This window comes from Pseudorca crassidens, chromosome 1 (genome assembly GCF_039906515.1).
Source record: "Pseudorca crassidens isolate mPseCra1 chromosome 1, mPseCra1.hap1, whole genome shotgun sequence".
Classification (NCBI taxonomy): Eukaryota; Metazoa; Chordata; class Mammalia; order Artiodactyla; family Delphinidae; genus Pseudorca; species Pseudorca crassidens.
This window is the reverse complement of record NC_090296.1, coordinates 78197011-78748173: the sequence shown is the minus strand read 5'-3', so window position 1 is coordinate 78748173 and position 551163 is coordinate 78197011. Positions and strand designations below refer to the sequence as shown.

Below are 551163 nucleotides of genomic sequence, written 5' to 3'. Positions count from 1 at the left end.
TATTCAGCAAACATTGTTTCTACCATGTGCCAGGCACAGGGCTGGGCTCTGGCGGGGGGCACACTGGGGACTCACACGGACACCAGCCAGGTCCTCAGGCAGTAAAGCATCCAATCCATGAGCTCTGAGTAGGTCAGTCAGCTCCATGCTGCTTTCAAAGCTCGGAAGGGCAGATGCAGACGTGCTCTCCTGCATGCTTCTGAAGAGGCAGGCAATTTTCTTTCAGCCGAGTCCTCCCGAGTCAGAAAAATCAGTGAAAGGCTGGCAGGAATCGGTTCACTGGTGAGATTATTCTCGTGCTCTTTATACCTCCTCACTGTAAAAGAGGTGATGGTTTCAGGCTTTGATATCATTGGCCTCAATTTCGTTGTCTGTAAGAGGGAGACAGCAGTGAGAAAGGACTCAGGGAAGAAAGATCATTCTTGATTTTAATTTTAATAACTGCATATTAAATCCAAATGTCAGTGACTTGTCTAATAGAAATAGCTTGTCCATGTTTAGTTAGCATGTGAGTCTGTTATTACTTATACAAATCAAGAAAGGTATTGGCCCCTGTTTTACGGCAGGAGGCATGTTTCCTAGAGGGCTTCACCAGGCAATTTCTCCACAACCCGTAGTGTCATTTCAGAAGCATCATTATCACCTGATTTTAAGAGAGAGTTCCCTCACGTCCTAGAGACGTATAGAGCTGGGAGGGTCTCCTTTATGGATTCTGTGTTTTGTAGGCATTTTAATGACATTTTATACCAGTTCCAGTCCTCTTAGAGGAAGGACAAAGGACATCTCTTTCTCCAAGATTGGACAGAAGGAAGGAAAATGGCTAAAGACATGCTTTGAGGTCATGAGGAAAGAAGTAGAAGTGAAGCAGGAGAAGGGGAGGTCATTGTGCCTGGGTTAGGCTTGTTCGCCATCCAATGCCTTTTCTGCCCTCCCCTGTTTCACAGGCTGCCTTGTCAGCTGACTTCTGGCTGGGTTTAATGTGAGGTCCCTGAGGGCGGAGTAGAAGGTGAGAAAATGGGAGAAAACAAGGTAATTCATTTTTGCTCCTGGTAGCTGCATCTTCTCTGAGGCTCCATCTCCTGCCAGGTAAGCCTGGCCCCTGGGCCCCAGTCATGTCACCTCTTCCACTGGTCCCTGCAGCCTAAGGAGGCCATGGCTTCTGTCATATTGTTCATTTCTGGGTTATCTCACCAACTCCTGTTTGGCTTCCTGGCCTTTCTATCACCTGTATAAGCCATTTTCTACATTGAATTATTTCTGTTTGAAATCTTTAGAGTGTTTTCTGTTTTCCTGGTTGGTCCCTGACTGATGCAGTCATCCATAGGGGAAATCAGGAATAAGTTGAAGTATTCTGAGAAGAATTTAGAACAAGCGTTGTGGAGAACAAAGAGGACAGTGATCCTCAATCATTAATGTAATAGGATTCACATGGGGGTATTGTTAAACATGCACGCTCTGATGCAGTAGTTCCAGGAAGGGCCTTAGATTTTGCATTTCTTATAAGTACATAGGTGATGCTGGTGATGCTGGTCCGTGGGCAACATCTTTTTTTTTTTTTTTTTTTTTTTGCGGTACGCAGGCCTCTCACTGTTGTGGCCTCTCCCGTTGCGGAGCACAGGCTCCGGACGCGCAGGCTCAGCGGCCACGGCTCACGGGCCCAGCCGCTCCGCAGCATGTGGGATCCTCCCGGACCGGGGCACGAACCCGTGTCCCCTGCATCAGCAGACAGACTCTCAACCACCGCGCCACCAGGGAAGCCCATGGGCAACATCTTGAGTTGCAGAGAAATAGGGAATTAGGAGAGGATGAATGAAAGTGCATGAACTGCTCTGAGAGCCCAGTTAATAACTTAGTCTGAATTCGTAAGGACCCTGCCAACATTGTTGAGTAACCTTCTCCAGCCACTGTCAGCATCTTGGGAGGAAGGGCAGATAGGGCAGATGTGAGAGTGGGCCCCACAGATTGGCACATGGTAGAACACCAAGGAGTCAAGATTCTAAAACATGAGGGAAAGCAACCCTGAGATGCCCCATTATAGACATGAGGCTCTGTAATGGGTCGGGTTGGATCAATGATCTGAGAAAGGTCAAAAGATTAGCGGAAATAATGTGGCTTGAAATAAGCTTCAATAGGTACAAAAGAAAACAAGAGGGAAAGGTAAAGCGTTGGTTACCTGAGGGCAGCTGAGTCTGGATTCTCGGCAAAGGAAAAATTTCGAGCGACAATGAATGACATCTCCTTTGTGACAATTACAGGAAATAGAGTTGAGTGGAGCTGAAGATCAATGGGCTTGAGGAAGCAGAAAAATTGTAAAGTCAGAGAACAAAAGACAGGATCACTTAAATGCGAGAGGTAAAGTCTTCGAGTTAGAGGGGGAGCTCAGGGGAGTAAGATTACCTATGAGGTCAAAGCTGCCCACAAGCTTGTAGAGTGCAGGCGAATCTGAGGTCCAAGAGCCTCTGACACTGGCATTCTGTGTGCCTATGCATACCCATGCATACCTAGTGGGGTTTTTTTTCTTTAGAAGTTCAAGATTCTTAAAGGGATCTGTGACCTTACAAAAGTTTAGAAATCACTGCTGAGAGCAGTCGTGTGAGCCACGTTGGTCATCACTGAGGAACAGCAAAGTTTGTCGTGAGGGACCCTTGAGAAAGAAAGAAGAGGGTAGAGTAACTTCTCTTATGTGGATTTCAAAAGAAAATTGTCGTGGCCAATAATCGTCAATGGCTTCTAACCACCAGGTGAAAGACCAAAGAGTTAATTGCTAATAGATCAACCAGGCCAGCAGCACCTGAACCCACTAGGCAATCAGATCAAACAAGAGACAAATATTATGTGCCTCCTGGTATGATTAATATGAAGCACTGTCAATGAAATACTCTTGCCCAAACAATCTTACCTGAACCACTGGGTTTAACTCCCTGCTAATAGAAACAGGTTAAACACACCACTAGGAAGTAATCACCAAAATCCAGAACCGGAGAGACTCTACAGGACCAGCGACCCAGCATTTTTCAACAAATAAATGGCAGGAATAAAAACATAGATGGGGAACTACTATTATAGATTTAGAAAGACTTAAGAGACATACAATCCAAATACAGTGTGTGAGTCTTAACTGTACCCTGACTCAAATGAAAAAGACACTGATCAGACAACTGGGGAAATTTGAGTAATGACTGGATATTTGGTGGTATTTAGGTGCTATGAGATATTATGAGATTTTAATTTTTTATTATTTATTTTATTGAAGTACAGTTGAGTTACAATGTTGTGTTACTTTCTGGTATACAGCAGAGTGATTTGGTTATACATATATATATTCTTTTTCAGATTCTTTTCCATTATAAGTTATTCCAAGGTATTGAATATAGTTCCCTGGGCTATACAGTAGGAACTTGTCGTTTATTTTATATATAATAGTGTGTATCTGTTAATCCCAAACTCCTAATTTATCCCTCTCATTATCCCTAATTTTTATTATCTCTCATTATCCCTAAAATTATCCCTAATTTTCCCACTTTGGAAACCATGTTTGTTTTCTATGTTTGTGAGTCTGTTTCTGTTTTGCAAATAAGTTCACGTGTATCATTTTTTTTAGTTTCCACATATAAGTGAAATCATATGACATTTGTCTTTCTCTGTCTGACTTACTTCACTTAGTATGACAATCTCTAGGTCCATTCATGTTGCTGCAAATGACATTACTGCATTCTTTTTTATGGCTGAATAATATTCCATTGTATATATGTGCCACATCTTCTTTATCCATTTGTCTGTCGATGGACATTTAGGTTGCTTCCATGTCTTGGCTATTGTATAATAAGTAGTTCTGCAATGAACACTGGGGTGCATATATCCTTTCGAAGTATGGTTTTCTCTGGATATATGCCCAATAGTGGAATTGCTGGATCACATGATAGCTCTATTTTTAGTTTTTTAAAGAACGTCCATATTGTTCTCCACAGTGGCTGTACAAATTTACATTCCCACCAACAGTGTAGGAGGGTTCCCTTTTCTCCACACCCTGTCCAGCATTTATTGTTTGTAGATTTTTTAAATTAATTAATTAATTAATTTTTATTTTTGGCTGTGTTAGGTCATCGTTTCTGTGCGAGGGCTTTCTCTAGTTGCAGCGAGGGCGGGCCACTCTTCATTGCGGTGCGTGGGCCTCCCACTGTTGTGGCCTCTCTTGTTGAGGAGCACAAGCTCCAGACGCGCAGGCTCAGTAGTTGTGGCTCACGGGCCCAGTTGCTCCGCGGCATGTGGGATCTTCCCAGACCAGGGCTTAAACCCGTGTCCCCTGCATTGGCAGGCAGATTCTTAACCACTGCGCTACCAGGGAAGCCCAGTTTGTAGATTTTTTGATGATAGCCCTTCTGACTAGTGTGAGGTGATACCATACTTCATTGTAGTTTTGATTTGCATTTCTCATATAATTAGCAACGTTGAGCATTTTTTCATGTGCCTGTTGGCCATCTGTATGTCTCCTTTGGTGAAATGTCTGTTTAGGCCTTTTGCCCATTTTTTGATTGGGTTGTTTGTTTTTTTGATATTGAGCTGTATGAGCTGTTTGTATATTTGGGAAATTAAGCCCTTGTCGGTCACATCATTTGCAAATATTTTCTCCCATTTTGTAGGTTGTCTTTTCATTTTGTTTATGGTTTCCTTTGCTGTAAAAAAGCTTTTAAGTTTGATTAGGTCCCATTAATTTATTTTTGCTTTTATTTCTTTTGCCTTGGGAGACTGACCTAAGAAAACATTACTACGATTTACGTCATAGAATGTTTTGCCTGAGTTCTCTTCTAGAAGTTTTATGGTATCATGTCATATCTTTAAGCCACTTTGAGTTTATTTTTGTGTATAGTGAGAAGGAGTTCATTAATTTACATGTGACTGTCCAGTTTTTCCAACACCACTTGCTAGAGAGGCTGTCTTTTCTCCATTGTATATTCTTGCCACCTTTGTCATAGATTAATTGACTGTAGGTGTGTGGGTTTTTTTCTAGGCTCTCTACTCTGTTCCATTGCACCATGTGTCTGCTTCTGTATATGGCTATATTTTTTTAAAACAATTCTCTTAGGGATAAATATTGAATTATTTACAGATAAAATGATAAGATATCTTGGAGTTGCTTTAAAATAATCCAATGATAGTGGTAGTGAAGGAGGGAATTGGGGGTATAGATAAATCAAGATTGGCCATAAATTGATAATTGTTGAAGCTGGGTCATGGGCACATGGCGGTTCATTGAACTTCTGTCTCTACATTTGGGTATATTTGAAATTTTCCACAATAAAACCACAATTAATGGTGAAATAGCAATGTCAGACAAGGTATAAAGCTTTACTGGGTAAGGCTGTGGAAAATGTGGTGAAGCAAAAACAGAGACTGATGTTTCCCTGGGGTGCTGGGGAAGGAAGTAGCAGGGGGTTTCCTAGGAGACAGAATCTGGTGGTGGCGGTGAGCTGGATGGTGAGGGCTCAGAGTCCCTGGGAGGAGAAGAGGTCCTCCTGGAAAGAGGATGACAACTTGAGGCAGGAAAGGAAGGGACCCTCCATCAGAAAGACAGACTCAGAAAGGCCATTTCCTTCTGGTGGAGTTTGGGCTGCATCTACAGCAGAAATACTAAATTTTCTGGGTGCTGGAAGGGTCTTTACCTCACCTCTGGGGTCTATCAATTTTTCCACAATGCTTCAACCAAGGATCTTAATAAAAAGGAAGATGGTTGTAGATCCCCACTCTCTCCCCCAACACACTCACAAGATACCTACTACTTCGCAGGCGGGCATGCACAGAAGAAAGAGTGAGAAAACGTAGGAGTGGGTGTGGGTTGAAAAAGATTGAGAAGCCCTGTTTCTGGGGGTTCTCCATTAAATGACTTACAGAAAATACCGATCTAGGTATAACGTGTGTGGGGCGGAGAGGAACACTACTAAAAGATGGGAAGGTAGCAGCAGTAAAACTAAAGCAATAAAGCCAATGCAGAGTGCAAAGGCATGGTTTGCCAATGCAAAGGTTCAGACAAGCCCACACCCACCTATTGGGGTGACATTGCAGAGTCAAGTGGAATAGTGAATAAAGATGATGGAGTCTTGGAGCTGAGCTGGGGCTGGGGGTGGAGTGGGGAGATTGGGCAGGATGTTGTAGCAGCTGCAGTTCAGAGCCTAGTTTATTCCATATCTGCAAAAGCCCTCACTTCTAGACTCTAGTAATCTCATGATTCCCACAAAATTAAAGCAAATCAAAAGAAAATAGATACTGCGCTTCCTCTGACACCTAAGAACTCTAAGTTTAGCTATATCCTGTTTAGCCAGACCTCACCTGGAGCCCTTTGGGAGTCAGTGAACACCTATTTCAGAGGGAAAGATGCTCCATCAGAGCATCAGAACTGCAAGGGGCACCTGGTGGGCTACTGGGAAAGGAAGCCAGAAGGTCACACCCGAGCTGAGTCTCAAAAGAGTTCTTCAAACCAGGAAGGAGATGGAAGGCAGAATATTTCAGGCAAGGGAGCGCATGTTCAAAACTCCAGAGGAGAGAGAGGCAATAGCGTGTGGAGGGAGCCCAGTCTGCTGATAGTTTTAAGGGTAACATGGAGGGGAAATCTAAGAGAGGAGTCTGGTGAGGAGGAAGAGCCAGTCATGAAGAGCCATATGGGCCACACTAAAGAGTATGGATTTCATCCCGAAGGATGAAAAGTCCCAGGAGGATTTCATAAGCGGTAGGGACATTACCAAGTTCATGTTTTAGAAAGATCGCTGGTGATAGTGTATGGACCAGGCCAAAGGCTGTTCAAGTTTATAATCTAGACAAGAAAAAACAGGAGAAGGGGGTAAGGGAACTAGAAATACTGAAATGTCAGGGCAAATAGAAATCCCAGGTCTTGTGATGCCTGGGAGCTATTTGTAACGCTAAGCGGACTCCGGGCTGGGCTAGTGTACCATCTCCACCTCACTGTGTCAGAATAGTTAAGGCTCATTCTAAGAGGATATGAACTCCAACATACTGGGTAGCTATTCTTCCCAGCAACTTTCACCTGGAAATACAGTCAGGTCAGAGGTCACTCTTCCCCCCCAACATCAAGTAGTATTGACCCTTTTATAACCCTTTGTGTTCCTAGGAGACCCCACACATACTTCCACTCAGTCCCTATAACAGGGCATAATAATGATAAGAGTTACTATATATGTAGAGCAGTTTATATATACATGGTTCATTTAATTCTTCTGCTTTACATTTTCTAGATGAAGCAATTGAGGCAGAGAGGTTACATCACTTAGCCAAAGCTCTACAACTAGTAAGTGGCAGAGTTGGAAATTGAATTTTAGTCTCTTCATCTCTGCAGTTAACACTCTTTTCCTTGTACCACACGGCTACCCAATACTTGTCTGCTTATTATGTGTCTGCCTCACTCTACAGGGTTATAAACTCCTTGAGGCCACGGACTATGTCTTATTTTTCATTCTATCATGGTACTTACCCAGGTGTTGACAAATGCAATAACTGCTGAATGAAGGATATTATGGGATGTTTTTAAAATTCATATAAGGTTGAATATCTCAGACTATGTATAAAGAAGGAAAGGTGGGGGAATTCCCTGGTGGTCCAGTCATTGGGACTCGGCGCTTTTACTGCTGGGGCCCGGGTTCAATCCCTGGTCGGGGAACTAAAATCCTGCAAGCTGCTCAGTACAGCCAAAAAAAAAAAAAAAGAAGGAAAGGTATTACTGGCGTTACCTCTTACTTTGCATTGGTTGACAGATTGACAATAAGCTGTGTATACGATTGTCAGGTCCTTTTAAAAATCATCTGATATGACTGCTCCCTACTTCCCTGAGTCACCGCCCAAATGTTGACAGCTGGGGAGTGTCAGGCACCTTTATTTGCTGTCCTCAAACGATGGCTGTGCATGACTTAATCATCAGGGAGATAGACCAGACCAGTGTAGTGGTCCTGCTTACCCCAAGGGCAGGTCTCTGGGCAGCCTCAGCATCAGGTTGTGCCATGGCCTTTCAACTGCCAGGGCTCCTCTGACCAGGGGAAGATCCAGTAGCCATGTGGACAGCACACAGAGCATATGTCAGCCTTTAACTATATCAAGTGCTACGGTAACTGCTTTTGGAATTAGAACAGTGAGACCTTGGGAAACATTGGCCAATCCATGGAAGCTTGCTTAGCACACAGAGGAGCCCCAAGGTGAAGTCAGGAGGGTGGGTCAGTTCCATCACCCCTCAAAAGCAACTCCCAAGACATTCATCACAAAAAATAATGAAAGCCAGCCCTACTTAAAGAGGAATCTATTTTGAGAAAGTATTCCCTGAAGCCTCCCGAAACCTTGGTTTTACCAACAGCCTGAGCCTAGTAGGAGTGCTCGCTCTTCACATCCATAACTTCCTGTTTCTAAAGGAAAAAAGAGACTCTACCAGGACTTTGTGGCTGTCAGGCTGCTCTCCCCAGTTTGGTGACTGAGTTGTAGATGAATCAGAAAGAGATGGATCAAATTTCCTCCTACAATACACATGGGTTTGGCAATGAAAAGAAAATGTATAGAAGATAGCAGATCTGGGAGCTCTCAGCCCTAAAAGAAGGCAGAAAATTATCATAACTAGTGAAAGAAAACTGTATTGCTAATGGGCACAGAGGAAACACTGGAGAAAACTAGCAAGAGATTTGTGGATGTCACCCTTTGGCTTCGGAAGCAAAGGCAAGGTGTTTGCAAAGGTTCTAGTAGAAACAGCTCCTTGAAAAGAGGTTTTTTAGGAAAGAACTGCTACAAGATGGGGTGAGATAAATAGACCTGGAAGTCCATCCTAACAGACTGAATGTTCTATTGTTTGATGCCTTTGATGAGGCAGGAGAGCTTGTCGATTAGCTATCCCTCCCAACAGAAACTAAAAATATACACACAGGAAAGAGAAAAATATTTGTAATAGCTCTTAGGAGAGGCAATTGAACACATGAGGAGTGAGAAACATCTTAATAAAACCAGTCTGACAATTTAATAAAACCACAAGCAGGCCATCATATGAATGTCATCTTTTAGTATCACTTTCCTTGGTAGTATTCATCACAATACCGTTCATTTATTAATTCATTTATTCTTTCAGCAGTAACTTATCAAGGAACTATTCTAGGTGCCAAATACTGAGCCATACTCTGGGATTTGGGAGTCTTCTTATACAAAGATGTATAAGATGTAGACTCTTCCCTCACGTACTTTGTAGCAAAATAAACAAATAATAAAAAATCTTCAGCTATTTGTACACTATTATTATGTATTTGACCCTGTACCATCAGAGTTCATCAGAGTAGTTAGGCACAAAAATTTTGTAATTAAATTTACATTTGACCTTGGGTTCTGCTACTTCCATATTGAGTGACCTTGACCAAGTTATTTATTTTTTGAATTTTATTTTATTTACTTTTCTATACAGCAGGTTCTTATTAGTCATCCATTTTATACACATCAGTGTATACATGTCACTCCCAATCTCCCAATTCATCACACCACCCCCACCCCCCGCCACTTTCCCCCCTTGGTGTCCATATGTTTGTTCTCTACATCTGTGTCTCTATTTCTGACCTGCAAACTGGTTCATCTGTACCATTTTGCTAGGTTCCACATATATGCGTAAATATACGATATTTGTTTTACTCTTTCTGACTTAGTTCACTCTGTATGACAGTCTCTAGATCCATCCACGACTCTACAAATGACCCAATTTCATTCCTTTTTATGGCTGAGTAATATTCCATTGTATATATGTACCACATCTTCTTTATCCATTCATCTGTTGATGGGCATTTATGTTGCTTCCATGACCTGGCTATTGTAAATAGTGCTGCAATGAACATTGGGGTACATGACTCTTTTTGAATTATGGTTTTCTCTGGGTATATGCTCAGTAGTGGGATTGCTGAGTCATATGGTAATTCTATTTTTAGTTTTTTAAGGAGCTTCCATACTGTTCTCCATAGTGGCTGTATCAATTTACATTCCCACCAACAGTGTAGGAGGGTTCCCTTTTCTCCACACCCTCTCCAGCATTTGTTGTTTGTAGATTTTCTGATGATGCCCATTCTGACTGGTGTGAGGTGATACCTCATTGTAGTTTTGATTTGCATTTCTCTAATAATTAGTGATGTTGAGCAGGTTTTCATATGCTTCCTGGCCATCTGTATGTCTTCTTTGGAGAAATGTCTATTTAGGTTTTCTGCCCATTTTTGGATTGGGTTGTTTGTTTTTTGGATATTGAGCTGCATGAGCTCTTTATATATCTTGGAGATTAATCCTTTGTCCATTGATTTGTTTGCAAATATTTTCTCCCATTCTGAGGGTTGTCTTTTGTCTTGTTTGTAGTTTCCTTTGCTTTGCAAAAGCTTTTAAGTTTCATTAGGTCCCATTTGTTTATTTTTTACACTAGAGGTAGATCAAAAAAGATCTTGCTGTGATTTATGTCAAAGAGTGTTCTGCCTGTGTTTCCTCTAAGAGTTTTATAGTGTCCAGTCTTACATTTAGGTCTCTAATCCATTTTGAGTTTATTTTTGTGTATGGTGTTATGGAGTGTTCTAATTTCATTCTTTTACATGTAGCTATACAGTTTTCCCAGCACCACCTATTGAAGAGACTGTCTTTCTCCATTATATATCCTTGCCTCCTTTGTCATAGATTAGTTGACCAAAGGTGCATGGGTTTATCTCTGGGCTTTCTATCCTGTTCCATTGATCTATGTTTTTGTTTTTGTGCCAGTACCATACTGTCTTGATTACTGTAGCTTTGTAGTATAGTCTGAAGTCAGGGAGTCTGATTCCTACAGCTCTGTTTTTTTCCCTCAAGACTGCTTTGGCTATTCAGGGGTTTTTGTGTCACCATACAAATTTTAAGATTTTTTGTCTAGTTCTGTAAAAAATGCTGTTGGTAATTTGATAGGGATTGCATTGAATCTGTAGATTGCTTTGGGCAGTATAGTCATTTTCACAATATTGATTCTTCCAATCCAAGAACATGGTATATCTCTCCATCTGTTTGTATCATCTTTAATTTCTTTCATCAGCCTCTTATAGTTTTCTGCATACAGATCTTTGGTCTCCTTAAGTTGGTTTATTCCTAGGTATTTTATTCTTTTTGTTGCAGTGGTAAATGGGAGTGTTTCCTTAATTTCTCTTTCAGATTTTTCATCATTAGTGTATAGGAATGCAAGAGATTTCTGTGCATTAATTTTGTATTCTGCAACTTTACCAGATTCATTGATTAGCTCTACAAGTTTTCTGGTTGCATCTTTAGGATTCTCTATGTAGAGTATCATGTCATCTGCAAACAGTGACCGTTTTACTTCTTCTTTTCCAATTTGTATTCCTTTTATTCCTTTTTCTTCTCTGATTGCCATGGCTAGGACTTCCAAAACTATGTTGAATAATAGTGGACATCCTTGTCTTGTTCCTGACCTTAGAGGAAATGCTTTCAGTTTTTCCACCATTGAGAACGATGTTTGCTGTGGGTTTGTCATATATGGCATTTATTATGTTGAGGTAGGTTCCCTCTGTGCCCACTTTCCCAAGAGTTTTTATCATAAATCAGTGTTAAATGTTGTCAGAAGCTTTTTCTGCATCTATTAAGATACTCATATGGTTTTTATTCTTCAATTTTTTAATATGGTGTATCTCACTGATTGATTTGTGTATACTGAAGAATCCTTGCATCCCTGGGATAAATCCCACTTGATCATGGTGTATGATCCTTTTAATGTGTCGTTGGATTCTGTTTGCTAGTATTTTGTTGAGGATTTTTGCATCTATGTTCATCAGTGATATTGGCCTGTAGTTTTCTTTTTTTGTGGCATCTTTGTGTGGTTTTTTTTATCAGGGTGATGGTGGTCTTGTAGAATGAGTTTGGGAGTGTTCCTCCCTCTGCTATATTTTGGAAGAGTTTGAGAAGGATAGGTGTTAGCTCTTCTCCAAATGTTTGATAGAATTCGCCTGTGAAGGCAGCTGGTCCTGGGCTTTTGCTTGTTGGAAGATTTTTTTTTTTTGCGGTACACGGGCCTCTCACTGTTGTGGCCTCTCCCGTTGTGGAGCACAGGCTCCAGACGCACAGGCCCAGGGGCTGTGGATCACGGGCCCAGCTGCTCTGCGGCATGTGGGATCTTCCCGGACCAGGGCACGAACCCGTATCCCCTGCATCTGCAGGTGGACTCTCAGCCACTGCACCACCAGGGAAGCCCTGTTGGAAGATTTTTAATCGCAGTCTCAATTTCAGTGCTTGTGATTGGTCTGTTTATATTTTCTATTTCTTCCTGGTTCAGTCTTGGAAGGTTGTGCTTTTCTAAGAATTTGTCCATTTCTTCCAGATTGTCCATTTTATTGGCATAGAGTTGCTTGTAGTAATCCCTCATGATCGTTTGTATTTCTGCAGTGTCCGTTGTTACTTCTCCTTTTTCATTTCTAATTCTATTGATTTGAGTCTTGACCCTTTTTTTCTTGATGAGTCTGGTTAATGGTTTATCAATTTTGTTTATCTTCTCAAAGAACCAGCTTTTAGTTTTATGGATCTTCGCTATTGTTTTCTTTGTTTCTATTTCATTTATTTCTGCTCTGATCTTTATTACTTCTTTCCTTCTGCTAACTTTGGGTTTTGTTTGTTCTTCTTTCTCTAATTCCTTTAGGTGTAAGCTTAGATTGTTTATTTGAGATTTTTCTTGTTTCTTGAGGTAGGCTTGTATTGCTATAAACTACCCTCTTAGAACTCCTTTTGCTGCATCCCATAGGTTTTGGATCGTCGTGTTTTCACTGTCATTTGTCTCTAGGTATTTTTTTATTTCCCCTTTGATTTCTTCAGTGATCTCTTGGTTATTTAGTAACGTATTGCTTAGCCTCCATGTGTTTGTGTTTCTTACGTTTTTTTCCCTCTAATTGATTTCTAACCTCATAGCGTTGTGGTCAGAAAAGATGCTTGATATGATTTCAATTTTCTTAAATTTACTGAGGCTTGATTTGTGACCCAGGATGTGACCTATCCTGGAGAACGTTCCATGCGCACTTGGGGAGAAAGTGTAATCTGCTGTTTTTGGATGTAATGTCCTATAAATATCAATTAAATCTATCTGGTCTATTGTGTCATTTAAAGCTTCTGTTTCCTTATTAATTTTCTCTCTGGATGATTTGTCCATTGGTGTAAGTGAGATGTTAAAATCCCCCACTATTATTGTGTTACTGTCAATTTCTTCTTTTATAGCTGTTAGCAGTTGCCTTATGTATTGCGGTGCTCCTATGTTGGGTACATATATATTTACAATTTTTCTATCTTCTCCTTGGATTGATCCCTTGATCATTATGTAGTTTCCTTCCTTGTCTCTTGTAAAATTCTTTTAAAGTCTATTTTATCTGATATGAGTATTGCTACTCCAGCTTTCTTTTGATTTCCATTTGCATGGAATATCTCTTTCCATCCCCTCACTTTCAGTCTGAATGTGTCCCTAGGTCTGATGTGGGTCTCTTGTAGACAGCATATATATGGGTCCTGTTTTTGTATCCATTCAACGAGCCTGTGTCTTTTGGCTGGAGCATTTAATGCTTTCACGTTTAAGGTAATTATCAATATGTATGTTCCTATTACCATTTTCTTAATTGTTATGGGTTTGTTTTTGTAGGTCCTTTTCTTCTCTTGTGTTTCCTGCCTAGAGAAATTCCTTTAGCATTTGTTGTAGAGCTGGTTTGGTGGTGTTGAATTCTCTTAGCTTTTGCTTGTCTGTAAAGCTTTTGATTTCTCTGTTGAATCTGAATGAGATCCTTGCCAGGTAGAGTAACCTTGATTGTAGGTTCTTCCCTTTCATCACTTTAAATATGTCCTGCCACAACTTTCTGGCTTGCAGAGTTTCTGCTGAGAAATCAGCTATTAACATTATGGGAGTTCTCTTGTATGTTGTCATTTTTCCCTTGTTGCTTTCAATAATTTTTGCTTGTCTTTAATTTTTGTCAATTTGATTACTATGTGTCTTGCCATGTTTCTCCTTGGGTGTATCCTGCCTGGGACTCTCTGCACTTCCTGAACTTGGGTGGCTCTTTCCTTTCCCATGTTAGGGAAGTTTTCAACTATAATCTCTTCAAATATTTTCTTGGGTCCTTTCTCTCTCTCTTCTCCTTCTGGGACCCCTATAATGCAAATGTTGTTGCGTTTAATGTTATCCCAGTGGTCTCTTATGCTGTCTTCATTTCTTTTCATTCTTTTTTCTTAATTCTGTTCGGTGGCAGTGAATTCCACCATTCTGTCTTCCAGGTCACTTATCCATTCTTCTGCCTCAGTTATTCTGCTATTGATTCCTTCTAGTGTAGTTTTCATTTCAGTTAGTGTATTGTTCATCTCTGTTTGCTGTTCTTTAATTCTTCTAGGTATTTGTCTTTCATTCTTCTAGGTCTTTGCTAAACATTTCTTGCATCTTCTCAATCTTTGCCTCCATTCTTTTTCCAAGGTCCTGGATCATCTTCACTATCATTATTATGAATTCTCTTTCTGGAAGGTTGCCTATCTCCATATCATTTAGTTGTTTTTCTGGGGTTTTATCTTGTTTCTTCATCTGGTACATAGCCCTCTGCCTTTTCATCTTATCTGTCTTTCTGTGAATGTGGTTTTTGTTCCACAGGCTGCAGGATTGTAGTTCTTCTGCTGTCTGCCCTCTGGTGGATGAGGCCACCTAAGAGATTTGTGCAAGCTTCCTGATAGGAGGGTCTGGTGGTGGGTAGAGCTGGCTGTTGCTCTGGTGGGCAGAGCTCAGCAAAACTTTAATCCGCTTGTCTGCTGATGGGTGGGGCTGGGTTCCCTCCCTGTTGGTTGTTTGGCCTGAGGTGACCCAACACTGGAGCCTACCCAGGCTCTTTGGTGGGGCTAATGGCAGACTCTGGGAGGGCTCACGCCAAGGAGTACTTCCCAGAACTTCTGCTGCCAGTGTCCTTGTCCCCATGGTGAGCCACAGCCCCCGCCCCCACCTCTGCAGGAGACCCTCTGACACTAGCAGGTAGGTCTGGTTCAGTCTCCTATGGGGTCACTGCTCCTTCCCCTGGGTCCCGATGCACACACTACATTGTGTGTGCCCTCTAAGAGTGGAGTCTCTGTTTCCCCCAGTCCTGTCAAAGTCCTGCAATCAAATCCCTCTAGCCTTCAAAGTCTGATTCTCTAGGAATTCCTCCTCCTGTTGCCAGACCCCCAGGTGGGGCTCAGAACCTTCACTTCCCTCCCGTGGGTGGACTTCTGTGATGTAAATGTTCTCCATTTTGTGAGTCACCCACCCAGCAGTTATGAAATTTGATTTTACTGTGATTGTGCCCATCCTACCGTCTCATTGTGGCTTCTCCTTTGTCTTTGGATGTGGGGTATATTTTTTTCGTGAGTTCCAGTGTCTTCCTGTCGATGATTTTTCAGCAGTTAGCTGTGATTCTGGTGCTCATACAAGAGGGAGTGAGAGCACATCCTTCTACTCCGCCATCTTGAACCAATCTTGACCAAGTTATTTTATCTCACCGAATTTTAATTCTTTCATCTGTCAAATGGGAAATATAATACTTAGATCATTAAACTGATGTGAGGATAAATTCCTTGTGATACCACACCTGTATTAAACCTTGATTTGGGTGCCAAATTCAGAATTAGTGAGATTTTAAAGTATGAGAAACAAAGAATTTACTCTGGATGTTTCCATTTTTTTAATTTTCTTTTTTTTTTTAATTTTTGGCCATGCCATGCAGCTTGTGGGATCTTTGTTCCCTGACCAGGGATTAAACCCAGGCCCTCAGCAGTGAGAGCATGGAGTCCTAATCACTGGACCACCAGGGAATTCCTTACTCTGGCTATCTCCAGATGAAAGCAATTTAATGAAAAGAATTAGGTGCTTACAAAATTATTTGAAGATATGGAGGAGCAGGCAGGAGCCCATGGCTGGGCTTAGCCAGTTCAAGGTTAACAGCATAACCTGGATCCAGAGGTCAGGAATGGTGACTGTTGTAACTGCCGACACCACCCTGCTATGACCCCCCCAAAGCAATTGTCTTGACACAGGTGTGCCGAGTTTGCCTTCAGCTACTGTCTCTCATAGTAGAATAGCAGCAGAAAAATAGTTGTTCTCTCTTGTCTTCCAAAACTTGTGGGAGTGCATCTACCTGGTGTTCTGTTTTGCTTCCAGAATTCTCACTGCCGACAAGTTAGCAAATGCAGTTTTGAGTTTTCCAGTGCCTGCTATACAAGAAGGCGCATGGAAGGTGATGGGACTAAATACCGTGTGCCAGTGGACCACATCCAATGTTTCAACTACTTAGCACAGTGTTGACATAAGAGATCTTAAATGTTAATCATCATGATTAATAGATATACAAATTTAGGCCAGCATTCATAAGCTATTATTCTTAGAAGTGAAGGTCGTCCACATCACACTTCCTTGCTCCACTCTGTCAAGTAAATCATCAGGAAATCTATATTGTCCATCTAGGAGTGGCTGAAGCAAAGGTCTGTTGAATGCTCTGTCAAAGGTCCAAGTAGAGCCCGTTGATCTGATCTCAGTTTAGCCATCAGTTCATCATTTTATAATAGCTCCATAGGAGAAAGTCTGGCCAAATAGTAGACTGTGGAATTTTCTTTCTTTCTTTTTTTTTTTGGCGGTATGCGGGCCTTTCACTGTTGTGGCCTCTCTCGTTGTGGAGCACAGGCTCCGGACGCGCAGGCTCAGCGGCCATGGCTCACGGGCCCAGCCGCTCCGCGGCATGAGGGATCTTCCCGGACCGGGGCACGAACCCGTGTCCCCTGAATCGGCAGGCGGACTCTCAACCACTGCGCCACCAGTGAAGCCCACTTTGTCCTTTTTTTTGATTGAGGTTTGGATTGGGCTGTTACCTTATTTGTCCTCCACAGCTTTGGGAAGCTTTCAAATTGGATGATGTTATTTTAGAGTGCCTGATGGGGAATCATCGTCATATCCAGGTGACACCCATTATCCAAAATGGTCAGATTACTTTTCCATTAGTCAATCATACCCCCAGAAAACTCTGAGTTTAGCATCGGAGGGAGTTATTTTTATTGTAACAGCGGATGAACTTACAGAGTGAAAGGGGCCAATGGAAAAGCCAGAAAGAGTGTGGAGAGATGCCCCCATGTCCTACCCATCCCCCCATAACCCAGAAGAAATTTTCCAAATCACTTTTTACATATGCCTTGACTGTTGATTCATCAAAGCTGTCTTCAATAGATTCACAACTCAAACCACATTGCAGTTTTTTTTTAATAAAGAGGAGAATTGAAAATGTGAATAGAGTATTGCTTTTATTTTTACAAATGGGTGTGTTCAATACAAAACACTGTCAGCAGCTAATACTATGCTTGTTAATATGCTCAGATCAAGTGCGTACACGTTGCCAAATGAAGTATGTATGATCAGATGCTCTCACATGCAGTTTGTCTTCTTCCCTCACATCATTAGAGGAAAGGGCTTTTTTTTTTTTTGATACATTTTGTCAATACTAAACAGTGTAACAGCTTTTTTCAAGAGGCTAGAGTGTTTTCCTCCTGATTCATTGTGAATGTCTACCAGAGTATTTCCTTTTAAGTTAAAGCATTTTACAAATTCTTTCTCCTGAATCAATTTACATACTTTTCTTGTCACTATTTTTAACACATAACATTTCTTACTGAAACTTCATTTCATTTTGTCCCAACCTTTTTGTGATGTTTGGAAGGAAAGAAACAGAGTTCATTTAAAACACTCTTGTTTATGATGGAGGAAACCACACTTTTTGTGATGTTAACCCACTCACGGACAGAGAGTCTGAACTTCAGAATATTTTGTGTTTGGAGAGAATGCACACCAAGGAGAATGGGCTCATTTCAATTCAATATATTATAGGAAGGAAAAGATCAAGGAAGAGCTGGTCTTAAAACTGTCAAAATATGAGAATTTGACGGGAAGAAAGAAGGAAAACAGAGCAGTTGGAAATGCAAAGATAAAAGAGTTGGATCCAGACATGTCTATGTAATTTCCCAGAAATGGAAACTGTAGTGGCAATTTGGAAAGAGATAGCGAGAAGCAATATGCATTAAATGTTGAGCATTTCTTGCATCAATGAAATTGGAAGGCTCTTAGAACACATGGCGTAATGGTCTTATGATTCATCTACATATGGCCTTATTCTTGGTGACTGACAAAGGGAGAAATGAAGTTCCATAAGGAATTAAACACAGAAGAGGAAGCTAAACACTATTTCAAAAAAAGATTCTGGGAAGACTCTAGGTCACCAGCAGAGTATTAACTAACTTGGCCTATTAAATACCCATGAGGATTGATCCCGTCTGTAATTTCCTTTAATTCTGTGCATCCTGGTTATGTAGGTGTCATTTCTTCTGTTTTCCTGATAGTCCTAGAGGTGACTTGTCTGAAGTTGGTCAGGCAGTTGGTGGTTGGGTTTAGGGGCAAATAGAATTCTTACCGCCACACCAGTGATTTCCAACCCAAGTTACTTGTCAGAATCATTGAAGAGTGTTGTAAAAATACAGATTCTTGGGCCTTAGCCCAGGAAATTTTGATTCAATAGTCTAGAGCAAGCTCTGAGAATCAAAAAAAAAAAAAAAAAAGTAAGTCCCTCCAATGACTCTGCTGCATGTTCCATTTGGGGAAACAATGCCCACAATTATGACCAGAGATAGTGTGAGAATGGTTGAAGATAAGAGACCAGGAGAGGAGGGGGTGGAATATAGGCACTCCACCGCTGTGTGAGCAGTGAGCAAAACTACACCCAACCACAGTCAGTCTCACAAAATTCTACCAGATCTGAAAAGTATGCCTTAGCATCACCTGAATTTATTTCTGAGACCCCAGGCCTTTCTAACTAGCCCACTTCCTTCCAAATGGCAATTGGATACTCCTGTGGTTTGGAATTGTGCTTTCAGAAGCCACAGAAACCATGATAAAATGCTGTCACTATATCCTGTCTCCTCAAAATGAATTAGGGGGCTTCCCTGGTGGTGCAGTGGTTAAGAATCCGCCTGCCAGTGCAGGGGACACGGGTTCAAGCCCTGGTCCAGGAAGATCCCATGTGCCGCGGAGCAACTAAGCCCATGCGCCACAACTACTGAGCCACTGAGTATTTTGCCACAAATACTGAGCCCACACGCCACAACGACTGAAGCCCACGCGACCTAGGGCCCGTGCTCTGCAACAAGAGTAGCCACCGGAATGAGAAGCCCGCGTACCACAACGAAGAGCAGGCCCCGCTCTCCACAACTAAAGGAAGCCCACGTGCAGCAACAAAGACCCAATGCAGCCAAAAAAAAAGAGTAAAGGAAGAGGCATTTGGAAATATGGATGCCCTGAAAGTGCACTTACTAGACCGAGCTTCAAAAAAAAGAGTAAAATATAAAATCAGTGGCAAAATGTGCATCATTCCTGGCCACATACACAAATGTTCCTTCTCTCATTCAATATCGCTTTCTTCTTTTGTGCCCTATTTCATCAGGCTAAGAAAACAAAAGTATCTGCCTACGGCAAATCTTTAAGGCCTCCCCCAAACACAAGAGGGACAGTGTATTATTAATTTCTCACAAAACTTTACCATGATATTTTTAGTGGAGTGGATGCTATCCTATCTGGCAGGCAATGAAACTTCCTCACTTCTCTGGGGTCTTGGAATGTTGTCTCATGATTGGTTTTACAAGGGATGTTGGGACACAGTTGAAGTTCCCAGAATGAGTCTGTGCCATCATTGCTGGCTGGTTCTCAATGGGTGGGGCACACACAGAGCACAGGGATGTGCTCTCTGATTCCACAACAAAACTAAAAACTGAGGTTCCACTGGAAGGCTTAGATCCAGAGCCATACCACGCTCATTTGTCCAGTGAGATCCAGGCAAAGTGCGGAAACCAGGAAAACGCGAGGTAGCACAAGGTTTCTAAAGTGAAGGAGAATGATAATAACTCTGCGCTTTTTATCTATTCATTCAACAAATGTCTGCGAGCATCTACTATATTCCAAGCACCATGCTAGGGCCCAGGCAGACAGGGAACCAGAGATGGTTCTTGCCTCACACAGCTTGTGGAGGAGACGGACAAAAACGAGGCAAGTTAACAAAGTGAATAATTTATAAGTTCAGTAAGAGCTAGAAAGAAAGCTTTTAGGCTGGGGAATGACATGATCTGGTATGTGATTTAAGAAGTTGACTCCAACAGTTCTGTGTCAGCGTTGGTGGAAGTGAGGAGAGGAGTCAGTAAAGAAGACACTGCATCTGTCCAGAAGAGAAATGTCCGCGACCTGGACTGGGGTGCTGGCAGCAAAGAGATGGGGTGGACCCAAACTCAGCACCTTAACGGCCACCACCAGCAACTAGCTGGTGGATGAACGCTAGTGCTTAGTACTTCTGACAAGAGTTCCCACAGGTGATGAGATAAAACAGAAGACTGAAACAATAGGGAGATTTGGGGCACTTTTGTTACGATTCAACTCAGCCTCCTTTAAGTGAAATCCTGGCTTCCAGTTCAATGAACATCTACTGAGTGAGCAACTTCTTTGCTCAGCACACAGCCCTAGGCCCACAGCGAACTCAAGGATGAAGAAAGAAATGATGCCAGACCTCAAGGAGTCTGTGTTCCATGGACAAAATATGTCAAATAAACATGCAACTAAAACAAAGTAGAAATGTGACTAGAATCACAGAAAATGCTAAAGCGTCTGGAAAGGAGCCTTGAAGTAGAAGTAGGAATTTAAAAGAACGATGTGATCAGATGAATGGATAAAGAAGATGTGGCACATATATACAATGGAATATTACTCAGCCATAAAAAGAAACGAAATTGAGCTATTTGTAATGAGGTGGATAGACCTAGAGTCTGTCATACAGAGTGAAGTAAGTCAGAAAGAAAAAGACAAATACCGTATGCTAACACATATATATGGAATTTAAGAAAAAAAAAATGTCATGAAGAACCTAGGGGTAAGACAGGAATAAAGACGCAGACCTACTGGAGAACGGACTTGAGGATATGGGGAGGGGGAAGGGTGAGCTGTGACAGGGCGAGAGAGAGGCATGGACATATACACACTAACAAACGTAGTAAGGTAGATAGCTAGTGGGAAGCAGCCGCATGGCACAGGGATATTGGCTGGGTGCTTTGTGACAGCCTGGAGGGGTGGCATAGGGAGGGTGGGAGGGAGGGAGACGCAAGAGGGAAGACATATGGGAACATATGTATATGTATAACTGATTCACTTTGTTATACAGCAGAAACTAACACACCATTGTAAAGCAATTATACCCCAATAAAGATGTTAAAAATAAATAAAGAAAGAACGATGTGAGGGTGGGAAATTCTAAGTGGAAGGTGCAGCAGGAGCAAAAGCCTGGAAGTGGGGATCTGGGTATGTATTCGGGGACCAGCCCTTGGTCCAGTTTGGCTCAAGGGTTGGATTTGCAGAAAGTGAGACTGAGAGCATCCCAGGGGCAGCAGCAGACACTGGCAGCTCCTTTCTCATCCTCCTCTGCTGTATTTGTGCAACTTTGTATCAAATGTTTGTATCAAAAGCAAACTCTAGGGCTTCCTTGGTGGCGCAGTGGTTGGGAGTCCGCCTGCCGATGCAGGGGACACGGGTTCGTGCCCCGGTCCGGGAAGATCCCACACGCTGCGGAGCGGCTGGGCTCGTGAGCCATGGCCGCTGAGCCTGCGCGTCCGGAACCTGTGCTCCGCAACTGGAGAGGCCACAGCAGTGAGAGGCCCACGTACCGCAAAAAACCCCCCAAAAAACAAACTCTAACTCTGAAATTCCTCTTCCTAGGGCAAGATTCTTTTCCCTAGATTGACAGCACAGAGCTCACATAGCAATCACTGCCATTAATATAGACACTTAGAATGACAGAGCCAAAGTTAGGTACCAATTAAGGGAAGCTGTTGTTTTCTGAAATAGTTTGTCTTTCTTATTTAAAAGGTGTGATCCCTTCCCTCCTTCTCTCCTTCCCTCTCACCCTTCCATCCTTTCAAGAATATAGGCAACCTAACAAGGGCTCAGGCTAGTGTCCTGAGGTCTGGGCTAGGCAGGCTTTTTGAGGCTGCTGGTGCTGAGAGGTGGCCACAGAGATGTGTCGAGGGAAAGTACATCCTAATCTGTCCACAGACTCATGGATCTCTCTGGCTAGCAGAGTAGCTGCAGCAGGAATCATGGTTTATTTTCAGGAAGTTTTTCTTTTTTAGCTCTATGCAACAGTGACTAAGAACCATGCTTGACAGTATTTTTTATTGAAGTATAGTTGCTGTACATTATTATATGTTACAAGTGTAGAATATAGTGATTCATAAGTTTTAAAGGTTATCCTCCATTTATAGTTATTATAAAATACTGGCTATATTCCCTGTGTTGTACAATACATCCTTGTATCTTATTTTATACCTAATAGTTTGTACCTCTTGCTCCCCTATCGCTATATTGTCCCTCCCCCTTTCCCTCTCCCCACTGGTAACCACTACTTTATTCTCTATATCTGTGAGGCTGCTTCTTTTTTGTTATATTCACTACTTTGTTTTGTCCATGCTTTATAATCTTTAAGAGCCTGTGCTCAGCCCTGCACTTCCCTACAACATGGTGGGCCTGGGCAGGTAGACACATGCCCCTGGGAGATCCTGAGATCCCCTCACCACTCAGGCTGATGGGGTATCCAGTCACCAGGAAACCTCTGGGAGATCATCTGAAAACCAGTATCTGGGGACACACTGCCATGTGGTCCAGTCCAAAGTGTGTCCTCTGTATTTTTCTCTTTCTTGTCACACAGACAAGTAACATGGTATCTAGAAACCAACATTACAGGCCAGGCTGCCTAGTCTCCTTGGAAGTTTCCTCCTCCCGCCATGGCCTCCAATATAGGGGGAAATGCAGTTTGATGCTCATCTTGGAGATGTCCTTTCACATTCTGGATGTGAGGATAAAGGACTTTCTCTTCCCATTGGTTTCTTCCTTCTCTGATCCTCTTTCCAGAGGCACTACATTTCTCTAGAGAGTGTGTCCCAAATACCTTATGTCTACGAAGCTTTACAAACATTAATAGACAAATGGTTAGTTTATATAAAGCACACATGTATTACTCTGACATAAGCAGCGAGGGGCCCACAGTTTACATTTTTTGTCTTTCTTTTAAAAAGGAATGAGAAATCATATTCCAGGTGATCCAACCTTTTAAGCTAGGGAGGGAAGGAGTGAAGAAGTTACCATGACTTAAAAGAGATTTAAATTTGAACGCTTTGTAAGCCAAGTGCAAACTGACATATGAGCTTCTACTGATCTTTAGATGGGAAAAGTCGGGCTTGAATTTACTTTCCCACCTCCAGCTTGGCGCTTCTCTGCCCTGAGCAGACCCCCAAACGCTGAGCTTATTGATGAGCTCCTAATTTTAAAAACAGACTGATACTGTCTGGCACTAATAACAATTGTCATCGCAGAAAAGCAGTTTTCATACAAAACCCCAAGAAGACAGGGCATATCTGAGTTTTCAATGACCACGTGTTCAGAATTTTTTATAAGTCAAGTCATGTAGAATCTAACTCGTATTTCTCATATATATGTTCATATCTTACATAACCAATGTCTTGACAATACCAGCTATTGAATTATTTAAATCGCTTGGCATTTAGGGTGCTGGTTTGTGGAGTGACCATGGTGTTTGAATACCAGCTCTGACACAGTATGCAGTGTAGACTCTTAACTACACAGAGTATGGTGTGGAAGGTAAGCGGAGGGGGCCTAGGTATCAGCCGGCTGTGAATATTTCCTCTGCCTCATACAGCTGTGTGCCCTTGAGACAGTTACACAACCTCTCTGGACATCGGTTTCCTCACCTTCAAAGAGAGCAAATCATAGAAGCAACTTCATAGGACTGTTATAAAGATTAAATTAGATAATGTATGTGAAGCCTAGTGTTCGGTACATGTTAAGTAGTTAATAAAAGTCAACTTTAAGATATACATACACACACTTTATATCACTGGAATTAAATCCATATATGTATATATGGATTGTGTCTGTGTGTGTGTTGTATATGTATAAACAGTGGTTTGGGGGAGGTTGTGAGCTTATGGAAAATTTCTTTGTATTTTCTCTATTTTCCAAGTTTTCTAGGATGAGTTTATCATATACTTGTAATGTTATAAAGTCTTTTTTTTTTTCAATGTAATGAACCAGAACAAGTGACTTATTAGGACAGTTATAGCAAAAGCAAAGTCAGGTATATGTTTCAATGACTTAAAGATAAATCTTAAAACATAGTTCCTAGTAAATAGCAGAGATCTTGAGGGAACAAAGGTTGCAAGTGAATTAAACGAGCCAAACGTAAAAGAAGGAACAGGGCAGTCCAAGACAATGAGGTAAAACCCAGAGAACTTCAGTTTAATAAGCACCTTCAGTAGATCTTCTCCAAGGCGCCAGCATTTAGAATTTGCAGTAGAATGAGCTTTTCTTGGGAAGTGTACCCCAAAAAAGATTTAGAAAATGAAGACCCACAGCAGTTCAAACACTAAGGGAAAACAGGAAATCAATAACTGATTAAAATCCCATCCAATGTTTTCCAAGAGGGAGGTCACATCAAAGAGCTCAAAGCAAATAGAAACTTTTCAGACTTAACAAGTCACCTAGTCTGCACACAAAGATGGGAGCCTAATTTTCAGCAGGTCCCGTTATAGTCTGGCACCGGGGATGTGAATTCTTGCTGAGATACATTTCTGTCTCTGCCTTTGTCTCGTTTCACTCCCATGTCTCTGCCGGCAGACCTCGGCTGGGGAGCTTCAGCCTGTCTTGTTACACGTTCAGGCATCTTCTGGTCTCTTTTTCTCAAGTTCTGTCACTGCAGTGAAAACAGCCTGAGGATTGTAAGTTTGGGTTTAAAGTGATTCTTATGACGCAGGCAGAAGAGTGCCAGAAGGGTTTTCTGTTCTGCTTGAGCCCCTCTGTGGGGTATTTATACCATTCACTGGTTTTACCAAAAACAGAAGTTGCTGTGCCATTTACTGGAATGGGATTGCTTCTTTTCATTTCTTTTTCTTTTCTTTCCCTTTCTTTTCTTTCTCCCCCTCCTCTCCTCCCTTCCTTCCTCTGTTTCTTTCTCCCTTTCTCCATTCCTCCCTCCTTCCCTCTCTCCCTCCCTCCCTTTCTTCCTTTCCCCTCTGCAAGTACTCATTTAGTAGCTTTATCAACCACCTACCATGTGGCATCCATTGTGTTATGCACTGTGAAATTAAGATTCATAAGACACGACCCATACTATTATACTTTCATTGTCTTGGTTGAGCTCCCAATTGAACTCTAACATCCATACAGACACGTTTATTACGTGTCTGTTACATGTCTGGCACTTTCATGGAGCTTATTTTACTTAGTTCCATCATCCACCCAGAGGTAGGTATTATTCCCATTCTTGTAACACAGATGATTGAATTTAGGTAGAGGGTTTCAATATCTAACCCAGGGGCACTCGGTTCCTATGAGGAGGAGTCAGGACATTCTGATTTTTCTGATTCCCAGTTCAGTGTGTTTTCCACCGTGCCTGCATGTTGGCTGGGAAGGACTTTTATGCTTTCGTCTTTTATGTACTGCACTGCACATGTAATGTGCACAATAAATACTTGTGTAGAATTAGATCCAAACTGTATTGAAATTTGCATATGCTTCAGCCTTTTCATATGCTTGCATTTGGCAGCATTGTTCAGAACTTTCAAACGCATTTTTTTATATACAGACAACGGGTAAACGTTCTACTGCTTATGTGTAAAGAGCAAGGTGACTAGTCAGGAGTTGACCCTTAGACAGATCTGCAGACCTACAGACCCCAGTAAGGGCTTGTATGTGTTCTGAAAGCCTGCCTACCTTGTTTAGAGCTGGTTACAGAGGACACGCAGGAAGGAAAAATCCTCAGCGCCCAAATGAGCATCAAAGTCGCTCTTGAAATCATGATAGAAAGATCAGATCCTTTTTTCTTTTAACTTCGAGAAAATTTTAAAAATAACCAAAATGTAAAGAGAATAATCTAACAGATATCCACATACCCCCACCCAGAGATGAAAGTTGTCAACATTTTGTCATATTAGTTTCGAGATTTTTTAAGAAATAAAATTTTCAAAAACATTATAAAATTACAATCTCTTTTGTCTTCTATCCCCAGTCCAACCCCATCCCCTACTCGATTCTGGTGGGCACCGTCAAGGGTCTGGTTTCCAATCCACTATTTATATGTTTATATGAACACATATGTTTCCATAAACAATTTATACTATTGTTTTATATGTTTATTATAAAATATACATAATGGTGTCATACTGCTTGTATCATTTTACAACTTGCTTTTAGTTTTGCAAATATCACTAAGGTTTTGAGCTGTGTGTTGAAACAGAAGACTCTAGTCCATTCCTGTTAGTAACTGTATAGCATTTTATTATATAAATAAAATGATTTCTGATGCCTTCTCCTACTCCTGTTAATTGGAACTAAGATTGTTATAAACAAACCACAGTAGAAGTGCTCACACAAGTTTCTATCCTTCATACACGTGCTCAGATTCTTCTAAGGTGTTTTGCCTAGAAGTGGAATGGCTGGATGGTATACTAGGTACATGTTTAATTTTATCACATTTTGAAAAATTACTCTCTGAAATGGTTGTACCAGTCTACAGTCTCATTGTCAATGCATTTAATTACCTGCTTCTCCATACTCTTTTCAATGCTAGATACGGACAGACTTAAATCTTTGCTCCTCTGCTTGATAAGCAAGCGTGCCTTCTTATTTCTTTTGCATTTCACTATTTACTAATATAATCTAGCACCTTTTCACGTTCATTGGCTATTCAGGTTTCTTCTTTTGTGAAATGCGTGGTCATGTGCTTTGCCAACTCCTACAGTTATTTGTGGAGTTTTTTTCTTGTTAATTTAAAAGACAGATCCATTTTGGATACGAATCATTTAACTGTTATTTGACCATTGCAAATATCTTTTTTTTTAATCATTGTCAAGTTCATTATCACTTTTTTTTTTTTAAAGAGGGCCATACAAGATCAGTTCCAAATGGGTAAAGATCTTTATTCTTTTTTTAGGTCAATGCAAGACGGCATACACGGTCTCTGCAATTGAGGGAATGGGCATAAATAGCTTTTGCAGATCTAAGCGAAAACTTCCCTACAAAGGCCTTCAAATTTCTTCTCCAGATCTTTAGAGTAGCCCCCTTTTAGCATCTTGTGAGTTAGATGGAGAGAAACACTTTTTATATTTAGATAGGAGAGCAAAACAAGAGAAATGGACTTTCCTTTTACAAGCCAGTAGCATCAACGCTTCTCACAAGAGCCTCAAATTAATTTGAAAGTGGTTTCTGTAAGTGAAATTTATCATTTAATGATTACTGCTTAGGCATCTCAGATTTCAGATTTTAAGTTTGCCTACATGGAGTCATTCTACTTCTTCCCTCTTACTAAGAGCAGGTTTCAATTATGTAATTATGGTTAAAGAGGTCTGAAGAGTTTTTACTCTTATGCCTTCATCCTGAGTGGATAATGGTTTGCAATGACTGGTTGACAGCTGTGGAAACACAAATGTGAGGCAGAAAACTTGATAAATATTTACCAACATACTAGACTATAAACGGCGAGATGAGGGCCTGTCTTTACCATCTGCATGATGGTTATATCCTCAACATTGGCTCCGCTGATAATCTTACTGAGTGAGCACGTGCTGAATATTCCCAATCTACAGCTGGTTATTGAATCCCAATTCTGTGTTAGATACTTCTGTATTCTATACACTCGTGTAATCAAAGTGACCAACATTGACAAAGTGCCCACCCTCATGAAGCTTACATTCTAGTGGCAGGGAGAGATAAGTGACAATGAAGAAAAAAGATGCAGTGAAATGGGGCAGAGAGCTGTGGGCTGGTGGAATGGGGGTCGGGATGTTTCTACTGTAGGGAGTGTGGTCTGAGAAGCCTCCTGAGGAGGGATCCTAAAGATGAACAACATTTACTAGATAGAGATGGTGAGAAAAAGATGGGATATATAAAACCACAGGCTCGGAGCTCTTAAACAATTACTTCCTATATAGGAGGTAAGCGCTTGTCTCTTTGTATTTTTATTTGGAGCAGTTCATATGAGTTTTGGAAAAAAACATGACTAAAGCATTGATTTTAGATTAGAAGAAGTTAACGAATTTGTAAAATATGCTTCCTTTTCTTTGGCGGAATAGTTTACACAGGGAGAGAACAGCTGGCTCCTAGGACTTGGTGGTGCACTTTGGCTGGGCTGTTAATTGCGTAAGTATTTTGTGTATTTCTGACTGTGTATCTCTCCTGCAGCCCACTTGACCAAGATAAGTCTTTTGAGCCCTACTGAATGTTTGCATCTCGCAGGCAACTACAAACTATGGCTCACGGGATGATTTAACAAAAAATTATCGAAAACATTTAAAGTGCAGCACTGAGTTCATGGATAGAAACTGCTGTTTGCACAAACAAAACATTCAGATGATGAAGATTCTCTAGATATTGATTTAATGCAGACTTCCTTCTTGTTTGATTTATTTGGAAAAATTGATTTCAAGTTCCTAGCAGTATCTAGTAGAAGTTCAATATTTCTTGCCCCCTCCCCCTAATGCCTGCCTAGAGAGAAAAACAAAAACAAAACAAAAAACCACACTGTTTGGGGGTTTTGTTTTGTTTTCTTAAGCCAAATACTTAAATCACGAATGTCTCATAAGTGCCTTTGGATGGCTTTCATTGCCTTGTTTATTTTGCTGTAGTCAGTACAAACACCTTCAAATCTCCTTCTGTAACAGATGATTTTCAAAGTCATCATCTGACCTCGCTGATGGAGCTGGTCTGCAGACCTTGCAGCCGAGTTGATTTTTGCACGGACTTTAACTTCCACACACAAAACTTTACAGCCTCTTTGAGGAACCAATTTCCAAGCTAAGAGAACAAATGAAAAGTGTTCGCTCATCTCTCAAAAATATTTCTGCGCTTGGTATGTTCCCACTCTTATCGGGTTCTCAGGAATGAACACAGAATGTGACATGGGTTTTTCACATACGTAAGTTTTTGTCTTCCATTTCTGGGAAGTTATTTCCTCGTCTGAGGTTTTATTTTCTTGATTTATTAAACTTTAACATGCTACGGAAAACCTCTTCTCTCCTAGCGACTGTTCTCTCCCTTTTAAAAATGGCTCAGGAATGGAAAGCTTGATTTTCCATCTTAGATTTTTTAGGGTCCTTTTAGGTTTATTCTGCCCCTCGTTACTCCCTCCTGTACACTCACACCCGAGGCCGCCGGCATCTGGGCTGAAAGAACCCGTGGCGGGCGAGGAGAGGAGGGTGTCATATTGGCGACAGGCTCCTGCTGGCGGCCGGCGAGACCGCCGGGGTTAACGGGGGCGCAGGGGTCAGCGCCCTCGAAGTTGGGGGCCTCGGGCGGAGCCGCACCAGAGCCGTGGCGACCGCTCAACCAGAGCGCCTTGCAGTCCCGCTCCGTCCACGGGGAAAGGATCGCCTAATTGGTCGCGATCCCACGGAGGTCTTGCTCTTCCCGGGGCAGTCTCCGGGACCGAGAGCGTCGCGGGGCCGACGCAGGCGGAGCGGAGCCGGCGAGAGGAAAAGCCCAGGCCTGGGGCAGAGGAGGAATGAGGGGCCGGGAGCCGGGGGGATTTCCTCCCGCGCTTCCCCCTCCAACGGGAGCGGAAAATGTGATTTGCTGTGCATTCCAGGCGCGGTTCCCTGGGGTGACCTCTCCCAGCCGGCCTGGGCGGGGGGAGCAGACAAAGAGGCGAGGCAGGCGGAGAGGGGACCCCGCGGGGAGGCAGGAGGGGTGCGGGGGGCGGGGGCAGTACCGGGAAAGGGGGCGGATAGCGGGTCCCGCGGCGGCGGCGGCGCCTGGCCAATGGAGAGGCGCGGCCCCGGGCGCCGCGCTCCGCCGCCGGCATTTAAACGGGAGACGGCGCGATGCCCCGCACTCGGTGCGCCCTCCGCGGATCGGGCGACCTAGTGTGCAGCAAGAGCGGTGCTCTCTGTCCCGCTGACCCCGCGCCGAGCCCGGGCGGCTCGTGCCGCGGCCGCACACCGCGCCACGCGTCGAGAGCGCAGGCCCCGAAGGCCCGCAGCACTGACAGGTGAGCGCGGAGGCGCGGGCGTGTGTGTGTGTGTGTGTGTGTGTGTGTGTGTGTGTGTGTGTGTGTGTGTGTGTGTGTGTGTGTGTGTGTGTGTGTGTGTGTGTGTGTGTGTGTGTGTGTGTGTGTGTGTGTGTAGGGGTCGGCAAACGACTGCCGCGTCTCGCTCCGTGCAGACTTGCCGTAGCCCTTCGTGAGCGCAGGCCGAGGCCCCGCGATCCCTGGGTGAACCCTGAAGAACCATCGCGGGGTCTTTCGTGCCAAGGTCTTGGCTGCCATGACCTCATCTTGCGCGGTCTGCAGGGCAAGACTGGGAAAGAGGATGTCAAGAGCAAGAGCCCCGCATCCCAGTTCCACCTCCCGGAGCTCCGCTAATAACGCTCCTGGTGTGTTTGGCAGCCGCGCTTGCCAGTCGCGTCCGCTGGGTGAGGGCGCAGAGTCCGTGAGTCCAGAGCGCAGGAGCAGAGGGATAATGAGCGAGCGGGAGCAGTGAGGCGCTGCGGGGACCTTCAGCTCGACCGCAAACACCGGGGCAGGTTGCAATGAGAGGGTCCCATTTGTTTGAGGCGGGGCGCTGGGTCTGGGGACTTTCGGGGCGCGCACGTCGGAGGGCCGTGAGTGATCCTGCCCTGAGGTGGTGGATCCTGAGAATCAGCGATGCATTTGCCTCTCCCCAAGATGGAGACTCATGCAACAGCGGAGCTGCGGAGTTCCGCCGTGGCGGAAACCCAAGGGTCAGGTAACTGGACAGCTGAAGTGAGGTGCGCGGTCCCGGACGCCTAGTCCCGCGAGCCCGCGGTGCTCACATAGCAAACACCGCACACACTGCGCGCTTGTGCGCGCTGTTTCCTCTTCTAGGCTTCTCCCTGCCCCATGCGCTTCTCGGCTGAACTGCGGACGTCCGGGCAATGGGCAGTGACAACTCGCCGGGTCCCACTTGTGCGGGTACCCTTTAATTTGTGTCCGAGAGGCCCCTGCCTCACCTCGCCGCGCCTTCCTAGAGACGGACTAGGCGGGACTGGCGGCGGGAGGCTGGTCCCCGGGCTTGGACGCCCAGGTCATCCCTCGTCCTCCCCCGCCACTTTGCTGACCCCTCTGCAGCTCACGGAGCAAGGCAGGCGGGCGGTGGGGTGTCGGGGCCGTCACCTTGACGGCCGGAGTTACTCGTAGATTTCTGGCTTAGGAAGAACAGACGCGCCACCGCTCTGGCTTGGCATTGTCTTCGGATCCCAGCTCTGCCTTGGGGGCGCCCCAGCCTGGCGTTTCCCCGCGCAGGGCTCTGGTGATGGCCCCCCGGGCGAGGCAGGGGGCAGACAGGAGCCTCTCCAGTGAAGCCCTTCCAGCGCGCCCAGAGCTGGCTCCCCAGTCAAATCTGGGTGCGCTTTCTCCTCTTTTAGACAGAAATATAGCCTCGAAGTTAGGGGTTAAAAATCTCTTCTTAAATGTTACAAGGGCAGAGAGGCGACCATCGGTAGGTAATTGGATCTCCCGCTGGAAAGAGCAGATCCAAGCGGTGTGCGCGTCTGTTTATGTTCCCCTTCGAGATGGTGCCAGGACACGAGTTGATTAAAACAATCTACTGTGTTAAGTGGGTCACCAGGGACTTAAGCTGTCCCAGGGACCCCAGAGTAGTGGCTTCCTTTTGGCTGTACATACAAGTTAAATAAATAGCGGAGAAGAGGTTAAGATAACCCTGAACTCAGGGTGAGGAGTCTTCTTTCACCCAGGGCTTTCCACTTTCCAGCACCCTCTTTTTCTTTTTCTTTCTTTCTTTCCTTCTTTTTCTTTCTTTCTTTCTTTCTTTTTTTTTCTTTCTTTCTTTCTTTCTTTCTTTCTTTCTTTCTTCCCTCCCTTCTCTCTCTCTCTCTCTCTCTCTCTCTCTCTCTGTCTCTCTCTCTCTCTGTCTCTCTCTCTGTCTCTCTCTGTCTCTCTTTCTGGGATGCAGGACTTAAAAGGATGGACTTTTCAAAGCAAGGAGGGAAAGAAGAATATTAAACAAAATTACAGATTCTCATCTCCTCCCGGGCACACTGCAGCCTACAGTGGTAGGCGATTTGATTACCATCACTGGATAAATTGCACACTCCAAATTGTTAGTATTAACTAATTATTTAAGGGCTCTTTAGAACTTAGTTGCTGTGTGTAGGGCTGTGTGTGTGTGTTTAACCCCCAGGTCATTGTAGGAATTAAAGTGTTTTGTAAACTTTGTAATTTCACAGGTTTCCTATTTTCTTAAAAGTTCGTTTTGAGTGAAATGTTTTGGTAACCCATGCACGATCTATGGGAAATCCAAGTTGGCTAACATAGACTTGTGTGAATGGTTACACAGGGGAGAACAGAAACCTATTACATCCTCACCTCTCTGAATGAGAGCTGCCTGCCTTGTCTTCTAAACTGAAGCCCTAATCTTAAGGTTTAAGTGTTAAAAGTGATACAATGCCACGAAATTTTATGCCACAAACCCAGCTCCCAAGAAATGCTTGTCAGCAGCAAAGCTGTGAAGCAGCAAAGCTGTGCAGAATAGAGAGTGTAGGACAGACGGGAAAACCTAAACCTTTTATGTAAAAGGAGTGGGGGAGGTAGGGGAGGTGACTGTAGCATCCAACTGAAAGCACAAATCAGGCCAGTGTTATCAGCCTATGTCTTACATCTGCAAGGAATTGTCTTTAGTTTTAACATATGCTCTTAGAAATGCAAAGTACAACAATAATTCCTGGGACCAGAAAGGTTTTTTTCTTTACATGTGAACAAAATAGAGAATTATTTGAGTCACAATATTGTTCAAATTTGATTGCATTAGAAACAAGTCCATGTGTCCCTTATTAAATACCGTGCTGAGTGTCCATAGAATAGTGGTTAAGGACATGTGTTTGGGGGCTAGGGAGAATGGGGCTCAAACCCTGTCTTTCCCATGAGGGGCTGTGCGACCTTGGACAAATTCCTAACTTTTCAGAGTCTGAATTCCCTGATCCGTAAAAGGAAGATGATATTGTCTACCTCATATTTTGTTGTGAAAAATCAATTATAAAATTCAGTCAGAATTGAGCATAATGCCTGGCATAGGATTTAAAAAATAGAGGTGGCTCTTAGTGGTGGTATTGGGAGAGGCAGTAACATTATAGGACGTCAGCGTGTACCACAAGGTGGTTCTGAAATGAAATCACAAATCCCACTCACACAGGGACCAACACACATCTTTCACTACAATATAGAACCTATGGCTTGACTGACTCTCAATAGTGCCGCTCAGTGAACATTTAACATTTATTACTTTCTAACTTGTCTCCTGTTGACCACAAGAATTGTATACCATCATTAACTTCACCAAAAAATCTTCGGATGAGCCTCGAGAGCTCCTGAGATACTTAACTACTAGGTGGTCTCCTCCCTGCCCTATATGATGTTGGGCCCAAGCCTGACTTAGCCTGAATGGTCTTCAGAATAGGGAGGTTGCAGTTAGGGTACTTGCAATACATACAGGATGAGACTTTATCCTCTACTAGTTTGCCTTTGGTGCAAATTGTCTGAAAGCAAAAAAATAAATGCAGTATATTCTTTTATTTTTTTAATTTATTTATTTGTTTATTTATTTATGGCTGTGTTGAGTCTTCGTTTCTGTGCGAGGGCTTTCTCTAGTTGCGGCAAGCGGCGGCCACTCTTCATCGCGGTGTGCGGGCCTCTCACTGTCGCGGCCTCTCCCGTTGCAGAGCACAGGCTCCAGACGTGCAGGCTCAGTAGTTGTAGCTCACGGGCTTCGTTGCTCCGTGGCATGTGGGATCTTCCCAGACCAGGGCTCGAACCCGTGTCCCCTGCATTGGCAGGCAGATTCCCAGCCACTGCGCCACCAGGGAAGCCCAATGCAGTATATTCTTAAGAGCTTCTCTGCTCAATTTCTAAAAGTTGACTGCCTTTTTAAAAATTAAAGATCCAATTTAAAAACAACCTTTGCCCTTCTCAAAGATTTAGTTCTGAGAAATAGGAATAGGGTCTTCTAAAACCTGGCCTGCACTTAGAGCCTGTGCTGTCACTTCCATTATTTTTTTAATACTGGGGAATAATTTGATGGCATGCCTGTTGAATAGCTTTCTAAAATTCAATTCATCAAGAGGAATTGATCAGCCCCAGACATTTGGCTTGCTGGTCATTGTCTCCCCACTGTTTATCCCACTCAGCACTCCATTTAACTGAATACAAGCAGGTTGCTTAGCGAAAATGAGAAATACGGCAAGAAGAGTGCTGAAAGGAGCTGGCCTAAACTTTTCCAAAGACATCGAGAATATTGGAAACAGGTTACATGTAACACTTTTATTTCTGATTCCCCAGAATTCCATGATTGTGTTCTCACAGCCTGGCGAAGATTGGAATAAATCACCATGACCTGCACAGGACAGAGGGTGGCTGATAGGGCGTATTTTTGTGCAGATGTTCGCTGTTGATAACTTGGGGCAACCTGAAGGAAAGCATCAGATAGAGGAGACATGCTCTGAGAGTATCTACGTCCTCTGGGACAAATGGATTAGAGGGGAGAACAGTGGTAAAGGAAGAAAAAAGATAGGGGTGGGTGGGTCTTGCTGGTGGGAAACAGTTGCAGAGAAACTCATCATGAAAATTTGATCACATTAGTTGGAGAAGCAGAAATACATTAAGGGGAAGCTGAGGTAGCATCTGAAAAGAATATTGTCCGCAAAGGAGAATAAAGGGAGGTCTTTGTGGGTGTCTGATGCGCTCTGGGTCCATGAGATGCAGCTTTCATTTAATAATGTGAGTGGGTCATTTCATGAATGCAAATTACCAGAACTGTTTTCAGCTCTCGTTTGGATAATGGATGATAATTCGTAAGACCTAAATCTGGATTAGCCTTTGGATTCATTTTTGATAACGAGGCACTTTGCTAGGTGTTGATGGGAAAAAGAATTATACCTAAGGAACTTACATTTTCTTGGTTTCCTCCATGTCTGTGATATTTACAGAGTGAAAATTATTTGGTGGCAATACAATTGGGATTTCAAGAACACAACAGCCCTATTTCCTTTAATGAGTAATCAAGATCATTTTGGTGTGGAGGAGGTTGGGTGACTGACCACAGTGACTTGACAGAGCCCTGGTTCTAGAACCGGTTCTAGTTCTCATCCCCCTCCCTCTTACTTGTGTGGGATATGCAGAGTCCTTCAGAGCACTGCTGTTCTCTAAGAAGCTGAGGTCTCTGTTGATTGAGATTCCTAACGTTTTTTTTTTTTTTTTTTTTGCGGTACGCGGGCCTCTCCCTGTTGTGGCCTCTCCCGTTGGGGAGCACAGGCTCCGGACGCGCAGGCTCAGCGGCCATGGCTCATGGGCCCAGCCGCTCCGCGGCATGTGGAATCCTCCCGGACCGGGGCGCAAACCCGTGTCCCCTGCATCGGCAGACGGACTCCCAACCACTGCGCCACCAGGGAAGCCCCCTGAAGTGGTTTTTTTCCTCTCTCCAAATAACTAGTTATAAGATTTAAGAACTCAAAAGCTGAAGATATTTAAAGAGTAGGCTTTTTGAAAATGAAAAGCCATTTCATAATATTTTTCACACCTAATAAATTTTGAGAAAAATTTACTTTTCTTTAAAAGTCTGTCACTCTAAAAAAAAGAAAAAGTCTGTCACTCTAGACCCCTTTTTCTCATGGGATTTGCACACTCCCATAGGAACAGGAAGTCAGTCCAAATTAAAACAGAAAACCAGTTGACTAATTTTGAATTTACTGCTTTATTGTTGGTTTCTTCCAGAGTGAATACAATGGCTTTTTTTTTTAACATCTTTATTGGAGTATAATTGCTTTACAATGGTGTGTTAGTTTCTGCTGTATAACAAAGTGACCACTATACATATACATATATCCCCATATCCCCTCCCTCTTGCGTCTCCCTCCCACCCTCCCTAGGTGGTCACAAAGCACCGAGCTGATCTCCCTGTGCGATGTGGCTGCTTCCCACTAGCTATCTATTTTACATTTGGTAGTGTATATATGTCCATGCCACTGTCTCTCTCTCTAAAAAAAAAATGGTTCTGAAGAACCTAGGGACAGGACTGGAAAAAAGATGCAGACGTAGAGAATGGACCTGAGGACACGGGGAGGGGGAAGTGTAAGCTGGGACAAAGTGAGAGAATACAATGGCTTTAATTGGAAATATAAACCCTATAGTGTTCTCCATGGGACCACGTAAAAAGAAGTAGGTATTTGGAGTTTTCTTGGAAAAAGGAAGAGAAGCATTAAGAAGCTCCCTATAGGCTAGACTCTGCTGATCTTCAGCATGTGTGAAGACATTTTAAATGCAAAGAACAGAAACTCTGTCGGTCAGTGTGGTCCATGACAATCATTCATTGAACAAAAGAGCATCTACTCTGCCAGGCATGGAGGAAGAGGTGATGAAAAAGCCCTCATGACTCTCAGACTTGATATTTATTTAATGACAGATGGGAAATGCCAGATAGGGAAAGCTGAGTATAAAGGAGGTCCTTAAGTGGTGTAGAGAAAGAAAATTGCTTTTTTTTGGATAGATGTTTGTGGGTATGGCTGGCCCCATGACTTGAATCTCTCCCATGCAGTCAATATACCTTCCCAGTCAAGTCTCAGATTGGCCTCTGTGATGTTGGCTCTGAAATCTTGGATTGTTCTGGAGGCCATTTTTAGGAGGGATGGGGAAGATGGTGGGTGGTGGCCTAGGGCTGTCTTATGTGTTCCTCTTGGAAATGGGCAGAGAGTGAATTTTAATTTAGATCGTGGCCTGGAATTGAATAAAAACAGAAACTTGTGAAAGCTTCTTGAATTCACAAGATATTTGCCCAGGAGACTGGTCCGTCATGGCTCAAGTTGTCCTACTCTCTGGAGAAAATCAGCACTGTTTTATAAGTGGTGTTTTAAAGACAAAACAAGGAAATTAATTTGTTGCTGTTGTTGAGGCAAAAAATGCTCTGTTTAAAGAACAAAAATGCTGTAACATAAACTGACCAAAGCCAGGGAGTCAGAGCAGGAGCTAAATGTCACATTATCAGCTCCAAACTTGAACTTGCCCAAAAGTACTAGGTTAATGTCTAAAAGATGGTGCCATTTAAGAATAGTTTGAATTTAATATTTAATTATCTTAATTGGACATTATCCTTAGGGTTGCATGGTATTTACTTACAGGGGCTGCCCTTTAGAGAATGCAGATTCCACCCTGCCTTTGTCTTTGAAAAGTAACTGCTCCAGCTACTAATACCAACTTGGATAGCTCCTTGGGGGCCACGGTGAGGTGACTGTTAAATTGCATTTAGTGGTTATCATGTGTCACACTGGTGGACAGAAGAGAGCAGGGACGTGGGTACTTCACAGCTGTGTCCTCGGGTTCAGAACTGTGGTGGACGTGGAAGACAGGGGAAACCTCTGGATTCAGGTCAGACTTGGTGTGATGGCCTGAGGAGGGAGGCTGGGAATTTGAAACTGTGCTCATGGAGAAGAAAATCCCTCCACATTTTCACAGCTCCCTCTGTGCCCCACGGCTGCAGGTGCCACAGGTGTTGCAGCTCAAAGCTTATTAGAAAGGCAGACCTACCGAATGATATCTGCATTTTAACAATATCCCCAGGTGATTACACACTCAGGTTTGAGAACCACTGTCCCAGGAGAATCTTAAGACTCTGATGCTTCTCTCTTGCACCCTCTTTTTTTTTTTTTTTTTTTTTTTGCTGTACGCGGGCCTCTCACTGTTGTGGCCTCTCCCGTTGCGGAGCACAGGCTCCGGACGCGCAGGCTTAGCGGCCATGGCTCACGGGCCTAGCCGCTCCACGGCATGTGGGATCTTCCCGGATCAGGGCACGAACCCATGTTCCCTGCATCGGCAGGCGGACTCTCAACCACTGCGCCACCAGGGAAGCCCCAACTTTCCGAGTTTTTTGTCAGTTTTCCCTTTGCCTCCACTCCCCTTATTTCATTTTTTTTTGCCATTGTTCATATGCCATTGCTCCTACTGACCCATATCTAACTCCAGACCCATCCACAATAATTCATTATCATTAACTTATTCAACATGTCTGTGGCACTTACTAATGTAAATATTTGCACATACCTGTTCTCTTGTGTCCATTTTCTACCTTCTAAATTCTATATACACACACACACATATGTGAAGGACGTACTTCATTATTTTAAAAGTAGATGGGCTTCCCTGGTGGCGCAGTGGTTGAGAGTCCGCCTGCCGATGCAGGGGACACGGGTTCGTGCCCCGGTCTGGGAAGTTCCCACATGCCGTGGAGCGGCTGGGCCCGTGAGCCACAACGACTGAGCCTGCGCGTCTGGAGCCTGTGCTCCGCAACGGGAGAGGCCGTGATAGTGAGAGGCCCGCGCACTGCGATGAAGAGTGGCCCCCGATCGCCGCAACTGGAGAAAGCCCTCGCACAGAAACAAAGATCCAACACAGCCAAAAATAAATAAATAAATTAATTAAAATAAATAAATAAAAGTAGAACAATGTGTATCGTGGTATTAAGAATGATATAATGAATATCTGTGCCCAGTTTAAAAATGAGAATGAGTGATCCAGGAATCTTATGAATTACGTGATCTTTCTGGTAAAGTAATTTGTTCTGTCTGCAGTACCACCATATTTAGTTAGTTTTCTAATTGCTTTCAGTTTTACATCAATTTTGATCTGAACAACATATCTGGGGATATGAGGTGTTTGTATCTTTGCTTAAATAAAGTCATTTATTAAAAGGTAAAGTGAAATTTTCTCTAGGTCAGAAAGCAAGCTGTTATCCTAGGACTTCGACTAGAAGCTGAGTCTTGACTTTTCGTCTAGTGCTCTTCCTGTGAAGGATTCTTCCTCTTTCTGGCCTCCACACATCTCCTTCCGATGCCTGATAACACTGAACATCTCATAAGCATCCAACGAAGCGAACTCAGGAAGGGCTCAGGCCAGTCAGGGAGAAATAGTGAGACCCTTTCCTGTCAGATGAGCCCTCTGGCTGGCGAGGCTAATTCATCTGTTTACGTAGCAGGAACTTAACCAAATATTGTCAAGTGCAAGAATGAATAACTATATATAAAATAAACAACAAGGACCCTAACTGTATTCAGTATCTTGTAATAACCTATAATGGAAAAGAATCTGAAAAAGAATAAATATATATATGTATAACTGTATCACTGTGCTGTACACCTGAAATTAACACATTATAAATCAACTATCCTTCAATTAAAAGAAAAAAAGAATGAATACAGTTAAGGGACCATAATACAAAGTCAAACGTAGTTGGTGTCAGAAGCCAGGAAGCAATTCCCCTGGGAGGACAAGTGACAGAGCTCACATCTTGGCTTATTCGCTGGCTGACCCTGGGCAAGCTACTTCATGGCTTAATGGCCCAGAGGGTCACGAGAATAACAGTACCTAATGCACGGAGATACCGTGAGAGGCAATGAAATCGTTTACGTCGAGTGTTTAGCAAGTGCCTGACAAAACATTAGCTGTTTTATGAATGTTTTCATTAATTATCTTTTCCATTTTTCATGTCTCTCCTCTCTGTGTCTCCCCCCTTTAGCATGAGCCGTACGGCCTACACTGTGGGAGCCCTGCTTCTCCTCTTGGGGACCCTGCTGCCGGCTGCTGAAGGGAAAAAGAAGGGGTCCCAAGGGGCCATCCCCCCGCCAGACAAGGCCCAGCACAATGACTCGGAGCAGACTCAGTCTCCCCAGCAGCCTGGCTCCAGGAACCGGGGGCGGGGCCAGGGGCGGGGCACTACCGTGCCCGGGGAGGAAGTGCTGGAGTCCAGCCAGGAGGCCCTGCATGTGACGGAGCGCAAATACCTGAAGCGAGACTGGTGCAAAACCCAGCCGCTGAAGCAGACCATCCACGAGGAGGGCTGCAACAGCCGCACCATCATCAACCGTTTCTGCTACGGCCAGTGCAACTCCTTCTATATCCCCAGGCACATCCGGAAGGAGGAGGGCTCTTTTCAGTCTTGTTCCTTCTGCAAGCCCAAGAAGTTCACCACCATGATGGTCACGCTCAACTGCCCCGAACTACAGCCACCCACCAAGAAGAAGAGGGTCACTCGTGTCAAGCAGTGTCGTTGCATATCCATCGATTTGGATTAAGCCGGGCCTACCCAGCCTGTCCTTGGGGTGCAAGCCCCCAGGCGGGCCCAGAACCAGACCTAAATCAACCTGATTCTTACTTGGCTTAAATCTAGAGGCAAGAAGAACCACCAGCTGCCTTCTGCCAGGAGCCTGCTAGTGTGTAGTTTGTGTGCATGAGTGTGCATGGGTCCCTGTGGGTGTTTGCAGACACCAGAGGAAACACAGTCTCTGCTAGAGGGTACTTCCTATTATGTAAACGTATCTGCTTCCATGCGGGATGGTACGGAAAGCCCACACCACCTGAGGCACATTTGGAGGGGCAGGGTTCTGCCTTGGTCTTCCATGTGCCCTCCTGGGGACCAGAACCTCCCTTCAGAATGAATGTTAATGGAAGAGGCTACTCTGAGGGCAAGAGATCTGTTTTAGTGCTGCCTTGGCCTTAGGATATTTCAACCTGTGCTTGCTTTCCCCCTTCCTCTTCCCTGTCACAGTCCATCCCTTCTTAGGATCTCAGTGACTATTTCCGTCTAATCCCCTACCTGCCAGAGGCTCTAAAGTAACTCACTTGACCACAGATGCAAATGTTCCCTATTTGGGGAAGACCTTTCAGACTCTGGGGGAGGCTGGTAGGGCAGGAAGGTTAGAGGATTGAGAGAAGGGAGAGATCGCAGGTGAGGACCAGTTGGCCCAGCAAAATTCAGGAGGGAGGTGTGCAGAGCCTGGAAAGGCCAACCCCCAAACATGGTGAGACCCATGCTTTAGCAAGTTTTTTCCTGGTATTTAAAGAACCCAAGGAAACAGAGGAGAAATGAAATTGCCCCCCCAAGATCATTAACTTTGTGAGTCACTGTGACTGTGGAAATTAGCTGTAACCCAATACCAAACTTAAAACATAAATATTGACCACTCCTATTTTCAGAACCAAGTGAGTGAGCAAAACCAAAACATCCCCTCCTGCTTGGCCCCTCAGATGGACAAAAGATGTAGTTCAGAAACCCCCCCCCCCACAGGAATAGGAAAAAGACAAAAACCTTATAAGCAGAAGGTCTTATTATCTTTCCTTTAGGCTGGGGTATAATCACCTCTTTCCCAATTCCTTATTCCTGTGTCATGTTTCTGAGAGCCACAACCCTGTATTGTAAAGATTCTGCCTCTGCCGAATGTACCTGACAGTGAAGGACCAGGCTAAGATAAGAGCGTTTAGGCCTGCTCCTTTCTAGAAAGAAGTATATTTGGGGTCTTTTTGTTTTAGCCATCTATAAGAGATTGAGCTGGAGAGCAGAGGAGAGTAAGGAAAGGAAGGAGATTGCCTCTGGCTAAGGAGTAGTCAAAAGTCAGGGAGGACATGTAAGGGATACACCAGCCCTTCTTCCTTTGCCCTTGAAGGGTCTAATGGGAACCCCCAGTTAAGAAATGAGAGTGTTTGTGTGCATTAGCTGTCCTACAGCTGGTAGGATTTATGTAACATTGTAACCATTTGGAAACTACTGTTCCCTGATTAAACTTAGGTTATTTGCAATGCGTATTTAGTATTTATCTGATGGCCAAAGCACAGGGTGGGTGAACCTTCCTGCATTTTGGATTTGGACAACTTGCTCTCTTCAAGCCTGAGGTTTTATATGTAAACCCCCCCACCCCCGATACGATTCTTGCCTTGCATCCTCTCAGTCTCACCAGCCAAGTCATGTGTAACATGGGAAACAAACACCATAGACTTGTGTTTCAGTTGCCCATGAAGGCTCCAGCATTCAAAGAACCAATGCAACTAAAGAGGCTGTTTTTATTTTATTTTTGTTTTGGTCCAGTGCTTTCCCTACTAACAAATAAATAGGAACCATACTTTGAGGCAGAAGTCATCTTGAACACCCGAAATATTGGGTCTAATTTTAAAACTTTGAAATTCACTACTGATGATTCTACACTAGGCGAATTTGTGCAAACACATCGTCTGTGCATGTCACATACACCGTATGCCCCTGCCCTAAATCCTTGTATCGTCCACGTCCTCCCAACAATAAAACGCAGAATGGATTTAATTAAGCATGCAAATGCTAAGCTAGAATTTTGAGGGTGGGGGAGAGGAAAAGAAAGGGGAAGGAGCTGAAAATATAAAACCACACTAGAGAGGAGGAAGGACGCTCAGAACCAGCAGACACCGAATCTCTCTTGTTCTGACTCTGCCACGAGCATGCAGTTTTGTTAAAAAGAGATGACTTCAGTTGGCAGCAGGAATCTTCTTTTAGTAGCTTGTACCACAGTCTTTTTTTACTTTTTTTTTTTGCGGTACGCGGGCCTCTCACTGTTGCGGCCTCTCCCGTTGCGGAGCACAGGCTCCGCACGCGCAGGCTCAGCGGCCATGGCTCACGGGCCCAGCCGCTCCGCGGCATGTGGGATCTTCCCGGACCGGAGCACGAACCCGCGTCCCCTGCATCGGCAGGCGGACTCTCAGCCACTGCGCCACCAGGGAAGCCCTGTACCACAGTCTTGCATGTAAGTTGGATTTGGCTTAAGTAAAGAGAATTTCCTCAAAATGAGCTTCACTGGGGTAATCAGCAGCATAACTGCCCTAAAAGCACAGCACTAGCCAAAGAGGGAAATGTCTGCTTTTCTTATTGTGTCTACATTAAGACTAGCCCAAGTCCCGCGTGTCTTCCAACATTTATTGAACGTGCCGTATCTGTCACATATTGTATTGGAGTCACCGATGATGTAATGATATGTTTTTTTCATTACTATAGTAGAATTTTTTATGGCAAGATATTTGTGATCTAGATCTTTCCTATTAAAATAATGCCAAACACCAAATATGAATTTTATGATGTACACTTTGTGCTTGGCATTAAAAGAGAAAAACACATCCTGCAAGTCTGTAAGTTGTTTTTTGTTATTGTAGTTCTGCAAAGTTAAAAATGTAAGTGAAAAATCTGGAGGAAAGGATAATTTCCACTGTGTGGAATGTGAATAGTTAATCAAAAAGTTATGGTTATTTAATGTAATTATTAACTCAAATCCTTTGGTCACTGTGATTTCAAGCATGTTTTTTTTCTCCTTTATATGACTTCCTCTGAGTTGAGCAAAAGAAGAGGCTGGCGCATTGTATATTGTTGGAGGCTTTTATCAGAGGGAAACAAAATCTTGACACATCTGAACGTGTGTTACAGAGTCAAGACCTGAGCTTTTATTTTTTTAATTGAATGTTCCTTAAAGGTTAACATTTCTGAGGCAATTTAAGAAAGATCTTAAATGTTATTTTGGAAGAATTAAAATGTGTGTATACAAACAAATAGCAGATAATAATGAACAGTTCACAAGTTCCTTTAAGGAGAAAATCTGAAATAAAAAATGTATGTACAGAACATTTATAAATGACCAGTTAATGCTGAAGAGTGAAAGTAGTTCTACTGATTTGTCATTCTCAATGTATTTAATATCAACTGCATTATGTATTATGTCTGCTTTAATCATTTAAAACAACAAATTTATGAAGACAATGACTGGGGTCCTCTGCTGTCTCTGAGGATGATAGGGGATTTGATAGTCTCATAAAAGCTAATTGGGTTGAAAGCAACGTTTTATGAATCTGTAACTAGAATTTAATTCCACCACAATAATGTTCTATATAACCTTTCCCAAAGAGCAATCAATAAATTGAACCTCTTCTCTGTTTGCGTGTGTGTGTGTGTGTGTGTGTGTGTGTGTATTTCATTGGTAATGTTCACAGGGCAGGGCTGGGGCAGGGATTCACTTGTCATGGGAAGGGAGGTAGAAAACAGATCATGAGATCTCTTGTGATCTGAAAGGAAATTTATTTTCTCCACTCAGACCTTCCAGGTCCCACTTGATTTCAGGAGGACACCTCAGGCCATGGCAATTAGAGGCAGGGGAGATCTGGTGAGCAGTGGAAAGTACCAACCTCTTCCCCAGAGCTAGAAAGAAGTTAGAATGCTTCTGAGAAGCCTTCAGATAGTGGAAGAATTGTCACACTGAAAAGATAATAGCTTTATTTTGAGGTGTTCAGGGGAAAAGGGGGAGAAAGATTTGGGGCTCAGTAGAAGAAAGAGCTTTCTAACGACGAGAGTGATGCGGCAATGCAATGAGTTGCCTTTGAGATGGTCAACTCCCTGTCCTTGGAAATATTAAAACGTATGCTAGATATCATTTGATAGGGATTTGCAGCATTGTGAGGTATTGTCCTGGATATGCAATTGAATGAGTGGATTTCTGAGGTCCCTTTCTACTCAGATGTACAATACAGGATTTATACTAGGTATTGGTACTCTGCCAGTGATAATGAAAGTGCCAGAAACTATATATGGAGTGCTTATGCCAGACACTGTCAAGGATTTTGTTTTCCACTTAATTTTCATAGTGACTCAACAATATGAATACCATTATCATCACTGCTAGGAGGCAGTGAACTCATAAGTCTTAACTGCAGTAGCTGTGCGCTTAAACACTATGGAAAATTGTGAGATTTTCAACTTATCAGTTTGTTCTTTTAAGGATAGAATGCAGCAGTCTAAAAATAGATCCAACTCTTGCTTATTTCATCTAATGATGAAGGCCACCCTGAGTTTGTAGATGGCGTCATCAGGAGCCCCAGCTCCGAAACATTCGAAGCCTCTTTGCCACCTCTCTTTCTGTCGCGGCCTCCTTGGACTTGGAGCGGAAAGAAGGCAGCAAGTACCAAGGAGACAGTGTCCTCAGAAAAGCCACACTCACACCTAGGAGGTAATGGCTGGACAGGGTTTGAAAAGGTAGTGGGATTGGAAACAAATGCATTCTAGGTTTCAAAAAAAGTATGTAACAAGACATCATCAAAAATGTTGGAGTGAGGAGTTTTGAAAATTTTTTCCTCCATAAAAGCAATGAGAAACTGGCAAAAATGTTTAGAACTCTGGAAATTAACCTAAGGCTTGCCGCAGTCTGAGGAACGTTTATTGAAGAGAAAAGCTGAATCTCTGTAACAACAGTGAGCACTGTGATATTGTAACTTGCCCTATTCTCATCTCCCTCTCCAGCTCCATAGAAGACTTGAAAACCGACAGCTGGCAACTATAGTGAATACCAGCAGTCTGGCAGCCACTGGAAGAGGTAGAATGAGACTGGAGTTGTTTCAAAGCCAAATACCCAGAGAACTGTAATTATTTGACCTGTCAGGCCCTGAAGGCCCCCCTTGCAAAGGTATCTTTACTTGACCTAATTGGAAACTGCCAAGTGTGAAAAGCCCCGTTGAAAGCAGAGGCAACTGATTATTTTTGTGGCTGCATGAGGCAGTAGAGCAGTTGGGGCAAGCAATAGCCTAAACAAAAAGCTTAAAAGGATGGGGCTTCCCTGGTGGCGCAGTGGTTGAGAGTCCGCCTGCCGATGTAGGGGACGCCGGTTCGTTCCCCGATCCGGGAAGATCCCGCATGCCGCGGGGTGGCTGGGCCCGTGAGCCATGGCCGCTGAGCCTGCGCATCCGGAGCCTGTGCTCTGCAACGGGAGAGGCCACAACATTGAGAGGCCCGCGTACCGCAAAAAAAAAAAAGGGAAAAGTACTATGAAACTTACAAAAATAAAAAGGACTATAAGAATACCATAAACAATTGTATGCCAACAAATTAGAAACTTTGATAAAATGGACAAATTCCTAGTCTTTTAAGCCTTACTCCTCTCTCTTCCCCTCTGTCCCACATCTGAGCAAGCTGAGAAGAAAGCCCAGGTTCTTTCATTTACCACTGATGAGATGATTGAACTATACAAGGGCCCCTCTCCCCCAGGTGGGAACCCTCATCCCAGCATCATTTGTTAACCATCATAAAAACTGCAAGTCAGTTTCCTTTCCCTGCTCTCTTAAGCCATTTTCAGACCAGGTTGGGAGGCCTGCCCTGCTCTCCACAGAAAGCCTCATTATGTGAGTAATAAATCTTTTCATATACTCTTGGGGTGTTTGTGGTGTCACCGGTCTGAACCAAACTTTGGGTAAGGGTCTACTCTGTTTATACAGGTGTTCACAACACCTAGAAACACACAAACTCCTGAAACTAACTCAAGAGGAAACAGATATTTGAATAGAACTATCAGAAATAAAGAGATTGAATTCATATTCAAAAAACTTTGCACAAAGAAAACCCTAAGACCATATGGCTTCACTGGTGAATTTTACCAAATATTTAAAGAATTAATACCAATTCTTTATAACCTCTTCTAAGAAAATAGAAACACTTTCTACCTCATCCCATGAGACCAGTATTACCATGAAAACCAAAACCAGACAAAACATCATAAAAGAAAACTATAGACAAATATCACTTATAAACATAGATGCAAAAATCCTCAGCAAAATACTAAGTAAGTGAATCCAGCAACATATACAAAGGATTATACACCATGCTTAAGTGAGATTTGCCCAGGAATGTTAGGTTAGTTTAATCATAAATCAATGCAATATGACATATTAATAGAATATAGGAAAAAAAACACAATCATATGGAAAAATCACTTGACAAAATCCAACACCCTTTCATGATACAATCACTCAACACACTAGGAATAAAAGGGCATTTCCACAACCTGAAAAGGGCATGTATGAAAAACCAACAACTAACATTACTTAAAGGTGAAAGAAAGGCTGAAAATTTCTGCATTAAAATATCTTTACCGCTTCTCTTCAGTATTGTACTGGAGGCTCTAGCAGGGTAATTAGGCAAGTAAGGGAAAATAAAGTCATCCAGACTAAAAAGGAAGAAGTAAAACTATTTCTATTTTCAGATGACATGATCTTATATGTAGAAATCCTAAGGAATTGACAAAAAAAGTATTAGTGCTGTCTTAGTCTATTCAGGCTACTATAACAAAATACCACAGATTAGGTAGCTTATGAACATCAGACGTAACTTCTCACAGTTTGGGAGGCTGGGAACCCAAGATCAGGGTGCTACATTGGTCAGCTGAGGGCTTGCTTTCAGGTCCCGGACTTCTTGTTGTGTCCTCACATGGTGAAAGGTGTTAGGGATATTTCTGGATCCCCTTTTATAAGGCACTAATCTCATTCATGAGGGTCCCACCCTCATGAATTAAGCACCTCCCAAAGACCCCACCTACTAATTCCATTATCTTTGGTGAGGTTAGGATTTCAACGTATGAATTTGGGGGGACACAAACATTCAGACCATAGCAAAAGCTAATATCAAAGTTGCAGGATACAAGATCAATATTCAAAAATTAATTGTACTCTATACACTAGCAGTGAAAACTCTGAAACAAAATTAAAAAATAATTCCATTTGCAATAGCATCAAAAGAACAAAATACATAGGAATAAATTTAACAAAGGAAGTGTAATAAAACTATAAAACACCGTTTAAAGAATTTATGGAACACCTAAATAAACAGAAAGACACCTTGTGTTCATGAATTAGAAGAATTAATATTGCTCTACAGATTTCACACAATCTCTATCAAAATCCTTAACTGGCTTCTTTGCAGAAATTAACAAGCTAATCCTAAAATTTATATGAAAATGCAAGGGACCCAGAATAGCCAAAATATTCTTGAAAAAGGACAAAGTTTAAGGACTCACACTTCCTGATTTCAAAATTTACAATAAAGAATTGCTATAAGGCAAACACTCTTTTAACGGCCATTAGGTTAAGAAATATAATTTTTCCAGTCTCTGCAGAAGCTCTTCTATGCCCCAGCTCAATTTTACCATTTTTTCACACCATAATAATAATCACTCTCCTAACTTTTACAGTAATTTCTTTGCATATCTTTAGTTTTATCGCCAAACTGTGAATCCCTAAACTCTACAGTTTAGTCTGGTTGCAAACGTTTAAGTGGGAAAAGATAAAAGCCTAAATTACAGCAGTGCTAAACACCTTCCTATGGTCTTAATGGTGATTACCAAGTAGAGGATTACCAGTGTTCACTTCCTGTTGCACCAACAAGTTTACTGGGAAAAAAGGTTAAAATAATTGTATGTATCAAGGTATTTAAAATAATTATTCTCCCAGAAAAATGATACAGATGAACTTTGCAGTGCAGAAATAGAGACACAGATGTAGAGAACAAACATATGGATACCAAGGGGTAATGGGGGGTGGGATGAATTGGGAGATTGGGGTTGACATACATATACTACTATGTATAAAACATAATGAGAACCTACTGTAGCACAGGGAACTCTACTCAATGCTCTGTGGTGACCTAAATGGTACGGAAATCCAAAGAAGAGGGGATATATGTATACATATAGCTGATTCACTTTGCCGTACAGCAGAAACTAACACAACATTGTAAAGCAACTATACTCCAATAAAAATTAATAAAAAGACAAAAGCAAACAAAAGATAATAAAATAATTATTCTCACTGTTCCCTATCATCATATAAACAAGGCATAGATTCTAATGCTCACAAAAGGACTCTACTGTCTTCAATGCTTATGATCAAAACCACCTTCTCTATCCTATTTATCACTAAAGCACGTAGCATGAGTCCATTGGAAATGAGCTTCACTGCCATCCAGACAACCCATTACAAAACTGTCAATACTGATCCCTTGAATGTAGAAGTTTATACTATGCACAATGACAGCAGAAGTTTAAATATGGGAATAGCTTTTCAGTAGATACCTATTGTTTGTTACTTCTTTCATCTCTTTTCCTTAATTTTTTTTAGAACTATCCTTCCCTCATTCCATGTGGTACCATCCAGGCTTCTTATCACTGTATCTTTTTTCCCTGATCCCTCTCTAGGCATAGGGGTGACATAAGGCCACAGCAGAAAATCAGAATACTCATTCCACTCGGCCACCATGACTGGCTTTAGAAATGGGCTTGAAACTCAAGCTGGGTCCGCAGAATCTTCCTATATGATGGCTGGGAGATCTATTTCCTCTTCTAGGATCACAAGTCATAATAAGCCTGTAGAACAAAATCTGTTGACAGCCATCTTTCCCAAGTGTATGGATAAAACTTTCTGAAGAATGAAGCTTCTACACAGAAAACTAGAGCCAAAAGATGAACTAAATATCTTGATGACAGATTTTCTTTCCCCTGGATCAAGCTATGCTGGAAGTTAGGCCAACCTCTGAGTCATTTCATATTAGTTATACATTGCTCTGTAACAAATTATGCCAAAACTTAGTAACTTAAAACAACAAACATTTACTATCTCACGCATGTTCAGATAGGGATCTGGGAGTGACTAAGCTGGGTGTATCTGGCTCAAAATCTTTCATGAGTTTGCAGTCACGGTGTCAGCAGGGGCTACAATCATCTAAAGGCTGATCGGTGCTGGAGAATCCACATCCAATATGGCTCACCCTCATGGCTGTTGGCTGGAGGCCTCAGCTCCTCACAATGTGGACTTCTCTTCACGACGTGGGAGCTGGCTTCCTTCAGCAAAATAATCTAAGAGAAAGCAACGGGGAAGCCACCATACCTTTCACGACATAGCCTCCAAAGTCACATACCTTTACTTTTATTTTATTCTATTAGTCAGAAACAAGTCACTAAGTTTGTCCACATTCAAGAGGAGGGTTTTTAGGCTTCAACTTTTCAAGGGAGAAGTATCAAAGAGTTTAAAAACTAGCATACTTGCAGTTCCATAAATAAATAAATTCCTCTTTTGGGCTTGGTTTGTATTGGACATATGTCACTTAAAACCCAAAGAGTCCTGACCAACATCTATATCTGCATCACTAAGAAAGTTTTAGATTTTATAATCTGTTGCTTTTACTCTAGTGAATTGGTCTCTCATGATCTCTTGCAATCAGAGCAGTGTTACGTTCGCCATCTTACATATGTATCATCAGTAGCAACAAAACTAGTCTACAGAAGGTGAGACCTTAACATATATCAGAGGTAACTTACTTTCTAGCAGGCCCAGAGCATGGCCTTCTTGATAGGATCCAATATTTAGTACCATGGAGCGACCTGTTACACTGCCTTTCAATTCCTCTTCAAATCTCAAACTCAGGCATCCTCTTCGTAGATCAAAATTTTGGCATCAGTTTTAATTTGGAAGAAGAAAAGGCCTAATTAACACTTGTTCACCTTGAAGTTTTCAATTTAAGGGCCCAGAAAGAGAATATTAATGTTGAAGATTCTAAATATTACATTTTTGAAAATTTATGCCAGTAGAACGAAGTAAAGGATGCTTTGAACTGAAGAGACTGTAAACCATGGAAAAGAAATTGTACCTTGAATTACATTTATAAACTAGTTGACTAGAAAAATTATTATGAATTTTAAAAATTAATTCTTGTTTTTATTAAATATATCAGTGAGTGTTCTTGGTTATAAACAACAGAATCCAGTCTAGGTAGTTTAATCAGAAAAAAAGTATATTAAAAGTTATGAAATAGCTCACAGAACCTCTTGAGAGGGGGCAAGAATCTTGTTTGGATGTTACATAAGAATATAAAATCCAGAAATGAGCTAGCCATGGACAATGTCCAACACACCATGGGGCTATTGTAGGAAAACCCCACTGGTTTGCCTACTATTCACGTTTTATGTCACTAGGGACACATGTAGAAACTGCAACCCAGCTGCCCAAGAACCCAAGGACTCCCTCTCTGTGCTTGACAGAAATTGAGTCTCTATGAATGGTTGCTGACTCAGGTTGGTTACTTCTGCCTACAAGTCTAGTGTAGTGTGTCTGTTCATTAGGACCTAGGGCAAATTATTAACTTCATGGGAGTCTGGGAAATACAAGTGTTTAGCTTTCTATGCTCTATAGTACAGTAGGCAATCTAAAAGGATACAGGAATAGGTGTCAAAGTAATTCATAAACACAGGGGTGGAAAAAAACCCAGATTTTAAAGGCTTCTAATGAAAGACATCAGTCTCTTGTTCCATCTCTCCTACCTGACTCTCCTCAGTCTCATCCTCAGGATCAACTGTTTTCAATTCTTTTTGTCTGTTTCTTCTGCCATTGCATCCATTTTTCCCATTTCTTATTTTATTTTTACGTATTGTCTGTCAGCAAAGTGTTGTGGGAAAGAATCCTTAGCTCATTCGTTGTCCACTTTGCTCACTCTATCCTATCAATACAATTATATCACAAATTTTGCTTACATCAATAATCAGAGTTTGCATTGTTATGACAATTATTATTTACTGCTGAATTACTTTTCTTTGTTCAACTTTTTGATCCTAGAATTATTTGATCATTTTTCATTCACTAGGTATTCATATAAATATGTGTATATATCCTTATCCTTATTTTTATATTCTCCATTAGTTTTTTATATGTCTATAATACTGATTTTTAGGTGTTCAAATATTTCAAAGAGGGACTTCCCTGGTGGTGCAGTGGTAAAGAATCTGCCTGCCAGTGCAGGGGACACGAGTTCGAGCCCTGGTACGGGAAGATCCCACATGCCACAGAGCAACTAAGCCCGTGCGCCACAACTACTGAGCCCACGTGCCACAACTACTGAAGCTCGCGTGCCTAGAGCCCGTGCTCTGCATCAAGAGAAGCCACCACAATGAGAGGCCCGTGCACTGCAACGAAGAGTAGCCCCCGCTTGCTGCAACTAGAGAAAGCCCATGTGCAGCAATGAAGACCCAACGCACCCAGAAAGGAAGAAAGAAAGAAAGGAAGAAAATAAAAATATTCCATAGAATATATTAGTTACATTTTGTTCACTGAAGAACTCCCTTTCAGGACTCTCTACTTAACCTGCTTAAGTGTGGACTGGTTATTCTTTATTTGAGAGTTCTCTGAGTCCTTGTACATTTTAAAATGTCTCTGATTTTTCCTCCTTTGATTTATAGAGTTAATGAGCATAAAATTTTAAGGCCCTCAGAATTTTTAAGGCATTCCTCCATTGTGTTCTATGTTCTGCCATGCTTTTAAGAACCTCAAAGGAATTCTAATTTTTCTCTCTGGAAACTATTAGGGATTTCATCTCTTGTGTTCTAAAAATTCACAATGATGTGCTTTGATGTTGAGTTTCTTCTTAATTTTTTTTTAATTTTATTTATTTATTTTTGGCTTTGTTGCTGCACGCAGGCTTTCTCTAGTTGCGGCACACAGGCTTTCTCTAGTTGCGGCGAGCGTGGGCTACTCTTTGTTGCGGTGCATGGGCTTCTCATTGCGGTGGCTTCTTTTGTTGTGGATCATGGGCTCTAGGCATGAGGGCTTCAGTAGTTGCAGCACGGGCTCTAGAGCGCAGGCTCAGTTGTTGTGGCACACGGGCTTAGTTGCTCCACAGCATGTGGGATCTTCCCGGACCAGGGATCAAACCCATGTCCCCTGCGTTGGCAGGCAGATTCTTAACCACTGCACTGCCAGGGAAATCCCTCTTCTTAATTTTGATAGACACTCCATAAATCCTTTTAATCTACAGAATCATGTCCTTCAGTTTTGGGACATTTTCCTGTATTATTTCTTTGTAAATTTCTCCATGTTTTTTCTCTGGTCTCTCTTTCTAGAAATACTATTAGTCAGATATTAGACATCCTAGACCAATCCTCTTAGTTTATTATATTTTCACTTCTATTTCCATAGCTTTTTAAGTGATTTCCTGAATGCACTATTACAACTCTTCTGTGGGAAGCAGATTTGTAAGTGACCCCTACCATGTTTTAAGTCATTCCCCCAGGAAAACCATATTCAGATCTTTACATGGTACCCTCTCCTTCAGTGTGGCTGGGTCCTGGAACTTGATTCTAATCAATGGAACGTGACAAGGGGAATGGGATCCATGTGATCATCACGTGAATGTGATTGCATAAAAGTGTAGCTCCCATCTTTCTAGGATCTTTCTCTTTCTCTTTGGTGGCTTTGAAGAGGCAAGCTGCCATGAATCCTACAGCTGCAAGGAAATGAATTTTGCAAACTACTTGAAGGAACTTAGAATTGGATCCTTCCCTGGTCAAGCTTCTGATAAGAACCTAGTTCTGGCTGATACGTTTATTGTTGTCTTGTGAGACCCTCAGCAGAGGACACAGCTAAACTGTGCCCAGACTCCTGACCCACAGAACCTGTGAGTTAATAAATGTGTGTTGCTTTATGCCATTGAGTTTTTGGTAATTTGTTTTGCAGCATAAAAAATATATATTTTCCTATGAGTTTTAATTTGGGCTATTATGTATCATTTCTAAAGGCTCTCTTTTGCTTGTTCTCCTTCTGTCTCTCTCTCTCTTTTTAAGAAATATCCTGTTTTTGTTTCATGGATGTGATATCTTTTTCCTTTGTCATCTTTTTCCTGTTCTCTCTATTGTCTCTGTTTAACTCTGAATTTTTGGGTGTGTGTGTGTGTGTGTGTGTTTAATTTCTGACTTTTCTAAGATGTTGGGGATCCTTAGTGGTGTTTCATATTTAAGAGTGACACTCTGATAAGTTGATGAGAAGATCTGTGTGTGGGAAGCATCATTAAATTGGTATCCTTAACTGTGAAGAAATCTACGGGTGAGGCAACCTTTACATCGGAGGAACCCCAGATGTCAGTATTTAATGATCTTTTCTCTGGGGCCATTCAGTTTTCCCAAAGAAGGCCCTACTATCATCTTTTTTGGACACAACTAGTCTTCTGTGAGGGTGGGAGAAAAAGGATGGGTGTGTTCTTTGTTTAGCATGACGACTTTCATTTATTTCTCTTCTTTTTAGCTCTATGGCTCATGGCAGTCTTTAGTTGTCCTGAATTCAGAGGTTTCCAGGTTATTTTCTTAAAAGAATAAGCCTTTTTTAATGGTCAAGTTAGGTTATGTGAGGTTACGGTTGCCTGGTATAACCTGGTGTTCCAGTTATCTCTTTTTGCATGAAAAACCACTCTAAAACTTAGTGGCTTACTTTTTAAACTTATTATCTCTTATAGTTCTATAAGTTGACTGAATTCAGCTGAGCAATTCTTAATTGGGGTAGAGGTTTCTCATGCTGGCCAGATAGCACTTGGGGCTGGAATCATCTGAAGGCTCAAGTGGGGTAAATGCCCCCAAATGACTCACTCAGATGTTGGGCAGTGGATGCTGGCTACAGCTGGAAGCTTAGTTTCAAATGATCCCTTCATGAGTCTTAGGCATCTGAGAACATAGTGGCTGGGTTCCAAGAGCAAGTGTTCCAAGAAAAAGAAGGAGCAAGCTGACAGTTTCCTAAGGTTGGGCCTGAAAACCTATATAGTGTCACTCTCACCCTATTCATTTGGTCAGACTAGACTTGCCCAGATTCAGGCAAGGGGATGACCCTACCTCCGGATGAATGAAGTGTCAAATAATTTGTGACCATCTTTAACCTACCACACCTGACTTTCCTGGCTGGGAAAGGACATGGGGGTTCAGCCCTTCTGCATATAGACTTAGACTCAATCTCCTTGTGTCCAGCTTTGCAACTCACTGTGACATCTCTCTTCTGCTGCATCTTGCTTCTGAGCCTTGATTCTCTCAGGATTTTTAAGTCAGTTTGAAGCTTCTTCCATTGTGCTGTCAATGTTCACTGTCCTGTCTGCCACCCATTTCCTAAAAATTTTACTGAAATCACTCAATTGCTATTGTTTTTTTTCTCATTCTTTGGTCTTGTATGTTCATAGTCTTTATAGTTTTTACTTTCATTTTAGTGGGGTTCCACAAGGAAGAAACGATAAAATCATGTGGTACATTTTTCTGAGTCCAACAAAAATTTATACCCCTTGTTACTTGAAAACAAGTTGATTTTGTAGAGTGCTTTAAAATATTATTTTTTTAAAAAATTTAAAATTTATTTATTTGGCTGCGTTGGGTCTTCATTGCTGCGCGTAGGCTTTCTCTAGTTGCGGTGAGCAGGGGCTACTCTTCGTTGCAGTGCATGGGCTTCTTATTGTGGTGGCTTCTCTTGTTGTGGAACATGGGCTCTAGGCACATGGGCTCCAGTAGTTGTGGCACATGGGCTCAGTAGTTGTGGCTGGCAGGCTCTAGAGTGCAGGCTCAGTAGTTGTGGCACATGGGCTTAGTTGCTCCGCGGCATGTGGGATCTTCCCGGACCAGGGCTCGAACCCATGTCTCCTGCATTGGCAGGCGGATTCTTCACCACTGTGCCACCCGGGAAGTCCCTGCTTTAAAATTTTAAGATGCGCTTTTGTATACGTAATTTTTTCTGATCCTCATTAATTTTGAAAGAAAGGCAGGAAAGATATTTAAATGATCTCTATTTTAGAGGTGAACAAGCTGAAATTGGAGACACAAAATGATTTGTACAATGTTGCACATGTGATTTGCTTTCATTTAAATACTCTAGAGAAATATTCTGGAATTAAGTCTAAAGGACAAGGGCAAGTCAAAGAAAATAAAACTTGTCTTTCTTTTTATTTGAGGGGGAGGATGCTGTGCATGGAATTCAGAAAAACTACAATTTGTATAGCATTGGAGAGGCCACATCACAATCTGGAATTTTTATATAAATGGGTAGTGGTGGGGGGGGTGGGTCAGGAACCTATTTAGTAACAAACTAGGAAGATTTTGACGACCTAACTCAGCTTCCTACTCAGGCTACGCTGGTGATTCTGTTCACTTGATCCACATGCTGGGATGTGAGAATTTTTTCCCACATCCCTTTGCAGGAGCCCATTTTGGCTGTTCTTAGGGTAGTGACTGCGTTTCAAAGAGGAAGACCCTATAATATCTCCCAGGCATACTACAAAGGAAATATAAGTCAGCAGACAGTTGGATCTGGATCTGGGCCAGGATAACTCGACTCTTCTTGTAGAAGGTGCCATGGGATGTGTAGTGATGGCAGGTGATGGAAGAAGTGGGTCCCTTCAGCTTTCAGCTTTATGTCTTGTCTGAAAGATGATAACCATGCTAATAAATTTAGTGCCACATTCTTTACAGTGTGCTCATCCGACCCCTAGAATAAGGCCATAAACCATAATGGGGTCCATGATGCTTTCAATTATTAGACATTCATTTCTGCTCTTCAATTTTTTTCTCTGCTGCCCAAATTTGGCTTTATTGATGTGCTTTCTGGAGGCATGGGAGAGGGCAGGGGTGGAAAAAAGAGTCCACTTTTTAGAAATCTGAGAAAAAAATTGTATGTCTATCAATATAAAACCTAGGCTCCCTCATGGGGGAAGACATAACATTTTGTAATTGTATCCGCAATAAATACATAGATATAGCATAATGAACAGAACCTATTTGTGGGCATTGCTGAGTCTTTTCAGAGCCATAGGCTATTTTATGTTATCTATACTCTAATTAAGAGAAGCATTACGTTTTTCTTTTGGTAGATAGAAGTTAGGATTTGTGTAACCCTATGTCTAAGGCTTTTCTGAGAGCAGGAAGGCACCCAGAAAAGAGTTTATGGGATGTGGCACTGAGCCCCAGAGAGAGGCTGAGTTTGTTAGGAAAAAAGGAAAAAGAACAGAAGTCGGTGTTAAAAAGAGGACACTTTATCTGGGTCTCTTGCCCTGACACTCAACCCTGAAAAATTCCCTTTCCAGTTGTTTGAAGCATGGCTGGAAAGGTTAGTTTCTTCCTTGCTGGTCTCTCCCTTTACATTTTATTAAACATTTCAACTCTTCACTGCCTTTCTAGACACACTATCAAAACTTGAAGACCAGACCCATAACAAGATCTCACCTCTGATGCTCACTCATGATTCAAAGGAAACTGGGCACTACTCTCAAAACAGAATTAAAGAATCTTTAATGTTAATGAAATACTAAATGCAAAAATTGTGATTCCAACTCCCTTTGGAAATTGAAGACCCTTAGACATCCTACTCTGAGAGCTTGTCATGCAATAAAAGTAAAATTTCCCCATCCATTCTTACGTCTCACCCAAGATTCTGTTTGTGAATGACAGTCTTTCATGAGCAAAAAAACTCCAAAAAGTAAAAAACAAAACACAAACAAAAAAACAGGCATACTTAGTGAAAAATGAAGAAAAATTATAGAAGAGAATCATGTCTCTTGGAGAAGTTTATCAGGCTAGGATTATGCCAAATTTCTCTTTTTTTAACTTTTGGTTGGCTGAGAACATTTCACCTGAAAGATTGGCGTAGGGGAGAATAGATGAGGAGAAGAGAAGGCTTAGGTAATAAGTGAAGACAAAAGTTTGGTTTGGTTTATAAGTTTCCAGAAGGCCTTTAATGGAGAAGACTAAAATTAGAATGAAATTGGGTGGAAGGGAAATATACAAAGGACTGAGTAATATCAAGCAATCTGTGGGGATCCTTCAGTAGAAACCTTGTCCATTATATTGGAAAGTGAACCATGTTAGTAGTGAAGAATGCTTCTGGGAGCTTTGTGGGATGTCTCCAGTACAGAATTCCTATTGCCATTTCTGCAGTTGTCTCTAGACTTTAGGGGGGTAAGGAACAGGTGAGAAGAGAGAGGGTGGTGTTGAGGCATGGGGCAACTGGAAAATGTTCTTAATTGTGGTGCTTACTTCTTTGCTTGCTCCCCTCTGAAACAATCTGGGGGAAAAATACCCTGCGTTTGTCTTATTTACTCATGACCAGAAATGAAATTAGAGCCATGTACTGACTGAAGTGTGAAGAGTTCCTAGTTTTGAATATTAATGATGGTCTTTAAATTGCTGTAATTCCCTCATCAGTGCTACAAGGGAGATCTTATTCATGTAATTTAGAACTGAATCATGTATAGAATTTGGACAGACACTAAGTAACTTGCTAGACTAAGAGCACAGTTGACATTTCTTTCAAAACTGTTATTATGAAAAATTTACGGTATGACAAATCTATGCTTTTATAACCAAAATGGAGGAAAATAAGCACATAAGTTTTCAACTAAACATTCTGTGACTCAGTTCTAAACTGTGATAGGGCAAAACAGATTCGAATAATCTAACATGGATGTACATCCTCAATTTTGAAGTCAGCTTTGCAAATCCGAAAGTTCTAGCTTTGGGGGAGGGGGCTGGGCCACGTGATGACAATAGGGCCATGGCTTCGAGCTCTTGAAGGCCTCACACATGACCAGAAAGGCATAGGGTGGAACTTATCAGCACATTTTTAGATGATCCTGTGGAACTTGTTTCATTTCAAAAGTATCAGGAGGTTTGTCTGATTCACCCAACATGTTTCCCTGGGAGCTAAAAAAGCCCGGTTCTCTAGACCCTGAAATAGAGAGAGTAGATGAACCTAGTGATTGGTAGGTAACATGATCTGCCTTTTGTAGCAAGCCAGAAGCCAGATGTCCCCTCCCCTTTGATCTGAATAACACTTTAGGCTGCAGACAATAAGATTGGTTTTAAATTTATTGTCTCTTTGATTTCTGCATTCTAACGCTTTTTAAATTCTTTACACAAGACAGGGCTATATATAGGGTGGTTCAATGGAGGCCAAAAAAATGCCAGTAGCTTTTGAGAAGTGCTGGGCAGAGCCTCGTGCATATTTTTCTGCAAGGAAACAAAGATGATTTACTCGAGGGTAGGAACTTTTTTCTTTTCCGGGCGTTTTACTCCAAAAGGAAGTTTCCTACCCCTGGTCCCAGCCAGATTTGTGCAAAAGTTCCTTGCAGAGCTCTCCTCTTAGTAAAGCACTAAAGCAGAAGAATCCAATTTAAGCGAAGGAACCTAAATCAGAATGTCTTCCTTCTCTAAGCCCTCTGTGACCTTCACCCCGGTTCATGATTTATTCCTGCCCTTGGCGACGCAGCCTGTTGTGAGGGAGTCAGCTGAGGCCATGAGCTCGATTTCATTAGTCCTGTTGAGGGTGGAGATGCAAATGTCTGAATCCAACCTCATCCCCTGAGAAGAGTTACATGGCATTTGGGAATCTTCTTCAATTAAGCTTAAGTGAGCAATGCTGAGCAGGTACTCAATCAAACGGGTAAAACCATTGGTCCAATTCCTACCCTGAAGTGGATCAAACCAGACAACTGCCCCAAGAAGTTAGCCTGTTCTAGGAGGAGAACCAGGGGATGGCACGAAAAGGGGTTCACGTCTCCACATGTTGGCATTGCAGCTTTGTGACCTTGAGTAAGTCATGGCTTCTCTTCGTCTCGGTTTTCTGAGCTAAAGGGCTGAAGGCATTCCTGAAAGCCTCATTACTAGTCTGGGGCAAAGGTGAAACGGAGGCTGAGATCTCGCGATACGTTCTCCAGCGCTCTGTCTTCTTCCTGGGAGGAGTAGCCCAGCCTCGCTGCTTGTTGGTCGTGAGGAGCAGAGCGTGTTTTGTCTGTAAGAAGGCTTTGCAAATGGATACAGTCATTACGGCAAAATTCTGATCCTTCTCCCCAAGAACCCCCTGTGAACTTCTCCGGGAAGAAGGGACCAGGCATGGAAGCGCTCAGTGCCGTGAGGAATAAGAAAACATCGAACGCTGGTTTTCCCTGCGTTCTGAGATGCAGTTCACCTTTGCAGCGTGGGAGCAGAGTCCCAGAGGCTCTCCTTTGTGTCAACAGATCCATCAGATTTTCCAGGCCGTTTTCAATCAATTCCTTGGATATCAGGTATTAAGGTGGAAAGCACTTTTTTCTCCTTTATGGTTATGAAATATGAACGATGGCCACAGCTGAAGCTTTTAAGTTTGATGGGGATGGCTCCCTAGAGAGGCTCTTACAAACCTAAAGGATAGTCAGGAGGGGCTGTGAGATTGGAAAAGCACTTAAAAAAAAAATCTGTGAAGTCAGCAACTGCAGGATTATATCCTAATAGGTATACCTGAAGATAGATTCAGGTTCAGTCATGGAAGTGTTGATGTTGCTGGATTTGCTCATGTTCTTTTTCCCCCGCTCATGTTTTGAAGAGAGATCTCTTAACGTGACTGCTTCAAGGTGTCCTTTCAGACCTGGGGTCCACCTGCCTCTTCTTACACTTTCATCCTTTTTCAGAAAACTTAGAATTCTTTCTATCTGAATGAAGGCTTCCAATGTGTTGAATGAATGCCAAGCATGTTCTAATTACATGATCTAATTACTTTAGATGGCCCGAGAAAGAACCATATGGAGACCATGGAATTTTATCCCAAAGGCCCAGAACCTAAATTTGTACTGGATATCTGAGAGTGAGCCCCAGTTCTCCCCTCTGACTTCCAGTCTGGCAGATAGAATTGGGTGCTCTCCACGATGAGGTCTGGTCTGCAGGTGACATGGTGCTGTGGGCAGGGAAGCAGGGTGCTACTTGAATTCTGCATGAGGGAGAGATCACTGCTGGGAATTGAGGTTTATAGTTCAGTATGGCCTGTCCAGTCCTGGAATTCAAATGCACACTAGATTGCAAAGGAGCCTGGAAATTCCATTGTCATGCCTTGTCCTAGCCCCAATCAAAACGTGAGGAAGGTAGCCAGGTGGCACCATTAAACTGAGATCACCTGATGTCCATAGATAGCATGGGGGTATTTAAACATGAAATTTAAAGTGTAAAGAATATTCCAGTTCTGCTGTCTTACAGTGTATAGCAACTTGGTCTTTTCTAAAGTGCTACTGTCTGATATCATTTGATTCCCATAGCTTTGTGAGGTAGGGAGGTGAATGCACATCCGGCAGATTGAGAGATCAAGATTCTAAAAGGTCCGGTGACTTGCCTAAAGTCATAGAGCAGAGTTGTGACAGGAACCCAGCCTCACAATGCCTAATGTAGCGCTTTTGAACATTTTCATTAGTTTATTTTTGCCACAGAGTTGGATCTGTGTTAGTCTCCGAGGCTCCCTGGATTGGAATGAAATTGTGGCTTCTGTGTTTTGTTCTGTTTTGTTTTTTTTAAGATTTCCTTTCTTTACCATATACATACAGAGGAACAGGCAAAACAAAGTTACGTTTATTGAATCATTAGAAAACAAAGACCTCTGTAACACTGCCAGCCTCCTGGAGTCCTTCTGTGAGTGCTACCTGGGGCAGCTGCATAGGCATGAGATAGCATTCTGGGCTTAGCAGGGCTCCACACTTGGCCGAATGCTCCGCTGTCACTGTTGTGAAATTCTTAGTAACTTATGAACAAGTGACCCTATGTTTTCATTTTGCACTGGGCCTGTCAATTATGGATCCGGTCATGCGCCTACCCAATCATGACCCCTCCCCCAAAGTAACCATTATCCTTACTTTGATGGGATGACTCTTCTCTATAGTTTATTACCACAGTATGCATATGTAAACATTATGGTTTAGTTTACGTGTTTTTGAAATTTATATAAATAGAACAGTATGGTATATTATTTTGTGTGTATGGCTTCTTTCATGTGAGTCTTATCCATGTTGTTTGTAGCTGTCGTTCATTCAGTCTCACTGCCATATAATATTCTGACATGAATATATATCACAGTTTTTAATTTTTTCTACTTCTGATGGAAATTTGAGTTTTCCCCCCCCAATTTTGGCGATTACGAATAAGGCTGCTATAAACATTCCTGTGTATGTATCTTCGTACAAAAGTACATTCACTTCTGTTGGGCATTTACCTAAGATGAAATGTCTAGGTCAGAAAGTATGTTTGTTCAGCTGTAGCAGATAATGCCAAACTTTTTCTAAGGTAGCTGTCTCAATTTACATTCTCTCCAACAGTATAAGAACGATGCTCTGCATTCTCATCAACAATGGGTATTGTGGGCTTCCCTGGTGGCTCAGTGGTTGAGAGTCCGCCTGCTGATGCAGGGGACGTGGGTTCCTGCCCCGGTCCGGGAGGATCCCACATGCTGCAGAGCGGCTGGGCCCGTGAGCCATGGCCGCTGAGCCTGCGCGTCCGGAGCCTGTGCTCCGCAACGGGAGAGGCCACAACAGTGAGAGGCCTGCGTACCGCAAAAAAAAAACCCAGTGGGTATTGTCTGTCTTTTTAATTTCAACCATTCTGGTGGCTATATTAACTCACAGTGATAGCTCATTGTGATTTTAATTTGGACTTCCCTGATCAGTAATGAGGTTGAGTATCTTCTTTTTGAAAATGTATTGGCCATTTGGATATCCTCTTTTGTCTAGTTTCTTACTGATTCTTGTATTATATTATTTGGGGTCTTTTCATATGACTGTATCATAGGAGGTCATTATGTATTCTGGATGGGAGTCCTTTATCAGAAATATGTACTGCAGCTGTCTTCTCCCAGTCTGTGCCTAAAAGTAGGTATTGAAACCGTGGGTCAAGTCCATTTTACCTGCCTTCACTAATCGAGGTAGTTTTAAGACTTGCATGTGCTCCAGGCAGCACGTAGCCTGCCCGAGTTAGTTTCTAGGAACTTGGAGTCTCAGCTGCATCTAGTTTGAGCTGAGCTGATTAAGACTGGATGGGACCACCTGTCCTCCAACTGGGCCTGTGCCAGTGTCCGCTTGGTGACCTTTTGCACGTGCAGAGGCCTGTAGCTTCGTTATACCTGGGCAGAATGACAATTACCTTTTTTCCAATCACCTTTCCCCATGCTCCCCATTGCCCAGATCATCCTGCTTCTTGATTGGTTATCCCATAAATACCCCAGATTTGAAATTGGTTTTCCCATTTCCATGCTTGGCCGCCTTGTGAATAAACCCTCTCCTTGTTGTAAACCTCCGTGTCTCAGTGTTTTGTCTTGCTGTGCATGGAGAAAGACAGACCTGGGCTGGTAAGAAGTTTGGCAGGCTAGTCAGGAGTAAGTCCAGATAGACATTTTGCCCGTGCTTTGTCAGCCCCTTACTGGTGTTGGGAGCCGGTGGGTGAGTCCAAGCAGCTGCCTGGTCTCTTTGTTCCAGGGACTATCCTTTGGACTTCCCCAGTGAGGTGCCATTGACCTTGGGTGCTTAGTTTTGTTTTACAGCAAGAGAGATGGATTTTGGGTTTCTGGGTTTGGAAGCGTCTTTGGATGAGTAACTTTGGTAAAGAGCACCTGTGCCTAGATTGTTTTTGCAAATCCTGATCAGACTGTGGGTTGGAGGCCCACCTGGTGGGATTTTGGCAGACAACATAAAAGGTACGTTGAGGTACTCTGCATGCGGAGTAAAGGCCTGCAGCTCTGCTTTCTGGTTTTGGTTTGGGCTTATTTGCCCATGACCATCTATGTCTGATTATCTTGTGTGAAGAATTGGCTATTAGGGATATAGATTCTTGGTTCCTGGAGCAAGGATCCTTAGAAAGATGTTGTTGCTGTGACCACGTGGAAGCAAGGCCCCTTCAAAATGGGAAAGTTTAATTTAATTCCCCCTTGCAACCCTCTAGGCTGCGTTCTCCCAAACTGGGTGACTTTCAGTTACACCACCTTTTCCTTTTGCATGGTTTTATATATATATATATATATATACACACACACACATATATAATGTGTATATATAATTTTTTTTGTATCACTGCAGGGCCACAATATCATTTAGACTCTGGAGGAAAATACCCTGAAAGTGGATCCTTATATTACAGTACAATTTTGCAACTAGACTTATTTTGTAAATGAGAAGAAAAATGGGATGAAATATCTTACGAACATTTTTTTTTTTTTTTTTTTTGCGGTACACGGGCCTCTCACTGTTGTGGCCTCTCCCGTTGCGGAGCACAGGCTCCGGACGCGCAGGCTCAGCGGCCATGGCTCACGGGCCCAGCCACTCCGCGGCATGTGGGATCTTCCCGGACCCGGGCACGGACCCACGTCCCCTGCATCGGCAGGCGGACTCTCAACCACTGCGCTACCAGGGAAGCCACGGACAGTCTTTTATGTTATTAGAATAAATCTGTTTTGCTTGATTCTAATGAAATGGAGGCTGACTTGCTGTTAATTCAGTCCAACACTTCGACTGTTCCCCCTCCACCCATATATGATAGTGCTGCTTCTCCTTCACTGCCCCGTTCCTTAGCCACAGCCTCAGGCTTGTCGCCTTGCCCCCAGTCTCTGAGGACTGAGCCATGGGAATGGTCTACCCCCTCAAAGCTGCCAGGGCACTCAAGTTGGCCAGGGAGTTAACTAAACTCAGGTGGGGCAATATCCACGAAGGCCAGTCACACACACTGGGGGTGCGAATGCTGAGACTGGGCAGCCCATGAGATCGATCCGGGTCCACATCCCTTTTTCAACTTTGGATTTATTTAGTTAGAAGAACAATATGCTGACTTGCAGAGTTGACCCACAGAGAATGGAAAATCTTTTTTGATCGATTTTTGCAACCCACAACCCAAACTGGGCAGATGTTCAGTATTCATTCAATATCCTCCTCACATCAGAAGAATGTAGAGTGGGGCTGAATAAAGCTCGGGACGAGGCATACTGGTTTCCTGCAGAAGCCTCTGGCAACCCCAGTATGAGCTGCTGCAAGCGTAGCTGTACCAACAGTGGATCCGAGTTGGGATGTAATGCTGGGGACAGGCCAAAACTGGAACGCAATCGAGATTGCATTCTCGCGAGATGGTGAAGAAGGGTGCAGAAACCGAGAAGGCTTAATAAAATACGGGGGGCAAAACAGAAACCAAATGAGGATACTTCAGAATTTCTAGAAAGAGTCTTTAAAACCTATAGGCTATATACAGATACAGACCCCGAGGCCCCAGAGCATTTAAAGATGGTTAATGACTTTTATTGGTCAGAACACCCCTGAAACACAGAAGAAACTGAAAAGGGTGGAAGGGGCTTTAGGAAGCCCCTGTCTCAGCTTGTTAAAATTGCCTTCAAAGTTTTTTTTTTTTTTTTTACATCTTTATTGGAGTATAATTGCTTTACAATGTTGTGTTAATTTCTGCTTTATAACAAAGTGAATCAGTTACACATATACATATGTTCCCATATCACTTCCCTCTTGCGTCTCTCTCCCTCCCACCCTCCCTATCCCACCCCTCTAGGGGGTCACAAAGCACCAAGCTGATCTCCCTGTGCTATGCGGCTGCTTGCCACTAGCTATCTATTTTATATTTGGTAGTGTATATATGTCCATGCCACTCTCTCACTTTGTCACAGCTTACCCTTCCCCCTCCCCGTATCCTCAAGTCCATTCTCTACTAGGTCTGTGTCTATATTCCTGTCTTACCCCAGGTTCTTCATGATATATTTTTTTCTTAAATTCCATATATATGTGTTAGCATATGGTATTTGTCTTTCTCTTTCTGACTTCACTCTGTATGACAGACTCTAGGTCCATCCACCTCATTACAAATAGCTCAATTTCATTTCTTTTTATGGCTGAGTAATATTCCATTGTATATACGTGCCACATCTTCTTTATCCATTCATCCGATGATGGACACTTAGGTTGCTTCCATCTCCTGGCTATTGTAAATAGAGCTGCAGTGAACATTTTGGTACATGACTCTTTTTGAATTATGGTTTTCTCAGGGTATATGCCCAGTAGTGGGATTGCTGGGTCATATGGTAGTTCTATTTGTAGTTTTTTAAGGAACCTCCATACTGTTCTCCATAGTGGCTGTACCAATTCACATTCCTACCAGCAGAGCAAGGGTGTTCCCTTTTCTCCACACCCTCTCCTGCATTTATTGTTTCTAGATTTTTTGATGATGGCCATTCTGACTGGTGTGAGATGATGTCTCATTGTAGTTTTTTTTTTTTGTTTTTTGCGATACGCGGGCCTCTCACTGTTGTGGCCTCTCCCGTTGCGGAGCACAGGCTCCAGACGTGCAGGCTCAGCGGCCATGGCTTATGGGCCTAACCGCTTCGCGGCATGTGGGATCTTCCTGGACCGGGGCACGAACCCGTGTCCCCTGCATCAGCAGATGGACTCTCAACCACTGCACCACCAGGGAAGCCCTCTCATTGTAGTTTTGACTTGCATTTCTCTAATGATTAATGATGTTGAGCATTCTTTCATGTGTTTGTTGGCAGTCAGTATATCTTCTTTGGAGAAATGTCTGTTTAGGTCTTCTGCCCATTTTTGGATTGCGTTGTTTGTTTTTTTGATATTGAGCTGCATGAGCTGCTTGTACATTTTGGAGATTAATCCTTTGTCAGTTGCTTCATTTGCACATCTTTTCTCCCATTCTGAGGGTTGTCTTTTGGTCTTGATTATGGTTTCCTTTGCTGTGCAAAAGCTTTGCAGTTTCATTAGGTCCCATTTGTTTATTTTTATTTATTTATTTATTTTTGTGGTATGTGGGCCTCTCACCGCCGTAGCCTCTCCCGTTGCGGACCACAGGCGCCGGACGCACAGGCCCAGCAGCCATGGCTCACGGGCCCAGCCTCTCCGCGGCATGTGAGATCTTCCCAGACTGGGGCACAAATCTGTGTCCCCTGCATCAGCAGGTAGACTCCCAACCACAGCGCCACCAGGGAAGCCCTATTTTTGTTTTTATTTCCATTTCACTAGGAGGTGGGTCAAAAAGGCTCTTGCTGTGATTTATGTCATAGAGTGTTCTGCCTATGTTTTCCTCTAAGAGTTTGATAGTTTCTGGCCTTACATTTAGGTCTTTAATCCATTTTGAGCTTATTTTTGTGTATGGTGTTAGGGAGTGATCTAATCTCATACTTTTACATGTACCTGTCCAGTTTTCCCAGCACCATTTATTGAAGAGGCTGTCCTTTCTCCACTGTACATTCCTGCCTCCTTTATCAAAGATAAGGTGACCATATGTGCGTCGGTTTATCTCTGGGCTTTCTATCCTGTTCCATTGATCTATATTTCTGTTTTTGTGCCAGTACCATACTCTCTTAATTACTGTAGCTTTGTATTATAGTCTGAGGTCAGGGAGCCTGATTCCTCCAGCTCCGTTTTTCGTTCTCAAGATTGCTTTGGCTATTGTGGGTCTTTTGTGTTTTCATACAAATTGTGAATTTTTTTGTTCTAGTTCTGTGAAAAATGCCAGTGGTAGTTTGATAGGGATTGCATTGAATCTGTAGATTGCTTTGGGTAGTATAGTCATTTTCACAATGTTGATTCTTCCAATCCAAGAACATGGTATATCTCTCCATCTATTTGTATCATCCTTAATTTCTTTCATCAGTGTCTTATAATTTTCTGTATACAGGTCTTTTGTCTCCTTAGGTAGGTTAATTCCTAGATATTTTATTCTTTTCGTTGCAGTGGTAAATGAGAGTGTTTTCTTGATTTCACTTTCAGATTTTTCATCATTAGTGTATAGGAATGCCAGAGATTTCTGTGCATTAATTTTGTATCCTGCTACTTTACCAAATTCATTGATTAGCTCTAGTAGTTTTTTGGTAGCATCTTTAGGATTCTCTATGTGTAGTATCATGTCATCTGCAAACAGTGACAGCTTTACTTCTTCTTTTCTGATTTGGATTCTTTTTATTTCCTTTTCTTCTCTGATTGCTGTGGCTAAAACTTCCAAAACTATGTTGAGTAAGAGTGATGAGAGTGGGCAACCTTGCCTTGTTCCTGATCTTAGTGGAAGTGCTTTCAGTTTTTCACCATTGAGGATGATGTTGGCTGTGGGATTGTCATATATGGCCTTTATTATGTTGAGGAAAGTTCCCTCTACGCCTACTTTCTGCAGGGTTTTTATCATAAATGGGTGTTGAATTTTGTCAAAAGCTTTTTCTGCATCTATTGAGATGATCATATGGTTTTTCTCCTTCAATTTGTTAATATGGTGTATCACGTTGATTAATTTGCGTATATTGAAGAACCCTTGCATTCCTGGAATAAACCCCACTTGATCATGGTGTATGATCCTTTTAATGTGCTGTTGGATTCTGTTTGCTAGTATTTTGTTGAGGATTTTTGCATCTATGTTCATCAGTGATATTGGCCTGTAGTTTTCTTTCCTTGTGATATCCTTCTCTGGTTTTGGTATCAGGGTGATGGTGGCCTCATAGAATGAGTTTGGGAGTGTTCCTCCCTCTGCTATATTTTGGAGGAGTTTGAGAAGGATAGATGTTAGCTCTTCTCTAGATATTTAATAGCATTCGTCTGTGAAGCCATTTGGTCCTGGGCTTTTGTCTGTTGGAAGATTTTTAATCATGGTTTCAATTTCAGTGCTTGTGATTGGTCTGTTCATATTTTCTATTTCTTCCTGATTCAGTCTTGGCAGGTTGTGCATTTCTAAGAATTTGTCCATTTCTTCAGGGTTGTCCATTTTATTGGCATAGAGTTGCTTGTAGTAATCTCTCATGATCTTTTGTATTTCTGCAATGTCAGTTGTTACTTCTCCTTTTTCATTTCTGTTTCTATTGATTTGATTCTTGACCCTTTTTTTCTTGATGAGTCTGGCTAATGGTTTATCAATTTTGTTTATCTTCTCAAAGAACCAGCTTTTAGTTTTATTGATCTTTGCTATTGTTTCCTTCATTTCTTTTTCATTTATTTCTGATCTGATCTTTATGATTTCTTTCCTTCTGCTAACTTTGGGGTATTTTTCTTCTTCTTTAGGTGCAAGGTTAGGTTGTTTATTCGAGATGTTTCCTGTTTCTTTAGGTAGGATTGTATTGCTATAAACTTCCCTCTTAGAACTGTTTTTGCTGCATCCCATAGGTTTTGGGTCGTCGTGTCTCCATTGTCGTTTGTTTCTAGGTATTTTTTGATTTCCTCTTTGGTTTCTTTAGTGATCACTTCGTTATTAAGCAGTGTATTGTTTAGCCTCCATGTGTTTGTATTTTTTACAGATCGTTTTCTGTAATTGATATCTAGTCTCATAGCATTGTGGTCAGAAAAGATACCTGATACAATTTCAGTTTTCTTAAGTTTACGAAGACTTGATTTGTGACCCAAGGTATGATCTATCCTGGAGAATGTTCCATGGGCACTTGAGAAAAATGTGTATTCTGTTGTTTTTGGATGTAATGTCCTATAAATATCAATTAAGTCCATCTTGTTTAATGTATCATTTAAAGGTTGTGTCTCCTTATTTATTTTCATTTTGGATGATCTGTCCATTGGTGAAAGTGGGGTGTTAAAGTCTCCTACTATGAATGTCTTACTGTCGATTTCCCCTTTTATGGCTGTTCATATTTGCCTTATGTATTGAGGTGCTCCTATGTTGGGTGCATAAATATTTACAATTGTTATATATTCTTGGATTGATCCCTTGATCATTATGTAGTGTCCTTTGTCTCTTGTAATAGTCTTTATTTTAAAGTCTATTTTGTCTGATATGAGAATTGCTATTCCAGCTTTCTTTTGGTTTCCATTCGCATAGAATATCTTTTTCCATCCCTTCACTTTCAGTCTGTATGTGTCTCTAGGTCTGAAGTGGGTCTCTTGTAGACAGCATATATATGGGTCTTGTTTTTGTATCCTTTCAGCCAGTCTGTGTCTTTTTGTGGTAGCATTTAATCCATTTACATTTAAGGTAATTATCAATATGTATGTTCCTATTCCCATTTTTTTTTCTTGCGTTACGCTGGCCTCTCATTGTTGTGGCCTCTCCCGTTGTGGAGCACAGGCTCTGGAGGCGCAGGCTCAGTGGCCATGGCTCACGAGCCCAGCTGCTCCACGGCATGTGGGATCTTCCCGGACCGGGACACGAACCCGTGTCCCCTGCATCGGCAGAGGGACTCTCAACCACTGCGCCACCATGGAAGCCCCTTATTCCCATTTTTTTAAATTGTTTTGGGTTTGTTATTATAGGTCTTTTCCTTCTCTTGTGTTTCTTGCCTAGAGAAGATCCTTTAGCAATCGTTGTAAAGCTGGTTTGGTGGTGCTGAACTCTCTCAGCTTTTGCTTGTCTGTAAAGGTTTTAATTTCGCCATGAAATCTGAATGAGATCCTTGCTGGGTAGAGTAATCCTCGTTGTATGTTTTTCTCCTTCATCACTTTAAATATGTCCTGCCACTCCCTTCTGGCTTGCAGAGTTTCTGCTGAAAGATCAGCTGTTCACCTTATGTGGATTCCCTTGTGTGTTATTTGTTGTTTTTCCCTTGCTGCTTTTAATATGTTTTCTTTGTATTTAAGTTTTGACATTTTGATTAATATGTGTCTTGGCGTGTTTCTCCTTGGATTTATCCTGTATGGGACTCTCTGTGCTTCCTGGACTTGATTAACTATTTCTTTTCCCATATTAGGGAAGTTTTCAACTATAATCTCTTCAAATATTTTCTCAGTCCCTTTCTTTTTCTCTTCTTCTTCTGGAACCCCTATAATTCGAATGTTGGTGCATTTAATGTTGTCCTAGAGGTCTCTGAGACTGTCCTCAATTCTTTTCATTCTTTTTTCTTTATTCTGCTCTGCAGTAGTTATTTCCACTATTTTATCTTCCAGGTCACTTATCCGTTCTTCTGCCTCAGTTATTCTGATATTGATCCCTTCTAGAGTATTTTTAATTTTATTTATTGTGTTGTTCATCGTTGGTTGTTTCATATTTAGTTCTTCTAGGTCCTTGTTAAATGTGTCTTGCATTTTGTCTATTCTATTTCCAAGATTTTGGATCATCTTTAATATCATTATTCTGAATTCTTTTTCAGGTAGACTGCCTCTTTCCTCTTCATTTGTTAGGTTTGGTGGGTTTTTATCTTGCTCCTTCATCTGCTGTGTGTTTTTCTGTCATCTCATTTTGCTTATCTTACTGTGTTTGGGGTCTCCTTTTTGCAGGCTGCAGGTTCGTAGTTCCCATTGTTTTTGGAGTCTGTCCCCAGTGGCTAAAGTTGGTTCAGTGGGTTGTGTAGGCTTCCTGGTGGAGGGGACTAGTGCCTGTGTTCTGGTGGATGAGGCTGGATCTTGTCATTCTGGTGGGCAGGTCCACGTCTGGTGGTGTGTTTTGGGGTGTCTGTGGACTGATTATGATTTTAGGCAGCCTCTCTGCTAATGGGTGGGGTTGTGTTCCTGTCTTGCTAGTTGTATTGGCATGGGGTGTCCAGCACTGTAGCTTTCTGGTCATTGAGTGAAGCTGGGTGTTGGTGTTGAGACGGAGATCTCTGGGAGATTTTCGCCGTTTGATATTACGTGGAGCTGGGAGGTCTCTTGTGGACCAGTGTCCTGAAGTTGGCTCTCCCACCTCAGAGGCACAGCACTGACTCCTGGCTGCAGTACCAAGAGCCTTTCATCCACATGGCTCAGAATAAAAGGGAGAAAAAGTAGAAAGAAAGAAAGAGGATAAAAGAAAATAAAGTAAGGTAAAATAAAATAAAGTTATTAAAATAAATAATTATTAAGAAAAAAAATTTTATAAATTAAAAAAAAAAAACGGACGGATAGAACCCTAGGACAAATGGTGAAAGCAAAGCTATACAGACAAAATCTCACACAGAAGCATACACATACACACTCACAAAAAGAGGAAAAGGGGAAAAAATAATAAATCTTGCTCTCAAAGTCCACCTCCTCAATTTGGGAGGATTCGTTGTCTATTCAGGTATTCCACAGATGCAGGGTACATCAAGTTGATTGTGGAGCTTTAATCCGCTGCTCCTGAGGCTGCTGGGAGAGATTTCCCTTTCTCTTCTTTGTTCGCACAGCTCCCGGGGTTCAGCTTTGGATTTGGCCCCGCCTCTGCGTGTAGGTCACCGGAGGGCGTCTGTTCTTCACTCAGACAGGACGGGGTTAAAGGAGCCGCTGATTCGGGGGCTCTGGCTCACTCAGGCCGGGGGGAGGGAGGGGCACGGAGGGCGGGGCGGGCCTGCGGCGGCAGAGGCCCCCATGACGTTGCACCAGCCTGAGGCGTGCTGTGCGTTCTTCCGGGGTAGTTGTCCCTGGATCCCGGGACCCTGGCAAAGGCGGGCTGCACAGGCTCCCCAGAAGAGGGGTGTGGATAGTGACCTGTGCTCGCACACAGGCTTCTTGGTGGCGGCAGCAGCAGCCTTAGCGTCTCCTGCCCGTCTCTGTGGTCTGCGTTGTTAGTCGCGGCTCGCGTCCGTCTCTGGAGCTCCTTTAAGCAGCACTGTTAATCCTCTCTCCTCGTGCACCAGGAAACAAAGAGGGAAGAAAAAGTCTCTTGCCTCTTCGGCAGGTCCAGATTTTTTCCCGGACTCCCTCCCGGCTAGCCATTGTGCACTAAGTCCCTGCAGGCTGTGTTCACACTGCCAACCCCAGTCCTCTCCCGGTGCTCTGACCGAAGCCCGAGCCTCAACTCCCAGCCCCGCCCACCCCGGCAGGTGAGCAGACAAACCTCTCGGCCTGGTGAGTGCCGGTCGGCCCTGACCCTCTGTGCGGGAATGTCTCCGCTTTGCCCTCCGCACCCCTGTTGCTGCACTCTCCTCCGTGGCTCCGAAGCTCCCCCCTCCGCCACCCGCAATGTCTGCTCGCGAAGGGGCTTCCTAGTGTGTGGAAACGTTTCCTCCTTCACAGCTCCCTTCCAGAGGTGCAGGTCCCGTCCCTATTCTTTTTGTCTCTGTTTATTCTTTTTTCTTTTGCCCTACCCAGGTACGTGGGGAGTTTCTTGCCTTTTGGGAGGTCTGAGGTCTTCTGCCAGCGTTCAGTAGGTGTTCTGTAGGAGTTGTTCCACGTGTAGATGTATTTCTGGTGTATCTGTGGGGAGGAAGGTGATCTCCGCGTCTTACTCTTCTGCCATCTTCCCCCTCTCCCAAAGTTTTTAATGTCAGGGATAAGGTTCAGGAGAAAAGGGAACAGCAAAGATCAGAAATGCAGGCCGCTTTGCTGGCTGCTTCCTTAACACAAGGAAGAGCCAGACCAAATCGAGGACTCCCACGAGGTGCTTGGCAAAAGGTGGGAGGCCCCAAGGCCCAAACTTCCACTCAAACATGGCACCAGATAGGGGGACTCCACCAATGTGCATATTGTGAGCAGGAGGAATGCTGGAAAAGAGACCGTACCAAGTCAGACTCTTGAAGGTAAACAAGATGCCTGAGCTGAGAATGACAGTGACCTCTTGGTCATTCCTAGGACAGCGCCCCAGGGGCTCCTCTAAATCCTACCAAGTCCATCAGTAGCTTCCATGCAGACTCCCAGGTGACTATGACAGTGGGAAATCAACTTTTGGATTTTCTGGTTGGTATGGGGGCCGTTCACTAGGTTTTAGATACCTGGTTTTCTAAACTTTGTTGTTTGTTCAGACACTATGGCGTGTCTGAAGAACCCTGGAAAAAAGCCTTTTTCCAGCCACTAGACTGTCAGATGGGGAAAACCCATCTGAAGCATAGCTTTTTATACAATGTCCCATTTCTCTTCTGGGATGAGATTTACTAAGTAAGTGCCTAGGTTACCTTTGCACCTGGACAAACAGACATTAAAGTATCACCAGAGCAGGCCTGAGCATTGCAGTCTCTATTGCTCCAATCCCAAAAAGAACAGCTTGCAACCATTCTGGAAGAGATACTGCAGAGGTGAGTCTGCAGGTATGGGCGGATGGGAGGTCGGGAAAAGCAAAGACAGCTATGCCCTTACAGGTTAGGCACTGCCTTGGGGTGGTTTGTACACAACTTAAGAGCAATTGATCAAATAGTAGAAGATAAGATATTCACCCAGTAGTCCCTAATCATACACTCTGCTCACTATGTCCAGAGATTTTTGTTGGTTTACCATTTTGGATTTTAAGGATGTCTTTTTTGTATACCCTTGAGTTTTGAATCCCAAGAGATTTTGCTTTTGAATGTGAAGATCGAGGTACAAGTTAAACAGTACTGCTGAACAGCACTTCCTCAGGGGTTTAAAAGTTTCCCCACAATATTTGGAGAAATCCTGGCAAAAGACTTGAGGGACCCTCAATCAAACAAGAGAGCCCTGATCAGTATGTAGATGATACTCTGATTACCAGTAAAACAAGGGACACCTCGGACCAGAGTACGGTTTAACTGTGAACTTTCGGCTGAACAAGGCTATAAGGTGTCCAAGAAGAAGGCACAGATCTCTCAGCCCTCAGTTAATATTTGGGTTTTGAACTCTCACAAGGATGGAGACTAAATCCCCGACAGAAGGGAACCTCTAGTCAGGGGTGGAATTTTCACTACCAAGATAAAATTGTGGGGAGTCCTGGAAATGGCTGGGTTCTGCCCCATTTGGATCACCAACTTCAGACTCGTAGCAAAACCCCTTTCAGAAGCTCTTAAAGCAGGAGACAGTGAACCTCTAGAATGAAATCGTGGAAGGATAAACATCTAGACGACCAGCTCCATCCTCGCTGGACTGGACTTTATGAGGAACATGATGAAAACTGAAAATCATGCTGCAGAAAAACCATGACTGAGATCATCCGAGTCTTGGCTGTTTCCAGAACCCTAGCACTGATTTGTCCAAGAGGGCAAGAGAACCCCTAACAGATCTTAAGTTGCTTTTTCGAAAGAAACCACAAGAAAGAAACTAAGGTGAAGGGGATTCTGCAGTGTTTTCTTCAGTAAAGTAAAATTCTTCAGAAGGCAATTCAAATGACTTGTTAGGCTACCAGAATTCTTTCTTTTGTTAGGCTTTGTTTCTAACTTCCCAGGCTTGGAAGGACAACTCAATAATTAGGATTTCTCAGATTTTGGCAGAAGCAGGTAATCCCTCTAGCTGTGGGATATGTCATCCAGAGCCTTTTTCTGTATTTGATCATTCTGACGCTTTGATCGTGCCTGAATTTTTTGAACATTCCTTACTTGACTATGTCTTCAGATGTAACATAACGGGTTAGGCTAATCGGCAGAATTGCCTGTCCCCCGTTTTTTCTTCACTAAGCAGAAATTTGATTCTAGTGTGCTCAGATAAAACAGTAATCCTGATGTCTACCCCGTCAAGGTTCTACTTGGTCAGGATATTGTAGAAACTGTACTTAGGCTAGGAAAACTATGTCCCTTCCATATTTAATACTCAGCCAAACAGAGTGATTGAGACACTCCAATATGTAAATAGGTAAAACGCTGATCCCTGGCTTGACCGTGTAAAGTTTAACAATATGTCCTGCGTTCTGTGTGCTCCCTCAGGGTACATCTTTGTCTGTGGTTTCGATGACCAATCTTGGACCTGTGCCTTGACAGCTGGTACAAAGGTGGTATTTGTTTATTGGGATCGAAATGTTAACTTGAAACCGGGAACAAGAGAATATTCTCAAATGAGTTCTAAACAGTTCCATTCCTCAAGGACTGTTAGGTCTCTGCCCCTACACCCAGAGCAGTCACCCCACTTTCCTCAAGATTGAGGAATGACCAAAAGATACCCAAACCATGGGTCAAATCCATTTCACTTTCACTAATCAAGGTAGTATTAAGACTTGCATGTCCTGCAAGCAGCATGTAGCCTAAACAATAAGATGTTTGCCTGACTTATTTTCCAGGAACTTGGAGTCTAAGCAGCATCTAGTTCAAGCTGAGCTACTTAATTCTGGATAGGACCACCAATCCTCCAACTGGGCATGTGCGAGTGTCCACTTAGTGACCTCTTGAATGTGCAGAGGCCCATAGCTTAGATATGTCTGCACAGAATGACCATTACTGCAACTTTTTCTAATCACCTATCCCCACGCTCTCCACGCCTCAGACCTCCCTACCTCGTTATTGGTTACCCTGTAAATACCCTGAACCACCTGCCTTCAGGGAGGTGCATTTGGGATTTGTCCTCCTGTTTCCTGGCTTGGCTGCCTTGCAAATAAACCCTCCTTGCTGCAAACGTCCGTGTCTCAGTGTTTTGGCTTCCTGTGTGTCAGGTATGACAGACCTGGTTTGGTAACAATACCTTTTGATGAACAGAAGCTCTTAGTATTTTTTTTTTTTTTTGGTACGCGGGCTTCTCACTGCTGTGGCCTCTCCTGTTGCGGAGCACAGGCTCCGGACGTGCAGGCCCAGCGGCCATGGCTCACGGGCCCAGCCGCTCCGCGGCATGTGGGATCTTCCTGGGCCAGGGCACGAATCCGTGTCCCCTGCATTGGCAGGCAGACTCTCAACCACTGTGCCACCAGGAAAGCCCAGCTCTTAGTTTTAACGTAGTAAAATTTATCAGTCTTGATGGTTGGTAATTTTTTTGTGCAGTGTTTAAAAATCTTTGCCCAAATCACGAAGATAGATTTCTAAAAGCTTGACTGCTTCGTCTTTAACATTTAGATCTACAAGAGGTCTGCAGTTGATACTTGTGAATATTATTAGCAAGAGGTCAAGTTCTCTTTCCTATATAAATACACCACTATCTCAGCACCCTTTATTGCAAACATCCTTTTCCCACTTGTTTGGAGTGCTACCTGTGTCACAGACCATGTGTCCATATATGGGTCTGTTTGGGGTTCTGTGCTACTTTTCTGTTTATCCTTGCACCAATACCACACTGCTATGATATCTATAGTTTCGAATTTTTGTATCTGAGGACTTTTTAAAATACCTTCTCTTCAGAAGTTTCTTGACACTTTGCCTTTACAATCAAATATTAGAATCAGCTTGTGAAGTTTCACAATGAATAGGATTGCATTGAATCTGTTAATGAGTGAGTTGACAACCTAAAATATTCAATGCATAAATATGCTTACCTCTACTTGTTTAGATCTTTACTCACAAGAGTAATAATTGTGTGGAGGTTGTACAGATACTTTGTTAGGTTTGTTCCTTGGTGCTCGGTATTTTGTTATGCTATTGCAAATGGTATCTTTTAAAGTTGTGTATTTGCAACAAATTTTATATAAAATAGATTTACCTTGTATCCAGAAATTTTATATGATTATTCTAGTAACTTGTCTATAGATAATTTTGGAATATATATGTACTTATATATGTAAATTTTATTTCTACCCTCCTAATTTCTACAAGTTTCACATTTTAATTTTCTTACATTATTGTACTGCTTAGGTTCTTCATCTTGTATAAACATGATTAGAGATGATAGTAGCATTCTTGTCTTGTTCTCAATATCAAAGGGGAAAGCTTTCAACATTTTACCATTAAGTATGTTTGCTTAGATTTTAAAAAGTATATAGGTCTTTATCAAATTTAGGAAGCTCTATTGTATTCTACTTCGGTAAGAGTTTTAAAATTTGCATTTCATCAAATGCTTTTGCGTCAATTGAGATTATCATTATTCCCGTTTATTCTGTTACTGTGGTGGATTAAATTGCTTGATTCTGTGTTCCCCCCAGTATTAACTAACCACAGCATTTCTAGAATAAACCCAATTCAGTCATGGTATGTTTTCATATATTAGTTGGATCCAGGTTGCTAAAATTATTAAGAATTTTTAGAGCAAAGGTTATGCCTGAGAATCACCTGTAATTGTCCTTTGTATGCCTTTATTATATTTGAGTATCAAGTTTATTTTGTCATTATTTTGCATTTTCCTCTGTTCACTGAGGTACAGTTGATTTACAATGTATAAATTTCAGTATACAACTTAGTGATTCACAGTTTTTAAAAATTATGCTCCATTTATAGTTATCATAAAACTTTGTCTGTATTCCCTGTGCTGTACTACATCCTTGCAATTTATACATAGTTTGTACCTCTTAATCCCCTATCATGCCCCTCCCCCTTCCCTCTCACCACTGGTAAACACTAGGTTCCTATATCCGTAAGTCTGTTTCATACTCACTAATCTCTTAGATTCCACATAAGTAATTGTGTCCTTCTGTCTGATTCATTTCACTAAGTATATTCTCTAGCTCCATCCACACTGCTGCAAATGTCAGTATTTCATTCTTTTTTATGGCTGAGTAGTATTCCGTTGTACACACACACACACACACCCCACCTTTATCTGTTGATGGACACTTGGATTGCTCCCATATCCTGGCTATTGTAAATAATGCTGCTGTGAACATTGGGGTGCATGTATCTATTCGAATTAGTGTTTTCATTTTCTTTGGATATATACCCAGGAGTAGAATTGCTGGATCATATGGTGGTTTGATTTTTAGATTTTTTGAGGGATAGCCATACTGTTTTCCACAGTGGCTGCACCAGTTTATATTCCCACAAGTGTATAAAGGTTCCCTTTTCTCCACATCCTCACCAACATTTGTTACTTGGGGTATTTTTGATAGCCATTCTGCCAGGTATGAGGTGATATCTCATTGTGGTTTTGATTTGCATTTCTCTGATTAGCGATGTTGAGCATCTTTTCGTGTGCCTGTTGGCCATCTGTATGTTGTCTTTTGGAAAATATCTATTCAGGTCTTCTGCCCATTTTTTTCTCAAGTCTTTTTGATGTTGAGTTTTATGGGCTGTTGATAAAATTTGGACATTAACCCCTTATAGGTCATATCATTTACAAATATTTTCTCCTAGTCAGTAGATTGTCTTTTGATGTTGTTGATGGTTTTCTTTGCTGTGCAAAAGTTCTTAAGTTTAACTAGGTCCCATTTGGTGTATTTTGCTTGTTTCCTCTGCCTTAGGAGACAGATGCAAAAAGATGTTGCTATGATTTATGTTAGACCATTCTGCCTTTGTTCACTTCAAGGAGTTTTATGGTTTCCAGTCCCTAAGACTTTAATCTGTCTTGCGTTTATTTTGGTATATGCTGTGAGGGAATATTCTAATTTTTTCTACATGTGGATGTCTAGTTTTCCCAGCACTGCTTACTGAAGAGACTGTCTCTTCTCCCCTGTATATTCTTGCCTCCTTTGTTGTAGATTGACCATAAGTACATGGGTTTATTTCTTAACTCTCTATTCTGTTCCGTTGATCTGTGTCTTTGTGCCAGTACCACAGTTTCGATTACAATAGCTTTGTAGTATAGTTTTATGTCAGGGAGCATGATACCTCCAGCTCTGTTCTTCTACCTCAAAATTGTTTTGGCATTTGTGGCCTTTTGTGTTCCATACAAATTTAAAAATTCTTTGTTCTAGTTCTGTGAAAAATGCCATTGCTACTCTGATATGGATTGCATTGAATCTTTAGATTTTCTTGGGTAGTATGGTCATTTAAAAAATATTAATTCTTGCAATCCATGAACCCAATGTCTTTCCATCTATTTGAAGATGACACAGTTTCTTTCATCAGTATCTTAGTTTTCTGAGTACAGGTCTTTTACCTCCTTAGGTTTATTCCTAGGTATTTTATTCTTTTTGATTCAGTGGTAACTGAGATTGTTTCCTTAATTTATCTTTCTGATACTTCATTGTCAGTGTACAGCGATGCAGCAGATTTCTGTATATTTTGTATCCTGTAACTTTACCAAATTCATCAGGATCTAGTAGTTTTTTGGTAGCATCTTTAGGATTTTCTATGTATAGTATTACATCATCTGTAAACAGTGACAGTTTTACTTCTTTCCAGTTTAGATTATTTTTCTTGACTGATTTCTGTGGCTGGAACTTTGAATACCATGTAGAATAAAAGTGGCAAGAGTAGGCATCCTTGTCTTGTTCCTGATCCTAGAGGAAATCCTTCCAGCTTTTCACTGAGTATGATGTTAGCTGTGGGCTGGTCATATATGGCCTTTGTTGTGTTAAGATATATTCCCTTTGTGCCCACTTTCTGGAGAGTTATCATAAATGGATGTTGAATTTTGTCAAAAGCTTCTTTGCATCTATTGAGATCATATGGTTTTTATTCCATTTTTTAAGTGGTGTATCACATTGATTTGCAGATATCGAACTATACTTGCATTCCTGGGAAAAAAACCCACTTGATTGTGGTGTATGATCTTTTCAATGGATTGTTGGATTTAGTTTGCTAACATTTTGTTGACAATTTTTGCATTTATGTTTATCCGTGATATTGGCATATAATTTTCTTTCTTTGTGATATCTTTGTCTGGATTTGGTGTCAGGGTGATGCTGGCCTCATAGAATGAGTTTGGAAGTGTTCCTTCTTCTGCAGTGTTTTGGAATATTTTCTCCTAAATGTTTGGTAGAAATCACCTGTGAAGCCATCTGGTCCAGGACTTTTGTTTGGGAGTTTTAAAAGTACTGATTCAATTACTCTACTTGTAATTGGCCTGTTCATATTTTCTATTTCTACCTGGCTCAGTCTTGGGAGAATATACATTTCTAGGAATTTGTTCACTTCATATATATATATATTTTGTTTGGATGATCTGTCCTTTGATATAAATGGGGAGTTGAAGTTCCCTACTACTATGTTACTGTCAATTTCTCCCTTTATGTCAATATTTGCCTTATGTATTAAGGCGCTCCTGTGTTGGGTGCATATATATTTTAAATTGTTGCCTCTTGGATTTATCCCTTGATCATTATGGAATGTACCTTTTGTCTCTTAAAACAGTCTGTCTTTAAAGTCTATTTTGTCTGATACAAGTATTGCTACCCCGGCTTTCTTTGGATTTCCATTAGCGTGGAATCCATTCCCTCAATTTCTGTCTGTTTTTAAATCTGAAGGGGTCGCTTGTAGGCAGCATATATATGGGTGTTATTTTGTATCCATTTAGCCACTCTGTCTTTTGATTAGAGCATTTAATCCATTTACATTTAAAGTAGTATGTATGTTCTTATTGACATTTTGTTAATTGTTTTGGGTTTGTTGCAGTGTTTTTGCTCCTTTGCTTCTCTTCCCTTGTGACTTGATGACTCTTTAGTGTTATGTTTGTATTCCTTTCTCTTTAGTGTTTATCTATCATAGATTTTTGGTTTGTGGTTACCATGAGGTTTATATAAAGCCATCTGTATACATGATGTAAGTTGCCAATCTCTTAATTTCAAATGCATTGAAACAAACAACCTGCCTTTTTTTTAACAACCCTGCATTTGTACTCTCCCTCTCACAGTTACTGTTTTTTGACATCATATTTTACATCTAATTGCTTAGTGTATCACTTAACTGCTTACTGTGGATATAGATGACTTTACTACTTTGTTTTAACCTTCCTACTAACTTTGTACATGTTTAGCTTTTCTACCTTTACTGTATATTTGCTTTCACCAATGAGCTATTTCCTTTTGTAATTCTCATGTTTCTGTTGGGACCTCTTTTTGCTTAGAGAAGTCTGTTTAACCTTTCTTACAAAACTGGTTTGATGTTACTGAACTCAGCTTTTGGTTGTCAGTAAAACTTCTGATCTCTCCAACAGATCTGAATGAGAACCTTGCTGAGTAAAGTATTCTTGGTTATAGGTTTTTCCTTTTCATCACTAAGTATATCATGCCACTTCCTTCTGGCCTGCAGAGTTTCTGCTGAAATGTCATATGAACACCTTACAGGAATTCTTTTGTATGTAACTTGTTTTCCCCTTGCTGCTTTTAATATTTTTTTATCTTTGATTTTTCCCATTTTATTTTTTATTTATTTTTTTAATTTTTATTTTATATTGGAGTATTGTTGATTTACAATGCTGTGTTAATTTCAGGCGTACGGCAAAGTGATTTAGTTATACATATATCTATTCTTTTTCATATTTTTTCCCATATAAGTTATTACAGAGTATTGAGTAGAGTTCCCTGTGCTATTTAGTAGGTCCTTGTTGATTATCTATTTTAGATATAGTAGTCTGTATATGTTAATCCCAACCTCCTAATTTATCCCTCCCCCCCTTACCCCTTTGGTAACCGTAAGTTTGTTTTCTAAGTCTGTGTGTCTGTTTCTGTTTTGTAATGAAGTTCATTTGTATCATTTTTTTGATTCCACATGTAAGTGATATCATATGATATTTGTCTTTGTCTGACTTACTTCACTTAGAATGACAATCTCGAGGTCCATCCGTGTTGCTGCAAGTGGCATTATTGCATTCTTTTTATAGCTGAGTAATATTCCATTGTGTGTGTGTGTGTATATGTATATATATATATATGTATATATATAATGGCTGAGTCATATTCCATTGTATATGTATATACCACATCTTCTTTATTCATTCTTCTATCAATGAACATTTAGGTTGCTTCCATATATTGGCTATTGTAAATAGTGCTGCAGTGAGCATTGGGGTGCATGTATCTTTTCAAAGTATGGTTTTCTTTGGATATATGCCCAATAGTGGGATTGCTGGATCAAATGGTAGCTCTCTTTTTAGTTTTGTAAGGAATCTCCATACTGTCCTCCACAGTGGCTGTACCAATTTACATTCCCACCAGCACTGTAGGAGGGTTCCCTTTTCTCCACACCCTCTCCAGCATTGTTTATAGACTTTTTGATGATGGCCATTCTGACCGGTAGGAGGTGATACCTCATTGTAGTTTTGAGTTGCATTTCTCTAATAACTAGTGATGTTGAGCATCTTTTCATGTGCTTTTTGACCATCTATATGTCGTCTTTGGAGAAATGTCTATTTAGATCTTCTGCCCATTTTCTGATTGGGTTGTTTGTTTTTTTGATGTTGAGTTGCATGAGCTGTTTGTATATTCTGGAGATTAATCCCTTATCGATTGCATCATTTGCAACATTTTCTGCCATTCTGTGAGTTGTCTTTTTGTCTTGTTTATGGTTTCCTTTGCCGTGCAAGAGCTTTAATTTGTTTGATTTTATTTTCATTACTCTAGGAGGTGGATCCAAAAAGATATTGCTGCGATTTATGTCAAAGATTGTTCTGCCTATATTTTCCTCTAAGAGTTTTGTAGTATCCAGTCTTACATTTAGGTGTTTAATCCATTTTGAGCTTATTTTTGTGTATGGTGTTAGGGAGTGTTCTAATTTCATTCTTTTACATGTGGCTGTCCAGATTTCCCAGCACCACTTATTGAAGAGACTGTCTTTTCTCTATTGTATATTCTTGCCTCCTTGTCATAGATTAATTGACCATAGGTGCATGGGTTTACCTCTGGGCTTTCTATCCTGTTCCATTGATCTATATTTCTGTTTTTGTGCCAGTACCATACTGTTTTGATTACTGTGGCTTTATAGTATAGTCTGGAGTCACAGAGCCTGATTCCTCCAGCTCCATTTTTCTTTCTCAAGATTGCTTTGGCTATTCTGGGTGTTTTGTGTTTCCATACAAATTGTGAAATTTTTTGTTCTAGTTCTGTGAAAAATGCCAGTGGTACTTTGATAGGGATTGCATTCAATCTGTAGATTGCTTTGGGTAGTATAGTCATTTTCACAGTCTTGATTCTTCCAATCCAAGAACATGGTATATCTCGCCATCTGTTTGTATCATCTTTAATTTCTTTCCTCAGTGTCTTATAGTTTTCTGCATACAGGTCTTTTTTGTCTCCTTAGGTAGGTTTATTCCTAGGTATTTTATTCTTTTTGTTGCAATGGTAAATGGGAGTGTTTCCTTAATTTCTCTTTCAGACTTTTCATCATTAGTGTATAGGAATGCAAGAGATTTCTGTGCATTAATTTTGGATCCTGCTACTTCACCAAATTCATTCATTAGTCCTAGTAGCTTTCTGGTGGCATCTTTAGGATTCTCTATGTATAGTATCATGTCATCTGCAAACAGTGACAGTCTTACTTCTTCTTTTCTGATTTGGATTCCTTTTATTTCTTTTTCTTCTCTGATTGATGTGGCTAAAGCTTCCAAAACTATGTTGAATAATAGTGGTGAGAGTGGGCAACCTTGTCTTTTTCCTGATCTTACTGGAAATGGTTTCAGTTTTTCACCATTGAGGATGATGTTTGCTGTGGGTTTTGTCATATATTGCCTTTATTATGTTGAGGTAAGGTCCCACTTTGCCTGCTTTCTGGAGGGTGTTTATCATAAATGGGTGTTGAATTTGTTGAAAGCTGTTTTTGCATCTGTTGAGAAGATCATATGGTTTTTATCCTTCAATTTGTTAATACGGCTTATTACATTGATTGATTTGCATATATTGAAGAATCCTTGCATTCCTGGGATAAACCCCACTGCAGAATGCTGTATGATCCTTTTAAGGTGCTGTTGGATTCTGTTTGCTAGTATTTTGTTGAGGATTTTTGCATCTATGGTCATCAGTGATATTGGCCTGTAGTTTTCTTTCTTTGTGACATCCTTGTCTGGTTTTGGTATCAGGGTGATGGTGGCCAGGTAAATGAGTTTAGGAGTGTTCCTCCCTATGCTATATTTTGGAAGAGTTTGGGAGGATAGGTGTTAGCTCTTCTCTAAATGTTTGATAGAATTCGCCTGTGAAGCCATCTGGTCCTGGGCTTTTGTTTGTTGGAAGATTTTTTTTTTTAACATCTTTATTGGGGTATAATTGCTTTACAATGGTGTGTTAGTTTCTGCTTTATAAGAAAGTGAATCAGTTATACATATACATATGTTCCCATATCTCTTCCCTCTTGTGTCTCCCTCCCTCCCACCCTCCCTCTCCCACCCTTCCAGGTGGTCACAAAGCACCGAGCTGATCTCCCTGCGCTATGCGGCTGCTTCCCACTAGCTATCTACCTTACGTTTGGTAGTGTATATATGTCCATGCCTCTCTCTCATTTTGTCACAGCTCACCCTTCCCACTCCCCATATCCTCAAGTCTGTTCTCTAGTAGGTCTGTGTCTTTATTCCTGTCTTACCCCTAGGTTCTTCATGACATTTTTTCCCCTTAAATTCCATATATATGTGTTAGCATACAGTATTTGTCTTTCTCTTTCTGACTTACTTCACTCTGTATGACAGACTCTAGGTCTCTCCACCTCATTACAAATAGCTCAATTTCGTTTCTTTTTATGGCTGAGTAATATTCCATTGTATATATGTGCCACATCTTCTTTATCCATTCATCCGAAGATGGGCACTTAGGTTGTTTCCATCTCCGGGCTATTGTAAATAGAGCTGCAATGAACATTTTGGTACATGACTCTTTTTGAATTATGGTTTTCTCAGGGTATATGCCCAGTAGTGGGATTGCTGGGTCATATGGTAGTTCTATTTGTAGTTTTTTAAGGAACCTCCATACTGTTCTCCATAGTGGCTGTACCAATTCATATTCCCACCAGCAGTGCAAGAGTGTTCCCTTTCCTCCACACCCTCTCCTGCATTTATTGTTTCTAGATTTTTTGATGATGGCCATTCTGACTGGTGTGAGATGATATCTCATTGTAGTTTTGATTTGCATTTCTCTAACGATTAATGATGTTGAGCATTCTTTCATGTGTTTGTTGGCAGTCAGTATATCTTCTTTGGAGAAATGTCTATTTAGGTCTTCTGCCCATTTTTGGATTGGGTTGTTGGTTTGTTTGTTATTGAGCTGCATTAGCTGCTTATAAATTTTGGAGATTAATCCTTTGTCAGTTGCTTCATTTGCAAATATTTTCTCCCATTCTGAAGGTTGTCCTTTGGTCTTGTTTATGGTTTCCGTTGCTGTGCAAAAGCTTTGAAGTTTCATTAGGTCCCATTTGTTTATTTTTGTTTTTATTTCCATTTCTCTAGGAGGTGGGTCAAAAAGGATCTTGCTGTGATTTATGTCATAGAGTGTTCTGCCTATGTTTTCCTCTAAGAGTTTGATAGCTTCTGGCCTTACATTTAGGTCTTTAATCCATTTTGAGCTTATTTTTGTGTATGGTGTTAGGGAGTGATCTAATCTCATACTTTTACATGTACCTGTCCAGTTTTCCCAACACTACTTATTGAAGAGGCTGTCCTTTCTCCACTGTACATTCCTGCCTCCTTTATCAAAGATAAGGTGACCATATGTGCGCGGGTTTATCTCTGGGCTTTCTATCCTGTTCCATTGATCTATCTTTCTGTTTTTGTGCCAGTACCATACTGTCTTGATTACTGTAGCTTCGTAGTATAGTCTGAAGTCAGGGAGCCTGATTGCTCCAGCTCCATTTTTCGTTCTCAAGATTGCTTTGGCTATTCGGGGTCTTTTGTGTTTCCATACAAATTGTGAAATTTTCTGTTATAGTTCTGTGAAAAATGCCAGTGGTGGTTTGATAGGGATTGCATTGAATCTGTAGATTGCTTTGGGTAGTAGAGTCATTTTCACAATGTTGATTCTTCCAATCCAAGAACATGGTATATCCCTCCATCTATTTGTATCATCCTTAATTTCTTTCATCAGTGTCTTATAATTTTCTGCATACAGGTCTTTTGTCTCCTTAGGTAGGTTTATTCCTAGATATTTTATTCTTTTTGTTGCAATGGTAAATGGGAGTGTTTTCTTGATTTCACTTTCAGATTTTTCATCATTAGTGTATAGGAATGCCAGAGATTTCTGTGCATTAATTTTGTATCCTGTTACTTTACCATATTCATTGATTAGCTCTAGTAGTTTTCTGGTAGCATCTTTAGGATTCTCTATGTATAGTATCATGTCATCTGCAAACAGTGACAGCTTTACTTCTTCTTTTCTGATTTGGATTCCTTTTATTTCCTTTTCTTCTCTGATTGCTGTGGCTAAAACTTCCAAAACTATGTTGAATAAGAGCAGTGAGAGTGGGCAACCTTGTCTTGTTCCTGATCTTAGTGGAAGTGCTTTCAGTTTTTCACCATTGAGGATGATGTTGGCTGTGGGTTTGTCATATATGGCCTTTATTATGTTGAGGAAAGTTCCCTCTATGCCTACTTTTTGCAGGATTTTTATCATAAATGGGTGTTGAATTTTGTCAAAAGCTTTCTCTGCATCTATTGAGATGATCATATGGTTTTTCAACTTCAAGTTGTTAATATGGTTTATCACGTTGATTGATTTGTGTATATTGAAGAATCCTTGCATTCCTGGAATAAACCCCACTTGATTATGGTGTAAGATACGTTTAATGTGCTGTTGGATTCTGTTTGCTAGTATTTTGTTGAGGATTTTTGCATCTATGTTCATCAGTGATATTGGCCTGTAGTTTTCTTTTTGTGACATCCTTGTCTGGTTTTGGTATCAAGGTGATGGTGGCCTCGTAGAATGAATTTGGGAGTGTTCCTCCCTCTGCTATATTTTGGAAGAGTTTGAGAAGGATAGGTGTTAGCTCTTCTCTAAATGTTTGATAGAATTTGCCTGTGAAGCCATCTGGTCCTGGGCTTTTGTTTGTTGGAAGATTTTTAATCACAGTTTCAATTTCAGTGCTTGTGATTGGTCTGTTCATATTTTCTATTTCTTCCTGATTCAGTCTTTGAAGGTTGTGCTTTTCTAAGAATTTGTCCATTTCTTCCAGGTTGTCCATTTTATTGGCATAGAGTTGCTTGTAGTAATCTCTCATGATCTTTTGTATTTCTGCAGTGTCAGTTGTTACTTCTCCTTTTTCATTTCTAATTCTGTGATTTGAGTCTTCTCCCTTTTTTTCTTGATGAGTCTGGCTAATGGTTTATCAATTTTGTTTATATTCTCAAAGAACCAGCTTTTAGTTTTATTGATCTTTGCTATTGTTTCCTTCATTTCTTTTTCATTTATTTCTGATCTGATCTTTATGATTTCTTTCCTTCTGCTAACTTTGTGTTTTCTTTTTCTTCTTTCTCTAATTGCTTTAGGTGTAAGGTTAAGTTGTTTATTTGAGATGTTTCTTGTTTCTTCAGGTAGGATTGTATTGCTATAAACTTCCCTCTTAGAACTGCTTTTGCTGTATCCCATAGGTTTTGGGTTGTCGTGTTTTCATTGTCATATGTTTCCATGTATTTTTTGATTTCGTCTTTGATTTCTCCAGTGGTCTCTTGGTTATTAAGTATTGTATTGTTTAGCCTCCATGTATATGTATTTTTTTACAGATTTTTTTCCTGCAATTGATATCTAGTCTCAGAGCATTGTGGTTGGAAAAGATACTTGATACAATTTCACTTTTCTTAAATTTACCAAGGCTTGATTTGTGACCCAAGATATAATCTATCCTGGAGAATGTTCCATGAGCCCTTGAGAAGAAAGTGTATTCTGTTGTTTTTGGATAGAATGTTCAAATATCAATTAAGTCCATCTTGTTTAATGTATCATTTAAAGCTTGTGTTTCCTTATTTATTTTCTTTTGAATGATCTGTCCATTGGTGAAAGTGGGGTGTTAAAGTCCCCCACTATGATTGTGTTATTGTCGATTTCCCCTTTTATGGCTGTTAGCATTTGCCTTATTTATTGAGGTGCTCCTATGTTGGGTGCATAAATACTTACAATTGTTATATCTTTTTCTTGGATTGATCCCTTGATCATTATGTAGTGTCCTTCTTTATCTCTTGTAATAGTCTTTATTTTAGTTTCTTTTGTCTGATACGAGAATTGCTTCTCCAACTTTCTTTTGATTTCCATTTGCGTGGAATATCTTTCTCCATCCCTTCACTTTCAGTCTGTATGTGTCCCTAGGTCTGAAGTGGATCTCTTGTAGACAGCATATATATGGGTCTTGTTTTTGTATCCATTCAGCCAGTCTATGTCTTTTGGTTGGGTTGGAGCATTTAATCCATTTACATTTAAGGTAATTACTGATATCTATTACCATTTTCTTAATTGTTTTGCGTTTGTTATTGTAGGTCTTTTCCTCTCTTGTGTTTCCTGCCTAGAGAAGTTCCTTTAGTATTTGTTGTAAAGCTGGTTTGGTGGTGCTGAATTCTTTTAGCTTTTGCTTGTCTGTAAAGATTTTAATTTGTCCGTTGAATCTGAATGAGATCCGTGCTGGTAGAGTAATCTTGGTTGTAGGTTTTTCCCTTTTATCACTTTAAATATTTCCTGCCACTCTGTTCTGGCTTGCAGAGTTTGTACTGAAAGATCAGCTGTTAACCTTATGGGGATTCCCTTGTAACTTATTTGTTGTTTTTCCCTTGCTGTTTTTAATATGTTTTCTTTGTTTTTAATTTTTGATAGTTTTATTAATATGTGTCTTGGTGTGTTTCTCCCTGGATTTATCCTGTATGGGACTCTCTGCGCTTCCTGGACTTTATTAACTATTTCCTTTCCCATATTAGGGAAGTTTTCACCTATAATCTCTTCAAATATTTTCTCAGTCCCTTTCTTTTTCTCTTCTTCTTCTGGGACCCCGATAATTGAAACGTTGGTGCGTTTAATGTTGTCCCCGAGGGCTCTGAAACTGTCCTCAATTCTTTTTACCTTATTCTGCTGTGTGGTAGTTATTTCCACTCTTTTATCTTCCAGGTCACTTACTGTTCTTCTGCCTCAGTTTTTCTGCTATTGATTCCTTTTAGAGAATTTTAAATTTCATTTATTGTCTTGTTCATCATTGTTCGTTTGCTCTTTAGTTCTTCTAGGTCCTTGTTAAAACTTTCTTGTATTTTCTCCATTCTATTTCCAAGATATTGGATCACCTTTGCTATCATTACTCTGAATTCTTTTTTAGGTAGACTGCCTATTTCCTCTTCATTTGTTAGGTCTGATGGGTTTTTATCTTGCTCCTTCATCTGCTGTGTGTTTCGCTGTCTTCTCATTTTGCTTATCTTACTGTGTTTGGGGTCTCCTTTTTGCAGGCTGCAGGTTCGTAGTTCCCGTTGTTTTTGGTGTCTGTCCCCAGTGGCTAAGGTTGGTTCAGTGGGTTGTGTAGGCTTCCTGGTGGAGGGGACTAGTGCCTGTGTTCTGGTGGATGAGGCTGGATCTTGTCTTTCTGGTGGGAAGGTCCACATCTGGTGGTGTGTTTTGGGGTGTCTGTGAACTAATTAAGATTTTAGGCAGTCTCTCTGCTAGTGGGTGGCGTTGTGTTCCTGTCTTGCTAGTTGTATTGGCATGGGGTGTCCAGCACTGGAGCTTGCTGGTCGTTGAGTGGAGCTGGGTCTTAGCGTTGAGACGGAGATCTCTGGGAGAGCTCTTGCCGATTGATATTACGTGGGGCCAGGAGGTCTCTGGTGGACCAATGTCTGAACTCGGCTCTCCCACCTCAGAGGCTCAGGCCTGACACCCAGCCGGAGCACCAAGACCCTGTCAGGCATACGGCCAGGTACGTGGTGAGTTTCTTGCCTTTTGGGAAGTCTGAGGTCTTCTGCCAGCGTTCAGTAGGTGTTCTGTAGGTTTTGTTCCACATGTAGATGTATTTTTGATGTATTTCTGGGGAGGAAGGTGATCTCCATGTCTTACCCTTCCACCATCTTGAAGGTCCCCCCCTATATCCCTTCTTCTGGGACCCCTATAATGTAAATGTTAGTATGCTTGATGTTGTCCCAGAGATCTCTTTAACTGTCCTTGTTTATTTTCTTTTTGTTCAGGAATAGTGATTTCCACTACTGTCTCCCAGCTTGCTGATAGAAAGGAATGTATCATTTGGTCCATTAATACCTTCTAGTGTATTTTTCATTTCAATTATTCTTCATATGTTTGGTTGTTTATTTTCTAAATCTTTGTTTAAAAACTACTGAGTTCTTGATCTGTGTATCTAGTCTTCTGAGTTCTTCAATAATCTTTCTTCTTCTGGGTTTTTCTCTTGTTCCTTTGTTGTTTCTCTTGTTCCTCCATTGCCTCATTTTGCCTAACTTTTGTTTTTGTTTCTAGTTATCTGGTAGGTTGGTTACACTTCCCAACCTTGCAGAAATGGCCTGTGCAGGAGAGGAACTATATGTCTCAGCAGCGCATTCCTCTCTCATCACCAGACCTCTGTGTGCTAGGGCTGCCCTCTCTGAGGCTGCTGGGTCCTTCTGCCGTGGTGGGCTGATGACTGTGGGCAGTCTGGTAGGCTTGGTTGGTACCCTGGTTCAGTTGTTGCCATGCCTTAAATTTTGCAGAGGTTGCTGGCCATTTGCTGGCAGGGCTAGGATCACAAGGTGGCTGGCTGTAGCACCCCAGGGGTAGTGCTGGTTCATGGGTGAGCAGAGCTGGGGTCCAGGAGAGCCTCAGGCTTTTGCCCACCGATTTGTGGCTAAAGCCAGGTCCTGGGGCCTAGTGTCTGGCCACTGGCAAGCAGAACTGGGTCTTGGGGTTTAGCTGTAGGGCTCAGGGAACCCAGAGCTGGTGTTAATCTGCTGGTGGGTAGGGCTGATTCCTGGACACAGCTACCTACAGGGTCCAGGATGTTCTGAAGCTTGTGTTGGCCTGCTGGTGGTTGGTCCCAGGGCTAGTGCTGGCTTGCTGGTGGGTGGGCTAGGTCTTCGGGCTATGGGGCTACTGTTTCCTGGGGCCAGGCCCCTGCCCTGCTGCCTACAGGCTGTTGGGAAGGGACAGGGCTGGGTTCTGAGGCTAATAGGCTAGAGGGAGGATTCCAGAGTGATGCTTCCCAGCACCAATGTCCACGTAGTAGAACAAGCTCCTCCAAATGGCTGCCACCAAGGGGCTTCCCTGGTGGCGCAGTGGTTGAGAGTCCGCCTGCCGATGCAGGGGATACGGGTTCGTGTCCCGGTCCGGAAAGATCCCACATGCCGCGGAGCAGCTGGGCCCATGAGCCATGGCCGCTGAGCCTGCGCGTCCGGAGTCTGTGTTCCACAAGGGGAGAGGCCACAGCAGTGAGAGGCCCGCCCACTGCCAAAAAAAAAAAAAAAAAGCTGCCACCAATATCTGTGTCCCCTGGGTGAGCTTCGTTTCCCTCCTGCCTCTCCAGGAAGGTCTCAAAGATCAGCAGGTAGGTCTACTGGGGCTCATTTGAATTTACTACTGCTCTCCTGGGTCCCTAAATGTGTGAGGCTTTTGTGTGTACCCTTAAAGAGTGGAGTCTTTCTTTCAGCCCTCTGGGACTCCCAGAGTAAGCCCCACTGGCCTTCAAAGCCAAACATTCTGGGGGCTTGTCTTCCTGGTGTAGGACTCCTGGGCTGGGGAGCTCGATGTGGGGCTCAGACCCCTCACTCCTTGGGGAGAACCTCTGCAATTGTAACTTTCCTGTTTGTGGGTCACCTACCCGAGTATATAGGACTTGACTCTACCATGAGTCAGCCCTTCCTAACTCGTCTTGTTTTGGCTCTTTCTTTATATCTTTAGTTGTATAAGATCTTTTCTGGTAGGTTCTAGTCTTTTTCATGGATGGTTGTTCTGTAAATAGTTGTAATTTTGTTATGTCCTTGACCAGAGGTGAGCTCAGGGTCTTCTACTCTGTCATCCTGGTCAATCTTGGTCTTCTTTCTTTATTCTCTGGAAGACTGGTATTCTCCTTAAACTGTCGTTGCTAATGAAAGCTTTGAGTTTGGACTTTAATTATATTCAAGTTTTTTTAATTTGAAAAATTCAGATATTTTATTCTCAGTTTTGGTTATTGGATATTAAATTTTCCATTTTACTTATGTTTTAAAATATATTGGTATAGTTTTTAAATAATTCTCTCAACTTCTACAGCCTCCGTAGTGATATACCATGTCCCTTCTTTCCTTCTCGATACTGGTTACTTGTTTGTCCCTCTGATTTGATTCAGTCTTGTCAAAAGTTTAAAAAGTTGATTAGACATTTTAAAGAATCAAATTTTGGCTTTAATATTTTCACCCTTTAAAATTTATTCACCATTTTCCTAATCTCTTGATGGATATTAGCTCATTAATATTCATCTGTTGTATTTAAAAGTTAAAATCTTAAATATATATGTACTGATTTTGCTACAGTCCATGACATTTTTTCAGGAAATTTTCAGCTCAAAATATTTTCTAACTTCCATCATGATTTCTTTACCTGCTGGTTATTTAGAAGTGAATTTCTCCATTGATGGAAATAAATATTCTAGCTTAATTTATTTTTCAGTTTGCATTTTCACAAAGCATATTCAGTAGATTCAATACCTTTTGAACCTTGCCTTATGACCCAATACATCAATCAGTTTTTGAAAATATTTTGTTCAAATGTTATTTCTTCTGTGTTGTATCAGTTAGTCCCACAACGTGTGAATTTGTCTATTTCTCCTTATAGTTCTGTCTTTCCTTTAAATTTTCTGAGGCTGTGTCATTAGAGGAATAAAATTTTAAATTGTCTTATTTTCCTGGTAAGTCAAGCCTTTGATCATTGTGAAGTGTCCATTTTAATCTACAGTAATGCTCGTCACTTTAAAGTATCCTTTAAAGGATACTAACATAGCTTCATCAATTTTAGGGCAGGGCTTCTAGTGAAAGTTCTCGTGTTTTTTTGAATACTGAATAGAGCATGTCCTTACTTTTTGGATTTTGTGGTTTTGCTTGAGAGATTAGCTGTCAGCCTAATTCCTAAAACTTTAAGTGATATATTTGTGCACCTTAACATCCTTTGACTTTCACCCTTTCAGAATCCTTATATATCTTGTCAATAACTACAAGGGCTATTGTTTTTTTCCCCTAAGAACTTCAGCTGACAGAATTTAAATGGAGTAAATCTATTCATCCAATATAATTACTGATGTGAGTTTAAATCTATAGTAGTATCCCCTCATCTGTGGTTTGACTTTTCCACCATTTGAGTTACCCTCAGCACATCATGTTCAGAAAATATTAAACAGAAAGTTCCAGAAATAAGCAAATCATAAGTTTTAAATTTGGCACTGTTCTGAGTAGCACATTAATCTCACACTGTCCAGTTCCATTTTACTCAGGATCTCCAACCATCAACGTTGTCATGGATCAGTGATCCAGGATCACCGGAAGCAGATGATGTTCCCTTTGACTTTTCACCCCACTTCGCCTCATCTCATCCTGAAGGCATTGTATCGTCTCACGTCATCACAAGAAGGGTAAGTATAGTACAGTAAGATATTTTGAGGGAGAAATAGACTACATTTGCATAATTTTTTATCACAGTATATTATAACGTCTCTATTTTTATTATTGCTACTCTTACTGTACCTAATTCATAAATTAAACTTTATCATAGGTGTGTAGAGGAAAAACCATCGTGTGTATTTAGGGCTTGGTCCTATCTGTGGTTTCAGGTATCCATTGGGGGTCTTGGAACATATCCCCTGCAAATAAGGGGGGACTGTTGTATACCATCCTACTGTAATGACCCTTTGGTTTTAATGTCTTTTTTCCTCTGAGTGCTTTTAAGATTTAAAAAAATTTTCTGAAGTTTATTATGATGTATCTAGGAATAGATTGCTTTTAATTTATATTGCTTTGGTTTCTTAGACTTTCTTGGATCTGGTGGTTCATATTTTGAACTTTGGAAAATTCTGTCATTAACTCTAATATTGCTGTTACTTCTGTTCTTACTGTGTCCTCTACTTCTTTTTAGCTTATTGTCAGTGTTTCATCTATGAGTTTTTTTTGTTTTGTTTTGGTTTTTTTGTGGTATGTGGGCCTCTCACTGTTGTGGCCTCCCCCGTTTCGGAGCATAGGCTCCGGATGCGCAGGCTCAGCGGCCATGGCTCACGGGCCCAGCCGCTCTGCGGCATGTGGGATCTTCCCGGACCGGGGCACGAACCCGTGTCCCCTGCATCGGACTCTCAACCACTGCGCCACCAGGGAAGCCCCATCTCTGAGTTTTATTTTGAATATTTCTTTCTGACTTGCCTTCCAGTTCACCAATCCTCTATTAAATTATTTCTAATTTGCTATTAAACCCATCCATTTCATTCTTAATTGGGATTATTGTATTTTTCAGTTCTAGTATTTTTTTTCTTCACCAATTCTGCTCTGTAATTTTTTGTGGTTTTCAGCTCCTTGGAAATGTTGGCCATCTGATTTTTACTTCTCGAACATACTAAGCTTATAGTCCAAATATCTGGAGCCTCTGCATATTTGCTTCTACTGACAAGTTTTCCTGATTCTCATGCACGACTGTCTCCTCATAAGCTTGTTTATCCTTGTGTGACAAGACTTTATTTTTAAAGTGGGTTTGTTTCTACAGATCTAGGATGATATTCTTCAGAAAGAATATATTCCAGGCACTCGACAGCACTAGCAATCTGGTGTTATTTTACCTTGGCACTATTGACATTTCAAGCTGGATAATTCTTCATTGTGAGAGCACGTCCTGTTTTACAGGATGTTTAGTAGTATCTTAGCCTCTTCCCACTAGACACCCATGACACCTCTTCCCAGTTAAAATGCCTCCAGATATTGCCAAATATCCCCTGGTACTTAAACCACCATCTTAACCCAAAACAAGGGAATTTAATCAGGTTTAAACATAGTAGTTCCTGATCTCTACTTTTGTCCCCCTAATTAGAGTATTATCCTGCTTTTACAGTTGTCTTCAGTGGAGACTAGATCTAAATTTGACATGAGGATGTATATGCACACACCCATTCCTGCTGCCTGGAGAGCACCCTGCCATACGTTGAGAATCCCTATACCCATAGTTGCAGGTAAGTCCTATCTGTACTGCATGGTTCTCACATGGGTCATTCTGCCACATAGTAGAGGCTCCTTTTCTTTGCCACACCAGGACCCTTTTTACTATGGAGACATTTATCTTGAAGTATGTTTTACAAATCGGTCTTCAGTTCTAAACTTTAATGACCAAGTCTCAAAGATTCAGTGTTGACTATAAATGCCCAGCCATTTTCACTCAAGGAGTGTTTCCTTCTTGGCATATTGTAGGTCTTGAAGACAAGGGCTTATAGGGTGCTTTCTATGATAGCTGCTCAAAGAATCCTAAACTCTCTGGGATTTATAACTGGGGATCCTAAAAGGCACCTAGTTCATGTAACTATACTGTCATGGGATAACTAGAACTGAAGAAATATGTCCCCTCTAGAGGAATGAGAAGGGCCAAAATGAATCCACTCAAGCGCAAACGAGGTAAGGCACTGACAAAGCTTGGGTTGAGGAGATGGGACAATTTTTTTTTTCCTATTGTGAAGTTCAAGAGGGGATGGTCCCAAGAGGAGCAAAAGCAATACTGATGCTTCTTATGAGAGAAGGAAATATTTATTTTTCATCAAGAATTTCTGCATTATTTCATTTTACCCTTGACCAACTTAGGCAGTTAGAGATTTTTTTAATCTCCATTTTTAGAGGAGGGTCTGAGGTTTCGTGTGCTGTAACTTGCTTCAGGTCATCAGGTTAGTAGGTGGCAGAGCTGTGATCGAAGATTGAGTCTAACCTTAAAGCCAATGATTTTTTTTTTCTTATGCTTTGCTGCTCCTACAGGTTTCTTAGGGTCATGACTTCTCATTTGGGGGCCTGTAGATTAAAATATGTATTAAAAGATCATCTAAGTTACCATTGAGTCTTAGGTGGGGATCCAGTGAAAAGAAGGACTCATATCAGAAAGGGCCTCTTTGGTGAGACTGTAAAATGGCCACTGGGAGAGCCTTATGGGGACAATGGTCTCTGACCTGTCACACAAATCAGAAGTAGGAGCTGAAAAGCAGGGGTGTGCTGACTTTTTAGGTTAGCACACACTCTACTTCTTAGGCCCACATTCATCTGTGGGACACATTCCCTTAAATTAAATAATCCCTCAAAGGTGGCTAAACCATTCTATTATTTGGAACTAGGCTGAAGTCTTGGAAGATCAGATGAAGTAATGGATGATTTGATAACTTTTGATGTCTTCTAGAACCTGGAGTAAGGGCATTTTCTTTCTACTTCTGATTCTGGCCAGCATAAGAAATCATTTATTTATTTGTGGTTCTTTCACTAACAAATACTCTGAACAGGAAGATTTAATTTCACTAGCAAATATCTTCAACATTACTCTAAATGAGGTCCAATGGGATCTCAGTTTGGCCTCACATCAAGCAGTGGACATACCACAATATTGGTAGAAGGCTCTGGGAAGTTCTAGTACTGTATGATCCAGTTTGTTTAAACAGTCTTTTCTGTGGCTAGGACACTTTAACCTTGTCAGATATATTTCCAGGCTGATTCATTGCAAGGTTACTTCAGGGTAACTACTCAGAGGTAGATTAGATGGCCACTTTTCTTCATCTCACAGTATTCCTCATGTGGTTCTCACCAACTCCTATTCATTTTTGCCTTCTGTTATACCCTGCTTCATCTCATCTATAGAATTAAGCAAATTCCAGAAGGTGGCTATTAACAAACAGTTCCTTGAAGGTTATATATACAGCACCGTTCAGTTAGTTTCTTTGGCTTTTACAGAAGTGCTGTTGGCTCTAATAATACTCTTGGGTTAGATACGTTACTTTCTTGTCAAGTTTGAAAGAGCAGTGATGTATTATAATCTGTCTACACATCCCCCTTTTTCCTGAATCAGCTAATTCTATCTCTGATTTTAGAGATAGGATAGTGGCTGGGAATGTTTCTCTGGAGTGTCTGAATTCTGGTTTCTCCACTTAAAATTACATGGGAAATTTAACAACTTCTCCAAGCATTAGTTTTCATCATTGTAAAATATACATAAAACTTATCATTTTAACCACTTGTAAATGTATAGTTCTGTGGCACTAAGTATATAGTACAACCATTGTCACTTTTCATTTCCAGAATGTTTCCATCTTTCCAAACTAAAATTCCATATCCATTAAACAACTACTCCTATTCCCTCCCCTGCCCCAATCAGCTGCCTGGCAACCATCATTCTATACTTGCTTTCTCTATGAATTTGATTTCTATATGTATTTCATGTAAGTGGCATCATATTGCTATTTGTTTTTCTGTGACTGAAGAACGCTTAGCATCTTGGGTTTGAGCGTTCATCCACGTCACAGCATGTCAGAATTTCCTTCCTTTTAAAGGCTGAATAATATTCCATTGTGTTAACACCTACATACTAATACTATTATAAGAGTCAGAGCTCTATTCTAGCAACTGAAGAAGTGATTTCATTTACTTGCTAAGACACAGCTTCAGCAGGGGTCAGCATCTCTACTGCTGTAAATAGAAAATGCAGGCTTATGCTTTTGGAGTAAATTTCTAGGCTCACCTTTGATTCCTTTTCTCCACCAGTGTTTACAAAGTCTCCCAGTTAGGATCTCCTCATTTTCTTTAAAGGTAAAGAATGCGTGGGGAGTGGGATCAAGATGGTGGAGCTCACCTCCCCTACCCACCCCAGCACCTCAAAAATACATCTGTATGTGGAACAATTCTTATGGAAAACTGGAAACCAGCAGAAATTCTGTACAGCCAATGCTGCACGAAAGATTTCCTCGTGACCAGGTAGGGTAGGGGGAAAAAAACCAGTAGGTTGGGACCCGTGCCCCTGGGAGGAGACTTAGAGAAAAAGGAAGATCCCAGGGGCAGACCCTCACCCTGGGGAGCCAGTAGGTTGAGCCACGACTGGGCATCCCTGTCCTTTGTGAGGAAGCAAGCCCCCGTGGCTGCTGCGATAAGCTGTGGGACAGACAGGAGGACGGGAGAAGCCTAGACTCCACTTAAAGGAGTGTGCTGGCTTACCAACAAACAGGGCAGTGAGAACACTGCACTGGCACCTGCCACCTTCCCCAGTCTGGGTTGGGTGACCACCCAAGCCCCACTCACTGCACATCACGGCTTGGCCCAGGATCTAAGGTCCTGGGAAAAGACTCAATTTAGTGATGCACAGATGGCCAGGGGACCTGGCGTGTGGTCCAGATGGGGCGGCAGTGATGACCATTGTTGGTATATGCTCAGGCAGTGCCATCTAAACAGTGCAGACCTCCGAGAGCAGCACACCACAGTCCCCACTCCCAGCAGAGCTTTCATGGCCCACTCCATGCCACAGCTTTGCCCTGGATCTGAGGCAGAAAAGACTCGATCTAGGGATGGAAAGGGGACTTGAGGTGTGGTTCAGGTGGGGCAGCTGGTGTTGATGCTTGCTCAAACAGTACCCCAGAAGCAGCCCAGACCTCTGATGGCAGCACAGCCACTTTAATTCCTGCAACCACAACATCCTGACCCCCACTCCTAGCCTAACAAATGCTCTGGTTCTGCCCACTGCATGCCACAACCTGACAGTAGATCTGGGCCGACCACAGAAGGGGAAAGGATGCCACTGTGGGCTGATTCTGAGTAGAGCCACAGATGCTTACAAAGGGAGTGCATCCGACCTCTGTGAGCACATGAGCCTCACTTCACCACTTCCCTCCTTTGGGGCAAAGGCCCCAGGGCAGGAACAAGGAAAAACATACATTAAAGGGAACAGAGGCTGCTTGAGCCCAACTGTCAGGAATTCTGTTCCAGCAACTGGGGAGCAGACCCCACTCCTGACATGGCAACAGCCATGGAGTAGAGAGGAAGTCCTGCTTCATACCCTATGTAGGCTTTAGCCCTTCTTACACCAACCACACCCTCTATCAAGGCGACAGTGACCAGCACACCTGAGGAAAGACAGGGCTGGCATTCACAACCAATCCAGCCCTCACACCAAAGATAGTAGGCGCACACAGTCTACCTAGGAATGCTCCCACATAAAAAACCCTTCCACACAATAGGTAACTGTTTCACCTACATTCATAGAGACAGAGAAAGTTAAGTAAAATGAAAAGGCAGAAGAATCAGACCCAACTGAAAAAGAGAAAAACTCCTGAAAAAACACTCTTCTGGATACTGACTTATAAATGTTGGTATAAAAAATGCTAATTAATTGATTTTAAAAAGATTAAACCCACAATTTTAACAAGGAACTAGAAACTATAGATGACCCAATCAAAAATAGATAATTCAATTTCTGAGACAAAAAGCAATCTAGAAGCAATGAATAGCTAACTAAATGACACAAAAGAACATGTAAGTGATCTGGAAGATAGAAAAATGGGAATTACACAATCAGAATAGCAGACAGAAAGACGAAAGACAACATACAAGGTCTATGGGATAATATAAAATGTGCCAACCTATGCATAATGGGGGTTCCAGAAGGAGAAGAGAGAGAGAAGGGAATTGAAAATGCATTTGAAGAAATTATGGCTGAAAACTTCCCAAACCCAAAGAAGGAAATGAATTACTAGGTATAGGAAGCACAGAGGGTTCCAAACCAGACCCACACCAAAACCTATCATAATTAAAATGGCAAAAGTTAAAGACAGAGGATCCTGAAGGCAGCGAGAGAAAAATTCATTTACAAGGGAACCCTCATAAGGCTCTCAGCTGATTTCTCTGCAGAAACTCTGCAGGCCAGAAGGGAGTGGCATGATATATTCAAAGCTCTGAAAAGGAAAAACCTGTAACCTAGGATACTCTAACCAGGAAGATTATGATTTAGAATAGAAGATAGATAAAGAATTTCTCAAACAAGCAAAGATTTCGGCAAATCCTACCCTGGAGAAAATGTTGAAGGGTCTTCTCTAAATGGAAAAGAAGCAAGAATCTATAGAAAAGGGAAACTCCCAATAGGAAAGGCAAAAATATAGTAAGGATTGGAGATCACTTAAATAAGCCAGTGTGTGGATTAAAAATTTAAAAAAATTGTAAAAGTGACCATAACTATAATAAACAGTAAAACGATAAGCATGAAGATGTAAAATAGGACCTCAAACCCATAAAATGTAGATCTTTTAGAATGTGTTCAAACTTAAATGATTATCAGTTTAAAGCAAGTGGATATAGTTATGCGTAAGCGTATATGAATCTCATGGTAACCACAAGTCAAAAACCTACAACAGATACACAAAAACCAAAAAGAAAGGAACTCAAGCATAATACAAAAGAAAAGCATCAAACCTCAATGGGGAAAACAAAAAGCACCACAAAAAGAACTAGAAAACAAGACATAAAATGGCAATAAGTACATACCTATTAATCATTTTAAATGTCAATGAACTAAATACTCCAATCAAAAGACATAGGGTGGCTGATTGGATTGAAAACAAGACCCTTCAATATGCTGTCTACAGGAGACTCACTTCAGGGCGAAAGACACAGATTGAAAGTGAGGGGATGGAAAAAGATATTTCATGCAAATGGAAATGACAAAAAAGCAGAGGTAGCAATACTCATATCAGAAAAAATTGACTGTAAAACAAAGGCTATACCAAAAGAGGGCATTATATAATGATAAAGGAATCAATACAAGAAGAGGATATTACACTCGTTAACATACGCACCCAATACAGGAGCACCTAAATATATAAAGCAAGTACCAACAGACATAAAGGGAGACATTAATGGAAATACAATAATGGTAGGAGACTTTAACATCCCACTGACATTAATGGACAGATCATCCAGAGAGAAAATCAATAAGGCAACAGAGGTCCTGAATGACACAATAGACCAGTTGGGCTTAGTTGATCTACAGGACACTACATCTTAAAAAAGCAGAATGCATTCTTTTCAAGTGCCCATGGAATGGTCTCAAAACAAGCCTCAACAAATTTAAGAGAAATTATGTCAAGCATCTTTTCTGACCACAGCAGTATAAAATGAGAAATCAACTACAGAAGAAAAACGGGAAGAGAACAAACATGTGGAGACTAAACAACATGCTACTAAAAAACCAATGGGTCAATGACGAAATTAAAGAGGAAATCAGAAAATATCTTGACACAAATGAAAAAGAGAACACAGCTTTACAAATCTATGGGGATGCAGCAAAAGCAATTCTAGGAGGGAAGCTCATTGCTACACAGGTCTTCCTCAAGAAACAAGAAGAAAAACAACCTAACTACCACCTATTGATAAATAATTAGAAAAAGAAGAACAAAGCCCAAAATCAGCAGAGGGAAGGAAATAATAAAGATCAGAGAAGAAATAAATAGTTATCAAAAAAAACAAAAACACCAGTAGAAAAGATCAATGAAACCAAGAGCTGGTTTTCTGAAAAGATAAACAAAATTGATACACCTTTAGCCAGGGTCACCAAGAGGAAAGGAGAGAAGACCCAAATAAAATAAGAAATAACAACTGATACCACAGAGATATAAAAAGGTCACAAGAGAATACTACAGTTATATGCCAACAAATTGGACAATCTAGAAGAAATGGACATATTTCTAAAACATGGAGCCTGCTAAGACCGAGTCAAAAAGAAGCAGACAGTTTGAACAAACTGATCACTAGAAGTTAAATAGAATCTGTAATTTAAAACCTCCCTGCAAACAAAAGTTCAGGGCTGGATGACTTCACCAGGGAATTCTACCAAACATATAAAGAAGAACTTATACCTGTCCTTCTCAAACTATTCCAAAAAACTGAAGAGGAGAGAACACTCCCAAGCTCATTCTATGAGGCCACCATCACCCTGATATCAAAACAAAAGACACTATAAAAAAAGAAAATTATAGGCCAATATCATTGATGAATATAGATGCAAAAATCCTCAATAAAATATTAGCAAACCAAATCCAACAATACATGAAGAAGATCATATACCATGATCAAGTGGGATTTAGGGCCACAAGGACGGTTCGTCATATGCAAATCAATGAATGTGATACACCACATTAACCAAAGGAAAGACAAAAATGATCATCTCAACAGATGCAGACAAAGCATTTGACAAAATTCAACATCATTCGTGATAAAAACTCTCATCAGAGTGGGTATAGAGGGAACACATCTCAATATAATAAAGCCCATTTTTATGACAAACTGCCAGCCACACTCAGTGGTGAAAAGCTGAAAGCATTCCTGCTAAATTCAGGTACACAAGACAAGGATGCCCCCTCATGCCACTTCTATTTAACATAGTATTGGAGCTCCTAGTCACAGCAATCAGCCAAGAAAAAGAAAAGGTATCCAAAGTGGAAGGGAAGAGGTAAAACTGTCACTATTTGCAGATGACATGATACTCTGTATACAGAACCCTACAGTCTCCACCCTAAAACTACTACAACTAGTAAATAAATTCAGCAAGGTTGCAGGATACAAGATTAATACACAGATATCTGTTGCATTTCTATACACTAATAAATCCCATTTAAAATCGCATCAGTAAAATAAAATACCTAGGAATAAACTTAACCAAGGTGGTGAAAGACTTATATGCTGAAAACTATAAAACACTGATGAAGGAGATTGAAGATGATTCTAAGAAATGGATGAAGAAATTGAAAGATATGTGCTCTTGGATTGGAAAAATTAATAGTATTAAAATGGCCATACTACTCAAAACAATCTACAGATTTAATGCAATCTCTATCAAAATACCCAGGACATTTTTCACAGAACTAGAACAAATAATCCTAAAATTTATATGGAATCACAAGAGACCCCAAATTGCCAAAGCAACCCCAAGAAAAAAGAACAAAGCTCCCAGACTTTAGACTATACTATAAATCTACAGAAATCAAAACAGTGTGGTATTGGCACAAAAACAGACACACAGATTAATGGAACAGAATAGCCCGGAAATACACCCATGCATCTATGGTCAGTTAATCTATGACAAAGGAGGCAAGAATATACAATGGAGAAAAGACAGTCTCTTTAACTAGTGGTGTTGGGAAAACTGAACAGCCACATGTAAAGCAATGAAATTAAAACATTTCCTCACACCATATACAAAAATAAACTCAAAATGGTTTAAAGACCTAAATGGAAGAACTGAAACCTAAAACTCCTAGAAGAGAACACAGGCTAAACCCTCTTTGACATAAATTGTAGCAATATATTCTTGGATCGGTCAGTCTCCTAAGGCAAAAGAAATAAAAGCAAAAATAAACAACTGGAACCTAATCAAACTTAAAAGTTTTTGCACAGCAAAGGAAACCTTCAATAAAATGAAAAGACAACCTACAAAATGGGAGAAAATATTTGCAAATAATGTGACTGACAAGGGACTAATATCCAAAATATACAAACAGATCATACAACTCAATATTAAAAATTCTAATCAAAAATGGGCCTAAGACTTGAATAGATATTTTTCAAAAAAAGACATACAGATGGTTAATGGGTACATGAAAAAATGTTCAACATTGCTAATTATGAGAAAAATGCACATCAAAGCAACAGCAACATATCACCTCACACTGGTCAGAATGGCTATCATCAAGGAGTCTGCAAATAACAGACGTTGGGGAGGGTGTGGAGAAAAGGGAACCCTCGTATCCTACACTGTTGGTGGGAATGTAAATTGGTGCAGCTGCTGTGGAAAACAGTATGGAGGTTCCTTAAAAAACTAAAAATAGAACTGCCATGTGATCCAGCAATCCCACTCCTGGGTATATATCAGGAAAAAATGAAAACTCTGATTTGAGAAGGTACATGCACCCCAATGTTCATAGCAGCACTATTTACAATAGCCAAGACATGGAAGCAACCCAAGTGCCCATCAGCAGATGACTGGATTAAACAATACTGCACACAATGGAATATTATTCAGTCATAAAAAGAATGAAATATTGCCATTTGCAGCAACGTAGATGGACCTAGAGAACATTATGCTTAGTGAAATAAGTCCGCTAGAGAAAGACAAATACTGTATGATATCACTTATATGTTGAATCTAAAAAATAATACAAATAAATGTATATACAAAACAGAAACAGACTCACAAACATAGAAAACAAACTTGTGGTTACCAAAGAGGAAAAGGAAGGTGGGGGAGGGAAAAATTAGGGGTATGGAACAAACTATTGTATATAAAATAGATACGGTATTACACATTATCTTATCATAACCTATAATAGAATATAATCTGCAAAAATACTGAATCACTATGCCATACACCTGAAACTAATACAATATTGCAAATCAACTATACTTCAATAATAATAAAAAAGAATGCCTGCATTCAGGGGAACAAGACAGACATTTCTGTGCTCTAATATGCAGGCAGAGGGAAGGAAGATTTGGGGCAAACAAGTAGGGAAAATTTTGAAAAAAATCTAAAATTTAGTTTTATAACAAAAATAAGAACAAAACCAGATGGAAAGAACAGGTCAAGTTACAGAGACAGATTGTATTATCCACAGATAGTTGCACCAATATATTTCTCATCTTACATGCTCTTCTTACAATGTGGTTTTGACAATCCTTCATCAGGAAGTGGGTTCTTCTTCCCCATTCCTTCAACTGGGACAGAACTTCGTAAATACAACCAATAGTATACGATGAAAGTGACTTTTAGGCCTTGGTCAAAAAAATCATTACACGTTTCACCTTGGATCACTCAAGCAGACCTGTGGAGAGAGAGGCACTGAGACCCGCAGCCTAGAGGGCAGCAACAACTTGCCGGCCAAGTGAGTCAGCCGCCTTCGAGGTCCATGTTCCAGCCATCCAGGTGACCGCATACCCAGTGGATATAGCACTAAAGCCATATGCGACTCCAAGTGAGAACTGTCCAGTTGAGCTCCTCTCAAACCAACAAAAACCATGAAAAATAAGTGATTATTGTTTAATCAACACCCAATTTGGGGGTATTTTGTTATGTAGCAGTTGATAACTATAAAGTTACCTTATCTTACTGAATACCTTTCATCTTCACGCAATGATGGGCATGAAGCAAACGTTACTTGGAGAAAGACTTGGACGCATACAAGCAGGCATGGCTGGTGCAGGCCAACTTTAAAGTCTTATTTCCATGAATACATCATATCCAGGTGCAAGTAGGCAGGTAGAGTCTAAAGGGGAATATTTAGTCTCAGGAATTTATGGCCTGTCAGTTGGACCATCAGCATGTATACTTAAAATTCAACAGGTATCATCACTGCTCAGCAAGGGAGAGGAAATCTCTGTTAAATCAAAGAGGAGATTCTTCCTAAGGTGGAATCTTTTCCCTAGGTCCTCATGATACACAAGCCTCCACCCTCTCCTAGGTGCTTTAATTCAGAGCACACCTCTAATAATGGTTTCTCCAAACCCTTAGGAGCATTTGGACCGTACTTTCCAAACAACAGTTCTAGAACATTTCTCCATAGAGGAGGTCTTTTGAAGAAAAGAGTTTAACGTGATGAATGACTTGAGCACTGGGAAGGGCTTTCGCCTTGGGGTCAAGAGATCTGGAGTCCAGCCTTGATGTACTCACTAACATGGAGTGTAACTTTCAGCAAGTCCCTTGAATTTCAGTAGTTTTCACTCTGTGAAATGGAGATTTTATCCAGTGTCTGAAGATTTTTGCAGCTCTATGACTCTGATTTAAAAGATTTCCTAGTGATAAAATGTCTCCCCAGATAATAACTATGTCTGTTCATTAAGTCTATCTGTACCCACTGAGGCATGTTTCAGCAAACTTCTAGAACTCAATAGTGCATGGCATTCAGGAATACTGAACAAATGAATCAATTAAAACAACACACAATCCTACTTCTGTTTCACAGAGGAGTGTTTTGCTGAAAGTCTTTTAGTTTTTTCATAGATATCTGCATGTTTCTTACCATTGCTTGAAAAGAATTTGTACCTTGTGCTTAGTGTTAGAATACAACACAGTTCTATTTCTGTTCCGTTTCCCTCCTCTTATCACTTACCGTCCCATAACATGAAGTCACCAGTCCTTGTGGTTCTCCACCCCACCCCTCCACCTGGGGCAATTTATGTTCAAGCAGTGTTGCTTTTGGGTCAGTATAGCTGAGACCATGCTTGTCTGGGTTTGTCTGTTCAGTGTTAGCCTTGAATGCCTAGCTAGCTTACGCACTGTTGGTGTGGTGGACAGGAGAGAAAGAAGGAAGTGTGAATGATGGACTTACTGAGACCCAGCTCTTGCAGCTCCGTAGTAATGCTGCCCTTGAGCAGTAATGAAAGCTGGAAGCGACTGGTACTCTCCACGTTAGAGCACTGCTAGGATACTGTCTTAAACGCCTCCTGCAAACAGATCTGCACGGCACACCAGACAGACATGAAACCAAGATTTATTAACATTCCCTTAGCATATTTACAATTGGAAGACATGAATGCAGTTCTCTGTAGATTCCAAAAAAATAGAGTTCTATCTCTTAAATTATCAGAGGTATCAACACATGAGGATAAATATAATCTATCACAGAGATAGAATTCTTTGGATAGACAATCTACATTTTCTAACCAATATATACTATGTACAAAAATACACTTGATGTGGGGACCAAGTAGTGTCAAGGAGGAAAACATATATATATACACACACACACACACACATATTTTCATTATGTACAAATCAATATTGGTTCCTTCACCCTTTCTTTTTAAAAATAAATACTTCATTTGGTTTGCAAATGACATTTACAAATTCAACTAAAGAGCATTTCTCAGCTTTGACAAAATTAAATATGCAAATTAGAAATACATATTTTTAAAAATTTAAAGGGAAAAAAATACCTGAATCCAATTAGCTTATTACCTTAAAAAATATCCAAGAGCGTGTAATGTAAGGTTTCATGTCTCTAAAGTGCCTTCTCATTTCTCAAACTGTCTTCATTATTGCTTAAAATCCTTTAAGATTACATCTACAGTTTGGTCTACTAATTAAACAGAAAAGCCAACTTTTTTCCAGGTCAAATGGTTGACTATTTAAGACATGCTTATACTTTCTTTAAGTGCTTTCAAGAGTGTAACAGTTACTGTTGATCTGAAAATAACCACAGATTGTCAACATCCTGATCCACATTCCTGAAGATGCTTGAGTCACTAGTAACAGTAAGAATTGAGGGGCGATAAAGAGCCTATGATTCAAAATGTTTGCACAGAATTCACTTCGTCCAGCAGCACAGAAAAGTTACTTGAGAGTCAACACTTGAGCCTTAAAACACATCACAGTTGGTGACCTGAACTGATTTACAATTTATGAAAAGAATGGTCCCTAATTAGTTTTAAAGTAAAAATCTCTGAGAAATTGAGAAGGACTGGAACCATGCCTCTCCTCAACCTTCTTAAAATATAAAGTAGAATAAAAAAAGAGATGTATTTTCCATCTCTTTTATGGATTTTTCCCTCTTTGCCTAAGTGATGAGGTGGTGCTGACATTAACAAGAGGCAGTCACAACACTGTGTCTCTCTTGGTCACAGCAGAGCTCCCTGTCCAAAGGGCTGGGGGATGGAGCACAGGGTGTGAGAGGAGGGAGTGAGGGCTCAGGGGGACGGACTTTCAGGTGTCTGTGGGGGAAAGGGGTGGAGAAAGCTGGGTCCTGGAGAAACTGTAAAAGTAAAGTGAGGAAAAAATCGCTGTGGGGTGTGAAGGAAGGGGAGGCTGATGCAGAAGTATTGAAAGGAGAAAAGTGAAATGAAGCTTGATGCCAAAGTGACTTTTAAACAGGCATAGAGGAAACAGGAAGGTCCATGGACAACCGACCCCATCGAAATGAATCTGAAATTCATTGGAGTTATTTCAACGAGCACAAGCCAGTCTCACTGGGGTACCTGCTTTTCCAGAACATTGTCAGGCACGGGCCAATATGACACTGGGCACTCCCATCCCACTGCCCTCATACATATTATGCCCTGAGCTTCCACTGAAAGGCTGCCCGTGATACAACCATGGCAACGGTCACCAGCTCCCTAACAATGCATTATATCAGCAAAACATTGCACCCTGGCCTCGTTCAAATTTTCCTTCTCCCCTGTCTCCTGTTTTTCTCCATTATCCCATTGCTTGTAATCTCACAAGGCAAAATGAAGACACATAACTGCAGGGATCAAATTAATTTTAGGAAGCAGGGTCGAGGGTGTTGATAAGAAAATTAAACTCTAAAGGACTTGAAATAATTTACATTTCTGTTAGGCCTGATTCCTATTAGGATGCTGACTGACTTCACTTAAGGTTCTGGGCATTCAGGCCAGTACTGTGTTTTTCCAGGCCAAAGCGCGATTCCCCTAAATCAAAGTCCAGGGGCACTCTGCTTCCATGCTAGTCTAAATTAAAATTCAATGAAAGCAAAAGACTATGATGAATCGATGACACGTTTCCTCCAAAGAATCTTAAAAATTATTCAATTTCTAACTTTAAAAGGTTCTGCCTTTTTAAGAATATCTTCAATTGTTTCTTTAAAGGAAAGGCCTTTTTTTCTTAATGCTTATATTCTTCAAAGATTATACATCCTACTAACAGTAGGGTCATATTATTTGTATCTCGAGAAATTGAAGAATTGTAGAATTGTAAAATTAATATTGGGCATAGACCTATCCCTTTGGTAGATCCCCAAATCCTATGTGTGTCACTCTGGGCAGAGAGAATTGTCACTAGACTTTCCCCCTCACCCACTGATTTGTTTCCAAAGGAAATGAACAGCTTTAGAGGATTAAGCAGAGGGCAATCTCAGTGGGTTGACACTACCTTCTTCATGCCTTGGAGGGTCAGATCCGAAGATATAAGATTATAGGTAGGGACGAGTTGCCAAGAGGAAAGGGAAAAAAATGAGCTACTTATAGTTTGCTCAAACCTATCTAAAATGGAGATTTGGAATCTCTTAGTCTCTTACTGGGAAGAGTAGTATAATCTTTGTGTGCTATACACCCATTTTTATATACCTCATAGAAACCTGGAATTTGGAATCCATCCCAAGAGTTCCTAGAAAGCTGTGCATTCCTAAATACACCTACCGTCCATGTCATGGTGCGGTGGAGAGTAATTTCCCTTATACTCAGTGGTCTATGCTACTAGCCTCTCAGTCTGGAAAGCTGACGGAGATGAGTAAACAAAAATACGTTTGTTTCACGAGACAAGAACGGAAGCAAGCCCTAGAAGAGAACAAGGAAGGAAAGTACGTACAGCTTTGCCAGAGATGTTGACAAACCACTGGGCATGCATGCCTGAAAACGTTAGATTTCTTACTTGATAGACTAAATACAACACACTGGCAGCTCACACTATATATGGGGAGAAGTATTCATTCTCTTTGAAGACATTCTTACAGCTTCCAAGACAAAAGAACCCCTTGGTGTCTGCACAGGTAGAATCTAGGGAAATGCTCAGCCTACAAAACAGCTTAAGGGTGGCGGAAGGTTGTTTACGCCACAGGGAAGAAGGCCAAATTGCTGTAGGAAATTGTGGGCTCATTTGCATTTTGCTAGTCCAGTGCTATCAGATTTCACACAAAGCATAAAAAAACAAATAGCCCACAGAAGTCTATGAATCAGCTTCCTGAAATGGAGATACACTGGAGATTCTTAGTATATTTAAGAGAAGATTAAAAATAGAAAATTATATGTGCATATGGAATGTAGAATAAATTAATGGCTTTAGCTACCACTCTTATTTAAAATATTGAGATTAAATCAGCCTTCCCCAGATTATAGCATGAAGAAGACATTCATGAACAAGTACTTTATAGACATAATATGCCAGAGTTCGTTTGAGCACTGACTGAAGTGAACCATCATGCTAGAGAAGGGAAGACAAGAAGGAAAAGGTCCTCTGTTACTGTTTATCACCACGGTAGTTGGGAGAGGGGCTGGGGGTGGAGAAGAAAGGAATTGAGGATAGGATAGGATAGCTTGAGGTTATCCTGTCCTCAAGCTCCAGTGAGGACAGGATAACCTACTGAATGAGGCTTGATCTGCTGCCCTAATCTCTTCTCTGGTAGAAACTGCATGGGTGCCTTAAGAGACAGAGTAAACTTGCTGCCATTTTCGTATCTTCACATTTCCAAGTAAGTTGTCAACTACACAAATTTCCCAAATGCTAAGTTTATATCACAGTGTTGATGAAGGGTCTTGGAACAAATAAGGCTACTGAACTGGCTTCCACGTTGACATGTTAATACTCTCTTGAATTTACTGCTTCTCAGCAAAGCATTGATCCGGGAGGATTTGGTGGATTACCCACTCCTTGGGAGGGGAAAGGAAGAACTATGAAACTAAAATTAAGTGCCTCTAACAAGGTGCCAACAACTGACAGGTGTGCAGAAAGACACAAAACGAGCCTCTCAGTCACATACAGCTGTGTAACTGAGCCCAGTGTTGCCTGGATTCAATCACTCATGGACTTATAAATACCGTTATGGGAGTCTAAAGGAGACAGACCTGCTGAGGCCTGTTCCAAAAGGTGCCTTTAAGTGACTTCTGCACCAATAATAGACCAGGTTCCAAGCAGCCAGATTATCTCCTTCCATAGCTGGAAAATGGAAACTTATTTGCATTTTGGAAAGGTTAAACACTGGCCATTTGTTTCAAATACTGTTAAGTTTGTCCACACAGACTTGTTTCTCTTGTGTTGCAGATTTCTTTATGATAACAAAGTAGCTGACATGAATGAAAATTCACTTCTTTATTCAATCCACTCTGTGTTCCTGAGGTAAAAACCTAACCTATGAAGCGTGGTATTCATGGGCTTCTGGATGCTCCATACATTTATAAACTGCTTTTACGAGAGAACAAGAGAAAGGAAATTTTCATAGTCTAGCACTTCTTTCACTATATTATACTACTTCTCTTTGTACGTGGCTTTTCCAAAAATAAACTGCTCAGAGCAATACTTGACTCCCTTGAATTCACACTCTAAAAATCGCCTGGTTTAGGCTGAAGTCTCAAGTGGGCAGTTAAGAGCTCTTACTTTGTCTACACTCATCAGCCCTCACAGCTGTTCAAATCCTTATGTGCTTAGGACTTCTATAACATTGGGTTTCACAATATGTCTGTTTTTTGTTGTTTTTGTGTGTGATTCAGGAACTAATTAATTTGTGGATTGCTAAATCTGCTAATGCTTTTTTTCCCCTTCCCCCTTTTGGTCATTTTTTTTTCTGATTAGAACAGGCAGGATCAAAGAAAAATGAAGCTCAAATCTAATGAGAGTTCTTGTTAGCAATTTTTAGACTATTTAAACTAATTTATAAAATTGGATATTTGATATTTGCATCAGGTATTTGGGGGGGAAAAAAGCTGTATTTTTTGCAGTTCTTCCTTCCCCTTAACATAGAAAGCCCCAAATTGGTTTTATCTTTGTTTGGCAAGGGTGCAGTACTACAAAAGAGATCAATTTAGAATGTCAGGCAATGAAGAGGTTCCCATGTCAATGTTACAGTCTGGTTACTGGAAAAGAGCCCGCAGGTCTGTACTGCTAATTCCCCTTTCTACACTGGCCATCTGTGTGCTGTTTGCTGTGCTAGTGTATGCAATGATCTGCGTCAGTGATACCAGGCAAGAAAGAAGCAGAAATAGAAATGAGAAAATATGATGTCCAAGAAAGCAAGAATAGAAGTAAAATGAAAATTCCTGCATACAAGTGGTATAATCTAGAGAGAGATGTGAAATCCCAGTCCAACAAGCAAATCTTTACTAAAAACACACTTACGTCTCTTTTGCTATGTCCAATCATGGTGTTGGAAGGACTATACCAATGACTTCTTCATGTTGCTGGAGGTTTCCAATACCACCAAAGAGTTTTATTCCTTCCTTTAGTTCTTCTGGGTTCTCCACCAGCAGCATAGGAGTTTATCATTTAGGGAAATGCCTTTCCTTTTAGTACTTATGAGAAAAGGAGGTGCCTAAGGGAGGCTGAGCAGGCGTGCAGCTTCTACTGTTCTTACCGGAAAGAAGAGGGGGTCAGAGACCAGCACCCAATCTGGCATTCAGTTCCTCAACGATGTTGCCAATTTGTTTCGGCTAGAACATTTAAAGATGGAAGAGCACCACTGGATTTCCTTATTCTACTTCCCAGATTTCAGACCTTCTCTCTTCATAGTTCCTAGGTAGTTGCAATGAATGTTTAAAGAGGTATCACAGACAACAACCAAAGATTCAAAAGGTAACTGTTGGGCAGCAGGTCCGTCACCTGTGACCCCTGGGCCTCGACCATCAACACATCATCCATTTCTTCTTGGCCACCTCTTCCCTTCACCACACCCCCTCCCATAAGTTGCCTCTTCTTGGGTTAAAACACCATATAGCACACCTTCTCCTCACTTGATTATTGATACCTCACAGGCCTATGTTTTTAACTAACGTGTTCATATCATGCTTTCGTGTCATACATGATATACTTGTGTGCTCGATGATCATGCCAGTTACTCATGCAGGAATCTGAACTGCTATCTGCTGTGTCCTTGGATTTAATGCAGCTTGGCTAGGAAGAGAGGATGTTGTTATAAGTTAAGGTTTCTCCGAGTCTGACTAGTAGGTCAGGTGTGAGTGTCTGGTTAAACGCAGAGTAGAAATACTGGCCACTGTCCCTCTAGTGCAGTCAGGGCTATGCTTAGAGCAGCCAGAAGTGCCCACTCTGCTAAGTGGTACCCCAACTACTACTTCTCCATGAAAAGTTTGGCGACACCTGTTGGAGTTAATACAATCTCGACTGCATTTTGGATGGACCGTTCTCAGGGCCTCCAGGTTGTTTTAGATGGCCCACCTTGAACACACTCTTGTGAACCTTTACCGAGCATGAAGTCAAGTTAGAAATGAGGGTGCTGTCACAATGCAGTCCACGTGTGGACGTGGGAAGGGTGTCCAGATACCTAATGCAGGATGCAAACTGGGAGAGAATAATGGGGATCCTGCCTAGTGTAGTGATACAGTATCACTACATTGGACTCACTAGGTTTCCCCAACAGAGGTAGGCAAACGCTGCTCTTTAGAAATAGGTATTTGACTGCCAATTTCTAGTCTGTCCACTAGGATGAAATCCAACCTGGGCTGCATTTGTCTAACTCTCAAATTCAGTGTTTCCATTCATTATTCTTCAGCACTGGTTCCCTGAGAGCAATGTTTTTATAGTGTTATAAAGCCACAGTCCTGCTTCCCTCCAGTGATTTTCTTGTGAGCATCCTACGTAGAGACCTGAAGTGGGCTACAGGGACCCCACGGAGAGCCTCCTGCCGTTCTCTCCCATCAAGTCTTTAAGGAGCCATTATTAAGGATCTAGACTTCTGTTCTTCTCACTAAACTCAAAGTTGATTCCCAAGGCACGGGCAAAACAGGTGCTTTTTCTTTTGTATGATAATACTAGAAGGCCTGTCACAGAGCACAGGGTAGCTGTAAGTAGAATTTGTTTGAAATCGAGGAATTCCTTAGGTCGTCTTCACCATTAAGTGAAAATGAAGAGAAACAATCTAGGAAAGCAGTATGATAAGCTCGCTCACAAGCAACTTCTTTTAATCATGTAAGTTCTTACCTGCTCTGCTAGTTTGCTTGTCTCATCCTTCTATTTTTTGGGGAAAAAAACCAAACCATATTATTATATTCCTTTCCTCTGAACTGTTAGAAAAGGTGATTAGCACCTGCATGAATATGGCTTCATGACTTGATTTGATCCTGATTGTGCAACCTTGATTCCCCGAACGGGCATTCTATTAGACTATGGTGCTGCTTTAATTGGCCGAATCTATTATGGGGTCCCTGAGGGGGCTGATGACTAGCAGGCATGTCCTGGGTAGACACTCAGGCCCCTGGGAAGATGGGGGGGCAAGGGGCAGGCCACACGTGGCAGGCGGATGGGGAAGGGTTTTAAAGTTTCTGCTCATTAGACGGTCCTCCACCAATTGGAGGAGAAAACTTGGGCCTCTCTCCTTTCAAGGCTGAAACCTGATAGGCTTTGATCTTCATCTCAGTTCACCCCAAGGCTCCTCTCTTCTGTCCTCACAAGATAGACTAGAAGAGTGGTGGCTTAAGGAAGAAATGTTAGGAGAGAGGTCCAATTTGGTTTCCCTGTGACTCAGGAGGCAGTGGTCACATGGGCTTCCAGGGTCAGAAAAAGCTGCCTGCGTATGATATTCCACTCAAAGTTCAATATCAATGTAATCACCTTCTTCCCATTTTGATGTAAAGAACTCTTTTTCTGCCCTTAGTTTGTTGTTTTTTCTTTTGTTTGTTTGTTTTTTGACGTTAAAAAATCCCTGCTTCACCATACGTCACATGCCTGTCGGTCAAGGTCATGATAAAAGGGCTGCAAGTAGCATCTGCTCTCCTGTCTAGAAACTGCCTCCTGGGGTTGGTGGGAGAGGTCCAGCCACATCCGGTCCCAGAACACGGTGTACAGCTCAGCTGTAGGTTACCAAGGTGTTATCCACGCATAGATGATTTGAGGTGTGAGATGTGCTCTGAGTGATACTGGGTCACTTGTCCAAGCAGGTGCTTTGACCTCAAATCTGTCCCCACTCAGGTATCACAGTTTCTTCTGGGACGGAAGGGGTGGAGAATCCCTAGTGGTCCAGGAAACCCCAATGAACTGATATGAAAACAAAAGAATGGGTCTCACTAAATGGCTGATGCCAACTCCCTGTATCCTAATTTGTTCTCCAGGATGAAGTTTACGGCTATTTAACCCCCTCCTCCATCCATGTATAATTTCATTTTCTGTTCTGTTACATAAAAAAAACAATGAAAAAATAACCGTTTTTCGAGTGTGGGAAATAGATAGTCTTGGACCTCTTAAAGTAGTTTTGGTAAGTTTCAACATTTTTGGTGAGAAGGGTGCCCAGGATCTTGCTGCAATAGGATCAAAATTAAGATCAATAATCAAACCAGCAGGATGTAAAGACCAAGGCTTGAACCTGCTCAAGGCAACTGTCACAAAACATCCTTTTCTTCTTCTGTCACAAGTTTATATACATCAGGTTTGGGTTAGAAAGCTTGAAATCTCTGCTTTTAAAAAAAAATTGGAAAATCTTGGTAATTCTTCTGGTCTCATAACAGAGCAAACTTTGGACCTCTAGAAGAAACAGTTATCAAATACTTCTTCAGTTTTTCATTGTTCCTATGGCTTAACAAGGGACTTCTTTAAGAAGGCACGGGGTGCTCAGAAAGAGATGAGCAAAATAAACATTTAGTGACATAGCTTTCGAGAACTTCTTGCAACACTGGTGTTACAAAGGATCATGCAGAGTACTACGTCTCACCGTCACTGTTCTCCTGTGTCTCTGTGTTAGTTGGTGCTCACACTGGCTTCCTTTTGACGCAGTCTTTCTTTCTGTTGTTTGAGAAAAAAATCGAGTTTAGTACAACTCCTTTTTAAAAATTTTCATCTTTCTCAAATTTTGGTACATTTCTCAAATGTCAGTCTAGAATGCCAAATAGAGTTGTACCAAATGCCCTAGAAATGAGAGGATTTCTATCCTTTTTCCTAGAAACCCTCAGTTTCCTACCCTTCCCACCCTATCACCTCACAAACACACAAAATAAGTAACCAGCTAATCAACCAACTATATCCATCTAAAACACCGGCCTTTACAATGCCAGGCTGTTCCGTTCTGTTCGCATCTTCTGCGACAAAGGTCCTAACTTCGTAGTGTTACTCAAAGACTCCTCCCATTAGGGAATGCTCAAGAAATAGTTTCTAGGAAGTCTAGATATGAAAAATCACTCTTTCCAAGTCAGGCATGTCTGCATGTGACCAACTTGGCAGGACTGAACAGAGGCTATGCAAAATGGAGGATGACGAGATTTAGTTCTGCAGAATGGCAGAAGCTCCCATTTTGCCAAGGATACTCTGCTCCGTTCTTCCTGAGCTTCCTTCCCAGGGACAGCCTTCTAATGAGGAAGGACATGAAAGTCTGATGGCAAGATAAACAAGAGTACACAGAACAGAAACACAGACCCTCACTGTTTCTAGGACTTAGAAGTAAATATATTAAGCACAGTAAGACACATGGGTGTGTCTGGCCTTCAAGGTGGACAAATAGAAGGCTAAAAAAGAGATGGAACAAGTGCAGTCCTTTGCAAAGAGCAGGGGCAGAGAGATGCCCTTTGAGAACAGGTCCTAAGCTTCTTGTGATCTAGGAGATGTGAAAATGCAGTGGATTACTAAATTGGCCTAGATGTAAACTTAAGATAATTTTTAAACACCCATCCTGTTTGGATACCATGCCTGACTTGTGAACTTGAATCAGGAATCAGTTTATGAGCTCTTCCCTAATTTCCACCAAAACAAACAGGCGACAGAACAAACCACCCCAAGGAGCAGAGGATCACAGCTGAGAGCTTACTCCCCATGGAGGTCACCAATAAAAGAATGCCACGGTCCACCCACCGTTTCCCCTTTGTCTACAGGCCTGAGTCCATTCTCTCTGCCCCTGAAAATAAGGCTTGGCTGTAAAAGTTAGGATAGAGGCCCAAATAAGAGGCCTGGGGAAAAGGGCAGTGTCTAATGAGGGAGGAAGACAGAAATAAGAGTTGAACCCACTGCCAACAGAAGATCATGCTCAAATGAGCACCACAAACGCATGGTCAAATGGGCACAGAGGATATGTCCATTCAGGTAGGAGCTCTGTGAGCTAACCATGGCTGTCCCTGACCCAGCTGTATGGCCCTGACTTTCCCATTTCTCACTCATCGACTTCACTCAACATTCACTGAGCTGCTGATGGGGCTGTGATGAGAACATCATGGTCAGTCAGTAGAAATGACCTCACTTTTAACTTATACCCCACTTAGATGGTCAAAGGATTTAAAGCAGCCGGCAAAAAAGTACTAGTGGAGAATAAAGAAGCCAAGTAACTTCACTAAGGTTTTACAATTAGTAAGTGGCTGATCTGGGATTTGAATCTCTACATCTAAATGGGTTCCTAACCCATTTAGCTTTTCCAGCTGTAACACAGAGATTCCTTGTGATCCTTACTGAAACTGGGACTGTGGAGGACGACAGTTTCCCCTCACAGCTAGGAAGACAGACTAGCCTGCTTAGCTTCCAGCCCAGGCAGAGCTGTCGGGGGACCCAGAGTCTCGTTCTGGTTTTGGCTGTCCATTTGTGAAGTGATCCTAGGTAAGCTGTATCTTCCTGCATCTCAGTTTTACTAACTCTCAAAAGAGGATCATCCCTGCCCCTTTCCTTAACAGGGAGAAGGAATTGGTGAGGGTGAGAATACTTAAACATTTCAGGAGAACAGTGCTTTGAGATGAGAGGGATCATGGCGCGGGGTGCGGCGCGGAAGGGTGTGAAATGGCAAGTGACTACTTGAGCGCTCGAGGCAGTGTTTGTTCCTCACTCTGTCCTCCCTTATATTCTTTCTTACCCATATGCTACTCTGGGAGGGGAACTGAGAATCTGGATACTACTCATTCCTCTGAGTTTTATCCTTTAAATTCTGACCCACTACTGGGTGCATCTCAGTTATAATGAAAAATCTTGAGGTTGTGAATGAAAAATGCATCTCACCAGACTAGCCGTGGGGTTAATTTTCTTTGTCTCCACTTTCTTCTCTGCTGTCAACTTGCTGACTGATTCCTGAGCCATTTTCAATCTGAAATGGAAACAGGGAGGGGGGAGGGGAGAGGAGGATAAGAAAGGAGAAGAAAAAAGGAAAGAAGAGAGAGGTCAGGTTAAACAGAAATCCAAATGCTGTTGAATTAACCAATTAGCAGTCTGAAAATATAAGGAACGGTTTTCAGTGCTTTTCATTACTAAATTCAAACTTTGAGAAGGTGACTCTTCTGGGTCATCAAAGCTGAATTTCCTTCACTGGCTGAGAGGCTCACCAAGATGTCTTTGGGGAAGTCTGTGCTTTTGCAACCAGTGCAGGAGGAGTTTCTGATCTACGGAAGACAAGGTGGATTCACTGTACTCTCAGGGCACACTTCAAGGCTCTCTGGCTTGTGATCCACTCAGTAGGTAAGATGAAGACAATTTTGAAAACTGAAATTTTGGAGAAACATATGAAAACTACAAATATTAAAATTCACCAGTTCACATTAAGTGAAAAGACAACCCACACAGAATGGGAAAAATATCTGTAAATCATACGTCTGAGAAAGGACTTGCATTCAGAATACATGAGGGACTCTTACAACTCAAATAAAAAGACAAGTTACCCAATTTGAAAAACAGGCAAAGGATTTGACTAGACATTTCTCCAGAGACATACAAATGGCCCGTAAGCACATGAAAAGCTGCTCGACATCATCAGTCATCGGAGAAGTACAAAGCAAAACCACAATGAGATTATCACTCCACAGCCACTGGGATGGCTGGAATTGAAAAGAAAGACAGTAACAAGTGTTGGAGGTGAGGATGTGAAGAAGCTGGAATCCTCCTACATTGCTGATGGGTCTGGAGAATGGTCCAGTCACTTTGGAAAAGAGTTTGGCAGCTTTCCAAAATGTTAAACAAAGTTACCACGTGACCCAGCCATTCGACTGCTAGGTATATAAATATATGTGTACCCAAGAGAATGAAAATGTATGTCCAGACAAAAATTCATATGTAAATGTTTGTAGCAGCATCATTTATAATAGCCAAGAGTAGACACAGCCCGAATTTAGATTAGCTGCTAGATGGATAAACAAAATGTGGTGTATTAACACAATGGAATATTACTGGACCATAAAAAGGAATGAAGTGCTGATACACGCTACAACGTGGGTGAACCTCAGAAACGTTAAGGTAAATGGAAGAAGCCAGCCAGTGACAAAAATCCACATGTTACGTGATTCCATTGATATGAAATCCACAGAGACAGAAAGTAGATTAGCAGTGCCAGGTGCCGAGGGGAGGGGAGAAGGGGTGTGACTGCTAAGGGGTGAGGGGTTTCTCCTAAAACTAGGTAGCAGTGCTGGTTGCACATCCTTGTGAATATACCGAAAAACCACAGAATTGTACACCTTTAAAAGGGTACATTTTACAGTATGAATCATCTCAATAAAGTTGCTATAAAAATTCAGTTCCACAACATGATATTATTTCTTATCCAGCTCATCAATTCAACAAAGTAATATTTCTTATCCATCAGAGAGGCGAATCAAAGCCAGGCAATATCAGCTGTTACTGGGGATGTGAGGAAACGGGAAGTGCCGAACTGGGTATGAGGGCCTGTAAGTTGGTACAGCTGGCTTTGGCAGCATCAGCTGAAACTGAAAACATACATACCCTGTGAGCTATCAATTCCTCTTCTAGGGAGATACCCCAAAGAAACTTATAATTAGACACATCTTTCACTGTGACAATATATGCAATAACGAAAAACTGAAAACCACCTAGTGATCAGATTCAATAGGATGATGGATAGCTGATAAGAGCAAACAGTAATAGCTAACATTTATTGGGTGCTTACTGCATGTCTGGTCCTGTTCTACCTGCTTTATTTGAATTCAACCATTTAATTCTCACAACAACCCTGTGAGATAGAAACTTTCACTACTTGTATTTTACAGGTCTTAAGCACCGTGCAATGATGCTTGTATATTATATTCATTTAATGGAATATGGTATAACTGTGAAAAGGAATAAACTAGATCTGAATTCACCAATTATGGATATCAGAAACATGATATTGAGAGAGTGATGAATTCTGCAGAGTGACAGAGTGAAGAGGCCATCTAGCCTGGTGGTTAAGTGCTCGGCTCCAGAACCTGACTGAGATGAATTCTCAGCCCCACTACTTATGAGCTGTGTGACCCTGGGCAAGGGACCTCTCTGTGCACCTAAAAAAGAGGATAACAACAACAGTGTGGGCTACGCAGAGTCATTGAAAGGACTGAGAAAGTGCTGCTCTAGGCACTGTGTAATCACTCAACATGTGTTCACTACTATCGTTACTGTGTATGCAACATGCTACCTTGCATATATATTGGGGAGTAGTGCCCAAGAAACAGTGTTGTTCACAGATGCCTGCACAGTGTCTATGAACATACATGTAAACATCTATATTTATATGCAGACTGGAAAGATACTAGTTTCATGATAGAGGTTATCACTAGAAATACAGAAGAGAATGACATTGGGAGGTAGTATATCTACTAGAATTTCATTTCTATCTGTAATACTTCATTTTTCAATTGTAAAATCTTAAAGAATATGTGGGAAAATGTTAACAATTCTAGGTGGTGGGAATATGGGTGTGTTAAATTATCCTTAATATGTTTCTTTATTTTAGAAATGTCTTCAAAAATATTTTGAGGGCTTCCCTGGGGGCGCAGTGGTTGAGAGTCCGCCTGCCGATTCAGGGGACACGGGTTCGTGTCCCGGTCTGGGAAGATCCCACATGCTGCGGAGCGGCTGGGCCCGTGAGCCATGGCCGCTGAGCCTGCGCGTCCGGAGCCTGTGCTCCGCAACGGGAGAGGCCGCAACAGTGAGGGGCCCACGTACCGCCAAAAAAAAAAAAAAATATATATATATATATATATATATATATATATTTTAAAATACCAAATATTTAAAGACCCACCAAATCACAGACATTAAAAAAAAAAGAACATGCTTTTTCTTCAGGGCCTCAAATACAAACCTTTCACTCAATATTAATCACATACTCACTTAATATTGAAGAAGTGGCTGAGTGCCTTAGCTCTTTACTTATCTAATTTTGCACAATTTGCTTGAAACACACACTTCATAATCCAATCTCCCTGCCCACATGCACAAGTTAGTTCAGTGAATTCAACATGCTGACTTGTGCATCAGAAAAGAAGTAAAAGTGAGACAAAGACGAGCAATGATTTATAAAACCCAAGAAATAAATCTGTGAAGCTGCCGTGAGAACGGGCACTTCTGGACAGGGGCATAGGTCTGAGCGTATACACCACACTACCTACTGAACGTTTCTGCTTGCAGCAGTAACTGTGACTATACCCATACAAGAAAGGAATGCGCTAGAAGGTTCACAGCCAGGTCAGACTACATTGGAGACTGACTACTAAGGAATCTGCAAACCAAGATGATGGTGCTGTCAATGAGGCCACAGCTTGTAGCATCTACTCTTCTTGGCATCTCTCCGGCAAGATTTGTTTTCAGAGAGAGCACTTATTAGTGACCCTTTAATCCACATTCCAATGGAATGGTTTGGAATTACTATTTCTCTCTGGGCTCCCTAACTTTTAGGGCACTTTTGGGAGTCATCTTTTGCTTAAGTAGTTCCTTTTCACCTTAGAATTCTGGTCTCTTCTTTCAGAGCTGGTCTTCTACCACACTCCTGGCTCAGCATCGCCTCCCCCAATTCCCAATTTCACTTCTCAGAAGCCCTGCGATCACTTCCCACGTTCTCTCAGTATCTGGGGGGATGGTGGTCGGGGATGTGGAGGCCGGGAGCCAACCTAAGGTCCTGTCCGCACTGCTAACCTTTTCCTACTGGTCAGTGGCTGTCCAGCAGACTACAGGCTGCCATGCATACCCCAGGCTTCCGGGGACAATTCTGATCTTGGTGACTCCATCCTGCTCGTCTCTAAATGTTCCCATTCAATTATGATGTCTCCCTCTCACAGGGCGCTCTTGAAAAATCATCAAGGATTGGGAGAAAGCATAGCTTGGTGGCAAGTAGCTTCTGCATCAGCGAGGCTTGATTCTAACTCCAACTCTGCCAATTACTAGAAAACTTGGAGCAAGTTAATCAACTATCAGTTTCCTTATATATAAAATGGTATGATATATATAGCACATATATATGTGTGTGTATATATATATATACACTATTAACTCCATGGTATTATTGTGAGGATTAAATTAATTAATATATCTAGTAAAACCTCTAGTATACATGGTATATAGCAAGTGGTCAATAAGGGATAACAATTATGGAACCTGCCATCACGGATCTAAAGGATTACTCCTTAAGAATGCACAGCAGTAGTTTCTGACTACAAATAAAACAAACAGAGCTATTAGCTAAGTACTATCTTGTAGTAATACCATTTAGACGTGTCCTGAAGGCAAACCACATCAACGAATGCTATTACCCCGAGATTTAGCAAACCAAGGGAACTCAGCTCAATTTTTCTGATCTGAACACAGATTCTAAAAGTCATAACGAGAAGCTACACTTCGGTGCAGGCATGACATAAATTTTTCAAACAAATAAATACGAGAAACTATTTCAACTTCAAAAGGAAGATTCCATCTACTTCCTCCCATTTTTCCAGGTTCCTTGGAGGTATCATAAGTAAAATTTAAATTTCAAATAGTATAGAACTTCTGAATAAATATATATTTTTCATGTTAACCTTTTCTCATAACCAAAATAACACTTGTTCCTTATAGGAATATTATATATCTATACACAGAAAGATTATATTTTCAGTTTATATTATATATTTAAAAGTATAAAGAAAAAGTAAGACTCACTGGCCATTTAAATACTTCTCTGAGAACGTAGTTAAGACATAATGGGACCAGTTAACGAAAATTATCACATACAAACCTCTCAGCTAGACAGTAAGATACATGAGGGTAGAGATGGTGGCTATCATTTTTATTGCTGTGTTCCTAGCCCTTGATACAGTAGCCGGCACACATATACATGCTATGAAAAAATAGAGACCTAGAGAACAAAATCGAAAAAAAATCCTCTACTTTCCTGAAGTACTGCTCACTTGAATTTCTTGAAAGTGCTGAGCCATGAGGCTGCCTGGGTGTTCAACCTGCATGGTCGTGTGGGGCTTCCTGGTTTAATGCACTCCCGTCACTGTCTTGAAATTATTAGTATATGTATATATATATATATTTTTGGCCGCACTGCATGGTATGCAGGATCTTAGTTCCCTGACCAGGGATCGAACCCTGCAGTGGAAGTGCACCTGCAGTGGAAGCACAGAGTCTTAACCACTGGACCTCCAGGGAAGTCCCTTGAAATTCTTAGTTTTTGAACAAGGGGAGCCCCATAAATGATGAGGTTGGTCCTGTCTCAGACTTTCTAGGACATTTAAAGTCATTTTATCATTAAAATGGAACATTTTCCAACCTTGTATTTCCAAGGCACATTTATGACATAAAGAACGAGAAATCTGGTTGGATAGAGTTCATACCTCCTGCCAAGGTTCATTTATTTCACTGTGTTGTGAACATTTTTACGCACCTGCTTTTTACACTAGACTGGAGCTTCTCAAAAGCAGATATAGGACTTCACTGTCTTTCTTTCCTTCACATTTTGCACAGTAAAATGGCATAGAGTATATGACCATAAATAGTAAGTTAATGAATGAATAAATAATTATAAGTGATTAATCTCTAAACTGTAAAAATTCAGGCGTCAAGAATGGTTATGGGGGAAAACATTCATGTCCATTCAGGTGCATGAAAATATAAAGTCACTGACTCTCACCTGAATGAATACAACATCACCAGTGCTCAAAACTGATCCTGCAAGATACAAACGAGCAAATTCTCATGAGATTCTCTATATGTCCTTAACATTAGAGGGCAAAGCTAATTGTGGCGGGCAAGGCTGTTTCTCAATGGCTTTTGTATCATACAGTACGAAACTTACCCTTGATGAAAGACAAACGCTAAAATATTCTGACAGTCTGGCTACGTTACGTCCATTGTTATGATGGAGCATATAGGCAGGTCTTAAAAACTGCTTTGACCTGACGAGAGATTGATGGCTGGTGACTGGGTGGTCAGTCAGTCAGTCAATCTGTCTGTCCACCTGTCTCTCAAATGTCCTTCAGAAACCATGGGCAAAGTGTCCTATACCTGCTGAAGAAGCTACAGCAAGCTGCTGTCGTTGATCACATTAAATTCACCCAGCATCAGTGTTCTGGTAATGATGTGGGAAGAGACTGCAAAGTAGAGGTCAGCAGTGTGATCGACCTCTGGAGGGTTTAAACAAATGTAAATTCAGTTTCCATCAACCACAGGAGGTTTAAATAAATGCGAGCTCCTGTGTGTAATGCAGAGACTTCACACAAGAATACGAAGTTCTCACCTCCCTTACAAAACTGGAAGGTGTGGCAACACTGAGTGGCATTTCTGTGCGGCAACACCTCAGTCTGCAACACTTGCCATCACTCCCCATCCTGTCCTCAGCCCGAGGCTGTCCAGTGGTACCATCTACCAGCTTGTCTGCACAACTGGTTTTCTTATACCCGGCACACACCACTCATTTTTGCTGCCCGCCTGGACTCTCTAAGCTTCGAAGTTCTGGCCGGAGACTTGCTGGAAGGCTTCTGTGATAGTTCAGGAGCCCAGGGATGAGGACCCAGACAATGAAGTAGTCTTTGAAATGATCTAGTTCCCTCTGATCCATCCTACTGATGAACATGGTGTCGATAATCAATGTGTTAACTCTTAAGAATGTCACCTCCCTTCTCAAAAACTCTCAGTGACTCCCAATCAACTTCAGCTGGGGTAGCAAAGGTTTCCTATAAAGGGCCAGAGAGTCAATATTCTAGACTTTGTGAGCCATATGGTCTCTGGAACTACTCAACGCTGCTGTTGTAGCGTGAAAGGAGCCCTAAAAAATATACAAATGAAGGGCAGTGCAACGTCGTGTTCTAAGAAATTTATTTACAAAAACCAGTTGTGGGCTGGATTTGAACTATACTATAGGATCCAAATTCCTTACTCTGGCAATCAAAACCCCCCGTTTCGAACTTAGTTTACTGGTCTGTCTTACCTTTTCAGACCCAGATCTGGTTCAATACTGTCCTTGGACAAATCACTTAACCCTTCTGAGCCTCAACTCAATTTCAACTTAAAAGTGGAAATAATACCATACCTAAATAACACAATTGCTATGAAAATGAAAGACACTTATTATCTGTGATTACTTATCAAGCATCCTTTCCTTCACCTCACTCCACGTGTTCCCTGTCGTGTCCAAACTTCTCACTCTTCTTTCTACCAAGGCTTTCTCACCCCTGCATCTCGCTCTTACTGTTCCCCTCAATGACTTTTTTTTTTTTTCCGGTACGCGGGCCTTTCACTGTTGTGGCCTCTTCCGTTGCGGAGCACAGGCTCAGGACGCGCAGGCTCAGCGGCCATGGCTCACGGGCCCAGCCGCTCCGCGGCATGTGGGATCTTCCCGGAACGGGGCACGAACCCGTGTCCCCTGCATCGGCAGGCAGACTCTCAACCACTGCGCCACCAGGGAAGCCCCTCAATGACTTTCTTACTCATTTCCATGTGTTCAAATTCTTCCCATTCTTCTAGTCTCAGCTTAAGTGCCAGAGTCATGAAAGCTTCCTTCATCTCTCTTAGTCAGAAGTAATTGCTCTTTTCTCAAGTGAAAGGACACTTTGTGCCTCTCTTACGGCACTTAGGAACTTTTCCTCTTAGGACTGTATAGGTGTCTTATTTCCCTCAAACCACTGGAACCACTTGAAGACAATGATCACGCCTTCTGCATACTGGGTCTTCTCCCTGATCCTACATCTAGCACTGTGCCATGCAGCAGTCAGTTGTTAGCAAATATCTAAGTGAAAGACAATGACTTGCATTGACAGCTTTTCTCTGCTTTACCTCAAACAAGCCTAAATGTTTAGTAAATACCCAGACGTTGTAGGACAATTATCTCTTGCATTTAGCCTTGGGAAAAAAATAAAACGTAAAAGCATGAAAATCTCTAGCTCCAGTTATTGATTAGCCGGTTAAGTCCTAAATACGGAAAAAGAAAGGGTGCTTAAGGCCACCCAAATGTGCTAAATATTTATGCCTGTCAGATTACATACATATTCCAGGATTCCTGAAAGTATCCACATTACTTTGCCCCCAAGGAGACTGAGGCTCAGAGAGGTTATACAACTTTCCCCAAGTCTGGAATTTGCCACTCTCACTTACGAGGTAAGAACTTCGTTGCATGCAGTCAGAGAGAACTGGTTGGACAATTTCTAGCTACAGCCATGCTCGATCTCTCCCTGGGCTTCATTGCTCATGGACTTGTCTTTGGTTCTGGCCTAGATCTTGGTTCTGTTTTTGTTTCGGGTCTAAATATTTACGCTAGACCCTCACACATACTTGCCCATGATTACTCACAGGCAAATACCTAGACTTGATTTCAAAGGTTACATCTCACGCCCTCTAAAAAAAAAATTCTGAAATATAGGGAGGAAGACATACAAGTAAGTTAGAGAAAGAAAAGAACTACTTTCAATTTACAAATGCTTTAATAAAAGTGATTTCTGAAAACCTTTTCTTCCTTTCCGTTACAACACATCCCTAGAGAGTTATTAAGGGCCCCAGTAAATTTCAGTTGCTGCCAAAGTCTACTGAGGAAAGACGTGAATATGAGAGATTGAGGACGGTGACATGTGTCCTCAGATGGTCCTGCTTAGTCCTTGTTCTACAGAAATGATTTGCAACCTTGGTTGGCTGGGGAGGGAATTCTGCTTCCAGTTAGAAAGCTACGAGAGAACATTATTCCCATCCTAAATGAAAAGATCTGGATATGGTACAAAATCACACTTTTTCTTAACCCATTAGAGAGCCGGGATCACAAGGCAGCTGAGGCAACTGCATCCCAAAGAGTGATACGCCTTTCCATTTAAAGGCTCAGGCTCCCCACATTACAGCCTCCTTTTCTGGGGGATCTGGGCATGCTTTGGGGTTTCTACAGGCTAGATGTGTATTCCTGCGGCTGAATCAGACCAACGCAGAGCACAGCCTTCTGTGAGACTGAAGAAGTACGATGTCTTTATTCTTTACACGTCCAGTATTTCACTGCTCACAAGCAGAATACACTGAAATCCTCCCGAACTTTACAATAACAGAAGCGCCTTCATTTTTAAACATAGGGATTGGGCATGCCAGCCAACCAAGAGGTAAGTGAGATATAGGAGGTGGGGTAGAGTGTTCAGGCTGTTTCGCACTCCTTGGCACTCATGGAAAAACCAGTAACTTAGAGCAGCATTTTCAAACTGTCTTCCAAAGAGCCTCAGCAAAGGTGCCTCAGGAAAAGAAGGAAGAGTTAAGGATTCTCTTAACCCCAACATCTGCAAGCCTGCTTCAACCAGAAAAGCTTAATTTAATCTGTTTTATATATTGGGGTTTCATGAATGTTTTCATTTGGATAAAAAAAGCTCTGCTGTTTAGAAAAAAATGTTGGAAAACGCTATGTATGGAACGCAACGGAACCCACTGAATCTCTTGGGCGGGGAAGAGAAAAAAATATCCTTCCTGTTCGGGAGAATGAGAGCCAGCAGAAGTCTTCTTCCTAAAGAACTGCCTAGGGATATCTGGGAGATGCACAGCTGATTAAGAAGACAAGGCCCCTTAAAAGAATGGTTCTTCTGACAGCCATAGCCACCGGATTTCAGCTTTGGGGCTCAAATCAAAACACAGCCAGTTCTGCCACTCTCCTCTGCGTGGTACTTTCCAGATATGTTCTAAGCCTGGGAGATGGACAGTCTCTGACAAATACTCACAGACAGGCACCGTGGGGACAGATTCAGAGGAGCCGAAGTGTGGGAAAACTAAGTGCCCAGGGGGGCATCCACTTACTTCCCTGTCCTAAAGTCAGGAATTACCTTACGTTTCATTATGGTTCATTTTCTTTGTGGTCTTTCTGGGAATTATAACTGATCTTCCTGATTTGGGTCCTAGTCTACTCTCCAATTTCTATTTGCTCTTACTACCCTAGAATGAAGATGAAACGAACCCAACTGATTACACCCTAAGGTTCCTCCCAATTTAATTCTGTGACTGCAATTAACATTTTCTTTGGGTCATCTGTTCTTTTCCTTTTCCTTTCTCTCCTATTCCAAATAACTGTCTGAAGTGTAACAAGACTGTCAACCTATTAACTTTTGAATAATTCTTAAGTATGAGGCTAGGTTACATTTTTAATGAAAAAAAGTCACACAGGCAACTAATGGATGTCTGGACACAGCTGATCTCAAATCATGGCTCAGGTTGGAATCTACGCTCCAAAGAGTGGGGTTAATTTTAGTATTTAAAAATGAGTAAATGGGGCTTCCCTGGTGGCACAGTGGTTGAGAGTCCGCCTGCCGATGCAGGGGACGTGGGTTCGTGCCCCGGTCCGGGAAGATCCCACATGCCGCGGAGCGGTTAGGCCCGTGAGCCATGGCCGGTGAGCCTGCGCGTCCGGAGCCTGCGCTCCGCACGGGAGAGGCCGCAACAGTGAGAGGCCCGCGTACCGGGAAAAAAAAAAAAAATGAGTAGATGTTTTGGAAAAGGCAGAACTATGGAGACAATAAAAAGATGAGTGACTGTGGGGCAAGGAGGAGACGTGACTAGACAGAGTGCAGAGAAGCTTTAGGGCAGTGAAAATACTCTGTAATGATATTATAACGATGGATTATATTATTACGCAATTCGTCCGAACCCACAGAATGGACAACACTAACAGGGAACCCTAAGGTAAAAACTATGGACTCTGGGTAATTATGTTGTGTTAATAATATTCATCTTTGGTTAAAAAAAAAAGCATTATGACGAGTGATGTTGATAATGGAGGAGGCTACACATGTTTGGGGACAAGGAGATACATGGGAATTCTCTGTAGGAAATCCACCTACCTCTCAATTTTGTTGTAAACCTAGAACTGCTCTAAAAACATATTTTTAAAAAATGAAAAAAAACAGGTAGATGGCCCCCACAAATTACCATTCTGTTTTAAATGCCTGTTGGTTTATTTATTAGAAATCCTCTAAATGAAAATGACCAATTCATTTCAGCAAGTGGAAAATAGACAATCTGGTTATATTACCAGGACACACTTGCTAATAAATCACTCAACTCTCGTAATGTTGACAATGGGACTGAGGAAGCGACTTCAGGATTACAGAAGTAAAGTTTTGCCTATAGAGCTACTAGCTTCAAAGAGGAAGCTCTGTTAGCCATCCAGTACAGTGTGACCTAAAAACATTAAGCACTGCATGACCCAGACCATGTACACATCTTCACTGAAGATATTCCAAGTCAATGGCTTTGGGAATGTCAGTGGATGAAGGCAAAGAAAAGGGAGGCACTGCACGAATATAGTTCATAAAATGCATATTGGCAAAAGCATGAAAGCTGACCAGCTGTAATGTAAATCTGTTTACAGAAGACTTGATATCAGTCATCGCTAAAGAGGTCAAACTAGTCTAGAAAGGGAACAGGGCAGGCTTCTGTGCACCAGTATGTGTAGTAATGGGCCTCTGAGTCAGCATGCTACAGGGAATAACACCCAAGTTCCCTAAAAAAACGGGATAAATAAAAGCTGAAGGTCCAAATCACTATGTCACTAGGCTTATCCTAAAATTTAGAGACACGTGAACCAGAATCTACCAAGCACGAGAACTCTTCCTTCTCGTGGCTATTCTGAAATACACAGAAGAACGTGATCAGCAAAGGAGCATGAGAAAAACATGCCCTTGTCCACGGCCCCGTAAACTGTGGCCTGGGGCCCTTTGAAGGGTAGATACGGTTTTGTGGGATGACACCTACTGAAGATCATGCTTGTAAAGAAATAACTTCAGTCTGGCTTCCCAGTGTGGGTTGACTTTACGAATCATTATTAGGGACACCTTCTTCTATAAGTAAATGGTACTATTTTTATGGTCTCCCTTTAGGAGATGAAAATCAGAGACGGTATATAAGAAGGTGCAGAGATGAAATACCAACTGACTAGCCACTCTTTTCCTGTGATCTCCTTGTAGCCTTGAACTAAGTAGCATTAGGTCAGGGAGCAAAGAATACTATCCAAAGAGACTTTGGGGAGGTGTGGGCTTGGCTTTATTGCTTAAGAAAGCTCAATAGCACATGGTTTTTTGTATTTTAGATGGAGAAGGTTGAGGGCAACATCCCAGTATTTTCCTCATTAGGATTCCCTGGTGTTAACATCGTAGGGGTTGTTTTTAACGTTGTGCTTTTAGAAGGCGTAGCCATGTCAGGCTACCCTTCCGGCCATTGCCTAGTAGCCTGGACATTGGAGGGAAGGCGTGTGAGCTTTGTGGCGTTTCTTTGCATCTTCTGATACTCCCAAGCCTCCACAGATACTGTCCTCAGTTCATTGAGGACACTGAGGTTGTTTCTCCACAGCTGGGGGAAAGGGGGTTAACATCCAGCTTCGGTTCTAAATAAGTAAATGCAATCAGGGAGGCCTGCCAGGGGCCTTGGGAACTGCCCTTATTTCTACCCACCTTGACAACAGTCCCTCACGAGGTATTTCTGAATTCTTGATATAACTACTACACAGCGATAACAGTCATGAAAGCCAATGAAATAAAGTCACTCTTTATGGTCAGTAAAGAACCAACGACACAATACATGTATAACTGAATCGCTGTGCTGTCCACCTGAAACTAACACAGTGCCGTAAGTCAACTCTACTTCAATTAAAAAAAAAACCCCAACAACACAAAGACTAAATTCATTAACCCCTCAGTGTAAAGGGACATTTCTTCCTCACTGCTGCAGCTGATGGAAACATCATGGACTCATCTATGTGGAATGCTTGCAACGGGTAAGAAAATAAAACTCAGAGAAGACAGCCATAGACAATATGAAATAATGGGTAGCCTCGAGATCATCTATCTCAGGCAGGCCAGCAGGGCCACAGACTTGGACAGACACACACTCTTCTCTGCTTATTCCCTCTTCAGAGTCTGACCCTTGACCTTGACTAACCCTTCCATCCCTGTGTCCCCCAGGCCAGTCTCACTAGCAGCCATGGTAAGACAGACCAGCAGGAAAGTAAGGCAGGTCTTAGACTTAAAAGACTTAGCTCCTTACACATCAGAATCTAGCCTCTCAGTGATTCCATGATAAATTAGCCCATCACTTCCACTTCCTACATTTGACAACTTTCCCTACCTCATTCCTAAGATATTTTTCTATTTACAATGAAGGAAGTCCTCCTAGAGACCACATTTCACCAGCTACACAATCAGCCACTTGATAGCTTTTGCGGGTTATCACTTGTAGTTCCCAAACACACTTTGACTTCAAATGATTAATTGCAGAACAAAGACCGCTTCCGTTTGCAGAGCGTCTCCCCCAGGCCACAGGGGAGTGGAAGTGGGGGGGGGGGGTGTCCTGGACTTGCCCTGGAATGCATGATCAGTTAAAGCCAATCACTCTGCACTTGGTAGACGAAACACCCTGAGCCGCCCAGGCGATTTAGGTGTGGAGTGAGAGGTAACAGCATTGCGTTTCCTTGTTCGGGGAGAGGCGTCTGGGAGGCAGCCTGGAAACTCAAGCCGGCCCTGGGACATAAATCTGCAAGTTTAACTGCAATGCATTGCTTGTCTTTGGAAGACATTTCCAATCCTGATAATGAAGACATGCACGTGCTTGTAGATGCCAACTCCCGCCCCCGCTCCCGCCTTGGTTTTGAAACCTTTACCACCTACCAAGTCTCACCAAAAACTGGAACTGATCAGAGCCTGTTTGCAGGGGTGACTAAAACGAAAAGGGGGAGGAAGCAGGGGGGATTGGGTGGAGCAGGCAGCCTTTCTGGCGCCCCTCAAATCATACTACCCAGGCAGCCCCCTATTCCATCTATTCTCTGCCCAAGGCAGGAGCTGTCAGGAGTGCCACAGATAAGCAACTTAGAAGTATTCTAGCTGAATGAAGGAGACTTACTTTGGGTTTCCATTGCTGTCTGCCAGGCTAGGGAAAGAGCGCGTGGACGCATGCTCTCAAAGGTTCTTATGTGAGCTCTGAAGAGGTGTGAGGCTTGACACAGCCTGAATCCCAAGGACCTTCACTCCCTTCTTTCTTTCTTTCTTTCTTTTTTTTTTTTTAAGAAAAATTGAAAGTAATACAGGCAAGAACAGAGAAGGTGATTGTTTTACCCCATTAACTAGTCTTTCTTGTTTTGAACATGTCTATCCTCTTTAACCAAGCTATAAAGATTTTAGATACTTGAGCAAAAGCAACCCATATGGGATATGTTTGGGGAATTCTACCACCAAAGTCTAAATAAATAAGATCTCTCATCTATCAGCAGTAGACAGCAAATTCCGTAATCAATTTCAACGTGGCAAACGAAAACACAGTGACTGTTTATTTGTTCGACAAATATTAATTGAGCACTCACTACGTATAAGGAAATATAAGATGCTAGAGAGAGAACAAAGAAGTATGAGGCATTGCCCTTGTCTTCTACAGCTTATGATTTATTTGAGGGGGAAGTGTCCGTAAGAAAATGAATGAAAAAGAAATCACTAATGCCAAAATTAAAGAGATAGTAACCATCTCCCCTGCCCCAGTTTTGGAGGAAAGATAGCTCACAGAGATTGGGGAAAGCTTTATGAAGGAGGCATTGTGATCGCCAGATTACACTCTTCCAGAATAGGGTCTCATAGCTTGTACAGCACTTAAGAATGAATAGGTATTCTGAAAGTACGTGCTTAACTCAAGCTGATTAAGTGGTGCACGTTTATGTTATGGGAATGCAAAGTGCAAATGAGATGAGAGACGGTGTGTACTCCGAGGACGCACAGGAAACACAGCAATTAGGCTGGCCCCTGAGATCATACTATGTGATTCCTCCAAAATGTGAGTTGAGCCTTCCAAGCCCAGGCCTTTGCCATGTGATCTCCAAGATGTCCTTACCCCTTTCATCTCTACTTAGCTGACTGAATTCATTTGCTCTGTCAATGTCCAGCTTATTTCCCACCTAAAACCACAGGAAATCAGGGCTGGAAGAGACCTTCACCATCACCTGAGTCTAATAGTTCCTAAACTTGGCTGCACGTAGTAAGAATCCCTTGGGAAGATGAACTTCTTCCTCCCATCTCCAAAGCTGACCTGATAGATTTCAGCAAGGGATGAAGCCAAGGTATTTACTGACGCAACCAAACACAAAATGTGTTCTTACTCATCCTCTCTACAAGGAGCTTTCTGAAACTGCAGATCCCTAGGTTCTAATCCTCTGGGATTCTGATTTGGTAGATCTGCTTACTTTTTTACAAAGCTCTCCAGGTGATTTGGAAGACCTGCCAGATTGGGGAGCAGCTGACATCCAACATTCCCGTACTGGCTTCTGAATCCCTTCTACAACTTCTGTGGAGGGTGGCCCCGTTTATGGCTAACCATCTTCCCAAAGCCCTCCCTGGCCTCCTCATTCCTTAGGAAACATTTCCTCCTCCAAACTCACACTGCCCAGGATCTTCAGTGCTCAGTACTACGTTGTGAAGTCCTTTCTCTATCAGTAAACAATTAGCGGGCTCTGTGCTGGAGAATGCACCATAGAAGATACGATAAGGAATGGGTTTATGTCCTAAAGGTGGAAAAAGACACGTAAAGTACTAAAGTAACAAGTTGGAAGGAATTAAGTGCAAAAGGATCGTAAGAAAAATATGCTATCCGAGACCAGAGAAAGATGTTAATTCTTTTACTTAGGGGTATTTCAGAAGACTTTAAGGGGAGAGGTTTTGGAGGTCGCCCTTAGAAGATGACTATGTTTTGACCAGCAGGAAATAACTGGGACAATGCAATGTAAAGAAATTACCCAATGAGAACACCAGGCAAGAATGTGTAGATGTGAGAAACACTGAGTCAATATCATGGGTATGTGGGGGATGAAGATATGGGAAATGAGGTTGGAAAGTGAGTTAAGTCAAGTTTTTGGAGGCTCATGCTCTAATTTGGGAGAAATACAGAATACTTGAAGAAGCTCAAGCTTTAGTGTCACATAAGACCTAGGTCATTATCCCCACTCTCTTGCTTAGGAGTGAAACTGTGATGTTGGTAATTCGTTTACTCTCTCCTCTGCTTATCTGCACAATAGGAATACATTTTTCAGGGCTGTTGTAAGGCCCCCAAAGTTAATGAATATAAGTACCGATCATGGCTGATTTTCTTCCCTTTATTTCAGAACAGAATATACTTAAACAGGATATGTTCAAAGAAATAGATGTCATCTAACTTGTTTTAGAAAGATAGCTGGATACAATATTAAGGGCCAATGAAGAGGAAATAGAAAAACTATAGGCAGAGAGAACAGTCAGAAGGATGTAGCAATAATCCAGGTGAGAGACGAGGTCCCGAACTAGGCAAAGCCACCGAGAAAACAGGATGAAAAAGAATAACCACTAAGGAGGCAAAACTGAGAAGTTAGCCGCGGGTGGAAAGTGAATCTTGGAGCATTAAAGACAGTTCAGGTTTCCAGCCTGCCTTTGGCTACTAGGAGGAGGAGAAGGGTGCAAATGAAATTTAGGGACCCTCAGAGTAGGCGTACTGAATTGCAGATGAAAGTTGGGCAGCCGGTGGGAACGTTCAGCGTGAAGTAGGAGATCTAAGACTTAGAACTAAGAGCTTGTTTCTGGGTAGGAGGACTTGGCAAAGAGGTGACAGGTGAAGTGATGAGAATGGTTGGGATTAACTAGGGATAGAGTACAGAGCAGAAAAGAGGAACAGAGATCTGAACCCTGGGGAAGGTCCACACTTAAGGAATAGAAGAAAACGATGAACCGATGAAGGAAATAGAAGAGTGGCGGTCACCTTTGCAGAAGGAAACCCAGAATACCCTCAGAGCATCTTCAAGATGGAAGAAACTATCATCACTGTCAAAAGCTAGTAATGCCAAGGAGTTAGCTGTCTGATTTCACAAATGGGAAAGGTGGCAAAGTCTGCCAGTAGTCTCAACATCCATTTCTTCTGCTCCCTTTAGTAATGGAACCCATGAGTCTTCAGCTGGGCCCATGGCTCCCAGATAAACTTGCATTTCCTGGTCTCCCTTGCATATAGCCGTGAGACTAAGTTTTGCTCAATGAAATACGTGTACCTTCCAGGTCCACCCCCCTTTAAAGGAAATGGTGTGCCCTCCCCTTTCTACTGGCAGGAACTCAGCAGCAGGGGTGCTGGCGGACGTGATGTGAGTCATCCTTACACTTGTGAACAAGGACCACACCTAATGATGGTGGCCACAAGAGAAGAGGAATCTGGGTTCTGAACTTCTAAACAATTTATACTCAGATTGTTAGGCAAAAGTAAAATAAATTTTTCTTGTTTAAGCAACAGTTACTTTGGTCTTTGTTATGGCAGCCGAGGCTTTACTCTTACTGATACAGAAAGTAGTGGATGTGTGTTATGGAAAAAGAAATGAGGAAATGTATATAAACTCTTCTTTTAAGAAGATGGAAGGAACAGGAGATCGCTAGTTTCCAGAGGAAAGAGGGTCAAAAGAGGTGTTTTAATTTTTAAGGATCAATGATCCCATAATTTTTACCATTTAGAAGTCTACTATCCCCTCTCCTTACTCATGGCATATTTTTAATTTTGCAGAAGTAGTTTTAAATTCATTGCTTGGGAAATAAGTGGGTTTTCTTCTTTGTGATTACAATAATCACACATTCTGTTTATAAGTTAGCTCGTTGGGACATTTACCGTTTGTGTATTTGTACAGAACTGCCTTCAAATGTGACTTAGGAAAATTCAAAGTTTTGCCGAGTAACTTGGGGGTGATTATTCGTATTATTAAAGGGGTCCTTTAACATATGAAGCTTCTTAGCAGTTAAGTGTATATAAATCATTTAACCACATAACAGAGGGTTAGGGTAACTTGTTAGACGTTACTGTAATGATCATGATTGAATAAATAAAAATTTTAGTTTATGGAACTTTTTCCAGGAATAACTATCATATAAAGAGAGGAATTCCTGCGATGTCTACACTGCAATCAACGGCTTCTTTGTGGGTTGAGTGATGGCCTCTCTAAGTCCCCAGCTCCTGGTCCTAAAGAGCAGTGAGCCCTGAGAACAGCTTTGAGATAACTCCACAACAGCTCTGCTGTCAAGGGTATGGCAGTTGCAAAATTAACCATAATAACTGCAAGTAATACACCTAAAACAAAAACTCTGCTGTTATTTAGCTGAACTAAAAACCCCCAAACTAACCATCCATTCCCCCATGGTGTAAATTATAGTTATGTATATAATGAAATGTCTTATTTGCATTTCACATAAAATTCACCAAACTCCTTATTCACTCATTATTTACCCCTTATGGGTTTTTAAATGGTACTTTTAAAGTCTGCTTTGGCTCAGGGTTGAATTATTTGCCAAGACTTTATTCCTGGAGTCATGATCCCCCTAGGACTTCTTTACCTTTTGCAAATTCATAGCTCATTTTGTAGGGAGTAATCGTTTGTGGCCTCTGTGTGTGCATGTGTGGGCATATGTGGGGAGCAGTCTTAACATATTCTAAATAGTGGAAAACTTCATAAGGAAGGGTTGTAATCCCAGAATAATTAAACAGGAAAAAAAAAAAAAGAAAAAGAAAAAGCAGAAAATGAGTAAAGAATAGTCAATAAAGGTAGCAGCAAAAATTAGGTTATCTCCTTGCAACTATGCATATGCTCGAATAATCTGTTGATTTAATAGTTGGAAGAAATGTGTGTTGCAAAAATTCATTGACTGGTTTGGCTGTCAAGAGACACAAATACAGGGCTTCCCTGGTGGCGCAGTGGTTGGGAGTCCGCCTGCCGATGCAGGGGACGCGGGTTCGTGCCCCGGTCTGGGAGGATCCCACGTGCCGCGGAGCGGCTGGGCCCGTGAGCCATGGCCGCTGAGCCTGCGCGTCCGGAGCCTGTGCTCCGCAACGGGAGAGGCCGCAACAGCGAGAGGCCCGCGTAAGGAAAAAAAAAAAAAAAAAAAAAAAGTGGTCTTCAAGACCAAGCTTAGTATTTTAGGGGAGGAACTGGGAATGTAAGCCAAGGAAGCTGTAGACATTTACCAAGTCCAAGAGGACAGTGAAAATTCTCCCTGCCCCCAAATCTCTTCCCCACTCACCACCAGACCTTGGCTTGGAATGTCTTTCAGCATCATCCCCTATGAGCTCAAGAGCAAAGGTGAGGGGCGTTATCTCAGAAATAAAACAGTTTCTCAAAATATTAAAAAAAAAAAAAAAGTAGTTTCTAGATTCACAGAGATTTTGAGCTAGAAAATATCTTAGTGAACATTCGGTTCCTGCTTCATCCCAATACATACATTTTACAGATATGATATTTGGGTCCTCCTGGCAATAAGTGACTGGCCCGAGATCACAAAGCAAACGAATGACATAAAAATGCTGGGTTTCAACTCTCTCTCTAGAGGTCTTTTTTACACTACTGAGCACTGCCAGTAAGTACTCAGCAGGGGTAAGAGAAGGACCTGGTATACTTCACTGGAGGATGAGTTCTAGTACTAGGGGCACCATGAGGACTGAATGGGTCACAGACTGAAGGTCTAGGGAGCGAGGCGCTCTGGATTTGGGCCTAGACTCAGAAGTTTTCTATTTTGCCTAATACTGGCATACACGACAAGCAAAGTTGCATGCCATTAATATACCATCATACGGTAGCCTGCTCATCTACTGAGAGTTAATCTGCAGGTAAACCATATTCCCAGTGAAATACTATGTCTATTCTACTCAAATACAGAATTGTGTCCTGATACCGGCTTAATAATAGGGGGTTTATCGTTCATTTTCAAGGCACAAGCACACTGGACGTTTTTATCAGTCACCTGTGTGTTCAGACATCATTCTGGGTCTCATGAGGGGTAGCTGTTACCCTGCTGTGGAGCTGCACCATTTCGATTTTGCATCAAGCTAATGTGCGTCCCTGGAAACCATACTAAACAGAACAAGAAGTAAATATTCTCTATCCCTTAAAATTGACCTCAAGTGACCTAAAGTAGTTTTCAAAACTTCCATTTCATTTGGAAGGGAATCTGTCTCTTTGAAAATACTATTATTGATCCTTAATTTTTCTCAGTGATTTTGGGGGTTTTAGTTGGCCTTCAAATACCTCTCAAGATCAAGGGGATGAAATTCCTTTGGATGGGATCCCAAACTATAGTTTTTTTTTTCCCCTAATAATTACAAGCTATGAGGTTTTCATTTGATTATGAATTTAATTTTTGAGGATGTCTTCATAGTATCTTATGCTCCCTCCTGACATGTAGTGTTGTTGGGATTTGCTGGAGAAGTACAACAAAAAATGACAATATCAAACATCATTAAATACGGGTCAAGACAAAGCAATCATATTGTTTATCATTTGATTGTAATAGAAGAATTCAGTTCGCTTATTTCACCACAACGAATATGTGATTCCAATCGTTTAAAAGCTAAAACCCTTAGCAGATAGAGAACAACTGAAAAAAAATCCTCACTTCACGAGAAAACCCTGGATATTAACCAGTCTACTGAACTGGATGAGCAGTAATATATATAATGCGCTAACATTTCTTAACAAAAAGATTTTTGTAAACAGGCTGCTTCCACAAATACTTTATGAGCCATCGTTAACTTTCAGAGATGTTGTTTTAGGTTGGAAACCTTGGTGATCTATCTCACAAAGCACGGCTGGAATGAAGAAACCCCTGAAATTGCTAAATGAGAAGACCTGAAAAGGGTCCCGGGAAGTCATGACCCTTTAAAGGTGTTGGTTTACAGAGTGTGAAGTAGGCAATTCACCAGCTATACCCAGGAAGCAGCACAGCAAGTGCCCATCACTAGGAATCAGAGAACAGGTCATTCTGAAGGGTGGTTGGAACCACCGCAGGCCCACAATGAGTGTGGTCTAACTTCTGTGATAGGGAAAAACTCCTCCATTTGGAATACGGTTCACGATTTCAATAGAAGATTATTCAAATGAAAAGCAATTCATTACCGTCTCTTTTGGTGTTTTGGGACCATTTTTAGGGCTCCGACAACAAGGACAGATTCACTAAGGGCTAGGATCAAAATCTCAGGTGTAAAATCTTCAGCAAAGGCTGGAGATTCAGGGCCCTCTGAGGGGCTCCCTGGCCTTCGGGTGTGGACGTGGAGAGCTGACTGGCCAGCTGCTACCTTGTTAGAGAGAGAGGAACGTGGCTCTGTCACTTTTCCTCTGAGGCTCACAAAACACAGAAGCTTATTTTAGCTTCAAGGGCTAAACAAGAGATTGCAGGGTGAGAACAATGAGTGGGATGTCAAGATTTTTAGGGTTGTTTTTTTCCTGTTATTATCAACAATCTATTTTCTTAACAATGTCACTTAACTTTTCTCTGCTTCATTTTTTCCCTATAATGGATATACTCAGTTTAACTTCCAAGTTCCAAAAGAGTTAATGGTGGCAAGATGTGTTGATAAATATTTTTAAAGCTCTTTGACTTCCTTAGAAAGAAAGCAGGCTTGTGAAAAAATTCCCTGAGAAAATATTTAGAGATTCAGTAAGACTGAGTCAAGAAATCTCTAAATTATGAGCCCTTAAAAGTAGCTTTTTAAGGTAAAACATATTAGCGTACTGTGTGTGTGTGTGTGTCTGTGTAGATATATTACGTGCATACCGTTTCTCTGATTACAAAGTAAACAGCAAAAATAACTGAATTTTGGAATTTCAGGTCTCAATGTTTAGTGAGATATAGATGCTACAATTAAACCACTTCCCTTCATTTGTAGAATTTGTCTCCGACTCCACTTTGAATGACACTCTCATACATCTGTTCTGCAGGAGTAGTAGCAAGACCTGTTTGAAGTTTAAATCCATGACACCCTTTGTAGAACAGTGGCAACCTGATCAAAACACTGATCGAGCAGAAATGCTTTTGTGTTCTGATCAACAGGGCCCAATTCAGTCTCTCTCTAAGGAGAACGCGCACACACACACACACTCTCCCTATATTCAGGGCCGAGGTTTTCCTTCTACCCCCAACTAATAAAATCAGGAGGCTGCAATGAGGCGAGCGGCACGCAGTTTGATGTCCTCAGCAGGATACGGGGAGTCAGAAGTGGCGCTGTAAATCCAGAGCGGGGCTTCAACACCGTGTTAAGTGTGGCCCGACTCTCAGAGATTTCCCTTTGATGCAAGTTCAGTATATTAATGGGAAAAGCATTCACTTTTATTTGTCTGTACTGTCTGCGACAGCAAGGCTGCCTCATTTAGCCTGGGCCAACATGAAAATACACAGAAAAGCAATCTGCTGCTAATTAGCACAGCTCCCTTTCATTTACTAGCTAGTAATTGGAAGGGGTTAAGAAAGTGTAACTTATCAGATCACGTGAGTGTATTTGCTTGTGCGGACGGCAAGCCTCCCCCGAATTTCCCTATGAACTCTGAGGCAGTAATCCTTCCTCGACATCCACTTGATCTGAAAGGCGATACTGACACGGGTGAGGTGCACACACACTGTTAGGTTTGAGAGGGAGGTTTCCTAAGACCCCCGAATGGGGTGTGAATCAATCTATTAGAGCCTTACCTTTCTTTAGATATGTTTTTACTCTCCCGTTTCCAGATCGTCTTGAAGTCACTGCAGAACTCATACCACACCATAAACACGTAGTTGGGTGTGATCTCCTTCTCACCAGACTTTGGCTTCATCCCAAAATATCCTACTGTTGTTTCAAAACTGCAAATGTAGAGAAAAAAACAGTGAGGTAGAGGGTGAGAGGCTGTCAACGCTAATACCCATTAGGGGAGGAGAGGGGACACCGGGAGAGTTTCTCCCACACACTTCGCTTCTCTTTAGCACAGAAGCCCAGGCTTGAGTCACTGTGGCTCAGTAAGACCTACGTGTTCAAGCCAATTATCTAAGAAATTTAACATGATTGGGGATACTCCTGGGCACATCTTATCTGTATAAAACCAGCATGTATAATTCCAGGGTGTATGTAGGTAAAACTTTTGGGGTTTGTTCCTCATCTCAAATCCATGTCATTTACCTGCTCTTTGTGTTATGTTGAATGATCACATGGAACGCTAATGACATGTTGGTTCTGTAACACCAGCAGTGGACAGTTCGAGAGCCCACGGGGAATCATCAATCTGTTGAGGGCTTCACAGAAAATCAAGAGACTGTTCTATCCTTATTCTGGCATCTGCTGGCTTCATAATCTTGGGTCAATCATTCAACACTGGGCTCTCAGTTTTTTCAAGGGTAAAATAAGAGACGTAGACCAAATGATATTTAAGAAAGCTACATTTTAAAGCTGGATGTGATACAGGAATACAAACCATCAATGTACAAAAATACATATAATTGAGGATATAGCAAGGATTGGAGGAAAAACCATTTTTGATCTTAAAAAATGATCTTTAACCCAGTCAGAAAAGAACCCAGGTTTTACAAGGGTGATTCCCAGATATCACTAAGAACCTCCTGACCTACCCCTTGGAGGTTCATTCCCAGATGACTACCCAGGCCTCCCAAGCGGCCCTTCTTGGAGGCACTAGCTTTGCAGCAATTTATAGCTCTGCCCTCATTCCTTCTCCCCACCCACTCCAAGCCCCACAAGCTCATTTGCCATGAGCAGGAACACTTAAATAAACGGGCCCCTTTTCTAGGGTGTTGGAAACTAATCAAAGCAGGAATGGCTGGCCAGGTTTATTACTCAACGCTCTATCATCTGTTCAGACACAGCGTTGGTTTTTTTTTTGTGGCCATCCTGAATACTGAGTTTCTAATGGAACGCTATTCAATGGCGATTGTAAAACCCTGAAGCCCCATTACTGTTATGGAGCATACTTTCAACTCAGTCTCAGTTACTGGGCACTATGTATCTCATAAGATTTTATCACATTTCACAGATGAACTGTTAATTGATTCCATGGCTATGATTAGGTGAGATCCAAGCTGGAGCTGCAGCTCTGAGTCCCATAAATTCTTTGTGCTTCTGTAAATAATAAATCTGTTTTTAATGCAAATTAAAACTACTGGTCAGGGAATTTTGGCTCCCAGTTATTAAAAGACTAGAAGTGCATAGGTGGAGAAAGGCAGTAATTGCCGTAATTTCTTGAGGGACTTCTCTTATAATTCCAAACACACATATTTTGGAGCAAAACCAGAAAGTAGCAATGTCCACTTTTGCCCAGGCATGACTCCTAATTCTGTGGCAGTCAAAACGCGGAATATACTTTTTATTTCATTCAAAATGAAAATTACATTGATTGTAGCATGGAAATTCGTAAGCAGAGAGTTCTGTAACTAAAGGAACAGGCCATGAATTTCTTATGGAGTCATGGGCCTTTAGAACTGGAAGGGATGGACCTGTCAGTCTGTCCAATGTTCCCATCTTACAGCTGAGAAAACAGAGACCCAGAAAGATGGAATGACCTTATTCATCGGCAGAGTTGGGTCCCCTGATTCTCCGTGAAATGCTTTTTCTGCTCTACCCACCCCCTGTTGTTCATACTCACTGACCCAGGCATTTAAGAAATAAAAGAGTCATGTTTTGGTCTGTTTCCACGTTAGACACCGTTGCCACCTAAGTCATACGTAATGTGTGTGACCCCCAGCAAAGTACATCATTATTCTTGTCTCTTCATTATGTTTACCTTCAACACAGAAACATATTTACTTGTGCAATGAATAGAGAAGAGAAAGTCTTCACTTTTAGTTTTCAGAGGAGCAAATTATCTTCCTATTTTCCAGGATGACATAGTGAAGAGCACAGAAACTCCGCTCACTGTACTTCAACGCCAGCAGTTCCAGCGTTATTTGGAATGTAGACTGTGAGACCAAGATGTTGCAAGGATGGTACGGTTTCAGAGAATGACAGAATTGTTTGGTGGGTTATCACAGAGCTTGAGAAAAGCATGTCATCATCCTGTGGGCCACACTTTTCCCAACTCTGAATTGAACGATGTACCCTTCACCACCTCTCCCCCAGGGGATCTGGGAGGCCCTGCTTGCTAACCCTCAAAGAGTATGAAACCTAAAGGAAATAGTGAATTTCAGCATTTTTCCCCCCTATGTGTTTAAGTGAACCTCTTCAGGAGAACCAAAGCAAACAGAGTTGCAGAGGATGGCCTGGCTTTGGCACTCTGCAACTTTAACAAAGTCACTCTGAGGATGTGTGTCTTATTGGATTTCCCTTTGTTCCAGGAAAAGCCAAAAGCTAGAATGTGAACCTACAACTATCTGATAAGGTCTAGACTACGTTCCTCCCCACCCACCCAGTCCCGCTCCAAACACAACTCTCTTCCTTTCAGATTTAATTTTGATTCACAGAAGACTGATTATTGAAAACCGTCTGAAATTTGGGCATGAAAACGGCCGTTATTTGACAACAATATTAGAATTTTCTCCAAGAGACAAAGGGGCAATCGTGCTGTTTGAAATTTCTGTTTCTCAGCAGATAACTAAAATAGCTTTCAACATTGAAAAGATTTATTTCTCATCATACGTTGTGTTCTATAAAACTTTTCTGCTTCACTCTCAACTGTTCCCTGACTCCTTTTCTCTCTGCTGTAATTCCTTGTCTGATTTCTATCTTTTCGATTCAGCTAAACATTTTGAGAGTTCAGCCAATGATTATATCAAAGAGCCCACGGCAAAGGGAACGGTTTTACTTTTGCAGTGTTGAGATGCCAGGGCGGAACATATCCGCTTATTGCCCCTCATGCATGCCTTTAGAAACTGCTGAGGAAAAGCAAATATTCCTTAGCCTCAGAGTAAATTGTTTCTCTTGAGAATACAACATAAGAATTTCCTAAATCTCACTCGAATGTTGCAACACTGACCACCAACCTCCTTCAAGACTGTAACCAAACAACTGTGGTTTCTACGTTAAAGATGGGATCTAACATATTTCATGTATGACATGAAAGCTAGACTACCTTCACCACAAAGTCACGGAAAACGCTGACAACCGAAATCTATGACCCCCCTCAGCATAGCTAATGCACAGCACCAACTTCGGCCCCTCTCACACGGGCCCCCTTTTCCTGAAGCCAGAATCCTGAAGAAGAATTAGAAATTTGACATCCACCTTAGAAAGTGAAATTCTGCTTGGCCTGATACCCATGTGTTGATGGTCCTTTTCATGCCTGTGGGATACGTCTATAACACAGACACACCAGCTTGACACAGCGACGAAGGGAAGCTTACTACGGGGATAATATAAGCTCTACAGGGGATAAGGCCAATAAAGGGGCACAACCTAAAAATCTATAAACAGAATCATGTGATTGTCTTGGTTGTCAAAGATTATCATGCAGAGATGATAGTCATGACCAAGAACATGTCTGCCCTTAGAAAGATGCAAGATTTGCCCTCGCCTTGCTTCCTTCTGCCTATTTATTCTATTGGCACTTACAGCGGGAAGCAGGGCAAGATGTCAGTGTCTGTCAAGGCAGAACAGAGCACTGACTATAGGCTTTCAGTACTCTCGGAGATTGTGGTGAGACGGGAGGAAAAACGTCCATTTCTAGAACTTGTTCACCTGCACTGAATGAAATCCCCTCCTCACACATTCGTAAAGCTCATTTTCCCTTATCTACTGTTTCCTGTCCTTATCTCTTATTTAATTTTCTCGTACTTGTAGAACGGGTCCCAGCAAAATTTATCTCAGTTCTCAGCCCTGAATATGAGAAAGCCTCCGTGTATGCCCCCCTCACCTTTCTAAGAGGGAGGGAGAGCCAAGCTGACTAACCTGGCCAACTGAAAAAAAGGAAGACCCCCATGAGGGATCACAGCCAATGATTACTGGGCTCTACCAGGTGAGGTGGGTGGTTCCGCTTGGGTGTCTGTGAAGAGAGGGAAGAACATAGAAGAGGCCTGAGGTAGGTGGGAGGGGGAATAGAAGACCTCTGGGGTCTCTTCCCCTTTTCTGTGCACATAGAGAGGGAAGTCCCTTCTCCCCATTTGTCCCTTGTTCACAATATCCTCCATAATGGTTTAATCTAGTTGTAACACTAAGAAGGATCCCACTGTTCCCAGCGTCCGTGAAGTGTCTAGGTGCAGAGTAGTGGAGGAGAGGCAAACAGATGCAAATGGTGTCCTGACTCCTGAGGCAGGTGAGTCACTTCCGGATGATTCCCTGCTTCTTGAGGAAAACTACTGCCAAGTCCTATTCCTGGAGCTTTCACTCTAGCTCTCCCTAGACTCTTATTGCTGCTGGATGCAGAGTCTTAGCAGATGGGGTCAAAAGAATGGCTAGTCATTCATTTTGCTAAGTGAGGTGAGCCAATCATAAAAGGGAAACCTTCTGTATGATTCTGCTTACATGAGGTACCTTAGAGCAGTCAGAGTCACAGAGACAGAAAGTAGAATGGTGGTTGCCAGGGGCTGAAGAAAGGAGAGAACGGGGGAGTTATGGTTTAATGAGTACAGAGTTTGCCTTCAGAGAAGAAGAAAAAGTGCTGGAGATGGTTGGTGTTGACGGTTCTTGATAATAACAAAAGAATGGCTAGGCAAAGAAAGACCTGGGGCCAGTTCAGAGCTGCTTACCTTTTCTGTGCATTCTCCAAGTGACTTTCTTCCACTGTATGCTCTTTTTTGGCTGTGAAAGAAATAATTATGGTTAAAACAGTATTTTCTTCCAGCGTATCCTTTGTGTAATCTTCTAACTTTGATTATACCCATTCATTATCAAAATAAATCCGAATTCAGGGGTTGGAAGGCCCTACCACGTGTCCTGGCAATTGTACTCAATTCGCTACATCCACTACCACGGCTTTCTTGATAACAGCTATAGCTAATGGTGGCCATATAATTCATGGTTCTCTCTGGGATAGTTTTGAAAGGGGGGAATATTACTAATTACTCTGGGCCAAGGCTTAAATTGTAACATTCCTGGCCAGACTGGATCACGTGGTCAGCCTAGCTATAGCTGGTCTCTTTGGGAGCCTTGGCATGTGCTCAGCACTCCCCCTTTCCCCACAACAACCACTACCACAAAATAAACCCAGTACCACCTGCAGTAGTTCTGCTCAGATTCAAAGGAATTCACTGTAATCCTTGCATACTCTGTCTCTACACCCATGGTCTAGGGAAGCCTATGGTCTCTTTTCTGAGAATGTTTTTAAATGCACTGAAAAAATACTTAAAGTTACTAAGGAAATCAACGATGCTGAGGTAGAATTCTGAATTGACAGATTAAGAACCCACACTCCGTAGGGACCACAGGGAAACCGGGAGGTTTCATTTGGGGGTGGTTCTTTTACATATTCTTCTCTCTGATCAGAAAATAAACATTGGGGTGCATGTGTCTTTTTGAATTATGGTTTTCTCTGGGTATATGCCCAGTAGTGGGATTGCTGGGTCGTATGGTAGTTCTATTTTTACTTTTTTAAGGAACCTCCATACTGTTCTTCATAGTGGTTGTATCAATTTACCATTCCCACCAACAGTGCAAGAGGGTTCCCTTTATTTAATATTTGTAGATTTTTTGATGATGGCCATCCTGAGCAGTGTGAGGTGATACTTCATTGTAGTTTTGATTTCCATTTTTCTAATAATTAGTGATGTTGAGCCTCTTTTCATGTGTTTGTTGGCCACCTGTATGTCTTCTTTGGAGAAATGTCTATTTAGGTCCTCCACCCATTTTTTGATTGGGTTATTTGCTTTTTCTTTTGCGGTACGCGGGCCTCTCACTGCTGCGGCCTCTCCCGCTGTGGAGCACAGGCTCTGAACGCACAGGCCCAGCGGCTATGGCCCACGGGCCCAGCCGCTCCGCGGCACGTGGGATCCTCCCAGACCGGGGTGTGAACCTGTGTCCCCTGCATCAGCAGGCGGACTGTCAACCACTGCGCCACAAGGGAAGCCCCTATTTGCTTTTTTGATATTGAGCTGCATGAGCTATTTCATCAACAGAGGAATGGATAAAGAATATGTGGTACATATATATAATGGAATAGTACTCAGCCACTAAAGGGAACGAAATTGGGTCATTTGTAGAGACGTGGATGGACTGTCATGCAGAGTGAAGTAAGTCAGAGAGAGAAAGTAAGTCAGAAGTAAGTCAGAAAGAGAAAAACAAATATCGTATACTAATGCATATGTGTGGAATCTAAAAAAGTTGTATAGGTGATCTCATTTGCAAAGCAGAAATAGAGACACAGATGTAGAGATATGGATACCAAGGGGGAAGGTGGGGTGGAATGAATTGGGAGATGGGGATTGACATATGTACACTATTGATACTATGTATAAAATAGGTAAGGTAACTAATGAGAACCTACTGTATAGCACAGGGAACTCTACTCAGTGCACTGTGGTGACCTATATGGGAAGGAAATCCAAAAAAGGGGATACATGTATACGTATAGCTGATTTACTTTGCTGTACAGTATAAACTAACAGAACATTGTAAAGCAACTATACTCCAATAATAAAAAAAAGATAATACTGTCATATATGATAATACAACTCTTACACGAGACATCTTAAAAATGTCTAGAAAAATCATCAAGTCATAATCTCTATGAGCCTTAAGATTCCTTTCATTTAGATAACCCATGCTCTTGGGTTGGAAGAATTAATATCATTAAAATGGCCATACTACCCAAAGCAATCTACAGATTTAATGTGACCCCTATCAAACTACCCATGACATTTTTCACAGAATTAGAATAAACAATCCTAATATTTCTATGGAATCATAAAAGACCCAAAATTGCCAAAGTAATCCTGAGGAAAAAGAAAAAAGCAAGAGGCATAACCCTCCCAGACTTCAGACAATACTCCGAAGCTACAGTAATCCAAACAGCATGGTATTGGCACAAAAACAGACATATAGATCAATGAAAAAGAATAGAGAGTCCAGAAATAAACCCACACACCTATGGTCAAATAGTCTTTGACAAAGGAGACAAGGATATACAATGGGAAGAAGTCTCTTCAGCAAGTGGTCCAGCAAGCTGGACAGCCACATGCAAATCAATGAACTTAGAACACACCCTCATACTATAAACAAAAATAAACTCAAAATGGCTTAAAGACTTAAATATAAGACATGATACCATAAAACTCCTAGAAGAGAACATAGGCAAAACATTCCCTGACATAAATCGTACCAATGTTTTCTTAGGTCAGTCTCCCAAGGCAATAGAAATAAAAGCAAAAATGAACAAATGGGACCAAGTCAAACTTACAAGCTTTTGCAAAGTGAAGGAAACCATAAACAAAATGAAAAGACAACCTACAGAATGGGAGAAAATACTTGCAAAAGATGTGATCAACAAGGGCTTAATTTCCAAAATATACAAACAGCTCATACAACTCAACAACAAAAAAACAAGTAACCTAATCGAAAAATGGGCAGAAGACCTAAGACATTTCTCCAAAGAAGACATACAGCTGGCCAACAGGCACATAAAAGATAAAAACTACAATGAGATCAAAGATTAAAACTACCTCACACCAGTCAGAATGGCCATCACTAAAAAGTATACAAATAACAAATGCTAGAGAGGGTGTGGATAAAAGGGAACCCTCCTACACTGTTGGTGGGAATGTAAGTTGGAGCAGCTATTATGAAAAACAGTATGGACGTTCCTCAAAAAACTAAAAATAGAGTTGCCATATGATCCAGCAATCCCACTCCTGGGCATATCTATCTGGACAAAACTATAATTCAAAAAGATACATGCAACCCCAATGTTCACTGCAGCACTATTCACAGTAGCCAGCACATGGAAACAACCTAAATATCCATCAACAGATGAATGGATAAAGAAGGTATGGTACATATATACAGTGGAATATTACTCAGCCATAAAAAGGAATGAAATGATGCCATTTGCAGCAACATGGATGGACCTAGAGATTATCATACTAAGTGAAGTAAGACAGAAAGAGAAAGACAAACACCATATGATATCACATGTGGAATCTAAAATATGACACAAATGAACTTATCTATGAAACAGAAACAGACTCACCGACATAGAGAACAGACATGTGGTTGCCAAGGGGGAAGGGGTATGGAGGAGGCATGGAAGGGGAGTTTGGGATTAGCAGATGCAAACTAGTATATATTTAATGGATAAATAACAAGGTCCTCCTATATAGCACACGGAACTATATTCAATATCCGGTGATAAACGTAATGGAAAAGAATATTAAAAAATAAAAAAGAATGTAGGGGAAAAAGCCTGGACCTGTCTAAGAGACAAGAGACCATTGTTTCGGGGTGCGCGAGGAGAGGGGATTCAGAGCACTGTCTAAACGCGCTCCAGAGATGAGCACAAGCCACGGTTATCAGCGTGGACACTGGAGACGGGCATGAAATGCTAAGGCTGCTGATGCAGCCACCAAGAAGCCTGTGTGCAAGCACAGGTCACCACCCACACCTCCCCTCCCGGGAGCCTGAGCAGCCCGCCACTGCCAGGGTCCCGGGATCCAGGGACAACTTCCCCGGGAGAACACACAGCGCCCCTCAGGCTGTTGCAACGTCGTGTTGGCCTCTGCCGCCGCAGGCTGGCCCTGCATTCTATACCCCTCCCTTCCCCCCGCCTGAGTGAGCCAGAGTCCCCTAGTCAGCTGCTACTTTAACCCCGTCCTGTCTGAGCGAAGAACAGACGCCCTCAGGCGACCTACCCGCAAAGGCGGGGCCAAATCCAAAGATGAACCCCAGGAGCTGTGCGAAAAAAGAGAAAGGTAAAACTCTCCCATCAGCCTCAGGAGCAGCATATTAAATCTCCACAATCAGCTTGATGTACCCTGCATCTGTGGAATACCTGAATAGACAACGAATCATCCCAAATTGAGGTGGTGAATATTGGGAGCAACGATATATATATATTTTTCCTTTTTCTCTTTTTGTGAGTGTGTATGTGTATGCTTCTTTGTGTCATTTTGTCGGTATAGCTTTGCTTTTACCATTTGTCCTAGGGTTCTGTCTATCCGGGTTTTTTTTAGTATAGTCTTTATCACTTGTTATCATTGGTGGATTTGTTTTTTGGTTTGGTTGCTCTCCTCTTTCTTTTTTTTAATTACTTTAAAAATTTTTAATATGTTTAATAATTATTTTTTATTTTAATAACTTTATTTTTCCTTCCTCCCTCCCTTCCTTCCTTTCTTTTTTCTCCCTTTTCCTCTGAGCCGTGTGGTTTACAGGGTCTTGGTGCTCCGGCCAGGTGTCAGGCCTGTCCATCTGAGGTGGGAGAGCCGAGTTCAGGACATTGGTCCACCAGATATCTCCCGGCTCCACGTAATATCAAACAGTGAAAACTCTCCCAGAGATCTCCATCTCAATGCTAAGACCCAGCTCCACTCAACGACCAGCAAGCTACAGTGCTGGACACCCTATGCCAAACAACTAGCAAGACAGGAACACAACCCCACCCATTAGCAGAGAGGCTGCCTAAAATCATAATGAAGTCACAGCCCTGCCCACCAGAAAGACAAGATCCAGACTCATCCACCAGAACACAGGTACTAGTCCCCTCCACCAGGAAGCCTACACAACCCACTGAACCAACCTTACCCACTGGGAGCAGACACCAAAAACAATGGGAACGACGAACCTGCAGCCTGCAAAAAGGAGACCCCAAACACAGTAAGTTAAGCAAAATGAGAGGACAGAGAACACAGGGCAGATGAAGAAGAAAGGTAAAAACCCACTGGACCAAACAAATGAAGAGGAAATAGGCAGTCTGCCTGAAAAAGAATTCACAGTAATGATAGTAAAGATGATCCAAAATCTTGGAAATAGAATGGAGAAAATACAAGAAACGTTTAACAAGGGCCTAGAAGCATGAAAGAGCAAACAAACAATGCTGAACAACACAATAAATGAAATTAAAAATTCTCTAGAAGGAATCAATAGCAGAATAACTGAGGCAGAAGAACGGATAAGTGACCTGGAAGATAAAATAGTGGAAATAACTACTGCAGAGCAGAATAAAGAAAAAAGAACGAAAAGAATTGAGGACAGTCTCAGAGACCTCTGGGACAACATTAAACACACTAACATTTGAATTATCAGGGTCCCAGAAGAAGAAGAGAAAAAGAAAGGGACTGAGAAAATATTTGAAGAGATTACAGTTGAAAACTTCCCTAATATGGGAAAGGAAATAGTTAATCAAGTCCAGGAAGCGCAGAGAGTCCCACCCATACAGGATAAATCCAAGAAGAAACACGCCAAGACACATATTAATCAAATTATCAAAAATTAAATACAAAGAAACCATATTAAAAACAGCAAGGGAAAAACAACAAATAACATACATGGGAATCCCCATAAGGTTAACAGATGATCTTTCAGCAGAAACTCTGCAAGCCAGAAGGGAGTGGCAGGACGTATTTAAAGTGATGAAAGGGGAAAACCTACAATCAAGATTACTCTACCCAGCAAGGATCTCATTCAGATTTGATGGAGAAATTAAAACCTTTACAGACAAGCAAAAGCTAAGAGAATTCAGCACCACCAAACCAGCTTTACAACAAATGCTAAAGTAACTCCTCTAGGCAGGAAACAAAAGAGAAGGAAAACACCTATAATAACAAACCCAAAACAATTAAGAAAATGGTAATGGGAACATAGATATCGATAATTACCTTAAATGTAAATGGATTAAATGCTCCAACCAAAAGACACAGACTGGCTGAATGGATATAAAAACAAGACCCATGTATATGCTGTCTACAAGAGACCCACTTCAGACCTAGGGACACATACAGACTGAAAGTGAGGGGATGGAAAAAGATATTCCATGCAAATGGAAATCAAAAGAAAGCTGGAGTAGCAGTTCTTCTATCAGATAAAACAGACTTTAGGGCTTCCCTGGTGGCGCAGTGGTTGAGAGTCTGCCTGCCGATGCAGGGGACACGGGTTCGTGCCCCAGTCCGAGAAGATCCCACATGCTGTGGAGCAGCTGGGCCCGTGAGCCATGGCCGCTGAGCCTGTGCGTCCGGAGCCTGCGCTCCACAACGGGAGAGGCCAAACAGTGAGAGGCCCGCGTACCGCAAAAAAAAAAAAAAAAAGACTTTAAAATAAAGACTATTACAAGAGACAAATAAGGACACTATATAATGATCAAGGGATCAGTCCAAGAAGAAGATATAACAATTGTAAATATTTATGCACCCAACATAGGAGCACCTCAATATATAAGGCAAATACTAACAGCCATAAACGAGGGAATCGACAGTAACACAATCATAGTAGGGGACTTTAACACCCCACTTTCACCAATGGACAGACCATCCAAAATGAAAATAAATAAGGAAACACAAGCTTTAAGTGATGTGTTAAACAAGATGGACTTAATTGATATTTACAGGACATTCCATCCAAAACCGACAGAATACACTTTCTTCTCAAGTGCTCATGGAACATTCTCCAGGATAAATCATATCTTGGGTCACAAATCAAGCCTTGGTAAATTTAAGAAAATTTGAAATTGTATCAAGAATTTTTTTTTGACCACAATGCTATGAGACTAGATATCAATTACAGGAAAAAAATCTGTAAAAAATACAAACACATGGAGGCTAAACAGTACATTACTAAATAACCAAGAGATCACTGAAGAAATCAAAAAATACCTAGAGACGAATGACAATGAAAACACGACAACCCAAAACCTATGGGATGCAGCAAAAGCAGTTCTAAGATGGAAGTTTATAGCAATACAATCCTACCTCAAGAAACAAGAAACATCTCAAATAAACAACTTAACCTTACACCTAAAGCAATTAGAGAAAGAAGAACAAAAACCCCCCAAACTTCACGGAAGGAAAGAAATCATAAAGATCAGATCAGAAATAAATGAAAAAGCAATGAAGGAAATAACAGCAAAGATCAATAAAATTAAAAGTTGGTTCTTAGAGAAGATAAACAAAATTGATAAACCATTAGCCAGACTTATCAAGAAAAAAAGGGAGAAGACTCAAATCAACAGAATTAGAAATGAAAAAGGAGCAGTAACAACTGACACTGCAGAAATACAAAGGATCATGAGAGGTTACTATAAGCAGCTATATGCCAATAAAATGGACAGCCTGGAAGAAATGGAAAAATTCTTAGAAAAGCACAACCTTCTGAGACTGAACCAGGAAGAAGTAGAAAATATAAACAGACCAATCACAAGCACTGAAATTGAGACTGCAATTAAAAATCTTCCAACAAGCAAAAGCCCAGGACCAGATGGCTTCACAGGCAAATTCTATCAAATTTAGAGAAGAGCTAACACCTATCCTTCTCAAACTCTTCCAAAATATAGCAGAGGGAGGAACACTCCCAAACTCATTCTACGAGGCCACCATCACCCTGATACCAAAACCAGACAAAGATGTCACAAAGAAAGAAAACTACAGGCCAATATCACTGATGAACATAGATGCAAAAATCCTCAACAAAATACTAGGAAAAAGAATCCAACAGCACATTAAAAGGATCATACACCAGGATCAAGTGGGGTTTATCCCAGAAATGCAATGATACTTCAATATATGCAAATCAATCAATGTGATACACCATATTAACAAACTGAAGGGTAAAAACCATATGATCACATCTCAACAGATGCAGGAAAAGCTTTCGACAAAATTCAACACCCACTGTGATAAAAAAAAAAAACCCTCCAGAAAGTAGGCATAGAGGGAACTTACCTCAACATAATAAAGGTCATATATGACAAACCCACAGCCAACATCATTCTCAATGGTGGAAAACTGAAACCATTTCCACTAAGATCAGGAACAAGACAAGGTTGCCCACTCTCACCAATATTATTCCACATAGTTTTGGAAGTTTTAGCCATAGCAATCGGAGAAGAAAAAGAAATAAAAAGAATCAAAATCAGAAAAGAAGAAGTAAAACTGTCACTGTTTGCAGATGACATGATACTATACATAGATAACCCTAAAGATGCCACCAGAAAACTAGTAGAGCTAATAAATGAATTTGGTACAGTAGCAGGATCCAAAATTAGCTGAACATAGCAGAACATATAGCAGTAAACTATAAGACACTGATGAAAGAAATTAAAGATGATACAAACAGGTGGAGAGCTATACTGTGTTCTTGGATTGGAAGAATCAACACTGTGAAAATGACTATACTACCCAAAGCAATCTACAGATTCAGTGCAATCCCTATGAAACTACCAATGGCATTTTTCACAGAACTAGAACAAAAAATTTGTATGGAAACACAAAAGACCTTGAATAGCCAAAACAATCTTGATAAAGAAAAACAGAGCTGGAGAAATCAGGCTCCCTGACTTCAGACTATACTACAAAGCTACTACAAGGTAATCAAAGCAGTATGGTAGCGGCATAAAAACAGAAATATAGATCAATGGAACAGGATAGAAAGCCCAGAGATAAACCCACACACATATGGTCACCTTATTTTTGATAAAGGAGGCAAGCATATACAATGAAGAAAAGACAGCCTCTTCCATAAGTGGTGCTGGGAAAACTGGACAGCTATATGTAAAAGAATGAAATTAGAACACTCCCTAACAACATACACAAAAATAAACTAAAAATGGATTAAAGACGTAAACGTAAGGCCAGACACTATAAAACTCTTAGAGGAAAACATAGGCAGAGCACTGTATGACATAAATCACAGCAAGATCCTTTTTGATCCACCTCCTAGAGAAATGGAAATGAAAACAAAAATAAACAAATGGGACCTAATGAAACTTCAAAGCTTTTGCACACCAAAGAAACCATAAACAAGATGAAAAGACAACCCTCAGAATGAGAGAAAATATTCGCAAATGAAGCAACTGACAAAGGATTAATCTCCAAAATTTACAAGCAGCTCATGCAGCTCAATATCAAAAAAAAAAAAAATCAAACAACCCAATCCAAAAATGGGCAGAAGATCTAAATAGACACTTCTCCAAAGAAGATATACAGATTGCCAACAAACACATGAAAGGATGCTCAACATCAAAATCATTAGAGAAATGCAAATCAAAAGTAAAATGAGGTATCACCTCACACCACTCAGAATGGCCATCGTCAAATATCTACGAACAATGAATGCTGGAGAAGGTGTGGAGAAAAGGGAACCCTGTTGGGAAGGTAAACTGATACAGCCACTATGGAGAAGAGAATGGAGGTTCCTTAAAAAAACTAAAAATAGAACTACCATACAACCCAGCTATCTCACTCTTTGGCATATACCCTGAGAAAACCATAATTCAAAAAGAGTCATGTACCACAATGTTCATTGCAGCTCTATTTACATTAGCCAGGACATGGAAGCAACCTAAGTGTCCATCGACAGATGAATGGATAAAGAAGATGTGGCACACATATACAACGGAATTGTACTCGGCCATAAAAAGAAACAAAATTGAGTTATTTGTAGTGAGGTGGATGGATCTAGAGTCTGTCATACAGAGTGAAATAAGTCAGAAAGAGAAAAACAAATACCGTATGCTAACACATATATATGGAATCTAAAAAAAAAAAAAGAAAAAACTCGTTATGAAGAACCTAGGGGCAGGACAGGAATAAAGACACAGATGTAGAGAATGGACTTGAGGACACGGGGAAGGGCAAGGGGAAGCTGGGACGAAGTGAGAGTGGCATGGACTTATATATACTACTAAATGTAAAACAGATAGCTAGTGGGAAGCAGCTGCATAGCACTGGGAGATCAGCTCGGTGCTTTGTGACCACCTAGAGCAGTGGGGTAGGGAGGGTGGGAGGGAGACGCAAGAGGGAAGAGATATGGGTATATATGTATATGTATAGCTGATTCACTTTGTTATAAAGCAGAAACTAACACACCATTGTAAAGCAATTATACTCCAATAAAGATATTTTTTAAAATGTATACATATGTATAATTGAATCACTTTGCTGTAGAGGAGGAGAAAATAACACAACATAGTAAATCAACTATACTTCAATTAAAAAAAAGATGCCTTTCATTATAGCTACAATGATGCAAAATGAATGGGAAAAGAAAATCAATTGTATCTAGGGCCTATGTTGTGATACTTCATGAAAGGTATTAAAGGATTTTAAAATATCACTGTTTAATTAAGCCTAACTCTGCCATGTGCTACCTGTGTGACTAGGCAAGTCACTCATGATCAACTGTGTAGTTACGGCCTCATCTGTCCTCTTAGCATATCCACAGAGACTACCATCATACAGCTGGTATAAAGATTACGTGAGACAATACATGTAAAGCCCTTAGCACCTAAGACACGCTCAATAAATGACGTGACAGGTATTACTGGCACCTCATCATCATTCCCTTTATCACTGATGATAAAATGTAAATTCTGTCAAGTTACTCCCCTGCTCAGAACAGCTTGCCATCTCTCTTGACATAAGCTCTGAAGTCTTCACAGTGGCCCCGAGGCCCTGCCAGTCTACCCCCTGGCTCCTCTGTGACATCTCCTCCTCCTTCCCATGTTCATTCCTTTCCAGTCCGGCTGGCCAGCGGGCTGATGGAGCGCACTGAGCACGTGCACTGGGGATCTTTGCACTTGCCTCTCCTCCTCCCTGGGGCCCCCTGCCCACAGTCTCTGCATGACTGGGCCCCTCACTCCATTAGGTCTCAGCTCAAACATCACCTTCTCTGATCCTGCTAAATTAAAGACCGTCCCTTGCCATGTATCCTCCCCACCCTTTTCCCTATAGTCTCTGTCTACTTGACAGACTAGGCAGTTACTCATTTGTGTATTATACGACATTGAATGGAAGCTTCAAGAGAGCAGCCACTTCACCTGGCCTGTTTTCTTTTGTGCCTTAAACACGGAAAAGTGTCCACATATTAAATAAATTATTTTAGCTAAAAATGTATATATTGGACAATGGTTGCTTAAACAGAGAGATACTAAGTTTCCTAAACATAAAACTTTATATTCAGAATATGAACACAGGCTAAAGAAGAATGTCAGGCTAAAGTTGTATAGTATTATCTCTAAGTCCAGTAAATTTCAACAAAAATATTTTTTTATATTAAAATGATGCTTGGATAACAACATCCTTCTCGGTAAAGTCATAGTCATTGCTATCTTTTGTGCTATGATTCCCCCCTATCCTCCTAGCAGGAATCTCTAGAATTAGTCGGGTTCTTAGTCAATCAGATACAGAGAAGTGACTTACGTCTCTCATAGGCTACCAAGTTCCCCCAAATGTGAAACAAGCTACTGGTTTGTTCTTATCCAGTGATTATTAATTATGCACATGGCCAAACAAGGGGGAAAATTCCTTTAAGGCATGAGTGATCTTCCCGGAGCACAGCTGTTGTTCTCCGTCACCAGGTGTTTCTAACTGGCTACTTCCACTTTGTGCTAAGCAGACTGTGGTCAACCCGTCATTGCATATAAATTTAGTGACGAGAAATACCCTCTCCAAACTGAATTAAGATGAGATTAAGATTGTGCAATAGCTCTATGAATATGGTTATTTGGAAAAAAACAGCATCCGAATGTAAAAGGAGGTATTACTAAGAGGCAATGCATTCTGCAGAACCTCTGAGGGTTTGGGGGACAAGAGCCTTCAGGAAAAGGAGAAGAACCTAGAGATCTCAAGTCGTCCTAAGCCGAGGGCCTATGTACAGACAGAAAAGGCAGTCACCTCCCTGGTGTGACCTTGACTCTCTACCAGCCTAAAATATTTCTCCTGCCACAATGTGTGAAATTTCCAACCATGTCATTATACATTTTAAGTCCTCAAAACGCTCTGAGCAAAACAAAAAAGACATTACCTAGAAGGAAAATGTTTAAAGACTGGAGTCACAAACTCAAGTTCCAACATCACCAACAAATAAGGTAACTGTAGGCCAAGTGTAAGAATCTTATCATTCCAAAATTCTATCTCTAACTCTTCAATACTGGAACTGACACAATCCCAGTGCAGGGAAGCCACCAGGGAGTGGGAGAGAAATGGGAAGGCCATGCCCCATTTAAGGGAGGGAAGGCACTAGCCACTGCTACCCGATCTTCCACCTTTTTCAGAGAAGCCAGGTTTTTTGTTTTTTTTAACATATATATATATATATATATATAATTTATTTATTTAGCTGCATCGGGTCTTAGCTGCAGCATGCGGGATCTTCATTGCAGCATGCGGGATCTTTTCATTGCGGTGCATGGGCTTCTCTCTAGTTGTGGTGTGCGGGTTCAGTAGTTGCAGCGCGTGGGGTTGCCCCGCAGCATGCAGGATCTTAGTTCCCCAACCAGTGATCGAACCCATGTCCCTGGCATTGGAAGGTGGATTCTTAACCACTAGACCACCAGGGAAGTCCCACAGAAGCTAGGATATTTTAAACGTATGTTCCCAACTTTAGAAAGATGTTTCAAACAGTCTGTAGGAGAAAGATCCCATTCCCACTGGCCATATCTGGCTCTGAAAGCTCTAGTAGCTACAGACATCATGACATAGGTGGGTCTGTTCTTTCATTCCACGTGCCAGACCCTGTTCTAGGTGCGTGGGATCCCCAGTGAAGAAAGCAGACAAACGCCCCTGTAGGACGTTCATTCTAGGGGAAGACAGACAATTAAACCTGCGAGAATAAGATGCAGTGTAAGTAATTTTCAATGATGGGTCTTAGATGGAAACCGTCCTTACGCTACAAATATGACGAGTCGTAGCCCTGAGTCCATGTGTGGAGTTTCCTTAGTTTTCTATGCAACAATCCCATGGATAGAGTATATACGTGCTTCTTTTTCAGTTTAGATTTGGTGCTAGGTGTGGGGTAGGGGGTTGGGTAGGCTTCTAGAAGAGTAAGTTTGGAGGTGTTGTCAGATACTGACACAGCACTAGGGGAGATGGAGAAATAACAGGCATCCCCGACCTTGCTTTTCTCTCCTTTCTTTCTCAAGAAGCTGTTTCATTGTCTGCGACAAATTATTTTTCAAATCAGGGGAATAAAAGAGCTGCTTAGAATGTTGATAGTCTCACAGTTTAAGGCAATAAGAAAAACAAACCAGAGTACTAAAATGAGATGTTTCGCTTAACATCAATTCTGTTTTCTCAAGTTCTTTATCGAGTCTAGGTATACACTGTGATGATGGTGATTTACTGGAGGGGCCAGCAGAGAGTGGAATGGTAAGTTTGCTTGGTGACCTACCTACAGCACACTATAATTTCCCTGTCACTGACAGAACTGTGTTGCTTTTCTTACATTTTAATTTTCTCTGTTAAAGAACAATATCTATTTCTCACAATTCTGCGTTGCAGGGAGAAAGCAACACAGCTTCTTTAGAAGGTGTTTTTTGTTTAAGAGATATTTATGTGGATTGTACGTAATGCAGCCTTTACTGAATAAAGGTCATTTGCTTTTGTGTAAATCTTTAATGCCTTGGCATTTTGTTTCCTGGTTCATTTGATGGCCACTGTCTCATTAGTTATCATAGAATTGCCCCACTATAACAATTCTGAAATTCATTAAGTGCTGTGGCCTACCAAGTGAAGCAGAAATGGTCCTTTCTATTCAATGGTTGTGGCCCCAAAGAATGCAAATCAGAACTCAAGAGACTTAAAGGCCGAGTTTTAAGCCCAGCTCTGCCACTTAAACGTCATGGACAAGTTGCTAGTGTCCTGTGTTTCAGTTTCCTCCTCTGGAAAATAATGATAACACCTACCTCCCACATAGTTATGAGGGCTACATGAAAAGGGCACAGTGCTTGGGTGAATCAGAATCATTGCAGTCAGATCTTTGACGGTTCCTTGTCATGTAGAGGCTGCTGGGGATTCAAGCTTCCAGTGGGAGGGCTGCTTTGGCCAAGTTAAATACAAGTATAGTAGAGTGGACAGAGCTTGCGTTTTGCGGCAGGTGGACCTGAGTTGAATTTCTGCTCTGCCACTTATTAACTGAAAGACTGTGGGGAAGTCACTTAACTGCACTGAGCCTTGCCCATAAAATTGGAATGATAAGATTTATCTTACAAGGTGGCTGTAACTATTGGACACAAAGAACATGAGAGAGGAACACAGTGACAAACACATGCCAGGCACCCACGGATGACTGCTATTTATCACTGATTGGCTGGAAGCAAATGCTAGTAGCCACCGCTCCAGCTCTCTGACTTCGGGATGAATAATACAGAATTTCAAGCAAAATGCTCTTTTCTTAAGAATGTCAACCACCATTCTCAGTAGACGATAATTCTCCCTGTGATCATTTTCATGTCAGACCAGGTGTCCTCTGCTCAAAACCTCACTGTTTTCCCATTTTACTCACCTAAAGCTGATGTCCTTACCCTAAAGCTTTTTCACAGGAGGGTGTTCCCTATATCTGACCTAAAGTTATTTTATTTGTTCTTTCAGCTCATTTTGTTTTATTTACTCCTCAGGAGAAAAAGAGAGAAACTGGTTGATAAGTCTGCACATACTGGGAGTTAAGGGGGTAGGTGTGATGGGAAAGGTACTTATGATTATTCTCACTTTTTTTTTTTTTTTTTTTTGGCTGTGTTGGGTCTTCGTTGCTGCAAGTGGGCTTTCTCTAGTTGTGGCGAGCAGGGGCTACTCTTCGTTGTGGTGCGCGGGTTTCTCCTTGCGGTGGCTTCTCTTGTTGCGGAGCACAGGCTCTAGGCGCTCGGGCTTCAGTAGTTGTGGCACACGGGCAATAGCGTGCAGGCTCAGCAGTTGTGGCGCACAGCCTTAGTTGCTCCGAGGCATGTGGGATCTTCCCGGACCAGGGCTCGAACCCGTGTCCCCTGCGCTGGCAGGTGGATTCTTAACCACTGCGCCACCAGGGGAGTCCCCTCACCTAATTCTTTTCACACTTAATGATCACAGGTTATGCAATCTTTGATCTGATTAACTGAGTTACTTCTCCAATGCTAAAGGAAAGATAATGATAGGGGTCTGTTTTAACAAGGTAAGTTTTCTGAGAGCAAAGATTCCTTAAGTTCTAGGCTCCATATAGTGACCTGCAGCAGGTTCCCTGCTTGCACAATATATCCAGTTCTCTGCATTGCTACCAGATTGCCAGTTTAAAAGGCAAACTGCATTATGCCACTGCTCTGCTTAGTGTGTTCACTTGGCTCCTCCCCTCCACGTCTTCTGGGATGCACTTAACTCACAAGGTACAGTAAGCCCTCCACAACCTGGCTCCTGCTGCTCCCACTAGGTGCCCCATGCTCCTGTGATGTGGGACTCCTCGCCATTCCCGGCATTCCTCCTACTTTCTTGCGCCTTTATCGTTTGGCATACTGCTTCCTCTGCTGTTTAAAAATTTTTAAGTTTTTATTGAAGTATACTTGATGTGCAATATTGTGTAAGTTACAGGTGTACAATACAGTGATTCACAATTTTTAAAGGTTATACTCTTTATAGTTGTTATAAAATATTGGCTATATTCCTTGTGTTGTACAATACATCCTTGTAGCTTATTTTATACATAAGAGTCTGTACTTTTTTTTTTTTTTTTTTTTTTTTGTGGTACGCGGGCCTCTCACTACTGTGGCCTCTCCCGTTGCGGAGCACAGGCTCCGGACGCGCAGGCTCAGCGGCCATGGCTCATGGGCCCAGCCACTCCGTGGCATGTGGGATCTTCCCGGACCGGGGCATGAACCCGCGTCCCCTGAATCGGACTCTCAACCACTGCGCCACCAGGGAAGCCTGAGTCTGTACTTCTTAATCCCCTACCCCTATCAAGCCCCTCCCCCGCTTCCCTCTCCCCATTGGTAACCACTAGTTTGTATCTGTGAATCTGTTCCTTTTTGCGTTATATTCATTAGTTTGCTGTATTTTTTAGATTCCACATATAAGTGATAACATAGAGTATTTGTCTTTCTCTGTCTGCCTTACTTCACTAAGCATAATACCCTCCCAAGTCCATCCACGTTGATGCACATGGCAAAATTTCATTCATTTTTTATGGCTGACTAGTACTCCATTGTATATACATACCACATCTTCTTTATCCATTTATTTGTTGATGGACACTTAGGTTGCTTCCATATCTTGGCAATTATAAATAATGCTGCTGTGAACACTGGGATGCATGCATCTTTTCAAATTAGTGTTTTTGATTTTTTCTGGATATATAGCCAGGAGTGGAATTGCTGGGTCATATGGTAGTTCTATATTTAGTTTTTTGAGAAACCTCCATACTGTTTTCCACAGTGGCTGCACCAATTTACATTTCCACCAACAGTGTAGGAGGGTTCCCTTTTCTCCACATCCTCGCCAACATTTGTTATTTGTGGCCTTTTTGACAATAGCCATTCTGACACATGTGAGGTGATATCTCACTGGTTTTTTTTCTTTTTTTTTAAGATTTTCTTTTCTTTCTTTCTTTTTTTTTTTTTTTTTTTGATGTGGACCATTTTTAAAGTTTTTATTGAATTTGTTACAGTATTGCTTCTGTTTTTTTTATGTTTTGGTTTTTTGGCCCTGAGCCATGTGGGATCTTAGCTCCCTGACCAGGGATTGAATCCACACCCCCTGCACTGGAAGGTGAAGTCTTAACCACTGGACCACCAGGGAAGTCCCCTCATTGTGGTTTGGATTTGCATTTCTCTGATGATTAGCAATGCCGGGCATCTTTTCATGTGCCTGTTGGCCATCTGCAGGTACTCTGTGGAAAAATGTCTATTCAGGTCTTCTGCCCATTTTTCAATTGGGTTGTTTGTTTTCTTAATGTTGAGCTGTATGAGCTGTTTATATATTTTGGATATTAACTCCTTATTGGTCATATCACTTGCAAATATTTTCTCCCATTCAGTAAGCTGCCTTTTCTTTTTTGTTGATGGTTTCCTTTGCTATGCAAAAGCTTTTAAGTTTAATTAGGTCCTATTTGTTTATTTTTGCTTTTATTTCCTTTGCTTTGACATATGATTTATGTCAGAGTATTCTACCTACATTTTCCTCTAGGAGTTTTATGGTTTCTGGTCTTACATTTAGGTCTTTAATCCATTTTGAGTTTATTTTTTAATATGGTGAGAGAAAATGTTCTAATTTCACTCTTTTACATGTAGTTATTAGAAAGAGAAATTAAGGAAACAATCCCATTTACAATCACATCAAAAAGAATAAAATACCTAGGAATAAACCTACTCAAAGGTGTAAAAGATCAGTTCTTAGAAAACTGTAAGACACTGATGAAAGAAACTGAAGATGATACCCACAGATGGGGAAAGATATACCACGTTCTTGGACTGAAAGATTATTATTAAAATGACCATACTATTCAAGGCAATCTACAGATTCAATGCAATCCCTATCAAAAATACCAAGGGCATTTTTCACAGAACTAGAACAAATAATTTTAAAATTTGTATGGAAATACAGAAGACCCCAAATAGCCAAAATAATCTTGAGAAGGAAGAACAGAGCTGAAGGCATCATGATCCCTGACTTCAGACAATACTACAAAGCTACAGTAATAAACACAGTATGGTACTGGCACAAAAACAAACACAGAGATCAATGGAACCAAATTGAGAACCCAGAAATAAACCCACACACTTATGGTCAATCAATCTATGACAAAGGAGGCAAGAACATACAATGGAGAAAAGACAGTCTCTTCAATAAATGTGCTGGGAAAACTGTTTCCTCTGCTTTGAATGCTTCCTTCTCCTGCCTTTCTCCTTCCCAAACACTACCACTGTAAATGTCTTTCCTTTTTTCAAAAACTGAGCTTTACAATGACCTCCCATGTGAAGCCCTCCACGCGGCCCTCTCCTCCATGGAGTGGTGAGCACTCTTTCTGCGGAGCTCCAACAGCACTGTGTTCACAAACGTGGGACACGGTACTGGAATCATTGGCTGGCAGTCTGCTTAACTCTACCAAACTCCGTGCTTCTTGAGGGCAGTGACCCAATCTTTTCCATAGTGTTTCTCTCAAGTAACACCTAGTAGCTACTCCACTTATCTGACAGATGGATAAACTGACAGCAAGGGACCCAAACTAACAGAATACACTCCCTGCTCACTATCTCCCCATTAAGGGACCAGGGCCCATTTCCTGGCACAGCAATTTCTAATCTTCCATTTTCTTTTTGCAGCAAAATGAAAGAGTCCAGTAGAATCAAAGGGCAAGAAAATACTGTTTTTCATCCTGTTACAATATATCCTGTTTCAGACCGATACATCATTTAGATTGATATATCACAGGCACAAAGAACATAAACCCTTGAGTTTCATTTATATCAGACTGAATTTTCTGAATATAGTAATTACAAAAATGTAAAGTTTTTATACGTAAAATGACACTTCCAGAAAATAGACTAAGAACGTTCATCATCTAGATGTACTGAGATATCCAACATTTTATCCCCAAGAGGGTGGCATTCATGCACTGAAAGTGGCAGAAGGAGGTCACTCTTCAAAGAAAGTGGGGGTTTTATGCCAAACATAATTAAGTCATATTTATGGATGCCCACCTGGGAGGTAGTAAATTGTGAAATGAGCGGAAGGGACAGAGGTTGGAGTATCTTCCTAGTATTCTTTACACAGTCTATTACACTTTAACATACCATGGTTTATGGACCTGACGTGGTTGGCATAAACCAACAGGATGCACAGTAAAGAAGCTGTTTTTATTACAGCTCTACAAATAGACGAGCTGGTGACACTCACAAGGAAACAAAGGGACCACACTCCACTTCATGTGGTATCCATCTGATGCAATGAGCGTGGCAGCCACTTTTCATTTCTTAGAAAATTGCCCTGTCATGCACTTTTCAGGGGAAAAGAATGCTTCTACCCACGGAGGCAACAGCCCACTGACACTGGAAAAGGGGGATGGCTTTTTAACATTTATTAGAGAGGAGAAAATATAAATATATGGAATCACTAAGTTATGAAGCGGTCTTACCTTTACATTTTTTTCTTTTGGTATGCTTGCCCACAGAGGATGAGATCCTCCTAGTTGGTCTTCCTATTTTATTAGTTTTTTTTTTTTTTTTTTGGCTGTGACTAAACTAGAAGAATGATCATTTTTGGTCTGTCACAGAGTTTACATTTGCAAAGGTCTAGCTGGACAGTAAAGTTGAAGTGCCTAAGAGACCATCTCTGAGATTTTCTGTGTAAACTGGTGTGAGGTTGTGCAAAGGCATGGTATCAAGGTTCCCAATGTATGGGTAAAAAAAAATTGATTTCCAGGTCACCTGTCTAAGCCTAAAGTGAACTAGAAAACTCAAGCTTTTGATGAAAGTACCAAGTAAAAGACATTGGATCAGAAGACTTTGAAGAGGTCTTGAGAGTCATAAAATCAAAGGGACCCAGATAAAAGGAGCGTGAAAAGTCATCTAGTCTAACCCTCAGGCTTATGTTTGAGCTGAGATACTCTTGTGTTCAATCAGTCTTGCCAGGGTTCATCATTTTCATTTGCCATTTTCAGTTGCCTTTATAACTAAATCTAAATATTTTTGTGGGCATCAAAGGAAAGCAAAATAGTGGTATCACCTAACTTGGGCACCTGGGGCCTTTCTCAACCAAGGTTCTTCATTTGAACTGCAGAACATGGAAATGATTTGAGCAGCTATTTTCTCAGTCTCCTCCCCAACCCACAACCCTCATGTGCACAGAAGTACCACCGTTCTAAGTTCATAGGGCTATACAACCCTCATACGCACACAAGTGCTACCGTTCTAAGTTCATAGGGATATACAACCCTCATACACACGTAAGTGCTACCGTTCTAAGTTCATAGGGATATACAACCCTCATACACACGTAAGTGCTACCGTTCTAAGTTCATAGGGATATACAAACTCATTACACACAATGGTGGCCTTAGGGCAACAGGGCTTAATTCTCTCATCAGTGGTTGGAAAAAGGTCAGTCTTGATGAAATCAAGCTTACAGATGACTTATGAACTTAAGTCATTTAAATTTTAGTATTTCTAAACCCAGGCATGATACTATTCAAATACCTCATAAAATATCATACTGGAATAATAATTTGAATTAGAAAAGTCTCCCTGGTTATGTAATGGAAAGAATTATACTATTCTTTTATACTCTATGATGACTGTAATAATTATTTGTGTAGGTGAGGAGTACAGTTTAAGGGACCACAATCTAAATCTAAGTGTTCATCAGATTATGCATCTGGTTTTTTCTCCAGAGCAACTATTGCAAAAGTAAACATATTATCCATTCACAATTCTAGGAAGTAATCAGGTTACGAGTATCACTTGGGATCTAAATGAAGTAAATTTATCTACCATTCACAAGTCAACCCACTGTGAACACATTATGACACTTTTTTGTTTCAATATATCTCCATCTTCGATGAGACTTTTGCCCCAATAGGTAAGCCTTTCACCCACTCACAATATTGACACAACACTCAACTTTAGACTTTAGAAGGAATTCTGTTCATTATTTTTAAAGGCAACCATTTAATTAGCTGCTAATATTTTACTACCTTCTTTCCTCTGCTTCTCTGTAGTTCAGTGAAATCTCTAAAGACTGTACAACTGTCTGTACAAAGCAATGATTTTTGGTTTCAAGGTGATACAGATGCAATTATTTGAGAAAGTTGATAGGACAGTATCACATACAACCTAGCTATAACCTAGTCCAGCAACTTAATTTTATAGAAATGAGAAAATAGATACCTGAGTTGATGAAGTTACTCTCCTGGGTCACGTTAATAGTGGCAGAATCCAGGTGTCTTGACTCATAATCCAATATATTTCCAATGACCCCTGCTGCTTTCCAAGGGGGGTAGGGTTTTTCTCCAGAATTCTCAAACACCAAGGTGGTATATTGGGGCTGTGCTGTACTGCACATTTTCCATAAGAATATATACATCAGAGAGTAAGTGCCAAGACGGAATTTCACTCTGAAGTTCCTGACTCCTGATGCTTCAAAACAGACGATGGGGGTAAAATTTTAGAATGATCTGTGAGAGGCTCATTAACATTAATAGGAGTCAGGTGGTTGCATTCTCAAACAGGGCCTGAGATTCTCCACGTTACCTCATCTTCTAGGCCCATACATACCTTTAACTTATCAGCATTAATAAAAGTGACATGTCTTTTTTTTTTTAAGTGACATGTCTTTTGTAAAGATGTTTTTTCTTAGTTCTTTTTCATAGATACTTCCAAACAAGCGTATATATAAAATGTGATTTTTACTTAGAGAACAATTATACATAAATCCTGTTTCCTATAGTGTCTACCTTTTCTCCCTGCCATCTCAATCCCAGTGGGAAGGCTCCGACCTTCTACAATGCTTTAGAATTTTTTTTTAGGGGTCATGGAGGAATAGTGAACTCCATCCGTGGGCTCATCATTCATGAAGCAGCCACCGAATGAATCATCATTTAGGAAATATTAGGAATTGCCAAGAATCTAGCTTTGTGAAAAGAGGCTGCCCCTATTCTGGTTCATCAAGAATCCTGGTGAGATTTCAAAGACAATGGGGTCCAGAGTCTCAAGGCTCTAAAGTATTTGGTGACAAACTGCAGGTATACTAATATTGGAAGAACATCTCCTTTCCCAAACAACTCTGTCCTATTTTGGTATTAGCACTAGCCTAAAGGTGCATAATTACATGGACTATGTGTGTGTTTGTGTTTAACTTTGTATTCAAAACGCTTAGCACTTGAGACTATAAGCTTACTATTAATAAATCAATGGCTTTTTGCTCCATTCATCGGTGAGAATGACTACAAAAGGAGCTGCTAGTTCGAACTTGTAAGGAGGTTCATGAGCAAAGCGGTAACAGGCTCCAAGCTCATTCTTCTCTGATTTAAAAGTAGTGCACTCAAAAGCAAGGGCCTCATTTATTTGTTTGTGTATTTCATAGCATTTTAATACTTGGTTTTCAACAAATCTTTCTTTAAGCCACATTAACAAATCGGGGAAAAAAGTTCACCAATTGGCTTCTCTGGGTTTCCCATAACTTCCTTTGGTGACTATCCATGTACTTAGAGTCGTCACTTGATTCTTTGTACTTCAACTTATCCATCTGTCCACTGGATAAAATGAAACCTTACAATTAGGGACCCTGGAGCGACTAGAAATCTAAGAAATTACCTAGTGTAAACCTCTCATGCTATAGTTTAAAAGTGAGCTAAGTTAAACAAGAGGATAATGAATAAATAAATATTGGATTTTATGCTAATAGGACAGTGTACAGGACTGTGACCTCTTCAGCCCCGCAGCCACAGCTAGTGGGACCCAAGGACAGTCAATCCACTGGTTGATCAGCTGCTGAGGAAGCAGTTTAATACGACTGACTAGTGGTGGCAGGGATGATGATGATGACGAACATTCACTGAGGCATATTCAGTGTGTGCCAAGGGATTTACACATCATTTAACCTCTTCAGTGAACATATCAGGTGGGTTCTACATTGTAGATAGCAGTGGAGTCATAGCTTCACACTGTTCTATTACTTATTAGCTGTTGGCCTTGGGCAAACTATTTAACTTGGATAAGAATGAGTTTTCTAATCTATAAATGGAGGTAGTAATAGGACCCATATTAGATAGTTGTTATAATAATTAAATGAGACATTTGTAAGGTACTCAGCCATTGCACATGGCACATTAGCTCAGTAAATGTTAATTATTACTACAATCATTACTATCACCACCACAGCAATTCTTCGTCCAAAGGACGCTTGCTTGTTCAACTTTCCTTGGGCTCCCATGAGACTTGTCTGAATAATTGAACATCCTGTTTTTTCTTTAGTGACATTTGAATTCCCACAATAAACTCCCCAAGACCTGAAGCAAACGTGTGGATCCAAACACCCGGAATCATGCTTTCAAAGGATATCATGAGAAAAAGCTAGGACGTGGTTACAAGTGAAAAAATTCAGAATATGAAGCAGTAGATATGCTGTGACTAAAATTATATTAAAATGTACATCACAGAAACAAATAACATATCTATTAAAAAATATCAGAAGGTAATACTACAGTCGCTATTTCTGCCTCTCTGGTTGATAGGTTGTTTTTCCTTTGTTTTTTAATTTTTTTAAAAGAATTTGCATCACTTTATATAATCAGATAAAGGAACAATAGATGCTATTTGGAAGCAGCAGCACAGCACACTGAAAATAAGCGACTTGCCTAAGGTCCTACAGCTAGTTTGGGGGAAAAAAGAACGAACTTGTTCCCTTGTTCCAGTTTCCACTATTCCACGTTGCTATCCTTCATAGGTTCCTTCTTAAAAACTATAAAACTGTCATATCACTACAGAGTGGGAAATTAGAGAAATAAGAAGTTATAACTGAAAAACAAGCATTTGAGTGAAAGTTATATTTAAATGCATAGTCACCTATTGTACATTAATGTCACTTATTTATACCTTATACATACACACACACACGTGAAACTCTACCGTCTCTATAAAGTAACCATCCTACATATTTGTATGAATTGTCCAGAAATATATCCAATATGATGGGTGGTTTTAATCATATTTTAAAGAATAAAACTCAGATAAAAGGCAGTTATGCATGGTCAGAGATCTTAATAGCTTAAGACGGATCTTAACTAAACAAAAACAAAGAGAGGAAAAAAAGCCAAACTCACATATCAGATAAAATATAACGTGGCACCCATACCTTTACAAAAGAAACTTCCTCTTCGTCTAGATTTATTTATATGAAACCTCTGACATCTTTATAGCAAAAAACCAAAAAGGATGTTTGTTAAATGATAGAAGCTCTCCCTCTAGAAAAATAAGTGCTTAGATGTTCAGCTATGAATACGAATGGACCACCAGAATGTCCAGTAAACCATCATGGAACACCCATTGCTACTGTTAAACCAGTCTTCTTTTAGGACCTTGGCAAAGCTAACTGCACTAGGAAACCGCATTTACAGGGCCACAGTAGCTGAAAAAAGGCTCACTTCCCTGATATCTGCTATTGCTTTGAATATCGAAATACTTTCTTATCTACTTTTCTTTCATGTGGTCAAGAATTTGTTCTAGCTGGGGATTTAAACTGACCCACTAGAAGTGGTACCCAAGAACTACCATAACTTCAATAGCTGTGATGTTACGAAGAATCTAGGTGCAGGGAAAGTAAGCAATAGTGTTTCTTGGGAGATACTTCCAAGAAGAGAAAACAGTGGGAGAACTGGGATTCCCTAAGAAGACACTGTAGAAGATATCTTTCCATATGAAAGCACATTTAATTTGTCCCGCCTGTAAAAGTTACACAGAAGGACCATTAGCTCAGGTGGTCATCATCAGAGTCAGTAAAAGGAAACAAAGAAATGAGGCTAGGTTTTAAGACTGACCACACTGCTTATAAGGCTACTGAGGTGAAGGTGCTGATGGTGAGGTTAACAGAATTCCAGGTGGCTCCTTTGGAGTCATTGTTCAACAGTAATTGTCACCCTCCTTTCTGTCATTTTTATGTTTTCCCCAGATTTTAAAGTAATAAATCCTCATTGTAGAACATTTGTATATTTGAGGAAAAAAAGAAATAACAAAAATAGTGTGTAAGTCTTTCTCTGTGTAATGGCCTCTATTCGGATTCATGTCCATTAATGTAGGTATATATTTATGATCACGTACTCATTCGTGGTTTTCTACATAGTTGAGATGATACTGAATATATAATTCAGTTGCTTGCTTTTTCATTTAATGTGTCAAAGGATAGGTCAACTTTTAAATGAATACTTTGATAGATAATTTATAATTACTGAAAATAACTGTTGAAAATTAAGCCTTTATTCCAAAGCAGGTACGGAACCTATGCAAATAAAACAACATAATTTTCTAGAAGTGCAAGATAACATGTCAGAATAATTTTCTGACAGTATTTCTTAAGTGAGATCTTGTAGGAGAAAAATGCTTGGTTATGAAACACTATTAAAACATTATCAAGTCTAATTAAAGCAGATTTTTATCTTTTGATTCAACTTGGAAATAATCCATTGCTTTACCCTTTAGTCTTCTTCTTTTTGAGGCTTTGTAGAGAAATGTTTTAGATGGCCACAAGTATTAAAATCATAAATGCTGCAAAATAAGTTAAAATTTCTGTCCACTGTGCTTAAACCTAATATACCTGTTCTGTGTTTGGAAAATACAGGATAAAGAAAATATCCTCAACAGGAAAAAGTATTGAGGGTCAGTAGATGCTTGGAAGCAAGTGAGAAACCTCTGAGCATATGACAAGCCACACACACACACCTCACAGGAAAGAGGTCTCCCTGAACATCCGAGAGAGGGGGAAATATCTGGTCAGCTGGAGAAGCGCCACTGTCTTCCTTAGGTGGGAGCCTGAAGCTAGGCGTGCCCATAGCATGAAGCTGATTTCAGAAAGGAGAAAAAAAAAAAAAAAGAGAGAGAGAGAGAGATCATGAAACCAGAGGCTTGAAATGTTTTACTGGAGAAAAACCATGGCATCACCTCCTCCTGTGGAATGATAACAATGATTTATGAAGCTGAAGTCATTTCTTGTGATTGTGCTTCGGGGAGATTGGTTTCACATGAGCTGGGAAGCCAGGCAATGCGAGCTGAAGAAGAGCCCCACATGTTCAACTGAGGCTGGGATCGGCCCTTTTCAAGGGGATTCCAGAGCCCGGCGGAGGGGGGGAGGAAAAGCTATTGCTTTCTGATCCATGCACCACTTTCTTCCCTCCCACGAGCTCTTTAGGTAGACACACGGCTCTTTCATTCTCTCTCTCCTTTTAAAAGTATTACTACTTCTACTATGTGGGAGTAGAAGCTCATTGTAAATACGCAGCAGGATAGTAGCAAAGCCGAGATTAATTCCCCGTGGATTTATAAGGGTCGTTCTCACCCAAGATGACTTGTCCCGTTTCAAAGGTGCTTATGCTGCTGTTTTTATGGCTGGTCACTACCTTTATCCTGGCATATGGTGGCTGGCGCCATGACACGGAGTGAACATTTTATACCTGAATTAAAGTGGATATTTGACAGTTTCTGTCAGAAAGTTCAGAGCAAAGAATTTGTGGGACAAGATTTATGGCATATTTTATATGGGACACATCTGTTTCTTTGCTAGCTTTGTTCCTCCCCTTAAAAAAATTTAAAGAAGTTTTCTAAAGAAATATAACGATGGATAGAAAAAAAAGAATTCCAAAAGCTGGAGAAAAATATGGTCAAAAGTTGGGTGTTAGGAGCTAATTTAAAAAACAAAGCAAAACACCAAATAAGAACCACTTCTTATTTGGAGAGGGAAAAATGACTCATGGTCATGAATAAAAGCTCAGCGAAACAACGCTGTTATCATTGGCAATTATTTTATGGTTGGTTTAATGCCATTTATATAATGAAGTTAAAAATTTAAGTGCATAACCTACCATTTTCTGCATACTTGAAACAGGACTAGAAAGAATAATGTGCCTTTGATGTACTTTTAAAGATTTCACCATTCCAAATGGTGGACTAAATAATAAAAGTCCAACCACATCGGTGTTGAACAAAAAAATTGCAGATATTTAAACATTCAAAATGGATATGCCTAAAGATAAACGCAGACAATTTCCAACCCAAATCCATCAACACAATGTGAAGGGCATATGTAAACTTCATCGTCATCTAAAAACTCTCCCCATTGTAGCAAGTGAGTGCCATAACAGAGATTTGTGATTACATAAACACTGGGCTCAACCTGGAACCTTGTATTAACAGACAGGCTACTTTTTTTCTTTTAACTGTGACTAGACAGCTTTTAATTCTGAATACTGCAAAACTGAAAAGAAAACTTCCAGTTCTAAAGGTTTTGAAAAATTAATTTTTAATTGCTTTAGGTAATAAGCATTCTCCTTGTAAAAATATGAAACATCGCAGATAAAGTCCTCTTCCAGAGCCCCCTGCACCCCATCCTCAGTCACTCCCCATCCCTCCTATGCTTGTTACCTCCCGACACTCAAGTGCTGTTACTGGCCTGGAGTATATCCTTCCGAAACTTTCTTCTGAGTGTCCCTGTGCAAACGGGCAAGATTTTTCTAAGTCAGACACAGAGAGAAGAAGACTTGCTCGGCTCATCGGGTATGCAAGGTTTTAATTTTCGCTGAGACTGTCAAACAGTCCTCCACAGAGACAGTACCATGTCACACTCCTAACAGTCAATAACTCATATTTTAAAACTTTAATTTTTGCAAGTCACACAGGTTTCAGTACAAATCCTTACGACATATATTGCAAGTACTTTTTCTTATTCGTTTGCTTGCCTTTTGACTTTGTTTACAATCTTTCATTTATAAATGTAATTCTGAAGTAGTCAAATTAATAAATATTTACCTCATGTCAGTTGCTTTTTAAATCATTAAAAGAAAAGGCCTTTGCTACTCCCAAGGTCATAAAGCTGCCTTGTATTTTCTTATATATTTTTTGTCTTTTTAGATTTAGTTCATTAATCATTTGGAATCGTGTGGGGCAGGACTCTTACTTTGGAAATGGATAGGAACTGTTCAAACGGCATTGATTTCCTAAAAGATAATCAGTGTAACGCAAATAGTGGCAGTTTTGTCTTGTCCCCGCTTATATTTAGACGTGTCATTTCTTTTTCCTTGACACTGCCCTGGTTAGAGCTTTCAGCCTCTGGGTAAAGTTGACCCATTCATGTTTATGGTGGATTTATCTCTGTCATATTTATTTTAGTACTTTTATTTACCAAACTTCCTAGCTATTTCCTTTTCCCCACTTCCTAACTTTTTTTGTCTGATTCACCAAATAGTCTTTGTTTCATTTTTCCTTTACTGGTCTGTTAAGGATTAATTTTAACTTCTTGATTGGTGAATATGTCTAAAAATTTCAACACCCGTAACACGAGTATCTAGAGCTGCTAGGGTTTCTTATAGCTCTGTGCCCTAACTCTGAACAATGTAAAAGTGGCCTGGCTTTTCCTTTCTCCCCCTGCTAAAACCTTATGGCCACATTCTATGCCACATGCCATGCTGGTATTATCTGCAATTTTACTTCCAGATTACCAAAAATAAATTTTTTATAGTTAATATTTAACCATAATTTTATACATTTGTTCATTATACCTTTTGCCACTCCACTTCTTCCTGGATTCGTTTTTTTATTGAACAGCGCAGCCTCAAGAGTGGATTTATGAAGAGTAAACTTCCGAGGCCCTGTGTGTCTCAAGAGAATTCACTTTTCTCTTTCACTTTGAGGATGGTTTGGCTAAATGTAGAATTCTAGCTTTAAAATTATTTTCCTTCAGAATTTGAATTTATGGCTTCATTGGTTTTTTTGTATCCAGTGTTGCTGAGAAGTTTGTTGTTTAGCTCTCAGAATTTTTCTAAATCCTTGTTTCTCTAAGTTGGTTATAAAGAGCAAAGGGTGTGTATATATGTGTGCATTTATCTTTTGTTGCTCTGAAGGGTTCTTTCAGTAAAAAATGCAATGTCTTTCTTCATTTCTAGGGAGTAACCTCACATTGTTTGAGTCTTTCTTCCTCTCTTCTCTTGACTTGTATTAAACAGATGTTAGATTAAATAGATGAAATTTCTAAAAACATTTTTTATATCTCAACATTTCTGCATACTTTCCATATATTTCTGTTTATGCTCTACTCGAGAAAAAGTCCTTGATTTGATCTTTCAATTCACTAATTGCTCTTCAGTGATGTCTATTCTACCACTGTGTGCATTCAGTGATTTTCAAAAATTCCATCAACCAAAACTTTCATTTCTATGTACTCTACTGGATTCCTTTTTATGGAATGATAGCGTCTTCTAATTCTCTGAGATTACAGAGCAGACGTGTTCTGAAGACCTGTTCTGCCTACCTGTGTATTTCCTCAGGTGTAAGTTCTTCTACTCGCTGAAAGGCAAAGTTCGTTGCCTTTCCTTAATGGTTGGTTCTAGATTAAAAAAAAACAAAACATTCTCACCACTGGGTGCAAGACTGGGATATTATGCTGCAACTTGTATTCTAGTTGTTTTGGGGAGATTGGAGGAGGGGCAGAGTACGTTTCACTGGGCAGGGTAAGCCTTCATATCCCGAGACATCATCAGCTACCCAAGGCACTGCTCTGTCTCTCCTACTCAAGAGCCCCTTTCCTGGCCCTGTCTCAGAGGTAGATACTTCCTGCTGTGGTTGCCTTCTCCAGGGTGTGGCCAAAGGAGCTGCCTCTACAGAATGAGAAAACTCCTCCAAGGGTTGTAGTTCCGAGCAACTGTTTACACTTCAAAACTCAAAGTTTTACATTTCTTTCCCCATAGCTTTATGACAATATACTAGTTCATACATGCTTTTCTTAGATTTTAAAACCAAATAAAACGCCAAAGAAGCAACTAGATTAAAACACACACACACACACACACACACACACACACACACACATTACGATTATTACCATAAGTAATGATGTGGGGGCATAAATAATCATAATTAACGACTTAAAAAAATCATACCTATTTTGAAAGAGCTACATGGAAACAAAGCCCCTGAAACAAAGTGCTATTCCAGCCCTCAAGTGGAAGTCTGATCATGAAGATGGTACAGAATGCTTTACCGGTAACTTTCACATTTGCAAAGTATTCGTCACAGAATGGGCTTACCTGAACTCACAAGAGAGAAGGCACAGAGCCTGGAGCTGTGACATTCTACTGCAAAAACAGTGGAAGGCCATGTTGGAGCTGTGTGCCCCTGCCAAAAGCCACGTGCTTCCTTTTCTACAGTTCTATAAAATGGCATCTGCGCATAAATAAGATTTCATGTAAGTGCTGGAAGCTGCACGCAGTTGGAGAACAAGGGCTTGGGGATGGCAACACACACCATCACCAACAGATACCATATTATAGTTGCAGGAGGGTTGGGGTAGAAGTAAGGTAGGAATTAAAAAATAAAATCGGGGCTTCCCTGGTGGCGCAGTGGTTGAGAGTCCGCCTGCCGATGCAGGGGACGCGGGTTCGTGCCCCGGTCCGGGAAGATCCCACATGACGCGGGGCGGCTGGGCCCGTGAGCCATGGCCGCTGAGCCTGCGCGTCCGGAGCCTGTGCTCCGCAACGGGAGAGGCCACGGCAGTGAGAGGCCCGCGTACCGCAAAAAAAAAAAATAAATAAATAAATAAATAAATAAATAAATAAAATCGTTGGCCACATTATTGTTAATTATATTATTAAATAAATGTGAGCACCATTTGAAAAGGGACACGTCCCATTTTCTTCACCCCATGAAATGCAAGTAACCTTGGATCTGGAGTCCAGCAGTGATGTGCAGAGGCTCAGATTCTTACGTGGTTGCCTTAGGCCCCAAATATCATACATGACTGATGTATCAGCTACACACAGGTAATGCTTTATAGTTACCACACATTTTCAGAAACAGTGGTTTTGTTTTGTTTTGTTTTTTAATTATCATGAAAGACAAAGTACTTATCAGTGGCAAGCTAAACAGGTTCGTGTTCAGTATCGGTCAGTATCTCACCCACTCTGATCACTTTCTCCATCCCTTCCGTTGGCTTTTCTTCTTCTTCTTCCTCTTGCACTCTAAATATATTCAGCCCCCAAGACTGTCTCTTGGTTCTCCTCTCTTCGATCTTTACATGATTAGCTAGACACACAGCTACCTAATTCTTCTGCTGATGAATCTCAAGTTTATACTGTCAACTCCAAACTACATTCTCGACACCAGTTTTGCATTTCTCCTGCCCTGCTGGACACCATGACATGAATAGCTGTCCGGGAATTCAGATGAGCCCCACCGGAACACAAACCCGTTCCTTTCACAGTCTTCCACCCCTCGGTAAATGACATCATCGTTCACCAAGATGATCAAAACCTGGGAATTATTTTTGGCTCCTCCCTCTGCTCCAACTCCAAGGTTGAAGTTGCTCCCAAATCCTGTCTTTTCTATTTGCAACACATATCTTGAATTCATCCCTATCTTTCCATCTCAACTTCCACCACTCTGGACCACAGCACTATTGTTTCTCACCTGAGTTACTTCAGTAATCTCCTTATATATACTCTTGCCCCTTCCATTTATTTTCCAGAGAGCAATCGGAATCAGATTTTAAAACACAAAGGGAGTCATGTCACTTTCATTTGACGAACTCTTCTAAACCTTCCCACTGAATACTGAATAAAATCCAAATCCCTTCTCATGGCCTCCAGGGTTCTGCATGGGCAGCTTGCCCTAGTTCCAGCTGTACTGGCCCATCTTAGCTTCTCAGTATGCTGTGCTCTTACTCACCCCAGGCTGCCTCCCATGATATTCCTTCTGCTCGTGACAGCTGTACTCCTACACTTCCCATGACTAGATCCTTCCCTGGCTTACATGTCACCACTGCAGACAGTCCTTTACATTCTTTGAAGGTAGGCTTCTTAAAACTCTGCCCCCTATCAAACCTAAACAGTTCATAATTTGTAGTATCCACTGGGTTAGTTATTTGCTCTTTTGTCTCTTGTTTATTGTCTCTTTATTTTGTTCTTGACTATACAAACTGTGCCTGGCACAGAACCTGACACACTGTATGCTCTCAACATGGGCTGAATGAATTTGCTGTTATTCTATGCATTGCAATTGCCCTATGGTATAGGCATCTGTTCAGGATTGGCCCTCCAGCCTATGCTGCAGATCTGTGAGCCAGGGAGCTGTCTCTTGTCCTTGCCTGGCACAATATCCAACACACTGTAGGCCTATATAGAAGGTATGAACAGTTATGATTAGGTACTCAGTAATCTTTTTGCAAATTGTATTAGACCTGACATGCGAAATCAACCTGGGAGTTGTCGTTTAGAGTAAGTAGTCTTGAGAGGTAAAAAAACATTGGTAATAAGCAAAGGCCAAGGAATTAAGTGGATAAGGTCTGTTTGGATAACAAAAGTTGAATGACGGAAACAAATTTGTAATAGTAGTCAGCAATAACTCAAGGAGAGACCCAAGGGAGCTGACTCTCCCTCTGGATGTCAAAATCTATCACCAGCTTAGCAGTGTGGTCCCTGGAAAAGGAGTGTCTCTCAGAGCATCCCTTCCCTCCTATGTCAAGAGGGCCTGTTGGCTGCTTATTTCACAAGGATAGTGGGAGGAGAAATGAGGTGGCAGAATGTCAAAGGCTTGCAGTGCACTGGAGACAAAGCACTCTAAGGAGAATGGGAGACCCTCGGGGGGCCCTGCTTACTGCAACCTGAGAGGCTAACTGCCAATGGTGAAGATGTTGAACAAGATTGAAGCTGAATTCCCTAGGAAAAAAATGTTTCCCTGATATTAAAAGAGAAGAAAAAAAAAAAAAGGAAACAGACCAAGAGGGTATGCTCAGAAACTGATGGGAAGAGTTGATGCCATCAGGTCAAACTGAAGAAAGATTTAGTAAAAAGAGAGCAAAAACACAATCGAAGGATCCCAGGAGACACAGACCAAACTCATGAGAAATAGGGAAGCAGTGAGAAGCACAAGGGTGCTCTCCCCCTTGACATTCTTCCTAATTCTTGACAATGGACTTCAATACTTCGTTCCATTTCTACGTCAGGCCAACCTATGAGTTTACTTTGGAATTTCTGTGTAGGAACCAAGAGAGAATGACCTTATATTAGAACACTAGGTGATGAACACAGAATGGTTTCATTGAAATGTTCCAGGTAGTTTCCAGATAGCAATAAGCTGTAGAAATACCATTCTGTATGCCCATCCCAGTCTTCTTAGTGCCACAGCTCTTTCCAAAGTTATCCATTAACTTTGGAATGTTCAAAGTTAATATCCAAAGTTACTCCATTCACTTTGGAATATCCAAAGTTATTCCATTCTTATCTCTTTCAACTACTTTCTAGATCGACAAGTTCAGAAAACCCAGATGTCTGACTACAACGGATGCATTTGCCCCGTCCTAAAGCTAAATAAAAGTGAAAAGAGAATGAAAAGAGAGGCTGAAGGGATGGCATTTCCCGCAGGCTTGTTGCCATGTCTCCATTAGGCTCTGGGTTTGTGTTTATTTTTAAAGCTCTCTTTTGTGAGTAAATGGTGTGAGACAGAAGTCTTATTTCCAAGGTTCATTTTACTGAGTGGCCTGTAGTCAGTCTTTCCAAGAAGAAAGATGGAAAATTATGGTCCAAGCAGCATTACTGTCCATCAAGGGACCAAGGAGAATTCTGGACCTCATCCACTCAACTGCTTAAACTATCATTTATAAGCCACAAAATGACTGTCCTTGGGTCTCAGCAGCATTATTTTGGGCTGAGTTTATGGCCCTAAGGCCCAGCTAATCACAATGATCTAATTTTACATTCCCGTCACTTTCACATATGGAAGATCACTGGTGCATTATTTAAATAGAAAAAAAAGAATGCTTGAGGAATCTTGTCCTTCTAAATGGAAAACACAGTATATAAGAAAGTAGAATTAGTTTTAACGTTTGCACCACTTCATAACAGAAGAGTCTTAGTCATTCCATGTTATTATCTTGTTTATCCTTCCAAAGTCCCAACGGAGAAGAAGAGATACACAGATTCCTGGCTCTTTTTTATAGTGGAGTTCCAGACTGATGTGACTAATACTGACAGAAAGAGAAAGGGGTGTGGATAGACAAAACATGGTTCATTCATGCACTGGAAGAGTCCATAGCAGTTAAAAGAATTAAATCCATAGTTATTGATATGGATAGATTTTCAGACAATCCTGAGTGAAAAATTAGGATGGAGAATGATAAAACCTAGTATGAGGCACCCTTTCTATTGTACTTTTTACAGCTTTCCTGAACACAGTCAGGAGTTCTTATTCTTAATTTGGTAAATTTTGATCGCTGAAAGTCATCCAAAGGGAATTTCAATTCTCTAACTTTTTATCATTTAGCATTTTCTTTCCACACTGGGTTTTTGCGAAAGTGAACAGTCTCGTCTGGCTGCAAGATCTAACAAACTGGATAACAGCTCCTCATAGGATCGACTGCATTCTGCAGAGGATGATCCAAAGAGGCTACCAGTCTCCTCTGAGAATGAAAGATAAATATTTGTGGTTACAGTAGTGTCACGATTCTCAGATAAAAGAAGGGATTTGGGTCTGCCACTTAGTTCATGTTCCCTCCTAACCAAACCACAATTTTTTCAGTAACCTAGTGACATTTTGGGGAGAGAAAGCATGTTCTCTGACTACTAGGAATACTGACACAATAAAGGAACACTTTCCTGGTTTTATTTACGTCTTTTATTTAAGGATTTCAGAATTCCTCCCTATGCCACTTTATGGCATTTCCAGTGAAGAGGGAAATAGGTGAAACATACTATTTCTTGGAAGATGACCTAAGGCAAACCTCTTTATCTGCCGGCACCTTTACACATGTGCTACACATCAGATGCTTTGTCATCCCTTAGAGAAAAGGCCTGGTGGACGGCAAGCACGCTCATAATTGCTCTCTCATAATAAGTGATGGCTAGCCACTTGGTCACAAACCCGAGTAACGATTTGTAAGAACACAAAGAGGACAGCAGCCAAATTGAAGAAAACCTCCTTCTTTGTTTCCTCAAGGTTTACTCTAACTTAGCATGGATGTAACTAGCCAGATATCCAAGAACAAAAGCTTGGTATGCAACATCCAGTCTAAGACTATACAACAATTGATGAGACTATCAGTTCTTCCCACTAAGTTAAAAAAGACACTGAGGCAGAAGTTCTGTCAGCCTCTGGCTCTTCAAAGCAAAGAACCAAGGAGGAGTGGACGAGTCATCTTCTACCTTCCAGCTGCTAGTGCTTCTAGCTGGTGAATAACACAGGCCCCAGGAAAGGGGAGTAGGGAATTGTTTTCTAAGAATGAAAACTTCTTTCCAATTTATATTTTCAGGAATATTAAGAACTCCGTACGTGGCTACTGAGGAAGACTGGGGTAGGAATCAAGTCAGCAGCCCATGCCTTCTTTGAGGCCAGTTTCCTGGGACTGGTTTTCTTCTCCCTGTATTGCATGAGCTGAAAGCAGATTGATGCAATCATATTCCAAGACACCGTATTTGCTGTCGTTATGGACTGGGCCTATTGTCTCGGCTTACAAAAAAAGCAATAAGGATCCTTAGACCCCTGCCAATTCATGTAAATCACCCTTTCATCTGCTTAAAGGCTGGGATCCATGAGTGATGAAAATAGTTAGGACTCTTCTGTTGCTGGCATATAAAACCACGTTCTACATCTAGATCCAGCTCTCCAAGGTCTGAGACCTCAATGGTGAGAAGAAAAAGGGATTTAGACAAATACTCCCATAGAAATGAAGGGTGGCACATTTCTCCCAAGAGGCAAAGTTAGGAAGTATTGAATCCAAATCCTGTACTTACGTTGAGACCTTATGCTGACTGAAAAGAAGAAATAACTAAATAAGGATAACTTCTCTCTGCAACCCGTTTTAATGTTTTCTTTGTTTTTAAAAGCAACTGGACAAGTGAGGGGAACTCTGACCATTCTCTAGGCAATATAGGTTATCCAAAATTTCAACAAATCTGGAAGGCTAAAGAAATGGACTGCCTAACAAATGACAACAGAAATGAAAACCTCATAATCCTTGTATCTGACTAAGCACTGACCATTAGATAAACACAGATTTTTAAAAAATCACCCTGGCTATACACTCACTCTAGAGGGTAGTGAATGTCTTCCATTCTCATGAGTTTGTTTGTTTTTTCTTTTCCCCTTGATAACATTTTTGGCCTTGTTCTTTTGGTTAGATAGTGGTAGGAAGAGCTTGAGTTTCCTTTTCTTTTTTAAATTGAAGTAGTTGATTTACAATGTTGTTTTAGTTTCTGGTACACAGCCAAGTGATTCAGTTTTATATATATATATAAATATAAAACCGAATATATATTATATATATATATTCTTCCCATTATAAGTTATTACAAGATATTGAAATATAATTCCCTGTGCTATACAGTAGGACCTTGTTGTTTATATCTATTTTATATATAGTTTGTATCTGTTAATCCCAAACTCCTAATTTATCCTCCTTCCCCTTTCTACTTTGGTAACCATAAGTTTATTTTCTATGTCTGTGGAGTCTCTTTTGTTTTGTAAATAAGTTCATTTGTATCATTTTTTTAAGATTCCACAGATAAGTGATATTATCTGATATTTCTCTGACTTACCTCACTTAGTATGATAATCTCCATATCCACACTTAGTATGATAATCTCTAGGTCCATCCATGTTGCTGCAAATGGCATTATTTCATTCTTTTTTATGGCTGAGTAATATTCCATTGTGTATATATACCACATCTTCTTTATCCATTCATCTGTCAGTGGACATTCAGGTTGCTACCATGACTTGGCTATTATAAATAGTGCTGCTGTAAACATTGAGGTGCATGTATTTTTTCAAATTAGAGTTTTCTCTGGATATATGCCCAGGAATGGGACTGCATGAGCATATGGCAACTCTATTTTTGATTTTCCTTTTTAAATCTTGTTTTCATCTCTAGATGCATTCCACCCCATTTATAATTTAACTGAGGAGGAACCCCTTTAAATGTTCTTCTCCTTTTGTGGACAAATTTGACCTGTATTTGCTGAGTACCCACTGCATGCTAAGCAGGGGGAATTCTAAAGTGAGAATAGGCACTTGCCCTCTCTTATTAGCTAAGTAATTTCTCAAATAGTTAAGAAATGCCACAGGGGAACAGAAAGAGTGACAAGTGCATTCATAGTAACAGAGGGGACCTAATTTCCACAGGGGTGTGTCTAAGGAAAGCCCTGCCTCTCTGAGGAGTGGGGTGATACCATCCATATGCTTCCTCGTCTCTATTTTCTCTTGCCTCTTGCTCCACCCCTCCAGCCCAAGCCAGCAGAACCCCACACTGAATTCTTAACTCGTCCTCATTGGGGTCCTCCTTTGACATCCAACAAAGCTAGCCTGTCTGAGCTCAGTTTCCTCATTTGTAAAATGGAGATAATAACAGTGCTTCCCTCAAGGTTTTTTTTGTTTTGTTTTTTTTAATGACAACTAGAAGAGACTTTATAGGTAACATCAAATCTGGCTGACAGCGTTAAATAAATGTTAATACTAATTTAATACTTTTTTTTTATTCTTAATAATGCATCACAAATATCATAGGAGCTTGGGAAGTTTCACTAGGAGAGGTGGGACCTTAGCGCAGTTCTGGGAGGCGTGTGTTAACGTGGGCTAGGAAAAGGGAGACAGCTAGGACTCCAGGCTCCAGCTGAAGCTTCTATTTCTCCGTGAGCAAGTGCCTAGATGAGGCTGGAGAGGAAGAGTGGCTGGTGGGGGTGTGTTGGTGTGGGTGAGGGATGTTGCAGGGGTCACGGGGACAGGCGTGGGACCCTTTAGACTGGAGGAAACATCTTTTGTGGGAAGCTTGGACAAGTGGAATAGAGGGCATGAATATAACCTCTCAGAGAGTGCCGCAAATAATCCCCAAGAATGCAGCATTCTTTTTACTGACTTCTGATTCCCCGGGGTGGGAGGGTGAAGAAGGTGGGTAGGGAAGGGATGCTTGCTCCTGGTGTCCATATATAAAATCTTCTGGTGGGGAGATGTTTTGAATATATTTGCAAGAGAAGTTCAGTGCTCTCCAAAGTGGACAAAACCAGCACGAGAGATTTCCACGTACCTGCCTGGAAATACGTGGCTTCAATTTATGGCCAACTCGAATCTTTGCAACTCTTTAAAACAACATCACTCCTGAGGGATTTCGGGCTCTGCTGCAAAAGTTTTTTCTGTTCCATAGGTTAGCCTAACAATACTGAGTTCATGAGACCACTTACCATTTAAAACACAAACTCAGCTTTTGCATGTTTTTAAAACATCCCTATAACTATGGGTTGTTTAAAAATAGCTATACCCCAAAGAGTTTATTTCCAACATCTGACATGATTGCATTTCGCAGTGATTTGTTATGTAAGTAATGGTAGCGGAGGAGAAATATGAAAAAACATTGCCTCTTCTCAAAGCCCGATGGATTTAATGCTTTTGTTAACTCTGGATTGCAAGTCTGGGGTTGTTTGTTTGTGGTGTGCAAAATAAAATACTATATGCCTGCCTCAGTTTTTCTTCGATGTACAGCAATTGGTAAAGGAACTGTTGTTCCTCTATGGCTTCCCTAAATTTTCTTCACTGTGCTCCAGTGTGGAGAGGGCTTTCAACGGGGTGGCTGTTGAGATGATAATATGAGTATTTTCAAAGCAAAGGGGAGCGCCTTTTGAGATGATGACTCACGCTGTGTTTGAAACTGCCGATAATTCCAGGCTTGATGGTAGGTATGGAATCATTTGCTGAAGATTCTATTTCTCCATCTCTGACTCACAGTTTCCTGAATATGGTATGCTTTGTGTGTGTGTGTGTGTGTGTGTGTGTGTGTGAGAGAGAGAGAGAGAGAGAGAGAGAGAGAGAGAGAGAGAAAAGCAGGAGGTAAAGCAACTTATTACTCTTAGATTAGTCAATGGGAGAAAAAGCAAGGGACATACTGTTTTGCCTCGACTCTGTTTTTCTTCTAGAACATTATCTTTGTCGTCCCTCTAAGGGCTGCTACCCCTTCTAGAACAATCCTACTCTCTAATTCTTCTCTTAGGGTATAAGTAGGAAAGACATAGTGAGGGAAAAAAAAGTTTTGGTCTTCAGCTAGTGTAACGGATGGCGAGGACAGGGCTTGGGTTACGGCAATGGCTTTTGAAACAATGGCTGCTTTGTGAGGGGCTCATCTGGAGAAGTGGGACATATCCCATATTGATGAGGGAGAAGGCCCACAGAAAGCCAACTGCACCGAAACAGCCTCAAAAGCCAAGGGCAGAGGAAGTGAACCTTCTGATCCAGGTCATCCAATACGCCCCGAAATTAGCCCGTAGAAGAGGTGATGCCACAGCCCAGGGAATGGTTTGCCGCCCACATCAATGACCCAAAAGTGTAATGGACTTTGCTTCACAATTATAACTGAGTTAAAGGGATTAACAAGTTTGACTATTTCTCTAAAAGCTGATGAATTACCTGAGCATCTCTTTTCTGAAGGTCTGCGGACCTTCTTTATGGAAGTTAGTGGAAAATGGTATTTTCATACTTCTCCCTGTAGTATGATAAACCACCTGGTTTAAAAAGAAAAAAACTTTTATGGGCTTCCCTGGTGGCGCAGTGGTTGAGAGTCCGCCTGCCGATGCAGGGGACACGGGTTCGTGCCCCGGTCTGGGAAGATCCCACATGCCGCGGAGCGGCTGGGCCCGAGGGCCGTGGCCGCTGAGCCTGCGCGTCCGGAGCCTGTGCTCCGCAACGGGAGAGGCCACAACAGTGAGAGGCCCGCGTACCGCAAACAAACAAACAAAAAACAAAAAAAACTTTTAGTGAATAATCTTAGATTTTAAACATATTACAGGCCTAACTCGAGTTCCATCTCTGAAATCAGTAAGGAAAGGAACGTGGGCATCTTCATTGAATTAAATATGAACGTTCTTACTCCATTCTCATTTTTTTTGTTTGTTTTTTGTTGCGGCCATGGCTCACGGGCCCAGCCGCTCCGCGGCATGTGGGATCTTCCCGGACCGGGACACGAACCCGTGTCCCCTGCATTGGCAGGTGGACTCTCAACCACTGCGCCACCATGGAAGCCCTCCATTCTCATTTTGCGTTCCTTCATAAGCCCAGATCTTATACTAAAAAGCAGATACTTCGCACGTTGTAGCAGCATTTTGAGAGTGAAAGACCTCTATAATCTCCACTCTGAACTTTCCTATGTTTTTCTGGTTCTCAGAACCTCCTGAGATTTATTTCCAACCCAGTTCTATCTCTGTTAGTTGAGCCCAGACTCCAACATGCCTGTTTTGCCATACTCTGATGAAAACCAAATTAAGCCCTTGGATGGTAAACTCCTCTTCTTAAGTTCCTATTGTTTTTCCTTCAGGAAAAGTAGAAAAATTATATTTATACCACATCAACCATGATCTCGAGTTCAGCTCAGGAATCTCTGACCTTTGACCAACATGCTGATGAAACTGCCTAACTCATCTGAATCAGTCTCCTCCTCCCACATGGCTTTTGGTCTCCCTTGGGGTTTGGTAGTTGCAAACTGAAGAAGTAAGACCTTAATCATATACAGATATGTTTCACATTCTATGTTAACTCTGCTCCCTTGCCCTTTTTTTCAGACTGCCTCAAGGAGAAGAAAACTACAAAACAAACACACAAACAAACAAACATACACTGATGCCAAAGGTCCAAATCAAAACTATTATTAGTTACCCCAGACAAAGAAACCCAACTGCCATTACTTGGGCTCTACTCAGCTGGTTCGCCCTCTCCCCCAAAGGTGGCTGAAATTCACTTCCCTCGTGGCCCTCTCCCACTCCCACCATTATTATTTTCAGCCATTTTTTCTTATCTTTTTTTTTTTTTTTTTACTTTCAAGTAAAGGCAGCAGGACTTCCCTGGTGGTGCAGTGGTTAAGAATCCGCCTGCTAATGCAGGGGACATGGGTTCGAGCCCTGGTCCGGGAAGATCCCACATGCTGCGGAGCAGCTAAGCCCATGTGCTACAACTACTGAGCCTGCACTCTAGAGCCCGCGAGCCACAACTACTGAGCCCGTGTGCCACAACTACTGAAGCCCGTGTGCCTAGAGCCTGTGCTCTGCAACAAGAAAAGCCACCGCAATGAGAAGCCTGTGCACCGCAACGAAGAGTAGCCCTCGCTCGCCACTACTAGAGAAAGCCCACATGCAGCAATGAAGACCCAATGCAGCCATAAGTAAGTTAGTAAGTAAGTAAGTAAATAAATAAGAAAAGGCAGCAGCATGAGCAGATAAGGTAATCCAGGTAGCACCTCTCTCTGAAAACACACTCTTTCATCTTCTTATTTCTACTGATCCTGTAAACGGAATCACCATTCAAAGGGGGAGCCCCTGGTCATCACTGATCATCTTGGTTAATTTCAGGACAGGTGTTTCATAGTCACTGCATAGAAAAGTCTGAGGCTTTTACTCATTTAAACCCTTCAAAATGCTAACACTGTGATACCAAAAATACTCAAAGTTTTGCTATAAACAAAATTGCCATGCAGTTGGCATTGTGGCTTTTGGGTATCCTCAGGGGAAAGGCATTACCTTTGTTCAGGCCTGAGAATTTGAATTATGTAGGACTGATTTGGAAGCAGAGTGGCATCAGGGAATCCAGTCCCTTTCTTCCTACAATGCCATGGCCGCTGGAAAGGCCACGAGGAGAGGGCAGGATGCACGGATGTCATCCAGCCTGCCTGGGATGTGTGTCAGGTCCTGACCATGTAATCACAGACACTCAAGCACAAGGGAAAGCAAATCATTCAGATAAAATGAAAACTGACTGACTTTAAATAAAAGGCATCCCTTCTTTTAGTTTATTTTTTCTAAATCATGACTCTAAAACAGTAAACTTAGAATTATTTCTCTCTTCCAAACTGAAATATCACTTTCCTTCCTGGCTCAGACCACCAACCAGGTTTCTGCCACTGGAAGTGGGGAAAGTACTGAAGAGCCTGTGTGAGGAAGGCTGATCGAATGGAATGCCCTATTCTTCCAATTTCCAAACCAAAGTCACTTGGAGACGCAGACACATTTTGTTTGCGTGGTCTAAATTGCAACCTCAATAAACTTGGCAGTTTTCTCATCATGGGCTGTGATTTCCATGATGTGATGATTTGCAAGGGTTTTGTTTTCAAACAGATGTTACGGGTAATTCCATGGGACTCCTATTTCAATCCCCTTGAATTGATAACCTTTCCTTCTTAAGCGTGACCTTGGTGTTCAGATAACCTTGGGACACAGACAAGGAGGATTCCCAGTGGTAAAAGTCTGTCTGGTGCAAAGGGGGAAGGAAGAAAGTGAAACTTTCAAAATGATGGAAAGAAAAAACAAAGCTTTTCACAAGCTGTCCTGTTCACTGCCTGTTTTTTTTTTTTTTTTTTTTTTGAGGAGTATAGTAATGTTCACGTCTTCTCCCATTTCACTGGTTCTATTTATTGTAATTTATAGCAACAGTAATTCATACTCTAACTTAGCTTTACTTCAACAACTCTTTCCCCCTTACCTTTGGATTCAATATTAAAAATGACCAGATGCTCTTTCCCCAGAGCCAAGTCCTTCACATTTTTATACCTAAACTGTACATATACTTCACAAACTTTGCACTTAATGAAAATAAAACTATCTCCCTCGTTTGGTGAAGAGGATGACACACCGATTATCCGAGCACATGTCTCCCTTGGTCTCTTTATTGTATACTTTTATTTATTTATTATTATTATTTTTTTTTTGCGGTACGCCGGGCTCTCACTGTTGTGGCCTCTCCCGTTGCGGAGCACAGGCTCCGGACGCGCAGTCTCAGCGGCCACGGCCCTCGGGTCCAGCCGCTCCGCAGCATGTGGGATCTTCCCAGACCGGGGCACGAACCCGTGTCCCCTGCATCGGCAGGCGGACCCTCACCCACTGCGCCACCAGGGAAGCCCTATCGTATACTTAATAAGAAAGTCTCAAGCTTTTATCCACCTCAGAAATACTGATGAAGAACTGAACAGACGTTTTTCCAAAGAGGAAATGCAGATGGCCAACAGGCACCCAAGAAGATGTTCTATATCACTAATCATCAGAGAAATGCAAATCAAAACCACAATGAGATAGCACCTCACACCTGTCAGAATGGCTATCATCAGAAAGAACACAAAAAAGAGCTTCAGTGAAGCACCATGAGAAAAAGAAGAACTGTGTAGGTCCTGCTATGATAGGGCCTTCTGGGGACAGGATGAACAATGACAGGGTGCAGCTTATGCCCAGGCTGCAGGCCGACACTCCAGAACACGCCGTGCCTCTCTAATCCTCTCCTAAGCCCCTCACAGAAGAGTGCACTCACAAAACTAAAGCAAACGGCACCTTGGTTTGCTCTCTCCACACTCCCCTGCCCCGGGCTGGAAAATAATGCAACAGTAGTAGACAAATGCTTTAACGTCGTAAAAAGTATGTGTTGAGATTTATTTCTCTCTTCAAGTGGAGAGAGAGTCTTCTGGGCAAGTTTGGGTCTGAGATAAACATGTCGTTGACCAGGATACACGAGAATGGCTATGGAACTAGTAAGGAATGATGGGATTTAAACACAGACTCCTCCTCACGCTGCTTTCAGTCCTGCAGTGGCAAGTCTGTCAGCCCAGGGCCACTTCTGGTCCCCAGTCTCCAATCTCTCTATGTGTAGTTTAGCTTTCTCTTCAGCCTCTTTACAGTAGCTCACACTGCTGATATCAGCTCCTTGGAATTCTCTTCCTTAGCTTTAGTGCCATGTACTACTTCAGGTCTTATCCTTTTTTTTTTCCCCCCCTATCTCTTACGGTATGTTGCCTGCCCTCCCTCAGCTCCCTCCACTGCTGTCTTCTCCCTCTCCTCTCATTCTCCATTTTCAATTTCATTATAGCTTCACCACTCATTGCTTTGTGGCTGTTTCCCAACGAAGAGCGCTAGACTCAAGTATCCATCACCTGTTAGACACATTATTCAGGTATATTCCCAGTATGTTCCAGAGTGACGTCAAGGTCTTACGGTCCATGTTCATCTTGCAGTGCTCACTTTTTCTTTTAATGGTACTCTGTTCTTTCTGTCACTAAAGCTCTGAGTCTCACTGTCATCTTAACCTCCCACATCTCATGACTCATATTCACTCGTGGACAAATATTTAGTGGGTACCCACTGCGTGCCAAGTGCTGGGATTACAGCAGTGAATACAACTGAGGGGGTCTCTGCTCTGCCTTCAAGGAGCTTACATTCAACCAGCACCGAAATCCTGGGGACTTGGCCTGTGTAATGTCATCCATATTCAACTTCTCATATCTTTTCCCATAAAATGCATCCTAATTCACATTCTTGTCACTCTTCTCTTAAATTACTGCACGGCTTCTTAAATCATCACTTGCAGTCACTGTCCCTCCTGCCCCCAGGTCACCGTACATGTGGCCGGCATCATCTTTTTCTTTTACAGCTCTTATCGCATCACTCTCTTGCTCAAACCTTCAACGGCCCCCAGCACTTAGAGAATAAAACACAGACCTTTTGGCTTAGCATTCTAGATTCTTCACAATCTACACACGTTTCCATCACCTCCTACTTTTCAAAACTTCCCAACTTTGTTTCCTGCTCCTCGTAGATATACAGAATGTTGAAGCTAGACGGGACCTCTGGGATCCCAATACTTTCACTTTGTAGAGAGACAGAGGCCCAGAGAAGTCAAGTGCCTAAGCGAATCAATGGAAGGAGAGCCCAATGGGGAATGGAACTCAGAGGTGGTGTTGACGGGCGGAACTTTGGTAGATGGAAGACTCTGGGTCAATCCGGCTGTAGCGCATAATTTTTGAGTGTTCAGTTTTTAGACTATATGACTACAAACCACCTCCACCAGGTGATGCGATCTTCACTGCCTCTCTTCATCTACTTCCTTTGTATCTTCCTCACACTTTCCCCAAAGTGATTCTGCAGATGACTGTACCAAGAACACTTCCCAGTTCCACCAGCAGCCTCTCACCTTGTTACCTTCCTCCAGGTCTAGCACTGGCTCATGAGAAATCTGATCTAAGCGAGACAAGTGCACCTAGGGCAGGGTGGTCAGGGGCACGGCTAGAACTGTCTCGCCTCCTGATCTCATGGGCAACTGGGGCACTGGGTATCGAATGCACCAGCCACAATGAATCTATTTACTGTGATTTGTATATGCTCCTTGGAGTCAATTCAATTCCCTTGGAGTATTCACATTCCACACATCCATCCTTAGCTCATCGTCCACCTTCTTTCCTGATTTGTCTCACCTCTGAGTTACACGGCACCTTTTATGCATCTCCTTGAAAGCACCTCTTTTGTTCATTCATTCATTCAAAAATATCCATACGGTGCCTACAGACACTGTTAAGTGGTGAGCAGGACAGAATCCCTGACCTCAAGAAACATACATTTTATGGGAGCAAACAGAAAATAATGAAACACGTGCTATTTCAAATGGAAATAAGTTCTAGGAAGCTACATAAAGCAGAGAAATGAGAAGAGAGAAAATCTGCTCTTATCAGGATGCTCTCTTTAAAATTTGAGCAAGGACCAGAAAGAAGTGAGGAAGGCAGGGCTTCCCTGGTGGCGCAGTGGTTGAGAGTCCGCCTGCCAATGCAGGAGACACGGATTCGAGGCCTGGTCCGCAACTAAGCCCGTGCGCCACAACTACTGAGCCTGCGCTCTAGAGCCTGCAAGCCACAACTGCTGAGCCCGTGTGCCACAAGTACCGAAGCCCACGTGCCTAGAGCCTGTGCTCCCAACAAAAGAAGCCACCGCAGTGAGAAGCCCGCGCACCACAACGAAGAGTAGCCCCCGCTCGCCGCAACCAGAGAAAAGCCCGCGTGTAGCAACGAAGACCCAAAGCCGCCCAAAATTAAATTAATTAAAAAAAAAAAAAGAAGTGAGGGAGGCAAGGCATGTGAATATTTGGAGAAAGTGCATTCTGATGGGAGGAAGAACCAGTATACTTCCTGCAGCCCAAAGGAGTGGCCAGGCTCAAGATCACCAGGAAAAGCTGAAAGATCAAGGCAAGGAGTGGTGAAAATTGAGGACACTGAGGTGGCTGGAGTCAGATGACACAGGGTTTAATAAGGACCCTGAGTGACAACCTTCCATTAATTTTAAACGGATGTGAGTGGCGAGGCTGGAAGGACTGTTACACCAGTCCAGGAGAGAAAGGATGATGGCTTGAACCAGTGCGGTAGCAGAAGAAGTAGAGGGGAGTTGTCAGATTCTGGATATATTCTGAAGGAACAGGAGACAGGATTCGCTGATGGATTGGCTGTTCAGTGAGAGATCAAAAAGAGTCTAAGTGTCCAAGATTTCTGGCTCGAGCATCTTGAAGAATGACGGTTCCATTTATTAGGGGAAAGCAGATGTGTGAGGGCGATGGGGTGGAGTGGGAAATTAAAGTTTGGTTTTAGACACTAACTTTGAGACACTTATCTGGCAGCCAAGTGAAGACGTCAACAAGCAGTTAACCATGCAAATCTGGTGTCCAGAGGAGGGGTGTGGGCTAGAGATATAAATTTGGGAGCGGTCAGAATAAAGGTAACAGTTATTTAAAGGCTTGATGAGATCAGCTGGTACCAGTGAGCAGAGCTAGAGAGAGAAGATGTCCATGGACCAAGTCCTGAAGCCCTCTGGAGTTTAGAGATCAGGAAGATGAGGAACCAGCAGAGAAAACTGAGGAGCATTCGTGAAGTAGAAAGAGGACAAAAGAGAATGCTGGCCGTAAGCTAAAAAAATAAGGAGTTTTCTAAAGGGTGGGTTGCTCAATTCTACCCGACGCTGCTGAAAGGTCGAGTGGGATTTTCTGTCAAAGCTACAGGGTCCTTGAGGCTGGAATTCATACCTGATTCATCATTTTCTCTCACACAATAGGTGGCTTATCAATGCTGAACAACTGGAAAAAAAAATAGTCATGATAGGTCATGGAGAACTTCCTAGTCCACGAGCAGATGCCCAGGGCAAAACGGGGAAAAGATGACCACTTCCACAGCTGTCACGCTTGAAAGCATCACCTAGTGCTCCTGCCCCATCTATCTGGCATGACCCAGAGACACCCCTAGTCTGAAGAACTTCAAAGGTTCTAGGAGGTGGTGTGGAGGGTTGGGAAAGGAATGAATGAAAGAGGCAACGTGGTGAGAAAAAAGAAAAAAAAAGACCAGAATGGTCGAATGACCCTCGGCCGAGACAGGGATTCTTGACTAAGAAAGAATCTGGAGAGCGTGTTACCAGAAACCAAAAACATAAGGGGGGAGGGGGATGCAGAGAGAAAACAGAAAGCTATGAAAGAAGGCAGAGAAAACTGAGGTAAGAGGGGAAAGAAAATTAAAAGCAGAAGGAGAGAAAGAAAAAAAAAAAAAAAACCTGAGGAGGTGATGCCAATGTCTGGGGAAAGAACAAAGGAAATACAACGCCATCGGCTTATGCTGAGGACGGCCTGGGTACCGAGGGACTGGTGTCTGATTTCTGTGCACCTCGAGAAGAGACAAATGGTAAACTGTGGGGCGGGGGGGGGGGGGGGGGGGGCAGGGGAGGCCGTCCGCAAAGCCTCTGGGCATTTTAAGCCCAAGAAGAAACACACTGGCCAAAGTGAAATGCTCAAGTAAACACAAACGACAGCAGCCCTGGGGTTGCAAGTGACCTGACTGCATGTTTGACAAGGCCACGGGCGGCCAAGCAGCCCAGGAGGCTCCAGCCCATTCCTGCACTGCCCCCCGCCCCCCAAGTCTGCGTGCATCACACACACATGGCGGCTTCAAGGGGCAAGGAGTAAACGCTCTCAACTGGGTGACCTCTCTGTCAGCATTTGGCTAATTAAGGAAAGATATTACCTACAGATCTCTATGTCTTGGTCCTATTTCCTGCTCATTAAAAAATGGTTTAATGAGAAAAAAAAATCAAGGCAACAGAATCTAAATTCTTTTTTTTCCCCCCAAATGAGCTGAATGGCAACAGTTGCTGTTGCCAAAAGTGCTTGAACAATAGGATTTTGACACGAAGACTGAAATCTAAACAGCATGAAGAAATCTCGAAAGCCGGGCAGTCCCCATTATCTCATGCTCGCATGACTGTCGTCCAAGAGATGAGGGATGGTTCTCTATTGGTGCCAGCGGTGCGGCGGGTCAAAGCCTGACAGAGCCACTAATTGCCCATCTGCTTGTTTACACAGCCTGGAGATGGTGACTGGACGAACAGCTCATTTCCCTTGAAATGGGACCAAACTGGGGGGAGCCTGTCATACGTGACAGAGGAGGAGCAGGCAGAACTCTCACGGGAACGCGACTCCAGATCAAAGCCAGGGGCCAGTGAGCCCGGTTCGGGCAGCGGGCTTTCCCTGAGTAGCGTCAGAACCACAGCTTTCTTTTTTTCTTATGTTTTTTTAATTGACGTATAGTCGATTTGCAATGTTGTTTTAGTTTCAGGTGTACAGCAAAGCGATTCAGTTTTATATATATGTATATATATATACACACACACACACATATATATATATTCTGTAAGAGAGAGAGATATATATATTCCGTTTTTTATATATATATATTCTGTAAGGTGTTACGGAAAAACCCGAACAATTTGGCCAATCCAATATATGTGTGTATATCTATATCTCTCTCTATATATATACACACACGCACATACATAGTCTGTAAGATGTTATATATATATTCCATAAGAGATATATATATATATATATATTCCGTTTTATATATATATATATATATATTCTGTAAGATGTTACGGAAAAACCCAAACAATTTGGCCAATCCAATATGTGTGTGTGTGTGTGTGTGTGTGTATATATATATATACACACACACACACACACATATATATGTAATATGTATATATATGTGTGTGTGTATATGTGTGTGTGTGTATATATAGATATATTCTTTTTCAGATTCTTTTCCCTTATAGGTTATTACAAAATATTGAGTAGAGTTCCCTGTGCTCTACAGTTAAGTCCTTGTTGGTTATCTATTTCATATGTGGCAGTGTGTTTATGCTAATCCCAACCTCCTCTTTCTGCATCCTATTCCCCCACACCACCACTCCCTGGCGTCGGGAGATGTGGAGATATTCAGATGCAAGAATCACTTGGAGAGAGTCAACTGCAAGCAAAGTTTCAAGGCTTCTGCAGCCAAGATAAGTCTGTTCCAGTGAACTTCTTGGCCCTTTCGGACTTCGCATTGGCCACACTGGACGAGTGCTCACCATTTCAGTGTCCTCCTTAGATCCTGAACTAGACTGTGAGCTACTTGAGGTCCAGGACCGAAAGCCCCCTGGACTCCAGAGCAGGACACATCACACGTGAAGAGCCATAAGCTGGGAAACACCATGGTGGTGAATGGTGATGAGCAACTCCTAGCGTGGTTTATGCATTTTTCTCTTTGCCTCCATCAGAAGGTTGACCTCTTGAGACGAGAGACCCAGACCTCTAGCTGTGCCCTCGGCTGACTGTGGAAATCGGTATCGCCTAGTGCCTATCAGGGTCCCAGACACAGGACTGAGAGGATTCTCTTGAGAACATATTTCTCCTCAAAATGAGAATGGGTTTAGAAAATAATCTGTCTCCTTACTGCCCAGCCCTAGGTTTCATTCTAACGTGCAGCGATATGACCATGACGTGGGAAGCAGCGATGAAAAATGTTGCCCCTAATTATAGGGAACTTACCATAGGTCCACGGAGGACTGTAGGTTTGGATGGGGGGAGACCTCCATTGGTAAGTCAACCAAATTTCAGATTTTGCCCTCTGAGCATTCAGAGCAACACATCTTAGAAACTTGACAGACTAGTGTTGAACTAACCTGAGAAGGGACCAGTCCCCCGAGGGCGGAGGACCAGAGCCCTGGCATCCAAAGTAGATGGGCGGTGGGGGTGAGTGACAACCTGAGGTCTGTGGGCGAAACTTAGGGTCCCAGCCTAGCGCACCACACACCCATCTCCTCGGCCTTCTGCTTGTCACCGCTGCGGCCCAGCCCTTGGTGAGAGTCCCTGGGGCTCAGACTCTACACTGGAGCAGCTGTGGCTGTGGGGAAAGGGGTAGAGAACAGCTAGAAGAGGAGATACGTCTCTTCCTGAGAGGGCAGAGGACCAGGTCATTTTTAGGATTAGCATATGCTCAAGAGGAACAGTGAGACTATTTGAAAATCTAGCTGGCAGTAGCTCTCTTCTTCCCAGATCACCAGTAGAAGGGTGGGAATATTTGGTACCATCACCTTAAAAAATCTACTAAGGAGTTAACAGCATGGTGGAAGCCTCCAATTTCTGCAGATAATTACGTGCAAATGACTAAAATCATTTTGCTTCAAAAGTTATAGTAGCCATGTGAAAGGCATTTCAGATCATGTGGGATTTGACATGCAGCAAGTTACAGGAATTCCGGAGGCTTGGTTACCTCATTCAGCATCAAGGCAAAGATGGCTGCTTGCGGGGAGAGGCAGACGTGGGGAGCAGAGCAATCCTTGGGATGACTAGGAGGTGGGATGTATAAAAACGGTACAAACACGAGGGGCAGTTGTGCCAGTGGGTTTGCGTGTCCCACGCATACAGAGCAATAAGTGGACAGTAATTTGTACAACTGGAGTACTGGAAAGAGAATGCACACAACTGGTTAAGTTCTAAACAGTGTGAGAAATAGTTGTTTAAAGAAGAAATGATGACTCCTCACTCCACCCTCCCCAGTCTTTGGAAGATACACATAGACAGGAGTGTCACACAGTACAAAGGGCTTGCATTACACAGAAACTGTTGCTCAAAGAGGCACTTACACATAGGAACAAAATTTAAAAACAAAACACCACCATTTATCACAGTTTATCCAGCCAGTGGTTTTCTTTATCCCTTTGGCTATTACTTGAGATGTTTCTGCTTGGAATGTTTGTTTCCTGTTTCCCGACAGCTCATTGATCTTGGTGGAGTTTGGATTATCACAGTTTGTGGGAAACAATCTAGGCAACTTTTTTAGCTTGGTCCTCCTTAGATGCCTCTTGGATGTTGTCCATTTACTATTTATGAGAAATACATACACACACACACACACACACACACACACACATATGGTATTCTAATCTCGCAGTATCCATAGCGTGTCCCTGGAGAAGAGGGTATATCAATCCAGGGGAACAATGTCATTATTTTAAATTAAGACAGGTGCTGTTGCAAATCAATCCACCTGGAACGCATAGTCAAAACTCATAAACTTGAACATAAATTTCAGATTTTGGTTTCTCATCTATATTTTCAGGAACAGAAAACTGGTAGCAATCGAAAAAAATATTTTCAATGTGATTTAGAAGTGGCTTTTAAACCTATATATTCCATCCCATCTCCATCAGAAAGCATTTTTAAGCACATCTATGCAGACTGCAATTGGTCACATGTACTTTCTCTGTTATTCAGTAGTTCATAGTTAAGATGGTTCACGACGACAGCCCTGACAAGCACAGAAAGAACTCATATGAGTACAAAGGACAAATCCTGATCCCACGTGACCACAATTACCTGCTGTAGCTAAGGAAAGTCTTCATAGGTCTGTCTTTAAAAGATTCTTAACCCTCTTAGGCAAAAAGCTCAACTCTATGGATTCATATTAGATTAAAATATTCCAGCAGATGCTTTTCTGGTAGTGGACGACTGCTTGATCTTCTGTCAGAAGGAGCATTGCTAACCTGGCCACTGAGGGACCAGAGAGCAAAACATAACCCACTAGAGAAACGCATAGAGAACCTATCACTGGGCTTTTAGAGCGGACAATTTTACTGAAGGCAAGAGTACAGGAAAGGAAACACCCAACTTCCCAATTTTGTCAATTTTCTGATAAGTTATTCTTTAAAAGGTATAAAATAGTTAAATCCAGACCTTAAATCAAGCAGCATTTATACTGACAATAAGAATGTGGCAGCTTCAACTTTCTTCCTCTCTCATGTCTGTGCTGGGGAAGTCAACTTTCGTGGTTTTTATTTTAGTGCACCGAACGATATTTTTTAAAAAAAGATTATAACGTTGTAGGAAAGGGCCTAGGAGAGTAGGTTATAGGCCATTTGTCCCTGGGAAAAGGAGGGAGGAAAGTCTTTACCGCAACAAGAGCACGAAGTGTTGGGTTCTCAGGGGACTGATGCGTTAGGGCTCCAATTCCAAGGAGAATATCGCAAGAGAAGCGGAGTAGAAACTGCAGCAAATGGGAATTGATATTGAGTCCCAGGAAATATACCCAGATAGTGGTGGTTCTTATGTGTTAAAATAGGTGCATGAACATGTGAATCACTTGGTAAGGTGGGTTTGTGAGGCTACTCTTTTTGAGGCTGTTTATTTCTTCCCTCATAGTGACACAGAGAAATAAGGACATTTCCTCAGAGGGAGGTTGAGGAGAGTGATGAAATCTCATTCCCTGGAAAGATCATCTGTCCTGAAGAATTAAAGGGACCAGAGCAAACACATTTCTATTTTGCCATCTGTCTGACCCCAAAGGCAATATTGATCCCTGTTCCTACGGCAAGCACTAATGGTCAGCTTTGCAAATCCTACTAAGTTAACTAGTAGGTACTGGCTTTTGCTTCAGAGTCTAGATATCAAGGGACATGAAACTGAGGAACAGTCAACTACACTCTCTGGTCACTTGCCTCCAGGATGGCCACCATCAATTCTTTCCTTCCCAATACATAAGCACTGCTCTCCATTGAGAGGTGGGGTCTATCGCTTCACTCTCTTGAAAATGGCCTGGCTTGGGACTTCTTTGACCAAAAGTGACATGATGTCTTATCCCTAACCTTTAAGAGGATTAGTAGTTTCTGGGTTTTTTTGAGGGGGAACATTTGCTCTGGAAAGAGCCAGCCACTATGTAGGAAATCTAACCACCCCAAGACTACCATGCTGTGTGGAGGCCCAGGCCATGTGGAGAGATTGCAATGGACTAGGAGATGTCCAGCTATCCTCCACCTGTGTTACCCATCCCAGCCCAGGATCCACACATGTGTGTGAAGAAGTCATCAGGTGATTCCAAATCTAGCCACCTTCTGACTCCAACCTCATGGGAAACTCAGTGCAAGAACCACCCAGTTGAGTCTAGTCAACCCACAGAACTGTGACAGGCAGTAATAAACTGGCATTTGAGGCTACTAAGTTTTGAGGTGGTTGGTTATACAGTAACAGATAACCAGAATATACCGTGTGGATTCCTAATGCCAACAGGTTATAATCTCTACTTGCAGATATAAATTCCAGAAGCAAAGACTGTGTTCATCTTGCTCATCATTGAATCAATAGCACGTAGCACAGTGCCTAGAACATAGTAAGACCTTATCATTGAATGAACAATTTGAACAGCTACTATATCTGCACTAGTAGGGCAAAAAAAACCAAACCAAAACAAAAAGGGAGTCCATTATCAACAGAGAATCTTAGATGGAACTGAATCTGACACTGCTTAAGACACGTAAGTCACAGCAAAACGCAAGGGAACATAAGGGGACGATTATGGGAAGGCAGAGAGCAAATATTTATGCATATTACTGTGTTAGATATTGTACTAGGCGGCTGACATATGTTAGCTGAGTTGATCATTACAGTAACCTTATGGTATTGGTGTTATTACCTCTATCTTTGAGATGAGGGAACTCAACCTCATTTGGATGAAATAAGTTTCCCAAGGACAGACAGGGAAGGGATCTGAACTCAGGTTTGTGTAATTCTAAAGCCAGCCCCCTTTTCACTACAGTCTCCTGGGAGACTACCACAGAAACAACAAGAAAACAATCTGAAAGAGATGCAAAACCCATCCCTTGAATCTTACCCAGGGCCAACTAGCTCCATTAATTGCTGTCAACATGTTGGAACCTATTTCACCACACGAAGCTCAGACCAATTACCGTTAATGCCACAGCCATGACTACAGACTGGAAACCAATGCCAGAGGAAGCTTAAGTTTTAGAAAGCAGATGATCATGCACATATATTATGTTAGCAATTAGGCTTAATCCTTGAATCATGAAACCAAAGGGACAATATTAAGGAAAGAATAGCAATTTCAAATAAGATTTTTAGTGGATTCCTGCATTCAACCTACTTGAATATATTACACTCCCTTAGAATTATTACATTACAATTACTCATCCCACATTTCATTTATTTCAGCAAGGAACTGGGATGGGGCGATGAGCTCAGTAGGCAGATGGTTTGTTCATTTCAATGAATAATTTGAATGTCAACAAGTCGGTAGATGATAAGGAGAGAGGGAGAGAGGGGAAGTGGTAAATAAAAAAGGTCCTGGTGAGATGGAGTGAGGCTGTGCTATCACGGACCAGCACTTCAAAAAGCTAAGCACTTAGCTTTTTTTGTTTGTTTGTTTGTTTGTTTTTTTGTTTTTATTTGGTACTCGGGCCTCTCACTGTTGTGGCCCCTCCCGTTGCAGAGCACAGGCTCCGGACGCGCAGGCTCAGCGGCCATGGCTCACGGGCCCAGCCGCTCCGCGGCATGTGGGATCCTCCCGGACCGGGGCACGAACCCGTGTCCCCTGCAGGCGGACTCTTAACCACTGCGCCACCAGGGAAGCCCAGCACTTAGCTTTTGATAATTTTATTAAAGGACATAAACTGACACTGCATATTTCCTATAGTGGAAAAACCACTGTTTATCTCTGTTGAAAACAGTTATGATCTACTCAGATATGCATTTTTTATTTGCAGAAGAAAGCTAGTAGAACTCAATCAAAACTTGAATATAAAAACTGGTGGAGAAAGATAGATATAGCTCTTCTCAATTCAAAAGACTGATAAAAGGATTAAGGAATTAAATGATCACATTTTCTAGCTTCAGCTTGCAAACTTTCAAAGTCTCATCTTTCTTCAGACTCTTTGTGAGTCCCAAGGATCATGTGCTTGCAGTGCAACTCAGTGGCCACTAGGTGGTAATATTGTTGATTTGGGTAGCCAGGAAGTTAGATCCGTAAGGCATGTCATCTTTAATGGAACTATGTAAATACTTTTTATTGTTAAGGTATAACTCTAGACATTACAATTATACTTTAAAATGAAATATTTTAATAGTAAAAGAATACAATCCTGTAGAAAAGCTCATGCATATCTGGTACCTTTTAACTTCTGCTAACCCTACTTACCTGATTCTTCCTCTGATTACATACGTAATGATCTACAAATTATAACAACAACAAAAAAAGCTTCAGGTCCTAGGGAAATCCTGCTCATAGTCAATGCTTTTGACTTACTTTTAGAGAAGAGGACAAGATGAACATGATTTTCCTTCTGATACATAAGACATTTTGCTGTAATTATTTATTATTTGCCATTTGAATTTGGAACTGCCTCTATTCTCACCATTGGGAAGTAACACTTCCGTGATTGATTTCCTGAGCTCAGTCCTCCGAACCATTTGATAAAATTGAGATAAAATGCCTGAGAATGTAGCGGTAGCTGACATAAATAGTGCCAGGCTCTGTGCTAAGTTCTCCGCCTGCATTATCTCATTCAGTCCTGGGTTCCTACTACTGCTGCCACAATTCTTCTAAAGCAAAATGAACTCAGCCGAAGAAACAGACCTGTATTATTTGAAAGAATGAAGAGACCTTTCCAGAGTTGTGATTACCTGCAAAACCACATATTATATAATATGTATTCTGCACAGTAACTCCCAGAAGGCAGTATAGGTGTTAGGTTCTTCCAGCATGAAGACAGTAACTGAGTAATTCAAAGAGAAGTCATCTGATAGCAGTTGCAATCAATCACTGATGAAAACCTCAATGACAGTTGTCAAGAATCCAAAGAGGAAGTGCTGGCTGAGCTGACAATTACACAAAGCAATTTATCATGAAAACAACTATTATGCACGAATGCAGAGCTCAATACTGATTCCATAAAATACTGAACTGCTTGTCACCGCAATTCTTTCCAGAGTACGAATGAAACTTCTGTTGTTACTGCTGGGGAGGTGGAATGGGGTCTCTATTAGGACTCCAGGAATCGGAGTTGCTGCTGTTAAGCTATGGTGGACAAGTTTGCTACGCTCACGTTTTTCTCATTTAGATGGTAAGAGAAAATGCTTATTTCTAGATAGCCACCAAAGTCTCGGGACACAGAAAAAAGAAGTGATTTTCCAAGTTATTAGGATGACATAGTACCAACATGGGGATTAAGATCACGCTGACCTTGAGTAAGTTATGAAATTCTCAGACTCAGTTTCCTTATCTGGAAAGTTAGGGATAATATCAATAAAATCAGTATCAAAGGATTGCTGCAAAGATTAAATGAAGCACTATGATTTAACTGTTGAAGTCAAGAAGCGTTCTGAAGACCGATCAAGATGGTGGAGTAAAAGGACATGGAATTCACCTCCCGCCACGTACACATCAAAAATACACCTACATGTGAAACAATTCTCATTGAAAACTAACTGAAAACTGGGAGAAGGACTCCTGCACAGCCAAGGCTGAAAGAAAGATACACATGTAGCCAGGTAGGAAGGGAAGAAAAGTGATTGGGTTGGAGCCTGTACCCTTGGAAGGGGACACAGGGGAAAAAGGGAGATTTCACAGGTGGACACCCACCCTGGGAAGTGAGTGGGTCAAGCCACAGACTGGATGCCCCAGTCCTAGGATCCTACCAAGGGAGATGAGTCCGTTTGGCTTACTGGAGGACTGCTGGGATAACAGCAGCTTGGCGCTGAATCTGGGGCAGCCGCAACGGGGAAGACTTGACTGTGGGGCGTGGAGGCGACCTGGTTCCGGGGCGGAGACAGGGTGGGGCGGCCGCAGCTACTGTTGGTGCTAACTCAAGCAGTGCGTCAGAAGCAGCTCAGATCCCTGATGGCAGACGCTCCACCACAGCTCACCCTCTGACAATACACACTGAGGGTCCACCGTGGGTCCCAGGCTGCCCGCAGTATGGCTTCACAATAGGGTGGCAGAGACTAAGGGCAGTGATTGGCTATGAGTGACAAAGGCGACTTGCACCTGAGGCTGCATCTGAGTGGAGTGAAGGAAACAATTCAGGGCGCCTACAGAGGCACAGCATCAGAGACAGCTCGGACCTCTGTCTGCGGCTGACATGAGCTGAGAGCCTGCACGGGCTCCACTTGCTTCAGCACTGCTCCTCTCTGGGGCAAGGGACTCGGTGCAGGGAGAGGGGAGAACACACACTTAAAAGGAACAGAGATAGCTTGGGCCTGAACCCTGGGGCTTCTGCTCCAGCAACTTGGGATCAGACCCTGTCCCTGATAGGGAAGTGATGGCCACTGAGCAGAGGAGAAGTCCTGCCTCATACCCTGCTCCAGCTCTAGCCCCTCCATCTCCAGCCCCATTCCCTACCAAGGTGATAGCTACCAGCACACCCTGAGGAAAGATGTGACTTGTGTCCATGCACATGCAGTCGGTATAGGGATGCTCCCACATAAGAACACATCTTCAAGACTGCCACACGTAACTGTTTCACCTAAATTCATAGAGGCAGAGAAAGTTAAGTAAAATGAAAAGGCAGAGGAACTGCTCTCAACTGAAAGAGCAAGAAAAAAAAAAAACCTGAAAAAAAAAAAAGAAACAGAAATAAACAATTTACCAGAAAAAGAATTCAAAGCATTGGTAGTAAAACTGTTGGCTGAATTATGGAAAGAACAGATGTACAATGTGAAAATTTTAACAAGGAACTAGGAAATATAAAAAGGCCTGATCAGAAGTGAAGAATTCAATAGGTGAATTGAAAAACACACTAGAAAGAATGAATAGCAGACAAAGTGATACAGAAGAATGCACAAGTGATCTGGAAGATAGAATAAAGAAAATCGCCCAATCAGAACAGCAGAAGGAAAAACAAATTAAAAAAAAAGGAAACAGTTTAAGAGATCTCTGGGATTACGTTAAGCATACCAACATTCGCATTACAGGGGTTCCAGAAGGTGGCCAGAGAGAGAAAGAGAGCGAAAAAGTATTGGATAAAATTATGGTTGAAAACTTCCCAAAACCAAAGAAGGAAACAGACACCTAGGTACAGGAAGCACAGAGGGTCCCAAACAAGATGAACCTAAATAGATCCACACCAAGACATATCATAATTAAAATGGCAAAAGTTAAAGAGAGAATTCTAAAGGCAGCAAGAGAAAAACAAAAAGTCATACACAAGGGAAGCCCCGTAAAGCTATCAGCTAATTTCTTTCTTTCTTTCTTTCCTTTACTTATTTTTGGCTATGTTGGGTCTTTGTTGCTGTGCGTGGGCTTTCTCTAGTTGCGGCGAGCGGGGACTACTCTTCATTGCGGTGCACGGGCTTCTCATTGTGGTGGCTTCTCTTGCTGTGGGGTACGGGCTCTAGGCGCATGGGCTTCAGTAGTTATGGCTCACAGGCTCTAGAGCATAGGCTCAGTAGTTGCAGCGCATGGGCTTAGCTGCTCCGCGGCATGTGGGATCTTCCCAGACCAGGGCTCGAACCCATATCACCTGCATCGGCAGGCGGATTCTCAACCACTGCGCCACCAGGGAAGCCCTATCAGCTAATTTCTGAGTGGCATGATATGTTAAAAGTGCTGAAAGGGAAAACCTGCAACCTAGGATATTCTACCCAGCAAGAGTATCATTCAGAATACAAGGAGAGATAAAACCTTCTCATCAAGGAAAAACTAAAGGAGTTCATCAATACTAAACCTACCCAATGTTCACTGCAGCACTATTTACAATAGCCAGGACATGGAAGCGACCTAAATGTCCATCAACAGAGGAATAGATAAAGAAGATGTGGTACATATATACAATGGAATACTACTCAGTCATAAAAAAAGAACAAAATAATGCCATTTGCAGCAACATGGATGGACCTAGGGATTGTCACACTGAGTGAAGTAAGTCAGACACAGAAAAAGAAATATATGATATCACTTATATATGGAATCCAAAAAAAGGGTACAACTGAATTTATTTACAAAACAGAAGCAGAGTCACAGATGTAGAAAACAAAGTGGCGGGGCAGGGATAAATTGGGAGATTGGGACTGACATATACACATTACTATATATAAAATAGATAACTAATAAGAACCTATTATATAGCACAGGGAACTCTACTCAATACTCTGTAATAGCCTGTATGGGAAAAGAATCTAAAAAAAGAGTGAATATATGTATATGTATAACTGATTCACTTTGCTGTGCACCTGAAACTAACATAACACTGTAAATCAGCTATACGCCAATAAAAATTTTTAAAAAATACTAAACCTACCCTAAAAGAAATGTTGAAGGGTCTTCTCTAAGTGGAAAAGAAGTAAGAATCTATAGGAAAGGGAAAATCCCACTAGGAAAGGCAAATATATAGTAAGGACTGAGGATCAACCACTTAAATAAGCCAGCACAAAGATTAAAAGACAAAAAAACTGTGAAAGCAACTATAACTACAACAAACAATTAGGGGATAAACACGAAGATGTAAAATATGACACCAAAACCACAAAATGTGGGGTAGGGGAGTAAAAGTAGATCTTTCAGAATGTGTTTAAACTTAAATGACTCCCAGTTTAAAACAAGTAGATATAGTTATAGATCAACATATATGAACCCCATAGTAACCCCAAATCAAAATCCTACAATAGATACACAAAAAATAAAAAGAAAGGAACACACGCATACTACTGAAGAAAACCATCAAACCAAAAGAAGAATCCTTCCAACTGCCTGTCTGAACTGAAAACCCAAGGGAGAGTAGTTTCAACCAATTGGCGTTTCTCACAGAGGGTGGTGGCGGGATAATAATCACACTGTAAAAATAACACCTGTATTTATCGATGCTTTATAGTTCCTATGGTGGTTTCACATGTACTCTGTCTCATTTCATCTTCATAGTGATGCTATACAGTAGATATTATTATTCCCATTTTACAGACAAGAAAGAAGAAGGCTAAGAGGAATTTAAAAACTTGCCCCAAATCACACAGAGATGTGGTGAAGCTAGTGTTCAAACCTAGGTCTTCTACCTTCAAGCACAATGCTCTTTCTGCTACATTCAGAACACTTAAAACACAAAAAGCAAACAGGTTTAACCAAAAAGGGTACATGTAGCCATGCTAGGAAGATTAAAGAGTGTGATTATGGCTCAGTATCATAAACGAAACCTCAGAAGTTTACTAAACCCTGCTGCTGGGGGATACAACTTAGTCTACTTCAAGTTCTTCTAAAGCCAATGAAATATGGAAAGAGAATTCACAAGTGGACAAGTTGGTCTAAACACAGAAAGAGCCTGGCTCACTTGGCTCCATCCCCTACTTCTACGGGGGGCCCCTTCTCATCAGCAAAGGGTTATTCTAACTGTGGCTCCATAATCTCAAAGGATCTTGGATTCTGCCGCAATGAAAGGGAAATGAAGGGATCACATCAACACCAACAATATCATCATGAGATGGGCCCTAGCGATGCTGTAATACTTAATGAGTTAAAGGCCCTACTCAAGGTTGTTAAGAATTTTAAGGTACGGTTCCTGTCCCACTAAAGCATCTTGGTCTCATAAGCTTAGAGCTGTTGTTGTCATGTGTGCACACGTACACGTGTGTGTGTTCCTAAATATCTGCTGCTCTAGAGAAGACCTATAGAAGTAAGAGTTAATAATACTTAACCCACACTTCCGTCCAAATCCAACCACCACCATCTCTCTTTTACCTGCATGTAGCTCAGAGACATTGCTTAAAAATAGGAGACGAAGCATTTCTTTCCAAATACCCACAGGAGAGGTCATATCCTGATAATGGTCTTGAGATAGAAATGCCTGATAACTCGTCCTACTCTGGTGTTAGGTTTAGAAGATGGTCTGTGCCAGGGTAACCTGAGATATAGATTCTTACTCCTCATCCTGTATGTTTAGGAAAGGGTCCATCAAAACACCTAAGACATCTATGTACTGAAGAAGTAAGAGGACCCAAATGAAATGGAGAATACATTATGGCGCAGGGAACAAAAGATGAGGAAAAGATACAACACCCTCCATATTAGAGCACAGAAGTTTCTTCATGGACACTTCAGTTATAGGCCTCACAAAAGAGTGACAGAACCGTGAGCAAGATGAGAGGAGGCAATGTAAGGGCAGGAGAAAGACTTTGAGGGACTGTGTGTGTGTGTCTGCTGTGGAGGGTTGCTGAGGTGGAGGACCGCAAGGAAAGAAAGCAAGGTACTAGCTCATAGATCGGGCTCTCCATTCACGAGAGCAGGAAAACACAAGAGGCCCTCAAATGTCCTTCTAAGTCAACCGGTCCAAAGGAGGGAAACAGGCTGTGAGTGGGAGCATTTAATTTCCAGTTCTTTGGAAATTGAACAGAAAGGGCTAGGTTCAGTGGGCTTAGGGACCACAATGGGAAAACCCTAAAAGGGGAAGCAGTCTTGAGAGAAAAAATTTAATCGCAAAGTACCATACAGCTGTTTGTTTAAAAAAAAATTATTTGTTTATTTTGAAGAGGAACACGGTAATTAAATATCAAGATTTATAAAAAGTCTACATAGTACCTTTGAACCCCATCCATCCATTTTCTATCCACGACAGCAATGAAGCTCTTTGATTATTTTCAGGAGTAACATTCTAAATATTTACCAACAGACTGAACAACTGAACAGAACAGACAATGTGCCCGGCTGTTATGGTAAGAACCAGCTGAATATCAGCCCTACGTCAGTTTTGTATTTGTCGTTAGAGATTTTTGTTAAGTAGTATCCATTTTCCCCTCCTTCTTTAGTTAAATAGTAATATGTCTACTCTTCTCACTCTCGCTTTTTCCTACTTAAAATATGTTAGAGTCTTCCATGTCAATATATACTTTCCTCATGTTTTTTTTAAACAGATGCTTAGCATTCCATCATGTAGACATACCCTAATTTGATAATTCCATCATTGACGGTCACTTAGGTTGTCTTCAATCTTCCACTGTTACAAACGTCACAATATGTAACATGGTACATAAATCATTTTTCATGTGTGAGCATATCTGAGGGTAGGCTTTGAGAAGTAGAACTGCCAAGTCAAAAGGTATGTGCATTTGTAACTTAGATACTGCTAAATTGACCTCCACGCAGACTGTAACAATTTACACTTTCACAGGCAATGTAGAAGAGTGAAGTCTATGCTACCATACTGCCAATAGTCTGTTATCAAACTTTTGTAATTTTGCCAATCTTGGATGTGAAAAAATGGAATTTCAATGTAATTCATTTTGCATTTCTCCCATTTTGAGAGTGTTATCTTTTCATATGTTTAAAAAGCAGCTTCTGTCACTGTTCATATTATTTGTCTTTTTTATGGGATGTTGGTCTTTTTTCTTAATGTCTAGAAGGTCTTATATAGAACATAGATTGAGCTTTTGTCTATGAAAAGAGTTGCAAATTTGGGGCTATGACAGATTTTATTATTTTAAGGAAGTATGTGTTAGTTAACATGTTATTGAGCTTTTAAATGAAGAATGGAAGTTGAATTTTGTTGCATGCACTTTTTAGCATCTAAAGAGATAATCATCTGAGTTTTCTTGTTAGAGATGTTAATAGTGATGAATTATATTAACAGAATTCGCTATATCATATCATCTTTACATTCTGAGAATAAACTTCATTTGGTCTTAAACTGTGCTGTTTTATTTAGAATTTTAAAACTATAGTGAGACTGGTCTGTAGTTTTCTTTCTTTTTCGGGGGGCAGACAATCTTTTTCAGGTATTTATATCAGTAAAAAGAATTTAGACATTTTTCTTCTTTTTGCAAAACATTTCATTGGAGAGAAAGAAAAAGAGAACAAAAGTTACTGAAAAGACAACTTATTGGATGCTTGGCCAAAAAGAAAAATTGAGTAGATCGGTGCTTTGTGACCACCTAGAGGGGTGCGACAGGGAGGGTGGGAGGGAGGAGATATGGGGATATATGTATATGTATAGCTGATTCACTTTGTTATAAAGCAGAAACTAACACACCACTGTAAAGCAATTATACTCCAATAAAGATGTAAAAAAAAAAAGACTTAAAGGGGGTTGAGTAGAAAGGAGAAGAGAGGAAAGGAGGAGGCGAAAAGGGGGGAGAAGCAGAGAGGGAGAGGGGGAGGGAGAGGAGAGAAAGGGAGAGGAAAGGGACAGGGGGGAGGGAGGGAGGAGGGAAGGAGGGGAAGTGAGTGGGAGAGGAGAAGATAGAGAAACTGATGGGGGGGGCCAATATGTGCTCTTGACAGAAATTTGTGGGAAAGAAAAACTGATTCAAACTAAATCCTTTCAGATAAGAGTCTACTTAATAAGCCTCTGATAAGATGGCTTTCTCCACCTTCCAAGGATTACTGCTCTGTTACTTCAGTGACCTGGAAATCACAACAGATTATCTTAACTCTCGGCCATCTGATGTTATTTGGAGCCATCCCTGCTGGTACTTTTTTGAGTAGTGATGTATATAAGAACTCATTTTGGCCCATGTAGAGTGTGTGTTCCCCCAGCCACAGTTCTTCCTTCCACAAGTTCTGTAAAGAATGTAAGAATTATTTCCTTTCACAGGTCGCGCTGTCCAGATCAATGACCTGTCCTGATCTCTGTCATCTTAAGGCGTGAATATGGTGACTCAGATGGTTTTCTTTCTACATTCTGGGGGTTGAAGTGATCACCTAATAACCTGCTCTTATTCTACAGTTTATAGAGGTTCAATTACAGCCTTTATCAATCTACTCTGAGCTAAGTATTTATGAAGAATGGATTTATGTATATCTGCAACATAGAAAGATGCTTTGATATCCAGGAGACCTGACCACAGGCATGCACTGTAGACCAAAGATGCATCTTACCACATTCTGGCACAATTTACCAATACTAAAAAGGATTTACACAGGAAACCCATGTGGCGGGGGGGGGGGGGGCGGGGAAGCCTGCAGGCACTTTACAAGACTCAGGTTGTTTGTTCATTAATTAAAAAAAAAATTATTAACACCGATTATGGGCCAGGCTAAGCCTCTATTATGTTGAGACAACAAGAAAATGCATAGGACCAGACTGACATAGTCCCAGCTATCACGAGGTATGCAGCTACATAGATAATTCTTTTTGCATTCAACGGGCGAAATCGGAGTTATTGTTTTTTTTAAGCTTGGTAAATCTATCTACTCACTTTTTACTAGAAAACTGTTTCTTGATATTAAGAATATCTTTAATCTCAGCCGGTCAAAGAACCTCAGAAGAGAAATGAGGACTAACATGGCTTATTCAGATTTACTTTGATTTGGGTCCACTCACGGATGCTAAGTAAAACTAATGGAGAATGAGATAAGGCCAAGTGTGGGACAGTGTTGGTATTGGAACCAGGTTAGGTTCCAGCCCTCCCTGCCAAAGCTATAAATACAAATGACCAATTTAACAGCATGAAAAGACCACCCTAAAGATCTATACCTGGGATCTAATCAGTTGTTCTGCGCCTTCTCTCAATTACAGGATCCCTGCCACGTTTATGGGGACTTTTAATGCGAGCATCACATTCTTGAAGGCCGTATCATTATGACCATGTTTGATCTGAGGGTGGAAAAACATGAGCTCAAATAATGCCTGCACAAGGTCACTCTGAACGGAGCTGTAAACTGGAATCAATAAGAGACTACTGTGGAAAAGAAAACCACGTCAGGGAAAGGGCTCAGATGCCATGAAGACTGCAACTCTGAAAAGGGGTGCCGTTAAAATTACTTTCGATTCTGCGAGGAAAGTGAAATTAGTTAAGAACAAGTTTTGTTAAGTAACACTATTTAAGGGCCTTTGGAGAAGGGAAGAATGATAAAAGACAGAAGGACAGGCACGTCATCTCCGCTTGAGTGTGGCAACAGGATATGATTTACATAAGAACATTAAATCGTCATGATGGTTAGAAGAACTGAACTGCAGCTCATATGAAAATCAGCCTAACCATGAATCAACTGAGTCACAACGCATGTGTATGACTTCTCAGGCGTAAAGAAGGCAATTGCTTAAGACTTTCCGAGTGATGGGCCCCTAACTGAAAACTGGCTTTCCTGCTAAATACTATGGAAGTACAGAAGTATCTTTTCTCATTTATGATTATTATATTATACCCTGTGCTCAGATACTCCACAACTTCTCATTCTCTACCCCTTCTTTGGGGTATCTCATTCACTTCTATGACTTAAACTGCTATCCTCTATAAAGTCTCACCCAGCACTCTCCTATGAGCCCAATATTCTACCCGTGTGTCTCAAATGTATGTCCAATCAACGTGCCCAAAGTTTACGTCATTGTATTCCATCCCAAATGGGTCCTCCACATCAGTATCCAGCCAGTTATTTGAGCGAGGAAAAGGAGAGTTATCCTTTTCTCCGCTGTTTTTTTACTTCTCATAGGTCATCTAGTCCTGTAACTCCAAAAAGCTTTACTGATAGGTCCCTTCCTTTCTTATTTTTACTGTGATTGCTTTTGCTCAAGTTCTTACCATCATTTGCCTGGACTGCTGTAGGAGAGCTTGACGGACTGGATTCCAGTCTTTTACTGTCCCAACTCTTCTTTATATTGTCTTAGTTATAATGTATTTCTTTTTTTAAATGTATTTTTATTTGTTTATTTTGTTTTATTTTTGGCTGTGCTGCACGGCTTGCGGGATCTTAGGTCCCCGACCAGGGATCGAACCTGCGCCGTTGGCAGTGACAGTGTGGAGTCCTTCCTAACCACTGGACCTCCAGGGAATTCCCTATAATGTATTCCTTAACAACAACAAAAAGCAAAATGATCCCAACACACCAACATCACAACAAACAAATCGAATGTGAGCATGTCGCTCCCATACATACTATTTTTCAAAGGCTCTCAGTGGCCTGTAAGACAAAGTTCAGATTCTTTAGCAAGTCACATTGTGACCCTCCTCTCCTTTTGGGTCTTGTGTTCTTTCCATACGCCCTGTGATATAGCTACACCAAGTCTCTTGCCATTCCCCAAACACGTCATGTCTTTCATCCTGAGCTCTGCAGTGTTTTCCTCTGCCTGGAATGCCCTTTATAACTTGTCTGCTGAGAATTCCTAACCTTAAATTTCCTCATCTGGACAACAGGGTGATAATAGTGTTTACTTCAGAGAGTTGTCATGAAGACAAAGTAAAATGAGCTGTTCCCCAAGGTGCCTGGTATATAGAAGCAACCACCAAATGTTCGCAGTCATTGTCAGTGCTTGTCATTGACATCACCGTCATCTTTGTTTTTTTCAGATCTGAACAAAAACATCTCCTTTGCTCAAAATCTTCCCTGACTTACCTGGAAGTGTTAGTCATCCCTCCTCTCTGCTCCTATACGCCTAATTACAGTACCATCTTACATCAATTTCGAAATGGATGGAATTTTCATCGTTTAGCATCTCTGACACTGGGGTCCCTCGTGTCGTCTATGACGTGTCATGGTTTAATCGGCAGCAATTTCTGTTTCTAAGTAGTACTTGGAATAATGGTGTTTCTTATGAGTGGCATATTAGATGACACCTACACTCACGATAACTGCCATAAAAACTTGATTATCCAGAGTGGGTAATGCACATTTATAGATGAGAAATCTCACATTTTCTATGAATCCGTGAACCATCTCCATAAAAATAAGGGACTACTACTTGGAACTCTACAGTAGGCAAGAGCTATTTCATTTGTATATACTGCAGTGTAGCAAGGCACCGCCTCCTGAACCACAGAGGCGTAGCCTGATGAAGTAGCCTGCCGCCACCTCCTTCAGGTAAGCGCCCCTACCTGAGAGCCAAACAACGGCCAGACCCAGAGCAAAAGTGGGGAGGGGCTGGTGTGTGATACTGGGTCCCAATAACCCAGGATTTAAGCTGAGAAGGTAAAGCGATAACGTGGAGAGGAAAGTGCAGGAATGTGATGGGAAAGGCCAAGGGATCTTACTTCTAGACAGCCCTGTCCAATAGAGCAACAACGCAAGCCACAGATATAATTTTAGATGTTCTCGTGGCCGTGCTTAAAAATGAAAAGAAACAGGTCAATTAAGATTAATATTATATTTTACTTATTTAACCCAATATATTAAAAATACTATTTTACCATGTAACCAATATGAAAAAAGCAGAAATAAAATATTTTGCGTGTTTCTTGGTACTGTCTTCAAAATCTGGTGTGTGTTTGATTTGTGCAGCACCTCTCCGTCTGGATTAGCCACGTTTCAACTGCTCAGCAGCTGCATGTGGCCAGTGCCTGACACACTGGGCGGCACAATTCTAGACTGTTCTTTGACCAACTCAGTTAACTAATGAGTCAACAGTAACACAGGTATTTCAACAGTGGCTCTCTTCACCACATGACATTGGCACTGTTTAAGATTTATTTTTATATTTTAAAATTCAGTTTAGAATAGTAATTTTCCTCCAAATTCTTTTTGTGTCTCATTTTGGCTGACTTTGTTTTAACCATAATTTGAGGCTATTCCTATGTCCTTCCCATCTTCCCTTCCCTCTGTTGGTTAACGGAGAGGTGACTCCTTTATTCAATTACAGACCTTTCCCCAGTAAGACGGTCCTTGAGAGAGGGACGAGGGGTCTGTGGCTCATCTTAGGATCGCCAGCGTCTGTCACAGTGCCTGACACATAGCGGGCTCTGACGAAATACCTTTGAATACCCATTAAGAGGTGAACTAAGCTTGACAATAGTGGTTCTCAACCTGGGCTGCACATTGGGGTTACGTGAGGAGTGAAAAAAAGAAATGCTGATACCTGGTCCCACCCCTAGAGATGCTAGTGGTAGGTCTGGAATTTGGCCCGGGTGTTGAAAGTTTTAAAATCTCCCCGAGATGATCCTAGTATGCAGCCAGGGTTGAGAACCACTGCTCTAGGGCTTTCTTAGAACAGCTTATTGTGGACACATCCTTGCTTTCCTGACTCAAGGTCCAGTTTGCCTCAACTCGATTCCCTCCCTCAGAACAGATCACACTTTCTTAAGAAACTTGGTAGAGAAGAAGCTAAAACAGAACTTCCAAGAGTGATTTGCAAATTCCTTTTCCAAGGCATCAAAGATTTTCAGTGTTCTAAATCTCTTTGTATTTATCTTCTTCCAACAAAAAGAAAAAATTTCACAACGTAAGTGTTTTAAAATGTTAGCTAATTTGAAGAGAAAGGATCCTAAGGCCATTACAGTATATGAGCCAATAATACCCAGACATAATCATTGCAGAATTTTCTAGATATAGAATAATAGCAATTAAATATAGAAATGGATAGCCGAGATAATGGAAGCAACCTAAATGTCCACTGACAGATGAACGGATAAAGAAGATGTGGTACATATATACAGTGGAATGGAATATTACTGAGCCATAAAGAAGAATGAAATAATGCCACTTGCAGTAACATGGATGGACCTAGAGATTATCATACTAAGTGAAGTAAGCCAAAGACAAATATCATATATTGCTTATATGTGGAATCTAAAAAAATGATACAAATGAGCTTATTCACAAAACAGAAAGAGACTCACAGACATAGAAAACAAACTTACGATTACCAAAGGAGAAAAGCGGATGGGGAGAGGGATAAATTAGCAGTTTGGGTTTAACATATAACAAAATAGATAAACAACAAGGACCTACTGTATAGCACAGGGAACTATACTCAATCTGTTGTAATAGACTATAAGGGAAAAGAATCTGAAAAGGGATATATATATTCACTGTGTTTTATATTCACTGAAACTAACACAATATTGTAAATCAACTAGACTTCAATAAAAATTAAAAAAAATTTTAATTTAAACAAATAGAAATGGGAAAAAGAAAGGAATGGAATTGAAATACACATGAGCCTCATTTCAAGTTCCCTATACATATATCAAAAGTAGAAATTATTAATCGGGGGTCAGCAAAGGGAAATATTTCGTGCGCTTCTTTAGGCCATTTAGGTTATATTTACATAAAATAATCATAAAGCAATGCATCTACTTTAATAAATCACATATAAAACCTAATTTTAGCCACATAACCCATAAGTGTTGGTATTACTATCTGCTCTCAAAATGATACTTGGTCTGATGGCATTATGGCACTACTTCCATCATATATAAGGTCCAGCTATGGCCAAGAGAGAATTCTGACTTCTGCTTCAACACAAATGAGACCTCATCCAGGAGGAGGGAGCAATGAACTCTGCACCAAGAGACCAGCTGGAATGAAGTTTCTCTGACTCATGGACTGAGAATTTCCCTGCCAATTTCCAAGGTGGTTTGGCCACACGTTACCCTGCTTAATGGTCTTTTGTTGATGGTGTGGTATCATGTAGCCTTGGTAATAAATAGAAACAGCATGCTGATATACCCCTAAAGGTTCCTACATGCATTTCCTCTGGCTTTCTAGCAAAGACAAAAGACCCCTCTAACTACCCCACACTTTTTTTTTTCTTTATTGAGATAGTATTGACATGCAGCATTAGATTAGTTTCAGGTGGACAACATAATGATTCCTTATACGTATATATGGTGAAACGATCGTCACAATAAGTCTAGTTAACATCTGTCAGCATGCAGACTTACACGTTTTTTTCTTGTAATGAGAACTTTTAAGATCTACTCTCTTAGCAACTTTCAAATATACAATACAGTATTATTAACTACGGTCACCATCCTGTAAGTCACGTTCCCCATGACCTATTTATTTTATAATGGGAAACTGTGCCCCACACTTATTTTTGTTTTACATCTAGGCTGAATTTGAGAAACCAGAATAGGAAATATCCAAAAGGCGTTAAACTTTCACGTTCACTACCAGGGCTCAACAAAAGTTCCCTAGTCCTGCCAAAACCATGGAGGCAGGAATATAACTCGGTAAGATTTTTAAGTCAGTACTGGGGCTCATGCGTATCACTTCCATCCGCTAAACCCAGAGGGCTGACGGTTGCCAAGTGATTGGATGTGTGACATTCACCTGGCCCCAATTTTCCTTCCTGAAAAGAATGGAAAATACAACACAAGTTTCCAAATTGCTACACTCGTAAAACCAGAAAGATAATCACCATCCGCCTGCACAACTGCATAAGCCTTGCATGGACGTCGTCTGTCAGTTAACAGGGACTGAGGATCCTCTTGGGATCCGTGCAGAGACAAAGAGAGAAAGGCTTCTCTCGCAAAGTTTACAGACACAGGACAGGAGTGATGTTAAAGGATTTAGAATCTCACAGCAGATTTAAAAGGTGATACAAAGGTTACAGGACAACTCCATCTAAGTTGAGTACGGCTCCACCATGGGAAGACGGTCTAATGGAATCGTCCGCTAGTGCTCAGGCGGGATGCACGGGGCGGTGGGTGTCAGAGAAAGACGGAGAAAGGAAGGACGTTTCAGAACGTCCCACCTCCTACCTTTCTGGAAGAACTCTTTGAGTCTGTCCTTGAACGGCTGCAGATACTCCTTTGGTGACTCCTTACACACCACTGCCATCTGTTTCTCACTTGCTGTGAAGAGAAGGGGGCAGTTAGACTTCCTCGAGAACATGGGTTTGCTGAACTTGTGCTCTATGCTCTACGCTTGGGTATTAATACTGCAAAATTCTTATGCATCATCGTTTATCCAAATTACAGGGGAAAGAGCAGAAACAAACAAATAATTAGCTCACTTTACACCTTTCTTCAGGAACAGGGAAATGCATCACCTTCAAGTTTTGTTTTGTTTTGTTTTTTTTTTTTAGAGACACGGCAAAACCTCTGACTTGGGACAGGTGAAGTACTCTGCTTTTGGTCTCTCCAAAATAGAGCCAAGAACTATTCAAGGACTAGTTCTAGGGAATTAAAGGCCCAGACCCTCTTCAGATTCAAACTCTAAAAGTGGAGCTTAAAATAGATTTTGCAGAAATTCTCACCAAACTGGCGATTCCTCAAAGTGACACCCACATCCCAGCATGAGAACTAACCCCAGGTTAGGGAGGACCGAATCTCTCTTCACTCCCGTTCACCGCCCCTTCCCATTAACACGTGTGAAACATTTTGTACGTAATTTACTTCAGACAGGATATCTGGAATTTACAAGAGGTTGCTTTTTTTTGATAATCAGGCCGCCTCAAATTAGATAGTTCTGACTTGGTGACATGGAGGCCACAATAAACCGTCATAAAAAGCAGTTAACCCAGGCAAGAGGCATTTTCTCAAGGTTTCTGTATGTTTGTGCCAGTGGCAGAAATGCATTGGGTAAAAAAAGGCTTCATTTCTCCAAAGCTAGAGCTGAGTCGTGATCACTTTTGTCTGTTGATCATGGCCAGAAATTACTGACATGTCCTTATTCAAGAGAATATATTAAAGCATTAGATTTTCGCCCGGAAGTCATGCCACCTGCTCCCAAAAATAGAGAAAGATATATTCTTGGAGGAATTTACAGAAGCACAGAGGTAAGGCATTTTGGAAGAAGATGGTTAGAAAGGATTCCTTTATTTACGTTGGGAAATTTGTATACAAGAACTTGGTGTTTCCAAAACTAGCACCCCAGAATGTTTACTATGTAAGGCAATCCACAAGCACGTCAGCACTGAAGCACAAACAAGGCAAAAGAGGTCACTCAAGGGTCCCTCGGAATTAGCTGCCTGACACTTTCTCTTACGATACTGCCAACTAGATTGCGGAAATACTAGGCATCTCTGGGAGACTACCAGATTGTGCTGAAGATGAAAGCATGATGTGACGGAACTCTGTCAAGTTCAGCATCAGCTACATTCCCAGAATCAGCTCCGGGGATTCCCACCTGAGATCACGAGGCTGATCACAGGACACAAGGGCCTAAGTTTAGGCTCTTCCTATTGACAATGTTATTTTCCAAAAGTTTTTAATAGACCTTATTTTGAATATCTGTGATTAACTATTCTGATAACCATACTGGTGCTATCTAGGAAACCCCGTCCATTGGGACACAAAGACTCATTTCTTTTTTTAAAATGATCTATCTTACCTGGAACAAATTCCTTAAAACCAGCCAAAACCATCATTTCAAAACACTCCTTTCCCCCCCCCCGCTACGTTTTTACCTTTATTTTTCAGTGTATTTGTCCTCTCTACAATGACTACTTAATAATTTTCTACTATTATCAGATTTCCCTTTACCTCTTTCCTAGTAGATGGGCCTGTGGCCAAACGATAAGTACCTCCCTTCCCACCACTATTCTGTTCTCAAAATAATGGCTTTGGGCTAGAGTGATATCAAGGACAGAGAGGAGAGGGACAGGGTATATAGAGCTGGAATCTATTTCGGAGGTAGGACAAATTGCTGACGCAGTCGATGTAAAGTTGAGGGAGAGGAAGGATGAACAAGGTGTGGCTAGGAGTGCCATTTACTGAGATGGGGGAGAGGTGAGTGTATTGGTTTTTTTTGTTCTGTTCTTTTCTTTTGTTTTAAGGGAGAGGAGATCAAAAGTTAACTTTGAAACTTGTTTTCCCTGGTCTCTGCGAATTACAAGGCAAGATCATCCAGTGAAAACAAAGAGGGAAAGGTACACAAAAAAGATGAAACTCTTAATGGGTTCTCGTTGCTCATTCAACTGAATTCAAACTCCCAGGCCTGACATTTAAGGCCTTTTCCATGATGGTACCATTCTACCTTTCAGTTCTATTTCCCCATATATTTGACCGATGAAATCAAAATTATGCGATGTTTCCAACTTATATAAACCAGTGTTCCCAGTTCCATGCCTTCATTCATGGGGTTCTCTGCCCATCCTGCTCTCATCCCAAACATACCTTCTACCGCATTTGACAAAGTCCTGTTCATCCTAAAAAAGTTTCTCTGAGATGCAGCCACCACCATAAAACCTTTCCAATCCAAAGATTTTGCATCTTTCAAACATCTACCTTCCAGAGAGCATTTATGTTTTACCTTTAATTATATTTAGTTGTGTATTTCTATTAATCCCTGCAAAGCCATTATGCAGGATTCATTTACACATCTCCAAACTTCTCCAGAGACCTCCATGCATACCTGGCCAAAGCAACAGATCTCCTCACCTTAACTAGCTTCTTGTGCAGAGGAAGGTGGAAAAAAAATTAGCAATGTTGACCCAGACTCCGAGCGGGCTCTCCAGGGGTGCAGTATGACCTCCTTGTCTCTTTACTCTTTTCCCTCCTTCCCAGGAAGGTACATCAAGGGGTCCTAGTCTCTTCATTCACAAACCCTGTGACTGTCCCAAGCTGATGTGAAAGGGCTCAGTGTATTTTAAAGACCCTCCCCACCCCATAAACATCCACCACTTCATGCTGCAAGGCACAAGAAGGTCATTCTCCTGACTGAGCAGTTATGACAGCAGGCCTAGAAGCAGGAGACTGGTCAGACACACTTTGGAAGAGGCCTGCTTTCAAGAATCTACCGTTTTCAATGAACTTTCATGACCACATAAGCTTTTCTGATGATATCCAGCCATGATTCTGAGAACACAGGAAGCCATATTTATTCTCACGATATAAATTGGGAGAGGCCTTTAAATTCTTTAGCCCTCTACTACATTCAAATTCCAACAATTCCGTTTATAGAGAACTATTTTTCACGAACACAAATAATATATGGTGAGGCCTGCATTTTGGTAAGAGGACATCCTTGAAGCCCTGACAGTAATGTCTTCAAGGTTACTTCTCCCTAGCAAACGCAAAGCCCAAGGCAGAGCTTCTTCTCCTAAATACACAAGCGAAGCCTCCACCTCTGCCTGAATTAAAAGGGTTGATCACTGCAGCTCTCCCTTTGTCTCATCTGTGCTGCCAGGCCCATGGGGTCCATCAGACTGCCCAGATTTTATGAGGCCAGGTAGTGGTGTGGCAAAGGGCTCGTGCTTGGATCGAGACCTACCTGAGTGCAGGTGGGCTGTAGCTTTTCTCATCTGCAAAATGGGGACCCCCTCCCTCATAGGCAAGATATATGCATTGTGAGATAATGCATGTAAAGTGGTTTGCAAATTGCCTGGCACTAGCAGGTGGCGTCGTATTTATTATTTGTCACTTTTATGCCTTTGGTTGAAACGTGTCATAGCCAGAACAGCAAGAGAGTCATGGCTAGGGATTACGTGCTACAAATTCTACACTCTTATTTTAAAAAATATGCCCCAGTGCAAATCTTCTGTTTGGAACAAAGAGATGATGTTTTTTGTTCCCTTGCTGACGGTTCCACCACCCACTCTGAGAATTCAAGGAAGAAACTCCTGGAGAAAGATGAAGCAAAATGTGAAGCAAGTGTCCTGGGCCTCCGAGCTTCATGGTTTTGAAATAAGAAACACTGAAACCAGCGCAAAGGAGAGCAGCTCCCCTGCTGTGCCCGAGGCCCTCTCTGCACCCCAACGGGCACAGCCTCCCATGTGGCCTGTTACAATTAAACTTCTCCACACGATCAAAGCAGAGGGCTGCCCTCTGACTGACTGAGCACAGTCGCACATTCAATGGCCAAGCAGCTTGCCCGCTCCAACTTACTAACTTGGCTTATCCAGGATGCATTCTAGCAGACAAACAGGAGACCTGAAGACTAATTAACAATGACACTGGAGACTGGCAGTGCATAAAGGAAAGAGGTCCCTGACAAATTCCCAATGTCATTAATTGTCCAACCAGAAGATGCTTATGCAATATTGCTAGACCACCAAGGTTGCCTCAGACACAGGCTGTGCCAGGAGTTCCAATGTGAAAAGCCAAAGTCACCCAGGTTCTTTTTCTCTCTCCTTTTTCTATTAAATTTGACAGAATTAAAGTACATATTAATTCCTGAAGTTAGTTACTAATAGGTGATCATTGTGAGAGATGAAATATTGAAAACTAATACATAATAAAATAATTGACACTAAATTGAGAGTATTCTCATTTAAAGGCTAAGAGCTTGTGAAGCATTTAAAATACAGCATATAACATATAGCCAATACTTTATAATAACTATAAATGGAGTATAATCTTTAAAATTGTGGGTCACTACATTGTACACCTGAAACTTATATAACACTGTACATCAACTATACCTCAATGAAAAAATTTAAAAAATAGCTTAACTGCTTGTGAAGCATTTTAGAGAAAGATATAGCTTTGAATGTTTTAAGATTTCAGATACTAGACTGGTTAGGTCATAAGTGGTTGTCTGTATTTTTGGTTTTTGACCTTTAAGAACAAGGAATAAAGTTTATTGAGTAACTGAAAAAGCATGGGTAGGTTATAAGGATACAGAGGCAGGGCCCAGATACAGTTCATCAAAATGTAATACATGTTTAACCATTTTAACAGCTCAAATGTGTATGCACATTTTTAGGAATATATGGCGCATGTCTCTTGCTGTACGAGTTGAAGGACCTATGGGCTTAGTAATGAAGTCAGAATACATTTTTAGAGAAAAGGAAAGATGTATCTAGGCTCTGCTTTTTAACTCTGGGATTCTCTCTTTTCTCCTCTGTTGACCTAATTCCTACCCAACCCCTCCATGGTTCTGTGCCAGTTCTACCTGTTCTTCAGTTTTATAAGAACTGTCCTTTCCCTGAGCGCCATGCTCAAAGGACCACCACAGAGGATTGCTGAAGCAACATAAAGAACTGAGAGGCTATGAACAACTATATGTCAATAAAATGGACAACCTAGAAAAAATGGACAAATTTCTAGAAATGTACAATCTCCCAAGACTGAACCAGGAAGAAACAGAAAATATGAACAGACCAATTACCAGTAATGAAAGTCAGTCAATAATAAAAAATAATTCCCTTGGGCTTCCCTGGTGGCGCAGTGATTGAGTCCGCCTGCCGACGCGGGGGACACGGGTTCGTGCCCCGGTCCGGGAAGATTCCACATGCCGCAGAGCGGCTGGGCCTGTGAGCCATGGCCGCTGAGCCTGCGCGTCTGGGGCCTGTGCTCCGCAACGGGAGAGGCCACGACAGTGAGAGGCCCGTGTACCGCAAAATAAAATAAAATAAAATAAACCTTAAAAAAAAAAAATTCCCAGCAAACGGAAGTCCAGGACCAAATAGCTTCATGCATGAATTCTACCAAACATTTAGAGAAGAGCTAATATCTATCCTTCTCTATTACCCCCCACCAAAAAAAAAAAAAATGCAGAGGAAGGAATATTTCCAAACTCATTCTACAAGGTCAGCATCACTCAGATATCAAAACCAGACAAAGATATAACACACACAAAAAAATTACAGGCCAGTATCACTGAAAAACATAGATGCAAAAATCCTCAACAAAATATTAGCAAACTGAATCCAACAATACATCGAAAGGATCATTCACCATGATCAAGTGGGATTTATCTCAGGGCAAGGATTTTTCACTATCTGCAAACTGATCAATATGATACACCACATTAACAAATTTAAGAATAAAAACTATATCATTATTTCAACAGATGCAGAAAAAGCTTTTGACAAAATTCAACACCCATTTATGATAAAAAGAACTCTCCAGAAAGTGGATATAGAGGGAACATACTTCAACATAATAAAGGCCATATACTGACAAGCCTACAGCTAAAATCATACTCAATGGTGAAAAGCTGAAAGTACTTCCTCCAAGATCAGAAACAAGACAAGGATGCCCACTCTCAACACTTCTACTCAATATATTATTGGAAGTCCTCGCCACAGCTATTGGACAAGAAAAGGAATCAAAATTGGAGAGGAAGAAGTAAAGCTGTCACTGTTTGCAGATGACATGATACTCTACACAGAAAATCCTAAAGATACCACCAGAAAACTACCAGAGCTCATCAATGAATTTGGTAAAGTTTCAAGATACAAATTTGATACATAGAAATCTACTGAATTTCTACATGCTAACAGTAAACTCTCAGAAAGAGAAATTAAAGAAACAATTCCATTTACAATCACATGGAAAAGAATAAAATACCTAGGAATAAACCTACCTAAGGAGGTAAAAGACCTGTACCAAGAAAACTATAAGACACTGATGAAGAAATTGAAGACAACACAACAGATAGAAAGATATACTGTGTTCATAAACTAGAAGAATTAATGTTAAAACAATCACACTACCCAAGGCAATCTACAGACTCATGTAATCCCTAAAAAAAGGGCACTGTCCATAGAACTAGAACAATAACTTTAAAATTTGTATGGAAAGAGAAAAGACCCCAAATAGCCAAAACAACCTAGAGAAAGAAGAACAGAGCTGGACGAATCACGCTCTCAGACTATACTACAAAGCTACAGTAATCAAGACAGTATGGCACTGGCACAAAAACAGAAATATAGATCAATGGAACAGGACAGAAAGCCCAGAGATAAACCCACGCACATATGGTCAACTTATCTTTGATAAAGGAGGCAAGAGTATACAACAGAGAAAGGACAGTCTCTTCAATAAGTGGTGCTGGGAAAACTGGACAGCTACATATAAAAGAATGAAATTAGAACATTCTCTAACACCATATACAAATAAACTCAAAATGGATTAAAGACCTAAATGTAAGACCGGAAACCATAAAATTCCTAGAAGAAAACATAGGCGAAACATTCCTTGACATAAATTGTAGTAATATTTTTTTGGATCTGTCTCCTAAAGCAAAGATGTTAAAAGCAAAAATAAACAAATGGGACCTAATTAAAAGGTTTTGCACAGCAAGGGAAACCACTGACGAAACAAAAAGACAACCTACTGAATGGGAGAAAAATATTTGCCAGTGATATGACTGATAAAGGGTTAATATCTAAAATATATAAACAGCTCATACAACAACATCACAAAACCAAACAACTCAATTTAAAAAATGGGCAGAAGACCTGAATAGACATTCTTCCAAAGAAGAAATACAGATGGCCAACAGGCATATGAAAAGATGCTCAACATTGTTAAGCATCAGAGAAGTGCAAATTAAAACCACAATGAGATATTTCCTCACACTTGTCAGAATGGCAATCATCAAAAAGACCATAAATAACAAATGTTGGTGAAGATGTAGAAAAAAGGGAACCCTCATACTGTTGGCGGGAATGTAAATTGGTGCAGCCACTATGGAAAACAATATGGAGGTTCCTCAAAAAACTAAAAATAGAACTACCATATGACCCAACAATTCCACCCCTGGGTATTTATCCGAAAAAAACAAGAACACTTATTCTAAAAGATACATGCACCACAATGTTCATAGCAGCATTATTTACAACTGTCAAGATATGAAAGCAACCTAAGTGTCCATCAACAGACAGATGGATGAAGAAGATGTAGTATATATACAATGGAATTCTACACAGCCATAAAAAGAATAAAGTTTTGAAATTTTGCCATTTGCAGGGTATTATGTTAAGTGAATTAAGTCAGACAGAGAAAGACAAATACTATATGATATCATTTATATGTGGAATCTGAAAATATAAAACCACCTAGTGAATATAACAAAAGAAAGAAACAGACTCACGGATATGGAGAACAAGTTAGTGGTTACCAGTGGGGAGAGGGAAGAGGGGAGGGGCAATATAGGGGTAGGGGATTTAGAGGTACAAACTACTATGTATAAAATAAATAAGCTGCAAGAATATATATATATAGTACAACATAGGGGATATAGCCAATATTTTACAATAAATGAAATGTAACCTTTAAAGATTGTGAACCACTATGTTGTACACCTGAAACTTATATAATATTGTACATCAACTACAGTTCAATAAAAAGAACGTGATTTTAAAAAAAGAACTAAGAGACTAACACAAACTAAAGCAAATGTTTGTGTTAACGTCAATGGGGTTTATGGGAGAGATACAAATCAGGGTTAGATTATAAAGGGCATAGAACGCTAGGAGTTCATTCTAAAGAAATTCATTCAATAAATATATCAATTCACCAAATAGCTATTGCGTGCCAACTGTGTGCCACAAACTGTACTCGGTACTGGGGATACATCAGTGAAAAGAGAAAAAAGACTAAAACCTATGCCCTCAGACACTGTAGTGAATGGGTCACCAACAAAATTTCTTAATGGGAATGGCACATAGTAATTATTGTTTTTCCTAATTTGAACTGCACGCAAACATGTGAATTATATCCTTTCATACTGTATTTCAAGGCCTGTCTTTAGTAACAGCAGGACAGTATAGTGTTCTTCCTAGTGCTTTTCACATCAAGCAACACACACACACACACAGAGCTTTAAGTTTTCTGGACCAAAACATACGTTTAACAAAATAAATTTTAAAACAAATTCAGAAATCAAAATAGCAGTATTAGCATGATGAACCTACCCAATGTTTTTTCATGGTACTGGCCTGGAACTGAATGGTTAGGGGATTACATTAAATCCAATGTATTAAAATAGAAATAAAAAGGCGTTGATCTGGTTGCAATTCGGGGACTTCTATGGAGGGGGAAAATTCATACATAAAATCAGTAAAATATTAGGAATTTAAAAAATTTGCTTGTTAAAGGTTTGGCACAAATGAGAATGCTACTTTGTGGCTATATTCTGTATGCCCATTTTTTTTTAAGGCTACAAAAAGGAAGATTTCAACCCAATTTAAGTCAAAAACAAATGACAAAAACTGGAAATGGAAAGTGTCTATTTCATGTTCTTGGGTTCTGATGCTGGATATGGGGGGCATTTATGGCTTAGCATGGTGGGGTCGTGAGTGGTGTTATAGGAAATTCTGGGGCTAGGGTGGGGTGCAGGGCAAACAGAAAATCTACCCTAAAAAAGAATCCTGTATAGATTAGATTTCAAAGGGAACCAACTGCTAGATTCATTTTCTGCTAAACAGACCCCCAAAGCCCAAATTTCTGGGCTCAAATCAGACAACTGTGCATTAATGACCCTTGTGTGGACAACCTGTATGTATTCAAAGGTGTCTTCTCTCATTATCCTTTGTTTGGTGATTCCGTTGATATAACTGCCATGTCCAAATTATTCCTCCTAGTGACTCTATGCGTCCAAAGGCAAAGATCTGTAGTATCCAAGGTAGTCAAAAACCTTGAATGGGCAACTGGGTATTAGGAGTAAAGATATAGACCTTAGATGCACGGTACCTGGGTTAGAATGTTACCTCAGAATAACGTAGAGGCATAGATGGACTTACACACACCAGTGCTACTTTGTATCTGTACATGCACTGTGTCTATGCCTCAAAAGTCAATTAGAACATTATGCTAAGTGAAAGAAACCAGTCACAGGGGACCACACACCGTATGACTAAATTTGTACAACATGCGCAGAATAGGTAAATCTGTAAGATAAAAAGTAGAGTATGGGGTTGCCCAGGACTGGGGGAAAGAGGGGTAGAGAGATTAGGGGGTGAAGCGGTATGAGGCTTCTCTCTGGGTAATGAAAATTTTCTAAAATCGAGTGTAGTGATGGTTGCACAGCCCTGTGAATATAACAAAAATCACTGAATTGTACACCTTAAAAGGGTGAATTATATGGAATGTGCTTTTATCTCAATAAAGCTGTTAAAAAAAGCTAATTCAAAACTCTGAGCCTTAAACTGGAACTACATGAGCAGGTAAGTTAAGAATGTCCTATCTGTGCTTCTTCTATAAGGTAGAATCATTTTTCAAATCTTAGGTGCAGTTATGACTTCGGTATAACAGTTATAGTATTTATTAAACCATAATGTGAAGTGGAAAATGAGTTTGGAATACACCTGTACTTCAGAAATCAAATATATTAGTTTTCAGAAGGTACCAATAAACGTTATCAAAATGGAAGACCTAGTAAACAAATAATTGGACTTAAGAGAAATACAAGCAAGGCACTGAAAGAATTTGTTAACTTTTAATCAATTAAAACAAGAGCTTTGGTATGTTTTTAATTGTGGAAGACAGCTATATATATAGTACATAATATATACATGTATAGATCGAAAATTAATACATTAGAAAAATTTTCTCTGTGAACTACTCTTAATCTAAAGATACATCTATTTATTCTTAGTTTTCCATACTCTTTACGGCTTGGAAAGTTATTTCATACCTCTCTGACTCTCAGTTTCTTGATGTGTAAAATTTCATGAGGACTAAATGAGAGGTACATGAAAAAGCACTTTGTATACTGAGCAGTAAAATGCTACCCAAAATATTCTTTATCCGTTTAAAACATTCAAACAGTGCTAAGCCTAGCTAGATAACATACTGCACACGGCTTTATTCTTCCCGTTTCGTTTCCAAGAACAACGAAACAATAACAACCCCACAAATTCTTTGAACAAGTTGACTTTCCTAATATTTATGTGTTTAGTAAACATCAAATCACTATGCTATAAATAGTGTAATCTATTTCACAGCCAAACCATCTTTAAGAAATTGCCCATACTCACTTTTTCCGTTTCTCATTCACTACTTAATCCTGGACCCATTGAAATTTACTTCACCCCAATTCTGACACGGAAAAAACACCCTCATGTCACCAATGAATCTACCCTATTGTCACTGTCCTTTTTTAAAGAAAAAAAATCTCATTTTAGTTCACTGCCCAGCAGGATTCCACTCTGTTAAGCACTTTCCCTTCCTGAAACAGTCTGTCCCCTGGCTCTGGGTCCCGCATCCCTGGCTTTTCTCCTACCTCTGACTGCTCTGTCTCCTTTGCAGCCTCATCCTTCTATACTCTGCCATTAAATTTTCAAGTTCTTGAATATTTCTTCTCTTCTCATGCTTTGTCCTCTCACTAGACAATTTCCAGGTAAACATTTCAGTCACCACCTCTAGGACTATAACTCCTAAGTGTACATGTGTAGCCCATAGTTTCACCTCCGAAAGAGCTCTTGAGTCCATCACTCTCACCAGACTGCTGAGACACCTTCTTAGCTGTTCTTCCCACATCCACCCTTGCCTCCTCCTGATCTGTCCTCCACACTGGAGTCCAAGTCATCTTTATAACACACACACCTCTGATTATGCCACTCCCCTGCTTAAACCCACCAGGGGCTTCCACTGCTCTTAGAGACTAGCCCTTCCCTACACTCACTCCCTTCCCCTGCCACACTCTGCTCCAGTGGCCCTCTCTCAGATCCTCAAACATCATCAATTTCTTCCCATCATCAAGGCATTTTTTAGCCAGTGATATTTTCCTCCACGCCCTGGGTAACCAGGGCCTAGTTAGTGGTTAGTCATCATTTTCATCTCAGCTCAAAGGTCACTTCATTGGGACTGCTTTTTGACCCTCCACTCTATACGCGTGAGGTCTCCCCCATTATAGTCTCATAGCGTGGCATACTTCGCCTTCGTAACTATAAGATAATCTTCATGATTATCTGAATGTCTCCCTCATTAGGCAGAAGCAGTGTACTTTGCTTACTGTAACTTCCCTGGCATCTACTATGATGTCTAGCCCATACAAGATACTCAATGAATATTTGCTAAGTAAATGAACAAACTACTAAATAAACTACCAAATGAATACACTTACATGCAGGCAGTACAGATATTAGTGCCTGGATAGAATCTGTCTCTAGTATATACAGACACACAAAAATCCATCTTTATATGTAAAATGCACCTAGATGGATAGAGGCAGGGGCTGGGGAAGACACATGTGGACCGAATACCATGTCATTTTCATTCACATTCATTCAGATATGAGATACATGTTTTTTAAAAAAATTCAAAACCTCGATCCAGAATTCTTGGAAAGGGGATAGTCATTATTGGAAACAAAAATCTTTGATAAATTCTTGGAGCCAAACATCCCAAGAGCTCCAGATGAGGGCTTCAGGGAAATGAGATGTTGTCTTTCGTAACAGAGGAAGAGGAGTTTGGATCTCTCTCAGAAGGAGAGATGGATACAGACATTTATGGGTAGGATGAGAGTACAACTGAATTGGAGAAGTCTGGCTTCTGGGTCATTCCCGCAGCTTCAGTAGAGCCCCACTGAGCCCCACTGCTTGCTGCTGTGAGTGAGTGTGGCCTGTGAGTAATGAGGAGGGGCTGAATTTTACGCAAAGTTTGGACCTAGTGCAGAACAAAGACACCTCACAAGAAGGCATCCCTCCAATCCCCTTCCCTTCAAATCCTATGGACATCTTTGTTTTTCCACAGAGACGGGATTTTGGAGTAAGCTGCTCTTAGGTCACAGGAGACAGGGTGGCTTCTAGACCTACTATGCATCTTTACGGGTTATACATTCATGTATAGTCATACATTCAAAATATTGAGTATCTGCGTTGTGCAACTGGTAAACACTGGGGACAAATATTTAACCACACCTATCGGTCACCTCTCCTTTCAAAATGTTCATAAGAGTCTAATAACACAGACAGACAGGGAAATCAACAAACTGTAATATAGGATGGTGTCATGGGACACCAGGTAGGAGCTTCCAATTCAGATTGGAATCGGGAGGTGGGGCCCAGGGAAGGTTCTCCAAAAGAGATAACTTACGAGTTGAATTGCAAAGGTCAAGGAGGAGTCAGCCAACCAGCCCAGCATAATGAAGGAAGAGGGAAGTAGTTTCAGAAAGAGGAAATATGAGGAGGAAAAGTAAAGCGTTACAGATATGCATGGGTCATTTGGGATAAGCTAAATGGTAATAGGATGACTGGACCTCAGAGACACAGATCTTCTCTTTCCTGGATCTCTAGTGTCCTGATACAAAGGAACTGGATTAAAAGGAACTGGAACCACCTTGATTAGAGAAAGGACAGAAAATGCCATACAAGTAGAAGGCTTGTAATTTTACATAAAGTGGTCAGGAAAAGTCTCACTGTGAAGACATCTGACTGGAGACTTGACCAGAGTAACGGAGGGAGCCAAAGTAAGTCTGAGGAGGAAAATCAAGAGTGTGGATTTAGGACATGTTAAGTTGGAGATGTCAATTAGACACCCACATTATATATAAAAGCCTGCAGTCCAGGCTGCATGGTTGGGATAGAAATACACTCCAGGAGATCACAGGCATAACACTGGTATTTAAAGCCATGGAAGTAGATGAATTGCTAGGGAAAGAAGAGAAGAGGTTGCATGCAAGCAGTGGAGGAGAGGTCAGCAAAGGACAGAGAGTGAAACTGAGCAGGACCCTGTAGGGTTCCTGGGCATGGAAGCCTTTCTGTCTCCGTCCAGTCTCCATGACCTTCCCTGAGTTCAGAAGGGCAGATTTGAACAGGTGCTAAGCAGGGAAGGGAAAGGATGCAGAGACAAGGGAGGGGCAGCCAAGAAACAATAGTGCAGCCTTGGGGCAAGGTCCTGGTCCCTCAGGGATGCACATAACAATGTCTTTAAACTCTTTAAGATGTCAGCACTCCTCCTACCAGAGAAAGACCACCTGAGGCTACATTAAAGGAACCAGAGAAGCTCATCAAGAAGATTACCTGAGACCAGATTAGAGGAGGGCAGGCCCTGTACATATCCTAATCTTATTAGCAACTCCACCCCAGAACCTTTACTATAAAACTCATCAAATCCTCCCCGGTTGGGACATACAGTTTTTCCGGGGCATGAGCCCGCTCTGTCCCCCTTTGCCTGGCAAAGCAATAAAGGTATTCTTTTCTACTTCACCCAAAACCCTGTCTCCGAGATTCGATTAGGCACCAGTGTACAGAGGCTGAAATTTTGGCAGCAAGAATGAGCAGGAAAGTAGAAAATCAGGAGTGTGGAGTCACAAGATCCGACAGGAAACCATTACTGCAAGGAAAAGCAGTCAGCTCTGCGCAATACTGTTGAAAGGTCAAGCTGAAGACAGAGAAGGGACCACTGACTCTAGCAACAGGGAGGTCACAGGTCGTCTCAGAAGCAGTTTCAGGGAGTCGGGGGTGGAGGGAGGAAACTAAATAGGAGAGAGGTGAGGTAAGTGAAGACACATTCTATAGCCACTGGTTTATGAAGTTAAGCTAGAGAAACAAGAAAAATGCAAAACGGGGAAGATCCTTCCATCCACGAAGATAGTCGCTAGCGCTTCTCTGATCAAGAGTGGGTGCCCCTTTCCCCAGAGAAATGTTGTGTAAAAATAAACCCACCAGGAAGCTTGGGTCCAGGGGAATCCCATGATGCTGATTCACTTCACAGAGGGAGGCTGTCCAAGATCAAATTTACCTTAATGTCCCATGATCATGAGTATTCTCCATGAAAAAATTTAAGCAGAAGTGACAAGGCCAAGTGAGGACATGCCAACACGCTTTAGGACTTTTGGAAAGACTTGCAAAGCTGGGCCACTGACTACAGCCTTTGCACGGAATTGTCTCAAGCACTATTCAAAGGTCCCTCCTATCAAACATCGCAGCCGAGTCAGAATTTCCACTGTGATGATTATGTGGTCATAGATGCTGCCTTGGCCTGTGAGACATTAGCATGAAAAATATTCATTAATCACCTACCCATGACTAGGCCTAAATATAGATGGATTGGGTGTGCTTCGTTATAGAGTGTTAAGTGATCCATCCATTTCTCTGAAAACAACCCTTCCCGTGGTCCCCATGAAAAGCGCCACCATTAGAAGCCTTCCCTTGAACTACAGATGCTACCTCCAGATCTCTTTAGAAATGCATATACATATATTAGCCGAGAAAGCAAACGTTATCAAACAAAAATTTGAGAGGGTAGATTTCAAACAAGAGACAGGGAAATTGCGTTACAATGGAAGAAAAAGGTTCTGATCTCTAAGTAGACGGTCTAGTGGGAAGCCTTGGGCAGGCAGCAAACATGAAGTTGCTGAGCATCTGAAAGGGAAGGGAACTCATCCTGGGGAGGAGAGCAGCAATTAACTTCTCTGAAGTATTATGAGGGTGATACACGTAAAGAAACGCAAAACACACTTACAAAAAAAGTAATAGGAAAAAAATCAATCATGGTACCATGACCAGAACAGCCACCATTTAATACTTTGGTACCGTTTTTTTTAGTGTCTCAGCCTCTGCATCACCACACCCGCCCCAAACTTCCATAATTTTATGGAGGTTGCTTTTATATGTTATTTTTATATACTTTTATTTGATAGAGAAATTTATGTATCTTTATTCTTTCTATTAAACATATCAGGCACACTTTCTCATATTATTTCACAAAATTCACAAGCACTGTGTTTAACAGCCATATAAAATTTCATCAAGTGGATATGCCTTAATTCATGTAACAGTTCCCTTGCAGCTGAATACCAAAGTCCTTTCTACCTTATTCTTATAGTGAATTATTCAGGCTTTAAGTAACATCTGTGCCCATAAAAACTTATTCTGAGTTTAAGATGACTTCTTTAGGATAGACTTTACAAGTGGAATTAAGGGTAAAAATTTAAAAAAAATTTTTTTTAAGTCCTTGATAAGTAGTGGCCAAGCTGCTTTTGGTACAACGTGGATTGTACCAAAATGGGAAAGATGAAGGAGAGAGATTTTTGAAAATAAAATTGTACCTTCTCTACCACGCTGCAGAGGTGGCTGGCTACATAGGAGCTAGAATTGCGCCTGCCACTGTAATATAAGGACTATGGTCCTTGCATTTGAAGTGATTATACTCTAGGATGGAAAACAGTGAGATGACCATCCATGCATTGAGGTAATTTACTCAAAGGTGAAGATAACTGGTGACATACAGAAATTAATACGAGATAATCCAGAATTAACCACAGCATAAGACTAGGTTTGAGGCCTGTCCCTGACAGCAGTTTTGAAAGGTCCTGTGTATCACATTTATTCTGAATGTCAATTATACTATTGTCAATGCCAGTGGAGCAATCTGAATTTTGGGGGTGTCTACAAGCAAAATTAAAATTTGCCTCAAACACTCATATTTTTTGAGAAACATACATTTATGTAATTATGAACACATAAATTTAAGATGCTCGGACCTGCAGATCAAGAATATCACATAAATTAAAAAAAAAAAAAAAGAAAAAAAAAGACTATCACATAATGATATGGACACCTGATTACAATTTAAGCAATTTGTGGAGAATAGACGGAACTTACGTTTTGGGGCAATCAAGTGAGTATTGCTTTAAGGAGTATCTTTAAGTGAAAATCAGTGGATGAAAAGTAAGAGGTTGCTGATGGGATCAGCAAAGGCAGAGCCAGGCCCTGTTGGGTAGGATGCCTCCTTCTCACAGCAGTGACACCTGAGATACAGCCATCCATCTTACCCGGTGCCCAAATCAGGAACATGCTTTTCCATAGAAATGCTTAAATAAAAGATACTTCCTCTGGAGCCAAAATGCTGATTTCGTGCAATTTTCATTAAAGTTAAGTGACGAATTCACTCACACATATAAATCTTTGAAGGCAACAGCAATTCAAGGAGATCAGTATGTGAAAGAGGTAGCGGTGCTAGCGGTGGCGATCTTAGGACTGTTTCCTCCCAGCAGTGCAACAGCTGGCTACGAAGAGACCAGTGACGGTGATAAATAAGCCCATTAGCAAAGAGGAACCTGTCTCCACGTTGCTCAATCAGGACAGCTGTGAGCCTTCTGCAGCCTCTCTGACCTCCAGGCCCACATTCCCGTCTCAGCCTTCACTAGTTAGTCACACTAACTGTAATTTTCTACTCTGCAAAGTGTTTACATCTAAATAAATCTTGAAGAAATAAAAGAGAAAAGATGGAAAGGCATAAGGAGAAGGGAGAAAGGGATGGAAAGTTATTTTAAAACATACAACCTCAACTGGTGGATGGATTCTGGTATCTAATCTTGGCTACGGGGATCATTGGCAAAGCATGAAGCTGGCAACTTCTGCTAATCAGTTTGCCACTGTCTTCAGATTTAATGCAATATCTGGCTCAGACGCTTAAAAAAAAAATCCCCTATTCCAGCTAAAATATTTACACAGTCCTATGTGTTTCACTTAATGCCGGTTAAGCAATCGTCTTTTAAAACTCCGCAGACACTTGTAAATCTGTCGGGCCTATAAACAAGGCTTCATATAAAGAGGGCTGCATCGTCAATTTGCTGGGAGTCGAGATTTCTTAGGATGTGTTTGAAATTAAAGTTGAAAATCAGAAAGAGTTTAGAGTGGGTAACAAAGTGGCCAATCGTCTCGCTGGCGGGATGCTGTTGGTAGTATTAACGGGAAGCCTCCAGACACTGACCTCAGCTATTTAAAGCCCTGCTCTCCTATAAACCTGTCATTGATCCTACCTCTCTGTTGAGTTATGGTACAGGGAAAGTTACTGGTCCAGCAGCCCTGGTCGTCTGCATCCTAGGGCCTGTCAGGTTAGAGAAGGTGAGTTGGTGAGGTCTGACACAGGAGGCTACTATATGGTTACATGTGACATGAGTGTGTATTAAGTGGGGAAGGATGGGGGACTCTCAGAGGAAAGGGGAAATTCTGGGTACAGCTGATGCTGGGAAGAACAAGACAGCTGGATGGTGACAAATAAATAGTATCTCCTGGGAGAGGCGAAGTAAAACAGGTTCTAAAATGTCTATTAAACTCCCCTACATCTTCAGCCCTGATGTTAATGAGCCTGAGTGATAAAATTTAAAGGCAAGGGAGGCCCACCTGAGCTATCTCCTGCTGGCCTGGGGAGCCGCAGGATCTTAACCCTCTCTTCAAGATGAGTCAGGTACCTGTGATAAGACTTTGAGCAAAGTGAACAATCATTTAATTCCTCCTATTAGATTAAAATACCTTTTTACTCCATGTCACTGACTTGAACATGTCACTGATTATGACTCACACTTTTATAACAGCTTTAAAGAAGAAAGATAATACATTAAAAGTACACATCAGTTTAAAAACCTAGACCCAGGGAGAGGGTTCAAGATGGCCATGAGGGAAGATCTTGAACTCACCTCCTCCCACGGATATAACAAAGCTACAACTGTATGTGGGAGAATTCCCTCGGAAAAGGACATGAAAATTGGATGAACACAGCCTCCACAACAAAGGATAAAAGGACAGTATCAAGATAGTATCTTTTACCTGAGGAGTGAGGCATTCAAGCTCCACGTCAGGCATTCCAACCTCTAGATCCTGCACAGGAGCGACAAGCCCCCAAACACCTGGCTTTGAAAACCAATGGGGTACAGTCCAAAAAACGACAGGACTGCATGGAATGAGGAAACCTACTGTTAAAGGAGCTGCATGCAGACTCACTGGACCTGAAAATCAGTGCAAACACACCAGACTTATTAACAGCACATGGACCACAGGTGAAGGTAACGCACTTACTAATCTTAAAGTGTCTGCCAGAGAGACAGGAACCAGTTTCAAGGCTCCCCTGGGACTGAGACACTGGCAGAAGCCATTTTTGTGAACTCAGGCGACGATGCTAACGCCAGTGCTGGTGGGTACCATTTTGGAATTCTCCCTCTAATCTGTTAGCACCAGTGGGTGCACCCTGCCGAGGCCTCAGACGGGCCTCGCAGCTGGCTGGGTGATAACCCTGCCCACCAGTGCCCCACGGCAGCCACAGTCTGACCACAACAGAAGGGTACATGAAGCCCACATAAGGGATACCCCTTGAGTGCCAAGCTATGGTGGCTGGGTGGGATTGTGCTTCTGAGCTCCACAGGACATCTCCTAAATAAGGCTACTCCTTCAAGACTAGGAGAGACAGATGATACACCCAGTACAAAGACACAAATACAGAGTATTAGGCAAAATGAGGAGACAAAGGAATATGTTTCAATCAAAAGATTAAGCTAAAACCTCAGAAAAAAACCTAAATGAAACAGAGACAAGCAATCTACCCAATAAAGAGTCCAAAGTAATAAAAAGGCTTATGGAACTCAGGAGAAGAAGGTATGAACACAGTGAGAACGTCAACAAAGAGATAAAAAATATTATCCAAACAGAAGTTTTAGCTGAATTGAAAAATACACTAGAGGAGTTCAATAACAGACTGGGTGAGGCAGAAGAACGAATCAGTGAGCTGTAAAAGCAATGGACGAAGGTTAAAAGACACTTACAAAGCAAGCATGAAGGTTAAAAGACAAAAGTAGTTAAATTAACTAAAATTACAAAAATTAGTTAAGGGATGCATAAAGAGGCATAAAATGTGTCATCAAAAGTATAAAATGTGCGTGTGGGGGAGAGTAAAAAGTTAAAGCTTTAACAAGTGTTCAAATTTAAGCTGCTACCAACTTAAGACAGGCTACTACTTGGATGTTATAGGTGAACCGTACCATTACCACAGGAAAAAAACTTACAGTAAATACACAAAAGAAAATGAGAAAGAAATCTAAACATAACACTAAGGAGAAACATCAAAACACAAGGGAAAAGAGAAAGAGAAGAAGAAAGGAAGAAAGAGGAACTACAAAAACCAGAAAACAAATAACAAAATGTCAAAAGTATAACTGTACTTACTGTATTGTATTGTAAAAGTATCAATAATTACTTTAAATGTAAATGGACTAAATTTACCAATCATAATAAAAAGAGTGGCTGAATGAATTAAAAATCAAGACCCATTCATAGGCAGCCTATGTGAGCCTCACTTCAGAAGAAAGTACACACACAGACCTAAAGTGAAGGGATGGAAAGAGATATTTCATGCAAATAGAAATGAAAAGAAAGCTGGAGTAGCTATATTCATATCAGAAATTAAAAGACTTTAAAACAAAAACTAATAAAAGACAAAGAAGGGCATTACATAATAATCAATGGGTCAATCGAACAAGAGACTGCAACATTTGTAAATATTTATGCACCCAACATAGGAGCACCTAAATATACAGAGCAACAATTAACAGATGTAAAGGGAGAAACTGACAATAATACAATAATAGTAGGGGACTTTAACACACCACTTACATCAATGGAGAGATCACCCAGAGAGAAAATCTGGAAGGAAACATTGACCTTAAATGACACATTAGGTCAGATAAACTTAATAGACACATACAGAACATTCCGCCCCAAAGCAGCAGAATACACATTCTTCTCAAGTGTACATGGAACATTCCCCAGGACAGATCACATGTTAGGTCACAGAACAAGTCGCAATGAACAAGTCTCAAGAACACTGAAATCATATCAAGCATCTCTTTCGACTACAATAGCATGAAACCAGAAATCAGTCACAAGAAAAAAAAATGGGAGAACCTACAAAAAAGTGAAGATTACACAACATGCTACTGAACAATGGGTCACTGAAGAAATCAAAGGAGAAATTTAAAAATACCTAGAGAAAAATGCAAACAGAAATATGACATACCAAAACCTATGAGATGCAGCAAAAGAGGTTCTATGGAGGAAGTTCATAACAATACAGGCCTACTTCAAGGAACAAGAAAACTCCCAGATAAACAGTCTAACCTTAAACCTAAAAGGACTAGAAAAAGAAGAACAAATGAAGCTCAAAATTAATCGAAGGAAGGAAGAGAGTAAATGCACAATAAAAATAATGAATGAAACTAAGAGCTGGTTCTTTGGAAAGGTAAACAAAATTGATAAAACTTTAGCCAGGGCTTCCCTGGTGGCGCAGTGGTTGAGAGTCCACCTGCCGAGGCAGGGGACATGGGTTTGTGCCCCGGTCCGGGAAGATCCCACATGCCACCGAGCGGCTGGGCCCGTGAGTCATGGCCGCTGAGCCTGTGCATCCAGAGCCTGTGCTCCGCAACAGGAGAGGCCACAACAGTGAGAGGCCCACGTACTGCAAAAAAAAAAAAAAAACAACTTTAGCCAGATTTATCAATGAAAAAAGAGAGAGGGCCCAAATCAATAAAATCAGAAATGAAAGAGGAAAAGCTAAAACTGATACCACTTAATACAAAGGATCATAAGAGATGACACCAACAAACTGGACAAGATAAAAGAAATGGATAAAACCTAAAAACATACCATCTTCTAAGACTGAATCATGAAGAAACAGAAAATCTGAACAGACTGTTTTCTAGTAAAGAGATTGAAACAGTAATCAAAAATCTCCCAACAAACAAAAGCCCAAGACAACACAGCTTCACAGGTGAATTCAACAAAACATTCAAATAAGATTTAATGGCCATCCTTCTCAAACTCTTCCAAAAATTCAAAGAGGAGGGAAACCCCAACACATTTTATGAAACCAGCATTACCCTGATACCAAAACCAGACAAGGACACCACACAAAAAAAGAGAAAATTACAGGTCAAAATCCTTGATGAACACAGATGCAAAAATCCTCAACAAAATTCATGAAACTGAATACAATACGTTAAAAGGATCATACACTGTGATCAAGTGGAATTTATTCCAGGGATACAAGATGGTTCAACATTTGCAATTCAATCAACATGATACATCAACATGAACAAACTGAAGGATAAAAACCATATCATCATCGCAACAGATGCAGAAAAAGCATTTGACAACATTTAATATCCATTCATGATAAAAACTCTCAACAAAGTGGGTATAGAGAAAATGTACCTTAACATAATAAAGCCCATATATGACAGATCCACAGGTAACATCCTACTCAGAGGTGAAAAGCTGAAAGCATTTCCTCTAAGATCAGGAACAAGACAAGGATACCCACTCTCACCACTTTTACCCAACATCGTACTGGAAGTCCAACCCACAGCAATCAGACAAGAAAAAGAAATGAAAGCAATCAAAATTGGAAAGGAAGAGGTGAAACTGTCACTGTTTGTAGATGACACAATACTCTACATGGAAAATTCTAAAGACACCACCAGAAAACTACTAGAGCTCATCAATGAATTTGGTAAAGTTGCAGGATACAAAAATAATTAAAATACAGAAATCTGTTGCATTTCTATACACTAACAACCAACTATGGGAAAGAGAAATTAAGGAAATAATCTCATTTACAATCACATCAAAAAGAATAAAATACCTAGGAATAAACCTACCTAAGGAGGTAAAAGACCAGTATTCGAAAAACTATAAGGTACCAATGAAAGAAATTGAAGACAATACAAACAGACGGAAAGATATACTGTGCTCATAGTTGGGAAGAATATTGTTAAAATGACCATACTACCCAAGGCAATCTACATATTCAATGCAATCCCTATTAAAATACCAAGGGCGCTTTTCACAGAACTAGAACAAAAAATTCTAAAATTTGCATATAACTACAAAAACCCTGAGAGCCAAAACAATCTTGAGAAAGAAGAACAAAGTTGGAGGTGACGTGCTTCCTGATTTCAAACTATAGTACAAAGCTACAGTAATCAAAACAGTATGGTATTGGCAGAAAAACAGCTACATAGATCAATGTAACAGAATTGAGAGCCCAGAAATAAATACACATGTGTGGACAATTAATTTACAACAAAGAAGCAAATAACACACAATAGAGAAAGGATGGTCTCTTCAATAAATGGTGTTGGGAAACAGAACAGCCACATGCAAAAGAATGAAACTTGTCTCTTACACCATGTACAAAAATTAATTCAAACAAAACTGAAGACTTGAATGTTAAGACCTGAAACCATAAAATACCTAGAAGAAAACATAGGTGGTAACCTCAATGACACTGGTCTTAGTTATGTTTTGTAGATCTGACTCCAAAGCCAAGGGGGACAAAAATAAAAATAAACAAATGGGATTACATCAAACTAAAGGCTTTGTACAGCAAAGGAAATGATCATCAAAATGAAAAGGCAACCTACCAAATGGGAGAAGATATTTGCAAATCAAATATCTGATAAGGGATTAATAGCCAAAATATACAGAGAACTCATACTACTTAACAACAAGAAAACAAACAACTTAATTAAAAATGGGAAGAGATTCTGAACAGACATTTTTCCAAAAATGAGATGCAGATAGACAACAGGCACATGAAAAGATGTTCAACATCACTAATTACTAGGGAAATACAAATCAAAACCACAATGAGATACACTTTACACCTGTTAAAATGGCTATTTTGGAAAAAATAAGAAATAACAAATGTTGGAGAGGATGTGGAGACAAGAGAACTTTGTACACTGTTGGTGGGACTGTAAACTGGTGTAGGCACTGTGGAAAACGGTTTGGAGACTCTGTATGGAGAATCAAAAAATTAAGAATAGAAATACCATATGACCAACGTATTCCACTTCTGGGTGTTTATCTGAAGAACACAAAAACATTAATTAAAAAAGATAAATGTACCCCTATGTTCACTGCAGCATTATTTACAACAGCTGAGATATGGAAGCAGCCTAAGTGTCCATCAATGAATGAATGGATAAAGAAGATGTAAGACACACACACACACACACACACACACACACACACACACACACACACAAAATGGAATACTACTCAGCCATAAAAAAGAATGAAATTCTGTCATTTGAGACAACATGGATGGACCTTGAGGGTATCACACTAAGTGAAAAGAAGTCAGGGAGAGACAAAGACCATATGATCTCACTCATACATGGAATCTTCAAAAAAACAAAACAAATGAACAAACAAAATCAAATAAAAACAAATTCATAATACAGAGATTAGATTACTGGTTACCAAAGGGGAAGGAGGTTGGGAGTAGGGGAGACAAATGAAGGGGATCAACAATATGGTGATGGATAGTAACTAGATTTGTGATGGTAATCACTGTGTAGTGTATTCAGATATTGAATTATAATGCTGTATACCTGAAACTTATATAATTATAAAAAACCTCACCCCCAGCTTAAAACACTCAATTTTGGGGGTAGGGGTAGGGGATTAGCAGGAAGTATTTCCTGGATTGAAGCAACAAATGAGGTATTTGTGATTCCAAGGTATAATGCCTTGAACAGAAGGTAGCAAATATCTGTTGATTCTTTTTACAATATCACAATCAGGAAGGGCTTTGCAAATGTTTTTGTGAATCTGGAACACCAAATTCTGCTCACTTCTCACCCCTATCAGATAGTGGGAAAGTTTAATCACTGTTCTTAGGGACAGATTCCTGCTCCTGGGCAGAAGAGAAATCCAAAGAGTAAGTAGGAATAAATTTCTCCCCTAGAAAATGAGGGTAACACTTGTTCTTAAAATGTGTTTACAGAAGACTTGATATTTCAGTGAGTTTATTTAAAATCAGCAGCTAACTCAGTGCTTTGAATAAATATTTGCTGAACAAATGAACTGATTGAAAAGGTCAAACAAGGTCCTTCTCACATTTGGAAGAATTTTTTTTTTTTTTGGATACCCGGAGATTTGATGATGTTTTTAAAGACCATCAAAATAGTCAAGAAAAAGTTAAAAAAAAATTAAAATTAGCTGGTTTAGCATATTAGCCATTATAGCTTTTCCTTGGGTTTTCCTCTTTCTGTAAGTTATGGCACAGGGAAAATGACTGGTCTAACACTGCCTGGTTGTCTACACTGAGTCGGACATAATTGTCTTTTATCTCTGCACCCAATAGTCTGTGAAAACTATCAACCTCTCAACCTGCATGATGGAAAACAAATGGCCTGTAATGGCCAAGAGTGTCTTGAACCTCGGCCTGTTTCATGCGTGTTATCTCATTTTATTCTCATAAGAACTCTATGAGCTTGGTCCTGCCATTACTGCTTTTTATTTAGGTGAGGGTGGGTAAAGTCATACAAATATTAAGTGGCTGAGCCAGAATTTGAAACCAGGGGTGTCAGACCTGCTGGCCTCATGCTATCCTGTCTCCTACCCCAACCATCTACAGGCAAACCTCAGAGATATTGCAGGTTCGGTTCCAGACCGCTGCAATAAAGCAAGTATCACAATAAAGTGAGTCACAAAAACGTTTTGGTTTCCCAGTGCAAACGTCAGTTATGTTTACACAGTATACTACAGTCTTTTATGTATGGAATAGCACGATGTCTAAAACGATTTCTCTGCAGCCGGCAGTGCTGTTTGACGGCATTTTACCCAGAGTAGAACTGCTTTCAAAGTTGGAGTCAATCCTCTGAAACCACACTGCTACTTTGTCCACAAACTTAAGTTTGTGTCATACTGTAAATCCTTTGTTGTCATTTCAACAGTCTTCGCAGCATCTTCACCGGGAGTAGACTCCATCTCAAGAAACCACTTTCTTTGCTCATCCAGAAGAAGAAAACTGTAACTCTTCATCTGTTCAAGTTTTATCATGAGACTGTAGCCATTCAGTCACATCTTCAGGCTCCACTTCTAATTCTAGTTCTCCTGCTAGAATTTCCACCACATCTGCAGTGACTTCCTCTACTGAAGTCTTGAAACCCTCAAAGTCATCCATGAGGGTTGGAATCAACTCTTCCAAACTCCTGCTCATGTTGACATTTTGTCCTTTGACCATGAGTCACCATGTTCTTTAAGGCATCTAGAATGGTGAATCCTTTCCAGAGGGTTTTCAACTGACTATGCCCAAATCCATCAGAGGAATCACTATCTACGGCAGCTATAACCTTACGAAATCTATTTCTTAAATGGTAAGACTAGCAAGTTGAAATTACTCCTTGATCCATGGGCTACAGAATGGATGCCGTGTTAGAGGTATGAAAACAACATGAATCTCACTGTACATCTCCATCAGAGCTCTTGGGTGACCAGGTGCACTGTTTATGAACAGTAATATTTTGAAAGAAATCTTTTCTTCTGAGGGTAGGTCTCAACAGTGGGCTTCAAATATTCATTAAACCATGTTAGAAACAGATGTGCGATCATCAGGGCTTCATTGTTCCACTCACAGAGCACAAGTAGAGCAGAATTAGCACAATTCTTAAGGGCCCTAGGATTTGGGGAATGGTAAATGAGCGCTGGTTTCAAATTAAAGTCATCAACTGTGTTAGCCCTTAACAAGACAGTCAGCTTGTCCACTGAAGTTTTTTTTTTCCCCCCATTGACTTCTCTCTAGCTATCAAAGTCCTAGATGGCATCTTCTTCAAATAGAAGGCTGTTCTGTGTACACTGAACATCTGTTATTTAGTGAAGCCACCTTCGTTCATTATCTTAGCTAGATCTTCTGGATAACTTGCTGCAGCTTCTACATCAGCACATGCTACTCACCTTGCAATTTTATGTTATAGAGATGGCTTCTTTCCTTATGAACCAACCCCTACTAGCTTCAAAGTTTTCCTCTGTAGCAGCCTCCTCACCTCTCTGACTTCCCAGAATTGAAAAGAGTGAGGTCTTTGTTCTGGATTAGGCTTTGGTTTAAGGGAATGTTGAGGCTGGTTTGATCTTCTATCCAGACCACTAAAACTTTCTCCATATCAGCAATAAGGCTGTTTCACATTCTTATCATCTGTGTGTTCACTGGAGCAGCACTTTCCATTTCCTTCAAGAAATTTTCCTTTGCATTTATAACTTGGCTGTTTGGTGCAAGAGGCCTAGCTTTGGGCTGATCTCGGCTTTCGACAAGCCTTCCTCACTAAGCTTAATCATTCCTAGCTTTTGAGTTACAGAGACTCTTCCTTTCACCTGAACACTCACAGGATATTGTGGGGTCACTAATTGGCCTAATTTCAATATCGCTGTGTCTCAGGGAGTAGGGAAGCCAGAGGAGAGGGAGAGAGAAGGGGAACAGCTAGTTGGCGCAGTGAGAACACACACATTTACTGATTAAGTTCCTGTCTTATATGGGCATGGATCATAGTGCCCCAAACAGTTACACTAGTAACATCAAAAATCACTGATCACAGATCACCACAAGAAATACAATAATAATGAAAAAGTTTGAAATATTGTGGGAACTACCAAAATGTGACGCAGAGACATGAAGGAAGCAAATGCCGTTGGAAAAATGGCGCCAACAGACTTGCATGACCCGCAAACCTTCACTGTGCAAACAGCACAGTATCTGCAAAGCACAATAAAGGAAGCGTAAAACAAGGTATGCTGGTGTAGGGACGTTCTAGAAACAATGCGGAGTACCTATGAAAACGCTTTGTAAAAGGTAAGGAACAAGACGATGCAAGCTAAAAATCACCCGTCCCAAAGCTTCATTCTGAATGGAGAAACAGAAGGCCAGGGGAGGGGAGGTGGAGGTTAGGTTATTAAGTGGCACAGAGGGGACATCAACCAGGGCTGCTGATTCCTGGGTTGGCGGGGTGGGATGGGTCACTGATTTTTCCATGGTTACCTAAAAAGTAGAGTCCACGACCTCTGTCCAGCTAAGAGCCACGCCGAGGCCCAGAAATCTGGGAAAGATAAGGACGTTGGCAAAAATTCCAATCCCCTTTACTGGGGCTAAAGAGGTCTCCCTCTAACTTCACTCATTTGGATATCTGACACAAAAAGAATCCACTTGTGGACTGTGACTCTTCCACAGGGTCCAAGATACACAATTCACTTGGGCAGGAAAATACTGTAACATTCACAAAACCACCCACGAATCTATTTCTGTAAAGAAAATGTTTTGACCTGCCATTAAGTTTATGGTAACGTAGCTTGAGCGCTGGCTTGGCAATCAAAAGACTCAAGTTGCATGCCTGGCCACACTGCTTCCTATCTTGGAGACCTGTTCTCTCTACTATATAGGCCTGCCCTACCCACTCCAAAGGATGGAGCTCTACACACAGGTAAGGCATCGGCATTATATTAATTTTGTTTTCTTTTTTTTGAACGGGAAATATGAAAAACATTCCATGAATGGACTTGCCAAATCAGTGCTCTCTTCTATTCCTCCTACCTGATTCCTACGGCACACGGTTGCAGCCGGAAGGCTATTCTCTGGTTTCTCTGGGCAATTCTCCCCACCACTGAGTAGAATCCTTATAAAGAATAGTTGTGTTGTTTCCAAACCTGTTTATGCTAGTTGTTCTCTTTATTGTAATTACATAATTTAATCACTTGATGGTAAATTGTAGAAATACGACTGAGAAAAAGTATTATTTCTATAGATTAAAGTGGAAGAAGCCAAAATATTGCTGTTTAATATAGGTGTGGGAGACCAGTGGAGATTGGGCAGTTATAGTACCTCAGTGCACTGTGGAACTCAGGGCTTGATTCTGGAACACAAAGAAGACGTTAATGGAAATACTGATGAAGTTCAAATAAATACTAGAGTTCAGTTAACAGAAATGTATCAGTGCCAGTTTCTTAGTTTTGATGAATTTAACACAAGTTAAGATGTTAATAATGGGGAAAGTGGAGAAGGGCTATATGGAAACTCTCCATGCTATCTTTGCAACTTTTCTGTAAATCTAAAATTATACCAAAAAGAAAATGTTCATTTTTAAAAAGGTGTGGGCAAGACAGTTTTAAAAGATTGAGAACCATTATAAATATCTAGAAAGATTTGGTGGTGATATTTTCAAGAGCCATGACTCCACTTCAAAAATATGAAAGGGAAAAAAATATGAAAGGGAAATCACAGGTGATCGCGTTATAGATGTGGCATATGTAGGAAGACCCACAAAACTTTATTTAACAGATCTGTAATTCAAGAAGAGGTGTCAGCCCTGCATCAATAGACAAATGATGCTATATTTAGCTTGTTTTAAATGAAAGGTTAGGGATGCAAGTATCATTTTCTGTGATTCCTGATTTGGGCCATCTTTTCTCCATTAACTAACCACATTGGATAAGAGTTCCACTCTATAAAGCTTACTTCTAGATGGTATCAATGCTAGAATTTTTGAGGCATGGATTAATGCGAGAGCAGATCCTTGAGAGCCATTTAGACAGAGAATACCTGAGACCTAAATCTGATACAATCTTACAGTTGACTTTTATATCCTATAAATGGTCAGAAGTCCAGGGAATTTCAGCTGTCCTAATGAAGTCTAGGGAAGAACTTAATAACCCTTACTGAATAAGGAGAACACCAGAATGCACTGAAATAGCATAGTAATACTCATTATCTTAGAAACTCCGAGTTGGAATGTACTTTCAAAATCATGTAGCATAAACCCTTTCTAATGGCACCTATCCTACCCATTTATCGTAACAGAGTCTTCCAGTCGGAAGTGTGTGAGGGACCCACGACCTCATCAGTTCTCCCTTTGAGTCGCTTTAAAATGTTTCCCTAAAGCTTCTGCCTTTTTATGATTGTTTGACATCTTTGCCCTTAAAGAAATCATCTAATTCCTCTCTTACAGCAAGGTCAGCAATTAGCTGAGTGAGCTGCATCTTTTCTACCATTCATTCATTTGCTCATTCACCCACTCAACAATTTTTGGCCGAGCAACAACTATGTGGTAGGTACTGATCATCACAGTAGATATAAACACCAAAAAGGCCTCTTCTATTTACAAAGAAATAGAAGATAAGAAACTGGGGGCTATAACAGAGAGGGACTATTCAAAGTGGCCGCTATAGTTTGGGTGGTCAGTGAAGGCCCACGCATGGGTACATTCAGAGGAAGGGCATTCTAGGCAGAAGAAATAGCTACTGCAAAGGTCCTAAAGCAAGCTTACTGGGCTCGAACACAAAGAAAGCCTGTGAGGCTGGAGTTTAGTGGGCAGGCAGGGATTGGGGCAGCATGAAATGAGACAAGAGAGGTAGAAGTGGTTGAATCTTGGAGAAACTTGCAAGGCACAGATACAAGTTTTGAGGCTGGATTTTATTCCAAGAGCAACGACTATGAAAAAAGAAAGTGGCCTGACCCGTCTGGTGTTCGGAGGCTGGATTAAAGGGAGGGCAGGTGTGGAAGCAGGGAAACCTGTTAGGAGTCTGTTGTTCTGGCCCATGTGAGAGAAAGGGGTAGAGTTTGGACTAGGAATGTGGCGTGGAGACGGAGAGCATTAAACGGATTCAAGGCACGTTTTGAAGGAAGAGTCAACTGGATTTGCTCGTGGACTGGATATTGGATATGAGGGCATGAAAGGAACCAGGAATAAGCATTATATATCTTGCTTATACGCTGGGGACTTCCTTCATATAATCCTGATTAACGCTCTCAAGCAACCAGTGTGGAAGGCTGGGATACCCTCCTCCTTATACAAGGATACAGAGGTGGGGAGGGATGAAGCCAGCCAAGGGTTACACAGCTTGTGAAGCAAGAATTTGAATTCAGGACTCGTGACACAGACTTTTCCATGAGGCTAGCTTTTCTTTCAATGTTTTGTTTCTTGTCCAAGAAAAAAAATAATAAATTCTATTAACTGTGTTGATTTATAAATAAAGGGTAGAAACAGGGTGAAAACTGAGGAGAAGAAACCAGGACATCATAACTCATGCTTCCCACCTAGAGATGTCACAATCAAAGGACAACACGAACTTCTTCCATTAATTAAACGGATGAATCAGGTTTCGGTTTCCACATCCTCTCTCCTTTCTGCACAACTTGTCTTTGAAGGCATTTCATTTGGGAAATGTGTGACCTTTACCCACGGTGCTGCGCTTAATTGAATGCTTTGCATCAAAAGTCGCTACGCTGATCAACATCTTACACCCACTGCCCTTCTGAAATCCTTACCCCAGTTCCTGGGTCTGTTTGGTTGAAATCATTTTACAAAAATAAATCATATCAAAGTTTTTCTTTTATTATTTTGAACACTTTGCTTGCAAAACTAAATATTTTTAACACCATGGCAACACGGCCAGGACTCTGGCTAATGTATCCAGGGCTGTACCAGAGTTCAGACTTAGCAAACTCCTGCCGCAGACAAATGGGCTTTGAAGGAGGAAAGAGCTAATAAATTAGGCATGGTCAATAATCGTTCCAGTCGCGTCTTCTGGAGCTTCCTAAAGAGTGATAAATTAGCCAGGCTTGTCCTAATGGATCAATTCCCCCCTCTCCCTTCTAGGACACACCAGCGCGAACTGAGCAAACTGCAAACTGCACGGCTTCTCAATGAGTTCAGATAATACCTCCCACACCTTCCCAAGTACTCGCTCATCCGTCTGCTTGTCTGACCCTTCCGATTGCACTGAGCTGGGCAGGCTGGGATGATCAGCTCCGCTTTTTTCCAGCGGAGGCTCACAGAGGTTAAGTGATTTTGTCAAAGTTGCACGGCTGATCACGTGGTTAGGAAGAGGCAGAACTACATTTTTCAACTGCATCTCCTAAATCCCGGCCAGCACTACTTTCAACACATCAGCCTCTGCTGTTGAAATTTAACTCAACAATCACTTACAAATGCTTCGGTTTATTGTTATTTTTTGGTTTGGGTTTTGTACGTTTATCGAAGTTACACAGGCACCAGTTAAAAGAATAAAGGTATTCTATGCATTCTGTAAATCAACAGCCCAACAACTTCACCCAATTCTTCCTTCCCAGAGGCAACCATTATACCAATTTTACCTGCTGAATCCAGCACTTAATTGCATGTCTCTAACAAGCTTCTATCGGCACCTTTTGATTTTTCTCTTTATGCCCTGAAAATGATGGCGCTCTTTCCTCTCCTCACACCCACCATACATGAGCTGCCTCTCAACACAGCACTACCATGACTTGCTTAGACCAGTACTCAGTGTTGCCATTATTATGACTTGGCAAAAACAACTCCAGCCCCAGCTGACATATGTCAATTTTGATTAGCCTGTCCTAAACGTCCCCCACCCCACCCCTGCAAACCCCCTCACCTTCAGAATGAATGATTTTTCCCCCCTAATTTGCTGTTTTCTATGTACTTATTACTAAAGGAATGCCAAACTTGTTGCCAGCTGTGTAAATCTTGTCAAAACATTCAGATACAGCAGACGCGTTAACTGTATATTCCTCAAGAACCTTCACCATGATTCTTTTGATCTAATTAACCTGGAATGTTTGCTCTCCATGCCTGGCTGGCATCTTGGGCTCTCTGCCTAACCTGGAGGATCCCTTCACTTCTCTTCTCTGTTGGATTTTCCATTTCCTGTCACCGTCGCATTCCTAATTCATGCTAATGCACATTCTCTAGTAGCATCCTGAAGATGGATGCATGGGAAATACGTTTTTCTTTTAGAATTTACATGTCTAAAAGCATTTTTATTCTGCCCTCATATTGGATAGATAATTTGGTGAATATAAGATTCTGGATTGGGAATAATTTTCCATCAGAGTTCTATTTCTAGCTTCTAGCATTGCCGTTGGAAAGTCTGAAGCCATTCTGCTCCCTGATTCTCTGAGTAATTTGTTCCCACATCCCACCCTCTACCTCCTCCCCTTCTAGAAGTGTGTAAGCTTTCTTTCTATCCTGAGCATTCTGAAATGTTCATACAAAGGTATGGATCTGTGCTGACATCTCTTTGGGCCTTTTAAAATTAGGAACTTGTATCCATCATTTTGGGAAATTTTCAAAAATGATTTCATTGATTTACTTATGAATATATATGAATGTTTATGGATATATATATGGATTTATGTATAAATCTGTGGTGTGTATGAACAGTGTGGTAAAAATTGGCTTGCTTCTCACCTTTCTCCACTCCTGGGTTAGAATTCAGCTGTCTTGTTTGGTTAATTCATTTACCACTTGTCCATCTACTTTTTTAGCTTCAGAAACTTTGTGGTTATGGTTTTCTCTCTCATTCTGTGCTCTTGAGTTTATGCTTTAAAAGAACTCCCTATACTATTATTTTAGTCATTTTCAAGAGGAACTGAATTCCAATGTGAGTGTTCAATCCAAATGAATGTTCAGTTGGCCATCTTTCCTCAGAATCCTCCAAAGGTTTTCCAGTCTTTCTTCACTCCTTACTACAGTCATATTGCCTATGGACCACGCTTAAATGAGTAATAAATATTCACTCTCACGATGAGATCTAGTTTTCTCTTTTTCTCTTAAAGAATATTATACTTATATGGAGAGAAAGCCATTGATAATGCTCGGTGGCAGAAGTCATTTCTCCTGCAGAGTCAGGGCTGGTCCCAAACACAGAAGCAACAGTCTGCTTTGCTGCGTGAGTTGACAAGTCCTGGAAGTTCCCTCACCTTCTCATCTATGTCAGAACCCCGCTCCATGCAATGTCCACAAGTGGAAGAGACAGTAATGGAGTCCAAACCACACAGTGCCTTGGGATGGCCCTGTATTACCCTGCTATTCGTCTGGCTAACCACATCAGACCTGTCTGCTTATCTTCTAGGTCGTGAAGGGATAAAACATAGGCTAGGTAATTCACTGCCAAAGAGAGAGACAGAGAGAGTGTCAGAGGAACCGAAAGAGACCGAGAAACCAAAAGAGACTGACAGGGAGGAGACAGGAGGATAGAAATTACAACAGGTAGATGAGTTGAGTGGTTATGAGTAGAGATAAGAAAAAGCCTAAATTCAAACTTCAAGCTTTACCACTCCGATCATATTGTCAGTGCCTACAAACAGGAAAAGAAAGAATGGTACAGTGAAAAGGGTATAAGCTTTGCAATCAGATAAACCTGCTTCAGATCTCACTCTGTCATCAGTAGCAAAGCTGCTTTAACTTCCTTACTGTTAAAATGCAGGTAGGACTTACATCAAAGTAGTTTAAGAAACAGAAATGATGCAAGCAAATATGCTGGTATTTAGTAATGCCCATTAAATGGTAACTGCTGTCGTTAGTGATGGTGGAAATGGCCACGCACCATATCCTTGGACATGTTTACTGCACCTGTGTCCACGGTCCACCCTTGCAGGGAAAAGGACTTGATCACTGAGATTAATACTGCCAGCACATCACGGTAATAAAAAGTGAGCTAAAAACTAAAACTACAGTGAGGTACCACCTCACACCAGTCAGAGTGGCTATCATTAAGAAGTCTATAAATAACAAATGCTAGAGAGAGTGTGGATAAAAGGGAACCCCCAATGTAAATTGGGGCAGCCACTATGGAAAACAATATGGAGGTTTCTCAAAAAACTAAAAATAGAGTTGCCATATGATCCAGCAATCCCACTCCCGGGCAGATATCTGGACAAAACTATCATTTGAAAAGATACATGCGCCCCTATGTTCATAGCAGCACTCTTTACAATAGCCAAGACACGGAAGCAACCTAAATGTCCACCGACAGATGAACGGATAAAGAAAATGTGGTGCGTGTATATATATACATATATACAATGGAATGTTACTCAGCCATAAAAAAGAATGAAATAACGCCATTTGTAGCAACACGAATGGACCCAGAGATTACCATAATAAGCGAAGTAAGTCAGTAAGAGAAAGACAAATACCATATGATATCACTCACATGTGGAATCTAAAATATGACACAAATGAACATATCTATGAAACAGAAACAGACACACAGACATAGAGAACAGACTTGTGGTTGCCAAGGGGAAGGGGGAGGCGAGTGGGGAAGGGAAGGGTTGGGAGTTTGGGATTAGCAGAGGCAAACTATTATATATAGGATGGATAAAAAACAAGGCCCTACTGTATAGCACAGGGAACTATATTCAATATCCTGTGATAAACCACAATGGAAAAGAATATGAAAAAAATATACATGTATAACTGAATGAATTTGTTGTACAGCAGAAATTAACACAACATTGTAAATCAACTATACTTCAATAAAGTTAAAAAAATAGCTAACTTTTAGTTGGTTTTATTATTGCTTTTAAATTCTGTACAGAAATGCCAGATAAGAGATGGGACACCAAGTTAAGTGTGAATTTGACATAAGCAAGGAATATTTTTTTTTTAGTATAAGCATGTCCTGTGCATTATTTAAAACACAGTTTTAAAAAGTCTTGTTTGTCTGAAATTCAGATTTAACTGGGCCTCCTGGATTTTATTTACTAGATCTGACAATGCTAAGGGCACCCCCATATAGCATGCACTGGGGGTGGAATGCTCCACTGACGGCCCCTTCCCCCCACTGCTTGGTACTTCCCAACTGTGTCTACTGCAAATTCAAAGGAATAGTCACTACAGGCCTTCTTTAAATGGTCTCTTTTGCTTCCTGAGGTAATATCAATAGGCCATCACTTTTCTTAAGTTCTGTTTGGGGCTCAACAGTACTGACTGACTAAATCTGCAGAAGGGCATACTTTCATCCAAGTGGTGGACAGATCCGGACCGGGGAGGCACCAGCATGGCTGTGAGGGAGACAGTACAAGAGGACGGTGGCGTGGTGTGAACTTGCATTAAAGACCTGGGCAGTGGAGCCTGGACAGGACCCCTCCTCCTCCCCGCAGTGGAACAAACCTGAATACTCATTAGTAGATCAGCAATACCAGTTATTAGCATTTCTCCTCACTTCTCACAGTCAACTCTTGATTAACTACAGTAATAGGAAGCGGGAAGGACACCACACATAATCCCAAATCAAACATTTAACAAAAAAGTGGTCAAGGGCAAGATGAAGTGCAAGTTCTGCTAACCAGCCCTCTGCCCTCCCTCCATCGCTGGAGATACCAACACTCCTGCAGGCAGCTTCCCTTCCCGATGCCATCGGTGCTCAGAGTCCCAAACCCGCCTCACCCTTCATCACCTCACTAATACTTCACATCAATGTATTTGTCCAGACACTTAATTTGTTCATTAAGTACCTAAAGAAGAGGACTGTTTCCACCTTGCAGAAGAAACAGTAGGTAGTCTACTGCTTATCATGCAGTTTCAAATAGGAAAGGTTTTCCAACATGTAAATAGCATAGCTGACTCATACTGATTCATGTGAAAACTAATGCATTAACTTTTTAAAGACTATCACTATTCCGTGACCTCGCTAATCTAGCAACCTACAGTTGAGAGTTGACTATAACTTATCTATAACTTATGTTTCTGAACCTAGTTCTAATTGTATGATTTCATATGCATATCCAAATCGTTGAACTACTGCCACCACACCAGTCCCTGCCCAGGGCCATGAGAAACCACCACGTATAAATGTTCTCATTTCCTGTTTTTATACGTGTAGGTGTACGGCTCCCTCCCTAATTCCTCCTCTTTCAGCTGATTATATTGGTATTGACTGTGTGCCTCTAAATAAGATAAGTGTTAATTTTTCTGTGGGCTTTTAGAAAGGAGTGGAGCTAAATGAATGAGTTCAGTCAGCCAGCTTCATCTGGAAGACGTACTGATTACAGTTTAAAAAAATCTACCAACACCCCCTTTCTCTTTCTTGAACTGTAACTTTCATGTATGTATCTTGCAACTTAGATCTGAAGGTAGAACTTAGATTCAGGTACAAAAGAGGTTCATTTGGATCCTTCTGGGCTAATCTGGTCACTCCACTAAAATAAGGACGTGGGGACCGACTATGGCTAAAGAGGTGACGGGTGTACTTCAATGTCGAGTTAGAGATGTTACTACTATTCAAACTTACAATAAAGAGTTCAACATCTATTGAATGCTGGGACTGTGCATTTCACATAGCATCTCATTTATAGAAGGCTATAAGAGTTAACATTGCAGGATAAACATTTGAAAGATAAACATTTATGGAGTGATAACAGATATCAAAAAAGTCAACAGAGACTCCTTGTCTTTCCAAAACTGTGTAAGTGTATTCCTAAATATTTCTAAATGGTACATAAGAAAGGACATGTTCGAATATATAGTCTTAAATATTTAGAGAAAAGAACATCATCAGAATTACCTTAAAACACACACACACACACACACACACTCACTTGCATCTCTGCCAACATTCTCAAACAAGTTTGATTATCTTACACTGAGGGTTAACTACTGATTACATTTTCCCAATTCATATATGCAATAACAGGGCCAATAATGTATCATTTTCAAGGCAAGATTTAGTACACAGCTAGCTGATTAAATATCCTACCCTTAATGATACGGGATACTAAATAAGTCTCATTAGCTACTAAGGGCGATTTATTTTAATCTTTAAACTTTTCACAATAGGCTGACTTCTCAACACCTATCTGAAGAGTTCCTGTCATTTCCAACCAAAAAATTCGGCTTTCCTACTTGGAAAGCCAGAAAGAATTTTTCATAATGAAATACAGTCACAGGATCATGTTATACAAATGTGGATTTGAGAGCAGTGATACTAGAGTAATTGTAACACTAAAGTTGTTCATTTTGGCTTTCAAGCTCAAGACATCAGAGAGAATGTGACCTATTCTACTGCATTTGTTTACATGGATAACAAACCCAGTTAGGACAATGCAGCCAGGGAGTATGAAGAGAACTATTATAGGGCAAAGGCCATACCTATTCATCACAGTTACTCCTATTAAGGTCACCCAGGAATGACCATTTAACCAACAACTCCGTTCTTGATATTAAAAATCAATAGTAATATCAACATCCCTTCTTCTTAAACAATATTTTACAGAATCCATATTCTACAACAACATACTACTAAGTATATTCAGTGCAAGAAAAAAAGACAATGTTTCATGTTTTGAGAAATCCTGCTTTAAACAGGGTTAAACCGTTTCATTGTTTTTTTTACTACAGGACTTCCCAGAGCCTTCAATAAGCTCATATGCACTGTGTCCCTGTGATTTGTTTTTAGTATAGAGCATTTCCAGGTTTATCAGACTACAGACTCTTTTTTAGAGAGCACCGATTCATATTTCATGCAATACTGGTGAGTGTCACTAGTTGGGAAATCCTACACCTACAGCCTCGGCAATGGGGTGCACGCGCGTGCCTAACTGGCACAATCAGAAAGAATGCATTGCGTGGTGTGTTTGTTTCTTATTGCTATTATGACAAATTACCACAGACTTAAATGGCTTAAAACAATACAGATCTATTACCTCATAGTTCTGTATGTTAGAAGTCTGACATGGGTCTCATTGAGCTGAAATCAAGGTGTTGACAGGGCTGCATTCCCTTCTGGAGGCTCTAGGGAGAATCTGTTCCTTGCCTTTTCCAGTTTTAGAGGCTTCCAACATTCCTTGGTTCACTGCCCGCTTCCACCATCTTCAAAGCCAGCAACACTGCATCTCTCTGATCGTTCTACTGTACTATCTCCCGCTGACCACAGAGAAAGTCGTCAGCTTTTAAAGATTCATTTTCAAGATTTGTGTGATTAGATTAGGCCCACTTGGATGGTCCAGGATAATCTCCCCATCTCAATGTCGGCAAAGTCCCTTTTTGCCATGTAAGGGAACATATTCACAGATTCCAGGGATCAGGGTTTGGACATCTTTGGGAGCCATTACTCTGCCTACCACACGTGAGTTGGTGAGAGTACCTTCAAAGTTCTGGCTAGCAAACGAGGTCAAAGAATGAGAAAGAGAGCAGCGGTCGCTGTTATTTGCTCCCAGATATTACTTGTATCATCAAAGCATCAAGGAAATCAAAAGTATTGTCCGCTTAAGGGATGCAGAACAGTAAACATGATATGGAACACATTCCTAAGCACCGAGGGCTTGGTTTGTAGCGCTCTGGAAATTAGGTTCTCCACAAACACAGCCAGCTGGCCCCTCAACAATATGGGCCTGATTCTACAAGGTGTCTGTTTTCCAGTAAAAGGCATATATGCCTAATCAGCTTCATTGAAGCCTTCCTTACTAAGGGACCGTGCATTCATTACCTCCTATGATGTTGGTGTTATAACTGCCCTATTTTACAGGTGAGACAATACTTTTTATGGTTATGTTACTCGACAAGATCTTGCTTGCTTTCACCAAACCAGTAGCAAGTACATATCTGACTCCAAAGCCTGAGTTCTTAATCCTGTGCAGTACTATTCGCTTTGATAATCCATCTCTCTCAGGTCTCCCCACTCCCCATACCCCACACACAAACGAAGTTCTTTCCTAAGTCCCTATCTGATCCGAGGGTCTACATGTATGGGCTCTAGGCACGTGTGTGTGCACGCCCTTGTGCTCATGCACACACATTCACTAACTCTTTCTGTCCTGTGTGTCCTCACGAGGCTTTATGCCTTGAACAGGTATCTCTCTGTTGTGATCCGATACGGAGACTTCTGGGCCAGCAACAGGGCAAGCTGTGAGTACGTGCCTTACAGTCGTATCTAGTTTCAAAATGAGGCTAGGTCACCATCTGTGAGGTAACTTGGCAGGTCACCTGAGCGTCATGAACTTCAGCTTTCGCCTCTTGTAAGAGCTGCACAGCAATATCTGCTTCACAGGGTCATTGTAAGGATTTAAAGAGACGGTCTGTGTAAAGCACCTGATAATACTCACGCGATCCATTGTAGCAGATACAATTATCCTCAATTCCTTGCTATGTTTATCTACATAAAAGTGCCGTTGGAAGTTCTAGTCTCTCGGAAAGATGCTCATCGACAACCTCTACCGCTGTTAGTGACATCTACACAGCCAACAACCATCGTTTAATTCCCACCTGATTGTTAAGGTGTGGTCCTTGCTACCCCAAATGATTTTCTTTTAAAGGGCTATGCCTGCCTGGAGAACTAGGGCCTGAGCCTTCTTGAAATTTTCTAATCACATCTGGTTTAGCTTTAGACATTTTCTGGGGTTTTGCCAGCAGCCACGACACTTTAATGGCTACAATAAACCTCAAAGCCTCATCAAATCTTTGCTGTATGTGTGAAAATTATGTCCACTTCAATTAAACATTCCATCTCAGCTCACACCCAGGCCTTGTGGAAACGGAGCTGAAGACTGAACGGGGAAGTGAGATGAAACGGGCCGCCACGACTCTGGCCATCTCGCCAGATGGGATTTGGAAGGACAAGAAATTCATTAGAGAACCCACGTTCTGTATTTTCTTTAAATATTTACTAGGTACCTTTCATGTATTAAAAACACGGGCATCTCTAAAGATTAGCAGGGCATTTTTTTGTTTAAATATTCAATGTGTGTGGGACAGCGCCGGTTTCCTCCTTTGCCTTGGTGGTACACTTCACGTCTTTGTGGTGACGTCCCACGCAAAGAAGAAAAATAACTGAGGTAGCGTTCAGTCTTCCTTCATAAGGCAGCTCCTCCAGCTTCAGAAGGTCTTGTATTTCCTTAAAATTGACTGGGGAAAGTGTCAGTGGAGTACTCAGAGATCCGGAATGACACCGTGGATCTCCCTAGAGAAAATAAGGTACATCCACTGCAGAGGTTTGGGGGCACCCCTGCCTCTACACGGTCCTTTGAATTCACTCTTCTTATCCCTTTGTTATTTATCATCAAACACACAGGGATATCAAAGGGAGTGGGCTGAGCCAGGATGCCTGAGAAAGGCAGCCGTGGAGGGACGGCAGGCGAAGAGGAAAGATCCGACGTAGATCAGGTTTCTGCTCGAAAGACCATACGAGAGGGTCTCACAAGGACCAAAAGACGAGAGAGGATGGGCATGCAGGGATGGTGGCCAGGGACTGGACAAGCACAGGTCTTCTCTGCTACTGCAAAAGCCACCCTGAGGACTGGCCTGGCCCTAATTCTGCCACTGGAGAGAGGTAGAAAAAAACTGCTACGTGATGCTACTCCGCTTTCTTAGAATAAAACTCAAGCCCCGCAACTCAGTCGAGGATCAAACCGCCCCTTCTTGAGGAGACGGAAAAGAATGATCACGAGGTCACGTATCACATTCCTGAACGAAGCATTCATTGAAATTCACACTCTCGACCACATCGACAGGAGGGGAAAAAAACCCCGCATGTTCCTTTAAAAATAATTTACAAGGTAAAAATATTCACTTGTAACCACTATCCTTATTTAAGCAAGTTCTATGCCCAAAGTAAAAATAAATGGCTCTCCCTGCCACCGGGAGCAGATCTTTCCCACTTTACTTCCATTTCCAAGCTGTCCTCTAAGACTTAGATTTCTGAGCGCTCTTTCACAATAAACATTTTTAAAATGTTTATTTTATGTCTTAGTGTAAAAATATTCCTGGTGCAAGCTCTTCATTTCCTCAAGCTCTGCTTTTGGCGTGCTGGGCTCCATTTCCACATTAACACGCTCCCTAAATCCTCCACAGAGCTCTTCAATTGGAGTTATACAAGCTCCAAGGCAAGTATTTATATTCTTGGACAAGGAGATGTCTCCACAGTGAAAACACAAGGCTCTAGAAATGCCAAAGGAAAATTCCTGCCCGAGAGACATATTTTCACCTTTTAAAAAAGCCAAAAAGGGCTTTCAGCATTTTGCTTTGGATAATTAAAAATGTAAATTAAACTAAAACAGACTGTTTACTACGGGTCTTACCATCATTATTAGACTCATATACATAAATGAAATATATAGGCACGTCTGTGTGTGTGTGTGTGTGTGTGTGTGTGTGCGCGCGCGCGCGCGCGCCACAGGGAGAGCAAGAGCAAGAGTGAGAGACAGAAAGATAAGGCAGCACATAGTAAACTAGCTTAGAAAATGCAATGCATGAGATTTTCTAATCAGACCCAATCTGCCTCTCACTGGCTGTGCGAATACAGCTTCTCGAAGCCTCATTTTTCTCATCTATAAAATGGAGTTAGTGTAGTTCCTGCTTATTCGGGTCGTTAGAAGAATTGTATGAGAACACAGTAAGAATTCAAAAAAAGCGTTGTTATTATTTTTATTAAAATTATATCTATTCCATGCTGGAAAATGTAGATATAACAAGATATATATATATATATATATATATATATATATATATATATATATATATATATATATATATAAAATAAACACTAATTAACACCAATGAAAGAGAAAGATGTGTAAATACACTGCTTCCAAATTGTGCACAGAGATGGAAAGTGTCCTGAGGTAGTGTACCATAACTGAACTCTCACCATTCCATTCCCCGAGCCATACAGAAATCATCCCCTTAAATCATTTTAAAAAATCCTATCTATTATCATAATAGCAGAACAGTGTGCCTGTTACCTTCTAGTTGCCTCTTCAGTTTTCTCAAATCTTTTATAAGGTCTTCAAATTTGACTTGGGAGGCCAGAAAGAAATCTTGTGGTTCGGGCAGGGGGAACACACTCTTTTCTGTTCCTGCTTCCTAGAATATATGGTAAACAAAAGTACATTTTACTTCCCAATTGTCACTTTCGGTTGAAATTCCAAAGCATCTTTTTTTCGGATGGTTGGATAAGAATCATGGCAATGCTCCCCTGCTATCCCTAACTTTGGACTTGTTGCTTTGAAGTGCGTTCGTGTCTTTCACGCTATCATTTCCGTCTTATTGGCACTGAGGTTGGCTATGGCTGTAGCTATGGCATGGGCTGGGCTCTGTTTTGCCTCTTGAATCAAAGAGAAAATGGTCAGGTATGTCCTAATCTTAGACCCTCTACTCCCATGGAAAATGGCACAGGAAGAACACATGAAAGTACTTGAATTGAAAGTCCCTGTTGAGTTTCACATGGCAGCAATTAGATAACTCATCTTTGGGGTATGCCAAAGGGTGTGAGTTGGAAGGTACTGGATAAGGCAGCACTGAGGTGGGAGAAACAATCACCATCGCTTATGCTCTTACCCACCTTCCTCTGCAGCTTAAAGCTTGTGGGCACACGTGCGCGCGCGTGTACATGATCAAATTCTTCACATATTTGTAAAGATTCTCTTAATGTTGTTTGGCTTATCTTAGCAGATGTTTACGAGGGCATGGTTGGGTTGGGTTTTGACAAGCTCCACAACTATACCTAATAGAGGATCTCAGCTGAGAAACACCCAGAGGGACACGAACTGTAGGCACATCGGGAGACCAGCAGAGCCTCAACTGTCTTTTCCAGTCCGGCGTGCTTTCTCCCCGAGTTGTTTAATACAAGCTTTGTGTCTTGCATGTCTCAGGCCATCTCCGCTTATTCTCCTCTCCACACAGGCTACTCTGCCAGCTTTCCTTCACATTCCATCTTCCCTGCTGCCATTAGGACTAATTCCAAACTCTAAAACGGCTTTACAAGGCACTTTCTGATCTGGCCTCTGTCTCCATCTCCAGCCTGATTTCTCCCTTCCCCTATCGCTAACTCCCTCTCCTAAACTTTCATAAAATAAAAGAACAGGCCACAGTCTCTTGCTTCTAGGCTTTTGTCTACAAAACTGTCCCTCTTCAAAAACTCTTCCCCAGCCCCTCTTCACACCTCCTTGTTCATACTCCTCTTTCTAGTCTCAAAACAGATATCACTTCCTTAAAGACCTCCCCTAAGTCTCAGCACCTGGGTGTCTCCAAGAGTCCCTGCTAATTCCTGTTATCACAGCACTTTTCAACGTTAACTTAAAAATTGCCTTGTTAGCTTGTGTGTCTTCCCCACTAGACTATAAACATTTTGAAGGCAGGAACTGTGCCTTGTTCTCGGTCAAGTACACACCATCTGGCCTACCAATAAAATCTGTTTGGCACCACTAACAGAGAGCTTATAAAACGCTATTCTGGGAAGTGTGCACCTCGGGCAGGAGTCATCTAACTTATCGTCCTGTTTTCTTGTGGTTTTGAGAATTCCCTGGACCCTAGCCCCCTTCCTTTAAGACCTTTGGCCTCATTTGGGATGCTAGGAGGAGGTGGTTTTCCTCATTTGATCAGAACAACATTTTACGTGATCCGTGTACTATTTTTCATCTTCCTCTACTTATTGTACCGCTTTTTAAAAAACCATGGAAGCAGTACCCTCCTTTGAGCGCCAAGGTGGAACAACATCTAAGATGCTTGTCACAAAACGCCATGGTAATCTATGGAAGAACTCATGCATATTTCTTTCTATTTTCCAAAACTGTTTATCAGATTCAGTCCTGGCTTCATTTTTTTTTTTTTTTTTTTTTTTTTTTTAAGCTAGAAAAAGAGAAAATGCTACTGAGCAAATCGGCCCGGTAGTAGCTCTTGCGAAAGCTGCTCAATTGGAGTTCAAAAGACATGGCCCTAGAAGGGTTTCTTTAAACGTCACATAGACCTAGACTTGGACCAAAAACCAGGCATGAGTGGAAGGAAGCTTGGAGCAAGAGTCACCTTTCTTCCGCTAACTGCTCATCACCACTAACCACAAAAATCATCACTTATGCTCCTAAGAGGGAAGGGATCATTTACTAAATCACATAATGCTGTACTCTTGTTGAGTGCAATTCATTTTAACACAGTGAAAACTGGGAGAGCACCACACAAATGTTGACTTCTTGTTTTTCCTAAACTGGACCATCCCGTGTTTGCAATTAATCTTACTTTAAGATTTCCCTCTGTGAAGTCGATTCCACTGGGTTCAGCTCTCTTCAGTAGGAGTCAAACTCCATCGGCAAATTTCATCCTTCCTACACAGTGCATCTGTGTAGGCAGGATGGTTGAGGCAGAGACTATGAGTACATCTGCTTAGGCCAGCCTCGAATTTGACCTGTCACCTCAAGAGCCTTCAGGATAACTCTTCTGCCACCCTGGTACCTGCCTCCAGAACTTTGGCTGCACACACATTGCCTGAAGCTCAACACACCTACCCTGCTCTACCAGAAGATAGCTCTCGCCTCGTTGCATCTTGTTTGTTACAGACGCTACTTATTACATGCTTGTGGGTATTTATAGTACATTCAACTCAGCAAGTATTTATCAAGCACCTACATTACGAACATGAAAAAAGAGACAACAAAGAGTTCTGGACCTCAAGGAGCAATGCCGGGAAGCTAGGTAATGGCTCAAGGATATCTATACACAGGGGAATAATAAACCTGGTGGTAGATACATTGACAACGGTTAGATAAACCCACCAGGAGGGTAGCAGAGATGACTAAAGACTTCATCAGTGCTTGGCCTGTCTTCTGCATGAAACTGTAGGCCTTTTGAAAACGAGGCCCTGGAAGCTTTACTTTTCTTCCCTTGGTACCTAGGAAAAACTCTGCTTGTGTGGATAGTCGAGCGGGACTCCTGACAACATTTTCCTGAGACTTTTTCCATTTACTGACTGCTAGGTTTCTCAACAACTTACAATAGTACCTCTTTCTTCTCAAAGCTAGGACTCCTTGTTCTCGATTTAATGAGAAGGACTAAAACACAGAAAATTGCGCTCAGGTGGATTCTCACAGAAATTTTTATTTCTAATGGCCCAGTGTAATCTAAGCAGGGAAGATGGATTTCAAATTCCACGTCTTTAACTTGTTCACAGATGAACATTGCTGATAAAGTATTGGGTATTATTGCATCTTAAGTTCCTAACTTTTGGTCTGCATCCCAGAATCTAGTTTCAAATATAACCAATTACTGAATGGATATGGGTTTCACAGAGACCCTCACAATCTGGTCAGAAGGCACTGAGATGACCGGGGGTCTCTTTGAAGCTGTGTTATACAGCGGATTAAGAGTCAGTAGATTTGCGCCACTGAATAATGCTGCTCTTTACAACAGTCAACTAAACTCTCTTGGCTCCAGTGTTCCCATCTGTAAACCAAGGAAGCTGGAGAGCTCTCAAATTCTATGTTGGACTTGAAATTCATCCATCCATCCATCATCCAATTTCTGAATGCCAGCAATGTGCAGGAGCTGAAACCCCATTAGTGTAGTTTTCCACATAACGCGATTTCTTACCTGATCATAGTAACGCAGGTAATATTTCACAACATAGTCCACCAGATTAATCCCATTATCCTAGGTTTAAAAGAGAAGTTTAAATGAATATCATTCACGTGAGACCCTGCCATATTAGATAGTCAAAGAGCTGAAATCTCACTCTGTAACCCTAATACTTTTCATTTGTGATACCTGGTCCTAATTCTGTTGGAGACTGTCCTCTCTCCTCCTTGTCCCATTCATTTTTATGGCATCTCTACAAAGAAATGACACTACACTCTTTCTTGGGGTTGGGGGGGAACCCAAAGAGGTAATCCATAAGGCCTCTGAGGTAATGGCTAAGACACGCACCAGCCAACCAAAAGACTGTCTCCATACTTTCAGGCCTAAAGCCAAGAAGGGAGGGGGTAGGGGAGGGCTGAAGGGAACCAGAGAGTAGAACAGAAGACCATCCCTCCCTTCCCACCTTTCAAAAAATGTGTGTTCTTACTGGCGTGAAAAACAATCAAGGAGGCTTAAAAGGAACACCCTGCCACTTTATGACCCTGGGACTCCGGGGGAGAGCAGGCCCTCCCACAAGGCAGCCTTTGTGTCTTGTTCACGTGGGTCTAATTCTAATTTGCCTGTGTGTTTCCCCTCCCTCCGCTCCCCCTGCCCCCCCAGGGGACGCCTAGATATGGGCTGGTTGTTTCTAAAGAGGTAGCTCTGCAGGGTGTGGAGCCAAGCGATAATCAGTCTCAGAGGGTCTGACAGTGGACCCCCAGCCCAATTGTTGTGGACCCGAGAGTAATTCCAACGCTCAGCTCCCGTGGTGAGTCAGCACTGCTCTCCACTTAGGAGCGAGTAAATTACAAGGAGCTAACGCCAAACTCGAGCAGACTCAAGCCTTGCGCCATGGCTAATACTGTACGCTCTCTGCTTTATCCTCTCACGGCAGTTCAACATCTAACTGTGTGCTTTCGAGCAAACGAGTGTTGGGGATTTTGTCATCAAAAGGAGATGAAAAACCTGTCTTTATTCAAAAGAAAGCAAACAGTGTACGGTTAGGGGGAGGATAGAGATGAACGGAACACCCAGGAACACTTTTTTTGAAAATTGAAGGTATACGAGGAAAACAATGACAGATCACAGACCTTCGTTATGAAAAATAAATAAATACCCGACTTTTGACGTCCTTGAGTTTGGGCAGAATTTCTAAGCTATATCCATCTGCTTGTCCCCGAGTCCTATTTCCTCCATTCATATAGTTTCCAAAAGCCAGAATGAGAGCCAAAATATCCTTCACACTCTTCATTTGCAGCAAGCCCTGGGAAGGCAAACACCCATTATCATGCGGCTGAACTCCAAACGCACCTATGTTCATTCAACAACAAATATTCACTGAGCACTTGATAGGCTGTTTGCTGGCCTGTTACCAACTGGATTTATAGTTGGTGAAATGGAAAATACACTTCACTAAGCCATAAGTGTCTTAAAAAATATGTTAACAGCCATCATTTTTTAATCCTTTCAATGAATTACAAACTGCGCATGTTCTAATACTGAATAGTAAATATTAGTTTTTATATTTCTATTTGAGCCGGTTTTATTTTTTAAATACTTATTTTAAAGGATTTAGAAATTGAAAAAAGACAGTTGTTACAGTTAGGCTTCGTATTTGACGGCTTCTAAGTAGGAAGGGGTTTAAGATCATTTGAGGATCTGGTTTTGGACGATGTAGCTATACAAACAGCACAGTTAAACGTAGGGTAGATACAATAGCAAGCCTATACTTCCTTATCCCTGGAAATAATCCTCAGAGGTGAACTACAGAATCCTCAGAGGTGAATACAATCATGTATTTCAAGGTCATAGGCTATGTTTATTAAGTGTTTGCTGATTTGTCTATTAACTTTTACTATCTGTCTATTAATTTCAAGCTGCTTGGGGCTCTCTTCAGCTCCCCATCTCATTTGTTTTTCCTCTCTCTCTCATTCTTTTGCCCCAAGTGCAAATTTTCAAATTGATACTTTTCCCCTTCTCTACAGTTTTAGTCGACTTTATTTTCCTTGATTTTAGGGTAAAGAAAGCAAACCAAGTGCAGCTCTAGGACGACCTCTGCTCCTGCCTCGTAGGGCGTTATTAGAGGGTGTATATTATATACCTTGGTAATATTTATGCTTTCTTTAGTGAAATCTTTTATATTTTAGAAGGAAAAAACCCCATGCCTCCAGATAAGCAACTAAACATTACAGTATTTGTGGAGGATCACCATGTGGTGAAGGACGTGCGTCATTGGGAGAAAAAGCCACATTCAAGAATTTAACTTTATAACAAACCCCAGTGTGGTAAAGCCAACAAAAACTTATCGGCCCATCACTCATTATCATAATCATTGATTTCATTTATCAAGTCTCTAGAATATTTTTATTTTACTATGTAAACACATTTCAGATGATCCAATGCATTGGTCTAAGGCAAATCTCTTTTTGCAATCTAGAGAGTCAGAATAGAAAACACACTATACTATTTAGGTTGGTTTTAAGTGGCCAGAATGTACATTGGGAGGTATTTGGAATACGTTAGAAGAAATCTGTAAAAGTGTCGTTTTTTTTCCTCCCTCTTTCTCCTCTGTCGATCTGCGTCTCCTTCTTTCTTACTCACCTGCATGCACGCTCACACGGGATAATCGTCACAGTTATACTCAGGAAAACACACAACCTTAAGTCCACAATATTTCTGCAGAGGGACTCGAGTTGATCTTTCCCAGTCCCCACTCCCTCCTTTACCCCCAAGGAGGGCAAAGCTGTCTTTTAATTAGACAGCAAACATACCTTAGAAGCTCCTGTGATGATCTCTACCTTTCGGTGCACGGCAGTAATGCCCTCAGAAAAGACAGATCTGAAGATTATACACTGGGCACGTTCAGCAAAATTAGGGATCTGGGCTAACTCGTGTAAAAATCTGTAAGAATTAAGAATGAATCATCTGACTTCACATATAATCGCAAGGAAAATAAAAAGACAGCAGAAAGAGATTCGTCATGAGAGCATTCCTTGTTTGACAACGTTAATTGAACAATTATAAAAGGCATCAAACAGGCAAACTCAGGGGACTCCAAGGGTTTGCGCTCTACTGTTAACAACAAAGACGCTTTTAAAAATGGGTTTCCATATATCACCTCACACCTGTCAGAATGGCTGTCATTAAAAAGAACACAAATAACAAATGCTGGAGAGGATGTGGAGAAAAGGGAACCCTCGTACACTGTTGGTGGGAATGTAAATGGGTGCAGCCACTGTGGAAAACAGTACGGAGGTTTCTCAAAAAAAAAAAACTAAATATAGAGCTACTATATGACCCAGCAACTCCACTCCCCAAAAAAAAAAACCAAAACAAAATCCAAAAAAACCAAAAACACTAATTTGGAAAGATACATGCACCCCAACAGTCACAGCAGCATTATTTACAACTGCCAAGATATGGAAGCAACCTAAGCAACCACTGACAGATGAGTGGATAAAGAAGATGTGGTATATGTGTATATATATACACACACATACATATACACACACAATGGAATACTACTCAGCCATAAAAAAGAATGAAATTTTGCTATTTGCAGCAACACGGATGGACTTGGAGGGCATTAGGCTAAGTGAAATAAGTCAGACAAAGACAAATACTGTATGATACCACTTATATGTGGAATCTAAAAAACACACCAAAATAGTGAATATAACAAAAAAGAAGCAGACTCACAGATACAGAGAATTAGTGGTTACCAGTCGTGGCAGGAGGGGCCATATAAGGGTAGGGGAGTGGAAGGTACAAACTATTGGGTATAAGATAGGCTCAAAGATATATTTTACAATGCAGGGGATATAGCCAACATTTTGTAATACCTGTAAATGGAAAATAACCTTTAAAAATTGTATAAAAATTTTTTAAAATAAAAAAAAAATAAAATGGGTTTCTATAATGGTGAGCAAACATATGGTGTATAAATTAAGAACAGAAAGTTAACGCAAGTATACTGAACCATGTGAAGCTATCTGTCTCTTGCTACCCCAGTAAGACTAAACCGAAATGGAAAGCATTAATCTTAAGTGTTTGGGGAAAAAAAAAAATACACAGTAGACTCCCTTTATAATGCAGCATTCTCTAATGGTGTATTAACACAGGCTAAGTAAGGGGAAGACTTGAGGCAAATGTCTATAGACAAGTGAAAAAATAATCTCTTTCTGAAGTTAGATTACTACTTTTTGTTGTTGTTGTTCAAACAATTATAATAATCTATAATGATTCTATTCTGCAGGTATCTGTTTACTTTTCCACAACAACTTACCTACACAGACAGGACTTCATAGCTCCATGCTTGGAACAAAGGAGGCACTCATTAAGTGGGCACGATCTAAAGTTTCTTAAAAACTATGGCAAGACAGATCTTAAAAGCTAAAGTTGAGTACTGACCTACGCACAGAAGTTCACTGTCTGAGCAGCTGGGCACTGGTGCCCTTTGCAAAATTAAGTTGGAAGAGCTACATATCCTCTAGGCCAACCACCCGAGGTAGGGGTATACACTAAAATGGATGGAAAGAGTTGGACATGAATTCAGAAAAGGAGAGAATCCACTAAAAGCTTTTAAATCCATTTGGGGGTTGAAATGATGATTAACTGATAGTTCTGAAAGTCTTGGTCAAACCATAACATCATTACCTTGACATTTCGTAACCTCTTACCAAGGATGCTTTTACCTAGGAGCAAAGCTGGAGCCCCCTTCTTTCCAGAACCAAAGGAATTTCCTTAGCTAATAATACTCTGTGCCTCTTTTAGGGACACTTGGGTTTTAATAAGATTCTAATAATCAGCTGTTTTTCTTATTTATCCTACAACTAGGTCATAATCCTTTTTTTTTTTCTAAATAACACTGAGAGGAAGCAAAGAATGTCCATAAGAGAAAACATATCTTTGCTTTAAGGTTCTGTAACTCTGATTATTATGAAAACCATGTGATGGGATATAAAAGTGGAAACCCAAAGGAATTCTGAATTAGGACAAGATGAAAAAATGACACTCTATGTGTGAATTGTTTCTTTGTAAAATTAGTATTAAACCACTGATGCATTTATGACTGAAATCAGGGGTATCACCAGTTCTCACAAACATGAGCAGTAAAAAGCTTGCGGGACTGGAGGCGTTTGGTCCTGTAGCGAGTCTTGGGAAGTTTTACTTATTCAGACGCTGCTGAGAGCAACCTCAAGTGTAGCACCCTGCGCTTCTCCCTTTCCAAATGCAGCCATGAAACACTATTCCCTAAGTAGGACCCAGATCCCTGAGTGGGATGAACACAGCGAGTGAAGCATTGATGGAGAGAATATACATTATCAACAGCCCAGCTTACCAGCAAGGTCTTAGATGAGAAGAAGGAACTGCTGTATAAGCAATTGCTTATAACTCGTCTCCAAAAAGGACGTTTAGGACCAACATGAGGAGACGAGCCCACAGGCTCAAGCAATTGGTGTTACCCGGAAAAAAGAGTAAAATAGAACTACAAGGTTCCCTGGGGTCAAAGCTTTACTGGAACTAGGGCTCGCACTAGGAAGGCTCTCAGAGAATCCTAAAGACCCAGTGTTCTGTGTATGGAGAAGGGGCCGAAGCACATATCCAGAGTTGGAGGGGGGAGGGAAATTCAGCTATTTCACAATACTTTTGGATAGAACTGTAGGGAATGTGTCACCAAAAACACCAGAGCATCAGTCACCAAGGATTTTAGTGTCTTTAGATGTGTACGAAGCACTTACAGTGCGTCAGGCACCATGCTGAGACCTGAATTTAACTTAAACACAATTCCTTCTTGATCACCTGTGAAATAAATCCACAGTTACCACGAGTGTGATGAGCGCTCTCGGTGATGGGGCCTAAAATAGGAGCTATGGAAGCCATACGCAGGGCATCAAAGTCAGAGCCCTGGAGGGACCGTGTCAGCCAAGGTCTCCGGGAGCCCTCTGGTCCTTGTGCAGGACACATGTAAGAGGCTGCCAGCGAGAGCCTGGACAGGCTGAATGATATTCGTGGGAAAAGGTGAGAAAAAGCTAAAATGGGGCTTTGTGTTCTAAAATAAAGAGTTCAAGCTTTTTTTCTGAATGAAGGAAGGGTTTTAAACAGAGGAGTGAAACTTTCTGCTTTTTGTTTCAGAAAATCGCCCTTGCAATGGCTCGGCTGATGGATTGGAAGTGAGAGCAGATCTGAGGCTGGGAGCAGCTGGAATATTCTAAGGGGGAACGAGGGAGGGCCTGCGGTGTGGATGCTGAGGGGCGAAGGGTGAGAAAGCGACTGAGGCTGCCAGACCCTATGGAGCTGACCCATCCCACGGGACGCTGAGAAGAGTCCAGGATGACTTGTGGGTTTTGGGGCCTGGTCACCTGGTAGAAGGCGAAGATACAAAATACTAGAGAGGCAAATTTGGGAAAAACAAAGTCTCGAGGAAAGCAGACTTTCCCATTTATCTGAGAAAGTACCAGAAGTACAGGTTACCTCAAAGGCTATGAAGTGTCTAATATCTTATCTCCCACATGTGGGTTTTACACTCCACCCATAAGGGCAGGGGTAAGCGCTCCTTTACACATCCCCAAGGAGAGGGTCTTGGGCATTATTAGGCCATGGTACTTATGAAGATTTAGGGACTGATTTCCTTTTGGACTAGTCTAACTTTACACCCTAGGGCCAGACATAGAAAGGACTCAATACCCGCAAAGAGCCGCAGGCCAGGGACCTTCCTCTTCTTTCCTTAAGGCAGGCTGATCTTCCTAGGATGGACTGTAAGTACAGCCGGTACACAGCAGAAACATTCTGCACCTCACGGTACGTGGGTCACACACCCACAGCAACTCGGCTGTCAGGTGGATCGATGCAATGGGCCCACTGTTTTCAAGGGACTAACATGTGGTTTACCATTCCTCAAAGCCCTGAATGCTGTAACTTACGTTCCTCCATAGAGGAGGACGCTAACAGAGCCTTGTTTCAACGTCAATATGTCTTCTTTGGGGCGATCCCCAGGCAGCTGTGGGCCTCAGTGGAGCATCCCAATAGGCTGTATATGGTATCCTCACTTTAGGCCACAAAAAGCACACATCAGGCCTAATCAGACCCAGTAGAGCCTCCCCTCGCCTCACCACCATCCCAAGGAGAGCGTGAACAGAGTTGAGGACCATTGCTGAAGGGAGCGGTTCTCAGACAGCCTGGTCCCAAGCAGATGACACCTCTGTGGGAAATGACTTTCTAAATCTGGCCCTGCGGCGCAAGAAAGCTGATGAGGTGAGTGAGGAGGGCAGCCTCCCCAGGCTCTGATTTAAAGCCTGGGCACCACAGGAATCTTAGGAAACTGCAATGCTGCAACTATAAATGATTCATATTTTCCAGTATGCAAAACATGCTTATAGTCAACTCACTTGGAACTAATGGCAAATCAGTTGCCAGAAAATCAGACTCTGGCATGAATCAAACGAATGCTACACTGTGCAGGAGGTCAGGAGTAAAGGTGAAAATCACTCAGCCCTGGAGGCCCTACCTCTCTGGGCCTCACCCTCTAGCAGCTGAGCCCAAGCATATCACCAGGACAGCATGACCATCTTCTTTGCTGCCACTAAGAGCTTAGCGTGTTCAGGAAGCCCTTACAAGGACCATTTGCAAACTTTAAAAACACTCTTCCATCCACATCATCAGGAGAGAAAGCAAGAGAACTTTAATAAGTCATCTGTTAATTACCTGCTGCCATTATTCTGTGTCCTGGCAATTAATCTCGAAAAATAATGCTAGAAAGGCATTAGCACAGGAAGGAAAAGGGGAACCCTTCCGGAGCAAGGACCCACGGTTCATTTTACCAAGTGGGCCGTTCCACAGTTTAGAGCAGGGGTTGGTGAATTACAGTCCCCAGGCCGAATTCTTTGTTTTGGTATGGCCCATTAGCTAAGAATGGTTTTCACATTTTTAAATGGTTGAAAAAAATCAAGCGTTTAAACATTTATATTAATCAAATATTAACCAGAATAATATTCTGTGACATGTACAATGATATGAAATTCAAATTTCAGCGTCCATAAATGAACTGTTCTTGGCGCACAGCCACGCCCATTTGTTTATGTATTGTCTGTGCTCGCTTCTGCACAACCACCGTTGACTTGAGTAGTTCCAGCAGATTGTAATGGCTCACAAAGCCTAAAGTACTTACTACCGGGTCCTTCATAGGAAACGTTTACCAACTCTGGGCTTGGAGTATCATTGCTTTAACATGGCATAGTTGGCACTACCCAAACGCTTGTCCGTGTTATGGACTGAATGTTTGTATCCCCCCCAAAATCCCTAAGTTGAAATCCTCACCCCCAAAGTGATGGTAATAAGAAGTAGGGCCTTTAGGAAGTAATTAGGTCATGAGGGGTGAGCCCTCATGAGTGGGGTTAGCGCCCTTCAGAGAAGAGACACAAGCGCTTACTTCCCCTCTCTGCTCTCTGCCACGTGAAGATACAAAGGGAAGTCTGCAGCCTGGAAGAGGGTGCTCACCAGAACCCAACCATGCTGGCACCTGGATCTCAGACTTCCAGCCTCAGGAACTGTGAGGAATAAAATTCTGCCGTTGATAAGTCACCCAGTTTAGGATACTTTGTTATAGCAGCCCAAACTGACTAAGACAGTCCTCAAATACTCCTCATGGCCTTGTGTCTAAATATCCCATTATTAGTCACTTCATTTTCCGCCGTCAGCACCTTAGTGGGACTGAACTTATTATATTAGGAAACAAGACTTGGGAGTGGACCACAGGATGGGTCGGGATGGGAGTTGGTAAGGACGGGGGGCTCAAGTCGATGGAACAGACGGGCAGGGAAGCCCATCTGCATTGAGTCACAATATTCTTAGGCTTCATGAACTAACTTTGGGTGTGTGTGGGGGGAGAACCCTGACATACGCTCCATGTGACAGCCAGTCATCTAAGGGTCCCCAAATTATCATAAAGGTTTGTCAATAACTGAGGAAACCTAGAAATTCCTCACCCAGTCACTGAAAGATGTTTCTTCTGGACCTGAATACCCTGGCTTCCAAGGGGAGTGGGGCATTTTAGAGGAACCAAGGGCAAGGTGTGACGGTTTCAGTATGAGCGACTGACCCCTGAATGTCTCTGGGGCTGACTTGTTACCCTAAACCCAGTCAATTTCCTCTTTGCTTCCTATTCCTTGCCTCATCTCCAGGCTGAGAAGCACAGCCTGCACTGGGCAGGAAGCACTCAAGGTAGCCACGAGCTAAGTAGCCCTCTGTCCACTCGGGACCCATCCCACATTCTCACAGAGTCCTTAGGGCTGCAGAGCCCCAGAAGGTTATCCATGGTTTGTAGACCCCAAGAGCCCAGCCAAGGACGAGAGTCACTCAGTTATGCACTAGAGTTCTGGGCTTTCAAAGTGTGTGGAACACCCCAAACTAGAGAGCAGACACCTCCACATAGTGACTGGAGAGAAGCACAGGCACATGCAAAGGGAGGATGAAAAAGCCACATCTAAATTGGGCAGAGCAGGTAGAGAATTTGGGGAGAAAGCTGGCACGTTCAGCCTACATTTACTGGATACAATATTTAGGAAAATCAATTTGAATTCTGTGACTCTGACATCATCCCTTTTAACTGCATCAGCAGAACCTTAAACAGAGCAGTAACCTCTCCCTTTCTCAGTTACCCTTTGGGCCAGAATGTTTAGTCTAGGAGGAATTAACAAGTTGCTAGGACAAGAAAAGGGGAGTCATGAGGGGTGGGGTGAGGGGTTGAGACATGATATCCAGCAGCACAAATCTCCCGGCTGCCTTTCCCGGCAGTCAGGTCACTCTGCTGTGTGCAATAGGTCACAGGAATGACGCTGCTGTGACTTAGCTTGGCACGGTTGAGATCTGGTTATTCGGAGCTGGGAGGCAGGAAGATAGGGACGGCCCTTCTTTTGTTAACAGAAAAGTGTTTAAGCATCCTTACTGCTCAGGTTTATCCAGTAGCTTCAATTCTTCCTCTTTGGATGTCTCATAATACTTTCTTATTTTAACGAGTTCATCCTCTTGGGCTCTCTGTGTTGAAACAGAAACAAAACACACACACAAAGTGAGCAATGAGAACCTGTCTAAAGCAGTGTGTCTCAGAGTGTGGTCTCTGGACAGGCAGCATCAGCACCACCTGTCGCTACTTAGAAATGCCCATTGTTGGCCCCGCCCCGGATATAAGACACTCCAGAGGTAGGGCTCAGCAAGTCCTCCAGGTGCTTCTGAGACATGCTAATGTTTGGGAATTACTGGCTAAACTAAATGGTCCTAACAAGTGACCTTAGCTGGATACAGAAGCCAGGACATTTGATTGTTAACCTTTGAATCCCCTGTGTCTTTCCCAGTAAGATAGGGTAAGGGTCAAGTTGTCCTTAGCATTTGCTTTCTTCATCCTCAGAACCAAACAGCCCTCCTAACTCATGTAGGCGCCTGATTTTGAAATTTCTGGTCCGCAGGTTCTTTCTGAATTTTCTAAGCATTCGTTGTCTGCACCACTGATTTTGGCATTTAGTCCCATACGTCCTCAATGTGCGCAACTGTGTCAGTGGTATGTAGCTTATGTCTACTGTAAGCTAACAAGTACCCATCACGCGCACAGTCCTGAGCCCGAGGTAACAACTAAAAGCATCCTAGAAGGCACTCTGCCTTTTACAAAGTCCTCCGACATCAAGTATTGCATCCTTGTTTTAAAGCTGACTCCACCGAGGCTTACACCAAGGACCTGGCAAAGAGCCTGACTTAGAACACCTTTCTTCCACAACACCAGGATGCCCCCCAGGTATTCAACAAATGTGCCATTAGCTCCCGACGGCCTAGGATGTGTGCACCTTCTTTATGAACGAAAGCCTTCCTGAGAGAAACATGGGAAGTTCCCACCCAGTCGTACCAAACAGTTCCTGACACGCACAAAGGATGTAGAAAGGTGAAGGGAACTGGCAATCCCGCTAGGCTGGATTATCACACTATGGAAATTTTCTCGGAGATGCTTAAGGTCCCAGGGGACCTAAGCATTGAAATGAAATCGTTTTTTGAGCTCGGTAATCATAGCATGCTATAGAGCTCCGGGTAGCTTCCTGAGAAACAGCGTTACTTCAGTAAAAAGAATCTGTTTCAGTCTATGTTTTCAAATCCTAACCAGAACAGTTAACAATTATGGGAACTGTGACTCTCCTGTGTCACCTTCTCAAGAAAGCCTGACAATTATGCTCGTTATCTCCACATGTAATCCCCACATGAAGACCATATATGTGTACAGCGCTGTTTATTTTCAAAAGACACGGCTACTGCTGCATATACTGAATTCTCTTTTAATACAAAAATCATGTCGAGCCCATTATAATCCCCATTGTACTGATAAACAGGTTTAAGGAATTTAACTGGTCTGAGGCCACTCAGCAGTAAATGGTAGAGCTCGACCTCAAACCTGAGAGTATCCCACTCTAAATCCAAAACGCACACCCACCACCCTATACTATTTCCCACGATCAGTGCCGTCAGTCCACTTGGGCTAAAAGTAACCATCCAAGCTGGTAACAGCATCCCCATTCCTCAGAGGATGACACTGGTGCACACCAGCGTTAAGCTGGTAACTCAGCTTCATGCACTCTGATTGCAAGCCACAGGGCTGGGCTGGGTTCCACGGCACACGAGTGGCCTCCACATTGAGCTGCCTTCCCTCGCAAAAGAAATCTACTAACCCAGATACCACAGTGGGCGGTCAGGAACCTAGCGCTTTCTTCATGCTCAGTCTCATTTGAGCCTGCATTTCTGGGCCTTAACCTCTTCCACGCAATGTCACAATTCCCACTGCTGAGGAACATGAATGGCTCAGTGACTTTTCAGGTGGAAGGAGTCACATATAACCATTTTCTAGACATTACCTTTTTTTTAAGTTAGTTAAGATACAAAAATCCGGAAACTCTGGCTCCGTAGGTGTTTGATACTCACGTTTTCATATAAGGCCGCCAGGGTTTCCAGATCAACCACGGAATCATCCACGTTAAAAATGGCTGCCGAGCCCCCAAAGAGAAAAAGAAAGAGGATAAGAGGTTAGATTGGATGCCCCTGCACTCACATGTACTCCACGTCTAGCCTCCAAGCAATGTAACATTGCCCCCTCTCACACAGGTTGCCTTTCGGCTCGTTCCCGCTCCCTTTCCTTTTGCACCAGGGGCCCCCCCGTGAAAGAAACCGAAATGGTTCCGATCACTGGCCTGAGCCTTGGCCCTGCCTGGTTTAATTCCTCAAGCTCTGCATCCTTTCTGCAGTTTAATTTAGGCTCCACAGGAGAAGTGTTTGTGCTTTAAAACTAAATCAGTTTGTAGGTTTGCAACACAAGGTTAAATCTTTCTTCCCGGCTGGTAATTGAAGAGATTTAGTACCTGATGCACCAGAACTGACTCTTGCCCGTTACCAGGAAGAGAGAGAGAGAGAAAAAAAAGACGATGTTGGCAAATTAAACGAATTCAGGCATGTGATTTCAGGCACCTTTCCATGGCCGCTGCAAACATCTTGTTTGGATCAAAGAGACAAGAAAAAGCAATAATTGCATCAATGGCAAATTAAGATTATGGAAACCTCCCATGAGCCAGTCTTAAGGCAAGTTCTCATTCCCATGGTTTTATTTGGATCCTACTTGTTGTTCTGTATGTTAAATAAGTTAGTTAGCTGTTAACTAATATGCCTGTGATTTCATCTAGAAAGATTCCTTCCCATATATACCAGCATACAAACATTGAGATTTTAAAGCCTTAATGGATTTGGCAATCAAAGTGCTCGAAATAGGCAGCTCCACATCTTTAAATAATTATTCAAAACTAATAAGGTTTGTTCCCTCAACCCCACCTCCTTTCTCTGACTTTACATTGTGAAATTAACCAGCACGCTAGTAAATTTTCTCCGTGGCAGGCTAATTAATTTTATTAAACCAACCAGTAATATTTAGAATGCCTTAAAATTCTGCTCGTCAACCACTGTTCTGTTCGTTGGCACTACACCACAGTTTTTGGAGAAGGTAGGGATCAAGGTAAAGGGCAGGTTGCTTTCAAATTGTTTTGCCTCTTCTGTGGTTTAGAATCACATGAACGCCTTTATACAATTTTAATAAACTTAATTAACGGAGCTAAGATCATGTAACTTCACAGAACACCGAGAAATGTACTTAAAATTCCTTCATAGGCCACCTTCTCTAACTTAGAGGAATTAATCATCAAGCTATTCCGCAGCTACGTGGGGTAGTAAGAAAAGAGGAGGTTAATATGCTAGTGACAAAGTCAGTCGTCTCAGATTCCACCAAGACAAAGGAAAATTACCCTCCTGAAAAGTCCAATCTGAAACCAGGCATTTTTCAATGTCTGATGCTTTAAAAAAAACAAAAAAATGGCCAGGAACAATGTCTAGTCTATGTAAATTCTAATAGTCTCCTATAAAAATCAGCCAACGGGAATACGATAAGAAAAGGTAAAATTCTAAAGATAATTTATCAGAAACGTTCACTCCTAAACAAGGTACTGCACATGAACTGCAAGCTTACATATAATCAAGTCATCTTACCTAATGGGAAAGAGAATGATCTGTTGGCTTCCTTTCCTAGTGAGTAAATATTTGAGTTTCAGAAGTTAATCAGTCTGGGTCCCAGATACACAGTTTGATGGGTTATACCCTCAGCCAATTCCCCTGCAGTATGCCAGGAAGCAGAGGAAAACATGTGGGGAGGATGGGACTGGAGAACAAGCATGGGCTCTGGCGACACTCATTCGTTCATTCACCCATCCCTTGAATAAATGCTTGTTGAACGTGCACCAAGTTCTAGAAACGGTTCTAAAATGCTGTGATTACACAAATCAAATGTGTGTCTGAGATGTTCAAAGCACTTGATCTCACGAGATTTACACTCCGCCTTAGGGGACAGAAAATAAACAAATAAACAGTTACAGATAATGATATGAAGAAAGCAGAGAAATGAGCAACATGACAGAGGTTAATGGATGAAGGCTTCTTTGAAGAGGTGACATTTAAGCTAAGAGCTGAGCAGGTCAGTTCTGTGAGTGTCTGGGAGAAAAGCCTTCCAGGGAGAGGGAACTGCAGAAGAATATTTCTAATCCAGATGAAGGAACAAGCTCAAGGTTCAGAAAAAGACCAAGATGACAGCTGCGGAGGGAGCAAAACTTACTACGTGATCCTGGCAGGTTCAGCTCTATGAACCTCGGCATATCCATAGAATGGGTCTAATTTCACTTACTGAAAACATTAAATGAGGTTAAGATGTATGCTTGGCCCAGCATATAAAGCATGGTGTGAAATCAGAATGGTACTTACAAACTGACTATTGTGATGTTAAATATACACACTGTGGATGTGTTTTAATGCTTGTTAATGCCTTATCTCCTTTAACATCTGGAAAGCATCAGAGAAAGAAGACTGCCATTACTGAGTAGTTTGTGTTATAAATGAAACTTTCTAGAATTCTGGAGTGTTTCAGATAGGAGCAGTTGCAATTTAAACCCTTTTGGTCCTTCAAAACCCTGCTCAACACCCAACTTCAGGAAGCATTAATAGAAAACTTACATGCACAAAAACTCTAATTACAAAAAATAATGTATCGAATGTCTTAAGGGAAATATAAAAAGCTAACCTTCGGGTCCATTTAGAAAGCTAACCTATTTTTACCTCTCATTTCCATCTTTCCCACCAATCCACGCTTCATCGTACCACCCAAGTTATTTTTTGTTTTAAACACAGGTCTCAAAATTTTACTTGATGTTTAAAATACCTCAGATGTCTTTCCTTTAAATATTGGGCGAAGTCCTAAGGCCTTGGCCTGATTTTTAAGCCCATTCCTTTCCTAGCCCCAAGCTACACTTCCAATCTCATCTTTGGGGGAGGAATGGGGGAGAGGAAGAAGTAGATTGAGAGATTAATTTAGGGCCAACGCCAAGTATTCCACTGAGATTTCTCCTCTTCCACGAGGCTCTTAAAAGTAAAATAAAACTCAGTGGTGGAAGCAGCACTATGAAAAGATTATCTGGTTGAGCCCAAGAGCTTAAGGAAATTAAATGATTTCTATTACTTCTATCTTATAGGGTGGCCAGGGAAGGTTAGGTTATTGGCCAAAGGGTTGAAACGTAAAAAGAGCCTAAGTCCTGTGACTCACAGGAGAGCTGTGTTGCATGTACATAATCCTGCCTCCTATTCACCATGAATAGTTTAAGTTCGTACATAGGGCCAGAATCCATACCTGAGCATGCTATTCCCCAAATATGGGACAGTGTATTAGAGAATTGATTCTTTTTTTTTTTTAATTTATTTATTTATTTATTTTTGGCTGCATTGGGTCTTCATTGCTGTGCGCGGGCTTTCTCTAGTTGTGGCGAGTGGGGGCTACTCTTCATTGCGGTGGCTTCTCTTGTTGCAGAGCACGGGCTCTAGGCTTCAGTAGTTGCGGTGCATGGGCTTAGTTGCTCTGCAGCACGTGGGATCTTCTCGGACCAGGGATCGAACCCGTGTCCCCTGCATTGGCAGGCGGATTCTTAACCACTGCACCACCAGGGAAGTCCCTAGAGAATTGATTCTTGAAGGCGCTCACCATCAAACTTAGAAGCATCCCATGAACCCATTTAGTTCATTGAAGATCACATTGTAGAAAGAAATCAGTCCTTCATTAAAATATTTTTGGAGTTACCTAGGATCAGGTAGCCCCCTCCACTTTGTACTTGTAAACACACACTCTCTCTGTTTCTCTTTCTCTCACACACACTCACAGACAAACACCATCTTTACTGTAAAAGTTGAATAAGCAAATACCAGCCTACACAATTCTCCAGTGCCCCTCAAAGCCCTGATACAGTAACTCCAAGTACTTCTAGCTGTTGCTTCCATCTCTATGGGGCTCATTACACTGACACTCCTGCAGGTGGTGTCAGAAAGGTGGAGGGCCAAATCCACAAAGGGGAGACCCCCAACGATTCACTGCTTCTGCGGTATCAATCATGGCTGGTGGTTTTTACTTTTATCTCCCTCTCTCCTTAGTTATCCCCACTCCCACTGTCAGTTCAGTTAGAATATTTCACCTACACTTCACAATATGTCGAAAGGAAGTAGACACACGCTGTGAAAAGCTGGTAATTTTATTGGGTTCCTTTACCTTTAAAAATCTGTTACTTGGTCAAGTCTGGTTTCTGGGCTCCTTTTTTGCAGGGAAATTGAGGCAAACGTTTTTATGTGGTCCTCTGGTGCCTGCTCTGTACTCCGAGAATTATATACACAAGGATCATTAGAGTAGGGTTTCGCCCATTAAGATATAATAACCGTCAGCAGGGACAAAAAGCAGATCAGTATCACAAATTCAAACTAACAGGCGCACATAAAAACTGTGTGCCTGCTTAAGGCACAGGCACGGGGTCAGGGTCTTACACAATAGGTAAATTCCCTCTCTGGTTTGGAGACAGCTTTTCACAAGACCAGGGTAAGGAGAGGGAACTGGCAAGAATTCTTGCTGCCCTCCAGCCATGTTTAACCCTGAACGCTTTTCTATCCCCAAGTGCACCTCGTCCAAATAAACACAGGACGGCGTTCGCTGTTTTGAAGGACTTCTAATTAGCACAAAACAAGTACTTACTTAAGGGCGCTGTTCTTGTTGACAGAGGAGCATCTCTGGGCAAGAAACCCATGGCAGACTGAAGTAGGAAGGGCACACTCCTTAGTCTTTTAGATTAGCCAAAGTAAACCTGGTCATCCAAGGTGTGGAAGATGTCACCGAAAGATGGCTGCTTTACCAGGCTTTGGCTGATGTTGGTTTTAAAAATAGCCTCTATTAGCCCATTGTTTGCTTCTTTCTGTGTCCTTCAGTAGTTGACATGACACCTCTTCACAAGTGGGTGTATAAAAATCCTTTGCAAATGGACTAGATTTATTCTCAGCCCAAGAAAGCAAAGATGATTATTGGATTATCAATAGAAATTATTTTGTTAGGGCTTCCCTGGTGGTGCAGTGGTTAAGAATCCGCCTGCCAATGCAGGGGACATGGGTTCGAGCTCTGGTCCGGGAAGATCCCACATGCCGAGGAGCAACTAAGCCCGTGCGCCACAACTACTGAGCCTGTGCTCTACAGCCCATGAGCCACAACTGCTGAAGCCCGCGTGCCTACACAGCTCGTGCTCTGCAACAAAAGAAGCCACCGCAATGAGAAGCCCGCGCACCGCAACGAAGAGTAGCCCCCACTCACCGCAACCAGAGAAAGCCCACACGCAACAACGAGGACCCAATGCAGCCAAAAATAAATACATAAAATAAATAAGTTTATAAAAAAAAAAAGAAATGATTTTGCTAGCTCCCGAGTAGCCAACATAAAACTCACCTGTTTTGACCAAATGACTGATATTTTTAGGGCTTGATAAATAATTTGTAAGGAAAAGAGAATGGAATGGGGAAAGTAATATGGAAGACCTTGGGTTTTTTCTTTTATTTCTTTTTTTTTTTGGCCGCACCATGCGGCATGCAGGATCTTAGTTCCCCGACCAGGGATAGGATCAACCCGTGCCCCCTGTATTGGGAGCACGGAGTCTTAACCACTGGACCACTATGGAAGTCCCAGGCCTTGGGTTTTTTGAACTCTCAGGTAATCTACCCCTCAAACCTGCCACAAACCAACTCCTCTGACCTCTCTCAAGAGAAAGGCAAGGATGTGGGGTCATGGAAGGAAGGAGGCTGTGGTACAATCTGAAAGCTGAGGGAAGGCAGAGCAGGAATATCTCCCCACAGCCTCACCTCCCAACAACGAGGTCATCACTGAGAATGAAGACCAAGCTTGTGATGAAACTGGGCAAGAGGTGAAAAGAAGGGGGCTGGGCTGAGAGGAGCGCGGAGGGTGGAAGAACCCCACAGAGGCCAGGACAAGAGCTGCACAGAACCTGCCCTCCCGAATGCTCTGTACCCAAGTCACTTCATGATGGTCATAGCTCTCCTATAGCCCTTCCTCAATACACCTCACTCTTTCCCTACTGACCACCATGTTCCTCCTCCGATTCGCACCAGGCACACCTGTGCAGACACAGGTATGGGCCAAGCCTCATTCCATGCACGTATCCAGATGAAATGCTGAGGGCAGCAATTATCAAGCAGCTTAAAGGCATCTTCTGTGCGCTCCACCAGAGGGTGGGAAAGTAGGCAGCCCGTGCTGGAGATGAATACTTAATCACTCAGTAGCTAGCCTTTATCGGGAGCTTCCTGTGAGCCAGCCATTGCTCTAAGTGTTCTACATTTAATCATATGAGGTGGCTGCTACTGCTGTCCCAAGTTTTATAGGTAATGAAACTAAGGCAGGAAGTTACAAAGCATGATTTCCCAAGCTCAGTTCCATAACCAATGACGCAACTATGACTGTACTTCTTTTAGCCTTTAGAAGTGTTAGACTAGAAATACTCACTCCACCTAAAATTCTCACCACCTTAAAAAAAAAAAAATCAGTGAACCAACTACCCACAACAGTCCATACGGAAACCTTTGCCTCTGAATGGTGTCACACGCTTTTTACATCAATCAGCAGTCTCCCAGCGGGAACCACAGACAGCCCATGCCACGGAAATGTCGTCTGTGTATTGTACAATCCATAACCTCACCATTATTTAATTATTGCTAACACTTAATTCGATTCTAGTACGCTATCTTAATATATACTTCAATCTTTGTTAACTATTCACAGTTATTGACAATAATCAATACTGTGGTTCCCATGGCAAAAAAAAGAATTTCTAAAAAAAGGAAAAAGGAACCCGGAACTTGAAAAGGCATCATCTTAGAAGAAAATCTACAGTAATATAAAGTCCAATTTTCTTGAAAAGATATTAATAATTGCAATTTTATACTGCATGGCAGAACCAACTAAAAAGGGAAGCAAAGGCACAGAGAATGAAGAAACACAAACAAAAGTTGCCTCCAGACACATAAAGAATAGCAACTAGAGAGGGAATATATTTTACGATCTTATCTACATTGCCAAAAGCTTGCTAGCGTGTCGTGTTAGTTGGTACAGACCTTTACTCGAGCTTTGATGGAAACAGGAGGCAGTAAACAGGAGCTGGCTGGCAGGTGAAAGAAATGACAATCCCAAAAGGGACACATCTAATCTGTTCCCAAAGCTCCAAATCACTCAATCTTATGAAGCAAAAATCCCAATTCTTGCCTAAGTCCAGGCATGTACTCTGCCGCAAGGTGCCATTTTATAGGTGCAATTAAAATTGTCCATGGTTCAAACCTCAAAGAAGGGCACAGGCGAAGAATTCACAGAACTTCCCCTCCTTCGTCCCCTCTATTCTCTGTAGGGCAGTGGAATGAGAAACAGTTTGGGTTAAGCTGCTTCTGTTCTTCCATTAGTTCTGGTTCTTTTAAGCCAAAATTACATTCCAGGCAGATTGGATGGTCTCAGCCAGTTGCCTCAAGGTAAAGTACAAAGAAATGCCACCCTCTGCTTTCTGGATTCGGCTCTGAGAGTGAAGGAATGCACAGGGGTTCAGAGAGAGGTGGGTGGGAACCCTGCTGCTCAGGTGTTTTAGACGTGGTGGGAGAAAGAGAAAGCTGGGAAAGGAAATACAGTAGCGTTAGAACTACTGTTTATACCGCCAGGGCTTAATACGTTGCTTGACCCTGGCGCCTTCCTTTGGTATGACAGTAGGTCGTGACCACCTGTCACCCTTGGTGGGTAAACTCCTTCACACATGCCTTCCTCAACTTGTTCTCTTACTTTCAACATACTGGCATTTGGTGGCGACGGTGAGAGAGCAATTAAATAACGTTTTCTGATTCTAAAATCTGGCTTTAACTACACTTGACAAAATAAACAAGTTGGCTTCAAAAGATTCCTGCGGAGAAACCCCGGACTGAAGATAATCCAACAACGGTAAGAAAAATGGCAGAGCAGAGGCTCTGATTGCTAGTACGAGTTCTTCATCAGTGGTGGAATGAATTAGAAGCAAGGACAGTTGAATCGGATTTGCCAAGATGTTGACCTCCATAAATTATAATAGAATTTATCCACAGACTGTTTGAAATGTGGGTTTAAGTCCATAATTTTTAATAATAAGCCTCATCCTATTTATATACTGAGCCTTGAGATATTAGCTGTTGAGAGCTTAAAGCCATCAAAATCAGTAAGATATCTAGAAAGATTAATCTCATTTTAATTTATACCTTTGCATACATTTTATAATGTGAATATTAGTTCTGTCACACATTGACATGATGTACAATTTCTTAAAAACATATCTTGAGAAGCATGCTCTAAAACTTTTTACTGGCAGGGGTGCACGATAAAAATTTTGGCCTTTGAGTGTAGGTCTTCCAGGCTAGAATTAGAATATTCCTCAGGAAAGTCCTAGACAATTCATGGTGAACTTCAGATGCCTGGTGAAATTCATTATGTGTTAGACAATTGGCATAAACCTTGACAGAGATTTCCAGAAATTATTAGCAAAAGGGAGCAAAGTCCGGTGGGCATTCTCAGATCTGGGTTTTAGACTCTGGGCATACAACTAGCTGAAATCCTCTTACATTTTGATTTGAGATTTCTAAACAGAAAGATAGTCTTTGATGCAGCTGAACCCCCAAACTGAGATTCTGGACTAGTAGGAAATAAAGTGAAAAATGTTTTATTTTCATGTTAGATTAAATATTATAAATATGAATTCTGAGTGTACGGGAAATTCCAAATAGATGCCAGGAGGTTTCTGGCACTTAGTCTGTTGCAGTGCATACGGAGGTTTATATCAAGAATAGTCAACAGCAATTTTCCATCTCCCCGGGAAAAGAAGAAGAGGAAATCACTAACGTGGAATGAAAACACTAATTTGCGATCATGTAGGCAGTCACTGTGTCCAAGGATGCCAAATGCTTTTAAATATAAGTCATCCAGTTTAGCAGATGGAAAACCAGCAAGAAGTAAATCACTTATTTGGAATCTCTCCTGCACCAAATACAAGTGCAGTGGTATTATGACCAGTGTCCTGAAACTATTCTTCCTCCACAACAAAGGTCTTGCCTTTAGTCACGCAGTGCTTTTCAACTTCAGTCAGTACAGGGATTTGGCTTTCTCCCACAAGATGTTCCACAACATCTGGGTAGAGAGAAACAGATGAGGGTGGCTACCTTTGGGGGGGATGTTCTGTCTGTAACTCAGCCCTATCTACTTAGCGTCAGGCTAGAATTTTCAGATGCTCATTGAAAACTTTTGCTGAAATGTCGCCAGTCATCTCAGACTCAATCAGCCAAAACAGAATTGACCTTTTTGCTTCTACCCTTTTTGCTTTCTCCCCTGTATTTCCATTTTATGTTTTTGGCACCATTATTCACATTCTTGTTGAAACCAGCAATCCAAGGTACATGTAAGACTTCTCCATCACTGTGTGAATCTCAGGGGACTAACCGTAGCAATCCTCTCTCCAAATATCCCTGGTATACGGTCTCCTCTACGCTTTCACAGACATAAGCTTAGTTCTGGCCTTCGTCATTTATTATGTCAACAATCACCGCCCCTTTCTAACAGATCTAGCCACCTTCAGGACTATTTCTGTTTATTCATTCAAGAGACCCTGGACAATCGCCACCTAGGTGCCCGGCACAACAAGGTGCTAGGGACACATCAGTGAGCAGTCTCCCATCTTGGAGCTTATATTCTGGTGGTGGATGTAAGTGAGAAGTAGGGGAACAAATAAAATATTAGCTGCTGTGCAGAATATAAGAGAATTAACTTAGGGTTAACTTAGGGACTTAACTTAGGGAAGAGGATCTGGGAGGGCCTCTTTGAGGTGCGTGGCTTAACCCCAGCAAAGAAAAGAAGCTATAAAGAGCGGGGTGGAAAAGCATGCTGTACCTTCAAAGACACAGAGGAAGGAAAGCACTTGGCCTGTTTAAGGAACCAGAGGACCACTGTGGCTACAGTGCAGGGAGAGAGGAAGGGAACACAGCCCAGTGAAGGAGGAGGTATGGCTGTGGCCAGAGCATGAAAGGGCTTGGGGGCCAGTCTCCAACGGCCTCAGAGATATCTCTGCACTCAAAATCAGATCACAGCACTGCCCCTTTTAAATGTGAGATTCTGTCTCCCTGTTACTGATGGGATAATGTTCAAGTTTCATCTGATGATACTCAGGGCCCTTCCTGGTCTGGATGTTACTTGCCTTTCCAGCACTTTGCCCTGAAACGAGCCACATTCACATGTAACGTATACACTCTAGCTGTGCCTCTTTCCACATGGCTTCTTTCCTCAGCTGGAAAAGCTCCTTCTCTATGTGACGACCGCCATTTCATCCTCTAAGACTCATCTTAAGTTTGACAGGAGGAGCCAATATGTTGCTCTCTGTGATTTCACAGGAAACTCTATACTGTGATCTTGTGATCCTTTGTACATCTCTCCCACCATCCTGTGAACTCTTGAGAATGTGAGAGTCTGGATCTTACGTGTTGTGGCAGTCATAGTGTCTGAAACAGAACTGGCATTCAGTACATGTTTACTGAGGGCGGGTGGGAAGGAAGGAATAGGGAGGGAGGGAGGGAAAGAAGGATGAAGACGTTTTGGCCAAATGCACTGGAATGGAATTCATGACATTCTGATTTCATCTAGTCTAAGGTTTAGTCTATTCTTTAAAATCAAATTAAAATCAAAAATCACTTGCTGAATGACATTTACACATGATACATTAGCCCAGTTATTGGTAAATGATGCTTAATTATCAGAGAAATTCTGAGCAAAGAAATGCTACATGTCATAAAGGAACAAGCACTGGCTCTACTATTTGCTATCAGTTAAGACCTTGAGGTACTGAGCCCCCAAATTCCACTTTGAATATACATTATATGCAGTGTCTAATGGACAACAGAGAAGTGCCCATCTTACAAATGAAGAAAATAAGGTTGCTTTTTAAGAGCTGAACAAGTAAAAACTGGATTATCCATCTGTGGGAGGTAACTGTGGGCTGAAACACCCAAAACTATTTTCAAGGCGACCAGCAAAAGGGAAAAGGGCATAAACAAATATCTAATGCCAAGTAGAGACAAGTGACATGGACATAACAATGAACAGATATGATAAACATTTTTGTCATGACAATGGAAAATTCTCCGATCTTCTCTGAGTGAATATACTAGCTTTCCGGTTTATACATCAGCTCCGTGTAAGTTTGCACTAAAGTGCAAGTTACCTCTGCACACTGACAAAGATGAATGTATGACCAGAAGGCTGAAGAACAGTCTCCCAACCGTGGTCACCTCACCATGGGTGACATGCTGTATGACCTTAACTGGCCGCCAGCTGGCCTGCCCCAGTCAGATCTCACGACAGCTACCCCTCTTACGTTAAAACAAACGTTTAGGTCAAGGTCAGCACAGGGAGTCCTTTCATCAGGATGATAACACAAGGCCAAGTGCATTCCATTCACGACCAGACATGGATTCAGAATGAAATGTACCTGACACAGCCCGGGCTCCTAAGTGACCTTCAGATGCCAGTGTCAGTCAAATGATTCTAAAGAGAAATTAAGCTCGAGTTATATTGCTATATTCACCTGGAATGCATTACTAAATGAAGACATGAAATGGAGATAATTTTTTTTAACTTAGGAGCCAACTCTGTGGTGGATAACAGAGATGCCCTGAAGCAAGAGAAAGAATGAAAATGGTGTCCGTGAGTCCTAGAAGTCTGTGATGCTACAATCAACATTTCCAGTGCTAAAAATGTAAGGTCACGTCTACTTCATATAAACATGTTCTTGTCCAGAGGAGAATATCGGAAAAGGTCTCGGTGAACCAATCTCTTATTCAAGTCACCATGAACATTCAACCCAACAAGGTTGGAGTGCCGTGGGAAGAAGGTTTACAGTCCTGAGATGCTAACTGGAATAGCACATGGCCGGAATGAGTCTGATCCGTATGGCAATCTGATGCGTACTACAACAGGACGTGACTAAAAAGAAATGAATAAAGTCCAAGGTGCTGTTGACATCGTAAAAGCTCACATCCACAGTGCTACCTGTCATGGTGACGAAACCAAGCATACTTGATTTTTACCAGGCTTATAAACAGTACCGTGGTTTAGGACAAGACTCTGCCACTATACCTGAAAAATTCCTTTCTATTTCAATGATTGCATCAAAAAAGCGACTCTCCTTGACAGAAGATTATAAACTTCCCTGCCGCTATTTTCTTGGTTTTATATTTTCATTTTTCATTTGCATCAGCATCACAGTTTTCTATGTGAATTTCAGAAATTCCATTCTAGAAGATCTAATACCTAAAGCCACTGAAGAATCCTTTTCTAATTTGGATGGTAGACCTTGCCAGCCACCCTCTGCCCCAAACTCAAATCAACTAGTGCAACACTGTCTGAGGTTTAATATTCACACTCAGGTATTCAGTTCTACTGTCAAGCTTAAATATTAAAAACAGACAAGCTTCTTTGAATACTCTGTGACTGTCATCTGACTCAGGATATGTTTAGTTTTATGTGGAATTTTAAATGTTTGTAATAAAGCAAAAATTTTAAGCCCTTAACAAAGCTTTTTTCAGAGGAAAAATAATGTATGAAAGTTTCTTAAGTGCCTTTCAGTTCGGGACCTACGGGTCTTCTACTGTGTCTCAGAATAAAATAACTTTGAGGCAACACCAACTAAGACCTGAAAGGAAGTGTGGTTTCAGAGTGTCTCCTGTTATACCCAAGCTAAATTCTACTGAAACCATCTACGAGAGACTGTATTACCACTCAGAAAATATTATCAGTGACATGTCAAAATGAAGATTTACATTTAACTGATGACCGAGAAAGGGGGAGCGTCGTCTTCATGCAAGACGCGGATTGCAAAAACATCAGATTTTTGAGTTTACTTTTCTAGGGCCTAAGAAAAATATATACAAGTAAAATTCCCTCTCTAAATGTCTTATTTCAAACTGAGCCAAAGGAAACCAAGTTGAAATCGCGTCATTTGAAAAAGAATAGAGGATTAAGGAACAGTGACATTACTGAGTTAAGAAGGAGAGTGTTTCTCCATAGAAGCATTCCTGCTAATGAAGAAGAAATGAGGGAATTAGGAGATCATTATTCGGCAAACTTCTAATGAAATAATGAATCTAGGCAAAGATCATTAGTGCCCACCAACATCATAGAGACACACCAGATATTATGTACCTCTTGATAGAGTACACAATAGCATCTGTGAAGTACTCTTCCCTCACTCAGATTAACTCTCTAGATCAAACTAACAGTTTGCAGGAACCACAGGGGACAGAAGAACGTAATAAAAACCCAGGCAACGCAAACAGCAAAATCTAAAATGTGGGAAATTCCACAGGATATTCTTCTTTTTTGAAGAAACTGGCTTCTTCAAAAAAAAATAATTATGAAAAAAAACAAAAATAGAGGATAGAAACCTCTAGGTCAAAAGAAACCCCTGAGAGGGGACTTCCCTGGTGGCGCAGTGGTTAAGAATCTGCCTGCCAATGCAGGGGACACGGGTTCGATCACTGGTCTGGGAAAATCCCACATGCTGCAGAGCAACTAAGCCCGTGTGCCACAACTACTGAGCCTGCGCTCTAGAGCCTGTGCGCTGCAACTACTGAGCCCACGCACCACAACTACTGAAGCCCGTGAGCTCTAGGACCTGTGTGCTGCAACTACTGAGCCCATGTGCTGCAACTACTGAAGCCCGTGTGCTGCAACTACTGAAGCCTGCGTGCCTAGAGCCCATGCTCCGAAACAAGAGAAGCCACCACAATGAGAAGCTCACGCACCTCAACGAAGAGGAGCCCCCACTCACCGCAACTAGAGAAAAGTCGGTGCGAAGACCCAACGCAGCCAAAAAAAAAAAGAGAAAGAAACCCCTGAGAGATGGACACATCTAAGGCAATGCGTGAAATCTGTTTGGGTCCTCATTCAAACTAACTGTAAATGAATAGACGAATTTACAGACAATCAGTGATATTAGAACTACGTACTTGATGACATTGAGAAATTATTGCAAATGTTTTTAAATGCATGCTGATGGCACTGGAGTTACGCTTAAAGTATCCATATCTTTTCGTGGTGTGTTACCATTTTAAAGGATGAATTATAAAATGCCTGAGAGTTGCTTCATAGTAATCTAATGGAAGGAGGGTGCTTTAGATAAAACAAGAGTGGATTAATGGTTCTGTAGCTCGGTACAGGGATTCACCGCGGCATTCTAATTTTGTATATGTTTGACATTTTTCACAATAAAAGCTGGAAAATTTTAAAGTTGGAAAAAAACGATGAATAAGACTTACCCTGCTGGATATCCTTCATTTCTAAATGCAAACTAGATATCAAGATTCCCACAGTTTGAGATCGTTTTCCATCCAATAACTTGATGATCTGGAATTTTAAAAAATTAACACAAGCTCAAACCACCAATCTTTCAGAAGCATACCAAAAACCTTCATGGTTTTAGACAGTCTGGTAAACTAAGCTGATGCTACAGTCACTCTATGTTAATACTTTAATTTGAATGTAACTTATCCACAAGTATAGATATTTTAGAAAATAAAGGAAAAACACCACCCCAAATTCCACCAATCTAATACGAGCACTCAAATCTTTTTTTATTCAAACACATCTTAACTAAGTTGTAATTGCAACACATGTACAAGTTTTTATCCAACTTTTCCACTTATCCTTGGCCTGCTTCCACGTTGGACTTCGTAAGACACTTCACAGCCTCCAGCCTCCCTGGCTACAGTGCAGGATCATCTGCTGAGTGGTTTAGGGGAAATATCATTGAGATCTTGACTCCGCTGTTTACCAGTGATATGGCCTCGGAAAAGCGACTTAACCTCTAGGAATTCAACTTTTTCATGAAGTAGGGCTGACTGTACTTAGTTTGTACATTTATTCTAGAAATTAAATGGCATAATATAGGTAAAGCACCTAAAACAGTTCCTGACACAGACTTATTATTTAAATAAAATTGCTCTAGTCAGGAGGGTTAGGTTGCTTTGTATTTGTGCTATGATTAATATAAATAATACTTTGTACATACAGATTTAATTTGAAATTATTTAGAAGTGGTCTTTTATAATAATGTATGTATACAGAAACTTTTATAATCCTTTTAGAAACTCCAAATACCTCATTGCCAATAATTTCAACCCCTATGAATATTCCATGGAGAGCTCATCACAGTTTTGTCTCTCTCTAAACCAAATCAGCCCCAAAGAATGTATTGCACAGTGGCCACTAGGGGAAAAAAAATTACCTTTTTTTCTCTCTTGTGGCAGGGCTACAAAAATCAATAGGAAATACGCAGAAAACATCACCAAACCTCATGTTTTTAATGCACTTTTCTGGGTAAAATACAAACTAAAGAGCTATGCTTCCTCTCCCACCTATGTATACACAAACTTACCAAAAATGTAGTGAAGATTAAACAGTAACACCTACATTTATATTGATACTAACTAGCTGAGTTGCTTGCTGGTTGAACAATAAGGGATAACGGGAGCTTGCTCCAACCAAGACTGTCTATTTGTCCAACTGTCTAATTACCTATTGATTGATGCTGAATCAATGATCGCCAGCCCTTTATCTTTCTCTGCTCAGCATGGCTACTCTTATCTTACCGTTAGGCCGAAAGTACAGTAAACACTAAGCTTTCATCAAGATAAAAGGAAAATCTGATTTTCAGCCTAATGTGTTTAATCATTTCAACATTAGCCTTAAGGACAGATTCTTGGAGGATACAGAATTGCAGTTTTTAAAAGAAATAAAGAAGGTCCTTGGTATTTTTATTTATTTTTTACACGAACGCAAAGGAACAAGATATTATGTATATCAAATATCTTCTTAAAAGATGCAATTTCTAGCTTTTTCTTAGAGAACACAAATTTAAAGTGAAACGATTTTTAAAGTCCAATACAAAATTAAGAAAAACCTACCGGAGCTTCGTGTAAATATTCAGACATGCATTCATTCATTAACAAATATCTGCTGTGCATCTGTTACATGCCTGGCACTGCTCTGGACTCATGCCCTTGACGTCATAAATTTTGTAGAATTTAATGATTTAAAATTGCTGAGAAGAACTAAAAAGGCGAATAAAACCATGACTTGAACTAACTGCAAAGCAAATTCAAAATAAGAAAAGCTTTGGGAATTGACTAGATTTATCCTTAAAAGACCAAGATAGTGACTGAGATACAAGCTTGGTCGTGGCATACACATCAATGTCAAGGAGACAGGCACAGGAATCAAATTTATGACAAGAGGACAACTGGGTTGCAAAAATGTCTTCAAACCAATATTCACCATGCTATCCAGTTAGGGTTCTGAAAACCCTGGGTAACACATTCTACCTACGGGAAAAACAAGGTTCAAATTCAAGGTTTTCTAATAGCTAATTAAAAGAAAGCAAGAGAGTAACCACAAGAGAACAGAGAGAGAGGGAGGGACTGAAATTGAGATTGAGGTTCTGTCTGTCATTGGATAAAAGCAAGTAGCCATCACCAAAAAGTGTACAAACAGTAAATGCTGGACAAGGTGTGGAGAAAAGGGAGCCCTCTTACACTGTTGGTGGGAATGTGAATTGGTACAGCCACTATGGAGAACAGTATGGAGGTTCCTTAAAAAAAAAAACTAAAAATAGAACTACCATATGGCCCAGCAACCCCACTCCTGGGCATACATCTGGAGAAAACCATACCTCGAAGAGATACATACACCCCAATGTTCATTGCAGCACTATTCACAGTAGCCAAGACATGGAAGCAACCTAAGTGTCCACTGACAGAGGAATGGATGAAGAAGATGTGGTACATATACACAATGGAATATTACTCAGCCATAAAAAAGAATGAAACTCTACCATTTGCAGCAACATGGATGGACCTAGAGATTACCATACTAAGTAGGTCAGACAGAGAAAGACAACATATATGGCTTACATGTAGAATCTAAAATGATACAAATGAACTTATTTACAAAACAGACATGGACTCACAGACTTCGGAAACAAACTTATGGTCACCAAAGGGGAAAGGTTGGGGAGAGGGATAAATTAGGAGCTTGGGATTAACATATACACACTACTATATATAAAATAGATAACCAACGGGGACCTACTGTATAGCACAGGGAACTCTACTCACTCTTCCATAATAACCTATATGGGAAAAGAATCTGAAAAAGAATGGATATACGTGTATGTATAACTGAATCACTTTGCTGTACACCTGATACTAACACAATACTGTAAATCAACTATACTCCAATTTAAAATAAAAATTTAAAAAATAAAAAGAAGCAAATCCATCCCCACTTCATTGTTCAACCAGGCTGCCCTGCGGAACGGATGTTACCATCCTTGCAATTCTGTTTAATAACCTGGCACGGCAAGCGTTTGGAAAGAAAGTGTCTGTTACCTTCGGCTGGACTGAAACCTTAAGAGTTTCCCGAAATGCGGTGCTACTTCCTAAAGAGGGGGTAGGCAGTGCTCAAGTCAGAGCATTTGTATTCTCTTCCCTATTTGTGTCAAATTCTCTGTCTACCTCTAACTAGACCTTTAAAAAGAGTCTCTCTTCAATTGTGGAATAACACCAGGTTTCTCAAAACCAGCTAAAATGGTAGGAACACAATGGACACGGAATGGGTATATGCCCTAAGCCCTCGTCGTTTCTTTTGTTTTCATGACTGAAAGGTTTAGTTTTTTTATTTTACTACAGTAAAAAAAAAGAGAGAGAGAGAGAGAGAGAGAGAAAGGAAAACATGAAATCTACCATATTAACAACATTTTAAATGTCCAGTACATCACTGTTAACTATATGCACACTGTTGTACAGCAGATGTCTAGAAGTTTTTCATCCTACATGATGGAAACTCTAGACCCCTTGAACAGCTATACTCCATTTCCTCTTCCCCCTAGCCCCTGGACAGCTTTCTGCTTCTACAAGTTTGACTGCTTTAGATACCTCAAGTAAACAGAGTCATGAAGTATTTGTCCTTTTGTGACTGGCCGATTTCACTCAGAATAACATCTTCGAGGTTCATACATGTTGTAGCATGTGATAGAATCTCCTTCCTAAGGCTGAATAATATTGCATTGTGTTTGTGTGTGTATATATATATATATATGTGCGCATATACAGATGCGTATATATGTATTCCATTGTGTGTGTGTATATATATGTGCGTATTGTATGTGTGTGCATATATATAAATATATCCATCAATGAACATTTAGCTTATTTCTACTTCTTAGCTACTGTGAATAATGCTGCAGTGAACAGGGGAGTGCAAATATCTCTTTGAGATCTTGTTTTCAATTCTTTTGGATAAATACCTAGAAGTGGGTTGCTGGATAATGTGCTAGTTCTATTTTTCTAATTTCTCAGCATCTTTACCAACACTTATTACGTTTTTGTTTTTGATAACAGCCATCCTGCTAGGTGTGGTTTTGATTTGCATTTCCCTGATGTTAGTGATGTTGAACATCCTTTCATATACCTGTTGGCCATTTGTAGGTCTTCTTTGGAGAAATGTCTATACATGTCCTTGCCCATTTTTTTTTTTCCTTGCCCATTTTTAAATCAGGTTTATAAAAACTGAGTTGTAGGAGTTTCTTACATATTTTGAGATATTAACCCTTTATCAGACATACGGTTTGCAAATATTTTCTCCCATTCCATATACATCCTTTTCATTCTGTTGATTGTTTCTTTTGCTGTGTAGATGCTTCTTAATTTGATATAGTTCCACTTGTCTGTTTTTGCTTTTGTTGCCTGTGGTTTGGTGTCATTTCCAGGAAATAACTAGCAAGACCAATATTATGAAGCTTTTCTCGTGTTTTCTCACAGGAATTTTACACGTTCAGATCTTACATTTAAGTCTTGATTCTATTTTGAATTGATTTTTGTTTATGCTGAAAGATAACCGTCCGATTTCATTCTTTTGCATTTGGATATCCAGTTTTCCCTGCACCATTTGTTGAAGAGACTATCCTCTCCCCATTTTGTAGTCTTGGCACTCTTGTTGATGATCATTTGACCACATTCATGTGGGTTTATTTCTGAGCTCTCTCCTCTGTTCTGTTGGTCTATGTCTGTCTTTATACCAGTACCATCCTGTTTTGCACACTGTACAACAGGCATACCTCGGAGATACTGCAGGTTTCGTTCCAGATCACTGCAATAAAGTGAATATCACAATAAAGTGAGTCACACAGATTTTTTGCTTCCCAGTGCATATAAAAATTATGTTTACACTATGCTGTAGTCTAATAAATGTGCAAGAGTATTATGTCTATAAAAGCAATGTATATACCTTAATTAAAAATAGTTTATTACTAAAAACTGCTATCACTTGAGCCCTTCAGCAGGTGGTTATCTTTTTGTTGGTGGAGGGTCTTGCCTCAGTGTTGATGGCTTCTGACCGGTCATGGTGGTAGCTGCTGAAGATTGGGGTGGCTGTGGCAATTCCTTAAAATAAGACAGGAATAAAGTCTGCCACATCCATTGACTCTTCCTTTCACAGACAACTTCTCTGCAGCCGGCAGTGCTGTCTGATAGCACTTTAACCCAGAGTAGAACTTCTTTCAAAATTGGAGTCAATCCTCTCACACCACGCTGCTACTTTGGCAACTAAGTTTGTGTCATACTGTAAATCCTTTGTTGTCATTTCAACAGTCTTCACAGCATCTTCACCAGGAGTAGACTCCATCTCAAGAAACCACTTTCTTTGCTCATCCAGAAGAAGCAACTCCTCATCTGTTCAAGTTTTATCATGAGATTGCAGCAATTCAGTCACCTCTTCAGGTTCCATTTCTAATTCTAGTTCTCCTGCAATTTCCACCACATCTGCAGTGATCTCCTCAAAGTCATCCATGAGGGTTGAAATCAACTTCTTACAAACTCCTGCTCACGTTGATATTTTGACCTCTTAGCATGAGTCACCAATGTTCTTAATAGCATCTAGAACGGTGAATCCTTTCCAGAAGGTTTTCAATTGACTTTTCCCATTTCCATCAGAGGAATCACTATCTATGGCAGCTATAGCCTTACAAAATGTATTCCTTAAAGAATAAGACTTGAAAGTCAACATTACTCCTTGATGCATGGGTTGCAGAACGGATGTTGTGTTAGCAGGCCTGGAAACAACATGAATCTCATTGTACATTTCCATCGGAGCTCTTGGGTGACCAGGTGCACTGTCCATGAGCAGTAATATTTTGAAAGGAATCTTTTTCCTGAGCAGTAGGTCCCAAACGTGGGCTTAAAATATTCAGTTAACCATGTTGTAAACAGATGTGCTGTGATCCAGGCTTTGTTGTTCCATTTATAGAGCACAGGAAGAGTAGAATTAGCACAATTCTTAAGGGCCCTAGGATTTCTGGAATGGTGAATAAGCACTGGCTTCAACTTCAAGTCACCAGATGCATTAGCCCCTAACAAGAGAGTCAGCCTGTCCTTTGAAGCTTTGAAGCCAGGCTTTGACTTCTCCTTCTCGAGCTATGAAAGTCCTAGATGGGATCTTCTTCCAACAGAAGGCTGTTTCAGCTACACTAGAAATCTGTTTAGTGTAGCCACCTTTATGAATCATCTTAGCTAGATCTTCTGGATAACTTGCTACTTCACCTTGCACTTTTACTTTATAGAGATGGCTTCTTTCCTTAACCTTCATGAACCAACCCCTGCCAGCTTCAAACTCTTCTTCTGCAGCGTTCCCACCTCTCTCAGCCTTCATAGAATTGATGAGAGGTAGGGCCTTGCTCTGGATTAGGCTTTGGCTTCAGGGAATGCTGCAGCTGATTTGATCTAGCTAGACCACTAAAACTTTCACCGTTTCACTCTCTTATCATCTGTGTGTTCACTGGAATAGCACTTTTAATTTCCTCCAAAAATTTTTCCTTTGCATTCGCAACTTGGCTAACTGGCGCAAAAGGCCTTAGCTTTGGGCATATCTCGGCTTTCGACATGCCTTCCTCAGTAAGCTTAATCCTTTCTAGCTCCTGATTTAAAGTGAGAGATGTGTGAATCTTCCTTTCACTTGAACACTTAGAGGACATTGTGGGGTTCTTAATTGGCCTAATTTCAATATTGTTGAGTCTTAGGGAAGAGGGAGGTCTGAGGAGAGGGAGAGAGATGGGGGAATGGCTGGTTGGTGGAGCAGTCAGAACACACCCAACGTTGATTCAGTTCCCCATCTTATATGGGCGTGGTTATGGTGTCCCAAAACAATGACAGTGGTTACATCAAAGATCACTGGTCGCAGATCACCATAACGAATATAATAATAATGAAAAAGTTTGAAATATTGTGAGAATTACCAAAATTGGACATGAAACGAGCAATAATGTTGGGTAAAATGGCACCAATAGACTTGCTCGACACAGGGTTACCACAGACCTTCAATTTGTAAAAACTGCAGTATCTGCAAAGCACAACAGAACAATGGTGCCTGTAGTGTGTAAAACTTCTAACTTAGGAAGTGGAGGACACTACCAAACAAATTACAAGAAAAAGAATCAGAAGTAAAAGAGGGATTAAAAAGCCCACAAAGAGTAGAATACATATTTTAAAATATTCTTAAGTCCAATATGCAAAGTGACTAAAACAAAAACAAAAACAAAACAAAACACGGAGGAAAACAACACATTAGACTTAATAAACAGACCCAGTGGGAGTTCAGTCAGCTAAAAAGTCCCGTCCAAGACTTCAGTATATATTCAGATCATTCCTGAGGTCACTTGAGGTTGTATTTCTATAGGATAGACTTATAGAAATGGTTCAAAGAGCATGTCCATTTTACATTCTGATAAATATTGTCAAATTGTTTCTAATAGGCATCATCAATTTATACTGCTGCCAAGTACTTGAGAGTCACAGTTTTCCTGTTCCCTCACCCACTCTAAGTATTATCAATTTAAAAAATGTTGGCCAATATGATAGGTAAAATGTTTTTTCACTATTTGGCATTTTTAATGATTTAATAGTAAGGCTAACCATCGGATTACTGGTCACGTGTTCTTGTGAACTGTCTTTGTATCCTTTTTGCTGTTTTCCAATGACTATCTATTGGGCTGGTTCAACGCAAAGAAATTTAAATAATGACATAGCTGAACAGCAGGAAGAGAGACTTACACAGAGATTGCTGTGGATAAGAGGCATTTTCTAAGGGAGGAAGGGGGAAGGGAACTACCTTTTACTGCGCCCCTACTAAGGTTTTATGCACCTCTGCACACGAGCCAATCCAAATGGAGAGCTGTGAATTGCGGGCAGTGAACACCATGATATTGTGAACTTTTATTCCTTTAGTGGCCCCCTGTGGATTTCCAGAAAGGTAACAAGACTACAGGCTCAGGAGTCCTGTAAAGTCAGTGCAGTCACCTCACTGCTAGGGCATTAAAGCAAGGGGCACAGAACTAGAAGCACACTTTGTTCTAACCCAATTCTCTTTTCTGATATTTGTGATCAAATGTCATTCCTCCTTACACAGATTTTTACCTATTATCTGAGGCACTTACCTTCACAGCAGAGTAGGTAGGAAGAAAACATAGAGGAAAAAAGACAAGATTGAGAAAACTGATGGAGAGAACAAACAAGGAAAAGAAAGAGGGAAGAAAAAGGGTTTTTTTTTTTAAGACGTTCAGTTAGTTATCAACCAATGATTATTAGACTGCTTTTAAAATATTCTCTTTTAGAATCACGGTCAAGTTTCAAATAACCAGATGCAATTTATGGAGAACCTTCCACTAACTGAAATTTCCTCCTGTTTTTCTTTTATTGTACCATACTCATTCTTGCTAAGCTAACTTCCAGACAGATAAAGTCACCTTCAAAATTCCTCTCTGAAGAGAAAGAAAATATGAGAGGAAGATAAACTAATCTTGGGTATTCTTCCCAATTCACTAGCTTCTCTAAAATATCATGGGCTTGAAAGCAATCACAATCAACTATACCTTCCCTATTTGCATTACTGAACAGTGAAGACTGGTGATCGTAGTGATTATCTGGAAAACTTTTAGAATCCTAAATTGCCTGAGGCTGTCAGATATTTAATAGCCTGCCTTTTTTATAGTAGGAACTTTTCTATTGAATACATTTAAAAAATAACCACAGGACTTTATATACAAAAAAATGTTATGATACATAACATATCAAATCATTTATTAACTAAAAATTTAATTAATCAGCATCAAACCATTCTTTAAGCATTCTGGTTGTTATTATCCTGTGTTTTTGTTTTGGTTTTGTGGTACGTGGGCCTCTCACTGTTGTGGCCTCTCCCGTTGCAGAGCACAGGCTCCAGACGTGCAGGCTCAGCGGCCATGGCTCACGGGCCCAGCCGCTCCACGGCATGTGGGATCTTCCCGGACCGGGGCACGAACCCGCGTCCCCTGCATCGGCAGGCGGACTCTCAACCACTGCGCCACCAGGGAAGCCCTATCCTGTGTTATTTTAACAAATTTTTAAAGTTGTCTGGCCCAAGTCAAAGGTTCCCAGCAATGTAACACTCTAAGTAGAAATACAAATAAAACTAAGAACCAGAGCCATAAATACAACGGTCCTGCCCTCTAGCTTTTAGCTCGAGCCTTCTGAGCTGTCATATTCCCTTGACCAGCTATAGAAAGTGACAGGCATCATCACCTGGTGACTGGTCATTAAGAGAAAAATCAGGAGAGCAGCCTTCTATTTCTAGGCCTGCCCTGACCATCATCCCACACCAACGCTGAGACACAGTCAGTCCAATTCAGCAACACTCACAATATGCAAACTCCGATGTTGGTGCACTGCAGGGCTATAAAGATTAAAAATAACATATATATATACACACACAAACACATACACGTATGTATATATATGTACATATATATACATCCTTGTTCAATGGGAGTTCAAAGACCGGTTTATTTATATGAGAGAAACTCACATAAATAAGTCTGACATAAGGGAGCTATTTACAGGGATCGGCTAACATGAAGAGTTTCTAATTGTTCTTAGGTATATGATACCTAAAAAATGCCAGGACTCATTGAAAGTGGGGATTTGAAGTGAAATGGCTGTTTCAGGCAGAGTCTTCCTTTGGGTAACCTGAAAGCATTTCCAGAAGCGTTACACTCAGTGCCTTTTTCCTGAAACGAAAGTCCAGGTCTCACCTCTAGAAAACCTCTCCACGAGGGAGAGTTGAGAGATGAGAAGCTCTACAGACCAGGACCTGCAACCAACACTGTAACCTAAGCACCCCTTACCCACGCAGAAAGGGCTCCTTCCATGCCACGTGGCCACTGGGGCCGCTGGGGGTGAAGGTTCTGCGTTAGGCATTACGACCAGCCCGCAGGAGGGGCTATCACACTGCAGATCCTCAGGCCAGTCCTCCACATTTGACTGTTGGATATCGGTAGGATTCCTGACTGTATTAGTCCATAGCTTCATAATGTGAATGTCAAATTCATGGTTTTCCACGTGGATGTGGAACAGGTAGGCAGAATTATGCCTTGAAGCTCTCAATGTGACCTCCTTCCAAGTGGGTCCGGGAAATAAAATGCCCATTTCAGGCTGTTCGAGAAAGATATTTCAGAAAACATTTCTGAGAGAGTATGAGTACTTACAAAAGTTTGCTCACCTACTGAATATTCTGCTTTAAGTGGCTTTTGGAATCCCTTAGCTGTTAGCATTGAAGAAACCTGCAGATGTTGCCTGACTTACCCTCTTCCTTTGGAATGGCCCAGATATTTAAGGATGGACCTTACTTTAGAAGAAAGCTCACACTTTAAGAAATTATTACAGGTGTATAACAGACACATCTTTATAGCCATTTTCCATCAAACAAATAAAACGCAACCCTACCTCAGCTAATTGTAAACGCAACCTAAATTTTTCATCCTATTCCTGCTCTGTGACTGCTCCCCATACCCGTTTTTCATTCTTCTTTGTCTTTAGCTGCATATTACTTGCTTTGTTATAATCCTTAAAATCATTTTCTAGTATTAAGTAGCTTTTGGCACCGAAGCCTTTCACTTTACGTCTGACTGGAATTCCTCATGCTTCCATTTCAAACAATCTTGTTCTGCTCTCAGGGAAGGCAGACAATGGCTGGTCTCACCATCCTCTACACAAAGCTCCTTCATAAACCTCAAGACCATCTTTTTTTTAAAAAAGAAAAAAACAAGAGATGCTTTATATCAAAGCCTTAAAAATCAGTTTTTGAGAAGCATGAGCAAGCCCTCAGTTTATCTTGGTCCTATCTGGAGTCAGCTGAACTTGGCAACACATGGCCTTCTCCTAGGTATAATTACAGTCTGGAGGAGAATGCAATTTGTGCAGCATTCCACTGACCTACAAGCTGACCTTGTGCAGGGGCAAATTCACAGGTTGTGTGAAACCCTATTAGACATGCCTAGTTTAAGGCAAAGCCTTTCCAGACCCCCGCCGCATGCCAGGATTAGGGCCTGTCACACATGCGCACTATTACATCGCCTAAGGACCTCTCGCCATGCCTTCCAGAGAGGGGAAGGCAGGCCCACGCCCCACCCTGTCTAAACCTGCACCTTGAGCCCGTGCATCCAAATCATTATTATTTCTTACATATGTGGATTTTTAGAAAAATCTGCCTCGTTGAATAAGAATGAAGACAGGAATGGGAAGACAGATTTGCTTCAGTGGAAAAACCACACCCTGACTGCTCAACTAGAAAAGTCTTGCCAGACAGACCAAGAAAGAATTCCTGCCAGGTCCAGTGGGATTTTCACATCTTCATAAAATCCATATATATCTTTAGCTTTCTGCCTGAGCTTGGCAGACGTGGCCAGAAATAAAAATAAAAATAAATGGTCTGGATAGGCCACGAATGCTGGAAGCACACTTGGCCAAGTGAGTTCGGCACAGCTACAAAATAAAGAGAATCACAGAAGCCTTCTTCTTCCAGGGAGCCCTCCCTGCCTGAAAACGAGGAGTCATTTCCACACTTACACCTTAGCTAAACACCAAGCGCATTGAAACCTAAAGCAGATCAGGTGGGTATGCTGTTCTTCAGCTTAGTCCACACATTTGAACTTTCTCAGTTTCAGTCGCGGGATTTCCATCTCCAGTGAAGTCGGTTTTATCACAGAGCCTGGAGGACAGGCCCCATGTCTAGTTACATACAGCCTCATGCATTATCACCAATGAACACCTTTCGGTCACTTCAGGCACATTAAGTACATGTGAAATTTGCTGCCTTTCCCTTCTTCCACCAAAAACAAATAAATGAAGTATCTACATACATGGGTAGATATTTACTTTCGAGACAATGATATGTATCAAATCTCCCCGGGCAGGGCGCTTTCGACTATAGAGAACAAATGAGTACATGGCTTGCCTCTCTCAGGGAGATCAAACAACACAGTGGAGAATACACAGAAAGGAGACAATCTGACTCTGCAAAGCAAAACTCTGAAAAACACTATTTCTATTTTTGTGCCTTCAGACTGGCCATATCTTTTGCTTATGCCTCATATCAACACTCACCAAATTCCACTACTTGGCAAAACTACAGACATTCGGAGGCTGGCACAGAGCACACGTGCTACTGATGACAAGTCAGCTTGCCTCCTTAACAGTAATCCTTTGCATTTCTAAGGCACTAGCTTCCAAACGGACCAAGGTACTTTCCTAATGACTGCCGCATTTATCTTGAAGACATTCTCACGGACTAGGTTGAAAAGCAGGTAGAATCCTACGGTGGAGACGTAGAAAATTGATGCACCTATCCTAAGGGCTTTAAGCTTGGGTGACTGAGCTGATAGTACCCTTTGGATTCCTCCAAATCACAAATATAAATCAGTATGGAGTCTGAATTTTGGCTGGATTAGAGAGCGGTGTCTTCTGGGGATGAGATACGGTATATATCAGGGAACCCCTAGGTTTAACTTTTATTCTCATTTAACTCTCACCCATTCACATACTCCCCAAGTTGGAAATCCTTATTTTATAAGTAATAGAAATCTAATTTGGAAAACAGTGTTTCCCAATGGACATTCCAAGATGTCACACAAGATGATACATGGTCATGAGGCAGGGTAGCCCGTGGATGTAGGCCTTATAAGCACCCTCTCCCCCCTCCCCCAAAAAAATCATGGAAATAAGCAACTGACACAATCCCACTTCACAGCTGTGGCCAGCCTTGTGCCCTCCCTGACACTGCTAATGTGATGGTGACTGGAGATGAGACAGGTAAGCAACTACTTTTCCCAGCCAGGACCAAGAGCTAGGGCCAGCTGGAGGGGAATAGCAGGACCAGAGTTGGCAGCCGTCTTGCTCTCTCCTCAGGGAGAATGGGCACTCCCTTGGAAGCATGCATTTGTTTCTTGGTAGGTGCCCAGGAAAATAAATGCTGACTCAGGTTCCTCGTCCCTTCTTCTCCTGCACTCCACCCCCTGCCACTCTTCGGCATCACACCCAGAGGAGCTGGTTGGCGGGCTCCATGGTGCCCGCCATATTATGAAATGTCACCTGTCTTGGTGTAAACAAGCCCTCGCCGCTGATGGCCAGCGTGGGTGGGTATGCTTCGGGGTAGTGGCCCCCATCAGCCGGCCTGATAAATGGCATTAAAATAAGCTTTCCACACGCAGCCTGATATCTGTGCCACCAAATGTTTCAAGGGAAACTAAGCTGCACTGTTCTGTCAGACTGTTAGGTCTGAATCTCTTCCACGGCCTTATTTTTGGGGACACGTAAAATTGCTCAGATGAAATTTACTTTAAGGATTTAGGCTCTTCACCAAGAAATGTGAAAAGGCAAACTGTCATCCTGTCCTGCGTCTGAGAACATATTTGGCATCCCATTCCCTTACTGATGAGACAGAAAAACCCTTTTATTGCTTTTCGGGCCAGTGAATTCTGTTCAGAAAGTAAATGGAGAGAGAAGGCCACAGCAGGTGAAGGCTGCGGTGGGGCAGCGAGTGTTGGGCACAGTGGGATCGGGGGGCGGGTGTGGGCAGGAGGTACTTCTGCTGGTTTTGGAGTTTTCCTGTTATGTAGAGAACAAACTCCGAAAACAAAATCACATGCATTTACTCTTGATCAGAGACCCAGGAGAGACATCAGTGCATTAACTGTCCTGTCTGCAGACAGGACCAAAACTACTGTCACACCAAGGTACAGATGAGAAACGTCATCCTATGATTTCTTAATGCTCAAGGCCCCTTAAAGAGGGCTTGCCTTAATAAATATGAAACAATTCTAAAACTGACAACTGACCTGGTGAGAAGCAACTGGACAGAGGGCTATACAGCAGAAACAAAGAAAAAAGAAAAAGAACAGAAGAATATGAAGATATCAACTTCTAGTGAAACATAAAACAAAAAACAAAAATATTCAAGACTCTGATGAGGTGAATACTAAGCTTTGGTGGTCAGAAAGTGAGAGGAAACAGTGACTCTCTTTGGGACAGATGTTAACGTCAGGACAACCCGGGAAAGCTCAATTCCATACCTTCAGGTGGTCTCCTGTCATCGTGGCTCAACTTTCTCAAAGCCAGGAACTTATTCCATACACGTAACTCACCCTTTAACAGCAGGAAGAAGAATTTATTTACTCTGTTTTAGGAGGGATGGGAGCAAGGTGGTTCATTACTCCTGATACACCAGAGGCATGATGCCACAGGACCTCTGAGTCACGTTTTACTCGTCCTTTGTTTTACATTTCTTTATTACAATCTCACTTCAAATTCCTGTCTCAATAAGCAATCTGCATGCCTAGCAAAGACTGGGAGAGTTAATGTTCCTTCTCTTCCCCTTCCCACCCTACTGGACCTAGCACTGAAGAGCAAAGGGAAAGCTTTCTCTCCACTATTCCTAAGTTGCATGGGAAACATCTCCATCCTATATACCTCTATATCCTGTAGGCAACGTCCTTAGAGAAGTCTGGTGGAGACACTAAAAAACTGTCTATGGTATAAGGCAATTAACAGCCTCGGGGATATCCTCTAGAAGTTTAGGGTGCCTGTGAATTAACAGGGACATCCTGAAAAATACAAAATCTCATTCACCAGGTATGGACGAGACCTGTTTTAGATGGAACTGTATTTCCCCTAAAAAAGATATGTTGAAGTCCCAAGCCCTAACACCTCACAATGCGACCTTATTTGGAAATAGGGTCATTGCAGATGTAATTAAGGTGAGGTCCATACTGGAGGAGAGTATACCTCTAATCCAATATGACTGGCATCCTTTTAAGAAGATGGCCATGTGAAGACACAGAGACACACCAGGAGAAGGTCAAGTGTTGATGAAGGCAGCTGTATGCCAGGGAATGCCGAAGATTGCCAGCAAACCACCAGAAGATAGGAAGAGGGGGAGAAGGATTCCCCTACTGGTTTCAGAGGGAGCATCGGCCAACACCTTGATTTCAGACTTGTAGTCTCTGGCACCGTGGAGACAATAAATTTTTGTTGCTTTAAGTCACCCAGTTCATGGTAGTTTAAGTTGGCCCTAGGAAACCAATACAAGGAGTGAGAATGTTTTATTTATAATAAGCTTCCAGGTGATACTTACGCTGCTGGTCCATGGATAACACACTTTGAGTAGCCAGGTGACTGCAAATGAATGAATGAATGAATGATTTTGTTTACTATCACTGGCACTCAGCACAGAGCCTGATATATGTTTGTACGTTTATATAATCCCTAATTCCTAGAGGGTTTTTTTTCTGCTAACTAAATAGCTGGAAATGTACCCCTTCCTCTATCAATTTCCACGGAGTCCTCTTTCAAAGCTACGTGCTCAGTCAAGGAGTACGGCTTTCTCAGATACGGCCAATCCCAGGTACACAGACAGCCACACTGACCTCCAAAGGATTATACATAACAAAGTTTATAAGACCTTTGGGCTTCCTGCTTTATTTATATAATTTCTCACTTAATATTGAGACATTGAATCTAGTCTCATACATATTCTTGGTGGCTCAAATAGGGCTTTTCTCTCCAAAATCTAGAGTGTTAGGCTTTTGAAAAGAACACATGCTAATAATTACTCCAAGCTGGTTAGAGATAATGGGCAACAGAAAAGTTATTATCTTCAATGTCATCGTATGTCTTTGATATGATAATCATTGCGTTCAAGGTATCAGAAATGATGGATGGCCTTTGATTCCGAGTGTACCATGATGCAAATTACCTGGCTCTTTCTCACTCCTGCTTGGAAGGGGAAGAGCTAGTGACAGTGGACACTCCTAGCTTCAGGGCCTCCAGCCACTAGACAGCAAAATCTGTGACACAGCTCAAAGAGAAACACTTCCTCTTTAAAGATACCTAGGGCTACTTTCCCTTTTCCTTTTCATCTAGAACAACCTCGCACATAGTTCTAATTTGCAGCTATTGCTGTAACATGCGCTATTTACTACCTAAGTCATTTTACCCTGTTAACCTTCTGGGTAACAGCAGATGACACAAGCACCACATTGTTTCTAAGGAGGCTCCCTGAGTTCCTTCTATAAACATAAAATGACGATTCCAGGAAATGTTAGTAAGAAAGGAGAGATGAAAGAGCATGGTATACACATATTTTAAAACTGCTACAAGTTTTGGTTAAGGCTTACAGTCTGTAACCCAGCACATTTCCCCTAAAATTAGTCTTTATCATCCTCCTTACTCTCACGGCCCATCTATCATGGAAAGAAAACACATTATATTCTTCAGTCATCCATGGGAATGGAGTAACATCACGATCCAAAATATTTATTCGCCATCATCCGTGAAGAATGAGCCTCTATATCCATCTTGGCTAGAATCATGAATATATGTTCCCTGAGGTTCCCTCATATGGACAGGTCACCTTCTGAGAGTGTGAGTGCAACAAGCACACAGTAGGTGATTTGTCCAGGGTCCTCCAGATGTCCTACTTCTACTCCTGTGTTCTTTCCCTAGCAATACATCTCATTCCAGCAAGGACGTGCATGCCTCATCCACCATGTTGAACAAGGCAATAGCCTCTAAGATGTGAAAATCACAACTACTTTGAGTTTGAAGGTAGCAGAGTAAAGGCCTGTCCACTTCCCTTTCTCTTATAAAATCAACCCCAAGTGGTAAGACTGAGGATCAGAAACACACAATCTACCTCCAGTGAAACTAGCCGACCCCCTTAATTTCCAAACAGAAACATGAAGGCAAAAGTAATTGAAAGAGTGGTAAATTCCATGGCAGAGCGACAGACGGACAAACCTAACTGTCTGCAGAGGAAGGCAGAATCTTGGACGTAAATGAATTAGAGGCACCCCGAGCTGGGGAAGGGTGAGGTAGGGAGCTAAAAATAAGGGGATTATTTAAAAGTTAGTATATGGTGCAACTAGGTGCCAGGTGTATAATCCCATTGATCATTATCAGGAAGTATAGTTTCTAGACAAATTCAACCAGACAGACTTGGGACTCGTGGACATCAGGCACTGAGACGTTGGGATTGAGGTCTTGTACCGGAATGGAGTCATTTTCAAAATTCCACCTCCTTTCTTGGATTCTCTCTCAGAAAACTGCAGTCAGGCTGACACCCCAGCCCCCAGAGTCAGGTGCCTGGAGAAATTCCACCTGGAAAAATGGATCAGTCTAAGAGCAAAGATAAACAGATCCTGTCATTCAGGGCCCCCCCAAATGAAATGGCTGGTCTGCAACTGTTTACCCTACTGTGAGACCCATCATTGGGCAAACCTCACCCATTCATACTGAGCTTCCATCCAGGTTTATCATGCCTTGATCTTGCAGCCAAGGATCACCAATTATTTGAGATAATCCTCTAATGGGAAATACAGAGGTCACAAACAAAAAAATGTAAAACAAGAAACTTGGAAGAAGGGACAGAAGGAAAGTAAAAAGCAAAGGAAAATGTGAAGAAACTATAATTTATAAATTCAGAAAGGTAACTGTATTCTTTAAAAAATGAGCTTCTATAAATTCACATAGAATTCTGAAATACAAAAACCCTTGTCTACCAAAATAGGAAGTCCATGGTGACTGTTTAAAATGGTATTCACAATAGACAGCAGAATACCAGACAGATGGCCAGAGAGGACATTGAAAACTGGTGCCCCTGGGGTGCAAGGTGGGAGCGGAATGGGGGGCAACAGGAAACCTTTTTTATAACAATTTTTAAAGCTGTGAAATATTATAGAAAAGAGTAGCATGTGCACGTTTATGTATAGTTTAAAGGACGACAAAAGTAAACCGTGTACGGGCGTACACCTTACCAAACTGAGAACTGTTAACACCTTCAAAGGCCCTCTATTTTCCCCTACAGTTCACCTCCAAAGGGACCATGCTTTCTAAATTGTATATTTATTATTCCCTTGCTTTAGAAAAAAGGTTTTGCCACAAACGTATGATTTCATAAAATTTTTTGACTTTTCACGTTTTTAACTTCAGACCAATGGAATCATTCTTTTGTGACTTGCTTTCTCCATTGAACATCGTGTTTAAGAATCATCAGTGTGGGGTTTCCCTGGTGGCGCATTGGTTGAGAGTCCGCCTGCAGATGCAGGGGACGCGGGTTCGTGCCCCGGTCCAGGAAGATCCCACATGCCGCGGAGCGGCTGGGCCCGCGAGCCATGGCCACTGAGCCTGCGAGTCCGGAGCCTGTGCTCCGCAACGGGAGAGGCCACAACAGTGAGAGGCCCGCGTATCGCAAAAAAAAAAGAATCATCAGTGTGGATGCATGTAGCTGTACTTGAGTCTTTTTTATAAAAGCTGTGTAGTATTCTGTGATACTCCTCCACTCTAATGTTGATGGCCACTGTTGTCATTTTCAGGTTTTTGCTATTACACTATGCTTTTACGAACACTCTCATGAGTCTCCTGGTACAAAGCTGCAAAAGTTTGAGCAGAGGCTGTACATGTGTTCACGTGAACTAGACACAGCCAGACTGTTTTCCAAGTAGATAGAACAGCTGACCTTCCCATTAGCAGCAATCAGAGTTCTTACTGCTTCACACCCTCCCAACATTTCACAGCTACACTTTTTGATTTCTGTCAAGCTGGTGGGCCTAAAATGGTATCTCTGCATTTCCCTGGTTTTTGACTTGTTGATCATCTTTTCATTTATTTAGTGTCCATTCATTCCATGGCAAGCCTGGTCATGTCTTTTGCCCATCTTTCTATTGGAAGGTAACCATTTTATTACTGACTGGTAAGAATTCTATATATATTTTGGGTAGTAATTCTTCTTCAGTTAAAGATGTTACAAATGTCTTCTCCAAGCTTATGGCTTATCTTTTCATACTCTTTGTGGTACCTTTTGAGGAGCAAGAGTTTTAAAAACTTTAATGTAATTTTATTTAATGTACTTATTTCTTATTTGATATGCTTTTTGTGTCTTTTCCACGTGAGGTTAAAAAATATGCTCCTATATTCTTTTTTTTTTTTTTTAAAAACTATTAACTTTTTCCTTTCTCATTTATGTGCTTGATACATCTGGAATTGATCTTTATTCATGACATGAGGGAGGGAATCTACTTTCTTTTGGAGAGATATATATATATATTTTTCCAATTTTTAAAGTACTTTTTTTTAATAGTCATTTTTGCCCACTGATCTGAGAGACCACATTTGTCATATATTAGTTTCCAGATATGCATGGATCTGCCTCTGAACCCTCAATTCTTTCCACTGATCTTTGTTTTTTTCTGTGCCAATTATTACCACACTATAGCTACCTTACTGCCTATTGCTTTATTTTTCTTGATATGAGGTAGAATAAGCATCCTACCTGGTTTTTGTCAGAATTTTTAAATTTTTTTGAATTTTATGTTTATTGTTCCTTTGCTTTTTAAAAAACAGTTTGCCACAAATGTATGATTCCATAAAATTCTTTGGCTTTTTATGTTTTTAACTTCAGGCTAATGGAACCATTTTTCTGTGACTTGCTTTTTTCACGAAACATCATGTGTAAGGTTATTTTTGAAACTCTGCTCTTCTATACAAATTTTTAGAATAAGCTTGTCAAATTCCAAATAATCCTACTTAGATTTTGATTGGAATTACTTTCAAACTAGAAATCAACTTGGGGCTAACTGACAACTTTATAATATTGGTCTTCCTATTCATGAAAAGACTATGTCTCTCCTTTTATTTAGGTCTACTTCAATACTTTTGCTATACTAATTTTTTATTCATTGCCGGATTCCATTTACCAATACACTGTTTAGGATCTCCACATCTATACGAGAGAAACTGACCTGTAACTTTTCTTTCACTTCCTGTCCTTGTCTGGTAGTGCTATCAAGACTATATTCTAGCTTTGAGCATAACATTCTTTATTCTCTCAAGTATTTTGTGTAAGAAGAAAATGCTTGGTGTAATAAAACCATCTGGGCCTGGAACTTCCTTCATAAGAAGATTTTAAACTATGGGCCCAATTTCCTTAATATTTATAGAACATTCCAGTGTTTTATTTCTTCTTGACTCTGCTTTGGTAATTTATATTTTTCAAGAAAGTTTTAAATTTTATGTTATTTTCATTTATTGCCAAAAGTTTGGTCATGGTATTCTCTCATCTTATACATTTCTATCGCATCCATAGTTACATTCACTTTTACTTTCCTATTATCTTTATTTATGTTTGTTTGTTTTGCTCAATCGTGCCTAAAGTTACTGAATTTTGGTTTCAAAGAATAAACTTTTGACTTTATTGATCTTCTATATTGTATTAAATTTTTTTAAAAAAATTTCCATTCTCAGCTTAAAATGCATTAGGTTGAACCATATGAAATTCTAAATATTTGATCACATTTGACCTGCAAAAATGGCCTTTCCTGTTGTTCAACCTAATTTTTCCTTCAAATTTCTTTGGTTTGCTTTTCTTTTTCTAGCTGTTAATTTTGGGTGCTTTATTTTTGACCTATCCTTTTTTTCTAATATAAACACTCATGACCATACATTTTAGTGATATCCTTTGAGTCTTAAAAACCAGTATTGTTTGAATTATAAGGGTTTTCTGAACCCCATTATAACTTCTTTCTTGATCCATGAGTTATTTGCAGTGTGAATGTAAATGTTAAAAGGCAAGGAGGCTTTTGTTATTGACATATTTAAATTATCTTTCTGTTATTGGTAAATTATTTCTAACTTAATTGCATTGTGGCCAGAGGATGGTCTGTACGAAAAAGGGCGTGAAATTTGTTGAGGTTTTCAGGACCTTTGTTTTTCTTAGGTCTTTTAATACTGCTCGACTCTTAAAATTAATCCATGCATTATGCTGTTGGAGATAAACTATAAGTGGATTCAATCTGATTATTAATATAGAAACCAACCTAAAATATCACACTTTAAAGAGCGTCATCATCACCTAAATCAGTGATTCTAGACATGATTATATTTATTGATTTATAGCCTATCATGTTTTAAAAGGATTTAAGGAAGCACCCTTATGTTGCCTCCCAACAGCCGCCATACTTAAAAATTGTACTACCAACACAGATTACTATGAAAGCCAAATAAAAATAGTACTGGAAAACGCTGACAAATTTTGTCATCTTTTTGTTGTACTGCATGGTTTTCCCTTGGCACACCTTGAGGACGTTCATCTCTGAGCATCTAGCTTAAATTCATTTGTTTTAATTCCACAGCTGTGTCCCAATGGGACACAGACAGACAAATGAGAGGGTGAGATGGATCTCTGCTAGCCCTCTGGGGGTTCAGGAGTCATCCCTGCATAAGAGATGAAGCTTCTGGTTGGAATCCAACCTCCGGTTCTCTTTTAGGGGTGACACTAGGGGATTGTTCATTGTCCTTATTCCTACTCTTGATGGTCATGACGATGGTAGCGATAGTGTGGTTGAACCAGCAAATATTTATGCATCAGACACGCAGCTAAACACTTCACAGATTATTTTAACTCTCACAATCACCCTTTGAAATACGTACATACTATTATTATTCTCACTTTACAGATGAGGGAGCGGGACGGAGGAGCCTTAGAAAGATGAAGGGACTTACCCCATGGATAAAGTGATGACTCAAAGAAAAAGCCAGGCCTGTGCGGTTTCCAGAAAGCCCTGCTGAACCACGATGCTACCACCTTCCATACTTAGACTATTCGTGACTCTTGGTGCCCTGGGTGTGCAGGAGGAAGCAGCTGATTGGAAGGCTTGAAACTGGCTTCCTGGTGGCTCTGAGGCAAACACACACCAAGATCTTAGCCAACTGGTGTGAACTCCCTGTGCTGGCCTGTGAGTCTTACCTTCTTTGCCACGTACCTTCGGCCTCAGAAGCTCATCCCTTCCACTGGTGGCAACTGAACGGCTGTGTCCTACAGAGCTGAACTGTTCAGATACCTCCACATCCCAAGAGCATAAGTAATACACAACAAAAACATCACATGGCCCAGTTTCTCCAATGCCTTACTAAATCATTCTAAACATCTCGTATGCTTTAGGCATTTTGCTGCTTCTCTGAACTACATTCTTCTCTAAGCAACCATCTCAGTGTCTCATTTTTTCCATTAGTAAGATGATTATAGTACAGAGTGAACTATTTGTAATGAGACCCAGCTCAGGCACTGTGGCTTTCAGTTGGCTTCATTTTAAATCCATCTTTCTTTGTTAATTAATGTGCCTTACCCAGTGTTGTAAGTAACACTCACTTATGTTCCTGAATTGAGCCGGGAGGAAAAGAACCACACCCAGAGTGAAAGATCCAACGTCTTCAGAATCAGTGCGAATGTCATAACAACTTGAAAGCAAAATTTAAAAGTCAGTTTTTGTGTTTGTCGTAAACTAAGGAAGTTGTACGAGAGAGTCTACAAGGCAGGCAAAAGTGATGTGATAATTGAGTCCTGAATTAACCCCCTGGTCCTTGCAGCTCTACACTGTTTAAAGACCACGCCCCCACCTCCTAGGACATTTTGCACATGCAAAATGTCTAATGTGACTAATAAGGTACCTAGCCTAAAAGTTAATGAATGAAAATGAAAACACTAAAACTCGGGTTATTTAGTAACCAGGGCCTGGAGCCAGATCCCAGTTAAACCACTCTGGTGGTGAAGGAAGGGATGAAAATGCCCAATAGGTTCCATCTGGCTGCTCCTGTGGGTCAGTCTAGAGCCTCACGGCCCTTTCAAATTAGCCTCCCCACCTTCTCCTCTCCCTGACGATTGAGGGGCTAAGGGCAGTCCTCCTCACAGGGTACTGGGGAAGTCCATGTAAAGGGCTCGGCAGCAAAGGAATCCAGCTGAAAGTAAGCACCACTCCCCAGCTCTTCCCGGCCCAATCCCTTTTGTCATTCATTTCTCTGGAGGGCCCCTAACCCTCCAATCCCATTTGTACCCCACCGAGGAGATCTGATAATGGTGCTGGCAGAGCTGTGGCTTTTCAAAACTTCTGGCAGGGGCCTCGCTGACCCATAACTTGCCTACACACATGACTTCTTCTCATACTGTCTTTGTAAATTGACCATGGCTAACCTTGCTGCCCTAATCAGATCAATCAGAATAACATTTCTTTAGCTGCTGCATGCTGGCAGCCTCCTGGGCTGAGGCGTGACTCTGAGTCAGGCTCAGATACTGAAGGCGGATTCTGGAGTTTCCAATGGTCTCGGGTTTCCTTAGCTTTTATCACAGTTGGTGAGCTTTGTCAGGCCCGTGTTTACAGCCATGCAAATTAGCCTCAGCTGGAGAGAAACCAGGTCAGGCCTAAAGGAAATCAAGCTCTGGGCTAAAAGGTACTTTATCAAAAAATTGTAAGTGTAGCCATAGTACTGGGGGCAAGCCAGACTGTCCGAGGAAACACGTGGACGGCTGTGTCTGGTGAAACCTGAACTCCTGGCTTGGCCTCTGGACCCTGGACACGTTATGGAGAGATGGAGGGGAGAGTGCCCCACCAGCAGAACGGGGCTGGCCAACTCGGCCATTGGCTGCTGCCGCCAAAGACATTTTCTGTTAAGTAGAGACAAGTGTGAGGAGGGAAATATTGCATCTTTGGGGGAAGAAACATTGTGTTTGTGAGGCTGGTTTGCAGTATATCCCACATTACTCACTGACGAAGCAAGGTGCATATCTGAGGTTGCATTCTACTCACACACTCGTATACACTGAGTTTTAAAATGCGTGTGTGAAGGTGTCCACGTACAGATATGATCTGATACTTTGCATCTGGAAAGCATCTTGAGAAACATCCGCTCCAGAGGCCATGACAGTTACAGAAACTAAGGCCAGAGAGGTTACGTGACTGGACACACAACCGCTAACTAGTTACCTTCAAGACCAGACCTCTGGCGCCTTTCCATTGCAGTTTTCCCCATCAGATTCCAGCCCTTCAATACCCCAGTACGTAGAGAAACTTGGCTTATTTTAAAATAATCCTCCAATACGTTTATGTCTCTTAAGATTAGGGGATTATTAAGATCCTAACAATTACTCCCTGAGCTCCCACATACCTGTGACTCATACACCGTGGTGCTGATGGTGTCAGGCAGTCTGATCTATGGGTCTGAGTGCAGAGATGTTGGTCCACATGTGACGCCTCTATCTGCCCTCTGATAAACAAGACAAAAGCTGGTGGACCTTGAGTGTCCCCATTTGCAAAGGAGAAGTGATGACCATATCCTTGGAATTCATCTAATTAAAGTTTACCTTTTGACCAATGAGAGACCTGAGACCCAGAGAATTTAAAGAACTTGCCCGAGATACAACAGTTGGCTACGGTCAGAGCCATAAGTAGAAACAGGGTCTACAGACACCGAAGCCAGAGCGCTTTTCACTAAACGATGACCAGGAAATAAAATTCAGACTTCTCCAAGTGAATATAAAGTCAGGACTTGTAGTTAAATTCAGACCAACAGACCATTTGTCAAGTGATTAAGAACACAGATTCTGGGGTTGTTGCTGGATTCATCTCCTTGCTCTGCCACTTAAGAGCTGTGTGATGCTGGGCAAGTTACATAACCCCCCTGAGTTCCACTCTCCCGTTGCAGAGCACAGGCTCCGGATGCGCAGGCTCAGCGGCCATGGCTCACGGGCCCAGCCACTCTGCGGCATGTGGTATCTTCCTGGACCGGGGCACGAACCCATGTTCCCTGCATCGGCAGGTGGACTGTCAACCACTGCACCACCAGGGAAGCCCCACGACTGGATAAATTAATACATGCTAGGCACTTAGCCAAAAACCGCTCACCTAGCATTAACCATTATTATTGCTATTGAAATCTTGTTGTCATCTTCACTTGAAAGATTCTACATAAATACAAGGTTATTAAGACTTCTGCTCGTGTTAAGCCCATACCTATGGACGCACGTGTATGCGTATGGGGCCGTTTTGATCTTTGTGTATATTGGAGATGTGTGCACTCTGCAGGGCATTTATGAGTTCATTTTGGAAGCACCCAGGTGACCTGGGTTTGTGACTTAAATACACATATAAGATCTTTGGGCATTCTTGTTATTTCCTCACATACTTCTTGCTTAAAACTGGAGGCCAGAGAAGTCCTGCCACCACCAAGGTCCCTGCACCGGCAGTCAGCCTCAAACCACTGTCTACCTCCGGCCAGTCACAGTCTTAGAAAACGTCCTGAATTAAGCATAAATGAATGAGGTCCAGGAAAATATAGGTGAGATTTCAAAAATTTTACTCAACTAGGAGTAAAGAATAAAATACGTAAAAAAAAACCCCAAATATTTAGAATTGTCATCTCATAGGATATCTTGTAATATCTAATCAAACTTCTTTATTTTCCAATTAGAGAACCCCAAATCTATATTCAAATACATCTTCCCTCCCTTTAGACATGGACAATTTAAAAAAACCTCGTGTGTGTGTGTGTGTGTGTGTGTGCGTGTGCGCGCGCGTGTGTGTGCGTGCGTGTGTGTGTGTGTGTGTGTGTGTGTAGTGGGGAGGTGATTCCAGAATCAGTCCCAAAGGGGCTAAGTCTAATACTTCATACATTTTTATATTGTTGTCATTCATTCTAAGCACTGGAACTATGCCTACTAATGATTTCTATTCTACTAATACCTACAAGCCTTTCTAATATTCCTTTGGCTCCCAATACTTTGAGTGGATAATTTGCTGTGAAATTTGGCCCCATGGTCCACAATAAAGAGATTTTACAAGACGAAAGAGGATACTCGAGGGGTAGTTACACTCTTGTAGGCTCCACTGCTCCGGCTCTAGGACAGAGGCTAATTTAGCTCTGCAGAGCTGAGCATTCGAAGGTGTCCTCTTGTGGTGCGGGTAGGAGCTGAGCACCGTGTGATCCTGCAGCTGGCTTGAGGTACAAGTCCAGATTAAGTTACTGGTCAACAGCCAACAAGAGAAACATAGTCTAACTCCAAGAATAATATTCAGATTCAACATTCTGAAAGAATCATTGATATCCATACTTGACAAGTTCTAATGACCTTTTTTTTAAAAAAAAAATAAGTAAATAAAGTAAAAGTACAACTTAACTTTTTGGGCTGTCTTATTTCCACATAAAATTTACAAGGCAGAATTTTTGTCGGTTGGTGCTTGTCATGGAGCAGAAGCTCCCGTTTGCTTTCAGTAGATTTGGCCAGTCAGGGGCCTTTAAAACCAAAGAACAGGAAAGCCCAGATCATTCCAGATATCACTCAAGGAATCTGGACATAGCACCAATGACCTCAAGGTCATATATTGGTGCAAACAACACACGGGCAAGTGATTTCACTCACTGCCACAGATGATAACCCCTAACCTCACTGCTCATTTTTCAAACACATGAGTAATAGAAAGGGCTTGGCAAATGCATTCCCATTCCTGGGGGGAAAAAAAATAATGCACATACCTTACCGGGGCGGCCCAGAGAAATTATCTTTGTACACAAAAGCTGAAATTATATAAACGTGGAAGGCAACAGATTATGAAAACCCTATAAATTTATGTTCTCCTTCCACTCATCTCCCCTCCCCACTAAACTGAGACACCAAGTCTGGGATCTGAGAGTTACAGCTACGATCCTGGCCAAAGTGACCCAATTACGACTGAAAGCTTTTGGCTCCAGGAAGTTTCAATAGACCAGTGTCTGCAGGACCATCACCACCCCTCCCTACCCCCACTCCCACCAAGTGCTCAGGGAATAGCCATTATGTCATTAATTCTTAAGAAATATCTATTAAAAAGGCCAAGGGAGTGGAGTAATTTCATGTATCTTACAGAGGAGGGAACAAGCACGGACATTATTCATAATTTCAAGAGAGGAATAATATCGGCAGGTCATGCTGATTTTCTGAACGTTGTCAGGCAAGTTTAGAAAGCAATTGGAGAGTTCACTGGAGTAGCTACTTCTCTGACAGGCACCAGGACAAAGAATCTCAGACACATTCTGTCTGACGAAGGCAGATTTCTGGCTCCTTGTCAAGGCGCCGATCTACCTTTCCCCAGAACAAATATAACTTAGAGATAGTAGAAATATGGGCATATTGACAGTGAAAACTCTTATGTTACAGTGCAAAAAGACTATATAAACCAATGTAAGATGAACTACTAGATGTCTGTATACTCTGTTAAAGGAGCTGAAAAACAGGAATGGTCTAGAGATGACCATGTGCAAATAGTTTCAGACAGGGACACACTCATGTTTGAAGACCCTCAACAAGCTTGTGGGAATAAGCGATGGTCAAGAATTTCTTTGCAAAGCTTTCATGTTTGTTCATAAACTAAGAGATTAATACATAGTTCTAGAGAATACTTCAAGTACTTTCACAATCGTGATTTCATTTTATCCTTGTAATGACCCTGTAAAGGGTTGTTACTCCCTATTTGGTAGAGAAAGAATCTGTGTGGAAAAGTTAAACGACTTGCCCTGAAGGTTATCAGAGAGCAAAAAAAATAGGAGATAGTACTAAGTGTTGCTGGTACAGACAAGAGCTGATGTTTTGAGTTCTGGTTCTCAATTTGGTGAATGTTAGGTCTGTGGTGGCAGAGTGCTCTCATGTCACAAATGAAGACGGCACAGGCCTGAGTAGGCAATACGAATTTGTCATAGTATTTAACGTATAGCTAATATTTAAAATGATTGATGGGGGCCAAAGGAAAACAGCTCCAAATCTACATATGGTTTCATATTATTTCGTAGTTGGAGTTATACATAGTATCTTTTTATTCAAAGATTTGGATTCCTACTGGAAGAACCTGAAGAAGACTTTGGATAATTTCACAATGTAGGACGTATTTTGGATTTGCACGAGTGTAGCTGGATTTTGTTGATGATTCTAAGAATGGCTACTTCTCATTTATAAAGGTTAAAATCAATCATCCCAGTAAAAGCTGTTACCACCATTAAGTGAAGCCAATTACTGTTTAAATTCAGGGGGAGTGAAGACACATGCTGAGGCTCCTCTACATCCTCTCAAGTGTCCGTCATTATCAATGTCTTCCTAGCTAAAAGCGTACAAACCCAGAAGTCATCTTCATCTTTCTAGGTCTCGTTTCTCATGTGCCACATGAGGGCACTGAATGAGATGGTCAGGAAGGTTCCTTCTAATTCTTAGACTGTATCGTACTAGAAAACAGGATCCCAGCCCAGTTTAAGAAGATATGTATCTGTTTGTTTTAAATCAGTGCCAGTGATGGGAACTTTAAACGCTGTTATAGAAGATGAAACTAGAAACTCGTATCTGAGTTCAGCAGAACGGTAACAATTCCGACAGTTCTGACTAGGAATGTGGGATGTGCAGAGGGATGCAGACCAGCTCCACTTAAGAGATGCTCATGTCTGTCTCAACGCTGGCAGAGTCCCTGCGGCCAAGATTCAGAAGGCTGGATTTTTAAATCTCTGACATATACTCCACTTCCGTCACCATGAAAAGATCTATCTGGCAAGTGTCTCCTGGTCACCTTGTATGGGAACCATTCTGTGGTTAGGCTAACAAAGCTGGCCTCCAGGGTTGAAACTCCTCAGTTGCTCACAATCACTAAAATTCACTTTCATCTTCATTCTCAGAGAACAGAAAATAAACATCTGACTTTCAGAAGAGACCAAGGGATCCATCTTGATATTGGAAATCTGGCCATGGGCACAGAAGGAAGGCGCCTAGGAGGCAGGTTCAGAGTTTTCTGGCATTGACTCAATTCGTTTTTTTCTTTACAACTTAGAATCTCAGCTCTAAGGTAGGACACAAGCTCACTGCAAACTCCAAGCACCCTCAAGACTGCTCCCCTTAAAGAAAAAGAATAGAGACTACACGTGTGCACAGAGTCTTTGGGGTAACAGCAACCTCACTGTTCAGAAAGATTAAGGAGTTTGAATAAAGGATATTTTCCCCCTCAGACGGAGAAACAAACACATCAAGTACTAACCGCCTTAGTGAAAATCCTTTGTTGAAGAGGCAAATAATTATGAGATAAGAAATAAGAATAAACTACCAAATGCTTTGATGTTTTAAAAACAAATACTTCAATGTTTTAAAAATGCTCATTCACCAAAACAGAAATAATTAGCTTTATGAGTAAATGACATGTAACCAAGCATCCAGAGAGAGAAACACAAGGAGTAACAGCAAAAGAAAAAGAAAACGAAAGTAAGTTTAATATGATATTGGGTAAGAAAACATTCAGAGGATTTCCTTGATGGTCAGAGAAGGCTTCCTGGAAGAGGCAAAATGAGGCTACTTTTGGAATACAGAGATTCTGCTTTTGCCTTTTGTATAGAAACAATTAGTCTTCTGTTCCTATAGATGGCATTTAAAAAGCCAGCTGGCCAGCAAAACGCCCTTATTTCCATCTCATAGGAATCTAACTGCACATGAATATATTCTATAGTCTATCAGCTTACTTCTTGCCGTAACTCAATTGTTTCATGCGATACATCCTCTTAAAAGATTTGCTCTGATATTTAATCATTATTGGGATCACATTTTTCAATCAGGAAAACACAATTCCAATGAACTTGTGAAAAACCTTGACCATGATTTTCATGTATAATTTAAGTCAGTGGGCACACCTGATTTGATTAACAGAAAACTGCATCCGGACTTTTGCCATTCCCTCCCCCCCTCAACAAGGCACAGCTCGTTTCACAATCATGTTACTTGAGATATGAACCAATGGATGAACCTCACTATATAATTTAAGAAGAGTTGATGAAACTATCATTCAGTATTACACACCTTTCAAAACACTTCTTCAAACCCTCTTAGATTTGAATTTCACAGCATCCTGCTGGGTCAGGTAGACTCAGATATTGTTAATCTTGTTTTACAGAGAAGAGGAAATATGGCCTGGAGAAGTGAGATGATCAGCCCAGGATCACATCGCAAATCAACAGCAGAACCAAGTACTATACAGTTGACCCTTGAACAACTAGGGGTTAACGTGCATATAGCTCAGAGTCAGCTTCTGTTTCCGCGGTTCCTCAGCATCCGCAATTCGATCAATCACGGGCTGTTTCGTACTGTAGTGTGTACTATTGAAAAATATCTGCATATAAGTGGACCCGTGCGGTTCGAACCCATGTTGTTCAAGGGCCAACTGTTTTTCCCTAATACCATCTATGCTATTATCACAACACTAATGCAGAGAAACAGCAGCGGCGGCAGCAACAGTAGCAAAATGAGAGCAGCAATTACTCGCTGAGGTTTGACTGGGTACCAGGCACTACTATATACGATGTCATTTGATCATTACTCAGAGCAATATGGATAGATGTCATCTCACGTGACACTGAGGGGACCAAGGCAGACTGAAGGAACTTTGACTTGGGGCACGCAGCCACTGCATGGCGACCGTGGCGACTCACCTCCACATCTGATTGCTTGTGAATCCTGACCTTGTCCTCTAATGGCTGGCTGGTGGCCTCAGATTTCTAGCCCTCAAGTCTGCTCAGAGGTCACCTTCTCAAGGAGGACTACCTTGAACACTCCATTCAAACCCGTAGCCCCCATCCCTCCCTATCCCCGAAAAAGTTGATCCTCCTTACTCTGCTCTACCACATGATTTGATTTTTTGTTTCTGATGTTTATTGTTAATAGATGCCCCAGAGGGCAAGGATCTGTTTTCTCGCTTGTTTGCTTTTCTTCACCAACATGCCCCAGGTGCTCAGACAGTGCTACCCACGAGGACTTTTTGTAACGACGGAAATGTTTTATATCTGTGCTATATTGTAGCCACTAGCCAGAAGAATAAAACTGAAAGGTGGCTGGTGTCACTGAAGAACTGAATTTTTAATTTTATCACAAATAGTCACATGTGGCTAAGGGCTACCCGACTGGATAGCATGGGCCTAAAACAAAATCTAGCTCAGACTCCCAATAAATATTTGTTCAATGAATGAAGTTATAAATAAGTGAAGAAGACATTTTCCATATAGCCTACAGACTACTTTTCACTAACTTTTGTGCATTTTTTCAATAGAATTAGTGGCTGAAAAAAGTCCAGATGAAGAAAACAGTTTGCAAATTCAGACAGCATGACCAAAATAGCAAGCACGGATTTCTCAAACTATTGGCTCCTTTCTGTCATCTGTGACTCAAAACCTTTCAAAACATTTTTTGAAAACAGAGGGAAAGCAAATCAGCAGCACATAATAAATTCCCATGTATGACAAATATATACATATATATATATATATAATTACAAAGATTATTGTAGTCACTCAGTACCTTTTTGATCTTGTTTTTTTTCTCATAGGACTCTGACAGAGGTTTCTTCTTCTGCTGAGGTGTGTCTTTGGAGAATAAATACTCAAATTCGCTAGTATCCCGAATATCAGGTTCTTCTAAGGAATCCCACAAGGTTGGTGTAGAATTTTGGCTTAAAAGAGAAAATGGCAAGTTAAACTGAAGAAACAAAAGAGATTAGAATACAGTGAAATCCTTAATCCTAATTCATTTTTTTAACTCCTTAAAAAACTCTAATAACGCTTGAAGAAAAGCTTTTTACGATTACAGATTTTTTAAGTCAAAATATACTAAGTATTAAAGCAAACACACATTTCCGAAACAGAATGGTCCTTAGATATAACCAAAGAGAGAGAACCAAAGAAACCCGGTGGGATCAGAACTCCTGGGATTCAGATTGTCGAGGCATGGAAACTGCTCCTCCCTCACTTTGTGTCATTTCCATGACGGGCAGAAATGGGCATCGTATAAAGATTGAAACAATAACCAATTCTGAGACATTCATAGGATAATTCTTAAATAGAATGAAAATGGAGTGCTTGGGTGAAGATGTGCCCGCCTTTGAATGTTTTTCTATTCGTTTTAAATATGGTTCTCAGGTTTAGCTCAGGTTAACTCAGCGTTAAGACCCATATACGTGAACAGGCTGTGCTCATTTAGAAATACTTGATTTTATAATACACCATCCAATAACAGGATTAACACTAAAAACAAAGCAAAACCCCTACTGCACCAGCCCCCGCAGAGATTTCAGCAAAAGCAGCCATGGGGAGACTGTGTTTTGTTTGTTTGATTGGTTTTTTTTCTCTCTCTAAAAACAGGGATACCCTAGTTTTGAAACAAAGAAAGGGAAGAAGATATGGGAAATCAGGTTCAGAACAACTGCCTCTGAGAGCTGCCTTAGATGGTTTACTATCCAGGCTCCTTTCAGTCAGAACACATTTTCTCCCAAACGTCTACTTTCTTAACTTACTTTCTCGTCTTATTTTTAAACACTTTTAATGCTCATAGACATTTAATAAAAAGTCTCATCTACACATCAAACATACACATCAAACGTGTGTGTATGTTATGATCCATAATATCTACAAGTACTTATCTTTGTTTCGATATGCATTTTCCCAATGAAAACTAAAAGAACTCTTACTACATGGGGTGGTCCACACAAATTTTTTGATACTAAGAGACAATTTTTTCTTTTCTTTTTAATTTTTGAATTTAATTTTATTTATTTTTTTATACAGCAGGTCCTTATTAGTCATCCATTTTATACACATCAGTGTATACACGTCAGTCCCAATTGCCCAATTCATCACACCACCATCCCCACCTGCCCACCGCTTTGACCATTTTTCATATTTGAAGCAGTTGGCAACACTGGCTTTTCAGATCTGAGTGTTCACATTTTGCTATGTGTCTGCCTTTGCTGTGAAATATGACATTTGGGTTCTGGCCCATAACAAAACTGAACATTTGCTTCTCTCCACTTTTTTTTTTAATTATAATTTTTCTAATGTAATATTTGAGGCATTTAAGAACATATATGTGACATATGTAAGTTATAATGTATAACAGTATAATGAATACCTGTGAAATCATCATCCAAGGGCTAGAACATTTCCAGTGAGGTACATCCATCTATGCGCTCCTTCCTCAGCAATGCCCCCTCTCTCCCCCCTGCCCCCCTTAACTTCAATTCGAAACATGAACACCTTTAATGTTAAATGCTTTTCTCAGCTGCACTTGGGAAAGGGGATCTTGGTGGGAGAAGAGAGCCAGGAAATTCTGGAGCATGCAGCCTCAGAGCTGCTGGTCTGGGCCTCAAGAAGGTTCTGGGAAGCAGAGGAGAGGATGCCTAGAGGGAGGTGATGTGACCCACAAAGGAGATTATTCAGACCCATCCCCCCATCTCCTGCACCTGTACCGCTTGGCTCCCCCTCCAAGGACTCTGAGCTCAGGTCAGTATGACTAGTGCTATAACCCACTTATATTCTGAAGTAAATAGGCTTTGGCAGTCAGGTTGAACACCTCATCACCATCTACAACACTGTTTCTATGGGAAAAGGCATTTCCAAAAATGAGTAACAGAATTTTGGAATACCACCTCTCAGCGGGTTGGGGGCAACTGGGCTGGTGGGGCAGTAACAAGGACTTGCTCACAATGGACCGTATGCCATCATGGCCAGCTCTTTTCTGACCACTGAACACACAGTTTGAGCTCCAAAGAAGAGGAAGAGGAAGGCAGGAGGAGGAGGAGGTGGGGGAAGAAGTGGGAGGGGACAGATGCGGGAGTGAGCAGGGAGGAGCGCACAGGGGGCGGAGGAGAAGATAATTTCTCAACAGGAAGATACTTATTAGGAAGATGAAAAGGTAGACAGATGAGGATTTCTTTCTTCCTAAAATTTTTTTAAACTAAATGGCTTTTCCCTAGTCTAGAAACCAGAAAACAGACATCAAAGAAAGCAGAATGGCAAAAGTTAAAAACCATGTTAGTAGTGAAAAGCAATCCAAGTGGATGAGAGGCAGTGTGTGTATACTAGAGAAACTTCATATTTTATTCTTAGTTCCCCAGAAGACCAAGACCAAAATTGATTATGTGCTCATTACACGAAGTGCTTACCCCTCTGGCTGTACAAAATATCATCTCCTGTCAAAGAACACATCCCAGATAATTTTACTTTTGTCCATAATGAATAGTACACAGGGTCTTCAGACCATGTCAGTTTAAAAGACGTATTCATGCTCTGAGGTACAAAAACATTTTGACGGACCCATAATAAGAGAGACTAAACCCCTGTGCCTGGAACTCAGGCTCGAGGCTGACATGTTCACCAAGCAGGGCTCTCCTGATGTCCCAGGTCAGGAAAGTTGGAACATTCATCTACTTTTCATTTTGCTCAAAACGCAATCCCTGGTGGTGGCAGGACTCCAAACTCCACATGCCGTTCTCCCTCCGCCCCTGGCAGTGTCCACATTTCCCCTTTTTATAAGAACACCAGTCATTTTGGACTAGAGGCCTGCCCTACTCCAGTCTGAGGTCATCTCAACCTAACTAATCACATCTGCAATAGCCCTATTTCCAAATAAGGTCACAGTCTGAGATACTGGGGATTAGGGCACCGGCAAATCAATTTGCGGGGAGGCAATTCAACCCATCGCAAAACTGAAGCCCTACGTTTATGGCGAAACTAATAAGAGCTTGAGCATTCAATTGTCCTCTTTCTCAAAATGGCCAACTATGTAAGGAGAGAAAACTACAATGATTATCTCCAGCTTGTCTTTGTTGTCTTAAACGGTGGATGAAGGGCCCACATCTCCCAGTGGTTACTGTTACAACACTGGTATGGTCTAGGTTATTGTTTGCCCATGAAGTCTTATGGGAATGAAGCTGAGGCAGGCTAGTGAGACCCAGGTGTTAGAACAGCTCCGTGTGCCCTCAGAACAGATGCTGCCAGGGCTGACAGGTGGGCTTCATCACTCTGGAATGGCTGCGCATTAATTTGAGAACACTAATAAGAGAACATGGCTGCAAATAAATATACTGAGAAATTATTTCTTAGGAAATGACATCTGAGTCTTGAATGGGAATACTAGTACTTTAGTTAATGGTAGGAGCTATTTCAGGACCATCTGAAATGGTTTTTTAACAACTCATTTGGGAAATGTAAATATACAGTATTATATTTAAATATAATAATAAATAAATTTATCAAATAAATAAATAAATTCGCCCTTAATTTTTGGTGAGAGGAAAGAGACCAAATATGAAGTATACAATCAACTTAGTTCACCATATGCTTAGTGTCAAGGTGTGCCCCACCCCTCCTAGAGTGATTTCTAGTTGGTGTCCCACTGTGAATTGCAGTTTATTTTGTTCAGTATACTGCCTTCCCCAAGCGAAATGTTATAGAAATAGAAAAATTCACCACCACATCTTGATTTTGCGAATTAAGTTCAAAAATTTAAATGTAAAAATCTGTTCTATATTTGCTGTTCTTTACAAACAATGAACTTCGCACCTAGAGAGTAGTCAAGAAGGAACTCAACATCTTTCTCGTTGTCCTTTTGATGCTTTCCAAAATGAGGCAGAAGAAATCTGATCAGATCTGTTTGAATGGAAATTTCCAAGCAACCATCTCTTGCTGCCTTACAGACCCACTTTAACAACCTATGCAAATGGAAGATGCTTTTTAGCCACCTACCCACTGGCACTTTCTCTGGAGGGCAACAAGGTATAAAGATGTGAGGGCACTCAGTAGCGAGGGGTAACAGAGTTCAAGCAGAGAGAGTTGATATTTTAAGACTCCTCTCTGACCTAAAGAGCTAATGATTCAACTATGTCCAGTTCTTTTAATAAAAATTGAAAAATTACACCTACCTGTTGAATATACACATTATAGGGTTGATGATACCATCTAAAGACAAGACAGATAATCTAAAACTCTTCAGTGAACCTGAAGTATAGAATCAGGCTCAATGTCTTTGTGATTACTCACTAATTGCAGAGATGCTGGAGAGCCCTGGGCTCTTCTCTAGTCTGGGAAATGGAATATGTACCTTCGAGAAGGGTCTGACACAGAACACGTCGTTTCTTCCAGCATCAATCCATACAGAACACAGAGAAGACCTAGTGGAGACATTCTCCTCAAAACATTCCAGCCTTGTTTATCCAAGGCATTCACTACCACATCTGAGAACGAGTGCCACACTACAAAGATGCTGAACCAACAGGAATACAACATCACTTGTCCAAAATCCTGCAAATTCACAAGCTGAGAATGGGCCAGGGGAGTTGAGCTTACCTCTTATCACTTATTTGTATCCTAGTCCAGTACAAAGGCTTCATGGGACAACTGGGTTCGACGGCTGGCTTCCGAGGACACTGGCTAGCAGAAGGGTTGACTCCGAAGAAGAGTCCAGGGGGAGGTGGAGGCACAGGTCCTGGGGGTGGCGGAGCGGTGGAGTGAGGAAGTGGGGGGGGTGGGGGAGGGGGGGGAGGTCCAGCACTTGGAGGCAGAGGAGGTGGCGGAGGTGGGGGAGGTCCAGTATTCACAGGTGGTGGCGGAGGTGCCAGTGGCAAAGGTCCAAGTGCGGGTGGGAGGGGAGGAGGGGGAGGGATGGCTGCCAGTAGGGGTGGTGCGGGAGGGGGAGGGGGAGCGGGAGGCGTTGCCTTCTGCTGACTCGATGAGATGCTTTCCGCAGATTGAAGCGGTACACTGGTGTCTCTGCTGTCATTTGGGGGAGAGAGTTGGCTTAAAGAGGAGATATTCAGCTTTCTGGGTATTATTTGGTTACTTCTGGTTGTCCTGTCTTCACCCTCGCAGGGTTTGAGGAAAGTCTCTCTGTCTGTCTGGATGCACACATTTCTGAAAGCCTTTGGAGGGCAGTCATCGTCGGTGGAGACACACACATCCCTCATCTCTTCACATCCTCCTCGCCATCGGTGTTCTATCTCGTATTTGAGATTTTCAATGGTTTCTTCTAGTCTCGCTGTTATCACCGCATGCTCACCCCGGATATGAAAGGCTTGAAGTTCGAACTGAGCCTGTAGAGATATCAGTGGGAAAGAAAGCAAAAAATTTATCAAAAACAATGATCGGAAATAAAATATTCCAATAGCATCCCCACACCACCATAGCACAAGTCCGCATAAACACAGGGAAAGACAGAGACGTTCGTTCTTCTGAGAATCCAACAGGGTGTAAATTCCACCTTGCGAATTTTCCAAGGACTTAAACAGTTGGAGTAAAAGCATAATTTCATCCAATCTGAGCTCACAGGGAACAATAACCATGGATTAAGGGTAAAAGTAAAACTGTCGTCTAAGAATTTTCATTGGTTTTAATATCAAATGCAAAACAAAACTTTTAATAAAGATTTGAACATGCCTGGATATATCTGTTATTACTTTTGGTTTTGGAAAAAGAACCAAAAAAAAAGATTTGGAGATGCTTTTGGCTAGGAGCTGCAGTTCTCACAGTTTTCCATAGAATGTCTCACCTCCAGGGTTTCCAGGCCAACACAGCAGAAAGAAAAGATTCAAGAAGAAGCTATGATGCGTGTGCATTTTTTTTAAAGTTTCCATATCAAAGCTGCCCATGATCAGTATTTGAGTCTGTTTTATAATCATTCATAATTTAGTAATAAATGCATAGAAAATGAACTTATTAAGGTTTGCTTTTTTCTCTTCCACATACTCTATATTTTCAACTATAGTTTATATGAAGCCAGCCTTTTTAATGCTCATCTTCTCAGTTATGTCAATACCTTGAGTCTATAGTTTTTCACTTATCAGCACAAACTGGCGTACTCTTGGCTATTAACTAGTCCATTTCCCAGCATTCAAAGCCATTCAGCCTACTACAGTTAACTGGGAGGCAGTCAAATTTACAATTTTATGTTTGAGTTTTTCCAAAATCCAATTTAGCAGTAATTAAACATTTCTGGTGAATTTATTTAATTTCTGCCTTCCCCATCAGACTACAAACTCCACAAGAAGAAATCAGGGACAGTATCTGCCTTTATTTCTGTATCCCAGCAGCTAAAATGGCAAGTACCCACTACTGATGAGATGGATGGATAAAAAACACTGCAACAGGGCTTCCCTGGTGGCGCAGTGGTTAAGAATCCGCCTGCCAATGCAGGGGACATGGGTTCGAGACCTGGTCTCGGAAGATCCCACATGCCGCGGAGCAACTAAGCCCGTGCGCCACAACTACTGAGCCTGTGCTCTAGAGCCTGCGAACCACAACTACTGAGCCCGTGTGACACAACTACTGAAGCCCGCGCGCCTGCAGCCCGTGCTCCACAACAAGAGAAGCCACCGCAATGAGAAGCCCATGCACCACAACGAAGATTAGCCCCCTCTCACTGCAACTAAAGAAAGCCTGCGTGCAGCAACTGAAGACACAATGCAGCCATAAATAAATTTATTAAAAAAAAAACTGCAATAGTTATAGTCCGTCATTGTCCCAAGAGTCTTCCCTATGGCTAATAAGACTTTCTTCACTGCAATTTCAGCCCACAAATGTCTAGAACACCAACGGGTATATAAGTACAGGTCCGTTTTCCATTAAAAAGGTAAAGAAATATTTTCAGTGGCCTAAGTCAGTGAAGGTCATGACACAGGAAAATTCTCCATCTTCATTAAGATAACTTTTAACTGTAGTTTTACTAGTTTCACCTTTTGCTTCATAAACCAACCCCCAAATAACTGTGGTCAGAAGAACTAGAGACAGGTTTTTCTAAAGCTGAACTTCTCATATGTGGACACGGCAGCCGCGATCCAACTCTGAAAAAATTGGCAAGTTCAGGGTACCATCTATTTCTTTGCAACACAGAGGGTTAAGCAGCACCTGAGTTCTGGATTCAAACCACCTGGTTCACATCCTGGTTTAGCCACTTGCTAGCTCTATGTCCTTGAGCAGGGAACTCTGTGTCTTCAAGCCTGAGTTTCCTCAAGTGTATAATGAGGAAAGTAGTAGACCATCTGTAGGGTTTTTATAAAGGTAAAATGAAATAGTTCCTGTAAAGCGGCAGGCGTTATGCCTGGAACACTAGTTCTGAATAAATATTACTGCTAGTTACTGTTGCTAAGGATAATATTAGAGTAAGAGACTAACAGATTTCTAAACGTTCTTCAAAATTTCCAAACAATGTCACCTTTGTGGAGTGACAGGCATAAAACTAGGAAAAGCTTACGCAGTCAGGATGAACAACGTACTACAAATACAAAAGTTGACCCAATCTTTCACGAGTTCTACTATCAAATGGCTGAAAGTACTTTCAAGCTTCATTCAACTCTGAGATCAAGATGACCTCTGTTTGGATGCCCCACACATCTCCATCTCCCTCTGCCTCCCCTGCCCACCTCCAGCCACATTCCAGCGCTGAGTCCCAGGCTGAATGATCACGCATATTTAAATTTCATTTTAGCAACTAGTTTAGTTCTGCCACAGCAAACTAAATCTTGAATGTTGTTCCCAACTAACCTTCTTCCAAGCAGGTTAACAGTCAGGTAATATTGATGAGCCAATAATTTCACTTAATCTTCAACTTCTTAATAATATGAAAAAGTTGCAAAGACATGTTCCACAGAAAAACTTTCCTTTTATCACACAACTGGACTGTACCTACACAAAGCACCCCACCTCTCCTGCCTTCCACCTCTCAACCAATGACCTTCTGAATCTGATGTATACCTCTATATGTACCATTCTGGCGGCTCTGTAATTCATTTGCTTAGTGTGGTGGGTAGAGCACAAACTGGTTAGGTTACTTAACCTCTCTATACCTCGGTTTTCTTATAAGGAAAATGGCGGTAATAACAGAACCTACCCTGCAAGGCAGTTATGCGAAGTAGACGAGTTAATACATGTAAAACTACACATAGAGGAGTGTTGGGAACACAGGAGGTGCTATAGAAGTTTGCTGCCATTATTATTTTGTCTCTTTGCTGCCTGACACATCACTTGCCTTCGACTCTCAGCATGTTCCCCAGCCCCATGCTCTATCCATCTAAAGCAAAACTAAAGATATCGAAATCCTTTTTTAATCCCTTCTAGCTGTCGCCCTTTCTTTCTCACACTACCTCTTTTTCTTCACAACAGAGTTTTGTCTTGTTTTGTTTTTTTAAGAAAACACACAACTCTCGCTGCATCTATTTTCTTATCCATGCTTCTTTTAACCGATGACAACTGGTTTCTGCCCCCACTATCTTCTTGAAACTCCATGATTTCAGTGTTACGTCTGCTCAGCACTTTTCAGTGATTTCTGCCCTCTCAGCTGCACTGTTAAACTTGACTGCCGCCTTGCCCTGGAATTCTCTCTGCTTCCCTGAACTTCGATACCCTCTCCACCCACCGCAATTTTCTTCCTATTTCTTGGCTCTCTCCAGTCAATCTGTGGACTCCTTTTCCTCCAGTCATCCCTCAAACGTTGTTCTCCAGGTATGTCCCTTGACATTTCATCCTTCTCACACGACACAATCTCTCTCGGTCATCTTGTGTGCTCATGAGGTAAATTACACTCATTGACTATATACTGCAACTTCCAAATTGGTATCTTAAAAGCCATAATAATTCCAACTATTCTGTGGAACTGTTCTACCTGAATATTCTTAATCAGCCACCTCAGACTCAACACGTCTGAAAATGAACTCAGGATTGTCAAACCTCAATTGCCTCCTCCTCTGAAATTCTTCTTTGCAATTAATAGCATCATCATCCTCCCAACCCGTCACATCCAGAAACCTGGATATCATGCTGGATTCCTTGCTCTCTCTCATTCCCAACATATTACTTACCAATGAGTTTCATTAATTTCTCTGATTCATTCCTTTCCGTCTACACCCACTGCCTCAACTCTTCACTGGGTCCTTCTCTACCTGGACCGTGGCACAAGCCACCTCACTAATTTTCCTGATTCCAGTTTAGCCACATTGGTTCCATGATGATTTAAAAAAAAAATAAATGCAGATCTTTATTCCTTAAAATCCCTCCAATAATTGGCCATTTCATGAATGGCTTCCTCACAAACTGTATTTATTAATATGAAGAGTTACCAAATAAGAACTATGGAATGTCCATGTACTCCATATCAATATGCTGAGACTACACTAAGAAACTCTTCTAACCATTAAAATTTAAATGGCCCATATAAAGAAACCACGTACCTTTGCCCTTTCCTGCTACACAACTCCTTTTGACCATTCCAATTTCAGGTTCAGAAGCTCAGCATGACATACTAATTCAAAGTGATTCATGTAATAAGCCACTCACTCATTCTTTTACCTCTCACTGTTACGGCCTCTCCCGTTGCGGAGCACAGGCTCAGCGGCCATGGCTCATGGGCCCAGCCGCTCCGCAGCATGTGGGATCTTCCCCGACCGGGGCACGAACCCGTGTCCCCTGCATCGGCAGGCGGACTTTCAACCACTGCGCCACCAGGGAAGCCCCCCTCATTCATTCTTTATCTGTCCATATGTAACAGGGAAGCACAAATCTGACTTCATATTAGATCTATTCCTTTTGCTTTCACCTTTGTGCTTTGTTGCCCATGCTTAGTCACGCTGGCTCTGCACCTTCTATAAAGGAATGTGGCCTATAGCCTGAAATATACAGGATAGCCTATTCTCAGGGCTCTAACCTTTAAGAGCCCATTCATGTGGAGGTCAAATTTGCAGAACAGAGAATGGCATTTGTCTGTTGGAGATTTACAGGAACATCATGACCTGACCTACATGGACAGCTGCAAGAACAAAGGATTCTGACACCAAGGAGTTTGCAACAACTACTCATGCCCCTCCCTCATCTTGCCTTTAAAAGTGCTTTGCTGAAACCCTTTGGAGAGTTTGGGGCTTTCTGGGCACGAGCCACCCATCTCCTTGCGTGGCCCTACAATAAACCTTTCTCTGCTCCAAACTTGTCTGGTACCACTGTGTGTCGGACACACTGACTTGCGTTCAGTAACACATATCCTGTCAGTTACTTCAAACTGTTCCTGGCTCTATTACAAATAGGCATCTCAAATCTGCATATATCATGAATCAAGCCTTCAGGAGAGTTATTTTTTAACACTATTTTACACTCCACTTCCTGTTAAGTGCCACTTCTACTTTGCACATGGAAATCATATATGGTTTTCCCTCCTTTGTCTAGAGCCATAACTAGAAGGACTGTTAACGACTTGATGAATCAAACACAGAGAGTAGAACTTTCTGTTGAATAATCACGTACTCCCAGGCAGGACCCTGGAAATCTTTATGAAATGTCAAGCCCAGACCCTCGCAGCCGAAATTACAGATAAGGCTGAATCAAGGGAACCTAATGCTTTTAAACCCCACTGACTTTCTTTTCAGTCTCCTTTACTTTCACACTGAACGTGGTGCTTGTACACGGTATACGAAACAATTTACAAACTTTCTGATCATTTTTAGGTAAACGTTCTTTAGGACATACGAAACATTATGAGTTTCCCTCTCCCCAAACCTCCCTGCTAAAAATCTGTTTTTCTGCATTCACCCCAACATATCATTTGAAAGGAGGCAGGTCTAAAGTTTTGACATCTTTCCAGCCTGCCCCAAGTTTCACCTCCAGACTTCATCCAAATTTTATCTATCTCCCTTTACTTCTAACTCGATTGCTTCTATTGCTTTCATTTTTAATCACATCCTCTTCCCACCTGCAACAGTCTGTTAATCTACATCTATCTCCTTCTAAGCAATATGCAAATTCAGTCTTTAAGCGAGCAATCGCAATTAAACCACTCTGTTCCAATCACCCTTTTCCTTGATTGACACTGTTTTTATCTGTTTAACGTAGTGGTTCTCAGCCTGTTCCCCATCAGAAACACCTACAGAGCTTTGTAGAAAACATTGACGGGCAGGACCATCTCAAAAGATAATCATTCAACTGGTCTGAGACGGTGGTGCCCTTGCACTGGTATCCTTAAAGCTCCCCAAGGGATTCCAATGGGTAGCCAGAGTTGAAACCCACAGTCACTGTTCTTAATCTTTATTCTGCTCCAAACACAGCTGAGACGGTATGGCACTACGATATTGGTAGAATTTTTCTGGCAGTGACTTTCAACTTGGGTCATTCCAGAATCGCCAAAGGAACATGTGTTATTTGAAAAAGCCCCTTGCTAATTCTGATATATCCCTATAAGGGAAATATCCCTTCATTACCCATATTGAGAACAGTTATTTCATGCAGCAGAAAAGCCTAAATTCTTTTCATGATACTCATGGCTCTTCAAAATCTGCCCTCTGCTTACTTTTCCAGATACTTCTTTATACTTTCCCTGTGTTGCACCAGTATGGATTCAAACATCCCGTCAACTCCCACATCTTTATGTTTTTGCACAATGCTGTTTCCTCTCTGTAAAACACCCTTTCTCTCCATTTTCACCTAGTGAAAGCCCCGAAGGAAAACTCACTCCATCGCAATTGAGCCTTCTGGCTTAAACTTTTCTTGATCTTTCTTGACAAAAGTTTTCCTTTGACTTTGTTGCCAAAGAACTTTCTAGGTTCACGTTGCGTTACAGTCATTTGTGTTTATCTTCTTTGCAAATCTAAAAGCTCCAGGCAGTTGGGGACCATGGCTTATTCATGTTTGAACTTCCAGAACACTGCACACCGCTTAGTTAGTGATCCACAAATGCTTATTGAATTATTTCTTTAGCTTTAAATATTAAGACTTCCTTGTGCCTCTGTATTACCCACCCAACTAGACTCAAAGTTCCAAGAAAACGTAAAAACAGAGAGACATGTGGTCCCCTGCCTCTTTGATAGGCCTAAGCACAACATGGACTATGAGATTTCATTGTTGTTATTACCTAGAAAATTCAGTGTGGGTATTTCTATAAATTAATGTTGATCCTATTAAATTTTAACAATTTTAAAATATTTGGTGTGGATACGAGTTCTCTCCACAATAAGCTTAAAGGCTATTCCCATAAGTATAGTAAACTATGCAGTAGGATTGAACCATATTTGTGATCCTAATCTGATTAGGAATTGGGCTCTAGGAAACTCCTGCAGCCTCCTCAGGGGCTGGTGCTCCCTTCCCCTACAAAATCCTCATTATTTTTTAATATCCTCCACATTACCACTGCTCAGAGATATCATCGCAGGAACACATTGTCCTGAAGCCCAAGCAATAGACGGAGACGTTGCTTGTCTGGTCCCCACAAATATGCCTGTTGAAAAGAAGGTGGAAAAGTGCCTACTGATGAAAGACATCATGCCGGTGCCAAGCACTGTGCAAAAAATCACCCATCAGCATTTTGTTGTTACGAACATTTTCTCCCAGTGGTGCTGCCAGGGGCCATCAAAAATTCAGGTTATCTGCTGTACAAGTTGAGTAAGTCAACCTTTTCCGGGGACCCTTCCAATTCTAAATTCTTAGGTTGGGGAAAGCGAGACAATTCCAGGGGACTGCACAGAAGGTCCTCACTTCAGGAAAGTGCTAAAATGCTAATAATTTCCACACCCAAGACTTTACCATATCTCTTTCTCTTCAACTTCCGAGAATACAGACAGCTCTGCTCATGAAAGTTTCATAACGATGCGAAGCATAGTATCATCTAAACCATGTAAAGAAAGAGTCCTAGGGCTTCCCTGGTGGTGGCACAGTGGTTGAGAGTCCGCCTGCCGATGCAGGGGACATGGGTTCGTGCCCCGGTCCGGGAAGATTCCACATGTCGCAGGGCGGCTGGGCCCGTGAGCCATGGCCGCTGAGCCTGCGCGTCCGGAGCCTGTGCTCCACAACGGGAGAGGCCACAACAGCGTGAGGCCCGCGTACCGCAAAAAAAAAAAAAAAAGAAAAAAGAAAGAGTCCTAGCTCTCATTAAGAATGCAAATCAACACAGGTCAAGCAGACTCATTAAGGTACTCTGAAAACACACCAGTGGTTCAGTATGCAGTTCAGATAAAGTTGGGCATTACTTCTGAAATGTGATACTTATTCCAAGGATTCTGAAATATACTTCAAAAATAAGCAAATATAATTATGGACAGTCATCCAAGGAAATAGTGGCAAAGTAAAAGAGATACATCTTTGAAACCTGCACTGAGATTCCTAGCTGGGAAACAAAACAAAACCTGAGTGTAGCCAGAGTGCTTTTGTGACACAGAAGAAATAAAATCATGGAGGATTCTGATGTCTTATTTCTAAGTTATCACTAAATTTAGTGTGAGTCAGAGAATGGATATACCTTGGGATACCTATGGAAATGATTTTCAGGCTTTATTTTTCCAGAAAGTAATTCGAAACCTAATAAGCAAACCCAAGACTGCATACTTTTAGGCAAAGAGCCAACATACTAATTCCTTCTCTATTAAGAGAGAGGACTTGGCATTTTATGTTGTATTGTTATTGTCACTACTGAAGCTATAGCTAGTCCAGTGAGGTATGTACGACCCATTCCAGAGTACACGTGAGCTTAGAAGCAACAGATGGTAAGACCTGGCCCTTAATACTGTGACAAACTGAGGTTCTTCAAGTAATCACAGCAATCACTTTACTACTTCTTTCTCAATTCACCCACTGTCTATGAGGGGTCACCATCCTATGGCCAAGGCCAATCTGTCCTCTAGCATCATTCTGGAAACTGTGAAGCAGATTCCCCAATTAGGTTTGCTTCACGTATTCCCAACTTTGTCTTTGTCTTTTTTTTTTTTAACTGAAAAGGGGTAGGAAATGAAAAAAATATTAGATCATTTAAATAGCATTATCAAATAGGAGCAAGTGTGGGGGGCTAGTTGTTGAGTTCTTTCAGGTGTTAAAAGCGAAATTTATGTCTGAGACTCTAGGATTATTGATTAGAAAAAATAGTCTCCCCATCTTTACCGATGAAACAGAAAGCTCTCTGCTCACAAGAAGAGGTTCAGGGGAATGGTTGTGACAAATATCCTACTTGTAGGCTTACTCTGCATAGGGACGTTGTCTGAACCAGACAGACACCGAACGAGTCTTCTTTATATCAAGGTGAGATGAGACTCCGGTCTCTCTACCATCTAATAGTCAAACAAGCTTTAATGAGCATCTACAATGCACCTGATCTTGCAAATGTATATAAAGAAACAATCCATACTTTGAGAGGCTCACGTTCCAGCTGAGAAGAGGTATTTGTGAGTTGTTTCTAATTTTCAGGACAGCTAAGCTGGTGCGGATTTTACACTCTTGCTCAGACATGACTTTTTCATTGACGACTGAAGAAAACCAAGGACCATACAGGCCAGTTTGTCCAGCAAAGATATCCCCGGTTGTCTGTGTCGCTTTCGTCATCCACTAACGAGCCACTCCAGGCCCACTCCTAGCTATCCTCCCTGAATGTATTTTCATTAGTAAGCAAGGAGGTATTTGGCTTCCTACCTTAATATTTCAACAAGTGACCTAGGCCACAATCACCTTCTCCCGGCCACTTCTAGTCTTCCCAGGGATTAGTCACTTGATAAATCTGCCATTGAATGGGTTTTAAATTATAGGCTAATCAACAGGGAAAACAAACAAGAGGTTTACGTGTTTTTCATTAAGATCTGGACTCTGGCCTAGGACGCCTCCTTTGGAGAAAGCTAGAAATTTCCAAAAATTGCTCACCTCGGCCAAGAGGCATACTCATTATACAAGACATAAGTTGAGATGCCAGAAAAGGGCTCACAAAATTGAGTATCATCTTCATTTCTCTAAGTAATGGACCCAAGGAGGAATATTTTATGCTCCAATTGGAGAGGCTAGGTCAAGTTAATGGAAAAAAACACTAAAATAGTAATCAGAATGACTGGATTTAGTTCAGCATAAGACTTCTGTATGACCTTAAATTTGCTTCTTATCTCTGGCTATTTTCTTCATTTGTAAAACAAACAGGTCAGAAAAAGATCAGGCGGCTTACTAACCAGGTTTCTAAGGACCCATGGAGGTGTGAGCAGTTCTGCGAACACTTAGTTTTGTTATTTTAGAGGGATGTTTAACCTTATAAACAATGAATTTCAAAAAATACATATGGTTACACCAAAACCTACATATTTGGATACCACCAGCACACCTAGTACTAAGGCACTTAATTTGGGGGATTTCTTTGTTTTTTAGTCTTTGAAATATAAAGTTTTCTCTGACATCTTTCTGAATCTATTCAGATGTTTTGAAAATGGTTTCACTGATCAGGAAAGTTGTAACTCTGCACTGGTCTCTTCCTTCCTTCCTTCCTTCCTTCCTCCCTCCCTCCCTTCCTTCCTCCCTCCCTCCCTTCATCCCTCCCTCCCTTCCTTCCTCCCTCTCCCTCCCTCCCTCCTTCCCTCCCTCCCTTCTTTTCTTGTTTTAAATTCAGGTTTGTACATATACATGTAAGTATATTCTACAGCACATGTACACCATATTCAACTATGCACAGCCAAGGCTCAAGCTAATTTGCTCTGTGCAGGGCCCTATCCTGGCAAAACAGCCCATTGTTCAATAACAAGCACATGAATGGGCAGAGTAACAGATGATTTTAGCATTTAATTTTATACTTGGTGCTTTTTGACAGAGTAATGTTTATGATTAAAACTAATTCCAGCAGTTCTTAATTGTTAACTGATTCAACTGTAAAGTAAAAATTTCCTACAATTCATGTTTCAATCTTCACAATTATTTTAATTGAGTACAGCCCTAGGACAGTAAGGGAAAATTTTTTTTCCCAAAAACTGATTCCATTTTTAACTAGTTTGTAAAATGTGATTTTTGAGATTTTTTCTGTTAGTAAAATAGAATTTAGAAAGTAATTGGATGCTGTGGCTAATATAAGACTCCACATTGAAAGCCCCTAAATTCAAATTTGTGTTCAAATTTTTGCGGAGAATGTCTGCAAACTACGTATCTTACAAAACACTTGTACCCAGAACATAGAACTCCGTTAAAATGAAAATAAGAAAACAACCTCCCCCTTCCAAAATGGGTAGAAGATTTGAATGGACAGTTCATGAAAGAAGATACATAGATAACACAGAAGCACATAAAAAGATGCTCAACGGGATTAGTCATTAGAGAAATGCAAGTTAAACCTCAATGCGATACCACTTCATACTTATTGGAAGGGAGAGAGGGAGAGGAAAACTGACCCATCTGACAACGCCAAGTGCTGGGGAGGATGTGGAGCAACTGGAACTCTCAGTTTGCAAATGGGAATGTAAAATGGTACAGCTACTTTGGAAAACAGTTTGGCTCTTTCTTAGAAAGTTAGATATACACTTGTCATATGACCCAGCAATCTCACTGCTAAGTAGTTACCCAAGTGAAATAAAAACGTATGTTAACATGAAAATCCATATGCTAATATTTTTAGCAGGCTTATTTTTAATCAACTGTGATGGTTAATTTTACTGGGCCATGGGGTGCTCAGATATTTGGCCAAATATTATTCTAGGTATCTCTGTGAGGGTGTTTTTAGATGAGATTAACAACTGAATCAGTAGCCTGAGTAAAGCAGATGTGTTCTCCCTAAGGCAGGTAGGTTTTATCCAATCAGTTAAAGACCTGAAAAGAACAAAAAGGCTGACTCTCCTCCTCAGAAAAAATTCCTCTTGCCTAAATGCCTTTGAACTGAGGAATTGGCTTTTTCCTGCCTTGGGACTGAAACATCAGCATTGGCTCTTCCTGGGTCTCAAGCCCGCCGACTCACCCTGCAGATCTTGAGACGTGTCAGGCTCCATACCTGTGTAAGCCATTCCTTATAATAAACCTCTTTCTTATATACACACCCTATTAGTTCAATTCCTGTGGAGAACGCTGACTAATAATACATTGCCCCAAATTGAAAGCCACCCAAATGTTCTTCAACTGCTTAAACGATCAGCAAACTGTGGCATGTGCACAAAGTGGAATTCTAATCAGAAACAAAGGGAATGGACCACTGGTACCTGCAACAACATGGATGAATCTCAAATGTATTACGTGAAGTGCAAGAAGCTGGACTCAAAAGGCTACATACTGTATGATTCCCTTTTTATGACATTCTGGGAAAGTCAAAGCTATAGGTGCAGAAAAAGCATCAGTGGATGCCAGGGTTCTGAGTTCAAGAAAGGAGTTGTCGGACTTCCCTGGTGGTGCAGTGGTTAAGAATCTGCCTGCCAGTGCAGGGGACACGGGTTCGAGCCCTGGTCCGGGAAGATCTCACATGCCGCGGAGCAACTAAGCCCGTGCGCCACAACTACTGAGTCTGTGCTCTAGAGCCCGTGTGCCACAACTACTGAAGCCCGTGTGCCTAGAGCCCGTTCTCCGCAATAGGAGAAGCCACTGCAATGAGAAGCCCCCATTCGCTGCAACTAGAGAAAGCTCACGCACAGCCACGAAGACCCAACACAGCCAAATATAAATAAATAAATAAAAATTTTAAATTAATTAATTAATTTTAAAAAGAGAGGAATTGTCTTCCAAAGGACACAGGGGCATTTTCTATGGTGATGGGAACATTCTGTGTCTTGATTGTGATTTGGTTATGTGACTGCATGCGTTTGTCAAAACTCATACACTAAAGAGTGATTTTTATTGCATGTAAAATTCTATCTCAATGAAAAAAAGCAACTTGAAGATTGACATAATAAGTCATATGCACACATTTCTACAAGTTTAAAACTGCAAAATAAATACATTATAAATAAAATGTCACTTACCAGTTGGACTTCCAAGAAAGATTTTGTTTGTAGCAAAATGTTTCTCTTTTGAGAAAACACATGTCAACAGACAGTAGAGTGAAATGAGTCCCTGAAACGCCCAAAGAGGTGCCTATGTCTTAACAAGACATATACGTCCAAATTCCCCAAGATAAAAGTCTAACTTTTCTCATCGATGTCATACAATTTTTACCTCTGTGGCCCAATTTCCAGAGCTTTCTCTCCCTAGGTCAGGCGATGGGATGGGGTGAGTGGTGGTCATCCAAGATGGCATGGCCACGTTCAGCAGCATTCTAACCTTGCAGCTGTGTGAGAACGCGGCCAGGGGAGAGTAAATGACTGAAAGTTCACAGTGTTAGGTAGGATGTTCCGGTGCCTTGAACACTGTGATGTCTCATTTCTGCCCCTTTCTCCTGGTCTACCTTCTATCCCATTACTTACTTTAAGAGTCTGATTTTCTCATTATAGTTCATTAATAAGCACTTCCAAGGGACCAGGGTTCTAAATTTTTTACTTCTGTAAGGAAAAAGGACTCAGCATCTTCTATTCCCAGGCCAACATGAAGAGTTTTCTTTATGAGTGTTTTTCATGAGCCACTCTCCAAAGCAAGGATCAGAGTACTGGGTTAAAAGTGTTGCCTTGGATTTTCATTTTCTTTTAAGCAATAGATTGATCTCTTTTCTTCTTTAGTTGCAGAGATCAAAAAGAGAGTCTGTTCCACAGTGCAATTAGAACAGTTTCCTCCTATACTTACTGGGTCTCCAAGACACAGGAGGCCTATTATTCCATCAGTGTTTGTAAGCTGAAGATCACCCTTCAGGTTCCTATTCTGTAAAATGAGGATGACATTACCTGTCTTGCTTCCTAATATATTTTTCACGGGAAGTGAAAGAAACTCAGAATAATGTGTTCAGAACAAATTAAGAAATACTCTGACTAAAAAACATGACAGAGTTTATATACCATTAGATAGAACTCACAGCAACTAGTTGGGTTTACAGCGCACTGTCAGCTGGAAATTACTAACATAACCCATACGTCTCCCCATGTATAGGTTTATATGTATGTTTAGACGGTGGCCTTAGAGAACAGAGTGTACATGATGTGGTTAAATAAAAGTCAACCTTTCCTCTCAATAAACTGCATTAAGTGGTATCCATATACCACAAGAATAAACATCAAAATAAACTAGTATTATATCATCCAACAAAAATTAGGCTATCACTTCTGTATTAATACAAGACACACTGATGTTTATGCCAAGATTTTTCTCAATTTTTTTTTTAACATATTGACAGGTACCTCTTTTGCCCTTTTACCCCTACCTGAAAAGTGCTCAAGTACTCCTTTGTTTTCACATCTACCCAATCCCTCCAACAAAAATCAGAATAATTGCCCTAAGTCTGCCCCCTCCTCAAGACAAAAATCTATTATGTTCACTGACAAGCAATGCTCTAAAAGATTTGCAGCTACCTACTATCTTTACGTCTTTATCATATCCTTTGTGTAATTTGTCAGAAACCTGGTTTAGGTTGCCACCATTTTACTGAAAATGCTCACAAAAATCACTTGGCTTCCTAGGTTACCCAGTTCAGTGGACTTGTCCTCATTCTTCCTTTGTGACTCTCCAGCTGAACTTAAAAATGGCCTCTCTTGCTTTCTCTGACGATACAGCCCCCTGGTCCTCTGTCTACCTTTGCGATTATTATGCGTACCATGCTACCTCCTCTCCCTCTTCCATCTTCTAAATGTGTCAATTTTATGAGGACTCATGTTTTTGTCTCTCTTGTTCACCAGTGCACTCCTAGAACCGTGAGTACTGCCTGGCCTGTGGCACTCAGATAGCTGTTGAGTGAATGAATGAATGACTTTTTCAGGATCCCTAACTGACTCTTAGAAGTCCCTAAAGCCATTGTGCCTATGATGGCTGCATTCAATGAGCAAAAGGGAGACAAGGCGGAGGAACTATTGAGTAGTACCTAGGCAGAGCCTGTTACGTATATGACGAAAAACTCTCTGATTTGTATAATGATTGCTATTACCCCTCAGCAATGTCCTAGCTGATAAGGGCACAGCTGATGGAGACCACGTTCTTTCCAACAAACCTCATGAAATTCTAGCACTCATAAGTCTGACATTACAGGTCCATCTCCGTTCAAACCTGGTAAGTTTGTTTCATTCAGTGGACCTCCAGACTGTTACCATATAATACACACAGGGCCTAGATGAGAGCTGACAGACAAACTGACCCCAAATGAGTCAAAGCAAACGTTCTACACCAAAGGCATTCATCATGCTATCATTGTGAACACCCATACTATTATTGGTAAGGATTTTTACAGTTCCAAACAAATCTCCGTTTCGAAATAATTGAGGAACCCACACACATGTTTTATTCCATGTGTATCCAAGTGTTATGAGTTATTTTCTAATCTTCCTTCACTGGGACACACACCAAAATGGTTGGACCAGGGTCCGTAGAAATCCCTTGATCAAGAAAAAGAACCTTGAAATAGCATCCGTAATAATGTGGGTGACCAGTTTATTCTTTATAATGGCTATGCTTTTTTTTTTTTTTTTTTGAGTTTCTGTCTATATTCGGCCCTCTGTATCTGCTCATGGATGTGGAGGGCTGAGTGTACTATCCCAGTTTCCACAAGGGACCTGAGCATCTGCGGATTTTGGTATTTTCAGGGGGTCCTGGAACCGATCCCTCAGTTACTAAGGGTTGACTGTATAAGCAGTCAGGCTTGCAGAACATCTCCAGTCACAGATCTACCTAGAAAGAGGCAGGCATTTCTAGAGCTGTGCTTTCTTCATTTGGAATATGTGCAGTTGAGGTCGTAGATGGGCTGACAGCCGTATGAGTGATAAAGTTCATCCGTAGCACCTAAGCTCATAACCTTGAGAGCACAGAGACCCAAAATAATGGCCCTTTTGAGTAACTAGAGAATTCTAAAACTCCACACACGAGGTTTCCTGACCACAGGGCATCAATACCCATCATTTTTGGAAAGCTTTGGCAAAGTATCGCACTGATTTATTTGAGCTCACAGAGATCTGATGTAATATTTAAAAACAGATCTCTTCTTCGTGTAAACACGAATTAAGAAAAATGTAAATCCCCCATCTAGGTTTATTTTTTTAATATGGATTTTAATTATGTATTTAGAAATCTGGAGCGCTCAAAGCCTTAAACAGTTAAGATAATAAATGGACTCTGGCAGAACATTTGTTCTGATTACTAGATGTTTAATGATACTTGGAACGTCAAGATGCATGTGAAATTACACTCAAGTATGATGCACACAAAATAACTTGGAAAGGATCAGATCGCATTTTGACTTGATTCTTTTCTCCTGGAATACAGACAAACCACATTCTTGTTTTCTTCCTGCATTCTCCCCCTTAGATTAAACTATATTACTTTTGACTGATACTCATCTCTGTAATTTGCGCTTTTTGAAAGGATAATTGTTACGAGAATTACATTTTCAGTTTTTTCCAGTAATTGGAAGAGGTAACTTTAAATCAGTAGTCTTATTTCCTAGCTGATCAAACATGGAATGTAATTCATGAATCGTTTTCAAAATAAATGTTTAACTCCTCCATGCAAAGTTGAAATGTCACTTCGAATTTAGTTTGACTCAGGTTTATAGATGGCTGTAATTTGCTCTAAGAATTTTTCTATTTTAAATGTTACAGCTGTCCATATTAAATGTGTGAAAAGACAGGGGCACTATTACCTAAAAAACGCATACATAATTTCTACACAAGTCATTCCAAAGTTAAATACTAAATATGAAGGTTAATGATGATACAGGGCCAGCTATATAACGTCTGTATCAGACCACATGACGGCTGCAGTGTTTCATACCATGAACATGCTGCTGTCTCATGGAATCTATCTGCTACAAGAGCTTACACATGCCAATTTTGTGCCATGCACCCTTCGTGAAAAAAAATGAACTGGCTCAAGTATCTACGCCAGTCATCCATTCTAAATAATTACAAACTACTCACATTCTAAATATTTAGATTACTAGGAATCTCAGTGTTGGACCATCACCTTTCCCTCACTGCACTTCAGAGCAGTAGAAGGCTTTCTGATTGCATGTCCTTGAACACAATATTAATACACATATGAAATGGATTAGAATGGCTGAGGTGTTTGAAAGGAAGGAATTTTGATTTTTATAGAGATTGACGCGAAGATCATTTTTCTTGGTCCAAATTTACTTTGTTAAACATACCCCAATCTCAGCTTGCCAAATGTAAAAGCAAGAGCCTATTTTCTTTCGAATCATTTTCTTTTTTGTATTTTTTCTCTCATGCGTTTTTCAGATTTTCCTATCAACACAGCACAGGTAAGATTAAAAGTAGAATTAAATCCAAATATGATATACCTATAAGGAAAACAGTTAACAGTCCAGTGCTAAAAAACTGGGGCTCATAAAGAAGGAAATATTTAACTTTATTTCTGTGTGTGATTGGTTTTAAAAGCTGATGGGTGGCGGGGGGCTGTTAGCCATGCCAAATCCTCTAGCAACGCTTACAGTTTCCAGTCACAGCAATGGCGTTTTTAAAAGTCCTCTGGTATGGGTGGTGCTTGGTTACAGGGTTTAGGGGTAAGATGTAAAATCACTCTGAGAGGTATTTCTGACAGCTGGCAGCCTCTGTGTCTCTACCTTTATTATCATCATCATCATTATTATTATTTTGGTAATTAGGCTGCTACTGAGCAAGGAGGGAGTGATGCTGTAGGAGTCCAATGTTTGGGTCTAGGTTATAATAGAACAGAGTCCATCTGCACACACTGATCCACAGCTCACAAACCTAGAAAATCTCATCTGAGAATAATAAAAGACTCTCCCAAGCTCCTATTCATAAATCCTGAATGCAATTCTTAATCTTGCAGAGATAAAGAATGAGCACAGGAGAACAAAAGTATGAGATGACCTTCTGACCTTAAAAAGCAACAACTTAAAAAAGTTGAAATTTAATTAAATATTGGGAAGAGGTGGCCTTACTTTCCTCCAACTGATCTGTACATTCCTAAAAGAACCATGTTTAATTTTGTTCATGTGCCTGAAGATCTTGGTTTTAAACAAGCTATGTTAACTCCCAGGTAGCATATGCTCGATACCACACCCCATTATGGAATACCTGAGGGTTTTTCTGCCCATCTCTTAAGTTGCAATTAACACTTTCTCTGCCTCCGGCAGAGCAATCTCTGTATGGCTTAAGTGATAGAGCATTGGTCTGGGAAAAGACCTGACTTCCAGCCAAGGTACATCTATCAGCTGCCTTCATGGGCTTAGGCTCTATTATTGCTAATAAGTAGTAACCAGAAGGTGAGTCTCAATGGGTGGTCAGCTTCCTTGGCTATAAGGAACCCTGTCCTGTTGGGAGCATGTTGCTTCCCTTAAGGGCATTAGGAAAGAGAAGGATGAGAAGCATTAAGCTTGATTCAAAGATCAACTCCTTCAGCCTTTCAGTCTCATCCATAAAAGGAAAGGGTTTACAAATTACCAAAAACTCAAATGAGTCCATGATGCTTTCACTTAAACTATTACAAACGATCAATCACCATAACCTGTCTAGACATACAAAGTCTGATAAATGTTCATTTAAGACAATGAGAAATAAACACCATTCTCCCAGTAGAGAGTCATAAACTTTCAAAACTGGCTTAAAAAAACCTCCGGGAACATAGTTTTCCAACTATAGTTCTCCTACATCTCTGAATTTGAAAAATACTGCCTGTATAATCCCCTTCGTTTAAACCCAGTTTCCACTACAGAGAAAGAAAAAGAGAAAACCAACCAGTGGTTAATTTATGCACTAATGCATGCATCACTGTGGTGGAAGATTCAACTGTTTGCTATTCATTGAAGGTTTACGTCTATCACGTGCTTTGGCACTGGGGGTTGGAAGGAAGGGGCTATAACCTCTGCTTTCATGATTATAATAGGAGAGTCTGATAATTGCCTAAGTCAGGGATAAAGACCCTAAGGTTTCAGAGGAGGAAGCCTTGGGAAGTCAGAGATGGTTTCATGTATAATAGGGAACACTTGATGGGCCATGAAGGAATGGCGAGGCAGAGGGGCAGATTGTGAGCAATCGAAGCAAAAGAAAAAGGCAGGGTGATGGGAAAGTATTGGGAAAATGTAGAAGAGAAGACTAAGGCTGTATGTTTGAATCTGATTTTAGAAAGTCTTAAATACCACACGAAGGACTTGGACTTAACCTGACTGACAATAATAGTAGGCTATTAAAGGTGTGTAAGAGAGGAATAACAATCTTTAAGCAATTTATAACACAGCTTGAATATAGGAAAGATGTGATGAATTAGGATGACAGTGGCAGGGTGCCAAGGCATGAGTGTATATAAGGGACCATGGAGCTAAAATTAGCATCATTTGGCAATCAACTACATGCAAAAGCTGAGGGTGCAGGAGGTGCCAAAGATGCATCTGAGATTTCTAGTCCAGACTTTGAGAACAGTGGATCCTTTAATTACAGCAGCTAAGAAAAGACTGTTTTGTGTTGTGTTTACATTGTGTAGGGGGAGGTCAGAAGGAGACAAGGAGATGAGTCCTTTCAACCCTGGGGTTCTTTGCATTTTTGATGCTGAGGCTTTGGAAATTTTAAATGTGAGATATTAAAGACATTTCCCAGGCTAGGTTTTCCAGCAAAAACTAGAACTTTCCTGGAGCTGGAACTCAGGAAAACATTTGAATCCGAATAAATAGGTGTGAAAAGCCTTTACATAGATACAGACTTGCAGCAATAAAGGAAATCTCTAAACACAACATACAGGAAGCCAGGGAACTCAAGGCCACCTTTTGGAGAGTCACATTTGAGGGTGCTGCAGAGGCAGGGCTGAGGGGGCAGCAAAGGAGATGAAGAAACACTCAGAGGAGGAGGAATAATGGAGAATTCAGCGTCTTAGAGGCTGGGGGAAGAGATCAAGCATTTCAGCACTGACATTCTAGAATCAAGGCCAGTGGAGACCCAGAGGGGACCAGCAGCACTTGATGATTACTTATCTGTGGTCTCAGCTGCTTCGGTACAGGTCGCAGAAGGCAAGTGGTAGGAGAATCTGCAACACGTAACTAACGTTTGAGAACTTTGCCATTGAGAGGACGGATGGAAACTTCAAGAAGCGGGAGTCAAGTGAAGGGATTTTAAAGTAGAGAAGAGCTGAATATACTATTACAAATAGGGGAAGGCACCTGCCAGAAAGGGAACAATGAATGAGAGAAAGCGCAGAAGAGGTGGTAGAGGGTGACATCGAAGAGACTGGGTAGGGAAATATCAGGTGTCTCTGTTTCTTTTCCTATGTGCAGCGGCCAAGGTGAAAAACAAAACAAAACAAAAAGAGGCAAAGAAATAAGGGCATTAATAGCCTAGACACAAAGGCACTCATTCTCTATGTTCTTCTTATCTTAAAAGAAGTTCCCCCCTTTCCCCCCAGAGCTAATTCAACCTGTTGGGTCCCTGATTTCACCCTCTTCCACATTCTCGGGAACATTTTCTCATCGCTTTGCTGCTCTCCAGCCAGGCTCTCCCCTGTACCTACTCAGGTCTCCTGTTGAAAATGCAGGGCTGCTCGTGCTGGTTCCCTGTACAGTCGATGCCTAACGCATATCTGTTCTTACCGCGGGAGGGCAGCTCCACAAATACTCCCCTACAGAATCAGAGCATCACTGTGGTGAAGGTAGGATCCCCGTTTTACGGGTTGTCCAAAGTCACAGTTGTACAAAGTAGCCGGGCTGCGACTTAAGACTGGGTCCCACTCTCAGGCCTCGTGTTCTTTCTCCCGTGCAGAGCTGTCTCTAGACACTTGTCAAGATGCCGGCAGTAGACTCTGTTTCTGTCTAAACATTACAAAGTACCTGGCTTGCTGTCAGAGGCCAAACTTTAAATGGCTGAAATAGCTTGATAGATTGCGTGAAAATTTTATGGTCCTTCCGTCAGACACCGTAATTTATTGTCACATAATACACAGTTAGAAGAACCGAAAGAAACCATCCCACAAGGGCAAACAATGGGAGGCAGTGGCCCTTTGACACGCTAAGGCCACAGGCATTTTATGGATCCAATAAGAAAGCTGCTTCTACGACCGAGAAAACAACCTCTTGATCTTGCAAAATGTTTTTGGACACCTAAAGGCTCTTTTATGACTGTGGCTGATTAAAATGAAAAGCCTAAACGACTAAAATGTTCTTTTTGATGAGTTTTTGCCATGAACTATGGACCTTGTAGTCCAGTGAGATTTGAGCCCTTTGATCCTGGGCGCTCACATAAATGTAGTCATAAAACAACATTGGATTTGATTTTACTAGTGTGGCTGATGTTGCCAGATTTGTAATGCAATCTTGTTTTCTCCCCTCCTCAGTTTTAAGCCCATCCACCATTGTTTTCTAGCAGAAGCAAAGGACTTTCCATTTGATTTTGGCAATCAAGCCTTAAGATTGAGCCGCTACTCTAGAATGTGGGAATTCCACAGAGAAAATAATGATGCTGTACTCTATTCATCAACTTTGGAATCAATGTTATTTTATGCGCTGAGACTACCAAAAAGGAAAACGCTTTTTTTGCATGAAAATAATTACAGATTTTCACCACTTAAAAGGGTTAGGAGATGATGTGGTTGAGAACTGTAAGTATGAAGCAGGGAAAACAGGATCAGACTTAGCATCCATAAATTTCCAGCAGGACTAACTGAACATTAATTTTTAAAAAATCAAAAGACCCTCCAGGTTACGTATTGAACAGCAGAACATATCTCAGTTTTCAAATTTCATTTACCTAAAAAAAACTGGTACCTGTGAGAGAAGTAACGATTCAACAAAACATTTGTTTAACAAAAAGACATGCAATCAATATAATGCAGAGGTTTAATTCATTTCCTCTGCTAATGTTCTAATTATTTGCCTTTGCATGTGTCTGTACCACAATATAATATTCCTGGAACTTCTAATTTGAGAAGTGGAAGTTTTACTAGGAAAGGTCTCTGAGGGGACCAAAATTCAAATAATTTTATAAAGACCTGTATTACAGAGGCCAACATGATCAATAGTGGGGCAGCATTATTCATTTTTTATGGACTGAACATAAAACAGTTTGGGCTCACTTAGGAAGAACCATGAAATATTTAGCCTGTTCACTAGACCAGGAAAGACTCATTAAAGTTGGATAAACAGTTTTTAGTAATTTTTTATTCATGGATTGCCTGAAGGCCAGGAAATTGCTCACCAAGATTATTCTGTAATTGACATGGGACACAAGAGTCATGAAAGGTCTCAACAATAAGGTCTAACTTAAAAAGGTTACCATAGAATATACAGGTCACTATCTTTTGGGCAATGCCTCAGGGCATTCTCAGTTGAAGTCTCTCAATCCCTGCCTGACCCCAATGAGCATCTCAGGATATGGTCCATCCGGAGGAATGTAATTCCAACACATGGTCACTGCCTTGCCTTTTGGTGCTAATATACTGCATCAAGCCATATAAAATTGCTGTTTTAGAGTCAAAACAGGTTAAATATCAACAATTTCATAAGATTCAACTTATAAACCCCACCCAAATTTGAATAAAAACCCCCTTTATTCTATGTTTTCTCGATTTTGTGAGAAAACTTTAAATTATGTGTATTATATCTATTTGCAACAGAAGGGGGTCATGCCATATGTAGTATTAAGACACAGAACTATATTATATACATACCCACTAACAGCTTCCAAAGACTGTATAAGAAATTGTCACCTACTTGTCGAGAAAAGTAATTGTCCTGGTGGTGTGTACATATTCAGTTATGATGAGAGAAGGGTATGCAGATACCAAGAGAGAGTTTTCTCACTTCACACTCAAAAGGGTAATACAGTGTCAGCACCTTCTTCCTTCCTATTAATTCATTCAACAAATATTTATTGTGTACTTATTATGTTCAAGTAGTGGTCTAGGTACCCAAGAAAAAAAATCAAGCTGTGCAAAACGGAGAAGCAACAGTGGTAGTTTTAGTAGTTCCAGTTTCAGCAGAAGTAACCATCAGCACTGATAGAAAGTGAGTGCTTTTCGTCAGAGAGCATGAATTCTCCCAGCCATGTCCCTGCCTTAGTCAAAGCCAGTATCACCTCCTACCCGCAAGATGGCCACGCTTCCCAACTGTCCTGTCCACTTCCCCTCTGGCTCCCCTACTACTTATCCCGTGCAACAGCAGCCAGGGGGGTCTTCTGAAAACACAAATCTATCCTATTCATGTCACACACTTCTCTGCTCAGACTTGGTAGGTTCCCACTGTTCTGAGGATGAAATTGGAAAGCCTTAAGAAGACCAACCAGACCCTTCCAGAATCCGGTCTCTTGTTCCCCTCCACACCCAAGGTTTTCAAACTGTCGTCTGTGATCCACGAGTGGGATAACAAATCAATTTATGCCTTATCACCAGCATTTTTAAAATACGGGAGTTGAATAGACCAGAATACATCACGTGAAATAATTTCTGCTTAACAGAACCCTTATTTCACGCACACACAAACATGGAATCTGAGTTCTGATGTAAAATTTATTTCTTAGTCCAGGATGCAGTTTAAAAACTTTGAAAAATCCTACTCCAGAGCTTCTCCCCCAAACTCTCTCGTATTTGATACTCACTGCCCTCTGGGCACACTGGCCTCTCCAGAGTCCTCAAACCAACGACACTCCTCTTCACCCTTTGTGTCTCTGCGTAAATGTCACTTCCTAAAAGTATCCTTCCCTGACTCCTCCAATCTAAATTATAGTCTATCCAGAGCACCTCGTTCTGTATTTTTCCTCACAGCACTCATCATATTAACTGATTATTTTATGAACATCTGTCTCTGACTGGACTATAGGCTCCCGACAAGAAAGTAGAGATCATGTGTGTTCTGTTCCCTCCAGCACCTAGCACAGTGCCTGACACCTAGTCAGCAGTTTAACATATAGCGAATGAACGAATAATAGAGAGACCTCTAATTGCTTTTCAATGAGTCCATTCTTAGAGGAAACACAGATGCTCCATTTCAAAAGACACTGCTTTTCTGGTGGCTCTTTGTCTTCTGTCATGTAGAATGTGCACGTATATTTATGGCCATAAACACAACACATACGGTTTCTGTTATTACGTGAAGCATTACGCCTATGAGTATAGAACTAGCCATACATATCTGTGTACGCTGTTCTGTGCAAAAAACGAAGAGCGATTTTCTTTTTCATGTGTTTAAGGCAAAGCTCTAAACTGGAAAGCTCCTTTAATCATCAACAGAACACTTGGAGCTTTATGAAGAGAAAAAGAGTTAAGGTGACCTCCAGTGGTGAGACTGGGGGATGGCTTCCAAAATAACTGTAATACACAGATAACCGATCACACAGATCCACCTATCTATGCAATACCTTTCTCAATTAATACTTTAAATTATGCATATCATATCTATTTTCAACAGGTAGGGGGTCACTGCACACAGAGTGTTAAAAGAAAATAAGCAGAACTGTATTACAGAGACACCTACAGCAGCTTTTTTTTTTTTTTTTTTGCAGGAACCCCCGAAGTTTTAGTGTTTAACAGCACAACTGACCAAGGTCCAAGACGTGAAGTTACCATGTTCAGGAAACAGGGTGGGCAGGGGAGGGAAATCACTCTATAAACTAACTCTATCGTACGTGGTAAGAAGAATGCACACTTTATAACTGCCACTCATAAATAATTAAAGAAATTGCCACTCATTTAAGGCAATCAGAACATCTGAGACTTGAGAATTCTCTTAGCTGAGATCTAAGATCGGAAATTTGCAAATTCCATTGAAAGGAGATAATTTTAAAATGCTAACACTGCATAGTCTTTCCCTTCATTAGCCTCTGGGTAATATGAGGGACTTAGTTTACGCTGCCTGTTATTCAGCCTTTATTGTACATTCTGTTCTTTTAACTAAACAGTAAATCCTCTGAGAACATAATCCATGTGGGGATTAAACAAAATAATCCAGGGTATGTGCTAAGTAGAATATCTGGCATATGGTAATATACAATAAGTGTTAGCTGCTATTATTAAGTGATGGTTTGTTTTTTTTTAATAAATTTACTTATTTATTTATTTTTGGCTGTGTTGGGTCTTCATTGCTGCACATGGGCTTTCTCTAGTTGCGGCGAGCAGGGGCTACTCTTCGTTGCGGTGCGCGGGTTTCTCATTGCGGTGGTTTCTCTTGTTGCCGAGCACGGGCTCTAGGCGAGCGGGCTTCAGTAGTTGTGGCACGTGGGCTCAGTAGTTGTGGCTCGCGGGCTCTAGAGTGCAGGCTCAGTAGTTGTGGCGCACGGGCTTAGTTGCTCCGTGGCGTGTGGGATCTTCCCGGACCAGGGCTCGAACCCGTGTCCCCTGCATTGGCAGGCGGATTCTTAACCACTGCGCCACCAGGGAAGTCCCCTTAAGTGATGTTTTATCTCTAGCACATTTCATATTTGACAGGTGCTCAATGAGTATTTTTATAAAAAAGATAAACTATAAAAAGCAGAGTTATAGGGGCTTCCCTGGTGGCACAGTGGTTGAGAGTCCGCCTGCCGATGCAGGGGACACGGGTTCGTGCCCCGGTCCGGGAAGATCCCACATGCCGCGGAGCGGCTAGGCTCGTGATCTATGACCGCTGAGCCTGCACGTCTGGAGTCTGTGCTCCGCAACGGGAGAGGCCACAACAGTGAGAGGCCCGCATACAGCAAAAAAAAAAAGCAGAGTTATATATATATATAATTGTATTTTAAGGAGTTTATCTTTAGAGCAAGAACAATTTTGAAACGCAATACCTTATAGCAGAGACTTGGGGGGCCCTAACTCTTGGGGTGCTTTCACATATTCCGATATTTCTTTCATAAAATCATAGCAGCAGCAATATTTCCTTTAACAGGCAGTAATGGAAACGAGAGCATCACACTTATATCACAAAAATATTAAAAGCAATGCTCTTTGGAACATTAGGTATAACATTAATCACAGAATTTATTTTTTTATATATATACAGGTGCATGGTTTATATTGAGTAAACGTTACTGCCAAAGAATACACATCAACAGCCACTGGCTTAAAGTGAACTGAACGTGCTGCTCCTCAGAACAAATAAGTAGTTATTTTCCGTCATCTACCACTGCCACTGTACCTCCGGTCCCACACTTAGCTATCACAACAGCTGCAATCAGCAACATATCAACCAAGTTACAATGTCACCATGACCACAGTTTCAGATGAGAAACTGAAACTCCGAAAGGTTTAGATCATTTAAGACCACGCATCTAGTTGGTAATGGAGATAGGATTCAACCCAAGGAAGATTCCACACCTGTGTTTCTACTCAGCCGTCCTGCCTAGAGTTGTGTTAACATTTCATCCAATGAATGGTTAGCTGACTTCATTTTGTGGGTTTATTTTTCAGCAAATTCTGCTGCTAAGGTCCATCGTTCTTAAGGCCTGATATTCTACCCAAGGAGAGATCAAAGGCAAGGGTCAGTCCAGAACCAAGGTCATGGTACAAATCCTCTCTAGGCAAGGACCTTCAAGGTGGAAGAACGTTCAGAGGCTCAGTGTAGAGGTTGAGCGCCGCTTCACAGGGTTGGTGTAAGAACTCATTTAATCCTCATACAGAAAGACTGGAACATTGTAAGTGCTCACTAAATTATCAGCTATTATCACTCCTTCAATAGAAGCAGCTGCGGTGAAGTGATCAAAGCGCGCGCGCGCACACACACACACAAAGACATCATAAATTCACACTCTAGATTCCAAAGCCCACATGAGGCTGGACTTGTTAGAAGCAGCACAGGTGCCCATTTATCACATGTGGGCACATCCTACAAATAGGTGAGAGCACAGGGAAGAGGCACATCACCCATTTGCTTAAGGAGTCAGTAATGCTGGAGCTCTGCTGGGGAAGATAGGTTTGAGAACAGCTGAGGAACTATATTCAAATTGCAGAAATCAACGAAGTGAGTAGCAGGCAAGATGCAGAGAAGTTTTGCCACTGTATTTTCTTACTTAATTTATGGTCTCAGAAATTGATTCCTCTGAGATTCAGGTTTCAAATCTCTAAGATGAATATAGACAAATATCAAGATTATGGTGACAAATACTAGAGGCTCTTCCTAGAGCTGGGCTCAGGACCAGCTACGAGAAATGCAGTTCTAGGTGCTCTTTTCTTCTCTACTTAGGTAGGAAGAACAGCTCGTCATTTCTGAACCCAGCGAAATAAGAGGTCTCTGTTGCTCTTTTTTCTTTCTTTATAAACATCACATAAATGTCTCCATTTTTTTGTTTTTTTTTACCATAGAAAGAGCTTGTACAGGATAAAAATAAGGGATGATCTGCAGAAGTCTTTGCCACAGGATGAGGGGAAGAGGGAAACTGAAAAGTTAGAAAACCATCATACTAGAGAAAGTACGTCAAATCAGTTGACAAGTGGACAGTGAAAACAGAGCAGACTTAGAAACCAGACAGACCTGGTTAAGAGATCTTGCCATTCCGCCAGCCAGCTATGAACACGCGGGACAGCACTTAACTTCTGAGCCTCACTTGTTTCGAAATTACGTGTATAAAGCACCAAGTAGAGTGCCTGGCCGTTTGTACTTCATATTCAACAATTATGGTCATAACCATCTCCAATTTAGTCAGAAAGCAAAGGGTACTCAGCATTTAAACTCTGAAAATCAAACAAAACTTCTCCCTATTGCTTCCTAAAAATGTAGTAGAGGGCTGCCCTGGTGGCGCAGTGGTTGAGAGTCCGCCTGCCGATGCAGGGGACACGGGTTCATGCCCCGGTCCGGGAAGATCCCACATGCCGCGGAGCGGCTGGGCCCGTGAGCCATGGCCGCTGAGCCTGTGCGTCCGGAGCCTGTGATCCGCAACGGGAGAGGCCACAACAGTGAGAGGCCCGCATACTGCACACACACACACACACAAAAAAATGTAGCAGAACACCAACCATACCCAAGTGTTTGCACGAAGAGCTGTCTCTTGCTCACCCTTCCAACACAGCTGCCCTCTCTATTCCATCAATAGCCCTTTCAGGGAAGGACAGGAGGAAGAAAGAAAGGGAATAAGGAAGGAAGGAAAAAGGAAGAGAAAAGAAATGTAAAAACCTCACAAAGGTCTAAAAGCTCCAAGGATGTTTGCTTGGTACGCTTGAAACCATGGAGGAAAGAGGATGAGGACTTTCTTACTTAGCCTCTCCAAGCTCTATACCGGGGGTCACCAGCGTGGATGTCTACAGGGCCTGGCAATCCACATCAGCAAGACAACAGGGAACGTGGGGAAGAGTTGCGGCAAATTACGAGTACACGTGCTCATTTAAATTGATTCAGGGGTGACTTTTTAAATGACCTTAACATGAGCAAACTCACTCCTCTGGATTGTGTTTGACGGCGCCATAGAGTTAAGAACTCTTTGGCTCTCCTAATGCTATCTCTAAAACAGCTTTCTACTGAAACACCCTGAGTCACGACGAAATTTCTAGCAACGTCCAGTCATACTGTTCAGCAACTATTCATCATATTATGACTCATTGTCCAGCACTGCTGCAGGTAATGTGGGACCAGGGGACCTCAAAGACTTCCGGGATGAGTTGAGGCGGACACACGGGCCCACTCTTCCCAGGCCACAAATAACTGAACTTCAGAAGGAAATGTAGACTACCTAGTCCTATACTCTTACTTTATGGGTAAAAAAAAACCTATTACTCACCCAATGGCACATGACTGTACAAAACACACAGCATTATGCAGCAAGGCAGGGCAAGTGTGGAGAGAAGGAAGCACTCCCCACAGGCTCAACGTACTTCATTCACTTCCTCGTTTCTCATGAAGAGTCAAAAAAGCAAAAGCCGATACCAGAAACTAACACAACATTGTAAATCAACTATACTTCCATTTAAAAACATTTTTTAAAAAGCAAAGGCCAACATTCAAAAAGTCACTGGTCCAACATCAGCCTGTCCCCTAAAGTCAAAAACTATTGAAAGGGCTTCCCTGGGGGCGCAGTGGTTGAGAGTCCGTCTGCCAATGCAGAGGACACGGATTCGTGCCCCGGTCCGGGAAGATCCCACATGCCGTGGAGCGGCTGGGCCCGTGAGCCGTGACCGCTGGGCCTGCGTGTCCAGAGCCTGGGCTCCGCAACGGGAGAGGCCACAGCAGTGAGAGGCCCGCGTACCACAAACAAAACAAAACAAAACAAAACAAAACAAAAAAACTATTGAAAAAAGAATAACTATCTGGGCCCACATGAGTGACTCAAGTTCAGAGTTTAAGACTCGGTGGGGTTTTTACAGCAGCACTATTCACAACAGCCCAAACATGGAAACAACCTAAATGCCCATCATCAGATGAATGGATAAAGAAGATGTGGTACATATATACAATGGAATACTACTCAGCCATGAAAAAGAACAAAATGCCATCTGCAACAACATGGATGCAACTAGAAATTATCACACTAAGTGAAGTAAGTCAGAAAAAGACAAATACCACTTGATATCACTTATATGTGGAATCTAAAATACGGCACATATGAACCTATCTACAAAACAGAAACAGACTCAACTCACAAACATAGAGATCAGGCTTGTGCTTGCCAAGGGGGAGGCGGGTGGGAGAGGGATGGACTGGGAATTTGGGGTTGCAAACTAAATATTACATTTAGAACGGATAAACAACAAGGTCTTACTGTATAGCACAGGGAACTATATTCAATCTCCTGGGATAAACCATAATGAAAAAGAATATTAAAAAAAAGAATGTGTGTGTGTGTGCATGTGTATGTGTAAAACTGAGTCACTTTGCTGTACAGCAGAGATTGGCACAACATGGTAAATCAACTATACTTCAATTAAAAAAAAAGAAGACTCAGTGGGGATGTTTGGAGCCCATGGCCTCTGAAGGAGGTCAACAAAGCCGGCATCAGCCTCAATGATACAAATGAAAGTAAAGCACACACTCTTCATTCTACAACCAGTTTCCCTCTATCAGCAAATGCAGCTTGAAAAAAATAATGGAATTATATGGGGCAAGACAGCATCTTGAAGGCTGAGACAAAGGGCTCCTGGGCTAAGTCAGCTAGGGAATTAACTGCTTTGTGTTTTCCATCAAAGTTCAACTCCAAATATATCTGCAAGCTTCTAGGTAGCCAGGGGCCCAAGAGGCATCTCAACACCAGGAAACCAGCAAATCTACTAAACTCCTAACACTGTACTGTATATACACAATGAAACAATAAATTAAAATAATATTTCCCAACACTTTGTCTTCTTTCCTGGCATCTCGGTAATGAAATATCGGCACTTAGGGGAATACCATAATGGTTTAATGAAATCATCATATTTCATATTTGCAAAAGTTTTGTTTATCAATCTACAAATTACTCCCCTTCCCTCCAAGTATTCTCCATAAATTAATACATTTAAATGTGTTGTGTTGATAACAAAGAACATAACAGATGGGAAAGGCTCAGGATGTACGTGTCTTTGTAAATTTAGCTGTATCGGCTCGAGTTGGTACTCAATTTTGTTTCAACAGCAGTGTGTTTACTATTAGAAATGGACCAGTGGGGTGGGTTGGAGAGAGAAAAGGAAGTCTACAAGTTCCTCTTAGTGGAGGCCAACATACCATTTGGTTCTCTGGGGGACCGCGAGGTAGAATGCAAGTTAATTTCTAGTTTGGCGCCCATCCCTGGATCATTTCACAGTAGGAGTTACCAGATTAGAAATGTGCCGGTGTTGCACAATGAGCAGGGGCCTGCCAGAGGCCATTGCTCAGTCAAGTTTCCCCTTAGTGAAGGACTGTGCCTGTGATGAATGGGGTAAATAGAAAAGGTTCCCGTAAAGGAAATGTGACTGCTGGCTAGTTCTTTTTCTTCTGTCCCACAACCCAAAGAACATTAGTCAATAACAGATAAAACAATGTGTCATTTCCACGGCACTTACTTCCAAACTGCTGAAAGGGCTGGTCAAAAACAATATTCTTAAATTATCCAAGCTCCTCAAAAGCCAGATGTGGGGCACGCACTGTTTTTTTTCGACTTTCAAAATTGAAGAAGTCAAGAGTCAAAGAAGTCCTACCCGTCCCTCATGCTTTTCTCCCGTCAGAAAGAAGAACCGGCCCTCCTATCGAAGCTGCATTTACCATTCTGAGAAGCTGCATCCCCTCCCTGACTCAGGCATCCTAATCAGCACTGGGAGCTTGAGGGCAGAGTGTCACTGAACACCGGAACAGTGTCCCACAGAAGCAAGCAGAGCTGAGAAGAGCTCCCCGCCCCGGGTTAGAAAGGGGAACCTCTGGAAGAAGCTAAAAGGAAAACGGGGGCTTTGTGTAAATAACAGGGCTTTGGAGACTCTGAGTTACATAACCCTAAGGCTGAAAGGACACTGTGGTGGACAAATTGAAATTCTTAAACAAGTATGCTTGGGCCAATAATAAAAATTCAAAGGTACCATTAGTATATGGCCTGGTCCGTCCCTCATTTTATAAATTAGGAAACTGAGTCCAAAAAATTGCCCGAAGTTCACATTGTTCTTCGTCCCCAAAGTAAGACCTCACTCCAGACCTTCTGTTTCTAGATCTAACATTCTTTCCGTTAATGTTGCGTTGATTAATAGAAAGAGCATCGGCTTCAAAGTCAGATCTAGGTGGATTCAAATTCAGGTTCCTCCACTTACTAGTCTAGGACTTCTGACAATTCATGGTCTCTGGGAGCCTCAGGCTTTGTCATGTATAAAATGGGGACAAATCTATTACTTTGCTTATATTTCTACATTTACTCTTTATGATACAAACACCAGATGCATAGAACAAAAGGTCGGCACACAGTGAGGATCTGATTACATTTAGGAGCTAATGTTTTTGAATCATAGGTTGTTAGATATTTCAAAGAAATATCTATGTATCATCTATGTGCCAAGCACTTTGCTGGGTTCTTTCAAAGACAGAAAGAAAACTGCTGCCCCCAGGTGCCTACAATCAGATTAATAAGCAGGACCTTGATAGCATGAAAAGGTGATGAGACCACTCAAAGGATTTCACTTGAACTCAGATGAGCCTTGTACATTAAGATTATACGAATCAACATAGAGCAGTTCAGAAACATCAGTTACTTGGAGGAAAAAAAGAATTATGTGAGAAACAAGCTACACAGTCCTCCTTCCCTCCCTCCCTCCATTCTTCTCTATTCATGGTAAAGCTCTAACAGGGGAACAAGATACTTTTCAAATTTATTTGACCATGAAATACTTTTGTCAAGGAGCATTTCAGAGGCTCACCGTTCAGTAGAATGAGCTTTGGGAAAGCCCGGTTTAGACCCCCTGATATAGATAGAGCACAGATGCCGAAGAACAGCTGGAAGATCATGGAAAAGTCACCCTCAAAGAATAAGTCAAAGTCCCAGGGAAGTCCTCAACCAAACGAGCCTGAGGACCACTCTAAACTCAAGCTGCCTAATTATAAGGAGACCTGTGCAGGGCAAAAGGAATGAGAAATAGTATTTACTGAGCATGTGTTGGTAACCGGGTATACGTCATATTGAACAATCCTAGAAGGCAGGCATCATCAAATTATCATAATTTTTTAAATTATTTTTTTAATTGAGCTATAGTTGATATATAATATTTTATAAGTTACAGATGTACAACACAGTGATTCACAATTTGTAAAGGTTATACTCCATTTACAGTTATTGTAAAATATTGGTTATATTCCCTGTGCTGTACTATATACCCTTGTAGCTTATTTATTTATATTTTAGTATATAAAATTGAATTATTTATATAGATTATATTGCTTTATTGAGTTTTTTAAATCATAAAACTAGTACATATGCATGTTGAAAATTCAAGGAATTCAGAACTGCCTAATTAACAAAGAAAAAAATCCTAACCTGGCAACCACTGTAAACATTATGGGAAATAAAATTTTCAAATCACTATTTATGAGCCCACACAGGCACACACACACAATTTTTATGATAGGAATCATACCACTAATAGGCAACTTAATTTTTTTTTACTCAATAATGTTTAATCTATCTTAAATATCAGTACTACATTCTACAGTGTAGTGAGCATCTGTTGTGTTTTTTTTAAACATCTTTATTGGAGTATAATTGCTTTACAATGGTGTGTTAATTCCTGCTTTATAACAAAGTGAATCAGCTACACATATGCACATATCCCCATATCTCCTCCCTCTTGCGTCTCCCTCCCACCCTCCCTATCCCATCCCTCTAGGTGGTCACAAAGCACTGAGTTGATCTCCCTGTGTTATGTGGCTGCTTCCCACTAGCTTATTTATTTTATACATAATAGTGTGTACCTCTTAATCCCTTACCCCTATCTTGCCCCTCCCCGCTTCCCTTTCCCCACTAGTAACCACTAGTTTGTTCTCTATATCTGTGAGTCTATTTTGTTAGATTCACTAGCTTGTCTTATTTTTTTAGATTCCACATATTAATGATACCATACAGTAATTGTCTTTCTCTGACTTATTTCACTTAGCATAACACCCTCTAAGTCCATCCATGTTGTTGCAAATGGCCAAATTTCATTCTTTTCTATGGCTGAGTAGTATTCCACTGTATGTACATATATGTGTGTGTGTGTGTGTATATATATATATATCACATCATCTTTATCCATTCATCTGTTGATGGACAGTTAGGTTGCTTCCATACCTTGGTAATTGTAAACAATGCTGCTATGTACAGTGGGGTGCATGTCTTTTTGAATTAGTGTTTTTGTTTTTTTCAGATATACACCCAGGAGTGGAACTGCTGGGTCATATGGCAGTTCTGTTTTTAGTTTTTTGAGAAACCTCCATACTGTTTTCCACAGTGGCTGCACCAACTTATATTCCCACCGACAGTGTAGGAGGGTTCCATTTTCTCCACATCCTTGCCAACATTTGTTATTTGTGCATCAATATGATTATTATTGCACAAATGCTGAAACTGAGAGAAGTCCCAGAGACGTTGATTAATTTCCTAATGTCATCGTGCAAGGAGTTGAACTGAATCCTGACTCGAAAACCTGAGTTCTTTCATACTCTCGTCACGCATAAAATAGTATCACACCTGGTTCTCTGACTACGATAAGACAAAGACCAACTATGTAAAGAAAGATTTTCCACAAGAGCTGTGATGGTGACTGTCAAACCTTGCTCCTAGACAATCCTGAAGGAAAAACTCTTCATTTATACCGTGGTAGAATTAGTTTTATCACATGCCTTAAAAGGGCAGGTGTGAACTATGTTTCTACCCAATGGCCATGAACTTGTTATGCAATGGCTCCCACAAGCAAAAATTTCTCAAATAAGTATCTGTAAATGTAAGGTGCCACTTTTTCAAAAATAAAATCAGTAACACAGAATTACTCAAAACTGAAAGCTGAACTAGAGGATACTGAATATTATGAAGTGATCATATACTCTCTACGGCAGAGGTTGCTAAATAAAGGGCATATTGGGCAAGATTTAAGAATTTTGCTGGTTATAATCATAAATGACATGAAATAGTCAAGCCATGGAAAATGTCTGACCTGCCACCACTCTCCTGCTGGAGCTTTCAGTAGAAAAGTCAGCCAAGTGCTTTGAGTTGAAGGTATATATAAATTGATGGAATTTGGAAATGGATTCATTCAAGTCATCAATAATTTTTTGCTTTTGAACTACAGGGAGACTATGTATCTAAGGTGCTACACGTTTTGAAAAGCTGGTCTCAGAACCAAGCCCTTTCTAGAGCACAGCCTTCCACAAATGTGGGCTACAGAGCATGCATGAGATTACAACTCCAGACTCCCCACTTACAAGCCTTGGGACTCTGGGCTGAAAGTTTCAACTTCCAATCAAATCACTTAAAGTGATAAGGATTCCATTTTCCTGGTGGGGGAATTGAACAATTAAATGACTTCCCTACAAATCTATCGTCTAAAACAGAATAGCAAACTGAGTTTAGGTTCTCTGTTGAACCATGCTGCTTCTTTAAAGTCTATGAAAACAGTCTCAAAAAACTAAATGTCATACATATCAAATCTTGTATATGGCGATAGAATGGATCACTTTTCTTGTATCCTTTAAGCATGGAATCTTTCTTATTCTAGAAAGGCATTTTGAAGAAGTCCTGAAACACGTCTGACTTCTCCGTGACCTGTTAAGTGGAGAAAGAAAATCTAACAGGCAATGAAGGCTGCAAGTGGAAATCCATATAAAGAAATGAGTAAGGAAACAGCTGCTCACCAATTGTCTTTAACCAGTCCTGTGACAGGAGATGTGACTTTGTGGACTAAAACAGGTGGAGATGGTATTATTCAGCAAGTACCCCAAGAGTACAGCCAGGCTGGGTTGTTGTTTTACAAATATGTGTCTGTTCTGACTGGTTGGTGTTGCTACCCACTTAGTTATTTTCTACGTCTCCCAGAGAACAGGGGTTCATGACAGCATACAGGAGCCAGGCAGGGAAAACGGCCCACAATGGGGACAGTGGCAAACTAGAGAACACGTGTCCTCCTCGAAGTGACGTCTGCCCCTTACTAGAAATCTCTCCATATTTGAAACTATTCCTAATTGAATCTTTAAAATTCTCTGTTTGCCAACAAGACACTTCTCTAGGTCAGATGAGGAATAAGAGTTGCCAGTTTCCTATCGAGAGCTGTCAGACTGCTGGACTAGTTCCCGACTACAGTTCAGCGTACAGATGGGGTACACTGCCCCATCTGTATGCTGATGGCAAGAGCGTGCCATTGCCACAGGGTTTCAGCAAGTTGGTATAAATCATCAATATGGGACTTTTTTTTTTTTTTTAGTTTACTAACAGCACTACAAGAACATAATTATTTCAGAGATACTTAAAACTGAGGGTATAATTAGGAACATTTTTTAACGTTTACTACTGTCAATCATATCTTGGTCTAACCTTTATTTTAAGTGGAGATCATGATCCCAATATACCTCTTCCCCTTCCATTTACTCTTCTCTTCCCCTTCTCCAACCTTCTCCTAGTTTGAGATGTGAGATCATGGGACTTTTGTGGAGATGAAAAGACATGAAATAATGCACAGAATGTGCCTAGAAAGATGCCCAGCACAAAGGAAGAACCCGGAGATTGTAAGTACCTGTGGTTCCTGTGAATATTATTTAGCTGTCAAAGTCCTCCCAGGGCTGGTCTACAACTTGAGGAAGGTACTGTTAACTCTTATAGCTGAGCTGTTAAAAAAACTTCTCACGGAGTCACTTCTGTACCACCCTCTTTAGCAATCTGCCTCTTAAATTAATCCCTACTTCAGCTTCTCTGAGACAGCTGAGAATCTTTTGCACAGCAGAACAAAGGAAAAAAGGTCTCTGTAGAACCTTTGGCAACAAAGGAGATAAGGGCCTCCCCCTCTCTTTGTCCCCTAGGAGTCAGAGGTACTTTTCCACTTTTTTGTTTCTTTGTGAAATGGACTCATTCTCTCCTCCAAACTACTTAAACCAAGCTGGAGAGGGGTGGCCTGTATTCATACCCCATATGACTTATTTAATGATCTTTTTGCTACCTGCAGTGACTTCATATACAGTCCAGTACACCATCACAGTTATTTTAAAAAGGATATTATCACTTAATGGAAAGAAGAATATTTGATCCACACACTCACTGACTTAGCATGTAATGAGTTAGGCACTACACATACTACCAAGTTTGATTTGAATTTCGCTAATATTCTCTCCTGAGATATGGGGTCAACCCCAGCCATCAGTAAACTAGAATCAGTGCCTGATTCAATATTGAGTTATGTGAAATTGAGACTCTGAAACTTCCTGTTACAGGCACAGCAAGCAAATACCAAACATAGGGAATGATAATGAGTGGGGACAAAGGAAAGGATGCTTCAGACTTTCTGGGCTTCACAAAGGAGATCAAGTCAGCAACTTCCAAGCACTCCCTGGGGATACGGAATGGCTGGCCCAGCACAACTGTTCCTCCTACTAGGGCCACTTCCTTAAGTGCTTTAATCTGCTTGACATCACATTACAGACATATGCTAAGCGACAGACAGATACGAACACATGGCTGGGAGGATGCCCAACAAAATAATTCGCACTGTGCGCAGGAAACAATTTTTCAAAGCCTTCTTCTAAACAGTAAAAGCCTAAATACTCTTATCTTCTTGCCTGCTTTCCAAATAAAACCATCATTGTCTCCAATCAAATCCTTTTCCCAAATGCATTTGTGGTATTTTTTTTTTTTTAAATAGGAATTGAATTCTATTAAAAATGGAGTTCAAGGCTTTCATCTCCAGGATAAACTCAAGGCCCGGTGGCAGGTGCAAGGTGCAGATGCTGTCTAGGTAAATATGTCAACAAAAGCAGAGTCTTTACTTCAGCACATGAGAAAACCAAGTATCAGTCTCAGATAACCAGTTCAGGAGGATCAAAGAGATATACCTGCAGGTTTTCAATTTCTTCTTTGTGCTCCCTCTTCAGGTGTAGAATAGCAGCTTGGTATTCTGTAATCACAAGAGAAGCCAATTACAAAGAAGCACAAAATTAGGCACAAAATTCAAGTGAATATTTCCAAGATTCCAGAGGTCCTCCTACAAGTCAACTGAGTAAATAAATACCACAGTTGGACATTAACCTGATAAGAGATGATGAAAACGGGGACAAACCAGAGCAAGAAGCTCAGAATAGAAGGGAGATTTACTCCGATTTAGCAAATCCTGAATTATGAGACGTCCCAAATTAAGCAGATCGGATAGGGTTAAAAAAAAAAAAAAAAAAGGTATAATAAGTGTTCCAGATAAAGACCGGGTCCGGTGTTTGTCTTTGAGGAGTTAAAGCCCCACAAAGAACAAATACAGTCATGTTAAGAGCAGACACACAGGAAATAAAAGAAAACGTCTCTATGTGAGATCACAGAACTCTATTTTTAACTGTTTCCCCCCCCAGAAAAAAAAGAAATCTCCATTTGAATAAGCAAGTACCCAGGGCTGATTTTAATCTTTAGACCACTTCAGAAAGTCAAGACCATTTGTCACGTGGATGAGAGACTCTAGGGTGAGTTGAGGTTGAAAGGAGGACAAAAATAAATTTCTGGTCCAATTTTCGTCTGAGTCTAATAATGTTTATTCCAACAATAAGTCCTAAGTGTACACAGGAACTCCTGCCAACCACTCAAACTACCATCCCGCTGGCAAAGCATGAAGCACCCGGGACGACTTTATTTCCAGCGGGACAACTAAGAATGTGGGGTCAGTCACAGCACTCTACAGGCTGCAGAGAACCACAGAGCAAAACGCTAGAAGAAAAACTTGCTGTGGCATAAGTCGCTTTACTCTTTTTTTTAAACGCAAATGTGTTTGGGGCTGTGATTATGAGTAAGAAAGAAGTCATTTAGATGTCATTTAAAAATGTACGAAAAGGCATGCTATTTCTTCAGATGGATTCCAGAAATTCAGGCATGGAAGTTTAGGTTTCAATTCAAAAGCCGATGACACACACACTATATATAAAATAGATAACGAATGAGAACCCACTGTCTAGCACAGAGAACTTGTCTCAGTACTCTGTAATGGCCTATATGGGAAAAGAATCTACAAAAGAGTGGATATATGTATAACTGATTCAGTTTGCCGTACAGCAGAAACACAACACTGTAAATCAACTATATTCCAATAAAAAATATTTTTAAAAAGTGGATGAGGAAAATCTCTGGGAAAGCTGTGAGAGAGAGGAGTGTTGCTGTTGATAACTGTGACTAACCACACCACGACTCAGATGGGAGATGTGTTCCACTGAACTACGACCCCTCAGCAAGTTCTGTGGGTTCTACATCCAAACCCTACCTTCAATCAAAGCACTTCTCACCAACCCCACAACCACCACTAGGGTCCAAACCACCACCATCTTTTCCCTGGACCACCGCGGTAATATGCTTTCATTCCCACCACCACCATTAACTCATCTCCTCACCGAAGCCTGAGCGATCTATTAAAGGCATGAATTGGATCATGTCTCATTCCTGGCTTTCCACTTGGAGTAAAATCAAAACTCCCTGCAGGGCTTCCCTGGTGGCGCAGTGATTGAGGGTCCGCCTGCCAATGCAGGGGACAGGGGTTCGTGCCCCGGTCCGGGAAGATCCCACATGCCGCGGAGCGGCTGGGCCCGTGAGCCATGGCCGCTGAGCCTGCGCGTCCAGAGCCTGGGCTCCACAACGGGAGAGGCCACAACAGTGAGAGGCCCACGTACCGCAAAAAAACAAAGAACAAAAAACTCCCTGCGGCAGTCCATAAGGCCTTTCATGACCTTACACCTGCACACCTTCTACATGCCACCTTCCCCTCTCACTACATGCCAGGCACATTGGCTTTCTTGCTATTCCTTGAACTTGTCAAGTTTTCTACCTCAAAATCTTTACTGATATTGGGGACAATAATGATGGATTGCATTTACTGAGCACTTACTATGTATCAGGCCTTATCTAAGTATTTCATATGTATTAACTCATTTTGTCCCCACAATAACCCTATGATGTAGGTACATTATCCCCATTACAGATGAATAAACTGGTGCATAGAGAAGCAGCTTATCCAAGGAAGCTGAATAAGTTGCAGAGCTAAAATCATGCATGATTCAATGGGTGAATGTATAAATAAACTGTGGTATATCCATAGAATGCAATACTCCTCAGCAATAATAAGGAATGAACTACTGATACATCGACAAAGACGAATATCAAAGGCATTATGCAGAGTGAAGGAAGTCAGTCTCAGAAGGTTACCTATTGTTTAATTTCATTTATATAACATTCTGGAAAAGGCAAAACCATAGGGATGAAGAACAGATCAGAAAAGCAGTGGCCAGAAGTTAGAGATGGGGGGAAGGTTTGACTACAAAGGGGCAGCATACAAAGGAATTCTGAAGGTGATGTAACTATTCTCCGTCCTGATTATGGTGGTGGTTACATGAATCTATACATCAGGTTAAAACTCAGAATCAGAATTTTCATACCAAAAAGACAAAAGTTAACTCTATAGTATGTTAATTTTTAAATATTACAAGTATTTAACTTTTCAATGTTTTCCCTAAGAGATTCAGCATAACACAAGAATACCTGTTACTATCACTTCTATTCATTGTTTTCCTAAGGGCACTAGCAGATGCAGTAAGACAAGAAAAAAAAGAAACACATGTGCATACACACATATTTTTATATATAATAAAGGAAAAAATAAAGCCATTATTCACTATGATTGTGTATTTAGAAAATTCCAAAAGATTCTGCACATAAAATGTTAGAATTAATATGTGAGTTTAGTAGAGTTGCTGGATATTAAATCAGTATACAACAATCCTGATATTAGCAACCGTTTAACAAAGAACACTTGACACAGTACCTCTAAGAGCATAAAGTACTACGAACCTTACCAAAGATATGTAAGATTTCATATGAGAAAATAGAAACACTGTATTACCGAGAAAGACACAGAAAGTGAGCAAGCCATGTTTTTGATAAGACTCAATATTGTAAAGATGTTTATTTTTCCAAATTGATCTACAGATTCAATGCAATCCCATTCAACATTTCTAAGGGGTTTTGTTTTGTTCAAACTTAAGGAGCTCATTCTAAAACGCTTATTGAAGCACAAACGTGCAAAAAGCCAGTAAGGGCCAAGAAACTCCAAGTAAATATCAAAGTAAGACAACTTGCCTTACCATCTAACAAGAATTACCTTTCCACATCACAACCTAATTAAGGTGGTGTGGTACTGAAAGAGGAATAAGAGACAGACAAATAGACTAGAGAGCCCAGAAATATAACATAAATTTATGGTCACTAGATATGACAGAAGCAGCACAAAAGATCTTTCTTTAGAGTAAGAGTAGTCTTTTCAATAACTATTGGCTGGGAAAAGTGGATATTCACATGAAAACTGGATCCCAACTTTATACCATGTAATGAGCTAAACTGTAAACAATGGAACTGTAAGTACTTTATAAGATAACATAGCATAATATGTTTATAGCTTCAGGGCAGGGAGGAATTTAAGATTCAAAAAAGCATCACATATAAAGGAAAAAAAACTAATAAACTTGACTGTATTAAAATTAAGAACTTCTTTTCATCAAAATATGCCATAAAGAGAGAGAAAAGACGAGCCACGGAGTGGGAGAATATACTTGGAACAAATAAAGATCTAGTATAAATATATGAAAATAGTTCCTAAAAAACTATGGAAAATGAAAAATGGACCAAAATGTCAATAGACACTCTAAAAAGAGGACATACAAGTAACAGATGAATTGAACGGTGCTCATTCCCAATAGTAATCAGGGATCGAGCTGGACAAAACTGACTGCTGGTGAAGATGTGGAACAATGGAAACTCTCACACCCTTGTGGCAGGAGCGCAAACCGGTACAATCACTATGGAAAATGTTTGACATTTTCTGATAAAATTGAAGATATTCATACCTCCTTACCCAACAATCCTAGTCCTAAGTACACAAATGAAAAAACTATACAAGGAAAGCAAATCATATTAACAAAAGTCGGGATAATGGTGGCATCCAGGAGAGGAGGAGTTGAGTTGGGCTATGATGGAACAAGCATGTTCAGTGAAAAACTATTCTTTAACCTCTACGCCTTCTATACCGTTTTCTTTATGTATACCTAACATAAAAATATAAGAAAAAAGGTCACTCTGGTTATAATAATTTTCTCATATATCATATAAAGAATATCATATAGGCATAAGAGAGTCTCTAGGTGGATCAAATAAGAATAAAACAATTTAGTAAGTGTGCGTCCGGTATACATATTGAGTCCTAACCTATATGATGATCAATATCTAAACCTTAATCAATTCCAAGTCTCTACAAAGTAAGCAAAGGAAGCTTAGCTAAACCAACCTTCCTGCAAAACTGATGCCCCTTGGGAATAACGTCTACATCCTAAACAGAAATCACATAGAATATATTTGGAAATGATTCATTTTGTGTAAACTGTACCTGTAAGGGTGTGACAGATATAGTTATGACTAATCAACAGACTGATGAAGATCACTGCAAAGCTAACACCCAGGAAATCTTGATTCATCTCCTCCTCAAACAAGTATTTGTGCCAACAGTCCCAGTGCGACAGGTGGCAAGAAAACACACCCCCGTTCCTGACAAGGATGACAAAATACAATCTCTGGGCAGCACGCAGAAGGAGGAAGTTAAGGCCCTCACTAGTGGAATGCTCACTTTGAGGGTTCATAAGAGAATGGTAAGAGAATATAAAGGTTACAGAATAATGAATCATAGTTGGTTGGTAGTTTTCAATTGTGTCTTGTTCGTGGCCATCCCCTCCCTCCACATTTTTTGGGTTTGCAAATGCCTTGGAGTGGACCAAGGCAAATCCTCCCTGTCTCTTGGGGGTGATGATGGGGAGGCAGAGGTCTCCACTCAACATGAAGGATGTTTTTGTTTCTTAAAAAGAGAACTTGGTGGGCTTCCCTGGTGGCGCAGTGGTTGAGAGTCCGCCTGCCGATGCTAGGCGACACGGGTTCACGCCCCGGTCCGGGAAGATCCCACATGCCGTGAAGCGGCTGGGCCCGTGAGCCATGGCCGCTGAGCCTGCGCGTCCGGAGCCTGTGCTCCGCAACAGGAGAGGCCACAACAGTGAGAGGCCCGTGTACCGCAAAAAAAAAAAAAAAAAAAAAGAGAGAACTTGGGAATTCCCTCGCGGTCCAGTGGTTAGGACTCCGTGCTTCCATGGTAGGGGCCACAGGTTCAATCCCCGGTCAGGGAACTAAGATACCGCATATCATGTTGCACAGCCAAAAAAAAGAGAGAGAGAGAGAACTCAACCCTGAAATTCAGTAAGTTGGGGATTCTATGAATGTGTGAAAAGGAGGAACAGAGATTTGGACTATCAGGGCTTGAAAATGGCAGACTTCTTTGAAGCCTCATTAGCCCCAGTGGAAACTAACAAATGGATTCAGATAATCTAGCCCACAAAAAAGAAGTCTGAAGAATGTCTTTTAAGAAAATACTATATAATATGGAAAGACAGAAAAAGGAAAAGGGATCCTGACTGACAGGATTCAACATCTGAGGAAAATAAGTAAGAACTTCCCTCCATAAAAATATAGTTCTTTCTAGTCAAGTACTTGATCTAATTGGTAGTGACCCTTTTTATTGTACAAACCTTTGTTTTTGATCAGCTCACAACAACAAAATGTCCTTTCTGCCAGATACCATTACAGCGTTGTGTTCTCCACCTCACTAAGAGCAAAGTTAAAGATGATCTGTCTAACATGGGGGCATGTGGGAACCACCTCTGCAGTTTATCCCTGACTGAATGAGCTTCTCTTATTTACATAAGGGTATAGATAACATTACTGGGTGCTGTTTCCCAGCAACTGTTCTAAGCACTTTACAGAGGTTAACTCATGCCATCCTCACATCACACAAGGTGGATCTTATATCAAGGCCCATTTTACAGATGGGGAGACTGAGGTGCACAGGTTGAACAACTTCCCCCCAAACCACATGCTAGTCAGTACCAATGATGTCATTCAAGCCCAAAGAACCTGTGCTATTGCCTCCACAGAGTTTTTGTTTGCTTGTTTTATTTGTGAGTTACTGTTGTTCTCATGGTTGGGTAAGCATCATCAGGTATAAACAAAACTCAAAATGCCTAAGAACTTTAAAGGTTGTTGGCTTTATCCAATTACTAGAATCACTTGTAAACTTGGGAAATTTTTCCCTAACTCTTTAAAAGGGGCACGGGGTATTTTTAATCACAGGGAGGTTTGATAAGTCTGGGGTCAACACGAACAGTGTGAGTCATGATGGATGGTTCCAGCAAGTTATGTGACTATGATTTGTCCATCTTCTCCATGGAGACTTCCAGGCCTGTAGTCACCAGTTTGTGGTTAAATCTGGTTTTCATTTAGACTCTCTCTTTACACACACATCCTATGTATCCCAGACCCTCCCTACCATACACACATGACGCTGGCAAAACTGGATTATGCACACAGCTGGGGAATCAGAGAATTTCTGATTTCCCCCCGAAATGAAAACCGCGGCTCTATTCCTGCCCACGGACTCTAATGTGTGCACTGTGTGTGCCTCACGTCGGCTTCACCCACTGCCTTATATTGTTCAGAAACACGTTCAAGTACGTACCTTCAGTTTTAAAGGACGCTTCCTCTGAATTATGTTTGGAGACTACTCAGTGTTTCCAAAGTGTTGCATGCACACGAGTGAGCTCATTTCTTTTTGGTAATAGACAGCTGGACTTTAACAGCTGAATATTTATTTTATGTGCATTAGAAAAAAATCAAACTAGCACATAAAACCCAAGCTATCATGAGGATTACTGCTATAAGACAGTGTTGATAAGACACTGTTATAAGACAGAGCTTAGTCCCTGGACCAGCAGCAGCAGCATCACCTGGAACTTCTTAGAAATGCTAATTCTTAGGCCCACCCCAGATCTACTCATTAAGAAACTTGGAAGATGCTTTAACAAGCCCTCCAAGTGATGAGGCACGCTAGAGTTTGAGAATCACTGCTTTAAGATAAGGTTAATTTTATTTAAGTAAAAAAAAAAGCAGGGCTTCCCTGGTGGCGCAGTGGTTGAGAGTCCGCCTGCCGATGCAGGGGACACGGGTTCGTGCCCCGGTCCGGGAGGATCCCACATGCCGCGGAGCGGCTGGGCCCATGAGCCATGGCCACTGAGCCAGCGCTTCCGGAGCCTGTGCTCCGCAACGGGAGAGGCCCCAACAGTGAGAGGCCCACGTACCACAAAAAATAAATAAATAAAAAATAAATAAAACAAAGCAAAAAAATCAATTGGTTTAAAGAAGAAATTAAAAAATAATAAAAGTAGTATAAGTATATGCCCCAAATTAAGGAGCTGGTGAGACAGGCTGAGATCTGGGACCCTTTGCTGCAGTGCTTGCACCTGGACAAACGTCTCCTCAAGCAACAGAATACAAAGAAACTATAAGTGACTAAAAATAACTGCATACATGCACAGTTGGGGCAAATTGTGAACAAGATACCAAATGACCAAAAACCCAGTGGCCACTTCTAAGGAGTCGGGAGCAAAAGCGGGGCATTGCGCATGCACCCTGCACACAGCACCACCAAGGGTGGGTAGACCACCAAGGCCACTCCTCCAGCCTGACCCACCAATCCACCCCTACTCTCACCCCATTTGAGGGCCAAGCTCATCCTCCCTCAGGGAGCAAGGGAATCTGTTACTTGTTTTCCCTCCCTCATGCTGCAGCACAAGTCCCAATAAAGTCTTGCCTGAATTTCTCATCTGGCCTCTGATCAATTTCTATTGATAAAGGAGGCCAAGAACCCTGGTCAGTAACACTAGTACATAATAAATGACCTTTCGGAAAACATGCCAGTTACTGACAGATGAATAAACACGCAAACAAACTCATCCATGAATGAATGCAGGAACTTCCTCCAACCATCTCTAACATTAACGAAAACGGCGCTGGTCATGGAAGGCAAAGTCATCACAGACCATCTGCTCCAATATCTAAGAATAAAGTCGAATTTGAGCTCTCATATTTAATAAGCAAAGTATGCGGCCTGGTCTGGGTGCACAGTAGCTTCCCCACATCAGTTTCCTCACTAGATGCCCATCAACGACACACTCCACAGTAACTGTACCATCTGGAAAAGGGATGGCTGTCTTGGTACCCATCAGAAACAGCAGAAACCAAGAGAACAAAGTGGGGTGAAATCAAAGTCAGCAGCTGTCAGCCGGTCCGCACAGTACAATGTCAATACAGCACCTTCTATCAGCGGGCCTTCAACAATCACACACGTGCTGGGAAGCGTTTAATAAGGAGTCTAACTTCATTTTCTGATCTTTGACTGCTGACAGCTTCTTAAGCGTCACCTCTACCTTTTCCCCTGTGCCCCACATCTGGGCAATCTGATTAGAAAGCCTTTGACACTAGCAAGAAATGCGAACACACAAGCCACTGCCCACGAGCAGGATCCTCAGCCCCGTCCTAACCCGTCTCTGCCCCATGAACACCATGAAAGCCCGCGCCACTCTCCTACCCTTCCTCTCTCAAGGCATTTTCCAGCCAGCTTGAGAGGCCTGCCCTGCTCTCCTCTGAAGTCTCATTATGCTAGTGATAAACCTTCCGTGTGTGTGTGTGTGTGTGTGTGTGTGTGTGTATGTGTGTGTGTGTGTAAGAGTGAGAGTGAGACAGTGAGAGAGAGAGAGACGGAGGAGAGTCAATTTTGGCATCTGAATCAAATTTTCGGCAGAAGGTCCATCCTGCCTCTTCCAAAAGGATGAGGCCATGTAGAAGTTACGTAAATCAATGGATCTACGTACTACGTTGTTCTATATACGTATACAAGGGAGATGACTAGTTCCCGTATCAGAAGAATACAAGATTTGACACTAGAAGGGAGAAATCCCATGAACTTAGGAATGATCATATTTCAATATCTCTCCTTGTTCAAGAACATTTAGGATGTTTTCAGGCAGAAATATAAAAATGCCAATATTAAAAGATGGGAGAAAATCCCAATTCTTCAAGGCCACCAGTTTGCTTGGTAGCTCTTTCATCCGTGTGTTTAGTATCTCTATAAGCCCGGCACTGAACTAAGCACTGGGTATGAGAAAGTAAATGGCACGCACTTCTAGCCTTAAAAAGCTTCTCAAGGCGTACGTCTTTGGCATGTCTACGAAGCTTTTGGCACTTATAACTTCGGTATCCGTGCATTAAGACTTTATTTTCTTAAACGACTTCATCCGATTTCATTCAATTATTTTATATGTAGGTGTGGAAAACTAGGGCACCATTCGCAAATATTCATCCCCTTCCACCTCCCCTTTCTGCTTGGGATGTGATAGAATACTTCCTATGGCTTTTGGCTTTGGCGAGCAGCATGTGAACTGACACGACGTAAGGAGCATTTACATTTGCTTGCACACAGTCTGGCTTGCTTCCTGCACTCCTGCTATTTCACAAGAGAAGGACATACCCTAGGCAGCTACTACTGACTCAGCCTGGGTCCCAGAGAGAGAGCTGTGCAGACCTAAACCCTCGCCAGAGTCGGCAGCCAAGCCCAGTCTATGCACAGCCTTAAAGAGCCCAGTCTAGCTTAGCTGAACCACATTGGACCTTTATACCCATGCAAATAAATGCCTATTATTGAAAACTACTGGATCTTAGCACGGTTTGTCACACAGCATTATTGCAGCAATAGCTGATAAACACATATGTTGCTTCCAGCCAAGTTTACTATTTAGAGGCTCATACCATGTTGGAAGCTTTAAATAACTGGAATGGAGTCTCACCAACCAATATAGAGAGAACAGGGCTTGGGGAAGAAGACCAATGGAGGGGGAAAAACACAACACATTTATATCCTTTAATACACATAAAATGAGCTCAGAACAACAATTTGAGTCTCTTTGTCTTTGGGTGATGATGTAAAATATGTACAAAGGTCAGCGAATTTATGCCTACGTTTCTTTGACATTTACCTGGGTTCCCAAGGTAGGTATTCAGGACCTGGCACCATTTAATGGACAGCTCGCCATGGGGAAAACCAGTCATTCAATCAAATTCTAGCTGCCAATGTTTGGATAACTTGCCTTTTCACTTTGTTCTCTTCTCTTCCCCTTATTTTCTGTTCTGTTAAAATGGAGATACTAAGCCATTTTGAACTCCAGGAATACAAGCTCACTAAACTTTATTTCCCCCTTTCTATCTTTGTAGTTTTATTTTTTAATTATTTTTTTATTCAGTTACACATATATACATTCTTTTTTTTAACTTTTTATTTTATATTGGAGTATAGCCAATTAACAATGTTGGGGCAGCTTCGGGTGCACAGCAAAGTATGCATGTATCCATTCTCCCCCAAACTCCCCTCCCATCCAGGCTGCCACATAACACTGAGCAGAGTTCCCTGTGTTATACAGTAGGTCCTTGTTGGTTATCCATTTTAAATCTATCTATGTAGTTTTGAAAGCTACAAAACAAGTCTACAGAGGCACACAACCTGTCAGTATAAAATTTAGGCTGCAACTGAAAGTACCCAATGCCTGCCACTAGGTGGCAGTCATTATAGTTCATATTGAAACTTGAAACTTGCTACCAAGTGGCACAGTAATGCCTTAAAGATTTGGGGGGGGGGGGCAGGGAGGAGGAGGATGGGCCAAAGCTGTGAAATGAACATTTTTTCTTTGCTATGAAAGATGGACTAGTATGGATATGGTGGCTATATGAGAAAAATTAGAACAAGTAAGGGGCATTTCCAACCAGGTTTCCAAAAAAGTCGTGACCCGAGAGACTTCAGTTGTTACAGGTTCACATTTTTTAGTTTCCTCCTTAACCTGCATAGCAATGACATCGAAAGTAAAAAGCAAGAAAGTTAAGAGTCACAGGTGAGTACTAAAACAGGATAACATCTTGGAGAAACAAGAAATAGACTAGAGCAGCAAAGTGGTGCTCCGGGCCTGAAGTTCTGGGCCTGCTGAGCCCCAGTTCCAGAGGCGGGCAGGATGGCCTGGAGTTAGGTGACTGCAGAGCAGCAGGGCTAACAGGGCCCTCTGTGGGGCAGGAAAACAGCTCTAGCCTAGGCTTTCGGCTTACAAAAAGGGACGAGGTGGGGTTTCTGGATGGTAAACGGAACCTAGAAGTAGTTGCTGTGAACTGCTGCCTGGGGGCTTAAACAGGAGGCTATAGGCAGGGATTGAGACCAGACTCTAAGCCCTGTCCATCCCTGTCCCCAGTGACTAGAGCTTCAAGTCCCTATCACCACCTTGGGATGGGAACCCCAAAATACCACTGTTGGACCAACTTCTGGTCCGGGAGTCTTGTAAGGACCAGGTGAGTCACGTGTAAAACAGACAAGCGTAAGGGGGAAGGGAAAACTTTCTTTTAGAAAAGCAACCTGTATACCATGAGCCTTCAAACGAAACTTCCAACACATATGAAGAAACCCTAAATATCAAGACAGGCAACAAGATCAACAATTGGAAGAGAAAATTATACAAATTTTAAATGTTAAACATTTAAAATATTTTAGGAATGTTTAGAATTCTTACCAAGATGAAAGAATAACAACCAACCACTATAAGCAATAATAGCATAGTAAGAAAAATATATATAAAAAGAAGTAACAATAGGTAACTACAAATTTAGAAATAACAGAAATGTAAGATATAGTTATTGAAAAGTTTAAGAGCTGGATAAACCCTGGCACAGTCAAGAATTTGTGAATAAAAGATAATACTAAATAATTAAAAATGCAGTATGAAACAAAAATAGGATAATAAGAAAGAATTGCAATTAAGAAACTCTGGCCCTGATTAACAGATAAAAAGGTAGACCATAAAACAGTACAGAAAAGAAAGTCTGTAAATAGAGACATGCACACATGGAAACTAATTGTGAGAACTGAAGGTGTACTGAAATTTGTGAGGGAAGGATAGACTATTTCTAAATCCAAACTTAAGAAAAATATTTATATTTCAAACCGTACATAAGAATCAATTCCAGTGGATTAAAAATCGAAATGTGAAAAGCATGACAGAAAAAACTTTGGAAGAACAGAGTATCTTTATGACATTGAAATTCAAAAGGATTTCTTAAGCAGGACTTTTTTTTAAAAAAAGGAAAACATGTTTTAAATTCAGTTTCACTAAAATTACCAAAACTATGTATGTTAAAAGATGCCCCTAGAAAGTGATAAGCCAGCACATGGAGAAGACATTTGCAAAACACAGGAAGTACAAAAGATTAGCATCCAGGATAAACAAGTACTAGAAAGAAATGAGAAAAGCAACGAATAGAAAAATGGGCAAATGGATAGTACATTCATGGAAGAAGAACTCCAAATGACTTTTTTTTTTTTTTTTTTGCGGTACGCGCACCTCTCACTGTTGTGGCCTCTCCTGTTGCGGAGCACAGGCTCCGGACGCGCAGGCTCAGCGGCCATGGCTCACGGGCCCAGCCGCACCGCGGCATGTGGGATCTTCCCGGACCGGCGCACGAACCCGCGTCCCCTGCATCGGCAGGCGGACTCTCAACCACTGCGCCACCAGGGAAGCCCTCAAATGACTTTTTATAAACATATAAACAGACACACAATCTCACCTGTTCTCAGGACAATGCAAATTAAAACTACAATGGGATGCCATTTCACACCTAACAAACTTGAAAATATTAAAAAGTCTGCTAATACTAACTACTGGTGAGGAACAAGAATGAGAATTCCACACTGCTGATGGAAGTACTAACTGATACAATCACTTGAAAATTCATTTTGACAACATCTACTAAACTGAAAGTTACACATAAATAAAACCAGAAATTCTACTCCAAAATTTAACCCAAATGGAGTGTTTACCATGAACACAAATGTTTAAAAGAACACTTGAGGAAGCACCATTTATAGTAGTGAAAGATAGAAATAAATTTCCATCACAGCAGTACCGATAAACAAATACTGAGTGATATATACACTCAAAGTAATACTATGCAGACATTAAAATGAATGACCTGGAGCTATACATACCAACACAGATTAATCTAGCAAATAGAATTTTGAGAGAAAAAGTTGCCAAAAAATACACACAGTTGGATGCCACTTTTAGACTTTTAAAACACATAATTGTATTATACATTATTTAGGGATTTTATACCTAAGTATAAAGAAGTACATGGGATTAATAAACAGTTTCACATAAGGGGAAGGTAGAAGGCACACAGGAGGCTGCAAATGTATTTCTAATGTTTTATTGCTTAACGGAGGTGTTGGGTATGATCATGATCTTGAATGCAACTAACATCTTAGCCTTGAAGTACATAAAGCAAAAACTGACAAAATAAGTTAAGTGGTAGGAGATAATACCCCTCTATTAGAAATTGTAGATCAAGCAAATAAAAACATAGTGACTGACACAAGTAACAACCTTGACTATCTATATCCCAGAACCCAACAAAAACAACACATCCCCTTTTCAGACACATGATATATTTGCAAAAACTGATGATTCACAGAGAAAATTTCTCAAAAAATTTCAAAGTAATACTATTATACAGACCATGTTCACTTTCTAGAATACAATTAAATTAAAATCAATAAGAGGATAGACTAAAAAGTAAACCTAAAATTAGCAAATCTAATTAACCAACTTGTGAAAATAAACCAGGTAACTAAGCAGGGTTTATTCTAAGAATGCAAGAATTATATATCATCTGAAAATTTATCTGTGATATCTAACACACTAATACACTAAAGGAGGAAATCCATCATATCTCAAAATCTCAAAACGATACAGAATGACACAGAAAACAATCATGATAAAGCTCAACAGTCATCCTTGACTTTAAAAAGAGAAAGAAAAAAACTCTGAGCTAATTTAGAATAGAAGGAAATCAAATTCAGGACATCAAGAATTTTCCAGCGGCTTCCCTGGTGGTGCAGTGGTTGAGAGTCCGCCTGCCGATGCAGGGGACATGGGTTCATGCCCCGGTCCAGGAAGATCCCACATGCCGCGGAGCGGCTGGGCCCGTGAGCCATGGCCGCTGAGCCTGCGCATCCGGAGCCTGTGCTCCGCAACGGGAGAGGCCCGGGTACCGCAAAAAAAAAAAAAAGAATTTTCCAGCACACTTCATATGTAATAGTGAAACTTCAAGAAGCAAGATTAAGAATATCCATGGCCACTCACATTTTCCTGCATGTACTACAGGTCTGGGACTATGCAGTTAGAAGAGAATGAGATGTAAAAACTGGAAAGGAACAGACAATACTAGTATTATTTATAATGATATGACTGTCAAAGCTTATACGGTAATACCATTTGTACAGGGTTTAGAAAACCCATGCTATACACTGTCTAGGAATACACAGATGACACCATTCACAAGTGACCTTCCTGTAGTTGTGCATGGTGGTCAGCCCCACAAAAACCTTGGGAGAGTGGCTGAGGAGATGGGCAGAGAAATTGGATTAAGGTGGGGTTACAAAAGCGGTCTCAACCCTGGCTTCACAAGTCTGAAGAAAATACGGCAAGATGTTTAAGTATAGATGATTAATATACAAGTGCTCATTCTACTTCCCTAATTTTCTATTCGTTCAAAATTATGCAGGATTCTCTTCTACAAAAGATAACGATGTGTTCAAAAATCTCATATATATATATATATATGCTTTTTTCTACATAAAACTTGGTTTAAAGTCAGTGAGAAAAATTGCCTACCTCAAACAGAGTGCATATCCAAAGTCCTAGTAAAAATACATTCCTCATGGGGCATGTACAAGCATCAGATGATTTGACTGAAAACTTTGGGAGAAGTTCTCCACTCTTTATTGTTCTCCAATAAGTTCTCCACTCTGTAACTGACAGAGCCCTTTAAGGCCAACAAAAGGAACCTCAGGAGAAGGGGAGGTGAAAGTCAGTCTCTGGAGAGGCAGGTGAAAGCCAGCCAGCTTTAACGTGACTGAAAGTGGAATTTTCTAGTAAACCAGGCCAGACAAGTACCCAAGAGGGCAGGCCACCTGCCCAAGTTTCTAAGGGCAACAGGACACTTGTGTCTCCCACATGGTGGAAAAGTACTCCAAAATACAACATACTACACCTGCCACTGGGCTTAAGTGCCTATAAGTATAAGGTCTTGGTTTGCATTGCTTCTACCAGTCAGAATTTAAGAACTGGTTTTTCATGTCTATATCTGTCTTCAAGTCTCTCTCAATTCTAACACCAAAGATGAGAAAACCTATTAGACATATAGGAAAAACAACAAAATAAGAGTTTGGGATGGAAAACTGAGTGGCAGCTTCTCTGCAGGAATATGGTAAGAAGCAAGGTCACAGTGAGACCCAGCCCAGAAAAACTGGACAGCGCGACAAGCCCTCGAGTCTAGCCCATACCTCCACAGGGTTGCCAGATTTAGAAAATAAAAATGCAAGATGCTCAGTTAAAAGTGAACTTCAGATAAACAGAGCATTGTTTAGTGTCAGTGTGTCTCATGCAATATTTGGTACTTACACTAAATAGTTATTGTTTATCTGAAGGTCACATTTAACTGGACATCCTATATTTTATCTGGCAACCCTAGTCAGGATCTTTTGGCACTCTTAAGGGGAACTGTACACAACAGGCCAGGAATTTCTAAAAACTGGAGACTACGTGTACACACAGGTAGAAAGAGAGTCACACTAGCATCTTTTAGCTAGCCAGAAACACTGGTTCTAGACGTTTCAGTCTGGCTTGCCTTCTTTAAAATCTCCTGAATTTTGTTGTTTTAGTTTTACAACGGAAGTGTGAGTTTCGTTTTCTTCCCATCTGATCTTTTCAAATGATTTTTCACTGAAAGTTACAAGAAAGTCAATTACCTGCTTTTCAAAGTGAACACAATGAACAGTGACCCCAAATGAAGTGGACACAACACACACACCACTAATGCACACAGTACCTACCTTCCCTTCTTGTAGAGAGTGAGGAATACCATTGCTAAGAGCACATGAAGACAAGCACACGCTGATTCACAGGCGAAACACAGTTGCCCTTCAAACGCACACTTCTGAAAAAGCAGTCACACCCAGCTGACTACCTCTGATCTTGCTACAGTGTTACTACGGTCAAAAATCAGCCAAGATAAAGCAGAGACGGAACCAGCTCGCTTGTGAAAGCCAAACTTCTGCACCAGCCAACCAACTTAACCCTTCCCAGTCAAGTCTCTATTCGATGGTTCTCAGCCTCGTCTACATGTTACATTCACCTGCGGAGGCTTAAAAACTACTGAAGCATAGATCCCAGCCCAGAGGTAGATTTAACTGGTATAAGATGCATGTTAGGCACCGGAATTTTTAACAGCTTTCCAGGTGATTCTGATAGACAGCCAAGGCTGAGAACCATGGCTACTGTTAGCATGATCCTCAAACAATGATGTCTGGTGAGGCTAGAAGGGGATGCCTCTATCTAGACTGTAAAAAGCACGCCCTCCATCTGCTAACTCCAAGTTCTCCTCCATCCAAGCTGACGCACCAAGAGCCAATGCACAGGACTTGGGCTCTTCCTTGCTCTCCTGTAGTTCCCCTGAAATTTTAGCATCCAGAAAGAATGTTCAAAGGGCAAGATTATATAGAAGAGACTGCAGATGGGAATAAAAATGGCAAGATCTTCTGGTCAATCCCATTTTACTGGTAAACCCCAAAGTAACCCACCAGATTATCATTCTAGAAATGCACCATCTGGGCAGCATGCAAAGGATATCAGCTCAATTCACAGAAATGTGCAGTTGTTTAATTGAAGTATCGTTGATTTACAATACTGTGTCAGTTTCAGGTGTACAGCAAAGTCATTCAGTTGTATACATACATACACACACATATATTTTTTCAGATTATATATATACACACACATATATCTTCAGATTATTTTCCATTATAGGCTATTACAAGATATTGAATATAGTTCCCTGGGCTATGCAGTAAATCCTTGTCACTTATCTATTTTATGTATAGTAGTTTGTACCTTTATTCCCATACTCCTAATTTATCCCTTCCCCCTTTCCCCCTTTGGCAACCATAAGTTTGTTTTCTACGTCTGTGAGTCTGTTTCTGTTTTGTATGTACATTCATTTGTATTATTTTTAGATTCCACATATAAGTGATACCATATAACATTAGTCTTTCTCTGTCTGACTTATTTCACTTAGTATGATATTCTCTAGGTCCATCCATGTTGCTGCAAATGGTATCATTTCATTCCTTTTTTATGGCTGAGTAATATTCCATTATATATACACACCACACTTCTTAAACCAATTATCTGTTTATGGACACTTGGGTCGTTTCCATGTCTTGGCTACTGTATTGTAAATAGTGCTGCTATGAACACTGGGGTACATGTATCTTTTCAAATTAGAGTTTTCATCTTCTTTGGATATATGCCCAGGATCGGGATTTCTGGATCATGTGGTAGCTTTATTTTTAGTTGTTGTTTTTTTTTTAACATCTTTATTAGAGTATAATTGCTTTACAATGGTGTGTCAGTTTCTGCTTTATAACAAAGTGAATCAGTTATACATATACATATGTCCCCATATCTCTTCCCTCTTACATCTCCCTCCCTCCGACCCTCCCTATCCCACCCCTCTAGGTGGTCACAAAGCACCAAGCTGATCTCCCTGGGCTATGAGGCTGCTTCCCACTAGCTATCTATTTTATATTTCGTAGTGTATATATGTCCATGCCACTCTCTCACTTTGTCCCAGCTTATCCTTCCCCCTCCCCGTGTCCTCAAGTCCATTCTCTAGTAGGTCTGCATCTATATTTCCGTCTTGCCCCTGGGTTCTTCTGACCATCTTCTTTTTTTTTTCTTCAGATTCCATATATATGTGTTAGCATATGGTATTTGTCTTTCCCTTTCTGACTTACTTCACTCTGTATGACAGACTCTAGGTCCATCCACCTCACTACAAATAACTCAGTTTCATTCCTTTTTATGGCTGAGTAATATTCCATTGTATATATGTGCCACATCTTCTTTATCCATTCATCTGTTGATGGACACTTAGGTTGCTTCCATGTCCTGGCTATTGTAAATAGAGCTGCAGTAAACATTTTGGTACATGACTCTTTTTGAATTATGTTTTTCTCAGGGTATATGCCCAGTAGTGGGATTGCTGGGTGGTATGGTAGTTCTATTTGTAGTTTTTTAAGGAACCTCCATACTGTTCTCCATAGTGGCTGAACCAATTCACATTCTCACCAGCAGTGCAAGAGGGTTCCCTTTTCTCCACACCTTCTCCAGCATTTATTGTTTGTAGACGTTTTGATGATGGCCATTCTGACCGGTGTGAGGTGATACTTCATTGTAGTTTTGATTTGCATTTCGCTAATAATTAGCAATATTCAGCATCTTTTCATGTGCCTGTTGGCCATCTGTATGTCTTCTTTGGAGAAATGTCTATTTAGGTTTTCTGCCCATTTCTTTTTTTTTTTTTTATAAATTTATTTATTTATTTATGGCTGTGTTGGGTCTTTGTTTCTGTGCGAGGGCTTTCTCCAGTTGCGGCGAGCGGGGGCCACTCTTCATCGCGGTGCGCGGCCTCTCTTGTTGCGGAGCACAGGCTCCAGACGTGTAGGCTCAGTAGTTGTGGCTCACGGGCCTAGTTGCTCCGCGGCATGTGGGATCTTCCCAGACCAGGGCTTGAACCCGTGTCCCCTGCATTGGCAGGCAGATTCTCAACCACTGCGCCACCAGGGAAGCCCCCTGCCCATTTCTTGATTGGGTTGTTAGTTTTTTTTGATATTGAGCTGTATGAGCTGTTTGCATATTTGGGAGATTAACATTATTTGCAAATATTTAGAAATGGGCAGTTTAGTCTGGCAGCAAAGCTTCAGGTACTACTGGCTGATACACCCAACACATTCTTCAGAGTGAAACCCAGTCAGGAAACATATATCTTTCATCCCCAGAAGCCCCAGTCAGAGGTTCAAGGCAAAGTCTTGATTAACTCTATTACAGAAATGAGATACTCCTTAACTTTCTCTTCCTACCTACTGATAAAATGATAGACCAGGGCTTCCCTGGTGGCGCAGTGGTTAAGAATCTGCCTGCCAATGCAGGGGACACGGGTTCGAGCCCCGGTCTGGGAAGATCCCACATGCCGCAGAGCAGCTAGGCTCGTGAGCCACAACTACTGAGCCTGCGCGTCTGGAGCCTGTGCTCTGCAACAAGAGAGGCCGCAATAGTGAGAGGCCCGCGCACCGCGATGAAGCGTGACCCCCGCTCACTGCAACTAGAGAAAGCCCTCGCACAGAAACGAAGGCCCAACACACCCAAAAATTAATTAATTAATTAATTTAAAAAAAGATAGACCAAACCACAGGAAGTCATTTTCACTAGTTCAAAACTAAAATAGGAAAAGGATAAATTTGCCATCACAAAAGGTAACATGCCTTCCAGGTTTCTATGACAAACGAGAATTTTCTTGTTTTACTGAGGAAATGACATTATCAGAAATAGTCTCTTCCTGCAAATTAAAGCTGGTTCAGAAGACCATACAAAACTTAAATCATAAAATCATGGAATTTTTAAAATTTTTATACAATTTTAAAGGTTACTTCCATTTACCGTTATTACAAATTATTGGCTACACTCCCCGTGTTGTACAATACATACTTGAGCCTATCTCACACACAAGAGTTTGTACCTCCCCCATCCCTACATTGCCCCTCTCCCTTCACTGGTAACCACTATTTTGTCCTCTGTATCTGTGAGTAAAATTACAGAATCTTATAGACAAAATTTCAGAAGGCACTTACACCAGTGCCCCTCCCTCAAAGTACATAGGAAGAAACTAATATCCAAATAAAATGACTCATTTGCTTTAGAAGCTCAGGTCCATACACAGATGAAAACACATTTTATAACTACAAGAGGAAAAAAAAAAACACATGGCTATTCAGCAGAGCTCAGATTTCCTGACTAATTCTAACAAGTATTTTCTACCATGCTCCAAAGCCTCTTCATGACTTTTAAATGAGGTCAGATGTTCAGAGTGAAGGGAGAGGGCAAGAAATGGAAGTTCTGAAGGGGCTAGAACATACTGGGAAAAGCAGCTGCTATGAACACAGGAGTGCAGTCTAGGAACACGTATGAAGAGCCGTGGACAGGGTGGGGGGCCCACTCACATCAGGACCATGAGTCACAGGGGCAGAAGTACAGAGCGTACCTTTTTCTCCAACAGCTTCTGCAGTCCAGATCAAGGAAGGGAGATGCAAATGTTTCAATCCCTCCAGGGCTGGGGTTTTATCAGACAGCTGCTACAGAAGGTGAGGAGGTCAAGAAATCAAAGACATTACCAAGAATGTGACTGAAGAAAGAATTTCAATGCCCTAAGAAGGGAGGGAAGACAGGAAAGGCTGACAGACATCAAGGAAGATGTTTGGTGTCAAGTCCCCAAGGAAAAGAAGGAATCTGTTTTGAGAGAACTGAGAGGAAAAGCTGGAGTGAAAGATGATGGACAGAAACTGGATGTTATAATTTATCTTTTCAAGATAAAAGCTCTCTTGAGTAAACATAAGATCTAGGATGCAGACACCGCGTATCACCTGACTGAAATGAAAAAGACTGCCGCTGGGAGGGAAGAGAGGCCAGGATTTGGAATGGGTTATCTATGTGGCCATTAAAGGAAAGTAGAGGGAGTGACCTGGAAGGTCAAGGGATGAGTGTATGCAGCAAGAACAGGTACACTTGAAAGTCACATAATACATCCTGAAGCTCCCCCAAAGCAGAAGATCATGTGACTCTTTATGGGTTGATATTCTAGCTTACTTGGATTTTTGTTTTGCTTTTAAGAGCTCTCACATTACAGGGATAAGGAGCTCGCAGTGAATACATCCGTATGGGTTTAGTGGCGTCATTAGGATCTGGTTGTGCCTATAAAGCCAAGTAAATGTTAACACTTACATGTAGCATTTTCTATTACCAAGCCATAGTTAATGCTGTCCTAATAACATACAGTATTTCCTCAAACATAAGACATCATTGATTTTAAGATGAATCAGTATTTATGTACCACTAGGAAAGAAGAAGTTTTTCTTTTCCCGATTTTTTCTTTTTTTTGCGGTACACGGGCCTCTCACTGTCGTGGCCTCTCCCGTTGCGGAGCACAGGCTCCGGATGCCCCGGCTCAGCGGCCATGGCTCACGGGCCCAGCCGCTCCGCGGCATGTGGGATCTTCCCGGACCAGGGCACGAACCCGCGTCCCCTGCATCGGCAGGCGGACTCTCAACCACTGCGCCACCAGGGAAGCCCTCTGCCGATTTTGATTGTAAAATGTCAATTGTAAGATTGTAATTTTAGATGCGGATGCTGTGTATCATACATTAGGTGAAATATAATTTGAACTCATTGAATTCTTATAAAAGTTTTATGTATTTTATGTGGGATGTATTGTTATTATTGCCCCCGTATTAGAGATAAACTGAGACCCAGAGAGATGAAGTCCTTGCTCATGTTCACATGGTTAATAAGGGGGCTCTGAACCCAGGAAGCCTGGCTACAGGATCTCCTCTGAATACTAGCCCAGTTCCATCAGTATTCATTGACGAGGACAAACAAAAAATCATGATAACACCAACAAGCTTTCCACTCTCACTACCAGAAGGAGCCAGCACTCTGGAGGGTCTGCAGCTGATGCAGCCTGAGGACTTGGACTTCCTCACAGAACTCACATCCCACAGAACAGATGTGACTCAGGCCCAGTCCTCTGCAGAGGATCTACCCCAATTAGTGGTTTCCTGAAATTCATCCCTCATGGTACCAGCTAGTCAGCACCAACGCATCCCCACACGTCCACAGGTTTTTTCCACTTGGCCGTTACCATATCCATTCATCTTTAGTAATATTTACTCTTCCTCTTCCAACTGTCATCATGTGCCTCATTTCGTGAGGGTGACTCCTGGAGCCCCATTCACAGCTGCTCCTAATAGAGAAGCCACAGCTGAATAAGTCCCCAGATGCATCCAGCCCTCGGATCATACAGCCTCTGGCTGCTCTGCCCCTTTGGCTCTCTCAGCCAGCAAGCTGGGAGCCAGGCTCATGGATTCACGCACTCCCTTTATAGCTCACTGCCTTAGTTACTATGGCAACAGATGTCAAAGAAATACAAAGTCAGAGTCACTGTTTCCATATCCTATAAACATAGGAACAAACGTTCAACCTTGCTGGTAATCAAAGAAGTATTAATAGAGTGTAAGATACCGTTTTTGTTCCTCTATTTGGAAACCATTTTTAAATCATGAAACCCAATGTTTAAAAAGCAATCAATAGAATCATGAAGTGTTAACATCGTCATCAACAAAAATGGACTGCTGCTAGAACCAGCTAGTATGAACATTTACTGACTGTCTTCTATGAATTGGGCATTGTGCTAAGCGGTTTGCCTTATGTACTCTAATCCTTAGAGGGAGACATGATAGTATTCCATCTTGTAGGACACTGAGGGTCACTGATCAAGAAAATAAAATGGGGCTTCCCTGGTGGCGCAGTGGTTGAGAGTCCGCCTGCCGATGCAGGGGACGCGAGTTCGTGCTCCGGTCTGGGAAGATCCCACGTGCCGCGGAGCGGCTGGGCCCATGAGCCATGGCCGCTGAGCCTGCGCGTCCGGAGCCTGTGCTCCACAACGGGAGGGCCACAACAGTGAGAGGCCCACGTACCGCAAAAAAAAAAAAAAAAAGGAAAAAAGAAAAGAAAATGCATACTATCTTTGAGAAGGTCAATTTGGCTGTAGGTATCCTCTTGTAACTGAGACAGCAGACTCCGGACCCAGGAGGCCTGGTTTGCATTCTAGCTCTGCCACTTACAAGTAGTGGGATCTGGCTTGAGTTATTTCACACCTTCTGTGCCTGTTTTCTCATCCTTAAGTAAGGGTAATGATTCCTACCTCACAAGGCTGTTGTAAAGATGAGTTAATATTTGTACAGTACTTAGAGCAGCGCCTGGCACATAGGTCTATGATACATATTTTTAGCTGTTATCGCTATTCTTATTTCATCTTCACTCTTAACGGATAACTTTGCTTCCTACTTCACTGAAAAACTGGAGCAGCCAGAAGAACCTCTGCATCCTCCCACCTACCAGCATTGATACCCATATTCTCTGCCCTTGGGTCTGTTACTAGAGATGACTTCTCATGCTCTTGGATCTGTTACTACAGATGACTTTTCATGCATTATCAAAGCCAACCCCTCTGCTAGTACATTAGATCTCTATCCTAATCATTCTCTTAAAGAGATCATTCCAGGAAGTCTGCCTTCTTCCTACCTCAAATTTCCCCTTTCTATTGGAACCTTCTCTCTGGCATACAAAAGAGCTATTATGTCTCCCATCTTAATCAGAACAAAATGAAATCTTTCTTTTGATCCCACATGCCCCACCAGCTACTACTCCCACTTCAGTTCCTTTTGCAAAACTTCTCAAAAAAGTGGTCTCCATACTGTGTCCAGCTGCCATTCTCTTAAAGCCACTCCAAATTAGACTTTTGCCCCTAATCCCTTCCACCAGTGCCCTCTATGCTTCTAAATTCAGTGGTCAATTCTCACTCCTTACTTTTCCTGCTCTACCATTTGACACACTCCCTCCCCCCCACCCCCACTCCTTGATACACTTCTTCTACTTAGCATCCGGAACACCACCATCTCCTGCTTTTCCTGCTGCCTTGCTGGACACTTTTCTCAGTTTACTTTGCTGATTCCTCCTCTTCACCTCAGTCTCCTCCTGCTGGAGCTCCCCACGGTCACTCACTCCTGGTTACCCTTTTCTATCTACCCTCAGCATTTCACCAGTCTGAGTTTTAAATATCAACTTTCCTATGCACAAATGACTCCCTGACACACATCTGCAGATCAGAAGCCCTCCTCCCCAGCTCCACACTCATATACCATCCAAATGCCTGCAAACACTTCCTTGTATATGTCAGATCAACACCTCAAGTTTCACACATCAGAAATAATGCCTGATCTTCCCCCTACCAGCCACAGTCCTCTCCTCCAGTCGATGGCCATTCCATCCTTCCACGGCTCAAGTCAAAAACTCTGCCGTCATCCCTGACTGTTCTCCGGCACATCCAACCTATCAGGAAATCCCGATGGTTCTGCCTCCAAAACAAATCCAGAATCTGATTATTTTTTACTGCCTCCTTTGCTATACCCGTAGTCCATGCCACCATCCCCTGAGCAAGCGCAATTTCTTGCCTGGATCACCAAAATGATCTAATAACTGTGATGTGAGTCTGCCTGGTCCCAGACTCCCCTTCCCCGTGCCCCAGTCCCTAATTCAACACAGCAGCCAGAGTGGGCTTTTCCAGACAAAAAGAAAATCATGTCAAGCCTCTGCTCAAAATTCTCTCACAGCTCCTGCCATTTCGCTCTCAGCACAAAGGCCAACATCAAACAAGATTCCACATTGGCCTGCAACACTGCCTGTCAGGGGTTCCTTCATCTGTTTTGTGCCATGGACCCCTTTGGCAGTTGGCAGTCTCTAGGAATCCCTTCTCCAAATAATATTCTTAGATGTATAAAATGAAATACAATGGACTACAGAGGAAACCAACTCAGTTTTAATTTTAATTGTGATATAGTAACACATGTACTCCCTTTATTAATATATTAAGTAAGAGGATCTAGTGGCAGGTCTAATTACTAACATAATTTTGATGTGATGCGATGATGAACACAACCGTATTTTAAGATACCTGCAACACCTATCATGTGATATGATAATATCTATGACTTCTATTGCTGACAAGGTCATTGGTTCTACTAATTTATTCTAGGTTTTTGGTCTGCTGAAAAATGTTAAATTTCAGTTAGATGTTATTGTTAAAAATAAAAGTGAAATTTTTTCCCACCCAAATTAATAGACCCCTGAATTCTATCCCTGGACTCCTTAGAGGTCCTTAGACCCAAGGTTAAGGACAGCTGACTCTACATTTCTTCTCAAATCTCCTTTTCTGGCTAACTGCTTAACAACTGCAGTTACCCAGACCACACAACGCCCATTCTATACTCAGAGCCTTTGGACTGGAGCTTCCCTTCCCCTGCATTCCCTTAACTCTTTCTCTTTTCTTATTTCTTTGCTCAAACGTCACAGTCGTAAGGAGTCCTACCCTGACCACACTATTTAAAACTGTAACCGACCCTTCCACTACAATCCCAATGCCTCTCATCTGGCTCTTCTTTTCCATAGCATTTATCACCTACTAATCTACAATTTATTTACTTTATTTCTTTATTATCTCTATTCACCACTATCACCCTCCCCCACTCCCTTAGAAGGCAAGCTCCTAGAAAGCTGGAATTGTTTTCTTCTTGATTCACTGATGTATTCAAATGCCTTGAACAAGTCCTGGCATGTAGGAGGTGTTCAGGCTATACTACTTAAATAAATGATGCGCTTCAAATAAAATTACTGTTGAATGTATACTATGTGAATTATTTCTTCTATACATAATTCCATGTAAGAACACATTATAGCATTTTATCCTTTCATCATCACTCCATATCCGATATTTCTTTCCATTCATTCCAAAGTGGATCCTCATTTCAGTTCTTAGAAATGCCTCTATATTTACTGAAAAAGGACGGGGCATGGTGAGAGCTGGTGTAAGGTGACATGCCTATCAGTTTAATGGTGCAAAACCAAGGTTCAAATATTGGCTTCTCTCTTTACTAGCTTTGTAAAACTCAAGAAAAGTATATAATTTTTTCTAAGCTGCAGTACCCTCCTTAGTAAACTATGAATAATTATCTACCTCATAACATTACACTAAGGATTACAGTTATTTAATCCATGTATAACATTTAGTTCATTTCCATAGGGCCTGACAGATGTAAAACACAGATTCGTTATTAGTTATTATCACTGAGAAATGGAAATACCCTCTTGGAGTACAAGCAGCAGAGTATCCATTTGTGCCAGTTATGAGTGTCTGGTATCCCCCCCTCTCAGAAAGGATAATTTAGAAGAGGTTTCTAAATTGTAAAAGCAATAGAAGCATGCTTATATTTAAGAACTGGAATTCAGAAAACATGAAAATCCACCCCCCAAGACGCCACTGTTAGTATTTTGCTGTACTTCTTTCTGTTCTTTGTCCTATACATCTTATCAGGGTTGTAACCATTCACATCTAGTTTTTTTTTTAACATCTTTATTGGAGTATAATTGCTTTACAAAGGTGTGTTAGTTTCTGCTTTATAACAAAGTGAATCAGCTATACATATAAAAGATATGGAACATGTCATGCATTTGCATGTCATCCTTGCGCAGGGGCCATGCTAATCTTCCCTGTATCGTTCCAATTTTAGTATACGTGCTGCCGAAGCAAGCACCACATCTAGTTTTTAAAATGACTTTGAACTCTGTAGTAACTGACTTATTTCTAATCCTTATTAATATTAAGCATCCTGAATAGCCAAAACAAACTTGAGAAAGAAGAATGGAGCTGGAGGAATCACTCTCCCTGACTTCAGACTATATTACAAAGCTATGGTAATCAAAACTGTATGGCACTGGCACAAAAACAGACACATAGATCAATGTAACAGGATACAGAGCCCAAGTATAAACCCACACACTTACAGTCAATGAATCTAAGACAAAGGAGGCAAGAACATACAATGGAGAAAAGACAGTCTCTTCAATAAGTGGTGCTGGGAAAACAGGACAGCTACATGTAAAAGAATGAAATTATAACATTCTCTAACACCATATACAAAAATAAACTCAAAATGGATTAAAGACCTAAATGAAAGACCGGATACTATAAAACTCCAAGAGGAAAACATAGGCAGAACACTCCTTGTTATAAATCACAGCAATATATTTTTGGAGCTGCCTCCTAGAGTAATGGAAATAAAAACAAAAATAAACAAATGGGACCTAATGAAACTTAAAAGCTTTTGCACAGCAAAGGAAACCATTAACAAAATGCAAAGACAAAATGTGGAATGGGAGAAAACGTTTGCAAATGATGTGACTGACAAGGAATTAATTTCCAAAATATACAAACACCTCATACAGCTCCATATCAAAAAACAAGCAATCCAATCAAAAAATCGGCAGAAGACCTGAACAGACATTTCTCCAAAGAAGACATACAGATGGCCAACAGGCACATGAAAAGATGCTCAACATCACTAATTATTAGAGAAATGCAAATCAAAACTGCAGTGAGGTATCACCTCATTATCACACATCAGTCAAAATGTCTATCATCAAAACATCTACACATAATGAATGCTGGAGAGGGCGTGGAGAAAAGGGAACCCTCCTACACTGTTGGTAGGGATGTAAACTGATGCAGCCATTATGGAGAACAGTATGGAGGGTCCTTAAAAAAGTAAAAAATAGAGCTACCATATGATCCAGCAATCCCAATCCTGGGCATATGTCCAGAAAAGATGAAAACTCTTAATTCAAAAAGATATATGCACCCCAATGTTCACAGCAGCACTATTTACAATAGCCAAGACATGGAAACAACTCACGTACACATAAGCAGATGATCAGTTTAAGAAGATATATATACATATATATATATGCAATGGAATATCACTCAGCCATAAAAAAAGACTGAAATATTGCCATTTGCAGCAACATGGATGGATCTAGAGAATAAGTGAAGTCAGACAGAGAAAGACAAATGTTGTATGATATCACTTATATGTGAAATCTAAAAAATAATACAAATAAATGTATATACAAAACAGAAACAGACTCAAAGACACAGAAAACAAACTTATGGTTACCAAAGGGGAAACGGGGGGGAGGGATACATTACTAGTTTTGGATTAACAGATACACATTACTATACATAAAATAGATAAACAACAAGGTCCTACCGTATAGCACAGGGAACTGTATTCAATATCTTGTAATAACCTATAACGGAAATAATCTGAAAAATGTACATATATATATACATATACACACACACATACACCTGAATCACTTTGCTATATACCTGAAACTAACACATTTTAAATCAACTATACTCCAAAAAAATTTTTTTTAAATAAATAAAGACATTGATTCACTTTAGAGAAAGAAAAGAACAAAGCAAGACAGAAACCACACTCCCGTCTCACTGACCTCCCAGAGACGTGGCTCAGAGTCCTGGACGATCAGCTCATACCTGACACAGAAGCAGGATGGTCCTCCAGGTACAGCACAACAAGACAGAATGTCTTTGTTCCTGGTAGTGACACACATTCCCACTCTCCTTCAAACCCTACAGCTGATCTGAGTTTGGGTGAGGAGGGGAAAGAAAGTGTGAGGAGGTTGGGGGAAGAGTCTAGAAGCTTCTTCCCTGAGACTCTAGAGAGATGGGCTGACTCCACAGGTGCAGGGGGGGGAAGGGAGGGGAGCAAGTACTCTGAGCAGGCTCATACCGGAGGGAATTGGCTGGTTCCTTTATAACCTTAGGCTCCGGTTATAGCCACTAAGAACAAGGCAGTAAGCCACAGGGAAGGGAGTCCTGCGATGCCCTCGGGAAAGGCAAACAGCATTGACACGTTTTGCAGAAATGAACCTGCCACTTTCAGTTTCTTTGGCACACAGAACTAAATAAATGTCAGCTATTATCACACACATGATCATGCCTGGATCACATCCAGTGAGCTACATTTTTAACATGGTCACAGGTGATTCTGAGGCAACAGTTTTCAAAGTACAAACCAGAACAGTGCTCTTCAAACTTACGCTCATACACCCACTACAATTTTTCTAAAAAATACCATACTCCTCACACATTTTTAAATTGACATCTGAAATTTGTCACTGTAAGTTTAAACAGTTGCAAAAACAAATTCTGGACAATTTATGAATACTAATCTTAAAAATATAATGATTACTCTTTTAAATGTAGTTAATAGACTCTAATAATACCATATTTGCCATTCAGCATTATCTGTTTAAAAAGGCTGCGAACAGATGGCTTTAACATTCAGGAATTTTACCTGGTCCTTTTCCTCCTTTTAAAGATTTCAATTTCTTTTCTTTTTAAAAGAATTTATCCAAAAGTAATAGTTTTATGCTTCAATGCCTATTATTCACCCTCTCATAACTTCCAAGGAATACAAATGTAAAAATGATTTTTAAAAATTTTCTCTGATCACAAAAGTAGTTTTAGGTTTACTTCTGGGCTGAGTTATAAAAATATTTTATTAGCACCTAACTATGAAAACATATTGAAACATGATAATTATTAAAAATTAAAATTTAATTGGAAATGTATCTTATTGGAATGGATAGGATCAATTTTTTGGTCCTCTAATAAAGGCTTCCCAGATACCATTATTTGAAATTATCCTTTCTTTGACACCCTGGAGGTTTTCACATCTGAGCAAGGTAGAGCAAGATTTGCAATAGGTGAGATACCTTCCCTTTATAAATTGGGTAGGCGATCCATTTAAATTAAGAGAGTACTAATGAAAGCTGAGGATGTGGAAGGTAATTTGCTCAAAATTATCCATGCCTCTACCCCTTGGAGGGTCCTTCTGCATCCCCCAGACTACTGACCTAGCACTATAGCCAAAATACCCATGCATCTTGTGAAAAAGGCAGATTCACGGTCCCTACTCCAGATACCTGAATTAACAGGATCCCCAGATTACTTTTCCCCTCACTAAAGACTGAGAGACGAATTGGGATATAAAACAAACGCATAAAATGTTAAATGATGTACAATTTAAATAAAAATTCAACAACAGATGACCTATCTTAGGTAGTACCTGGTGGCCAAAGGATTCAGAGACACTCATGAGAGGGTGGGATAGTCAAAGGCTTTTTTTTTTTTCAAAGGCTTTCTAAAGGAAGTAACGCTGGAACTGGGGGAAGGATGGGTAGAATGTGAAAGATAAAGAGGCAGAGGTAAATGGTTTACCAAGTTTGAAATGTAAGGTATTGATTTTGTTGACTAGGAAGGAGCAATTAATGCCCTCAAAAAGTGACTCATCACAGAGACGCCCTGGTGGGAAGGCACTGGGTTATTGTGCCTGAGTGGTGCAAACATAATTACTTACTGTTGAAGACAGAAATTCGTTGAGAATATTAATTTAGGTAAATTGGTTTTAGACAACTGGTTTTGTGTGAGTTTGTTTCAAGCAAATTGACCTAGAGCTGAACACATATTTTATCCATGGATTGGGTAATCCATAAACAGAAGGATAACTATATATCACTATTAAGTCCCACATTCATTCCAGGCTGGGCAAAAAGAGTTCAAATTCAAATTATTTTATTCTTCTAGCAGCCCTGGCAATAGGCTTAGCAAAAGGTATAAGCCATCACCGAAAATGAAAGCAAGAGCACCTAGGCTTTTTATTAACTCTGATTCCGTTATCACTGAGTATCACAAAGATTTTTTTAAATGCATCTGTTCACAGAAAAGTAGAAATCACTGACTGCCCCTATCATCTATCCTTTGGACCACTATAAGGACCACTCCAAACTGGTCTTCCTACTTCTCCACAGCAGCCACTCACCTCCCTGCCAGATCTATACTCATCCTCAATACCTCTAAAGCAGTCTGACAACACCTGTATTTGGTTCTGTTACTCCCCTGCCTAAAACCTTCACGCCATATAATTTCTCTCTCCTGAAGACCTGACCTCCTCAAAGTCTACAGACATAATGCCCTTGCATATCACTCCCCTTGCCTCTTATCTATCAGTCATAATAAACTACCTGCTATTCTTCAAACAAGTCCTGCTCCATCCTTCCTCTGCCTGTTTGGTCTAGCTTGCCTCCACCTGACCACCTGACTTATCCAGCCTACTATCTTCCATGTCTGCTCAGAAGGCCTGTCCTAGTTCCCCCAAATAGGATTGATCATACTCTCCTTTGTGTTCTATGATATGCTATACATTCTTCAATAAGACTATTAGACCATTTTGTTGCACTTATCTGTGTACATTTCATCTCTCTCTCCCCCATGCTACTCTCTGTCACCTATCTACTACCCTGCCACCAAAAAAAGCAAAAACAAAAAGAACCAAGTTGCTTGAGTGAAAGGATCTTGCCTGACACATCTCTGAATTCCAAGCATCTATCAAACTTACCAGTATATAGTAGATGCTCAGTAAATATTTGCTAAATGAATGCATGAACATATTATTATTTGTAATAGTGGAATTAATAATCAATGAATTAGACACTAATAATGTGCTAGATGTTACTAAATAAGAGTTAGGTATGATCTAGAAGCAACAGTAACTCTGATGTCACCACCACTTACCTGCAACTTCTAAGATTACAACACAAGATAGAATATGTGCTCTAAATAAGTCAAGGGAAATCCCCTAGGAGTCGCCCTCACTATGCCATGTAACTCAACACACAACAGAAGAAATCTTAACACTGAGGGAAAAAATAACATCAGAGAATACACGGGGCAGATCTAAAAACCATTTGGTTGTTGTTTCCATTTTAACAAATCCTGTGCGCCACTGTGGAGTCACTGTATACTTTGCTACTTAAAATATAGAAAATGTCCCCATAGTTTCCCTTATCTTGAATTCACAAAATTCATTATATTTGGCTAAGACCTTTCCTTATTTAAAATGACCAGAAAATCAGCAAATCAAATTCAGCATTTCATCATGATGAAATAGTGCAGAGACGGTTCCACACTAATGAATCTAAAATGCAATTACTGGATAATCAGATTAAAGAAAATCACATGAATCACACAGTCATTTCAGTAAATATATCCCTCATACATTAAACTCAAACTAATTTTTGTGATATCAACACTTAGAAGCCCAGATATATAAAGAATGTTCCTTAACTTGATTAAAAAAATTGATCAAAAAAAATCTCTGACCAACATAATTTTTAACTGGAAAACATTAGAAGGAAGCCTATAAAATCAGGAATAGCACAAGGAACTCTACTAATCACCACTTTTCTAGCTTTGTTTTGGAGGCCCTAGGCAGTAGAAAAGGTCTAGTAAAAAAAAGATAGGTAGGGCTTCCCTGGTGGTGCAGCGGTTGAGAGTCCACCTGCCGATGCAGGGGACACGGGTTCGTGCCCCGGTCCGGGAGGATCCCATATGCCGCGGAGCGGCTGGGCCCGTGAGCCATGGCCGCTGAGCCTGCGCGTCCGGAGCCTGTGCTCCACAACGGGAGAGGCCACAACACTGAGAGGCCCGCGTACCACAAAAAAAAAAAAAGGAAGATAGGTAACGATTTGTGTTTTATTTTCTAGTGTTAAAAACCTGATTAAAAATGGGCAAAGGATTTGAATAGACATTTTTCCATAGAAGATACACCAGTGGCCAAAAGGCACCTGAAAAGACACACATCACTAATAATTAGAGAAATGCAAATCAAAACCCAATGAGACACCACACTGATTAGCGCGGCTAATATTAAACAAACAAAAACTCAGAAAATAACAAGTGTTGACAAGGTGGAGAAATTGGAACTTGCTCACTGTAGTGGGAATGTATCCCTATACATTCAGCAGCTATGAAAAACAATATGGAGACTCCTCAAAAAATAAAGAGAACATTGCCATACGATCCAGCAATCCCACATCTGGGTATACACCCAAAGGAATTCAAAGCAGGGTCCCAAGGAAATATCTGTACATCCATGGTGATAGCAGCATTATTCACAATAGCTCAAAAGTGGAAGCAACCCAAGTGTCTACTGACGGATGGATGGATAAACAAAATGTGGTACAGACCACAGAGTGGAATATTATTCAGCCTTAAAAAGGAAGGAAACTCTGATACATGTTACAACATGGATGAATCTTGAGGACATTATGCTAAGTGAAATAAGCCAGCCACACAAATACTGTAGGGTTCCACTTACATGAGGTACCCAGAGTAGTCAGATTCATAGAAATAGAAAATAGAATAGTGGTTGCCAGAGTTTGGGAAGAGAGGAGAAATGAAGAGTTGTTTAATGAGTATAGTTTCGGTTGTGCAAGACAAAAGAGTTCTGAAAATCTGTCACACAAACATGAATATACTTAACACTACTGAACTCTACTTAAAAATGGCTAACACCAGGCATCCCTGGTGGCGCAGTGGTTGAGAGTCCGCCTGCCGATGCAGGGGACACGGGTTCGTGCTCCGGTCCGGGAAGATCCCACATGCCGCGGAGCGGCTGGGCCCGTGAGCCATGGCCGCTGAGCCTGCGCGTCCGGAGCCTGTGCTCCGCAACCGGAGAGGCCACAACAGTGAGAGGCCCGCGTACCGCAAAAAAAAAAAAAAAAGGCTAACACCTATTCACCTATTGTGTAAACCATTATGTGCTACATATAAAGTGTTAATAAATGTTTTCAATGAGTAAAATGATAAAAACTTTTCATGGTTAAGATAATAAATTTTACTTTATGTATATTTTATAATAAAAAACACAAGCTGTCACATGATTTGTCTACAAAAATTCCAAGGCTCTCAACTGAAAAAACTAGTAGAACTAACATGAGTATAAAATCAGAATTAGAAACATGAAAATCGCTTTGTTATACCAACAAAACCATTTTAAAACATGACAGATGAATACCATTTTTAATTAAGTCTGCAAAAATTAAGTTATATGGCACGAGCTATAAGAAGAAAACTGTAGAGCTTTACTGAAGAACCTAAACGAAATTCTGAATAGCCAGAGAGATAAATTATGTTCCTGGATAGGAAGACTCAGTATTACCAGGCCTCTCATATTGATCTATGATTTAATATAATCCCAATGGAAATTCCAATCTCATCATTTCATAGATCTTGAGAAACTGACTTTCAAGTTCATACATAAGAGTCTATGTCTACAACTACCCAAACAAAATTTAGCAGGAAAAGAAGAATTGAGGTAATTTGAAATGCCAGATATTTAAATAACTTTAAAACTATATCAGCTGCAAAGACACAAAATTGGCACAAGGTCTAGATAGACATAAACAAAAAATATTAAAGGATCTAGAAATAAATCAGCATATAGAAAGGCATTTAAAAATGTGACAGTTAGCACTCCGTATCTGCCGAGCAAGAACCAACTATTTATTAAATGTCGGGGCAAATAGTTGTCAATCTGGGAAAGACAAAACTAACAGTAGCTTACATTATTTTGGTTCCACAATGAGCCGGGCACTCTGCTGAGGTCCCTAAATGCATTATTTTATTGACTACTAAAAACAATTTTTTTACACAAATAAGGAACCTAAGCACAAATAAATAGGAAATCATCTTGCCCAGTAACTTGCCCAATAAAAAGTAATTAACTTGCTTCAGTAACTGAAGCCTAAAATTTGACTCCATGTCATTAGATTCCATAACCTAAGCTCCCTACAGCACACTGCCACCCTTAACAACACATCCTTATGTATGCCACACACAGAAACAAATTCTAGACTGAATAAAAATCTAAACATATATGCATATTAGTTAAAATACACATATTGTTCAACTTTAGGTTAGGGAAGGCTTCCTTCAGACCATCAACAATAACGACAACTCCAGAAGAGATATAACTACATGAAACATAAAATTTCCATATAATGAAGGCAAAAGGTAAAAGACATGGCAAGCTAAAGACTAGGACTGCGATATATACAACAAAGGACTAATTGCCTTAATGTACGAAAACCTGCTTTCAAATCAGTAAGAATAGAGACTAATGACCCAATTTACAAAAGGGCAAAGAATACAAGCAAACAAGTCACAGAAGAGGACAAAATGAAAAGACGTCCAACTATGCTAGTATTGAGAAATACAAATTAAAAACAGTAGTATGCAATTTTTAACCTTAGATTGGCATAAGCTAAATGAATATTGGTGAAGTGTGAATAATGGACATTCTTGTGTTAGTTGAGTATATTTAGTGGGTTCAGTATTTTCAGAGGGCAACTGTGTAGTATCTACCAGTGGTTAGAATGAGTAGGAACTCAAAAAAATAAATGAGTAGGAACTCTAACACACAATTCTGCTTCTATCTTATCAAAGTACTCACAGGTATGCACAAAATAGATGTATAATAATTTCATTAAAGTATTGTTTGCAACAGTGAAAGATTCTAAGTGATTAAAAGGTTTGTAAATCAGGAAACAGTTCAATAACTTATATTTACTATTTTATTGAGAGAGATTCTATCTAACAAAAAAAGTCAGAAAATGGAATTTTAAAAAACATGTGCACAACTGCATCAAAATTTTAGAATACTTGGGAGTAGATTTAAATTTAAGGGAAGCTAAAACCTTCACAAAGAAAACTAAACAGAGAAATCAGAAAAGGCTATATTCAAATAAGTATGTAGGGAAAGATACATATTATGTTTGCGGAATTAAAAACTCATTGTAAAGATGTTGATGCAATCAAAACAATAATGTCAAAATTGATAAAGTAACTCCAAAACGCATATGGAAATGCAAAGAGCTGAGAATAACCAAGGTAAAAGGACACACTAGTAGATCATGACTTATTATAGTTGTGGTCATTAAGACAGTGTTACACTGTTACAAGGTTAGATAAAACCTAGAGAATACTGGAACAGAAGAAAGAGTCCAGGGGAAGAAGGTGGGTTTTTAAATAAATAATTCCAGATAATTTTAATATAGAAAAAACAAACTTGATCCCCACCTCAACTCATACACAAAAATCAATGCCCAGTATATTGCAAGTCTAAATGACAAATAAAGAGCACTAATTCCTTAAGATAATTTAAGGGAATATTTTCATAACTGAGTTAGGAAAGGATTACTTTAATAAGGCTCAAAATGCCCTAACCATAGGACAAGACTGATTATAGTAAAAATGAGAATTTCTGTTCATCAAAAGGCACCATTAAGATAGTGAAAAGCCAACCCACAGAGTAAGAGAAAATATTTCCAACACAATTAACCAAAGGGCTCATATCCAGCATATAAAAATAACTTCTCTACGAAATAATAAAAGATAGTCTACTTCTTAAAAAATGGACAAGTGATCTGAACATGCACTTCACAAAAGAGGATATCCAATGGCCAATAAACATATAAAAAAGTGCTTGACTGGGGAAACACCAATTAACAGCAGATTGGCTCGAATTAGAAAGACCAACCAAACCAAATGTTGGCAAAGATGTGGCGCAACCAGAACTGTGATGTTTTGGTGACGGCAGTATAAATTGATAACCATCACTTTGGAAGAGTGTTTGGTATCATCTACTGACACTGAATACAGACACACCCTATGATCAGCAATTCCACTCCCAAGTATATACCAAGGAGAAATGTGTTCCTTTGTGTACCAAAAGACACGTACAAGAAAGTGAACAGCAGCATACTCGTAACAGCCCAAAACTGAGGACAACACGGATGTCCTTAGGGTGGATAAATACACTGTGATTCATACAACGGAGTAGTACAGAGCAATGAAAACAAACGGATTACAGGTACATGCAATAACGTGTCTGGTTCTCACAAGCATAATGTTGAAGCAAAGCAGCCAGACACGAAATGAATCCATTTATGTTAAGTTCAAAAGCGCTGAAACTAATCTATAGTGTTAGAAGTCAGAACTATGGTTTCTTTGGAGGAAAAAGGTAATTGCGGTGATAGGAAGGGGGCAAGACAGGGGCTTCCAGGGTGTAGGCAAGGTACTGGGTTGACCAAGAAGTTCGTTCAGGTTTTTCTGTAACATGTTATGGCAAAACCCGGAAGGAACTTTTTGGCCAACCCAATACTATTTCTTGATTTGCAGAGTGGTTACAAGAGTATGTTCACTTTGTTATAATTCATAGAGCTATACATCTGTGATGAAATAAACATTTGTATTCTAAGGCAAGTTAAGGAAAATTTACACATAAAATTTTTTCTTGAGCTTTGGCTTCCTCTCTCCCCTCTACTGTGCATTGTGTATCTGCATTATGCATTGCCCAAACCTTCCCATCTGCAGAAACACCTGCTCAACCATAAACAGCAACGTTCTCCTAGCATCAACAAGATTCTTCCTCTGGAGACACCCTTCCTTCTTCATCTTGTAAGGGGTCACGATGACCCATGACCCACTACTCGCTTTGTACACATAGATCTGGACGGTGTAAACTGTCAGTAATACATCATTTAATGTACAGCCCTATGTCTCAAAAACATATATAATTGTACTTTGACCTCTAACGGGCAAAACAGTTCTCGGAGCTTTCTGAGAGACTGTTCCTGGGTAATAAGCCTCAATTTGTCTCGAATAAAATTTTCCATTTCTTACTTAGATTGAGTGATTAATTTTTTCATCAACACTTATAATACGAGCAATTTTCCACATGTGTGTTACACTTCAATATAAACTGTTTTTTAAAAAGCCAATTGTGGGGGGCTTCCCTGGTGGCACAGTGGTTAAGAATCCTCCTGCCAATGCAGGGGACACGGGTTTGATCCCTGGTCCAGGAAGATCCCACATGCCGCGGAACAACTCAGCCTGTGTGCCACAACTACTGAGCCTGCACTCTAGAGCCTGCGAGCCACAACTACTAAGCCCACACGCCTAGAGGCCATGCTCCGCAACAAGAGAAGCCACTGCAATGATAAGCCAGAGCACGGCAACGAAGAGTTGCCCCTGCTCGCCACAACTAAAGAAAGGCCGTGTGCAGCAACAAAGACCCAACATAGCCAAAAATAAATAAGAATTAAAAAAAAAAGCCAATTGTGGGAATTCCCTGGCGGTCCAGTGGTTAGGACTCCGTGCTTTCACTGCTGTGGGCCCAGGTTCAATCCCTGCTTGGGGATCTAAGATCCCACAAGCTGCTCGGTGCAGTCAAAAAATAAATAAATTTTAGGGGCTTCCCTGGTGGCACAGTGGTTGAGAGTCCGCCTGCCAATGCAGGGGACACGGGTTCGTGCCCCGGTCCGGGAGGATCCCACATGCCGTGGAGCGGCTGGGCCCGTGAGCCATGGCCGCTGAGCCTGCGTGTCCCGAGCCTGTGCTCCGCAACGGGAGAGGCCACAACAGTGAGAGGCCCACGTACCACAAAAATAAATAAATTAATTTTAAAAATAATAAAATAAGATAAAAGGCTAATTGTGATGCCATCGAACTTCATATATTATCTCCTTTTATCTTTACAATAGTTATTTTAAATTATCATCATTGTCCTTTTTTATAAAGAGGGATATCAACTCAGGTCACAGCTAGTACATGGCAGAGTCAAACTTCAAACTCAAGTCTATTTGATGCTCAAACCCACAAAACCCAAAGTAAAGGAAATTCCAAAGTTAAGCATGTCCCTAAGATTTCCCTAGTTCAATTTTCCTTTCTCTCTGAGACAGTCTTCTACCTTTCCCATCATATGTTCTCATCCTTCATCTGGGGACGAATGCTCCAGAGTTTGGCTATTGAAACTTTGCTTTTAGTTATTCCTCACAAATACAGTCATTTGTTCTTTCTACCAAAAAGGAAAGCATTTACGATGCCCCGGCTGCCGTCTCTGGCGGAGGGATCTGAAGGAGTGAGTGCCCTTTCTTTGCTGAGCCAGTGCGCAGCTCCAGCACAGTAAAGGTAGTTCAGTGGAAGGAATTCAATGGGCTGCAAGTGAAAAGGTGTGGCAGGGCAGGAGGGGAGGGTGCTGAGGCTGGAACTGTAGAGTGGCTGCTTGGTGGAGGATACAGAGAACAAGCACTGGGCAGCTGGCGATAGATGAAGATTTGAGGGAGGGAAGAAAAATGGGGCCACCTGGATAGAAATTCTGAGGAAGAAAAATACTGAAAGGAGGTATCTGTGAAGGTGTGCATAGGATATGGCATATCAAATTTCAGCCTCATCTGCCCAAAAGCAGCTTCAAAGTGGATTTTAGTACTCATTTTCTCTAAAACAACAATAAAACTACTGAAATACACAACCGTTAAGATAAAAATATTTGTTCATGGACCTCCTAAAATCAAATACATATGCACCCTACACTTCAGCACACAAACTGGGCCCAGCAAAGAGCCCCACCTGAACTTTGCAAGAATCCACAAACCAGAAGCATTTTTATTTGCGTTACATTGCTTAAGTGAGCCTCAAAAGCATTAAAGATGCCATTAAAATTCCCCTTTTCTATTTTTATGAGTCAAAAAGCAGCATGAAATGACCCAGACAATTTCTGTGGATGTGTCTGGTGAGCTGGTATGGTACTCATATCATCTCCTTTATTATGCAGATGGACTCACTGTGGTCTCATAATTCTTTGCTTTATAATAAACAGCATAATTCTTAAATGCTCCTGTTCCCTGTGCTTTCCTTGCTGGAGCTTTAATTGTCAGTATATTGGCAGAAAAAAAAAAAATCCATCACTCTCCAATGCCCCCCCCGCCCACCAACAACTTCCAATTGTCATTTCAGCTCTCTTATTAATTATGTGTATCTTTCAGCAAGTCATAACCTCTGGCTCTCATTTGTAAAACGAATAGGATGAATTACATTATTTCTAAGATGCTTGCAGCTCTAAATTTTTAATATTCTAAAATTTCAGATTCTATATTTTAATCTCTTAAAATACAGAATTTTTAATCTCTCTTTTAATCTCTTTTCCTCTGAGCTAAAGACCTTTACTAATACTTCCTGGAATACAACATATGATTCCTGAGTCACTGGTCCATACTTTGGGATTCCCTCTGCATAATATCAAGCCTTAGTTCCCATTTGTGTTGGGGAAGCCAATCTCCCTCCTCACAGCTCCCAGATATACAGTAAGTAGAAGCCTGACACACTCATGTCGCCTCTGGTTTCCCAGTATGACCTCTTTCTACAGCTATAAGACGCAAGGTTTTCCTGGTCTTTAATCTGTACAGCTTCCAATTTCTGGGCCATCATCATAACTCCATGCAAGTGATGGCAACATACCACAAAGTCCTGTGAAATATACAATGAATAAACCTATAGCCTAGACTGTGAAAGAAGACACTTAGGATAATCTGTCTAGACATATGACCTTAAAGGCAAGTCCATGCATGGCTAATGCAGCCTGTTAGCTGTGAATGAATAAGTTTTTTAAAGGTACTGTAGGCCAATAAAATATGCCAAGATATTTATAGCTCTCCCTGGCTGGTGAGGCAAGAATGTCTGACTCACCAGGGAGGGTGGCACACAGCTCTGTCACTTTATAACCAAGGGAACCTAAATTAGACACAAACCAGAAAGTAGGCGGATCTTTATTAAGTTGAGGGATGGGTTACCTAAAATACTCTAACTAGGGATGTCCCTGAGCTACTCCAAGTTTCAAGGCGGTGTGAGTTATCCCCAAGAGATGCCACACACAGTGACAGCTTGCCTGTTCACAGTAACCATGATGCCTCAACCTAGCTTCTCTTTACTACCAAAGCCGCAGCACTCGCCCTAAGTAGGGTGGCCCATGTGCCAGCCCCCAGCCCAGCTCTGAGGTGCAGCCAGTGCTGAGAAGGGCTTTTCCAGATGCATGCAGAAAGTTCATTTTGTTTCAGAAAACGTGAGAGCTTTCCTTCTTCGTCCTTTTTCTCCTTTTTTTTTCCCCATGGATAATTAAGTCACTGCCAGTTTCCCAAATGATGCCATTTTAATCTCACAAACATTAGCTTCATCTCCTCTCAGGATGCTCAGGCACAAATCATGATGGTATATTTTTTAAATATCCTAATAAATAAGGAGATGTTTCAGGCCATTCGTCGTAACACAAAATAGGAGACGAAGAGGAAAGGAAGCCCAGCTCTAGGTTGAGCATTTGCAGCAAAGGTTCTTCATCTACACCCGGGGAGGTGGCAGGAGATGGGGGGATGTGTCCACAAATGGTTATGGGGTGGGGGGAGGGTCTGAAATACCGCAGATGCAAAATTAACTGCAGGGTCTTCTTCCACAGCTTTCTATCATCATTAGGTTTTTTAAAGAGCCTGAGAACACTAAGAACCACGAACCAGAGTAAAACTGAGGGACGGACCCCTGAGATCAGTTGGTCCAAAAGTGCCCCTCACTCAGTCTAGCCCGGACCTCAGGAGGGAAATCTACAGAGCATCTAGCATGCATGAGTCACTAGATTCTAAGGAATGCACTTGACTTTTATGAAAAATAAATCACAAGATACAATTTCATATCATGTATTTTTTTAAAAAATAACATTCCTGGGAATACATTTAGAAAAAATACAAGATATATATCTATATCTACACATCTATGTATCTAGTTTATTAAGTCAGAAAAGAAAACTTGAATAGTTTTATAAGATATGTTCCTGCGTAGAAATACTAAGCATTTTGAAGATCTCATTCCCACCTTCACATTAATTTCTAAATTAATGCAATTCCAATAAAAGTCCCAAAGCAATCCTTCTGAAACTTGACCAAGTAGGCTAAGGCTTTCTGGAAGAATAAATAAGAGGAAAGCTAAAAAAATATTTTTAAAAGTATGCTTGAGAACTTGAACAGATTCTGAGATGCATTATAATGCTGCAATAATTAAGATACTGGTACAAAATACAAAAAGAGAACAGAAAGCCCAAGACAGTGCTAAACTTATCATGGAGAGGAATAATTACTTCAGAAGCCTGCTGTACAATTAACTACCTAGAAAAACAGAAGCTGTCTTAGCTCTCTTCCTCGGGCTAGGCACCGAAGTAAGTTTTCAACATGATATGGAAAACAAGAAGACAAGGAAGGAAGAGGTGGAAAGAAATCACTTAAGAAATTTAAACATAGAGCTGATCTTTGAGTAGGGGAGGTCCTCTCAAGCCAAAAGAAAAGTTATACAATAAAATGAGGGTAGATTTGACTATATAAATATTTAAAACTTCTATACCAGAAAATACAAGTAAAATAAAAAGCAAATGATAAGAGGGAAAAGCATTTTTAGTGTTTTAAGAGTACTGATTTCATACTGAATAACTTTAGATAAAAAATTAAGTTTGGGGCTTCCCTGGTGGCGCAGTGGTTGAGAGTCCGCCTGCCGATGCAGGGGACACGGGTTCGTGCCCCGGTCCAGGAAGATCCCACATGCCGCGAAGCGGCTGGGCCCGTGAGCCATGGCCGCTGAGCCTGCGCGTCCGGAGCCTATGCTCTGCAACAGGAGAGGCCACAACAGTGAGAGGCCCCCGTACCACAAAAAAAAAAAAAATTAAGTTTGGCAATTGATATGCACCAAAAACCTGAAAACGGCATATACACTTATATATAGCAATTCCACAAGGAGTGTGTTCTAATTAAAGGAAAACACCTATGAACAAAAATATTTATAGCATTGTTATTTTCATTATTACACATAATAACTTGAAAAACATGAAATCTCTATAAATATAATTATTGTTTAAATGTAGTAAAAATCAAAGATAGTCACAATTTCAAGTGTAAAAAGCAGTCTGTACAGTGTGATAAAAATTTTAAGTATGGGACTTCCCTGGTGGCGCAGTGGTTAAGAATCCGCCTGCCAATGCAGGGGACATGGGTTCGAGCCCTGGTCCGGGAAGATCCCACATGCCGCCGAGCAACTACAACTACTGAGCCTGCGCTCTAGAGCCCATGAGCCACAACTACTGAGCCCGCATGCCACAACTACTGAAGCCCGCACGCCTAGAGCCCGTGCTCCGCAATGAGAAGTCACCGCCAATGAGAAGCCCGCACACCCAATGAAGAGTAGCCCCCGCTCGCTGCAACTAGAGAAAGCCCACGCCCAGCAACGAAGACCCAACGCAGCCAAAAATAAATCAGTTAATTAAAAAAAAATTTTTTTTTAATTTTAAGTATTAAATTCACATAGGCCTATCATAATTCAACATGGTGGCAATGATCTCTCTATGAAACACATTCTAGAGAGTTTGTTTTGCTCCGTGATATTTCTGGATATTTCCATATTTATTTTATTTTGTAATATTGGGAAACATTGAAAGCATATGGAAGATTTTCTGAGATCAGTGTACAAAGCCTTTACACTAAGGTGAAGTAGGTGTGCAAAGAGCAATACTCTCGATGATAGCCATTATATTTTCTATGAACTGACTGCAGTAGAAAACATAACCCTCCCACGGGATACAAAGCAGGAGTTTTTCTTTGTGCCCTTGTATCAGACCCCTGTGTGGTCAGGTGCCAATTCTTCGTACAGACTGATGGGCTTTAGAACCTTCTTACACTGCCAACTGACTCCAGGTGAAACTGTGCTGAGTATCTTCTATTTGCCTCCTAGACCCACTCTCCCCCTTTCTGGGTCCTTTTCTGGGCTCTGCTGTCTGGCCTAAAGTGGATCCTGATCCTCTGACTTCTCTTTGGATTTGCTGAAGGGCAGAGGTGGCAGGAGACCAGAGAGCAGGAGAAGGAAGTCAGGGCATTTATGCCCACAATTCCCTCCGGCCACCAGGTCACCGTGGATTGGATGCATCCCTCCAGTGAAGGCCATCGCTCCTGTCCGGCAGCCCCCTCCACAACACTCGGCCTCCCTCTGACATTCTGGGTTTTCCAGCAGCTTCTCCTCGCCCTGCCCCTTCAGGTCTAGGGCTGTAAACACCTCCCATGATTACTAACCCCAGAGAGCTGCTTCATCTCTCATTGCTTTTCCCAAACCCTGTCCACAAAAACTCTCAATCAAATCATCCTCACCTGATCCCTGACAGGACCTTGGCTGATATGGTAATAGTATAATTATCCAAAGAAAAAAATAAATATGGCTAAGTGCATTTATTCTTCACAAAGCAAAAAGAAAAAAGTGACCTAATGTGGTTTAGAAAATTCTTTTATTCAAGTTTGAGATAAAAGTTTAACCCCATGTTACCTCTATGATTATTCTATGATACCTAGATCTTTATAATTTCCAGTCCTTTTTTTAAAGACTTTGGGCATGTTACTAACACTTATGTAACCTCACCACGTACAAGACAGCATGTTAGAGGACGAACAGATCACTGGTTCTCTGATTCTCATGAGATAAGTTGCTTTTGCAGCATTAAATTTAAAGGTAGACATATTTTTCTTTTAGATTCCCTTGTATTGTTTCATAGCACACCTTTTCACTTGGCTGTGATTGGGTTTTACTTAGCCCCGGGCTTCACAAGGTAATCAAGTTTACTCCATCCAGATGTTTCTGGTCTGCAGCACAAGAAAGTGGCAGGGACTCAGCTGAGTTGATTAATCATTTAAGGAGGCAAGGAGGGGCTTCCCTGGTGGCGCAGTGGTTAAGAGTCCGCCTGCCGATGCAGGGGACACAGGTTCATGCCCCGGTACGGGAAGATCCCACATGCCGCGGAGCGGCTGGGCCCGTGAGCCTGTGCTCCACAACGGGAGAGGCCACAACAGTGAGAGGCCCGCATACCGTAAAAAAAAAAAAAAAAAGGACACATGGAGCCCACTAAAAGATTCTTCCTAGAAAAGCAAGACTATTTCCCCAAGCTTGTTTGGAGAGCAAGCTCCTGTATCTAGAGGAGGAAAGACAACTCTGAGAACAAGGAGTCTGTCACTCAGATTGTCCCCAGCCCAATTCCAAGGAATAGAGGGAAATGCTCTTTTCACTCGTAATAGCTGTGAGGCATCCCAAACACAAAGCAGAATTGCATTGATAATAATGTGTGAAAGCACAGCACAGGACTTGGAAGAAAGTAATTCTTTCTCATTTGAGCAGAGCAATTCAAGTGCAGTGTGACTGAACACAGGGGACCCTCCCTGCATGGTAGAAGTCAACTCCAGCACCTGTGCAAGTCCCTTGAGTGACAGCTCTAGTGAGGTCTAGTGCCTCTCAACCGGCGCACCACCAAGGCTCCAAGAGCTCACAGAATGGCAGTGGAAGTGCCCTTAATGGCGGACACACTGTCATCAGAATGGCAGCAGAGGCTCTAGTGGAAGTTGAAGGCTTTAGCTGCCAGGGGAGTTAGCTGCAGCGTCAGCAGCTATAGACGCTGCTGGTAACTTTGGCAGTGGCAGGAGAGTGCATCCTAGGCAGTGGGCACCAGCATCAGTGGTCAGCTACCCTCACATGGCAAAGAGGACTCCAGAAGCCATAGTTTAAAGGGACAGCTTCCCTTAGGTCAGCTCTTTCTTTTTTATCCTTGAACAAAAGTGAGTTTACAGTATTAGGTGATCTCCTAGGCCCTCAGAAAAAGATCATCGAATGATAAACTCTGAATAGAGGGAAACACAAGCAGTGGCACATCCAAAGCAGCCGAGGGCAACACAAGGACAGTGAGAGACTCATGATGAAAATCACCATCTCTTTGCCAGCCCTGCCAAGGACTGGGCTTCGATGTCAACAGCACAGAACTCCAATAGCACACTTGAAATATAAATAGTCATGCTCTCCCCTTTCACTAATTTAATGAATTATACATGCCAGGAAAAATTAAGAGCACTGACGATGTAGACGCATAAGACTTCAAACACCCTGAAACATTTTGGAACGAATTTTTCTGTCTCTGTGCTCCCTACAGAGTGGCAATTTTAATCTACTTCCCTAAGGGCAGGGAGACCAATGGAAATACCACAAAATATGTTAAGTTATAAACCAAATGCTTATAAGACTCCAGATTTCTCAACAACAGAGCTCAAGAAAATCACAAGAAAAACGTTAACTTCCTAAAGATTAGCAGTAAATGGCAAGACAACCATATGTTGGCTGAGTAATGGGGTAAAAAAAAGTTTCCTACAGGCATGGAGTATCTTCTTTGATAACCTCCAGAGTGTATCAGCAGTGATTAGCGCTACAAGACTCTCAAGAAAATGAGCACCAGACCTGGCCGGGAGCACGGTAAGTAAGACACAGTACTGCCACCCATGGGAACTGGCTGGGGACCTAGGTGCCTTCTCCAGACAACAGCCAGCCTTCTCTCTGTTGCAAGCTGTCATTGTGCCATCAGAACGAACCCAAGAGAACTGTCATTATTCATCAATTCCTCCCTCCTTTTTTCCCCATCTCATCCGAGACCTTAGACAGCTTGGAGAACACGCATTTCATTACAAACAAAAAAAGAGAGAGAGACTGGGACAGCTACTGACTTTGAGTGTAATTACACTGCAAGGTAATGATAGCACTCCTCTGAGCTTCTGGAAACGGAAGAGGACAGAAGCAAAGACTAAGGAATCTCTGTAGAGTATAAATGCCCCCAAATATGACTTGAAGTAGATTGAAAAGCTGTTTATGCCACTTCCTTCTCTACTCAGCAAATGCTCATCGTCACAAAGAAGATGGCCACCCCAACATAAACTAGGAATAAGAACTTATAGGATTCTGGATTTTCATTAAAGCGAACTTCAGGACTTTTCACTGTTCAAACTGTGCCACATCATAGGAAAGACAACTTGGTAGGTGGTACAGTATTGCAGTCAAAAACAATCCGATTTTGGAAAAATGAAACGTACAGAAGAAGAATGCAACAGCTACATACATTTTCACCAAGGCTGTAATAGCTTTCTTTCTGTCATTCAAGCAGGTCAGAAAAAAGTGTCATGAAGCAGTTGATGTCTTGGGGTAGTCAGACGTTTGCAATTGTGTAAATGGCGGCTAAAGCAATCAGGCTGTAGATTCAGCTGTGTCCTCAATCGCTGATTGTAATGTTATCATCTTACAAAAAAAACCTGTGTATTACTAAACCACCCAAACTTTGATCCACTTATGTCATCAACCAATAGGAACTGAAAGAAGTATTTCTGTATAACCATACAGACTGGTAATATACACACATACCTAAGACAACCAACAAAACGTAAGTCTGTGTTAAGTGATCTTCAAATATCAGGAAGAAGACAAAGGTTTCATCAGAGATACACAGAGACACACATGTATACAATTAAGATATATCCTCCTCTCATTCTTTCTTTTTTTTTAAATTTCACACGAACCCTTCACTTAAAGAGTAAAAATATCTAGATTCCCATTCTACTTAAATATATTCAAGCAAAGCTCCCGGGAAGGTTTCCAGGGAGTTAGATTGCTTTGAAACTGGCCATGCATTAAATAAAGCTTTGTCTAACAAAAGTGAAAGAGTAACTGATATGGTATCTGTACGTTCACTCTGCACAAGGTTCCTGTGGCTCAAAAGCATTACTCAAAGACAAAGAACACATCAGATTACAGCTCTGGAGTCTCGTACTCTACCTCTGCCAGCAACCCTGCCAGCTTACACGACACTCTGTGAGGGCCAACCACCTGCTTCCTGAGGAATCTGTAATCTACCTTCTCCATTAGTTCCCCCGAGGTTCTCCTCCTTTACACATGTGCCCCCCTTCACTCATTCCACGGCGTTCACCTTTCATCTCTAAGAGATTCATTAACGATAAGTGTGCAAGGGTTCACTTTAACAGCAAAACCAAAAAGAAAAGCCTTCGGCATTACATTTTATAATGAAACAAAAACTTAAATTCTGTGAGGCTACTGAGCTAGAACTAAAAGCGACTGCAGCAAGAGATGCATTCCTGGTACCTGGCTTCTTTTCCCATTACCTGCTTCAGTGTACTTCAATCCCACTTTTTCTTCTGTGTCTTTTGTCTTTGGGGGCGGCCAGACAGCTTGGAGTCTGCCAGGAGTCCTATCGTCCTGCTCAGTGGGGCTGTGGTCAGGCTGTTGGAAAAGTGGGCAAACAAAAGAGTAAGTTAAATGAAATGTGGCCAGGGCCAATTAATCCCTGAGAACAACTGTGCTAACTCTGAAATTAATTTTAATGGCACATTGCTCTCATTCACTGTAACTGAAACATCTCACTCCAATACGATCCTTTTCTAGAAATGTAAAGTGATCAGTTGGGGTGGAAAGAGAAATAACTCAAGGCCAAGTATTACACAACCTTCAATAGATGATTTTTAGCATATAACTTTTATTTTTAAATCACAAGTACACTTTGATCTGAAGATACAAATATACTATAATCGGGTACATTTATAGGGATGTTTAGAAATATATCCCAAACTCCAGGGCTATTTATAATATAAAAACTAGTTTTGCATTTTCTATGAACATTACCTGTAGGCCAAGATACACTTCTCTAAGATGTCCACATTGATCATTTCTTTTTTTTCTTTCCCACACACAAAAAAATGAATGAGCTGGCTTTCACATTCAAGCTATTTTTATAGGGGTTGATTTTTACAACTAGGAGAATGCTATGTTGTATTTAGTTTTTGACTGCAACCTAAGATAGTTTTTCCAAAGACCTTTAAATTTAACTGATGTATGAGGGAATGATAATTGTATGCCAAATTGATACTAAGCAAGAAATATTATTTGTTGCCCTTATGAATTTTAAGATCCACTGGACAAGTGCTTGCTAGTCCTTACAAATTAGCTGAATAATTTTTTTAATAGTAACAGCTTTCACTAATTAGACGGTTACTATGTGCCAACTTCATTTAATCTTCGCAACAACCAAATAAAGATTAAAGGTTATTTTCTTCTTTTTGCTGATCAAGGTCACCCAGCCAGTAATTGGCAGTTAGAATTAAAACCCAAGTCTCACACTAACCCAGTGCTCAATCAAGATGCCTTGTAACCAACACAGAACATTTTAATCACATCACAAACAGGTATTTCGCCAAGTGGCAGACTTTCAAAGGAAAAATACAGTTTTCGCAGAGGTATAATAAAGTGGAGAGGAAATCTGGGCTATAGTTCTAGATTGCATTGATTCCTCATGCTGCTTGGTTTTTAGAAGCACATTTCCTATTAATGTTTAAACTCAGAGTGACAGTTTCGCTTTCTGACCTGCACACCTTTACTTATACCTCTCTTACAACAACCCAGAAAAAGATAAGGAAGAAAGAAAACGCTCTGTCCAACTCCATACTCCTTACAAGGTCAACTTGACTATAATCATCTTTCACCTAGAAGAGGGTCACTAAGATCGGTATATGAGATTCTCTTTGATAGGAAACCTGAAAAGAAATACAGCAGCATCACATTTTATGACAAAACCCAAAACCCAACGCTACGTACGCTTTTGGAATCCGAGGGGCCATCTCCTGGCCTTGACCTCGACCGCTCAAACACAGCTCTTAGGGACTCTTTCTCATGCCTCATTTTGCGCTTGAGAGCTTCCAGCTCAGAGGTGTCAGCTGTGGTCCCCTTTTTGGGGGGACGGATGAATAGGGCTCTAAAGGCCTCCAAGGTAGTCTCTGGCGGCTTTGGCTTGACCTCTCCTCCCTGGGTCTGGGCTTCTCCGGGGCCGCTCTGGCTCTCCTGGGGAGTGCTGCCACTCCTCTCCTCCCCCCTGGGCTGTTCAGGGTCTTCTGCCTTTGATTCGGCTTTGGGGACGTCAATGTTGAGCAGCTGAGAGAGCTGCTCCAGGAGAGTGGGAGCGGCCTTCGGATCATTTGTTTTCTCTCCCATCTTCACTGCCTGAGGCCCTGCCTGTGCTAGGGACCTCTGGACAGGCTGGGTCAACTTAAGCAAAGCCAGGTCCCCGTCCTTTGGTTTAATTTCAGTGATGGTCTCCCCGACCTCGGCTGGGGCTCCCTTCTTCAGCACACGAAGCCCACTAAAAAAAGCTGGGAGCTGGAAGGACTTCTCTCCAGGGACTTCTTTTTTAGGAGAGGTGTTCTCAGTGACACCAACACTTGAGTTCTGGTCTGTTACCACAGGTAGAACTTTGGAACCTTCTTCTCCAGCTTGTCGCTGGCCGGGGCTATGCTCTGTCTGAAGGCCACCATCCTCGGGTTCCAATTTGCTGTTTATCTCCTGCAGAGTCCTTTGAGGACCTTCTCCACTGGGCTCTGCATCACCCCTTTCTCCAGGGGCAGTATTTTCCCTCCCATCTCCTGGCTTTTCTTGGGACTGCTCAGATGGCTCAGATAAAACACCACTAGGGGACTTTGGGCCATTGATGTTGCTTCCCTCTTCTGGCTCCTGGCCTCCATCATCAGAGTCAGAATCACTGGTGGTGTTCACCAGGGTCCCGCGAACCAAAATGACATTGTCTCTGCACACACTCAAAGCAGCCAGTGGAAGCAGCTCTTGACCAGGCAGAGAAATCCCTGCCTCTGCTTCTCCCCGGCTTCCTTCCAACCTCGTCTCTGTCTCCACCCTCGGAGTCTTCCCATCATTTCCGAGGTCAGGTGGAACCTGAGCCTCCGCCTCCGGCGGATCCAAGCCACTGCTGGGCTCCTCCAGCTGAGGCGTGGGATCCACCACTAAACTGCGGAAGGCTTTCAGCACCGCATCTTCCTCTCCAGGCTGCACAGATTCCAATTTATTCGTAAACCCAAACAGGGATTTCATAGAGAACTTGGTCAGGATCGACTGGGCCACGTCAAGTCCGGCTTCGGGTTGTCCTGGTTCCGAGCCATCACTGCCATTCGGAGCGTTACCCACGTCCTCCATGTCCCAGCCGTGCCCTGGGCGACAGATTCTCACTTCTGCGATCTTCCCCTGCCCTCTCAGTTTCTCCACTCCACCGGTTCTTAACTTCCAGGACAGAGAACAGCAGGACCCGCCGGTGGGACTCAGTCGCGGAGCGAGCACACTTGGCCGGGCTCTGGTCCCTCCCGAGCCCTCCTTCCGGTTTGCGCGGTGATGGGGCGTCCGGGGCAACTGTAAAAAGTCCGCGGAGCTTTATGCCCAGAGGCAGCCGAGGCTGCGCACCTTACTACACACGGACTGGGGAGGCTGCTCCTCTGGGACTTCCGTATTTATTCCCGGGGACAAAAGGCTTTTTGTCGTAGGGAAAGTCAGCCTGCCCCCACTCATCCCAGCCCAGGACTTCGCCGCGAGCTCCGCCCCAGTGCCGGCCGTTCTCCTGGTCACTTTCAACTTCCTCATTGGTGAGCAAGTGAGGCTCCAGAAAGTGCTGAGCCGGCAAGCAGCTCCTGACGGCGTTCAACCACCCCCACCCCCCGGAGCAGCTGAAGAAATTTAAAAGTGAATCAGCAGCAAATGACCGCAATACTTCTTACGGGCTCTCTATTGCCATCTCAATCACGGCCAGAAGCTTGTGCCATCCAGGCCAAAAAAAAAAAACCCAAAAAACAAAAAACTAGCAGTGCACACAGACCAACAGCCACTTACAAAGCCCAAAGCAAAGAAAGAAAAGTAAAGAAAGAAACGGATCATCTCAGGAAGCCCAGGACTCTCAAAAGCAGTTAACTGAATGCCCTTGAAGCTTTTTTTTTTTTTTAAAGTGCTTTCTTCCGCTTCCCTGCAGGTTTCATCTGGAATGCAGATTTTTAGCTGCCCCAGCCGGAGAAGGAAAACCAACTCGACTGGTTTCGGATTACTGCTGTTTTAGCTCTGCCCCGGTGTCTCAGCGTTCTACAAACAGGTACCTAGGCAAGCGCACCCACCACGCCCACCGTCCACCAGCCTTAGGGTGGCAGAGTAAACAGCCCCAGCCAGCCTGGCAGGAATGATTACCCTCCACACTCTCTGTGCCAACCTTGGGCTTCTGCTCAGCAGCTCTGGCTTCCTGGCTTCCTCATGAATCCTGCTGGCCAAAGCCTCTGTGCTTCAGCCATCCAACCAACAAATTGAAACCTGGCATGATACAAAGTAACACACAACCTGCCTTGTTAGGTAAAGCAATTCACTAAAGGTCCCCAAGGAGCCCCATTCCCCTAAAGGGAAAAACACCTGAAAGGTCTCTATCAGGTCTCTGTCACAGACCCAATTTGCCTAAAACAAAAACAGGAAAGACAAAACCACCACCAAACATCAGCTCAATGTAGTTTCCAACGGTGATTATAGGCTGAGAACCTGGCAATGAAGAACTTGGAAAAATTGCAGCTCTGTTTCCCAGCAGCATACCTGCTGCCTCTTGGGGCAGCTTCCTGTCGGACCTGAAGGTCTCAGTGTTTTTCAAATCCCATCCAGTCAGCAGGCATTTAGTAAGCGCCTGGGACGGATAAGGTACTGTGCTGGATCAGAAGAACCAAACTGGCTTAATAGTCATCATGGTTTAATAGTAATCACCGGCTCTCTGAACAAAGCTGCGAGAAGATTGAGCCCAAGTGTTAAACGCAAACAAATTATGCAAAACGGAATCTGTAGCCACCAGCAAAACAACTGTCTTGCTTTATCCGCAGCAGGGAATGGCTGTGGCTTCCACACCGCTAGCTTGAATTGTGTTTCCCGCTAAGTATTAATGCTAATAAATTCTGATCACAATGATAAATTTCTAGCATGATGCGTTCAAAAGATACCCTCACACAGAAAGGGTACATATGATTACAACCCATCAACTCCTATTGGAAAGTTAAGCCAGTATTTCCTAATCCCTGATTTGACCTTGTATCTAAACGAATACTTTCCTGTTTGCTCCTGATCCCAGTATATTTGGGGATTATTAACTAGGGCACAGTTAATCAAAAGGCCACCACAACACTGAGGAAAATTCATTGGTGACATGTATGTCTCAGAACAAGCTTCCTGTCTCAAGGAAATGCCCGTTGATAAAATCATACTTCTGCTTCTTCGAGACAGAAAACAAAGGAATCATCACATCAGATGATAAGATCAGTCTTCTGAAGAACTATGTGGACCAGCCAATATACAGGGGAGGGGAGGAGACATGGCACGTATTTGGTGTTCTTCAACTGAGAAAGCTCTATTTTCTCAGACATAATTATTGATTTCCAGATTTCCAGAATCAGTTTCTAAGCGCCTTCAGCAGATTTGGGCAAAATGGGACATAAACTGGAAGGGGCTGATGGCTCTTCCACAGTACGGCATGGAGCAGAATTACAAAGTTTTAGCACCCTCTCAATACCCACGGACACCAATACAATGTCATGGAAAGTGCGGGAAGTCTTGGGTCCCAGGGAGATGATTTGATCCCAGTCCCTTGACTCGACTAGGTTTGTTTTAAAAGTGACGCAACCATGGTCAAGAGAACACAACCAAGCCAAGGTGCACAGCTAGTAAGTGGAGGATACTAATAATACCTAACATTTACTGGGTGTTTATAAGCACTGTTCTAGGTGCTCCATTGTGTATTAACTGATTGGTACATCTAGCTATGAGGCTGGTATTATTTTCTTTTTCATGTTTAGAAAGAGGAGCAGAAAGATGATGTAGCTTGCCCGTGTTCACAGGTGGAACTGGAACTTGAATCCAGGCAATCAGGCCCCAGAATCCACAATCACTCTTCCAAAACCCTGAGCTCTGCATCCTGCCGTAATAGGGCTCCACACACGCCTGCATCTTGAAATGTGCAAGAGTGTCAGCCCGGTTAGTTGGTGGTCTCTCGCTAGGACACATATTGTACTTTACCCTTTGAGATGATACAGAAGGTTGACTTCATAAAAAGAAAAAACAATATGCGAATGACCATTCTTTTCTCTCATCATTTGGGGGGAAATCTAGAGGGGGTGCTTAGAAAAATCAAGCAAAAGTTCCTAGCTGGCTTGTCTACTGGTCACAGACAAGACACAATCCTCGGGACTCAAACCTATCAAGAGGCTTTCCAGCTCACCCGTACAATTCTCCTTCATTTAGGAAGCTTAACTATCACAAAGATGCATTCATCCAACAATCATTGTTAAGCACCGACTCTGTACGAGGCTCCGGGGATATAAAGATGAAGAAACTCCAGCCCTCCACCTTCATGAAACATGAAGTTTAATACAGGAAATCAGCCAAGAAAGAGGTGATTCCTGTTCATAGACTGTAAGTGAGTACTTTATACCCCAGACTCGGTCTAAACAGCAATAGGTGGACATAAGACAATTTTGAATGAAAGAAGCAGCGACCATCAAAATATGAAGATGAGTAAGAAAGAGAAGCATGGTAGTTTACAGAGATCTTTGAATACTGACTCTTTCAGGCCACTGGTTCTCATGGCCATGAGAAATGTTACGACATCTGGTCATTTAGGGAATGGAAAAATGTTTCAGACCATAGTGTTCAAATAAGCAGCCTACAAATTTGATCTTAGTTGGGTGGTCTTGAAAAATGAATCCATTTAATGCTTTAACATTCTTGGGGGGGGGAAGAATAACTTCTCTTGCACGTTATTTCTCTATCTTGTCCTGCTATGCATACTCATTAAGTACCTACTACACAAAACCAGTGACAGCCAAGACTTTCTCCTTTTCGACCTCACCTGACTCTCTTTTGTTCTAACCTCAAAACACTTAAGCTAACAGCTACACCTGTGCAAAAGGCAGATTAAAAATGATCTGCCTTGGAAACTAGTTGAAACAGGCATGATGAATATTAGGTAGGATTTAACCCACGTGTTGCTCTTTGTAACTACTTGTTAAAAACAATCACTACGCAGCTACTTGAAAACGGAACACTATTTGTGTGCAGAATTTACTACCAATGAATTCTCTGTGTTCCTCCCATTTCACCATCTTCTCAGATTGAGGCTGGAGCTAATTTTACCTCATGGCAATGGGAACATCAGTCCAACAAACAATACCTAGTGAGCTAAGCCTAAAAGAATGGTTGCAAAAACAACAAAAAAGGCATATCATCTCCTGGAAGCAGCAGAACCTAGCTTCTTGATTCTAATAACAACTAGAGGAATGAGCATTAAAAGTTTTTAAGTCAATTTGCAGAAACTGGACACTGCCTAAAAGAAAAACTTCCTAAAGCCCCCCACCTCACACACTTACTCTTTGCAGCCCTCTGCCATGTCACTCAGCTTAGAGAATGCCTTCCCATATTCTCATAAAATCCCAGAAAGGCAAGGGAAAAGTAAAGCAAGTGAGATTAATTTCACGGTGTTGGGCTAAATGATTCTCATGTTTCTCCTTATCCAGTATACTTCAAGTTCCCGGCCTGCATTTAATGACTAACTGCTTCCAGCTTCTAGGGGTTCAACTAGGTTCATGGGACGATTGCTTGAGAAAAATAGAAAACAGTTAAAATTAATAAGAGTAAGTAAGATTGTAGAAACTATTTCTGGGGAAGGAAAGAGTTTAGAGCAATGGGCTGAGTAAAGTAAGTAAACTATGAAGATATAAGTGGGGGAATAGGCAGAGATGGGCTTTTTGGGTTCAGGAAGTGTGCTTTAACTAAGTGAAGTCTGATATAAATGGTGAGAACTAAGGACATGATGACCACACAAGTAGTCAAAAAGACATGTGTTAAATGAATGAGGTGTCAGATGAAAGGAGTGTAAGATTATGGAAGAAGCTGGGAAGAATCAAATTGTTGGGAGGCTGAAGAGGTCTTTAGAAGGACTAGAAGTCAACCAGCCCAACATTCTTCTTCTAAAGATGGAGACATTTGAAGTCGAGAAGCTAAGTAACTGGTACCAGCTCACGCAGCGCAAGTGCGGCCATTAAGGTGGGAAAAGAGGCGTCCCAACTCCTGTCCACCCCGTGTCACATCCCCCTACTGCCCTGGCACGTGATCTTACCTTCTTCCTGATCAGCATCTTCTTTAAACTCATTTTCCACATCTTCAAAATGGAGTTATGAGGCCAAATGATAAGACAGGGCCGGAGACCTCGCTAGGCTTCTCCTTCCATCTCAGGCAGTGCTTTCCCTGCCTTCACAGCGTGGATTCCCCCTGCCAACTACTGCAACCCTCAACACAGCCCCTCTGGCCCAGCCTCGGAGAAGCCAGCAGCTGTTTTTACTGATTGATTCAAAAGAAAACAGGCTGCATCTGCCAATGGCAAGGACAGGGCTCAGTGATTAAGGCCTTTTTCCATCAAGCAGACTTAGTGCAAAATGTTTCTAAGACTGGTTCCACTGAGCTGTATTCAAAACTTCTGTGGAAGTGGGTTGAATGTCGGTAACAAACTAGAAGACTCTGAAAGGGAAGAGGGGAGGCCGAGGCATACTCGTGAAGCTGAAGAAGAGAAGAGAGCAGTGGGTACGTCATCCTGCAATGATCAAGGAATGAGGGCAGTGCGCACAGTTAAGAACCTGGCCCTGGGTCCTGGGCTAACACCCTACTCTGCTCCTGCAAGAAACCTGACCTTGGACAAGTTATATAAGCAACCTGTGTCTCAGCTTCTTCACCTAGAAACTTGGAATAAGAAAAGTACCTACTTCGTGGGTTATTAGAAGCATTAAATAAACTAATATATGTTTCACACTCATCAGTGCCTGGCACGTAGTAAGTACCGTATGGATATGACATGCTTTCATAGCAAAGGAATAACTTTCTTAGGGACATCAACCAGCAACCAACAGAATTGTTTTTAACCTTGTCAATATAAAGCAAGTATTTACCGAGGAAATGACGGTCCACGAAGGAAGCTGCCCTCCCAGTTCCCTCATATATGCTCTTGGACAGAGGAGCCATTTGGTCTGAACAGGATTGTTCCTTATAGATAGGCCTACTACATACAATGGCTCCCCATGCCACATCTGCGCCACGAGTGAATTGAGCTTCAAAGAAAATTCTTTCAAGGGGTCCCTTTGGGTGTTTCAGGGCCAGTGCTCTCTGGATTATTGTTTTCCATCCGTATCGCCTGAAGAGAGCAATTAGCTTAAAGAGTTCCCAGGTGGCTACTGTAGATGGTGACAGAGTTCACCTGTTCTTTATTACTCCTGAGTTCCAAGATGATTTTTAAACCAACTCAATCATTTCAGAAAAAAAAAAATCCATGAATTTGGATTTTCTCCAGAAAATCCTTTTCTCAAGAGTCTGTTGACACATGCTGACGATGTGTGGTCCCCTAGCACTGAGACTTCCCCTCCCTTTGGGGAAGGGAAGTTCCCAGATGATGACTGGCCTGGGAGACAGCCCAGGGCGTTAACAGCCGAGCAAGGACCATTTTTTGTTGCTGTTTTTAGGCCAACTCATTATACTTCAAAGGTGTACGCATTTCATTTAAAATGTCCTTACTGGGCTTCCCTGGTGGCGCAGTGCTTGAGAGTCCGCCTGCCGATGCAGGGGACGCGGGTTCGTGCCCCGGTCCGGGAGGATCCCACATGCCGCGGAGCGGCTGGGCCCGTGAGCCATGGCCGCTGAGCCTGCGCGTCCAGAGCCTGTGCTCCACAACGGGAGAGGCCACAACAGTGAGAGGCCCGCATATTGCAAATTAAAAAAAAAAAAAATGTCCTTACTCTTACAAATACGAAAATCAAGCTTGAAATAGTTATTACATTACTGCTTAGGGTCTTACTGTCAGATATTTCTAAGACGGGCTCCACCAAGCAGTATCAAAGAGTCCTTGGAAATGGATTCAATGTCCGTGACAAAATAAAATATTTTAAGAGGAAAAAGGAAAGGCTTTGACTTCCTTGTGAAGCTGAAGAGGAGAGAAAATAGGAGCATTCTTTAAGGTACAGAATTTCCTGGGACATGTTTTTGAAGAGTTTTGAGCTTTTCCTAAATGAGTAATAGTGATGTCCCACAGAAATAACCACTACAGAAGGCATGGAGTCCATGGAGAAAGCATTTCATTATGGCTAAAGTTGCTCATGATGAAAGTTGTAGATGAAGATCTGGCATCTAAGAAACTGTATGTATCTCTTGATGTCTATACTCTTGTTCTTCCTGAGTGGTGAAACTAGACAGCCACTGACTCCGCTGTAACTGGGTATCTTTTTCTGTCCTTCCTTAATTTTTTTTAAAGTAAAAGTTATCTTGAGAATATTAGTTCCAACACCAAAGATCTAGTTATCATTCTTAAATACTTTTAAATATAAAGGAGGCAAAAGAAAAATTAGGGAAGATGAAGATTTACCTAAAACAAAATGAAGGTGGATGATAAGAACATGCATGAGAGGAGAGAAGGGGGAGATCTAGCATTTTTTTAGGGTGTCATTGTTGTCCCAAGTAGGTACCATGCTAGGTTCTTTATGCAAGTTTTCTAATACCTTAATCCTCCCCATAACTCTATGAGAAAGGTGTCATTGACCCCGTGTTTTTTTTGGGTTTTTTTTTTTCGGTACGCGGGCCTCTCACTGTTGTTGCCTCTCCCGTTGTGGAGCACAGGCTCCGGACGCGCAGGCTCAGCGGCCATGGCTCACGGGCCCAGCCGCTCCGCGGCATGTGGGATCTTCCCGGACCAGGGCATGAACCCGTGTCCCTGCATCGACAGGCGGACTCTCAACCACTGCGCCACCAGGGAAGCCCGACCCCGTTTTATTAGTGCTATTCAGTGCAAGTTTCTGTAATGGTGGAAATGTATCTGTGTCATGCAATCCAGTGCCACAGGTGGCCTCTGAACACTTAAAATGTGCCTAATGTAACTGAGGAATTAAGTTTTATTTAGTCTTAATTAATAGCCATAGGTGGCTAGTGACTACTGTTTGGCCATTGCTTTAGATGTGAATACTGAGGTTCAGAGACATTAGGGCAATTCAAAGATTACACAACCAATGAGTGGCATAGCCAGGATCTTCACTGGATCAACCTGATTCTAAATGTACCTTCTTTTCATTATAATAAATCAAAGAGCTATAGAATTTTGTAACAGTTCTCTTTCACATTGAAACATCAGCATGGGGGCAAAATAGGTGATCACCTGGTTACCGGAACCAAATGGCCACTGCAGTTAGAAGGAATTGGCAGAGAGCAGAAAGGACACAAATTACGAGCCCTGATTTGATCAGTAATGATTCCTTGAAGTTAATACTCACATCATTTAGTCACGTTAAAAGAAAAATATGGAAACCAATGTAAAGGCATTAAAATTACACAGTAGAAAGTAAGCTAGGCATTGTCACAACTATGGTCCTATTCTTTTTTTTAAAAAAAAAATTATTTATTTACTTATTTGGCTGCGCCGGGTCTTAGCTGAGGCACACTGGATCCTCGCTGCCGCGGGATCTTCGTTGCGGAATGCGGGCTCTTAGTTCCCTGACCGGGGTCAAACCAGGGCCCCCTGAATTGGGGGTGTAGAGTCTCAACCACTGGACCACCAAGGAAGTCCCTATGATCCTATTCTTTTTTTTTTTTTTTGCGGTACGCGGGCCTCTCACTGCCGTGGCCTCTCCCGTTGCGGAGCACAGGCTCCGGATGTGCAGGCTCAGCGGCCATGGCTCGCGGGCCCAGCCGCTCCGCGGCATGTGGGATATTCCCGGACCGGGGCACGAACCCGTGTCCCCTGCATCGGCAGGCGGACTCTCAACCACTGCGCCACCAGGGAAGCCCGATCCTATTCTTAAACACAGTTAAAGAGAGGGCAAAGAAAAAGAGGAGAGGCCAGAGCTATGGCTTTGAAGTGAGATGTATTTGGGTTCACTATGGGATATTACTTACTAGTTACACGCAAGATGTGTCACTTAGGCAAGTTCCTTAACTTCTATGAACCAGTATTTACATGTATAAAATAGGGAAAATAATAACGCATAGGATTGTTCTAAGAATTAAATGTGCTAATATTCCTAACCCAGTGCCTGCCTGATTCACAACAGACATCCAGTAAATAGTAAGCATACTTTATGAAGCATGTATGAAGCCTTCAGAAAACAAGCTAGCTTATTAGTTCTAAATTCACTTCACTCGCAAATACAAGCCCCATTGTCATGAATATGCTAATGACGTGGGGACGTCCACCTGCGGCCTTTAGCTTTAAGCTCTCGTTGGCTTCCATGAAAACAAAACAAGGATGTGGCCCTTTCCATGTACTGCAGAGGCACTGTATCAGAGAGCCCTCTGCATCCATTCTTTGCTGTCAAAGTCAATTGAGGCCACAGAGTTTGCCTTTTAGGAGTGAAGGAACGTGAGGGCCTGAAATCTGCTCGTGTTCCCATCAGCGTTTCCCCATCAATTGTAAAGACCCAAGGTCTGAGGCATCCAGCGTCCCAGCTGAGCAGCTGCAGAATCTTCACTGGATTGAGTTCTGTGGGGTGATTTTGGTTGTGGTTCTAGCTTTCTAATTCTGAGCCCGGTTCTCAATCCTTCTCACTGATTATGAGAGCTAACTCATATCCATGAAATGAATTCGGTTCTTCAATTAAAAGCAAAACAAAAGAAAACAAACAAATCAGGAAAGCATCCAAAGTAGTGGAGAGGTAGAGGGGCTTCACATTTAAGCACCTAGGTCCAGACTCGGACAGACCTGGGTTCAGATCCTTGCACCTGCCTTTACTGAACCTCTCTCCTTATTTGTATCAATACAATAGGTACAATAATGCTTCAAAGAATGGTGCCTGGCATTGAGGAAGTGATCAATTCATGGCAGTTTTGTTACTGGCTTAGACACTTAAGGTTTGGTGTGGACTTGGTAATTACATCTTTCCGTTCATAAGATGCAATTACTTGGAACCCGATGCTGTGTCCTCCGCAGACAATTAAGCTAATTCAATAAGGAGCATCCCGGGACCCACGAGTGGGGTGATGGAGATGATCCTTGGAAACCAGCAACACCAAGAAGAGTTCAAGGCTTGTGTTTTGAGAGCTGCATGCAAAATCCTACTTTCAGAATTCATGCAACCAATATAGAATTCTGACGGCTGCTTGCCTTTTCTGCTCTGCATACCTTTTGTCCATCTCAGGCCACACCTCTTTTAGTGTCTTTTTTCTGTCCTGCCCACGTCCCTTATTTACAGACATTTTACAAACTATCCTCCATGGTGAATAGTCATCTCAAATGGAATCTTTAAGAAACTGCACTTGTTCTAAGAAGTTAGGCCCCACTTGCTCTCTGGTCTGTCCAGATTCAGTTGCCTTGACATGTCTGGCTCAAAGTGCACTGGCAACTGAGGAGCACGGCTAATGACAGTTTCTAATAGTGGAATATAAGAAACTGCCCTTTAAGGCTAACTGTGTAATGGTCATGCTCTAAATGGGCACTCTGGGGTGACTGAGGGTTTATCCCATATAGATGCTACCCCAAGGCAATTCACACATTTGGTGCATTTGTATGTTGTTCCCAAACTGACACCTAGGATTGCCAGACTTATTAAATAGAATACAGGACAACCAGTTAATTCTGAATTTCAGATAAACAACAAATTATTTTTCACTGAATATGTCCTATGTAATATTTAGCAACCTCATGACCTCAAAGTGGAACTGACTGAGCATTGGGTTCCTTCAAGAACTTTCTAGGTCACCCAGAATGGTCTACGGGATTTGCTAGAGCAGGGTGATCACCCAAACAGAACCTCTCTACACAGCAGTCTGGCTGACATTCAGCCAAGGGTCAGCAGCACTGGTTGCTTAAACACTGAAATATATACTGGCTGGTAAACAGATGCTGCTCGGAGCCTCCCTGGTGTCTACCTTCCACCAGCTCCACCTCTTGCCATTCCTCCAAGGAACCCTTGGACCTTCTCACAGTTCAGTAACTAAAAGATGAAGGTAACATGCGACAACACGGATGGACCGCAAGGGCATGATGCTAAGAAGAATAAGTCAGACAGAGAAAGACGAATACTGTTATGTTCTCACTTATAAGTGGAATCTAAAAGAACCCAAATTCATAGAAACAGAAAAGGGACTGGTGATTGCCAGATGTGGGGAGATGAAGACAGAGGAAAATGGGTGAAAGGTAGTCAGAAGGTACAGACTTCCAGTTGTAAGATTGCTAAGTCCTGGGGATGTAATGTGCAGGATGGTGGCTATAGTTAACGATGCTGTATTGCACGTTTGAAAGTTGCTAAGAGAGTAGATCTTGAAAGTTCTCATCCCAAGAAAAAAACGCTTGTAACTACGTGAGGTGATGGATGTGAAATGAATTTATTGTGGTGATCATTTCACAGTATATACATGTACCAAATCATTATGTTGTACACTTGAAACTTAAACAATATTGTATGTTAATTACACCTCAATAAAACCAGGGAAGAAAAAAAGGATTGCACTGGAGAAACAGAAAGAAATGATATGAGCCTTCAAATAGAGTTAGGAGACGATAAATTTTGGTCTCACTATCAGAGTTGTGACATTGTTCCTCGTATTAAAACGAAGATTCATGTTGAGAATATTAAGATGTATTTGTTTTTCTTTTAAATAATTTCCATCCCTTTCTTTGAATTTCTTGTATTTCTTTGTATTTCTTTTAAGGAATTTTCATTCCCCACACACCACACTGCTTGGGTTGACTTATGCTCCTTTAATAGAATCAGGAAATGTAATATTATAGCTAAAAGGAACACTGTTTCATCTGTTCGTGTTCCTCCCATCCTGTCCGCACACATTTGTTAAAGAAACTGAGGGCCACCGAAGTTAACTGGTGCCCAGAGTCCCACAGCTAAGCTAGTGGTTGAGCCAGCAGTGGAAGTGAAGTGAAGGAGACCTCCACCTCTCGTTCTAGACCAGAGTGGGCCAGATCTGACCCACTGCCTATTTTTGAATGACTCCTTTAAGAATGATCTTTACATTTTTTAATGGTGGGAAAAAAATCAAAGATGAATAATATTTTTGATAGGTGAAAATAATATGAAATTCAAATTTCAGTGTCTATAGACTTTTATGGGAACACAGGCACACTTATTCATGTATGTATTCTCTACAGCAGTTTGTGTTAACAGGGTTGAGTGGTTACAACAGAGACTGTATGGTCCCAAAGCCTAAAATATTTCCTCTCTGGCTCTTGACAAAAATAAATAACTAAATAAAAATTAATGCACAGCTAAATAAGGGGCTTTAATAGCACCCTCAGCCCTAATGCCTGGGGCCATTCCAATTGGTGGATGCCAAATTCCCACCAATGTTTTAGCTATCACCCCTACATACTAATGAAATGCTGCATGTCCACAGAAAAAGACTGATTAAAGTAACTTCTTGGGTGGACCTTCAAGATGGTGGAGAAGTAAGACATGGAGATCACCTTCCTCCCCACAAATACATCAAAATTACATCTACATGTGGAACAACTCCTACAGAACACCTACTGAACACTGACAGAAGACCTCAGACTTCCCGAAAGGCAAGAAACTCCCCCATGTACCTGGGTAGGGCAAAAGAAAAAAGAATAAACAGAGACAAAAGAATAGGGACGGGACCTGCACCAGTGGGAGGGAGCTGTGAAGGAGGAAAGGTTTCCACACACTAGGAAGCCCCTTCACTGGCAGAGACTGCAGGTGGCAGAGGGGGAAAGCTTCGGAGCCGTGCAGGAGAGCGCAGCAACAGGGGTTCGGAGGGGAAAGCGGAGAGATTCCTGCACAGAGTATCGGTGCCGACCAGCACTCACCAGCCCAAGAGGCTTGTCTGCTCACCCGCCGGGGCAGGTGGGGGCTGGGAGCTGAGGCTCAGGCTTCGGAGGTCAGATCCCAGGGAGAGGACTGGGGTTGGCTGCATGAACACAGCCTGAAGGGGCTATTGCCCCACAGCTAGCCGGGAGGGAGTCCGGGAAAATGTCTGGACGTGCCCAAGAGGCAAGAGACCATAGTTTCAGGGTGCGCAAGGAGAGAGGATTCAGAGCACTGCCTAAATGAGCTTCAGAGACAGGCGTGAGCTGCGGCTATCAGCTCGGACACCGGAAACGGGCATGAAACGCTAACGCTGCTGCAGCCACCAAGAAAACTTTGTGCAAGTGCAGGTCACTATCCACACACCCCCAGGAGCCTGTGCAACCCGCCACTGCCAGGGTCCCGTGATCCAGTGAAAACTTCCCCGGGAGAACGCTTGGTGCACCTCAGGCAGTTGCAAAATCATGTTGGCCTCTGCCGCCACAGACTCGCCCCACATTCCAATTATAACTACCCTACCCCTCCCTCCCCCAGGCCTGAGTGAGCCAGAGCCCCCTAATCAGCTGCTGCTTTAAACCCGTCCTGTCTGGGTGGGAACAGAAACCTGAGGGCAACCTACACGCAGAGGTGGGGCCACATCCAAAGCTGAACCCTGGGAACTGTGCAAACAAAGAAAAAGTGAAATTTCTCTGTGCAGCCTCAGAAGCAGTGGATTAAATCCCCACAATCAACTTGAGGTACCCTGCATCTGTGGAATACCTGAATAGACAACGAATCATTCCAAATTGAGAAGGTGGACTTTGGGAGCAACTGTAGACTTGGGATTTGCTGTCTGTGGCTGACTTGTTTCTGATTTTTATGTTTATCTTACTATAGTTTTTAGCGATTGTTATCATTGGTGGATTTGTTTATTGGTTTGGTTGCTCTCTTTTTTTTATTACTTATTTTTTTAATTTAATAATTTTTAATTATTTAATTAATTTATCTATTTATTTATTTTTATTCATTATTTTCTTTCTTTTTTTCTCCCTCTTCTTCTGAGCCGTGTGGCTGACAGGGTCTTGGTGCTCCAGGCTGGTGTCAGGCCTGAGCCTCTGAGGTGGGAGAGCCGAGTCCAGGACATTGGACCACCAGAGACCTCCTGGCCCCATATAATATCAATCAGCAAGAGCTCTCCCAGAGATCTCCAACTCAGCACTAAGATCCAGCTCCACTCAACGACCAGAAAGCTCCAGTGCTGGACACCCCATGCCAAACAACTAGCAAGACAGGAACACAACCCCACCCATTAGCAGAGAGGCTGCCTAAAATCATACAAGTTCACAGACAGCCCAAAACACACCATCAGACAGAGCCCTGCCCACCAGAAAGACAAGATCCAGCCCTACGCACCAGAACACAGGCACCAGTCCCCTCTACCAGGAAGCCTACACAACCCACTGAACCAACCTTACCCACTGAGGGCAGACACCAGAAACAGCAGAAACTACGAACCTGAAGCCTGCGAAAAGGAGACCCCAAACACAGTAAGTTAAGCAAAAATAGGAAGACAGAGAAATATGCAGCAGATGAAGGAGCAAGGTAAAAAACCCACCAGACCAAACAAATGAAGAGGAAATAGGCAGTCTACCTGAAAAAGAGTTCAGAGTAATGATAGTAAAGATGATCTAAAAGCTTGGAAATAGAATGGAGAAAATACAAGAAATGTTTAACAAGGACACAGAAGAACTAAAGAGCAAACAAACAATGATGAACAACACAATAAATGAAATTAAAAATTCTCTAGAAGGAATCAATAGCAGATTAACTGAGGCAGAAGAACGGATAAGTGACCTGGAAGATAAAATAGTGGAAATAACTACCACAGAGCAGAATAAAGAAAAAAAGAATGAAAAGAATTGGGGACAGTCTCAGAGACCTCTGGGACAACATTAAACACACCAACATGCGAATTATAGGGGTCCCAGAAGAAGAAGAGAAAAAGAAAGGGTCTGAGAAAATATTTGAAGAGATTATAGTTGAAAATTTCCCTAACATGGGAAAGGAAATAATCAAGTCCAGGAAGCACAGAGAGTCCCATAAAGGATAAATCCAAGGAGAAATACACCAAGACATATATTAATCAAACTATCAAAAATTAAATACAACGAAAAAATATTAAAAACAGCAAGGGAAAAGCAACAAATAACACATAAGGGAATCCCCTTAAGGTTAACACCTGATCTTTCAGCACAAACTCTACAAGCCAGAACGGAGTGGCAGGACATATTTAAAGTCATGAAAGGGAAAAACCTACAACCAAGATTACTCTACCCAGCAAGGATCTCATTCAGATTCGATGGAGAAATTAAAACCTTTGCAGACAAGCAAAAGTTAGGAGAATTCAGCACCACCAAACCAGCTTTACAACAAATGCTAAAGGAACTTCTCTAGGCAGGAAACAAAAGAGAAGGAAAAGACCTACAAAAACAAATGCAAAACAATTAAGAAAATGGTAATAGGAACATACATATTGATAATTACCTTAAATGTGAATGGATTAAATGCTCCAACCAAAAGACATAGACTGGCTGAATGGATACAAAAACAAGACCCATATATATGCTGTCTACAAGAGACCCACTTCAGACCTAGGGACACATACAGACTGAAAGTGAGGAAAAAGGTATTCCATGCAAATGGAAATCAAAAGAAAGCTGGAGTCGCAATTCTCATATAAGACAAAATAGACATTAAAATAAAGACTATTATAAGAGACAAAGAAGGACACTATATAATGATCAAGGGATCAATCCAAGAAGAAGATATAACAATTATAAATATATGTGCTCCCAACATAGGAGCACCTCAATACATAAGGCAAATGCTATGTAACAGCCATAAAAGGGGAAATTGACAGTTACACAATCATAGTAGGGGACTTAAACACCCCACTTTCATCAATGGACAGAGCATCCAGAATGAAAATAAATAAGGAAACACATGCTTTAAATGACACATTAGACAAGATGGACTTAATTGATATTTATAGGACATTCCATCCAAAAACAACAGAATACACTTTCTTCTCAAGTGCTCATATGAGGAACATTCTCCAGGAATGATCATATCTTGGGTCACAAATCAACCCTTGGTAAATTTAAGAAAATTGAAATCGTATTAAGTATCTTTTCCGACCACAATGCTATGAGACTAGATATCAATTACAGGAAAATAACTGTAAAAAATACAAACAGGTGGAGGCTAAACAATACACTACTTAATAACCAAGAGATCACTGAAGAAATCAAACAGGGAATCAAAAAATACCTAGAAACAAATGACAATGAAAACACGATGACCCAAGACCTATGCGATGTAGCAATAGCAGCTCTAAGAGGGAAGTTTATAGCAATATAATCCTACCTCAAGAAACAAGAAACATCTCAAATAAACAACCTAACCTTACACCTAAAGCAATTAGAGAAAGAACAAAGAAAACCCCAAAGTTAGCAGAAGGAAAGAAATCATAAAGATCAGATCAGAAATAAAAGAGAAAGAAATAAAGGAAACAATAGCAAAGATCAATAAAACTAAAAGCTGGTTCTTTGAGAAGATAAACAAAATGATAAACCATTAGCCAGACTCATCAAGAAAAAAAGGGATAAGACTCAAATCAAAAGAATCAGAAATGAAAAAGAAGTAACAACTGATAGTGCAGAAATACAAAGGATCATGAGAGATTACTACAAGCAACCATATGCCAAAAAAATGGACAACCTGGAAGAAATGGACAAATTCTTAGAAAAGCACAACCTCCTGAGACTGAACCAGGAAGAAATAGGAAATATAAACAGACCAATCACAAGCACTGAAATTGAAACTGTGATTAAAAATCTTGCAACAAACAAAAGCCCAGGACCAGATGGCTTCACAGGCGAATTCTATCAAACATTTACAGAAGAGCTAACACCTATACTTCTCAGACTCTTCCAAATTATAGCAGAGGGAGGAACACTCCCAAACTCATTCTGTGAGGCCACCATCACCCTGATACCAAAAGCAGACAAAGATGTCACAAAAAAAGAGAAAACTACAGGCCAATATCACTGATGAACGTAGATGCAAAAATCCTCAACAAAATACTAGCAAACAGAATCCAACAGCACATTAAACATAATAATACAACATAATACAACATAATAAAGTGGGGTTTACCCCAGGAATGCAAGTATTCTTCAATATACGTAGATCAATCAATGTGATACACCATATTAACAAACTGAAGGAGAAAAACCATATGATCATCTAATAGATGCAGAAAAAGCTTTTGACAAAATTCAACACCCATTTGTGATAAAAACTCTCCAGAAAGTAGGCACACAGGGAACTTACCTCAATTTAATAAAGGCCATATATGACAAACCCACAGCCATCATCATTCTCTATGGTGAAAAATTGAAAGCATTTCCACTAATATCAGGAACAAGACAAGGTTGCCCACTCTCACCACTATTATTCAACATAGTTTTGGAAGTTTTAGCCACAGCAATCAGAGAAGAAAAAGAAATAAAAGGAATCTAATCGGAAAAGAAGTAAAACTGTCACTGTTTGCAGATGACATGACACTATACATAAAGAATCCTAAACATGCTACCAGAAAACTATTAGAGCTAATCAATGAATTTCATAAAGCAGCCAGATACAAAATTAATGCACAGAAATTTCTTGCATTCCTATACACTAATGATGAAAAATCTGAAAGAGAAATTAAGGAAACACTCCCATTTACCATTGAAACAAAAAGAATAAAATACCTAGGAATAAACCTACCTAAGGAGTCAAAACACCTGTATGCAGAAAACTATAAGACACTGATGAAAGAAATTAAAGATGATACCAACAGATGGAGAGATATACCATGTTCTTGGATTGGAAGAATCAACATTGTGAAAATGACTATACTACCCAAAGCAATCTACAGATTCACTGCAATCCCTGTCAAACTACCAATGGCATTTTTCAGAGAACTAGAAGAAAAAATTTTACACTTTGTAAAGACCCCGAATAGCCAAAGCAACCTTGAGAAAGAAAAACAGAGCTGGAGGAATCAGGCTCCCTGACCTCAGACTATACTACAAAGCTACAGTAATCAAGATAGCATGGTACTGGAACAAAAACAGAAATATAGATCAATGGAACAGGATAGAAAGCCCAGAGATAAACCTATGCACATATGGTCACCTTCTGTTTGATGAAGGAGGCAAGAGTATACAATGGAGAAAGGACAGCCTCTTCAATAAGTGGTGCTGGGAAAACTGGACAGCTAAATGTAAAAGAATGAAATTAGAGAACTCCCTAACATCATACACAAAAATCAACTCAAAATGGATTAAAGACCTAAATATAAGGCCAGACACTATAAAACTCTTAGAGTAAAGCATAGGCAGAACACTCTATGACATAAATCACAGCAAGATCCTTTTTGACCCATCTCCTAGAGAAATGGAAATAAAAACTAAAATAAACAAATGGGACCTAATGAAAATTGAAAGCTTTTGCACAGCAACAGAAAACATAAATAAGATGAAAAGACAACCCTCAGAATGGGAGAAAATATTTACAAATGAAGCAACTGACAAAGGATTAATCTCCAAAACTTACAAGGAGCTCATTCAGCTCAATATCAAAAAAACAGATAATCCAATCCAAAAATGGGCAGAAGACCTAAACAGACATTTCTCCAAAAAAGACATACAGATGACCAACAAATGCATGAAAAGATGCTCACCATCACTAATCATTAGAGAAGTGCATATCAAAACTACAATGAGGTATCACCTCACACCAGTCAGAATGGCCATCATCAAAAAATCTACAAACAATGCTGGGGAGGGTGTGGAGAAAAGGGAACCCTCTTGCACTGTTGGTAGGAATGTAAATTTATACAGCCACTATGGAGAACAGTATGGAGGTTCCTTAAAAAACTAAAAAGAGAAATACCATATGACCCAGTAATCCCACTACTGGGTATATACCATGAGCAAACCATAATTCAAAAAGAGTCATGTACCACAATGTTCATTGTAGCACTATTTACAATAGCCAGGACATGGAAGCACCTAAGTGTCCATTGACAGATGAATCGATAAAGAAGATGTGGCACATATATACAATGGAATATTACTCAGCCATAAAAAGAAACAAAATTGAGTTATTTGTAGTGAGGTGGATGGACCTAGAGTCTGTCACACAGAGTGAAGTAAGTCAGAAAGAGAAAAAAATACCGTATGCTAACACATATATATGGAAACAAAAAACAACAAAAAAAGTTCCAAGCAGGACAGGAATAAAGACGCAGACGTAGAGAATGGACTTGAGGACACGGGGAGGGGGAGGGGTAAGCTGGGATGAAGTGAGAGAGTGGCATGGACATATATACACTACCAAATGTAAAACAGATAGCTAGTGGAAAGCAGCTGCACAGCACAAGGAGATCAGCTCGATGCTTTGTGACCACCTAGAGGGGTGGGATAGGGAGGGTGGGAGGGAGACGCAAGAGGGAAGAGATATGAGGATATATGTATATGTATAGCTGATTCACTTTGTTATACAGCAGAAACTAACACACCATTGTAAAGCAATTATACTTCAATAAAGATGTTAAAAAAGAAAAGTAACTTCTTAATGATGACCCTGCAAATCAGGTTCAAAACTGAAAACGAGCAGTCCTCTCTAACATTTAAGGCTGATCAAAGTATCATAAAGCAATACACGTCTCCCTGAGCCTAGCGTTCACAGCCCCCCAGAGGAAAGAAGTCCTTGCGAGCTGGTGTGGTGATCAGTAACAGGATGCAAAATCAGTACAACCCTCCCAAGCAGACATCTTAGAATAACAATATTCAGAACACAGGAGACAAATTGTAGCTTCTGAAGAGGGGGTAGGGCTTGCAGGTGAGGAGTCTTAAGGACCAAGCTATAAAACCACTGATGTAGAAAATAATCTAAAGAAACTACCCCAGTTTTTAAAAATTAAAATTAATGGAAAACTAAGAAACATGTAAATATTTATATATATGTTATTGTATATTTATGTAAATTATATATAAACGTATTATTTATACATCATATATAATATATGTAATATATAAATATATTTGTTATACATATATTGTATATAATATATATAATTATATATATGTGTGTAGAAACATACACACACACCATTAAAGGCTGGTTCAGGAAATAGACCTTGTTTATGTGATATGTTTCAAAAGCCTAAAAATACTTATATTTATAGACAATAAAGCAAAGTTTATCCTAAATATTGGAGGGGAGGAGTATAAGAAAAATTGGTAGTGCTATTTATTTCCAAATTGTAGTACTATCCCAAAATAAAAAACAACTTTAGGGAATTCCCTGGCAGTCCAGTGATTAGGACTCCACACTTCCACTGCAGGGGGCACAGGTTCGATAGCTGGTCAGGGAACTAAGATCCTGCATGCCGTGCCCTTGGCCAAAAAAAAAAATTTTTAACATCCAATAACAGAGGAATGATTAAATAAATTTTGAGATACAATGTAGAGGAACATTATTCATTCACTGAAAATATATCCAGGAGGAATTTGTAGCAACATGGACAAGCAATGTAAAAGTAATAGGTAAAGAAAAAAAAAAGAAAGTAATAAGGATATAAAATCTATGCCTATAAGTTAAAAGAAAAAAAGTTCCTCACTGAAAATCCATCATACACAGTGAAAAATACAAAGAAAATTTATCAAAATTTTACAGTTGTTGTCTGTGGTTGCTGAGATTATGAGTTATCACTTTTCTTTCAATTTAACTACATATTTCAAATTTTACAAAAGGATTGTATATGATTTCTATAATTGAAATAAAGTAAAATTAGGAAATAATTTAATTCACCGAGGAAAAGGAAAACCAGAAATACATAGTTTAGTCAATGTGTTAAAAAACCACATAAACCCAGCATTTTTAAAAAATACAGAAGAAAAAGAAAGTGGTCTTTCAAAATTCATTTCAGCATGGTGACACGCCAAGGCCTCCTGCTGCGGCAAACAACTTAATCTGGCCAGTAGATGTCGCTGTTACACTTCTTACTTTGAGCACATCTCAAGATGCACAGTTGCTTTTTCGGGAGAGGCATGTAAACAAAAACTACAAATTTCCATTTCATCTCATGAAGCGCTGTAGATTTTACATCTTACAGCTTCATTCCAAACCTTTTACAATAACTGAGATGTCGAATGCTTTTCTAAAATGACATACGATGACTATGGTTTTTTGATTATGAAAAGTGCACGGTTCTTCTGCTTTTGGTTGCTTGAGAAAATTGCTACCCATATGAACCTTACAGCCCACACTCATCAAAAACATACTTTCAGGGCTTCCCTGGTGGCGCAGTGGTTGAGAGTCCGCCTGCCGATGCAGGGAACATGGGTTCGTGCCCCGGTCCGGGAGGATCCCGCATGCCGTGGAGCGGCTGGGCCCGTGAGCCATGGCCGCTGAGCCTGCGCGTCCGGAGCCTGTGCTCCGCAACTGGAGAAGCCACAACAGTGAGAGGCCCGCGTACCGCAAAACAAAAAATACAAAAAAAACCAACATACTTTCAGGCTTGAAAATAACGAATTGGAAGTCATTCAAAGAAATCAGGGACACAAGACTATCAACAGGCATTAAAGTTAATAGAGCAGAAAAAAAAGAAAAGTGCCGGTTAGATTCCTAATGCTCACCCCCATCTCTGATGGGAAATGGGGAGGTGAGGAAGGGGCGGTGACAATTGTGACAGTCTGGTCAATCCTATCAGGCCACCTATGGTGTGGAAGTAGCTAAAACCCAGCCCACTGCTTTGTACAGATCAGTCAAGGCATCTGTGTCAATGAATCGATGAATGAATGGGACAGAGAAGGCTGTTTTTCCAATGGGTCATCCTCTATCCCACAGATTTCCTGCCAAATTGTTCACCTGTTATTTGAGCAGCTGCAGAGAAAGAAAGGTTTAGGAATGTGGAAGACAGCCTATTTGAATTTCACTGGAGGATCCAGATCCTATCAGTCAGCTAACACATGTTCTCGAATTTTTAGAAAAATGATATTAAGAGCAGCAAATGGGTTCTCCCACCATGAGGTTTAGGCAGCAAACTGATGTAAGCAGAGTACTCTGTAAATGCTCAGATAAACTGTAAACACAGTCACTTTCTAGTGCACAAATTTCAGCTCACCGATATATAACTGCTTTCTGCCACGGATTGATTTTTAGACGACACTCACACAAAACGTAGCTTCAGCAGCTCTACAAACACACTTTACATTAAATGCATATTAAGTGAGCCTCTGTCAATGGCAAAGAATCACAGCGCAAACACAAAGATTTCTACTTACATGGAGATCCAAGCACAATTTGCTTCTGTTGGGCTTCTCTTTTTCTTCATGGAGCAGAAATGGACAGGCTGGTCCTGCTCTGTAGGCCAGGACCCATGCACCTCCATCCCTGCTGGGAAGGTCTTTAGCTGCTGTCTGCTCACTGAAGCAGTCCCGGGGGAAGCCCTCAGAAGGGATGCCTGGACCAAACAGAGCAGACCATTAGTGACACAGTGGTGACCAATACATCAAACCAGCCATATCTGGGGACTCCTACGTGGGCCACTTCATAGCACTCATGACTTCCCTTTCTAGTTAATATTTTTAGAGTTTGCTTTTCTCCAGAAGTGTTTCTCTTGATTACTTTTTCTGGCTCACACTAACAATGAATTCAAATATATGCCCTCATATCCAATTAAAAAAATTAAGTCTACTGGCTGTACTCCATGCTCCCTGTTCTCGCTTACCAGTCGGGCTCTACAGATCGTTCTCTTTCAGAACAGAATCAGAGGATGAGCTGCAGGACGGAAGTCAGGAGTCCTGACTTGGACTTTACTACTGTAAAGTTGGCTGTTGGCTTTACTACTGAAAGGTCTCACCTGAGCCAAGTCACTAGTGTGTGTTTTTCCAGGGCAGGAACTGCCCCAAGTTCCTCTTCATTTCTGGGGATAGAATTGCCATGCACGATGCGTGCAAATGCATAGTGGCACTTGGTCAGTGTGTTGAATGAGCGACACTGCATGAGTACACTACTTGGAACACACTGCTTGGAACTCACTTCCTCATCTCCAGAATGAGGGCATCAGGCTAGTCCTCATCTGAACTATGTGAGGATGATAATAGTCAAGTATGTGCCAGGTACTGTTCTTAGCCCCTTTCTTCGGTTTTAAAAAGAACTCTATAGGTAGGTATCATTAGCGTCCCCATTTTAGTTGGGGAAACTGAAGTCCAAAGGAGTGAAGCGAATCGCTCAAGATCATAAGATCAGTAAATGGTAAAGCCAGGAATTGAACCCAGGCAGCTAAACACTAGAGGGCGTGCTCTTAATGACTAGATTCCATGGCCTCTGCCTGGCATTCTCAAGATGGCGGTACCTGTTCTACAATAAAAGGACTTCGTGGTCAAGTGAGTGTGAGAAAAGCTACATGTCGTATCCCCAGAGCCACGATTCATGTTAGCATAGTAAAGACCTTGAGCTGTCCTTTACTAAAGAAACTTAGCTCTGTATAAGAGTGTTTTCCAAACTTACATGACCACAGAATCCATTTAAAGGGACACCCGTTAAACACGTCGCAAGCCACCAGCGTTCCACTTGAATATAGTCTGGAAACCACGAGATGACTTTTAAAGTCCCATAGAGCGGTTGGCTCCATAGCTCAGGGGTTAGAGCACTGGTCTTGTAAAGTCCCATAGAGCTCTCAGGTTCCTAGACCTTTTCTAATTCCTGGTAAGCAACCTTGGCAAAATATTAAGCAACCAGGCAGAAGTTCAGGGTTTAGGCTCAGTGCACTTCTGCAACAGAGATGACTGTTGGATATATGATAGGGTGTTTATTACACCTAATTCTTGTAATAGTGTCTCTTTGGCAGGGACCCAAAACCAGCCAACGACTTCCGCCACGTTGAACACCTGACTTAAAGCAACTTGAGCTGAGAGTAAGTCCGCTAACAAAAGGACTGTGGGATAACACGCTTCTCCTTTATATTAGAGTAGCATTTCAGAAGAAAGAAAATTTGAAAACAGCCAAGGTTTTGCTTTTTGTTTGCCTGTTCCATGGGTTGGTTTCTAATCACACTTTAAAGTTGAAAGGTGGTGCAGGTCACAGTGTCTCTACAGTTGCCCTCTGGCAGGCTGTCCACAAAACACTTTGCTGTGATCAGCGAGAAAATGAAGGTCCAGGGCCTTGGGCATCAACTCTGCAGACATGGGTCCCAGAAGGTTATAACCAGGCTCTTTCTTCAGCTGAGCGAGATGTCTTAGAATGAGGGTCTTTTCAGGAACTTGGCCTCATTTTTCCATACGCCTCTTTCTAACTACTCTTCTCCAGACAGACTTTCTTCTGGAATTTTGTTTAGCGCCTCATGTGCTACAGAGTGCCCCCACTCCTGCTCAGAAGACATAGAAAAGGACTAATGCCTAAAGAACCTCGGAGAGGAGGGAGTCTGCTAAGCTCCTCCACTGTGACTTCATGGCGACCCCAAGAGGAGGGCAGTGCTGGCCATGCTTTAAGAGACTGAAGAGATTAAAGCTCGGACCCCTCTTAACTTCCATTTATAAAGCTTATCCCCCCCCTAGAATATTTCTGTTCAGATAACTTCCATTTATATAGCTCATCCCCCCTCCTAGACCATTTCTGATTATCTTTGGCAAGAAAAGAGGAAATAAGCCTTTTAAAATTTATGGTGTACTCTCACCAGGCTACCTCATCTTCAGAAATGTATTAATTACTAATCACATCCGTCGTTTTAAATCCCTCCACTTTTCACTTTCATTTCGGAATAGCTGCTGGCTTTGGGTACAGTTTACACAGATTGATAAAACAACATAAAACATGCTACATACATCACAGAGAACATGCTGTATAACACCTAAGGTAAGATATCTAGATCATCAAAGGCACATTGTCTGGTGAGTAGAAGTTCATCATTTAGGTATAAGAGAGTGGTGAAGCCCCACAATTACAAGGATCTCGTGTCCTTAGATAAAATACAGACACACATGCAAACGTACCCACACACCTGCCGTGGCTGTTCACCACTGCATGAACAGGTGTGGGATGCAATCCAGCTCACTTTATGCAGAGGAAAGACAACGTGAAGTTTAGGCAGAAATGATAAAAAGTAACTTCAGTTTAGAAGTAGTGTTAATTTTCAAGAATCAGTTTCTAATACCTAATTTTAACCAGACAATATCCCTATGAAGCAAACACGCAAGGTAAAGCCATGATGCGTAGTTATTTGGGGAAGGATCTTTAGGACAGGAAAGACCAAGGGCAGAAATAAGTAACAAAACTGTTCTTCCCAAAAGTCTGACAAAGTAGGTGAGGGCACTGGACAAATTCACCATTACAAAGGACATAAACTCATAAAGTAAGTCTTTTTAAATTAATTTTTAATTGAAGTATAGTTGATTTACAATGTTGTGTTAATTTCTGCTGTACAGCAAAGCGAATATGTATATATATGTACATATATATACATTCTTTTTTATATTCTTTTGCATTATGGTTTATCATAGGATAGTGAATATAGTTCTCTGTGCTATATAGTAGGACCTTGTATATCCATTCTACACGTAATAGCTTACATCTGCTAACCCCAACTTTCCACTCCTTTATATATAGAATGGATACACAACAAGGTCCTACTGTATAGCACAGAGAACTATATTCAATATCCTATGATAAACCATAATACAAAAGAATATTAAAAAGAATATATATATTCTTTTGTATTCTTACTATATATATATATATATATATATATAGTAATAGTAAGTCTTTGAATGGAGAGTTTTAATAATACCAACTCAAGTTTTTTGAACAGTCAAAAATAAAGCACATGTCTATGTCTATTAAAATAGGTAGTGGTCACACTGCTCTCTTCAACTGAATACATTTAATAAAGAGAGATAAAAATGACCTGAAGTTAGGTAAGTATATTCTGTCAGAACAGTCATTTAATTTTCTGATGCAAATAGATTTTGAGGTATTAGATTTTCATTGAACATTTTATGGAAAGCTTAAAACAGTCTTATCAACTTAATCATGTCTTCCCCTTTCATGTGCATATACTATAAATCTAATTTTTCTTGAATATTTATTAGTTATTTTGTTTCTCAAAAACATTTCAACAGCTTGATGGACCACACATACATACACGGGTTAATTCCACAGCTGACCATCTGTTAATACAACATACAGCACAGTCACAGTACAGGAAGGGCAACTTACCTCGAGACCACTTTGAAAGTCTGTGCTTTTCCCAGATGAGCTGCACTTCCTGATGCTAACCTACAACATCAGACTAGGATTTTGCTGTCAATTATCAACACAATGGAAGCAGACAGAAAGGAAAGGTGACGTGCCATTTAAAACTGGAGGCAGTCTCCATAGCTCATCTTCCCCCAATGGAATAAGTCTCCCTACCTGAGGCACGTTGGTTTATCGTTCCCACGTCTTCACTTCTTTCCTACATTGTGATTATGCACCAAAGGCCTTTTCCAGTTGCCTTTGTAGCTCCTCCCACTGGCACAGATGTTATATATTTCCCCGTGTCCATGGACATTGGGTCCATGGATGTTGGATCTGGCCCTGTGAGGACTGGCTTTGGCCAACTGAATGTGGGCAGTGTGACAGTGTGCCAGTTCTGAGCCAACACCTTAAGAGCTATTGTGTGTTTTTACACCCTGCCTTGTGTTTCTACCATCACCACAAGACAAGCACGTCCTAGAGAGCCTGGACTTAAGACACACAGAGCAAACCCAAACCCAGTCCTGCGGCCTGAAGCCAGACACAGCTGAGCCCAGATCAGATCAAGTGAACCTTGCCAACTCTTAGACCAGTGAATGAGAACAATAAATATTTGCTATGAGCCATCAAGATTTGGGTTTTATTTGTTGAAATAGCTGCCTTATACACTCCATCATCTGCCCCCAGAAACACTATACCTATAAAAACTTTCAACCATTTCACCTGAGAGGACTTAAAGGCTACAACAGTTTTATTTTATAATTTGTACTAAAAACAGTTATTCACTATATTAGGTTTTGAAAAAAATCAGGTGAAAATTCACAGCATACCCATTTCCTCATTCATACCACAATCCACACACAAACTACATTTCATTAAAAATAATAACCTTATTTACCAGGCACTGGCTTTAATTATCTCACACACACACACACACACACACACACACACACACACACACACACAAACCCCAACTTCCAAAGAGAAGTTTGCAAACATACTGTATAATCAGATTTGGACAAAAGTGCCTAAGGAACAAAATTACAGTGGCTTTCAGCCTTTCTCCTCTAATTTTCCCATCATACTGAGCCCTCACTTGACAGCAGTGATGGAGTGTTATACCTCCAAAAGAAGAAGAGGGAAAAAAAAAAAAAACCCTCAGCCTGAAACTCTCATGGGTTTTTGTTCCTATGCTGTAGCTCTCAAGGCCATCCATCATACTTGACTTAAATCCAAAGAGGTGAAGTTTTCTCAACTGTGAATATCGGAACTGATATGTAAAGGGAGACAGGTTGTCTTCCATTATGTTATTCAAACATGTACTTACAAGCAAGAGAGACAGCAAGCTAGATGTGTAGCTAATGGAAAGTGACATTGTTAAGTACTCGTAAAGAGGGTGTGTGCTCGTGTGTAATTATTCATGTCTATATCTAGGAAGACAGAGCTTTGGCAAAAGTAAACTCTCATGGCTGCTATCTATCAGTTAGAGATCAACCCTCAGCAATCCCACTGTCCCCATTTTCATTCCTTGTGATATTTAATGATACAATGTTACTAAACCAGCTAGGTAGCTGTAACTGAGAAAACATCTTATCTATCCATCCCAGCCTCTAACTCTCCTCGTGAGAAGTATGTAGAGAGAGAAATTATGAGCAAGGACAGACAGGTGGAAGGTGTACAGAGGTATGGAGGGCTGTGGGTAGATCCAGAAATAGGACAGACAGGGGGAGTAGGCATGTCAGTTTCACAGGCTATGAAGAAAGCATTCAATTCCATCAAACAAATGCAGTGTCATTTGGATTTCTAAAATTATGGGCAAATTCAAATAAAATACAATAGAATTTAGAGTTAGAAGGATCTTACGTATCTCCCCACCTACTGCTCATTTTATAGCTGAGGGAACAGAAATCCAGGAAGATTGCGATAGTTCCAACATACCCAGCTAGTGGCAAAGGCAGAACTAAAATCCAGGTTCCAGGGAAATCTTTCAGGCTATTTAGAGAAGGACACTACTGCCAATTCCCAGATGGGAATATTGAGGTCTGAGGAAGTAGATGTGAACCATTTGACAGGTGGGATTGATTCCTAACTGTGACCTTTACTAATTCTTTGACCTTCGTGGAATTACTAAACTTCCCTGAATCATTTCCTCATTAATAACATGAACATAATAAGAATATGCCTGATATTTAGCTGTGCTCAAAACTGTTTTCCTCCAGAAAACTTTTCCTGGAGTGGGTGTGATGAATTGACGGGGTATGTAAAAAAAAGAGAAAGCTGTTTACAGTGAGGGCATATTACACATCACATACTCATGTTAAGGACTATTTTCTTGTCAAAGAAGATACAGAGAAGAAAAATTAAGCTCATAAGAATTCACAGCAGCACTCCAGTGCAGCAGATCCCAAATCTGTTCAAGTCCTAAAAATAGAATTCACATCATCAAATGCAATAGCTCCCAGTAAGTGGCTGATCATCTCCAAAAAGTGCAGCTCCTCAGGGAACTTCATAGACACCCTACGACACATCTTCCCCGAAGGTCAAACACAGGAGCCTACAGCATGAATGAAACTATTTATAGGCATAGCTGTAAATGAAATCGCTTTTTAAAGAGGTACATCAATATCTATTTTTATGATTATTACATTAACCTCTTTCCATGATCTTCTCCTATAAAGAATACAAATGTTAGATGAGAGGCAAATAGTACTCAAGCCAGGAGACTGAACTGTGGCTATAGTTATACTGGATATTTTAACACCTGAAAACAGGGGCATGTACTTAAAGTAGCACAAATGCTGCTGAGTCACTCTGCCTTAGAAAGGATACAAGGTAGGAGCAGGTGCACCTAAGTAAGGTTTGGTGCAGAAAAGATCAAGAAAGGATCAGATCTGGAAGGCTGTAATGTTCACTGAGACATTAAGAACCTCTGTCCATTCACAGATAGTAAATGCTGAAGAAATTGATATTGGTGCTTCAAATGCCTAGGTTATCAACACATTTTGGTATGTTTGGTCATGAGGAATATACTTGCTTATTAACAAAAAATATTGAAGAACAAGAATGAAAACATTTCTTATAGTATTCATTATAAATACATTTGAACAGCCTTTTTTTCTTTTTATGTCACATTGTTCCAGTTATTATGGGGATAGTTTCACCAATGGGGAACCCAACACTTGAAGAGATAGGACATAATTACCAATTATATTAATAGCTAAGGCAGTACAAAATACTAAGCCTTGAATAATAAAATATATAATAAACAATTTTTAAAAATCTCTTTCCAAAAAGAAATGATCTTAAGAAATTCACCAAAAAAATGAATATACATAACAAGACTGATACAAAGAAAAAAAGAAGGCACATATGCCCATGTTAAGGGTAAACATTTAAGAGATTAAGAACAAAATATGGCTTTGAGTGTCCTTATAAAGCAAGAATGAAAGAGCATTTAGTTATTTCACCCCTATTATCAGAAGGAAGAAACATTGATCCTATGGGCTGACAAAGGTTTTTCTAATATTAAATTCTGAGAGAAATTGCTATATTACAGAGTTAGTTCCTACCCGAGCCTTAGCCCCATCCCAGCTGTTTGACCAACAACTGACTTCACAGAGCCAATGAGGCTGGTCTAGTTGTCTATCAGTGACCTTTGTCCTTCTAACCAGAAAGGTTTGGAGATTATCTTGACCACTCAGTGATTTGGAACTGAAGTGATGAGTTCTTCAGCAGAGTAGCTAAGTAGTGGCATCCTAGAAACAGCAAGTGTTTTTAATGAACCCCTCTGCCAAGGTGTCTTAGGCAACATAGGCAACAGAGTTTTTCTATCTCCCTTCTTCCCCCAGGCATTAGTACTGAAGAGGAGCCTGGCACTTTATCCCAACAACCTTAGCTGAGGCCTGATTATCACTTTCTCTCTCCACAAATTCATTTTCTTAAGGGTAAGTAACATCCTACAAATGGGACATTTACTATGCATCACACACTTTATATATGTTACACATTACTAAGAATATTCACAATAATCCTGCAAGTTAGGTGTAAAGTATTAAAGATGAGAAAACTAATGAAATAGAGACATTAACTTTGCCCAGGGTCAAACTGTAAGTAGGAGAATTAGGTTCTGAACCCAGAGCCTGGAATTAACCTCCTGCCATAAACAACTGAAAACTAAACAAAATATAGGAAACAACTATTTTTAGATATTTGATAGCAAACAATGCAGTATTATAATCCTGGAAAGAGGTACAACAAATGAAGTGAGCCTCATAAATTGCCTTGGTTTCTAGCTAAGAGGTGATTTCTGGACTGAAAATAATTAATAGGGCCCCAGTGGCCTATGGGGCATTGTCAAGCAGTCTAATATATGTAAAATTAGAAGCAGGGGTCTAAGAGAGACAGAAAAATATTGAAAGAAAAACTGGCTGAAAATTTTCCAAATTTGATAAAAATTACAGGCCCCTAGATCAAAGAAGCTCTATGAACCTAGAGGGAGATAAACACAAAAGAAAACCATAATAAGTAAAATTGCTAAAAACCAGTGATGAAAAATATTGTAAAAAAGAAAAAAATTACGTTTAGAAAACCAAAGAAAAGAATAATTACAGACTTCTTGTCAAAATATGCAAGCATTAAGAAAATGAAATGACAACTTTAAAGTGAAGAAAGGTAAAAAGTGCTGAATGATAAGAGATTTTTAAAAAGTCAACCTAGAATTTTATATCCAGTGAAAATATCTTTAAAATGAAAGAAAAATAAAGGCTTTTTCAGAAACTTAAAAGCTAGACAATTTATCTCCGGCTGACTTAGACCACAGGAAGTGTTAATACATTTTTTCAGGCAAAGGGGAAAAAAAATCAGAAGAAAATTTGGAAAACACCAAAACTGATAAACATGTGAGTAAATACAAAAGACGTTTTTCTCATTATTGAAGTTATTTAAAGATATAATTAACTGAAGCAAAATAATGTATTCTGGGGTTTATAACATATGTAGATATAAAATGTTGACAACAGCACAATATCCAAGAGAGAGAAATGGAAATATTCTGTTTTAAGAGTCATACATTTATATGAAGTGGCATAATAATATTTAAAATAGATTGTGATAAATTAAAGTTACATATTATGAACTCTACAGCAAACAGTTTTTTAAAATGGTATCTCCAACAGTGGACATGGACACAAAGTGGAATCCTAGAAGTACTTGATCCAAAAGAAGACAAAAGTTATGTAAAAGGGAACCAAAAAAATGGAAGGTAGACTAAAACTCAACCACACTGATAGTTACATTAAATATAAATCACTTAAACGCTCCAATCTAATGCCAGAGTTTATCAAACTGGATAAAAAAAGCAAGACTCAACTATATGCTATTTATAAGAAACTCATTTTAAATGTAAAATTATAAATAGGTTAACAATAGAAGGATGGGAAAAGCTATATCATGCAAACATTAATCACAGAAAGCTTGAGTAGTTATATTAATATCAGACAAAAATAAACTTCAAAGTAAGATATATTACCAGGGATAAAGAGAGAAATTTTATAATGATAAAGGAGACAGTTCATCAAAAAAAGATATTTACAGTCCTAAATTTCTTTGTACCTAGCCACAGAACTTCAAAATACATAAAGCAAAACTATCAGAACTGAACTGAGAAATATATATATATTCACAATTAAATTTGGAGATTTCAACACTCCTCTCTTAGTAATTAACAGGACAGGTTGACAGGAAATTGACAGGAATATAGAAGAATTAAACAACATTGCCTCTGATTTTACTTAACTGATATTTATAAGATACTCCATCCTATAACTACAGTATACATTTTCTTTTCAAGTACATATGGAATTTACCAAAACAGTCCACATACTGGGCCATAAAATAAGGCAATACATTTAAAAGAATCAAAATATATATTCACTGACCACAGTGGAATTAAATTAGATACTAATAACAGAAAGCTATTTGGAAAATCCCAAATATTTAGAAATTAGACACCATACTTCAAAATAACTTCGTAAGTCAAAGAAGAATCACAAGGGAAATTAGAAAATATTGGGGATGCAGCCAAAGCAGTGATCAGAAGGCAATTTATAGCCTTACTTACCAACAAGTGACTGCCCCTCTCCCACTTTGGTCAACATCTTAACATTTATTCTCTGGACTGGGGGATATCAGGCAGAATTGATGTATGGTTAACTCATAGAAAACAGAGAACTCCGTAACCATCTGCTTCTTAAATGCTAAATGCTAAGGTTTTAGCTTTTTTCACCCCACTAGGCTCCAAGAAAACTGTTAGTTTCTAGCGCTAGGCAGGTACTGGAATATTATTCTAGGAGAAACATGACTAGCTTAAGAGAAAGAACATGGAGATAGTAATATTTGAGGTTCCTTGATAAACAGCTATCCCATATCATCCTAGAGTGAAGCTCAAATCCAGTATCCTTTCATGGGCACTCAGAGCTTCCAAAAAGCTTTTTGATCTCCAGACCTTAAGCATGTGCAATCAATGACTATGAGACAGCTGAGGAGAACACCTCACATAAAAAGCAAGAAACTGGACAGCAAAAGGAGAAAGAGGTTGTGTCACTTCAGACCTGCTGGATCAAGATTTTTAAAGGTGGCTTCTTCTTTAGCAACCATATCTTTGCCACCTGGCCCTGTTCCATGCCTCCAGTTCTTGCCAGCTTCCTGTAATTCTGTCTCTGCCCTTTCCCCCTTCAGGCCTAGGGCTGGTAATGACTTTTTGCTGCTGCTAGTTTCTGGGAACCTCACAAACTCACACTGGTTTTCTTAATTGGTCTGGACATAATCTCTTCATTAAGTTATTTTCAGTTTAAACCCTTTTGAATATACCATCTATTTTCTGCCAGGACTCTGACTGATAGAGTAATTGGAATCAGGAATGGGGTTTATTTCATACCTTTTAGCATGCTTTTGTATTATTAAGGCATTTGGGGTACTTGCTATCTGATGCTTCCCATACCCAGTTAGCATAATAGCAGCAATGTAATAGGCCTTTCGATTTTATGACAGAGAAAAGGTAAACTGTCATACCCTAAAGTAAGCCAGTGACAAGTATACTGCCGTCCCTTCCAGATGAAGATGAATTGATTGGTATGAAAATGAAGCATTTCTGTATCAATAAATGCATATCAGCTCTCAGGGGCTGTGCTGATATACTCAGGAAGTATACCATATCTGAAACAGTGCTTGCAATTTGCATCCCCATGTAATTAAGCTTAGACTAATACAGACATTCTCTGAAAGCCATCTGTTTTCTCACTAGCCAAAAGAGAATTTAAATGGGAGTATGGTATGAATCACCATCCCTGCATCTTTCAAATCTTTGATGGTGTCACAAATCTCTGCAATTACCCCAAAGATACAGTATATGCTTTCAACTAGAAGGAAAAATTTGGTGCTCATTCTCCCAGAATACACAGATCTGCGGACCAAAAGTAGAAGTGAGAGAGGCCCCCTCACACTATTACACCTCATTAATCACTTGCATAATTTTTACTTCCTATCCTTGCAACCTTGGGCTTGGTGGGTTCAGAGATCTTAGTGTCCAGAGGAGGGAGGCTTCCACTAGGTAACTTAGTCATGGTTCGTGAGACAGGAAGCTGAGAGTGCTTCCTGACCATTTTAAGTTCTCACACATTAGAAATGGATTTATTTGATTTCAGTGCCTCACCAAATGAATGTCTTTAGTGGAATATTTTGAACTGGACCTAGAGTATTAAACTTCCGCGACCAAAGAAACAGTAATAAATGTTAAAACTGCACATTTTGAAAAATAATCTAGAATGAATGTCCTCATATAAATATTAAAACAATACAAGGAAACTACTGTGAAATAAATGCTCTCAAAGATTCCTGGTGAGAGAGTAAGTTGGTATACATCCTTGAAAAGCTATTTGGCAATATATACCTGAAACAGGGGTTGACAAGTCTGGCCCAGCAGCCAGATACAGCACACAGCCTGTTTTTGTACAGTCCATGAGCTAAGAATGGTTTTTGCATTTTTTCCATTTTTGAAGGAGGGGAAAAAGGAGAAAGAGGCGGGGGGGGGGGCGGGTGAATCAGGAGGGGAATAGGGAAGGGCAGGCAGAGGGGGAGGAGGAAGAAGCCACAGAGACCCTATGGCCTACAAAGTCAAAAATATTTACTCTTTGGCTCTTCACAGAAAAAGTTTGCTGACACCTATTCCAAAATGTTAAATATGTTCTTACCCTTTTTTTTTTTCTTGTGGTACGCGGGCCTCTCACCGTTGAGGCCTCTCCCGTTGTGGAGCACAGGCTCCAAACACGCAGGCTCAGCGGCCATGGCTCACGGGCCTAGCCACTCCGCAGCATGCGGGATCCTCCCGGACCGGGGCACGAACCCGCGTCCCCTGCGTCGGCAGGTGGACTCTCAACCACTGCGCCACCAGGAAAGCCCTGTTCTTGCCCTTTAACCAATAAAAATTGACTTGTGTGACTCTATCCTAGAAGAATAATCATTTTGTTATTCAAGATCTATTATAAAGAAATATTATAAGATGCCCATCAAAGTATAATTTATAGTTTAAAAAGTGGGAAACTAAATACCATAAACACTATATACACCCTTGCTGTTAAGAGTTATTACTGTTTATTCGGTGCTGAATTAGATCCTGTGGAAGGCAAAAAGAAACTTCATTTCTCCAAAGTTCAAGTTCAAATTAACAGTTCAATAATATGTTCTCATATTCTATTTGATTCATTTTGAAATATTTCAGTTGTTTCTCATTCTCCCTTCAGCAAGTATATCTCCAAAGGAAAAAAAAATTTAAAAAAAGAGAAAAAAGCAAACAAAACCTAAGCCACCAAAAAGAATTTCATGTTTTCCTGCCATAAAGTATTAGAGGACACAGGGTCTTTACAGAACGTTTTGTTCAGCTAAGTTATCATGGTTTCTTCTCCTTTATACTTTGAATCCATTTAGTCAAACATAAAATTAACCCTACTCATCTTCAATTCAATAACTTGTTTTTACATTTTATCACTATCTGAAAATTGCCTTTTTTTCTCCCCCATGAAGGGACTGCTATAATCTCAAATGTGATTTTACTATGTCTTGGGGCTACTGTCTACCAGAAAACACAGCTCCAATTTAAAATGCACGTCAGGGGGCTTCCCTGGTGGCGCAGTGGTTGGGAGTCCGCCTGCCAATGCAGGGCACCCGGGTTCGTGCCCCGGTCCGGGATGATCCCGCGTGCCGCGGAGCGGCTGGGCCCGTGAGCCATGGCCGCTGAGCCTGCGCGTCCGGAGCCTGTGCTCCGCAACGGGAGAGGCCGCGGCGGTGAGAGGCCCGCGTACCGCAAGAAAAAAATAAATAAAATGCATGTCAGTAGAAACATCAATTTACTGGAAGGAAATTAACTTCATAGGCAAATCTTTCAGGAAAGCAATGGATCCATCACGTGAGCTAAATCTATACTAAGAATAGAATTGAGTTCATCAGATATTTTTCAGCCCAGAAGAACTTATCAATACACTCGAGGTCATGATAACTATTCCCTGGAATGATTCCACCAAACAAATAATAGAATAGGAACCTCTGAGTCTAGCATTGCTGAGAAATTATAAACAGGCACAAGACTGTCAATAATGGCTTCACAAGAACGAAGAGGATTAGACTGACTTGTAGTGTGCCGACAAGTATTTCAGGTGTAAGGTTTTTTACTGTGGGCCTACATATGATTTACGTACAGAGATGTGGACTTTCTGGACAAATGTTCACCATTTATCATTTAAAATATTAGCCTGAGGCACTGCAGTGACTCGTTGCTAATGAAGGGATGCACCAGATAATTTATTTTCTCTTCCCTTATTTGAAATGACAGTCATGTCTATCGGTGACAGCAAGGCAGAAAATTCCTAAGGAGAGCCACGACCACCCTGGTAGGAGGTTAGAGGAAACGATATATTAGAGAATGCAGCACAATTAAAACATGACATGTACCCAAGATGGGTCTACTGAGAACGAGAGGAAATGAAAACACAATTACTCGGGAAGCTGGTAATATACAGCGGCATATTACCATTACCATTACCACTCCTGCAGCAATGTCTTCCAGCTAACCGTATTCTAAAATAGTTCTATAATTTGCCATGGAATCAAGGATAGTGTGAATTAACTGAAAGGAGAAAACAGTAAAGAAAAAGTTGGGTAATTTGATGTAGATTAATAAAGGTGTTAGTTTGCTGAAGGGATTTGAGGCCGTTTTCTTGGCAGAAATTTAAAAAATAATTTCTAGTTTTAAACCAAGGCTATTTTGAATCTTAATATTTGCTCCACTAAAAGAAAAAACAACAAGAGTGTTGAAATCTCACTGTGATGGCTTCCGTGTTAAGCAGAGTTAGACTGACCCTCTCCGAGGATTCTCAGAGACAGTGGAAGTGCCCTGTGAGCCAGCACTTTGTAAGCTGGGGAGCTCTCCAAAGTCCACGTTCTATTCTGGTGATTAATAAATGATGCTATCTGTCTCACTGCCTGTACAGGGGACTAGAAACTGAGGGGTTAAGAGTAAATGAGTCTAGGACCAGTGGTCTGGGTGCTCGGGATGTTTCATTGCCAAATGCACTGGGCAGGGGTCGGGGGCAGGAGTCATCTCTCAGAATTGGAAACAGATTTCCTCTGGGCTAGTTTGAGCTCCTCCCACCAGGAAAAGAACAGGCAAAAAAGAAAAGGGGGCGGGGCAGGGGTTTTGATTAATAGCTAGCATGATTTATCCCATCAGAGGGAAATAGGATTGTTGAGGATTCTGTGGGTATGAGAGGAATCTGGAGGACAGGTTAGCAGGAGACTCTCATAATGTTATCTAGGCTGGACTGGTGAAGGTTGGGACCCCTCAGAAATAAAGGTTCAGACCCCAGAGGAATTCAGATCCACTGAAATGCTGGCTAAAGGCAAGAACAACTTGAAATGGGTAATGAATGGGGAAAGACTCAGTGTAGTTTATAACCTTGCGATTAGGTAAACAGGGAATCTTGACCAAACCTGTATTTTCTTAGATACTCTTGGGATATCTAGAGATTGATGAATTCTTCCTATTTATTCCTTCAATTAATACTATTAACTTTTTCTCTTTCTGCCCCCTCCTTGTTTGGGGGGTCTCACTAACATATAGGGTATATTAATTACAATAAAAATATTCATTTGATTTATAAGTTGCAAAATATTTAAATGGATCATGATGGGACAAGAGGAGAAATGAACACTATTCAGTGACTGTGAACTCAAAGAACAGGGTCCTCATGATATCACTTCTGGATCCAGTAACTGTACAAGTGTGTTATCTCCTGTAAAGGAAGAAGTGTTGTGGTTATACATGGTAAAGTTAGAGCAAAGTTATTGAGGACCTGCTTGGATGTACAGATATGTAGGATAAAGGAGTAAAATCTCTAGTAGCATCTCTAGAATGTTGGCCTGTCCCTTCACCGTTCTCGCTTTTCTGGGAACTACTCTGAGAACCTAAGGCAGCAGGGCGGGTGGGGGGAGCTCTGAGCAGCAAATGTGATCTGGACTTTTCAAAATGGATGGGTCGGGCTTCCTTGGCGGCGCAGTGGTAAAGAGTCCGCCTGCCAATGCAGGGGACACGGGTTCGAGCCCTGGTCCGGGAAGATCCCACATGCCGCAGAGCAACTAAGCCCATGCGCCACAGCTACTGAGCCTGCATTTTAGAGCCCGCGAGCCGCAACTACTGAGCCCGTGCGCCTAAAGCCCGTGCTCCGCAACAAGAGAAGCCACCGCGATGAGAAGCCGGGACTGCAATGAAGAGTAGCCCCCGCTCGCCGCAACTAGAGAAAAGCCTGCGCGCAGCAACGAAGACCCAATGCAGCCAAAAATAAATAAATTTTAATTAATTAATTAAAAGGGTATCATTAAAAAAAAAAAAGAAGGGACTGGTCATAAAATAGCTATCTGACCCAAGCTAATGCTAATGTATTTCTTTTGCATAAACAAATAAATAAACCAGGAAAAAGAGACTGAGAGTCAATTGTATCCAGGTCATGTAAATGATAGAAAAGGTCCATGAAATCTTGCTTATGAGCAGAGATTTATGGTTGCCACCTGGCCCAACACTCAATTAATCAATTTTTCCTTAACTTCATAAAAATACCATAGTATTTTACAAATAAATTCCTGTTTTGATTAAGCTAACCAGAGTCAGTTGAAATCAGTACTTCACAAAGGCTAAACAATAAAAATACCAAAAATTTCATTTGGTATTGCCTCTGTGGCTGAAAAAAAAAAAAAAAAGTGGGGGGCAGCTTTCTTTAACAAGTACTTGATTTTAGGAAAATGTATAAATCTCATCATTTGACTATATTAGTCTTCAAAGGAATCTTGAATGCTACGGATGCATCCCCAAATCCTCTACCTTACTGAATCCAGTGATCAATTCTCAGTCTTCCTCTCGTGCAACTTCTCAGTAGCATCAGGCAGAGGTGAACACACATTTTTGTCAGTTTTGAAATACCTTTCTAGAAATCCCATCCTTAGCACTCTTCCAATTTTCATCTTAGTTCACTAGTCACTCTTGCTGGCTCCTTGCCCTCCCTACTTCTACAGCAGGGTTCTTAACCTAGTTACCAGTAGCGCCCCGCCCTCCTCCCCCCATCAATTGTAACAACTAAGAATGTCTCCAGACATTGCTAGATGTTACCCCGTTGAGAGCCACAGCTCTCAATGTTTCAACACCCAAAGATCTGTACTACACCCTCTTCTCCATCTTCTCCCACTCCCTTGGTCATCTCATTCAGCCCCCAAATTTTAAATACCACCTAAATTCTAATGGCTCCCAAGTTAATGTATCCAGCCAGACCTCTCCCTCTCCTGTTTCACACAGGCACTGACGATTCACTACATGACTAATACGGATCCCAAACTCGTGATTCTCCTCCAAATCTTGCTCCTTCCTCAGTCTTTCCCACTTCACCAAATGGCATCAATATTCACTCAGTTTCTAAGATTAAGAACCTGCTTCATCCCTGGGACGTCCCTGGTGGTCCGGTGGTTAGGACTCGGTGCCTTCACTGCTGTGGCCCCGGGTTCAACCCCTGGTCAGGGAACCAGGGATTGAAGCTGCATGCCCCCCTCCCCTCCAAAAGAACCTGCTTCATCCTTGAGTCCTCTCCTCCTCTCATATTCCACACTGTTAAGAACAAGACCTATTTGATGAAACACCAAATGGTATCCTGCATCTGACCCCTTCGTATGTCATTACCACCCAGTCTAAGCCACTATCTATTCTCATCTGGGCAACTGAAATAACCTCCCAGCTCGTCTCACTTTTTCACTCCTGCCCCCCTAATATTATCCCAAAGCATCCAAGGGATCTTTTAAAATGTCACACAATTCCTCAAATCAAAATCCTCCAATGGCTTCCCATAAAAGTTAAAATAAAAAGGCAAACTCCTGGCCTTAAAGGACCTCACCTGACCTGACCCGTCTACCTCTTTCTCCCCATCTCCCTTACTCACTTCATTCATTCTGCCACCTCAACCTTCTTGTCGTTCTGTAAGCTAATCTCACTTGGTGAGATTTATACTTGGTGTTCCTTCTGCTGGAATTCTGTCCCCCAGATCATCATGTAACTGATTTCCTCACACCATTCAGGTTTCTGCTCACATATCCTTCCAGCAGAGAAGGCTTCTTGCCACTGGCCCTCTGCCAACATTTTCTCTCTGAAATATTTTATCCATAACACTTATCATTACCTGAAACATATAACTAAGTCTCAGACAAGGTTGGCTATAGCAATGCCAGTTATCAAATCAGATTTTCTTCTCTACAGATGGCATTATGGTAGTCTCTCTTTTAAGAGAAAGAAAAGAAAAATGCTATATATTACAGATATTACTTCTGGATTATAGTTAACTCTTAAAGCCCTGGAGGTATGTTTGTATATCTTACATTAAGAAAATAAAATAGGTTTCAGCTTGGATGCCCTGACACTGGGAGGGAATGGCCAGAAAGCAACATTGGCAAGAATTCTGAGGCCATGTTCAGGCTCAGTAGGAGTCCTGTGATTAATGAGCACTGTTTTCCCTGACACGGGAGGGGACAGTAGTGGTACGTGTGCCACGTTTTTGCCCATCCTTTGACTAAGCCCTTGGATTCTTCTTTTGTTGGCTCACTTTTTGGCAGTTTTTACTCATTGGCATCCTCGTCAACTTAACGAAACAGGAAACATATGAAACCCAACCTGTGGTAAAAGATTTGATGGCGGCGGGGGGGGGGGGGGCGGGGGGGACACATAAGGCTAAAAGATATGCTGAAATTATCAGTAGGTGTGAATCATCTCTATATCTTTTAACTCTTGTTAAGTAGAGAAAGTAGATAATACCATACAAGAGAAAAGGAAATGAATTCAAAGATCTTTTCATAAGAGAACGGGATTATTTTACTTCCCTAGCTGTTCAAGAAAAGAGAGATTCAAGGATGAAATTATGAGATACAATGCTGAATAATTAAGCAAGGACAAGCCTATAGAAACTGAAGATAAGGAGAAAAAGGAAGAAAAATGGAAAGGATAAAAAAGGTCACTCTACAACAAAAACTTCCCAAGTATCCAACCTCCTCTCCCCACGCTTAAGAAAGGTCAACTGATAGCCCTTGGCTTATGACATGTAAGCCATGTCATTCCTCTTTTGATCTTCTCACCGAGAGGGATTTAACTGCCCTTTCCTTGATTCATTAGATGGTCACTTCAAAGAGACCCCAAAGAGGCATCATTTGCCCAAACAACTCCCCTGTCTTAGTAAATCCAGACAAAAACCCAAAAGCAATTTATCCTAAATTTCACACATTGTTGTCTTCGGCCCCTGTCAGTGATCTCAGCCTACAATACTGATTACCACTCTGCCTTCCAATATGAACCCTTCACATGATCAATCCGTTCCCAGAACAGGAAAAGAGTTATCCAGTCTAATACTGAAGATGTCCTAAGATCCACAATTAGCCCAAGAAGAAACCAAATAACCTAGTAAACTCACCATAACTTTAATGCCATTTACATCTCATTTCTTACCTCCAAAGTCAAGAAGGGGTCATTCAAGGAGTACTAATACTCTGTCTAAAGAGGGCTTTAAGCCTCTGTTCAAGATGAAGATGGGTACTCGGTTTAGCAGCAAAAGTACTAAAATATTTTATTGAATTATGAAATGTCTGGGCTTCCCTGGTGGCGCAGTGGTTGAGAGTCCGCCTGCCGATGCAGGGGACATGGGTTCGTGCCCCGGTCCGGGAGGATCCCACATGCCGCGGAGCAGCTGGGTCCGTGAGCCATGGCCGCTGAGCCTGCGCGTCCGGAGCCTGTGCTCTGCAACGGGAGAGGCCACAACAGTGAGAGGCCAGCGTACCGGGAAAAAAAAAAAAAAAAAAAAAGAAATGTCTCAGGTGGCGCAGTGGTTAAGAATCCGCCTGCCAATGCAGGAGACACGGGTTCGAGCCCTGGTCCGGGAAGAGCCCACATGCCGCGGAGCAACTAACCCCGTGCACCACAATTATGGAGCCTGCACTCTAGAGCTCGCGAGCCACAACTACTGATCCCGCGTGCCACAACTACTGAAGCCCGCACACCTAGAGCCCATGCTCCGCAACAAGAGAAGCCACCGCAATGAGAAGCCCATGCACCGCAATGAAGAGTAGCCCCTGCTCGCCGCAACTAGATAAAGTCCATGTGCATCAACGAAGATCCAACGCAGCCATAAATAAATAAACAAATAAATACCAAAAAAAAAAAACCCACCAAATGTCTCTAATCACTCTAACATGTAAATAAGATTCGTGAGGTCCCTGTGAAAAGACAACATGCAAATCCATGAGTTTCCATGTACTTTTTTTAAGACTTTAATGGATAAATGGGCAAAGGGCAAATACGATAAATGACCACTGAATATGGAGAAATGTTCAACATCACTAGCAATGAAAGAAATGCAAGTTAAAAGAGCAATAAAATATAACATTCCCACATCAAGTCAGAAAGATAAAACTTTGAAAATATGCAATGCTGGTAATAGAGCAGTAAAATTGGCACTCCTCTCTTAAAAAACAGCATAGTGCCTATCGTATTCAATAGGTCAGCCCCAGCAGTTCACATGGTGCCTGGACACAGCAAGTTTCTGTTAAATATTTGTTGAATAAATAAATGAAATAAGTCCATAGTTACTCTGCTGGTGGGAGCATACTGAACAAAATTTGGAGGAATAATTTGATAATAAATATTAAAATGCAGATAACAGTCATCCTTTTGACACTGTAATTCTCATAGGAATCCACTACAAAGAAATTCTTTGAAAATGCAAACTTCCTATGCAAAAATGTTTGTCACATTATTAAAACATTGAAAGATTATAAACAAGCCAAGCACCCAAAATTAGGTAAATGATAGTAAATGGATGGCCCGATTCTCTACACAGAATAGTTCACAATAATTGAAACAATATTTATGAAATGTTAGAAAATATGGGAAAAGGTTCAAAACATGTTAAGGCAAAAAAATTATGTATCAAGTGTAGGAATTTTATTTAAGTATAACAGAAAAATTGAACAGAAATGTAAATTTTAACAGTAATTTTTCTATGGGTTATGATGATGGAAGGTTTTCTTCTTATAAATCTTTCAATATTTTTCAATAATGATTATAGAATATTTTTATAATTAAAAAAATGAAAATTCTGTATTAACAGAATAGGAAGATCACTGTTTTCTGAGGAGGGTTATCCTGTCACACACCCCACATCACATCTATAGGACAGGTACCCAAAGCCCTTCACATCACTTCTCTTGTCATCTCTTTTTCATTTTAATGTTTGACTATATTCAGGATAGATTTTTATAAGTGCACATCAATAAGGCATTTTGATGATTAACAAGTCGTTTATTTTAAAATTTATTAAATCTCAATCAAAATCCTTCTGCTACTCGTTTAGCCATTTTCTATTTGCCATTAAAGAATACAGAGACAACCTGTCAGTACTTTCAGTCGATTAAAATTGTCTACATTAAAATAATTTTTAATGCCTTGGTATATAGTATATTTTTATTAACCTCAATGAAGTTCTAGAAACAACTCCTTTATATTTTCTTAAAGTTGTCTTTGTATAGCACCTAAAATAATAGTTATTCAGAGTAGATGAGATAGTATGTGTGAATAAGTGCTATCTAATTATAAACTGCTATTAAAATGATAGTTTTAAATTTCTTATGGCATGACATTTCTTACCTTATATGTATTTTTTTTTCAGGGAAGATAGATGCTTTTTATTTTTTTTTTTCTACATCTTTATTGGAGTGTAATTGCTTTACAATGTTGTGTTAGTTTCTGCTGTAGAACCAAGTGAATCAGCTATATGTATACATATATTCCCATATCCCCTCCCTCTAGGTGTTCACAAAGCACCGAGCTGATCTCCCTGTGCTATGCGGCTGCTTCCCACTAGCTATCTATTTTACATTTGGTAGTGTATATATGTCAGTGCCACTCTCTCACTTCGTCCCAGCTTACCCTTCTCCCACCCCATGTCCTCAAGTCCATTCTCTACGTCTGCGTCTTTATTCCTGCCCTGCCACTAGGTCCCTCAGTACCATTTTTCTAGACTCCATATATATGTGTTGGCATACGGTATTTGTTTTTCTCTTTCTGACTTACGTCACTCTGTATGACAGACTCTAGGTCCATCCACCTCAATACAAGTAACTCAATTTTGTTCCTTTTTATGGCTGAGTAATATTCCATTGTATATCTGTGCCACATCTTCTTTATGCATTCATCTGTTGATGGACACTTAGGTTTCTTCCATGTCCTGGCTATTGTAAATAGTGCTGCAGTGAACATTGGGTACATGTATCTGTTTGAATTATGGTTTTCTCAGGGTATATGCCCAGTAGTGGGATTGCTGGGTCATATGGTAGTTTTATTTTTAGTTTTTTAAGGAATCTCCATACTGTTCTCCATAGTGGCTGTATCAATTTACATTCCCACTTCCCTTTTCTCCATACCCTCTCCTGCATTTACTGTTTCTAGATTTTTTGATGCCAGCCATTCTGACAGGTGTGAGGTGATACCTCATTGTGGTTTTGATTTGCATTTCTCTAATGATTAGTGATGGTGAGCATCTTATCAAGTGTTTGTTGGCGATCTCTATCTCTTCATTGGAGAAATGTCTATCTAGGTCTTCTGCCCATTTTTGGATTGGGTTGTTTGCTTTTTTGTTATTGAGATGCATGAGCTGCTTGTATATTTTGGAGATTAATCTCTTGTCAGTTGCTTTGTTTGCAAATATTTTCTCCCATTCTGAGGGATGTCTTTTCATCTTGTTTATGGTTTCCATTGCTGTGCAAAAGCTTTCAATTTTCATTAGGTCCCATTTGTTTATTTTTGGTTTTGTTTCCATTATGCTAGGAGGTGGGTCAGAAAGGATCTTGCTGTGATTCATGTTATAGGGTGTTCTGCCTATGTTTTCCTCTAAGAGTTTTATAGTGTCTCAGCTTACATTTAGGTCTTTAATCCATTTTGAGTTTATTTTTGTGTATGGTGTTAGGGAGTGTCCTAACTTCATTCTTTTACATGTAGTTGTCCAGTTTTCCCAGCACCACTTATTGAAGAGGCTGTCTTTTCTCCATTGTATACTCTTGACTCCTTTATCAAAAATAAGGTGACCATATGTGCATGGGTTTACCTCTGTCTTTCTATCCTGTTCCATTGATCTATATTTCTGTTTCTGAGCCAGTACCATACTGTCTTGATTACTGTAGCTCTGTAATATAGTCTGAAGTCAGGGAGCCTGATTCCTCCAGCTCTGTTTTTCTTTCTCAAGATTGCTTTGGCTATTCCGGGTCTTTTGTATTTCCATACAAAGTGTAAAATTTTTTTTCTAGTTCTGTGAAAAATGCCATTGGTAACTTGATAGGGATTGCATTGAATTTGTAGATTGCTTTGGGTAGTATAGTCATTTTCACAATGTTGATTCTTCCAATCCAAGAACATGGTATATCTCTCCATCTGTTTGTATTGTCTTTGATATCTTTCATCAGTGTCTTAAAGCTTTCTGCATACAGGTCTTTTGACTCCTTAGGTAGGTTTATTCCTAGGTATTTTATTCTTTTTGTTGCAGTGGTAAATGGGAGTGTTTCCTTAATTTCTCTTTCTGATTTTTTGTTGTTAGTGTATAGGAATGCAAGAGGTTTCTGTGCATTAATTTTGTATCCTGCTACTTTATGAAATTCATTGATTAGCTCTAGTAGTTTTCTGGTGGTATCTTTAGGATTTTCTATGTATAGTATCATGTCATCTGCAAACAGTGACAGTTTTATTTCTTTTCCACTTTGGCTTCCTTTTGTTTCTTTCTCTTCTCTGATGGCCATGGCTAAAACTTCCAAAACTATGTTGAATAATAGTGGTGAGAGTGGGCACCCCTGTCATTTTCCTGATCTTAGAGGAAATGCTTTCAGTTTTATGTATTTCTGATGGGATATTTCCCTCCTAATCTATGAGCTGTTTCATTTATGTACGTTTTCCATGGTATCTGCATGGTGTATGCCCTCTACAAATTGTATTGATTTTTTTTTTTAGTATATGTTGTAAAATGCTTTAAACACTACACAGGTAATTTAAAATACCAAAAAATGTTAATGGGCCCTGTGAAATGCAAACCAAAACCGCAGTGAAATATCATTTTCACATCCACTTGGGTAGCTATAATAAAAAAGACAGATAATAACAAGTGTTGGCAACGATGTGGAAAAACTGATACTCATACATTGCTGGTGGGAATGTAAAAGGGTGCATCAGCCTGATATTTCCTCAAAAGGTGAAATAAAGAATTACAATATGACCCAGCAATTCCACTCCTATATACCCAAGAGAAATAAAAACATATGTCCACACAAAAACTTGTACAAAATGTACTTGTTATGTACAAAATGTTCATAACAGCATAGCTAAAAGGTAGAAAACAACCCAAACGTCCCCTACTTATGAATAGATAAACAAAACGTGTTACATTTATACAATGACTGTTATTTGGCAATCAAAAGGGTAAATCTTGGAAACATTATGCTAAGTGAAAGAGGCCAGCTACAAAGACCACATGTTGAATGATCTCATTTATATAAAATTTCCAGGCAGGAAAATCTACACAGGCAGAAAGTAAATTAGTGGTAACCTAGGGCTGAAGGGAATTGTGGGGAGAGTGACTGGTAACGAGTACTGGGTATTGGGGGAATGATGAAATGCTCTGAAATTGATTGTGGTGATAGTTGCACATCTCTGTGAATATACTAAAAACTGTTGAATTGTATACTTTAAATAGGGGCATCATATGGCATGTTATTAACTCTCAATAAAGCTGTTTTTTAAAAAAGACCCTGTGAGTTACCATTTTCTATGAATTGGTAGTATATGTTAGTGTAATTCTGGGGAAAGAACTGTGGCAGTAACAAGATATTCATATCTTTTTACTAATACTTCTATGAATTTACATTAAAGAAAGCATTTAATGGAAGTGAAAAGCTATGTGAAGAAAGATGTTAACCACAATATTTTCTATTTGTTTCAACTTGGAAACAATTTAAATATCTAACAAGGGATTTGGTATTATGGTTTATCTACATGATAAAATATTATCATCCATTAAAATTATAAAGCTATAATTAATAATACTGTATATAAATATAAAAAGTTCAAAATAATTTTAGGTAGATATGGAACTATACAAAATATTAAATAAATAAACTTGGTCATTTAAAAAGACCTATCTCTATGGTAAGAGTTGAGGTGGTTGGATTATGGAAGATTTTTATCATTGTCTCTTTGTTTACTGTAGTAGTTTTCTTTTTTAAAAAAATTTTATTTATTTATTTATTCAGCAGGTTATTAGTTATCTATTTTATACATATTAGTGTATATATGTCAATCCCAATCTCCCAATTCGTCCCACCACCACCACACCCCTGTAGGAGTTTTGTTATATAATCCTTTCAATTTTAAAAAAATCAAAATTGCTCCATTAAACCACTGGTAAGCGCAGCAACCCAATAAAATTAAAAGGTTCCCTGGAGACGCCTAATGAAAGACCACTTGGTACGTGTGGGGGAGAATTTCAGGCACCAGTGTTTAAACTCTGTCACAAAAAGCAATCCAGTGATATTAGAGGCAACCAGGTGGCTACGAAAACTCCAGTTCATTAAGTGACTGGCACATATTGTAGCTGTACATCTGGTATCTTTTTTCCAGTATTTTTCTGGACTGTTTCCAGTACATGTAACAGTCATCACTCCTCAATCACTAGAAGCTTAAGATGTCATCCTTGTCCTCCTAGAGCTCACACCTGAAAGTTAAGTAATAGCATAAAACTTAATTAATACTTAAGTAATACGAGCGTGCACACAGATGCCATGAATGTGGTTTGCCAGGAAGCGGTAGGAAATGAAGGGCACTCAGAGCAGAGGTACACCAACCTCAAAGGCTATTGCGACTGTGTTTACCCTGTCAGAAAGGTTTCGCTTCCTCATCACAGCTGCCCTCAGCAGGTGTACGGCAGGGTGTACAAGGAATCAGCTGAAGGCAGAGCTACACTAATGGAACCTTTGTTTTTTCGGCACATTGACAACAGAGATATAAGTATTCACAGTGCCTCAGAGCGTGCAAGGCACAAGGGAACAAAATTCTTACGGGTAAAGTACAATCAAAATGTTTAGCACCCCCAAGGCACATGTACCTCTAAATATGCTATGTTTCTAATGCCTACATTCACTAGTGTACATGCCTCAGTCCCAAAGCTTGTCCTGTATCCTGTGCAATCATTTGTTAATGGATTATTTACTTTCTGACATAATCTGCCCCAAAGGACACGTGGCTCCTTGACATGGATTCAATCAACTTCCACGTAGGAATTGAACAAAACGAGTATTCCCATGGTTTGTGACTTAGGTCCACTACAAACTTTGAATCGTCTATTGTTTTGAACTACCCAAGCATCTTATCCTTTCAATTAGTAAGTTAATAAAAATGAAGCAAAACTGTGAAGCCAGTCAAATTTAAGATCCCTCCCAACTACCCTTTTCAAAATGTACTGTTTTATTCTTCATTATCAAGGTAGAATTTGCTTATATTGAAGATTTGGAAAATATCTATGAGTAGAAGGAAAAACAGGCAGTCACAGTCACCCTATTCAGAGATATCACACTATCTCAGTGGATTTTCTTCTAGTCTTTCTTTCTATGCATAATTTCTGTTGGTATCCTATTTATTTCTCTAGGCAACTTGGCTAGGAACATAGGTATACACACTTATGAAGCCTCCTGTCTCCAGCGACAGCTTGCATCTCCATGAAGCACAGCCCTGCTCCCACCTCCAGTCAACACCTGAGCTCCTGCAGAAAATAGAAAAATCACCCTGTGTCAACACACCGAGGGACCTTCCTCCACAGCCCATGCCCCACTCCAACTTAAATAGCACCACTGCCCACTTGCTGTTATTCCACTCCCCCTTCTAGACAGGAGCCCCTTGGATAATGACACAAGCCACAATCAAACCAGTTGTGCCACACCATGCTGAATACTGTCCACAGCCCCACCACCAGGTCAGTCCCTCCAGCCTGGACTCCTTCCAGACCATCTCCCTAAGGTACCACCTTACTTCAAAGCAGAGCTTTCATTAATAATAAAACCCTCACTGAAAACTGCTTCTACTGTCTGTTTAATTATTCTCATTATGCTTTGACCAACAAGTGTGAGAAATCAGAGAAATAGCCACCCGCCTGCTCCTGAGCTCAGGAATTGCTCCAGGCTTGGCCCTGTGAGGATCAAGTTCCAGCTCCTCCCTGAATGCTCTGCGTGAATGGTCTCCTCAACTGGTTTCCAACTTTCCTTGTCTTGTTGCAGTTCTGTTTTAGAATGTCAACCTGGTTTCACTCTGTACCTGGAGGTCCTGTGGGACCCCACTGCTGGTGCCTGACCTTCGGCTCGATGCTCTGCCAGTGTGGACAGGAGGCTCCACACCCTCTACCCACAGCAGGCCTGTAGAGTATTACTCCTGGGAGTCCCTGCTTGTCTGAGGAGGAGGAATCAAGCAGCCCAGGATGTTAAGTAAAGCACCGTAAGAGCCTGACACCAGGGCGATGACGTAAGAAGGAATGACTGCTCTCTTGCCTCCTGAACATTTGAACCTCAACATAAATATACAGAAATCACGAAAATCTGAATATTTTCCAAGAAGTGTTCAGAAAAGAGTTGAACACGTAATGTGTGGTCCTTGATCCCCAGACACCTGTCTCTGTCACATCTGTGCTTTTTCTGGAACAAGTCATTGTTGGTTGAACCTTTTGAATCATCCGACTGCTTGTGCGCACCCCAAGGACACCACGCAAACGTGAGTCCCTCCTTGTCTCATGACGAAAGCACTTAGGGTTCCCTTCCCTGACACATGACCAACAATGCTCCCTTTCTTGGACGCAGCTAGTAAATAAAGAGTAATGGCTGCTGCAGTGTCTGACCTACACTACCAAGTCTATATTTCTCATCACTTGGTTGAACGCACATCCCAAATACCTGTAAAGCACCACAATTAAAAGAATGAAAATGATCCTACTTTAGCTGATAAAGGGAAGAAGATCTTTCACTTCTGCAAATTATCCTTTTTATCTCTCCCTTAATTTGCCATCCGTGTTTGATTAAAAAGATGCAAATCTCTACAGCTGCCATTCAACCAGCCACTGAAAAGTTTAGGGGTCTGGTGGCTGAACATACCTTGGAAGGTAAGTGACTCACCCTCATCTTTAATTCAATGTAGGATCAGTGTATCGATTTCACAAGTAACGTGTATACCGTCATGGAAACAATAACCCATTCAGTCAAAATACTGATTAAGCACCTACGGAATCTTGTGATACAAAGATAACTAAGACAAGTCCTTGCCTTCAAGGAGTCCAATATCCCACAGGGGAAATGAAGAAGTAAATAAATCCTTGGAATGTGTAAGCGTTAAAAGGAGGGTACGAAGGGAATTAAGGTGGTCCTAAAGGGCTGTGGAGGGCGGGGGCAGTCCTCAGGGATGGGCTACTTTTCAGGGGAAATAATACTTGATACTTGAGGAATGAATAAGATTTAACCTAACAAACCAGAAGGCACAGTATACATAAAATAACATACGTGCTCAGTAGGTGGCACACGTTTCAACGTGACTAGAAGATGTGCCACCTGTGGAAGAGACAGGCAAGGACCAGGTGGAAAAGGCCCTTGTGCAGAGCCTTGCTCAGGAGATTGAATTTCATTCGCAAGTCATGAAAATAAGTTGATCAGGGAGAAACTTGTTTGGCCAGCCCTCCTCACCACCTCACCTCTGCCTTTTATTTGCAAAATGGTTCTCGCACAAGCCACAATGCACTGAGCACCTGACATCCAGCTGTGGACAGCACCTGCATCAGGTAATTGTCTGGAACGGCTTACCTGTTTCCTCCAGACCTGTTGTTCTTCCTCACCCTTCCTTGCCTCTTAGATCCCCAAACTATTCTCAGCTCCCACTTTGCTGCTTCTGGCCATGCTTTTAGGTACCAATTAGGAGTTCCCCTTCTGCGCGACCGCTTTACTCTTTTCTTAACTGAACTATGGTTGATTTACAACATTCTGTTAGTTCAGGTGTACAACATAGTGATTCAGTATTTTTGCAGAATATATTCTATTATAGATTATTACAAGGTAGCGGGTATAATTCCCTGTGCTATACAATATATCCTTGTTGCTTATTTTATAAATAGTAGTTTGTATCTGTTAATCCCATACCCCTTATTTGTCCCTCCCCCCTTCCTTCACCCCTTTGGTAACCACATGTGTGTATGGAGGTTCCTTAAAAAACGAAAAATAGAACCACCAGATGATACAGCAATACCATTTCTGAGTATATATCCAGAAAAAATGAAAACACTAATTCTAAAAGATACATGCACACCAATGTTTATAGGCAGCACTATTTTTTTTTAATTAATTAATTTTATTTACTCTTTATTATTTTTGGCTGTGTTGGGTCTTTGTTGCTGCGCACGGGCTTTCTCTAGTTGTGGCGAGCAGGGGCTACTCTTCGTTGCGGTGTGCGGGCTTCTCATTGTGGTGGCTTCTCTTGTTGTGGAGCTCAGGCTCTAGGAGCGTGGGCTTCAGTAGTTGTGGCACTCAGGCTCAGTAGTTGTAGTTCACAGGCTCTAGAGCGCAGGCTCAGTAGTTGTGGCGCACGGGCTTAGTTGCTCTGCGGCATGTAGGATCTTCCCAGACCAGGGCTTGAACCCATATCCCCTGCATTAGCAGGCGGGTTCTTAACCACTGCACCACCAGGGAAGCCCAGCAGCACTGTTTATAATAGCCAAGATGTGGAAGCAACCCAAGTGCCCATTAACAGACAATTAGACTAAGAAGATGTATTATACACACAAGAGAATATTGCTCAGCCATAAAAAAGAATGAAATATTGCCATCTGCAGCAGTGTGGATGGAATTAGAGAATACTATGCTTAGTGAAACAAATCAGACAGAAAAAGACAAATACTATATGGTATCACTTATGCATGGAATCTAAAAAATAATACAAATGAATGTACATACAAAACAGAAACAGGGGCTTCCCTGGTGGCGCAGGGGTTGGGGGTCCGCCTGCCGATGCGGGGGACACGGGTTCGTGCCCCGGTCCGGGAAGATCCCACATGCCGCAGAGCGGCTGGGCCCGTGAGCCATGGCCGCTGGGCCTGTGCGTCCGGAGCCTTGCTCCGCGACGGGAGGGGCCACGGCAGTGAGAGGCTCGCGTACCACAAAAACAAAAAACAAAAAAACAGAAACAGACTCACAGATATAGAAAACAAACTTGGGGTTGCTCTTAGCTCATTGGGTGCAGGTGATTTTCTCCACCCTAGCTTCAGGCATCTCCACCACCTTAACCTGGGGCCCTCAACCAGCAGCTCCATCTGCATTGTTACTCATTTCAATTGAATTTTCTCACACACTGCTTGTAATAATAATATCCATAAGCTTCTCAGGTGGCTTTGGGGTATGTTAAAGAGCTTTCTTGGGGTGAATGGGGATTACAGTCTCACGTTAAAGGCATATTCAGGAAGACTAGAGATCTAACCATAAAAATGGGGATCCCAAATTTTAGCTATGTCCCTGGTGTCTAGTGCTATGATCTTCCTTAGCCCTATTAGTAGTCATTTCAATCCTCATTTTATAGAGGGAAAAAATGGAGAGCTAGAACAACTTTCTCACTGGAGTTCAACCTACAGACTAGGAAGCCTAATTTTCTACTTTTATTTACATCTGGTTGGGAAAACCCTCTAGCTATACTGAAGTATCCGTGGCTCACACCAATTCTTGCTTCACCCACGGACAAAACTTGGAAAAACCTAGATATGCATTCAGTCTCCTAGGATTAAATTATTTCTGCTCATTATTTGGCACTGCATTCCAACCTCTCCCAGCAAAACTGCCTGTGATAAAGCAGTTATGGATGGAGAATTCATATTGAAGACTAAGCAGGATTATAAGCTGCAAAGACAAATAATACCAGGTATGATTTTTTTCTCACATAGAATGAGAAAAGTACAGACCTTGGACTCAGAAAGGTTACTGTCCATCCATTTGGGTAGGTCCTTCATCTGCAAAATGGAGATAACAGAGATTCCCCAAGAGTTTTGTGAGGATTAAACAAGATGAAATATTTAAAGTATTTTATAGAGCCCTCAGTAAATGCTTGTTAATACTTGTATTACCATCAATCCTACTACTATTGCTTTTACTACCACAACAAAATATGGCACTCAAGTCAATGACCCAACTATAAGATGAGCTAATGGATGGTACCACAGGGACTGAGAAATAATCTATTTGAAATTAAAGATAGCCTCAGATCCAGGTATATCACTTATACCTGGAGGAGTAAGTACAGTCTAAGGAGAAAATAAAAGATCTAATTTGGGGACTATTCCAGCACTCAAAGGGGACAGGTCTTTATTAGCAGAGTTTCTGGATGGCTAATACATGAAAAATGTTTTAACTATTGAATGCTGGAAAAGAACTTACTACCCTCCACCAGCTCTCACCAGCCCCCACCCCACATTCCCAAAGAGAGAGAAAGAAAACAAACCCGGGTGCCACTGCTGGAAGCTATACGCCCTCAGATTCTGGCAGTACCAACAAAAGCTTTTGTAATTTCCTGCCGTAAAGGAGACAATGCAGAATCCTGCATCTACTTTAGAGAAGTTCAAAATCCGGAGGTTATAGAAATCACAGCTGCATTTTGATTACCGGCATTCTGAGAAATACAGGGGCTGTGAGAATTACAAGGTGCGTTCAACTCTTGGAGTACTCTTATTTAACTAGGATATGCTATTGGACATCTTTTCTCCAAAACAAAGTATTTTACCTTGACAATTGCTGTTGGAAAATCTCAGCTACAGATTGAGCTGAGTGTTTGCTCCTTGTACCTCGGGAAATTTATTAAGTCCCCTTCAGAGACCGAAATTTATTGATACATAGAAAAAGAAATTAATCAATGTTTTGCAAATGATTCCAATAAGTAAACAACCTTAATTTCTGATGTGTGTTTCATCTGCATCTACTAGAGATAGTCATCACACTGTAAACAGCATTCTTGCATCATTTTGATGAGATAGGACACATTTTATGTCCTTAAAGGAAGAACCACTAAAGCAAACAATGGTTATAAAACATACTCAGGGCCATATAGCAAATTAGTGTTTGAATTAGAAATAAAATTTGGATTTACCCTGCATTCCAATGCCTATCCTTCATCTATTCTAGGTTATTGGTGCTGAAATGGTCGTAGGGAAGGGGAATGAACAATACTCCTTCCTGTTCCTAAAAAGAAAATCTTTGTTGTCCTAAATCAAAATGATACAACACGTTGTGAATTTGGACAGACTTTTTCTAAAACTGTTTCTGATTTTGTCCTAAGATGAAATCATACGAATTCTGAGTAAATGGGAATACATGTGTGTGTATCTCTTTAAGAAATGCTTAGCTCACAAAACGAAGCTTGCAAATTTAAATTATTTGACTCATTTATCCTGTATGGGAAACTTTAGCTTTTTCTGTTTTAATTATCAGTTCGCACTAAGAATTTTCTCATTTGCTTTATTAACAACTTTCCTCATAGTTTAGTACCAACTCCATTTGGAATGATTGGTGATTCCCAATCTAAACACAGAGATTCTCAAGGGCAAACTAAGAAGTCCATCTGAAAGATTAGAACAAACCAGAAAAACAGGGATGACATCAACTAAGCAAGCACCAGCAGATAGAAAGAAACAGAAGAGCAAAAAAAAGTCAATATCTCCCTTAAGGCTGAAATTATTTTACATAACTTATCTTTCCTAGGTAATTTCTCTAATTTGAATATAAAATTAGGAAGTATTTACCTCATTACCACAAAACTTGTTTGATAGGAAAGAGGGACAGTTCTTGTAGGAATGAAGAAATCCAAAACCTCTCACATCTTAATGTCCATATTCAATATTAAATGCAAAGGGTATTATTTAAACAATGTCCACATTAAGGATTAGATACAAAGTGTTTTCACCTACCTTGGCTAAATAATACAGATTAAATTTTTCCTGATATTGATGCAGCATTTTATTACAGCAACCCATCTTTAAAGAACTGTGTAAAATCTTCATATTTCAAAAATACAAATTGTCACATTTATACTCCAAAGTCCTTATGATAAAAATAACCTATCTAGAGGAAGACTATTTTTAAACCTTCCTTTACTAAGTAAATTAAAAACAAAACAAAACAAGGTGCTAATCCTTAGTTTTGTTCAACATAATTAAATCAACATATTCAGATTTTATATAGATATATAAAATTGAGATGGTATGATTTTAACAATTTGAGATCAGCAGCTCTGCAGGTTACAGTTGGAAGACACCTGAACCAACTTGTCATGTACCAAACCATGACCTTTCATCAAAAATTCTTCTTTCATAGTTCAGCCCGTAAAAATGAGCAAATTAAAAGCGCCTATTAAGTAAAGAGAAATTTCAGTTCTGATCATCTAAATAGATTTCTCTCTTTCCCCACCTGCAACCAAAAACATGCACTCTTGCTTTCAAGCTCACCTTCTTCTGGGGTTACTGACTTCCAGTGTCGGCACTTGCAAATCTTGGGGACTGAAATTGACTGCCCATGTCTTAGGTTATAGTGTTAGCAGGCACCCATGGTGCCAAAGGGTGGGGACCCTTCGGCAAACATGATGGGTTCTCAGGAGAGCTGGAGACGAAGGACCAGGTAGGTAGAAGGTGTACTTCCCCTGCTCCATCGTAGGAGCAACTGGTACACAGCCATGGGAAGAAACTCTGCCCAGCATAAATAAGTCAACCTTCTGCACACAGTGGATCAGACATGTCTCACCACTTTACAGTCCTATGAATGATACAAAACCAGCAATATTCTTGAAGAGTTTCATTTTATTTTCTTCTTTCAGGGGATAGGAGAAGTGATCCTTTTGCTTTTCAAAAGATGGTTCCAGTTAAACATAGAAACAACTAATTTTTTTTTTTTAACTTTCAAGTTTTGATTCAAAACAAAGTCCTCCTCTTCTAAGAACTAGTGATTCTACTGTATCTGTCTTCAGCATGTGTTAGGGATTTTATTTTCAGATTTTGAAAGCTAATCTCCTTTCCGGCCCCCATAAAATGACCTTCATCACTACATTTAGCCTTGGATGTAAACCTGAACTATGAAAAAATTGCTGTATAATTATCTTAATGAGACTTTGTGTTTATATTGCGTCTTTTATCTAAAGAGCTCAAAGCATTTTGCTAACATGATCTTACTAAGCTTCACAACACCCTACTCAGGAATGTGATGGTAAGGATTAATACTATCAAATTTAACAGGTGGGGAAACTGAGAGATTACCAATTAAATGACACAATTTGAGGTCACAGTGCTAGCTGTAGGCAGAGTTTGATTCAAGACTCTGACTTGGCTTTCCAAGGACATATCGGACTAACATTTCATTTCATGGTGAAATGAAAATTCAATTTCACTTCTCAGAAAGAATCTGTTCTTTTGTTCTAAGGCTCTACAGAACATAAAAATAAGGCAAATAAATTTTATTTTATCTTTGCAAATTTTGGCACAGGTGTGAAAAATAGCAGATGTGCTAACTCCATTCACTTTATTCCCCTCCTTACCCTTTCCAAGGGCCACCACCATCTTCCCCATCAATGGACTAGGCCACACACTGGTGCTCATACAGAATGTTTATTTAGCCAGTGCACTTTTTTCCATGCACTCGGGGAAAGAAGTTTTCAACGTTGGCCATCCTGTGCACGTTCACTGTGACATAGTCAAACAGTATGGAATTGTACAATGTGAAAGGAAAAAAATCTCATATTGGTACTCCCAGAGGTTACCATTGTTATATGTGGGGATATATGAATACACACATGTAGTGATAACCAGACATAATTGTTCTACAGTTTGTTTGTCTTTTTTTTTCTATTTCCTTTTATTTTTTTTCCTTTTATTATTTTTTAACATCTTTATTGGTGTATAATTGCTTTAGAATGGTGTGTTAGTTTCTGCGTTATAACAAAGTGAATCAGGTATACATATACATATATCCCCATATCACCTCCCTCTTGCGTCTCCCTCCCTCCCACCCTCCCTACCCGCCCCTCTAGGTGGCCAATTTCCCAATATTCCTCGGTCATCGCTCTTTGTCAGTTTGTGTATGTTTACATCATTCTTTTAAGCGGCCACATATCCATTTTTATGGATATATGTACAAGAATACACAACAATTCATTTTACTCAATCCCCTTTACTGGACATTTGGGTATTTCCTTTGTTTTTCCTTTGTTTTTGTTGTTTTATAAACTGCAATAAATATCCTTGCGTTTAACTTCATGTGTTTTTTGAATATTTCTTTTGGATCTACTACCTACTTTTCACACGATCCAGAACTCTTGCTTATGAAAATATACCTGTCACTCTATACGCTGAGCTGCTGATTGAATTGTGAGCCTGTAGCCTTGAATGGAAAACTCAGTGCCCCTCTTTCTTCCCATCACTGCTTGGCAGAGGTTTTGGCTTTATCTGCAGGATACTGCCCTGCCTTTACCCATATGACCCAGAAAAGTGAACTGGAAAACATTCCACATGGGACAGATGGAAGGAGAGCCATTACAATGACCCATCTCTGATTCACAGCCTGATTTCTCCAAGGCCTTACTTAGTTCAACAGAAATTTAAATCCTGGCTTTTGACCAATAGACAGAGTGGTATGTCCTATGTCTTGGAACAAAAAAGTATATATTTTATGAATAAGACTTAGATCATATGCCTAAGTCTGAGTTTGAGTGGTCACATGACTGAATACTTCATGCCTCTGTTCCCTCAGACCACATGGGAAATTCAATGTCACATTCAATTCAATACTGATATCATTTCAATGTTTTGGACTGTCTGTAAAGTGAGAGCCCCAAGGCAGTGCTTTATTCCTTCACTTCTAGTGGAGTTTACACTAGTATCACATATATTTCCACATGGATATCCTGTGTCTATTATCTTACTTCCCAATAAAGCATTATAGTTGACAAGCATTACTTTTCTATTTTAAAGACTGAAAAAGGAAAAGAAAGCAATCGACTTAGAGCCACAACAAGACAAATCTAGACTATAACTAGATCACCATCGTTGTTTTTCCTATGAATTCATTTATTTGTTCACTTACTATGTATTGCAAGCAAACAATGTGAATAAGACATAATCCCTGCTTTTGAGGAACTGACAGTATAGTCAGGGCCATAGACTAAAGAAAATAGGCAAAAAAAGACTAATATTCCGGAAGTTCAGGAAAGGATTCCTGGAAACTTTTATAGCTAACTACACAAAGAAACAAACAACAAAAACACCAAAAAAACTACCTTGCCAACAGAATGAAATGCAATGTTCTTGGTCATATGAATCCTAAAAGATTCTGAAAGCCCTTAGCTCTCATTACCAAAAAGTGGATAAGCTGAGAAGTCTTATTCCTGTCATATTCCAATTCCATTTGTTTCCATCGCTTCTTAAAATATTGTTGTGTTCTCTAAGTTCAAGTAACCAAGTAACTGTGCTCTTCAAGAAGAAAAAAAATAATTTTAATTCAGTTATTTATTAACAATTTTCTCCCCCAAAGGTACATACAATAGTAGGAAGGTAAAGTAGTTCAGAATAGGTATTATAAAATTAATACGGGCTTTAGACTATGCACACACATTAGGCTCACTCTTTAAAAGCTTATTCCACAGTAAATTTCATGCATGCCTTCTGGGCATCCTGAGTTTATAAAACACAACAGGATAAAAAACCAGGTCAAAGTCCTGATACCACTTAAATAGTTCCACTTGATAATCCAGCAATATTCGAATCTAAGGGCCACTAGCAACATAAACAATGTGTGAGAGGGAAACCTCAACGTCTGTGTGAAATCCACGAATGCTGAATTGACTCCTGCTGGCCTGTCCTGCAAGTATGCTCCTCCAAAGGGCTGAGAATCAGGGTCTTGGTTTCAACTGCTGCCATGATTTTGCTACGTAATCTAAAAGAAGACGGAACCACTTGTATTTCTTATCTGTAGGGGTAGTAAAAGATTGGCGTGGTACAAGCTCTCCAATCTTAATAAAGGAAACTAACATTTATTTAGCATGTACTACGTACCAGACACTGAGCTAAATGCTTTACAGATGTTGCTCAAAACTCAAGATCCAGGAGATCAGCCTCATCCTTACCACATAAAGTGAGAAAGTACGAGGTGGGTCCGCAAAAGGAAAAGTGGGTACTATGACCAGACAGAGGGGAAATGGATGCCATGTGGGAAAACATATTGAAGCCCACTGTAAAAGTTCTCATGCACAGACATGAGACAGAGGTAGTCAGCTTCTTGCTTTGCTATTACGGCTTCTCTGTGCCATTCATGGCTTTTGACCAATGAGGGGCGCCCCTCGGCACATTTCACCCGCCCCTGTCATTTTGCTTCTTCATCAGCAATGCTTTCCATGGCCCTACCCCTGGGCAGGAGGAGGCAGCTGTAGTGGCCTTTTGACACACCACCTGAGACTGAGCATTGGGATTTCTTTAAAGCTTCCAAGCGATCCTAATGTGTAGCCAGGGTTGAGAATCACCGGAGTAGAAAAGCCCGTGGTCTTCACCATGGACACGTACAAATATTACTTAACTCTTACAGTATCTGTTTTGTCTAGTCTGATAATCTGTGTTCTGAAAGACAGATCTGAGACGGTTGCTTTCAATTTTAGAAACTGACGCACAAAGTTTGGAGGGAGAGGGAGTAATATCCATAAATCAGACACTAGACTCAACAGCACTCTTTTGCCCCCTTCATTATGTTCTTTGCACAAGATCAATTCAGCACTAGATGGGGAGAGAAGGGCAAAAGTGGGCTTAATTTTTGTTTCTCAGATTTTTGGGGGTGGGGGAGTGGGGAGGAGAAACAAATAACGGAGACTTGCTTGCCAAGAGGGAAAATGTTAAAGGTCCTACATGCCACTCTCATCTACTGAGGCTCTGCCCTCTTTGAAATCTGAAGTGATGCAAAGAGGTTATATCTCTGGAATATACCAAATGCCTTCTCAAGCCCACTTCTACCCTGTCATGGAATTCTGATAATTTAAAGGGATCATCGAGTTTCTCTGTATCACCCATCTTTCTAAAACAGCATGACAGCATGATGTCATACAATAAGATTACATCCAGGGAGGCCACATGATATGGTGGAATGCAGAGTTTGAATCCCTGATCCAATACTTACTAGCTGTGGGTACTCAGCTTAAGAAAGTTAACCTAAATCCAATTTTTATCATTCATAAAACAGAGGCAATAAATAACCTTTCTCAAAGACTCCTGAAGGGGTTAGAAATAATACATAGAAAGCATCTGACACATAATAAGCTGTCAATAATTGTTAGCTATTATCATTTGGGAAAGAAATTTTGTCTTACAATCCAATCTTGAAGATTAGTTCTAAATGAAGAAAGTCAGATTCTTCCTGGATTACAAAGACAAAGACACTAGGACAATACATGTAAATGATTACTCAAAGGAAATATTAAATGAGGTTTACAAATTAGTAATGTTTGCTAGTCAAACAAATACTTCTCGAATTTAAATATCTAAATTAGAGTTAATTGAGTATAAGATAGGCTTAAGGATGTATTATAACAATACAACGTGGGAAATACAGCCAATATTTTGTATAACTGTAAATGGAAAGTAACCTTTAAAAATTATATAAAAATAATTTTTTTTAAAAAAGAAAAGCTGTTAACTGTTAGAGGCAAATTGATAATCATAAAAAGCACAGAGGATTTTTAGGGCAGAGAAATTATTCTGTATGATACTATAATGGTGGATATGATGGTGTCATTATACATGTGTCCAAACCCACAACATGTACACCACCAAGGGTGAACTAATGTAATCTGTGGATTCTGGGTGATCATGATGTGTCAGTGTAGGTTCGTCAATTGTAGCAAATGTCCCCCTCCAGCGGGGGATGCTGACAGGTGGGGAGGAGGCTGTACATGCGGGAGGGCAGGGGGTTAAAGAAAAATCTCTGTATCTTCCCCTTGATTTTAATGTGAACCTAAAACTGCTCTAAAAAAACGGTCTGGAAAAAAAAAATTCAGTACTAAAAGCTGTTACATGTTAGAGGCAAATATGCAATAAATAAATAAATAAATTAGAGTTAAAAAAAATACGGGGCTTCCCTGGTGGTGCAGTGGTTGAGAGTTCACCTGCCGATGCAGGGGACACGGGTTCGTGCCCCGGTCCGGGAAGATCCCACATGCTGCGGAGCGGCTGGGCCTGTGAGCCATGGCCCCTGAGCCTGCGCCTCCAGAGCCTGTGCTCCGCAATGGGAGAGGCCACAACAGTGAGAGGCCCGCGTACCGAAAAAAAAAAAAAAAAAAAAAAATACGAACATGGTTCATTAAATGGCCAACTTTGTAGGTGAAATTTTCGTAAGCTCCCACAGTTTTAGTGACTGAAGCTTTGTTATCTTCACATGAGTTTATCAAGGAAGTGTTTCATTACAATTAAATGTCTATATGTTTAACTTCTAAAGTGTGATTGATTGGTTATTTATAACCCATTGAAAAATGGAAAATTTCTTGCTAAAAAACATCTCTCTCTTCTTTTAAAAAATATTTTAACTGTTGATTTTCACTTTTTTTTTTTTTTTGGCTGCACCATAGGGCATGCAGGATCTTAGTTCCCCAACCAGGGATCAAACCCGCGCCCCCTACAGTGGAAGCGTGGATTCTTAACCACTGGACCACCAGGGAAGTCCCCCAAACCATCTCTTTTTACTAATTCATGGTTAAAGGCTCTCCTTTGCAATAAATCACTAAGCTGGGACAGTGGCTTCTGAAGATCTGCATACAAGATGATAATAATCATCATAATAATACCAACATCACAGTGCAATTCTGCAAAGCAGAGGAGGTAACATAGATGAGAGGGCTTTACAAATGCTAAAGCCCTGTGTAAATGTTATGTTTTTGCAGCTGCGGCTGCCACAGCTGCTGGCTAAAAGTTCATCCCTGGTCATAAGGAGCATCCGTCCTCATTGGAGACACTGGGTGTGATTAAGCACCAAGGAGAAATACAAAGAGTTCTAGACTCAGAGGAGGACGAGAAGGCAGAGTGATCACGGAGGTAACACCCTGAAGGAGACAGGATGGGGGTTCCGCCTCACCAATGGGCAAGAGTTGGATGGAGAAGAAGCAGACACATACCATGGGCAGGCGGTCTGACAAGCAGCACGGAGTATTCAGAAACAGAGCGCCTTGAGGCACAGAGTCTGTGCAGGGGAGCCGAGTGTGAGATAAAGCTAGAAAGGATGGTGGGTGCAGATGGTGGAGAGTCGATGCCTAAAATGTCCAGAATTTTTTCAAGACAAACCAACGCTACATCTACTCTTATTAGTCGCTGAGTATGTATATTACTTATATTCAATGTGATTATATATCGACCTCCAAAACTCATTAGAAAGGCCCATGGATTCGGCGGAGGGTTCTTACGCTTCTGCTCGTTCTGCGGCAGTCCAGAGAGAGAAAGGGAAGAGAGCCGCAGACCCTGGCAGCACGCCGGAGAGGAGACAGTTCAGCAGACAGGAAGAGAGGGCAAGAGAGGAGCCACGTAGGCTACAGGCAGGTTGGAGCAGAAACCAGGGAAAGGAAGGAAGACAAATGGCATAACCACCGACCGATTTGCAGGGCCGTGAAACCTGAACTCTCCTGGATCCGCCTTCCTGGAGAGTCCTCTGGCTCCGGAACTTTGGGAAGGAAAACTGATACCCATAAATAACTGGCTGTGTAACCGCAGAGTGGGATAGATGCTTCATCTTGATTAAAGGCAAAGTGGTTTTCCTGACAAAGAAAAACTGGCTGGGTGATTCTGCAGAGAGGTTACCTGCACGGTCACATGTGGGAGTTTGAGAAAATCGCAAGATGCATGTTGCAAAACGATACATGGAGGGGCTTCCCTGGTGGTGCAGTGGTTGAGAGTCCACCTGCCGATGCAGGGGACACGGGTTCGTGCCCCGGTCTGGGAAGATCCCACATGCCGCGGAGCGGCTGGGCCCGTGAGCCATGGCCGCTGAGCCTGCGCGTCCGGAGCCTGCGCTCCGCAACGGGAGAGGCCGCGGCGGTGAGAGGTCCGCGTACAGCAAAAAAAAAAAAAGAAAGAAAGAAACATGGAGGTTAGGAGCTGGGTGGGGAGAGATAAACAAGATGGAGTGCTGTCAGCAAGGAGGAGATTTCACATCTTCTGTTCCCTCAAACAGACAGGAGGTCAGGCTGGACCTGCGTTCCTTTGGGAGTACGGTCTCAAAATAAATCAGATTGTTGCTGGATCATCATTACCCAACCACAGATATCCACTGTTTTCAGTAATGCCATGGTTAATGCTCATCTGGGTCCAACCCGGACCCTAAGACCCTCTAACTCGATTCTGTCCTCACATGGATCATCCACTTAACCACAGTCTCAAAGGATGGACCAGAACAACTAATAAATTGAATTAATAAGTGAATCGAGATCTGTCAACAAAACAATACAAATAAATCAGATTGCTTACTAAATGAAATCCAGTGTAACTGTCTCTATAAATGGAATAAAGATTTTTTTAAGTACTCGTGAACCTTTTAAAACCGAAGTCAAATCTGCAAGCGTCCTAAAGCTACTCGACCAGGATAAAAGTTGAAGTAAAAATGTTTTCAAATCAAACCCAGCTCCATGCCAACCAAAGCTCCCTTCTCATTCACTTGACCGAGCTCCTTATTGGGGCTATGAAGCTTCCTCCTCAGGTCTAGGCTCTGCCGAGCCCAGGAGATGATTTCAGGAAGGTTTTATTGTAGTGATGCTTACGAGGATGCTGCTGCTACGTCCACTAGCAGTCTCTGTGGAGAAGTAGGTGCCACAAATCCAAGACCCTCTCCCAGGTCTCCCTGAAGGTTAATAAGAATGTGCCGCTGAGGGACCTCACACCTCTGCTCATTCTACAGGAGGATTTGGAGGGAGAAGGGGAAGAGGCAGCAACAGGACAGGAGAGAGAGAGAGAGAGAGAGAGAGAGAGAGAGAATGAGAGAGAAGAGATCATGGCAGAATGTCCAGACACGAGGGCAGCTCAGGAGACAGAAGAAAGGTCAATGAGGACAGATGGAGGCTGCAGGCTTATTGGAAGAGAATCCAGAAATGAGGCAGAAGGAAAAAGGAAAAGGAGGGCACGGTGATGGGACCAAGAGAGAAGCATAACTGAAGTAGGATGGAGCAACGAAGAACGCAAACAACTTGCCCTGGAAAAAGAGAGTAAAAGGCAGGTTAGTGAACAATCAAAGACCATCGTTTCTAACATCCTCAGAGACGGGCGATGAGATGCAGATCAAGTGAAAATTTGGTTCATGGCTGTTGCTCAGACAAGACCAGCAATGAGGGCTCTGACTCTGGGCCACTGGTTCTTGAAGGGTCCTAAAGATTGACCAGCCTCGGTCCGTGCTCTCATAGTCCGCCGTTTGTGCATCAGTGAAAATGCTCTTTCTACCTCCTACACGGAGAATTTATATTCCTACGACATTTCAAGGTCCATTTATAAAACATCTCACTGAAGTTACCATGGTCATTACATGGAGGCATCATGATATTTTATGTAAGGACATATTTTAAAGCTCGAGTAACATAACTCTCAGTGCAAACAGCAATCAGGCAACACCACAGTGTGATCAGCTACTAGAATTTTAGAGCAAGAATTGAAATTACTTAGTGAAATCTGGAAGCTGTTGGTTATAAATAATTGCTTTACACATAAATAATGTCATTTCTTTTTCAAATGAAAAAACATTAGTAAACCACTCATCTTAACTGAGCTGAAATAAATCTGGGGCTGGAGTAGCAGTGTGTATGAATAACCATGGTGAGATCACCGAAACCCTGTTTAAAACTCAGTAACTTCCAGAGTTTTGTCAGTATCTGTGCCCTCCCTCACAGCTAGATTGAAATACTTCTTATTTCTAACATACCTTTCAATTGACAGGTCGAACCAGCATTTTCCGATGTCTACTTCATGGCACGTATTATTCGAGACACACCCACATGCATGATCTCATCTAGTCTCACAACTGTACTGCAGTAGGTGTTATTAACCCAATTTTCCAGATGAGGGGACTGACGCTGGGGGTGGTTAAGGTCACACAGCTGGGAACTGGCAGAGCCAGGATGTGGACCTGGGGCTCTGACCCCAAGTCTGGCACCTCCTGTAAGATACCAGACTGCCTCCGTTCCTATCTCTGGCCAGAAAGGAGTTGACTAGCACACAGAAAGTAGGATGCCAGAATATAAATGTTATCTTCTTATTCATCTACAAACATGTCAAGTATTTCACAATAAAACGTATGTATGGAGTAACGTAATGGACTGAATTATGTTCCTCTAAATTCATATGTTGAAGCCCTGACCCCCGCACCCAGTACCCTCAGAATGGGATTGTATTTATAGAGATGGGACCTTTAGGGACTTCCCTGGCAGCCCAGTGGTTAAGACTCCACGCTTCCACTGCAGGGCGTGCCGGTTGGATCCCTGGTTGGGGAACTAAGTTCCCACATGCTGCGCAGTGCAGCCAAAGAGTAAAAAAAAGAAAGAGAGAGAGATGGGACCTTTAAGAGGTGATTAAGTTTAAATGAGGCCATTAGGGTGAGCCCTAATGCAATCTGATTGGTGTTCTTCTAAGAAGGGCTTAGGAAACACCAGGGGCACACAGGTGCACAGAGGGATGACCATGTAAAGATGGCAGTCACCTGCAAACCGTGGAGAGAGGCCTGAATACCCTCCCTGCAAGCCCCTTGATCTTGGCTTCCAGACTCCAGAACTGTGAGAAAATAAATGTCTGTTATTTAAGCCACACAGCCTGTGGCATTTTGTTATGGCAGCTGAAGCAGACGAATACAAGTTCCTGTGATGCGCCACACACTGTGCTGAGTGCAAGAATGTTACAGTAAGTAAGACAGGGTCCCCACTCTCAAGAGCTTGCAGTCTTGTAGGGGCATCTCAGAAGCAAGCAGGCAATTAGAATGAACACGCACGGTAAGTGCTACAAATGGGCAGGTGTTGAGTGCTGGGGAGCACGTGAGAAGCTCGTGTCATCTGATATATAGTATGTATATGGGAGAGGATGTCTGGCAAAACTTTAAAGAAGGTGATGTCTATGCTGAGATCTAAAAAGATTTCTCCCTTACACCTGGAAGAGCCTCCAATTTCCATTGACCAAATATCTTTCTATTCTTATTCCAATTCCCCCAAATTCAGAAAACAATCCTCTTATGCCAGTCAGCTACTGCTCTGCTAGCATTTTGTTTTTACTTCAAAAACTAAACATATATACGCTTTTTTAAATGCTTAGGTCTAGGAATTGGTTTCATGAAAGCATTTAGAAATGTAAACAAAATTTTAGATGAAAAGTTGTGCGCTGCACTAGTCTCTGATAACAAAGGTTGACACAACCTAAGAATGTAAGAATAGAATAGTTTAAAAAATTATGGTGAATTTATTCAGTGGAATATATGTGAATATTAAAATTGACTTTAAGAATATTTAGTGGCATGGCAAAATGCTGTGATATAATATAAAGCCATTATAATTTTTGTTAATATAGATATGCAGTTTTAAAAGTTCAAAATATTAAGTGGCTATTTCAGGCTTATAGAATTGGACAGTTTCTATGTATTAGTTTTTAAAATAATTTCTATGTTTCCAAAGTTTTCTAGAATTATAAATATAATTATTATAACTATATATATATATACACACACACACACACACACTTTTTTTTTTTTTTTTTTGCGGTACGTGGGCCTCTCACTGTCGTGGCCTCTTCCGTTGCGGAGCACAGGCTCCGGACGCGCAGGCCCAGTGGCCATGGCTCACGGGCCCAGCCACTCCGCGGCATGTGGGATCTTCCCGGACCGGGGCACGAACCCGTGTCCCCTGCATCGGCAGGCGGACTCTCAACCACTGTGCCACCAGGGAAGCCCCACACACATATTTTTAATGAGAGAAAAGAAATGTTTTTTTCTAGAAGGCTTGGGAAATTATCTGATTCTTTCAACCATACTGTAGTTCTTCTAGTTTTTAGAACCAAACTACCTGCATTAGCTTATCATACATCAATAAGCTGTTATCAGTTTAAAAAATTATACTTGTACTAAGAAAACCTAGATCTGAGTTTTAGTTCCACCTTTTACTAGCTGTATTTCTCAAGTGGAAGTTACTTAAATTCTGGGCCTCAATTTCTTCTTCTTTAAAGCCAACAATAATTGCAATGACCATCATAGGGCAGGTGGGAGGATCAAATCAGATGTCTGGGAGAGTGCACTGCAAACTATAAAGAGCTACAGTAAAATGAGGATGGTTATTATTTTTATTGACTTATATGGTGCTCTTGAACAAGTCAATGTCAGTTGAAGATGAAAATAGGTTTTGAAAAACTTCTAATCATAACTGGTCATCAATATAAATATGTATTCGTTCTGTGTCAGTGTGGCCCAGACCATGTTAGGTAGGCTCCTATGGGGCAGGGATCACATATATTCGAGATGATTTCTCATAGATTGTGAATGGAATGCCCAATGCCAAGTGCTTACCTCAGAAAATATCCTTCATAGACACATGACCAAAGTGAGCTTTATACAGGCAGCTGATAAGTCATTGTAGGCCACCTCCTCAAAGCCACTGCCTGAGTGGCCAGGAGGCCAGGCCATCAGGAAATCCATGAGGGTGGCAGGTCAGAACATGGAAAAGTGGGAAAAATGCAGTCAACACTTACTAGGTAAAAGCCCCCGGCAGTGATTCAGCCTCAAGTGACGGAAACACCTGGACCTTGACACTAAGTGTTATTTAAATAGATGTGAGAAAAGCTCTTTCAGATCCTGGGAGAAAGATACTGATCCGATCACATGCAGCATGTTATCAAGATTTTCCCACGCCTGCCTAGACCCTCTCCACAAGAAACAAAGGTTGAAGGTAAGGACACGCAGGTCCTCGGAAGTACCTGAGATGACCTCTGCCCCCCAGGGCAATCGTTCAGACCAGGTAGGCAAGGACCTGAAATCGTATTTTCCACAGCTGGGTCAGAAGAAAGAAGTCTAGAATTTTCTTTTTCTTCTTTTCTCCCCCCCCCCCCAAACCCCACTACCTCTCTAACTCCCAAACTTTCCCCTCCTTCCTTTTCTTCCTCTCCCCATCTCCTTCTTTCCTGGCTGTAAATGTTTGTCTCAATTCTGATAGTCCAAAATATGGAGCAGCTGAATATTTTCAATAAAACAGCATTTCTCCAAAATTGTTCTATACCTTCAGCTTCTCAAACTAATACTATAACGTCTTTCTCTTCCTGCCCTTCCATACTCTGTTTAGGAGAAGTGGGTATTTCATGTTTTTCTTGAGAGTCTACCTTGATCCACAGCGGTCTACCATCTCAAGTAAAGAGGAAAGAATCAGCAGGTCTTTCTATCTCTTCCTAAGGCAGCCTCATTGTGTCATTTGTAAAAGGAACCATACACCAGGACTGGCATGATATGCATACATTACACCCAGGGTACTCATCACACTTAAGAGCAGAGGATAACATGGCCACAGGAACATCCAAAGTTGCAGCTTTTCAGTCTGTCATTCTTCTTGGTGTGGCCTTAACCTAAAAAGAATTTCTGGGGCCCTGGCAATCTATTTTCTAGGGCAACCTTTAATTTCCTTAGCTAATTCCAAGCAGCACAGCCACCTGAACTCCTCCACCACTGTCTTCTGCTCCTCCCACGTGGTGTCTTGCCCAGATCTGCATCTCTTTCACGACACCCTAGAGGTGTCTTCACAATAACCCAACCTGGAGGAGCCCAGGGGGCTGTTGGTCTGTGAGCACACACCCCCCCTCTACTGGACAAAACACGAAGACATGTACACGGCTGGGAAGGGACCACAGAATTCCCCAACAGGAACATCTAATTCACTGTCCTCACTTTGTACAAGAGAAAGACATGCCATAAATCAACAGATTCACAGAAGGAACTGGAGGCAGAAGCTCTAGCTCTGTCCTTCGTGGTAAGCGCCATCATTACTCTGTGTTCTTCAATAGCTTGACTCACAAGAAGAGAGGACTATATGACTGAGTTCATGGTGGGGGGTGGGGGGTCTCTAGGTTCTGAGTTAAAACACTCTCCAAGGTGCAGCCATCGATGAGGAAGCAAGGTGTTGGTTGAAAGAGCCCTGGTCTGGGAGTCAGAGGACATGGTCTCTAGTCCCAGTTCTAGCACCAACGACCTCTGTGATTCTGGGCAAGACACATAAAAGTCTCTGGAACTCCCTGTCCTCATGTGTGAAGTGAAAGAGTTAGAAGAGATGAGCCTCCAAGGGAGCTTCTCACAATATGAACCCATGAGGTCTATGACTGTACACAAGCAGATGAAAGAGGGCAAAAAGGAAAAGGAAAGAAAAGCACATGAACTGGAATGCAGGAGACCCCATCCTAATCCTGGCTCTGGAAGCAACTAGCTACTTGACCTTAGGAGAGTCACTTCATCTCTCTGGAACTCTGTCTTCTGCAAAGGCATGAAGCTAGATGATCTTGGGAAGAAGATTATAGCTTCTCAACCCCTAAGTTTCTACAATTATGAGTAATGATAACTGTGGGCACCGATGCTGTCTTCAAAGGATCCGGAAGCCACAGGGGCATGTTTATACATCTTTGGGCAAAGTAGGGAGCCATTAACCTTCCTACTTGTTTTATAATAAGTATAACTAAGAATAAATACATCAAACTACTTGTTTAAGAGTTCACAAGAGCTCAAGCAGATGTGCTTCCTTCCAACCTGTGTGACGGACAAGACATTAGTCCAAGGCACTACCATCAAACAACAAAGCTTATGTAAGCCATGCTACAAAACAGCCAGGAAGCCACTGCTTTCTGTGAATTAATAAGTAGACCTAATAAATTACTAAACTAGATCACGAATTCTACTCATTTTATTTATTTATTTATTTTTTTGCGGTACGCGCTCCTCTCACTGTTGTGGCCTCTCCCGTTGTGGAGCACAGGCTCCGGACGCGCAGGCTCAGTGGCCATGGCTCACGGGCCCAGCTGCTCCGCGGCATGTGGGATCTTCCCGGACCGGGGCACGAACCCGTGTCCCCTGCATCGGCAGGCGGACTCTCAACCACTGAGCCACCAGAGAAGCCCTCTACTCATTTTAAATGGGGTTGTAGGAATTGACACGAAGTTTAAAAGAAGAGTTGAAACCAAACAATGGCAATGTTTGTTGCCAATGTTGGGTGACCTACGTATGGCTCTGGAAGCAGTGGGAAAGGGTGGCGCTGAGCTAACAGTTCCAGCCCGCCTCACCCCAAATTAGATTTTTATTTAGATTATGCAATCAATAATCTAAATAAAAAGAGCGCTCTTGCCATGCAAAGGCAGTTTCAAAACAAGTTCTCTAGCTGCACCAGCATCCCACTTTATACCTGGCTCCTCTTATCCAGGCTTTTGGGATCCACTGAAGACATTAGGGGAAACAGCAGTGGATGGGGAGAGCTTCGTGACCAACGGTTGGACTGTCAGCCACAAGGTCAAGTGGAGGGGCACTGAAAGGAAAAAAGAAAACTGTGACCCTGGAAGAATTGCTTAACCCCTCCGACATTCAGCTATCCTGCCTTTCCTTAAAAAAAACTTAGACAGTAAATACATTTGAGTCACAATGCTTTGCAGTAAAATAAAGACAGCCTATGCATTTGAAATACCTTGTTTACTGAGTTTCTCCTTTCAAATTATCTTCTGATGCACCTCACCTCCTCTATCTGATCCTCCGAGGAATTTTTTTTTTTTTTTTTTTTTTGCGGTACGCGGGCCTCTCACCGCCGTGGCCTCTCCCGTTGTGAAGCACAGGCTCCGGACGTGCAGGCCCAGCAGCCACGGCTCACGGGCCCAGCCGCTCCGCGGCATGTGGGATCTTCCCGGACCGGGGCACAAACCCGTGTCCCCTGCATCGGCAGGTGGACTCTCAACCACTGCGCCACCAGGGAAGCTCATCTGAGGGATTTTAAGTATTAAAATCCAAAGGCTGTGCTGGTTGACCTGCACACACCAAGCCCAATAAGCACTTTAGATGTTAAAGAGACAACTGTTTGAGGACCTTATCCCAGAAGTTTTTCAACATATTTATTTTAAAAGGCCAGTGACAAGTTTTGTGAATCTTCTGAATTGCACCCCCTACCCTTAAGTCCTCTCTTGTAGGGCTGTGTCCTTGAACATCAGAATATTGATTTTCAATCGTGGTACAAACCGAACACCAATGGGAAGATCTCGCGAGAAGATAAGCGGAGCACAGGATAACCCAGTTAGAGAGGAGAATGTGTGCTCTGTCCGTCGGCCTTCCCTGGTGCTGCTTCTTGCTGGCATCAAGTAGGAAAGATTCCTTTCACACCTGACACAAGTACGCACTGTCCTTCTGAAATATGAGAAAGCAATTCCCTGAGGGACAAGGAGGCCTCTTGGCAGTGGTGGGTGAAGCTCAGAAACCGAAAAACTTAGCTGGCAAGGCCTGCCAGAAGAAGTGACTCTGTGGAATGCTATTGCAATCGGCTAGTTTACCTTCCCAGGGTGATGCAATGTTCTAAAATGTATTACTTAAACCCGGATAGAATTACCATTGTGCGTTACATACCAATACTAAGTTCCTCTTCTATGGACCATAAAACCACGGAACAGACTTAGGCACTACCTATTCCTGAACTGCCTTGTTTTAGCCCTTCACACATATGCCCTGCAAACATAGTATAGAACCTACTGATGACTTTATATTTTGGTCCTCATCTCTCTAGGATGGATGTGAGCTCTTTGAGGACGGGGATGAGCCTTTATTTTTGGTCTGTTTTGTCTATCGCTGTGTCCACTCTACCTAGAATGGTGATGAATCCACCATAGGTATTCAATCAACATCGTTAAATGAAGAAATGATTTTTGTGTGCCTCACAGATATAAATACAAATAATCACAGTGACAGAGCTGTGTTCACTGTTACAGTTCAGATAAGAGGGGTCCACACCCCATGTGCAAGGGGTCAGTCTTGCACAATTTCAAATAGGAATGGAAAGTGAGTGCCCACTTCTCAGTGTCTGGAAATAGTTCTTAAACTGCTGCTTCCTAATTGCATACCATGATAGTTCAGGAAGGATACGTCTAAGCAAGTGATTTCCTTGACGAACAATGTTATAGTTATTTCCTTCTGAAAACAGAGCAAGGGTCAATGTTAAAGGCTCCACAGTGTTTTGCATCCAAAACTGGGGAAGGTCAATACCACCCTATCAAAAGAATGCTTTCTCTCTAATTCTTAGCACCTGTGTTGAATGCAGTTTATCTGCTATGCTGAATGAGAGTCCCTTAAATCCTTCCTGGAAGAAGCTAGGAAACAGACAATTAAATAAATAAGTGATGTAAAAACAGACAGGTAGAAATATACCCACCCATCTCATGGGGGCTTTTACGAGGCTCTGACGATAACGCATGTGGATATTCTGTGTAAGCAATCACACGTACCCACAGACGTGACTTCAGTTGGTGATTCCTGTCCACGGTTTTCTTTAGCTGACGCCACCCTCGCCTTGCCCATACCCTGCTGCAGTGAGACCCTTCACTGTCGCCACCACCCTGCACCTAAGCCGCTCCCGCACATTTGCCTCTCCCGGTTGAGAGGCAGAGACAGGCAGGGAAGGAGTTTCAGAAGCATTCTGGAATTCTACCTTCTTTCTCTCTGCCCATTTTGAATGAGAGGGGTAGCTCTATATTTCAAAGAAGAAAAAAGAAACCTACGTGATTCTGAATTAATGTCGTTCCCAAGGAGTATGACGCTGGTCAGAAAAGTCCTCCATTCATGAGCCGGTGTTTACTGATATTACCAAGGACATGTCCTGGCGTCCACATTTCTCCCCAGGGAGGCTTCTGGTTTTTGGTCATAATTCACTCAATAAATTAATGTTCCTACCAAAAGTGGACAATGTATTTCCTTCCCAGGTACCATGTGAGATGCTCGCACATTTCTTTATACTGAGGAATGGCTTCTCTATGTGATCACGGGTCTTAGGGAAACTAGGGGAGCCCTGGGTACTGCAGCCTCTTAAAGGGCCCCCACCACGGGGCCCACTCAACAGGTTACCCTACTGCTCTGATTCCAGTTTTTCAGTCCCTTCCCTGCCACCAATGACAGAAGGGCCAGGGATGAGGGAGGGTGATCAGGGACAACATTTGCATCTGGTCAGACCTGGGTTTGAGTCTGGGCTCTGCCACTTCCTGGCTGGGTGTCTCTGCCATTGGCTTCCCTTCCCTGACTTTCTGTCCCTCATCTGTAGAATGCGGATAACAGCTATTGCAGAGACTGTGGTTTTAATTAAATGGAATATTTATCAAGTATCCAATTCAGCGGCTGATGCCTAAGTGTTCAACAAACAGCCGTTGTTGCAGTTACTGTTGTTTTTAGCCAGTGTCCATGTTCTCTTTGCTACGGCCCAGGAAGGGCCAAGATCACTAGAGGAAAATGAAAGGAATGAAGGAACATGAGAAGAGAAAATAAGCAAGCGCTAACACTCAGAAAAGGCCTCCAGGAATGGCTCAGGCGGTGGGAACGCTATCACTGATCACCGCACTGCAGAATTAGGTTTCTATCAGGCAATCAATCTAAAAAGGAGATACAGGATGCATCACCGCCTGCTGGCGGCTGGACTCTGCAGCTGTTGCTCTTTCTCCCCACGAGCTGCCTCCTGTTTCATTCTTCTCCCCTCTTGCCAATGCAACGTGCAGCCTATGCACACATTATGCTCCTATATCCCCATCACTTCCTCCTTTGCCATCCTCTCCTCAAGACGAACACGTGTGCCCCCCCCACAAAGCCTTGCCCAGGGCCATACTGCCTTCCTCTTGTCTCGCCCCTCCATGTGGACACACAGAGCTTGAATTAGCCTGGAAATTCTGCATTTTCATGGTTTACTAGCATGACTCCTCCTAGCAGTGAGGATACCATTGCTGTCTGTCAAACTGGATACACGGCTTTGATGATTCTAATCGACAAGAGTTCTTGAAGTATGAGAGCTACGAATTAGGGCTCCCGAACCCACTCAGAATTTACCCCGCTATGGCTATGTCCCTCCCTGTATGAGGAGGTCATGGGCATAGCAGTGAGGGAGGCAAGAGAACGGGCTCAGGGGCAACGCCAGGAGTGCAGGTCCCAAACTCTGCTGGGGGCCTTCGCCATCTCTCACCTAACCTGAAAGGCGCCTCCCATCGCAAGTCCCCAGAGATCTTCTTCAGGAAATGTCACACCCTACTCTACTCTGTTGGAGGGTGAGGTGCTTGGGCTTCAGTCATCCCGGAGAATGTCACTGTCCTCTGAGGTGGCAAATGGATGGAAGCCAGAGAAAATTTAGAGCAGACCACATACTGTACCTCCTCATCTAACAGACAAGAACAATGAGGTTCCTGGGAAACTGACTTATCGAGACCCCCCAGCAAAGTGGTCAGTGGCCAGGTCAAGACTAAAACCCAGTTTGCTCTGGGCAAACTGGAAGCGTCTATAAAATTTAAAATCAAGTTTTTGTTTGTTTGTTTTCTCTGAGACAGATTCCTCCTTTTGTGTGTGTGTGTGTGTTGTAAGGTCTTCAAATGTTTTTCTAATGAATATCCCCAGATATACACCAAAATAGTGAGGACCGTATGATACAGCCGCATGAACGCATGACCCCAACAAAGCCTTCATCAGGATTTTGCCACACTTGCTTCATAAAATCCTTATCTTATTTTAACTTAAGCATTGTAAAACCATTCCCAGAATCATTTCACCCAGCACACCCCAGTACGTATCTCTTTAAAAATATGGATATTTTCTCACACCAGTGATTCTCATAGTTTTGCTGGTCCCCACCCCCCAGAGTTTCTTATTTAGTCGGTTGTGGGTGGGGCTGAGGATTCTCATTTCTAACGTATTTCTGGGTGATGCTGGTGACACTAGTCTGAAGCCACGCCATGAGAACCACTGTCTTATATACTCACAATGCCATTATCATACCTAACAGGTTTAACAGTATACCTCGGTATTATCAAATATCTATCTATATTCAATTTTCCTGCTTGCCTCAGCAACGTCTTTTTTTTTTTAAATTATAATTACCTTTGGAAGGTTTGCTGTATATGTATATATATTTTAGAAGATGTTGGGGGTAGGAGTTTATTTATTTATTTATTTTTGCTGTGTTGGGTCTTCGTTTCTGTGCGAGGGCTTTCTCTAGTTGTGGCAAGTGGGGGCCACTCTTCACCGCGGTGCGCAGGCCTCTCACTATCGCGGCCTCTCTCATTGTGGAGCACAGGCTCCAGACGCGCAGGCTCAGTAGTTGTGGCTCACGGGCCTAGTTGCTCCGTGGCATGTGGGATCCTCCCAGACCAGGGCTTGAACCTGTGTCCCCTGCATTAGCAGGCAGATTCTGAACCACTGCGCCACCAAGGAAGCCCCAGAAACGTCTTTTTACAGATGGCTTATTTCAATCATTTTTCAAAGTCCATACATTACATTTGGTTGCTATGTCTCTTAAGTTTCTTATATATATTTGCAGACCAATCAGTCTCCCCTCCCCTTCTTAACCTGTCTCTCTTGTTTACTGCCTTATAAACTTATCAAAGCTGCTAAGAGACTAGATCTTAATTGTTCTCACCACAAAAAAGAAACAATCATTATATGATGTGATAGAAGTGTTAGCTAATACGGTGCTGGTAATCATACTGCAGTATATAAACGCATCAAGTCAACATAATGTACACCTTAAACGTACACAATTTTCTATGTCAATTATATCTCAATTAAAAAAAGAAGGAAGAACCCAGTACAGTCCCACCTACATACGGACTCAGCTGTTTGCTTGCTCATTGTGTTGCTTCATTTATCCCTCTAGTTTCCATATGTCCTATGAACTGGAAGGTAGCCCTGAATGTCTGGTCACCTATAGATTCAGCTCTTTGGCAAGAACACTCCATAGCCCCACAGACAGGGCTGTGTGTGGTATAGTCAAGGTTTAAATCTTAAACTCAGATCTGAAACATACATTTCTATATGTTTGGAACATACATTAAAACAATCCCACCGTAACTATTTTTAAACCACTTTAAAATAATTCATGCTCTTTATACTAAAGCAGATCTTCCTCCCTTGAAACTTTATGGATCCCTCTTTTTTCCAAAAGAAAAGAAATAATTTCTCAGATTCCTCAGTAAGCCACACACCTGGGACCCAGTTCTTGATCACACTGGTCAGTTTAAACATTCAATCCAAGTATAATAAAACCCTACCTAAGTTAACATTTGTTGCATGAAACGCCTGCAATCTGATGAGGAAAATCATTTAGTTTCTAAACAACCAAGGCTGCTATTTGTAGCTACTACTGTCTTGAAACCCGCCTCTAAGCTACTCAGATGCCACCAGAAGTGTCCTCTGGCACACACCAAACAGGAGAGGACTGCCTCTCAAACCAACAGGTGGCATACCGGTGAGCAGAGGAAAAAACAAAACAGACTGTTTGGGGATGAAACGGGATCTGATGGATAAAACTGACAAGAATGAGCCTGCAAGTAGAATTCTTCTTGAGAATAAATCCCAATTCCTAACATCTAACAAGCATGGATGGCATTCTAAGGCATTTAGGCAGATTAGGCTTTTATCAAAATGGTTTATATTGACAAAATGACCTTCTCAGTCATGAAAGAACACTTACCTAATTGAGCAATTTTTTTAAAAATTCAAAGGACAAATACACAGAAGACATACTATACTGTCCTGGAGCTGTATCTTCACCTAATCCCATTGCTTTTCACACACAGGTGTGAGACGGTGGGAAAAGCACAGACGCCTAAGGGTTAAATGAAATTCTGTGTAATTAGCCTAGCACAGCTGGGGATGCTGTAATTAATGTTAATTCCTCATGTCTCATTCACTCTATTTTATGAACCTTATTGTTGGATTTTCTAGAATTCTATGCCTAGGGAAGGGAGTAAAGAAGAACTGGGTTCTGGCAGTCAACTGATTATTGAAGAATAGATTCATCTCTTCTCCTGTTGAAATGGAGGAATAAGAAAGGTGAGAGGACGCATCAGTCAATGTAAATAGAGATACAATAAACTGTGCACACTGGAGAAAGTTTTGTAGTCATTAAAAAAAAAAACTTTAAGTTATAATAATCAACTCTGAGCAGTAGTGGGGCATTGATCAAAAACTTCATTTTAAATAAGAATTTTCGGGGGCTTCCTTGGTGGCGCAGTGGTTGGGAGTCTGCCTGCCGATGCAGGGGACGCGGGTTCATGCCCCGGTCCGGGAGGATCCCACGTGCCGCGGAGCGGCTGGGCCCGTGAGTCATGGCCGCTGAGCCTGTGCGTCCGGACCCTGTGCTCCGCGGCGGGAGAGGCCACGGCAGTGAGAGGCCCGCGTAGCACAAAGAAAAAAAAAAAGAAGAATTTTCATGGGCAGAAATGAAATGCTTCAGTAAGGCAAGGTCATATTTGTTGAACCAGTAAACAGTACTGGAGAAAAAAATATTTTGTTATGAGCATTTTTTTAATATTCTCATATTCATTAAAAAAAACTTTGGTACTGATGTAACACACAACACACTTGGCTGGAAATAATCCTTATTAAAGCAGCATTCTGTAAGAGCTACCGTTTATTCTGGTTTCACTTGTCCTAGGCATCAAAATATTATTTACAATAATTAGGTAAGGTCTCTTAATCTGTTATAACATTGCCTAGGGCAGGGACTATCCTTTAAGCTATGACTTCATAGTGAAAATAAAATAATTAATTGACAATGAAGAACTATATACAATTCAGTTGCATAAATATATACAACACATTATAAATGATACAGTGGGTTTTGATGGAAAGTTCTAAATCTTCTTTATAAAAAACCAATTGAAAACCCATTGCCAGTGTGTCTATGAGAACAGTCTCAGTTAAGGTCAAAGCTAGTGCAGAATCTACTTTATCCATTGCTCAGGTACTGTGATCATCCCTTGCTGTGGTCCCACGCCAGCCTTTACTGGTTTTAGTTGCTCCTTTGCACGAGAAACATTATAAATATGGGCAGAAAATGATCAGTTTCTGCTTTTGAAATTGATTAAAGTTCCTGTTAAGTACCAAATCTTTACCATAATTTGGAAGGAGGTTTTCTCCCTCCCATATGCTCTATAAAATGCTCGCTCACTACCAAATTTATTCACTACTGGATTTATTCATGCTGGTTGGGTACTGGGAATGCAAACATGAAAAAGACAGATCCTGTACTAAAGAAATCACAGTCTACTGATTCCAGCTTCTAGAGAATCTGCCCATTTTGCTATGCTGTTTCTATAAAGAAGAGTACTGGGGAAAAAAAGGCAGAAGAATTTGTTGTGGAAATGAGAAACATATTCTCCTACCTTCACTGGCACATCAAATTATGACCAACTGTTTTGAATATACAATCAAAAAGTAAGTTTTTTAAAGCACATACTGCAGGACAGTAACAGCAAGGTACTTAAAGCTTCAATTAGATCAATAGGAAACGTAGATGTCAGCACCAAAAAGAAAAATTTCATTAGCTGTCACAGTTTCTTTTGGTATACCCCAGTGGTATGATGGCTTACGGTGTGCCTGACTGTGCCTCGCATCTTATTTATTCTTCATAAGAACCCTATGAGGTCATTTTGTTACTATTCACAATGCAGAGCAGAGAAAACTGAGACTAAGAGAGGTTGTATAACTTGCATTCGACCACAGCAGCAGAGTTCAGGCTCAAGCACAGATGTGACTACCCATGTCCTTCCACGATGCCTCCTTCAAACTGTGTGTATCCATTCAATCAAGTATCACATGGTTTGAACAACTATAATTTATTTAGTTTCTATAAATCATAGTCTTACCAAGTACGTGAAGGAGAGAGAACACATATATGCAGATTAATGAATGAGATTCCCAGGAACCTTTCAGAAAGACAAGACAGCATTTTAGTCACAGATCACTTTTCAAAAAAAAAAAAAATGAAGAAAACCTTCTTTGTTAAGCAATACTTCAAGCGTCAGTTAACTTTGCAAGACAAGCAAAGTCTGGGTGAATTCTCAGAGAAGCAAAATATTTAGAGGCAAAAGATCCTCAAAGATGTATTGTCCTCAGAGGTTTATTCTAAGTTATTCATTTTTACCAATGAGCAAATGGAACTCCTGGGATACTACTAATTATATTTCAATTATCATATAAGATTATTACATGTAACTAATTCTTTATTATGTTACTTAATTAGCAGGTACATTTTTAATTTATTTTTCAAACTTTTACCTCTTACTCCATATTGACCATAAGCCTAAATAATTATAGTGCTCTGGAATTGAGTTGCTTTATCCCTTTGAGTCTAGGTGCTAATGAAAGTTAATTATTGATGGAACAAAGGCCACCAGGCAATTGCTTATTGGGGAAATGTCAAGGGCTCCAAAGTAAATACCTGAGTAGCGATTGTAACAGAAATTCCCTGAAAATCCAAATAAGTTTCGGTTACCTTCAAATTGGTGGTGGGGACAATATAGGGAGAGAAGGAAAGAACCAAAATCGAAGTTAGAAGATCTGGACTATTCTATCACTAAACAGTTACAACTCTTCAGATGGAACCTCACTTTCCTTACCTGTACCGTGAAAGCACTAGGTCAAAGGATCCTTCCCAACTTTAATATTTTATAATCACTGTTTAGAGGCGACAAATACCAACTAAGTCATATACTCCCTTGTGGAGTTTGTAGAACTGCTCCTGGTTTTTAAAAATGAAATAAGAAATTTTTTCAAATGCCTTGAGGGCATATGATTCCAAAAACTTAGATTTCCTGAGGGAGATATTTTATTTATTAAAATATGTCAACATATTTTATCTCTCTAGGCAAAGTATACTTCTTTCATTTTTTCAGGATTAAAAATAAATCCTGGGGCTTCCCTGGTGGTGCAGTGGTCAAGAATCCACCTGCTAATGCAGGAGACACGGGTTTGAGCCCTGGTCCGGGAAGATCCCACATGCTGCAGAGCAACTAAGCCCGTGTGCCACAACTACTGAGCCTGCACTCTAGACCCCATGAGCCACAACTACTGAGCCCATGTGCCACAACTACTGAAGCCTGTGTGCCCTAGAGCCCATGCTCCACAACAAGAGAAGCCACCGCAATGAGAGGCCTATGCACCGCAACGAAGAGTAGCTCCCACTCTCCACAGCTAGAGAAAGCCCGCGCGCAGCAACAAAGACCTGACACAGCCGAAAATAAATTAATTAATTAATTTAATAAATAAATAAATTCTGATAATACCACTAAAGCAGCAATATGCCGGGAAGGAAAGCAATAAGAAACAAAGGAAAATAACATTTAGTTCGTCCCTATGCAACTTTCTACCTATGGTAAAAAGAACCAGCTTATCTGCTATCCTCTTTTTTTTTTTTTTTTTTCCGGTACGCGGGCCTCTCACTGTTGTGGCCTCTCCCGTTGTGGAGCACAGACTCCGGACGCACAGGCTCAGCGGCCATGGCTCACGGGCCCAGCCGCTCCATGGCATGTGGGATCTTCCCGAACTGGGGCACGAACCCGTGTCCCCTGCATCGGCAGGCGGACTCTCAACCACTGCACCACCAGGGAAGCCCTGCTATCCTCTTTAATTAAATTGAGGGTGAGGACCACATTTACCATATGCTCCACTGCAGGTAATGAGAAATTAAAAACTCTTTTTAAAAGTAGAGTTTATCTGGAATGCATTTTAGTGGATACATCAAAAAGAAAGCAAAGCAACCATTGCAGAGCATTTGACTTTTCAGCCCTCATTTTGAGGGGGTCTGATGTTCAGAAAAAGCCACTGGGGCAAGCAACTTGTTCATTTGTCTGTCTAATCCATACTTACTAGTCAAGTGCTAGACACTATCATAAATGCCAGAGGCACGCAGAGAAACATCCTATGACTCCTGCCATCCAGGGGCTCATAATCCAGTTAGTGCCAGAGACTCACATGCAAATAAATAATTATGACAATGCTAAGTGTTTTGAAATGAAAGCAGCACAGAATACTATATGGAATATATAAGAGGAAATGCTTAACTCTAATTAGGAAGGTTAGGAGAGCTTCTTGGAAAAGATGACATTTGTGCTAGGTCTTAATGGGTGAGTAGGTAGTTTCTCACGGAAACAGCACATGCAAAGGCATAGAAGCAAAGAAAGGAAGGGAGGAAGGAAAAGGGAAGGAAAAGTATCATAAAATAAATTTAAAATAGTTTTTTCCAATCGGACGTGTCTGAAATAGGATCTTACTTTCACGGTCATTTTCCTAATCTCTTGTGAGGCTAAGCATATTTTCACTCATTCATAAACTCACTCATCATTCAGATTTTCTCTTAAGTGAATTGACTATTTTCTTCTCCTGGGTAGTTTGCCTTTTACTTACTAATTTACATGAATTCTTTATATAGTCTCCTTGTTAGCCATAAGTGCTGCAAATATCTTCTCCCAGCTTTCCTTATTACTCTTTAAAATTGGTATCATTTGTCATAGTCAAATGATTTTAAATTTCAGATTATTTTAATACAGACAAATTGACCAATAATCTTCTTTATGGTTTGTGCTTTCAAGCAACCCTTTCCTAATCCTTGCATATTTTCTACTAAAAGCTGTCAGGTTTTGCTTTTCACATCTCAGTTCTAAATCCACCTGAAATAGATTTTGTGCATGGAGGTTTATTTTTTTCTTTCCATATGGCTAACCAATTGGCCCAGCATCGTTTATTGAATAATTTATCCTTTCGCAGTCTTTGTAACGTCAGCTGTTGCAGGCAGGAATCTCGGGGTAATGAACTGAGAGATTTCCATGCAGAAGGTTTGGCGGGAGGGTGCTCTTGGGCACACACCTATCAGAGAGTGAGGGATGCAGGGCTGGGCAGAAGGAGATGCAGCCACAACAGAGGCCTCGGCTGGTCACACGGGGAGCACGGAAGCTGGGATGGCTCTTCAGAGATGTTTCCTGCCCAAGTGAAGGATTGGGCTTTGGTACCCTCACACATAGACTGGTCATTGGATAGGGCTGCCCCTGAGAAGTGGGTGGAATCTCTGGTGAGGCAGCTCCCTAAGGCAGAGGGCATGGCCTGGGAGGGACTCAGCTGTCAGCCACCAGCCAGCAAGACAGCTAGGTAGCTGAGGGAACTAGGGCTTTGATCTTGACAGGGGGATCTGGGTGTCACACACAGCATTCACTACACGGCCTTTGTCAGGTACCCCCTTTCCAATTTTACTGTCTCACTATTCTTTTTGGATCCTTTTTCCTATGAAAAAATTTCCAGATAGGTCTCCATCCTGGTCGCCTGCATGTAATCCAATGTGTCAACAGCCCCTTTCAAATGCGGACCTCTAATTACACCAAAACCTCCAGATTTGTCAGACTCTATAGAGTACAGTAGCACATTTTCTCCCTTGATATGAACATCTATCACTAATGTAGCCTGGCTTTCTATTTTAAACAGCCCCCTTACCCAACTGGCTCAAAATCAATATGTTGTCAGCTAAGGCTGAAACCGAATTCTCCTATGTCCTTTACTTGTAAGTGGATATTTTAAACTAAATGCAGGACGTTTCCAGTATCCTCTTGACTTGAATATTGTTCCATTTAGCTTAGGAAGAATTTAGCACGCCTTGTTCTGTCACCGAACACCTCTCTCCACCTCAGTTTTTCTCCAAAGTTGATTAAGAATGTCAGCAAGGGGCTTCCCCGGTGGCACAGTGGTTGAGAGTCCGCCTGCCGATGCAGGGGACACGGGCTCATGCCCCGGTCCGGGAAGATCCCACATGCCGCGGAGCGGCTGGGTCCGTGAGCCATGGCCGCTGAGCCTGTGCGTCTGGAGACTGTGCTCCGCAACGGGAGAGGCCACAACAGTGAGAGGCCCGCGTACCGCAAAAAAAAAAAAAAAAGAATGCCAGCAAGACATTGAAAAGATCTGGACAGGGGACAGTGATGAGTCTATGACATGCCAGTGCCAGTGATTCCCTTCTACATTTTGACACAGGTCCATTCATCAGCACTCTATGACTGGTCGCAGACCCAGCATGTTTCAATAGAGAGTTGTCTTCCCAGTCACTTGGGGCAGGAACCTGCTGGTGATCCCTGACTCTGTTTTCTCTTTCAACTGCACATCCAACCAAATTTGTCTAGTTTTGAGTCCACAGTACTTTGGAATATACCCCTTGTGGCCATGAGCACCAAGACCATCACAGAGCTGTTTGATTCTTAGCTCTGTTTTCAGCTGATCACGTCCTCACTACTGCCAAACCTATTTGCCTCGAAATACAAAGCTGAGAAAGTCATGACCTTTTACTGGTTCCCCACCTGGAAGAGATGACAGTAAATAGTGTCCCTGGGGGATGAGGAAATAAATGCAGCTTCTCAGGATGTCGTCTGCAGAGAATGTCCATTTAACTTTGGGCCTCTATGGCATAGAGACTATTAGGACCGCTAAGAATCATTGAAAAGTGATTTCTCTTTTCAAGGCTGCTATCTGTAATCATAAAAGGAATTCCTTATAATTGTAAAGCACTCTGATGTATGCTTTCTCGTTTAATTCTCACAGCAACTCTGAAAGAGTGATGTTATTAATCCCTCGTTAAGTATGAGACTTGATGAGGTGGTATCTTACAGTCACACTGCTAGTAACTGACAGAGGCAGGATTTGAACTTGGGTTTCCTGATTTCAAGGCAGGGTCTTCTTCCCCAACCCAGCTCAACTGAACAGTTGTGTGAACGATGGCCTATTTAGCCTGAGAAGGAACAAAGGTATCTAAAGGCAGGTGAGCTCTGAAAGGGCAGAGCCTCCAAGTCTCTAAAAGAAAAATGCTGCCCAAAGGACAGAAGGGAGTGATTTTCCTCGTCACACAGAGGCTAAGATTTAACAGCTTCTGCAGCAAAGAGGCAAACGAGCTCCAGATTCAGGCTCTTTGGAAGATTAGTCATACATTATCGTGTGATTTTCTAAGATATTGCTCTTAAAGGAATTAGAAAGATGGCAACAAAATAGCACGCTGCTCTTTAGAATAAAGCTGCAGATGCGTGATTGTAATATCTTCATTACTTAGTAGATGAAATCCTATAACTCCACCAATATTTGCTGATAACATAAAACTGGTAACAAAAGCTACATACGGAAAGCCTAATGGATGCTTAAATACAATTTGGAGAAGTAGCATCTTAGACCACATGACAGCAGCTGGCACTTGGCAGGGATCAATAGTTATTTGAAGACATCTGCATTGAGGCAAGAATGGTTACTATTATGATTAACAGAAAAAAAGCTGTAATCACAGCAACAAATGTCATACAGGGAAATATTCAAGAATGGCATTCTACCTTCCTGTATGAAATCAATGTGCAAGAATTGGTTGGAAGAACGCTAATAAAAAAATTAAGAAACTTTTCCATGTTTATAGATCCCTCTATCTGGTACATTCTATAATAATTATTCAAAATCATCATAGAAATGGCTAAGTGGGAATTCAATTATTTCTCAAGGATAACTCATCTATATCATTTCCCTCTAATAAGTATTTACACCTAAAAGATTCTGAATTCATCTAATGTAGCTAAACATCAGTATAACAATTTATGTGTGTTTTTTTAAATATTTTATTTATTTATTTTTATTTTTTTGGCTGTGTTGGATCTTCGTTTCTGTGTGAGGGCTTTCTCTAGTTACGGCGAGTGGGGGCCACTCTTCATCGCAGTGCGTGGGCCTCTCACTGTCGCGGCCTCTCTTGTTGCGGAGCACAAGCTCCAGACGCGCAGGCTCAGTAGTTGTGGCTCACGGGCCCTGTTGCTCCACGGCATGTGGGATCCTCCCAGACCAGGGCTCGAACCCGTGTCCCCTGCATTGGCAGGCAGATTCTCAACCACTGCGCCACCAGGGAAGCCCCAACAATTTATGTTTTTAATCTTGGTCTTCACTAAAGTGGTTAAGCACAGACAGCTTGGCCTCCAACCTCAGAATTTCTGATTCAGTAGGTCTGGGGGAATGGGGCCCAAGAAACAGCATTTTAACAAGTTTCCAGTTGTGGCTAATAATGCTGCTTGCTCAGGGACCACACTTTGATAACCACTGTTTCTACACCACACTGACTCTCCCGTAAGTTCCTATCGTCACACCTAATTTTGCCATGGGTGAATTTCTTGTGTACAGTAAACAAAAATTCATTCAAGAATTAGTTATTGAGCCAGTATTTATGTAATACGTGCTGTAAGTGATATCAGATGTGATGTCATATATTAGAGATACAAAGATGAATAAAGCTTAGTCTTTGCATCCGTGGAGTTTATATTCTAGAAAGATGTGTAAACAAATAATATGATATAATGTGATACACATCATGTGTAAAGTTCTATGAGAGTAGAATGAAAGTATTCATTCTACAATGAGAGGAATCAGAAGGCTTTATAATGGAGATAACATTTAGGACTTTTTAAAAACTTTTTAGTTTCCAATAATTTTCGACTTATAGAAAAGTTAAAAAATAGAGTTCCCTATACTATTCATTCAGTTTCCCAGCATTATGCAAACCTTGACATTTTGCATAACCAAGATTAGGATGAATTTTGAAGGATGCACGGGAACTTGTCAGGGTATCCCGTTCATAGAAATAATATATGAATAAAACCATTGAGACAGGATATACTAAAAATGATATCTAAACATTTTTGGAGAATTATATGCTAGACACTCTGCCAAGCCCTTTAAATGTTTTATTTCACTTAATTCTTAACAACCCATATCTACTATGTGGATACTGTTATCACTCCCTCTATAAATGAGGTAACTGAGGCCATCGCCAATCTTCTAGTAGGTAACAAAACTGGGATTTAACACTAAAATGTTGAATATTAGCGCACACACTCTTAAGCAATATACTATGATTATTATGATCTGGAAATGAGAATGGTCTATTACGGATTAGGTTCCATTAGGGAAAGTTGTAGGGACAGGGTTCTGATAGTGGAAGCAGAAGACAAGACAGAAAGTGAATGGAAACTCCTAGATAATGGAAGGATACTGTGGTAGGCAGAATTCTACAATAGTCTCCTTGACTTCTATCTCCTGGAGGAACGCGCCCAGAATAATCCCCTCTCCTTGAATGAGGGCAGAACCTATGAATATGATGGTATATCATCATGTCCATGACTCAGTTAAGTTACATGGCAAAGGCAAAAGAATCTGCTGATGTAATGAAGGTCCCTGGTGTTATCACACTGCCCACTGGTTCAGGGCCTCAAATTCTCATGCCATTAGCTAGGCCTGCCCATTCCTTTCCTGGCCTTGACTTCTACGTCCACTCTTGGAACCCTGTTCCATAACTCATTCTTTAAGGGTCCTACTCTGCTAGGTAATAATAGGAGCTTTGTGGGTAAATTAACATGACTTGAGTTTTGTGCACAGATTTTGGAAATCAATCACCTGGCCTCAATTTACATGTGTATTATGCACAACTATTCCAACAACAATGCTTTCACTATTTGAAGCTTGAAGGCAAACTTCAACGGTGGGCATCAGGCACCCAGCAGGTGAGCCTTTTCAGACCCCCTGAATCACAGCCTAGAAGAGTTCAATGTTACCTGCCCAGCCTTCTAGTACACCAGTGTGTTGGGTCATAAAGTGTATCTTGGTGCAAACGTGCTGGTCTTTGATCACGCACCATGAAACATGGTTAATCTGTGACCAGCAAAACACACGAAACAGTAAGCTGCCTCTGGCTTCCATTTCAAGTTTGATCACTTGACCACCCCTCAGTGACCGGCTTTGACAAAAGTTAAGCCTCATTTAAGATTTAAAAAAAAAAAAAAAAGGTCTGTTCTGGTACAACTGATAATGTTGTAAAGTTATTTCAATGAAAAGAACGGTCTACTTGTTCACAGAAACACTTGGCTTTGAGGACCCAGGTTTCATTTAATATCATTCCCATCCTCTGGGTACATTCAGATTCCGAAACCTATGCAGAGATTAATGGTTTTAAGGTTACTTTTTTAAAAAAATAAAGTAACCTTAAATAAATAAATAAAAATTATCTACCCCAAACATGATAGTAATCACAACATAGGGCATGAAACCAGTTTCATTCTGTTTAACTTGGGAAAAAATTGCCCCTGTTACCAGTTTGCAGACCAAGTTTTCTCATCTTTCATCCATCCATTTATTCACTCATTCAATAAAAACATTCACTGAATACATGCCGTATGTCATTTACTAAACCTGATTCCAGGGAAATAATGATGAATGTGACACCATTCCTGAATCTGAGAGGCCTTTATTAAAAATAAAAATAAGGAAATGTCTATTTTAATTCTGACATGTTCTATCATCAGCAGAAACAGGTTCCAAATGCAGATGAGACAGCAAGAGAATGGCAGGGACAAACCCACTCCACTCTACCGTATGATACGGCATACCAGCTTAAGGAATTTCCCACCATTCTGTCTAACTCGTCTTAGGGCAATTTGTCACTAACAGTCACTGCCTTGTCACTTGTACATTGAAGGCTATTTTTAATTAAAGTCAACAACCATAAAAATCTACCTAAACCAATACATATTGACTACCTGGTGGCATGCTATTTAAGGAACTGCAAATCTTCCAACCAGCATATAAGACAGGAAAAATCTTGATGGGAACTCAAGATTGACAGGCAGAACAATGAAAGAATATTATGGAAAATATGTACTAACATAATAAGATGCAAATAATCGAGGTTCAAGACCCATCGTCTAGACAAAAATATGTATAGAAATCAGGAGAGAAATTGACAAAGCTTTGTAGAGAGAAGCTACGACTTCAGGTGGGTCAGAAATAATCTGTAGAATGAAAGGGGACCTTTATTTTTCTTTTATTTTGCTATATCAATTTTTTTTTTTAATTCACCAATTCTGATGTCTTTTTTTTTTAAGATTTTTGTTTTATTTATTTATTTTTTGGCTGTGTTGGGTCTTTGTTGCTACACGCGGGCCTTCTCTAGTTGAGGTGAGCGGGGGCTACTCTTTGCTGCGGTGCATGGGTTTCTCATTGCAGTGGCTTCTCTTGTTGCGGAGCATGGGCTCTAGGCAAGTGGCCTTCAGTAGGTGTGGCACACAGGTTCAGCAGCTGTGGCCCATGGGCTCTAGAGTGCAGGCTCAGTAGTTGTCGCACATGGGCTTAGCTGCTCCTCGGCATGTGAGATCTTCCTGGACCAGGGCTTGAACTCGTGTCCCCTGCACTGGCAGGCGGACTCTTCACCACTGTACCACCAGGGAAACCCGCTATATCATTCTTTAATTTACAGTTTCATATTGGAATGACATTAGTATTGGAAATGCAATTCCAATTTCTTTTTAATTACTTTAATTAAAACAAAAAACTCCCCTGATTCAAAAGCTATTGAGTAGACTAGTTTTAAGCTATATTCTGAAGAGTGCATCAGACGTATCATATATGATCACCACCTTCAACTTTTTTACAAATTAGGTGGAAAATCCAAAATTAACCTACATAAAAGAATAAGCGACTGGAGGAGTGGCCAAGATGGCAGAGTTGGAAGACCCTGAGCTCACCTCCTCCCATGGGCACACCAAACTTATAACTATTTATTTACAGAGCAACTGTTGATGAGAAAGGCCAGAAGCCTACAACTAAAGATAAAAAGAAGGAACCACAATGAGATGGGCAGGACGCGTGAAGGTCAAGACCTGTACCCCCAGGTGGGCGACACACAAATGGGAGGATAATTACAACTGCAGAGGTTCTCTCCAAGGAATGAGGAGTCTGAGCCCCACATTGGGCTCCCCATCCTGAGAGCCCTGCACCAGGAAGATGAACCCCTAGAATATTTGGTTTGAAGGCCAGTGGGGCTTGCTTTGGGGAGAGACAGAGGGCTGTAAGAAATAGAGACTTCACTCTTAAAGGGCACACACAAAATCCAAATGCTCTGAGACCCAGGGAAGAAGCAGTCATTTGAAAGGAGCCTGGGTCAGACCCACCTGCTGATCTTTGAGTCTCCTGGAGAGGCAGAAGCCACCTGGAGCTTACCCTGAGGACACAGACACTGGTGGCAGCCATCTGGGGGAGCTTGTTCTACCATGTGGACACTGGTGCTGACAAGTGCCATTGTGGAGTCCTCCCTCCTCTAGCTTGTTAGCTCTGAGACCTGACCCTGCGCACCAGCCTGCTGGCACCAACACTGGGACATCTCAGGCCAAGCAACTAGCCAGGGAGAGACAGAGCCCTACCTACCAGCAGGCCTGTTATCTTAAGACTCTCTGAGCCCACAGAAACCCCTGGATCCAGCCCTGTCCACCAGAGGACCCAGGACCTGACCCCACACATGCGCTGGCACCAGCCCTGGGATCCTCTGGACTCTGGTCCCACCCACCAGCAGGCCAATGCAAGCCTTGGGACCCTCAGGGTCCCTGGTGTAGAGACCAGAGAACCCGATTCCACCCATAAGTGAGCAGGCACTAACCCTGGAACCTCCCCCAGCTCCACACACACACACACACCCTGGCCCCATACATCAGCAGGCGGACAGTAGATCCAGGAACACCAGCCCCACAACCACCTACCCCAGAACCTGATTCTGCCCACCAATGGGCCAGCACTAGCCCTGGGACACCCACCCTGCCACAGGGCTCAGCAGTTAGCTGCCTCATGACCCAGCCCTGCCACCACCAGCAGCCTCCATACAGGGCAGGGCCTGGCAACCAACCAAACCAGGGGGCCAGAGAGGCCTACCAGATGACCCACAGTAGTCAGTCCACCACATCAGAAGGACCTGCATAGCCCACATTGGGGGCACCCCTGGATCTTATAGCTCTGGAGACCAGAGGGGAGTGTGCTGCTGGGCCCCATAGGACATCTACAAAAGATCACTTCTCCAAGGTCAGGAAACATAATCAACCTACCAAATACACAGAAATAAAAATAGCAAATCAGGCAAAATGAGGCAACAGAGGAATATGTTGCAAATAAAGGAGCAAGATAAAACCTCAGAAGAACTAAGTGACGTGGAGATAGGCAATCTACCTGATAAAGAGTTGAAGACAATGATTGTAAAGATGTTCAAAGAACTCTCGGGAGAAGACTGAATGAACAGAGCCCAAAGTTAGAAGTTTTCAACAAAGAATTAGGAAATACAAAGAAGAACTGAACAGAGACAAAGAATACAATCAATGAAATGAAAAATACACTAGAAGGAATCAACGGTAACTTAGATGATATAAAGGAATGGATCAGTGAGCTAGAAGACAGAGTAGTGGAAATCACTGAAGCTAAACAGAAAAAAGAATAAAAAGAAATGAGGACAGCTTAAGAGACCTCTGGGATAACATCAAGTGTACTAACGCCACATTATAGGGTTCCCAGAGGGAGAAGACAGAGAGAAAGGGGTAGAGAACATATCTGAAGACATAGTAACTGAAAATTTCCCTAACCTGGGAAAGAAAGCAGACATCCAAGCACAGGAAGCACAGGGAGTCCCAAGCAGGATCAACCCAAAAAGGACCACACCAAGACATATTCTAATTAAAATGGCAAAAATCAAAGATAAAGAGAGCATATTAAAAGCAGCAAGGGAAAAGAAACAGGGGAACTCCCATAAGACTATCAGCTGACTTTTCAGCAGAAACTGCAGGCTAGAAGGGAGTGGCACAATATATTTAAAGCGATGAAAATGGAAAACCTACAACCAAGAATAATCTACCTGGCAAGGCTTTCATTCAGATTTGATGAAGAAAGCAAAAGCTTTACAGATAAGCAAAAGCTAAAAGAGTTCAGCATCACCAAACCAGCTTTACAAAAAGTGTGAAAGGAATTACTCTAAGTGAAAAAGAAAAGGCCACAACTAGAAACATGAAAAAAATCAAAGGAAAAAATCTCACTGGTAAAGGCAAATATACAGTAAACGTAGCAAATCAACCACCTACAAAGCTAGTAGGAAGGTCAAAAGACAAAAGTAACAAAATCGTGTATATCCACAATGAGTAGTTAAGGGATACCCAAAACAATTAGATGTAAAATATATTGTCAGAAACAGTAAACGTGCTGTGAGGGAAGTAAAAATGCATCATATAGGTAGATAGTTAGATAACATAGATCAACAGAGAGCTATATATAAACCTCATGATAACCACACACCAAGAATCTGTAACAGACACACAAAAAAGAGAAAGGAATCCAACAAACAAAACAAAATAGAAACAGAGTTATAGATACAGAGAACAAACAAGTGGTTACCAAGGGGAGGGGGATGTGGGAGGAAATAAATAGCTGAGGGAGATTAGAGATACAAAATAATGAGTCCCGGGGTATGAAGTGTACAGTGTGGGGAATATAGTTAATAACTATGTAACATCTTTGCATGGTGACAGATCTAACTCATGCTGATCAGTTTGAAGTGTATAGATATATTGAATTGCTATGTTGTGTAACAGGAAACAACATAGTGTTGTAGGTCAATTATACTTCAAAAATAAACAAACTCAGAGTAAGGGGCATTGGAGAAAGGCAGTCAAAAAGTCAAAACTTCCACTTATAAGATAAATAAGTACTGGGGATATTATGTACAACACGATAAATATAATTAACACTGCTGTATGTTATATATGAAAATTGTTAAGAGACTACATCCTGAGCTCTCGTCACAGGAAAAAATTTTTTTTTCTATTTCTTTAACATTGCATAGATGTTCACTAAACTCCTTGTGATAATTTCACGATTTATGTAAATCATTGTGCTGCACACCTTAAACTTATACAGTGCTGTATGTCAGTTATATCTCAGTGAACCTGGAAGGAAAAAAAAAAACCAGTAAGAGACCAACGTCACTTCAAAAATAGCAAGTGACTTAACAGAAGCAAATGTAGAAGCTTTGAGAGCAAATCAAGAAATTCACAATAACCAGTTGTGGCCTATTATTTGTAGCATCATTTCATCACTGGAAAACACCAAAAGGAGTAGATTATTAAAATCCTTTCTGGGGACTTCCCTGGTGGTCCAGTGGTTAAGAATCCACCTGCCAATGCACGGGACGCAGGTTCGATCCCTGGCCGGGGAACTAAGATCCCACGTGACGCAGGGCAACTAAGCCCGCGCGCTGCAACTAAGACCCGATGCAGCCAAAAATAAATAAATAAATATTTAAAAAAGAATGCTTTCTGACCCAATGAGCCAATAATGATCTGTAATTATAATAAAGCTAACATTTCCTAATGTGTTAGGAAGCATTTTTCGTTGACATTATTTCATTTGATACTCAAAACAACCTTGTGAATTTGACAGTCAGGGGAATAATAACATGGTGCAAAATCAGAATTTCTCTGGCTCTACCAATTTGGGGGCTTCCCTCCCCCTACACACCAATTTCTCCAGATCATTCCAGGAAGCACGTGAACGCATGGATCTAATCTTCCTCATCCCTCATCAACACTGCTGTCCTCACTTCTCTGGCTGCTGAAGGTGTCTCTGGACGCTGCTAGAATTGTCACCGCATTGCTGCAGCTAAGGTACCAGGTGCGTTGCTTAGGCACTACTGCCTACCTTCCCCACCTCCCCTCTCCTCTCTGGGATGAGGTCAAATCCGGTTCCCTCCACCATGTGCCCTGTCGCACCCTGCCCCGGCAGCACCTGAAGCAGGACCCCTTCACCCACAAGTTCGTTACACTCTACTATGCAGACCCCGCCTTCACTATCTTAAGGACATTTTAGTCAAATTACTCTTTAAGTTTTCACACTGCTTTCCTACTGCTCTCCTCTCTTCCTACCATCCAGACACGAGTCAGCAGAAAATCAGGAGGACACAACTTATGCTATTTTCAGTGTCCTCCCTCCCACCCTGACCCCAAAGGTCTGGTAACCTCTCCTGTGCCTCAAATCCTGCTTTCCTCTGGAGGGGCTCTGCCTGGTGACTGTCCTCTGGGCACTCGAGCAAAAGACTCATGACAGGTCTAACCATCTAATGAACCGGATATGCCCAGACCTGTCTGAATCCTGAGGAGACAGTGCTGAGGCTCTAGCCTCACGTGGTGTTTATTCTCTCCGCAATTTCTCTGGGCTAAACTGGAAACCAACAGCTTTCATCAGCCACAGGATTATTTTGGGGTTCTCCCTCCAAATGCAAAACTTAACCTTAAAACTTTAACCTAGGTTTCAAACAAACAAAAAACCCATATCAGAATATTTTAGGAAAAATACGTGAAACCTGGATGACCCCAAGGTCCCCACAAGTCCATCTACATCTTATACATATCTGAATCCCAATTCTAGTTCAAGTTCTGTCCTGTAAGGCTCTGGGACAGATAGAAAGCATCTGGTTCAATGTAGTAGAACAATCCATGACTGGGAAAACCTGCTAGGTCCTTCTGTGAGAGGGAAGGAACTCCAGAACTTGCTATGGCAGGAGGCTGAGGTGCCAGGGCACACAGAGGAACTCTAGGGGGATGGTATGGCCTAATATCACAGCCCAGAGGCCACGAAAATGTTTTAAATATGGCTTTATGCCCATTTAAGAACTATCTAACGGAAGCTACTTTCTTGTAAGTGATCAGAAAGAGGATGAAGTAAGATAAGCAGGAACAATCATTTACCTGGTACTGTAAAAGCCAGCAAGAGGGAAAGAGTGGCCCCAGGGTGGAGTTCACTGTTTTCAAAATGCACCCTCTTCCAGGAAAGCCCAGGAGGAATGAAATAAAACACACAATCTCAATATTCAATACTTTGCTCTATCAATTTGATAAAATGCTTCTAATCCAATTACAACGAAAAGTTTGAGTCTTTTTTTTTAATACCCCAACCAATGACACTATGAGCCAGAATGGTTGAGTTATGTAAATAAAGTATGCGATACATTTTTCTTCAAAGTTTAATACCTATTTATAAAATGTTTTTCTCTTTTAAGATTTTTCAGTAGCTATAACTTTTAATCGCAGTGTTAATTCTGCCGTTTCTATGTCTTTGGAATTACTTTAGATTGATGGACATGGCCTAGGGCCACAGACTGCCACCGGCGCTTTTAATCTTGTGCTCTGACTCCAAGAATAGAAAAGAAACAAGTAAAAACCATTTCCAAGAAGGTGCTATGTTCAAAGCACAATTGGACATTAATTTGGGAAAAACTTCACATATGTAGAACTGGCTTGGAGTTTTAACACATCAGATCGTGGTCATGGTCCTGGCCTTTGAAACATATTCCCTTTTAAAAAACAAAATGTGAATGAGAGAAACACCATTTACTCTACATGGAAACTGACCTCAAAATACAAATTGTTCATTAGTAGAAAATCTATTTCATACTTCATATGCTAATTAGTTATTCTTAATTTGAGATAATTGTGGAAGATATTTTAAAATTCTTTTTGTGCTTTTCACAAAAAGCAATCGAGTACAATGTGCTATCAATCACTGTTAAATACAAGAGCTTTGTTTTTAAAAACTAGATAATTTTTTCTGAATCCACAGGTTGAAACTGTATCACAAGATCTCCCAATTATTTCTTTTACTTCCTCAAGTTTGTACTTTTAGCAATAAAAGGACAGTCGACCAAATTAAATTTAGAGGTAGAACGGTCATACGACAAAGAAATGAAACACTGCAATAATCATTTATTATCAAGATAACCGCTGTTCAGTATCAAAACACACCACACATACACATTCTTTTTTACCCTGTCGTTCTTTTAAAATTCCACTCTTTCTACATTTCTTGTTCTTCGTGGCTCAGTCTATCTGCACCAACTTATACCTCCAAATCTACTCTGACCCTTCTCCATCCTTCCCTGGGCCCTGGAAGGCTGAGCTTGGAAACATCTACCCACTCCCTTTTACTCTGCCTTTTGGCTGGTTCAGTTGGAGAAAGTTTCGAGGCAGAAGACCAAAGGAGAGCGAAGCCAGGGTATTTATTCCCACAGCTTCCTCTCTGATAAGGGCCTCTACCACAAGCCACCGTTCCTGCCCTGTGGTCCTCTCCTTGAAGCTCCCCTGTTTGGGTTCACTGACCCCTGCTTCCCTTGCTCCTTCAGGCCTGGGTGTTTGTTCCCTATCAGGACACTGTCTAACCCAGGAGCCTTTCTTTTCTTTTAATTTCTTTTATTTATTTTAACAACATTGTGTTAATTTCTTCTGTACAGCCAAGTGATTCAGTTATACATATGTATACATTCTTTTTCATATACATATATATATATATATATGTTCTTTTCCATTATGGTTTATTACAAGATATTGAACATAGTCCCCTGTGCTATACAGTAGGACCTTGTTGTTTATCCATTCTCTGTATAATAGTTTGCATCGGCTAATGCCAAACTCTCAGTCCATCCCTCTCCCACTCCACCTCCCACTTGACAACCACAAGTCTGTTGTCTACATCTCTGTTTCTGCTTTGTAGATAAGTTCATTTGTCATATTTTAGATTCCAAACATAAGTGATATCATATGGTATTTGTCCTTCTCTTTCTGATTTACTTCACTTGATATGATAATCTCTAGGTCCATCTATGTTGCTGAAAATGGCATTATTTCATTCTTTTTTATGGCTGAGTAATATTCCATTGTATATATGTACCACACCTTCTTTATCCATTTATCTGTTGATGGGCATTTAGGTTGCTAGCCATGTCTTGACTATTGTAAATCGTGCTGCTATGAACATAGGGGTGCATGTATCTTTTCAAATTATAGTTTTGTCCGGATATATGCCCAGGAGTGGGATTGCTGGATCACATGGCAACTCTAGTTTTAGTATCTTGAGGAAGCTCCATACTGTTTTCCATAGTGGCTGCCCCAATTTACATTCCTACCAACTGTGTAGGAGGGTCAGAAGCCTTTCTTAACTGCCTTCTTCTCTTGGTCTCTGGATACTGCTCCCTCCTTATATAATCCTGCTTCCCTGACTTGTCCTTCTTGGGTGCTGCTTTTATAGCTCTCTAGCAACCTACATATCCCTTTGTAATAATGCTCTAGTCTCAATACTGAGCTTCTTGCTTCATTAAAGGACGTGGGGAAGACACAGAAAATTGTGGTTCAGCTATAATCCTACACCCCCCAACACACATACACACACACAACCCCTCTAGGTGGGGTATTTATTTTTTTCTTTAAAATGTAGTTCAGTAACTCTTTAAAAATCATAAAAGTGACACATTTACCACAACCAGTGAAACAATGTGAAAATATGTAAAGGAAAGAAGTTAATGCTCTTCCCCAGTGATTTTGTTTTTTTGTTTGTTTGGGGGGTTTTTTTGTTGGTTTTTTTTGGATCCTTCCCCTTCACCTTATTCCCCACCTTCACCCTGTCTAGCCCTAGATAAAGAATGTGAACAGCCTGGCCTGTCTTTCTTTACACCTGTCTCCATGATATTCAAACTTTCAAACCCATACCAAACATATACACTCATGTATAGAGAGGGGTGAAACTTGTCTTTACAAAAACAGAGCTTATTCTACATTATTTTGCAACTTGCTAGATAGAGATCTAGTTCCATACTTTAAATAGCCTCATAATATTACGGAGACTAAATATACTCTAATTTATGTAGCCATTTCTCTACTGATTGACACTCCATTTTCTTTTTCCAGCTGCTTTGACCACTATACACAATGCTGCAGTAAACAACCTTATGCATATATTCTTACTAGTGCATCTATTTATGTGACGTAAATTCCTAAAATAGGGCTGCTAGGTCAAAGTTACATATAGTTTCAATGACAATCCCCTTACTTTCTCAAAAGTGTGTACCAATGTATTTCCTGTCAATTTAAGTCCTATATATGTTTTATATGGATACACTATGGTATATGCAATTTTTAATCTTTCTTTCTTAACATGAATTACAGATAATTGTCTACGCACTATATACTTTCTGTAGTAATCTTAAATGGCTGGGTATAGCCATTAAAGTTGTGGAGCTTCTTTAAAATTTTGGGGGGATTGTATCAAACCTCAATATTAATATAGGGAGAATTTCTATCTACTCCCCATAATACATGCCCAAAGACAAATCAAAGCTTTGACAACAGCATTAGATATAATAAAATCTGTTACAAATATGCCTTTCAACCCTTCATCAGTTGACATTAACTACATCTTTTGATGGGCACAATCACTGATAACATGATTCACGATATCAAGAGGAACTATGCCTGGGGCATATGTCTCCATCTCCACCTCAGTGACTTCAAAGGGGAAAGATCATGAGATTGTTGAGAAACACACTGAAGCACTGGGGATCTTCCTGAGTATGGTGAGCCCAGTTACATGGGATTTTTCTGGCATTAAAAGGGTCTATTTCAGATCAAAGGTAAAAGTAGGCCAGAAAAAACAGAAGGGAATCCCAGACCCAAGGACACTGCTATTCAGGTTAGCACAACTAGAGTCCTTCAGGCTTGAGAAAATACCACATTCCACAAAGGCTTGGGAACATTCTACAGCTGTTTCCATAAAACCAAGGTGGTGGTCAGGGTGGGGATGGGGAAGTGGGGAGAGGAGGGCCATGAGAAGACAAATCTGGCCACCATTCATTGTTAGCATATTCTCTGTTTGATCACATCACCACCAGACAAGAAATTCCTGTGCATAAACCTTGGAAAAAAGAGTTAGGAAAATTACAAAGCCAACAGGAGGTACACCAATAGCCTTCATGCTGTTTCCTGTGTGGATGGCAATGTTGGCTTTCACTGTGAGAATGAGAAGAGGATTTTACTCTTTCCTGGGAATTACTACTTGCCCATAACACTAAAGAGTCTTCCAACTGGAAATGGATCTGATTACTTTTGCCAGACTTAATCTCTTACTTGAGCAGTTAATGAGTGCTTTCAATAATCTTAATCACATCACTTCAGTAAAATACCTAGACGCTATTTCCACAGGAAATAAATGTCCATAGACCATAAACTCAACCTGGTTAATAGCTAACGTGGGAGAAAGGTGGGAATTGGACTCAGATAAAGGGCTACTGTTGGGTGATGGTAAATGAGTGATCCACCCTTCGTCTGGGACTGTCTGAGGCCAGTGGATGTGGGATGTGGAGGGAGGAGAAATGAATTGAAAGACAAAGGCAGCTGGAAGTAGCAAAATTCTCCCTGTGTGGACCCACCAGCTGCAGGAAGTTCCTGAAGGATCCATAATATGATGAGGACTCGTGGCCACAGAGAAGGGGGATTAAAGGAAAAGCAGGAGACAGGAACACAAGATACAGATCAAAGACACTATCTGGAGAACGCCCTCCCTTCATGCTTTTCAAAGAGGGATGACGATAAGAGATAACGTTTGGACGTTCCTGGAGGAAGGTCCCAGCAGAAGAGAACTTATCCATGACAGAAAAAAAGGCTTCTCCTGCTCCTATTTCCCCCCTTCCAATGCCTTCTTTTGTAACATTAGAAGCACAGGCAGCCTCCCTACCAAGGAATCCATGTGATTCTAATGACTGGCTCCTAAAGTGCTACGAAGATCCCAATGGAAGGCTAGGGCCAAAGTAAAGGGAATGGTTCTGTGCAACGGTAGGCAGAGGTCACGGGGAAAGGGTGACCATCTGTTGAACGTGCCCCTCAGTGAGCTTAAGGTCAGTCATCAGAGAAACTGAATGTCCTCTGTGTGCCTACCTTGAGCCAGATACGATGGAGCTTTTATAATATTGTTTTGGGTTTTTTTTTTTAATAGAAAAAAGACAATAAAATAAAAGGATAATTCTAAATCGGGGCGGTGGGGGGGGGGAGAAAAGATTTACTGAAGCTCAGTGTATTATTTAATGCACAGTTTCTGGAGGAGCGGCACACCAAGTCGCAGGATTTAGCGTGACTTCTAGAAAGACCTTTCGGAATTGAGGCGGCTCTTGCATGCCCATCTCTCCAGAAGTCTCTATCTAATCGTTGCAGAGAGCTTCCTTTCAAAGTATTTTGAAGGCTCCAGCATTCACAGGGAGAAAGGATTTTCATCACTAGGATTCTATGATACATGATATAAAATCTACAATTCTCTGACTTTCCTGATGAAGCAGTTTGGTTATATTAGGAAGTAGCAAGTCTCATCAAACTAAGAGCAATACATTACAAACACAAAATGAAGAGCATTTACCGCATTTTAAAAGAAACACACCCTGGGATCAATGATATAGAGAAATTTATAAAATGGCAAGAGTTCAAAATAAACAGAAGCTTTTGAAATTCCTCTTTCCTAGACAGATATTTTCATCTTAAAAATTGCACATGATGTTTTCTCTAAACTTTAAGAGACTATATATCATATTACGAGCCTAGACAAAGCATTGACCATATGCTGTGAAAGGACCACTGAAAAAGAACCCATTATCTACACAATGGCATACACGACCCTAAACATCTGGCCGCACTGGCCTGGAAAATGTAGTGAATACAGGAGTGGCACTTTTATACACTTTTTTAGTCTTATTGATCCTACTTATAGAACCACCAAAATTATTTTCATATAAAATTTTAAATCACATGAAACATACGAGCCAAACTGGCTCTTTAGTACCTTTTGCATAAGACATGATGTTATACCAGTAACAGTAGAAACCCATACATAAAACATAACTTCAGAATAAACATTACTTCGTGTTTGTTTGGGAAATAAAATACTGTTAGAAAAAAGAAAATCTGAATCAAGTTTCTTCAAGTGAGAAGGAATTCATCCCTCTTCTAGTATTAAAAAAAAAAAAGTTTTTGTCATAAAATAAGGGTGCTTATAAAAGTGATTACTAAAAGAAAAAAAACCCCAAACCTCTAACAACAGACAGATGAGCAAAGACACAGCATGCTTCTGCTCTTCTGCTTACAAATTCGAGGCACCCCAGCAGCATGAACAGCAGAATTTAGGTCAAGGGGCCAATTAGCATCAAAGGCAGCGACAAGTTACTACTTCTCTCTGCCCAGTCCTGTTTCCTTTGAGAGTCCTGTATTAAGCAACCATGGAGGCAGCTTTAGAGCATTCCAAAACAAAACATTTAAAAAGACATTTACAAAGTATTGCTTCTGGAAGCAACTACAGCCCTGACCCCAGAAGTCAACACCATCCTCACCATCTCCACACTCTTGTATACGACTCCCGGCTGTCCTGTTACAAGGTGAATTAACTAACAGGCCGAGGAATTTCGATTCATCGTTAATTAGCGAGTGTCTGAATAGCACGGGCAGACTGACACTGTGGGGTCGCCCAGGAACACATGTAAAGCATTTGAAACCGGGACTAACCTGGAGGTGACCGGTGCTGGGGCTGAGCTGCGGTCCTCCCAGGCCCCAAGCTCTTTTCCAAAGGTTCCCCAGGCACCAACCGAGGTTGGCCCGCTCTGAGGGAGGTCGCGTTGGCTCCTTTGGTCTCCGTGACCTTTGCAGAGAGTGGGGGCTCCAAGGTGTCAGCAGAGGGTGACCCAGAGAAAGCACGGCTCTTTCTACCAAGAGAGTCATCAAGAGCGGCTTCCCTCTCAGCAGGCAGTGAAGGGGGCCGGAGGATCCTGTGATGCTGCTGAGGGCTGGGGAGCCTTGGAGAGAGAGGCAAGGGAACAGGTGACATCCATTTGTGCGTGCTGGACGGAAAGGATGAATTATTAAATACCGTGCCGAGAGCTGCCAGTGCCGGGGGTGCTGGCCTCTTCTCATCACCTCCAGGGTCCACACCGCGGGGCAGATCCAGAAACAAGGTTTTGTGGCCACTCAGAAGCAGCCCAGCTCCCCTCTTGCTGCCGGTTTCTGGGAGGGTATGGGTGGCTGTCGTCCCGAAGGGAAATCCCAGCCGTTTCCCCTCGGTGGCTTCATCTAATTTCTCGCTCTCTATCACCTTCAGGAGGACCTTGTTCACAGCCCCCTCAATGCTGGCTAGGGGACACTCCTCAGCGGATGGCTGCCATGACCTGTCCGTTCTCTGCTCCTTGCCCCAGCAGCTGACACCCCAAGCCCCAGCCTCAGCTTCCGGGAGGGTGAGCAAGTCTGCGCTGGGTATGAACTCAGTTTGGGCTGCTGGGCAAACGGCAACCCTTTCCTCACCCTCAGGATGCGTTTTAACTACTCGTTGCACCTGAGCAGACAGATCCTGGACTTTGGCCACCACTTTGGAAATAGGCTTCTTCCTGCAAGTCCGTTCAGCAGCCTTCTCTGCCCGGCCCCCCTCTGCCTCTGCATGTTTCTCGGGCTCCTTGTGACTTTCGGTCGAACCTGTTTGCAGATGCGCCAGCCTGCGAGGGCCCCTCTGGGGCCCCCCGGCACCAGCACCTCCTGGCTCTGTGGAGCTGCATTCGGGGGGCAGCCCGCCTCTTCCATGCCCCGCAACCTCAGAAGCCTTCTTGAAGCTCCCCAAGGCGGAGTCAGCATCAAGTGTCCTGGGGATCTCTGGGGTGCAGCTCCCTCTCCTCTGGAGGGAAGAGGTAAGTGCCCCATTTGGAAGCAAGTTGCCTCTCTCCTCTAGGAGCCAAAGATGAGGCCTTGCTTGAGAAAGAGGAAGGGCGTTGCTGGAACAGATCTGGTCCTTCCCCATCAGAGGGGGCAATCCCTGGCCCCCATGCCCCTTTCGTCTTGTCCTCTTCTGCAGGGAGTTTTGAGAGAGCCTCTCAAAGCTCTCTCTCCTTCCACCAAACCTCCGGGCCTTTTTGTTCCCGTGGGAGCTCCTCTTATTGAGAGAGCCCACGGGGGGCTCCCCCAGCCAGTGGCCACCACTCTGGAAACAGTCGTCCTCGGGGGCCAGGCTCACAGAGAGCTCCGGCAGCTTCCCCTCCTGGTTCCCCATCGTAATGCCCAGGATGTGGTCTGAGCTCAGCAGATTGGCCAGCAGTCTCTCCCTCTCGGCCGTGAGTTTGTACAGCTCAGTTAGAATGTCTTTCGTGGGAGTTGGCTTGAAAAATATGTCGCCTGGATGTTCGGTCGGCTGCCAGCTGAGGCTGTTGATGTCGGACCCCACCCTGACTTGGTAGCAGTTATGAAACGCTTTACTGGATCTGTCTAGAGTTATGGTGCCCTTGTACGAAAATCCTCTGACTTCCCCCCTCGGAAGATAGAAGCTGATGTAGCAGAGTTCGGTAATGGGCTTACGCAATTGGAGGGTGCAGTGAGTGCCTTCCATTATGCCTACCTAATTATTCATGCCTCGGAGATGCTGGTCTGTGGTGAGGCTTCCCAGGCTCCGGTGGTGGGCCATGTGATGGTGGCTAAGCAGGGAAAGCATCTGACAGTCATCTCCAGCAATGAGACGGCCTGTTAGAGGAACAGGGGAAGAAAGAAGCTAGTCTGACGGAGTGCGTGAATCACACAGCGACATAAATCAAAGCATAACTGGACTTATCCTTCCTCTTTGGCTGACCTCAAGCAACTCAAGGCAACAGCCAGGAGGCTGATCGCAACCTCCTCCCCACTCTCAGCTCACCCTTGACTAGCAAAGCTTTGATACAGCTGAGAATGGGAGAGTGCTCTAATTTTAGCCCCAGGACAAAAGTCCCTTCTCCCCACATGGGAACTTGATGTATACCCTAAGCAGGGTCTCTTGACTTCTCAACGCTTCAGTTTAGGTTCTTCTATAAAACAGAGCTAACATACCTCCCAGAAATCCTGAGGAAAGGGGACTTTGAGGTCCTTAGAAAACATTACTCTCCAAGAAGTACCTTCTAAGATTTGACATTAATTATCTATTTAACTGAAAGCAGTGGGGGAGGGGGGAAGACAATAGGTCACAAACTTTGAGTCTCTTCTGGACACAATTCATATATTTTGCCAAAAGAGTGAAAAGTGAAAATTTAAAGAAGTAACCCAGAAGCCTTAATCAAGTTTTTTGTTTCTTTTCCTAGTTCTTGCCTATCTGAAGACAAATGGAATGGCAGAGAAAAAGGAAAAATCTGTAAGCCACTGCTGGTCCTGTATGGATTTCCAGTGTCTTCGCCATCAAAGTGGCTGAAGTGTCACATGGGCAGTGAAGGTGTCTGCTCCCTCGTACGATGTGAAGTATCCCAGGGGTGTCTCTGTGGCTAACATCCCTCCACACAATCATGAGCTTAGAATGCTATATTATGATACTTCATTTCTTAAATGAAGGCATTGCCCAGTCTTCAATATTTCCAAGCTTAAAAGAAATTCCCTGGGAAGGGTAACACAATAACCATTTTGTTAACCATTGATTTCTTTAGTGATATCTCAGGTCTTTCCTAAATGGGTCTAAACAGTCAAAAGCTACATAAAAGAACATTTTGAGTGAAGGAAGAGAGAAAGGAGGAAGCTTTCCAATAGAAACTTCTTAACGAAGACAGATGAAGATAAAAGTAATAGAAGGTAAAAAGAAAAACATGCAAGAATCTGGTCAACCCAGAAGTTCCAGGAGGACTCAGGGTCCTCACAGAAAGGGTTAGAAGGGCATGAAGAGAGGAAGCACAGAGGAGATGGGAGGCCAGCAGAGGCCTTGCCTCTTTCACAATTTTCTGTGGGATTGTTCTCATTCAACTAGCCTATCTCTAAAAACTTTTCTAAAATGCTCCTTCCTTGCCTTTCCTAAAAGACACACATGTATATAGATACCTAATACTTATTGGTACACACTCTCTGAATATATCCAAGAACTCACTTTGGAGGTGGTTTTTTATTGGGGGTGGTTTTATAACAACCAGTTATAAAAGCCATTGCACAGCTGCCAATATCCACTGTTCACGATGCCAAGCATCACCAGTTCAGTTTAGGGATTGTCAGAAAAGCTGAAGTGAAGCTGCAGAAGTGCTATTTTAAGTTGCAGAAAAATGAGAGAGGCCTAGTTTTGCCTTCAAGCATCATTCTCCTCTAGTTTTTCTTATCTTCTCGATTTCCCTGGATTAGGAGAAGTGCGTGATATGGGAGAAGGGGAAGAGTTAAAGTTTTTTATACTCTGTCCAAAGTAGCAGCACGAAGTTGATGCCATGATTTCAGCTGAAAACATGACTGCTTCCTCTAAAAGCTTATTCCCTAAGAGAGGGAATTTTTAATGTATTGAACATATACATGTGCACACTTTTATTTTGTTATCTCATTTCATAAACACATCTCCCTTTTACAGATGAAGAGATCGAAATTCAGAGACATCAAGGATCTGGTCTAAGGTCGTATGGCTTAGAAGAAGCAAGGATAAAAACCCAGGTCTGTCTCATTTCATGGCTTTGTAGGTAAAGTGGCTCCTCATCTACTGCCTTCTACTGATGAACTAGTTTTCCAAGAAATCTGCATAGAAGAGTTCTTTTATTTTGCTAGCTTGGTGTTACTCACACTGTTTCTTCAAATATGTCTCACATCTTGCTACTTGTACCACTCATTGGTTAGTTTCGGCACCTCTGATCAGACAAAATGCTTTTCTCTAAGGCTGTCCCTTAAACAACATAATCTAGGGTCAGGGCACCAGAAATTCATTACATCTGTACCTGTCAAGCAGAACTCAATGAAAATTCCAATACAGAAAATAAAGAGGAGACTCATATGAAGGGTATATCTTTTGTAAAGATTATAGACATATCGTGCTCTACTATAGGGTTAACTACTTTTTTCTCCTTGTCTTTGTAAGTCGTGATTATATACATGGAGAAAATGTCACGGTTAGTATTAGGTATGTTAGTCATGGTTGGGAAACTAAAGCCAAAGTTTAGGAAATTATGAGATTGGATTTTACAGCAATAAAGCCACAATTCAAGGCATGAAACTACTATTAAGAATAAACCGCTTCACTGTATTGCGTCTTCCACACATAAACTTTAATACAAAATGCTGTTTCTGGTGCCATGTCTGGAACCAGAGAGGGGCAGAAGTGAGAGAGAGAAAAAAAAAAAAAACGGGGGTTTGCCCCATGCTCTTAGGACTAAATTTTCTCTGATCAGGGCACCGGGGACCAGAAGTGTGGTAAGAGACTGTACTGAACACAGGCTAAGGAGCCTGAACATCCCAGGAGCCATGGGGAATCACTGAAGAATCCCAGGCAAGGCATGCTGTTTATTTTGATTTGTATTATAGAGAGATCACTCCAGAAGCAATGTAGAGACTAGACCAACAGGGGATAAGACTAGGTTATAGGTCACTGAAAGACCCTTTCAGTATTTCAGAAAGAATTGTTAATAGTCAGAACCAGGGCAGTGGTAATGTGAATACAGAAGAGAAAATCAATTCAAGTAGATAGAATTGATAGGACCTAGTGATTAATTGGATATGTGTAGTAGAAAAGAGTTTATTTCCATGATTTTAGATAGGTGATTGGGTAGGAATACGATGCCATTCACAAAGATAAGAAAGGCAAGAAGCCTTTGAGGGAAGATGATTCATTCCGTTTTGGAAATTTTGAATTTTAACATTCAAGCACACGTGCACGAAACTGCTAGCTGCAACACGGTAGGGCTTAGAAAGGAGATATAGACTAGAGTTATACATTTAGGAGTAACCATATAATACATAAAGAGTTCTAAGTAAGATAAAGTAAACACATTCCATCCTGTCTCAATCACTGAATACAGCTTAAAAACCTATACAGAATGCATGGAGCAGTTATCTGAGTATTCTGAAAAGTAGACAGTAGCAAGCCACTTGGAAAAAAGGACCAAACTTTGAAGTGTCACCCAACAATAAAGCAGTTAAATTTGCCCGTTTTCTCTCCAGTAGTCCCCTAGCCTGGACTCAAATTATCCTGAAAGATGGAAGTGAGTATCAGCACACACAGAGAAAGTTCTAGGGGAAACCTTCTAGTTCAGAATCAGAAGTAGAAAAAGACATCTCCTGCCAGTGACAGCAGCAGAAGTAGGAGCCTGTTGGCAACTAAAACTCTAAGAGATGAGAATGTTCCTCTTTGATCAGAGGAACTGGAGTCCCAATACCGTGGGGCAAACCCTGTTCCTTTTTTTCTCTCTTTGTCCTGCCCCTCCTTGGCCCCAGATGTCAGCACAGATGCAGGAAGTTTGAAGCAGAGGTGGATAAATAAAGTCTCGGATTTATGGCTAGAGGACTGAAGACCCCTAGAGAGCCCCCAAATACGCGAAGCTTAGTAAGTGACCCAGTCAGTTGTTTATCAACTCCTGAATTCACCCCCAAGCTGTGTATGTGTGGACCTGATCCTAAGCAGTGTTCAAAAGACTTTGGAAAAAAACTAACAGATGGACCTTGGGACTAAGAGATAGACCTCCTACAGTGGCAACTGGGGGGCACAGGAATGTGACAGCTCCAAAGAACCCAGCAAAAGCTTTGAAAATGGAACTGATATTAAAACCACAACAAACAGGAGGCTCATCAGAACTTTCAGCCTGAACTAAACCAAGTTGGCTGCCTGAAAAAAGGGAAAACGAGACTCAGAGTTTATAGTACTCAAAATGTTCAGAATACAACCCAAAACTACCCAGCAATACAAAGAACCAGGATAATCTCAACTCCCCTGGGAAAATTAATCAACAGATGCCACTCTGAGATGACACAGATGCTGAATTATCTGACAAAGACTTAGAGCAGCTGTAACAGAAGTGCTCCAGCAAGTAAGAGTTAACACTCTTGAAATGAGTGGAAAGAGAGAAATTCTCAGCAAAGAAACTGAAGATATAAAAGAGAATCAAATGGAAATTTTAGAACTTAAAAAATATAGTAATGAAATGAAAAAACTTATTAGATAGGCTCAATAGCAGAATGGAGATGTAGAGGAAAGAGTCAGTGAACCTGAACATAGATCAATAGAAATTACCCAATCTGAACAACAGGGAGAGAGAAGACTGATAAAGTGAATAATCAGAGTCTCAAGGACCCATGCTACAAAAAAAAAGACTACCATTTATCTCACCAGAGTCCTAGAAGGAGAAGAGAAAGAGCCTAGTACAGAAAATATATTTGAAAAAATAATCATTGAAAACTTCCCTAATTTGGTGAAACACATAAACCTACAGATTTAAGAAGCTCAGTGAGCCCCAAGCAGAATATACCCAAATCCGTTTATACCCAGACCCGACATTCAAACTGCTGGAACCTAAAGACAAAGAAAAAAAATCTTGAAACAACCAGAGAAAAATGATGCATTGCTTATAGAGAAATGACTTAAGTGACTGAGGATTTCTCATCAGAAACCATCAGGGCCAAAAGGAAGTGGAACATTTTTAAAGTGCTGAGGAAAAAAAGACCTGTCAACCCAGAATTTTATACCCAGTGAAAATATTCTTCAAGAATGAAGATGAAATAAAGATGAAGGAGAAGTAAGAGAATTAGTTGCTGACAGACCTGCTCTAAAAGAATTGCTAAAGGAAACTCTTCAGACAGAAGAAAAATGTTACCAGAAAGAAACTTGTAACATCAAGAATGAAGAAAGAGTAATAGAAATGGTAAACATCTGTGTAAATATAATATTGTTCTTCTCTTGAGTTCTTTAAAAGATATTTGACAGTTGAAAGCAAAAAAATATGATATCGTTCAGTGGGGTTGCAATGTATGTACATATAACATACAAGACAACTACAACATAAGAGAGTGGTTACCAGGACCTCCATGGTATGAAGTAAAATAGTATTTTAATTCTAAGTACACTGTAAAGAGTTCAGCATGTATATTGTAATCCCTAGAGAAAACATTTTAAAAAATATACAAAGATATAATCAAAAATACAACTGGTATATTAAAACAGAATAATATTAAATGTTCAAATAACTAAAAATAAAATGAGAAAAAGGAAATGAAAGAGAGGAACAAAAAAAGGCAACAAACAAAAGTAAAAACAAATGGAAAAAATTGGAAAACCTAAATCTAAACATGTCAACAATTACATTAAATGTAGATGGTCTAAACACAACATTAAAAGACAAAGACTATCAGAATGCAAACAATACGGAGTTAAAGTCACTGAGTTGGATGAAGTTACTCAAGAAGAGTATGCAGCCTGAGGAAAGCAAAGGTTACAGAGTACAGTACTGGATATTCAAGGATATAGTATAGATATTCAAGGAATAAGTGGAGGAAAGAGAGACTTCAAAAGAAGCTGAGAAAGAAAAAGGTAGTAAGATAATTCCCCATATTTTGTATCTAAAGAAATTAAGGTTAAATAGTTTAATTTCTTATTATGTTTTTATTATAAGTCTGTAAACCCTAGATCTAAAATCTTTCAGTGTAGTCAAACTGAGGCCATGGTTCAGCAGTTCATGTTAGATTAAACCATAGGTCTTCCATAATACTAGCAAGCCTTTCTTCCTCCCTTCCCTGAGAGTAACAGGAGTCACATACACAGTTATATCCTTAAAGTCTTAGCTTCAGCCTTATCCATCAACCCTTCTTAAAGACCTGTTACATTTTCCTTCTATAATTTTCTTTGCTACATTTTCTTTGGCAGAGAAATACTGAAAAAATAGTGAAAGTCACAACCATGGTATCATACCATGATGAAGACCATGTCAACTAGGGATCAAACCATAGGGTATAAAAGATGAAAAGTGTGACTTTGGGGTCATAGATATTAACATCGGCCATGTGGTTTGTGGCAGGATACTTGGCAAAAATAAGTCCCCATGAATTGTAAAAGAAAAGTGTTCCATTCTTAGAATCTTGAAAATTTTTTTAAATGTCACAGAGGTTTCTCTGCTTCCAAGATGAAATACTATTCTACCAGGTTCTGGGGGTCCAAATCCAGATGCAAATGTTCATGCCATGTGTTCATAATTTCTGAGTTTCCAATGATCATATAAACAAATAAAGAAGGTACTCCTAGTATCTCTTTCACTGGGCCTTATCATTTAACAAAAAATTTCAAGCAAAAACATTATCTGCAGTGGAAGGTAGGAATTGAGAATTGCAGTTTAATTATAAGGTAGTGTCAGTTAAAAAGAACAAGTTTCTCCTTTGGATGCACAAGAATACAGGTTTTGATACACGAGTGACACAAAGACAGTCCAACTGGCTCAAATTTGGCAACCACGGTGCATCTTAGAGGAAACTTATGGAAAAGAAAAAATGTCATGTTTTCTGGTCCTAGGATGAGTTTTAAAATCATTTGACCAACAAATTTAAGACAGATTACTGCAAACAAATACAAACATTTGCAAACTTATTTCCCCATTCTCTTCCACAGTTTGAAATTATTTTTATCGAAATAACTCATTGTGTACATCCTCCACTGTCATCAATGAATAATTATAGCACTGCCTCTGGAGCATGGAATAACTATCCATGGTTCTTCCCAAATCTCCCTCCCTCAACCAAAGACAGATTGTCAGAATTCAGTCATCAGTCTAGCACCCTGGCCAGTGTCTGTATCTGTATAAACATACCTCATGTACTTTCGTCCTTCAAATTTCAGCTCCTTTGTGACATGAGAAATTTAATCTCTAAGTTTCCAATCCACTAACTCAAAATACTACTTGTTGATACCTACTAGATGACCAAGAAACTGTAAAACTCCTCCTCTTTGAAGAAGTCTGCCCTGAGCAAATGAACTTCAACCTCAGCACTCCAGTGTGCTCCACGTCAAAAGAAGGCTTCAGAGAAGGGCAAACACTTCTCTGTGACAATCCACTAGCAAGTCAGAGTGCGGTACAATGCTGAATCATTGCACATATTTTCCATCTAAGAAACCAGAGGAAAAAGAACTGTAAGTCTTAGGAGGAAAAAAAGAAAAGCAAAATAACAAGGAAAGCACTATGGAGTGGGGTTAAATATAATTCTATGCTGAGTTCACAGGACTATTTCAAGCAGCAGTGCCTCACTCTGCTTTGACTAAAATGCAGCAGCTCTGCAGGTGCCACATACTAAATTATACATCTTAATTTGCTCTACCAAGTGACCTTCTCTGGTTGTGCTCAGTGTCAAAGCACTTTGCTTCCTGGGAAGTCTTCAGGTCTTTCATTTCCTCTTGCAAACTCCAGACAGACATTCTCTCCAAGACAACACTGCTGGGGTGATTTCTCCTCCGACTCTTTTTCCAGTAAGCAAGCACATGATTTTACTCTATCCCAAATGGAAAGATCTGTTGTGCCTCACCATAATAGGAAATTATTGCCTTTAGCAGATGGTATTCAATGCTCATAACATATTTCACCAATGCCTAAAATAAGATCCAAGAATTTGCTGCAGTCATTCTATCTGCTTACTATAGATTTCCTAATTGATTCTGGACCTAAAAGGCCAATGCAAAGCTTTTTTGCTCAGCCATTGGCACGGCCATGCCCTGGGACTCCATCTGAGCCCAATACTGCTAAGATAGATTATCTATAACTTCCATTATTTAACGGGAAATTGTCCATCTGTCCATTCAGATTCACACTCTACCCTTCTGCACATCACTAAGCACTAGGAGACTGACTTTTTTGGGCTCAGTCAAGATCAACAAGCTCCCCTGCACTCTGGCTTCTACTAGGTTTAGCCACTGGAAAACACTAGCAGCAGATCAGAAGGTAGAATGGGAAAAGGGTCAGGATATTTACTCCCTGGCTCCTTCCCTCCTAGGCTATGGTATTGCAATAGGTGTGTCCTCTACTAATGAAGACCACAGATCCTCTTGGGGAGCCCTCTTCCAGCTACAGTTACTTCTTCTGGGTACCAGTTACTGCTCCCTCCCATTGCTCATTCAGGCCTAGGTAGCTTTGAATTCTGCCTCTTATGTGTGATTTTGGACACATTAGTGCCAGCCTGTCTTCCTCCCACCCACCCTAGGATAGAGTGCAGTGTTACTGTTCTTAAGATAGAAGATATAAACACAAAGGTAGGTCTGCAATAGCTTTCTAGCTCTTCTCCCTCTGAAGGATTTTTTCTCCAAAGAATCTAAACACTGCGGGAGTAGGAGTACAGAAGTGATAACTAAATTACTACAATACAAAGCAGAAAGAGACCCATTCAATAGACATCAAACAGAAAATCAGAGGTCAAAGAAAGGACAGAGTATATCATATTTGTAGGATCAGGAAATCCTTCAGGAAAAGCATTTGAAATTGCCCCCTCACTAAAGGGTAAGATTTCAACAGGTAGAGATTAAGAAAAGGGAATTCCAGGGCTTCCCTGGTGGCGCAGTGGTTGAGAGTCCGCCTGCCAATGCAGGGGATATGGGTTCGTGTCCCGGTCCGGGAAGATCCCACATGCCGCAGAGCAGCTGGGCCGGTGAGCCGTGGCTGCTGAGCCTGTGCCCCGCAACGGGAGAGGCCGCAACAGTGAGAGGCCCGCGTACTGCAAAAAAAAAAAAAAAAAAAAAAAGAAAAAGAAAAGGGAATTCCAAGAGGAGGAGCATTATACAAGACTGGGAAATTTGCTAAGGGAAATTTGCTAAATATGTACAAAGGAAAAATTACGCTTCGTCTGTTTTTTAGACACGTGTCAGGAGAAATAAGATAAAGTAATGTCACGTTGTAAAAAAAATTTGAATCCAGGTTGGTGGGAAATTCATGCTTACTTCACAGAAAAACAGGAAACCATTGATGGGTTTTGATCAGGAAAGTAATATGTTCACAACTAAACTTAAGGAAGATGAATTTAGCAGTGATATCAGAACAGAATGGAGTAGAAAGAGATCAGAAAGAGCATCAATAAGGAACTCAGGAAAACTGCAAAGAGATTGAAAAAGAAACAAATTCGAAGGGGAGATCAGAGGAACAGTTTTAGATAGGAATTTTACCAAAGCAATAGAACACCAAAATATATTGCAAAGAGCAAGAGAAAAGGCAGACAGTTAAGAGAAGGTAATGAGTAATAACCTATACTGGTATCAAGGCTTTGACTTTGCTATTAATTTTGTCTTGTTTTTCAAGACAAAGGAAACCTAAGCATGTTTTTATGCTGAGAAGAAGTAGTGAAGAAGGAGATATTGATGATACAAGTGAAAGATGGGATAAAATATGGGACAATAGATAAAGGAAGGCCCCAAAGGATGAAGACATGGGCTCAAGATCAAATGAGGAGGGTCAGCCTTGACAAGGAGAGCTGTTGCATGATCAAAGACTAGGGTTAGATAAAGAGAAGAAGACAATTATAAGCAGAAAGTAGTGAAATTGAGAGAGTTTACATATTACCACAATGATTTTTGTTTTCTTCATAAAGACTATCATTTTATGATTTTCTTTGTATTCCTACAATGTCACAAGAAGGAAGCAAAATACTGCAGAAGCAAAATTTCTGCCTTTAAAACTCTGATGTGACTATGAGTCAAAAGCACTCCAAGCTGGGCCTTATTATAACATACTGGCGAATCGCTAAAATAATTAAATAGAGGCAAAGTTTGGTCGATAGAATTATTTTGGTCAATAAATTTCTAGCCAAAGTCACAGCTGGTTATCAAAGAATACGAAAAATGGCTCCTTTTTGCATTTGTTTGTTTTTTTGACCCCTAAACCAACCCACTCATATACCCAGACATACTACAAGGTATGAGCATTGACGATTCCCCCAAAGACTTCAGAGAATCCTTTCTTCACCTCTCCCTTACTTCTTCCAAACTTCACTACATAAACAAACATCAGCTTACCACATGATCTCCATGAGAATATAAGATATTGAGATCCTCAACGCATCTCTGGGCTCGTGTCACTATCTGGTTTATATCATAATCTATGGGAGATATAGGAGTATACAGAGAGAATAAACCCCTTCCTCATGATTATAAAAAAGAATCTGTACATACGAGATTCTTACTCATTGAATGCTTAAGGTTCAAAGGTCAGTGTTTGACTGCACAGCATCCCTCAAAAATGGGCTTGGTACAATCTTGGTAAGACAGATAGCTTCCTTTTCAAAAATCAGGAGTGTCTTTTTAAATATGTGAACCCAACTTGTGGAGTTTCCTTTTAGGAGAACTTTAGATCAGGAACAATCATCGCATATGTTAAGTTGAATCTGCATTTCCAAATTAAGGACTCTGCTCTTGAACAATGACTTTCCAATTATGCAGAATAAGGGATTTAAATAGGCTTTTACATTTTATAGAGGAGTAAGGACCCAGGCAGGGTGCTTTGAGGGCACTCTCTTGTTTATAGATCCATCCCGGAGCACAGCCCTCACGAAAGAAGGGAGGAGCATGGTGACTCTCAGGGATGAAGCTACTCTGCTGTTTCCCTTTCCCCTACAGTCCCTCTGTTGGGGGAAAAAAAAAAAAAAACTTAGCTGTCTCACATTATGTGTTCTAATTTTATAAAATGCCCCAAATACTTTCATACATCACCATAATACGAGATTTGTATAAAACTTCCACAAGAGAAGTTGTGTGGCTCCAACTTCCTTTTGAGACATACACACACTCTCTAAGGCTGGTATGACAGATGTTGTCATTGTCACTTACATACAGAGAGGCTAAAGGAGACCAGAAAATTCCAAGTGGCTTGCCCCTGGTCACACAGCAACAGAAGTGGGACTCAAATCCAGGTTTCTGGATTCCTAGCTTGGTGCTCTCTCTACTACACTACTAGAGCTGAAAACCATTAAAAAAAAAAAAGACTAAAGAAACAAAATGCCATAAAAAATGTATTGTTGGATAGAATTTTAAATGCACTGTACTACTACACAGAATGAAGCAAGTGGGCTCAAAGCCACTCTTTGGTAAGGGTTTCTCATGCAAATATGATCTTTAGAAGAATTCTATGTCTGATTAAATATTCAGAATCCTACAGAGGAGTGTAATTTATAGGCAATGGTTTCATAAGATGCATCTGCTTCCTTTCTGTGTTGTTGCTTTTGTTGAGAAAGACACGTTGGTATCAAAGTTTTTTTTTGTTTTTTTTTTTGTTTTTTTTTTGCGGTACGCAGGCCTCTCACTGTTGTGGCCTCTCCTGTTGCGGAGCACAGGCTCCGAACGCGCAGGCTCAGCGGCCATGGCTCACGGGCCCAGCCCTTCCGCGGCACGTGGGATCTTCCCGGACCGGGGCATGAACCCGTGTCCCCTGAATCGGCAGGCGGACTCTCAACCACTGCGCCACCAGGGAAGTCCAGTATCAAAGTTTCACAAATCCTGATGCTTACCATGGGAATCAAGGAAGGCCCTTATTCATCTTAATCTAGTGTCATTTCATAAAATCTGCCATGAGTTAGTTATTTTGAGATGACTTTTGCATCATACCAGTAATTCTCTATGTAGCAATGTTTAAACAAAAGGCTCTCCCAAGAAAGGGACAGGGTAACCCAGCACTGCATTCCAACCCAGTGTTTATGTCTGTTTCAGCAAAGACAGCTGGCATCATCACTGCTGTCTGGCAAGCTCATTTTCCTTAGTTGACTAATGAAGAGGCAGGAAGATAACACTTTGCGGACAAGCAGTAAAAATCCACAAAAATTAAAAATAGAGGTGTGGGGCTTCCCTGGTGGCGCAGTGGTTGAGAGTCCGCCTGCCGATGCAGGGGACACGGGTTCGTGCCCCGGTCCGGGAAGATCCCACGTGCCACGGAGCGGCTAGGCCCGTGAGCCATGGCCGCTGAGCCTGCGCGTCCGGAGCCTGTGCTCCGCAACAGGAGAGGCCACAACAGTGAGAGGCCCGCGTACCGCAAAAAAAAAAAAAAAAAAAAAATAGAGGTGTGGTAATAAGATAGGTAGATTCATACTCAGTTGAGAAGGAGGAAGATGAGATAAGCCAACATTTCATGAGCTCTTACCCAATGCTAGGCCCTAGTTAAGTGCTTCTATGCCTCATTCATTTAATTCTCACAGATCTATGAGATCTACAGATCTATGAGAGTACTAACAATACTCCCTCTATACCCATGAGAACCACGGAAGCTTAAGTAACTTACCCAAAGTCTCAAGAATTGAAAATTGAATCCAAGCCTGAATGTCTTAAAGGTTTGCATGTAGAAGTTACAAAATATTGCATATTCCAAAACTTCATGGAGAGATGATGAATCTGTTATGGGACACTCACAGGAGACCTTTACATAGGATTATTTCTTTTCTCTTTGTTAAAAGATGGTTAAGAGATTACAGCGATCATGCAAGTGAATGCCATGCCCCTCAGCCAGAATGTTAATTATCCATCTGGCAGAAAGGAAAAAGAGCATGTAAAGTTTGCATAATTCCTACTGAGAATTCTTCTTTGTCCTAAAAGTATGCTACTGTTCATGGTCTAATGTTTCTATTAGGGCCTAGAGAAAGACTTATCCCACAATGCCCCAGAGAAGGTGAGGAAGGTTAAAATTGGACATCACCATTAAATTTGCCTCAGGTGAAGTTAAGAGAATTATGATTGAATGTCAGTAAGTTCTGACTGCAGGAGGTGTAATAAAAAATGTCAGAGCGGGGCTTCCCTGGTGGGGCAGTGGTTGAGAGTCCGCCTGCCGATGCAGGGGACACAGGTTCGTGCCCCGGTCTGGGAAGATCCCACATGCCGCGGAGCGGCTGGGCCCGTGAGCCATGGCCGCTGAGCCTGCGCGTCCGGAGCCTGTGCTCCGCAATGGGAGAGGCCACAACAGTGAGAGGCCCGCGTACCACCAAAAAAAAAAAAAAAAAAAAAAAAAAAAATGTCAGAGCACCCCCAGACTTTGAAGCAGTCCCCCTTGTGATTAGGAGCTTAGCTGTGGGTATGGACACTTGGAACTATGTCTGCTCAAACATTTAAATCAATCCCACCTTTGGCAGAAGGCTGGAAACTTCTAATGGGACTATTTAAACAATATCTAACTAGTCCCTATTTTCTGACTTTTGAATTTAAAAGAATTAAAGTGTCATCTCTAATTTCAACAGGTCCTCAGACAGAGATTTTCCACATCACAGCAGCTACAGTTGGACCCAAAGGTTTGGCAACGGGAAAAGTACCATATTGGGCTCAAAACATATCTTCCTTTAATAAACTGTGTTGCTCTGAGAATTCCCCATTTGATTGCCATTCAGAATTTCACTACTTTATGCAAAACTCTCATGGCCACAGTTCCTACAGCTGGATGTCACACAGGGGTCTAAGAGTTTTCACACCATTTGCATATAATTGTAAAAGCATTTCAGGATGATTCCACAAGTTCATTCTCAACCATCTGTCAACTGACCTCAATTGAAAGGCAGAAACATAAAAAGCATATTACTGTATCAGTAGTCAAAGACCTCACCTATCCAAATGGCAGGCTTAGAGAGAATAAAGATGAAGATAAGTATATACTTATGAAACTGATGAAGCTAAAGTTTTGAGGTATAGATGGCTGCCCAAAATAACTTGTTACAGCAGTCTCATGCTGCTTCTAGAAATCTCCTGTGTTCCTGGAATTCAAATAACATCCAAAAAAAAATCCTTTGAAAAACATAAAACAACTTAATAAGACCATTTCTGAATTTGAGATGGCTAAAACTTCAAGGCTGAACAAATAAATGTATGCTACAAAAAACAGAAATTGAATGTTGGGACAAATGGCTAGTGTTCTGATGGGAGTGCTTATGGTTTCATAGTCAAATCAGAGTTTTAAAGGCAGAAATTCTGCTTCTGCAGTGTAGCCTAGCTTAGTGCTTTCCTTCTGACATTGTGACACTGTAGGAATACATAGAAAATCATAAAATTATAGTCTTCATGAAGAAATCTCTCAATTTCACTACTTTCTGTCTAACAGAAAGATAGATCCCTCCGCCTTACCAGCACACAAGGGAACCCCTGGGAACTGAAGGACTCTGAGCACAGTTCTGATGTCAGGAAGAGTTTACATTGTCTGTGACAAGTTTCAAAAACAAGTTGAGATAAAAGCAAATATACAATAAGCACGGCAAATAGGTCTGTGATGGTAATAAGAATGTAGAATTACAAGGACACAAAGGCCTGGAGTTCCATAATGTTTTTTTGCAGCCTTTTATAGAAAGTTGTAATTAGCCCAAATTTCTATCTCACAAATTGCAGAGTAAATCTGTGAATCAGATGAGGCCACCAGGGAGCACACTATTAAATACTCTTTTGTCATCAGAGTAAGTAAAAATGTTCTCTAAAGTGGGCATGTACTTTCATGATAAATCAGTTTTACAGTTGGGGGAATTCTGTATGGATTAAGAAGATCAGCGTTTGCCAAGAAAATCCTTCTTGGGCTTCCCTGGTGGCGCAGTGGTTGAGAGTCCGCCTGCCGATGCAGGGGACACGGGTTCGTGCCCCGGTCCGGGAGGATCCCACATGCCGCGGAGCGCCTAGGCCCGTGAGCCATGGCCGCTGAGCCTGCGCGTCCGGAGCCTGTGCTCCGCAATGGGAGAGGCCACAGCAGTGAGAGGCCCGCGTACCGCAAAAAAAAAAAAAAAAAGAAAAAAGAAAATCCTTCTTGGGCCTGACATCATCATGAGAAACATCCGCTGGCTGCATGGGGGGCCTATTTGAGACAAACGGATTTACAGCATTCGAGTTATTCTTCTAAAAAGTATGTTTTGGGGCTTCCCTGGTGGCGCAGTGGTTAAGAATCTGCCTGCCAATGCAGGGGACACGGGTTCGAGCCATGGTCTGGGAAGATCCCACATGCCGCGGAGCAACTAAGCCCGTGAGCCACAACTACTGAGCCTGCGCGACGGGAGAGGCCATGACAGTGAGAGGCCTGTGCACCGCGATGAAGAGTGGCCCCCGCTTGCCGCAACCGGAGAAAGCCCTCGCACAGAAACGAAGACCCAACACAACCAAAAATAAATAAATAATTTTTTTTTAAAAGTATGTTTTGGAACATGAAATATTTCAGTAAATACCAACATTTTATAATATAAATAACTTCTGGGCATGTAAATTTAATTCCACCAATGGGTCTTGGAATCTAATTATTAATGAAGGGAAAATGAACTATGGGGTTTTCTTAAATCTTGATGTTGGGAGACAGGATGCAACATTTCCCCATTCCTCTTCTTCAGTTGCAGCTGCATTCCCAGACCCAAAATGTCACTCTTATAACCATAATTACAGTTAGTTCTTCTTCAATTCTACGGTGTTTCAGTAAAATCTGTACACTGAACACATTCACAAATGTGGTTAGAAAGGTGGTCGTTTATACAATTGTGTGTTTATATCACTAGCTGTCATCATAACGCACGGATATGTATAGTGTGCAAAACACAGTGATTCAAATGGGAAACATGTATGATGTATCTAAGGTGCTCACAGGTTTTACAGTATCAGTGAAAAACTGACACCACTACTAAGGTACAAAGAGGTGGAACATGTGGATTTATGGCTAAATGATCAGTGCACATACTAACTCGAGGTTCCATGGCGAACCTGATGCAGAGGCCACTGTATACTTAGTAGCCTGGAAGCAGGATGGCAAGATGAGGAAAGCACGCCACATATCGCGGGAGTGTCGTGAGGATTAGCATGCAGCGATGGACCACAGCCAGTGTACAACAAAATGCAACTTGTCACCAAGCGATGGGAAGGAAAAGGGAAGGAGAGGAGACTGACACTGGTTATGTGGTTTGACACTGAGTTAGAAAGTCTGCCTTTGTTATCGCATTTGACTCTAGCAATTATCTTCTGCCTCATAAGGTTGTTATTTTCATTTTATACATCATAATAAATGACGTTCACAGAAGGAGGTTGTAGAGTTGGGCTTCAACACAAGGTCAGTGTAACCCCAAAGTCCACAGTCTTTTCAGTACAGAAAATTCGAGTAGGAGGGGCTTGAAGACTGGCTCTCAATACTCTAGCTTATTAGAAAGGATTTTAAACGTTGGGAAATGGAAAAGAGAAAGCAAATCATTTCAATAAAGCTGGAGGAAAATATACAGGATGGAGAATGGAAGAATGTGACCTTGAGGAGGAAGAGAATAGTGTGGACGCGAGGAGCCATATCACTGAAATAATGCAGTTAGTACAAGGATGACCTTCCCAGAGATCTTCCAATAAAAGAGCAACACCACACATCCCACAGGAAAATGATGGAGCAGCTGAAAAACATGTCTAAAGCTGTCGTGTAGCAGAGTGACCAACCTGCGGCTGGCCTGGGATATCCAGTCCACCTTTTTGTGAAACTGACAGACCAGGAATCCCTCATGCGTTTATTATATGAGCGGATATACAGAAGAAGTTTTGGGGGTCAGAGGGACAAGAGGCATGAAGGGGACATATTTAGTTATAGGAATCTGGAGAGAGAGGGGAAATTGTAGGTAAGGGACAGGAGGAGAGGGAGAGAAAGATGAGGACAACAGACAGAAAGGGACAATATCTGACCCACAGAGGAAAGGAGGTAGGAAAATCCTTTGTGTTCATAAAAGACTTTGTAAGACTGTGAAACCAAGCAGTGCTGCTTCAGGGCCAGGGTGAGAGAGCATGGCCAGGGTTGGAAAAGGAGCCATTCTTTCCCATGCACCATCTCCTTCGGTGCCCTGAGAACTCCAGAAGGCCATCACAGAAGCCTGTTGTGTTCATCAGGGTGTCGTTTTAACAGAGGGGACCAGCAGAAGAGGCCAGGACAAGGCTGTGGGACAGTATGACTGGTCTGATGGCCGAGCATATATGAGGCTCCAGGAAGTAACTGGGGATGTTTTAAGAGGTAGAAGAAGTCCTATGTAAACAGGAAAAACTAAGATTCACCATATTAAGGTGTTATCATTGTGGCCTCACTTCAACCCATAAACAAGTGACTGCTGGGTTATTAAGTCCACACAGGGTGAAGAAGGAGGAAATGATACAGAAAGGATAAGGAAGAGAAGAAACTCAATGATAAATACGGCTCCCACCCCAAAGAAGGGAAAAATCAAAGTCATCCAAATGGAGTGGGTTTCTTTGGAAGACTTGCTATAATTGGACATTTTTAAGTACATGTTGATGACTATTTGATAGAGATTCTGAGGAAATTAAACCATTATAAATCCAGTACCACAGACCTATTAGTCTTCCTTAATATCTACCCCTTCTCAGAGTTCAATCCATTACCTGGTCTTCTTGGTTTTACCTCCATGAAGACTGGGTACTTGGATGAGTTGGACTTCAGAATATTCCCATCCTGAGCTAGTATTATTTTTTTGTATACGTACCGTAAGAATATTATGGTACATATTCTTCTTGGAAAGGCAAAGAGGTTTTGCTCTTTTAAAGCTATGTTCCATAATATTCGACATCATAAAATTTTCATTTCCAACAGAAACAGTAGATCCCAATAATCATTAAAATGTTCTTGGTTCAGTTAATTAGACCACTGAATTCCATAAAACCCAGAATTTGATCTACTGGTATTTGAGGGATCAATCTAGTATATCTAGATTCCTGTGAGGCATGAGATGAAATGAGCAAATATCATGTAGTTCTGCATGTTCCCAACTCTCATACTATATGAACGTTACCGATGGCAATATCCCTGTGTATGGCTAACTGACCCATATTTGGACTTACAGAATGGTTGGGCAATCAGAAACATTTCCGCATTCCACACTGTAGTGCTTCAAAAAGCAAACTGTAACAGTTCTACTGTGTCATGATTTCTGTTTCAAAATTTGGGAATGGACCCATGGGGCTAGATCAGGAGCCTGTGAAACTGAGCAGATCTTTCAGATGGAGAGAATTTCTCCTACAACATACTTGCTTTAATTAATAAAACTAGATTACTTTCAAAGGAAAGAACTTTCTTAAGAACTAGAGTCTCAATCATAGAGATTGTCTAGGTTATTTCTAGGGAGAGAATTGACATTATAGAAGAAAATTCCTCAATCTTCTAAGTGCTTTATATTTCCTTCTTTTATTACTTCTTCTCATAAGAAATTCAAGAAGGCAGGTAGCCCTTATTTTTCCACATCTTCTCCTCTTTCCCTTGTTTTTTTTTTTTTTTTTTTTTTTTTGTGGTATGCGGGCCTCTCACTGTTGTGGCCTCTCCTGTTGCGGAGCACAGGCTCCGGACACACAGGCTCAGCGGCCATGGCTCACGGGCCCAGCCGCTCCGCGGCATGTGGGATCTTCCCAGACCGGGGCACGAACCCGTGTCCCCTGCATCGGCAGGCGGACTCTCAACCACTGCGCCACCAGGGAAGCCCTTTCCCTTGTTTTTAAATGAAGAAATGAGTCCTCAAAAGCTAAGCTTAGAACACTTCACATAGTGCTTGCTATATATCTGCTGGCCTGGGAACTAGAAACCAGAAGATAAGTATGGCCCCAGTGAGGTCAAAATTTAGTTCACACCAAAGCAGAGAGGCCCTGCAAATACCTACCTGCCTACCCCATACACACATACTTAGCCGTATTCTCCCACAGATGTCAAAAGCATCAAGAAATTCTTACCCATATAGCATCCCCCTCAAACGAGAGGTCCTGCCCCAGTTGGAATGTTTATTTATTATTGTCAGAGTTGAGCTGAGGCTACAGTGCCTTAAAATCCCACAGCGCCTTATACTTTTTCAAAGAATCTCACATGCATAATCTTATTTAAATAAGCAACTTATCTGATCAGATGTGAGAGATAAGTGGACTTCGCTGAGGGAGTTTTGAGAGAGCTACCTGGCTGGAGGGTCCCCAAAACAAATGGCACATTTTCCATTTAAAAAATCATTCCTTGGAGGCCAACTATATGTCAGACATTTTCCTCTACACCATTCTGGATGGAGAATTTGTCTTTGGCACCTCTAACCACCCTTCTTCTGCTTCCCTTCCCCTCACTCGTAATATATTTTCTTTCCTGTCCCTAAGAAAAGTCACTTTCAAAATATGACCAGATAGAAATCATTCAACTTTTGACTACATGGGTTAGCCAACACAGTATTTCCATTTGCAGGCTTGCCCTGTCAAAGGTAATGACAGGCTGTAGAGCCAATTTAGGGAATTCAGCTTCACTTAAATAGAAGCGGTATTGATTCGGTCAGAGGTCTTCCCAGCACTGACAAAATCCTAATGCTTCTGCCTGCAGCTAAGACACAACTTAGGAGTACCAAGAGTGTTTGTAAGTTTTGGCTCTCAAGCAAAAGCTTTAGATACCCAAGGTAAATAGCTTTAGCTCTTTCAATAGCTAATTACTATTAAATAGTTAATTAAATAGATAATTACTTGCTTAGTGATCCCTCACCACGTGCTGGGCACTCTTCTTAGGGCTTTATCTGTTTTAACACATTTATTTTCACACAGGCAAAAAAGTCTATGAGGTAGGTACTATTATTTATCCCTGTTCTTGTAATGAAGAAACTGAGGCACAGAGAGTGTAGGTAATTTGCTTAAGGTCTCACAGCTGGTAAGTGGCTGAGCTGGGATTTGAACCCAGATGGTTTGCCCCAGAGCCCTAGCTCTGAAAATCCCTTATAGGACTGACCAGGGACACCAAGCCTCATTCAGAAGACCACTCATTCACTAATTCCTCTTCTTTTAGTCATAGAATATGGAGCACCCACCCCATAGTACAACTCGTCCAGGACTGATCAACCTTCATGTGAGAGAGTTTCCACCCAGGCAGCGCAGACCGAAGAAAAAACAGTGAATTCACAGTCAGAAGGCTTGGGCTCAAATCCAGCTTTGCCAGTTGCTAAGAGAATGATCTTCTGTAAGTCACTTAAACGTCTCTTCACCTCAGGGTCTTCATCTGTAAAATAGCTTTTTATTCTCCCTATTTTCAATGCAATTTCATAATCCCCCTGCAGAGAAATGGAGCCCACTCTCCAAATTACTTTTCTAGGTAGAATAAATTCAGGGCACATGTGGAATCAGAACCTAGACTTCTGGAGACAAAAGATACCACATGACGGTAAGGAGTGAAAGTAGGCAAAGGAAACAGAATAAGAAATTTACAAGTAGGGGGAGAAACCAAACTTCCATCAGTCATGCAAGAACCAGAAGGAGAGCAAGGCAAGTGTGGGAAACAAGTAGGACTGAATGTAAAATTAACATGGGTGAGAGATAGAGGGATTAATCAAGGCTTACTATTTCCACCTCTATTATAAAAGAAAATTCATTATTAGCTTGAGTGAGACCCAGGACACAGTGATATCTCCACCCAGCACTTATAAAGCCTTTTCTCCTTTGGTCCAAACCCTTTGTTCGGCATTTAACATGTATCAGCTGAAGAGGTGCTTTAATTCCTCTCTCCTGGCCCATGCACAAAGGCAAAAGTCTTCAACCTGAGGCCCTTCTTGGGCTCTTACCAGACTACGACGTATCCATGTCCTGCACTGGGGCTCAAACCTGTTTGGCCTTCTCTGTTAGAATGTTTGGCTTGATCACAATGGTGCCCATGAACCCAGACTTCAGATGTCCTTAGGTTCCTTGCCTCATAGCTCTAAGTTTCAAGGCACCCCTCCCTTAGCACAGCTTTAGGACCGATACTGCCTTGGTTCAAATCCCAGCTCTTCCACTCAGCATGGTAACCTTAGCTATGTAATCTCTATGTGCTTCAATTTCTCATCCCTAAAGTACAGGTAATAATGACACCTGGTAGACCTACTGGCATTGAGAACCCAGTGTCTGACACTTGGTAGGCACAATAAAAGTAATTGCGATTATTATTTTGTGATTCAGACCCACGTTATCCAGGAATAGGCTCCCAACGCACCCTGCCTCTAATGGCCAATTAACCTTCTGTGACTCATTTTTCCTGTTTGATCAAAAGCTCTCTAAGGGAAGGGACTGTCGTCATCACCATCTTTGTATTCCCTACAGCACATGCCTCAAAGATGGCAGATATTCAGTAAATAGTGGACTAAAGTATCATTATGTGAAGACACAGGTCCCACCCGTGTCTCTGCCTGGAAATTCAAGCACATTATTTGTAGCCAGATAATGATCAACGATGGCTTGAGCTTTGCTTTCCAAACACACAATTAAAGTGGACCAAAAAAATCCTTATCAGGAACAAAACTGGCTTTCCATCGTTAAAATGTGTATCAAGAAGAGAAAAATATGAAAAATGCAAAAAGATTAGAGAGTAAAAGACTAGATTAATACCAAAATTTCCATTAAAGATCAAAGTGACAGTTGGAAATATAAAAAGTGAAGAAAAGAGATTTTTTTTTTGATGCTCCAGGAGTTTAAACAAGGGGAGAAATGAATTCATGAAACCTTGACTAGTGCCTGAGAGAAGAATGAAAGGTATGATTTCAGGATTCCACCATAAGCCGCATATGTGTGTGTGTGTGTTTGTGTGTGTATGTGTGTGTGCGTGTGTGTGTATGTATATATATATATATATATATATATACACTTTGTTGTTCCCTTTGCCTGAAATTTTCCAGAATCTTTATGACTCAGTCTCTGGCTGCCTTCGGGTATCTGCTCAAATGACAACTCATGAAAAGGCTTCCTAGGTGACTCGACATGAAAAAGTGCCCACGCCAATGTCACTCTCCAGCCCTCTCCCAGATGCGTCTCTCCCATGGAACTTAGCATCCGCCACATTACACATCCATCGATTACTCAGTCTCTCCCCACATACTGTAGAACACAACCACCATGAAAGAGGAGTTTGTTCCCGGCTATGTCCTATCCTCGAGCGATTAACTAGAAAATCATGGGTATTCAATAAAGGTCTGTCCAATGAGTGATCCATTTATTAATACAAATATTAGTAACTACATATATAAAGTGTTTAAAAACAGCGCCTGGCACATAGTGGGCCCAGTTAGCTATTCATAGTGGGAGTAGGAGTAGCAACATTCCTCCCTCAATTCTTTTGGATGTTTTAGTAACAAACATCTTCTGCCTCCAGGGGCTAGAAAAAAGTGGGAAGGGTGAGATAAGGGGGTGGGGGAAGACAACTCTGAAATCTAAGCATGGAGCTCTTTACTTTCTTTAGGGGGCAACTGGGGACCACGAAAGTGCCCTGCAGTACAGCATGGTCAGAGAACAAGCTTTAGTGGGGTTGGGGGTCTAACAGCATGCGTGGGAAAGCAAGGCTAGAACCAGGAAGTTGGGGGTGAAGAGACGGTGTAGAAGCCCAGGGCAAGGGTACAGCTTGACAGTGAGCAGAGGTTCAAGGCGCAGCAGTGACTTAGCCCCACTTCTTACCTAGATTGACCTTCTCTTGGGCAGGCTCCAGGCTTTGAGATGTCAAAAACGTGATGCCACTCAGCCTGTATAGGAAAAATAATCGAGGCTTACCTAAAGCAATTTGCACATTAGGGATGTGTGTGTGTGTGTGTGTGTGTGCGTGTGTGTGTGTGTGTATTGCTGTGTTGCCTGTATATTTGGCGAGGCCAATTCTAAGGGGCTTTCAGAAATAGGGATTCATGGTGCTGACCTTTTCTGTTCTGATGTGAATCTAGGGAAGAGACGATCCTGCATCTTTCATGAGACACCCGTTATCTCTCACCTGAACAACTGCCCAGCACTGGGTGACTAGCCGGGTGGACTTGCCCATGAATGGGGGAGTTTCTTGGATACAAGCCTTTCAGTGCTAAACCCAGCCAGGTATCCAGGAAAACCAGCACCAGTTGGCCACCCTCCCACTGCAGTGCCTCGCAACTGGTCTACACTCACACTGCAACCAGAGCAATCTTTTGAAAACAAAATCTGACCTCGTCTCCTCCTCAACTAGTCACACAGTCAAAACCCTTCAGTGGCAATCTTTCTCTTAAGACAGATTGCAGCCCTTAACATGGCCGGACAGGCCCTGTGTGAAGAGGACCCCCCCTGTTTCTGCAGCATCATTTCATATCCTGCTGCAGCCACAGTTCCCTGCCAGTGGCTCACGTGCCGACCACTCCCTCCCATTGCGTGGGCTCTGCACATGCTGTTCTCTCTGCTCAGACCATGAATGCCATCCCTCTTTCACCCAGTTAACGCATAATCATCTTTCATATCATGGTTCCATCACTGTCACTTGTTCAGAGAAGTCTTTCCTGACTTTGAGGAGCACACAAATTCCCTTCTCTGTGCCCTCCAGTGTGGTAGCCACTGCTGTCCCTGCTCGCCCATAGCCTCACCCACACCCTCCCAGCGGTCATCCCCACGCCCCGAGAGCTCCTTGCTGCAAAACCCTGTGACTTCCTGCCGGATGGCTTTTGTCTGTCCATGAGCGTCCTCCCCCGCACTTGGAGACTGGAGTGCGAGGCAGGAACAGATCAGGTAGACTTTGGGGGCCATGAAATAGAGTCCAGATTTTATTCTTAGTCCAATGGGAAGGTATTTGAGAATTTTAAGCAGAGGACAGACGTGATCTGATTACATTTTTAAAAGGTCACCCGGGCTGCTATATGGAAAATTGACTGTGAAAGGGCACGCGAGGAAGCAGAGAGAGAGACGAGTTGGGAAGCTGGTGCCGTAGGGATCGCTGAGGAAGTACAACTGAAAGCATAATGAAAAATACATCAGTTAGAGCCTTCAAGTTCAGGGTCAGCTCCAGCCCAGCAGCTTACCTGAGAAGGCCCTCTGAAGTCTGTTTCACACAAGTTGGTTCTTGGGGAGAGGGTCAAAAATCTTACTCTTTGTATGTATGAAGTAGGGAAGAACACATACTAATATAAAACCAGATATGCAGTTATCTGTGCTATTAACATGTCATGGCAGGGGTGGAGAGAGCAATTAGAGAAAAGTCTAAAGGAGAAGGACAATGAAAACAAGGCTGAGGAACACTGTTCCGGAATATCAGACAGGTGGCAGGCTTCTTCTGAGGACCAACAGGTGCTCTTAAGTTGGCCTGGAATGGCCCCTGGCCTACTGGACCAACAGCCCTGAAACTTCCCTGTCACCTCACATTTCCTCGGAGCTGTACAGACACTGACTAATTCACCTTCTCAATGGGAAGATGGTCCAGTAAGATACAATGGACTATTTGTAAGTCAGCCTTTCTAAACACAGATACTCCTATTTGGACACTCCTGAGATGTACAAGTGAAGGAAGGAAGTTTCAGGAATTGAATAGGGTGATGCAAATACTCGGCAGGATCTCCAGTCCTATGTTTAATGTTTCTCTTTCTTCCAAGACTCCGCCTACCTCTCCCCCAGTGAATTCCTATGCTGCCAGCACACCCAAGCACAAGTGTCCCCTCCCCTGAAAATCCAGGGGGAAAAAAAAAATGATTCATTCCTTTGAGCTTCCAGAGCACTTTGTAAACATAATATGAAAGGCTACTTTTTCTCAAGCACTTGTGGCAAGTATTACACTATACATTTGACCCGAATCATTTCATTTAATATTCCCACTCTTAATCCCATTTTACAGATGGGAAACAGAGGCTTAGAGAAGGGAAGGAGCTTGCTCGATGTCATACAGCAAATAGATGGTAGAGTGGAGATTCACCACCAAGCAGCCTCTTAACCTCTGGACTGTATATACACTATTATATTACTCATCCCACTGTATTATAATCAGTAGTTCATATGCCTCTTTCCTCTATGACTTCCAACATACATGACCAGGTGTCATGAAAAAAGAATGAGTTTTACAATTAAATCCTGTTGTATAACTTTGGGATATTACTGACTGTGACTCAGCTTCCTCATCTATAAAATGGAGACAATAAATTCCTACCTAATAGATTTGTTGTCAAGAAAAAATTAGATATAACTTTTTTTTTTTTTTTGCCGTACGCGGGCCTCTCACTGTTGTGGCCTCTCCCGTTGCGGAGCACAGGCTCCGGACGCGCAGGCTCAGCGGCCATGGCTCACGGGCCCAGCCGCTCCGCGGCATGTGGGACCTTCCCGGACCGGGGCACGAACCCGCGTCCCCTGCATCGGCAGGTGGACTCTCAACCACTGCGCCACCAGGGAAGCCCTAGATATAACTTTTAACTCACCACAGTTTCTGGTACATAAAGGCCCATTTAACTGAACAAGTATTAATTGCGGGCCTATGGAATACCAGGCCATAGGATGGGCTCTGAGGTTAAAGAAGTAATCGAAGCACTTTCAAGGAGCCAACACACTAGGACTTTAAAATACTTTGGTTGCTCTCAATTCTCGAGAGCAGGGAATATGTGCTCTTCAACCCTGAATTTTCAGCGTTCAGCAATGCCTACCACCAAACGGTACTCAACGACTTTTTGGTGATGAGTGATAATGGTTCACACTGCTTTGGAGACCCTAAGTATTGGGGATGATGAATCATTGTGTCCAGTTAGTGGCTGTCGTTTATCAGACAGTAGATAAAATAACTGAAAGTAAAGCACAAAGATATCACCCCCAGGACTTCCCTGGTGGCGCAGTGGTTAAGAATTCGCCCACCAATGCAGGGGACACGGGTTCGATCCCTGGTCCGGGAAGATCCCACATGCCGCGGAGCAACTAAGCCCGTGCACCACAACTACTAGAGCTCATGCTGCGCTACAGGAGAAGCCCCCGCAGTGAGAAGCCCGTGCACCACAATGAAGAGTAGCCCCCCTCGCCGCAACTAGAGAAGGCCTGTGCGCAGCAATGAAGACCCAAAGCAGCCAATAAATAAATAAATAAATTTTAAACAGAAAAAAAAAACCATATCACTCCCAGAGTCTGTATACATTCAAACATTTAAGCACAAAACAACTCTCAAAATACATTCCCATAGCAAAATAGAATATATGACCTGAACAATATAGAAATAATAATAACATCTAATAACACTCTGGAGGTGAGGAAGGGAGGAACTTTCTGAAGTGTTAACCTTTCGAAAAAGGAAGTCAATTGATACTGTCTGAGGAAGAAAGCTCATATAAACGGTAATATAATTAATAACAAGGACTCCGATTTCTTAATACTTTTCATGATACTTTAGCCATAGAGAGATTTTTTTAAAGAAATAATGTATTTTGAAAAGGGGTAAAATTATTTGAAGCTTGACCATTCTTTAGTTTCAATTGTTTCTTTTAATTGCTTGAATTTTTTTTTAATTAATCATTTTGTTATAAATAGCATCTCTATTCATCTTTTTTTTTCTATTCATCTTTATAAAAGTATTTCTACCTAAGTATCCATCCATTCTAATAGACAGATCAATAGATAGACAGATGTCTGAAATGATATTCACTAAGGTTAATGATGGGAATTGTAATTTGGAGATGAGTTTTTAAAACTGTCATCTTTGTAACTTTCTGCCTTATTTAAAATCTTAATAATCAACATATATGATATTTTTTAGTGTGTTTCCTAAAACAGGGGGAGAGAATATACCGAGTGTAGTTAATTCTTCCTGGTGGGAATATGGGTCATTGTTATCTTCTTCTTGGTACCTTTTGTATTTTTCACATTTCCAAATATGAGTTTTAAAAGAGTTGTACAACAGAGTCTGCGTTCATGATTATGTTTCTTTCCTTTTAAGTTAGACTCTAAAATAGGTAGGAAGCATGTTTTTTAATTATGTTGGAAACGTTGTCTTTAAAATGACTTGAGAATCCAATTTGCAAAGAGAAAAGACTGGATTCTTTTGAATGCTCTTTATAAATGTAATCCACTTAAATAAACAGAGTAGAGAGCTAACGAATGGTTATATGTGTGTTTACATTTTCCAAGGTTTTTACATGAAGACTAAGAGATTATGAAAGAGATTATGAAAAGCTTCATGATGTCAGACTATGTCTGATGGAGTCTGTAAGACCAGGATTTCAAACTAAGTGGCTTTCCTTGTCCCTTTTTCTTTAAGACATGATTACTGAATGTCAACATCTGCTGGCTATGGTAAATGATAAACTAGAATAACCCAGTTCTTACCCTCTAGTTAAGAATAATGATCTAAATACACAAAGGGTCACAGAGTTGTGAAAGGAACTAGATTATATGAGTGTTGTGGAGCGTGGTGGATAAAATATCTGAGCTGTTTAGTTTTAACAGAATGTGCTATGGTAACATTTTTTTCATTTCTAAAGGTTTGGGGGGTAAGAGTTGGGATTCTGATTTATTCCCTAAAATAACTCAAGGGATCTACTCAGTTTCTTATAGCTTAGAAATTTAGAGACAATGCAATTCAGTATTCCCTGGGTTTTGTATGATTATGTTAATATCACAGAGAGTTTTTTCAATTCAGTGAAGCACCTGGCTGTGAAACCGTTAATCACTGTCAATTCCAATTTAGAGAAGAGAAAATACATTTTTGTTTCTCTTACTTTTTGGAAATGTCTTCCTTCAATGACAGCTTGTAGCCTTTAGGGTTTTTTTTTTTAATAAAGGAAGGAAGAAATTTTTCATAAAAAACTATATTTGCAAAGTGCTTTAAATCCTACTGCATGCTGTCAAAATGTGGGTCGGCATTTTTCAAGCCGAGGAGTTAATAACATTTATATGGAAAATGATGGAATCTTGGACTTAAAGGAAATTTAGAAGTTACCCGTTCCATCCCAATTCTGGTTTCTCTCTTTCATCGTAACCTTTGTGAATGGCCATCCAATCTCAGCTTGAACTCTTCTATGGCAAACTGTTCTCTACCCTACAAGGAAATCTCACAGCATGCCAGACAGCTCTATATGTTAAAAAAAAAAAAATCCCCTTATTCTGAGTTAAAATCCATTTCCATTAATATCCTTCTGTGGATGCTTGTTCTTACTTCCAGAGCTGAAATGAGTAAATACAACTTCTCTTCCGATAGTCCTTTAAGCACCTGAAAGCCAGTCCTGTTTCCTGAGACATCTCACCCTGACTAAACCACCCTGGTCTCTTCAAGAAGCCCTCAAATGGAAACACTTTCATCCTTGAAAACCTTGCATACCATCTGACTGTTCTTTAATGTGCCACAGGTTCCACTACAAAGCCGTGCACGCAGTTAAAAACGGCTCCTCAACAAATGCCAAAAGTTGTTCCGGGATTACAAATGTAACTCTTGCAACGGTCACTTTAAATCATTAGATGAACACATCTTAAATACCTAGATTCTATCTTACTATCTCTTTGTCTATCTTGAGTTTCAGTTTCCCCTGCACCATGTTTCTCTGCCTCTGCAATTTTGAAGAGCACTCTTAAATTACTCCTGGTTGCAAGCAACTGAAACTGATTTTGGCTACCTTAACAAAGAGAAGCATATCCAGTTTCATGAAATTCATGGGCAATTTCAGGAAATCAGAGAAACAGTAGAAAAGCCAAGAGCAGGAAGAACAGGAAGCAGAGCCTTCCAACATCCACTGGGACAGCGCTCAAGGGCCATCCTTGGAGCACTTCTCTGTGACTTAAATCCACTCACTCCTAGTCAGTGCCACCTTTCAATCCTAAACTCTAATTCCTGGGGAAGAGACTCCAACTGGGCCAGCTTGGATCAGATTTCTATCCTTGATTTAAGCAGTCCTGACCAGGGACATGGTCTTGTGTATACGGAGCCCATGCTTGTATATCCATTGGGGTCATTTTCAGAGAAAGGAAAATGAATGAGAACAAGACAGATACCCCAAATTACTGTCCTTCTAAAGGAAAGTAATATTCAGAGATATTAATCTATGTTCCTTTTTCTTTCCTCCTTATATTTTCCCCTTTTGCTTGACCTCCCCCAGTAAGGCAGGTATCAGAATTGGTGTTCATTGCATCAGGAGAGGCACGTGGCAAGGAGAAGAAGAGAAATAGCCTTAGAATACTTTTGGATTTTGTTTTCCAAAATCCCAAACACTTAGAAGAACATAGGGAAGTGCTTGAAGGAGGTAAAAAGGAATGAGGTTTACGGACATGGAGAATCTGGAAGAAACATGGAGGATTAGCCCTGATGGCTGTTGGCAAAGGAGAGAGGTAGGCTTATGCATCCCGAAGGAGGAGGGATCCAGGCCCTGCTTCCTGGCAGTGTCCCCAGGGAGGTCACAAGCCCCTGAGCTGTGTGTGGTACACCTAGGCAGAAGGAACCATACGATTGTCACCAAAATAATTCTGCGAACTAAAGATGACCTGGGCAACAGCAACTGAGGCAACCACGTGAGCAGAAACACTGGGTGCTACAGTGTAACCTGTGTGGTCAGATGCCTCAGTGACCAGAGGGTCCCCTCTCCCCATGCTGCCCCACTGTCAGCTCCCGGGAGCCTTGACACAACTCTGGGAATACGTGTCTAGGACCCTAAGAAGGACTGAGAATAAGTCTTTCACCTTCCCAGAAGGAAGAGGCTTGAAACAGACAGGAATATGGTTTGTAAAAAAAAAAATAATAAAGAGATGAGATATTTTTTATACCTGTCTTTGTAGATGGAGATTCCCATCCGCTACACTTGAATGGAAAAGACAGGAGCAAAATGAGAATTGAGTAGCTGTTTCCTCCCTCTCTGTGAAATCTGACCTCATCTCATTCAAGCAGCAGGATCTACACATCATGCACTGACTGCAATGTTTAAAAACCTTCTCTCCTAAAAATTGCCTTAGCAATTTTTTTCAATCCTCGTGTTCGTGACCTTGGTTTTCCTGATGCTGCTCTCCTGGGTTCATGCCATACCTCTATATGTGTTGTCTTAGACAACATACCCCTTCTCCCCTCTTCTGTATATTTCTTCCTTCTCAGATGTGGTTTGAGCACAAGCTCCCTAGCAACCACTTTGGAGTCTTCAGCTACCTCCCCTTTTGCTTTGTCATTTGCCCAATTTGTGACTATGATACCAGAACTTTGTTTATCTTTTTACAACATTTTCTTTATTTCGATAAGAACACAACGTGAGATCTACCCTCTTAAATTGTTAAGTGTACAATACAGTATTATTGACCACAGATACAGAATTTTGTTTTTCTTAACTAATTCTGCCTTAGTTAAGATCCTAAATCTTGCTAACAGTGCTGCAATTTAGCAGTTATTGATGTATGTTTTAACCCAAAATAATATTTAAAAAAAGACCAAGCCCCCAAAATTGAGTCCGAGAGTTGACTATCCTTTCATTTTTGAGGTTGGCAGGGCTATTTCTTCCTGAAGAGAGGTTGAGTGATGTAATGAACAAAGCCCAGGGAGTCAGGTGACCTGGATCTATTCTTGGCTGTGCGACTGACCATAAGTGACCTTGGCCAAGTCACTTTTTATCTCCCTATCTCAGTTCTCTCCACTGTACAACTAGAAAAATATCTTGTCAACCACCTAGAGGACAACTTGGGTACAAGAATTGTAGAGTAAGAAAGAAGAGAATGCTGCTTGAGGAAACAGTAAGTTTATTTTTTTTCAATCTGTCAATTTCCTTAACGACACTAGGGTATCATGGAGTTTCGGTTCTTCAAATCATGGAGAAAATTAACATTAACCTATGTTTTCAGAGCTTAGAAGAAATCAGGACCAGCTTAAGACAAATCAGAAAGTGACCTTAACACAAGGACAATGCCCCTTATTACATGTGATGTACTCTATTCATATTTATTTGGGGGTTGGGTGGGTAGGAAAGAGTGGATTCATAAGCCGGGTTGATCTCCTGTAGTAGAAGATGCTACCTCAGAAACAGAGATAAAAGGAGACGAGGACATTGGCAAATGGGGACAGGATGGATGCCAATTCTGCAGATGAATTCTGTTTTCTGCAGACCTGTGGGCTTTTAAAAAATTATGTGCAAAGCTTTCCAAATATGAACTAGGCTTAGAAAATTTTCTAAAGTGGCTGCCTTTATCTAAAAAGAGAAAGGATAATCATTTTAATGCCTAAAAACAGCAACCCTCGTTTTTTACTAAATCCATACCCAGAATACTGCACTATACTTATGGTTTATTCTGCTTTGAAAGTTTGAAAAATTCTAAAGCCAGGAATGTTCTTTGTGGCTTATGAGGGCACAGACAGAAGGTGGAATGCAAGTCCAGCAGGTAGAGTAAATAGTACCCAGGTTCCATTTACAGCCGTACCCTTAAGCAAGCATGGTAACCTCTCCTAGCCCTGATTCACTCATCTAGCGAAGAGGCATAGTACCACTTACCTGCTGCACAGAGGTAACCAAGGGAAGGAGCTTAAATCCCCTGTATTAAGCACAGGATGGACACAGAGAAGCACATTCATGTTCACTGCCTGCTCTTCGAACAGACTCTGAGAACAGTTTTCTCAGAATAGAGCATCAACCGGCTATATGGCTCCATGGGGTAATGGTGAGACATTGACTTCATTAGTACTCACGGGGCTCAGACCACAGGGATGAGCTTTCAGTCAGTCAGCAGATCAGAGCTGCAATGTACCCGTTGAAAACATCGACAAATAAAGATTTTAGTTACCACATCCCAGGGACTGAACACATTCAACATAACTACATTTGCCCCGTTGTAATTCTCACAGAAGAAAAAGATCATTCAACGTTAAGACAGCAACTGTCATTCAAAAATACTTTACCCATCCTAGCTCAATCTTTACAACACCGAAGAGCAAAAAAGCAGCTCTGTAGTACTCAGAGAAACCGGCACACCGGAAAGAGCTCTCAGGGAACACGAGGCGGCACCGTGATCATCTATGTGCTGCTCAGAAGGGTATTCTCTTGGCCACAGGTGATGCCGTTCTTTCAGAGAATTTCACTGGAACTTCTTTTGTGCAAATGTCAAAGCTTGGGGAATTTGATGGTTTACCAAAATTACCATGCTGAGTGGATCACTGGGGTGAGCTTCTACCCATAAGTAGACAGTTTCTCCCTCTCTCTGAAACGTCCATCTTTTTCCTTCTGTGTTTCACAGAGGAAATCACTGAAGAAAGCATCTGAGCATGGAGGAGTGTGGACAGACACTCCTGTGGGCAAAAACAAGGCAACCGCAGCAAAAGACGAGCAGCCATGCCCTGTTCTGTTGGTTGGATTGCTAAACACTGCTCTGCGCGTCATCTCGTGTTCTCTGCGCTTCTCACAAAAACATGCACTACAGCGCTCCTACTGGGATGTTGGTATTAATGCCTTGACAGTAGCAACATAATGGTGTCTCCTGCCCTACATTTACAGACTTATCTACCCCCTGCCCCTCAGTCAGCCTTCTGATTGCATCTGCTACTTGTCCTTTAATGCCTACATTCTGATGACCCACATGAATATTATTTTTATTTATTTATGTTTTTGCGATACGCGGGCCTCTCACTGTTGTGGCCTCTCCTGTTGCGGAGCACAGGCTCCGGACGCGCAGGCTCAGCGGCCATGGCTCACAGGCCCAGCAGTATGTGGGATCTTCCCAGACCGGGGCATGAACCCGTGTCCCCTGCATCGGCAGGCGGACTCACAACCACTGCGCCTCCAGGGAAGCCCCCACATGAATATTAAAAAGTCCTGCCTAGGCAACTTTCATTCCAGTTGCTGGATAGGGCACTCAGAATGTTCACTGGAAAACCCAGTGCCATCACCAGAGACACTGAAACTGTAAACCAGCAGATTCATCAAATTGCCACTGCCTGTCCTCACTCCACCATCAAGGAGGCTTTGAGCGCAGCATCTAGAAATCTTCTTGACCAACTGCCCGCTGGACTCAAAAACGGGGTCTGTAGTTTGTTCTCACCATGAATCTTTGTTTTCTTTTTGTTCCCAGTGAAATGCCCATTACTAAGTGCCTCATTTCTCACACCACAGGGAGGCCTAACTTAGGGGGCACCTTATTCCCATCTATACCACCGACCCCTGAAATGAGACACAGCTGCTTAACTGGACTGACCTGTTTCAAGACTGAGAGGCTGATTCAATGAGCTAGGGAAATGGCTGAAATCTGTCCTTTGCTGCTTTCTCGCAGGTTGTCCCAATCTATGGTGTTGCTTTTGCTTTCTCTCTCCCTTTGTAGATGTCTTATCTTACAAACCCTAACCAGAATCTCTCTACAGCTACCTGCTCGATTTTGAGATATAAAACTTCCTGGAAAAAGGGAAGTTTCAAAGGGCCGAATGAGGGGTACCAGAATGTGCTACTGCAAAATATGCCTCTTTGGCGTATGGATTATTTTGAGTTAAATACCACTGAGTAGCAGCAGATGCAGGAAAAGCTCTAAGAACAGTGCACACGTTTTCCTTTTGTAAAGGGAATTTACATTTATAAAAGAAATTTCTATTTGTAAAAGCTGTCTCCTTCTCCCACGCCCTGAAGAGAACTCTTAACTCTTATCAATGGAGAAGTCACAGACTGAAATCCACATAACAAGCCTTACTAAACAACCCTTGTTTACCACACCTTTCCAGGTCACAGTCCCATAACTTGCCTCCCGCACCCAGAAGCCCCAAACTCCTCTTCCTTTAGCCAAAAGTGATTTTAAGCCCAGTTTCTAACCACCGCTTGGAGCTACTCATGTCTGGGGTGCTCCCACATGTAAGCTCCACGCACATGCTAATCAACTTCTGTTTGTTTTTCTCTCGTTAAAAAAAAAAGTTCTGTCTACCTCCAAAATATTTCCCCCAATAGCCTGTGACTCAGAAGACCAAGGTAAAAAGTGCTTAATTTGAAAGATGTTGGTCTTTAACAATGATCTATGACACTTGAGAAAGGAGAAACAGATACAGCCCTAACAAGATGGAATACAATACAGGTCAGTTTTAATTAAGGTAAGGAAATAGATAAATTGGTTAAAAAAAAAAAAGAGCAAGAACAGAAAACCTAGCCAGTAGCCCACTTCTTGCAGCAGTGAATTACAGAGGGCATTTCAGGAAAGTGGTGAGTTGAAGTGGCCTAAAGAGAGACCAACTCTCGCCCCTCCCCAACCCCCATAGGTAACTATGGTATTAGACATTCAAAGCCTAAAGAAATACAGAAATTCAGATTATTCAGGGACTTGTTATACATCTAGCCAGACATCTTGAGAAACCTAAGTGGGAGGGGATGGTCCATTTCCCAGAGGCTTGATTTCATATGTTGACAAGGCAGCCTCCATGTCCTTGTTCGTAGCCTCCTTCCCATCTTCCCACTTTAGTAATTATATTACAGGGCATACAAACGACTGCTTTGTCAGCGCTTCTGTGCAGACACTAAACACAGGAATGTTTCAATTCCCTCCCAAGGCCAGCCTGTTGGTGCAAGCTCGTATTTGCTCCATGAGGATACAATTCCCATGGTTTAGCATCTCTACAAGATCAAGCAAATCAGATTAGTGCCTATAACTTTAAGAACCCACAGGCTGGGACCTGCTGAGAAGAAAGCTGATTTTTAACACAGTGACTCTAAAAATAATGGCTCCTGTTAAACAAAGTCCCAACGAGAGGTTATGAGTCATCCCCAAACATGACCTAACAACAGTGGAATCACTGCATATTATTAAATATCCCTGATAAATTTTCACAATCCTACATGTCAGGTTTGAACAGGAAAACCATAAAAGCAAGATCATCTAAAATACCACTGCCTGGGATGACACACATGAGTCCAAAGCTTTGACATAAAATGACTGAAGCACCGTATGTGAGGTAGGAGAGGAGTGTTTCTGAATCTTCTGTCAAGGATGTTTACCATCATCACATCAAGTTCCAGTCTGCTCCCATTCCAGCCATATTCCTCCTCTGGAGACAGCTCTACCAATTTTATGTCTAAAGAGGAAGGAAGGTTAGGATAGGAGGTCCACCCCCAGACAACCATAGGACCCAGGGGACCCCATCCCCTTAGCCAAAACCTTCATTCTAAACAGAGTTAATCAAGTCTGTGATCGAGGACTGATGGATCACAGTTCTTCCCTGGGATTCACTTTGGAACTAGAGGAGAAGGGGGTTATCCTTAGGTTACAGAGCTAGATGGATGTGAATCCAGAGCTCCTGAAGGCACTGAGAGGACAAGGTCTGTGATGGGAAGGAATAAGGCTAAGACAGAGAAAGAAGAGCAGAAATAAAAGAATCGAAAGAGATAGAGACAAAGAGACAGAAAACAAGCTAGCAACCAGAAAAGCATCTGAATCTCAGGAGCTGGGGCAGACCAGCTTCCTTACTAAAACTAGACTCTGGTTGTGGCTCCGTTACATTAGCCAAAATTGCTCATTTTTGCTTAGAATTCTTTCTGCTGGGTTTCCATCCTGCACAACAAAAAATACCATAACTAATATAATTGACAATACACTCTAAATTTCAAAGTATCCCCAAAGAGCAGATAAGACTGTTAACCTCTCCTTCTATATAAGAAAATTGAACCACATTGATGTTCAGTGACTGCTTGCCGTTTTCTACGTGGGCAAAGGAAAACATATTATTCTTAGAGAATGAAAATATTGTAAAACACAAATTCTTCCATGCTGGCAAGCTAGAGTTTCTTCAATTACCAGGGGCATTTTTGATGTAGTTTTGCTTCTCCTGGGCAGAAGCCAATGCATTCACTAGTGATTCTGTAAAAAGCACAATTTACCAAGTCAGCGCACTGAACACCCACGGAGAGAGGAGCCGCCTAGGACAGGCCCAGAGGTCCAGAAACCTTCTCTAAAGCGACATCTTTAATGTATTTTAATAGAGCTTGCTAAGGATTTGCTCAAGCTGGTGAGAGAAATATCTGTCCAAACACACGCCACCTCTCTGAGTCTTAGGAGGACCCCAAAGACTACCATCCCCCACTGGAATCATCTTTGAGACTTAAAGAGGAGGGAGAAAGACAATGGGGTAAAAATGTACATTTTAAGGACAGAACACTGGCCTTTATTATCCTTGTTGGCAAGTGTTATTAATAAGAGTTACCATTCATTCTCCACTTACTATGTGCCAGGAATTACTGAGCATTTCAGCAACAACTTCCCCTATGAGGCACGTAATATTATCCCCAATTTATAGACAAGAAGTTAAAATTCAAAAGGGTAAGTGATTTGCCAAAACCCACTCAGCTAGTAAGTGGCTGATCCAGGACTTGAACCCAGGTGACACGTTTATGAGTTTAACCATTATGATATATCGCCCTCTGACTTTTACCCATTGTTTCCCTCCAGTGAAGCCACTGCTCCTTTGTTCCTGCAGATATCTAAAGGCATTTAATTCATGGGTCCTACTGCACTATAAACACAACTGAGAAAAAGGAGACTAATGGTTAGATATCATTGATCAAGGAGACCTGGGACTTTTATATACTATTGAGGTACTTCCTTCCATAATGACAGTTAATCTGATATGCAACTCTCAGCCTTACTGTTTTCCCTCCTGAATAAGGGTTAATAAGCCTGTGATCCAAATGATCTTGTAGTAAGCCCTAAGAACAGCTGAGCAACGGCTGTTGAATACCAATGGTGTGCCCATAAGATGCTACTTGCTGTAGACAACACAACCGAATTCTCTCTCCAGGAACTTAGATTCCCCCAAGAAGGCACACAGCACATGGATGGCACATACCCCATACGCAAACATGGATCACGCTTTAGTACAACTAGAGCCACTGTGGAATAAAGTCAGATGTTAAACTACTTGACCTGGTCCTCTTAAAGGCTTGGGTCTGGACATTCACCTCTCCGTAAATGAAGCACCCATACTGCACAGGGCTGTACCACTGGTCCTGGACTCTGCATTCTGCCCATCCGGAGTGTATGAATGCCAGTGTCAAACTCTTCAGGAGTCAGCTAGCAGCAGTGTGAATGATTAAAACAAAGGGTTTTCTGTGGCAATCTCAACAGTAAAGGGGGATAAGGAAACTCCTCCCATTCACACCCTGCTCCCAGCTGCCTGTGCTTGAGTTAAAGGAGGACTTGGCTCTGGCCTCAGGGGGGCAAGGTCATTGCTTATTATTTGGGGGTCAGCACTTACATGCCTGAACAGAGACTGCTTTTGCAGAACTTGGAGAGCTCTGATGGAGGAAGAGAAATGTTGATGGTGATGGTCGTGGTGTTGTTGTTGATGATGATGATGAAAGAAGAAAACAGTGATGGTGAATGCCACCTACAAATATAAGCACAAAGCAGCAATAGATATCCTTCAGGTCACTGCCATTCATAACCAGGAAGCAGCTTCCGTTCCCAAACCAAGCCCACTGAAGTATTCCCCCTCAGAACTAAACACATCCAGCTTCAAAATAAAGCGCTGCATCCCTCCCTCCCCCACCCGCCCTTCCACCCTCCCTGTGCCAAGCTGCGAATGAGACAGCCCTGGCGGGTCAAGAGGGCTGGGAGTTAACAGACAGTTCTGCAGTGAGGAGCGTTAGGAAGACCCGGCTGGGGGGGCCAACAACGCACTTCGGAACCTCTTAGTTGTGGAGCTGGAGGAACGGACGCAGAAGGGGAGGAAGATAAGGTAGCCGGGCAAAACAGATTCGACGCCTCTTTCCGAGAGCCCTGAAGCCCCAGGAGGCGGAGCAGGCAACCTTTGGTCGGGAAGGAGAAGAGGCGGGGCACACCGCCAGCAGGACAGACAAGGTTCTCTTTACCTGACCAGGTGCAGCAGCGGTAGCGGCTGCAGCGAGGATGCTACGCTCGAGTCCAGAGCCAGAACCTGAAGCCGCCGCCGCGCCGGCCTCCGTCGAGGCCCCGCCCCAGCCCCACCCACAACCACGAGGCCCCGCCTCCCTAGCACGCGCCGGCCAGACGGGCTGTTTAGGGGAGGCAAGCTGTGGACTGATCGGCAGGGCTGACGACCAATGGGAATGCACAGCGGCTCCTGGGCGGGCGGATGGCAAAGTCGGGTGGGAGGCGACCGCGCTCAATCAGCAGAGCGGCTGAGCCTGGCTAGGGCGGGGTTAGGTTATTGGGCAACGCAAATCCAGGCAGCCGGGTAGGAGGTGGTGGTCGCAAGGCTAGGTCTAAGGTAAACAGCCAAGGCAACAGCCAATCCCCGGCCCCAAGCCCCGAGCTTGCCTGCTCCCGGGCGCCTCTCAGAGCACACGCCCTGGACTGCTTCGAAGCGATGCGGGGAAAGGGAGCAGGTCCGTGACTCCCACGGTTCCTGAGATTCCCACGCCTCGGAGACCCCGCAAGGTTGTGCCACTCCCGTGGTCAGGTCAACGGCCTCTACCCTTGCACCCCCAGCCTAGCCATTTTCGATCATAAGTGCTAAAAGGAGCCAAGGAGGAAAACTCAGGAAACAGAATCCACATGTAAACACAAACTCTGATGTTAGTCTCCCTCACACTCCC

General features: G+C 41.4%; 2 protein-coding genes, 1 long non-coding RNA gene and 1 other non-coding gene across 10 annotated transcripts; 2 read left to right on the top strand and 2 right to left on the bottom strand.

Annotated features, from left to right (window-relative positions):
- Positions 1-29949: 29949 nt before the first annotated feature.
- GREM1 (gremlin 1, DAN family BMP antagonist) lies at positions 29950-43874 on the top strand. 3 transcript variants are annotated; one of them, XM_067742298.1, is made up of 2 exons: positions 29950-30131; positions 39673-43874. In XM_067742298.1, exons 1-2 carry the CDS (start codon positions 29965-29967, stop codon positions 40226-40228), a joined length of 723 nt encoding a protein of 240 aa, XP_067598399.1. In that variant the 5' UTR covers positions 29950-29964; the 3' UTR covers positions 40229-43874. The 3 variants fall into 3 exon arrangements, with proteins under 3 accessions (XP_067598399.1, XP_067598407.1, XP_067598389.1); XM_067742306.1 differs by lacking the exon at positions 29950-30131 and adding an exon at positions 30524-30664; XM_067742288.1 differs by lacking the exon at positions 29950-30131 and adding an exon at positions 30716-30867.
- Positions 43875-105955: 62081 nt separating this feature from the next.
- On the bottom strand, positions 105956-550558 carry FMN1 (formin 1). 5 transcript variants are annotated; one of them, XM_067742240.1, is made up of 23 exons: positions 550459-550558; positions 549843-549974; positions 535388-535452; positions 510838-512826; positions 432982-433160; positions 408068-408185; positions 360605-360666; positions 322804-323546; positions 317984-318134; positions 286717-286804; positions 277793-277837; positions 272386-272447; positions 270377-270465; positions 263205-263334; positions 261551-261697; positions 260410-260469; positions 256794-256914; positions 214869-214961; positions 144751-144802; positions 139780-139929; positions 117116-117200; positions 114861-114931; positions 105956-111715 (listed from the first exon to the last, which is right to left on the bottom strand). In XM_067742240.1, the coding sequence occupies exons 4-22, from the start codon at positions 512693-512695 to the stop codon at positions 114887-114889; spliced, it is 4278 nt and encodes a 1425-aa protein (XP_067598341.1). In that variant the 5' UTR covers positions 512696-512826; positions 535388-535452; positions 549843-549974; positions 550459-550558; the 3' UTR covers positions 105956-111715; positions 114861-114886. The 5 variants fall into 5 exon arrangements, with proteins under 5 accessions (XP_067598341.1, XP_067598330.1, XP_067598350.1 ...); XM_067742229.1 differs by having other exon boundaries at positions 105956-114931; XM_067742249.1 differs by lacking the exon at positions 277793-277837 and having other exon boundaries at positions 105956-114931.
- Positions 299572-308782, top strand: LOC137226744 (uncharacterized). The gene is made up of 3 exons (XR_010944502.1): positions 299572-299628; positions 305484-305541; positions 308325-308782. It is a non-coding gene; the product is annotated as an uncharacterized lncRNA (long non-coding RNA).
- LOC137208203 (U6 spliceosomal RNA) lies at positions 386957-387063 on the bottom strand. Its single transcript, XR_010935535.1, has one exon. It is a non-coding gene; the product is annotated as a U6 spliceosomal RNA (small nuclear RNA).
- Positions 550559-551163: the final 605 nt, after the last annotated feature.

Bases quoted from the DNA above. Each gene is read 5' to 3' on its own strand.
- GREM1 (XM_067742298.1), top strand. From the start codon at position 29,965: ATGCCCCGCACTCGGTGCGCCCTCCGCGGATCGGGCGACCTAGTGTGC. The intron at 30,132-39,672 runs GTGAGCGCGGAG...TCCCCCCTTTAG, and splicing joins AAGGCCCGCAGCACTGACAG to CATGAGCCGTACGGCCTACA.
- FMN1 (XM_067742229.1), bottom strand. From the start codon at position 512,695: ATGGAAGGCACTCACTGCACCCTCCAATTGCGTAAGCCCATTACCGAA. The intron at 360,667-408,067 runs GTAATGGGAAAA...TTGTGATTACAG, and splicing joins ATTGAAGTACACTGAAGCAG to AATACCAAGCTGCTATTCTA. The intron at 261,698-263,204 runs GTATGTTTGCTG...TTGCCTTCCCAG, and splicing joins TCATCACAGGAGCTTCTAAG to GGCTTGCTGCAAATGAAGAG.